This window comes from Budorcas taxicolor, chromosome 3, assembly GCF_023091745.1.
Source record: "Budorcas taxicolor isolate Tak-1 chromosome 3, Takin1.1, whole genome shotgun sequence".
Classification (NCBI taxonomy): Eukaryota; Metazoa; Chordata; class Mammalia; order Artiodactyla; family Bovidae; genus Budorcas; species Budorcas taxicolor.
In genome coordinates this window covers 80,370,857-80,947,572 of record NC_068912.1, presented here as the reverse complement: position 1 = coordinate 80,947,572, position 576,716 = coordinate 80,370,857, and the positions used below count along the sequence as shown (strand labels likewise).

Here is a 576,716-nt window from a genome sequence, read left to right as displayed (position 1 = left end):
ATCGAGCCCATCTTTGCATGAAATGTTCCCTTGGTATCTCTAATTTTCTTGAAGAGATCTCTAGTCTTTCCCATTCTATTGTTTTCCTCTATTTCTTTGCATTGATCACTGAAGAAGGCTTTCTTATCTCTTCTTGCTATTCTTTGGAACTCTGCATTCAGATGCTTATATCTTTCCTTATCTCCTTTGCTTTTCACCTCTCTTCCTTTCACAGCTATTTGTAAGGCCTCCCCAGACAGCCATTTTGCTTTTTTGCATTTCTTTTCCATGGGGATGGTCTTGATCCCTGTCTCCTGTACAATGTCACGAACCTCATTCCTTAGTTCATCGGGCACTCTATCTATCAGATCTAGGTCCTTAAATCTATTTCTCACTTCCACTGTATAATCATAAGGGATTTGATTTAGGTCATACCTGAATGGTCTAGCGGTTTTCCCTACTTTCTTCAATTTAAGTCTGAATTTGGTAATAAGGAGTTCATGAACTGAGCCACAGTCAGCTCCTGGTCTTGTTTTTGTTGACTGTATAGAGCTTCTCCATCTTTGGCTGCATAGAATATAATCAATCTGATTTCGGTGTTGACCATCTGGTGAAGTCCATGTATAGTCTTCTCTTGTGTTGTTGGAAGAGGGTGTTTGCTATGACCAGTGCATTTTCTTGGCAAAACTCTATTAGTCTTTGCCCTGCTTCATTCTGACCCCATGGACTAGGAATTCTCTAGGTCAGAATACTGGAGTGGGTAGCCTTTCCCTTCTCCAGGGGATCTTCCCAACCCAGGGATCTAACCCAGGTCTCCTCCATTCCAGGTAGATTCTTAACCAGCTGAGCCACAAGGGAAGCCCATTTTAATGTTATCCATTATGAAACGTGTGAGGTGCTATCTCATTGTGATCTTAATGAATATTCCCCTAATGAATAATGGTGCAAAGCCTTTTTTTCATGTGCCTATTTGCAACTAGGCTATCTTTTTTGGTGAAATGTGAAAACATTCACCCACTTTTAAATTGGGTTGTTTCCTTATTGTTCCTTATTTTTTAAAAATGACTGATTTTTAAAATATGTATATTTGTACATTGATCGTTGCCATCTAGTTTTATAACATTTTCATTACTCCCCAAAGTTCCTATGTGCCTGTTATTGAGTTTTGAGAAGTAGGTACTTGAAAAAAAATTCAGATGTACTTTTAATTTTCTTTATGAGTACCAAATTCTACCACTGTTGTTTTTTAAAGTGACATTGTTTTTTCATCTTCTTGCCTTTTCATACTGTTCATGGGGTTCTCAAGGCAAGAATACTGAAGCAGTTTGCCATTCCCTTCTCCACTGGACTACATTTTGTCAAAACTGTCCACCACGACCCATTTGTCCTGGGTGGCCCTACACGGCATGGCTCATAGTTTCATTGAGTTAGAAAAGGCTGTGGTCCATGTGATCAGATTGGTTAGTTTTCTGTGATTGTGGTTTTCAGTCTGTCTGCCCTCTGATGGAGAAGGATAAGAGGCTTATGGAAGCTTCCTGATGGGAGAGACTGACTGAGAGGGAAACAGGGTCTTGTGCATCTGGTCCCATCACTTCATGGCAAAAAGATGGGGAAACAGTGGAAACAGTAACAGACTATTTTCAGGGGCTCCAAAGTCACTGCAGATGGTGACTGCAGCCATGAAATTAAAAGATGCTTACTCCTTGGAAGAAAAGTTATGACCAACCTAGACAGCATATTAAAAACCAGAGACATTACTTTGCCAACAAAGGTCTGTCTAGTCAAAGCTATGGTTTTTCCAGTAGTCATGTATGGATGTGAGAGTTGGACTATAAAGAAAGCTGAGCATCAAATAATTGATGCTTTTGAACTGTGGTGTTGGAGAAGACTCTTAAAAGTCCCTTGTACTGCAAGGAGATCCAACCATCTTAAAGGATATTAATCCTGAATATACATTGGAAGGACTGATGCTGAAGCTGAAACTCCAATACTTTGGCCACATGATGTGAAGAGCTGACTCATTTGAAAAGACCTGATGGTGGGAAAGATTGAAGGCGGGAGGAGAAGGGGACAACAGAGGATGAGATGGTTGGATAGCATCACTGACTCAATGCACATGAGTTTGAGTAGGCTCCGGTAGTTGGTGATGGACAGGGAGCCCCCTGGCATGCTGCAGTCCATAGGGTCGCAAAGAGTCGGACACAACTGAGCAACTGAACTGAACTGTTTTTTCATAAATTTGCTTTCATAGATTAAAGAATAATGGTGCCCAGGATTAGAAAGAATCAAGTATGATCTAGGATAGATAAAAAATCTTTAAAAGAGAATTCTGGACTTTGCAGTTCTTGTTTTCGGCTAAAAATAAAGCATTATATAAGAGTTTTGGTTACTGTGGCCTTTGTAGAATCTTAGATTTAATCAGTTAATCTTAGTAACTATTGGTTGACCCCTGTACTCCTATACACCTCAGCACTGCTCTAGGCATGGAGTATAGTGATGAACCAACTGAATCTCCCTTGCTTTTGAGAGGCTTGCCTTCTGGGAGAGAGAGAGATTTAGCTATACAAAAAATAAATCAAGATAACACTGGACCCTGGTCAGTTCTGGGAAGGAGTTAAATTAGGCTACTCTGCCATTTGAAAGAAGTCTGCTGAGGCAGCTAAGACTTGAATGTGTTTGGGGAGGAGGACCTGGAAGGAACTTGGGAAAGAAGTAGAGAACACAGGGCCAGAGAGAATGGGCCAGGGTGTTTGAAAGAAAGGCCGAAGGGAGGCACTGAAGGAGGGTGGCAGTGGAGGAAGAGGAGAGAGGATAGTTACAGTGGGAACCAAAGAGTCTAGATTTTATTCTGGCTGAAATTGGAAGCCATTGGCTGATTTGAGGCAGGGAGGGAAGTGGTTGTGATTGATTTTTGCTTTAAAAATATCCCTCTGGCTATTGGGTGCCTTGGTTGCTTGGGGGATGGGGGTGGGGAAAGGCAGAAATGGAAGCAAGGAGAGAGAGTAATGAAGGTATTTATCCTTCATGGACAGGTAATGCCACTTTTACCTTTGTGATTTCATTTAAATATTATGAAATTGTGTTATTTAATACTTTACATTCCACAAAAGTAGGACAGCTACTGCAGAATGACAATTCAAGAAAATAAGAGTTTTCAATATAGAAAATGAGACAACAGTGGTACTCTCCTTCCTATGTACAGATACTGCATCGAGTGATAGATCATCAAAGGCAGTTGAGATCTTACCTTACCAGCCATGTAACTTCTGATGAATTCTTTCCCCTCTCCATAGCCTCAGCTGTTCACTTTATAAAGGAGGAAAATGATACCTGCCACATCTCCTGGCTGTTGTAAGGGTGGCCAGGTCTGTATGTCAGAGACACATCACCATCACCATCTGTGGTTCTGTTAGAATGTTTAGAATTGCAAGTAACAACCCATCCCAACAACTCAGGAAACGTCCTTAAAAGATAGTTTGTTGGCTTAACTAACAGAGATTTCCGTGTAATGTAAGCTTCAGGCATAGTTTGATTAAAGCCAAGGCTTCTTTTCTCCACCCCCAACCCCAACATCCCCCTGGCTCCATCACCCTCGAGGAGTTAGCTAACCCTCAGGCTGGCTTTGCCTGTAGTAAAATGAGTTTGGTGATCCCAGGTCTGACTGGGGCACAGCAGACTCTTCAGGAGAGTAAAGAGCCCCCTCCTCTTGTAGGATGCCTTGGCCTCATCCTGACCGGACCTTACTGTGGTGAGTGGAATGCAAGAGGATGGAATGACATTCATTTGTGCCCATTAGGACCTGTTCCGAGAATTAGGCGTGGAATTGATTCCACCCACATCTGATGACTGTTGCATAATTGAGTGATTTGGACAGAAGGGAGATAATAAAAAATGCACTATAGTTATCTCTGTTATTCCAGTGGCAGCAGAATATGGGAATCATTTTCTTCATTTTGACTGGTGTCTTCATTCTGCTGGACTCCATCCCCCCCCTCCTAAAAATTTAATTATTTACTGATCACTTATATGAAACATAGACATGGTATCATGTCAGTATAATGATCCAGGACTGCTTAACTATTTGATTAATACAAGAATTCAGTCAATTAGTTTCAGAGATGATTCTAAAAATATATTTATTAGAATATAATTTTAGCTTTATGTGAGGTTTAGAATTACTCATGCTGGTCGAATTTACATTTTATGAACACTACTGATACATCTTAATATACTTTACAGGCAGAATTACGTTTCTAAGCACTAGTGACAGATACTTCATAATTTGTGTTTTGAAAATTTCAGGTTTTTTACCAATCTCCATTTGCCCTTCCCTAATTTCTTGTTTGGCTGTGTCCATTCCATAATGATATTTAGAAAAGTCATAAAGAGAATTGCTACTTTAGGGTGTGGTAATTAAATAGCCTGCATGTAGTTTGTTTAGTTATTGAAATGAAATAATACTTAATATATTTCCAATCAACATAAATACAACATTTATTGGATTTTAATAAATGATTTTTGAGAGGTTTATAGTTAGAACAATTACCACCTATTTTGAACAAAGTTATTAAGAATCCATTGTTTAGGGAATCTCATTATGACATAGTAAAATGTTTTCAAGGAGGTGAAGTACGAAAAGGATGCTTTTTTTTTTTTTTAGCTTACCCTCCAAAATTTGTCTTCTGTTTGAGCTGATTCAAGAGTTATAGGACTATGTAACACAGTGAACTTCTTGTTGAAGTTTCATTTAGCGTGTTCATAAATTACTGAAGTAAAGATTTGTGGTGCCATTTCCAAAATATCTGACATTGAATCAAGAGATGGAAAGACTACTAACACAACCACCATTCTTTCTCCATCCATTCTTTCTATCCACTTAACATGTGCATACAGTCTACTGAGCAGGATGGCTTATTTAGTAATTTTAGGTACTTTCCTTTTCATGAGAATTTCATTATTATGCATTCGTTCTCTCAGGTATGAGATTAAGATCAAAATTGTATTGACATTACTATTTCTTCTTAGTTTTCTCATCACATCAGCATTTGGTAAATGCTTTTTTTCCTCAAAACATTCACATTACTATATAACACCTTTGAAATGATTCTTATAGCTAAACATTTCTCTTCAAGCAAATTAGAGATACCAAGGAACATTTCATGCAAAGATGGGCTCAATAAAGGACAGAAATGGTATAGACCTAACAGAGCAGAAGATATTTAGAAGAGGTGGCAAGAATACACAGAAGAACTATACAAAAAAGATCTTCACAACCCAGATAATCTCGATGGCATGATTACTCACCTAGAGCCAGACATCCTGGAATGTGAAGTCAAGTGGGCCTTAGGAAGCATCACTACCGACAAAGCTAGTGGAGGTGATGGAATTCCAGTTGAGCTGTTTCAAGTCTTAAAAGATGATGCTGTGAAAGTGCTGCACTCAATATGCCAGCAAATTTGGAAAACTCAGCAGTGACCACAGGACTGGAAAATGTCAGTTTTCATTCCAATCCCAAAGAAAGGCAATGCCAAAGAATGCTCACACTACCACACAATTGCACTCATCTCAAATGCTAGCAAAGTAATGTACAAAATTCTCCAAACCAGGCTTCAACAGTATGTGGACTGTGAACTTCCAGATGTTCAAGCTGATCTTAGAAAAGGCAGAGGAATCAGAGCTCAAATTGCCAGCATCTGTTGGATCATTGAAGAAACAAGAGAGTTCCAGAAGAAATATCTGTTTTGCTTTATTGACTATGCCAAAGCCTTTGACTGTGTGGATCACAATAAACTGTGGAAAATTCTTCAAGAGATGGGAATACCAGACTACTTGACCTGCCTCTTGAGAAATTTGTATGTTGATGAAGAAGCAACAGTTAGAACTGGACATGAAACAGACTGGTTCCAAATCAGGAAAGGAGTATGTCAAGGCTGTATATTGTCACCCTCCTTATTTAACTTATATGCAGAGTACATCATGAGAACCCTTGGGCTGGATGAAGCACAAACTGGAATCAAGATTGCTGGGAGAAATATCAATAGCCTCAGATATGCAGATTACACCACCCTTATGGCAGAAAGCAAAGAAGAACTAAAGAGCCTCTTGATGAAAGTGAAAGAGGAGAGTGAAAAAGTTCGCGTAAAGCTCAACGTTCAGAAAACGAAGATCATGGCATCTGGTCCCGTCACTTCATGGTAAATAGATGGGAAACAATGGAAACAGTGACAGACTTTATTTTGGGGGGGTCCAAAGTCATTGCAGGTGGTGATTGCAGCTGTGAAATTAAAAGATGCTTACTCCTCGGAAGAAAAGTTATGACCAACCTAGATGGCATATTAAAAAGCAGGACATTACTTTGCCAACAAAGGTCCATCTAGTCAAGGCTATGGTTTTTCCAGTGGTCATGTATGGATGTGAGAGTTGGACTGTGAAGAAAGCTGAGTGCCAAAGAATTGATGCTTTTGAACTGTGGTGTTGGAGAAGACTCTTGAGGGTCCCTTAAACAGCAAGAAGCTCCAACCACTACATCCTAAAGGAAATCAGTCCTTCCTTCATTGGAAGGACTGATGTTGAAGCTGAAACTCCAATACTTTGGCCACCTGACACGAAGAATGACTCATTTGAGTAAATGATAAGTAATCTTTCATTATGATTTTATTTGTCTTTTTTTGGCCATGCTGGGTCTTTGTTGCTGCGTGGGCTCTTGTCTAGTCGTGGTGAGCTGGGGTTACTCTTAGCTTGCAGTGTGCGGTCTTCTCAAAGTCACATGCCATGGAACAACTGAGCCCCTGGGCCACAACTGTTGAGCCTCTTCTCTGGAGCCTGGAAGCTGCAACTGCTGAGCCCTTGTGCCGCAATTACTGAAGCCCTTGGGCCCGTGTTGTTCATTTCATTATATTTAATGTCTGCTACTAGCTTAACATTCTCAAAGATGCTGAAGAAAGAGGGGTCAACAAAATACAGTCCTGCTTTCCTGAGGCAGACTTTCTCCTGGGGTGATAAGTAAGCAGGCTGGGAACAGCAGGGGGCTGAGGGTCAGTTGGGGAAAATTACGTGGTGCAGTGGTCAAGACTTTGGCCTGATGGATGTAGATTGTGTCACGTGCCCTGGAGGAATTGTCTGAGGGATTAACTCTTTTCAGACTAGACTCTCCCAAGCCCCATTTCTCCTGGCCTTTTTAGAAGACTCACTAGTGGCCTGTAAACAATTACTGTGCTTTGCTCTTCCTCTGTGTATTTCCTATAAATCCATCACTTGGATTTTTATTTGTTTAATTTTTTTTCAGCTGAGCTGCCTGGGGTTTGCCCCATTCTCCTAGCACTGTCTTGACAGGAAAGGGGATACTTACCTTCTTGTAGGCTTTGTGGATGTGCTTCAAACTAAAAGCCATTTTTAAGTAGCAGAGGTGCCCCCAAATGTGACAAGAGATGTGAATAGTTCCAGTGTTCCTCAGTTTACAAATAGTCTGGCTTCCAAAGCTCATTTTGAAGTCTGTTGTTTAGAATAGCATTCACCCAGAGGGATTATAAAAGCAGGCCTAGTTCCCGACTAGGCCAATTCACAAAAGCCTGTTTGGAGAATCTTGGATTTTCATCCAAGCTTTCTCACTGCCCTTCTGAGCCTCAAGTTCCTCACTGTAAAAATTGGGGGTACATTTAGTAATTGTTGTAGGATTATAAGTGAATATCTGGCACAATGCCTGATGCCAGAGATCCCACAAAGTCTTAGCTTTTCTTTATGAAAGAAAATGTTGCTGTGTCTTCAAAATTTCTTGTTTCACCTCTCACTTCTAGATTTTTTGAGCAGCAGTGATGGTTGTGGGTGTGCGTATGGGAATGAGAAATGAGTAGGGTGACTCTTCTGAGTTATTAAGGGCAGGGAAGAAGAAAGCATCATATGATTTGTTGTTGTTTAGTCACTAAGTTGTGTCCAATTCTTTTGCAACCCCTTGGACTGTAGCCTGCTAGGCTCCTCTGTCTATGGGATTTCCCAGCCACGAATACTGGGGTGTCTTTCATTTCCTTCTCCAGGGAATCTTCCTGACCCAGAGATCGAACCAGCGTCTCCTACATTGACCAGTGGATTCTTTTCCGCTAAGTCACCAGGGAAACCTTAGAGTATGCTTAGCCACTACTTATTGGATGTTTATTATGCATCATGTACTGAGTGAAGCATAGATTGTTTTGACTATTATTATTTAACTCGAACATAGCCCAGTGAACCAAGATTTGTTGCCAAAATTTCTGTTCCTAAAAGCTCTAGCCAAAGTGGGTGGTTCTTCAGGCACAAATGGCTAAACTCAGCCTCTGCCCACTTTTTTTTTCCCCCCTCCATTTAGCACCTGTCTATAGATCAAGAATAACTATTTGGGGACATTTTTGTCTGTCACTAAGCTGTTTCAGCAAAAAGAAAGTTGCATTTCAAATCCCCAAAGGGCAGAACAGCTTTCTCTCTCTCTGGTACTACAGGCCTGGCTGGGCTTGGTTTCCTCTTGAAATGTCTGCCTGTGATGTTATAACTTAAAAGATGGAGGGCCGTTTGATCCAAGCCCAGGATTTGTTGGCTACAGGGTTTTTGTTAATAGAAAACACTCATGCACCTCTAGGGGGGAGAAATTAAAGCACATACTTCTTCCTCTTTGACCTTCGAACCCTTGCCATTTACATCAAACACTCGCAGGGAGAGAAGGCTAAATTAATAATCTGTGATAGCTCCCTCTCTAACAAGCCACGCTTTAAACTTGGCATTTTCTCCCCAAGCTGATGAGTTTCCATCTTCTCAGAAGATATGTGTGCCCTTCAGACATCCGAGGGGCAGAACACACTTTATTGGGAAGTACGGTGCTTTGCTAACACCATGTTCTGCATTCAGTGAGTTTCAAAAAATATTCTGTTTTTCAAGAACAATTACAAAGTAGTTGTACAAAGACTGAGTGACTTGGCTTCTGAGCCTCGGTTATTTTTTCTGTAAAATGGAAGATCAAAGAAAGGCATGTACATAAGAGTGCTTTTGTCCTGTGCTTTTTAGACTTAATCTCTTATTCTCAGGGGGTGTCCAAAAATGGTAATGAGAAGATAGGTGCAGAGTCATATTGCCTCTTTTATTTATTCCCTGATGGCTCAGACAGTAAAGCATCTTCCTGCAAGGCAGGAAGGAGGTTCGATCTCTGGGTTGGGAAGATCCCCTAGAGAAGGAAATGGCAACCCATTCCAGTACTCTTGCCTGGAAAATCCCATGGATGGAGGAGCCTGGTCAGCTACAGTCCATTGGGTTGAAAAGAGTCAGACACGACTGAGTGACCTCACTTTCTTTCATACTTGATTTACAGTATTTCAGGTATATAGCAAAGTGATTCAGTTATACACACAAATATATATATATATTCTTTTTCAGATTCTCTGCCATTATACGTTCTATGTATCTATTTTATATATAGTGTTATGTATCTTCAGTTCAGTTCAGTTGCTCAGTCAGGTCCAACTCTTTGCGACCCCATGAACTGCAGCACACCAGGCCTCCCTGCCCATCACCAACTCCCGGAGTCCACCCAAACCCATGTCCATCAAGTCGGTGATGCCATCCAACCATCTCATCTTCTGTCGTCCCCTTCGCCTCCTGCCCTCAATCTTTCCCAGGGTCAGGGTCTTTTCAAATGAGTCAGCTCTTCGCATCAGGTGGCCAAAGTATTGGAGTTTCAGCTTCAACATAAGTCCTTCCAATGAACCCCCAGGACTGATCTCCTTTAGGATGGACTGGTTGGATCTCCTTGCATTCCAAGGGACTCTCAAGAGTCTTCTCCAACACCACAGTTCAAAAGCATCAATTCTTCGGTGCTCAGCTTTCTTTATATTCCAACTCTCACATCCATACATGACCGCTGGAAAAACCATAGCCTTGACTAGATGGACTTCTGATGGCAAAGTAATGTCTCTGCTTTTTAATATGCCATCTATGTTGGTCATAACTTTCCTTCCAAGGAGTAAAGTGAAAGTGAAAGTGAAGTCGCTCAGTCGTGTCTGACTCTTTGTGACCCCATGGACTGTAACCTATCAGGCTCCTCTGTCCATGGGATTTTCCAGGCAATAGCACTGGAGGGGGGATTGCCATTTCCTTCTCCAGCGGATCTTCCCAACCCAGGGATCAAACTCAGGTCTCCTGCATTGTAGACAGACGCTTTACCATCTGAGCCACCAGGGAAGTCCTAAGCATCTTTTAATTTCATGGCTGCAATCACCATCTGCAGTGATTTTGGAGCCCAGAAAAATAAAGTCAGCCACTGTTTCCCCATCTATTTGTCATGAAGTGATGGGACCGGATGCCATGATATTAGTTTTCTGAATGTTGAGCTTTAAGCCAACTTTTTCACTCTCCTCTTTCACTTTCAAGAGGCTCTTTAGTTCTTCACTTTCTGCCATAAGGGTGGTGTCATCTGCATATCTGAAGTTACTGATATTTCTCCGGGCAATCTTGATTCCAGTTTGTGCTTCTTCCAGCCCAGCGTTTCTCATGATGTACTCTGCATATAAGTTAAATAAGCAGGGTGACGATATACAGCCTTGACGTACTCCTTTTCCTATTTGGAACCAGTCTGTTGTTCCATGTCCAGTTCTAACTGTTGCCTCCTGACCTGCACACAGGTTTCTCAAGAGGCAGGTCAGGTGGTCTGGTATGCCCATCTGTTTCAGAATTTTCCACAGTTTATTGTGATACACACAGTCAAAGGTTATGCATCTGTTACATACACACAGTTATGTATCTGTTGACCCCTAATTCCCAATTTATCCCTCTACCCGATATTTTTTCTTTTTAAAATGTAAGATCAAAAGTTCCTGCCCATTTGTTTTCAGTAAACCTTCAACCTTTGAGGTCCTCATGTAAAATTAAAAGATGAAATCTAGAAAACTTTGTGTAAGGAACTTAAAAAAAAGGAAATGATCAAATCCAGCTTATAGTCCATAAAGACCAGTGTGATATGACTAGAATGTTAATACTACCTTAAATTTATTACTCTGTTTTAGGGCTGGGGCAGGGAGGGCTTTGAAATGACCCAGACTCTAAATGTGCAGGCCATGAATGTCAGAGTCCTCTATAAGAACCCAAAGCAGTGGGAAATGAGGTGCTTTTCTTCAAAGACTGCCCCTTCTTTTTAAAAAACATTATTAATAAAAGTGAACATTGAGACACTAGCTTTTTTGTGTTGAAATCATATACTGTCTTTGATTTCCTGAAAAGATGTTTCCTTAGTTTTCTTGCTTCACTAAAAGTGGTTTGAAATTCAAACTGACATTTTTCTCCATGAGTTTAAAAAGAATGGGACTGTTTGTGAAAAGTTCAGAATAAAAAATGAAATTTTTTTCATTTGGGTATCATTTTTCATTGGGAGAAAGAGGAGGATTGAAGATATTCTATAGCTGGAATATAAATAGCCTATATTGGGGGGATGTTTTATCTTTAGTGAAAGTTGCTGGAAATCTTTGTTGCTCAAGGGGTGAGGGCATTTTATAACTTGAGGAGGAGACCTCCAATGCAGGTTTGATTCCTGGGTTGAGAAGATCCACTGGAGAAGGTAATTGCAATCCACTCCAGTATTTTTTCTTGCCTGGGAAATCCCATGGCCAGAGGAGCCTGGTGGGCTACAGTCCATGGAGTCACAGAGAGTCAGACATCACTTGGTCTGACTAGTCAGACTAAACAACAACAGAACAGGGAAGGACAGCCTTTTTTTCTGACAGCATGGAGTTTGGTTCTCCTATTATTTTCTTAGAACAGACTTTATACCAGCAAATCTGGCCTCCATGTCCCCTTTCCCTGCCTTTATCCGTGGGTCCATACAAGGCATTTGGACAACACTAAGTGGATCCTAGGGCTCCTTAGGTGGCTCAGTGATAAAGAATATGCCTGCCAAGCAGGAGATGCAGGTTTGACCCCCGGATCAAATGACAACACACTCCAGTATTCTTGCCTGGAAAATCCCATGGACAGAGGAGCCTGGGTAGGCTGTAGTCCATGGGGTCACAAAAAGTCGGACATGACTGAGTGACTCAACAACAAGTGGATCGTGGTTCCAAGTCCCTCCAGGCCCATCTCACGAGAATAAGTTTTCCTGCTCATGCCAAGAGGTAACATCCTCTGTCTGAAATCCTGTCACATAGGCATAGTAGGTTTTTTGTTTTTTTAATTAATTTGTGTTTTTATTGAAGGATAATTGCTTTATAGAATTTTGTTGTTTTCTGTCAAACCTCAACATGAATCAGCCATAGGTACACATATATCCCCTCCTTTTTAGGCTTCTTTTTATGGAGAACTCACTTTTTCTCTAGAGTTAACAGGATTGTAGAAGATAGCCCTGGGTGGGGACTTCCTGGGTGTGCAGGGCAGTTGTCTTCTGGAACGAATACCATTTTGAGTACGCGTTTTGTTAGCCATGTGGAAGGCTGGTGAGTCAAGGAAGGCATTGGGTGGTGAGAACACTGGGTTTGTCTTTGAGGACTCAGCCTGGCATTGCCTTCTCTAGAAAGAGGTCTGTTTTTCTACAATTAAATTTGGGTGGAGTACTGCCCCATTGTGCCCTCTTTGAATTTTGTACTTGCCCTTGTGTCCTGCATATGGGTACACACTGTCTGCTCTCCCTGAATCCTTAATATCCTGCATAGTGTCCAGAACAAGAGCCGGCCTCCAATTAGGAATGAATGAAAGACCCAGGGCTCCACGTTAATCCCTCTGGTTCTGTTTCCTCATCTATAACATTGGAGTAAATAATACTTCACAGAGCTGTTATATCAAGTGAGCTGTCTCTAAAATCCCTTTGTGAATTATTAAACAATTTACATATCAAAAATACTGATGTATATGTAGCGAAAGACTGTTTTATCTTTTTATATATCTAGGTAAATAAAAGGACATTCCATTTATTACTATGGGTAAATTTGTTTTGTGTGTAACAATTTCATTCTCCAAGAAAGAAGTAATTCTGAAGAAATAGTGAGGTGAAAAATGTAATCATTCATTAAGCCAATGATGGCCCATGAATGGTTTGAAAGTGGTTAGTCACTCAGTCATGTCTGACTCTTTGTGATCCCATGGACTGTAGCCTGCCAGGCTCCTCTGTCCATGAAATTCTCCAGGCAAGAATGCTGGAGTGGGTAGCCATTTCCTTCTCCAGGGGATCTTCCCAATCCAGAGATCAAACTTGGGTTTACTGCATTGCAGGCAGATTTTTTTATACTTACTTATAATGTTATGTATTCTGAGAAAATGTATCATGTATATTTTGGTTTTTAGTTTTCCTGTTTTTGTTGTTAAATAAGATTCCAAAAGTATAGTACAAACACTCATTAGAAAAGTTGCAATTTAGAAATGTACATTCACATTTTCACATTTAACATTTCAGTCCATTCACTTAAAAAAAAATGGAAATAAAACAAATTGTTCAATTGCTTGTCTCAATTTAACAATCTTGGAAAAGACTGGCAGGTACTCTACAGTGTTCAGTGAATGTAAAAATAGACCTGTGTTGCTTATGCAGATCTATATGAGAAGTTCATGACTAGTCACATTTATACTTCCAAAGATTTGAGGGGCAATTTGAAAAGTATGCATTACTGTATAGGGAATTGTTATACCTTTCTTATAACTTACTCATAGGAAGGAATACTCTGAATGTGTTGTGGCCCATGGTGTGGCAACACAAGAAGGCAGGTGTAGGAAAGGAATTGTGTGGATACCAACTAGCTCAACCTTGGAGTTACAGCAGCCTTGTTAGGTGGTTTTGTCTACACCTTCTTTCCCCCTGGCAATTACCAAGGAGGGGAAGATCCCCTGACACTAATTTTAAGCCTTATCTTCTCCCTGCCACAAACACCTTTTCTCCTCCCTGCAGTGGGTTTTAAACCCATTTTCTGGGGGTGGGGTGGGGTGGGGAGGTGGGCTCATTTCATGAGCTCATGGTTCTCATAATCTGCTTACAGAAATGTATGCATATTAAGAGGATGTATTTAATAGACTCTGCTGCCTCTGTGAAAGAATGCTTTGTGGAAGAGAGAATCCTTTGTGTATTTCTCTATCTCTCAGCGGATCCTGGAGCATTTCCCAAGTCTCCCTGACTCCAAATGGTAGGGCTGGGAAGGAACTGTTCCAGAATAATGGAAGGGAGGGCCGGGGGGAGGAAGGAGGTTGAGCCCTGGAATGCAGAGACCTTTGGTTTTGGCACTTCAGAGCTGAGCATCTTAACATTCTCTCTTCTTACCCCCAGCTGGAGATTTTGCATTTTCAATGAGGGCCCCAGTCTACTGAGCTATAGTGAAAGTGGATCACTTTAAGCCTGCTACAATGGTAGCTTCTTATCCTCTTAGTTAATGCTTTAGATAACTTTTCTTTTAGACCAGGTAGGGGTTTGTGAATTGGTGCTTTAGTTGTGGCTTTGCCTGGGAAGACAAGTGAACTGCTCTCATCTTTTCCAACTATCTTTCTTCCATTAAAGGGCATTTTTATATTCATATTTGTGGACAAGTCAGGCTACACCAGTGACATATCATGAGCAGTTGTCTCAGAGAGGATTTATGTATAAAGGATAGCAACTCTCGAGTTCCCAACAACAACATCCTAAAGCTTTGTCAGACAAATGATTTACACTTTCTTTATTGTTCAAATTTCTTCTGTAAGCTTAACTCTAGAATTTAACCAAGTGGAGGCTTCTTTTAGTCACTCCGTGTTTTCTACCAGTAAAGCCACAAGGATTGTGCCTGATATTTTTTGCTTTCTTAGCAACTTATGGATCTATATCTTCCAAGGAGGACATTTTATTCTTAAGCATGACTTACAGTAGAGCATGTTTTAAGGGCACCTTTGTTGTGCCAGGTATTATGCTAAGGGTTAGAGTTCTATTTCAAATGCAATTACTTCAGAAAGAGTAAATTGACTTGTCCAAGTTTTGAAAGTCATACAGTGAAAAAGGTTAGATTCAAATCCATCTCAGCTGGTGCTTGAGACTTAGGTTTATTGCAGTTAATTGATTCAGCATTTAATGAATGCCTTAGTATTTGCTATCTGCATAAATCTTGTTTCTAGAGAATATGAGAAAATATGGGAGTGGGTTGCCAGAGAGACTGGCTTTACTGTATCTCAGTCAGTAGGAAATGTTGAACAGACCCAGTGGTTGAAGAGACATTTGTTTAGTTCATTCCTGTGTCCCAAGTATACACATATAGGAAATGCCTGCCCCCATTACTGGAGACAGTAGGATGATATAAAATTAATTGAAAACTGGAAATGAATGCAAATGTAAAGTGTTACTATCATCATGATTAGGAAAAAGAGAGAAGGAAAGAGAACCTGAGAATACAATGCTAAATTCTATCTTGTATACTATATCTAAGACTAGATAGAGTTTGTCTATCTTATATTCTGGATGTCCTTGCTAATGTGTTAGGAAAAGGTCTCCTATGTCATCTTAAACTTATTTCTTCTTGGTCTTGTTTGTTGTCATTATAGACAGACTGTTCTTATACTTGAAAGTCTATTAAGTTCTCTTTGATCTTCCAAACGGTTACTGTACTAAAGTGTGTGTCCCATGCATTTGATCTCTGGGCCTGGATTTAGATTGTTGACTGGAAGAGAGGTAGAAAGATACACTTGGACAGAAAGAGAGGCAAGAGTCTCCATTTTATTTGACTCAGAATTGAGAGAATTTGCTTTTATTGACCCATTTTTGAACCTAAGTTGCTGTAAGTTTTAGAGCTGCTAACACTTATGTCCTCAGATTTCTTCATCTCAGCCTACTTTTTCTAGAAGCTTATGTCTGGGTCTCCTTTTCTTTCTCCACCATCTCCTTTCCTTCCTAGGTTTGTCTTCCATAAGGAAATAGAACAAAAGTTGGAATACTTAAATAAATTTTAAAAAAAAACATGCATAGACTTCTCTCCCTCTTTGTTGGCTGAGACCTTGGTAGCTATATTTTAGTTTTACTATAATATATTTGAATAGCTTTGAGTATACTGCCAAAGGCAAGAGGGCACTTAATACCTTTGCATTTTATAATGACTTGTTTGCCAACCTGGCTGATGTCCCAGACAGTACATCCTAGAACTTGGGTGGTTGTGAAAGTGACTTAATGTTTGGTACTTGTTTGAACTGCTTTAGACCTATCCTTTGAAATATGTGAGCTATTTCATGCCTGCTAATAGGCTCAAGCTTCTATAAATGATGTCAGGAATTTGCAAAATTCCCTCACCTTATTCTTATTACAAATATTTTGATTGTTTTAGCTGAATATAATTATTATCATCATTATTAAATGTAGGCAACCTGGAATAGTAAAGAATAGGTATGGTAGGGAGTGAAGAGTAATCTAGCAATTTAGGGGTAGGAAACCATATTCTACATCTGGAAGGATCTTGTTGTTTAGTCACTAAGTTGTGTCAGACTCTTATGTCCATGGAATTTCCCAGGCGAAAGTTTGGAACGAGTTGCCATTTTTTTCTCCAGGGGATCTTCCCGACCCAGGGACTGAACCCATGTCTCCTGCATTGGTACATGGACTGTTTACCACCCAGCCACTGGGGAAGCCCTGTGGGACCTTGAGCTAATTGCTTTACCTCTCTGTGCTTTGATTTCCTCCTGTAATTTACTAGATACCTTCCCAGGCTAACTGTCTAAGATTATGTGGTAACTCAAATTTTCCCAACCTTTTGTAGCTAGAAGCATCACATTTTAGGTGCATGTTGTACTTGAAAATTATAACTTGCAGAATTCCCTGACTTTGGGTGAAAATAGTATAAATCCTTGTTCCTACCTTAATAAAAATCTTAATTATGGAGGTGGTATACGGGAATGGAGATTGAGTCTATTAGCTGAAGTTAGCCAGACTCTGCCAGCTTAGCCTGACTGGGAAAGCTTTATTAAGGGTCAATTTACAGGTCAATGAAATCATTTGACATGGACTGCCTTCCTATGGCATATTTGTGCATGGAAGCCCACTTTCCTCAATACTTAGATTTTCCTTAGAAGTTACCTCAAAAGGGGGAAAAAAAAAAGCTTTGCCTAAGTGATTTCCTGTCCTTAAGGTTTCCACAGAGAGAGTATTTTCAAGATTAAAGGACTCTAGCTGTCATTTTTAACCTGAGGGGTCTTAAGATTTATGTTTCAAAGCCAGGTGGACATTTAGTTTTAGTTATGCCCCCATGCCTAGATCACGTGTGTGTTTGGGAAAACTTACTTTCTTATTTTTTCTTCTAAAATGCTGTGTCTCAGAGAAATCAGCCTATTGGCTATTGATTAATTATTAGCTTTGCAATAAATCTAGAGAAAGAATAATCTGATTTTGCAGTTCTTCTACGCTGAGAATGAAGAGTGGGCATTGTTCTTTCTGTTGGCTGTCACGCTGCAGGGCTTTGGCCAGCAGTCATCTTTTGGTGAATCATTCATGTGGCCAACAATTTCTAGCCTCTACCATGTGCTCCATGATGCCCTGGGAAGCCTTTGGGTAGACATAGGACAGGACACAGGCCCTGCATCTGCTTACTGTACTAGTGGACTGGGAAAAAGTCTAAAAGTTCTTTCTAGTTGTAAATTTTCACTTCCATAATTCTAGCCAGAAGCGGTTGGCAAGGACAATAGGGAAGGGCAGGGAAGGAAACCCTTAGCCAGGAAAAACAAGGAGGCTTCAGAGTCTGGTGAAATTAACGTGATGGTTATGAGAACTGAGGCTATTTGGAATCATATAGTTCTGGAGAAAAAACACCTGGAAAAGAGCCTGGAGTCAGCGACATTAAACTTTGACTCATTCTCCTGATTACCTGAAGAGCCTTCTATTCTAGTAAATGGGTCAGCCCTTGGGGAGAAAATAATCAAAATAATGACAGATATACAGGGACATCAAAAAAGGGGCAGGAGGAATTTCAAGGGGCCGAAAGTGAGCATAGACTAGATTTCAAACCCTTCAAGAGACCTTCAGGCATTCTGATTTCTGTAGAAAACTTTCCCCAATTCTTCGATCCCTGGGGAAGTAGACCCTTAAACAAGACATGCTCAGGGAGCTAGCTAAAACACAATTACAACAGCAGTTATGTATAATATGGAGAAGGCTATCGGAGAAAGCAGACGTCTTCCACTAGCATCTAGACACTGACTAGTGCAAGCTTTCAACTGATGTAAGTACAGGACCACATACATTGCCTGGCACACCACAGTGGTTCATACACAGAAACTACTCATTTCTTCTCTTCATTTTCTCACCCTTTGAAATGGGAACACTTGGTTTTAATAGAGGGAACACTTGGGTTTAATAGACACTCAGTTTAAATATGTATCTGATTATAATAATAATACTGTATATTATTTTCAGTATTCCTGAGATTCCAAAAGTTACCAAATCTTTATTTTTGTGTGGGAAGGTGCCTTTGAAGTTAATTTATTCCATTTAAAGAAGGGGAATCTGAAGCTTGGAGAAATGTGGCTTCATGCTCTCATTTGCTCAGGTAATTAATTGGTCATGGGGTCTGGATTAAAAGTCCAATCTCCTGACTTTTGATCCAGTGGCACATTAGCCACACTATACCAGTTCTTAGTAGGTGAAATGTGAAAGAGGATGGATTCCCAAGCCTCATCTTCTTGGTTCTTCAGTTTTGCCTGCATAATTAATTACTTGATTTCAAATATTTTCTTGATTTTCTGATCCTTTATCTCAACTGTCAGGACTGGGAGCTCTACACCTCAGTTGACTACTGTGTTATATACTCTTGAATAAGGTGTCAAGTATCGTGTTCTTTCTTAAGAAAGAACAATAATGGTTTATGTGAATGTGCATTGACTATTCTGGCTTCTTTGCAACTTATAGATGTAAAAGCATGAATTATTTCAGTCTCATTTTACCCAGCCTTCATAGGTTTATTAAACAGAACTGACTCCCCAGTCCCTTTGAGGCACACATTCCTGGAAGTAGGGCTGACCAGCTCAGGACTGGACAGCATCCTAATTAGCTGACCCCAGCATCCTGTATTGTGCATCTTCAGGTGCCTTCATGTCTCTTGAAGTCATTACAAGCTACCAGACAGAGTGTTTTACCAGCTGCTTTTGTGTAACTGTTGGTCAGTTTTCCCTGGACTGGGTGATGTTGATGATATCAATAAACTTGCCCAGTCCTTTGTTATGGGCTGATTCTTGTCAATTTTCTTCACCATTGACTTAAAGGCACCTAAGCATCCATAAAATTGCATTCTAACAACCTGAATGACACTCTTAGTTAGCTGGAGTTGTGTGAAAACAGTTGGTGTGAACACAAATGACAGAAACTCAGTGGCAGAAGAGAAGCCACAGAGGGATATGCCCCACATGGTGCTGCACTTGAGAGGGCCTGGCAGCATGCCACTTGAGAGCCTGTGGTGTGGTTCTCTTAGTTAGGAGAGGGGAACACCTGTAGGTTTTATTTTGGGCTCCGCCCATGAACTTGATGAGAAAAAAATTATAACACAAACCTATAATGGAAATTTAGCATTTCTTTTTCATTGTGATGTAAACAAGTCCTAATAGTATAGCAGCACCTGGGACTTTGTTACCAAAACAAATCAAAGGTATTCTATAACCTGTTGTAAATATCACAGATAACTTGAAATAACATGATCCTCACTACTCCGAAATTATAGTAGTTGGTAAATTACAACTGCTACAGTTCATCTTGCTGATGACTGTGTTGTTACTTATAGAAGTATGCATTGCTGTAGCTCAGTTAAAGAGCACTTTATTTTCAGTACAATCCTATGGTTTTATTTTATGTATTTAAACACAGGATTCTGAGAAGAGGTTCACAGTTCACTGTCCCAGGGCTCTGTGACACACAAAAAAAGCTAAAATAGGCTTTGGAAATGAACAAATCCCTTCATCTAGGTGATACTTACTTTCTGTTCAGTTAATGGCTTCTGGGGTTCATGTGGTTCTCCTCTATCTTGAGACCTTAGCATCTCAACTTGTGATTTCCAGGTTTGCCTCAGTGGGGCAAGACAGGCATAGAAAACTCACCTTCATTGTTGTAGGCTTTGGCTGGGTGATGACACAGTTCCCTTTTTTTAAATTTTTCAAACACATACCAGTGATCTTTTGGAGGATATTAATTCTCACTTAGGATGTGGAAGGATTCTCTAATGATCTTGTTCCTCAAGGAGGGTGCCAGTGCAGTGAAGGTCATGGTCAGGAATCCCGAGTAGTTCTCTCCACTCCTTTTCTCTTTCGTGGTACTTGCATAACCATTCACATCTGAGTTCCTTGTGAGAAAGGCACCTGATAAAATATGTAAACTGCCAGCACCTTAGAACCCCCACCTCCTAAGATACTCCCTTTCTCCATATTGACATACTTGTAATATTGGTATTTGAAATGTTCCAACAGGGCCAGTTCCAATAGAGGTAGAATCCTGCATCAGTTTCCAGTTTAGCAGCTCCCCTGTTTTGACTTGAGTTTAAAAATCCATGAGTTTCTTCTCTTTCATTGGTATGAATGACATTATCTTTAAAGTCCTGGGTGTACATCTGCTGTCCCAAGTCACTTCTGATCACAACCTATTGGCCATAATTGGTCACATGACCCCACCTAACTGCTGAGCAGCTGTGTATGTGAGAGAGAACTTGGTCTGTTCAAGAGAGAACTTGGTATGATTTTCATTGGCCAAAAGGATTCAACATTATGTCATCACTATTGAAGGTACCATAGGCATCTACATTCTGAATAGTATCCTTGATGGGGCATGCAAGCGAACTAAACAAAACCCAGAACTGAAATTTCATAAAATCCAATATAGATGTTCATACACTAATTGCAAGAATTAACTTATTCCTATGTAGTGAGAGTTAATTAGATTTCTGTAATTGAGTTGTTTACAAATTAAGATTATCTATTTCTTCCCCCTCCATTATGATAAATAAGACAGTGTGCAGTGAGTCCACTACCACTGCATTTTCTAAAGGAAAGAAAAGAAAAATAGTAAGTTAAGACCAGAATATAAAAATGGTCTATCTCAACATACTGACTGTATTTCTTGTCTTTCTTATGGTTCACAACCTCTCCCACCAGCTCCATCTTTATTTTATGTATTGTTTCTCTTGGGATAAAACCAACTTCACTCATCATGACCAGAAGCCTTTAAGTCTGGTTGGTAGCAGTATTCTTGGATTTATTTTAGTCTAGGCTCACTACCTCTTTGAACTGACTTATGCCTTTTTGTGTTGATGCCTTCAGCAGTTTACTTTATTTTGACTAGTTTTTCTAGTCAAATAACATCTGAATGGCTTCTAGAAATTACTTATACTTCTGGCAAAAATTATCTTTGGTGAAATAATTTCTGTTTCTGGTGTTTTGGGCACACAGGGACCAAAGCATGCTAAATATAATATTATATAAAGACTTTAAAAGATTGCCTACAAGTACTGTTCTCTTAAATCATGGACTTTCTCCTTGCTAACTGTGGAAGGATGAATATTATGCTTCCCTCAAAGTCTGGAAAAGAAATAGCAGTGATTTCTAGTTAGAAATTATCAGCTTCATCTTATTTTTAATAAAATAGAGCCAGTCTCTTAGGGGCATAAGTGTAGATTTTGAAAGAGGAACTGGACAGCATGTGCTAGAAGAGAAACTGTGGACAAGCTTGACCTAGATGCCTCTATGCTGGTACAGTGACTTAACAACAAATCAAAGGTCTAGAACTCAGTTATCACTGTGAAGAGATGACCTTTTTTTTTTTTTCTTCACTATAGGAATTGTCCAAATAGCAAGTTGGATATAAGTAACATGAGGCATTGCTTACTTTAATAATATTTAAAGTTAATTTGTTTTTGGATGTTTCCCCACTTATTTTTCTTTTCTACATCTAAGAAAAAGAAGCAGCACAAATACTTCCTCCTCTGGAATAGGGAAGATGTATAACAACCCAGGACAGAGAGCATGGCAAGTGGGCTCCTTTCCCACAGCGGAGCTGCGAGCTTATCCTATAATGTACACCTCATAGCTGTCTTATTTGAGCAAATCCTCCTGAGTCCTAAAATTGATTTGTTGTATTGCTTCCATGTTTTTTGCCAATAATTAGACAGAGCTGAAACATACTAAACACGGGTTGAGTTCCCCATTGTCCTGTCTGGCACTCTATTTCCATCCATAGTGTTCACTCATGTACATTAGATCACTAAGGGGCTCATTATTACTGAATTCCAGCCAGGACTTCATTTCCTAAACACATGTGCTTGCCTGGTATTGCTTGTAGGCCTTAAGCTCCACTTTTCCCGTGTGTGTGTGTGTGTGTGTGTGTGTGTTTGTGTGTGTAATAGGTATAGCAAGAAATCTTTTTAGATTATGTTACAGTTTTTGTTTCTATTACACATTCCCTTATGTTGAGGGGATTTTAACCTAAAGAGAATCCCAGCTCTATTTAGTGAAAGATAGAATTGGGAGCAAAGCACAATAAGTGAGGAGAGGTGGAGAGGTGAAGATGTGTTAGACATGAAAAAAAGAACAAGTTTACTACAATTAAAACCACTTTACCTACAGTTACTGTTCCCAAACCCAAGTGAGAGCCTTAAAATTGGCCACTGAATTATGGAAACTGAACTGAAAAAGGCTGGTTCATTGCATCCATCAAAGTACTTTTCCCATTTTGGGCGCACTCATCTCCCCATATTCCTTGGTGTTGGTGGGAAAACTTGGTCAAAAACAATAATTTTTTATTTAGTTGCATGCTTTTCTAAAGCAACAGCAAGTATTCATTAATTTCCATCTGATAGAGCTGAACTTTTTTTGTGGCTAAACACTTGAAACAGGAAATGACCCGAGATACAGTTTCCATGACACCCTGTCACTTGGATCCAGTTTTCCAGAAGATGAAAGACCAAAGCCGGCTTTTGATAGTGAGTAACTAATTGGACTGGCTGATAGTGGGAGTTTTTTAATGTGAAAAATAAAGGAGAAAAAACTGGAACAGCTGTGTTTTGGTACAGTTGTCTAATCCCCAGATAAAACACGCCAAGGACATTGAAATTGAATAGTGCTTTTAGTTAAGGGGAAAAATATCTAAAATCTGTCAAAGCACTCATTTACTTTAGAGGAAATACAGAATATATTTGTGTGGAAAAGCATAATATAGCAATAAAAAAAGTTTTACAGAGACAAGATACTCAGTGGTGTCTTTCAGAAATCATCTTTATTAATGCAAAGTATGATTTCATATTTTTAAGATGTTTTCAGACTACCTGCTAGATTACTTTTTCACTCCACATTTTCTAAATATGTTTTCATGTAGAGTCATAGAACCAATGAGTACTGTTGGGAGGACCAAAAATATCTGTAACTTCAGTTTCAGTTTTAGTTCAGTCACTCAGTCATGTCTGACTCTTTACAACCCCATGGACTTCTGTATGCCAGGCTTCCTTGTCCATCACCAACTTCCACAGTTTACTCAAACTCAAGTCCATCGCATCAGTGATGCCATCCAACCATCTCATCCTCTGTCATGCCCTTCTCCTCCTACCTTCAATCTTTCCCAGCGTCAGTGTCTTTTCCAATGAGTCAGTTCTTCACATCAGGTGGCCAAAGTATCGGAATTTCAGCTTCAGCATTGGTTGTTCCAATGATTTCCTTTAGAATTGACTGACTGGATCTCCTTGCAGTCCAAGGGACTCTCAAGATTCTTCTCCAACACCACAGTTCAAAAGCATCAATTTTTGGAATTGATAACTTAGGTTAAACAAATTGAGACATTCAGTTTGAAATGTTTTTATTGGCCAGTCCTATCACACATAAAAGTAGGCTTCAATTGTACTTTGCAAATGAAGATCTTCTCTAGAAAATAAAATGTGAATAATCCAGGGGTTTGTTGTACTAATAGGCGAAATTTCCTATATGCTATTGGGAAGATCATTGGTTGGGAGATTTCGGCACTAACTTCTGGCCTTACCACTGATTCTCCCCAAGTGACCTGAACGTCTCTGGGACTCTTTCCCTTTCTCTTGTAAATGAAGGAATCCTTGTAGCTCTGTCATGCTGTCCAGGCCAAGCTCTGACTCCTCCCAAAATAGAGTATAACATATGAAAAAGCTTAAAACTAAAAGGTGGAGAAAACATCTATTTTACTTAAGAGAGACTGCATCTTATCACAGGAATGGTCTGTGCTGTGCTTAGCAGCTCAGTCGTGTCCAACTCTTTGCAACCCCATGGAATGTAACCTGCCAGGCTCCTCTATCCATGGGATTCTCCAGCAAGAATACTGGATTGGGTTGCCATGCCCTACTCCAGGGCATCTTCCCAACCGAAGGATTGAACCCAGGTCTCCCGCATTACAGGCGGATCCTTTATTGTCTGAGCGCACGAGCACCCGCGCGTGCGTGCACACACACACACACAGGAATGGTATACATTAAAATTCTTTTCTTATATTTGAATCTTGAGGAAGGTGATCTTTGAGTGAATGAAGCTTCTAGTAATCCTATCTCTGTCAGTTTACAGCCCTTGGATTTATCCGTTGGGCTTAATTCTATCTTTTTGTATATAGGTGACTCTCCTTGGTTTCATTTTGCTTTCCTTAAACAAAAGGGTAAAAACATGTCAATGCTGAAATCCTACTATATTTAAGGAGGCCGGATGTGGTAATAGGAACCTCTCACCACCACCCACCCCCTTTTATAATCCGTAGCCCAGTGCCCCTCCCACAGAAGACACCCATTAGACCTCTGGATGGATTGTGAAGACAGAGTGAGATGAGGTTTACCAGGAGCACACTCTGGCTGTTTAGTAAATGGTAGTTCAGTTCAGTCGCTCAGTCGTTTAGTAAATGGTAGCAGTTCTTATTTATGTTCTAATTTCTATGACTTGATTTTGAATGAGGCCGTTGGTCTCAGAGAGCAACTCTTGACATTAAGATTGCTAACTTTTCTTCCAGAAAAGAAGAAAAGTTTTTGTTCATCCGGAAGAGTGTTTCTCTTCTGCTTGTAGGTCAGATATTTTTCTGGACCTGTATCTTAACTTGCGGTGAAGCCAAAGCTCGCTTTTTGTTACCATTCAATTTTAAGCTCGCATGAGTCCCTGGGAGAATAGCTCTTTGTCTTCTCAGGGTCATCTTCCCTAGTGCGGGCGGAGGGGACAAATTACAGGGCAGCAGGAGCCACTGGTGGGCGAGGGTGGGGTAGGGGTGGACGGGGAGTGGTGCCCGCCACGAGCAGCACCGCCAGGAGGGAGGCATCCTTCTGACATTCTTCCCCAGACCGCCCAGAAAGCGTCTCCTGTCCTCTCTTCCCGAAGTCTGGAGGCTGCCTCCTTTTTCTCCTGGGCTGGTGGTAAAATCCAACTCGAGAAATAAAAGCTGTCGTACTGTTGCTCATCCCTCAATCGTGAATCGTTCGCGGGGTCTCGAGGAGAGGGCACAGAGGGGTCTGCTTCAGCAGCCGGGGTGGCGGCCCCAGAAATGCGGCCGTCCTGGGCCGCCGGGAGCAAGCCAAGCGGCTGCCCGGAAACCTTCCCAGGTGCGGAAGATCCGCGGCCTGCGAGACTGAGCCCCGCCTTCCCCCTCCTCTTCCCTCCTCCCTCCCCTCCTCCCTCTGTCTTGCCCCGCCCCCACCACCCCACTCCCCTTCCCAGTCCCGGGTTGCCGGTTCCGCAAGCTGCTTACTGTCTCGCCCATTCCTCCCACCTGATCGCGCCCTGCCCTCACTCTGGCGGCGCCCCGTCCCCCCACTTCACCCCGGCCGAGCCCCTCTCCCGGCTGCCGGCCGCAGTACCCCAGCCTTCCGCGTCCTCCCTGTCCTCCTCCTGCTTGGCTTCCCTGCGGGCCGCCCAGGAGCCCGGTGCGGTGTTCATCTCTTTGCTCCTTCCCTTGGGCATTGTGCAGCAGCTCAGCGCGCCTGCCCAGCTCCTTTCCTCCCGCTCAACACTCCGTGCTTTGAGGTCCACGCAGGACCCTCGCTGGCCCCCGCTCCTGGGGATCCCTGTGAACTTTGCTCAGCCCAACCTGGGGCTGCTGTTCCTCTTCTGCCCGCCCCAGCCGCTCCTACCCGCCTTAACTGCATTTATTTTTTTAAACCAAGGTTACTGAGACAGTACTGAAAAACAGGTGCTTTTTTACATGGGCGAGGATTTTCCACGCAAAACACGACAGTGAATTGCTTTGCTGGATAATTGCGGCCTTTGACTGGTGTGTCATTTCATTCGCGTCTATTGAAATTCCAGGTGGCAGTGATTCTCTGGCTGATAAACAGGCCAAGAAGGACCCAAAGACCAGTTTCACCTGTCTGAGCTAAACTGCCCCCTAAACTCATTCGTGAGCGTTTAATAAGTACTTAATGCTTGGTGCTGTGCTGGGCTCTAGGGGAAAAAAATATTTCAGAGGCCAAAATTTCTCACGGATACAGGCAGGTAATGTGAATATCATTTATTGAGCATTTACTAAATAATCTCACCTGCATGTTTCATGGAATCCTCACAATGTTGCTATTATGATGGACCCTCTAATGACAGTTACTGAGTGCAAGAGCCAACATTTAAGCTCAGGTACTCTTATTAACCACTAAACCAAACTAGTACAGTGGGGGAATACTGGGTGCTTTTGATGGGTCAGGCAGTGTTCTAAACCATTTATATTAATCTGTGTAATCTTCCCAATCACCAATGAGTTGTAAGTCCTGTTGTTATTATTTTAATATGGAAGAGGACAAGGTGGGGCAAAGATTAAACAACTTTACTCAGGGAGCTAATGACAGCAGAGTCAAAAGTCAAAGCCAGACAGGGTGTAAGTAGGTGTAGTGGGAGGAAGTGGGTTTTTTTCCTACTTAGAGGAAAGATTTGGAGGCGAGGTGACCGTTATGCTGTGACTGGTGAATCTTGGGTGTCATGATTGTTTCCTGCCAGTATACACTGTGCTTGTTTATAAAAGCTCAACGGGTACCCAGGAAATATTTTCAAATGGAGATAGAGCTAAATGAATGTTCAGTATTGGGCTTGAATTTTCCTGATTAAATATTTAAAATTGTGTGTTTTTTGTGGGAAAAGACTCCTTAATGGGCCTTCCCAGGTGGCCCAATGGTAAATAATCCACCTGCCAAGGCAGGAGATGGAAGAGCCACAGGTTCCATCCCTGTGTGAGGAAGATCTCTTGGGGAGGAGAATATGGCAAGCTGCTCCAGCTTCAGTATTCTTGCCTGGGTAGTCCCATGGACAGAGGAGCCTGGCAGGCTACAGTCCATGGGATCATTCAGTCAGACACAGCTGAGGACACACAGGGCCTCCCTTCTTCTTATTATTATTATTTTGACTGTGCTGCACCCAACCAGGGCATTGAATCTCTGAAATCCTAACCACTGGACTGCCAGGAGATTCCCTAGAGTGTGTTTTTCATTGGAAAAATTAGGAAAGTTACAGTTCTAAAGTGGTTGAAAGCCATCGAAAGATAGAAGCTAAATTTGCTCCTCAGTTCTTTTTATGATCGATTGTTAGGCAAGGACTTCAATTTACTCACTTATAAAATGGGGTTAATAATAATAATAGTTACCATCTCTTCTTATGAGATATATTACTTAAAGATCCTAGGCAGAAAGGTCTTGAGAGCTCATACTTGTAAATTAGTATATATTTCACGCATCCTGCTTAAGGAGAAGGCAATGGCATCCCACTCCAGTACTCTTGCCTGGAAAATCCCATGAACAGAGGAGCCTGGTAGGCTGCAGTCCATGGGGTCACACAGAGTCGGACACGACTGAAGCGACTTAGCAGCAGCAGCTTTAGAGGTTGTTCCTGATGTGCTAGGATTAGACAGGAACAGATTTTGGGGGTCAAGCCTTCTCTCCATTTCTCCAGCCAGAAACAGTTCCTTTTGGTCTGCTCTCTGTGCCTCCTTATAACCGTGTGCTTCTGCCCACCCCACTAGACTAGGTGCTCCTGGAGCCAGGCACTGCTCTCCTCATCTCTGCTTCTGAGTTTGAGACTGCAGGAAGCTCAAGACAGTTGCATCAAACTAATGGGCTGCCTGGTTAACGTTTAGATGATAAGTGATGTTTCAGGTGTTTTTGTTATTCTTTTACTCTCTGGGGTACAAAAGAAACTGCTCACATAGACGCAGGAAGAGCACTGGCTCAAAGGCCTCTGGGGAAGAGGTGGGGCAGGAGAATGGGGGAACTGGAGAAGGAACCTGCTGACAGCCAGGAGGTAGAGAATGTGGAAACTCAGGTTGAATTAGGAAGATGAGCCAGAAATAGACAAGAGTGAGCTTTCAAGGAGCTGGAACTGAGCATGGGAAATCGCAGAGGGAAAATAGCTTCGTTTTGATATGTCAAAAATGTGACATTAAAAGGAAAGAGCCTATCTTTAAGAGTCAGAAAACTTGAGTTCTTGCTCTAATACATGACTGGTCAAGTCATTTAAAGTTAGGCCCTCCGTTTTTTTACAGTGAGGAAATGAGATATTCTATCTTCTTCTGAACACATTTTTGTAGGAATTCTATAAGGAAGCATGTAGCAGCATTCTTGAAGTAGGTATAAAGCACGACACAAATACTGGTGTGGAGGTGGACAAGAGCGCTTCCTGCAGAAGAATGAGTGCTGGATTTAGACTCAGAGGACTTAAGAGTATGCGGTCTCTTTTTTGTGACCTCAGATTCTCTAAGCCTCAGTTTCCTCAGTGTAAAATGCAAATGTACGCAAAAGACCCAAAAGGCAAAGACTATACTAGAAAATTTGGCATGAAAGGTTTGACACTCTCTCACATGGCTGTGCTCCTCCCGAGTTCACTGTTGCTTCTCTCACTGATCAAATTGTGAGCTAGAGAAGACAGAGGTGTGACTCACAGGGAGGACTGTACTCAGTGTTCTGACCTGATGCTTCCAGGTCTGACTCTGGTTTACTTTCTCAGACCTAAAAAACAAACGAAAACTCTGATCCAAGACAAACTTCTCCAACCTGGATCAGTTACCTCCCTGGTTCTTTTTATCCTTGAAAAAGGCACTGAGCTCGCAGCCACTTGCCTTTCAGTTTAGTGTGTCCCACTATCTCCCCTCTCAGGATTCTTCTCCTTCCAATATTGGCTGCTATGTTTCCCATCTTTGCTGCCCAGAAGATAAGAACAAAGGGAAGAGATCTTTTCTTTTTCTTTTTCCTTTTATAGCTTTTGATGTTAATTACAAGAGAGAAAGCAATACAGCATGACAGAAAGACTTCTCTGAAACTTAGACAGGACTCAACATTTAATGAAGTTCATGCTCTTTCTCTGTTGCCTCATTCCTGCCTTACATGTGTGGATGGAAAATGCTCTCTGCTTTTATTCCTGAGGATTGAGGCATATCACCTCTTTGAACTGTCATTAGCAAAGGCCTTATAACTTCCTCCATTATGGGGCCTTTCATGCCTCTGGTACCCGCCTCTTGATGCAAGTGTGGAGTTTTCATTTTGTAGAGATCTTCAGCCTGGGTAATAACAAGTTTACATGGCCTCAGCTCTGTCCAGGAGAGTCTAATTGCAAAGCAAATTCCAGGCCATAATAAGGAAATGTTGAAAGAATACCGTTTTTAATCCTTTCTTTGGCATCACCCACTTACTATTAAAAAGCTAGATTTGAATTAACTAAAGATGAACAGCTTTAGTTCATTTATCTTTCTTGGTTTAAAAAAATGGGTAGGAAGGAAAAGGGTCTTAAAGTAAAACACTGAAGTTACTCAGTTATTTTATAAGGCTTTATTTTTCTTTGACCATGAAATTAGCCCAAGGGTGCTTTTTAAAGTAGAGAAGTTTTGTTAAATCTCTCAAGAGTAGAAGAAAGACCAATCCAATATTATATATAAACTAACAGGTAGATTTGTTTTTTTGATTGGAGGATAATTGCTTTACAATGTTGTGTTAGTTTGTGCTGTACAACAACATGAACCAGGTATTAATATAAGTACACATATTATCCCCTCAGGAAAACATCTTTATACACCTATTTTCATATTAGTTACTAGTACTTAATATTTGCATCCTTTTTCAGTTTAATTTGTACTAGGAAAGATTCAGACATACTAGAAACTAAGAATCTTAAAGACTCTTGGATATAATTTGTTTTGCACAACTGCCATCAAGATGTTTAACTTGAGGATTATCGAGAAATCACAGGCTTCAGAAAAATACATGTTTTAAAAAGATTGCCAAAAAACTGACGCTGTGGATAGTACATGCTCCACATACACGTACAAAGTCATGTTCATGACAGGATAGTGAAGAGGGATTAGAACATTCATTTAAAAAAAGCAGTACTTGGGGCAAGCTATGCTTGTGCTTGTTAAAGCTGTTTCTAAGCAGATCTACTCATTTTTGCCGTTGCTGGCTCTGCTTTGCTGCCTGTGGGCTCTCATTAGTTGCAGTGAGCAGGGTCTACTCTTAGCTGCAGTGCACAGGCCTCTCATCGCGGTGGCTTCTCTGTTGTGGAGCATGGGCTCCAGGTGCCCGGGCTTCAGTACTTGCAGCAGATAGACTCTGGAGTGTGGGCTCAGTAATTGTGGCGCAGGGCTTAGTTGCTCTGGGGCATGTAGGATCTTTCCAAACCAGGGATCAAACCCGTGTCCCCTGCATTGGCAGCTGGATTCTCATCCACTGTGCCATCAGGGAAGTCCTAAACACTTAGGATGGCACTTGACCAGCTGCTTGAACTTGAATAAATCAATACCTTTGCTTATCTAAAAAGGAATGAAGGAGGTATGGTAGAATTGCTCTCATGGGCTTGTAATGGAGAGTTAGTGAATCTTTGTATGTTGCCGTTGTATGCTGCCCTGCAGCTTAGACACCCTTTTGATGAAGGGCAGATTGCACTTTATCCCTGCCCCATATATGGCTTGGGTGATCAGACAGTCCACATTTTAAGAGGGTGGAAAAGAGATTCCAGGGACAGAACAGCCAGGTGTTAATGGTGGTCTTCTAGGGAAGCTATTTTAGTGATTTGATCTCTTTGGGGATGTTCTCAGCTATCTAACCTTGCTGAAGTTCCTGTCTCTGGTGTTTTTAATGTCTTTCTGACAAATTCCTTTTCCCTGGTTAAGATCATTTCTACCTTGGTTTTCTCTTTACTTGGTGGTGGTCATCATCCAATATTGTGCAGTTTTTAAATTGTAAAAACCAGAAATTGGCAGAGACCCACAGAGTTTAAGATTCAGATAAATTCAGCTAATGTCAACTTCCCTTCTTTCTGCAACATTGGTGTAGAATTTAAATGAGATACTGCATATTGGAGTGCTGTGGGCCCCTGGAAGTTCAGTGTATTCATAGCTTGTTTTATCTGGAAGTTCTGATGAGGGGAATAATCTGCAGGATAAACATGACTGTGGGTAGTCTTTGGGATTTAGAATGTCAAAGAATGGGCACAGGATTTGGAAGTGGTTCTGAATCTTGCATTTGAAGTCCATATTGAGCCAGAGAATGCAGGACATTTTTCTTCTGCCTATAACTACGTGGTAGGTGAAATACACAGGTATCTTATGACTGCTCTTCTTTTTAGTGTACCTGAGATCTCTACAGGCACTCAGAACACGCGAGCAGAGCGAGGGAGTGTGATAGTGTAGCAGGAAGCCTTGAGAGAACATTGCAACTAAAGATGACTAATAATATTTACTGAGCTCCTATATATCAGGCACTTTATGGTAATCTTTCTCTTTTCTCATTTGCTATTATTTTAGTTTATCGATGAAGAAATCCTCATTGAGAGGAAATCTTAGTAACTGGCCCAGTATCAATTAGCAATTTAAAGGAAGATTGACATTTATTTTTCAGGGCTTTTATATTTCAAAGTCCAGACTTTTTCTAGGCTATTCATGCTAGGATAAATGGAAAATAAGGAAGTGGAAGAGAGAGAAAGACTTAGAAGGAAATAGAGGTTACTTAAAATAAACAACTTTTAGGTTTCAGAGATAGATTATTGGAAAGTAATCATGGGTAAGAAATCATAAAATTGTGACATTGGAATGGTCTCTTTATTTAAAGGAATAAAGCTTGTCACCCTCTCGAGCTGATCACTCCTCCATGCAAGCAGTCACCCAGCCCCTTCTTGTGTAGTGGTGGGGAGCTGCTTACTTCATTAGCTGGTCTGTTCCATCTGTGGACAGCTCTGGCCATCAGAAAATTATTCTCTGTGAACTGCAGGGCTTCTTTTGTTTTCAAATTTGCCAGTAACAACACCCCCCACCTTTTTTTTTCTTTTTTTTCAGCAATTCCAGATAGTAGTAAGCACTTTGAATTAAAACTGTGCAGCAAGAACCAGATATCTAGAATTAAATTGCTGTGATTTGAATCCTAGCTTCTCTGCTTTCTAGCTGAGGCCCTGGAAAAGTCACATACTCTCTCTAAGCCCTCGTCTGCACATGAGGGCCAGGTCATACTGTGGTGAGGGTCAAATGAGCTAAAGCATGTGGCACGGTCACTGGCATATACTGAGGCTTTTCTGTAAGAGTTGATAAGGTTACTGATTGTCAGTACTTTCCATAACTCTATGAGGTAGAAATTATTATTCCCATTTCCGAGATCTCAGAAACAGATGGAACTCCCTAGAGAGACACAGAAAAATAAGGTGGAAGTAACTGAGGTTCAAGGGCACATGACTCAACTTTTGCTCTTCTTAGCACTCCTACTACTCCCCAGCTCTGAACAGAGAGAGAGTAGCAAGGCCAACTGGAATAACAGAAAGAAAAAAAAAGAAAAAGGAGGAAAAAACCACACCCTGCAGATGTGACAGTCCTGGGCTAAATTCAACACTTCCACACCTCAAATTGCTACACTTTTTTATTTTTTCTCCTAAAGAGGAATTTTCTTTTGAAACTTAGCCATTTGCATTTGTATTCATCAGTCCCCGTGTTAGGTGTCACTTCATGTATTTGTTTTGATTCGCTAATAATAGTCTCTTTGGGGGAGTAGAACTTTGTTTTTTAGTATATGTCTGTAGTAAACTTGATCTGAGATATGGTTAAGTTTTATTTTTCAACAAGTGTCTCCCAGACTCTATCAGCCACACTATATATTGATATTTTACAGAAGCTCGAATACACCGTATTACCTGTTCCAGAGAGCTGGCCTGTGAACATTCTTACACAGGTTCATGCCAAGCAGCACACACATTTCTGTCCTTACTGTGTTCTGTTTTTCTGTTATCAGTTGTTGCTACCAAATTCTGAGAGCTTGGCGCCAGAATTCAAACCTTGATTCTATAGCAGGTTGGTTTTCCCTGAGTAAACCACTTAAGACTATGTGTGCCAGTGTGTTGTTATGGGTCTTACCACAGTTTTTCTAAGGCAGGTTTTCTTAGCCTTGACACTAATGACATTAGGCGTTAGTGATGGTAGAGGGTCTGCCCTGTGCATTTAAAAATATTTAGCATCTCTGACCTCTACCCACTAGATATAAGCAGCTCCCTCTCCCTTCACCCACCATCCCAGTTATGATAACCAAAAATGTCAAATGTACCTTGGGAGGGGGAAAAATTGACCACTAGTTGAGAAACACTGTTCTAAGGTATGACACTATGTGTAAGAACCTGTTACATGCTGAAGAGCTAGGAGATCACTGCCAGACTTTTTGTTAAGTATCTATTCAAGGTGAAGCACTGTGCCATAGAGAAAAGAGACTTTTTATGATAATTAAGTTACTAGCCCTGCTTCTGAGCAACCATGGTAGAGGGGGTGATGCAAGGGAGCATCTGATGCATCTGCAAGGTTCAGTTACTGTATCAAAGGCAAGGGGGCACTTGCCACTTGAGTTATACTATAACTGCTTCCTTCCCAGTCTTTTGATGAGTTGCCAGTCAGAAAATGGAAATGAATATAGTAGGCCTTAAATGAGTGTGGCAAACCTGAGGTTGTATAACCCATATGTAAAAGACACTTGTCCATTGAAGCTAATTGTTGCTGGTGTTCATCGCTCAGTCATGTCCCACTCTTTATGACGTTATGCATGGACTGTAGACTGCCAGGCTCCCTTGTCCATGGGATTCTCCAGGCAAGAATACTGGAGTGGGCTGTCATTTCCTTCTACAGAGGATCTTCCTGACCCAGAGATCAAACCCAGGTCCTGCGTTGCAAGAAGATTCTTTACTATCTGAGCCACCAGGGAAGCCCTGGTATTGGTAACAGAAATGTTCATCTAGTTTTGATGGATCTTCCAGTTTTTTAAAAGAAGTTGAAAGTCCAGATTTTTGTTAAATATGAAATTTCTGGAATTTTAAACATTGACTCAAAACACCCATAGCCGTGTGCTGATCAAACAAAAGACTGATGCAGATCAAGTTAGATTTCCAGTTTGCAGCCTCATTTCAGGTAGGTTATCTTTTGGGGGCTGGGGAAGGGGGGCTTCTCCCATCCTTTCTCTTATTTAAAAAAAAAAAAACTTGGAGGAAAAGTTAAACTGTAAGTTCCTTCTTACTATATACTATTCATTTCCACCTAAGTTTTACTTTCTCCATTTGAAACTTAGCTATCCAGAAGGTTTAGATCTAAAGTTTTGACCTAGCTTAAGTAAAATAACATTTTTGGAAAATGTGAGCATCCTTCACTTAAAAATTCTCCAGGGTCTGCAGCTAAAAGTGAAATCTGGAATTGTTGCCAATAAATGCCTTTTGTAGCCTTGGAAATTCAAAGTGATTTATCACTTGGTGGTAATAACTGGAGACCTCTATATACAAGAAAGAAGTTAAGGGTAAAGAGGCCAAAAATAACAAGTATAACCATATGGCTTTTTTCAAGAGGTGTCCATATGGCTATCTAGCTAAGAATGAACTCTTGCCAACTTGACTGAGTTTTCTTTTCTTTCTTTTCTTTCTTTCTTTCATAACTTTACATAAAAGTGTTTCAACTTTAACATTGTAAGGAAGGAATTTCTCCTTTTACTCTAGGTTTTGAAAAACTGAATTATGGGTGGGGAAGGAATGTGTTCTTAGACAACAGAGCTAGATTCATGGTTGACCATAGGATTATTGATGTTTACCTCCACAGCAAAGCTATGTGATAACCCCTATTTATATTCTTTTAAGTCTCCAGAGGTGGCTTAGCTTTTATGATGGTGTCGGAGTCCCTTGTCTGACAGTCTGGCTCAGCGTGCCATCTTGATCTCAAGGACAAAGTGTCAAATACTTCATCGATGCCTTGAGAAAATCAAGGTATATACTAGTTCTTACAGTTTCTGCTTGTAGAGTAAGTGGCATAACTTGACCTGATTTACTCTTGCAGAGTCCTTATAATCTATTTTAAAATTATGCTGAGGAGAGCATGAAGTTGACTAATTCATGGGCTCTTGATCTCACATGTTCTTTGGTCATAATGGAGATATTTTCCTCATGTTTTAAGTTTTCCAGATCTCTTTTTTGGCACGTTCATATGCATGTGATTTTTTAGGGGTCACATTACAGCATTGTATTTAGGAGGAACACATGCACTCACACTGCATAGAAGGGTAAAAATTAGGGCTCTACATTAATCCTAATGGTATGAATTCTTAGACTTTTTTTTTCTTGTTTTTATAATGAATCCTTAACTTTCATTAATAAAAACTGTTTAACAATTTAATGTCTATTCACCTTAACTGAACAGTGTACCTCTGAAAAATAATTTCTTTAGGGTATACTTTGGAAAACAGAATGAGGGAGCTGTGGAAGTTTCACTTTCAGATTATAATGCAGAGAGGAAAAAATATAGACCCTACCGTTTTGTGAGAGAGGCTGAATTTAAATTACTCTGAGAGATCTCCTCAAACCAGATGCATTTCCACTCTGATTGGTTTGACATTTGTGTAGGACCTTTGGAATATAAGCTTAGGCAATTAAAAATGAGAATGAGTTTCTGTCTTTGCAAGTTCACAATATCTCAAAGCATTTTTTTCCCCTCCTTAAATCATTTTGACTATTAGTATTTGTGGCACTGTGGCTTCCTCATATGAAGAATGCTATTATGCAACAGCTGTAGTTGTGTTGCCTGAATGCATGCCAATTCTGTTCAGATTGAGCTGCAGGGACTGCTTGTTAGTTCCCTGGCTGCCTGGGCGAGAGGGTAATGTAAAATTAATGTATGAAGAAAGGCCTGTTATCTGACACTATGGGGGATGCAGGTGGTCTGGAGTAGTGTACGGAAATTAAATGAACATGCTAATCTGTCTATGTTTATAGAAAAGTGGCTGGAATTCATGGTTCCAACTCTGGGGTCCACTGATTTTAACTTAAAAATTTGGAGGACATTGGAATGTCACCCCTTCCCTTGCCTAGCTCTACTTCCTATATTAAGAGCATGTATAAACCCTGAGATTTTTGAGATCCTTAAGTGTTTGGAATTCAGGGTGTGCTTCATAGAGAGCATGGTATGAGTTTAATAGAATTCTCACATACAGACTACCAAAATCTGAGAAAATTGTTATTTATTCAAGATTTTTTTCTTCATAACTAGTATGTATGGCAACCCACTCCAGTACTCTTGCCTGGAAAATCCCATGGACAGAGAAGCCTGGTAGGACACGACTGAGCAACTTCACTTTCACTTTTCATGCACTGGAGAAGGAAATTGCAACCCACTCCAGTGTTCTTGCCTGGAGAATCCCAGGGGCAGGGGAGCCTGGTGGGCTGCCGTCTATGGGGTCGCACAGAGTTGGACACGACTGAAGCAACTTAGCAACAGCAACATGTAAATTATACTGATGCTGAACATTTTCAGATTAATTCTAGGCTAAGGGTGATATAACATGGTTCCTTTGTTCAACAGTATATTCCCAATTTTTGATTTATCTGTCTTTTTCATATTCTTTTTTTTTTCCTGGTAATTTGACAATTATCAGTTATTTCTCCATTCTAATTTTAGTCAAGGCAGTTTATTTGAACATTAAGTAGCCTATGATGTACATATAACTCTGTGGGATCATTTCTCACGTGGTTCTGGTTTGCTGATTGGCCTCATCTCTAGACTGGGCACCTAGCTCCATAACAGCCCATCTAATCGCATTTGTAACCTCAGCATCCAGCATGGTACCTGGCACATGCTGGGTGCTTAATAAATGTTTCTTCTTTCATGAACGAGCTAAGGTACTGTAAGTGGGATGGTCAACATTTGAAAGAAGGAAGGAGCAAATAATGAGCAGGATTTTGGGGGGAGTAACTTTTATGAACAGTATCTCATTTAATCCTTAAACCAATCTTGCAGGAGAGGCCTCATTATCCTGTGTCATCAATTATTATCCCAGTTCATCTCAGAGCTGGTTGGGAGAATGAGTCTGGATTTGAACCAGTCTGGATTTGACTGCAAAGGTGTTCATCCATTTGGCTATTATCTTTTAAATTTATTTTATTGAAGTATAGTTGATTTCCAATGTTGTGTTAAATCCTGCTGCACAGCAGAGTGATTCAGTTATACATACACATATACATTCTTTTGCATATTCTTTTCCATCATGGTTTATCACAGGGTATTGAATATAGTTCCCTGTACTATACAGTAGGACTTGGTTGCTTATCCATTCTATATGTAATGGTTTGCTTCTGCTAACCCCAAACTCCAAACCCCTCCCTGTCGCCCCCCCCCCCCCCCACCCCTTGGCAACCACAAGCCTCCTCTATGCCTGTGAGTCTGTTTCTCCTTCATAGATCAGTTCACTTGTATCATATCACTGAGATGACCCATCCTCTTGATGATTGTCCTGACCACTGTGTTACAGGAGGACATCCTCTGATATAGAAACGTTTCTAGGGAAACTTTTTTGAAGAGACTTTTCTCTCAGAATTTACTAGAGCGTTTTTTGTATCCCAGATCCTTCCCCTAATAAACGCTTGTGGAGTTCCACCAAAAACAAAAACACTGACACTTGTCTAGCAGAACTGAAATGGAAAATATAGCATTAGAGTTAACTCCAGTTAGTTAACAGGAGAAAGTCCTGGGTTTCCATTCTGGCGTCTCTACTTAGTAGTCGTGTGGCACTGGGCAAGTCATTCAGGCCTCAGGTTTGTCATATGTAAGTTGGGGATATTATTAGTACTTGTTTCATAGGCTTGTGGGGAACACAGGAGATTATGTGCCATAATGCTTGAGACATTTCTTAACAGATGCTACCTGCTATTGTGTATTAGCACATAGGGACATTTTATTCATTCAGCAAATATTTGAGTGCATACTATGCAATGGCACCCTTGTCTCCTACCAATCCATCAGTTATTAAAACAAAAACCTATTTTGGCATGGCATTTGCATCTCAGCTATCTCACAGGGAAGACCTAGACAACAGATGTAATAAATGTTGGGAAGTAAATTGTATATTGTGTTGGAACGCGGCTAATGCTATTAAATCAACAGGAAGTAAAGAGGTTAATGATGATCAAGAGAGTGTGTAGGGGCTTTGAGGTTGCCATGAAATAGGGTATTCGCCATGGGCTTCATGAGAAAATTACACTTGAACATATGGCTTGTATTCTTGTCTGAAAAATTCCATGGACAGGGGAGCCTGGCGGGCTACAGTTCACGGGGTCACAAAGAGTTGGACCTGACTGAACGTGCACACACACGCATATGACTTAAAGGATATGACAGAGTTTGCCATGTGGATCTTGGGGAAGAGCCTGGCAGAGGGCTGAAGGACTGGAAGAGGGGGTCCCTAGGGTTTTGGGGGTTCTCAAGCAGAGACATGACATACTCTATCATCATCGCCACGCAGCTTCTCTCTGGGAGGAGGGACCTGTGTACTCCTTGCCCCTCTTTCTCCTATTAGCTTAACCTTTTACACTTTAAATGGGTGGGGGAAAAGTGTATTCCATCACCCCAGGGTAGCTGCCCTGCCTACTCTGTCATTGATTGAACTTGGCAGTCCTGTGGCTGTAATGGTTGTATTCCTTGGGAAACAAAGGAAATGATTAGATCTTAAGAGGGAAGGAAAGCAGAATCCTGTGGTAGCACAGCTTGTGATCCTTTTTGAACATGACTTGATGTCTTCCAGGCTTCCCGTACTGATCCGAGAAACCTTCGTAGAGGATCCTGGGAGGTGTTGGTTGGTTTAATGTTTTTTTAAATGTTTGTATCTCCTTACAGGGAGGAGGATCCATTATGGACTAGGAGGAAAGCTTAAGTATAGTAATTGGTGAGCTCATGATCTATGCTTAACTTCGTTTGTCTGAGATAACAGCAGCAGTTGTACTTTCAACACACACAAGGATGGAAAATGTTTCTGTGCTGTGTCTTCAATGAGAATCAGTGACTTAAACCTGGCTCTCAGTGTCCCAAGATCATGTTCCACTGTTTCATTTGTGTCCTCTTATGCTCCACCAAGTTCATATGTGATCTACTTTTTGTTTAATGCATGCCCAGGAATAAGGTGATAGTAGGGAATGGTAGATGAGATGGAAGTGGGCTATGATGCAAAATTTAACACAGGATCTCATGGGATTGGAGTCAGAAGAGCCAGGTTTCATGCCTGGCTTGTCAAGTAGTTAAGTCGCTGTGACATCTCTGAGTCTGAAGTTCCTTGTCTCTGAAGTGGATTGACTCACATGTGTCTCTTCTAACTAAAGGAACAGGAACAAGATGACATATACAGATGTCACCAAGTTACCAGAATTGCGACTGCAAATGTTGGGAACCATGTCTCCAGTGAAGTTATTGTTTGGGTACAGAGAGGGTGGGGTGATTATTGTTTCACCCTTTGTAGAGTGTATCATGTCAAGTGTGGGTGTTTCTCCACTGCCTCACTGGAGTTGAAGTTTGGGGCTTTCTTACAACCCTAGTGCACTCCAGAACCCCAGAGGTAAGGGTCTTGACTAGACCAATAGCCTGTGTCTTCCAACACAGAGCCTGTCCTCAGTCCCAAGACTGTCCTCTGTCCAGTGGGCCTACTAATATTTCACCCCTTACAGCACCCCATCTTGTATCCACTGTGGTAATTAGTTGAGGATCTTGGAGGTAAGCGTCTTTAATTGAGTTAAAGCTGTAGAATTGAGGGGTTTCTCATTAGCAGGAACTTTTAAAAATCCCATTAACCGCTTGCTACCCATGGGATAATATAAGGAAAAAATTTGCTCAAAAGTCTCACAGACTCAAGTAGCTTCTTGACCTGATTGATAAACTTCTTCCCTTCAGCAATGGAAATGTGGGAAAATTCCAGATGCCAAATAATCTGAGGCCAACAGGTTGAGGCAACGGAACTTTTTGTTTGAGGCACAGCCAGAAATTGCTAAGAAAGTCACATCAAATACCCTAAGGAAGTCTGATTTCAGAAATGGAAACATGTGAAACACCTTAGAAAAATTATTCATCTGCTCCAGGCCTCACTTTCCTTATCTCTAACATGACAGGATTGACTAACTTGGTAATAGGGAACTAACTCACTATTATTTATAATACTTTTAAAATACCTACCAAGCTATTTAAGTCTGAGTTGACTTGTTTTTCCTTCCAACAAAAAGTTCTCAGTGACCACCCATTAACTGTCAGTCAGATCCTTTGAACAGCTTGTTACCCAGAGTTAGTATAACACTAAGTTGGTACAATTCCAGGGCAAAACAAAAAATTGATGTTTTAGCTCATCTCGTGACATGTAAATTTTGACTCCACAGCAAACCCCACCCCTGCCCCAAACAGCTCTCGATCATTGCCACCTGTTGTAAACTGACCTAAGCCTGTTTGGTTATGTACAACTTCTAAGGTTTTGCGGGGGTAGATTTTGATAGCAGCCAAATTATTTGAGGTGAGTGAGGTTTAGCTGCTTCCCAAGTGGCCTAGTGGTAAAGAATCCACCTACCAATGCAGAAGATGCAGGAGACACAGGTTTGATCCCTGAGTTAGGAATAGGAAATGGCAACGCACTCTGGTATTCTTTCCTGGAAAATTCCATGGACGAAGGAACCTGGTAGGCTACAATCCATGAAGCCACAAAGAGTTGGACACAACTGAGTGACTAAGCATGAACATATGAGGCTTATTTGCTTCCACACAATCTTGCCACCTGGTTGTAACTAGAGCAAGTTTAAGACATGATTCTGCTGCACATAGAGATGTTGATTAACAGTCAGACATCAGCCAGCAGGCACAAAATACTTCCTGTAAAATCACTCCATATGCTTGATAAAGGTCCAACTCTTTTTTTTTTTTAGTTGCTCTGATTGTCACCTTGCTTAAAAACTGTACTCCTAGACCTGACAACATTCCAGACTAGCATTCTCTTATCCTTAATAATCAATAGAAAGCAACTGGCAGACTTCCAACCATGGCTGGACTCTGGGCCACTTAGGAAACAAGCCTATCAAGGCTGCATTCTTGTTCACACAAGGGTAGGAGTTGATTTAAAATATTTTGGTCAGTCCTTACAACTTAAATACATCCTTCATTTCATCGGTGAGGATCCATTTCTAATGTTTATAGTGCCTGTTCATAAGCCACTCATTTCATCCTTACCACCCCAGTATACCCCTGACATTCTCTTTGCTACTTGGCAAAGGCTGGTGCTGATTAACATGGATAACAGCAGAATTTGCAGTGCTTTGTCTTGGAGTATCCGCTTTATGATTAGAACACGAGTTACCTACCCCTGGAGAGGGCCTTCCTGAACATAATGTCAACTGAATTTGAGTTGTAGTTGAACCTAATTAACTCACATGTGATATTGAATTATTGCTAAGTTAGTTAGGCATCTTAACACTGTCTTTAGAACCCCATGGTAGAAACCACTGTTGCTAATGGCACTCTATAGGAGTTAGACTTTAAAATGATTTGTCAAGATTCTTATGTTCAAAAAGCCTTCCTTAACTTCCACATACTCAGAACCATCTCTAATCAGGAGGTGGAAAATCATATTAGCTATCACTTACTGGAGAAGGAAATGGCAACCTACTCCAGTATTTTTGCTAGAGAATCCTGTGGACAGAGGAGCCTGGTGGGCTGCTGTCCATGGGGTCGTACAGAGTCAGACACGACTGAGGTGACTTAGCATGCATGCATGCACTGGAGAAGGAAATGGCAACCCACTCCCGTATTCTTGCCCAGAGAATCCCAGGGACAGGGGAGCCTGATGGGCTACTACTGTCTATGGGGTTGCTCAGAGTCAGACACAACTGAAGCGACTTAGCCGCAGCAGCATTGAGAACTTGCTATGTGACTTTATGTATTTTATGTGTATTGTCTCTACTTATCAAACTTAATAGTGGCCATAGGACTGGAAAAGGTCAGTTTTCATCCCAATCCCAAAGAAGGGCAATGCTAAAGAATGTTCAAGCTACTGCACAATTGCGCTTATTTCACATGCTAAGCAAGGTGATGCTCAAAAACCCAAGTCAAGCTTCAACAGTACATGAACAGAGAACTTCCAGATATACAAGCCGGATTTAGAAAAGGCAGATGACCCAGAGATCAAATTGCCAACATTCTTTGGATCATAGAAAAAGTAAGGGAATTCAAAAGAAAAAAAAAATCTACTTCTACATCATTGAGTACACTAAAGCCTTTAACTGTGTGGATTATGACAAACTGAAAAATTCTTAAAGAGATGGGAATACCAGACCATCTTAGTTGTCTCCTGAGAAACCTGTATGTAGGTCAAGAAGCCACAGTTAGAACTGGACATGGAACAACAGACTGGTTCAAAATTGGAAAAGGAGTATATCAAGGCTATATATTGTCATCCTGCTTATTTAACTTCTATGCAGAGTACATTACAGGAGATGCCAGGCTAGATGAATCACAAACTGAAATCAAGATTGCTGTGAGAAATATCAACAACCTCAGATACGCAGATGATACCAATCTAATGGCAGATAGTGAAGAGGAACTAAAGAGCCTCTTGATACGGGTGAAAGAAGAGAGTGGAAAAAGCTGGCTTAAAACTCAACATTCAAAAAACTAAGATCATGGCATTTGGTCCCATCACTTCATGGCAAGGGGCTTCCCTGGTGGCTCAGATAGTAAAGTGTCTGTCTGCAATGCTGGAGACCCGGGTTTGATCCCTGGGTTGGGAAGATCCCCTGAAGAAGGAAATGGCAGCCCACTCCAGTACTCTTGCCTGGAAAATCCCATGGATGGCGGAGCCATGGGGTTGCAAAGAGTCAGGCACGACTGAGCGACTTCACTTTCACTTTTTCACTTCATGGCAAATAGATGGGGGAAAGAGGAAACAGTGACAGATTTTATTTTCTTGGGCTCCAAAATCATTGCAGATGGTGATTGCAGCCATGAATTAAAAGAAAGGCTCTGACAAACCTAGACAGCATATCAAAAAAGCAGAGACATCACTTTGCTGACAAAGGTTCATACTGTCAAATTTATGAATTTTCGAGTAGTCATGTCTGGATATGAGAGTTGAACCATAAAGAAGGCTGAGCACCAAAGAATTGGTGCTTTCAAACTGTGGTTCTGGAGAAGCCTCTTGAGAGTCCCTTGCACAGCAAGAGATGAAACTAGTCATTCCTAAAGGAACTCAACCTCGAATATTCATTGAAAGGACTGATGCTGAAGCTGAAACGCCAATACTTTGGGAATCTGATGCAAAGAACTGACTCATTAGAAAAGACCCTGCTGCTGGGAAAGATTGAGGGCAAGAGGAGAAGGGGATGACATGAGATGGCTGGATGCCATCACCGACTCCATGGACATGAGTTTGTGCAAACTTTGGCAGATAGTGAAGGACAGAAAAGTCTAGTGTGCTGCAGTGCACAGAGTCTCAGAGTCAGACATGACTTATTGACCTAACAACAATCCTTTCATCTTCTCTATGAAGTAGAGACTCAGCTCCATTTCATAGACAGAAAACTGAAGTGAAGAAAGAGATGCAGTGGAACCGTGATCTAAACCTTGGGCTGTCCTATAACCTCTATATTAGTTACTTACTACTGCATAACAGATTACCCCAAACTTGTGGCTAAAAACACTGGTTTATTATATTTCAGCTTCTTTAGGGTAGAATTTGAAGTGTGGTATGGCTGGATTCTTTGCTGAGGGTCTCACTGAACTGAAATCAAATCAGCTGGCGAGGGAGAGTAATTATCAGCATGAGTACTTGGTGAACAAGGTACTGGCTAGATATGATTCCTGGTTTATGAGCTCTGAATGGCAGCTTTGCATCTCTAGTGGTCACATAGTGCCTGTAACACAATCTTTGCATGGCAAACATTATTGACTCAAGGATTGTTGAAGAATGTATGATTACTTCTTCCTCATTCAATGCACTCTACTACCGTTTTGAAAAAAAAATCTCTTAAAATGATAACGTCTTTCAGTTACCCAGCACCTGACAATATACGAAGTGCTTTCGTAGAAACCATTTTGTCTGATTTTATTTTTTAAATTTATTTTAAATTGGAGGATAATTGCTTACAACCCTGTGTTGGCTTCTGCTGTACAACACTGTGAATTAGTCAGAAGGGAGGGACACATTATTTTATTTTTGAGGCACAAGAACAGTCTACTGCACAAATCTTAAACATATAGCTTGATGAGATGTTACATATGTATATCCTTGTTTAACCCATCAACCAAAGTCAAAATAACAGATAGGACATTTCCAACACCCCTGGGAGCTCTTTTGTGTTCCTTCCCAATTAATTCCTCTTCCCAAAGTACCACTGTTTACAAAAAGAGAAGGAGGAGACAGGGAGGAAAGAGAGCTTGTGACTGACTGTGCAGCCAGGAGAACTCAGATTTCTAATTCCTACTTGTATTCTCTTGCTTCCAGAGGACCCTGTACCCTTGGACAGGAGGCCTTCCTAATAGACTATTTTTTAAATGCAGCACTAGGTTCAAGAATGCCTATCGCACAGGATTCTGAAGCATCCTTTGGTGCATTATATCACAAGTCATTTTTGTTCCCAAATCAGTCGAATCAAACACATAGAGTATATATTGAATACCATGACATACATCTCTTTCTCTCTCTTTTGGCCTTGCCATATAGCATATGGGATGTTATTTCCTCAAGCAGGGATTGAACCTGTAACCTCTGCATTGATAGCTCGGAGTATTAACCACTGAACTGCCAGGGAAGTCCTAATATACATCTCTCTCAGCAGAGATCTTGATGAAAGTGGCGAAAGCCTTGCCACTTCCCCCCTGCAGAGTAAACGTTTTAGTTATATCTGGTGGTACAGAATATAAAGAATACAGTGCTTTATGCTCCAGACACTTCTTTTTTTCCAGAGGTAGTAAATGAAAAGCCTTGATGTTGCCCTTTGGCTGTCTCTTGAGAACTCATACAAAGCAGTTGTATCTCCAAGAGCCATCTGTACTTCCCTTGCCCTCCTTCTGTAGGGAAGTGGTGTGTGCTTGACCATGGCCAGGAAAAGCTGGTTAGAAGAGTGGAATTAAGGCCGGAAACTCAGTAGTTCAGGCTCTTTTTGCTGTTTTTAAATACACCTGTATTTTAAACTATCATTTGCTGCATTTAACTTATTAAATTTTTTTTAATTGGAAGATAATTGCCATACAATATTGTGTTGGCTTCTGCCATACAACAACGTGACTCAGCCATAAGTATACACATGTCCCCTCCCCCTGGACTCTCCTTCCCACACCCCACCTGCCCTACTCCTCCCTGTTGTCACAGAGTACCATGTTGAGCTCCCTGTGTTAGACAGCAATTTTCCATTAGCTATCTATTGGTAATATGGTAATGCATAATGTCCCCTTGGACTGCAAGGAGATCAAACCAGTCAATCCTAAAGGAAATCAGTCCTGAATATTCACTGGAAGGACTGATGCTAAAGCTGAAACTCCAATACTTTGGCCACCCGATGAAAAGAACTGACTCACTGGAGAAAAGACCCTGATGCTTGGAAAAGTTGAAGACAGGAGAAGGGGATGACAGAGGATGAGATGGTTGGATGGCAAGCTCCAGAAGTTGGTAATGGACAGGGAAACCTGGGGTGCTGCAGTCCACGGAGTCACAGAGTCAGACGCAACTGAACGACTGAACTGAATGTGTAATGAAAGAGTGCTACTCTTTCAATTCTTCTCACCCTCTCCTTCCCTTGCTGTGTTCACAAGTCTGTTCTCTATTCCTGCTCTGCAAATAGATATATCAGTACCATTTTGGGAGAAAATAATTGCAAATGGAACAACTGACAAAGGATTAACCTCCAAAATGTATTAGCAGCTCATGAAACTCAATACCAGAAAAACAAACAATTCAATTAAAAAAATGGGTTGGAGGATCTGAATAGACATTTCTCTAAAGAAGACCTGCAGATGGCCAGCAAACATATGAAAAGGTACTCAACATCACTCATTATTAGAGAAATGTAAATCAAAGCTACCATGAGGTGTCACCTTACACCAATCATAATGTCCGTCTTCACAAAAACTGCAATTAATTTATTTTTAATAGCTTTATTGAAATTTCCATACAACACAATTCACCCATTTAATTCCATTTTTAGTATATTCACAAATGTTGGCAACCCTCATCACAATTTTAGAACTTTTCCATCACCACAAAAGGAAAGCCCATACCATTTAATTATCATCTTCCCACTGTCTCTCTCCTCCAGCCCTGGGCAAACAAAAATCTTTCTGTTTCTGTAGATCTTCCAATTCTGAATATTTCATATGAAGGGGATTATACGTCATCTTTGTAACTAAATTCTTTCACTTACCCTAATATTCTCAAGATTTACCCATGTTGTCATACGTATCAGTATCCTTGTATGATTGCATAACATGCCATTGTAACATGTTTTGACTGTGTGGATCACAACTGTGGAAAATTCTTAAAGAGATGGGGTTACCAGGCCACCTTACCTGTCTCCTGAGGAACCTGTGTGAGGGTCAGGAAGCAATAGTTAGAACCTTACATGGAACAACTGAATGATTCAAAATTGAGAAAGGAGTACATCAAGGCTGTGCATTCTCACCGTGCTCACTTATATACAGAGTACATTATGTGATATGCTGGACTGTTTATGAATCACAAGCTGGAATCAAGATTGCCGGGAGTAATATCAACAACCTCGGATATGCAAAAATAGCAGAAAGTGAAAAGGAACTAAAGAGCCTTCTGATAAAGGTGAAAGAGGAGAGTGAAAAAGCTGGCTTAAAATTCAACATTCAAAAAACAAAGATCATAGCATCCAGTCCCATCACTTCATGGCAAATAGAAGGAGTGAAAAGTGGAAACAGTGGCAGACTTTATTTCTGGGGGCTCTAAAATCACTGCAGATGATGACTGCAACCATGCTCCTTGGAAGGAAAGTTGTGAGAAACCTAGATAGCATATTAAAAAGCAAACACATCATTTTGCTGACAAAGGTCCACCTAGTCAAGGCTAGTCGTCATGCACAGATGTGAGAGTTGGACCATAAAGAAATCTGAGCGCCGAAGAATTGACACTTTCAAATTATGGTGCTGGAGAAGACTCTTGAAAGTCTCTTGGACTGCAAGGAGATCAAACCAGTCAATCCTAAGGGAGATCAACCCTGAACATTCATTGGAAGGACTGATGCTGAAGCTGAAGCTCCAATAATTTGACCACCTGAGGCGAAGAGCTGACTCTTTGAGAAAGACCCTGATGCTGGAAATGCTGGAAAAGATTAAAGGGGAAAGGAGAAGGGGACGGTGGGGATAGAGGATGAGATGGTTAGATAATATCACCAACTCAATAGACATGAATTTGAGCAAATTCCAGGAGCTAGTGGAAGACAAGGAAGCCTGGTGTGCTGCAGTCCATGAGGTTGCAAAAAGTCACACACGACTTTGTGACTAAACAACAAAAGCATGCCATTATAGAGATATACTACACTTTGTTTATCCATTCTTCAGTTGATGGGCATTTGAGTTGCTGCCTCTTTTATGGATACTCTGAATAACACTGCCATAAGGACTTGTGCACAAATTTTTCTGTGGATTTGTGTTTTATTTCTCTTTCCTATGAATTTTTATTGAAGTATGGTTGATTTACAATGTTGTGTTAATTTCTGCTGTACAGAAAAGTGATTCATATATATATATATATATATACATGCCTTCTTTTCTAATATTTTCTATTATGGCTTATCATAAGATATTGAATATAGTTCTCTGTGCTATACAGTTAGGACCTTGCTGTTTATCCATTCTATACGTAATAGTTTGCATCTGCTAACCCCAATCTCCCACTGCATCCCTCCTCCCAAACCCTCCCTCTTGGCAAGCACCAGTCTGTTCTCTATGCTGTGATTCTGTTCCATAGATAGGTTTTCTTGTGTCACATTTTAGATTCTACATGTAAGTGATATCCTATGATACTTGTCTTTCTGCCTTAGTATGGTGACTCTCTAGTCGCATCCATGTTGCTGCGAATGCCATTGTTTCCTTCTTTCTTTGGCTGATGTGTGTGTATACTGCATCTTGATCCATTCCTCTGCCGATGGACGTTTAGATTGTTTCTGTCTTGATTATCGTGAATAGTTCATTCACAGTATGTTTCATTTTTCTTGTAGTGGAGTTTCTGGGTCATTTGGTAATTCTGTTTAAATCATTTGACTCTTCCACAGTGGCTGTACCATTTTACTTTCTGGCCAGCAGTGTATATAGGTTCTGATTTCTCCACATCCTAATCAACACTTCTTGTTAATGACTTTTTGTCTAGCCATCCTAATAGACATGACGTGATATCTCACTGCGATTTTTAATTTGCATTTCCCTGATGATTAATGATGTTGAATATCTTTTCATGTGCTTATTAATTATTTGTATCTCTTCCTTGGAGTAATGTCTGTTCAGATCCTCTGCCTATTTGATAATTATTTTTCTTACGGAGTTGTAAGAATCCTTTACACATTCAAGATATAGTCCGTTATCATGTACATCATTTGCAAATTTTTTCTCCCATTCTGTCAGTTATCTTTTCAGTTTCTTGATGGTGTCCTTTGATTAATTTTGATGAAGTTCTATATATCTGTATTTTTCTTTTGTTCCTCATGTTTTTAGTGTCTTACCTAAGAATCTTTTGCTAAATCCAAGATTATGAAGATTTGCTTCTGTGTTTTCTTCTAGAAGTTTTATAGTGTTTGATCTTACACTTAGGTTTTTTTTAGTCCTTTTTAAAATTTGTATTGGGTATGAAACGGAGGTTCAATTTCATTCTTTTACATGTGGCTGTACAATTGTCCCAGCTCCATTTCTTGGAGAGACCTTTCTTTCACTATTGAATGGTCTTGGCACCCTTTTCTAAAATCAATTGGTCATAGATGTATGGATTGGTGCAGGTTCTTAAAAATGCTTATATTAGATGCTGTTGATGTGGGAAGATAGGTGAACAATATGTGGGAATCATACTATGTTTGTAACTTTTAAACCTGAAAGTTTTTCAAAAGAAAATTTTTTTTTTCAGTTGAAGTATAGTTCACTTGCAATACTATATTAGTTTCAGATATACAACAAAAGAAAACATTTATTAAAATGTTCTTGTGACATAGGTAAAATTCAGGAGATTTGGGCTCATTTAGTAGTTTACTTGTAATTATGAAAAAACCAGTGAGAAAAATGGCTTTCTGTATTTTATTCTGGCATGGACTGGTTTCCAAGTGAAAGAGCATTGCATCTTGATTTCAAGAGAAAGAGGACCCTTAGGAGAGTTTGGAATGTTCTGAGTCCAGAGTAGACCTTTAAATGCTGGCACAGTTTTAAAACAAAAGCATTAATTACCACATCGTCCTGCTCCTGGATGCTGCTCCCTTTCTTCCCAGTAGAGCTTTCCAGTCTGTAAAGTATAGCATTTGAATTTGAACCTGCTTGGATATTTGATGATATGCAAGAATTATTATTATTATACTAATAGTATTGTGTGTTTTGTTTTTTTTTGTTTGCAAAATTAGTCTACCTTTTATTGCAGAGGTATCTTTAATTTGCTTCAGAAATAGGTTGGGAATGTGGGCCTATGGCTGAACGAGACTGACTGTGACTTGGTTGAAGCTAGGTAATGGGTTTATGGAGGTTGGTTATACTATTTCATCTTCTTTTATAGGTTTTCCATAATAAAAATAGCTTTGGGGTAGGTTTGTTCCTTTTTAATACAACAGGGGAAGTGTTTGAGAGGTATTTCCATTCAGAGCTGCATTTGCTTTACGCAGAAGTAGGTCTTCTGATTTTGCGTGCCCTGGCCTACACCAGTATGGAGGAGCACTTAGAAGCAATTACTGGAACGCACACTTCTCAGAAGCAAACTGCAGAGGCTTTCTGGATCCTTCTGAGGTCTGTTAGAGCCCTAATAGAATTCATCTGTTGCTTACAGTGCCCTTTTTGCTCTCTATGTTATAGATGTTAATCTACAATGCTCTTTGTTTCATAGTTATATGTTTATTTTTTAATGCTTTTCTAAACCTATGATACTGTAAATCTTTACAGTTTAAAATGAAAGTTTATATATAAAATACACATCTATATGTGTGTATATAGATTTGATAGTTTAAAAAAAATCAGAAATACTCTATAGAAAATGTTGCTGTTTCAGGGGCTGAACTGTATTCTTTTCCATTCGTCGATTTCGCTGATTGTAGAAGAGATTTTCACATGGTTTATTCTTTGTTGGACTCTGTAATGGCTAGAAACCTCACATACTCAGTATGTGAATCTTTCTCCAAGAACAAGGTTTTGCATAGAATTGTTACAATTCTGTGTTCAGATGACTAAAGCTCTCAGAACAAAGTCAAATTGAAAAATCTGTGCAAAAAAGGGATACCATCTGGAAATTATCCTATGCTTTATTCTTGGTTTTGCTAGTATAATGAAACGCGAGCATTCCAACTTCTCGTAATTGTTGAACTTTGTCATGTAAATGGTGCCAGCCTCTGAAAAGGCTTGTAAAGGTTTTGCTGACTTTTTTGTTTTGTTTTCACATATTTTCATTGAAACTATCCGGGCTGTTTTAGCTGAAAGGAGGAGCAGCTTTGAATAACTCTAGATTGTTTTACTATTTGAATAAGGACAAGTATAAAAACGAATATCGACCTCTGTGTGAATAATGTGTAGGTAGGAAGATTTTTACCTTCTTCCAGAATTGAGCTCCCTATAGTATTTTGTCATATTTGCCTCCATGTTCAAGATCATATAGCACCATATGTTGTGTTTTTAACCCTTGACTATATGACATTGCCCATATTGTTGGCCTATTTCCTTGTTCACACGATGGGCCCAGGAATAATATACTGTTTAGCACCTGCCTATGTGTAAAAGTACTTTTTTTTACACTGTGTGTAAAAAGTACACTGTCTATATACCTATTCAGTTGAGAGAAGTGACAGCGAGTTTTTTACTGTGCTGTGTCCAACTCTTTGCAACCTCATGGACTGTAGCCCACCAGGCTCCTCTGTCCATGGGATTCTCCAGGCAAGAATACTGGAGTAGGTTGCCATTTCCTCCTCCAGGGGATTTTCCTGACCCAGGGATCGAACCAGCATCTCCTGCGTAGGCAGGCAGATTCTTTACCACTGAACCAGAGTTCTGGAAAAGTTCTAGAGATGGCTTTTTGTATTGTAAGAACAGTTGAATGACAGGATTAAGGGGGAAATTATCCTTGAAATATTTCTAATCATGTATTTAAATTACAACACATGTTCATTGCAGGAAAAATTCTGGAACCAAAGACACTGGTGGTAGTACTGGTAGTGGTGGTCATTATAGCTCTGTTTATTATGCTTATTATGTTCCTAATTGGGCTTCCCTGGTGGCTCAGAGGTTAAAGCATCTGCCTGGAATGCAGGAGACCTGGGTTCAGTCCCTGGGTTGGGAAGATGCCCTGGAGAAGGAAATGGCAACCCACTCCAGTACTCTTGCCTGGAGAATCCCATTGAGGGAGGAGCCTGGTAGACTACAGTCCATGGGGTGGCAAAGAGTCGGACACGACTGAGCGACTTCACTTTCACTTTCAGATTCCTAATTGCTTATTGCTTTGAATGTATTAGTTCTTGTTGTTGTTTTAATACAGCAACCCCAGGAATGAGAGACATTATTCTTACTTTTTAGATGAGGATATTGAGTCAGAATGGCCAAGTAACTAGCCCAGGTTGCATCGCTAGTGAGTAGAGAGGCAGGATTTGAACTTTATACCAAAGAAGAGCTTGCTTCACTGTATGTGTATGTCTGGTACATCCGTAACACCACCATCAGTGCACAGTCTCAGAGAATGCCTCGCTACACATTCATTTCTCTTTGTGAATAATGTGTTGCCATATTATAAAATTGTAATATTCTTTTGCATTCTGCTTCATAATTCTTCTAAAATTCCTGTGAATCTAGACAATAAAAGGTCTCTACTAGGTCTCCTATCAAGCACAGCATTGAGAAATTAGTATTCATGATCAGAGATATAGGGAATAAAAATATGATCCTCCAATGGTTTAAAATGTGAGAGATGGTGAAAAATCTCTCAATGATTAATACAGTCAAAGAATGTTAAGTAGATATTTACCCTAAATTGGAAAACTAATGACTTTTCTGAACATTCTTTTCCTCCCCTTTATGATAAGTGTGTCAGATTAGAAGCTCTGAAAAGCCCTGTCCAGTTTTGACATGCTGGTTCTCAGTGCGCCTTACTTACTATGCTCTCCTGGCTTCTTGTCTATCACACTGTATTACTGATGACCAAATACAGTAGGCCTAAATTGCTTAAATCTTTAGAATTATTGCTGTTCTTGAGTTTCAGATGTAGGTCAGACATTAAGGGGGCTGGCTGGCATTTCAGTATTTTCCTAAATATAAAGGTCATTTCCACCTAATTGATCCCATATGCGCAGTGTGCTTTAACTGATTGGATCTCTCTCTGGACACTCTGGGTTTTCCTTAGGTAATGGCAACACTGCATTCTTCAGACTGCCTGTGAGATTACTTGGAAAAACCTGCATGCAGAAGCAAAACAGATGATGAGGAGAGCCCTTCTAAGTTGGCAGATCGCTGACCACTAGTGCTTTTATTATCATCTAACAATATCTTTTTTAAATAATTTTTATTTCATCCTCATTGTGTACTATTTCAGTTTGGGCTTCTGAATTTCATTACAATTGGTTTATTTATTTTTCGTTTGCGTGGCTTTTGGAATCTTAGTTCCCCAACCAGGCCCTCTGTAGTGAGAGCATGGACCTCTAACCACTGGACCCCCAGGAAATTCCCCACTTAACATGTTTAAAATAATTACAAAACTTTTTTCTATAGCAACTTGATTTTCATGTAGTTATAAAAATCTTAGGAATGTAAGCAATAATGATTTTGTTCTTGTTTTGGGTATGTGTGTTTTAGGATTGTTATTGCTTTTGAACAAACAGATGATCCAAGAACTGGAAAGAATGGCATCTGCGTTCAGTGCTACTAATAGGGCCAAATAAAGACCTGCCTTAACATTGCTTTATTCAACGTATGGACTGTGAAGCTTCCTGGAATTTATGTTCAGAAGACAGGAGTTTGACTTCAACTCAGTTTAGGCAAGCCACAAACCTCAGAACCCATGCATATGGGCCTATACGCATAAGATGGGTGGATCCTCAATGGTCTACCCCTTGTAGAGATTCCTGCCGTCTTCTTATTTTTAAAGCTCTATGTGGTATGGATTTCTGAGTCATGTTTACAGCACATGTGGGATTTCAAGTTGTTGGGTGGTTTCTGCTCTCAGCAGCCCCTTTCTTATTCATCCATCTTTCAGTGGTTAAAAAGAAAAAAGACAAAAAATGATTCATGTCTACCCCTGTCTTTCGGGACCTTGAGGACCTCATGACTTTTTTTTTTTTTTTTCCCAAGTGGTTTGAGAATGAGAATTGAAAGCAGTTATTGGGTTGGTCAAAAAGTTCATTGGTTGGGGCTCGAGGGGGGAGCGCGGGATCCTATATGCAAAATAACTTTTTGGTCATCCCATAATAACATTAAAAATATTCACAGAAGAAAAAGTTTCAGTCTGCTATGACTTATTTTGGAATTTGCAAAGTCCTGAGAGGGCTGGCATTTTTGTAACAGGGCTTCTTTTTAGACTAAAGTTTCGAGAGATGGGGGATGGGAGGAGGGCACTAGGGAAAGAAGCAATTAAGGTAGTTTCAAAATTGATGAAGTGAAGCAATTTCCCATTCTTGTGAATGCAGAAAGCTCTCCAGATTTATTTTTTTTTTCCCTGTAAGTCAGAAACCTGTTCTTTTCCTTCCTGGTGTCTGGAGTCCAGCTATTTGAGAGCCCTAGCTCCTGCCGAGCCCATTTCTTCATGCCCCCTTCCTTCCTGACCACCTCTGGTTTGGGTTTACATCACTGATGGTAGAATACAAGCCTCAATTTATCACGATTCTTTCACAAAACCTCCAGGGAAAGGATGGCCATGTGCGTCATTTAGCCAGAGAATCGTGAGTGGATTTGTTAGTGGAACTTTTCTAGGCACTGGTAAACCTTTGGTGTGGAGATCCTGCCTGATTGTTCTTGTTGGGTGGGAGGAAAAAAAAAACACAGGGAGTGAGAGATGGTTTTGCTTTTTTAAGGATATCTTTGGCAAAATTGGTCAGAAAAATAACTTGATTCTTATTAAATGGTGTAAAATGGGTAAGTGGAGGACAGTGGAGTGGGATGACGGGGCAGGGGGAAGGTGTACATCTTCTTATATCCAGGGAATGGGATGCTGTCCCCCTGTCTACCTTCCCATTCCTACAAATCAAGGACGCCCCAAAGTTGGAATCCTTGAGTGCAGCCCGTGTGACATCTGGAAAGCAATCCTTGCTCGCATTTCTCTCTCTCTCTCTTTTTTTCTTTCCTTTTCCGGCAAGAGATCCTCCCCCTCTCCCCAAAAGTTTGATAACTTCTTATTAAAAGGATGTATTGGGTGAAGGTCCAAGGAAACTGAAAAGATTGGTAAATTAAATGAAATCACTATAGATTCTCACTTTTCTAGTTACAATGCAGAACACAAATAAAACCTGTTCTTCAGCTGGGCAGTAACTCTCACTCGCACGTCTAAAGTGTTCTGTTTACATTTTACTATCCGAACACTGTGAAGCCACTGGATTCCTCTTGGGCCATCATGGCATATCTGCAGTGCTCCCTCCTGCCTTTCTTGTGGAAGCCTCCTGATTGTGTGTTTTGTGTGGTAACAGTGTAAACACATTTTCATACAGTTGCTGTTGTGAAATCATTTGGTGCAGAGGCATTTGCCTGGTTTTTAAGATCTGGAGGAACTGAATTTTGTCCTGATGAAGTCCAGTTTGATAGATTCTCTGAGTCTTCGAGATTTTCTATTCTTCTCTTTCTATTCTTCCTTTATACTTTTATTCTTCTTGTCATCATTTAAAACCAATTTGCCTTCTTTCTGTTTGAAAGTATTATATTAGGATATATTTGAAAGTATAATACTAGGACACATATACCAATGCATAAAAAGACTTGATTTCCTGTAGTTGGGGGTCAGCAAGCACTGACTACCCCATGGTCTTTTGACCTTATAATTACTGACTCATTACAGAAATCAAAATGGGTTTGCTAAGACCCCTTCTTAATGAGGGTCTGACGATGAGCTCTGTTTCTCCATTGTCATCTTGTACTGCTAATTGGCCCAGGACTGTCGGAACCTCAGTGTCTCTGCGCCTGCTGGTGCTGACTTATCACATCCGTTCTGTATGTTAATGTATGTTGCAGAATGAATTCTGGAAAGGAGAGGGGGACGAGTTTCTGAAAGATTATCTCCATTTATAATGTGTGCTGCACTACTTCAGAAATGTACTTTACTTAATAAGCCAGGTATTTAAACTCCAATCTCTTACATGATTTAATTATGTAATAGGTGTTATTATCTGAATGTCCTAATGTGAGTTAAGTTTGAAGACTGTTTCCACCCCCCACCCCCATTTCTGAAGGGAAGTCCAGCTAATTTACTGCAAATGAAATAAGTATTTTGGAGGAATAGGTTGACATTTAGCATTCTGGTTTGAAATCCCTCTGACTGTTAAATATTTAATGTGCTGCAAAGCATCCTTAAAAATTAAATATGAATGAGTTTTAGAGAAACTTGCAGTGGTATAAAAAATTGAGAATTCCCCCCCACTCATTTCAAGTGTGAGTGTCTGCCTAGGGAATCTTAATTATTTTTAATGAAGATGACATGATATATTTGATCAGCTTGGGGATGTCCTAAATCATGAAGTTAATATAAATAGAATCCTTCTGAATAATATCACAGCAGAGACTTACTTTGAAATAAATTATTGGTTCTGTCTCTTAGAGGTTAATCACTCTACCCCCTTTTTATTTTTTTGTTTAAAGCTAATAAAGTCAGATGACCAGAGAATTTCTTGGCTGGGAGAAAAAGTTTTTTCCCTAGGTTTATTGCTTTGCTAAAACTAATGCTTTACTTTTGTAGACTCATGAGATTTAGACTACGTACTATAAACATTTTTGTGAAATCTCTGAAAAAATCCATGATTATTATTACTATTATTGGTATTTAAGAATAACTTTCTTGACATTGATATATGTAATCATTTTTTTTTCTTTTTAAAAATATTATACTAATTGATGGCCTTCCCCTAATTTAATGATAAGGGAATTAAATAGGAGACTCTTGGATTTATTTTACAGTGCTAACATCTGACATTAAAAAAAGATGACACCCATATTTTCTCACCATGTTTTCCTGCCTTTCATTGGCTAATATTCTATTCTAGTTGCATGCTGTCCTAAGTATCAGTTATGCATGTGGGAAAAGGGGATTTGAATTCATGAGTCTATAGTCTTGGTGCTTAATTATAAAAGACTGTAAGTTACATGTGTTTCCAAAAGGTGTTTTAATTACATTCCATGCATTTTTCTTGAGAAGCTCCCCCTTTCAAAAAAATTTGCCTAAGGTTTGTACCTTAACTGTTGCTTTTAATTTTTCCAAACTTTGCGGTGATTGTAGAGAATATTATTTCTCTCTTTCTTTCTTTCGTTTCTTTCATTTTGTCTAGGTAAAACTAACACACTAAAGATGAAGCCTAGCATTGCTCATCCTGTAATTAATCACACAGCTTTCAAATGTCTTTGGCATTTTTGATGCATCTCTCTATACTCCACAGCCAATCAGCAGATGAGAGCTCAAAAATGTCCTTTGTATCTCCTTTTTCCTTCTTTCAGTTCTAGAACCATCACCTTTCTCTAGCTCTCAATCTCTCTTTCCTCCCTCCCCATTTTGGTATATTACAATAACAACAACAAAAGTTATCATTTATTGACTACTTACCATATGCTGGCTATTGTGTTAGTGAGATAAATGATTTTTCTCATTAATATATATTAATACAAATAGTAAAATTTTATGGATAATAAAAGTCCTATGAAGTAGGAGACTGGGGGCAGGGGGTGGGGGAATGTGCAGAGGGGAGACTTTGGGGTTAAAGTGCCCTGGGCTACTCAGCTAGTAATTGGCAGAGCTGAGATTTGAATCCACACAGCTTATGACCCAAATGTGCATGTTCAACAGTATGTTATGATCTAATTTGCTAATAATAGGTCATACTATTACTGCCAAATTATTCTGCTTCAGGTCCAAATCTGATCCATTCATTCCCCTGCCCTGTAACATTACTTCAAAGTCTCCTCTCCTCATTACTTCCAAACTTTCACAGGCTTGCTTTTACATTCTCGATGATTTTGCCCACATCTGCTTCTCATCTTTGTCATTGTTTATGATTGATGAGGATTGACTGGCTAGAATAGAAACAAAAAGGAAGAAAGATGCATTTCCAACTAACATTGCTACGATTCTATGGTTAGGCTCTTTTGGTGTCTCCTGAAGTGACCAAGTGCCTGGCGGTAAGAGAGTCCGGTGCCCTTTGTGGTCAGGATCTGATAGTACAGAACTCTTTGCTGCAAACTTAAAATTGTCTTCAGCATTTTGCCCTGCAGTTTAATTGGAAGAACACTGGGTGCTTCAGTGCTGATTGCTGGTGTGGAAAAATTTAGCATTCCCTGGGGCCATTTGACTTTTCCCAATGTTACCTCCACAATGAAGCGCAACATTCCTCCCTAGAGATTTAAGACCAGCAACTTTTAAATGATAGCTGAAAACTTAGCTTTAAGAAATGACATTTGCCATGAAAATCAAAGTCATTAGCCAGATCTTAGAAATCTCTATACCTCTGGGGGAAAAATTAATTAGAGAAGATCAAGTTTAAAAATATGTAAGATCTAAAGTAAGACAGCCCTTTAGCCTTATTTACCTAGTCAATGTAAAGAGCAATACAGATTTTTTCCCACCATTATTAATGGGTCAACTCTTTTCTTAAACAATTAATTGAAATGAATAAAGCTCATTCCATCTTTTTTTTTTAGGAAAGAAGAATTAAATAAAACATACTTCTTCCCTTTTTCTCATTCTTAAAAAATTTTAGGAAACCTTATTGACAACTAATTGTGTATCACATTCAGCTAGTTTTATAATGCAGAGCAAGTCTGGTCATTGCATGGAATGTTTCTCCTTTGGCTTCATTCTTTAAACTTGAAATTAATGTTTTGTGGAAAAAATGAAAAGCACCCTTATTTGGTGCCTGCCCCAGACCCTTTTGAAAGGAAGCACAGCAGAGGTCTGAATATCAGACAGTTACAGGGATTCCAGTGCACTAGAATGAAGTTCCAGTCTAATGAAGTTCTGTCATAAGGGAAGTGTTCATCTGCCTGCATTTTGTGTGTGGGTCCTCTGTTATTTATTAGGATTGGAGACTGAGAAGGGAGGAATCCAGGCAAACATGTAGTGTGTCAGGAACTGAATCCTAGCAAATGCCTTGATGTCTAGCAAATACCTCTGCCTTCTCCGCCCCTTTGCTTTTCCTTAGTGACTTAGGGTGGAGGAGAATGTGTATACAGGCTATTACAATGCACTTAGGCAGGAGTGTGTGGGCATGAGAGAGACAGAGAGAACCAGAACAATCACAAAGAAGACTGCCTTGGAGAACTTATTTTGGGGAGGTAAACAAAGTCAACAAGAACATGAACTCGGACAGAACTCTACCCTGTAGAGATGTGTTTAGAATGATTCTCATATGGTTAATTTGCTTATTACCAGGTTTCTTTTTGTTTTTCAAACATAGAAAAGTGTTTGCTATACCAGTACAGGCTGAGCATGCTTATACACTGATGGGCTTGGGTTGGTAATGGTGATACTGCTGTGATGAGAGAATCTTCCCCATTACAGTTTTGCTTAATGCCAGACTCCTAATGCTGCCTAAATACTGACAGCTTCTGTGAGGCATAGTAGAAATAGCATTATACCATATAGTCAACAACAACATGCCTTCTATGTGCTGGGAATTCAAAGATGAATGAGAATCAGTTCTTGTCTTCTAGAAGCTCACAAGGTATCAGGGTAGAGAGAAGCTATGTTAACAAATAATTGCAGTGCATTCTGTTAAGTGTTAGAATAGTGGGATGCCCTACTGCATAGATATCAGGAAAGACTTTCCATGGAGATGGAAAATTAAAGGAGCCTTACTGCGGAATTTGGGGCTTCTCAGGTGGCTCAGTGGTGAAGAATCCTCATGCCAAACAGGAGACGTAGGTTTGATCCCTGGGTTGGGAGGTTCCCCTGGAGAAGAAAATGGCAACCCATTCCATTACTCTTGCTTGGGAAATTCCATGGACAGAGGAGCCTGGCGGGCTACAGTCTATGGAGTTACAAAGAGTCGGACATGACTTAGCAACTAAACAACAACAACTATATGGAATTTATTGAGAAAATTAGTGGCAAAGTACATTTTAGGTGGGAAAAGTGACCCCCTTTGAATAATTTCATGTGTTATGAATCCCAAGTGGGATATGTTTCTGTCATAGTATGTTTAAAATTTTTGTCCCTCTCATGAATTCATTAACTGAGTGGTTCTGGGTGCTGAGGACAGTGGGGAAAAAACAGTCCCTGTGCCTGTAACATATATACCAACAGGGGAGTAAAGCATAGGACATGTGAGATGTGACAAGAGCTACTGGGGTCACTGTTTTGTTTAAAATAGCATTTGAGCAGAACCCTAGTGGCAGGAGGGAGCAAGTCTATCCAAAGATAGTGTGTTTCAGAAAGAAGAAGCAGGAAATGCACAGGCCCCGTGGTTGGAAATGGCTCTGCAAGTCTAAGTAGCAACCTGCAGGCCAGTGTGTCTGGAGCAGTGGCGAGAGGGCGGGAGAGACGTCAAAAGGGTGCATGGGATGTAGTCAGGACTTTTGAACCAAGGTAAAGACTTGGGCTTTTCCTCTCGATTGGTTGGAAAACCACTGGAGAGTTTGGACCTGTAAGTGCCAAGAGCCTTGGCCTTAGAGTCAGACACATCTGAGTTCATACCTTGCTCTGCCACTTGAACTAGCTCTGTGCCCTTCCTCATCTATAAAATTGAGGCTTATTCTTCTTTCCATGAAAAGTCTCAATGAGGAGGAAGAGTAACATGGTGGGGATAGTATTAATAATAGAAGAGGTAGATAGCAGTAAGATAATTTGCTTCTATTTATCAGTATTTTAAGAGGCAGGGTATGAATCAGAGATGAATGTGGCAGGGTGCAGGCAGTAACCTGAGTATGAGAGGGGCATTCTGAACAAAGCTCCACAATCAGGCCTTGCAGACACTGGGCTGTGGTTTCTGTAGAGAAGGAATAATGCAAATACCCAGATGGCTTGGATCAGCCGTCAGTAATAACAGCAGCTGGGCCTTCCAGATCCTGAGAACTCTCCAACTCACCTCCAGTTTTGAAGCAGTGAATTAATAAATGAAGAAATGCCAAACAGTAACCAGCACTATTATATTTAAATATTTCTACTTAGCAAATTCACTCTTATGCAATGTAATTGTGCCATTTCTGAGCTAACTTCAGTTTTTATTTTTAAAGCATAAATTTAGAGAATACTGTGTATGCATGGTATGTTCTGTTAATGTGATACAAGTTCAAGGTTGTATGATCAATACCTTTTTCTTTTCATTCTGTCACTCAATTTCTGTGACTCTGTATAAACTCTCATTAGGAGAAAGGATTAAATGTATAATTTTGGGGCTTTTGATGAATATAAATCCCAGGCCAAAACACCAACCAGCCAACCAACCTTCCAGCTATCTCTCCCGCTCTGCACATTAGGCTTTAATAGTCCCTGTTGAATGCTGAGAACGAGGTTCCTGTTAACTTGCAGTTGTGTTCGAATTAGGTGTGCCTTCCTCACACTGGCTACTACCTACAGCTTCTACATATCTACACCTCCTTCTTCTCCTTTGCACTGTCAGCTCTCGAAGAATGGGCTGTCTTAGCATCGCATCATCTGAAGCCAGGTTATAGCCTGTGCTCAGTAACAGAAAACTGAGCTGGGCTACATTGGGAAGGTGAGCCCTTCCGGAACATTTAGCTGGAGATGGTTGGACAAAGGAAGCTCACCAGCAGCTCTAGCAGTTTGAGAGACCAAGAGATCTTGATCCCAGGTTAGAACCATGGCCTCCAGGGAAGCCTGGAGTTGTGGGAAAATTCATCCCTCACTGCATGGATCCAATGTGTGGCTTTGGAGGATGCTGCCTGGTCATTAGTTAGTTCCTCATTTTGTAAAGCAGGGAGTCTAACAATGCACTCCCCTCAAGGGTGGTGGTGAGGCAGTTGCTGTTGTTGTTCAGTCACGAAGTCATTTCCGACTCTTTGCAACCCCATGAACTGCAGCATGCCAGGCTTCCCTGTCCTACACTATCTCCTGGAGTTTTCTCAAACTCATGTCCATTGTATCAATGATGCTATCCAACCATCTCATCCTCCGTTACCCTCTTCCCCTCCTGTCCTCAATGTTTCCCAGCATCAGGGTCTTTTCCAATGAGTTAGCTCTTTGCATCAGGTGGCCGAAGTGCTGGAGCTTCAGCGTCAGCATCAGTCCTTCCAGTGAACATTCAGGGTTGATTTCCCTTAGGATTGAGTAGTTTGATCTCATTGGAGTCCAAGGGACTCTCAAGAGTCTTCTCCAACATAATTCAAAGCATCAGTTCTTTGACACTCAGTCGTCCTTATGGTCTGGTTGTCACATCCATACATGACTATTGGAAAAAGCCATAGCTTTGACTATACGGATCTTTGTTGGCAAAGTAATGTCTCTGCTTTTTAATACCTTATCATAAGGCAATAATATTGCAAACCAAAGTGTTTCTTCCTTCTTTTCTTCCTCTTGCCTTCCCAGGAAGCTCCACACAAAGCTTAGTCTATCTCTAGTTCTGAATTTGGTACCTGCAAGTGGAGAGCAGCTATCGGTGCCTGAAGATTTGGAATATGCCCCTTTCTTTTCCTCTAAGTGGTCAGTGGTAATGGGAATTTCTCTTTCCTTCTCCTTCCCTGTTTTTTCTTTTTTAAGGATTTTTTTTTTTAACCAGACTGTACTTTATAGTCTGTGGAAATGTGGATTTATTCAGAAATTCAATATAGGGAATTTTATACAGAAATTTATAGGGAATTTATACAGAAATTCAATATTATTGATATTTCCAGGAGACTCATAGAAGTGTTTTGATTTGAAAGTGTCATTAGTGTAGGATGTATCAAACAGTGATTAGTGGGCGTCATCAGGACTACCTGGAGGATTCTTGCACATACCGGCCTCCCCAGGGCTCATGGGCCCATTATTTATAGAGGTGGGGGCCCAGGAATCTGCATTTGTTTACAGGCAAATAGGATTTATCTTGTATCGCTAATGAATAATAACCATGACCTTAGTGACGAAAATCAAATTTTCATAGTTGAAAGCACCAACTATGTGCTTTCCTTCACATTCCTCACATAGATAATAACTTAAGTCCTCACAGCTATGACCTTAACTAGGCATTGAGGTGCAGTTTACATTACATGGCTTTCCCTGGTGGCTCAGATGGTTAAGAATCTGCCAGTAATGCAGGAGACCCCGGTTTGATCCCTGGGTCAGGAAGATCCCTTGGCTAAGGAAATGGAAACCTACTCTAGTATTCTTGCCTGGGAAATTCCATGGACAGAGGAGACTGGTGGGCTACAGTCCATGGGATCACAAAAGAGTCGGACATGACTAAGCGACTAACACTTTACATAAAGTCGCCCATGGAAAGCGTGTAAGTCAATGGCTTTTAGTATATTTCCAGAGTTGTACAGTTATCACCATAATCTATTTTTAAAACATTTCATCATCCCCCAAAGAAACCTTATTCTCGTTAGCAGTCACTGCCCAAGGGTAGATATTATTACACCCGTATTTAGAGGCAGGAAAGTGGAGGCTCTGGACATTTAAGCAACCTACCTCCAACCCCCTCAGTAAGTAATGGAGCTGAGGACCATGGTCCGACTTCCTTGCTTCCAGAACCCATGATGTTTCCCCTATACCATGACCCCCTTTCAGGCACTTAAGACAGATTAAACATTTGTTTGGGGACACGTGCACCCGTGGGTGAGTCATGTCAATGTATGGCAAAAGCCACCACAATATTGTAAAGAAATTATCCTCCAATTAAAATACATAGATTATTTTAAAAATATTTTTCGGTGGGGAGGATAATTTGAGGTTCTGGTTTTATCCTAGTTCAGTAGTTTCAGGTAATGTATTTTCCTTTCCCATGCTGGCTTTGTAGGGTAAATAAACAGGTTTTAGAGATAAACAAGGTCCTACTGTATAGCACAGGGAACTATATTTAGTATCCTATGATAAATCATAATGGAAAAGAATATGTGAATGAATGCAGGTATATGTATAACTGAGTCACGTCACTCTACAGCAGAAATTAACACTATAAATCACCTACACTTCAATACAATAAAATTTTTTAAATGTTTTAGTTCATTACACAGCATAGTCTGATTTTAAGAGTTACATTAGAAATCAGCATGACAGGGGACTTAGCTAGTGGTCCAGTGGTTAAGAATCCACCTTCCAGTGGAGGGGATGCAGGTTCCATCCCTGGTTGGGAAACTAAGCTCCCACATGCCAAAGGGCAACTAAGCCTGGACCGCAACACAGGTCACTAAAGATCCCACATGCTGCAACTAAGACACAATGCAGCCAAATAACTAAATATTTTTTTAAAAGTCAGCATTACTGAAAGCCAGAAGAAACCAGTGTTTGGTCCTGTCCCTGGTTGTGACTCAGACCTCTCTGTAAGACTTGCTTTCTTCTTCTGTCAACTAAGGGAGTTGTTCCAAATCTTTTATTGATTCATTAAGCATTATTAGGCATTTATGGTGATTATACTAGATGCTAGATATTCAGAGAAAATGATGACAATTTTAATACTGGCTATACTTAATTGGGCAAAAAATATGTCAGACACTGTCCCAGCTGTCATTCCATTCAGTTCTAACTTTCAAACCTGGTAAATAGTGAAGATCATTCTCGTCTCTATGAAGTTGGAGGTATGTCACTCAAATTCCCAGTAGGAAACTTAGTCTCCGAAGGTTTAAACAATTTGCGTCGGTCACCCAGCTGAGATGGCTGAGGTCTAGATGATTCCAAAGCCTGGACCTTAGTCCTCACACTGCTATCTAGGCAAGCAGAAGTTGCTCTTACATTCACTACGCATGTTTCTAAACAAATACTTGCAGCACAATGTGAAAGTAAATAATTCAGTGAAGGCCGTAAAGGAGGTTTAATTTTCTCACCTCTTTTTGGGTGGGTCCTGAGAAGACTCAACCCAGATGAGCCTCTGGGTTCTGTTGGAGGCATAGCTGATACTGCCTTTCTCCCTGTCCTGTAGAAACTATTTGCTTACTATCTGCAGGTGGGTGTTTTAGGACTACTTCACCCCTGTAGTACCAGCCAGAACCCTGTTTGTTAAGCAGTACTAGACTGGGAGGCAAATACTCCTCTGGGATGTATTTGCCAACTTCAGTTTACTCCTGTGGCCTCCTTGGCCGTGTGTTTACAAAGCTGGACTTGAATAAACTAGACATACAGAGCGTGCTTCTGCAGGTTGCAAGTACTGGGTTGGTCAAAAATTTCATTCGGGTTTTTCCATATGCTGGAATTCTGTTCCTTTCATTTTTCCAAACCCAAATGAACTTTTCTGGCCAATTCTATAACATCAGTAACCAAAAGAAAAGTCACTTTCTCAAGGACACAACTTGCACGTGGGTTTCTCAAGAAACTTGAAGAAGGCAGTTTGTTGAGCCTGGGAGCCAAGCTTGTCAAGGCACTGGGAGCTAATGGGAAAGCCATTTCCTGAAAATATGGAGTTTTTAATAAGTCTTGTCACTGTGGAAGGCTTCAGAGTGCTGATTTGGAAGAGTTCCTGAAGTTGGGAGGAGGACACAGGAAATCTAAAATGACTTTTTATTCCTGGGAATGGCTGTTCTTTTTGAAGGATTTTTAAAAGCTACTATTTACTGAGCTCTTATTGTATGTAAGGAATAAGTGCTATGTAAGCACTGAACCTCACAAAAACCCTATGAATTTGCTATTATTGTCACTTCTTTTTTACAAATTAGGAAATGGTGTACATCTAACCTCTCCATAGCCACTCAGCTGGTAACAGGATTTTGTGTGTATGTGGTTTTTTTTTAACTTTCATTTTACATTCCTATTTTTTTAAACCCTAAAATCTTGAAAAAAAAAATTTAGCCAGCATTTATTTATTCATTATAATTATACTGTGAATCTGAGTCCAGGGAACCGTATTCATTGAGATGTGAGTTAATGATTATTGCTGAGAATCATGGCTTGCTGGAGCCACTGCAGGCAGGCTTGTTGCCATGGTATTCAATATGCGTGACAGGCACCCTGGCTGTGAGAGCCTGAAAGATGATACAGTGAGGAGGACCTGGGAGACACTCGTGTAATCATGTTAGCATCACATTTATTCCAGAAAGGCTGACTGCTCGGCTTCATGTCTTAATGTCCACATTTAAACTCACCATTCTCAACATTGGCTTTTTCTACTTAAATTTTCTTGTTAAAATATCCATCCCTCTAATACTTTGTCTCTCCTCCTGCAACAAGTTTTAGAGATATGTTTAGAACATTTTTCCTAATAATTTAAGTCAGATTTCACCAACAAATATAGTTTTCTTGACACATCTATTTCATATAGCAGAAAGACCCAGGCTTAGAAGCTGCTCAAAAGTCCATAAGATTCTAGTACAACAATAGAGTAGAAATTTTAGGATCACCAAGTTTTATATATTCTAACTCAATTTTCCCCTTTATAGGTCAGGGAAAGTAGATATAGGGAGGCTTAAAGCCTTCATCAGGCATAGAGATGGTTTATACAGAACTGGTTTATATGGAGTTGCAATTCGACATTGTTAGTTATTAGCTTTAGTGACAAATTTAGATTTATAGTTTCTGTGCTTAATGATTATACTAAAAAAAGCACCTCTTTACATAAAAGGATGTACCAGAAAAATTCTCTCTATTTAGATATGCCATAAATGAACATTTCACTTGAAAACCATACAAACAGCCTCACAGTAGCATATTTGAAATGTTGAAAACTAGTCTTCAGCTCAGAACGCAACATTGCAACTGTGCTTTAAACTAGAACAGTTGCTTTTCATTAGGTTATTTTTAAATCATTTTTTTGAACAAATATTTCTCCATCTTATTCCATAATATCTGTGGAAGTGTTGTTAAGGGTTGTAAAATTGAAGAAAACAGTCCCTTGGAGGATTTTATAATTTTACAAAGGAGATAAGACTCATGGGAAACTTTTATTTAAGGTTCTTCAAGTGTCATTTGAAGGATCAAAGGCAATCCAGTTCATTTGGCTCCTAAAGTTGTCACAGACCCTTGGGATAGTAACTGGCTTCTAAATGGACTTGATATTTTTCTTTGTGAGAAGGCTTAGCAACAGTTGAGGGAAGTGGGTGCATGCTTCCAAGCATGTGGAATATAAACATTCTTAAAGCACCTATTTCATCATGTCACTCCCCAACTACAATCCTTTCTAATGGTTCTTTATTTATTGGCAAAGAGACATTTATTCATTTACTCATTCAAAAAATATTTACTCAGTGCCTAGCATATGTGTAAAATCCAACTCCTCTTCCTGGCTTGAAAGACCTCCAGAGTCTAGCCCCATCATTTCTCTTCCACTGAGTTCAGTTTTATTTCCAAAAGCTCCCCTTATGCAACTGACCTTGTGTCATAACTACTGACTTGCAGCATCTCTAGATTGTAAGCTCTTCTACAATAGAAGCAATCTTCTTATCTTTGAACCCCCATTTTCCAAACATACAGACCTGTGCTGAGTAAGTCCATTTAAAGGATTTTCTTGAAGCCAAAGGATGTAGAACATAGGGTCCATGTGGACAGGGAGTTTGTTGTGTTCATTTTTGTATCCTTAATATCCAGAACAGTGCCTGGCCCAAACTACTTAGTACTTTGTGTTTAGGATTGTGTGACAGACCCTCTCTGTGAATGCTCTGAAATGTTCTCGCCTACGCTCTTTTTTCTTTTTTCCTAGTTAAATCTTACCTCAAATTCAAGCCCAAGTCCCATCCCTTCAGAGTCCTGCCTCCCATCTCCCCCACCTCCCCTACCCTCCATGAACTCTGACAGCACCTTGGGTCTGTGCCAGGCATGCTGAGTTCATACGGAGACTGCATTGCACTGTTCACTATTCCTTCTTACTTTTTCATTTTTAAGTTCTTCTTCCAACTAGAGAGCTCAGTCTAGAGCTATATTTTACGTAGTTTCTGACTCTATCAGAAAGGACATGATTGATTCACTGAGGTATTAACTAAGCATAGTCATTTAAGTCTGGATAGTAAAGGATTTCAGGGTTTCCAGTTCCCTTTGTCCTTAATGGCTGGATTCCTAAGGACCTGAGCATTTGTGCAGGCTTGTGCACACATAGAACACTGAGTACCAAAGATATTTTAAAGTGCCCTCTTCCAAGAATAAATGCATAGCCATTTAAATCCCCCACCTTTCTTTTTTCCCCTTCAAGGTGAAATTGAAAAAGCCTTAATGGAGACCGAAGGTGTAGGGAGTGAGGAAGAGTTAGGAGAGTGGAAGTAGGGGAGTGGAAATCTGGCACCATCTGCAAAGCGAGTCAGCTTTCCATTTCTGAGAGGTTCCACGTGCATTGTCATGAATATTACTTATAGTCAAGTTACACTGGCTAAAGGCTGAATCTTTCCAACATGTGGAACTGATCTGCTTGCCTTTTCCCCTCTTACTCCCTTTGAAAGCCACAACAACAACAACAACAAAAATTCAATAACCCTTCAGAAGCTTTATTGCATGTAGGAAAGTGTTTCCGTCTTGTTTTGCCCGTCTTTGTTCTCTGGGTTCATATTTACCCACTGAGTCTCCTGGTTTCAACGCTACAACAGGAAATCAAGTGATCAAGGCTAGAAACTTTGCTTGCTGAGATTATTGCTTTAGATTTCCCCTGCTAAATCAGACTGCAGCCTATTCCTTTTCCTCTGTAATTTCTTTTGAGGGGTAGAGTGGACCAAAACTAGCAGCCCTTTGTAAAGGTGACGCTTGTCACTGATTTGTGACTTTCTGCCAAGCTTCCTTGCTGTTCAGAGCTTCTGTTGGTATGAAGGGTGTTAACTGCCTTCAGATTAAGGAATTCATAATTTGAGTTCTTTTGCAAGCTTAAAGTAGCCAAGGGGCTATGTGTGTATATACTTGGAGCCTGAAGAGGACAGGGAAGGAAAAACAGAGATAATGGGGGAGGACTCTATTAATAGAGTTGAGAGAAGGGGAAGTTTTTCATCTTAAAGAGAAAGGACACTTTCTTCCCTTTTTCTCTAGCTGATTGAGTGACAGGCCAAACTAACAGTCTGATGACTTAATACCTAAATTAATGGGTGCACACATGCTTATTTATGCTTACTATGTACAATTCACTGTGGTAAGGAATCATGGCATGGACCAGTTATCAAAGAATATACAACAAAGTCAGAACCTACAAGCCCAAAAGAGTGGAATGAAATAAACTGTAAACAGTAGTTTGTTTTTACTGGGTGGTCAGATAATAGATTATTTTCCCCCTCTTCTTCCTTTACATATTTTCAAATTTTCTGCAGTGTATGTATTAATTGTAGCATGCTGCTGCTGCTAAGTCACTTCAGTCGTGTCCGACTCTGTGCGACCCCATAGACGGCAGCCCACCAGGCTCCCCCGTCCCTGGGATTCTCCAGGCAAGAACACTGGAGTGGGTTGCCATTTCCTTAGACTGTCTTTATTGCAGAGATTCAAAGAAGGGAGAAATTATCTTTGGGAAGTTGTTAAGAATGAGGTGGGACTTGAGTTGGTAAATATTTATACAGGTATTTTTCCTCCATTATACCTGTAACCATCCTAGAATTAACTGTCAACAGAATATTGTTAAGAGGTTAACATAAATGGAATAGAAGAATAATAGAATAACTATCAAGATTGTTTGAATAACTATCATAATGGTATATGAAATACATTCATAATGTTTTTAGTGTAGTCTATATAAATTTATCTTCACATGAATCAGGTTAACATACGTGAAGTTCCTAATGCTGGACAGATAGTAGCATTAGCTGTTATCATTTTTTATATATAGCAACTGTAAAACAAAATAAGGAAGTCTGTTGGGCAGGACATGTGTGTACAGGGTACCATTTGCACAGGGTCATCTATTGTATACTGATTAGTTTTGTTTTAAATTCGCAATCCAGGCGTCTTCCTCTACTATGATTTTCAGTACCTAAGCATTTCCTTTTGTCATGATCTGCAATAGCCCTGTTTCTTGCAAATCACCATGGTATTCAAGATCAGTTTTTTATAGTAAGGAAAAAGTATGAGACCCTATACTTACTTTTTCCTCTGTAAGCTCTCAAGGCAGTGATCTTGTCCAAATGGTTCTTTGTAGAGTTTAGTTGCAACTCCGAATGTATGTCCTTTTTTTTTCTAGTGTGTCAACTCTTTGAAAAATGTTTGTCTTTATCCATCATAAAGGAAATTCATGCTCCATTTTGAGATTGGGGGGATGGGGAGGAGGGTATATATGTTCTGGATTCGTTATTTGCAGGCAAGCCCTGTTACTATTTGAGTCATTTTCTAGATTTTACCTAAGTTTTCTTTATTAAGATGATGATTATATAGAGGATGATACATAAACTTTGGAGTAAGGCAAATTTTGTACCCAGACTTGGCCACTTATTCACAGTGTTCTACATTTGGGCAAACTAAACTTCTCAGAACCTGTTTTCTCACCTGCAAAAATGATGACATAGTAACTACTATGAAGAGTTGTTGTATTAAGTGAAATGTGTTGCAAAGCACCTGAATCCATTCTGTGCCCTTGTTAATATATATGATAACACTTGTGTATAATGTAACCCCCCACACATACAATTAGAACAATATATGAATATTTAAATACTGATTTAAAATATGAACAATAAGAAAAATAATTATAAACATTTTTATTAGCTGCACAATATATTTTTGATTGGATGAAGAGTAATTAATTGGCTCCCGTGTTGTTAGTCACTTAGATTATTTTTTTTAGTGGTAACCTTTTTAACACTCTTAATAAACTATTTTCTGGAGTTACCTGTATCCAGAATGAACAAGTTTAGAGATTTTTTTCAGTGATGGAGATTTCTGGCACCAGATTTGTGATCTCAGAATGCAGAATGATGAGAGTGTCCTTATAAAAAGTTTTTCTGGACTGTCTATATGTTTTTCAGAGTGAGGTTAAATAGTATGGTAAAAATCAGACGATTCCTATTCTGGGCAGAAGCAATCCCTTATAACCTAGTAAAAGTTTATTCATGGAGCATGCTTAGGGGAGAATGAAGTTATACATACGTTTTCTTCCCTGAAACACTTAAAAATTAAGTTGTTGTTAATTCCCTGTCCAGTGGTTGTTGGAGTTTGTATTAATGACAGCACTTTCTCTTTTAAGGGTTAATGTTGGTCAACATCTCGAGATAACAGTGGTGACCTATATTTTCTTCCCCTTTGGCCTCAATTCCTAGAATGGTAGGAAGAGATCCAGAGAGGAATGAAGCTGTTAAGTGAATTTGTCAGCCAAACTGGCTTGCGACAGAGAGCTGTAAACATCAAGAGAATACGCTTTTGAATTAAAATTCAGTCCTGTATTTTCTTAGCAAAGATCAGGGAAGGAGACCAACAGAATCTCATTAGATTTGCAGAGGTATTTATTTCTCTGCTGTGGTTTTGTGCTGTACCATTCATTTAAACATCTAGTTAACATCTGGCAGAGCTGTTGGCGAAGTGAAGATGAGGCCAACTGTCTGGATTGACCATGTTATTGAACACTCTTGTAATTGTTGCTATTCCAGTTAAGTAGAATTCTCTTGCCTTCTTTCTGTTAAGCAGACTCAATTAAATAGAGAGATTTGGGAGGGAAAGATAATGGGTAGGGAGGATGGGTCAGTGGAGTGGGGACTTGGGGACAGGCAAGGGCTAAGGTGGGAAAGTAGTCACCACCACCCCAGCCCCTGCCCGTACACATGCACCTCCACCCCCCTCCTCCCCATGGCGCCCCCACCCCACCTCAGGATGTCTTTGTTTTTTTCTTCCCTTGCAAGAGAGGTCTGGGGAAATTGTATTCAAGTGCTCTGTAATTTCCTCTTGGGGGGAGGAGGAGGAAGGCAGTTCTTAGGAAGGCAAAACCAATACAGTATTGTAAAGTAAAATAAAGTAGAAATAAAAATTAAAAAAAAAAAAGAACAATATATACAGAGGCAGTGTGATTAAATGGCATTATATAAGTTTAGATGATTCAAGTTGGATGAGATTCTAATAAAGACACCTTTTTTTTTTCCTTGCTGAAGATTCAGGTTAGTACCGTACCATTGAATGGGAGCTGAACAACTAAGTCATGTTGTATACCTAGGGTGTGAGAGAGTAATTAATATGTAGCCTCATGGAAGGCTCAGGAGACATTATCTTTGCATTACTAACTCCTCAGTATTGGTACCGTCCAGTTTCATCTGGATTGCAGAGTGAGGTGTAGATTCTTTTTTGATTATCGCGCAGTTAATAGATTATTGTTCTTTTTAGAAATGTAGAAATAATTTTTTAAAACATACAAAAAAACGTTTGTCTAGGGTGCATTTTAAAGAGACTGTCTAGAGTGTGCATATAAAGCAGATTTATTTCAGTATAGCATATACACAACACAGTGTACAGTCATACGTATATAGCTGGATGAGCTCTCACAAAAGCACACACATCCTGGTAACCAGCACCTCGGTCAAAAGACAGAACATTTCAGCATCCCAGAAGCAGCCTGCACATCCTAATCAGGTGAAGGCAACTGCTATCCTGGCTTCTAGTCAGCTAGATTGGCTTTGCCTGGTTTTGAACTTGATAGAAATGGGATTTCATTCTTTGTGTCCTGGTGTCTAGCTTCTTTCACTCAGTGTTGCTTGTGAGAGTCATCATGTTGATGCATGTTGCAATTGTGTATTCATTTCATCTCACCCCAATACTCCACCATGTGAATTCACACAATTTGTCTATTCTGTGGCTGATAGGCATTTGCATAATTTCCAGGTTGGGGCTCTTATGAGTAGTGCTGTTATGAACATTCTGAAGTTTTCCTTTTGATAAACATGTACATATTTCTGCTAGGTATATACCAGGATAGCAACTGCTAGGACATAGGATATGTAAATAATTTAGAAGATATTGTCAGTTTTCCAGGCTATGTGTTTTAATGAGAGAAAGGTCAGTTTTATCTTTAGATCAGGGTATTCAGTTGCCCTGAGCTGCATCTTCTTATTGTTCTTTTAATTATGGAAATAATTATGACTGACAAAAAGGAGTTGGTGAACTATTATCTTTCAAATAACTTGTTTAAAAAAAGATTCCTCACCCATTTTAATGATCTGTTCATTATACAACAAAGTGTATTTTTATTTCTAGTATTTGGCAAGAATGAGAAAGAATAGTGGGCAAGAACAAGCCTTTACTTCCAGGGATTTGTGCATTGAGGAGATTGACTTCAAACCCCCTCCAGCTTGTGTTCAAATTGAGTTCAAATGTCTGGAATTCCCTTGGTCCTCCAGGGATCTGGAATAAGGGAAAGTGACAACTTGGAAATAGAATGTGGAATGCCCACTCCACCCATCTATACCTGAACTCTGTTACTGAGAGTAAATCCTCAGAGAGGATGAACAGTTTGACTTTTTGGGATTGCTTCTTCATGTCATGCTTTAAGAAAACTTTTTTCCACTTTCACTTTTCAAATTCTCTAACAACCAAGAAATTCTTGCAGTCACCAAATGTCAGCTAGGTATACTGTTTGGAATTCCTGGCTCTCAAATTAGAAATAAAATCCCCAGAAAACTCTATATTCTATTCCTTTCACAATTTTAGGTAGCAACAGAAAGTAATATTGGGACTCGTGTGTGTGTGCTCACTTGTGTCTGACTGAACTGTAGCCTGCCAGGATCTTCTGTCCACGGGATTTTCCAGGCAAGAGTACTGGAAGAGGTTGCCATTTCCTTCTCCAGGGGATCTTTCCAACCCAGGGATTGAACCCATATATAGTTACTCCTGACACTGGTTTTATATATAATGTTACACATATATAAAATGTTACAGCAGCACATTATATCTTGCTTAAAATGAAATGGATAGAAAAAAAAATCCTCTTTTTTTTTTCCTGTATGCAGATTATCCTTAAGAAAAAGATAGTGTGAATACATTTATTAGCTGTGCTAGAAAAAATGCCTGTTTTTAATTTAACCTAGGTTTAGACTTCAGTACTTGAAATTTTTTTTTTTAACCTGTGATACATTGACGTTTTGAGCTTTAGTTTTTAATCTGTAAAATTGGTTTCAGATCGCTGCCTACCACATAGGGTTATTGTGGAGATGAAATGAGATCATTTATGTGAAATTGTAAGCAATGCAAGTACTAAGCCTAATCAGCCTTTGAGAGCTGGGCTTTGCAGGCCTTACATTTTAGGAAAGATGATTACTGTCCATTAATCTAGAGCGTAATGGAAATTCACTCTATATCTTGAAATCCCACGCTTACTACTTTTACCCTCGCACCAGACATGGCTGGCTGATCTGTTTAGTTGTGTTACTCGCCTAGTTTCTTCTGACTTTTCACTAACACCCCACACCCCTGTGGGGAAAGGAGGGGGGCAAAAAAGTGTTTGCTTGGTGATATCTCCAAGCTGTTATTCTAGCAGGCCACCTTTCACTTCTTGGGGTGGTTGGAGGGTTGTGTAAAGTAAGTAGTTTGCAGGGTCACTACTCCTCATATCTATAACTTCTTTCTTTGAAAATTATCTTTTACCCACCATATTTATTAGGTGTCAAGAATATAGAAATGCTTACAAGCCATATAAAGCTTTACATAAACTATTGGCTGTCATTATTAATAATTATTAAGATAATGAATGTGTAAAACAGGGACTGAACACGGCCTGGCAAACACTTCCAGGCTTATATTCCTTATTACTACTGAGGAACTCACTTTTCTTTTGACAACAAAGAAGAGGGAAGGATCTGAGGTTCCTTACTAGGTGTGGCCATCGGTGGATGTTGGCTTGAGCAAAGTGGATCTGATTTGCTTCCCAGGACGTGGGTTGCTCCATCAGTTGTTCCTCTTGCAGGAACATCTTCCAGGACAGGACAGATAATGTATCCCCTAAAATTTAACTGCCAGAAACAAAATAAGAAATTGACCACACTCTTTCAGATCTAGAGACACTACATGAATTATGTTAATTCATGTTATGTTATTCACTTTAATAAAAGTGCACTCTTGGTACCAAGCAGGTTGTAAAAATCAAATTACGCAAAAACTATATATGGTCTGAGAGTTAGTCGACAGTGACATTGACCCAGTCTCTAAAAGCGTTGTTGTCTAGCTAACTAAGGTATTCTCCAGAAAACGGGGCTGGAGGTCTGCAGATTCATAATCCCTTCTCCAAAACAAGATCTGTTTTAGAATTCAGGATCCTGATGTACCATGATGTCAAACACCCTGAGTGAGATCTAAAGCAGAACCCTATAATCAGATGCATTAATACATCTGCATCATAAAGAATAAATCCCCATGCTAAGTGGTTTAATAAAAACTATAAATACAAGTTAGGATTTACTGCCAATAAGTTCAGATCATGTCATATTTTGTTAGCAAATGTGTTATGCACACCTTTTGATTTTCAGGGACTTTTGAATTTTGGAATTAGTCATAAGGAATGGTTGATCTGCATTATGTTTGGGTGTTAGCTCCTAATAGGGGTTTCTTTCATATGTGTTAAGATACCATGTAACAAGTAAGTTGCTCATGAGACACTAGGGTGAGTAGCACCATTATTTTTTGCGGGGTGTGGGGTGAGCCTGGGTTCAACTTCCAGCCATGAAGAGTGACTTTGGGAAGGTTATTTAATTTCCCAGAGTCTTAGTTTTTTTGTCTTTGGAGCTGCAGGAATTATTACATAAGATATGCACATAAGGTACAATGTACATTGCATTAGGCACTCTATAAAATATGTGTTCATTTCCTCATTTACTATAAGGAGATAGTAATGGTGCTTGTCACAGAGGTGTTTTATGAGTCCTAAATAGATGTAACCTGCTTTCCTATCAGCAGAGTCATTTTTAGGGAAAAAAAGACAATAAATATGAATGAATGAATGGCACATTGAAAATTATGATATTCATAACTAGAATTTTCCAGACTGTAATTCCATCCCATTCCATCTCAATCCTTCCAAACTGCTTCCCTTCCCCGAGCAACAACCCTTATTCCACCCCTCCCCAAGCCCCAGCACCTTGATCTTCCTTCATTTGCACAACGCTTGATGAACTTGGCACTTGTCTTCCTCACCACAACCATGCAGGTGTGTGAGGCTGTCTGGGAAGCTGTCCCAGACGCTGACAAACCCTTGGCAGTGGGATAGAAAGGCAAAAGGGAAATTTTGGCTGACATCTCCAAATTTGACTGCTTGCTCATCTGGAGAGTTCCAGAGGTATCTTTAAAGTTTTAGGATAAATGATGAGACTGCTGTACTTTTCTATTCCCCCCAGTCCCTAACGGATACATCTCTTGGGTTCTCTCTCTTTTTTTTTTTTTTCAGTTGGTTATAGTTCAGTCACGTGATTGGTCAGTAACCGTGGGGTTCGGTAAAGTCATAAGTCTGCAAGATGTAAATGCCAGTAGCGGCTGCAGGAGTGGGTATCAGCTAGGCAGAGACCAGGGGAAGAATGTGTGTGCTTTGGGTGCCACAGCTCAGACTGATGTCTTGGCATGGTTGTCGTATTTCCTGGTATGTAAGGACCGTATCCTCTCTTAAGGCCACATGTATTTGGCAAGCCCTATTATACTACTTTTTCAAAGGGGTGCTTAGGTAATGAAGGTGATAGATAATATTGGGTAGGTACCAGTTGGACAGGGACATGAGAGAATATGGAAAAAATCCTTTTTAAAGAGCTTTATTACATTAGATTGTAGTGTCTGTAAACAATTACTGCATTCAGGGAGTTGCAGGGCTTAAATGAGAAACACAGCTTTGTCAGATTATACCAGTCGGATAAAATGGCATGGGCTCCGGAAATCTATAATTAAATGTATTTTTGAAAATGAAAAATATAGTGTAACATCTGGTTTATTTCACTACAGAAGTGCCTGGGTATTGCTTCAATCAGTGTGATTGACTCTGGCTGATATTTGGATTTCTCTGTGTAAAGTAACTATTTTAATTAAATTTTTTCTGCTTGATTCTCTTTGTGCTGTAAACAGATTATTCACACACACACATTCATATAGAAAATGGCTGCCTTACTTAGAAAATCTAATGTTTGCTCATTTTCTTTTCCTTGCAGCGGATATTCAACTCCTTTGTTTACACTGAGAAAATCTCAAATGGAGAAAGTGAAGTGCAGCAGGTAAGAGGTGATGGCGCACTTGGCCTTCTCTGTCTTTGGATTGCTTTTGGCTTCATGACTCTTTCCAGTCTCCATGTGAGGTTGTCTGTTGCTCTTTATATATGATTTCATATACATCTTAGGCAAATGGTGACAACCTCCCACTTAGGTTCTTATAAGCAATTGGAATAATGGTTATAGGATGGTTTTCTGCTATTCATGCAATACATTGAAAATACTGTTTAGTTCCTTGTAATTTTTTTTTGGAAATTCCAAAACTCAGATTTTAAAATATTAGAAATGATTTCATCTGCTATAGGAAAAAGTGCTCAGGCTTTGGAATCAGACAAACCCCAGGTCAAATTCTGGTTTTTCTACTTATTTCATGACTCTCAGGAAGAAATTTAGCCTTTTGAGCTACAGTTTCTTAATCTTGAAATAGGTGGAGATATATCTGCTTGATGGGGTTATAAGAATTAAATGAAGTAATGTCCAGTGAACTGAGAATAAGTGAAATACGTTAGGTAGATGGCCTGGTGTAGAAGCAGCTCCGTGAATGCTGGCTTCTTTTGTTCTTTTATTTTTCTTCCTTCTTGTTTTCTTCCATTGCTGCTTTTCTCCCATCTTCTCAATGCTCTGTGGGGTCAAAAAGTTCTAAGGCCCTATTCTAGTCCCTTTATTTATAGCTGGCTTCAAATGGACTTCTTCCTAAACTAAAACATAGTGTTGGTGAACTTGGTCATAAATAATTGATCTGTGCTTGAAAAAAAAAGGGTGGTAAAGAGGATTCTGGGTTTTAATTTCAGCTAATCCACCGACCTCATTACACCATATGACTGCCAAGTAGTAATTTGAAGCTAGATTGGAAACTTAAGTAAAAAACAGGACCAAGCTGAAAACCAGAGTGTAACAGAGTGTTTCTACAGAATAAAAAAATAATTATAGGAAAATACAAAATAACTTAAACTCCTTGAGTTGCTGCTTGTATCTTATTCATGTTGACTCGATCGGAACTTCAAAAGTGCTATGCAAAAGGACAAAGTTTTCAAGTGTCATTAAAGTTAAGCTATTTATAGGATACTTATTTATTTATAATAAATTACTGTGGTTTCATCTTGAAGTTTAGCATCTCCTGTTTATAGACATTTAAGATGTTTATTGGTTTCTGCAGGTTAAATTTAGACAACATGAGACATTAAACATGGACCCCTTTTCTTAGATTTAGACAATTTTAAAAACTAATGACCTGAAATTGTAGGGAATGTGGTTTGTTGTATCAAATCTTACCTTCATAATTCTGTCTTATTTTTATTCTGGCAAACCGGAAAGTGCTTTTGAAAGGGTTTTTCATGAAAAGGCTTTTTATAGGGGAAGGTTTCTACATAAAGCATGTTCAAGGAGACTTATTGGGAGACTAAAAGCCATTTGATAACGTTTTAAAGAAACTAATCCAGGGATATCAGTTTTGTTGCCTTTCTTTACAAATACGAGTTCTTCTTTTAGATGTTTTTTCTTGGCCAAGGGGGATGCCACAGGGCACTTGGGATCTTAATTCCCGGACCAAGGATGGAACCTGTGCCCCTAGCACTGGAAGTGTGGAGTCTGAACCACTGTACCACCAATGAAGTCCCTGTTTAGCTGTTTTTAAACATAAAAGTTATTTCATTTCCTTGGAGTGATGTCCTTGCTTTTTAAAATCTAGCTGTGAGCAAGTTTGGAAATCTATAATAATTTTCAAAAATTATTAGCAGCTTATTTAGTGCACTTATGGAAGTATGGTGATTTTCATATATTATCACATTGGTTTTTCCATATAACGCTGAAGGAAAGATGCTATCATTATTTTAGATGAGGCAGACAAAACTCCAAAAGATAGACTAAGTTAGCCATAGTCTCATGAATACTAAGTAAGACAACTGGTTTTCAAAATAAGTTTGACACTAAGTTATACCATCTATATTTTTATTTTAATAGAGTTTATTTTAAAATCTGTATTTTCTTACAAAACAGAAAGTATCAGTGCTCAGTTGTGTCTGGCTCTTTGTGATCCTATAGACTGTAGCCATGGAATTCTCCAGGCAAGAATACTGGAGTGGGTTGCCATTCCCTTCTCCAGGGGATCTTTCGACCCAGGGACCGAACCCAGGTTTCCTGCATTACAGGCAGATTCTTTAGCTGCTGAGCCACCAGTGTGTGTTAGTCACTTAGTCACGTCCGGCTCTTTGTGACCCTACGGACTGTAGCCCACCAGGCTCCTCTGTCCATGGGATTCTCCAGGTAAGAATACTGGAGTGGGTTGCCATTCCCTTCTCCAGGGGACCTTCCCAACCCAGGGATCGAACCCAGGTCTCCTGCATTGCGGGCAGATTCTTTACTACCTGAGCCACTAGGGAAGCCTACAAAACAGAAGACTTTGCTAAACTGTCTGTAGTTGAAGAAGACAGATGAAGGCGAGTCATCACCTCGTCATTTCTGTCTCCTCCCTTTTATTGTCAAAATGTCTTTCTTAAATATTGACCAGGAATGTACTTTTAAACTTTTCTTTAATTTCTCCAGTCTCTCTAGAAGAACCTTGGACAAAAGAGATCTTATGACACTTTCACATCCAATATTTGGAGATAATTATCATGTCATTATCATTTAGCCTAAAACTGAAAATACCCAGGTCCTGAAAAATTTTTTCTTCCATAACAAGGTTTACAGACACTTTCAGTGAGTATCTGCTCTGCCTTCAATGTGTTTCTCTTGTGGCTTGAATTAGACTAGAGTTATCCTCATTCTAAATTGAGAGAACAGAGAACTCCTGACTTGATTAATAACTGCCTAGGAACTCAGGGCCCTGTGATCCTGAACAGTAGCCAGGATGAAACCTTTAGGGAAATGCTTACCTCTGTGTTTCCTATTCTGTCCCCCATCATGGTGGCTCACACTTTCATGCATATTATCTCCTTGAAACTATAGAACAACTCTGTAAGGTAGTTGGAGTTTAGCTATAACTAACCAAGTTCAGGAAGGTCAAGGAGCCTAGTTGTTAAGTAATTGAGCTGACTTCTAAAAAATTGTGAAATATGTCAAACATGTAGAGTATATAAACCATGTATGAGTAGAATACAGAAATACTGGATTAAAATGGACATCTCAACCTACAACCCATCTAAAGAAACAAAGCATTACTGGTACTTTAAAAAGCACCCATGTAACATCTCCCAGGTGTCATCTCCCTTTCTTGCCCAGGGATAATTCTGTCCTGATTTTCTGTTAGCCATACCTTTGCTTGTGTGTGTTTGAAATATATATATATATATATATATATATATATATATATATATATATGTCCCTAAATTCATTATTTGATTGTCTTTGTTCTTTATATACATCTCAAGTATATTATGTTCACTTATCTTGCTACTTTACTGAGCCTTATATTCCTTAAAATCACCTCTGTTGATATATGTAACTAAGGAGCATTTATTTTCAATTATAAGCATTCCATTAAATGCAGTTTATGTATCTGTTTTTCTTTTGATGATGTTTGGGTTGTGTCTAGTGTTGATTTTTATTGTTGTTAGTTGTATCTCCTGGTGCAAAATTTAAGTGGAATAATTCTTTGAGTTGCAGGAACATTATTATCCCTGACTTCTGCCAATTAAATGCTTTTCCAAGTAGCCTGGGTCAGGGGAGAGACCAGCTCAGGTGGAGAATTCCTTCTCTAAAGTAGAATTGCTGGGTACTAGAGTGTTCAATGTGATTGGATAATGCAAAACTGTTCCCACAGTGGTTACCATGGGTTACCTTTCTACAGACAGTGTACTAGAAATGTGCTGCTCTATATAATCTTCAATAGTTGGTATTATTGAGTTTTAATCTTTTGCCAGTTTGGAATGTTGAGATTTTATCTAATGAGTTTAATTTGTTTTACTCTGATTACTAATGAGGTTAAAATAACTGTTTACCACGTTTATGGTTCATTTTTTGTGTGTTTATTAATGTGTCAAATGTCTGCTACTGTCCTTTGCCCATTTTTAAAATTGAGTTGTCTGTTTATTTTAGAAGTTTAACTATTCCACACTTGTTCTAGATCAGGTCTATCCAAAAGAGACTTCTGTGGTGATGGAGATGTTTCATACTGGTGCTAGCTAGTCAAGCAGCGACTAGAGTATGCGGCTGCTGAGCACTTGAAACGTAGCAAAAGCTACTGAGTATAGTCACATATGGCCAGTGATTACCATATTAGATTTCCTTGAGGATTTATGTTTCATAAATATAAATGTTCTCCCAATGTGTGGCTTTTCTTTTCACTTTCTTTACAAATGATATCTTACGTGGGATTATGATATTCAATTCTTACAATTAAGAATTGAAGTTTTAATGTTAATAGTTTTTTAAGTCAATTTTTTTTTTCTTTTTGGTCTCCAGTTATTGGGGTATTGTTAAATTCTACCCCAACGACACAAAGACATTCTCCTATCTGGTCTTCTAAAATTTTTGTCTTTCTCCTTTAAGACTTTTAGCCACCTGGAATTGCTTTTGATGTTGGATGTGAAGCAGGTATTCAGTTTTTTTCCCACTGCCCCATGTGTATTGCCAAGTGGTCTTACACTATCTGTTGAGAAACTGTCCTTTTTTTTTCTATTTGTTTTCAGTCATTAGTCAAATTTCCATGTATGTGTGAGTTTGACTTGGTTTCCTTTGGTGTGTTTATCTATAATTGTGCCAGTACCACATATCGAGATGGCTAACATCATGTTTCTTAGAATTTTAGATTCTTTGCTTTTACATGTGAATTTTAGAAACAGTATTGGCATTACCATAAATCTATAGAGCAGTGTGGAGAGAATATCTTACTAAAGGAATTGGTAAGTACAGTGTCTCTTAGCATAGTTTTCTATTTTGTTCACAAAGGACAAATATCCATGCATGTGGGATTTATTTCTAGATTTTTTTGTTTGTTTAGGTTATCAGTGTACCTTTAAAAATTGTATTTTTTCTGTTTCTGTTCAGTTCCATGCATATGTTTTATGTCCAATTTTTTTAAGTTATCTTATGAGTTCTCATGATTTATCTATAGATTCCTTTGAATTTTTTATGTAAATAATTTCTTTTCTGTGTCCTCCTACAATGACCTCCAGAAAAGTATTGTATATTTGATAATTGTATATTGTGGCCACCTATAATATATATTATTTTTATTTAGGTGTATTCCTATTTTATCACTTCTTCTTTGATCTATTTAGTTATTTAAAAGTATGTTCTAAAATTTCCAGGTATCTGTAGAATCTTGCTATCAATAATTTTCTAGCCATCCCTGTGTATTCCCTCATTGTACTGAGAGCATAGAGCTCTTTGGGTTATAGTTTTATGCAGTGTCTCCTATCATAATGACCCACTTGGCCAAGCCCTGAGGTTTTGTCTCTTATGTGTCCAATGCCCCATGTGATCATCAAACTGGAAGTTCCAGGTCTCCAGATTATGTATAATTCTCAGGATAAAAGCAGGTTCTGACTCTGGCTTAGTTCCCTGATTTCTGCTCTCCTTACCATCTTAGGGCCACTGAGTCTTTGTTCGGAGACTTCGTGGTCCTAAGGTAGTTTCCACTTTTATTTAAGACACTAACCTGGTGGGTCAAATGGTAAAGAATCTGCCATCTCTAGCAGTGCAGGAGACCCAAGTTCAGTCCCTGAGTTGGAAAGATCCCCTGGAGAAAGGAATGGCTACCCACTCCAGTATTCTTGTCTGGAGAAGCCCATGAACAGAGGAGCCTTGTGGGCTACAGTCCATGGGGTCACAGACAGTCAGACACCACTGAGCAACTTAACGTTTTCAGTTTCAGCCTCTTAACAATTGTAACAGCTCTTAACAATTATAACAGTTCAGCTGTTTCTAGGATTGGCTTAGTGAGCCAAAAACAGATTAGTTATTTGAAGTAGATTATTGACCTATGTCCTCTTAATTATAGCTCACAATCTTTAGTTGGAAAGGAACCACTTTGCTATGCCTGCTTTCATATGTTTCATAGTATCTGGAATACTGACTTGCATTTTCTATCCATCGTTTCTCCTTTGGGTTAATGAAAACTGGAGCCCCATGGGTTCTTGCTCTCTCTCTTTACTATCAAATCTTATTGAGAGTTGGAGCTGACTTGTGCATACTATGTAATTTGGCAGTAAAGCCGACCTGTTAATATCTTTCTGGTTAGGGGAGTAAAATAATTAAAACTAATAAAAACCATTTTGTGATTTTTGACTCTTACCACAAAACTCTCTTTGGTGTATAGACTTTTCTTTGCTTTTTCTCATTATTTCTTTTAAATTAACCTTCTGAGTGTAGTTCTAAATTGCCTAACAATGTGTTTTAAATTTTTAATTAGTTCACTATGTAGTTCATTTTGCTGCCAAAAAGCTATAGCAACAGCCTCAGGAAAATAAAAATCCCAGGCACACATTCTCATGTGGGTCACCTCCCACTGACTTCATTTTTGAATACTTTAAGAAAAGAAGTTTTGTGAACACCTAAGGGCGTTATATCAAACTGAACCTGCATCAAGAAAAATAAATTTTCCATCAAGTGCTCTGTAAGATAGCAAAATGTGCTCCATAAGACACAAAGCAGTGAAGAAAAAAACAAAAGGAGGAAAAGCTTCTTGGGCCACTCGATTGAATCACTTAAAAACAACTACTTTGGATATGTTTGAAGAGTTTGCTCTAACTTTTTCTCAAGTGCTCGAGTAATTATTTATGTTAACAATTTGTTTTTAATGATATGGCAAACATTTTCATACTTATTACAGTATTTCATAAACTATTGATTTTTGGCAGCAGCTGATTTTAGAAGACCTCAGAATTCTTTTGAAATGAGCAAATTGTTAGGGGAACTGCATACTTAAAGAGGAGATGTACCTGACTTTGGACCAAGGGCATTCATCTAACAGTCTGCCTGTCTTGGTATTAGTTCTTCAGGATCACATACATGTGTGCTCAATCACTTCAGTCATGCCCGACTCTTAGTGACCGCATGGACCATAGCCCACCAGGCTCCTCTGTCCGCGGGATTTTCCTGGCAAGAACACTGGAGTGGGTTGCCATGGCCTGCTCCAGGGGATCTTCCTGACCCAGGGATGGAACCCATGTCTCTTGCATTGCAGGCAGATGATTTACCACTAAGCTACCAGGGAACCCCAGGATCATATGCATTAACATACAAGCCTGCTCTTCTATCTTAAACACACATGCAAAAACCCCTTCTTTTGATTCCACCTCCCTCTCCAACTACTGTCCCATTTCTTTCTTCCCCTTTGAGGCACAGCCCCATCACAAGAGATGTCTCTGCTCCGGAGATCCAGCTCTCCCTTTCTCTCTAAAACCTTCTCTGGTCCCACCAATCCCAAAAACCACTATCTTGGTGGTTGCTGGTTACCTCCACTTTGCTAAATCCAGGGCCTTCACTGTATTAGTAATGAACAGTTAGTCCCTTCCTTCTTCTTTCATAAGCTGTCCTTACTTGGGCCTGCAGGATACTCCACTTGCCTCCTTGCTGTTTCCTGGCACATTCCTGCCTCAGGGCCTTTGCACTGGTTCTGTTCCAACATGTAATCCCCGTGGGCCCTCGCTTCCTTCAAGTCCTTTCTAGTGTCTCCTTCCAAAAGAGCTGACCACCATATTTATACTGCAGCCCACACTGCTCCCCAAACTCCTGATTTTCTTTTAGTTTTTCTTTTATCACATCACTTTTTGATTTTTAGGGTCCTGGATTTATAAAACTAGTTTGGAAATTCCACCTCTGTTACTTTTCAAAGAGTGTAGGTTTGGTGTTATTCCTTCCTTTGATGTTAGGTAGAACTCACCAGAGCACCATCTGGACCTGAAGTTAGTTTTTGATCATCCAGATTCTTTAATAGCTCTAGGTTTGGGGGTTTTCTAGGGTTGGACTTTTTTTTTTCCCCCCACCTTCTTCAGATTTTCTCTCATTTTGTGTCAGTTTTGGTGAGTTGGGTTTTTGTGGTTTTTTTTTTTCTGTCAAGAAATTTCTCCCTTTCATCTAAGTTGTTATACTTATTGGCATAAAGGTATTTATAATATTTTTATTATCCTCTTAATTTCTGTTGGCTAGAACAATAGAAAATGACAAATAAAATACTGATTTTTTTGAAAAAATCAATAAAATGGTTAAACTAGATGGCAGAGAATGAGTTATTGAATGAGAGAGCAAATTAGTAATAATTTTTTAAAAGTTCAATTGAGCTTTTTTTGTTTTCTGTTTCATGGATTTATGCTCTTTGTTATTTCCTTCCTTATATTATTGATTAATTTTTCTTTTTTCCTTCTTAAACTGTAACTTTAGGGTTTTTTTAAATACTTTTCTTTTTGTCAGATAGAATTTAAAGCTATAAACTTTCCTCTAAGCACTACTTCAGTTACACCTCCACAAAATTGAACATGATATATTTTTACTGTCATTCCGTTTTAAAATATATCGTGATTTCCTTTGTGATTTCTTCTTTGACCCATGGATTACTCTGAGGTATGTTGTCCACTCTCAAAACATTTGGGGTCTCCTTAGTAGCAATCTTATTGTTACTGATTTCTAATTTAATTTCACTGTGGTCAAGGAACAGACTCTGTGATTTTCAGTCTTAATTTATTGTAACTTTGGTTTTGTGATCTAATATAAAGGATCTATCTTGGGTGAATATACCATGTAAATTTTAAAAGAATGTATATTCTCTAGTTGTTGGTTGTTGTATTCTTTATATATCCATTAGGTTAAGCTGGTTGTGGGGCTTCCTTAGTGGCCCAGTTTGTAAAGAATTTGCCTGCAATTCCAGAGGCATGGGTTCTATCTTTGGGTAGGGAAGATCCCCTGGAGAAGGAAATGGCAACCCACTCCAGTATTCTTGCCTGGAGAACCCCATGGACAGAGGAGCCAAGCAGGCTTCAGTCCATGGGATCACAAAGAATGGACATGACTGAGTGACTCACTTTCACTTTCAGGCTGGTTGATCATTTATTTTATGGCTGATTTTTTTATTTGTATAATATTATCATTACATGGGTTTGACCCCTGGGTCAGGAACACACAGGAGATGCAGGATTAATCCCTGGGTCTGGAAGATCCCCTGGAGAAGGAAATGGCAACCCACTCCAGTAGTCTTGCCTGGGAAATCCCATGGACAGAGGAGACTGGCAGGCGACAATCCATGGAGTTGCGAAATAGTCAGACACAACTTAGTGATTAAGCAGTTTTATCATTTGCCGAGAGGAATGGTAATATTTTCAACTACAGTGGTGGAATTGTGTATTTTTCCCTTTAATTCTGAAGCTTGGTTATTAGGCATATAGACATGTAAGATTGTTAGGTCTTGATGACTTTTTATATAAATTGTGACATTTTGAAACGTCATTTTTAATCTGATAATGCTCTTTCCTTAAAGTGTATTTTACCTGATATTAACATAGGTACTCCAGGTTTTATATGCTTCCTATTTTTTCATGATATGTCTTTTTACTGGTATTTACTTTGTATCTCTGTTGCTAAAAGTGTGTATATTGTAGACAGAATATAGTTGAGATTTTCTTTCTTTCTTTAGTTCTAGCTATTCTGACAATTTCTGTCTTTTAATGGTGAGTACTTAGTCAATTAATATTATTTTGATTGTTGGATTTAGGTCAACTATTTTATTATTTTCTGTTTTCCTTTTTTTTTTCAGTTCTCTACCTTATTTTGGACTTTTGAATATTTTTTGAATTTTACTTCATTTTTAGCTATATTCCTTTTCATATTTTAAATATATGGTCTAGAAATTTATTACAGCCTTTTTAGAGTTAATAATCTATCACCTCATGTATAACCTAAAACCCTCACAATCTTATAGGTTCATTTTTTTACTGTTCTTTATACTAGAGTCATCATATTCTTACATCCACAAGTATTGCAAACTACTCAAGGAAGTGTTATTGCTTTGGCTTTAAACTGTCATGTGAATTTAATAAATAAAGGAAAGAAAGATCACATATTTATCATTTCCAATACTATTCATTTTTTTCTAAACATACCAACTGATATTAAGCCTAAAGACTTATAGTGTAGTTTTCCTGGTTACAAATTCTATTAGTATTTATGTTTCATGATATTTTGTACTCAGAAAATGTCTCTATTTTGTCTTTCCTCTTAAAAGATGTTTTTGCTTGAGATTGAATTCCAGATTGACTTTTTTTTTAAATCTTTTTGCACTTTAGTAATGTCCCATGTGTACTGGACTCCATAGTTTCTGATGAGGACTCAGTGCAAGTTGCTATAACTCTGTATGCATTGTCATGCCCCCATTTCCCACCCCATGGCTACTTTTAAGACTTTTTTCTGTATCTTTAGGGTTTTGTATCTTTAGTAATTTGACTATGGCTGCCTAGACATAGCCATCTTTATATTTATCCTGCTTGGTGTTTGTTGAGCAGTCTGAATCTGTAAAATTTATATCTTTCATCAAACTTGGGGACTCTTTTGACCATTATATCCTCAAATAGTTTCTCCATTATATGTTCTCCTTCTGGGTCTCCAATTATACATACATCAAATCTTTTAATATTTCACCATAAGTTCCTGAGATGATACCTCTTTCTATTATTATTTTAATTTTTCCCTCTCTGACCTTCAAATTAGATAATTTTTTAATTGATTTAGGAATTCATTCATATTATCTCCATTCTACTATTGACCTCTCCAAATATATTTAAATTTTTTCAGATGTATTTAAATTTTTTTGTGTATTTTTTCTTTTTTAAATTATGAAAGCATGCTAACACATTTACAGGAGACTTGGAAAATACAAAGCAAAGTTACATTTAGTTCCACTATATATTACAATCTTTCTTATTAGACTAATTAAGATTTTTAGTTGGAATTTCAATATCAAATTCTCAAAAATTAATAAAATGAATAGAAAAGTAGAAGGATATAGTACACCTGAAAAGCACTATGAACCAACTCAACATAATTAAGATTTGTACAATAGTATGATATAAATTTTATTCAAGTTCTCAGAGACTGTAAGCCACGAGACACTGGAATATATCCAAGGACATAAAACAAGGTACAAAAATTTCATGGTCTAAAGATTTTGAGATTATACAGAATCTATTGTCTTATCACTGTGGAATTATGTTAGAGATCAATGTCAAAAGATATTTTAAAATAACCTACATATTTTCAAGTGCATTGTGACATTTACCAGGAGAGGTCTTTGACTTAGCTATTGAAAACTTCAAGGAAGTTAGAAGACTGAAAAAACACCGAGGGTGGTTACAGAGAAGAAAGCAATTAAATGAGAAATTAATATCAATGATACTTTAAAAACCTCACATTTTTTGAAATTAAGTGTCCATTTTTAAATTGTGGGTGTATCTAAGAAGCCATAATAAGGAAAATGGGAAAATATTTGTTAACAGAATAAAAATGAAGAGAATTTATCAAAATTTGTTGCATACAGCTGATGCTACTCAGTGCAGCTAAATACAATGTGAAATCCTGAGTAAGGTATGAAAACAAATAATGGATACTAACATAAATATTTGTGAAATTAGAGTAAAATTTGTACTTTAGTTAATAATACTGTATCACATTGTTACTTCCCTGGTTTGTTTGCTTCATTTGTTTTGTTTCTTCCAACACAGTATTTCTTTATATTCTCAGGATTGGATTAGAAGTTTCAAGCCTATTCAAAAAAAATTTGTTTAATCAGTAAGACAATAAGCTTTCTAGATTGTCAGCAGTAATACTATATGCCAGAATAAAACAAACTGTGTCAAAGTTTTAAGTGAATATACATTACAAATCTATTTTTCTATTCATACTTAGTCAAACAAATAGAATCAAAATGTCATAAATTTATTAGCTAGGCAAAATTTACATTATATATATATATAGACATAAAGATTTTTCTACTACACTTGACAAAGGCTTGAGAAAGATCAACAACAAAAAAGAGATGTGGAGATTGGAAAGCATAAAATAAATGAAATGGGAGCACTGAATATGAAATAGAAAAAGTAAAGCAACTAGATAAAAGTAAAAGATCATCATATAACCCTGTTCTTTTGAAACATGGCTGCTCATTAGAATCATATCCTGAGCTTTGGAGGAAACTCCAAGTTGTGCATGTGTGTGTGTGTGCATTTGGATTTTAAAAAATGATTACAGGTTTTTCTATTAAATGGTAGTTTTAGTGATATAGAATTCTGTTATTTTCTGACCAATGATAAAATGGTATTAAACAAATAATACATAGTCACAATAGTGAAAGATGTGTATCAGTTTTCACAGTCAGTAGCCAGAAAAAATAAAAAAATAAAAGATAATTACAGTTGCAAGTCATAATGGAAACTTGATTAACCCAACAATAGATAATTACATACAGTTTGGTGGGGAGGTTAAGTAGAGTGATGTAGTTAAGTGAGAACACACAAATGTGCATGTTCTCATCCCCCTCAACCAGTCTATGTCTTTTGGTTGGTGTATTTGATCCATTGACATTTAAGGTAATTATCAATATGTATGATCTTATTACCATTTTCTTAATTGTTTTGGGTTTATCTTTTGTAGATCTTTTCCTTGTCTTGTGTTTCCTGCCTAGAGAAGTTCCTTTTGCATTTGTTGTAAAGCTGATTTGGTGCTACTGAATTCTCTTAACTTTCGCTTATCTGTAAAGCTTTTGATTTCTCTGTCAAATCTGAATGAGAGTCTTTATGGGTAGAGGATTCTTAGTTGTAGCTTATTCCTTTTAATCACTTTAAATATGTTGTGCCATTCCCTTCTGGCTTGCAGAGTTTCTGTTGAGAAATCAGATGATAACCTTATGGGAATTCCCTTGTATTTTTGCATTTTTCCCTTGTTTTTTTCAATATTTCGCTTGAGTCCAATTTTTGTGAGTTTGATTACTATGTGTCTCAGTGTGTTTTCCTTGATTTTATTCTGCTGGGATTCTGTACTTCCTGGATTTGATTGACTATTTCCTTTACTATGGGAGGGAACTTTTCAACTATTATCTCTTCAAGTATTCTCTCAGGTCCTTTCTATCTCTCTTCTGCTTCTGGGACCCCTATAAAGTGAATGGTGGTGTGTTTGATGTTGTCCCAGAGGCCTCTTAGGTTGTCTTCTTCTTTTTTTTTTTTTATTCTCTTTTCTGTATTCTGTCTTGTAGCATTGATTTCCACTATTCTATCTTCCAGGTCACTTATCCGTTCTTCTGCTTTACTTATATTCTGCCACTGATTCCTTCTAGTGTATTGTTCATCTGTTTGTTTGTTCTTTGATTCTTCTAGTCTTTGGTAAACACTTCTCGCATCTTCTCCATTCTTTTTCTGAGATCTTGGATCATCTTCACTATCTTTATTCTGAATTCTTTTCCTGGAATGTTGCCTGTTTCCACTTCATTTAGTTGGTTTTCTAGGGTTTTATCTTGTCCCTTCATCTGGGTCATAACCCCCTTGCCTTTTCATTTTGATTAGCTTTCTGTGATATAGTTTTCATTCTAGCTTGGCAGCAGGATTTTGGCTCTTCTTGCTTCTTCTGTCTGCCCTCTGGTGGATGAGGCCTAAGAGGCTTGTATAAGCTTCCTGATGGGAGGGACTGGTGGTGGGAAAAACTGGGTCTTGCTCTGGTGGGCAGGGCCATACACTCAGTAAAACTGTTAGCTGTCTGCTGATTGGTTGCTCCCTCCCTGTTAATTACTTTGCCTGAGGCAACCCAATCTGGAGTCTACAGGCTCTCAGTTCCGTTCAGTCACTCAGTTGTGTCCAACTCTTTGCAACCCAATGGACTGCAACACGCCAGGCTTCCCTGTCCATTACAACTGCTGTGCCTTGCTCAAACTCCAGTCTATCAAGTTGGTGATGCTACCCAACCATCTCTGTGGTAGAGCCTATAGGCTCTATGGTAGGGCTAATAGCAACTTCCAAGAAGGCTTACACCAAGAGGCTCCTCCCAGGAAATACCCCAACCCATGCCTCGACAAAAGGCCCTCCAGCACTAGCAGGTAGGTCTGGTTCCGTCTCTGTGCGGTCACTGCTCCTTTCCCCTGGGTCTTGGTGTGAGCACGATTTTGTTTGTGCCCTCCAAGAGTGGAGTTTCTGTTTATCCCAGTCCTGTGGAAGTCCTGTAATCAAATTATGCTGGCCTTCAAAGTCAGAATCTCTGGGGATTCCCAGCCCCTGTGCTGGATCCCCAGGCTGGGTAGCTGGGGCTCAGAACCTTCACAACAGTGTGAGAACTTCTTTGGTATTATTGTTCTCCAGTTTGTTGGTTGCCCACTTGGCAGCTTCTGCTTTGTGCTTCCCTGATAATTCAGTTGGTAAAGAATCCACCTGCAATGCAGGAGACCCCAGTTTGATTCCTAGATCGGGAAGATCTGCTGGAAAGGGGATAGGCTACCCACTCCAGTGCTCTTGGGCTTCTCTTGTGGCTCAGCTGGAAAGAATCCACCTGCAATGTGGGAGGACCTGGGTTTGAGCCCTGGCTTGGGAAAATCTCCTGGAGAAGGGAAAGGCTACCCACTCCAGTATTCTGGCATGGAGAATTCCATGGACTGTATAGTCCATGATGTTGTAAAGTGTTGGACATGACTGAGCAACTTTCACTTTCACTTTCTTTCCTTTGTGTTTGGACATGAGGTATTGTTTTTTGGTGGATTCCAGTATCCTCCTGTGGAAGGTTGTTCAACAGCTAATTGTGATTTTGAATTTTTCCTGGAGGAGATGCAGGTCCTTCTACTCAGCCATATTTAAGCTCCAGAAAATTTTCAGGTGTATTTTTCAGCTCTAAGATTTCCATTTGCCTCTTTATAATAGACGTTGTTTTCCTCTACTGAGACTTTTCTCTTTTCACTCATTGCAAGAACAATTTTCCTTTGAATTCTTGAGCATAGGTATAATGCTGTGCTTAGTCACTGAGTCGTGTCAGACTCTTTGTGACTCCGTGTACTGTAGTCCACCAGGCTCCTCTGTCCATGGGGATTCTCCAGGCAAAAATGCTGGAGTGGGTTGCCATGCCCTCTCCAGGGGATCTTCCAGGTATTGAACCCAGGTCTCCCGCATTGCAGGCAGATTCTTTACCAGCTGAGACACAAGGAAAGCCAAAGAATACTGGAATGGGTAGCCTATCCTTTCTCCAGGGGATCTTCCCAACCCAGGAATCGAACCAGAGTCACATGTATTGCAGGCGGATTCTTTGCCAGCTGAGCCACCAGGAAAGCCATTTTAGAATCCTGCCTGATCATTCATCTTTAAATGTCTGAAGTTAATCTCTGTGGTTGTCTTCTTTTCTTGAGAATTGGTCACACTTTGCTTTTCCTTTATATACCAAAAAATTGGGTTCTGCTCTGGAGATTGTGAAAAAAAAAATCTGTATTCTATTATATTCCAATGAGAAGTGTTGAATTTGTTTGTTTTATCTGGTAATTAACTTGGATATAAACTGCTAATTTGTCTCTTTGATAACAGCTCAAATTTCAGCTCAAGTGTTTATCTTTATAGGTAGCTTACCTCATACATGTATAGTATAGAATCTAAGAATTTTTCTGCCCCCAAATATATTTCAAACACTTGAGCATTTAAAACACATTATGGTACAAACCTAGTTTTTCTTAATATTAATTATTTTTATGAATTGTAATTTGACACTGATTCTGCCTGAAAGCTTTGAAGTTTAGTGTTTCATTCCACCAAATACATCACTGAGACAAACTAAAGGAGAAGCATATTGGTTTTATAAGAAATCAATACTTAGCAGATGCTAATAATACTCTGTTATTCTTTCATGTGAGTATGAACTGAAGGCCTCAGCCATGAACAATTCAGATCAGTTCAAAGCAATAGATTAGATCCATCTTAAAAGCAAGAAATAGATTTTGCACAAAATTATATCCTTTTTTCATATGAAAAGAAATATACTTAGTAGCAGAATGATTTGCATGTGGCCTAAAAGCATAAAAGACCTCTTCAAAGAGATTGTGAATAGAGAATCAGTTATAATGAGTTGGTTTATGTGCTAAAGTGTAAATAATCAGTCCTAACTAACATGATGTTTAGAATTTTAAAGCTGGAAAGGACCTTGGACATTATGGGTACATGACCAGAAAGGACAGATAACTTTTCTTCTTTTTTTTGACAGTTCTCTTGTAGTTTGGAAGAGAGAATAAGAGTTTCATCTTTTGATTTGAAAGACCTGAGCTCCAGGCAGGACTCTGTAACTTACTATTTTGTTTGATTTTTGGCATTATATTTAACTTTTTCATTTATCTATAAAATAGGGATAATAGTCTTGTAAGATTGTTTGAAAGTTGTATGGTTCACTCAGAGTAGGCTTTCAGTATTTTTGAGTTCTGCTTTCAGAATATAAAAGGATGGTAGAGTATGAATTTAGGAGTACACCAGTGAGAAGACTGCTGTTCTTAGCCTACTTTTTAATCCTTTTAGGTAAGGTTCAGAAAAAAAGACCTGTAAACTTTAGAAGGAGAATTTTTAAGAGGGGATGATCACAGAAAGACTGGAAGGGACTAGTGGGAGCTGTAAGTAAAAGCCACACTAGATGAGAAATGTGAGACTGGATATGGGATTTACATTGGCTTTGCATTTGTATTCGTTCCGTATTCCTACTCCCAGAAACTGGCCACTCTAGAAAAGTTTGACTATGTTATTGAGCTGTACACTGGGCCCCAGGCAGAAAAGGGCCAGTGGGTAGACAAGAAGAGGGAGTGCGGAAGACCTGAGCACTTGGGAGTCTTGCCTTTTGAATCCTGGCTCTCTGTGCCTAGTACTAGGTAGGCATTTAGTAAATATTTGCTGGGGGACAAAATGACTGAAGTTACTCTTGTACCGCAGTTGTTTTGGGGTTGCCTTGCCAAGTGTAATGTGGTGTAGTGGTACCTTGAAGGCTCTCATTTTGTTTGTAATTACCTACTGAAGTATGTTCAAGGTTCAGACTTGTTCAGACTAGAGGAATTCTGGAAGTGGAATGGATTCCTTTCTTTCTTTGCCCCCTACCTTTCCCCTCATCTTTCCACAGGGGATTTGTTTAAGTTGACTCCTGGTTTAGTTCACCCCCTCACCCAAATCTATTCTTGGCTCTGTGTTTATTGTAAGTATAATATTTATTCAATGTTTGTTGAATGAGTGAACCAAAGGCATTAAATCTGAAAGAGGGCAAAAGAAAGGTTAAGGTGTATTGAAGCCACCCAGATGGGGAATTTATAGTGAGTCAACCAAGGACCAGAGCAAATAGATGGCTATTCTCTGAAACCAGAGCCCCAGCAAGTTTAAGCTGGTTAGTGGTTAGGTTTCCTTCATTGGAAATCAATCTCGATCTCCTTCAGTTCTTACTGTTCTTGGTCTAACTCTCCAAAAGAGAAGTTATCTTTTATATAAAAAATCCTCTTCCTGGACTACCTATGAAATCATTGATTGCCTTGTTAATAAGATGGAATGGTCGTCTGTCATTTTGGAGAGATACTTTGGGAGGGGATTCAGTGGTTGACAGTTTATGTGGTTCTTTATTTCCTTAATATTTCCTTGCATATTTTCTTATTTTTGTCCTCTTAATGACACTGTACAAAGTACAGTTATTGTTATCCCATTTTCCATGAGAAAACTATATCTCATAGTCAGTTCAGTTGCTCAGTCATGTCCAACTCTTTGCAACCCCATGGACTGCAGCACACCAGGCTTCCCTGTCCATCACCAACTCCTGATGCTTGCTCAAACTCACGTCGATCAAGTCAGTGATACCATCCAATCATCTCATCCTCTGTCATTCCCTTCTCCTCCTGCCTTCAATCTTTCCCAGCATCAGGGTCTTTTCCAATGAGTCAGTTCTTCGCATCAGGTGGCCAAAGTATTGGAGCTTCAGCTTCAGCATCAGTCTTTCCAATGAATATTCAGGACTGATTTCCTTTAGGATTGACTGGTTGGATCTCCTTGCAGTCCAAGGTTCTCTCAAGAGTCTTCTCCAACACCACAGTTCCAAAGCATCAATTCTTCAGTGCTCAGCTTTCGTCATGGTCTAACTGTCACATCCATACATGCTGCTGCTGATGCTGCTAAGTCGCATCCAACTCTTGTGCAACCCCATAGTCGGCAGCCCACCAGGCTCCTCTGTCCCTGGGATTCTCCAGGCAAGAATACTGAGTGGGTTGCCATTTCCTTCTCCAATGCATGCATGCATGCTAGGTCACTTCAGTCATGTCCAACTCTGTGCGACCCTATGGATAGCAGCCAACCAGGCTCCTCCATCCACAGGATTCTCTAGGCAAGAATACTGGAGTGGGTTGCCATTTCATTCTCCAACATCCATACATGACTACTTGAAAAGCCATAGCTTTGACTATATGGATCTTTGTCAGTAAACTAATGTCTCTACTTTTCAATATGCTGTCTAGCTTTGTCATATCTTTCCATCCAAGCAGTAAGCATCTTAGAGGTCATTGTAAATGGTTTAAGACCTCAGAGAACTAGTAAAGTAGCAGAGAGAAAATTTTTAATCCCAAGTTTTTTTTTCTTTGTTTATATTATCTCGGGTATGGTAATCATTATCATTTATTGAATATGTATTATGAGTCAAGGGGATGACAGAGGACGAGTTGGTTGGATGGTATCACTGACTCAATGGACACGAGTTTGAACAAGCCCCAGGAGATGGTGAAGTACAGGGAAGCCTGGCATGCTGCAATTCGTGGAGTTGCAAAGAGTCAGACAGCTGAGCAACTGAAGAACACTGTCCTTAAATCTTTTTTTCATCGAGTCACATGGCCTGTTCCCTAACATTGTTGCTGTTTTGGCTCAGTATTACCTCTCATTGGGATCCTCCTTGACCACCCATTAATAAATGTTATTAAGTATACATACCCACCTTTAATTCTTACCTTTTTCTTGCTTTATCTCCTTATAAATAGGATTTATCTATGACTTTTAAAATTGTGTATCTTTTTTAATAGAATGTAAGTTCTGTGAGGACAGTCTTTGATGTACCCTTGGTACCATGAAAAAGTATCTCAATATAGTAAGTGATATTTGCTACACAAATTCATAATCCTCATAAAAAGTTCCACAAGTTTCACTGACAAGGAAAATTATACCAAAAAAATATCTTGTGCAAGGGCATTCAACTGAAAGGCTAAGAGAACCCAATTTGGGTTGCAAGGGATTGAGATTCAGTGTTCTACTATATATTTTTAAAATTTTGTTTCCCAAGGTGTGGGAGAGGTACTGCAGAGGCTGTGACAGAATGTAAGGACCAGGTTCTGTCCTTTTCTTCTCCATTCATTCCTACAGCAATTTACCTTACTTGTTTGATATATTGAAATTTAATGTGAGGTTTTGTGTGTTTTTAATGGCCTATCACTTTATAAAAGATTTACAAACCATTATGCTACATCATGCTGCTTTCCAGGAAAAAATCCATTCAAAGTTGGATTTGTTTTCAAAGAAAGGCAAAAATATTGTGAGAGAATACTCATCAAACTTTGGAAGAAGTAAAAAAATATTAAATACTGTAAGTGTTTTTGCAGCAGAAAGAAAATTTGTGGTTATTTTACCTCTTCTAAAATATAAAAATTTAGTGAGCCCAAACCCCTGAGTGTTGGGACTTTGTCAGAATAACTCATGCTGTAATGCTTTCAAGATATTGGGAATGAATGGAAAAACTATAGATCATGAGCTCTTCAAGGGGAGATTCTGAGCATACCACTGCTAAGTGGTAGACGGTTGATGGATTCAGCAAACATTTGTTGAGGACTTACTATGCACTTGGCATTATAAGAAGAGAAACAAAGAGCTTATCCCAAAGACATAGTTAAATTACAAGAGACATGTGTTCATATACTTGGTATATCTTGCTAAGCTCTTGCAGGTGATGGCCCAAAGGAGGCATTTAAGAGAGACAGAAGGTAGTCTTAATGGACTGTGGATCCCATCTAGTGCGGCACTATTTTGGGTTATGTTCAAATTATGTATGCTTTTCTAGAATTGTAATAAGTATGGCATGGGTACAAGAACTAGGTGTACCTAGGTTGTGTTGCATTTTGGAAAAAGTGATTTATTTGGCATGATGTTTCATGTTCATTTAATAAATGCTGGTTGAGTTATCTTATTAAAATTTTACCATAACCCTATGATACAAACACAGTTCCTCTCCCTCTTTTAGAGTTGAAGGAAATGAGACTCAAAGCTATTAAGTTATGATGCCCCAAATAAATAGTCCCCAGCCTTTTTGGCACCAGGGATCAGTTCTGTTAAAGACAACTTTTCCAGGAACTGTGGGTGAGGGGGAATTGGTCTCAGGATAATTCAAATGCATTTGTTGTGCACTTTATTTCTTTTATTATTAAATCAGTCCCAAAGGTTGGGGACTTCTAACCCAAACCATTCTTGAATTAGATGGTAGGACCAAGATTTTAATTTTAAAATCCATGTTCTTAATCATCGTGCTATGTTGCTTTCCATACTTCTTTCATTGCCAATCCTTTTATATGTTTTCAGTTTTTAAGAGGAAGGTGGTTTATTCTCTGCTGAGAGTATTACACATTAACCAAAGTAAGATAAATAATATGTCTAAACATTGTAAGTACTCTGATGCAAACTCAACCACTAAATGAAGAAAAGATGGAGTTTAAATAATCAGTTGACCTGGGCCAAACAATGGTAGGGGTGCCTTCTGCCTTTTAGCTCTAATAATCACAAGGATATAACTTGTGTCTTATGAGGAAGTGCATTCTATCACTAATGGATTATCCTGTAGGAACATAAACAAGATATAAAAATAAATGAAGTCCTTGATTTATTTAAAGAGCAGACACCTTTGTCTTTTTCACACTTAATCATTATTCCTTTATTATCAGTTGGTTCTAATTTTTGTTATTTTGGAGCTTCTATGGGGCTATTGACTTTTTTGTTTTGCTTTGTTGGGGTTGGAGGGAGTGGTAAATAGTATCCCCTAAAGAAGAACTTTTTGGCTCAGCTGGTAAAGAATCTGCTTACAATGCTGAAGACCCAGGTTCGATCCCTGGGTCAGGGAAGATTCTTGGAGAGGGGAATGGCTACCCACTCCAGTATTCTTGCCTAGAGAATCCCACAGACAGAGGAGCCTGGTGGGCTAGAGTCCATGGGGTCACAAAGAGTCAGATACGACTGAGCAACTAACACACACACAAAGAATAACTTTCAGCAAATTGAGTGACTGAAAAAAGTACAATCTTTGGCTAGTCTGTAGGGTTTAAATATAGTGAGCTTCCTCTGTGTTGCACATGAGTAGAAGTCGATAACTGGAATTCTTAGTGTAGAATTGTGGTTGGTACGGTTTTTTGTTAGTGCAGTTTCCATGGAGAAAGTAACAAACCTTTAGCTGCCCCAGAACTCCCAGGTTCTCTCCCAGTGTGAAGCTTTAACAGTAATCAGGGATATTTGAGGACCTGCTCAGCCAGCTTCAGAAAGGGAGGAAGAAAACAAAACAAGGTAGGCCAGGAGAGAGAGAGCAGCCTGATAACTACTACCTCACTGTTTAAGAAATGGCAATTTGGAATTTGAAATATTTAACTATCTTGTTTATATTTTCATAAAAATATATATGCAACATATGCTCTGAATTCTTATATATATTTGGAAGTTAAAATATGTGTGTATGCATGCACGAAAGCTGTAATTCCTGTACTAAATATAGACCAGCTGACTTCAGGGGTACATATTGTACGTTAGCCAATGTATGCCTGGTGTTGAGATAAACTGAGATAATGCTACGCTTGCTCACTCTCCCCCGCCCCCCTGCCACACTCATCCTGTATACTCACATATTTTGTTATAATGTACTATGCATCCATTGTTTACATATAAATTGCACTCTATGCATATATTTATAGCACACTGTTCATTTTTACATTTGTGTATTCACACCAATTATCGAAAAATGAAATTTTCTATATCTCCCACCACCATCACATACTCATATTTCAGGCTTGAAAATTCTGGCTACAGTTTAAAACTTCATGTTGTTTTGGCAACAACCCAGAGTAATCTATTTCCACGTTCCTTTAATTCGCACACTGTGTGCTCCCCCTGTGGGTGTGTGTGTGTGTGTGTGCGTGCGTGTGTGTGATGGAACGCATGAAGGGGCTGGTACTGTTTCTCCCCCAGCAGATACAGGAGAGGAGGGGCACTTGCTGGCAGGCAGGCACAGCTGGAGAGAAGAGGCTGCAACCAGGAGAGGGGCTGGTAAGGCCTTTGGGGCAGGGCAGGAAAAGACATGCAAGCTCTGCCAAAATGTGCATCTCTCCCTACTCCAGCTGGAGCTTTCACTCTTCACATAACTCTGCCATCCATATGTGAGTAAACGCCTTGTTTCAGTGACGCAGAAAAAGTTTGAGCCTGGCCTTTTGACTCAAACAGTCAAAACTTCATTTAAATAAAAGGGAATAGGCTGAGTCTAAATTCTCATTCTAAAAGCCAGGAAGACCTCATCATGAGAAATGAACATTCCACTAAAAATGGAAACAAGCCCATTTTAACACACATTTTTAGTATCACGAGTTTGGATAGTATCAGGAAATGCTGGCGAGGAGGTAACAGCCAAGGTTTCTTCAAATCCTCCTATCTGCCCTCCCAACTCTATCTTTCCATCTAAAACTGTTGCTCCTATTAAAAAAAAAAAAAAGCTCAGATTATCTGCACTAGTAGAATGCATACACATATGCATATTCTAAAACCTAGCAAGCAACTTAAAAGCAGGGACCAATTTATCCCTAATATATCCCTTGGTGCAATAGGAAATACTTGTGGCAGTGATGCAAAGGAATTAATTGCTGCTAATATCAAGAACCTTCAATCGGCTCAACACTTTGAAAATCTGGTTCCATGAAATAACACGTGGTTTGATAAAATTGGAGTTCACCAAGATCTACAGCTTTATTTATAATATTAGAAGATTCTGGGCAGGTAGGGATCATGTTGAAATAGCTGCTCATGGGCATTCTCACTGGTTGTTACTTAAGCAGCCTTTAGTCCTTATATATGCTGCAAAGAGCATGCTGGTTTTCTACAGAGTCATCAAGAAGTCACTGTCTTATCCACGGACACCCATGTCAGGCATCACCCTTCAGGAGAGGTGTGAGCGTGAGTCCTATGGAAGCAAATAGCCAATACAAAGCACACATAACCCTGGTTCTTGTGATTGCAATCCTCCCTGTCATCAGAGAGGCAATGAGAGGACCTTTCTAAATCCAACTGTGAGTTAGAGAATGATATCAGATGCAACTTGGCAGAGGAACACACAGAACAGCTCAGAGAAGGATATAATAAAATTGTTGTGGTTGAGGCAAATATCCTCATTCCTCCAGTGTGGAACCCACACGGGAAACATTACTTTGTGTTGTTGTTTCTAGCAAGTCTTAATAGTAACGCATTTCCTACTAGCAGCCAACATTTGCACCTCATCCAAGTGGTCCATGTGAGTGTTGTTTTTCCTAATTATAAAAAAGCAGAAAGCAAAAACTTGTATCTCTGTATTAGTGCTTCGAGCTTTAGGCCTGCATCATAAAGGCGGGCTGATTGCCCACTACTCAAATATCTCGACAGTGAAGCCAAGAAATGGCTTTCTATCTACTGAGATAAGCATGTTATAAGTTGGCTTCATGTGTGAATGGAAGAGAGTGCCATTCAGTGGAGAGAGTGCCTCTACTTCCTATGATAGTCAGGCCACACTGAAGACTCAGATGGTTATGGATATTCAAGGCCAGATTTCAACAACTGAGGAAATCAAGTGTTTATAAGATGCTTTCTCTGGTACTATTATGTTTCCTTAGTTTTAAAGGGAATACATGTAAAATTTTGTTGCTCAAAAAAATGAGATATGCTGTGCATTAGGCTCTGTCTTGCATTGACTTATATATTTATAACTAGGGAGTAGGAGACCTTAGACTTACTGTCATTGAGCCCTGCTGCTCTTAGTACTATGGATCGGTGAAGTCCTAAAATGGCACATTATTATATTCCATTGGAATGGTAAGTCAGATTAATTTATCATTAAGAAAGGGGAAATGGAAACATCTAGTTTTTTGGTTTTTTGTTTTTCTTTCATTGTGTCTCAAGATTGCGGTCCCCAGAATTGGATTTAATGAGGCCTTGGCCAGGTTGAAGATGGCAAAAGTAAGTGTTTAGTGGCAGATTTTTGCTTACTTGCCAGTCTCATCTTTCCACTTTATTGCTGAGCTAATTGACACTTGCTGGCAAGAGTTGACCCATCTGCTCTCAGAGGACCCATGAAGAACCCTAAAACGCTCTAGCCAGTTGGCCTCCCAGTGGAGGATAGGTCAGATTTTGTCCTTCATTTATACCAAAAACAAGTCCCTGCCAGGTGCTGCCTCAGGTTGCAAGGTTGGTTGTAGATATGAGAAGTTAGTTGCATTTGTGGGGGGAAAAGTAGTCTGGGATAGAGAGAAACTGCAGCTTTCCAGAGCCCGCCCAACTGGCCCCAGTTCCCCTAATGCATTCCCCCACCCCAACTTGTTACTTAGAATACTTATAAGTATGTACATGCATGCCCAGTTGTGTCCACCTCTTTGTAGCCCCCTGGACTGTAGCCCACCAGGCTCCTCTGGCCATGGAATTTCCGAGGCAAAAATATTGGAGTGGGTTGCCATTTCTTACTCCAGGGGATCTTCCCAACCCAGGGATCAAACCTGCATCTCCTGCATTGGCAGGCAGTTTCTTCCCTGCATCACCTGGGAAGCCCGCATACTTGGTGTTTATAAGTTATGCACAGTTATTTATACTGTAAATGAGAGCTTTATGTGGTAAGAGTAATGGGACTGGGTTTTCTTTCCTTTTCTCTGTATCCCTCATGGGCCACCGGAGTATTCCTAAAATCATGAACCCCAGGGTATTTCAACACCTTTCCTCCCTGATTCATAAACTAAGAAAGCTCATCTCAAAAGTTGTAACGTAAAAGGTTGGATTATCCTGTATGCAGTGGCCAGAGTTCCTCCCTCATCCCCCAACTCTCAGCCTCTTGATTTTTTCCAAGGTTGAGACTAGGTTAAACTCCTTTTTCCTTGTGAAGGAACTGACTGTAAACTTCAAGGCCTGAGCACTTGCTTATTTTGGTTTAAAGGAACCTCAGCCCAAAGGCTCCTATTACAGAGTGAAGTGGGGAGAAGTGGGTTGAAGCCTGCCCTTCCTTTTGTTTCTTTTGTTATGATCTGGTTGTTAAGGGTAGAGAGGGGTGAAAAACAGGGCAAAAGCCCATTGAGCCCTTGAGTTGATAACCTTGGCTTTCAGGAGGCTGGGCTGTGTGTTTCTATGACTCTCCTGGAATACCCAGTACAAACTGCTGCCCAAACCAAACCCCATTATAACCTTTTAAGCAAACCTATGTTTTGCTTAAAGAGAGAAGCTGCCGCTCTCAACCGTTTCCCAGAGCTCAGCCTCTTTCGGCTCTCTGGCATGTCAGCACTTGCCTCCTGTTTTTTCCATTGCGTGCCTCCCCAGCTCAGCCACAGGGGCCCCACCTCTCCCAGAATTGGGGTATGTGACCCTGGAGCCCAGACAGCCTTGCACATAAATCTTCCTGGTCCACCTGCAGTTCATCTGTCAGCGGCCGCCCCACTTCTCCACTGGATGTGCTATTCCCACACATCCGTCAGGCAACCCTGAAGCCTCCGCGGGCCACTGGAAATTCAGACGGGCCCTGTCCCATCTCCGGGTCTTCATCTGTCTTCTCCTGTATCGTTGCCTGCCAGGCCCAGGCTCTTCCACACTTGAGACCTGAGCTCGGAGCAGATCAGCAGCCACACCACAAGTATGGCCAGTTGCCATCAGGGTACCTTATCTGAACTGGTGCTCTTTTCCCAGCAATAGGTACTCCAGAGCAGCTTATATCATCCTAGAGGCTGAGGAAGATAGGGAACTAAAGAGGCTCAAAGTTTCTGATTGGCTTAAACCAGACATGAGCAATTTTTCCAAGTTATCTGCCCTTTTTTGAACTAGAAGCAGGTTTTCCCAATATGACACGTAATGGTATGTTGTAGAGAAATGTATACAGTAATGAAGGCTTTTAAGTCTCTTCTCAATGCTAGGTTACATGAAAGAAAAATGCATAGCCCAGTGGTTCAAAAGCACAGGTTTGATCTAATTATTCTATTTATTAGCTGAGTGACCTTGGGCAGGTTAATCTATCAAAACTGTTTATAAAAATAGCATATAGTAAGTACCAAGGGTTGTGAGCATTAAAAAAAAAAAAAAAGGCATCTCCCAAAATTGCAGTTTCAAAGTGCCTGGCGCATAGCAAGCAATGGGTAGATGTTAATTATTATGTTATTGGCTTCTTAGAAGAAACGGGATCTTTAAATGAAGAAAGATCGACAATGAGTGGCACAGACACTGAGTCCTAGACAATTTGGGGAAAGAAGGACCTGAGAAGTCTTCAGAGAGGCAAACGCAGGGCTGGGACTGGAAGAATGAGTAGAACTTAGATCATTTGATCTGGGAGAGTTCACATTTTCCTGCAAATTGGAGGAGCTTATAGCAGAAAGAGAATGGAACTGGGGATTAGAAGCCCTGGTCTCTCTGTTTTCTGCACTTACTCAGCATGAGCTTGGGTGCACCACTGAGCCTTGATTTCCTGATGGTAGAGAAGGGGCCAGGAATATCTGCTTTGCCTGGCTCCCAGTACTGTTGGATGAGTCATGAAAAAATGCTTTGAAAATGGTATTGTGTGACATAAGAATAAAGTCATTATTAAATCCTTCAATTTAGAAAAAGAGGATCCCAGAAGAGTCCCTATCTATGACTAACTATATAACCTACATGATACTGTGCTATGGAAGAGGTGCCGATAGCCCTAGTAAGGTCATAGCCCAGTGTTAGCACACCCATCCTGACTCTTCTTCCTAGGCTCTTTGGGAGTCTCTGTTCATAGTGTCTGAGTTCCTACATCGATTCCCACAGATAATCACAACAATGATAATATTAGTAAACAATCACTACCATTTATTTGGCACATACAATCAGTTAGACACTCTGCTAAATATTTATGAACATCATCCCTCTTGGTTCTCAAACAGTGTCATGAAACAGCTATTGTTATTTCCAGTTTAGAGGTAATTAATCCCCTAGAGAAGGAAATGGCAACCCACGCCAGTATTCTTGCCTGGGAAATCCCATGGACAGAAGAACCTGGTGAGCTACAGTCCATGGAGTCGCCAAAGAGTCGGACACAACTTAGCGACTAAAACAACAACAAAGTTGAGGCTTAGAGAAATAATTTACTTTGGCTCCATTTACTTAGTAAGTAAGTGACAGCTTGATTTGACTCAGATTTCTTTGACTCCAAAGCTTAAGTTCTTTGTTCCATTTTACTGTTAATTTTTAAGGGGAAGAATGCTTCCCCACCCCCCAGATATGTGTCAGTTTTCCTGCGGAGAATTAAGCATGAGTTAAATGAATAAAATAGTTAATATTTAGGGAGTCCCTCTCCCGTTACTTATGGCTCCACAGTGTTTCCTTATAACACCACATGCTCTTCCTAGTCCCGAGACTGGGGTGTATAACAAAGAGAATAATCCCTTATAGTCATCCTGGGGTTTATATTAATATAGTCATTGTTACATTTGAATGTCAGAAAAAGTTCTTAAAACTATGTTATCCTGTTGTACTCATGAGGACACCAAGGCTAATGGACGTCAAGGAACTGACCCAGATTCCCAGCTAATAATTGAGAGAGCTGTCTAGAATATTACGACTGTTACTAATAAAATAATAGCAAGAGTGTGGTGTTATTAATAACCCTATAAACAATGTCCGACATGAAACAATAAGACGGTTTCCTCCTTGAACCTTGGAATGCAGTGGTGTGATGCTTGTGCTTGAGTATACTTAAAATTATGTCTGTGTTACTGACATTTAAATAACCAAATCCTGAAACTTGCTGGAAAATGAAAAGGTTTATTTTCTTGAGTAATAATGGCTGAAATAGAAGGAAAGGGAGATCAGCTAGTCGATTCTTATCACGGCACAAAGGTTTCTGAATGTCAAATGTTAAACTCTTCTACATTCAGTAGGAATTTTGCTCTGAATCTCCAGTTCCCTGGGGTACCTTTCCTGTCTGTGCCTGTCAGCTTCATTGTTATGTATTTTAGATAAAGCTTTCCCCAACATTTAAAACTCCTTCCGGCCCTTCCTTTTAGGACAGAGACATAAATAACGTGTGTACTATGCCTTTTCATTTTTGTTTTCTTTTACCTTGTTCTACCCGTATGCCCACCCCACCTCCAATCTTCAGAAGTATAAAGCTAAGGTAAAAAGAGCTTTTTAAAAAAGGTTGGGTGGGGGGAGAAAAGGGGGCTCTGGGGAAGTATGCAAATGACAGAAATGTCTATGGGAAAATTAAGGGAAGTGAAATTCAGCAAGAAAGAAATTCATTGATGTTGTGATGAAACGTTGTCACTGGAGATGATGACAAATAAGAATCCGTTCCCATGGGGACTGGCCAGCCACCTACTCATCATTTGACCCATAGCTGGATGCTGGCTAGCTGAAGAATTGACCCAAAAGATGACAAGATGGTTTTAGCCCTGTCGTCTCATCAGCATTCAGGAACCCCTTAGGGGATGAAGGGGAGAGGATAAAGAAGGATAAAAGATGAAAGCTGAGCCATGGAAAGAAAAATGTTTTTAATTACACTGAGAAGGATTGTGGGTCCACCTGTAGCTTTTTGTTGAAAATGTCCTTTGTTTTCCTCTGTCTGCAGGGATCATGGCAGGATACAGACCCAGAATCTGTCTGGCCTCTTGGAAGTTTCCGCCTTGGTAGCGGGTCCTCTCGAATTTAACGGATACATTCAGGATTTAATCTCTCTGTGGGCTATCTTTACTCTAATAGATTCTGTTATGCTTGCCGAGCAACCTGGATTTGGTTGGCATGCTAAAAGAGATTGCTTTTAGAGAGGGAAAATCTACCCCACGGTGGAGCGTGAGGTTTCTACTGTGAGTCACTCTCACAGTCCTTGTCCGAAGGGCACCCAGGGGTCGTCTCAGGCAGTGGAGTCAAAGGAGGCCAGATCACCCGCTGGGAGTCCAGAGACCCTCAAGCTCCACATGCCTCTTTTTTTTTTTCCACATACACAATAGAAATTACAATTTCATCTTACTACTCTGTGATGACAGATAAATTAACTCAGATCAAAAGCCAGAGGAAAATACTGAATTCTGAAGTTCACTTCCTTCAGGATAGGAATGTTACATTTATTCTGTTCTCCTTACAGTAATGATCAAGCTGGAATACCCGGAACTAATCAGGACAATTAAACTTAGTTCGGTAGAACTGATAGCACAGTAATCAGGTAATGACAGACAGGCATTGTTTTGGAGGGTACGTTACTTCAAATTCATATCCCTTTTTCTTATTGGTGATAGAATTCAGCTATTCTAAACTTCAAAGTTTTGACTTTCATAGGAATTATGAAAAATTCTAAATGAAATGTAAATTATTAAAATCTAATTCTCATGAGACTGTGTATGGCTTATGGTATTCTGCCAAGAGTTTCATAGCATTGATTCAAATGGGTTTGAAAAGAAATCATGGGAGGTTGTTAGGTCTAAGAATTCACAGAGTGAAGCAGTGTTGCACAGACTAAAGCTTGGGTTCTGAGGCAGAATGTTACTGGCTTTGGATCCCAGCTTTACTACTTAGTAGTTTTGTGACCTTGAGCAAGCATTTTTTAACGATGGAGATGTGTAGTTTATAGGGTTCCTGGAAGGATTAATTGTCATATGCTTGTGAGGTGCTCATAACATGTCCTACACATGCTTAATGTGGGCAGTTTTTTAAAAAATAAAGCCAGATAGGGTGTCATAACATGGACACTGAGGAGTTACTGACCAAGAGGAGTGAATCCCAGTGGACAGAGCTTTCTTCTGAGACCTTTCATTCATTGTCTTGTGTGTCTGGACTCTGTATGTAAGTAACTGCTTCCACTAATGAAGAATGCCGTGTTAGGCCCACCCTAACAAGAAGGCCAAAGGCAGATACCACCCTTCTGCTCCCCCATCCCCACCAGAGTCCATCTCCCATCACCCAGTAACCACCTCCCACCCCAACCCTAGGAACAATTCCGTCAGCCAACCCACTCTGTGCCTTGGCTGATTATGTTAATGGAAGTTCTATTCCTCAGATTCTGTGATTTTAAAATTTAAAATTTCAAGCCACTATTGCAGCTTTTCTTAACTTTGTCTGGGGCGGCAAAACTGAGCAGGTGGATACACAGGTTTTATAGACAAGACAGTTCTGAGTTTTAAATGAGGGAGTGAAGTCTTATATTTTGTGGTTCATTGATATAAAATGTCAGTACTTACACTGTGGTGTCCTGTGCCTAGTATATGGTAACTACCACTATATGGTGGTTATCATAATTTTCTGAAGATCGTTGGAATCTCTTTGCAACAGATTTATAATTTACAGGATACTGTCTTGATGATTTCAATGCAGTGTCTCTCTCTGAGCAGCTTTGTTTAGCATAGCTTCAACACATTTATCTTATGAACACCCACCTATCCTGGGTGTTCGTTCTGGTTACTTGTTGCCATGTAAGACCCGCCCCTTGCCACACCCCGACCACCCCCCGCCCCCCCAACCCAAAACATAGTGACATAGACAACTTTTTTCATGCCTACAGATTCAATGGTTCAGGCATTGCAAGGGTGGCATCTCTGTTCCATAATGCCTAGGACTCCATCAGCGAAGGCCAGGGGCTAGAATTATCCAGAGACTTCTTGACTCATATCCGGAGCCAGGCTGAGATGACTTGAAGACTTGCTTGGCTAGAGCTACCAAGCAAATACTTCACTGTGGCCTCTCCATGTGTCTTGGACTTCTTACAGCAGGGTGGTTGAGAGCATTCCAAGAGAGACAGGCAGAAGCTGTATGGCTCTTTATCATCTCAGCTCAGTTCAGTTCAGTTGCTCAGTCATGTCCGACTTTTTGCGAGCCATGAATTGTAGCACGCCAGGCCTCCCTGTCCATCACCAACTCCCAGAGTTCCCTCAAACTCACATCCATCAAATGAGTGATGCCGTCCGGCCATCTCATCCTCTGTCATCCCCTTTTCCTCTTGCCCCCAATCCCTCCCAGCATCAGAGTCTTTTCCAATGAGTCAGCTCTTCGCATGAGGTGGCCAAAGTACTGGAGTTTCAGCTTTAGTATCATTCCTTCCAAACAACACCCAGGACTGATCTTCAGAATGGACTGGTTGGATCTCCTTGTAGTCCAAGGGACTCTCAAGAGTCTTCTCCAACACCACAGTTCAAAAGCATCAATTCTTCAGCGCTCAGCCTTCTTCACAGTCCAACTCTCACATCCATACATGACCACTGGAAAAACCATAGCCTTGACTAGACAGACCTTTGTTGGCAAAGTAATGTCTCTGCTTTTGAATATGCTATCTAGGTTGGTCACAATTTTCCTTCCAAGGAGTAAGTGTCTTTTAATTTCATGGCTGCAGTCACCATCTGCAGTGATTTGGGAGCCCAAAAAAATAAAGTCTGTCACTGTTTCCACTGTTTCCCCATCTATTTCCCATGAAGTGATGGGACCAGATGCCATTATCTTCGTTTTCTGAATGTTCAGCTTTAAGCCAACTTTTTCACTCTCCTCTTTCACTTTCATCAAGAGGCTTTTGAGTTCCTCTTCACTTTCTGCTATAAGGGTGGTGTCATCTGCATATCTGAGGTTACTGAGGTTATTGATATTTCTCCTGGCAATCTTGATTCCAGCTTGTGTTTCTTCCAGCCCAGCATTTCTCATGATGTACTCTGCATATAAGCAGGGTGACAATATACAGCATTGACGTACTCCTTTTCCTATTTGGAACCAATCTGTTGTTTCATGTCCAGTTCTAACTGTTGCTTCTTGACCTGCATACAGATTTCTCAAGAGGCAGGTTAGGTGGTCTGGTGTTCCCATCTCTTTCAGAATTTTCCACAGTTTATTGTGATCCACACAGTCAAAGGCTTTGGCATAGTCAAGAAAGCAGAAATAGATGTTTTTCTGGAACTCTCTTGCTTTTTCCATGACCCAGCAAATGCTGGCAATTTTGATTTCTGGTTCCTCTGCCTTTTCTAACACCAGCTTGAACACCTGGAAGTTCACGGTTCACATATTGCTGAAGGCTGGCTTGGAGAATTTTGAGCATTACTTTACTAGCGTGTGAGATGAGTGCAATTGTGCAGTAGTTTGAGCATTCTTTGGCATTGTCTTTCTTTGGGATTGGAATGAAAACTGACCTTTTGCAGTCCTGCGGCCACTGCTGAGTTTTCCCAATTTGCTGGCATATTGAGTGCAGCACTATCACAGCATCATCTTTCAGGATTTGAAACAGCTCAGTGGGAATCCCATCACCTCCACTAGCTTTGTTTGTAGTGATGCTTTCTAAGGCCCACTTGACTTCACATTCCAGGATATCTGGCTCTAGGTGAGTGACAATACCATCATGATTATCTTGGTCATGAAGATCTTTTTTGTACAGTTCTTCTGCATATTCTTGCCACCTCTTCTTAATATCTTCTACTTCTGTTAGGTCCATACCATATCTGTCCTTTATTGGAGCCCATCTTTGCATGAAATATTCCCTTGGTATCTCTAATTTTCTTGAAGAGATCTCTGGTCTTTCCCATTCTGTTCTTTTCCTTTATTTCTTTGCATTGATCGCTGAGGAAGGCTTTCTTATCTCTTCTTGCTATTCTTGGAACTCTGCATTCAGATGCTTATATCTTTCCTTTTCTCCTTTGCTTTTCGCTTCTCTTCTTTTCACAGCTATTTGTAAGGCCTCCCCAGACAGCCATTTTGCTTGTTTGCATTTCTTTCCCATGAGGATGGTCTTGATCCCTGCCTCTGTACAATGTCATGAACCTCATTCCATAGTTCATCAGGCACTTTATATATCAGATCTAGGCCCTTAAATCTATTTCTCACTTCCACTGTATAATCATAAGGGATTTGATTTAGGTCATACCTGAATGGTCTAGCGATTTTCCCTACTTTCTTCAATTTAAGTCTGAATTTGGCAATAAGGAGTTCATGATCTGAGCCACCTTTAGCTCCTGGTCTTGTTTTTGCTGACTGTATACAGCTTCTCCATCTTTGGCTGCAAAGAGTATAATCAGTCTGATTTTGGTGTTGACCATCTGGTGATGTCCATGTGTAGAGTCTTCTCTTATGTTGTTGGAAGAGGGTGTTTGCTATGACCAGTGTGTTCTCTTGGCAAAACTCTGTTAGCCTTTGTTTCCCCTGCTTCATTCCATATTCCAAGGCCAAATTTACCTGTTACTCCAGGTGTTTCTTGACTTGCTACTTTTGCATTCCAGTCCCCTGTATTGAGGAGGACATCTTTTTGGGGTGTTAGTTCTAAAAGGTCTTGTAGGTCTTCATAGAATTGTTCACCTCCAGCTTCTTCAGCATACTGGTTGGGGCATAGACTTGGATTACTGAGATATAAAATGGTTTGCCTTGGAAACAAACAGAGATCATCCTGTCGTTTTTGAGACTGCATCCAAGTACTGCATTTTGGACTCTCTTGTTGACCATGATGGCTACTCCATTTCTTCTAAGGGATTCCTGCCCACAGTAGTAGATATAATGGTCATCTGAGTTAAATTCCCCCATTCCAGTCCATTTTAGTTCGCTGATTCCTAGAATGTCGATGTTCACTCTTGCCATCTCATTTGACCACTTCCAATTTGCCTTGATTAATGGACCTGACATTCCAGGTTCCTATGCAATATTGCTCTTTACAGCATCGGACCTTACAGCACCAGTCACATCCACAACTGGGTATTGTTTTTGCTTTGGCTCCATCCCTTCATTCTTTCTGGAGTTATTTCTCCACTGATCTCCAGTAGCATGTGCCAGTATCACTCTCCACCAAGTTATAACAACCAAAATTGTCTCCAAACTTTGCCCAGCACCACCCCAGAGACAAAATCACCAGTGGGACATTTAAACCTCAACAAGAATAATGTATGCTTTTTTTAAAAAAATAGTGAAAACTCTTAACTCAGGTAGTTGAGTTACAGGTGGGCATGTTAGTTTTTGAGACACACAGTTCCTCCTTTGAAAATGCTGAAATGAATTTGAGCAACCTATTATCACATTAAACATTACACTCATACTCTTTTTCTAGTGTCTGGACATTTTTCTAAACTTTCTAGTGTGTACAATATTTAACAAGGTTGAGAATCTCAGTTATTTAATTGAAACTCTGAAAGTGCCAGAGTGTCACTGGTACAAAATCAAAATGTTAAAGCAACTTGAAAGGAATAAATGAAGATATTCTGATTTGGCTCCATGTTCTCAGCTTGTAAGCTACTGGATTGTGTGCGATACGTGACCCAAAGGAGATGATTAGTTCTCCTCTAGTGTGCTGGTAATGAATAGCTCTACAAAACCAATTAGCTATAATTCTATCAGTCATTTCATTTGGGTAACATTTTGTTTAAGGGGAAGAAAAACAACACTGTTTTCCTTGGAGATCTGTAATTAAGCTGTGATATTTGGTGGGGACAATTGAGGGAAAAGCAGTCTGCTTAGCAATTTGCTTTGCTATTCCCATGTGAAAGTGTATGATGATGTGGTGTTCTGTTAAGAAAGACATTTACCCATGTTCAATGTATAACAGACCAAAAGAAGTCTATTTCTAACTGTATATATTTTATTTTATATGGATGTCTGCACTGTACAACTTCAGAGATTCTCCGTTCACATGAAAGGCTGTGAATGGTGCCCCCTGGAGCTGTGTAACAGAACATACTGAATATCATTTCACTTCGTGTATTTTCCTCCTCAAAAATCTGTGTGAATACAGAACTATGAATAGTGGCATTTTTTTCTTCCAGTCATTATTTTGCTCTGTAACCCCTAACGCTCACTGCCATGTCAACAATAACATCAATAGGCTGTTTTCTCCACCCAGGGCATTTTTATGGATCGGTATTGTTCTATCTGAATTTGAACACATGGGTAGTTCGTAATGTATCTTTATCTATTATAAGATAGAAGTTATTATTTTACCACAGATTAAGTATTCTTCTGTGACTTTTGGGTATTTTGCAATTTTTATTGAACTTTACATAATGAAATAAGACATGAATATGTTTTTGTTTTACCGAAGTTTAATATAGACAGCTTGTGACAAAAGTTAATGTATAGTTAAAAGTACAGTGGGTTACTGTCCTGGTCTTTTGATTTATTTTGCTTACTCTCATCCCACAGCTAGCCAAAAAAATCCGAGAGAAGTTCAACCGTTACTTGGATGTGGTCAACCGGAATAAGCAAGTTGTAGAAGCATCCTACACAGCTCACCTGACCTCTCCCCTAACTGCGATTCAAGACTGCTGTACTATCCCACCTTCCATGATGGAGTAAGGCTTGGAAATTTTTGTTGTTTAAGCCAGGAATTGAACTGCCTTCCATTCATATTTAAAATACCTATTTGTTTATTATAAAATGTATTCCTATCTTAAATAAGCCCTTTACTTTTATATAGACCAATAATTTTTAAAGAAGTGTGAGTATATGCAGGAAATTCCTGGATCTTCTCCGCTCACCTTTTTGTCAAGCTGGAGTCGAGGTTCAGAAATATCAAATGTTGTTTGAGTCCAGAGTTGACTAAGTCTAGAAAAGTGCAAGCATTTTTTCATGTGTTAACTCATGTGTCATGAATAAGACAGTCTCACTGATTGAGCTGATTTGCCTAATTTAAGGGACTGCTTTTTATCCTTGGCACATTAGTAGCAAAAATTCCCATATCAGTCCTGGGTGTTCATTGGAAGGGCTGATGTTGAAGCTGAAACTCCAATACTTTGGCCACCTGATGTGAAGAGCTGACTCATTTGAAAAGACCCTGATGCTGGGAAAGATTGAGGGCAAGAGGAGAAGGGGACGACAGAGGATAAGATGATTGGATGGCATCATCAACTCAATGGACATGGGTTTGGACATGGGTTTCCAGCAGTTGGTGATGGACAGGGAGGCCTGGCGTGCTGCAGTTCATGGGGTTGCAAAGAGTCGGACACGACAGAGTGAGTGAACTGAACTGAACATCCTTTATAGTGCCCTTAAAACTACCAAGGTCGATGTGGCTTCAGATAATATTGAAACAGAATGGTTGAGGATATTTTTATTGACATAGTGATATTTGTATCCGGTTGAGGATATTTTATTTATTGGCATATGTGTGTATTAGTTGCTCAGTTGTGTCTGACTCTTTACAACCCCATAGACTGTAGCCCACCAGGCTCCTCTCCCCATGCAATTCTCCAAGCATGAACACTGGAGTGGGTAGTCATTCCCTTCTCCAGGGGATCTTCCCAATCCAAGGATCAAACCAGGGTCTCCCACATTTCAGGCAGATTCTTTACCATCTGAGCCCCCAGAGAAGCCCTTCATTGGCATGAAAGTGTAAGTGAAGTTGCTCAGTCATGTCCAACTCTTTGCGACCCCATGGACTGTAGCCCACCAGGCTCCTCCGTCCATGGGATTCTCCAGGCAAGAATACTGGAGTGGGTTGCCATTTCCTTCTCCAGGGGATCTTCCTGGCCCAGGGATTGAACCCAGGTCTCCTGCATTGCAGGCAGAGGCTTTAACATCTGAGCCACCAGGGAAGCCCCTTCATTGGCATAGTGATATTTATATCTGGAGGGGTATAGGGTTATATGATGCTGGAAAATGTAGAGGAAAGAACACTTATTTCGAGGTACAAAGATTTTGACTTGGTCTCTAATTAGCTGAGTAGCCATAATCTAGTTACTTAATGTTCTATTTTTATATGCAGTTTTCTATCAGTGGATAATAATCTTCATTAAAGCAAGTTAGAACTGGCTATTTAGAATGACTAAAAGAAATTAACATACTCTAAAATTATGAGTGTAAAAGTTACCATATCTAGTGTGTATCATTCTTCTTTTTGTATAATAAGTGCTCTTAAAGCTATGCAAAGGATGGAAACAACACAATTCTTTGTTAGTTAAATGATGCTTTGCTTTCTACAAAGTTTTTACTGATTATATTTTCCTGGTGGGCTATGTAGGTAACCGGGCATCCTCAGATCATTTTATTGCTTCATCTGTATGATGTTAAGATGAGACTTTTTCTCTGGCTTACCTGTGTGCAATGTAGAGAAGCTCATACCAGCTGTTTATTAACCTAAACCAAAAGTATATACATTTTGGAATGAGACTGTCCAGATATGAATATTAACTCCAGGAGTTGGTATTCAGGGGGTCTCAGATAGGTGACAGCTTTAATTGAGCCTTTCTTTACCCCAGAATGGAAATAATAATGGATATTTCACAGGATGTTGTGAGCATTTTTTGAAATCATATAAGAAAGTTCTTTGCAAATTGTAATGTTCTGAGCAAATATGTGCTTTTCTATCATAGTGAACATTTCAGTTTCTGTTTATTAGGTTTAATCAAAGAAGAAATTCTTTTTTATAGTCGGGGCATTGGTAACTTAATGTTTTCAACAATTTGCCTCTAATCTAAAAATAAAATAAGAGTCCATTGGGCTTTAAACCAAAGGGAAAAAAAATCATTTCCTGACTGAGAAAAAAAGATCGGATAGTAAGGGAGAAGTCCTTACAGCTAGAATTATACTTAAAACACTGGTTCTCAACTAAGATGATTTCCACTCCCCTTCATCCCCAGGGAGATTTGGCAGTATCTGGAAACATGTTCAGTTGTCACAGTTGGAAGGTGGAAACAGTTGCTCCTAGTGAAGAGAGGCCAGGGGTGCGGTAAACATCCTGCAATGCACAGGACAGTCCTCCAAAGAATTATCTGACTCTAAATGTCAGTAGTGCAGAAGTTGCCTCAACAGACAGGAGATCTTCATGAAATTTCTAAGTGGAACATGGGTCTAGGTGAAACAAAAAGCTTGAATTGACTGATGTCTACTTGTAAATCTACCCAGTATGTCACCTTGCCATTTTTTTCCCACCTCATGAATTTCTATTAATGTTTCAACAAGCAATATAACCATTTGTCTCACTCCATAGCTTCCTATAACCTCTCTTTTTTCCCCCCTCTCCTCCTTCACCTTTGCCCCTGGAAGAATTCATTGTTCCCTCACGTTTGTCCCCATAGTGAGTTTCCATCGCCTCTATTACAGTGCAGAACTGAACGGACCACATGTTGCTATGGGTATGCCTCCCCGGCTCTTCTGGGCTGGGATTACAGTTCGTCCATTTTCATCCCAGTGCCTCACAATTGTGTTTGATTACTATGTGCTGGAATCTGAAATGACTTGAATATGGGGATGAGTCAGGGGTGAGAAATTTAACTATTATTGGATGGGACCAAATACTGAACATAATTAAACAGTGAGAGCAAACCGTGACACAGCAGAGAGGTGCTCTGGTTCCTCCAAGCAGAGAAGTATACCAGATGGATTGCTTCACAGAGGGTTCTGTGTGCATACTGGGGAGCTCCTTTTCAGTTCAGTGGTTAGGACCCCACACTTCCACTTCCAGGGCCGCAGGTTTGATCCCTGGTAAGTAAGGATAAGACCCCCGCAAGCTGCATGGCATGGGGAAAAGAGGTGTCCCTCTTGGACCTAGGGATTATCATACTAAGTGAAGTAAGTTAGAGAAAGACAAAGACTGCACAATAGCACTTACAAGTGGAATCTAAAAAAATGATGCAAATGAACTTATTTACAAAACAAATACACTCACAGTCATAGAAGACAAATTTATGGTGACCAAAGTGGAAAGGGAGAAAGGGATAAACTGGGAGTATGGGATTAACAGATACTACCATGTATAAAATAAACAGCAAGGATTTACTGTATAACATAATACCTTGTAATAGCCTATACAATGGAAAAGAATCACAAAAAAAGATACATACCTGAATCACTTTGTACACTTGAAACTAACAGAATATTGTGAATCAACTATACTTCAATTTTCTTATTTAAAAAATGTGCATATTGTTTGATCTGGTCATTTGGAGGAGAATAAAGACATGTTTGTAAAGATAAATTTGTTTAAAAAGTCACTGTAATGCCATTTAGAATAGAGAATATTGTAAATATTCTAAATTTCTAATAATAGATAAGTAAAGGAAATTATATCCCATGCATAAAAGTGATAACAGAAGATGTAACCATGCCATAGAATAGAATTTTCTGCCTTGCTTGTGAAAATGGCGCTACATGCTTACACACATGTATACTTTGAAGGTTTCGAAAGACTTACCTCAGAATGTTTTGGAGTAAAGACAGTGATTTACATTTTGAATATGCTGAGATAAGGGTTGAAGTCTGAAATGCAGGTCATCCAGACGTTCGGCAATAACCAGTGATCTGCCTTTAAGTGAATATAATAAAATATAAAGTTAGTTTCTGCCCTCCAGGAATCTCTCATTTAGTTTAGTTTGACATCTAAGAGACTCGAATTACACTCCTAATGTGCTGGGCAAGCAGGTTAGCACTCCTCTAAATGCTGGACTTGTGTTGAGTGCAGAAGCACTGTGGAGCGGCAACGCAGTCTTCTCTCCTCACTAGGAGTAGCTGACAGAGCCAGGAACTGCCATTTGGGGTGAATCTTGTACAACCAGAGCAGTTCTCATGATAAAGCTGAGCAATCAGAAGATATATGGATGACAAAACACATGTTCCCTCTAGCGACATCTTAAACAAAGATCTGATCACAACAGTCTGCAGCTGAAAATGGCAAGTGACAACTACCCTTCTCTTAGACAGAGTCTTCTTGGCTTAGCAAAAGGCTCTCTTACCAGGGAATGTATGTAGGAATTTTTGCAGTGAACACTGAGCTGATGCTTTTCTAGCCATTGACTAAACACAAACAGTTTTTAAAATTAAAAGGGCCTCTTACCTTTTTAATGAAGGTTCAAATATGGGAAGAGTTAAGAGTAAGTTATTGCTGTAAACCAGGGTTGGAATCCTTAGCTGCTCCTTTTCCAGTTTCTCATAAAATGCTTTAATCTACATTTTCTAACTGTTGTGTTATCCTACTGAGGACATTTGCAGTTCTCTCTTTCTTATATTTCAATCCTTCTGAAAAAGTCTACATTTTAAGTCTCAGGGAGTTCATGTTGGAATTAAATGCAGAAAGGGAGAACTGCCAGTCTTGGGAAGCAATTTAAGAACATGACTAAAAACAGTTTATATTATGCTCTATGTCAAGATAATGTTTTTTCTCTTATGGAAATAACATAAAATTTCTTTTTAAAATAAATACACCTAAATTTTAAAATGCATTAATTTAAATGAAAATATTAAGTGAATGTAACCAAAGCCTTAAAGATAACTGATGTAAATAACTACTGAAGTTAATGAAAACGGGACTGAAGATTGTTGAGAAAAATCCTTCTAAACTGTAAGATTTTGCCATTTTATAAAGCAAACTCTTTATACCCGTGAACTGGCCACATGCATTTATGATAATATTGCCATTACAATAAACATAAGCAACTGGACTTGAAATAAGGGATTGTTAGTTTTACATTTGGATCTCAGCATTCAAAAAACTAAGATCATGGCATCCAATCCCATCACTTCATGGCCAATAGATGGGGAAACAATGGAAGCAGGCAGATTTAATTTTCTTGGGCTCCAAATCACTGCAGACAGTGACTGCAGCCATGACATTAAAAGACACATACTCCTTGAAAGAAAGGCTATGAGAAAACTAGACACTGTATTAGAAAGCAGACAGATCACTTTGCTGACAAGGTCCATATAGTCAAAGCTATGGTTTTTCCAGTAGTCATGTATGGATGTGCGAGTTGGACCATAAAGAAAGCTGAGCGCCAAAGAACTGATGTTTTCAAATTGTGGTGCTGAAGAAGACTCCAACAGAGGACGAGATGGTTGGATGGGATCACTGACCCAATGGACATGAGTTTGAGCAAACTCCAGGAGACAGTGAAGGACAGGGAAGCCTGGCATGATACAGTTCATGGGGTTGCAAAAAGTCAGACATGAACAACATTCTTAAATATTTAGGCCCTGTAAACATTTTTAAAAATGTAACACTGACCCAAGAGCACTTAAGGTATTTATTACTAACATTGTGTCTGTAGCCCATTGATCTTGCTTCTCCAGTTTTATTAAAGACAAGTTAGTTACCTGGCCAATATTTTTATGATTGATTTTTTTATCCAATTACTAATTTTTATTTTCTAGGCCTAGAATTTTATTTTTACTGATATATAATCCATATTTGATTTTTGTCACTAAGACTTGATAATCGTTTTTCTTCTTTTTTTTCCTTTTGACCACACCACAGGGCACGTGGGCTCTTAGTTCCCTGATAGGGATCAAGGCCATGCCTCCTGCAGTGGGAATGCAGAGTCTTAACCACTGGACCACCAGGAAGTCTCACGATAATGCATATTTTTTTAAAAAATAAGATAACATACCCAGTTCTGAAGAGAGAGAATATTCTTTTATAGAATATTCTGCAGAATACACCCTGAAGGCTATACTGTGATGACTACAGAGAGAACCTGCAAAGCAGCAGAAAATTGATTTTTCAGATGATTTTGATACTTTCCTTCTCAGACCCGTCATCTTTCTTCCTCAGGAATCCTAGAAATTAATTATTTTGTACAGAGTCCTGTATAGTGATTAGATATTCCATCAACATTTACTGAAGGAATGATCTGAAGAATTGATATTGTCTAATGCGAGGGGGACAGGCTATGACTTAATCTACAGCAAACTCATTTTCAATGGTATCACTTTAACAGCATAATTTTGAGAATGAGTTTATTTACTCATATAATTTAATTAATAGCTCCCTTTGTGTTTTAGAGGGTTAGGTAAGGAGGGTCCATAAGATCCTGGGCTCCCTTGCAAGGATTGCACACATGTAAAAACTCATCACAATGCTCATGACTACATCTCACCTACAGATGTGCTTTGCTTGGCCCCACAGGATATTTTAAAGATTTTTAAATTTAAGTTTTTTAATTTGTCGGCAACATTGAAACTTCGGGGGAATTACCAAATTTCTGTTCTCTCTAAATTCAGAAGATATGACAGTGGTAAGTCTACATCCCCCTGGGCAAAGTCAGCTCCTATGAAGAGCAGCTCCCTTTGAAGACACAGCCTGTATGCTCCCCTTTACCACAGTCTCCACTACTCCCTATTGCTTCACACCCAACCCATTCCCCTAACTTTCATTACCTGCTTGGCCCACATTAGCATGTGATTTTGCAGCTTCCAATCTGAGAAGACTATATAATATTAATAAATTTAATAAATGTCTTATCCATGTGCCTTCCCTGATATGCCATCTTAAACATACATGTTTGTTCTGTCACATTTATATATAGTCACCTTTTGCATATACCAAAAATATCTATTTCTGAAACCTGCCACAGAAATGGGAATGTGCTCTGTACATCTGAAACCGTTGTTTAGTCACTAACCCTCGACTTTTTTTAATAAGCCAGTCAATAATCTTGTCTTCGACATCTCTTAATTCCATTTGTCTCCTCCTCCCTTCCTCAATTTCTTCTGTAGGTGTTCCTGTCTCTTGGTGTTCTTATTTTTTACTTTTAATGTCTTTATTTAAGAAGACTGGAAGAGTGCAATGGGTAAACCAGGGAGGAAATCCTGGGAAGATGAATTCACATTTTTATTCTTTTTTGCGTCTCCAAATAGAAGTCAGTTCTCTTATCCTCACTCAATTAATGTTGGCTAATTGAATAGTTATTGTGGGAATAGGCATTAAGGCATTTGTATGTTCACATTTTAAGTTCCTGAAGTATCATTGACATGGGAACTAGAAATAAGTTACTCAGAGAGTTATTTTTAATTTTGATGATTAATATGTTGACTCAGAGTGTTCAGATTCCTGTATTACTCTCCTTAGGATTCTCTAGGGACTTCAGAGCATGAGATCACAGTTTATGATTGCTTTTTTTTTTTTAGGATAATTGCTTTACATAATTTTGTTGTTTTCTGTCAAGTCTCAACATGAATCAGCTATAGGTATACGTACATATATCCCCTCCCTTTTGAACATCCCTCCCATCTCCCTCCCCATCCCACCCCTCTAGGTTGCTACAGAGCCCCTGTTTGAGTTTCCTTAGATATATAGCCAATTCCCATTGGCTATGTACTTTACATATGGTAATGTACGTTTCCATGTTACTCTTTCCATACATCTCGCCCTCTTCTCCCCTCTCCCCATGTCCATAAGCCTATTCTCTGTGTCTGTTTCTCCATTGCTGCCCTGTAAGTAAATTCTTCAGTACCATTTTTCTAGATTCTGTATATATGCGTTAGAATACGATATTTATCTTTCTCTTTCTGACTTACTTCACCCTGTATGATATGTTCTAGGTTCATCCACCTGATTAGAACTGACTCAAAGATGTTCCTTTTATGGCTGAGTAATATTCCTTTGTGTATATGTACCACAACTTCTTTATCCATTTATCTGTTCATGGATATCTTAAGTTGCTTCCATGTTCTAGCTATTGTAAATAGTGCTGCAGTGAACAATGGGATACATGTCTCTTTTTCAATTTTGGTTTCCTCAGGGTATATGCCTAGGAGTATGATTGCTGGATCATCTGGTGGTTTTATTTCTAGTTTTCTAAGGAATCTCTATACCATCTTCCATTTGCTTTTTTTAAAACTGAACTGAAACATGAGCTTTGTTTCATTTTTAAAAGGAGGTAAGCCACTTTTTTGGAGAAGGCAATGGCACCCCACTCCAGTACTCTTGCCTGAAAAATCCCATGGACGGAGGAGCCTGGTGGGCTGCAGTCCATGGGTCGCTAAGAGTCGGACACGACTGAGTGACTTCACTTTCACTTTTCACTTTCATGCATTGGAGAAGGAAATGGCAACCCACTCCAGTGTTCTTGCCTGGAGAATCCCAGGGATGGGGGAGCTTGGTGGGAGGCCATCTATGGGGTCGCACAGAGTCGGACACGACTGAAGCCACTTAGCAGCAGCAGCAGCAAGCCTCTTTATAAATATTTCATTTTTAAATCAATTCAGTCACTACCATGGTAGCAAAAAATATCTTAAGTGGTAAAGATATTTTTCCTTTCATTTTCAATTCAGCTGAGATATAGATTATATCATAGGAATATGGTCTTAAGACCAGATGGCCATCTGCTCTACCTGTTTGCTGTGTAATCTTAGAAAATTCACCTAACCTTTTTAGTCCTTAGTTTCCTCAACTGTAAGCTGAACAGTTTGCATATACTCCAGACATTATGGACAACTTTTCCTGCTGCTCAAATTTGCAAATTCTAGACTGATTAGGTAATTTTCTTCACACTTTTGAGAGCAATCTGGTGGGTGGGGTGGGGAGGGAGATGATATGATGCAACAAGGCCTACAAAGGTTACATTACTCATTCATTAATTTTAAAAAGTAAACATTTATGCAGGTCAGGAAACAACAGTTAGAACTGGACATGGTTCTAAATAGGAAAAGGAGTACGTCAAGGCTGTATATTGTCACCCTGCTTATTTAACTTATATGCAGAGTACATCATGAGAAACGCTGGGCTGGATGAGGCACAAGCTGGAATCAAGATTGCCAGGAGAAATCTCAGTAACCTCAGATATGCAGATGATACCACTCTTACGGCAGAAAGCAAAGAAGAACTAAAAAGCGTCTTGATGAAAGTGAAAGAGGAGAGTGAAAAAGTTGGATTAAAGCTCAACATTCAGAAAACTAAGATCATGGCATCCGGTCCCATCACTTTATGGCAAATAGATGGGGAAAAAGTGGAAACAGTGACAGACTTTATTTTTTTGGGCTCCCAAATCACTGCAGATGGTGACTGCAGCCAAGAAATTAAAAGACGCTTACTCCTTGGAAGGAAAATTATGACCAACTTAGACAGCATGTTTGAAAGCAGAGACATTGCTTTGCCACCAAAGGTCCATCCAGTCAAGGCTATGGTTTTTCCAGTAGTCATGTATGGCTGTGAGAGTTGGACTGTGAAGAAAGCTGAGTGCCAAAGAACTGATACTTTTGAACTGTGATGGAGAAGACTTTTGAAAGTCCTTTGGACTGCAAGGAGATCCAACCAGTCCATCCTAAAGGAGATCAGTCCTGAGTGTTCATTAGAAGGACTGATGTTGAAGCTGATATGCCAATACTTTGGCCACCTGATGCAAAGAACTAACTCATTTGAAAACACCCTGATGCTGGGAAAGATTGAAGGTGGGAGGAGAAGGGGATGACAGAGGATGAGATGGTTGGATGGCATCACCGACCAATGGATATGAGTTCAGGTGAACTCCGGGAATTGGTGATGGATAGGGAGGCCTGGTGTGCTGCAGTCCATGGGGTTATGAAGAGTCGGACACGACTGAGCAACTGAACTGAACTGAAACATTTATAAGATGGTTTATGGGAGAAGCATTTCAGCTGAATCATGGTGTAGGAAAAGGATGTTCACATATAGGAATATGGAGGGAGAACTTTCCAGGAGAGGAAGGTCAATTTAAAGAAAGCCCCACAGAAGGAAATCGCCAGGAGCACTGATGAGGATCTTATATTGGGAAAAGTGATGGAAAAGGCAGCTGAGAAGTTGAATTAATGTTAGATCATAGAGAACCTCAGATACTAGAATGAGTAACTGAACTTCATTCAGGAGAATTTAAGCTTTGTGAATGAAATGAAGCACAATTCCTTTCTTGCTGCCATGTGTCTTTAACACATAGCAGACACTCAGTAGGGTTTCCCAGGTGGCTCAGTGGTAAAGAACCCACCTGCCAATGTAGTAGACCCAAGAGACGTGTGTTCGATCCTGGATCAGGAAAATCCCCTGGAGGAGGAAATGGCAACCCAATCCAGTATTCTTTCTAGATGAATCCCATAGCCAGAGGAGCCTGGCAGGCTACAGGCCATAGGGTCGCAAAGAGTCAGACGTGACCGAACGTCTGAGTACTGTACTGTAAACACTAAGTAAATAGTAGTTGTTTGAGAGAATTTAACATTTTAGAAAAGAAACGATGGTCCTCTTTTAGGAGATTTTACTTGTTTGCCATATAACAACTAGAAGACCTAGTCTGATTTCCTTTACATAGGCCATGAACAAGAGGGGCCTGAACTTGTCTGTTGGTGTTGGCTAGGGCCTGCATACCACTACTGGGTGTTGGGAGAGGGAGGAATTGAAGGTAGCTAAGACTGATTCTGGGTAATTGTGAGAGTGGCTGATACCAGGTTCTAAGTCATATTTCTATTCTGTGTGCCCTTTATCTTTCTTCTGTCAACTTTGTATTCAGTACCTTGCTTGAACAGGTCCTCAATATACAATTGTGGAGAGAGTTCATGCATGGTAAGAAACCTGAGTTGGTCTTTAGTTTGAATATAGGTAGTGATGATGATGATGTCAGAATTACTGAGATACTTTAACTCTAGGCAGAAATTCAAGTACTTTTATGCCCGTTCATGGTAGTCATCAATTTCACCTGAGTATTATTCCATTGTGCTAAGCTCTGATGGGATACTTAAGTTGCTGTTGACTCAGTTATCTCAGTTATTAGTTAACTGAACTGATAATGATGATAATAATATTAGACATGAATAATTATAACAGTACTGATAATTGCATGTGGAGTGAGTTTAAGCACACAAAATTTCCAAATATCCGTGTATATATCACTTTTAACTCAACTTGTCTGTGTCATGTTCAAAGCAGTTAAGGTGCCAGACGTTGCCTTAGACACTAGGTAAAGATGAATAAAATAGTTTGTACCTTAGGAGCTTAGAGGATGCAGAGTAAACTAAGTAGGCTGTGTCAAGTGTCATGAAAAACCCAAAGACTCTTTTGAAGAAAGAGTGATTATGAATAGAGGTCTCTGTAGTTTGGTTGAAGAGTGGTCGCTGAGGTCTTCAAGAGTGGAATTCCTACAGACAGATCTAGAAGAAGGATGCTTCAGATCAGAAAATAGCAAAGCATCATAAAGCATTGAATAACTTGAGAGGGGAAGATACTGCTGAAACAGCCAAGAAGGGATGTATGTATGTGATGTCCTGGGTGGTTGTGCATTCCATAGAATATTGCATGTAGACAGGAAGTATAGGGGCTTCCCTGGTGGCTCAGCAGTAAAGAATTTGCCTGCCAATGCAGGAGACACAGGTTCTATCCCTGGATCAGGAAAATCCCCTGAAGAAAGAATAGCAACCCACTCCAGTATTCTTACCTGGAAAATTCCATGGAAGAGGAGCCTGGTGGGCTATAGTCCATGGGTCGCAGAAGAGTCTGACATGACTTTACCACTAGATTTTATTGGAGATTTGGGTTGGAAGGAAGACTTTTAAAGATTATTCTAAATTTTAAATTGAACATCTCAGAGGGGAAGAATCTGTTAACCAACAAATGAAAATAAGAGCAAAAGGTATTTAGAAGGAAGATTTATTTAGTATGAACATGCTGATTTTAAAAGTCACACGTAGATCATTCTTGGGAGAGATTTGGCAAGAAGTTGAATTGAGCATGTAGCATTACTTTATTTTCATCCCACAGATATTTTCACCCCCACAACTATGTTATATGCATGACATTTCAGAAGAGAGGGCCAATTGCAAATGTATAGTTTTAATGTTGTGCTGATGCACAGTTGGATTAGATGTTTCTAGGCGTAACAGCTGACCCATTTGTGGGCAAATCCTTTTTTTTCCAGCCATATTTTAAGGTGTTTCACATGAAACAATAGTAAAAAATGTCTATGTACATCTTATTTTTTATTATTACTATTCACAGCACTGTGAGTTAGCCAGGAGTTCTTACTGTAATGGTTTTATTCTTTTATCCTTTGGGTAACACAACATCCAATAAAGTGACAAGCATGGTTCTTGATACAAGTTTAATTTTATCAAAGGTTCTGGTCTTATCCCAGGAGAGTGTATTTGTATTTTTGCCCTCAAAGTACTGAATGATGAATCTGTCTTTCAAGTGTTCTCCTTGTCTTATCTCACATATTCATCTCCAATCCACTTAAAAATTATTATTACCTGCAGTCTGGTAAAATGTTACAGATACAGCCTGTATGGCTATTGTTACCAGAAGGACTTGAGTCTAGTTAGGAATTCAACAAGGATTTTGCAGAATGCTTTACATTTCAGAAGGGTGATTCAGTTACAATATTTAACTTATGTAAAAGAGTTACATATGTTTAAACTTCAGTTAAATACTTTCTTCTATAAACATTATTTTACTAAAATTACATTCTTCCTATGATCTTCAGGACAGCCTGGCGGAGTACAATCCCTCTCCTCCATTTTGCACATGAGGATGAAGGCTCAGAGAGGTTGTGTCAAGACTCAGGGCAGCTGAGTGTAGAACCTAGGTTTCCTGATTACAAACCATTTTTCTTTTAATGGTAGACTATTCTGACCAGTAGTAAAATTGAAATGGCTTATCTGCCAACTGAAATGCTGAACTATGTATCCCTTCTTAGAATTTCATTTGAGGTTATTGTATGACCCTCTAAAGTTTCTAAATTGGCTGAATATGAAGCTTCCACAGTCTGTTTAGTGTATTTCTCAGTCTTTTTTTCTTGTTTTAAAAATTTTTTTAATTGAAGGATAATTGCTTTACAGAATTTTGTTGTTTTCTTGCAAATATCAACATGAATCAGCCGCAGGTATACATATGTTCCCTCCCATCTCCCTCCCTACCCCACACTTCTAGGTTGTTACAGAGCCTCTGTTTGAGTTCCCTGATACAGCAAATTTCAATTGTATTTCTCAGTCTTCAAACTATGTTCCTGCATTAGTTTGTGTTATTTCCTTGTGTGTGTAGATAAGTATCTGTATCCTTAGGGCTATTGATGAGCACACTCATAGTAGAAAACACCTGTATTTGAGTCTGATAACAGTCCTGCTTTCTGAATTTTCCTGTTAACCTTCGCTGGAGGAAGGACAGGAGACCTGCCACACTGCTTAGAATACTGATTTTCATCAGTGGCCTTTTATGGATTTTAGGGAGAGTTGGTCTTGAAATTTTTCTCCTTCCTTTTTATCTGTCTATCTGATTTCCAAATGAAACTGCCTAGTGCATTTTGCCCAGCTCTAAGAAATATACCCTGTTATCACAGAGGCATTCCCTTGAAGTTTTCATCTGTTTTTGTTGTGCAAGAATACCAAAATGTATCAAAGAAGGTCACGATTTAAAAATCACTGTGTCTGTAATCTTTCTGGGCAACTTGACTGGTCTGGTATGATGTGGAGCCAGCTGTCTTCCAACTCACAGCTTTGTTAGCTTTTGAATACTGGGTCGGTCATGCCTTTTGAGGACGCATGAGCCATAAGTATTCCACATCTTATGTTTCATGTTCCTTCTGCAGAACGGAGATCTGGAGAAGCCTTGTCTCACTCCAGCACGAATGTGCCTGGCAGATTTGAACCAGTTCATCTCCACAGTCATCTGCTAACTGAAGTTCTTAGTGCTTCTCCTTGATGTCTGTGTCATACCACTCACAGTCGTCTGCTATTTACTAAGTACCCAGCGTATGTGTGGGAAGAAAACATACGCATTTACAAGCTCTTGACTCTAGTCCTGGCAAGTCTCAGCCTCTTCGGTTTTCTGCATTTTGTCATTCAGCATTTACTACAGCTGTACTCTTCACAGGCAAACTCTGGGCTAGGTTCTAGGGATAAACATGGGAAAGGATCTCTTTACAAAGGAGAAAGTATATAAACAACTGAAACATGTACGAAGTCCTCGTTAGAAGTCAAGTAGTAGGGTGGACGGGGGTGGCACAAAGGGAGCCTGTGGACTCCTCTGCCCAGCTGTCTGTTTTCTCTTTTATTTTTCCAGACACCTTTCTTTCTTCTTCTTCGTGCATTCCTGCCCAAACCTGGTAACAAGAAAGTTAAAGGACAAATGTTTAACGTGGTTGTGGATTCACTTCCAGTTCCCCTAGGTGTCACCTTTGCCATTTTCCAAGCTTGTGTGAGAAAGCAGTTTGAATGGAATTCTAGAAGCAAAACACAGATCACAGCAGGGCTTTCTGCCAGCGATCTGCTGTGGGGAGGTAGGGGTGTGGAATGGTAAAAAAGAAATGTGACTTAGATACTTAGATTCTTACACAGAGAGAGATGCTTGATTGCTCTAAGCCTTACCTTCCAAGGGCATTCGAAACCAGCCTTGTTTCCACTCTGTCTGGGTTGCTGAACCCTGAAGATTTAATCCTTATTACTGATAAGAACAGAAAGAATGTGACTTATCTCTTCAATCTCTGCAGAGATGGAAGGAAAAACCATTTCTCGGAACATGATTACACGTTATTTGACAGCTTTTCAGTTTGCCCATTAATTTAGGTGTTTGAATAAGTAAACTCCATTGGGGGGAGTTGAGTATCATTTACTTTATAAATGTGATAGTTCCTTTTTGAAGTGACCCCACTCTTACCCCTTCCTCCACCATTCAAACAGAGTTTAAATATTTGCCAGGGCAGATGTTTGATTTTTATCTTAGCTCTTTCTTTGTTTAACTTTATTCTCATGGGTGGTTAAGTGGAAGATAAGGGGGTTCTTGTTTAATTCTTTTCAACTGGTGTTGCTCAAATATTTGGAGAGCAGACACTTCCCAGAAAGAATGAGTGGGAACCTGGTTGAATGGAGGTGAAATGAAATGTCTCCCTGTCATATCTGAGTAAACCAGGCACTGTTGGGCTGTTACTCGGATGTTTTTTATGTCCAGACCTCCCTTTTTTGAGATTTTTTTTTTTTTATGGGAACCATTTTTTAAAGTCCTTATTGAATTTGTAACAATCCTATTTCTGTTTTATGTTTTGATTTTTTGGCCATGAGGCACGTGGCACTAGCTCCCCAAACCAGGTATCAATCCTGCACCCTCCCGTATTGAAAGGTGAAGTCTTAACCACCGATGTGCTTAGTCCCTCAGTAATCTCCAGCTCTTGGCAACTCCATAGACTGTAGCCCGCCAGGCTCCTCTGACAATGGGGATTCTTTGGGCAAGAATGCTGGAGTGGGTTACCATGTCCTCCTTTAGAGGATCTTCCCAACCCAGGGATCAAACCTGGGTTCCCCGCATTGCAGGTGGATTCTTTACCGACTGAGCCACCAGGGAAACCTCTTAACCACTGGACCTCGTTTCAAACTCTCCTGTAGCTGCTGGGTTTTGCCATCTTTGCTTCCCCTCTGCCCCGCCCCCCCCCCCCCCCCCCCCCCCGCAAATGTCCACTGCTCTTAAAATGGAACTTGGTAATTTGGTGACACCCAGCAGCAAGGGTCTGCCGTGGGCTGGGAGATCCATCACAAGCCTCAGCACATTTGTTCCACACCAGCTTCTGAGCCCATACCAGATTTTGCTTCCTCAAGAAAAGGTGTGTAACTGTGGTGGTCTTTAAAAAAAAGAAACACCCTCGTGCCTGTCTCTAGCAGTGATTAAAAACAAGAAAACAAGTAAAAAAAATTCCCTACCCCATTAGCTGTCATCATATTGGCTTTATTTATGGACTCAACTATCAGCGTAAGCCTTGCTCTTCTGAGATATCCACAGGGATTTGCTTTTTAAATTATTACCTTTAAAACATGCCCGTGAACAATACCACATTTCAGCAGCACCCTCGGAACTCACACTATGGGTGTGGTTTTTCTGTGCTACATGATAAATTGGTCAGACTTTGCCTGGAAATGTTGAGGAAAACCCAGGGTTTTAAGTGATTTGCCTGGCAAATCACCTTCCATAGGAAATTTAAACAAAGACCAAGAAACAGATTCCGGAAGTAAACCCCAACTGGTGTATGTCTCTCTCTCTTTTGTATCTTTTCCTTTCTAAACTGGGACTCCACTGAAAAGTTGATTTACACTGTGAACCGAGGCTGAATGAAATCCAATTGGAACTCACTTGAACACTGTTTTGATGTAAGATTCAAAGCTTCTGCAAATTTATTTTATCTTCTACATTTGCTGATCTCCTGCTTGTAAATCCTGTTGAAGGAGAATAAAAATGACTGCAGCCTGATGGGAATTAAATGTCTGAAGTTCAAAGCAGTTTGCACATCAGAGCAAACGTCAATCAAATGAACATCTTGCAAGCCAGGCAGGGAGTGAATTTCTCCATGGGGAAGAGATCAAAGTGGGAGTCACAGTTCTGTTTTCTCCCTCGGGATGCAGTTTCGATCAGTTGTTCATGAAAGTAAATCCAGAAGGAAGTTTTTTCTTTTTTTTTTTTATTAACTTGAGGGGGTAGGAAAGATGGAGTTATTTCTCTTGAAACTAAATTTCAGGCCCTAGTTTTATCTTATGAAAATAAATACAGAAAGCAGTCATAATCCAATATCTCCCCCTTTTAGAGAGAAAGTCTACAGGAGATTTATATAGGATTATTCTCTTATTGTTATGACTTTTTTAAAGGCCATATGCAAAGATAAGTTGAATTGCCTGTTTATTTTATATGAAAATCTATAATTTTATCAGCTCTTGACCTTATAAAAGCTAAAATTTTATTAATGTGACTGGCAGCTTATGTATTTCTCAATGAAAAATGTTTTAGGTAACCCTTAAGAGAACTGACATGTTTTCATAATGGTTTAAAAGCATGAACTTTGCATTTCTCACAGTCTCCCAATCAGGGTAAATAGTACATTTCTTCTTAGAAATCATTTTTTCTAAAAGGCACGTGTGCATTAAATGTAGTCTCATTTTAGGCAAGGCAACTGTTCCACTGAGGCCTGGAGATAACTCAGGTAACTGGGATGGTGCTAAGCAAGTTCTACTGGGTTGGCCAAAAAGTTTGTTCAGAGTTTTCCATAAGAAGTTATGGGTGTTTGGAGTTCAAAAGAGAAGCTAACATTAGTGTGTGTGGCTGAGTAGAAAGGGAGAGATAGTCACAGGGGTTTTGCTCATGAAATTACTTCTCCCGACTGACTCACCAGCTCGGAACACACCATGCTCCTGTATCTCCAAGCCCCCTGTTGACACCTGCTCCCATACCTGCTTGCACATCAGCAATGTCAGCAACCATAGAAACAGGATAAGGTTTGTTTCTGCATGCTTCATGTTAGTTCAGTTGGGGAGTGGATGCTCCTCATGTGTGAGGAGACTCAAGAAAATTGAGAGGTTGTACAACCATTGCCACTTAGAGAATTCCATGGAATATGCAGGAGAAAGGAGAGTGGTTGTCTTGTCCTTGAATCCTTTAAGTATCAGAATGTTAGCAGTTGATAGAAATAAATTAATTTAAAACCACCAGTATTCACTATGTTCGGATTACCCAGGGAGCAAGAATTGAATTTTGTTTCATCCTTTCCTAGCAAACTTAAGTCTGTGAGCTAACTAGAGGAGAGGTCATATTGCCCTCTGGCTGAGGTTCTCCTGCAAAGTGGTTATTTAATTCTCAAACAGCAGGGTGGATTTCTTCAGAAAAAGAATGTCTTCAGGTATTTGACGTGCTTTTGGGGATCAGGTTTGATCTCTGGAAGGCTGTGTGTTTATACGTTACCAGCTGGGGCTTCTCTGAGCCCTGTTTTATGGTTTTATGCATTGCTCACATCTGTGGCCATTGTCTATTATGTTATTTAGCACTCACCTGAAATTCACTGTCCCATGGAGAATTTTTCAGAATTTGGTGATATTTCCTCTTTTTGGTCTCCTATTTTTATCTTACCTTTGGTGTATATAAGCCATTTGTTTAAGCTGTCAGATGACCAGAATGCCAGGTTCTTTCTCCCAGAGGAGAATGTTAACACTAGGAAAAAGAGAGAAGTTGCTATGAGCTGTGTCTCTTCTCTGTGTGGAGAGTGGACATGCTCACTCTTCTGTCCATCTGGAACTTATAGCCGCCTCTGCTGCCTTGAAACCTCTCAGATTTCAGAAACCTTTCAAATTCAGATTTGAATGGAAAGGGACCTTGAGGCTTTTCTGGAGTGCAGTAATAAAAAGTAACCCCAAAATGGAACATTCCAAAGGTATGCCAGTGGTGAACATTTAAAAAATCTATGTTATCTATAATTGATTGAGAATAGCTGTCTTTAATATTATATCTTCTCCATCTTCCTCATCTTTGTCCGTAGAGTTCTTTCTCTGCAGCTATCCATTGTGTGCCTTATGCTTAGCAACTGTCATTTCCTATTAAGTAAAAAGCAAAGATTTCCCCTAAGCCCCACAAGCCTTTAGAGTAATCCTTTTCTTTGAGAGAGTTGAATTGTACTGCAGCTGTTTTAGATAATGCTAATGACAATTTATTGATTTTATTGAGATACAGTGTAATATATTCATTATAAAGGAGAGCTTGAATATATGTTCATATCTTGATCCTGTTACTTCCTAGCTGTGAAGCTTGGACTTCTTAATTAACATTTCTGTGCCTTGGTTTCTTGGTCTTTAAATGAAATAATAATAGCGTATCTCTCAGGTTTGTTATGATTAGATGAGTTAATCTGTGTAAAACACTTGGAATATTCTTGATACAATGAAACATGGGCGCTGTTAACTGTTACTGTTACTAATACACCTAATATTCATTGTTATTATTTATTAAATGTTTACTATGTACAAGACTCTTCAGAGCTATTTTCTGGTTACAAAATAGATAAACCATCTTATAGATGAGAAAAATGTAGGCTGCAAACATGTAAGTTCTATGGGAGAGTTAGAGAGCAATAAGCATTTTAAACCCAACTCCAGTTCAGGCCTGTGTACATCTGAGGACATGCTCCTGACCCCGACACAGCATGCTTTTGCCAGGTGGCAGTTCCTTTTCATCACAGATGTTCTCTGAATATGATTAAATGAAATAGGCAGAGCTTTTCAGTGACTTAGCTTTTTGTCCTTCCACAGCACTCAGCTACCAATAAGAAAACTTACAGAGAACTATACATTCCCAGCAATGTACTGGACCTAAGAGAGAACTACAAATCCTCAATAACCCACAATCCCATTGGCAGAATTAAGACTTCTCAGATATGCGAAAGGTTATAGAGAGAATTGGGCATTCGAGGGCTGGGTGGTAGAATTAAACAATAAGGCTTCCATAACAAAATATCTTGGCATTTTTTTCTTACTATACTTTTATTTAGTGTGTGGAGAAGGCAAAATAAGTGAGATAATTTGCTCATTATTTATAATAAACCTTATGTTAGAATTTTTATTGATTAGTATTTTGTTGATATAAGTAGAATCTAAAACCAACCAGTCTGTCTATCAGACATCAGCTCTATTGACATTATGCTAAGCTTGTTTATAGAACAATATTTAAAAATTAGGGAAAAGAGACATAAGAGGCAGAATGGCACTAGTCAGTTTAGAGGAGAAAAGGCTCCTCATAGACTGGGGCGGACAAGAGGACTTCCTGGGAAGAAAATCAGAAAATCGGCTTTGTAGCATGGGCACTATGAACACTGAAAAGCACCACAGCTGGGACCCAACAGGAAAAAACATGTATTGGTTAGAACTACGATCTGAGTAGAACTATAGGTTGGGACACAGTGGGGAAAGAAAGTTGGGCCGGCTATTGATGACAAGCGCTATATTGTGAACCCTTTTTATGACTGACAAATGTTTACTGAGCACATACTCTTGTTAATGTGTCACTTTGCTTGCAGTTTTATTGGTATGAAAATATTTTCTTTAATGCTCTTAGAGATGATCTTTGCAGTACAGAAAGGAAAACAGCCCATAAAAATAGTTCCCCAGTCTCCCTGGTTCAGGAGTGAACTATCATTTCACAGTGGTCAAAGAAATCTGCATGTGTGCTGCACTGGATTTTAACCCTCTCCAGAGCTGGGGCTGACGGCACAGGTCCTGGCCATAGAGACTCCATCCGGGGAAAGAGGGCTCTCTTCAGGCTTACCTTTCTTCTGGGAGAAGTTGTCAGTAGCTCTCTTGAGTCGCCCATCACCTTTAACAAGTTCTTGCTGTGTCACTTATATAAAGCAATACGTGTGCCTCATCCTTGGACAGGGAGGTAGATGAGGTCACGTCTTTCTTAGGTCCCTGATTTGCTGTGAGTTGCTTGGTGTCACTTTCCTCAACTGGGAGATCGGCAGGTGTGAAAAAGGTTTGTGATTAGTATAGCACAGTCCAGTTATGAGTTTTAGGCATACCTAAGAACTCCTCTGCTCTCTTCAGACTGAAAGATCCTCTGTCCTTGGTCTCTTTGAGGCACAGGGAGAAGCTCCTGGAAAGCCTTTGTACTGCCTTATTTCTAGAGGAATCTACATGACAGGATTGGAGGGCTTCTTACCCCTCAGGAGCCTCCTGTCAAAGTCAGATTTCAGGGAGGACTTTACCCTAGACTCATTAAATCTGAATCTTCCAGGGTAGAGCTCAGGAATCTGCATCCCAACATGTTGCCAGGTGATTCTGATATGGCTTAGACTTTTAGATAATTAGGAACCATTTATCTGAGGGATGGTCCTCAGTTATTAGACCTCTGGAGCCTTCTGCAGGAATCCAAACTAGGACTAAGAACATATGTTCATAGACGATCAGTTAATATGAGTGCCTGCTTTTGACAAGAACAATGCTTAGTGTTTTATATACATATATATATATATATAAACACACACACACATACATACACACATATACATATATGTATACACACATAGTGGTGAATAAAACCGACAAGACATGCGATCTGCTCTCAAGGAGCTTTTGTCTGTTCATATGGCCTGGACCATAAAAAGCCACCCATTAAAAGCATTTAGAAGTATTGTCCAATTAAAAAGACATATACAAATGGATCCATAAATTTAAAGTTATGCACTTGCCCTGAGAGAAGATGGAAACACTTGACATAGACTAGGGAAGCATTCACAATCCAGTTTTTCAGGGGAAGTGATAAGTGAACGAAGACTTGAAGGATGATTAGATAATCAGGAGAACCTTCTAGACTTGCATTGTCCAACATGGTAGCCACTATTTGGTGACTGTTTACATTTAAATTAAGGTTAAGCAAAATTGAACATTTAGTTTCTCAGTTACAGCAGCCACATTTCAAATGCTCAGTAGTCACGTGTGGCTACCATACTGAACAGTGCAAAAATGACACATTTTCATCATCTCAGAAAATTCTGTAGGACTGCCCCAGTCTAGATCAGAGGTGGTGAAACAAGTGTGGTACACCACCTGTTTTTGGAAATTGAGTCTTCCTGGAATACTGCCATATTTATTCCTCTAAAAATTCTCTTTGACTGCTTTCACACCACAATGGCAGAAGCTGGTCATTGTGACAGAGCCCTTGTAGGCCACAAAGCCTAAATATTATCTGTCTTTAATTTAAAAGTATGTGAGGGAATAGATTTAATATGACCATCTAGTGCATGGAGAGCAAGTGAGTTCCTTGTCTAATGCTACTCTTGCTTCACAGATGTTAAATGCTAAGACAAGAGAGGACAGTGAGATTATGTTGCTTTGCCAGCATACACTCTGGCAGCTGCTGATGTATTAATCTCTTCTTTTCTCTCCATCTGTGGCTTTTGAGGGAGCAATCTTCTCGTCTAGACAAACTGGAGCAGGTCCAAGGAAGAGTGACCACACTTGTAAAGCAACTGTGTCCTTGGAGGCACAGTTGACAGTGTTGATATAATTCTATACTGGATGAGAGACTGGACTAAAGAGTCTCTTAAAATCTCTTGAAAGGTCTCCTCTTTTGAGATGATATGTATCAAAACAAAATTGCTTTGGAACCCAGCACACCCTTTGAAAACTCAGCCCCATTGCTTATACAGCCAGTTCAATTTAATAGTTCTTATTAAAAAGATCCATAAAATCCACATTCACGTGAATGATAAAGTGGATCTTGATTTTTAGAAGTGTTTCTTCAGCGTTGTAAGAGCTTCTCTCCCTGTGTTAATGATATTTATAATCAGAGATACACATTTAACACTAGTTTTTAAAACCTAATTTCAGATTGAGTTTATTTACAGGTAACTCTTAGAACCTTCATGAATCGTCTCAGTATCTGAAATCCAAAATAGCTTATTTAGAAGTTCTAGAGTTTTCTCTTTTGTTACTTCTGGATAAAATTCACTGGAAAATAGTCTTAGTGACTATATGAATCAGTAGATTTCTTTCTTTCTTTTTTTTTTTTCCAGATAAGAAACCTGGGGCTCAGACAGATTGTACAATTTATGCAAGTTCACATGTGTAAAAGTGACAGAGCAAGGATTCAAATCTAGATCTTTCCTACTCCACAGCCATTCCTTCTCCTTCACTACTGTCTGTTTTTATGCTTGGTCATTGGTTTTCAGACAGAATAATTTAAAGAATTTTTTCACATGTCACATCAGAGCTTAAGTCTGAATGTTTGTCATTCTGGTCTAAATTTTGTCAAATCTATTTTCTGTATGATTTCATCACCAGTACCTGGTCATTCACTGCAGGGAAAGTTGTCTTGAAGGATTTTTTTTTTTTAATCTTCTTAGAATTTATTTTGATTTCTAAAACCTTTAGATGCAGATGTTGGGTTTTGCCCACACTACTCTGAAGTGATTTTAAAAAATATTTAAATTGTAATTTTACTATTCATGAGCTGACCTATTCTGTACACAGTATTTGAACTATTAACTTTTGTTTGCTTTCTGGATTGAATAATGGCCAGATAAATATTGCTGATTCTCTTCTGTTGTTTCAGATTTGATGGGAACTTTAACACCAATGTATCTAGAACAATTAGTTGTGATCGACTATCTACTACTGTTAATAGCCGGGCCTTCAATCCAGGACGAGACTTAAATTCAGGTTAGTAATCTCTTGACTTCATAAAGGTGAACTGTTTTCCACCACATTTTTGAATAAATGTATTGCTTTACATTTAGTTTGGAAGGAAAAAAAGATATGTTCTTAAAGTTAGGTATTTCTTTCTGGCAAGCTGACACTTGAAAGAGGGAAAGGAAGAAGAAAATAAGGCAGACATGTATTGAGCATTTGCTGTATTCCATCTGTTTGTGAACTATGCCATGTAATTTGCTAGATTCTTAATCTATTATCTCATTCGTTAGCAGATTCACATTTAAAGGTTACCTTCAAGACCCAATTGTCTCTGCATTTAGGAAGTGGTGAATTTCATTTGTATTCCCTGTTTATAATTTTTAATTTGAGGAGGCAGTTTGAAGAATGATGAGGTTACTTTCCTACTACTGAACAGTGCCATGAGGCTGTACAGTCATCCCTCAGTATCTGCAGATACTTGGTTCCAGGGACCCCCCCTTGATACCAAAATCTGCAGATGCACAAGTCCCTTACATGTATGGTGAGGTATAAAGAATACAGTTGGCATTTTAGATCTGTGTGTTTCACATCCGTGGATATGGGCAACTGACTGTATGTTGAACTTTCTTATAGGTCTGGTCAGAACTCGGTCATATGCAACAGTAATTACTACTAGGGTTAGGACACGTGTGCACATAGTTACATACAGCTTCAAATTGGCACCATGTCTCTGCTTTCTTGCCCTAGAGTTCCGATCTGCGTTTCTCACTCTGTCTTATTGTATACAGCTGTTGGGTGATGGGCCTCAGAACCTGAAGCCTTCACCTTTTAAAAGCTGGAAGTGTTAAACAGCTAGGAATAAAAAATTACCATGTGACCAAACAATCCCACTGCTGGGCATATATCCTGAAGAAATCATAATTGCAAAAGACATGTGTACCCCAATGTTCATTTTGGCACTGTTTATAATAGGCCATGGAAGCAACCTAGATGTCCATCAACAGATGAATGGCTGAAGAAGCTGTAGTACATATATCTATCAGAATATTACTCAGCCATAAAAAGGAATGCATTTGAGTCAGTTCTAATGAGGTGGATGAACCTACAGCCTTTTATATAGAGTGAAGTAATCAGAAAGGGAAAAACACATATCATATAGTAATGCATATATGTGGGATCTAGAAAGATGATACTGATGAACCTATTTCCAGGGCAGCAGTGGAGACCCAAACATTGAGAACAGACTTGTAGAAACAGCAGGGGAAGGAGAGGTTGGGCTGAATGGAGAGAGTAGCATGGAAACATATACATTACCATATGTAAAACAGTCAGTGGGAATTTGCTGTATGACTCAGGAAACTCAAATGGGGCTTTGTGACAACCTAGAGGAGTGGGATGGGTGGAGGGAGGTTCAAGAGGGAGGGACATATGTATACCTATGACTGCTTCATGTTGATGTATGGCAGAAACCAACATAATATTGTAAAGCAATTATCCTTCAGTTAAAAATAAATTAATTAAAAAATAAAAGCTAGAAATGCCTCTAGAAATTACCTACCAATCTCAGTCCTAGGATTTTACCAAGGAATAATCTGAGGCTCAGAATGGTCCTAAGACTTTCCTCATCACTGGAGAAATAAAAGATTTAATCCTTATACATGAAGAAGTATATTTCCCAGATTCCAGGTCTCCAGGAAACATGTATAAGCCAAGAGAAAAGCCAGAGACCCAGAATATTTACTTTTAGAGCCCTACCCAGTATTGGTTCAGAGGAAGAATTCTAGTCTTTGGGCATTGTATACACAAACCAGGTAATCTATTAGGTCTGGAAAGAAAGAACTGTAAGCTTTATGTTGCTTAGGGATTAAAAAACTACAGCTGTTAGCTAAATGATGCAACTTAAATTCCACCAGGCACTTCTTGTCTAGACCAATATATAATGAATTCAGTCATTTAAAAAAAATTGGTCGGAGGATCTGGAGACCTTCTGGAGCAGGTTGGATTTACTACTAGAAAGAAAATTCAGTGAAAATACTTTTCATAAAAAAAATAATTGAAGTGAGTATAGAAGGGCATGGAATGGGCAGAGAGACATTCTAATGGGAGATTCCAAGGCTGGCTCAGGGCAGAGAGCTGGAACTTGAGTCTTTCATTTCCCAGATTCAGTATTTGCTCTCTTTCCCTTTCCTAGTTGTGCCCAGTACAGAATGTTTAAGAATAAGAGAAGAGTTGGGAAGGACTTCCAAGATATTTAACTTTATCAACAAGAATGACAGAGTTGATGCGGAGGTGAGGAAGAACAGGTTTCTGTGGGAGGAAAGGAATCGACATCTCAGTTTTAGAAAAGTTAGTTATCCAAGGGAAAATGTCTCACAAACAGTGGTGTATACAAGTCTGGGGTCCAGAGAATGGGCCAGACTGGACATTTATCACTTAAATTCATTGTATATAGGTAATACTTAAATCATGAGACTCAGTAGGATCATACAGCAAGTGGCCATGGGGAAAAAATAATGACAAGAGGTCCAAAGACTGAGTCTTGGGACACTTTACAACTTAGAGTTCACTCTAAGAGGAAGCAGTAAAGGAATCTAAGATGGCAATCAGTCTGGTAGGAGAACCAAGAGAGCCTGAAGCCAAATGACAAAAGTGTTTCAAGACAGAGGGAGAGATCAACTGTGCTAAATAGGCCCTTAGTAAGATGAAGGGTCTTGAGAAAATGAAATTTAGCAACATAAACACCAATTAACTGGTGAATCTGACAAAGGTTATTTGATGGAATCGTACAGTAAAAGAAAGGCTGATATTCATCAGCTCAGGCTTTTAAGAATGGAGCAGGAGACGCTAAGCACATGAACTCCAAAGGTTTGCTGAATGGAAAGCTAGAGGGCCACATGGAGTCTAGATAATATTTTTAAATTATGGCAAGGTCATGTGCCAAAGGGAATGATTCGGTAGATAAAAGTGAGAAGTGAAAAGAGACAGTTGTTACAGCCTTATCCTTGATTAGGCAAGAGGTGGTGGGATTCCAAGTGGAAGATGGAAACGCACAGAGCATTCATTCTTAATGGGAAGGAGGAAGAAGGAGTAGGTATGTGGAATGCCCATAATGACCAATGTGATATCAGGAACTTGGGGGCATGACCTGCAATAGTGATTGTGTTTTCTCAGAGAATTAGGAAGCAAGACCCTCAGCTGAGAGTGAGGCCAGGAGACAGGGAGAGCAGGTTGGAGGAGCCACTGAAGACCTGTTAGTTACATTAAGATTTCCTTCTGTGATAGAGGTTTTAGAGTAGAACTCAGCTGCACATGACTGGGGATCCTGACAAAATGCTGTTTTACGACAGTCTTTATTTGTCAAGGGAAAGGTGGGGAGAAAGAGGATGGTCAGGGAAGAGGTAGGTTGTTAGAGATCAGATCTTATATTTGGCTGTTTCCAAGATCACGTCCCAAGCATTGATATAACATCCTAACTGACAAGAGTTGTTCTCAGCACAGTTGACGCAGCTAGATTTACAAGCCGTTTTTGGCAGTATTCAGGTATTTGAGAACGGACTTGCTTGTATTTGAAGTTTTGTGACATTCCACCGGGCAGAGGCTACAGCCAAAGTCCACATTCTTGAACAGTCATTTGTAATACGAGAGGAGTGGGAGATGGGGGAGGGTGACCTCACAGCTCCCCCTTCCCCTCCTCTCTGGCTCATGCCCCTTTTCAGAGCAGAATTAATGTGCTTTCTAGGCTATCACATGTCTGATATTTACATCTGTAAAATGTCCAGCCTTAGGCTCTTTCAGTCTGTATATAATCCATCAATGGGTTCCTAATTGATAACACAGTTTCAGATTGCCTCTCAGACTAGCTGGAAACAGACTCACATAAATTGTAAACCATTCTTAGCTTCATTTATCCAAAACTAGGTCATGTGTCCATCCATCCAACACACATGTGTATTCTTTGTCTTAAAACGACCCCACCACATCTCTACTTTCTAAATTGACTCCTTGTCCCTGATTCCATACAAATAGCTGACGTTCAATAGTGCATATGTTACATGATGGTAGGGGTCATGTTTTGCTCAGGGTCTTTCCTGCTTTTATCACTAGTTTCTCACTTTCTCTCTCTGTCTCTCTTTTAAATTCCTGCTGAGCTATTTTCTTGTGCATAGCCTGATCCCTAAAGAGAGTTTATTTGAAGAGTCCGAGGAAAGTTGTCTCTTGCTCTCTCGAGTTATGCAATTGAGATGAGAGTGCAAGTGAGAGTTACTCTTTCTCACTGAAAGAAAGTGTGTCTGGACTTTCTTTATTGTGTTTGATTTAAAGAGCATTTGAAGTTGCAAACTTCGATCTTGGTCACGTTGGCATCTTCATTGAGAAACAGGATTCATGGGGTGAAAGAGGCACTTATAAGTCATCTTACAGCCGTAAACGCTGCAGGAGGTACAGATGGGCACTGGAGGCTGTGGACCAAGCTGCTAATTTCAATGGCTTCATCACTTCATTCTTTGAATGACAAGCATTGGCTATGTGCTGTAGGTTTTTTGTTTTTCTTTAAAATGACTTGAAAATCATCTGTTAAAATGCTAATTCCAAAGCAATGTGAAGCTATGTTCTATCTAAAAAAAAAAAAAAGAAAGAATAAAATCAATCAAGCTAGGACTTTCGGATTTTGTATGCCTAATTAATCCAGCTTTGTGATTGAGATAGTATCATAACAGATGTGGTAATTATTTAAAAAACTATTCAGTCACTTAGAAACCTAGACTCTTGAGGTTATGATTCCATTTACATTCATGTTTGGTGGTGAGTGTACATATGTATATACGTAAAACTAAGTACACAAACAAAGGGAAACTTTCTTTACTTTGATTCCTCTTCAAGTTCTATTCTTCTACTGTGAGCTACTTTGGAGTCTCGTCTTCTAGGTTTCTTACAACAATCCTATTACACTGATTTCAGAAGATTTTACTAGCCACATAGATTCTCATGTGTATATATACTCTTTCCATTATACCTGTGATTGTAATGGATACAGCCTGGGTTTTCTTGTTGTTTTTTACTTAGCAAGTATATTCTGAATATTCTTATGTGTCTATGAAAACAAATATACTTCTCTAAAGTCTCTATTGTTACAGCAGTGTATAATTGTGTAACAATGTTAAATCAACCAATCCACTCCAGTTCAACATTGAGATTGTCCTAGTTTTTCACTATAGCATTGTTCCCTTGTGTGTATGTGCGTTAAGTCGCTTCAGTCGCTTTTGACTCTTTGCGACCCTATGTACTATAGCCCACCAGGCTCCTCTGTCCATGGGATTCTCCAGGCAAGAATACTGGATTGGGTCACCATGCCCTCCTCTAGGGGATCTTCCCGACCCAAGGATTGAAGCCAGGTGTCCCACGTTGCAGGCAGATTCTTTACCACTGAGCCAGATTGCTCAGGGAAGTCCTCATTTTTCCTTTGGATCTCAAGTTACCCCCTCCACTGTTTCACATGATTGCTATCCAGCAGTTGGCATGAATGCTTCCTTTTTGGAAACTTTACCCTTCTTAGTTTCTATAAAATTGTTCTGTGCCACTTATCCCCAAACTCCTCTGCCCAGTCCTTATCATCCTTTTTCTTGGGCTCTTTTTTCCTAAGGTAGATGTCCCCACATGTCCTCTCTTCACCACCTTCCTCCCCACACTGTTATCTCCCTGAATGGTCTCCATTTATACAGCACTCCTGCTCCCACCGCATGCTGCTGCTGCTGCTGCTAAGTCACTTCAGTCGTGTCTGACTCTGTGCGACCCCATAGACAGCAGCCCACCAGGCTTCCCCGTCCCTGGGATCCTCCAGGCAAGAGCACTGGAGTGGGTTGCCATTTCCTTCTCCAATGCAGGAAAGTGAAAAGTGAAAATGAAGTTGCTCAGTTGTGTCTGACTCTTAGCAACCCCATGGACTGCAGCCCACCAGGCTCCTCCATCCATGGGATTTTCCAGGCAAGAGTACTGGAGTGGGGCACCATTGCCATCTCCACCCACCACATGCTACTCAATTCTAAACCTCTCTCTAGCTGTGGCCTGTTTCAGAGTTATTTTATCGAGGAACCAACTTCAGGACACATATTTCTCTATGATAATCCAGTAGCTATCTCAAAAATTAAACCATCAAACACACAAGAACACTTTCGTCTAAACTTACTCCCCAGTCTGGAATATATTGTTGATACCCTCTCCTGGTTACACTGGGAATTCTTCCTCATCTTTTTCTCGCTGAGACTTCAGGCTTTAACAGTTTTGACCAAATGAGAGCATAAGTGAATGAGTATTTATAAGACAGCTGACTAGGGCATTTACCTGGGTGTCCCTCTTCCTGCTCATCACACCCACTTGTAATGTAGATCTCATTATTCTTTTCAATAAAAGGAAACTTGGCTTAAATTCCATAGTTCAAAGATGTGTCTTGAATCCCCTTTGTTTTCTCCACTTCAGTACCATAGATTTAAATCTTCATTGCCTTTCTAGAAGACAAATTAATGTAGAAATCTCCTCCAAAGTTTCCCTTCTCTTATTCTTCCTCATTTTCAATATATTCTGCACGTGGTAGATATTCTAAAGTACTCGCTTTATAATTCCATTTCTCAAAAATCTCTGATTGCTTCCCTCAACCTTTCAAACAACGATGGAGGCCTTTCAATTTCATCTTCTGCTCTTCTTTCACTTCCTTGTGCCCTCTGAGCTGTACCCTCAAGGAATCCCTTTCATTTCTCCAAATCCCTAGTTTCTATCACTTCTCTATACTTCACTCTAAGCATTCCTTGTCTTTTGCAGCAGATTGGGTTTACTAGGAGGCAGGCTCTGAGATGGAGGTTGCCAATCTGTGGGGAAAGGGAAGGAGACAGGATTGAGCAGTAGGAGAAGATGGGCTGGAGTACAGCCTCAGTGGAGTCCTCAGCCACCCCCAGGGAAACTTAGAGTTTGGGGTGGCCCTTCAGAGTTGTGTCAGCCCAGTCACAACTCTTTATTACTTTACTCTATGATCCATTCTTACTATAGAATTTTAATTTTTTATGTTGGACATCTGTTTGATGCTCTACTCCTTTTAATTTATTTTTTGTATGCCAAGTGTTCAATCCAGTCCCTTGCCCATTGAAGGTACATAGGAAAGTGAAAGTGAAAGCCATTCGGTCGTGTCAGACTCTGCGACGCAATGGACTATATAGTCCAGGGAATTCTCCAGGCCAGAATGCTGGAGTGGGTAACGTTTCTCTTGTGCAGGAGATCTTCCCAACCCAGGAATCAAACTCGGGTCTCCCACATTGCAGGCAAATTCTTTACCACCTAAGCTACAAGGACAGCCCAGAAGGTACATAGTAAATGCTTATTGAATGAATAGAACTAGGATTTTTTTTGTACTTTTGTTGTCTCATCTTTGTAATGGAATAACCAAGGCTTTTGAAAACAACCTTAGTGAAGAATAGTATGTAGATGTGATATGCTATAAGTCAGAACTGGTTTTCTTAGCTTAGGAAATCAGCACGTATAAATGTCTCAGGTATATGGAGACTATTGAAACAGACTACACAGATGAATAGTATTATTTTCATGAAACTAAGTGTAGTGATTTCAAACATCCAATGCGCACAGGAAAATCAATCTGTTACTCTTTGGTACCTCATAAACCGTTTTATACTTTTGCCTTATTCTTACCATGGATACCAAGGGAAGATATTCGTCAGTGTTATATAAATGAGAAACAGGCCTAGAGAAGTTAACTGATCTACATAAAGTCAAACAAAAAATTGTTGGTATTAACGTGACTAAACGTCCGTGTCCTGACTCCTAGTCTGATGGCCTCCTTAAGACAGATGGTTTAAAATGAAGAGATGTCTCCTTAACACTGTATTCTACCTACTGACACATCAAACTCTTGACCAAACCTACAATCTTCTCTTTTCCCACCCAAACCACCTCCATGGGCCATGTTCCATATATCAGTTAGCAGCAGCTTCATTTTGCTCATTACCAAAGATTGAGACCAGAACCAATCCTGACTCTCTTTCTCCCTCATAATAAGCTTCTCTCCTGTGACAACTTTACAGTAGTTACTGTGAAGAAAGAATTCCTCCCCTCACAGAGCTCACAACCTTGTCTTATGTATGTTGAAGGCACTTGGGATGAGGAGAAAAATCGACAGACAGATATAGTCTGATACCATGCTGAATGCCCTTGAGCTGAGTACCAAACACATTGCTCATTTCAAAATCTATAAAAAGTGCATCCAGCACAGGTCGCTGTGTAAGAGGGAATAAGTAACGGAAAAGGAAGGTAGCACTAAGTCAGATTTTAATGGACCTTGTATGTCAGTGTGAGGAGTTTGGTTTGGTTTTTGTTTCTTAGCTTAAAGTCAAGCAGTTGAAGACTTTAAGCAGAGCAGGCAAGAGAGCTTTGTGGAGAACAGATGGAAGGGTGTTTAGCCTGAGAGAAGAGAACCTGGGGGGCAGCTAAGATCATCCAAAATTGGGAGGGACCATCGAGAGAGGAAATTGGCTAGATGAGGGATGAATGGGGGAACAAGAAATGAAGAATCCTTGGGGACCACTCTTCCAAGTTGATTGGTATAGAAAAGGTAAAAGGTCATTGATAACTCAGGAGGGGATCAGATATAGGGAAGGTTCTGCTGATAATACCTTTTTAATAAAAACAGTGATAAACTTTATTTTCGTGGGCTCTAAAACTGCTGCAGACAGTGCATGTAACCATGAAATTAACAAACTCTTTCTTCTTGGAAGAAAATCTATGATAAACCAAGACAGCATATTAAATAGCAGAAACAGAAACATCACTTTGCCAACAAAGGTCCATCTAGTCAAAGCTATGGTTTTTCCAGTAGTCAGGTACAAATGTAAGAGTTGGACTATAAAGAGAACTGTGGTGCTGGAGAAGACTCTTGCAAGTCCCTTGGACAGAAAGGAGATCAAACCAGTCAATCCTAAAGGAAATCAACCCTGAATATTCATTGGAAGGACTGATGGTTGCTGAAGCTCCCAATACTTTTGCCACCTCATGCAAAGAGCTGGCTCACTGGAAAAGACCCTGATGTGGGAAAAGAGGAGAAGGGGGCAACAGAGAATGAGGTGTTTGACTGGCATCACCGACTCGATGGAGTTGAGTTTGAGCAAACTCTGGGAGATAGTGAAGGCCGGAGAAGCCTGGCATGCTGCAGTCCATGGGGCCACAAAGAGCTGGACACAACTGAGCAACTGAACAACAACAGATTTATTTGGCTCCACCCAGTCTTAGTTGTGGCATGTGGGATCTAGTCCCCTGACCAGGGATCAAATCTGGGGCCCCTGCATTGGAAGCATGGTGTCTTAGCCACTGAACCAGCAGGGAAATCCTGATAATACTTTTAGAGCGGCTTGAAAATATTTATATGTTGAAGACGGAGTCTAGGAAGCAACTGAAGTTAAGGAAACAGATAAGACAGTGGCGTTTACCATCCTGGTTGAGTATCCCAAACCTGGCTGATCATCAGGGGCACCTTAAGTGCTTTGTCAGAAATACCTATTCGTTGTCCCCTCAACCCGGACCTAGTGAATTAGAATGTTGGCTTGGTAAAGCTTGGGAATCTGAGGCTTCAGGAGCTGATTGTAATGATCAGCCTGACTTCAGAACTCCATCCCCGTTAATTTTCTCTTACTCCTTCCATGAGTGTTTGGAGATGACCTTGGCCTTTGAGTCCACTGGGAATGGTCTACTGGAAACGAAGAAGGTAGACAGAGCAGTGTATCCTGTGCTGATTTTGGATTGGCCCAGAAATTTGTTCTAGATTGTCTAAGCCCATGACCAGGCTGTCTCAACTGAATCAAGGACAGAATGGACTGGTTATTTTACATTATGTAATTAACTTTGAGTGGACATGATGAACTGTGAGCTTGAAGCAGAGTCAGAGACTTGTGGATGTCCTCTCCTTAGTATTAAACTGAAGTAAACACAGTGAGATAGCTGGGTCAGCTGCCATTAATCTAACTTTGGCAATGGGCTTTAGCTGACATGATCAGTGTGGTGGAGAATGAGAGGACTACATGGATCCTATTCCAGGCTCAAGGCTCAAGTCACTCCTCACTTTGAGTCAAAACATTCTTAGCTCTAAAATGGGAATAACAGTATCTCTTTGGTGAAACTCCATAAGTTTGGCTTTTGCTGGCTATTATATACTTGGAAAAATTAACCTCGTTATGCCTTGGTTTCCTGAATAATAAGTAAAATCTACCTCATAGAGTTGTTGTAAGAATTAACTAAGATAACATAGATAAAAGTGCCCGTGCATGCTCAATGTTGAATCATGTCCAACTCTGCGACCCCATGGACTGTAGCCTGCCAGGCTCCTCTGTCCATGGAATCTTCCAGACAAGAATACTGGAGTGGGTTGCCATTTCCTACTGCAGGGAATTTTCCCAACCCAGGGGTAGTACCAGCATCTCTCTGCATTGGCAGGTGAATTCTTTACCACTAGAACCACCTGGGAAGCCTCAAAAGTGGCTGGTATGTGGTCACTTGATATGGTTACCCCCTCTGGAATAGCATAAACAGTGTCTGGGGGGTCTGTGAAATATGGCCCCTCCTAAATATATGGTAAAATGATACTCAGAATGTAAGCAAGGAGTATGAATTGGAAAGGTGCAATAGAGTATAATGCCAGAAATTTTGTTTGCAGTCCTTGGGATGTTAATTTATTTGATTCCCCTCCCAAAGGATTGCTATTGCATGAAGTATTACTGAGAGGTATTATGTAATTTCTGGTCTGTTGGGAAAGTATGTGTGTTTTTGTGTGTCTGCAACTCTGTATATTTAGGACAGCTCCTGTGTTTTACATTTGGCAAGCTGTGGGAGGTAGACAGCTCTGTGTGCTTTGCTGAGCAGTATTGGGCTACACATCAGAAAGTCCAGAGTTCCTCCAAGTGGGAGCAAACGCTTTCTATTACAGAGCATTTTCCTTTTGTCCATACCTCTGCTGAATAATCCTGTTAAGAAAACAAAAGTCACCGCCCAGCTACACACAGTTTGTAATCCATTTCTTTCTCATTGACATGGTGCACTAAGCGTTAAAGAAAACACCCAGGTAAAGAGTCTGGGGGCGTGGTTGGTTTTGACTGGCGAGGCCAATGATGTCAGAACCTATCAGATGTAGATGATGAAATTGGAAGGAAAATATCTGGGGACTGTGGACGCTGGGGCCCATACGTTAGAATTATCCAGAGATAGTTCAGTACACTGTATGCAGGTGGATGTTGAGACCCAGTAGACGGGAAATAAAAGAGTACCTGCAAAGAGAAGAGGCAGTTTTTCAGGCATTTATCTGATGACAGTTTGTCAAAGGAAAAATAAGCCAACGAGTATGGCAACATTCTTTGTGTTGACTTATACTTGGCATAGGACATGTAAGAAAGAAATAGTCAGTTGCTGAAGCGGATGGAGCCTTTACTCGCTGTCCTCTTACCATTTTTCTCTGGGCTTCTAAAGGGTCTTTAGGAACACCGTTTTCAAATCTATTGCTTTGCTGATGCAGATTGTGAAATCTTATGGGGACAGAAGTGAAGAGCCTTTGGCAAGGTCTTCATTGCCCAACAGATGCTGGCCTCTAGTGCTTCGCCAAACCTGGGCTTGTGCCAGGCCCTGGGGATGGGAAGACTTGGCCCTTGCCCTTCTGGGACTGACAACTCCTCTGTGTAAGACATGTGGCACTCACAGTGACAAAAGCAAATACATTAAACTTACCAAGCTTTGCTGTGAAGGGAAATACTGCGTGCTCTGAGGGAGAATGATAATGCAGGGTAGTCAGCGAAGGTGTCTCTGAGAAGGTGGTTATTCCAGATGGGCATGTGTGCAACGAAAGATAGCTCTTGATATCCAGTGGGTTGAAAGGGGAAAAGGTGAGGCTGGGGAGCAGGAAAGGACTGATGGCGTTTGGATTTAATAGTAGGCATAGTTAAGTGGAAACCCTTTGAACAGTTTTAAGGAAGTCAATGGTGGGTTTTGATTTCCATTTTAGAAAGGTGCCTTTGGATGTTGGATAAAAAGTTGAGACTTAAACCCATGGCTTCTTATTCCCAGTCCTTCTGATTTATCAAGGTCTCCCTTTTAGTTTCTAAGAGCCGGGCTGAATTAAGTAGAAAGTGGAAAACAGCACTGAGCCTGTGTCCAAATGGCTTTCTCATGCCTGTGAGACATTTGACAGTGAAACAAAAAGACATTTCAAGCTCCCATCTCCAACCTGTTGAGCATCTACAAAATAATTAACAAGTCTCAGCTCTACAGTTTCTCTGTCAAATAAAAACTCCCTTTATTATCTAAAATATGCTATTTGTTGCTGGATGTCACGCACAGTCCTCAGCACTGCAGTTCCTGTTGACCCTCCCCTCTAAGATGGAGCTCATGTCTGTGCCGTTTTCCAGGTAAAGCAGCCTGTGGGGTTGATGGACCAGCCCATGACGTTAGACTCCCAGCGGGTATCTGCGAGTTTTAGCAGCTCAGCACTTTGTTTTTTGTCAGAAGTTTAAATGCTTGCTTTAGACTTATATCTTACTTCAATGTTGACATCATTCCTTTTCAGCAAGTGTCTCCTTAATTGTATTTACTTATACTGTATACTTATAAACTGATGCAGCTGATTATTCTGAGAACCGTCAACCTGTTTATACATTTATCCTGCCTCTCAAGAAGTAGTCAGTATGCTTTTTATCTGTTGATTGCTAATTCATTTAGCAGTTATCTATTGACATGTAGAAGAACTGTAGTGTCCTGGAAAGAGCAAAGACTTTGGAGGCAGACATCTAGGTTAAATCATGACTTAGAGACTTGAGCAAGTTCGTTCTTCATGTTTAAAATAATATAATAGCATAATAGTCATTATAAAACATCAAACTATATATAAAGCTAGTTTGTATGATGCTAAATAAATTTTCACTATTATTAAATGAGTTTTATTGAAGTATAATTGACATCTAATAAACTTCATCTGTTTAGCATACACAATTGATATGTTTTGATATATTTAGTCCCATAAAGTCATCCCGTATCATTCCATAAAAGATACTTGCTTTTTGGAAGAAAAACTATGACAAACCTAGACAGCATATTAAAAAGAAAAGACATTACTTTCCCAACAAATGTCCATATAGTCAAAGCTATGGTTTTTCCAGTAGTCACATATGAATGTGAGAGTTAGACCATAAAGAAGGCTGAGCGCTGAAGAACTGATGCTTTTAAATGTGTTGGAGAAGACTCCTGAAAGTCTTCTCTCAGACTGCAAGGAGATCCAACCAGCCCATCCTAATGGAAATCAGTCCTGAATATTCATTGGAAGGACTGATGCTGAAATTGAAACTCGAATATTTTGGCCACCTGATGCAAAGAACTGACTGATTTGAAAAGACGCTGATGCTGGGAAAGATTGAAAGCAGGAGGAGAAGGGAATGACAGGGTGAGATGGTTGGATAACATCATTTACTCAATGGACATGAGTTTGAGCAAGCTCCGGGAGATGGTGAAGGACAGGGGAGTCTGGCATGCTGCAGTCCATGGGGTCACAGAGAGTTGGATACAACTGAGTGACTGAACAACAAAAATGAAATCATTAGACAAGCAAGCCTCTTCTCTCTCCATTTACCTAATTTTGTACCAGTTGTGTTGACAGTGGTGTTGGGAGAAGGGAATGTTTATCATTTTTAAACATATTTAGAATTAACATTGGTCTCTGTTGATTTAGTCACAGTATTTATGTGTAATTGGATTTGGCATTAGAAGAAAATAAGATTGTAAAATTTATTAAACAAAAGTATCAAAATGTTTAAGAAACATTAATAGTGCTTCTACACAGATCTTCCTAGCCTGTATGCTGTAGACATCACGTAGAGTGAATGCCTTGATGGGCAAAGAACTGGGAATCTGTGCTTCAGGGGCACAGAGATGGCTCAGATATAGATCTCACCCTCAAGGATCTTTGAATCTAAGGATGGAGCATCAGAAAGTTAACTGTAAGGACAATAATTCTAAGTAGAAGGTGGTGTTGTTTAATTGCTAAATTGTGTCCGACGTTTTTTGGAACCCATTGGACTGTAGCCTGCCAGGCTCCTTTTTCCATGGGATTTCCCCAGCAAGAATACTGGGGTGGTTTGCCATTTTCTTTCCTCCAGGCAATCTTCCCAACCCAGAGATCAAACCCCGGTCTCCTGCAGGAGGCTTGGCAGGAGGCTGTTTTATCACTGAGCCATCAGGGAAGCCCCTTCACTGGAAGGTGGGACGAGGTAAAATGCAGAAGGATGTCAGAGAGTGCGATGACTTCTGTCTTGGATTCAAGCTGCAGTGAGGAAAAACCATTCATTGCCTTCTTCACGTGTGTGTGTCCGGGCAGCTCAGACAGATACAGACCCTGCCCATTGATAACTTCAAGCCTTGCACTGTGCATCGTGGGCTGACAGGTTGGATGCCTGCCCAGCTTTCCTTCCTGGACGGCTTCCAGAATTTCTGAGGATCAAGTGAGTGTGCAGGACCCCAACTCAAGTTATCTAGTGATCAGAATGCCTGACTGACTCCTGTGAATGGGGAAGCCCCCTCTGGAGTCCCAGCGTGGATAATAGGGCTGTCACCCACCTCTAGGTCAGGAGGGGCCTGCATGGGGTGCGCGCAATGATAGATTGATTGCTTCAGGGCTCCAGGTTCCTCATTACCATAATAACCATCATCTTGTGCTGCTAGTGCTAAGTAACAGATGAGATTTAATCAGATACCAAAGGAATTCTCAGCAGGCAGGTTTGAGGAATCTTGCCTGACACTTAGGCTCTGGTGCCGGAATGGAACCAGAATGATCTTCTGTGGTGAGACTAAATGTATCACTTACTGTGTGAATTCTCATTTATTTTTAAAACATTCTTGTGCTCATTGGCTCTCCTTTTAATAGTCTCACTGTAGCCTGTTTATTGTTACAGATGTTACTTTTACATGAGGTCCCCGAGCTCTCCTTTACTTCCAAAGACAGCATTTACCATTTCACTGCCAGCTGACAGGGCTATGTGGAGAAGAGAACTAATGTGAGGTCAAGGTTAAGGTTCAGACTCCCAGGAGATGAGACAGAGAAAAACCCTCATCCCTATTTATGCATACTCATATCAGCATTGGTCTCCAGAGAGATGGTGGCTGTCTGGGTCCAGTGATGACCTTAATAAGGTCTCTTGGCAGAGTGCAGAGAGGGGACAGGTGTCATGGTCAAATACTGGCTGACTTCCTTCTTGTCTATTCTGAGACCTTACGCAAGTCAGCAAACCTCTCTCAGCCCACCTCCTCATCTATAACTTGGGTTAATGGACTGTTTACTCCTAGGATATGTGTAAGGTTACAGTGCATTATAGCTCCTTGATGTGTGTTGGGCAGGGCAACTGCTAAGTATATTCAAAGGCTTCCACATAGTGCATTTTACATGAAGTAGTTGGAGGGCCATGGTCCAGATCCAGCTTGCCACTGATGTTTGCAAATACGCTTTTATAGAACACACCCGCCCATACAGTCTTTTACGGACGTCTGCGCTTGCTTTCACATCATAAGGTTGTGTTGGATGGTTGGAACAGGGACCATATGGTATGCAAAGCCTCAGCTACTGATCTCCTGGCCCTTTACATAAGATTGCTGGCCCCTGAGCCAGACTACAGGATGGCTGTGTGGCATTCAGAGCTTTATCTATACATGTTTTGCCAAATGGACCTCATGCTTTCTTTGTTTTGCTCCATTTGCCTCAATCTAATTCTTCTGATATATTGCTTGTTACAGAAGGGCTGGTTTCTGCTCATCCTGCGTATCTTGCAGCATGTAAAGCAGTACCCTACACACAGTAGTATGTGATACATGAATGAGGTGGTGTGGAGCGGAGTGAAAGAGTGTAAGAGAAGAGAGAAAGAGTTCATGGAGGTGTGGGGAAGGATTGCACACAGTAAGGTGGCTGCCATTCCAGCTGCAGAACAGGGGCGGGGGATGCTCTGCACTTTACGCAGGGAGTCATTACCACGTGATGGGAAGAACGTGGGAGCCAGGACACCCAGACGTGGATCCCAGGTCAGCCAGTTCCTGATGAGGCTTCAGACAAGTTGCTTAGGCTCCACAAGCCTATTTCTTCAACTCCAAAGCAGGGAATGATAAAACCCTCTTCATCCTGGAGTTGTTTTATGGATCAAATGAGATATTGTGAGGGCGTCTCTATTGTAGTGTTGGCACATTGGAATCATTCCATAAGCTATTCCTGAATGATTATGGTTCTGGCTTTTTAGGTACCATCCATGCCATTTCCCTCATTGTGAAGCAAACAAGGTCAGCACAGAGGTCTGGACTCTGGAGATTAGACTATTAGTATTACTGTCTTCCACAGTTAGAGAACATAACCCTAAGGCAGCAAATATGCACTGACCCAACAGGGACTATCCCAGTGAGGGTGAGATTAATGCAAATGAGTCACTCATGCTGGAAGAATAATCCAGGACATTAAGTGTCACTATACAATATTAAGAATAATTGCTTCACTTGACTGAAGCATTCATGACATTTTCCATTCATGGGGTGTTTTTTTAAGGGACAGAAAGCAAATGTTTAGTAGAAAATTTATAGCCTTAAATCTAGTGGGATTTATTCATACTACAAACCATTTATGCAAAACAGATGCCTGAGGCACAGTGCCTGCGTGCACCTGTGGATTGGGTGGTTATATTTCTTTTTCCCCACTCCTCCAGTTCTTGCAGACAACCTGAAATCCAACCCTGGAATTAAGTGGCAGTATTTCAGTTCGGAAGAAGGAATTTTCACTGTTTTCCCAGCACACAAGTTCCGGTGTAAGGGCAGCTATGAGCATCGCAGTAGGTACGTTGACTTGTTTGCCAAAGTTTTAATTACTGCTTTAGAGTAATCTGTATAAAATATAGACTCCCCATTCATCCACACAGCTCTGCCTCCAAACTGTGGTTTTAGAAACTTATCCTGAATTGATTTCACTATTTAACATAGGTGGGTGTGGAAATGCTCAGGAAGGCAAATGATGAAGCCCAGAGCTTTTACAGAAGTATCTGACAAGCCAAGTAAAACAAGGTATTTACTAAGGAATAAAAATATTGAAGCACTTAGACTGTTTTGCCCTGCAGACACTTTTGTTGAGAGACAAATGGTAATACTTTCTCTAAAGACCAGCGCTAGAAGACTTCACAGCGTATCTGAGTAGAGCTTGTGATTCACAATTTTCCTTTCTATGATAATGTGCTTGGCCATCCTTTTGACATTTACATGTCTGCTACTAGAAGTTTGAAGGTTGTCCAGAAAACACTGGATTGAGGATCGTTAACATGCTGTTTTTCTCAGGAAATAACTTGAGATGCTACCTCTTAGCCAGAAGGGCGGTAATGGTGAAATAATTTGTATGACAAGACTCATCAATTTACAGAATCCCTTAGGCAAAGATCCTCTCCTTCCGAATCCTCACAGTTTCTCTTTTGCTGCCAGAACTTCCCGAACTAGTGCAAGATGCCTGGTTTACTTTTTTTTTGAGTGTAAATTAACTGCCATCTTTATTTTTATTCTTTCCATCTTATTTTAAATTCGCTAAACTTACTGTAATAATCACTTCATGAGGCATGTAAGTCAAACCAGTGTGCTGCTGTATACCTTAAATGTACACAGTGCTGTGTGTTGGTTACATCTCAATATTAGAAGAAAAAGTAAAGCATTCCTAAAATTGTCCCCAGGGAAAATACACCCTCTGTGCTTCTCCTAGAAGGACATTTGTATGGTTTCCTCCATTCCTTCCCTAGACAGCATGATGAAGACTTGAGCATCTTGGAGACTGTACCAGAGTCCATGACCTTGGATTCTAGGCCAGCTCATCTCTCAGGAGAGGCCAAAGACACTTTGAACCATCCAATTCTTATTTACTTCTAAGAAGATAGGTTAGATGGCATTCTGCTTTAGCACCTTGTCACAAATTAACATTCACTTTCACTCAGAAGGTTTCACAAATCTCTCCCCCTAAATAGGCATGAATCAGTCCTGAAGCCTCTGTTCCTTTGGCTAAGTAATCTGAGTTTCTCTCCTCATAGATTGCTGTAGCCATCTCTTTACCTGTCCTCTGAGGCTTTTGCAGAGTGTGGAGTGGGTTTGCAGAGCATTCCAGAAAGAAACCAATCTCACTGTGAGGACCACCTCCCAGGTTGTACATATAATGCTGCTATTTATGTCTCCCATTAAAGCAGTTTTTAACAATTTACTGTGACAGCATGCAGACATATCCTGCTTTTTGTTTATGGGAGTTGAATTGCAAAAGAGGAGGTATGTCATTTTTTAAAAAAAAGAATCTGCTCCTCTAGCTTGGAGGACCTAGAAGTTCAGTATTTGACATGGTTGTCAATCGTGGGATAGACGGATTTCCTTATTCTCTGCTGTCTTCTTCATTTCTATAGCCACCAATTTTGGATTCTCTTTATTCTGTTTCTTTACTTGGCTGAATGGTATTCACTAGTGAAAATATAGTAGTACCTCAGTATTAATGTAGGACTTCTGGCTTGAGAACAATTAGTGTAAACTTGGCCCGATTTTGAGTTTTTTGGTCCTTTGCCTGTATTTCTTAATTTGTACCCAGGCTTTTGTGACTCAACTGGCATCTAACATTTCACGGAAAAATCTAGTGTTTTAAGGGTGTCCATAAAGGAGAGAATTCTCTCGAGGCTGATTTGCTCTCTTAAGCTCCCTCTAATTTGTTCCAGCTTTAAAACTGTGAATAGAGACCTCATTAAACCTCTTCTCACAAACCTGCCTGCACTGCACACTCACAGAAGGCTGCTTTGATGGGAGGTTTTTCTCCTTTGGAGTTCCCCTATCCACCCACACCCGCTCTTCTTAATGTTGGCAAACAAAAACCTGGCAAGAAGAGTGGCTATCACAGGCTTGGACAAATGTGATGGCATGGTTTTAGATCTCTGATAAGGGGCCTTTTGGTGGCTGACCTGTGTAAATGGCTATAGTACAGAAAGGAAAGGGCCCTCCTAGCAGTGGCTTTTGTCTGGAGAGAGAGAAACCAAACCTGCTATTCAGAGCTGCTCAGCATGCTCACAAATGATAGGCCTCCTCGGTTTTAGCCAAGCCCCACTCAAAGTCTGCAGAGAACCCAGTACTGAAAAACAGTGGACTTTTTTCTCCCTGCTAGTATGTCTCTGCTGCCTGTTGGGCCACCAGGTCCATTTCCTGGGAGGGTGGACTTGCACACAGGCTGAAAAAGCCAGTCTTCCAAAGGCGTTGCTTCTTAAAATCTTCTCCCAGTTGCTCTAATCTTTGGAAGACAGAAGTCGCCAGTCCCTGTCGTGCAGACACCCATGATAGTCTCGAGATGTTGTTTTCAATGTACCAGGATAGTTTTCTCATTCCATGCTGGTCTCTCCACCCTTGTGCCAGCCCCCCTGAAACACACAGAGGCCAGCACACCTGCCCGTCTATAGCGCTCGCAGCTGTGTTAGGTCCAAGCCTTTCTCCTAAACCAGGAGTGACCCCTGAGAGCTTCTTGCCCTTCTAGACCTATATACGTCTCTACTGTCCGGCCGCAGTCAAAGCACGTAGTAGTGATCCTGGACCACGGGGCCTCCGTCACAGACACGCAGCTTCAGATCGCCAAGGATGCTGCTCAAGTCATCCTCAGCGCCATTGATGAACACGACAAGGTATCGACGACCCCAGTGACTCTACCCTTTCCACTAGCATTGGGTCTTTCTTGAATACCCTTTTAAAAACACTTTATGTTTTATGGTATGTGCTTTTCAGTCCACCTCTAAAAATGACTTTGAGAAAACAGAGTGGTTTACTTTTTATTCTTGTATCTGAGGAAGTAGCTGCTGATACTAGTTCCAGACCTCTTTTTAAAACCACTCCCACCAAACTGGGCTTCCCTGATAGCTCAGTTGATAAAGAATCCACCTGCAATGCAGGAGACCCCGGTTCGATTCCTGGGTCAGGAAGATCCACTGGAGAAGGGATAGGCTACCCACTCCAGTATTCTTCAGCTTCCCTTGTGGCTCAGCTGCTAAAGAATCCACCTGCAATGCAAAAGCCCTGGGTCTGATCCCTGGGTTGGGAAGATCCCCTGGAGAAGTGAAAGGCTACCCACATCTGGCCTGGAGAATTCCATGGACTGTATAGTCCATGGGGTCCCAGAGTTGGATTCAACTGAGCAACTTTCACTTCCAATTTCAATTCAGTTCCGCCAAACTGAGTCTTGCCCTTCCTTAATGGCTTCTGTTAAGACTGCTAATTAGCTATAACTTTCAGACTGCTATTTATACTAAGAAGGAACAAGGTGAAGGCTTAGACACTGGTGGGTGGCCAGACTTTGTCTCAAGATTGACAGGAGGGGAGGGATAAAAGAAGGTTACTAGAGCTTTATTAATCTTTAGGACCCCTTAGAGATAGCTGTGTTTCCAGCTAATGATAATCTATCGCCTGTAGACATTTGACTTTTCCATCTCCTAAGGTTTTGCTCACTAATCTAATTGTTTAAAACACACACCCAGGACTTACCTGGCAGTCCAGTGGTTAAAACTTTGCCTTCCAATGCAGAGGGTGCAGCTTCAATATCTGGTTGGGGAGCCAAAATTCCACATGCCTCAGGTGCCCCCAAAAAAACATCAAACAGAAGCATTATTGTAAAAAATTATTGAATTACAATTTTAAAATAGTTCACATTAAAAAAAAAAATTTAAACACACACACATACCCTTTACCATTTCCCTCACTCCCACCTCCAGTTGGAAAATGACAATTGCTAATATTGTTCAAGATTTTTCTCTGTGTCAAATATTGTTTTTAATGTTCTAGATGAACACCATACTCCTGGCTTCATCTTGGAACAAAAACAAAACTCTAGGGTCTGAGTCTCTGTCCCTTACCACTCTTTAACTATTCTTCTTCAAATACGATAGACTGATGCCTCTGGGCTTTTATATTCAAACTCTTCAAAACCGTCCTGTAGGACTTCTCACCTTGTGGGCTCTTCTGAAATGTAAAACACTTTTTCGTTGGCAGAATAACAAGTTTTTGTTTGCCTGTGTGCGTGTGTGTTTTCCCCTCCAGATTTCCGTGTTGACGGTGGCAGACACCGTCAGGACCTGCTCCCTTGACCAGTGCTATAAGACGTTCCTGTCTCCAGCCACCAGTGAGACAAAAAGGAAAATGTCCACCTTCGTCAGCAGCGTCAAGTCCTTGGACAGCCCTACCCAGCACGCGGTGGGATTTCAAAAGGCATTTCAGCTGATTCGAAGCACCAACAATAGCACCAAATTCCAAGCAAGTAAGTGCCTTTGCTCTTACGGCATGGAACTCATAAACTAGGTAAATGATGGCAATAGAAAGAGATTATTACCTGATCGCACAACTACATCCAGAGGGGTTTTTTTCCTAAACTGACAGGATAAAAATTTCTTCTGTTGTCATATTATCATCTAATACTAGGAACTTACTAGATTTTCTCATCTTTTCCAATCAAAGGTACTCTGCATGATTTCTTTACTCCCTGAGCCTCTTCTTCCTGCCCTTTTATTAGGAACACATCCTTGTTTATTTCCCCGGAGAATATCCACAGCCTTTTTAATGCTAATTGTCCACCCCGCCTAGTCACTGACTTACAGTGACTGTCTGCTTGTGCGCATGTGTGCAGAAACAGGGCAGCCTGAATTCTTGCCTTGATCTTTCCTTCCTCTAACCAACTGTCATTTAGAGGAGCACAGCCCTTCAAATGCACAAAGGCACTCTAATTTAATTTTCATGTATTAAAGAAAATCTGGAATTAGGATGCAGGCTAAAGGAAAGGAAAGGATATTTGAAATAAGACCCATGCTTTGAAACTACCGAAAGGAATCTATGTCATTTTCTCTTTTATATTTGATAATCTGTTTGTTGTTTTTGTTTGTTTGTTTTTTAATGAATGTACCCTATTGAGATAAATGTAATGATGATATTTTCAAGCTCTTCAATGTGTCTGCTTTAAAACTAAGACAGCATTGATAAATGCCCAGCATAGTGCTGGCACATGATGGGCCCCTGAAAGAAGCTACAGTAATTATAACAGGTAATGATGGTAGATGATGTCTCATTTTTATGTTTCTCTATATTGTTATCTCACAGCTTCTATGGGACAGGAGTCCATCTGTTGCTTCTTTGTTTAGGATTATACAAGGCTGCAGTCTAGGTATCAGCCAGGTCTGTGGTTGCATTTTGAGTTTCAGAGTCCTCTTCGAAGCTCAACATCTGCAGAATCCCTCCATCTTTGCCATATATGTAGCACAATCACAGGAATAATATCCCATCACCTTTGCTATATTCTGTTGGTCAGAAGCAAATTTCTGGTCATACTTATACTTAAGAGGAGGGGATCATAAAAGAGTGTGGGTCTTCAGGGTCATCTTAGAATTTTGCCTACCAACCTTGGCAAGCACCAGCCATCCATAACCAATATTATAGGATGCCTGAGTGCAAAGTTGTCCCTTGTTCAGTGAAGCTGAAGGATAAGGTTGACCTCTTGAGCAGTCAAGACAGATTGGCTAGTTGGCCAGTGCCATTCATCTGCGGATGCCCTTTACCAGCTGTCATCTGCCTGTCAGCATTCCTCATCAGACGTGCTCTTTTTACTTGATTGTTCAGTTCTCAAACCATCTTTAGAGATGAAGTCCAATTTTGGTGATGACACTGTTTAAATAATAGAGAGTAATGTTAGACTGGCAGCAGCCAGGCAGTGAGGTGTCAAGGGAGCTCGAGGTAAGGTTTGGGGAGTGCAGACAGCTAGAGAGAGTATCCTTGATCAAGAAGGCAGCTGCTCCTCTGTTCAGCCTTGCAGGAGTGCCTGTCCAGTGTTGCCAGATCTTCTGTTTTAAGAGAAGCCAGAAATCTGGATTTTTATGTGAAACCCCTTGATTTTCAAATGTTGTCATTTGTTCCAGCTTTAAAACTGTGAATAGAGACTTCATTAAACCTCTTCTTATAAACCTTCCTGCACTGTATGTTAGCAGAAAGCTGCTTTGGCAGGAAACATTTCTCCTTTGGGTTTTGGGGGATTTTCCTAATGTTGGCGAGCAAAAACATGGCAAGAAGAGTCACTGATTTGGACACATTTTGACGGCACTATTTTTTAAATGTGAAAAGGTTCTTTTTTGAGGCCAAGTAAGATGTTTTTAAAGTTTATCTCACAGGCTTCCATTTTACAGTGTCTACTGGTAGTTCAAAGAAAGAAAAACCCAGATTAGGTTGCATAATGAAGCACGTCAGGAATTAGTATTACCTGGTTTATTAAGGAAAGGTTTGAGGTGCTTTCAAGCAATGTTACATAGTAGTTAAGCATACAGATTTTGAATTTCAACCATGTGTGCTCAAATTCCTCCTCTGAAATTTTTTGAAACTTTTGCAAATTACTTGATTTCTCCAGGTCTGGTTTCCTCCATCTGCAAACTGAGGGTGATAATAAGATCCGGGATCTCATCATAAATATTAAGTACATATTAGCTGTGATTATAATGATATTCAGTTTCCTTTAAGACTTATTGCTCTGGCTAAAGGAACACAGATACTCTAGACATTCCAATTTGACCCCTAGCCCAGAGACAGTCAAGGACCATTAGTCACCTTGGCTATAGCGTAGTGAGGGGTCTACATACTCCTCTTATGAATTTATACTGTATATCATAACTTGTATTCACTCCACAGACAAGTATTTATTATCTACTCTACTGTGTACCTGGCACTTTTTGAAGACCATTTGATAGGATTTTCTCAATGAGTAAGACCTATCTTAGAAGGTTATTGGAAGGATTAGTCTGTGCATGAAAACCAAGTGTCTGCCCCACGTTGATAGCCATATATGAACAAGAGCTGCATGGCCAAGTCATGGTAGCTTTGTGCTAATTTGCTTTGTACTAATAAGAAAAACTAAAACTTTTATTCAGTGCTGGCTCTTTCTCAGTCCTATGGTGGATCTGTAACAGATACCATCAACACATTTGGATTTTTTTCCTAGATTTGTTTTGGGGATAACCGGTTGAGGGGTCATTTTATAGCAGAAGGAATATGACGGTTAGGAGTTGGGATCTAATGGCATGGGCAAAGTCCAAATTTGGGTTGTTCTTCCCGCTTTGACATTTCAAGGAATGCTGGTGGCTTTCACAGGGACTTGTCACATGGAGAGGGTTACATTTTCTTCCAGTTACATGCTATATCTTTGCTCTGCCCCAATTGTCTATAATGACTCATCCCTAACATTATTAATCACAAAGCTTAATATTCCCATGAGTGATTAGAGCGGGGATATCCCAGTAAGTAGAAAAATAAATCAGAGCAAATTTGGCAGATCTGATATTTAAAAATAGAAAAATAACTCAGTTTTGCCTAAGAATGGGGCAGGAACAGAGTCAGGAGCTGGGCAGAGACAGAGAGAATGCTTGCAGAACATGTATCTTATCGTTGGGATGGAAAGAAAATAACACTTGGCAGCTAAAGGAGCTGCAGGCTGCAGGCCTTCTGGCTTTCCAGTCACGGGCCTATGCCTAGACCAGCTGTCAGTGACAGTATGTTTTATCCAGAATCATAAAGCCAAGTAAGAAAACCCAAGGGTTCACTTTAGGTCAGTCTTAAAAGTGTCCAGGAATTTCTCACATGTGTTGGTTTGTCTCATACTTTAGATCATACTTTATTTTATGATATATCTGTATCCCACCTACTAGGGTCAAATAGTATTTTTTTCCCAGTCTGAAACTTAAGTGAGCTGTTTTGCATCCTAAAAAAAAAAAAAAAAAAAAAGTATAGGACTGTGTTTACAACATTGAAAAAAGACTGACATCGGTTAAGACCAGGATATTCCCTAGTGATTTTACATCAGGTTTCATACCCTAATTTTAAATATGTAATTTAAATTTGCAGTTAATATTTATTAAAGAATTGTTCAAGCATCAAAATTAGCTTTAAAGCTTGCTTATATATTAAGTCTTCAGTTTATTTCAGTTGCTTAGTCGTGTTCAACTCTTTGCAACCCCATGGATTGCAGCATGTCAGGCTTCCCTGTCCATCACAGACTCCCAGAGCCTACTCAAACTCATGTCCATTGCATTGGTGATGATGCCATCCAACCATCTCTTCCTCTATCATCCCCTTCTCCTCCCGCCTTTAATCTTTCCCAGCATCAGGGTCTTTTCCAATGAGTCAGTTCTTTGCATCAGGTGGCCAAAGTATTGGAGCTTTGCTTCAGCTTCAGTCCTTCCGATGAATATTCAGGACTGATTTCCTTTAAGAAGTACTGGTTGGATCTCCTTATGGTCCAAGAGACTCTTAAGAATCTTCTTCAACACCACAGTTCAAAAGCATCAAGTTGTTGTTATTCAATTCTACATAATAAAGAGTCTAAAATGGAAATTTTCAAATGGAAGAAAATTCAGTCATTGTATTCTCATCATTGTTAGGATGATTTTTTAAATAATCTGTTCCTGGATAATAAATTACCCAACACCCAGTGGCTTAAGACAATAAACATTTATTATCTCAGTGTTTATAGGTAAGGAATCTGGGCACAGCATGGTTGGGTGCCTCTGCCCAAAGGTATCTTATGAGGTTGTGGTCAAATTGTTGGCCAGAGAGGCTGTCATCACAGAGTTCAACTTGGGAAAGATCTGCTTCTAAGTTCACTCACATGGTTGCCGGAGGATTCGATTCTGAGGGCCTCAGTTCCTTGCCTCTCATAGGCTAGCTCACAACATTCTCTCTGGCTTACCCAAGAGAGAGCACACAGGTGGAAGCCGTGGTCTTTCTGTAACCTAATCCATCTCTTGACACCCCATGACCTCTGCGGCATTCTGTCATTAAATCCAGTCTACCCTCAAAGAGAGACCACACGGCGATGTGAATATCAGGAAGTGGGATCATTGGGGGACCAACCTGGAGGCTGCCTCCCCCAGTAGCTAGAAAGCAATCTCAGATGAATGACAACTGTGTAAGAACCTAAAGAAACAAGCGTATAGCATATCAATCATTATTTCTCAATTAAAAGAATATCTGTGTAGGTTATCTTAAAAATAGATGCTGAATCAGAGAATCTCAGGTTAAAAAGACAGTATAAAATCCAGCTGGCTTACTGCCCTCCTTCCATTAAAGCTGTCATTCAGCCCTTGCATCTTTAGTGATAGGAAATGTACCACTCTAATTTTTGAGGAAATCCTCCTGAAAGAAGTTTTCACTGTGAGCTACAATGAGTTCTCAGTCATTAGCCCTAGCTGGAGAGTCAGTTTACTCCAGAGTCTAAGTGCTTCTTCATGCCAATACAAGGATTTCCTTTTTTTGTTTTGTGTTAAAGCTTTTATTTTCTATCCACCATCATACTTTTGCTTTCATTCTAAAATTAACCAGTTAGCCCTCACAGCAACCCTGTGAAGTAAATACGGTCATTATCCTCATTTTGTTTTAGATAAGGAGATTTTGGCATAGAAAGTTTAGGTAATCTACCCAGACACTACTTGAAATTAGCACAGCTGAGATGTGGACACAGGCAACTTGGCTCCTATGTCCACATTTTTTTTTTTATTGTTTTTATTTACTGCCTTTCTAAACTGATGAATTTTAAAACAGAAATGTTTGTTTGAAACTGCTTAGCATAGAGGCAGATAACCTTGCAAATCTCAGTAGTCTCTGGAAGAACCGTCATTTTAAAGCCTAGATCCCCCAAAATGTATATTCCTGGTAAAGATCCTGGGTCACTGAGGAAAGAGTAAATCAGGTTCTGAATGCTCAATTTCAGAAGGCAGGAGTGACATCCATTTGGGATGGCTATTACCACAACCGTGGATGCCTAGAGGAACTTGCCTTCTTTGATCTAGTAAACTCATTAGGAGCATCTCTTTACCTGACACTGGCTAAATGAGGCCTCATGGACCAGTACAGGCGGGATGGAAGAGCAGCAGAAGCAGGGAGATGAAAGCTCAGCATCAGATGGGCAGGAGTAAGAAGAGTGGGCCCGGCAGGTCCTTGAGGCAGGAAAGTCCAATGGAAGAGAAACTTGAGTTGCTGCCTTTAGCCAGCCTCTGATGTAACATTCAGTTTGTTTGTGTTTGTTTAGATACAGACATGGTCATCATTTACCTGTCCGCTGGCATTACATCAAAGGACTCTTCAGAAGAAGATAAAAAGGCAACTCTCCGTGTCATCAATGAAGAAAATAGCTTTCTAAACAACTCTGTAATGATTCTCACCTACGCCCTCATGAACGGTAGGTAGTGTTTCGAGATCCTTTTCTTTCAGATAAAATGTTCTCTCTAAGTGCATGCTGCTTTCAAAAAATATGAAAGAACCATCACAGGGTGCTTTGATGAGGGTATGAGGAGCAGATTCCTTCCCAAACCCAGCTTTCTCCCCCTTATACGGATACTCAGGGCATGTGTCTCTTCATCTCTTTGTCCAGCGAGCTCTTCATTTCTGAAACTTCTGCAGTTACACGGTCTTACGCAGGCATCTGTGCAGCTCCATTATTGGTGGGGGGAGAGGGGATTTTCTCCATATATACTTGGATTTTGATACTGTAAGAAGCTTATTAACTTATCTCATTGATTTAAGATCAGGAAGCCCAAGTACTAACCTAGATTATTCTCTAAAACCAGGACTGTGAATATCACATTTACCTGCAGAATCACCAGCTGTGCCACTTTCTCCCTATCCTCTTGTGTAGCTGTGTTGTGGCAATGAGAAGTGTCTACTTGACAGAGTTCTTGTGAAGGCTAATCCTGACATTGAGTGAACACCCAGGATGGTGCCAGGCACTTGCTAGGTGCTCATTAAGGCTGATTGTGTGGCTGTTAAATCAGTGTGTGAGAGAGTTTACTAAACTGGCAAATCTGATAGAGTACTCAGTAGTTTCCCTTCAGCAATTTAACCATCCTCCAGTCTGATGACAGCCCAATTTTCTAGCTCCCTGCTGTGTCATGCCCCCACCACCACCACCTATGAATACACAGCTCCTCCTTTTCTTCTTTGGGCCCCTTGCTCTCAGTGTTCAAAGTGGCCCCATTCTCTTGTTCTTGAGAGAACACATCTTGATTTACAGTCCTTCTCACCTGTTGTCTCTCATCTCCCCTCTCCACTTCCAGATTTCTGTGCAGAACCAGCTGGCTTGAGGGGCACTGGTTCTTACATTTTAATGGGATAAGGATTACTTGTGGATTCATCTTTAAATCCAGACTCCCAGGCAGTGTCTACAGATTTGTGATCAGACCGTCCTAGATAGTTCCAGGAAACTGTATTTAGGCCAGCATGATTGTTTTCCAGATATTTTGTGGACTGCTTGCACATGGAAAAACACAGGAGCTGATGTCTAGAGGTTTTCAGTTTCGATCTGCATTTGCTAGCCGTGTGGCTTACGGCTAGCTACTTAATCTCTTGGGGGCCTCACTTCAATCTGTCAAATAAAAAGAATAAAATCTCCATAGGGTTGCTCTGATAATAAATATGCAAGATATGTTGTGCTTATGAAGCACATACCGTATGCAACATAGTATGCTGAGGTCCTAGAGCTGTTTTATACAACATCTCTTGTCTTCAAGAAGCCCTTGACCCAGTGAGGAAGATAGACAAGGCAAATGAATTAAAGGCAATAGAAGAGGTGTAAGGAAACATACAAGGAAGCGATCATGCCTTTCCCATGTGTTTTGCAGGTCTGCTCAAGCCGATTCTGAGCAGTTTTCTTGCATCACCCATCTCTTCACTGGTCCTAGATCTTCCCATGGGAGTATCATGTGTACTTGCTGTGCCCCTGATAATTCCACTTTTTGAAACTTATGGTTACTTCCCCTGACCACTCTCATCTTTTCTTTTTCTTCCCATAAGCTAGCCTGACACACCTCTCTGAAAAGTATCTCTGAACATTACTCAAGAGGGTTGACACATACCCTTAATTCTGTCAGTTCAAATAGGGAAGCAGAATCACAGTGAAAATTGTGGTATATCAAATTATTATCAGAATAAGAGCAGGTACGATTGATGAGAATGTAAATTTGTACAGCCACTGTCGAGAACAGTATGGAAGTTTCTTTAAAAACTAAAAACAGAGCTACCATATGATCTAGTAATCCCACTCCTAAACTTCTATCTGAGAAAAACAAAAGCTCAAATCGAAAAAAAAAAAATACATGCACCCCAATGTTCATAGCAGTACTATTAATAATAGCAAAGACATGGAACCAACCCAATTGCCTATCAACAGATGACTGGCTTAAGATGTGGTAAACGTATGCAATGGAATATTACTCAGCCATAAAAAAGAATGAACCATTGTCATTTATAACAACATGGATGAACCTGGACAATTAAGTCTGAAGTAAGTCAGATAAAGAAAAACAAATATATCATTTATATGTGGAATCTTAAAAATAATAATAATAATACAAGTGAATCTGTATGAAACAGATTCACAGACATAGGAAACAAACTTACAGTTACCAAAGGGAAAAAGTGTCAGGGAGGGATAAATTAAGAGTATGGGATTAACAGAAAAGGCAATGGCAACCCACTCCAGTACTCTTGCCTGGAAAATCCAATGGACAGAGGAGCCTGGAAGGCTGCAGTCCATGGGGTCGCTAGGAGTCAGACACGACTGAGCGACTTCCCTTTTACTTTTCACTTTCATGCACTGGAGAAGGAAATGGCAACCCACTCCAATGTTCTTGCCTGGAGAATCCCAGGGACGGTGGAGCCTGGTGGGCTGCCGTCTCTGGGGTTTCACAGAGTCGGACATGACTGAAGCTACTTCGCAGCAGCAGTATATATAAAATAGATAAGCAACAAAGATTTACTGCATAATACAGGGAACCATATTCAATATCTTGTAATAACCTATATTGAAAAGTAATCTGAAAAAATATATCTGTATATAACTGAATCACTTTGCTGTATACCTGAAACCAACACAGTACCTCCATTTAAAATAAGAGAGTAAGAATGTTCACAATTACGGGGGGAACTGCAAGAGGAAAGATGCAACAAGAAATTGACAGCTCAAAGGTTACTAACCAGCTCTGATCTGGGTGAACAAGTTGAAGCTTGCAAGGATATCTGGAGACTAGGACCACTGCAGGCTGTGTAGGAAGTCTGGTGTAGAAGTCTGAGAAGTTGTTGTCCCTTTGTGGCTGCTCTCTCTGAGTTCTCAGTGTAGCCTCTGGAGTGAGCCTGCCCTTGGTTGGGTTTCCCTTGGTGAGTAAGCCAGCAGTGGGGAAAGGGAACTGAACACAAATCAGAAGAGTGGAATGAACTGGAACTTTCAGGTCCCTCTGTGTCTGCCTCTTAACATCTCTCACTTCACCTCTCAAGTTACAGCACTTCACTTTTGGCCACGTTTAACCTGGAAGCATAGAAGAAAGGGGATTCTGGGAAATGTAGTTTCCAGCACGACCACATTGTTGATAGAATAATCCAGTCTGCCACCCTACTTACTCTGCTGCCACCCCTGCATAATGCTTCATAATGGAGTGACATAAAATAACCCAACCCTTGGTATCTTGTGCTATGCTCTTTGTCTAGCAGATATTCCTGTTTGTTAATTTTCTTGTACATTTTGAAAGAGCCATGCAGTACATGGCAAAGAAAGGAAATGTTTTTATTGCCTCAAATTGTCTCCTTTTATCATTCACCCCTGTAAGCTTCTCAAGGGTATAAGATCAGGGATCAATCACATCTTATGTGTTGTCTTTTACTCTGAAGGATACCACTCACCTCCCATTTCAATTATGTGTCAAGCAAAGGCAACGATAATCTGATTCTGATTCTCCTTCAGCATTGTCTGAGTGGAGCAAAATCTAAATTATTTATATACAGTGTGCTAAGAAATAAATTATATCCATTAGATCCTGCCATGATTTTAGAAATGGACTTCCAAAGCTTGAAGTATATATATTTCCTATTTAAAAATGATAGTCACTGAAGGTAGGTGAACCATGAACTCAGATTTTTTAATGACTAAACAGTTCAAGAACATGAGTCTTTTTAAAACTCATTGGTAGAATTTCAGTAGTGACTGAAATAACTTGAATTTGTTTACAATGGTACCCATATGGGATCAGTTACTAATCCTTTTGACTGTGTTCCAACAATAGCAAACCAAAACTTTAAAAAAGGTTTATTAAATTTATTTTTGTGCTATGGATTACAGATGTTGTAGAACAATACATCCCAGTATGCCTGAATCTTTTACAAAGATTTTAAAACTCTCTAAACATAAAAAATATATATTAAATAAATCAAATCCAGTATTATCCCTACAATATAAAGCATGAAAACATTTGTAATTAAACTGAGTTTAAAGAAATGGGGTTTGGAGACATCACTAAATACAATCCATAATTCTTTCATTTAGTTGCATGAGACTTTGGCAAGTGGTTAATAGGCAAAGAGGTAAGAAATGAAATGGCAAACCTCAATCCTTTAAAACTCTTACAACTTCATCTACTAATTTAAATTAAATGCAGACTTGTTAATATTACTTTTGCTTTTAAATATTAAATGCAGAAAACTAATTTACATTTTATGATTAAACTTTCAAGGAAGAAATCCTTGCTGAATGGGGCTCCTCTGTTTAGTCATGTGTTTTTCATCATTGCCTTTTGAAGAATTCCTTTGGCCTCGTTACTATTTGAGGAAAGATCATGCCTTCAGCTTTGTTCCTCTGCAGGAACTGGTATCTGTGTCCTGAGTCCAGATTGTCTCTGCAAAGATCCCTTTGGGCACTACAAGACCTCATTGAGACCCTTTTTAGATCTTAATGACAAGGCTATCCTATGGATATACACCAGTTAGTTTTACATTGTCTTCCCTTGGCTTTCTATTTCAGATGGGGTGACTGGCTTGAAAGAACTGGCTTTTCTAAGAGATCTGGCTGAACAGAACTCAGGGAAGTATGGCGTGCTGGACCGGATAGCCTTGCCTGTGATTAAGGGCAGCATGATGGTGCTGAACCAGCTGAGTAACCTGGAGACCACAGTTGGCAGGTTCTATACCAACCTTCCCAACCGGATGATTGATGAAGCTGTCTTTAGCCTCCCCTTCTCTGATGAGATGGGAGATGGTGAGTTCGGAGAAAACTTCGTACTGAAGGAAAGCAAAAAGAAGTGGACATGAGTCAAACAGTAACTTTTAAATGTTGTTCAGTATTTTCCATGTGAGCATTAGGGGGAGTGGGCATCCCTTTCTCTGGTCAAAGGATTGTGTAACCTCCCCGCCACCTGCCCAGTGAGTACTGTTCTAGAGCAGAAATCCGCAGCCTTATTTCTTCCTCATTGCTCTATCCTCAGTCAACATAATGGGTCTTGGGATGGGAGGTGGGAGGGAGGTACAAGAGGAAGGGAACTTATGTATACTTACGGCTGATTCATGTTGATGTGTGGCAGAAACCAATACAACATTGTAAAGCAATTATCCTCCAATTAAAAATAAACAATTAAAAAAAAACCATAATGGGTACATCTAGAAGCTTTGTGAGGATTCCTCTCAATCTAAAAGTGAATTTGGTACTCAAGAGTAACTTTGCATAGCAAGTGGTAAATAAGGCAGAAGTGCTCGGGATTCAGCATCAAAGGCAAGGCAACACAGTGTAGTCAAAGAGATACAGGCTTGACGTGCAGAGGATTTCAAATCCTACTCTACCACTTGTTATTTTTGGTAATGTATTTAATCTTGTTAACTCACCTTTGGTTATCTGCAAAAACACGACATCTTTCATGCAGTAAATCTTTGGGTTATTAAGTTTATAAGATTTCAGTTCAGTTCAGTTCAGTCGCTCAGTCGCCCATGAACCGCAGCACGCCAAGCCTCCCTGTCCATCACCAACTCCCAGAGTCCACCCAAACCCATGTCCATCGAGTCAGTGATACCATCCAACCATCTCATCTTCTGTCGTCCCCTTCTCCTCCTGCCCCCAATCCCTCCCAGCCTCAGAGTCTTTTCCAATGAGTCAACTCTTCACATGAGGTGGCCAAAGTACTGGAGTTTCAGCTTTAGCATCATTCCTTCCAAACAATACCCAGGACTGATCTCCTTCAGAATGGACTGGTTGGATCTCCTTGCAGTCCAAGGGACTCTCAAGAGTCTTCTCCAACACCACAGTTCAAAAGCATCTATTCTTTGGCGCTCAGCCTTCTTAACATTCCAACTCTCACATCCATACATGACTACTGGAAAAACCATAGCCTTGACTAGATGGACCTTAGTCAGCAGAGTAATATCTCTGCTTTTGAATAAGCTGTCTAGGTTGGTCATAACTGTTTTTCCAAGGAGTAAGCATCTTTTAATTTCATGGCTGCAACCACCATCTGAAGTGATTTGGGAGCCCCCAAAAATAAAGTCTGACACTGTTTCTACTGTTTCCCCATCTATTTCCCATGAAGTAATGGGACCGGATGCCATGATCTTCGTTTTCTGAATGTTGAGCTTTAAGCCAACTTTTTCACTCTCCTCTTTCACTTTCATCAAGAGGCTTTTTAGTTCCTCTTCACTTTCTGCCATAAGGGTGGTGTCATCTGCATATCTGAGGTGATTGATATTTCTCCTGGCAATCTTGATTCCAGCTTGTGCTTCTTCCAGCCCAGCATTTCTCATGAGGTACTCTACATATAAGTTAAATAAGCAGGGTGACAATATACATCCTTGACGTATACTCCTTTTCCTATTTGGAACCAGTCTGTTGTTCCATGTCCAGTTCTAACTGTTGCTTCCTGACCTGCATACAGATTTCTCAAGAGGCAGATCAGGTGGTCTGGTATTCCCATCTCTCTCAGAATTTTCCACAGTTTATTGTGATCTACGCAGTCAAAGGCTTTGGCATAGTCAAGAAAGCAGAAATAGATATTTTTCTGGAACTCTCTTGCTTTTTCCATGATCCAGCAGATGTTGACAATTTGATCTCTGGTTCCTCTGCCTTTTCTAAAACCAGCTTGAACATCAGGAAGTTCATGGTTCACGTACTACTGAAGCCTGGCTTGGAGAATTTTGAGCATTGGAGAATTTACTAGCATGTGAGATGAGTGCCATTGTGTGGTAGTTTGAGCATTCTTTGGCATTGCCTTTCTTTGGCATTGGAATGAAAACTGACCTTTTCCAGTCCTGTGGCCACTGCTGAGCTTTCCAAATGTGCTGGCATATTGAGTGCAGCACTTTCACAGCATCATCTTTCAGGATTTGAAATAGCTCAATGGGAATCCCATCACCTCCACTAACTTTGTTCGTAGTGATGCTTTCTAAGGCCCACTTGACTTCACATTCCAGGATGTCTGGCTCTAGATGAGTGATCACACCATTGTGATTATCCAGGTCTTTTTTGTACAGTTCTTCTGTGTATTCTTGCCACCTCTTCTTAATATATTCTGCTTCTGTTAGGTCCATACCATGTCTGTCGTTTATCGAGCCCATCTTTGCATGAAATGTTCCCTTGGTATCTCTAATTTTCTTGAAGAGATCTCTGGTCTTTCCCATTCTGTTCTTTTCCTCTATTTCTTTGCATTGATCGCTGAAGAAGGCTTTCTTATCTCTTATCTATTAGTGTCCAAAATACCTTTCAGTAATAATTAACTGGTCTAGAGTTATTATTTTGTTTTTTTTATTACTATTATTATTGTCATTAATATCCTGATTTCACAAGTTACCCATAATACAATGTCAGGTAAAGTGTCAGGTAATCTTCATAAGATTAAATTTTTAGTCTTTAAAGCAGGAAAAATAACATTTCCATCAAAGTAATTGTGAAGATTAAATGCACTAGTATATTTAAAGCATCTAGAGGAAAGCCAGGCCAACACTATGTGCTCAGTAAAAATACAGTTTTTTCTTTTCCTCCTCAATTTCTTGCTTATCTTTTTCCCCTACATCCTTCCCTCTCATCTTCTCTTGATAAGGAAGTTTAAGAGGCAGCTAATTACTAGGCAAACAGCATCACCGTATGAGATCTTGTTTTTAAGTTCCATTTGCTAGGAATTTTCACAATATTCAGAGAAAACTCACATATAAAAAGTAATAAATGTTATAGGGTCTATGATTTATAGAACTTCAGTAGATATGTTCTTTCTATAGGGAAGAAGCATGGTAGCTACTGACACACCTCAATTTCTTTTTCCTTCCTAGTTCTGGCAGGGCCATCAGATGTGTATAGAATAGAAACTCATGCCTTTACATAAGTTTAGTTCCTTTTATAGGGAGATGTCAGGTCTGAAATGTGAATGGCAACTTCTGCATTTTACCAATGTGGCTGAGTGCCAGTCAAGCATTTTGTCAGGCAGGGATGGACAAGACACATACCTCACCCTCAAGAAGTATTTTAATCAGATAAGAGAAAAATAGATCAATGGAACATGACAATTCTGTGTGAAAGGAATTGAGACAGGTGTCGAGACTGAGTCTTGATCAAGCAGAGCGGATTGTGTAGTGAAGTTCAGTTACCGTTGGCGGTATCAGATAGAGTGGGACCCTTCCCAAAATTTTCCATCCAGAAGCTACCATGTATGCTTTAAATTAAATTATATGCAAAGCTGATGCTTTCTAAAGTTTAGTCCTTCGGCCTGTTTTACGACTCCCATGCAGTAGGTTTCAATCACTATCTACTGATCTGCTGTGTTCCCCTACTAGAGTATAACATATTCACCTTTGTACTTTCACTCCCTGGAATTACTGGGTGACACTTCCTCTAACTCCATGACAAGGGGACCCTCAGTCTAAAGAAACTCATGTTTAGATGGCTCTAATTCAAAATCTCCACAGATTCAAGTATCAGTTACTAGACATATTTCTTTTAAAATGCAAGTCTATGTACTTTAAAGTAGGGAGGGTGTATGGGTATTTCACTAAGTGTAGCAAGAGCTTAGCATACTTTATTTGCCACAATGGGATAAAGAATCTTCTGTCCAAATTGATAATTGAAAAGTAAGACTGCCTTTCTTTTATCAGGCTTACTCTCAGTATATCCAGAGGAGAACAGAAATTTGAAGCAAGCATGTGATCTCCGAATATTTCTGTTGCACTTTACTGCTCTGTGAAAAAGACTTTCTTCTTAGACTAAAGCCCAGGGGAATGTGGCATGCAGACTGTGACCTCAGTCTCCTGGCCCTCATAGTGATGCTCCCATCACTTATAACCCCTTTGCCCAGGGATACCTGAGCAAAAATCTCCAAAATGTATTTTTAAAAGCTTCTTAGATAACTATTATTTTTAAATGTTTTAAAACCAATAGATAGCATTCTGAAAATTGACTACTTAAAGAATGCTTTTGAATTTATAGTAAATACCCATTGCATAGCTTTTCTTTTTTCTTGTCTTACTGAGGTATAATTAACGTACAACAGAGCATTAGTTTTAGGTGTACAAAATGATGATTTGATATTTGTATATATTGCAAAATACTGCAATAAGTTTACTGTATACCAACCACTTCATGTAGTTATAATTTACTTCTTGTGTTAAGAACTTTTAAGATCTACCCAAAGCAACTTTCAAATGTGCAATACTAGTAACTATAACTATAGTCCCTATGCTCTGTACATTATATACCCAAAACTTACTTGTCTTACAGAAGTGTTGTATCCACTTCTTCCTTCCAAGTGGTACATTTAATTGGCCTTTGCAGTCACAACTCAATAATATTTTGAGTGCACATCAGACACTATTCTCTCTGTAGAAGTCTTCAAGGTGATTTAAACCCCTTTCCTAGGTGTTGATGAAAGAATGGCTTTCTGCCATGCTCGTAGGCATGAACATGTCATCAAGAAAGGCAGTCTTACTTTTCAGTTATCAATTTGGACAGAAGACTCTTTATCCCATTGTGGCAAATAAAGTATGCTAAGACATAAGAGCAAGATGGAGAGAAACTATCCATCTTTTTGTTCTAAATTTTATTTAGAACCATGTGTTGTTGTTCAGTCACTAAGTTGTGTCCAGTTCTTTGCAACCTCATTAGAACCATGGGATTGTAGAATTGTCAGGGTCCTAGAGATCACTTTGTCTCAGCTCCCCATATAACGCACAAGGAGACGCATTCAGAGAGGTGGCACGTCTTAGCCAACTCAGTAGCAGAAATGAGAAGAGAGCCCAGTTGTTCTGCTGCTCCGGGCAATGCATTGACCACTGTTCATGCCTTCTACTCCTGTAGGTTTTCCTCCGCTTGGGTTTTCTCTTTCCCTATTTATCCTATTATATGGCCTATGAGCTAAGAATGGTTTTTATGTCTTTAAAGATTTGTTAGAAAAAAAAGAAAAAATATGCACCAGAGGTTAAATAGCTCACAAAGCCTAAAATATCTACTATCTGACCATTTATGTAAATGTTTGCAAGCTTTTGGCCCAAGGGACTAGAAATACATTCCCTTAGAACTTTAATGTCTCCTTTAGCTGCTCAGAGTTCTAAGTGGCCAGATCATAAGATTCTGTACCTTTCTGTTTTATTTTTCTCATTATCTTTCTGTTTTTTTAAATAGGATTCATTAACAAAATAGAATACCTAATAAGCTTTCCTTTATCCATAATCTCTTTCATTTAACATCCCCTAGAAATGAGTAAGGTGAGCTTGCTTGGTGGCTCAGCAGTAAAGAATCCACCGCAATGCAGGAGACATGGGAGGTGGGTTCGATCCCTGGGTTGGGAAGGTCCCCTGGAGAAGGAAATGGCAATCCAATCCAGAATTCTTGCCCAGAAGCTTCCATGGACAGAGGAGCCTGGCAGGCTACAGTTCATGGGGTCACAAAAGAGTCAGACATGACTGAGTGACTGAGCCCAGCACAGCACAGAAATTGGTAAGATAATTAGTGCTGTGTCCTTTAAATGGACATGAAGATCAAGGCTCAAAGTTATGTCCAGTATAATATGTATGATACATAAAGGGCATAGTTGGGCTAGAGCCCAGAATGATAGATTCTTTGTCCAGTGGTCTTGCAAAGTCAGTTGAATCATCCCCACTTTGGAAGTAGAATGATATATATGTTGCTGATGTTTTGTATGGATCTGGAGTGTCATATCCTTTTAGGTGAAAAAATAGTGGAAAAGGTACAAATTACCTCCATTTAAGTTAATGAAGATGTCTGAATTCCTAACGAGTCTATTTCCCTCACTCATAACTCCTTTATGCTGTCAGCAAAGGCAGTGCTTGGCTACTGTGGCACACAGGAAACTTCTTCAGAGCAAACTAAGATGCTGTTTGCAGCCTTCACAGTGCACAGCACCAGCCTTTGTTCAGTGCCTTCTCTGACATATTTGGATTTTTTATTTTGTTTTTAACCCATAGGTTTGATAATGACTGTAAGTAAACCCTGTTATTTTGGAAACCTCCTTCTGGGAATTGTAGGTGTGGACGTGAACCTGGCTTACATCCTTGAAGACGTGACGTATTACCAAGACTCCTTGGCTTCCTATACTTTCCTCATAGATGACAAAGGTAATCTACTAAAACTTACATAGGAAAGAATGGTTTCTTTAACATCCAGAAGAAAAGTCATCTGCAGAGATTCTGATACTCACAAAGTAGGAAAATGATGGTATTTGTAGAAAAAGTGTCACTAGGACTACGTATTTGTCATAGAACACCATAACGATGGCAGAATGAATCTGAAGATTGTGCGTTTGTTTCTATCTTGTGTTGAGGGGTAGGTAATAGCTACTTATAACCGTCAGGAAATTAAACTTGAGGATTGAATGAAACATAGAAGTGATCCTTTGGATCTTTTTTCGGTCTATTTTGTTTTCTTAATATTTACTGACATCAAGGTTTATGTGATAGATTTTATAAAATGAAAACCAAATGGTCAGTACCTCCCAAATATTCTTGATTAGGGAGATATTCAATAATTTAAGACATCTTGCTACACTTCCAAAGTTTTATGCAAGAAAACATAAAACAAGTTCAGGTTTTATTGGACTCCTGAGTTACAGACTGAGAAGCTGAGTGTTGAACAGCCCTTTCAGAATATCCCACATTTCAAATCTATGATGAGCACTTTTATTAGAATCAGTTCTTCCTACAACATGTTTCCCATAGTGTGTGTGTTATTTTTTTTCCTATTTCAGGGTATACCCTTATGCATCCATCTCTTACCAGGCCATATTTACTCTCAGAACCCCCCCTTCACACTGACATCATTCATTATGAAAATATCCCCAAATTTGAGCTGGTTCGGCAAAATATCCTAAGGTAAGGAAAAGGTGAGGGTCATAATATCTTGTTTTTTCCTCTGAGAATAGGATCTATTGAGGTCAAATATGAGTGTTTATAATAAATAAAGCAAGTATGTCAATTATTTTAATGTTATCAAGAGTGTGGTTTTTGATATAAGCATAGTAGCCAAAATTTTGTTTTCTTTGTAAAGTAGGTAACATCTCTTAGAACTATTATTTGGGGTGAATGTCTAGTAAATCAAATTCTTATGTTCACATTGCCTTTAGTTGCAAAATCAGATATATCTCATCTCATTTTTAAAGATACTCCAGTTATACCAAGTTGGAAATTGTTGGCAAAATAAGAGGTTAAGTTGAGGACCGGCTCTAGAGCGTGCCAAAAAACAGCTTGGCAAAGCACTGTCCATTCCAAGTTGACAGCACAATCATATACAACATTTTCTCTTGAAATAAGGAACAGATTGGATTTTTTCCAACCATGATACATTATTTTGGCAGATGGTAACCTACAGAGAAACGGGTCTTTGTGCTCATTGGTTGTAAATTAATGACTGGCTGATTTGAGACAAGTTAGTCTCTGGAAAGAATTAGAATCAGGGGGCAGGGGTAGAGAGGAAGGAATGTTTTCAGCATGGAGCTGACATAATGCTTTTACAAAATTGAAAATCTCATATTATCTCTTTCAAAAGTGATGAGCTTCATTGCTTTTCAAAATCAGGAGGTGGTCAATGACTCACAGCATCTTCCCTGCCTTTAATTAAGTGCTTCATTTTATCTTTTGCCTGAAGTATTTCATTCTGTTTGCCAATGCAGCCTCCCTCTGGGCAGCCAGATTATCGCAGTCCCTGTGAACTCATCTCTGTCCTGGCACATAAACAAGCTGAGGGAAACTGGAAAGGAGGCCTACAATGTTAGCTATGCCTGGAAGATGGTGAGTGCGAGGAAGCCTCCTTTGCTTCAAGGAGGTGCAGAATGCAACATTCCTCCTCATGCAGAAATTCTAGGGAACTTCAGTCTGGTAATGTTACTAATCTGTTTTAAAGTGATTGGAAAAAGAAGAGATTCCGTAGAAATGTTATATTTTTTTCCTTTTTTGTTTACAAAACCATTAATTACTCATGATGAATAAATCAAACCATATTTTAAAAAAATAGATGGTGAACTCTGCCCTTTCCCTTCCTGAGTTTGACCTCCCATTTCCCAGAAGTAACCACTTTGATCAATTTCAGGAAACTACTATTCACACACAGGCATGTATCTCTATGTGTGAAAACACATTTAATGGCTCTGTACTACATTATACAGATTGACCAAATTTCCTCTGAGTCACATGAATACACAGTTAGGTTGTATCCAGTTGGAGCAAGGAGATCAAGCCAGTCCATCCTAAAGGAAATCAACCCTCAATACTCATTGGAAGGACTGATGCTGAAGCTCCAATACTTTGGACACCTGATGCAAAGAGTCAACTCATTGGAAAAGGCCCTGTTGCTGGGAAAGATTGAAGGCAAAAAGAGAAGACAGCAGCAGAGGATGAGATGGCTAGATAGCATCACTGACTCAATGGACATGAGTTTGAGCAAACTCTAGGAGATAGTGAAGGACAGGGAAGCCTGGTGGGCTACAGTCCATGGGGTCGCAAAGAGTCGGACACAACTGAGCAACTGAACAACAGCAACAGTTTGTTTTTTATCATTTTCAGCTTAGATTGTGGAAGCTGGGCATTGAAAAGGAGGTACAAAGCGTGAATGTCCTCCACCGATGCCAAGGAAGAGAAAGATTTAGATTAGAATGTGTACTGCCCCCATGTCCACAAGCAGATTGCTAGCCACGCCTGTGCTACCCACTGCAGGGTCCTTTCACTAGCCTCTTTCAGACTCTTCGGCTTCAGGGGACTTCCCTTGTGGTATAGTGGTTAGGAATCCACCTTGCAATGCAGGGAACACGGGTTCGATTCATGGTTGGGAAACTAAGTTCCCATATGCCTAGAGGCTGCTAAGCCCCATATGCCTTAACTGGAAAGAAGCCCACTCGCCACACGGAAGATCCTGCATGCTGCAGGGTTAATTTTTCACATCAGAAAGAGTGAGCCAGACACCAGAATTTTGAATTGAAAAATACTTTTATATTTAAAATTGGAGATTGCTTATCTTACACTATATCCTATTTGAAATAAATATTTTTTTAAAAAGAACACTGAGCCTCAAAGAATCATAGAGAGATAGAATCTGACATACACCACCCGTCTTACTTGATGTTTTTGTCCTTTACTCCCTCTCCCAAGCATAGCATAACAGTGCTATGATGGGGCCCTAAATACTCTAATTGACCAAAAGGAGAGTAGACTTCGATCTTTTTTTTCCTATCATTCAGTACTAATCACTAAACTTAAAATCCAGTCATACTCGAGCTTCTCTTAGAAGGCCATTTCTGACATTTTTATTTTATTTATTTATTTATTTATTTAAGTCGCTCAGTCGTGTCCGACTCTGTGACCCCGTGGACTGTAGCCCACCAGGCTCCTCCATCCATGGGGTTCTCCAGGCAAGAATGCTGGAGTGGGTTGCCATTTCCTTCTCCAGGGGATCTTCCCAATCCAGGGATCGAATCCAGGTCTCCCGCATTGCAGGCAGACGCTTTGACCTCTGAGCCACCAGGGAAGCCCTCTGATGTTTTTCATATGTGTTGTCGACCCTAAATGGATCTGTTTATTCATCCTTTTAAGTACTGCTATTGAAGATTGACTGTGAGCAGTCAAAGAAGGACAAAGAAGGACAAAGAAGAATGATACTTCCTGCCCTCACAGAGCTTCCAGCTTAGCAGTGGATTCACAGTTCGACACCTCCGTGCAGTGTCTGCATAGGAATGATAGGAGTCAGGAGAAGCCAACACGCCTCTAGACATGACTCTCCCATGATCTTCTTATTTGCTTTTTATAGAATCATAAGGCAACAGCAATTTCTAAAATGGAAATGAAACTAAACAAAATAATAAGACCATTTGAGAAGCTTATGTTTATCAGCCTAATTCTACTGATATTTTGCTGATAATACAGATCTGAAAACAGTCAATGTCTGTTTCGAAACTCTCTGAGACAGCTCATTTTCAGGAATTTTTTTCTTTTTAGAATGATTTGCCATCTGCCCTTTATAAACAGACAATTTTTAAATAAGGCCTAATTGCTTCATTTTTCACATCAGAAAGAGTGAGCCAGACACCAGAATTCTGAATTGAAAAATACTTTTATATTAGAGATTGCTTATCTTACACTATATCCTAATTGAAAGCAACTCAGGTACATCCTGGTAAAAAAAAATCTCTATTAATATTTGTAGACATTAAAAGAGAAGGAAATAGAGGCATTTTAAGACCTTGTTTGTATAGTAAATAAACCTAGTAGTAACATTTGGGGAAGTATAATCTTTATAAAGACTGTCTTTCTTCCATGGTATTGACACATTTTGGCCACTCTACTTAGCCAAATGAATATAATCATGTAATCACTTCAGGTAGAAGTATTAACTTTCTCAGAGTTCTGAAATTGTCAGTTCAGTTCAGTCGCTCAGTTGTGTCCAACTCCTTATGACCCCATGAACTGCAGCACGCCAGGCTTCCCAGTCCATCACCAACTCCCAGAGCTTGCTCAAACTCATGTCCATCGAGTCAGTGATGCCATCCAACCATCTCATCCTCTGTCATCCCCTTCTCCTCCTGTCTTCAATCTTTCCCAGCATCAGGATCTTTTCCAATGAGTCAGTTCTTCACATCAGGTAGCCAAAGTATCAGAGCTTCAGCTTCAGCATCAGTCCTTCCAGCGAATATTCAGTGTTGATTTCCTTTAGAATTGACTGGTTTGATCTCCTTACTGTCCAAGGGATTCTGAAGAGTCTTCTCCAACATCAGTTGTCAAGAACATCACTGTTAAGTGAACATTTAAAGTGGTAATAAGTAATAAGATTGAAGTTAAAAGGCTTGTCTGATTACCCAGGAAGAAGAACAAGAATTTTTAAGCTCTCTCTAGTTACATCAGCAGAAGGAGGGGAGTAAATACTCTTGTCCTCCGGAATGAAATGGATTCTTCTACTAAATATAATTTAAATATATTTAGTTGATGTTGATAATAATTGGTTAAACTTCTTGGCATCCATAGATACAGCAGATATTGATGGATTATTTCACCGAGTTAATTTAAATGTAACGAGAGATTACGTTAGCAGCATTAAGAGATTACTACTTTGTCACTATGCAACACAAGTCTGTCTGTGAGCATTGACGAGGCTGCATGCTGTGGCAGAAGGAAATACTGACCAATATCAGAAGGGATTGCAACATTCCAGTGTTGTACAGGCATGGTTCACTTCAAAACATGAATCCCATGGATAATCAGTGAAAAAAAAAAACCCTCCCCACTCATGGAGGCCTCTTCTAGATATGTTATACATAATTCCTTAATGCAAGCAACTACTTTTTCAGCTAAGAACACAATAGCAAGGAGACCTATTTTGAAATCTGTTTTTCTTTCCAGCTGGAAATTATGAAGTGTTTCTTTTAGATGCTCGGGGTAGTTCTTTTTCCTCTCTCTCTTATATAATTGACCCTTGAAGAGAAAGAATTTTTATCTTACAGAATTGACTTTTTTTCTCTTATAGAATTCCTATAAGAGAATAAGAATTCTCCTATAGAACTTCCTTCGGAGAAGGCAATGGCAACCCACTCCAGTACTCTTGCCTGGAAAAACCCATGGACAGAGGAGCCTGGTGGGCTGCAGTCCGTGGGGTCGTGAAGAGTTGGACACGACTGAGCGATTTCACTTTTCTCTTTCCACTTTCATGCATTGGAGAAGGAAATGGCAACCCATTCCAGTGTTCTTGCCTGGAGAATCCCAGGGTTGGAGGAGCCTGGTGGGCTGCCGTCTGTGGGGTCGCACAGAGTCAGACACGACTAAAGCGACTTAGCAGCAGCAGCAGCAGCAGCAGCAGCAGCATAGAACTTCCTGCAGCACAGGAAGCAAACTCAAAAGATGCTGAGACAGGAAGAGGGTAAATAGTGAACGCCGCTTCAGAACACTCTTTCTAACTTGCTGGGTTGAGGAAGAGGATTAAATTTGCTAATGTAATTGAATATCCTTGGCAGCAGTACTTGAAAGCAATTCCAGGAAGATGCAAATTCCCCTGTGTTTAAAAAGATTCTGCAGCTATCCTCAGAAACCATGTATTATACTTAACTCTAACCTGCCTAGTTAAAAAAATTTCTCCTTAATTGTTAAATTATCTTTTGAGTTGCTTTGATTCTGGCCATCTTTTAGTTCTGACTTTACTGGTTATCACTCTTTTCATTTATTTACAAACTGCCTTTAAAATATATTCTGTTCAGCTCTTAATATAATGAACTTAGAGAAGTTTGACTTTCTTGTATTTTTGAGTCAAGGAGCCAGAACTACATAGCTTGACTTGGCCTTTGATTCATGTAGACATTTTTCCCACCAAATTTTATTCGAGCATCCATTTCTAGGAGCAGAATGAATCTGAAAGAACTCCTGTCTCTACATAGGAGCTTAAATTAGGCCAAATTACAACACACTTGCCTTTCCTGGTCTGAAAGGACAAGTCAAGCCAGCTTTGCTAGGAAGCAATAGGGTTCACACTTTTCATGAGAAGTGTTCATTGGGAATAGAATGAGTACACCGGATTCTGTACAGGCTGTGTTATATGGATTCATAATTGGCATTTAAAATACTCAATTCTCAGAATACTCATTGCAAAACCAACTGTATATTTTACAACGCATTTCCAACCCAAACAGAAATAAGTGTTGTATTCTTATGCCATGTTCCAGCTTGTATCCATTAGTTTAAATAAGCAAAAGAGGACTAGGGTTACTGTTTTAGAGAGACTATTTTCTAATCCCTTCATCAACTCCATGATTTTCTGTTACATGCATTAAGTTCCCTCGATCAGAAAGAAAACAAAGATTGTGCAGCTATCCTCAGAAACCACGTATTATACTTAACTCTAACCTGCCTAGTTAAAAAAAATTTCTCCTTAATTGTGGGTTGCCATTTCCTTCTCTGATGCATGAAAGTGAAAAGTGAAAGTGAAGTTGCTCAGTCGTGTCCAACTCTTCACGACCCCACGGACTGCAGCCTACCAGGCTCCTCTGTCCCTGGGTTTTTCCAGGCAAATGTAATTTTTTGCCAGAACCACTTTCTATTACCCCATCTTCCTGTCTTCCCTTCACTCATCACGTATTTTTCTGTGTGGATTAGAAGCAGAGATAGCAGAAGGTAATGTTGACCAACTTACTATCTCCAGGAACCTTCATTTCTGTATTAACATTTTCTTTGTCAATTTCCCAGGTCCAAGATACTTCCTTCATTCTCTGTATTGTGGTGATACAACCAGAAATACCTGTCAAGCAACTGAAGAACCTCAATACTGTCCCCAGCAGCAAGCTGCTGTACCACCGGTTGGACCTCCTGGGCCAGCCTAGTGCTTGCCTCCACTTCAAACAGCTGGCCACTCTCGGTAAACCCTGCGCTTTTCAATTTCCCTTGTGGTCTTCCTGATAGCAGCTCACCATGAGCATCAGTTTGAATTAAGATGCCGAATGCCTTCCCAGGCGGCTCAGTGGTAAAGAATCCATCTGCCAATGCAGGAGAGGCAGTTTTGATCCCTGGGTCAGGAAGATCCCCTGGAGGAGGAAATGGCAACCCACTCCAGTATTTTTCCTGGAAAAATTCCATGGACAGAGGATCCTGGTGTACTACAGTCCATGGGATCTCAAAGAGTTAGACGTGACTGAGCACACTAATACCTGCAGTGCCAGTGTGGGGAGACAAATGTAAAAACAATTTGAGGCCTTGCCTTGTCTCTGGTTCTCCATCAGTCACTGAGATGAGGATCTGTGGGTTGGTGACTTCTTCAGGATGAACTCTCAGAAGAAACAAGGAAAGAAGTGAAAACAGGAGAAGGAAGAAAGGAGAGAAAGCAAGCCAGAATTTGATTTTAAGTGACGTTCCAGCCTCACCCTAGTCCTGAGGGGGGCTTTGGAGTGTAAATTACACTGAAAAGCTTACCCTGACTCAGGAAAGGGAGCTGGACTTTCATATTCCTTAGTCACTTTCAGGCTTCTGCTAATGCAGGACAAAGAGGTTTTAGCAGCCCAAAGAATGTCCATCAAACAGAGTGGTAGATATGGCCCACTAGAGGCAGGCACACAGATAATGACGATGCAGGGGTACAGCATAGGAGGTGGAAAAACGGAAAAGAGTCCAAGGGTGGCACACCTACATATCTACAGAGTGTATATCTGTACCTATCACAGACCCCTGTCTTTGAAAGCGCTTAGGAAATAGGCAAATAATTCAAAGAAATTTGCATTTGTTCTGTGCCAAGTATTTTAGAGCCATCATCTGAGTTGGCCTATTACAACTGAGGACTTTTGGGCTTATCAAAATATTGGGTTGGCCAAAAAGTTCGTCTGAGTATTTCCATATCATCCTGTGGGAAAAGTGGAATGAACTTTTTGGCCCACCCAATCATAACTTCCCCATGGTAACACAGAAAGAAGCGAGGCTCAGATGTGGTTCCTGCTTCTCCCATGCCTGATATGCCCCTTTCATTGCATGCTGCCATGTGCCAGATGCATACTAGGCATCTGTGGTATATGTTATATGTCACAGGATACTCACAGTACTATCAAACAGATATTTTCTTTTTCACCTTTGAAAATACTTAGAAGTCACCATCCATCCTCCAGTTTCAAAATGAGAGCCCTTGTGTTCAGGTTTCTCTTTTACATTCCATCCTACAGAGTTTTGTGCCTGGATATGAGATCAACAGAGCAGGCCAGCCTAAGTAGTTTTATCTATGACACACTCCATCAATGTGGACAACTTAGATGGCCAGAGATGTCTGCTTGGATTTACATTTCCTTGTTTGTTGTAATTTAGGTTTGAGGGAAAGGGGGTTGCCTTCTGTTTCTATAGAAAAGAGTAATTGAGTGAAAGTCACTCAGTCGTGTCCGACTCTTTGTGACTCCATGGACTGCATAGTCCATGGAATTCTCCAGGCCAGAATACTGGAGTGGGTAGCCTTTCCCTTCTCCAGGGGACCTTCCCAACCCAGGAAGTGAAGCGGGGTCTCTTGCATTGCCGGTGGATTTTTTAACAGCTGATCTACCAGGGAAGCCCCATACAAAAAAGTATGTCCTTTAATTCATATTTTTAAGAACTACTTAAAAAAAAGCTTCAGGTCAGTTCAGTCGCTCAGTCGTGTCCGATTCTTTGCAACCCCATGAATTGCAGCACGCCAGGCCTCCCTGTCCACCACCAACTCCCGGAGTTCACTCAGACTCATGTCCATTGAGTCAGTGATGCCATCCAGCCATCTCATCCTCTGTTGTCCCCTTCTCCTCCTGCCCCCAAATCCCTCCCAGCATCAGAGTCTTTTCCAATGAGTCAACTCTTCGCATGAGGTGGCCAAAGTACTGGAGCTTCAGCTTTAGCATCATTCCCTCCAAAGAAATCCCAGGGCTGATCTCCTTCAGAATGGACTGGTTAGATCTCCTTGCAGTCCAAGGAACTCTCAAGAGTCTTCTCCAACACCACAGTTCAAAAGCATCAATTCTTCGGCGCTCAGCCTTCTTCACAGTCCAACTCTCACATCCATACATGACCACAGGAAAAACCATAGCCTTGACTAGACGGACCTTAGTCGGCAAAGTAATGTCTCTGCTTTTGAATATACTATCTAGGTTGGTCATAACTTTTCTTCCAAGGAGTAAACGTCTTTTAATTTCATGGCTGCAGTCACCATCTGCAGTGATTTTAGATATGCATAATTCCCTTAGTCACTATGGGAAATACTACTATACTACTGCTGGTGAAAACAAGGTAATAAAAAAAAACCTTTTTATTTATTATTTATTTAATTAATCTTTAAAAAATTTTTTTATTGAAGTATTGAGAAGGCAATGGCTCCCCACTCCAGTACTCCTGCCTGGAAAATCCCGTGGACAGAGAAGCCTGGAAGGCTGCAGTCCATGGGGTCGCTGAGGGTTGGACACGACTGAGCGACTTCACTTTCACTTTTCACTTTCATGCATTGGAGAAGGAAATGGAAACCCACTCCAGTGTTCTTGCCTGGAGAATCCCAGGGACGGGGGAGCCTGGTGGGCTGCCGTCTATGGGGTCACACAGAGTCGGATATGACTGAAGTGACTTAGCAGTAGCAGCAGTTGATTTACAAGGCCAGTCTTTTTAAATTTGGTTCAGCAAAGTGCAGCAGTTTTTCTTAATGGAAAAAAAAAAAGCCCAAGCCTAGATTTTTTATTTCCTTCAGATAATCCCTCGTAGCTATACCATCCAATATGGTAGCTAGTAGCCACAGGTGACTATTGAGCACTTAAAATGTGGCTAAACCAAGTTGAGATTTATTTTAAGTATAAAATACATACTTAATTTTTTGTATTGATTACATGTTAAAGTGATAATGTTTGGATATACTAGAGTCTATAAAATATACTAGTAAAATTAACCTGTTTGGTTTTCCTTTCCTTCATGTGGCTACTAGAAATTTTTATATCACAATGGGGGATTACATTGTATTTCGGTTGGACGGTCCTACTCAGTTGGACATTTTCATTCCCAGAAAATGTAGAGCTTTATCAATGCCCATACATTACTTAGGACTAGTGAGCTGGTCTGGGGGCACACGGACAAACCTTATGCCAGTATCCAACTTCCACTGGGTACTCTTTCCAGTGTACCACCCAACTTCATTTAGGCCATAGAACTCCCCCAGGGCAATATGCGGAGAGATCACTGAGGATAGTTTAGTATCAGTTCGTAATGAAAGTGAAGCAGGATAATTCAAATATTTTTTGAAAGAAATGGAAAATAAGGGAAACAATGGCAAATAAGTGATTTTTACCTAATTCCATTGATGATGGGGATTTTGAGGCAAGGTATTAATTAAGGTCAGAGCTCCCTTCCAGAGGTCTGAAGGATGGGGCATTGTCTTTCTTGGTATACAAAGAAGGACAGAGGAATTTTGGAAGAGCACATCATCCTGTGTAGTTGTGTACACAGGTATGTAAGTACCATGTGTCTTATGTATGTAAGAGCTATGTGTCTAGCTCCTAGACATAAGACTGTGGGTCCTGTATCTCGGTTTTTTCCTCTCCTTTTATCCACATCACTACAAGGAAGGTCCCCTCCCCAAGTTGTGTCTCCTCCCCTTCTTCTGGTCCAACTCTTATCCCTGAGATGTTTTTTATATCATTGTGTTGTTCTAATATTGTTGTTTTTCTTTTTTTTCTTTATTCTTATCTCTGCACCTGGGTCCTAAGTGCTTTGCGTTTCAGGACAGTCGTCTCTCTCTGGCACACCTTGCCCAGAAGGCCCCGGAGCATATACACATGAACTCATTGCTAGGCAACCTACCCTCTTTTTAGCCACTGGCTTTCTTTTCCTTGATGTGGATACAATAATTACTCCCAAGCTATAACATATGATATGAGAGTTAAAGGAGGTGCAGCATTACTGGAAGCATTGTGTTGTGGTAAGGGAAGACTGCAGTTCTGACCCATCCTGCTCAGTTCAACCAAAAATCCTGGATGGAACCTTTTTTTAAATTCTTTGAAAATTGTCAGAGAACTAACCTAATTGGTAATGGACCAAAGCGCAGAAGCTTATAAGAACCCAGAGAAGAAAACTGCCATCTAAAACTGGTTTTAATGTACTCATATTTATCAACCCAGAAAAGGGACTTCCCCGGCGGTCCAGTGATTAAGGCTCTGTGCTTTCAATGCAAGGGGCTCCCGTTCAATCCCTGGTCAAGGAACTAAGATCTTAAATGCTGCGTGGTGTAGCCAAAATGCAATAATAATAATAATCAATCCAGAAGAAACAACTGTGAGATTTTGCTTTAACTAGCTTCTTTGGGCTAAGGAGAGCGACAAAAATCAAATCCAAGGTCCTCAAAATGTGGAGACTTACAAGTGAAACTGCCCTCTTCTGCCCTCCACCTTCCCCCACACACATACCTGCTTTTAGCAGAGGTCACAGAGGACGATATATTTAGGGTAAGAATGAACTGGAACTACGTCAGCCCTTGACATGAGATTCCTGGCTTCTGAGTTGTCTAAGGAATCTCGAGTGTTAGCTCATCATGGACTAGTTGAATACCGTAGTCCCCCCAGTGTGGCACTTGGGTCATTATCCTGTCTCATTGTTGGAAGAGTTTCCACCTCCCCATCCTGCCTCATCTTGGGATTGGCGCAGCAATCCTTTGTGGAGGAAGATATCCCCATCCTGTTGAGCCTCAGCATTTACTACAAAATTGTTTGTAAGCCCAGCATCCAGTGACAGAAAACCAGGCCACAAGGAAATAAGACACCGTGAGTGAGAACTAACAAAGGAATAGAAAAGGACTCACAGATTTAAATGAGATAAGACATGTGATAGTGCTTTCTAATACTTTTAAAAATATACAGTTGAAGAGTAAAATTTCAAAGACAGATGTAGTGTTTTTATTTCTAAATGTAATTCATTGCAAGGATTTCTGTCATAACAATACTGGGCTTTTCCTCTTAAGTAAGACCAACAATTAACTACTCCATTCTCATAGATTTTGTTTATGCTATGTTTAGTTGTGCCCATCTGTGAGTATCATTTTTTTTAGCTGAGTCTTGCATTGACTCCACTTTTACTCCATTTTTTCTTATGCCTCAATAATCATACTAATATGAACAGTAAGAGTCAAAACTTACAGAGACACGTGACTTGTGCAAGGACTGTTCTAAATGCTTTACATTTATTAAATCATTTTCTTTGTGTTATATTAGCTTATATAATTTTCACGAACTCTGTAGGATCAGCACTGCTATTTCCCCCACTTTGCAGATGATAAAAACGTCACATGTATTCTAACTTGTCCAACAGCCACACAGGCTTCCCAGGAAGTACAGTGGTAAAGAATCCACCTTCTGCTGCAGGAGATGCAAGAGACATGGGTTCAAGCCCTGCATCAGAAAGATCCCTTGGAGTAGGAAATGGCAACCCACTCCAGTATTCTTGCCTGGAAAATTTCATGGACAGAGGAGCCTGGCAGGCTATATAGTCGATGGGATTGCAAAGAGCTGGACTGAGCGACTGAGCATGCCACACATCACACAACCAGGAAATGGTGGAGCCCAGGTCCAACCCAGTCTGACTTTATGTCGTGTGCTACCTCCTTGGTCCCGATAAGTGTAAGATGTTATATGTGGATCTAAGGTATGTTGGGGCTTACCTTGTGGCTCACCTGCTAAAGAATTCACCTGCAATGCGGGAGACCTGGGTTCAACCCCTGGGTTGGTAAGATCCCCTGGAGAAGGGAAAGGCTACCCACTCCAGTATTCTGGCCTGGAGAATTCCATGGACTGTATAGTCCGTGGGGTTGCAGAGAGTCAGTATGTTGAATAGTTACATTCTCAACCCATGTGTCTCTTCAGGTTTCAGTTCAGTTCAGTCGCTCAGTCATGTCTGACTCTTTGCGACCGTATGAATCGCAGCACTCCAGGCCTCCCTGTCCATCACCAACTCCCGGAGTTCACCCAAACCCACGTCCATCGAGTCGGTGATGCCATCCAGCCATCTCATCCTCTGTCGTCCCCTTCTCCTGCCCCCAATCCCTCCCAGCATCAGAGTCTTTTCCAATGAGTCAACTCTTCATATGAGGTGGCCAAAGTACTGGAGTTTCAGCTTTAGCATTTTAGTTCTTCCAATGAACACCCAGGACTGGTCTCCTTTAGAATCCAGGACTGTAAGCTCCCTGCAGGGAGAGAATCTGACTTTTGTCCTTCACAGCTCCATCCAGTGTGGAGTTCTTTGCTTTCCTTAGGAGTGACTCTAAGCCCCTACAGCTGATAGATGGGCAGAGCCTTAGCCAGGCTTTTGTTTGAGCCTGAGGTGCAGGCCCTGTGTTCTGAGACCTGCTTTGTTGGCTTCTCTTTCAGAAAGTCCAACCGTCATGCTGTCTGCTGGCAGCTTCTCCTCCCCCTACGAGCACCTCAGCCAGCCAGAGACAAAACGCATGGTGGAGCACTACACAGCCTATCTCAGCGACAACACCCGCCTCATTGCCAACCCGGGGCTCAAAGTGAGTGCTGTCCTGGGGCCCGCGTTTCTGCTCTGTCCCTCTGCAAGCCTGGGAGGGGATGCTGCAGTGAACCTTTGAAGTGGGAAGCCGGCCTCTGGATCTGTGCCTCTCAGCTGGAGAGCCAGAAAGACAGAGTGTGAGGCCCAGGGGAGGCTGGCCAGCGAGGACCCTTCTGATGGATTAAGAAGCTCTGTGGGCCAGATGCAGAATATCTTTCAGGCTTTAGATGCAGTAGAGGCTTTCTAGGTAGGCGGGGTAGGAGTTAGAGACCAGAGAAACTTTCCCAGCCCCATTTTTCCCAGGGGGATAAAGTAAAGTGCCCCTACTGTCTGTTGAGATAAATATGATGAAGTTTAAGGATAGAGATTTAGGGGATGTATGTGTGTGTGTGTGTGGGTGTGCACATGCGCCTGTGTGTGTGTTTAATTATTTAATGCTGCGCTATAGGTTCTTTCCTCATAAATGCAAGAAAGCCTAAGTAGGATGAACAACTGAGTAAGTCACATATCCACTGGCTGTATTTCAGGAAGCTTTTGTTTTCACCAAGTTTGGCTGTATCCATCTGCTGTGGAAAGATTTTTAAGAAGTAATTGGGCTTGGCTTCTCTGCAAGAGAGCTTTGGGAAGCTCTGCCAGCAGGCCATTCTCTTTTCATGTGAGTCTTAAAGGATCCCCGCTATGTCTTCCTTTGTTTCCCAGTTCTCTGTCAGAAATGAAGTAATGGCTACCAGCCACGTCACAGATGAATGGATGACACAAATGGAAATGAGTAGCCTGAACACTTACATTGTCCGCCGTTACATAGCAACACCCAATGGCGTCCTCAGAATTTATCCTGGCTCCCTCATGGACAAAGCATTTGATCCCACTAGGAGACAATGGTGAGTTTTAGGGGCTTCCATTATCAAAGGTTCTTCCCCAACCCTGGAGAGACATGATAAGTACACACAATAAAGCAACTTCTGGCAGTCATATTTAAAGAAGATACGTTTCATGGCAGTGAAAATATGTTTTTGTATTGTTTTTTAAACGTAGTGTGAACAGCAGTTTGTGGGCTTCCTCTGTCTACAATGCTTTCATCTCTTTATTGAGCTGTTGAGACTGGAATGCTTTATACTTGGCCATTTCGGTTCCTAGTGGTTTGATTCCCACCTTACATGCAGTGTGTCCACAATGGATATACTTAATGTCATTGCATATGATCATGGTGTCAAATTACAGCTCATATATGACCTATGAAAAATGACATAAAAGCTGAAAAATATTTTTTTACTTCAAGGATTTATTTTTACTCTGATTTTCAAAAGCAAAAGCTGGTCAGGTAGTATAGCAAGGGGCAACCTAGGCATAAAAACAGGATTTCTCTTCTTGAGCCGCTTAGCAGCTGAGTTACTCGTGAGTTGGCTCATCTTTTTTACCGCCTGTTCTCCCGCCCTTCCCGACCCAGGGCACATTTTTATGTGCCCAGTTGTGTTTGTCCCTACCTGATTTATTAACCTTTGGTTTTGCCTCTAAAACATCAATGTTTTTTAAAGTTTATTAAAATCTCACATATATACTGAGTTCAGTATCTTTTCAAAAGAGAATTCCGTATTTTTACTGACCCCTTGTTGTTGGTGCTGTGGTCATATATAAATGGTGGAAATCCTTTTGAGCTTACATGTAACATAAGCACAGGTTACAATATTTTTTTAGGTTGCAAGCTCACTTTTTTTTGGAAATGTGCAAAGCTGTTGTTCATACGCTAAAGTAAGGACTTTCTTTGGTCTCCATCAGGTATCTCCATGCAGTAGCTAACCCAGGTTTGATTTCCTTAACTGGCCCTTACTTAGACGTTGGAGGAGCTGGCTATGTAGTGACTATCAGTCATACAATTCATTCATCCAGGTAATATTTCTTTATTTTCAATTTTCTCTTTAATTGGAGGATAATTCCTTTACCAACGTTGTATTGGTTCCTGCTGTACGACAACTTGAATTGACTATATATATACATTTTCCCCTCCCTCCTGGGCCTCCCTGCCATCTCACATCTCCGAGTCATCACAGGGCACTGACCTGAGCTCCCTGTGTTACACAGTAGCTTCCTGCTAGTTGTCTATTTTACATACAGTAGTAAAATTCATCCACCCTCTCCTTCCCCCGCCTGGTAATAGTTCAATTAATATTTACTCATTTCTTGAAAACATTAAGGATATTTTGAAAAGCTGAATAGAATAGTAGATAGCAAGGAGTAGTACCAAAGGTGTGACGTTTGATACGGGCAAGCTGGGATTTGAATATCTTCTCTGTTATCTTGGTTTTCCTAAACTTCCTGATGTCTGTAAAATGGGGATAATACTTACCTTACAAGGTTGTCATGTGATTGAGTCAATAAAAAGCACTTAACCCTGTTAGTGGCCATGAGGGTGCTTATGAAGAAGAAAAACAAAGATGTTAGATTCAGTAAAGCAGTTCCTGGAAATGCCAGTCTTAAACCAATCAAAGAAATAGACAGTTATTATCAGAGAGTGTTTTCCCATACAAAGAGTACTGCTAGTGAAAGAAATGTATCAAGACAAAAATGTATCAACACAAAATTCTTCCTTCTTGTGTTTGAGTTTCTTTAGAATTATATATAGCAACCCACTCCAGTACTCTTGCCTGGAAAATCCCATGGACGGAGGAGCCTGGTGGGCTACAGTCCATGGGGTCACAAAGAGTCAGACACGACTGATTGACTTCACTTTCATGCATTGGAGAAGGAAATGGCAACCCACTCCAGTGTTCTAGAGAATCCCAGGGACAGGAGCCTGGTGGGCTGCTGTCTATGGGGTCACACAGGGTCGGACACGCCTGAAGCGACTTAGCAGCAACAGCAGCAGCAGCGGCAGCAGAATTATATAAGAATTTGTTGTTGTTATGATGGTTTTGTTGCTGTTCTTACTTTGCCTTTGCACTCTCTTGAGAAATGAACGGCATTTTGAAAACTGATTTTTCCAAGAATGCTATAAAATGACAGTATCACTGTAAATACATTTAGGGTGCTTTATATTTCAGGTTTTTGAGGTTTCAGTATTTAAGCTACAAATGTCAGTGAAGTGTTGGATAAGGAGGAAAGTCAAACACATTGTTTTAATCCCTTTATTTGACAAATCACTATTTTTTCCTTAGCACCAGTAGAGACTATATCTTGACTGGTATCTGTAACGATGCCTTAAAATTTATGGGAGACAGATTTTCTTGCTAACTTTATGCTTTTCACTGGTGCTTATTGTATATCAAATGATTGACATCAGTAGAATTATTCTAATGCTAGTTCATTGGGAACAAGAACTAGGACGCGGTGCTGTGTGGAATTTCAATAGCATGACCTGTGTCTCCACAGTAAGCAGGGCCCTGTCGCCAGCCAGATATTGATTTCTTTTCAGGGCATGGTATCTATTTGGCTTCATCACATATGAACAAGCAAACATTCTCTTAGAACAAACCTTTTCAATGTTTCTAGTAACAGACCATCTGTAAGGCATATACCTACTGTTGTCTGAATAGCAAGACTTATCTTTTCTCTCATATATTCTAGTCAGTTGAGAAAAAGTAAACAAAGGTGTTTTCTTTGAGGGGACAAGCAGTCACCTTGATCTTTGATGACAAGGACATGGGCTGGAATCGGGCTCTTAAAGGTGATGCTTGGAGCAGGGAGAGGATGCCTACTTGTGTGTGTCTTACTTATTCCTTGACCTATTCCTTGATCCAGCTTCTCCCGCCTGCCACTCATTATCAAGAACCATTAACTTTTCCTCCTACACACTATGGTTTTGCTATAGGAGAGGCAGGGGGATCACAGAGAAGTACAGATTTTTATGTTCATATACTTGTTTTTGTCAGAATTTGAGTGGGTAGAAGAATTTCTCATTTATTTGTAAATATTTATCATGTCATCCCAAATGAAGCATGATGGAAATAGGATGGACTTTCAAGTTAGAAAATATCTTGGGTTCAGTTCCCTTATTTGGTTATTGTTTATGACTCAGACGGTAAAAGAATCTGCCTGCAATACAGGAAACCTGGGTTTGATCCCTGAGTCAGAAAAATCCACTGGAGAAAGGAATGGCTACCCACTCCAGTATTCTTGCCTGGAGAATTCCATGGACAGAGGAGCCTGGTTGGCTACAGTCTATGAGGTCCCAAAGAATCAGACACGACTAACACTGATAGTGTATTTAGACTACACAAGTTTAGCTATTTATGTTTAACAAGAGCCATAATGCCTGTCCATCACTCACTCAATGAGAATGTATTCCAGGAATAAGTATCTGCTCATGCCTTGATCCATATGCAGTCCCATGAATTTGATTGTTTGAGCATTTTCCTTAGGTAAGCACGTTTTTATTATTTAAAACCTATTTTGTTCACTGTATAATTTAGAATGCAAGTCAACTACTGCTTCTGGTTTTCAACCAAGGCAACCACCGCTTTAATGGGTGTGTTCATAGGTGGGCTCTGCAAAGGGACTTTTTCCAAATGAGTACCAGTGACTTTGATCTCACACGCCAACTTGAGAACCTGCCCTCCCCTTAAGACAGATTCTACTCTGAAAAAGCAGATTTGCCATTTACTGTCTATGACTATTAACAAGTTCCTTTTTTTGCCTTGGTTTCCTCATTCATAAAGAGGGAATTTAGGACCTACCTCAAATGATGATTTAAAGATTATTTTAAGTAATATACATGAGTCTCTAAGAACACTGCATGGCCCATGGTAAGGGCTCAGTTCAGTCGCTCAGTTGTGTCTGACTCTTTGTGACCCCATGAATCGCAGCACGCCAGGCCTCCCTGTCCATCACCAACTCACGGAGTTCACTCAGACTCGTGTCCATTGAGTCAGTGATGCCATCCAGCCATCTCATCCTCTGTTGTCCCCTTCTCCTCCTGCCCCCAATCCCTCCCAGCATCAGAGTCTTTTCCAATGAGTCAACTCTTCGCATGAGGTGGCCAAAGTATTGGAGTGTCAGCTTTAGCATCAGTCCTTCCAGTGAACACCGAGGACTGATCTCCTTTAGGATGGACTGGCTAGATCTCCTTGCAGTTCAAGGGACTCTAAAGAGTCTTCTCCAACATCACAGTTTAAAAGCATCAGTTCTTTGGCACTCACCTTTCTTCACAATCCAACTCTCACATCCATACATGACTACTGGAAAAACCATAGCCTTGACTAGACAGACCTTTGTTGGCAAAGTAATGTCTCTGCTTTTGAATATGCTGTCTAGGTTGGTCATAACTTTCTTCCAAGGAGTAAGCGTCTTTTAATTTCATGGCTGCAATCACCATCTGCAGTGATTTGGGAGCCCCAAAAAGTCAAGTCTGACACTGTTTCCACTGTTTCCCCATCTATTTCCCATGAAGTGATGGGACCAGATGCCATGATCTCCATTTTCTGAATGTTGAGCTTGAAGCCAACTTTTTCACTCTCCTCTTTCACTTTCATCAAGAGGCTTTTTAGTTCCTCTTCACTTTCTGCCATAAGGGTGGTGTCATCTGCATATCTGAGGTTATTGATATTTCTCCCGGCAGTCTTGATTCCAGCTTGTGGTTCTTCCAGCCCAGCGTTTCTCATGATGTACTCTGCATATAAGTTAAGGGCTCAGTAAATATTAAATGCTTTTATTAGTATTGTATTCCATGATTCTCTGAGCCTCGTGTGTAAAACAGAGGTAGCAATGCCCAGGTTGAACTGAAAAAATGAAAATTATAAATAATGTATGTAAAATGCTTGCCAATGTCAAATCCTCAATAAACAGTAGTTACTTTTATTATCACGCTATTCATGCTTTAAGTTTCTGGCATTTTAATGGGTCAGAAGAGAGAATTTATGCTAATGTTCAACTTGTCTGTGAAGCACTCCAATTCTCCCTTGGTTTTCAAAAGCCGTTGGGCTGTTCTCTTGAGAACAGGTTTTCCAGTACTCACTTATCAATTACACAGCTATAGCAACTGTGCTATGATTCTTTCGTCAGCATTGTTAGTGGCCTGAGAATCTAGGTGTTCATTCTTTGGAGGATGATAGTGTAGTAGAGATGACGAAGTACAGTCAATGATTGAGGAACTGGTCAGACAAGTCTTTGGCAGTGAAAATCTTACCAAAGCACTGCAAACAGCATGCAATGTTGTGCTGAGAAATGTAGGCTTGGTTTCATTTTCCTGTGGTATTCTTTATGAGTTGCTATGGTAACCATGGACATTTTTCAAATGCAGGTGAAAATATGAATGCTAGACTTCCATGGGCAATATATATGCTTTTACTTCAGCATGTTTATCATATATGGAAGCAGATGACAGTCATACAAGGGAATTTTAGAAACAAAATCAACTTGTCCCCAAAAACCTGAATTGTATTTTTTCCTAAGGCAGCTATAGTACTATAGAAAGAACCAGATTTCATACTGGTTTCTAAGCCATAAGTAAAAAGTGATTGATAACCATTCTAAACCTAATTTTTCATTTATAAAATAGAAATTATAATTCCTTTCTAATGTCTTCAAAGGAAATTAAATCAATGATTTAAAATTGCTTGGAAACTTTTGAATGCCATGCAGATCTAAGGAGGCAGAAAACCTATTGGTTAGGAATATATAGCCTTTCCGGGTGGCCCTAGTGGTAAAGAATGCACCTGCAGGAGGCATAATAGACGCCAGTTCAATCCCTGGGTCAGGAAGATCCTCTAGAGGAGGGCATGGCCACCCACTCCAATATGCTTGCCTGGAGAATCCCCATGGACAGAGAAGCCTGGTGGGCTACAGACCATAGGGTCTCAAGGAGTTGGTCGTGACTGAAGCGATTTAGCATACGGCACACATTCTTTGAAGTTCAAGGCACTGAGTTTGAATTCAGGCTTCCACTAGTTATTCACAATGTGACCTCAACCAAACACTGAATCTCCCCAAGCTTTGGTTTTCTGGAAGTACTGCCTCATAAGCTTTCTGTGAGCAATCACTGCAGTGACGTATTCAGATGCCTACCAGAATGCCTATCAATTGTGAGGATTCAGTAAATGGAAGCCATTATCGTCATCATAATGAAAACTCTTATGCAGACTCATCTCTCTTTCCTGAACAAGCCAGGGGGGTTTAGACTCCTTTTGACTAGTACTTCAGCCAAATATTATTTTCTACAGTGTACAAATCCTGTAAGGTAACTGAGTTTTGAACTGTTCCCATAGTAGAATTTAAGTTCCTTAAGTAATAATAGGGGCTCTTTCTGAGGCAGTAGCTTCTCAAAGACAATCCCACAACATGGTCTTCCCCCATCCTATGCCCAAAATAGCTCTGATAGGAATGTTCTGATAGAAATTTATTTATAGCTGTGATGGGTTTTCGTTGCTTTGCAGGGTTTTTTCTCTAGCTGTGGTGAGCAGAAACTACTATTTATTGCAGTGCACAGGCTTCTCATTGCTGTGGCTCCTCTTGTTCCAGACCATGGGCTCTAGGGTGCACAGGCTTCAGTAGTTCCAGCTCTCGGGCTCCAGAGCACAGGTTTCCATGGCGATCTTCCCAGACCAGGGATCCAACCTGTATCTCCTGCACTGTCAAGCAGATTCTTTACCACTGAGCCACCAGGAAAACCTCAGACATTTCTTTTTTTTTTTTTAATATTTATTTATTTGTCTGCACTAGGTCTTTGTTGCAGCATGTGAACTCTTAGCTGTGACATATGGGATCTAGTTCCCATGAGCAGGGATCAAACCCAGGCCCCCTTCATTGGGAGCACAGAGCCTCAGCCGTTGGACCATCAGGGAAGTTCCTGATGGAAATAGCATTGCAGGTCTTGGTCCCTTTTTCTAGTTTTGTTTGTTTCAACAGGAGTGAGGGGTCCGTGGTGAGGGTTGGGTTAATATGTTGGGATTAATGTTGACAGTAACCAGTTGTCTCTATGGCAAAGCTAATTTCACTTTAAAGTTTTGATTTTCCAGAAGAGGATTTTACTTTGGGAAGTTTCTTCTGAGCTTCAGCATCATTTTTCTTTTGGTATTTTTCTTAATGAAGAAATTAGGCAGGTAAATAATGGTAATGGTGGGTACTTGAAGCATTGCGTGTGGAATAAACTTCAAATTTTTAACCGGTATAGGAATATTGGAGTTCATTGGTTAAGTTAACCCAAGGTCCTTCAGCTACCCATGAACACAAACTAAGAAGAACCTCAGTTCCAATGAGATGCTTATGCTTCTGATATATTTAGCAATTTCTCTGAAAGAATTAAATGTTTACTCTCTGTGTAGGCCTGAGCTTAAAGCCATGTTTAGTTTTCTTTAAAGTAACTTCTCCTTATTAGGTATTTTCAGTATATTAAGCAGCTTGCTAAGCACTATAAACACACTCTCCCATTTAATCCCAGTAACTGCCCTTTGACGTAGATACCATCATTAACCCTGTTTTCAGATATGAAAGCTGAGCTTTAGAAAGGTTAAGTAGCATTCCAGGAGCCAAATAGATAGAAACCAACAAGGCCGGGATTTGAGAGCTAAAAGGCTAGCAAGCATATGTTGTCCTCCCCAACTTCTTCTGTGTCTGCTCCTATTTTTATGCGAAATACTTTTGAGTGGAGACAGTACTGGCCTATGAATCAAGAGAGTCTTGTTCTAGAATACAAGCTGGTTTTGAGTAGAACCAACTTTATAGTGTTACAGAAAGAAAGCGAAACATTGGTTTTACTAAACTTTGTATGACCTAAACTAGTCAACCTTTGAGATCTCTATTAAATGAGATGTATAGATTAAGTATAGATTTAGTTATTAAGTATAGATTTTTTCATTATCTATAAAATGAAGGAAATAATGATGTCACTCAAGCTTCTTGTCTAAAGGTTCCTTTTGAAGACTGTTGGTTGCCAAGTGGGAGGCATTTGGGGAGGGAAGGGAGTGGGAAGTTGGGGTTAGCAGATGCAAGCTTTTATATATAGAATGAATAAATAACAATGTCCTACTATAGTACAGAGAACTATTAAGCCATAATGGAACAGAATATTTTTAAATGTATAACAATCACTTTGCTAAACAGTTGAAATTAATACATTATAAATCAACTATATCTCAATTTTTTTTAAATTGAAGGGAAAAAAGGTTTCTTGTTGGAAGAAACCCTGAGAGCCACGTATTAAACCTCCCACCTGATATCTATCTCCCCCACCCCCTTATTCTTGACAAAGAATAATCCCACCATTGTCTGAACATCTATAGTTCAGTTCAGTCACTCAGTCGTGTCTGACTCTTTGCGACCCCATGGAATGTAGCACACCAGACTTCCCTCCCTGTCCCATCACCAACTCCCAGAGCTTGCTCAAACTCATATTCATTGAGTCGGTGATGCCATTCTAGCATCTCATCCTGTCATCCCCTTCTCCTCCTGCCTTCAATCTCCCAGCATCAGTGTCTTTTCCAGTAAATCAGTTCCTCACATCATGTGGCCAAAGTATTGGAGTTTCAGCTTCAACATCAGTCCTTCCAATGAATATTCGAGACTGATTTCCTTTAGGATTGACTGGTTGGATCTCCTTGCAGTCCAAGGGACTCTCAAAAGTCTTCTCTGACACCATAGCTCAATAGCATCAATTCTTCAGCACTCAGCTTTCTTTATAGTCCAACTCTCACATCCATACATGATTACTGGAAAAACCATAACTTTGACTAGATGGACCTTTGTCAGCAAAGTAATGTCTTTTCTTTTTAATATGCTGTCTAGGTTGGTCATAGCTTTTCTTCCAATAGTTATGACTAGCCATATTCTATAACTGACCTGTGTTTTGGGCTACTCTTATTCAGGAATTCTTACCTTTAATCTTAAATTTTTATCTCCATGTTATGCTAAGTTAGTCATTTAGTTGATTGTTTCTCTAAGGGTGGAAAGTGTGGAGAACAGTGGGCATGTGTTTCTGAAACCTTACAATGTCCTGTGATTGCATATAGTCTTTGCCTTTAAATAAGACACGCCTCTTATTCTTATTGATCTTTTTTACCTGAAGTACACAGCTGTCTTCCGGGCACACTGTGGCTGTGATGGGCATTGATTTCACGCTTAGATACTTCTACAAGGTTCTGATGGACTTGTTACCAGTTTGTAACCAAGATGGAGGCAATAAAATAAGGTAAGCCCTTCAGGGCCTGTATATCCTAACTAGCTGCATACTACCAAGACAGGGATGTCTAGTGAAATGCCAGCCACCTCGTCATAGCAATAGCAACTGAGTCCAATGCCTAGGTGTCCTATTAAGGAGGTTTTTTTCTTTTAATTTCTGAAATGCATGTTGCTTATGACTTAAACAGATTTGACTTCTAACAAGGGGAGTAACTGGCACAAAATTCTCCAAAACCCCTTCTTTCTCTAATAGTCAGTAATTACAGGTTTCCCATATCTTGGGTGCTAGAAAGACCAGAGGGTACTTTTGGGTAGTACTTTTGATGTGAGCTTAGTTATTAAACCAAAGCCTTTGTGAGATTTTCAGACACTTAGACTTTGTACATTTCGTTCCTTTGTACATTTCCCCAGAAAGAGGCTCATGGAACTGAAAGTCTTTGCTGCCTGAATTTCAAAAGAGCATGTCTGATCAAAGCAAGGGCATTCCCTTGATTTAATACAGGCCGCTTTTTAAAATAGCTTTCTTATTTCCAACTCATGGCCCGTGCTTCATGTCCCCGCTAAATTTCACATTGGCCCTTAATGGGGAAATGCAGGATTCACACCAAATTGTTATGATGAATGGAGAGTAAAACAAAGCACAATATAGTCTTGATGAAATCAGTTCTAGCTTCACTTATTTAGTGTTTCGATCAAATATATTTTTGTATGTCCTCTGCATGTTGTATTTTATATATGTTTATCATTGAAAGAAGGAATTGTATGGTTTACTTAAAATTTGTGCCTGTAAATACTCAAGTGCTTCTTTCACAGTCTCCCTCCACAGGAAAAACAGAAAGTCTCACTTTACATGATCTTGCAAAAGATCTTTGAGCCCATCTTACATAGTCTGGGTGGTCACATTCTTATGAAGTATATAGGTGAACTCAGAGTCAGGTATAACTCTCTGACCTTAAACCTTATGCCAAGTGATCCAGCACCTCGAGAATAATGTGTCTGTCACCTGACTTCCAGCCTTCCTTCATTTTGTCCATGCACGTTTATTGAGGACCTGAGACAAATGCCGTTTGTGTTAGGACTAGCAAGATAAATGCTTACCAAAAGCACAGAGCAACGGCTTGTATGAATGAGGGATGTCCTTGTCTTGGTATAGGTGCTTCATCATGGAGGACAGGGGCTATCTGGTCGCACATCCAACCCTCATCGACCCCAAAGGACACGCGCCCGTGGAGCAGCAGCACATCACCCACAAGGTACCTGCCGCGGAGCTGGAGCCCAGCTCTCAAGTGGCCTGCGACTCACTAATGGCATGGCACCTGTCTTCTGTTTGGCCTTGGTAGGAGCCCCTGGTAGCGAATGACATCCTGAACCACCCCAACTTTGTCAAGAAGAACCTATGCAACAGCTTCAGTGACCGAACGGTCCAGAGGTTTTACAAATTCAACACGAGCCTTGTGGTAAGGACTCCTCCACACTGTCCTCTCCCATCTGGCTATGGAGTTGCGATGGAGTCACAGCTTATGTCTGAATGTTTACTCCCAGCTGTTTTCATTGCCTGGGAACTAGAGTGATAGGCTGTGACAGTCCAGTTCCCCAGCTTGATGGTTGTGGGATATAAAGCCCAGAGTGGATAAGTGAATGTTTTAAGGTCTCACACTAGGTATTTTGCCTTGGTTTTGTTTGTTTAAAGACTCATCCAATATAAGCCCTTTGAAATGTCTGCCGAAGTCTCTTCCCACACTCTTGTATAAATACATGTGGGATGAAACAGGGCGGATGACTAGAAACTAACCTAATTTGGCTTTAGGAATTTAGGGAGACTGAGTAATCTCCCAAAGACAGGAAGAGAGGGCCACATGGCACCACACTCATGTAGAGCATCCAAAAATAATTGTTTTTAGCTTAGAATACTCCCTTATGATTTGAGATGCTACAGACTTACCTGGATATGGTTAGAGTCCTTAAGGATATATGTATTAATTTGTAAAGAATCCTAGCTGAGAGAATGGGTTATGACAGAATCAACATTCAAAAAGTTGTTCACAAGAAGTAACTGTATTCACAAATCATTACATGTATCATTAAAAAAAAGTAACTGTAAAGGGACTTCCCCGGTGGTGCAGTGGTTAAGACTCCACCTTCTAAGGCAAAGGTTGCAGGTTCTATCCCTGGTCAGGGAACTAAGCTCCTACATGCTACAGGGTACAGCCAAAACTTTAAAAAAATTAATAATAATCATAAAGATGTATTGGGTTAAATGAAAATCCTGAACACAAGCTTGGAAAAAGTGATTGCAAAAACAACTGTCTGGGGAAACAGAGTTTTTAAAATGAATATACTAGTAGGTTAGTGTTTTCAGAGCAAGGAAAATCATTATTACTCTGTTCCACCCCCAAACTTTGAGGAGCACTTTCTATAAAGGAGACGTCGACAAACGTGAGTGTAATCAGAGGGAGGCTGTCAGGTAAGGCAGCCTTACCTGAAAGTCTGCCTTAGTCAGCGTATCTGCTATCATTTGTACGATGACTTTCTGAGACTTCAGGAGACAAGCCAGGATATTCCAGTAGAAATTTTTTTAAATGCAAATTCTAGTGGAATATTAATTAGAATAAATTCTTAACAGCCCAAGTTATTCCAAAATGGAATTGGAGCATTCCTGGTTATTGGAGCTAACAGGCTGATAAGCCTATGTTATTGCTTATCTTGTAAAGGTGGGTATGTTCCAGTCAGTGGAGAATTCATCCAGACCTCTTGAAAACCCTTTCAGTGCCATGATTCTCAGAGTTAGGCTTATCCTCACTATGCACACCTAAGGGATGACTGGCCTGGAAACAACGACATTAAATAATTGGCCCACTACATATGACACATGCAGAAAAAATAACCATATTCAACTTTGCGATGCTGCTTTAGACTCTTTGGCTTTCAGATAATTGTAGATATTTCATGAAGCCAGCTATCACATTCTTTGTGTATGATAGAATGAAGAAAAGGATGCTTACTTTAGTTGGATTGTTTAAATATTCTGGAAGCAGAAAACTGGCCTCTTAAAGAGTCTTTGGTTTTTAAATAATTGTATTATTCTAGAATAAGAGGTTTGTTATCCAAGGGACGGTGAGGGGGGTAAAGGGGGTGCATGTTTTTGGCTGGTTAGGTTTGCCTTTGAATAAATTTTAGGCTATTCTGTACCTGAAAGTTGTCTTTATTGCTGCCTGCAGTTATTTTCATTTTATATCATTATGTTTTAAAAAAAGAAAAATTACAGAAAGAGCTATAAAAACCTACCATGTAACCATGTGCTGTGCTGTGCTTAGTCACTCAGTCATGTCCATCTCTTTGGGACCCCATGGACTGTAGCCCACCAGGCCTCTCTGTCCATGGGGATTCTCCAGGCAACAGTACTGGAGTGGGTTGCCATGCCCTCCTCCCGGGGATCTTCCCAACCCAGAAATCGAACCCTGGTCTCCCACATTGCAGACGTCTTTACCGTCTGAGCCACCATGGATAAAAGAGTAATGTACACACACTGTTAAATGAGGTCTCTCTCTGACTGATGGTAATTATGAAAATTTTCTGTTTTCCAAATTTCTAGCAAGGACTGTATAACTACTGTTTTAATCAGAAGTAAAGTTTTGTTGTAAGCTGTTTTCAGGATGGTAGAGCTGAGTCTTTGCGTTGTTGTCTGCCCCCTCTGACACGTCTGTTGCCTACAGGGGGATTTGACAAACCTTGTGCACGGCAGTCACTGTTCTAAATACAGACTGGCGAGGATCCCAGGAACCAATGCATTTGTGGGCATTGTCAACGAAACATGCGACTCTCTTGCCTTCTGTGCTTGTAGCATGGTAGACCGCCTCTGTCTCAACTGTCATCGGTAAAAATGGGGGGGGACATACTCTGTTTACCACTTACTGAATATCTTCACTGATGCCAGCTGTACAATATACATAAAGTGCTCAGGTATGTCCTAAAGGAAAGGAAAGTCCTGGTTGCAAAAGCATTTAGAACTGTTGTTTGTAACATCCTTGTCCAAAGAACAGTGGATTGAGGTCAGTTGAGTATTTAAACCTTTGGTGATAGCTTTTACTGTCCATTTTAGCTAGCCCGTGTTGTCTTTATTTCACCTCTCAGTGTGTGCAATATATAGTTGATCAACCCTCTGCATAGTAACTTTCCTTTTGCTTTTCAGAATGGAACAAAATGAATGTGAATGTCCTTGTGAGTGCCCTCTAGAGGTCAACGAGTGTACTGGCAACCTCACCAATGCAGAGAACAGGTAAATAAAAAATATATACACCCATATATATATATTTGTGGACTCCCCAAGTGGCACAGTGATAAAGAACATGCCCGCTAATGCAGGAGACATGGGTTCGATCCCTGGGTCAGGAAGATCCCCTGGAGTAGGAAATAGCAACCCACTCTAATATTCTTGCCTGGAAAATTTCATAGACAGAGAAGCCTGGCTGGCTAGAGTTCATGGGGTCTCAAAGAGTCAGACACAGCTGAGCAACTGAGTACACACATATATATGTGTTATATGTGCATATTTATACTGGGAGATATATATATATATATATATATATACACATAAAGACTATATATGTATGTGTGCATATTTATACTGTGTCTTATTTATAGATTTGTTTCAAGTTGGGACTATAAGAAGGTGACTCATTCTAGTGATGGAACTGTTCAATGAGCTAGTTTTCAAACTCCATAGTATTTTAAAATGAAGCCCACTTTCAGGTTTGAATAAAATTTCTAAAAATGTTTTATGAGTGTATGTACTACTTACAAAAGGTATGAGACTGTTACAAGCATTAACAAACTGCCTACCACGTCAGATGCTGTAGGCCTGGTAAGTCACTTAGTTTTCAAGTTTACCCTTTGATAAACATGTAGGAACCTTTCACACACATAATATAGCATTACTTTTCTCAGGGACAGATTTTAAGACCAGATTGGCCCCAGGTTTCATACAGGTAAATGACAAAGCCAGAGTTCAAACCCAGATCTTTCTGGCACTGTCAGGAGCCAAGGGCATGATGAGTTTGGAATGCAGATGGTATCGGCCCTAACCTTCAGACTTGCTCCTTCATAGAAACCCAAGCTGTGAGGTACACCAGGAGCCAGTGACGTACACAGCTATTGACCCTGGCCTGCAGGATGCTCTTCACCAGTGTGTCAACAGCAGATGCAGTCAGAGGACGGAGAGTGGGTAAGCAGTGCTCAGCGCTGATTCACGCCAGCATCGCAGCCGTGGGAACGGAGCCTAGGAAAGCCTAGAGAACAGCAGCCTCAGTGGGGTTTTCTGGATGATAGTCATCATCCCCGTGTTTGATGTTTTTAAAAGATGTGCCAGTTTTTCAGATCTAAAACTGCCTTTTATCTGCCTTTTATCCACCAATTTCAGCGTTACTTGCTTTCTACTTGTTACAGATATTTGGCACATGTACCTATGTTAGTGGTCTTCCCTGGTGGCTCAGGTGGTAAAGAATCTGCCGACAATGCAGGAAACCCGAGTTCAATCCCTGGTCAGGAAGATCCCCTAGAGAAGGGAATGGCTACCCACTCCAGTATTGTTGCTTGGAGAATTCCATGGGCAGAGGAACCCAGCAGGGTCCATGGGGTCGCAAAGAGTCAGACATAACTCAGCAACTAATGGGCCTGCACTTGCACGTGTGCACATACACACACACACACCCCTATGTTAGTAGCCTCATCTGTGGGTGGAAAAGTTTTCTAGAAATAAGAGGCGTAAGAGAGGAAATGGCATGACAAAGCAAGGCCAAGGGAGCAGAAACTCTAGGGGGTTTCGAGCAGAAACCTCTAGCAGGGTTCTAGAAACAGAACTCAGCTGTGTGTGTGATACCTTGAAACTCTTCAATTCTTCTTTCTTAGAAAACGGGTATACTTTATGGCAGTTTTGAGAACTAAAACCTGCATGATCCCTGCTCCCTCTGCCTCCTCCCTAGGGTGTTTGGGACTAGACAGCTGCAGGTTGCCATTTGATTCAACAAAATTAGTGGGTGAAAGGGACAGCCAAGTTCTACTTTTGGTATGTATTTTAATAGAGGAATGATAGGGTATCAGATTAACTCGGTGTGTTACACAGTTACCCAAAGCCTATTAAGTTTGAGAAATACTGCATATATTCTCTGAGAGTGTCATAATGCACTCAACATGTTAAAAGTTCTATGAAATTAGCAGTAAAGAAATGTTTAACTGATCACCCAAACTTGATTAATCAGGTTTTTTTTTTTCCCTTCCTTCCTTTTTTTTTTTTTTTTTTAATAACCATAAACCTGGAGGATGTTAGGCCAAAATCTAACAAACCTTGGGGGCCGTGTGGTCTTTTAAGATGATTTTAAGTGACTCCGCACTAATCCATGATGTGTGGACTTTATGGTTTGAGTAACAGAGGGCAATTCTATTTGTCAGCTCCAGGCTGTCAAGGGACGTTAGACAGCTTTCCCCTGGGCAACTCAGGCTCAGCGAGTTCTAGCTCTAGTGAGTTATGGAGCCCCCGAGAGCTGTCTGATGCCCAGGTCCATGTGCTCGTTCCTGCCTGACACTGCTTTCTGGAACACTCAGCACTGTCTTTCTGGCAGGGACTGCTTCGGTGTGCTGGATTGTGAATGGTGCATGGTGGACAGCGATGGGAAGACCCACCTGGACAAATCCTACTGTGCACCCCAGAAAGAATGCTTTGGGGGGATCGTTGGAGCCAAAAGTCCCTATGTTGATGACATGGGAGCAATAGGTAATGTTTTGGGGGAACCCAGAATAACTTGATTCTTGAAAACATATTTTCTGGCCTCTATACTAGAACACAGATCTTAAAATAATTCCCTACCCTACTTCCCTGGTTCCTTTGCCAGTAGTTTTGAGTTGCAAAACCAAGGCAAATAATTACTTTCAAAGCTGGCTAGCTCTCCTGTGCAGAGTGAGCAGCCATCTTTCCTGCCAAGTTTTGCAAGCTTGAAATGCATCCCCATAAAGCTTGTTCTGAGAAATATCAGGCCTGATTTCTGAGCGCCTGAGCTGTAGGGTTTGTATGAATGTGAATCCCAGCTGTCTGGAGCACAGGGCTGGTGATGGGCAGAGTGACCCATGGACATTGCTTTCCTGCTGCGTCCTTCCCTCACGACTTTTGAAGACAGACATCTTAGGGCTCCAAATCAGTATTTAGGGCCTTGAGGTCAACAAAGGCCCTCACTGTCCAGTGCAGCAGGCGACTTAGGTGGGGGACAGAGACATTGTCGGGAGGAATACCGCTGGGATCAGGCCCCCCAAAACCCCCAAATACTACCTGAGATTTTCTCCATGTCTTTCTGCAGTCAGCACAAGCATCTCAAATGTGGTCCGCAGGTGAATAGATATTTAAACCTTCAGTGAATGCCTCTTTTGACATCTCTCTGCATGAGCCTTTCTGAGGAAGAAAAACTTTTCCTTTGTGAGGAAGGGTTCTGAGCCCACGTATGACTATCGGACTAGGCTGGGACATGACAGAAGTGACCTTGCTCCTAGAAGTCACTTTATATCCCCACCTGTAGTTTCCTGCCTGAAAAGTGCAAATAGTATTTTAAAGGGGGCCCATAAACTTTGAAATGGGATCCTTTTTGGAGGTAACATAACAGATCCACTGAAATAAATGACACCAGGTCCAGTAAATATCTGCTGAGAGGCGCATGTCACCCTCCCTCACCTCTGTACTAAGAGGAGCCCACACCCCAGAGCTGGGCCCTTAGACTGCATGTCTAAGTGATTCTCTTACTTTACCAGTCCTTGCCAACTGTATTGCTCTGCCAAGCAACCAGCACTTAATTTGAGAACCAGAAATTCAAGCAAGCCCTATTCTTCCATCCTGGTGCGTCTTCTTCATTAAATTCAAGCCTTAAAGCATCTGGTCTTACATATCTTCACTCAGCCCCTTCCCACTAGATTCTTTCCATCTCACCCCCATCCCCATCTACGACTACACTTGGGAAATCTTTACAAGGGCTGTCTGTCTGTTTATTTTAATGAAGGTGATGAAGTGGTCACATTGAACATGATCAAAAGTGCCCCCGTGGGCCCGGTGGCTGGCGGCATTATGGGCTGCATCATGGTCCTAGTCCTGGCTGTGTACGCATACCGCCATCAGATTCACCGCCGGAGTCATCAGCATATGTCTCCTCTTGCTGCCCAAGGTGAGCTTGAAATGAACCCCAGAGCTCCTCCAGGAAGCAGCAGGCTCCCCGGGGTTGTCCCCACGCTAGGAGGACAGTGACTAGTTGTAAGCCTTTAAGCAACTCTTAGAATAGCACTATATTTTCTGCTTCTGTGGAATAGATTCACAAGTCCCCAAAAGCCTGCTTCTCTCCTTTAGCTCACAGCTCATTCTTTAGGGCCTGAATCCTGCAAGCCCCATTCGATTCTCCAGAAAATCCCCAGATTCCATCTCTCCTTACATGGCTCCTTAGCCCATCTCAGCCTGACTCTGGAAGAAGCCAGAAGAAGGGAGTTGGGAGGCTTAGTGGGCAATTTTGTTCTTCTCTAAGCTCAGATGTAGTGTCTTTGCTGTTCCAAAAAAGATGGACAGACCAAAGATAGCCCAGGCCACTACTGGCAAGAACATGAGTCTGTTCTATTGTAGCCATTATTATATGTGTGAATGAGCACACATTCAAAGTGATGATCACAGTTCTTAGAATAAGAACTGTCCAACCTGGATAAGAACTTGACAAGATGAGTAATTAGTAATTATGGCTTCCATATCAAGGGTTAAATGTGGTATCTGTGCTCATTTGCAAGGGGCAAAAATCTTGCAAATGACTATCTGTATCCTCGTAAAAGTCTTTCAGGGTGTGTTGCCCTGAGTTTTGGAGATAAGGCTCACTTGTCATTTTTCCTGGACTTGGTCAGGAGCCTGGTAGCAGTCGTGATTAGCTGATGTTGGGATAGTTCTCTGTGGTCACAATCCTGTCGGGGGACCATGGGATCATGTTGTCTGATTTAATAACTGAGCTGACCACAAAGCTCTTTCCTCTTGGTAAGATTTGATTTGACTGAGGATGACAGCCATCCAGTGTTACCTGTAGCTTGGCTTCTAGATTCTGTGGCGCCATTTTATCAGCACAGCCAGCCATGGTTTTAGGCCCCTTCCCTCAGTTTCAGGTACTTGTTCAGTCACTAAGACGTATATGACTCTTTGCGAGCCCATGGACTGCAGCACACGAGGCTTCCCTGTCCTTCACTCTCTCCCAGAGTTTGCTCAAACTCGCCTCCATTGAGCTGGTGCAGGAGAGGATGAAAGACTTGTTAGCCTCAATCAACTTCTTTTCTCCTCTGTCTCCAGAAATCAATCTCAGGTGCCCCTCTGGGATTATTCACCTCTTGTTCTCCCTCTTTGGATTCCCACTCCCTCCTCCTTTAAAAAAAAAAATGAGATAAGGCCTCAGTTCACTCTTGATGGAATGCTGTCACCCAGCCATCAGATGAGCCCTCTGCGGGTATTAATGTGGGTGATGTTGTTTGATTAAATAGTCCTGTGTCTCTCTTTCTAACGATGGGTAGAGATGTCGGTGCGCATGTCCAACCTGGAGAACGACAGAGATGAAAGGGACGACGACGGCCCCGAGGACAGAGGCATCAGTGAGTGGCCGCGCCGTCTCCATCCCAGACGCGCCAGCAGGAGGCTCTCTTGTGTTAAAATTTCAGATGCTTTGACACGACAGGATTCTTTTTATCCCCCATTTTTGTTAGGAGGAAGCAAAAGTCTTTGCTTTGTTTTAGGAAATCTCCAAAGAATTCAGAGTGTTCTCTGTGGCATTAAGGACATTTGACCTGAAACCCCTTACTCTTCCCTTTCTCTCTCCTCCTCATTACTTTCCAGTATAGCATTTTAGAAAGGGAGTCATCAGGTATGCATGTTTTAAATCCCTTAACTAATGTATACAACCCAGGAGAACAAAAAGAACACTTCTTTATCAAAAGAGAACTCCATTTGTGGCGAGATGCTTTGGCCTGCAACCATATGGAAAGTGTATCATCTTGATGCATGTTGAAGATATGTAATTAGGGACCTCCTCCTGCCCCAGTCCTAAAAGCAACTTCCCTAATCCTCAGAATTTTTAAAAAATTACTCATTCTAGTTCTGTAACAAATAACAACCCCTTTCATGTGAAAGAGCCTGCTTAGAGCAGATGTGCTTAATACAGCGAAGATACTGGCCTAAGTGTAACTATCCTTGCCTTCCACAGTCAGCAATACTCGATTTATAGCTGCAGTCATCGAGCGTCATGCACACAGTCCAGAAAGGAGGCGTCGCTACTGGGGTCGCTCAGGAACAGAAAGTGATCATGGTAAGATCTGGCATCCTGCCCTTGAGGCCCTGAGGACCCTGATGTACTCATGGGCTAGTGCTCACACCCACCCTTTCCTCTGTCCTACTCTGTGCTCAAGTAAATTATTCTGACATTAGTTTTCCAAAAAGACACATTCTAACATGTCACCTTTGCAAGAGCCCTCAAGAGATTTTGGCTTATGGCTCAGCATTCCCACATACATCATCATACGTCAGATAACCTCTGGGCACACAGATAACCCCCTGGGTTTTCTCCACGAATAAGGGTTCAGATTATTTCAGTGGTACCTGCTTACCACCTGACTTGGTTCTTAGTGAGTCAGCATCTTCTTAGATCCGACTGCCCCGTGAGGCTTGTTGGCACACAGCAGGATTGTTAAGGGCTCTCTCGGCCACATACTTTCGGGACCTGGCGAGAGTCCGCACTGTCATCTGGCTTCCCCCAGCCCTGGGAAGGCTTTACCAGAGACAACACTTACCCTGGGCCTTGAAGGATGATTAAAGAAAAGTGAGAGGTGAAGGCTATTGGAGGCAAAGGGGCTAGTGTGTACAAAGTCACGGAGGTGCCTATAGTGCCTGCTGGATGCTCAGGAAGGATAGGCGCTGGGTTGTGAAAGAGACCCTGAGTGCTAGGTCCATGGCGGTACTAATGGCATGCCCCCCCGTGTGCCATCTCACCTTCCCAGTGTCCCTGTGGCTTGTCACGGAGAACAACAGCTGTCCTCCTGTCTAGGCAGTTCTGTCACCATTCCACAAAAATGAATGTGTAGATCCTTTCCTGTAATTGTCAGGTCTTTTTGTTTTCTTCCATACCTGTTCAATTTTCCAGAAATCTTTCTTTTCTTCCCAGAATCAGGTCTTTTTATAAATGCATAAATAATGCATTTGTGCTTTTTTTATTCTGCCTTCTCCACATCTACCCTGAAAACAAAGTCTTCAAGCAGTGTGCTTCCACACCTGTGCTAAAAAATGCAGAAGGGGATATTCTGCATAAACCAATGCTGCCTTTTGCATGACAGCCAGGTCTTCTGAATCCCTTTGGAAAACTGGAGAAGCCAGAGCTCTGATTTGTAAACCAGGGACTCTTAATTTGGACTCTGAATGACATTGTTCCCACTAACTAAATAGAACCTTCAGGTTTCTATGGAGAGTCAAAGCAGAACTTAAATTTCTCGGCTTCTTTGACTTTCTGCCTTTTTCCAGAAAAACCTTTGAACCTGCATAAATTTCATTCTGCCAGGCAGTTCTGTGCTTCTCCTTTGAATAATAAAATAGGTTTGAGGCTACTAAAGTTCAACAGAAAGAATTTCTTATTCAGCAGAAATACTGAGTCCTTTCTGTCTCTCCTCTCCCCCTCTCATTCCCGCTCTGTGCCTCTATCGCCTTCCCTCCCTCCACCCTCCTTTCCTCTCCCCATCCCTCTCTTTCTCTCCACCCACCCCCTCACCGCCCTTGCTGGTAGAAACCACTTAAGTGCAAAACTGGAATTCTGAATGACATTTCCAATGCTGCATTAGCCCTCCCATTGTCTTAGTAAAATGGCACATGAAGCAACGGCTGAGATAAAAGGCACAGTGCAGTGTCAGTATCTAAAAGCCGAGGAACCTAGCTAAGGGCTTCCTTTCTTTCACTTTTCACAATAATTGGATCCCGTTATCCCCAAGGAATGAAAAATAGTTTCTCGTGCAGACAGAACACAACACCAAAAGGAGTGGAAGACACTGACATTCCGGGTAATTCCTAATACACCACAAAATCAGCAGCATTTAACCAAGTGCTGTCATATCCCTGAGCCTATATGGCGGGTCACTTTAAGTAGTGATGTCAAGCTGACGTCCCCGTGGTGCCCAGAGGATAAGCCGTAGGAGCACATTAACTCAGAAATCTGGTCCACTAATAGTGGTTCTGTGGCGTGTGACACTCGTGCAGGTGTTCCGTTTGGTGAATGTTATCAGGCATCTGCTGTTTGCTTGGCAGGGAGGAGCGAGGTAGGAAAGGGGTGGTCTTATTTCTGCCAGGCAGCCTGGTACAGAACAGCTTATATATGCTAGGTCAAGCAGAACTCATGTGGAATTCCACTTCTCCCTGTCTTTCCAAATGGTGAGACCTCAGGGAAACTACTTAGACCTCAGATTCCTAATAATTAAAGGGGATTAGAAACTACCCTCTGGTAAGGTTGTCATGAGGATGAAGTGAGATAACACACAGCCAGGCATGAGCTCAGAGCCCGACCTCCTCACCCCACACCTACTCTGCGCTCAAAGAATTGATAATCCAGCAAGAAACTACAAATACATGCATGTATTCACAAGATTGAGAAAAGGCTGAATGTAACAGTTCCCTTAAAGAAGTGGAACAGAACAAAGAAGAAGATGGGAACAGAGTTCACTTTTATCTGCAAGTAAATCCTGTGAGACCCAGGGCAGGGAGGTGAGGGGACACTGGTACTCACCCTTGAACTGGTCATGCCCTGGTTCTTTGGTGCCCAGTGAGCTTATTTACACACGAGTCTTCAGGTCTGAGGCACAAAATCAAACCTCAAAAGAATAAAATATACAAATATTGAACAGATAAGACTTTCCAGGTGTGGTTCAGAGTGGTGATATTCCTAGAATTAAAACTAAATGCTGTCAAGCTACACCTGGAGACTCCAGGCTGCATTTTTAACTAGAAATCTTTCATGTAGCAAACAAAGTTTTGTATTTTAAAGGAGTATTATTTTAATTTTTATCTTAAATGCTCAAAATAAGAATGGTTTTGAAAAGTTGAAGAATTTTAGTCAATATTCTAACACCACTTAGCATGATTTTCTCCAGCACTCAACTATTAACTCTTATACTCTGCTTTGCCCATTATTTCTCTTGAAAATATCACATTCTATCTAACCATCAACTGGTTTATTTTTTAAGTTAAAAACCAACAGTATGTATTTATTTCTTGTGAATCTGTACTTTAGTTACCATTAATTAGAAACATTACTCAAATGTATATTAAGCAATATTTTTTCTTTATAAAAGAGAAATTTTCTCCTTGTGGAGTAAATGCCAAAAGACTTGAAAGGCTAATGCTGAACCTTGAAATTTTGGTCGAAAAATACCTAGTACACAGCAAAGCTATTTTCTGCTGCTGCTGCTAAGTCGCTTCAGTCATGTCCAACTCTGTGCGACCCCATAGACAGGCAGCCCACCAGGCTCCCCCGTCCCTGGGATTCTCCAGGCAAGAACACTGGAGTGGGTTGCCATTTCCTTCTCCAATGCATGAAAGTGAAAAATGAAAGTCTAGGGGTGCAGTTATTCTCCTGCAGTTACTCTCTGTGACCACAAGGTGGTGAGTGAGTCCCCAGAGGGACCTAACATCCCTTGACATCAAGAGAGCTTTCTTTAAGAACCAGGGGATAAATATATTAGCAGAAAACCAAAGAGCAAAAGCCTAATTTGGCTCTTTTATTCCTGAGTGATGCCTGGCCTCCTTCCTAAAGTCTGTTTTCCCTCGAAGAAATCTTTGCAAGAATTTCTCTACATATACCTTTGGATAGTAAAGAAATCTTTCTTTGAAAGTTATTTGTATATATCCTCTGTGTTTCAAATAGTGCTGCCTCCTCCATGAGTCAGAGACCGCGTCTGTCTTATGCATCACTGTTCCCAGCACTGCACAGAATTGCCTGGTGCTGAGTAAACACTCAATTAATTTGCTAAGTGAGAGCATGTGTTTGGCTTCCTCCTGCTTCTCCACAACTCCCTCCCTCCAGATTTCCATTAATTATTGAGATAAGAGAAAGCCTAAGTTACAGAGGGGTTGAGCAATAGTGTCCCACTGAGCAAATAAAACAAGATTGCTCCAGAGTGAGTGGTTCCCTCTGGAAGGATCTCTGCTGGGGTTCTGATCAGAAAATGCTGATGCCCCCAAATTGCCTGTACCGTCACCGTCTGTGACCAGCCAGGTTCAGAGCTCCAGGCAGGGCCTAGTGAATGCTAGAATGCCTTTATTATTAGACGAGACTGGTAAATGTCACACCAGGCAAAACCAAAGATGACTGAAAATTTATGTGATTTTTATTTTTTTAATTAAACACCTGCTTTATGTGAGGCCTAAGCCCTTGCACTTTAAGAGTTTTCTAATAGACAAGACAGTCCTATAATTTTTGTAATATGGTAAATCTAAGCTAGGGATTGCAGAGACATCACAGAAGGGCCACCAGAACTCCTGTGGGTTGGTATGACTGGGTGGGGTGGGTGGTGGTTGGGAAGGTTTCCCAGAAAAGACCTTCAAATGGAACACAAAGCACAGTGATGAGGGAAGTAGGGGAGGGCAAGGCAGGCGCAGAGGGACCACTATGAATTTTACACCACGAACGTGGGAATCCACTATCATTACAATGGATGCCTCTAAATGAGTGAGACAGGAAGGCTTCCAGGAGGTATTTGGAGGCAAGATAAAGACAGCCTAGCACTAAAGGTTGGCCAAGAATAATCAACACAGACACTGAGATTTTGCTGAAATGTATTTTCTAGTACTTTGGTCTCTTACATGTAGAACATTCGTAACTGAGGCTTTAAAGCCTACACTGCATTCTAGACTTAGCACTACTGAAGCTGAGGAGTTCATTCTGGCTCCTGATCTTTTCATCTTGGGAGAAAGCATCTCCATTCCCCCAGCATCTGAACCTAATAACCTTGAGGATGTTAACCCTCTGGGGTGCCAGAAGGTCCATGTGGTCACCAGAGGCTGCCCTGCCCTGCGCTTGAACAGCAGATTGCTCCCCTGAAACACAGCTAATGTTTCTCTTCAGCGCCCTGCCGTCTCCTCGGGCCAGTGCTCAGCCTCCTGTACTCTGAGCCTCGGAGCCCTCCTTCCTTCCATCCAACCTCCTCATTGCCACAAGGGATCATCTTAAAACACACGTTATGTCACTGCCATCCACCTTCCCCCCAGCTCTTTGACCACCCTTCCTGATCTGGTCTCAGCCTGCCTGTCCAGATTCATCTCTCATCCTTCTCTCGCACACGAAGCTCTTCCCCATTCCTCAAATCCACAGAGCCTTTCTGTCTGTTCCATCTTTGCATATGCTCATCTCCCTGCCTGTAATACTTTCCACCCCTTTCTTTATCTCGGGAACCCCTCTCTCCCATGAGGGTCACTTTGAATGTCACTTCCTCCAGGATCCTAAGTCAAGTTCATCAGCATTGGTATTTCTTTGGGGTACCTCTGGTTTGGTACCTGTATTTCCCCTTCTTGACTGTGGCCTTCTCGGGAGTTGGAACCTCACCTTACCCCTTTTTCTGTGGAGCCCCTAGCCTGGCATCAGGCACCAAGAGAGCACTCAGTAATCATAGGCACATGGCAACAAACTCACCTTCTCCTGCCCTGACTTGTTTTTCTGGCTGGGTATCTCTACATATGTTATTCACAGATGCTGAAAACCAAGATGTGCAAAAAGAAAATTCGTTTCCTTCCCCAAGACTCGGGATCTTGAAGTCTCCCTCTCCCATCATCCTGACAATAGGCTGCTGTCCCGCCACCCCCAAGTCCCCCACATAAAATTTCTGATGAACTTCTATTATTTTTCCACCCCAGAGATGTCTGTCCAATCCCATACTTTCAATTCAACATACCCAGGCTATCCAGGCTGTGGCAATAACCTCTTAACTGCCTCCCTCTCTCTCCCCTTTCTAGTCAACCTCCAAACTTCCACCATAACTCTGCTTTTAAAATATAAAAATGACCGTGCTGTTTTTCCGGTCTGCTCAAAACCTTGTAAACTTAAGTCCCTCCTGTAGTACCTGCTAGCACTCATCATAGCTGCATGGTATAGGAATGGCCCTGGGTCCTCTTGGCCATGCCCTTCTGTTCCTGTGCTCCTATCCACTTCACCAAACTCCTACTCATCCATTACAGCCCGACTGAAATATGAGTTCTTCGCTGAAACTTTCCCAGCCCCCCAGCCAGAGTTAGCTATTCCTTGTTCAATGGGCTTCCCTGGTGGCTCAGTGGTTAAGAATCTGCCTGCAATGCAGGAGATGCAGATTCAATCCCTGGATCTGGAAGATCCCCTGGAGGAGAGAATGGCAACCCACTCCAGTATTCTTGCCTAGAGAATCCCACGGACAGAGGAGGTTGGTGGGCTACAGTCCGTGGGGTCGCAAAAGAGTCAGATGTAACTGAGCACATGCTGGGTTTCAATTAAACCTCCATTAGAACACTTACCATGATCTTCAGTCGAGTAAGCCTAACTTTGTACATACCCATCTCTTACTCGGTGGTGAAATCCTTAAAGAAAATAGACATCTCTTATTCAGTTTCATAGTCCTTCCTTTCAGCCTCCTGAGGGTCTTTGATACATGAATAATTGGACTGAGCTATGCTTGTACTTGTCTTATTTCTCAAGCACTAGCAAATGAACTCCTTGTTCAGGGATCAGTTTTCATCTCCAGGTCTCCTACAGTGCCCAGCACAGTGTCTTATACAACGTAGATGCCCAGTAAATATTTGTTGGTTGGACTGAAAGAATTCTGTCGTTTGAACATTTCATTGAGGACTGAGAACTGCCTTTCTCATTTTCACACAAAACATAACATTTTCAACCACAAACTATTCCTGCTTGGCTGTATGCAAGCACGTCAATTTTGCAGCCACGGATGTGACTAGCACTACCCACGGGTGAGTGTTGATTGATGCTAACTGCAGATGCAGCGGAAATATTAACGAGCTGTCACTTCTCAAAATTCTTGAAGGTTTTTTTTTTTTTTTTTTTGCAATATTTAAAAACATGCCAAGGTTCTTAGAATGGAATCCTTTGATCAGCAAGGGCAATTTCTTTTGAAACATGTATTACTTAGAATGCCAAGAGAAATTAATCTTTAAATACAGTGAACCAGCTTACACAAAGAATACCTGATTCTTTGCTAGTAGCTGTGGGTGTCTGTGGAATTAGTGTTTTGTTAGGGACTGAAACTCAGGCAAGTTCATTAACCTCTCTGACTGTCATTTCCCTCACCTTAAAGTGGATTTGAAAATACATGCCTTGTTGGTGTGTAGAAATTACATGACACCAGGGGTGTTATGGTGGCAGCTGTCTTTGTTCTTACTGTGGTATCACATTCAGGCATTTTGATGCTGCCTTTTTTTTCTCTCTCTCTCTCTCTCTCAAATAAAAAAATAATAGTCTTATCTCGGGGAAAAGTGTAGAAGTTTGTTTCCCCAAATGTCAATTGTGGGGATCTGTGGATCAGAAAAAACTGGGATGATTTTCAGTTTTGTTTTGTTGGTTTAGGGGATTTGGGGAAAGGGTTCTTGTTTATATTGTTTTAAATGATTATGTACTTATTGTGTAATTGCTTTAAGACAACAGCTAAGGAAAGATCTCTTTAAAAGTAAGTCACTTCAAGGTCTGCTGGCAGCCGGCAAACATTTGGCACTTACTAGTCCAAAAGTAGGCCCCTCCCAGTGCCCGCAGATATGTACCGTGACAGCTACCCCCTGCCTCTGGAAACTCTCAGCTGCCTGTGTGTTGTGTTCGTTTTCTAGGCTACAGCACCATGAGCCCACAGGAAGACAGTGAAAACCCTCCGTGCACCAGTGACCCCTTGTCGGCCGGGGTGGACGTGGGGAACCACGACGAGGACTTGGAGCTGGACACCCCGCCCCAGACCGCCGCCCTCCTGAGCCACAAGTTCCACCAGTACCGCCTGCACCACCCGACGCTGCATCACAGCCACCACCTGCAGGCGGCCGTGACGGTACACACTGTCGACGCGGAATGCTAGCCCCCTCGCCTCCATCCGGAGGCCGGATCTGGGAGCTGCAGAATGTTCTGGAGGGAAGGAGAGCCAGCGTCAAATCCATTTGTATCCGTGCTTTGTCCGGAGTCATTGAACTCATCTTCCTGCCTGTTAACAGGTTTCCTAACAAGTGAAACAGCCGCAACAAGAAGCGAGGCTGGTTGTGAAATGGAGGGAAAAGAAGTCTGATTAATGAACCTGCCATAACACCAACGGAATGAACAGACGCAAACCTCTACACAGAGCTGGAACCTATAAATGAAACATTGGGAACCTTGGTTAAGCTGAGCCAGAGGAATGTTCCGAGGAGCCAGAAACATTCTGCTCTCCTTAACTGGAAGAAAAGAGAGGTCTGCTCCTCTGGAGACTGAGAATGTGGCAGAGGCAGAGAGAAGTGTGTCTTTGAAGATTTCACCTGGTTTCTTAGCGGTACCTAGATGCCACACTTGCTGTACGGAACTCATCCTAAGCTCTAAATGATGCATCTCAAAATTTCTAAGTAAAGGATTATTTTTCTACTATTTATTGAACTTTTAAAACATTCTCAAACTTCGGGAGAAAGAAAAGGAAACACATAAGAAATTTTCAGCAATTATCCCTAGCTGTTTTGTGTGTATTAAAGTGGTTTTTTGATTAAGAAGGTCTAGTTCTTATTTAATGGATACCATCCCACTGCCTCACTCCACCAAAAAAAAAAAAAAAAGGGAAAATGAAGAAATCTTTCTCTCTGACTTGTTTACATCATTTTCTTTAGAACATCATGTCATGGAAATACATCTTGATTTGCAAAGCAGTGTTCTTTATCTGTTTGACAGAGGTGGGGAGGGGCACTCCAGGAACCATTCAGAAAAATTGTATGTTTCTTTATAACTCATTTCCACTTCCCATACAGTTGTTTCCTTAGGTTTCTACGAAACCTAATATTACAATGCCAGCCTTTCAGCTAAAGGAGGGTTGGATTTATTCTCCTTGTTTTAAAGACTATAAATTTTTAAATGTCCCATTTTGATTCTGAGAATATTGAACACATAAAAAAAGTTTTTCAAATTCAGAATTTTCATTCTTAAACAAAGATTTCTTTTGAAATCATAGTTAAAAGCTGCTGCCAGTTACCCAAGAAGATGTCCACCTATGTTTGTGGATATCCACAACTGCTTTGTGATGTACACAGGGGTTCATCAAATCTGGCTGATATAACATGGGGCATTGTCATTTTAAAGCAGTGTTCTAATTACAGTGATGTATTTTAGATTCACATTTTGTGATCCAGATATATTATAAAGACATTCTTGCACCGTGTGTGGTAAATCTCCGTTTATATGTAGTTGGAAAAAAATTTACTGAATAATGTTTTAATGATAGGGTGTTACGATATAATGTAAAAAAAAAAATTGGTTCTTCAGCAGTACAGAAAGTAAACTATATGTGTGCTATCAGGAAACCTCTTCATACTGTGTATAAAATTGCAGCCTAGTGAAATAAACTGTATGAATGGACAGTTTTAGTGACTACAGTGATTTCTTAATGGACCACTGCTCACGCCTAAGGGCAAATTACATTCACTTTAACCTAGCAGATCAGTTGCCGAACTGAAAGGAGGCCTCCTTTCAGTGCCGCAGTCAACTTCAGAGCCTTCCTAACCATCTTGAATATGCAAAGAAATTTAAGACGCTAATGGGTTAAAATCAAAAGCAAATAAAATGCGTGGAACTTAGCTCCCCCTTCCTGAGCATCTAAATTTGTGTCATTAATAATAAATAGATGGCTCCTCTCACATTTCTGGGGAATGAATGAATGACCTGTCTTCCCAGGATATTAAACCTCTCTGTGGAACACTGGGGTCTTTTCTCAAGCTGAGAACCTTTGTGTTATGACCCCTTGATGGAGGGGGAACTTGATTGTTTTCAAGAAAACAATCACAAAACTTAGAGCTTAAAAAATAAGATATGGACAGCCTACTCAAAGACGATGAGAAAATGTATTGTGTGAGTATTTTGTGATAAGGCTCTCTCCCCATCATGAACTTTTGGGTAAAGTAATTGCATGCTTATTCTTCAATAAGAACGCAGCTGAGATTTGCAGTTCCTGGGATATATGACATACAGATTTGTGAGGTTTGGGCTGAAGTCTTGATCTTCTAAGTTACCTTTTATCTTCTCAAGTACTGCATATAATGTTTAAATATTTCTTGTTTGCATTTTCGTTGTGATTTAAAAGGAAATATATGGTTTGGGAAACTTTTAATCACGGCAATCAATATTGGCCCCTGTGCCCAGATTATATTGCTTATTTTTTGTCTTTTGCTTTGTTTTTTTTTGTGTTTCTGTTATACAGCAAAGTGAATCAGATACACACACACACACTCACGTTCTTGATTCTGTTCCCATATAGGCCATTACAGGGTACTGAGTAGAGGTCCCTGTGCTATATAGGTTCTCATTAGTTTACATAGCGAGTGTGTATGTATCAATCGCAGTCTCCCAACTTATCCCTCCTCCTCACTTTCCCCTTTGGTAACCGTAAGTTTGTTTTCTACTTCTGTGATTCTATTCTGTAAATAGGTTCATGTGTACCATTTTTTTCTTAGGTTGCACATATAAGCAATATCATACATTCGTCTTTCTCTGTCTTACTTCACCCAGTATGGCACTCCCTGAGCCCACCCACGTTGCTGTAAATGGCATTATTACATTCTTTTTATGGCTGAGTAACATTCCATTGTGTATATGTACCCCATCTTTATCCATTCCCCCATCAATGGATGTTGTATTGCTCCCATGTCCTGGCTATTGTAAATAGTGCTGCAATGAACATTAAGGTATATTATCTTTTTGAATTATGGTTTTATCCATATATATGCCCAGGAGTGGGATTGCTGGATCATATGGTAGCTCTATTTTTAGTTTGTTAAGGAACCTCCATACTGTTCTCCACAGTGGCATACCACTTTACATTCCTACCAGCAGTGTAGGAAGGCTCCATTTTCTGCATACCCTCTCCAGCACTTACTGTTGGTAGATTTTTTGGTGGTAGCCACTGTGACCTATATGAGGCGATAACCTCATTGTCGCTGTGGTTTCGCTTTTGTGTTGTGGGCTGCGCTGGTCCTCATGGCTGCACACGGGCTTTCTCCAGTTGCGGTGCCCAGGCTTCTCGTGGTGGCTTGCTGCTGAGCACAGACTTCAGCCATGCAGCACTCAGGCTCAGTAGTCGTGGCTTATGGATTTCGCTGCTGCATGGCATGGAGATCTTCCCAGACCAGGAATCAAACTTGCACTGGCAGGTAGATTCTTATCCACTGCATCACCAGAGAAGTCCTCACTGGAGTTTTGATTTTAATTTCTCTACTAATGAGTGATGTCAAGCATTTTTTCATGTGCCTCTTGGCCATCTGTATGTCTTCTTTGGAGAAATGTGTGTTTAGATCTTCCACCCATTTTTTGATTGTGTTGTTTGTCTTTTTGATACTGAGCTTCATGAACTATTTGTATATTTTGGATATTAATCCCTTCTCAGCTGCTTCATTTGCATATATTCTCTCCCATTCTGTGGGTTGTTATGTTGCTTGTTAAACAAGTCTCTCCTGACATCCAGGAAATGGGGGGGATCCTATCAATGCCTCTCATTCACAAAGGCCTCTTACCATCTGTAGCCAACCTTGCCTGTCAGTGCAGACAAGTACCAAGAGCTAAGGGTGTTCCAGGTTACTTTACACAGCTAGACAAGGAATTTCGTATTTGTGGTCCCAACAAAACACTGTTCAGACTCATACTAGTTCTTGTGGCAGACATTCATCTGCTTTTTGGATATATTTACTTTGGGGAATGTGTGGCAGTTTTTCTCCCTCTACTTCTTGATAGAATTTGGATGTTCAACTAAACCTTATTAATATTTTCATTTGAAAGACTTTGTGCAGTTTACTCTGACAGGTTTACTTTGCTTGTTAGAGTGACTAGTATGTGGGAAGTCCTGGAAGATCACTTGAGCTCGTTTCTCTGTGGCGATGGCCTGCTGTAATGATTACACTTTTTAGAATACATTTATGCTTAGAAAAATCAAACAGAACAGCCTAGGGTCATCTTTGTCCTCTGTGAACAGAGAAGTGGTAATATTCCTGCCTGAAATCAATGCTGTATTCAGAATTTCTTTCTAATCTTTCAGTAAGATAGTTGAAAAACATATCTCTGTGGCTATTACTTATAACTATATAAGATGATCTGTTTAATAGCCAATGTGTGTGTATCAATATATGTGGATATATAGACACATGAGATTATTCTGGTTTTCCTCCAACCTCTCTGTTCAGTCCTAAATTACAAATTAAGGCTTCTTCTTCCCTTAATTCAGTGTTTCTTAACCTTTTTTTTTTTTTTTTTGAATGACTGTGTTGCTGGAAGCTCTTCAGCATTTGTGTATTTCTTTTTAAAAAATATTTATTTATTTGGCTGTGTCAGGTCTTAATCGTGGCATACAGAATCTTCACTGTAGCATGCAGAATTTTTTTTTTTTGGTTTCAGCCTGTGAAATTTTTAATTGTAACATGCAAACTCTTCTTTGTGGTATGTGGGATCTAGTTCCCCTGACCAGGGATCAAACCTAGGCCCCTGCATTGGGAGCATGGAGTCTTAGTCAGTGGACCACCAGGGAAGCAAAACATAACTTTTAAAAAATTCATTATTGCAACTCTCCTAAAAAGAAATTTTTATTTAATTAAAATTCACCCTAACAAGAGAAATGAAATACCACAGGGTAAGATCTGTCATAGCTTTGGAGGGCTGCAAGCCGTTGTAATTCTGATTCCTTTTACTCCACCAAGACTCCGTTTTCACCTCTTTGTGGGCAGTAGCTACCCTATTTGAGAATGTTCTGTCCTCAGCCCCCTTTTCATTACTTGCTTGAGAACTACAGCATTGAAGTGAGAGCAAGGAGGCCTGGGGCTCTGATCCCAGGTTCAGAACCTCTTGGATGTTCTCATCTCCCTCTCATTTCACATTTGGTCAGTCTCCAAATCCAGAGTCTTTGAGCAAAAAACTATCATTCACCTTCATTCTTTTCCTTTTTTTGTGACTGATTATATATATTATTATTTTATATATTATATATTATTATTATAGCTATCTGTATATTTCTGAATCATTGGCCTCTAACCTGGCTCCCTAGACTCTTCTCCAATTTTTCATTCATTCAACAAGTATTCACTGGACTCCTGCCACACGTCTGTACTGCCCTAGGCGTAGGAAGGGATTAAACAGAACAATCCCCTTTCCCAGTGAACTTAGAGCTGTCAGTGGGTAATGGGGCCAGCTCCCACTCTTCCTCTATTGCGAAGCACTGAGTGTGACTGCAGGAAATGACCTAAATCAGTGGGTTGGATTTCCTACTAATCCAATGCAATCATTACAAATTCATTCTACTTATTGAGTCATAAGCTTAGACCTAAGGCAATCCAACATAAGGCATTCCTCCAACATAAGGGAAGATGTGATCTAACCTGAATCCCACCCTCCTTCTGGGTCCTTTGTATAAGACCATTTGAGTTGACTTTATAATATCTACACCTGAGAGCATCAGTATCAGCATTAAGCAAGAAAATACAAAAGTATGAGTAGAATTTCAAGCATAGCTATTTGCTGTAAAGGCTAAGGAAGGGTGATGGACAAAGTAACCCATGAGGGAGAGTATGGGCAGGGAGAAAATCAGCTTTAGATTAGATGCTCATGGGGAGCCTTTAAGAGGGTGATGTCGAAGCTGCTACTTAAGAATGGGGAAGAGTGAGACAATAGGGGAAGGAGACCGTGGGCAGGCTGACATTTCCAGCAGAGGGGAGAGCATCATATCTAGGGCACTGGCCAGCAAAGGGGAAGTGGAATGCGATGAGAATGAAGAGATAGGAAGGAGGGTCCTGTTGGTCATGGAAGAGAAGACCTGAAGTAAGTGGGAAGTCAATAAGATCTTTTAGGGAGAAAAAGGCTATCTAGTCTATATTTGGAGAAGACCATCCTGAGTTTAAAATTATTGTGGGGTAGGGAACAGAAGTGGAAATCTGGATAGGAAACCATTACAGAAGTCTAGGTGAGAAATGCAGGTTGATATTAAAGATGAAGGAAAGCAAAGTGGTGGAAAATAATTTTGGAAGAAGAAACGGGGCAGAGGTGGTTGGTTCTGGAGAGGGATGAGACAGGGGTTCCTGGTTGAACAATTACTACACAATGGTATCATCACTTTCTGTGTTGAGACAGAAGCAGGAGTTTTGGAAGGAGAGTAAGGGGTGTTCTATATGCTGGGTGTGAGAAGGCTAGAGATGTCAAGCTCATCCTACACACTCCCAATGAGTAACTACTGATGACTTTGACTCACATGGAGCATTGGCCCCATGACAGTCACTGTGGTAAGGTGTTCTCATGCACTAACTCATATGCTTTAGTTCTGATCAGTCAGCACCATTTAAGAGCTTTCAACCTTAGCTCTTTCCTGGCTTCTATTGGCAATGTGCTCCATCGTTCATATCCTGCTTTTATTCAGAACCTCATCCTGCCTTTGTTATTGTTCAGTTGTTCAGTCCTGTCCAACTCTGCGGCCCCAGGGACTGCAGCACTCCAGGCTTCCCTGCCCTTCACCGTCTCCCAGAGCATGCTCAAACTCATGTCCATTGAGTCAGTGCTGCCATCCAACCATCTTGTCCTCCGTCATCCCCTTCTCCTGCCTTCACTCTTTCCCGTCATCAGGATCTTTCCTAATGAGTTGGCTTTTCACATCAGGTGGTCAAAGTATTGGAGCTTCAGGTTCAGCATCAATCCTTCCAATGAATATTCAGGGTTGATGTCCTTCAGGATTGACTGGTTTGATCTCGTTGCCGTTCAAGGGACTCTCAAGAGTCTTTGACACCACAGTTCAAAAGCATCAGTTCTTCAGTGCTCAGCTTTCTTTGTGGACCAACTCTCACATCCATACATGACTACTGGAAAAGCTGTAACTTTGACTATACAGACCTTTGTCAGCAAAGTGATGTCTCTGCTTTTTACTACATTGTCCAGGTTGGTCATAGCTTTTCTTCCAAGGAGCAAGAGTCTTTTAATTTCATGACTGCAGTCACCATCTGCAGTGATTTGGAGTCCAAGAAAATAAAGTCTCTCACTGTTTCCATTGTTTCCCCATCTATTTGCATGAAGTAATGGGACCAGATGCCATGATCTTAATTTTTTTATTGTTGAGTTTTAAGCCAGCTTTTTCACTCTCCTCTTTCACTCCATTAAGAGGCTCTTTAATTCCTCTTCACTTTCTGCCATAAGGGTGGTGTCATCTGCATATCTAAGGTTATTGATATTTCTCACAGCAAACTCGATTCCAGCTGTGCTTCATCCAGCCCAGCATCTCACATGATTTACTCTGCATATAAGTTAAATAAGCAGGATGACAATATACAGCCTTGACGTACTCCTTTCCCAATTTGAAACCAGTCCATTGTTCCATGGGCTGTTATAACTGTTGCTTCTTGACCTGCACACAAGTTTCATCCTGCCTACCCCTTGCGTATACCTCTGCTATGTTCCAGCCAACTGGTCTACTGGCCAGACACCTGACTTTCTTGATGTAATACATGTTTTTGTTCATGCTTTTCATGAGTGTATGTGTGTGTGGTTTTTATTTTTCCCTTTCAGCTTTATGGAGGTATGCCATGCTAAGTCATTTCAGTCATGTCCAACACTTTGCAACCCTATGTGCTGCAGCCCACTGGGCTTCTCTGTCCATGGGATTCTCCAGGCAAGAATACTGGAGTGGGTTGCCATGCCCTCCTCAAGAATCTTCCTGACCCAGGGATCATACCTGCATCTCTTAAGTCTCCTACATTGGCAGATTTCAGTTCAGTTCAGTCACTCAGTTGTGTCCAACTCTTTGCGACCCCATGAATTGCAGCACGCCAGGCCTCCTTGTCCATCAGACTCACATCCTTCGAGTCGGTGATGCCATCTAGCCATCTCATCCTCTGTTATCCCCTTCTCCTCCTGCCCCTTATCCCCCCAAGCATCAGGGTCTTTTCCAGTGAGTCAGCTCTTCGTATGAGGTGACCAAAGTACTGGAGTTTCAGCTTTAGCATCATTCCTTCCAAAGAACACCCAGGACTGATCTCCTTTATAATGAACTGGTTGGATCTCCTTGCAGTCGGGCTGGAAGAAGCACAAACTGGAATCAAGATTGCCGGGAGAAATATCAATAACCTCAGATATGCAGATGACACCACCCTTATGGCAAAAAGTGAAGAGGAACTAAAAAGCCTCTTGATGAAAGTGAAAGAGGAGAGTGAAAAAATTGGCTTAAAGCTCAACATTCAGAAAATGAAGATCATGGCATCTGGTCCCATCACTTCATGGGAAACAGATGGGGAAACAGTGGAAACAGTGTCAGACTTTATTTTTTTTTTTTTGGCTCCAAAATCACTGCAGATGGTGATTGCAGCCATGAAATTAAAAGACACTTACTCCTTGGAAGGAAAGTTATGACCAACCTAGATAGCATATTCAAAAGCAGAGACATTACTTTGCCAACAAAGGTCCGTCTAGTCAAGGCTATGGTTTTTCCAGTGGTCATGTATGGATGTGAGTTGGACTGTGAAGAAAGCTGAGCACGGAAGAGTTGATGCTTTTGCACTGTGGTATTGGCAGAGTTACTGAGGTATAATTGGCATATAAAATGGTAAGACATTTAAAGAGAGCATCTTGTGATTTTATATACATATTCATTGTGAAAGGATTTCCCCTTAGCTAACTTGCATCACCTCAGGTATTTGTCTTTTGTGAGGGCAGGTGAAGGTAACAACACTTAAATTCTACTCACTCAATAAATTTCAGTTGTGGTCAAAATAGTCCCATGGTACCCACTAGACCCTCAGACATTATTCACCATACAACTGAAGGTTTATATCCTTTTACCAACCTCTCTATTTCTTCTACCAACAGCCCGTTGCAACCATTTTTCTACTTTCTTTCTGTGAGTTTGACTTTTTAAAAAATATTTCAGTATTTGTTTTTCTCTGTCTGATTTACTTTATTTAGCTTCTTTAGTAGACAGGCCTTTAAAATGATACCTATATAATATCACAATAATTTTTTGACACCAGTACATATCTAAGAGCAAAAGTAATTCCTAATTGGCTAATTTATATGAATAGTAACTTATCTAATATGCAGTATAGTTTTAAATAGCATTTCTTTAAGAAAGAGCTTACATATGGAAGGTTTTCAAATCCTCATAAGACTTCTTGTATTTCTTTCACACTCTTCCCATTCTATTTCTGGGTGCTGCTTGATTAAAGTGTTTTATGTAACACTATACCCACCAGGATTACTGCCTGAGTTCTTACTTTGGCGCTTGTGCTTTTGGAAAAAAAAAAAAAAAATTATGTAACAAGAAGCCTGGCCCTGCGACAAAGGTATGTTCTTGACTTTCAGGGCTCCTTGGCAATCCTTTACCCAGGACCAGTTTACAGTCCAGTACACTCTCCTGAAAACCCATTCAAAGCGTTTCCACATTCTCCAGCCCTGCGTTCTGCATTCAGCCACCCTGCAGCTACCACACATTCTACCCTCTTGTTTCACTGGAAGTCCCACAGCTTTCACATCTTTACATCAAAATGGCTTTCAGACCTCATTCTCCCTTTTTATAAAATATTTTATTCATTTGGCTGCAGTGGGTCATAGCTGTAGCATGCAGAACCTTTTTAGTTGGAGCATGAGGGATCTGTTAGTTGTAGCATGTGGACTCTTTAGCTGTGACATGCAGGACCTAGTCCCTGACCAGGGATTAAACCCAGGCCTCCTGCACTGGGAGTCTTAACCTCTGGACCACCAGGGAAGTCCCCAGACCTCATTCACTTAGTGGGTTCTCAGAGGAAGAAAGGTGCCTGCTGCTTCCCGGAGCCAACCCTCTGCTCTTCAACCACTTGCATCCTATTGTCTCCTCAGTCCCCCTCCCCCAGTCCCTGGCAGTGAAGTCTATAATTATTAACCATCCTTAACCTTGCTTTCCCTTCAGATGACTCTTAGCTGATTCTCTATCTGGACCAATATTTCATAATTGTAGTATTTACTCTGGAGAAGGAAATGGCAACCCACTCCAGTGTTCTTGCCTGGAGAATTCCAGGGACAGGGGAGCCTGGTGGGCTGCCGTCAATGGGGTCGCACAGAGTCAGACACAACTGAAGCGACTTAGCAGCAGCAGTATTTACTCAAAACCTCACCCCAGCCTCCATGCTATCTCCTTGTTGCATCCCCTCCTCCTGTGGCCTCATCCTTTGCTATGACCTCAGCTAGAAGCTGTAGACACCTCTCCTTCCGAGGCTGGACCCTCATCCTCGGTGCTTTCTCTCTTATCCTGAAACCCTGATCCCCTGCCCATTTGCCCAAGATTCACCACAGAGATGTTTCTCAGGCTGTTCCAGCACCAAAGAGCCCACGGTTCCTAGTCCAAGTCATTTTCCTTTCTCACCTGGACTCCTGCAGCAGCTTCACTTCTGTTCTCCCATCTCCATTCTTGCCCACCTCACCCCCCATTTACTCTCTATATGGAGGTCTGAGTAATACTGTTTTTATGGAATTAAATTTCATGTACCATAAAAGTAACCATTTTGAAGTAGACAATTCAGAGGCATTTACTACAGTCAAAATTTTGCATAATCATCTTCTCCATCTAACCCCAAAACATTTTTCCACCCTCCAAAGGGAAGCTGTACGCATCAAGCTGTCACTCTCATTTCCCCCTTTCCTTATCCACTAGAAACCACCAATCTTTGTGTCTCTGGCTTTAGCTAGTCTGAACATTTTGTGTAAACACAATGTGACCTTTAATACCTGGCTTTTTTCACTTAGTATAATGTTTTTGAGGTTCACGCATACTGTAGCATGTATCAGTACTTGACTCCTTTTTTGTGGCTGAATAGCATCCATTCCATTGCATGGATATACCATATTTTGTTTATCCATTCACATTTGAGGGATCTTTGTGTTGTTTCCATCTTTTGGCAAATGTAGATAGTGCTGCTTAGAGCATTTGTGTACAAGTATTTGTTTGAATACCAGTTTTCACTTCCTTTGGGTATATGCTGCATAGGAATTAAATGGTTTAGTCATATGGTAATTATATGTTCGACGTTTTGAGGAACTGCCAGGCTGTTTTCTAGAGTGGCATCATTTTACACCCCAACCAGCAAAGTGTGAGAGTTCCAATCTATCAACTTCCTTGCCAACGTTTATTTTCCTTTTTTCTTTTTCATTATAGTCATCCTACTGAATGCAAAGTACTAGCTCATTGTGGGAGAGCAATCCTTCTGAAAATGTAAAATTAAAACCTGTGCTTACTTATTTAACGCATTTTATATTTTGCCATTGCCTCCACTTCCTTTCTGCCCTTGGGATAAAGTCACCCTAGTTCATTTGGCCCCTAGCCTCTTTATTCCTGGTGTCTTAATTTCTTGAATAAGCCTTGCTCTAGTCTGCCTCAGGGCCTTTGTGCATGCTGTTCACGCTGCCTGGGATACTTCCTTTCCCAGTCCATTCTTCCCAGCCCCATCCCTCACTGTTGACCCCCTGTCTGTCCTTCAGATCTTGGCTTCAAAATGCCACTTCCTCAGTGACTACGCATGCAGCATTAGCTTCGACTGTTATATCCCTCTGTGATGGGAAAAACTGACCGTAGCTGCTTCTGCCTGCTAAAAGAGTAGATAGCATAATACTTATCAATGGAAAATCCGTCTTTATACTGGCCCCTTCCACTTACCAAGGGGACAAAAGGCTATACTTCTGAATCTTCTGCCAGCTTTTCCTGTGCTGCAAAAGGATGAGTGAGATTCTATTGTGTGAAATTGATCTGCGTAGTAAACTGGGGTAAACGGAGCTTCCGAAGGGTTTGGAAAACAAGAAGGTGCGAGATGTCTGGGAAGTCTTAAAGCAGAAAGAGGACACCAAACAGGCCCTGGGATCCATGGAGAAAGGTGACTGCTGAAAGATACACTAGGCTCCAGGTGGTCAGAAGGCTAAAGGAGGGTCTATTTCAGTTTGTCTGTCACAGGTACACCCCCACCTCCCCACAGCTTCACCAGAGTTGCATAAACACAAGCTTTGAGTGAGAATGAACCAAGTTCTGACTGGTTAGGATGGAGCAGAGAGCAGAGGACAGTTGCTGGCACAAGAGATAAGTGAAACAATGGAGTGAGGGAAAAAGCTCAGATCCAGAGGCAACAAGAGCCCCAAGGAATTCACTGGACAATCACTGGACTTCCTACAGGACCTGGGCTAAAAGCCCCAAGCCAATTTCACTGAAGTCTCCAAGCTCAGTTTGACCTCACCTGACACCTGGGTATTGTGTTGTCTACTAGATGTCTCCTTTGCACTCACCACTCTTTTGTTTTATGCCTGTCTTCCCTGCCAGACAGTGCTACACAGTCCCGGGTACCTTTCCTTCTTCCAGCTGCATCTCGGGCCCATCGCAAGCAGGCACCTAATGATGTTTTCAGAGTGAATAAGCTTTTCCTGACCAGAATTTAAGGTGGTTTAAAAGAAAAAGAATGCTAAAATGGGATCACTTCCTATCGTTTATGTAGCCCCCAAACTGGAAACAGTGAGACAGTTGAAAATGGAAGCTACCTAATGTGATAGGACTCAGTTTCTTTGCTAAAAGATTGGAAGAGATTGGAAATGGCTCATCAGAAAGTTTCATGCACATCAGAATCAACCTATCAACTATGAAAATATCAGAAAGAACTAAAACCCTATGCTTCTGACCTTAGTGAAAGACTTTTTTTAAAACAGGGTCTAAAAAAAGCAGAAGTTATCACCCAAAGATTTCAAATCTCTATACTACAAAAGGGATTTAAAAAAAGAATTTTGATTGCAAAAAAAAAAAAAAAGAACAAAGACTTGGCCTTGAGAATAAGAATATGTATTAAAACTAACCAATTAGTAAGGAGAAATTACCTAATGGAAAAAGCAGGCCAGGAGTTCTTCAGTGAAAAGAAAACATAAATAGTGAGTAAACATACAGAAGTATTCAACCTTTCTAGAATTAATGAAATGCATGTTGAATTAAGGTAAGATTTTTTTCACTTATAGATTGGCAAAAATTTCAAAGTTGTATAACATTCCCAAGTATTAATGAGGTATGTGAATTGGTATAAGTACTTTGAATATTGAAATTTAAATACACTCTGACTCAGAAATTCTATTTCTCCACATCTGTCTGACCAAAACACAAACTTGAATGCACAAGGAAACTTGACAAATATGTATACTGAAGCTTTTGTTGGAATGGAAAGAACTGGAAACAAGCTCAGTCATGACTAAATAAAATGTGGAATATCTATATTAAATACTGTGCAGCAGTTTTTAAAATAAGGTGGATCTCTGCACAAACATGGTTATATCTACAAACATCTTGTTGGGTAAGGAAAGCAAATAGCAAAGAGTTACCTATAATGTGGTAACTACTGTTTTGAAAACCATGATAAACAATCTTACAAAACTTTTCTCCTGGGACATACACATGTATGTGAATGCATAGAGGGGGAAAGACTAAAAGGACCTACACCAACAGATCCCAGGAATCATCTCCAGGTAGGAGGAAAAAGGGGCCACAGTGGCCAAAGAATATTAGACTTTTTACCTATAATGCTTGAAGTTTTTGCAAGAAAAAAGTATGTTGTTTGTATTATTGAGACAATTTAAATGCATAACAGCAAGACACTACTCAGCAATGCATGTAATGAACGACTGATATGCCCACACCGTGGGTGGCTCTCACAAGCAGTAACTAAGCAAGAGAAGGCAGACACAGAGTGTTTCCTGAGCAAGTCCATTGTGATGAAGTTCCGGAACAGGCCGAACTACTCTATATGGAAAAAGTAATTCAAAGCTATAGTTTCTTCTGAGAGTGTGGGAGACTGCTGAGGGGCACTAGAAGGATAGAAAAACGTGGGTCATATGAATGAACTCATTTGTTAAAATTGGGTAGTTGTGATCTGTGCTGCTGCTGCTGCTGCTAAGTCGCTTCAGTCGTGTCCCACTCTGTGCGACCCCATAGACGGCAGCCCACCAGGCTCCCCCGTCCCTGGGATTCTCCAGGCAAGAACACTGGAGTGGGTTGCCATTTCCTTCTCCAATGCATGAAAGTGAAAACTGAAAGTGAAGTCACTCAGTCGTGTCCGACTCTTAGCGACCCCATGGACTGCAGCCCACCAGGCTCCTCCGTCCATGGGATTTTTCAGGCAAGAGTACTGTGTATTTTAGTGTGTATAAAAAAACATTTAAAAACACATTAAACTATGTATACAACTATACACAGTTTTATCTGTCGAGATACAATGTTAAATTTTTTCATTTTGCCCCAAAATAGATCAGCCCTTCCTCAGACATGCTCATCCTCTGTTTCCCATCTCTGCACTCTCTCATTGATTACTGGTCACCCAAGCTCAACCCGACCCCAGATGAGGATGGCCGGGGAACTGTGAACACGCATGGGAGATGTCTGGGGAGAAGAGGAATGTGTTCCGTATGTTGAATGGTGGTGGGCAAGTGTTTTATTTGTGGAGAATGTGCGACGTGTGCTGCTTGGCCAGCGCCATGAAGGAGACCCAGGCAGGACAGGAACTGTGAGTCATTTACTGTGCTAAGTAGTCAGCATATGTTTCGTGTTCAGGAATCAGTTTACAGAGACGGGAAGAAGAATAGATGAATAGGAAAAGGATACTAGTTCAGCCTTTTAATTATGAAAAAGCTGGAAAGGGCAGAGGAACAAAGCAAAGGGGCGTGTGCTCTGAAGAGAAAAAGATGCCACCTTGGAGCTGTCCTCTCAGTTCAGTTCAGTTCAGTTCAGTCACTCAGTCGTGTCCGACTCTCTGCAACCCCATGAATCGCAGCACGCCAGGCCTCCCTGTCCATCACCAACTCCCGGAGTTCACTCAGACTCTCATCCATCAAGTCCGTGATGCCATCAAGGGCCCAGGTCTTGGTCTTTTCAGATATCTTATAAGCAGGGACGGAGAAGGCAATGGCAACCCACTCCAGTACCCTTGCCTGGAAAATCCCATGGATGGAGGAGCCTGATAGGCTGCAGTCCATGGGGTCGCTAAGAGTCAGACACGACTGAGCAACTTCACTTGCACTTTTCACTTTGATGCATTGGAGAAGGAAATGGCAACCCACTCCAGTGTTCTTGCCTGGAGAATCCCAGGGGTGGCAGAGCCTGGTGGGCTGCCATCTGTGGGGTCGCACAGAGTCGGACACGACTGAAGCGACTTAGCAGCAGCAGCATAAGCAGGAATGCAAATATGGAATTTCAGTAAAGCAGGGACCTATGCTGGGGGTTGAGAAGATGGACCAAGCAAATATCCTCCTCGCAGGCTGATGACTAGAATTCCTAACAAGGGAAGTGAACTTTCAACCAAATTAATGATAAGATTTAAAATATAAAATACTTAGGAGTTGTTATGAGGGTCAGTGAATCTTTGCATTAGGAAAATATCCTGGTATTCAATGGCAGTAGTAAATGTTATCTAGAAGTTGTAGCAGCAGCCCAAGCAAACTGAGATTCAGACTATTTCGGCTTTTTTTCCAAACAATTCTTGTTTTAAAAACTCCGAGCTATCTGAGTTGGGAGGAAAGACAGAGAAACATTTTTATAACTTGGTCCAAATTGATAGGGGATGTGGTAATTTCCTCCTTTGGTTTAGAGATGGAGGGTGTAGGCAGCCTGGAGACCCTGACATGAGGGAGGGTGAGGCAGACAGTGAAATCTCATTGAGGCAGGAAGGCTAAGCGTAGCATGGAGGCCAGAGCACCCTTGCACTGGAGACATTTGAGCTGTAGGCTCTTCCGCTCTCCTCACTGTCTCATCCATTAATGGATTGGCTGGCTGACCCCTGGTATAAAAGGACTGGGTCCTGATCTATGTGTATAATTTCCTTTTTTTTTTCTTTTTGACAGAAGTATAATTAATCTATGTTGCATTAGTTTCTGATGTACAGCAAAGTGATTCAGTTACATATGTATGTTCTTTTTCATATTCTTCTCCATTATGATTTATCACAGGATATAGAATATAGTCTACTGTGCTATACAATAGGACCTTGTTATTTATCCATTCTATATAGAAGAGTTTGCATCTGTTAGTCCCAAGCTTCGGAGAAGGCAATGGCACCCCACTCCAGTACGCTTGCCTGGAAAATCCCATGGACGGAGGAGCCTGGTGGGCTGCAGTCCATGGGGTTGCTAAGAGTCGGACACGACCGAGCGACTTCACTTGCACTTTTCACTTTCGTGCATTGGAGAAGGAAATGGCAACCCACTCCAGTGTTCTTGCCTGGAGAATCCCAGGGGTGGCAGAGCCTGGTGGGCTGCCGTCTCTCGGGTCGCACAGAGTCGGACACAACTGAAGCGACTTAGCAGCAGCAGCAGCAGTCCCAAGCTTCCAATCTTTCCCTCCTCCCCTCCCCCTTGGCTACCACAAGTCTGTTCTCTGTCTGTGAGTCTGTTTCTGTTTTGTAGATAAATTCATTTGTGTCATATTTCAGATTCCACATATAAATGATATCATATGGTATTTGTCTCTTTCTTTCTGACTTGTATCACTTAGTATGATAATCTCTATGTCCATCCATGTAGTTGCAAATGGTATCATTTAATTCTTTTTTTATAGCTGAGTAATATTCCATATATATATAGGTTTGAAACATCTTCTTTATTCATCCATCAATGGACATTTAGGCTGTTTCCATGTCTTAGCTCTCATAAATAGTACTACTGTGAACATGGGGTATGAGGGATACTTTCCTTTTTTTACTAAAAAAAGTATATTATGATAAAATACATGTAATATACAATTTGCCATCTTGACTTTTCTTAAGTATGCAATTCAGTGGCATTAAATACATCAGCAATGTTATAAAGACATCATGACTAACTATTTCCAAAACTTTTCATTAGCCCAAAATGAGGGTACATTTTACCTCCCCTGGCTTGCAAAATAATTCTATAAATGAATACTAGAGCTGAAAGACCTTGGAGGATATCACCAATCACCTCCTTGACACAAATAAATTGATGCTGTTAAAGGTTCATTCAAGGCCACAAAGCTAGATGTTGGCAAAGCTGGAACTCAAATTCAAGATTCTTGATTCTTAATGGAGAACTCAGTCCCCAGGGAGCTGTTACTACCACACACTCTATTCTGCTTCAGCTTTTTCTAGTTTTCCAGATTAATGAATCTAATGCAGAGGTCATAATGCCAAATGCCGACCAAAGCCTATAGGCACTTGATAGACATTTATTAGATATTTCTTGAACAAGTGAATTAATATATCTGACAACCTGAAGATGTTAATAAACCCCCTACCTAAATGAGGATAACCAACTGTAATGTTATTACCATACAGACTGCCAGGTTTAAAAGAAAAGCCAAAAATTTAGATTTGTATGTAAAATGTCTTAATATTAAACAGTATTGGTGTTTGGAGGCCATAGTCATTATTCATTCAAGCCTCTGTACCTCCAGAAATCCAGTTGTGCTATATAAGAATCACCAGAGAAATGAGTCTCCAGTAGCATGTAATAGACACGAGATAGATGTTTACTGGATAAGTGAATTCACTTCATCACATTTCCTCCTCAGGCTAGGGCCACTGGAGGTATTCAAGATAAGCCTTTAAGAAAAGATTCTTGTGTTTAATGAGAAGCTAGGAAATTGACCAATGAAGTAACATATACTTATTCATTGATTTATTGCTTCCCAAGTTCACCGATCATGTATTGTATACAACATGATGCACTGTGCTAAATATTAGATATACACAGAACAGAAGTACACAGCCTCTCTGCCCACCAGGAACCCACAGGCTCTCACGAACAACTATAGCGCTTTGTTGTAACTGTTACTGGAAAGAGAGTGGCCAGTGCAAGCATGAGGGAAATGCACAGGTAGGGAGTGTTTGAGGGGTCCAAGGTAAGGGTGGAAGGGATCGAAAAAATGAGGACCAGTTTACCAGTGACAGGCTACAAACAGAGAGTAAAAAAGAATAGGTGGTTGGGTGGATGGTGATTATTACTCTAAAATTTAACATTCCTCTTGTCTATTTTACGAATGTTGCTCATGAGGGCTACTAAACCTAGTTGTTCAATTAAGATTTTACTCTACTTCCCTGAGAATATGGATATTAATGTCTCTAAAGCTTTGTGTTTTTCTTCCGTTTCTAATGACTAAATGTAATAATTAGAGAAGTACATCAAGATTATTTATGAAAATATTTACTATCATATTATCTCATGTTTTTCAATAGTGAAAAATCAGAAATGAGAAAATCAGAGAATTGATTAAAGAAATTATTATGCAATGAACTATTTTATAGTCATTTAAAATTGTTTTTAAAGAGTATATAATTACATGGGAAAATGCATAAGATATAATATTAAGTCTTGAAGACAAACATGTTTAATATTACAGTTAAAATGTATATATGGAGAGAGAAGTTTGCATAAACAAGAGTTAAAGTAAATATTCTAAAATGTTAGCAGTAGATTTTTTAATGTTGTAAATACAGATATGTTTTCCCCTCTATATTTTTCAGACTTTCAGCAATGATTATTATTTTATTGATTTAATGAAAAAAGTTAGTTTGCAACATTATTTTGGATGCATATTAAGTTATCTATCCAGCCAGATAACTTGTCTAGGAAGTGTTCCCAAACTTCCACCCTAAATCCACAAGGTTATGAAAGTGACTCCTGAGACCCAGGAATGTACAAAATAACTTTACCCCCTTGGCTACAGTTAGCTGGTCCACAGATGAGCATCTGACCCAAGCTAAACCAATTGGATTATATTTCCTGAAAATTTGGAGATAAAAATGATTCCCAAATCCAGTGTCCTTTTCAAGAGAAGGGATATAAACATGAGAGCCGGACAGTAACCATTTTTTTCTGCTTTGTGAGCTAAGGAGTTGAGAAAGGTGGTCTTAAAAGGAGAAAAGAATGTTACTGATGTGCAGAAAGGCAAGAGAGAGATAGCAACCACGTGTGGCCAGATTGCCATGACATAGGTGATCGCCTTGAGGCCCTCAGTGCCACCCTTAAATTCCAAGAGATAGCACTATGCTTTATAAGAAATTTCCCTTTTTTGCCTAATCTGGATTGACTTGGCTTTTATTTCTTGAAACCTAGAGTTCTATCTAATACAGATATCTCTGGGAGCCAAAGAAGAGAAACCAACCTCACTAAGAGAGTTTCAAAATGGCACTGCTGGGACTTCCCAGGTGGCCCAATGGCTAAGACTCCAGGTTCCCAATGCATGGGACCTTGGTTTGATCCTTGGTCAGGGAACTAGATTCCATGTACTGCCTCTGAAAGATATTTCATGCTGCAACTAAAAGATCAAAGATCCTGCATGCCACAACTATTACTCAGAGCAGCCAAATTTAAAAAAAAAAAAAAAAAAACTTTAAAAAATGACACTGCTACTCTATGAGGCCAAGGACAACATTCCTCAACTCAGGTTCCCATCACCTGACCCAACGTTGGACACAGGGCTAGTGCCTGACACAAGCTCCCTGAGTGACAGCCTGCAAGAATAAATGTTATATTACTCTGCCTTTATCCTACATTGCTATTTAATAATTAGTAAGAATGTACCAGGAGTAGTGAAAAGAACATTTCCAAGCCCTCTCTCCTTCTTTTTACAGGAAAAGTACTCATGATATATAGAGCCTGGGAAATACCATCCTTTGTTCAATTTCACAATAATTTCATCAACACTCAAATTCACTTGTAATTAAAGCTTAGGCATAGCTGAAAATCTCTCTTTCATTCCTAATGGACAAAAAAAAAAAAAAAAAAGCCTCATTTGGAAAATATAGAAAGTTTCTTATCAAAGGAAAAGAATACACATTGACATACAAATGTAATCAGAAGGCACTTTCTACAAGTTCTTATTTCTTTGTCAGACAGTCAAGAGCACCCACAGAATACAATTTGCTGCCAAGTCCTTCTCTATTTTAAACACCATAGTGAGTTAGAGAAAGTGCAGAATCATTTGAACGAGGTCTTTTCTCCAAGGCAATAGGATAAAATATGTATGGTATATAAATAGGGTAACTTATAAAAGTTTGGGGTTTTTTAAAACGGTGAAACCAGGTCAAATTTCTGAAGCTTCCTGTAACTCCCAAATCTCACTTTGGAAATAGGAGCATATGTTTCAAAGCTGCGAAACCAGTGGCATTAACAGCATTACCAAATGTTAACAGTGTGAAGTCTTTAAGAAGTTGTCTGACCTACTAAATTTAAATAGGAGGTTTAAAAGGTTCTGGTAATTGTGTAATGTACAAATTGCAATGTCAGGCTGTCAACTGATAGAGTCAACTGCTAATTGAAAACTCTTCTACCACACACATGGCTTACATAACCCTGAAGGGAGACGTTGGTAGGGACTGTAGCAAGAAAAAGGAAGCTGTGAATCACAACCATCCAAATATTTTAAATGTATCAGGTTTGACTCTTTGGAAAATAGACCTATAATTTTCACTCAAACAGAGCATTAAAAGCTGAGGATTAATACTTGTGTTAAATTCTTCTCTAGAATCACAAAGGTGTAGGCTGAACCCTGAGGATACATTGATGAATGAATAGGACAAGCTCTGCTCTCACATGGCCAAGCTGATAAATGACGTTCAAGATAGAATCTGAAGGATGAATAATAGTCACACAAACAAGGAACGGGAAGGCGTTCCAGGTGAGGAAAGAGCACACTAAAAGGCCTGAATGAAACAGAAAAGCATCTTGAGTTATAGTGTTAAGTACATGTGTAACTATATTAATCATATTTTTTGTTTTCTCTATTTTGTGGTGATGTGATATCTTGGGGACCAGGGGAAGGATTGCCGCTCTCAGTGTTCGCTGATTTCTAGAGAATGCAAACTTGCCTTTGATATAACAAACTAATCAATCCTCAGTCCATGACTCCACCTACCGCGTTTTATCAGGCTCCTGCAGTCCGCAATACTGTCTGCCTGCCCTAAATAATCCCAGAGCCGGGGACAACTAGGAACCAACCACCTCTACAGCCCTGAACCCACTGAAATTATTCAAACTAGCCAGCCAGTAAATCTGCTTACCCTGCCTTACCCTGGCTTTTCCCAGAGAAACCAAAATAAAGGCTCACAGACATATCTTCCCCACATTCCTTCTGCCACCTGACCAACCCTGGTGTTTCCCCAGTGGGCCCTGCATGACTTGCCACTTTTCTCAGGAACTGCAACAAACCATAGTTTTCTTGTTTTGTTGAGATGCAGTTGACATGTAACATCATGTTAGCTTTAGGAGTAAAACATGATGATTTGATGAAGGCAAAGATTACAAAACAATTACCGCATTAAGCTTAGTTAACAATCATTGAACTATCTCTGAATTGGTAGCCATCTCTTGCTCTTCTGGACTCACCATGTTGCTGCTCAGTCGCTCAGTCATGTTTGACTCTTTGTGACCCCAATGACTGCAGCACACCAGGCTTCCCTGTCCTTCACTATCTCCCAGAGTTTGCTCAAACTCATGTCCATTGAGTCAGTGACCCCATCTCATCCTCTGTCACCCGCTTCTCCTCCTGCCCTCAATCTTTCCCAGCATCAGGGTCTTTTTCAATGAGTCAGCTCTTCACATCAGGTGGCCAAAGTATTGGAGCTTCAGCATCAGTCCTTCCAATGAATATTCAGGGTTGATTTCCTTTAGGATGGACTGGTTTGATCTCCTTGCTGTCTGAGGGACTCTCAAGGTTCTTCTCCAGCACCACAGTTAGAAGGCATCAATTCTTCCATGTTCAGCCTTTTTTATTGTCCAGCTCTCACATCCATACATGACTATGGAAAAAACCATAGCTTTGACTCTATGGACCTTTGTCTGCTTTTTAATATTCTGTCTAGGTTGGTCATAGCTTTTCTTCCAAGGAGCAAGTGTCTTTTAATTTCATGAATGCAGTCACCATCTGCAGTGATTTTGAAGCCCAGGAAAATAAAGTCTGTTACTTTTTCCATTGTTTCCCATCTATTTTCCTTGAAGTGATGGGACCAGACCCTTGTTTTTTGAATGTTGAGTTTTAAGCCAGCTTTCTCACTTTCCTCTTTCACTTTCATCACGAGGCTCTTTAGTTCCTCTTTGTTTTCTGCCATAAGAATGGTATCATCTGCATATCTGAGGTTATTGATATTTCTCCCAGCAATCTTGATTCTAGCTTGTGCTTCCTCCAGCCCAGCATTTCTCATGATGTACTCTGCATAAAAGTTAAATAAGCAGGGTGACAACATACAGCCTTGATGTGTTCCTTTCTCAATTTGGAACCAGTCCATTGTTCCCCATCCAGTTCTAACTGTTGCTTCTTAACTGGCATACAGTTTTTGTAGGAGGGAGGTAAATGTCCCATGTCTTTAAGAATTTTCTGTTGTGATCCACACAAAGGTTTTAGCGTAGTCAATGAAGCAGAAGTATCAAATGGCTTCACCATATATAAATAAAAACAAAATCCCTGGTGCATTTTAAAGCAGTACCTAACTCGCATGTACTGTGCTGTGCTGTGCTAAGTCACTTCAGTCATCTCACATATTGTCATAGAATAACCAAAACCATTAAAAAAAAAAACCATTATCAGAATAAATCCTGGCCAAAGAAATATTAGTACATACAAGACTAAAAATATTTTGAATGAAAAATGAGAAAATTCCTCTGGTAAAAATGCCATACAAAATAGACGGGCATTCATTTATTCAGTGTGTATTTGTTGAGCACACTATGTGTCAGCACTGTCCCAGGTAACTGGATACAGTAAAGAACTAAACAAAGATCTCAGTTCTTTGGACCTAGTATTCTAGTGAGGAAGAGAGGGGGAAAAAAAAAGTAACCATAAAATAGGTAGCTATAAAAAAATGTTGAGTGCTAAGGGGAAAAAATTTCAGGAATGTGGTGGTCAGGGTGGGACTCATTGAGGAGGTGAAATTTGATCATGATCAGAGATTTGAAAGAGATGAGGGTCATGAGGGTATCTGAGGGTAGAACCATTGAAAGGCCCTAACATGGGATCAGATCAGCAAGGCTAGACTGGTGTGGCTGTAACAAAGTGAGTGAGTGGGAAGGCTGACCGGGTCAGAGGAGTGAAAAGGATAGAGGAGCAAGAAGCAGGAGGTGGAGGAAGGGCAGATTGTGTCAGGCTTTGTGCCCCATTTTAAGGACGTAGGTTTTCACTCTGAGTGAGACAGAAAGCCACCAGAGGGTTTGGAGTGATGTGAGCTTAGGCTTTTAAAGGTGAACTCTGGATCCCATGTTAAGAATATACAACAGAGTGTCAGAGAGAAAGAAGGGAGCCTCCTGAGACAACTAACGTAATAATCTAGGCGAGAGATGATGGGCATTCAGACGGTGCTGGAAACAGTGAAGACAGAGAGAAGGGATCTGGGACGGGATGTATTTTGAAGGTTGAGTCAAGAGAGTTTCCTGACAAAGTGGAAGTGAAGTTTGAAAGAGAAGAGTCAAGGGTGATGTCCAGGTTTTGGCTGAGCCACTGGAAGGATGGAGTTGCCATCAGTGAAGATGAAACAGATTGTGATAAGGAGACAGATGAAGCTCAGACCTGGAGAAGAGAGCAAGGCCCATGTGGGTGATATAAACTGGGGAGCTGTCCGCATATAGTATTTACGGTCATGAGACTGGTTGAGAATGACTGGAGATGGGGAAGACATGACCAGGGACTCAGACCTGGGGAGAAGAATTTTCATTCATGGTGAAAATTAAGCGATCAATAGAAGGAAACTACGCTTATTAATGTGAAGAGATAGTAAGAATTCATTAAAATATTTAGAGCCTACAGAAATAAAAATATTTATTGCCATGGGAACAAAGCAATGTATAAAATGTATCTAAATATTGTTGTGTATATATATAATATACAATATTATATTGTTGTATAATATAAACTGTATATAACAGTAAAACACAGTGTTGAAATATGTTTATAGATATGGCTATATGGTAAGTATGTATATGAATTTATGAGGAAGAGAGAGGAAAGACAAACAAGATTGTTAACATTATTTTTCCCTGGGTGGTAAAACTACAGGTTATTTGCCCCTATTTTCTAATTTACTATATTTCCCACTTTTTTTTTTTTGGTAAATGTATTTAAATGTGCATTGTAATCAGGGAGAACTTTTAAAAAATGCCTTTATTTTCATTTTCAGGAGTAACAAAAATGTCACTTTTCCATTAAAATCATATTTTTTCTTTAACAATTTTTAAAATAAACTCAAGTACCTATGGGTTAATTTAGAATGTTTATGGGTAGTTTGTCAATAATTCAATAATAGCTATTGAATTCATGTTATTAAAATGATTTTTAATGACATGAAACAAATGCCTTTCTCTTAAAGTGAAATTCTGTTGTCCGATCTTGCTTTGAACAATTATGCAGAGCATCTAATCATTCCCTACCTGAAAGCTAGGCCACATGAAGTCTTTCCCCGTGTCCGTTGATGAGTACCCCATTCTTCTAGTTCTTTAGGCCGAACTTCATTCCCCTGTTTCCCTCCCATTCCATCCAATCCATCAGAACGTTCTCTTGGGTGTATTTTCAGAATATATCCAGATCTGATTACTTCCCATCACTTCTGCTGCTCTTTGGTTCAAGTCACCATCATTTCCTCTCTGGATTACTTGAACGAACACTTCACTGGTCTCCCTGTTTCCTGTTTCTTCCTTGATCCCTGGTGTTTTCTCACAGCAGCCAGAGTATGTAAAACTAGGCTCAGACAATGGCACTCCACAGCCTCAAACCCTACTGTAGCTCCCATCACAGTCAGTGAAAAAGTCCCGCACTTGTCTGTGTCGTCCCATGCAATCTGCTTTCCTGCACACAAACTCTCACCCTGCTCCAAGTCAAGTTTTTTACGTCACTCATGTCCATTGCTCCCCATCTTCCTGGCTCTGCGTTAGCCACACTGGCCTTGTGGTTGTTTGAACACGCCGGGCATGCATCGTGCTCTGTCTTAGAGTCTTGGCACTACTTGTTCTTAACAATATTGACTGCTCTTATCCCTTTCATGTTTTTTCTCAAATGTCATTTTCTCAGTACAACCAGTCCCCTCCACCTGAACTCTAAATTCCCTATATCCTGCTTTCCAATATTTATTATCTTCTAACATATGCTACACTGTACTAATTTATTATGTTTATTTTCTGCCTGCCCCTACTGGAATGTAAGCACCACAGGGGCAGAGATTTTTATTTTTGCTCATCGATGTATCCTGTACACCTAGGACAGTGCCAACTTGTAGTGAATATTGATGGTTAAATTACCCCATTACTACCGGGTGCATTTTATACAGGCTGTGTAGCAGAGCATCAGTTACCTGTTGACCCCTATGATTCTGTCATGCCTGACTCTTTGCAACCCCATGGACTGTATCCTGCCAGGCTCCTCTGTCCAGGGGATTTTCCAGGCAAGAATATTGGAGTAGGTTGTCATGCTCTCCTTAAGGGGATCTTCCCAACCTAGGGATCGAACCCAGGTCTCCCGCATTGCAGGCAGATTCCCTGGGCTGAATCACCAGGGAAGCCCAGAAAAGAGATAACAGCCTTCAGGTAAGTTAGGATAATAATGACAGCTAGCAATGGCACCCCACTCCAGTATTCTTGCCTGGAAAATCCCATGGATGGAGGAGCCTGGTGGGCTACGGTCCATGGGGTCGCTAAGAGTTGGACACGACTGAGCAACTTCACTTTCACTTTTCACTTTCATGCATTGGAGAAGGAAATGGCAACCCACTCCAATGTTCCTGCCTGGAGAATCTCAGGGATGGGGAAGCCTGATGGGCTGCCATCTATGGGGTTGCACAGAGTTGGACATGACTGAAGTGACTTAGCAGCAGCAGCAGCATCACAACATTATAAAGCAACTATGCTCCAATAGAAATTAAATAAAAAATAATAATTACAATTAAGACTTTCTAGGTGCTCACTGTGGGCCAGACACTGGTCTAAGGGCACCACGGGTTCATTCTCTCAGTAACCCTATGCAAAGGGTGCAATCATTGTTCTCATCAGAGAGGAGGAAGCTGAAGCCCAGAGAGGTTCAGGATGATGTCCAGTGTTACACAGCTTCTGAGAGGCAGAATTAGCATTTAAACTCAAACAGTCTAGAACCAGAGTCTGTGGTCTTTGTGATTACTCTACACCTCTCAGAAGCCCATGTTTTCAGAGAATAAAGCCCCTACATGATTCTAGATGCTGGGTGTAGCATGACTAATATTTGTTCAAGAAAATGACATTCTCTTGGCATCATCCCCCAAGTATTAAAAAATTAATCAGAATTATTTTCATTCATGGAATTTTGAAAAATCAGATTACTAATGATTTTTTTCAATATTTTAACACATCTTGGGTTTTTTCTTAGTAAAAGAAAAAACTGTTTTCATATATTTCTATTATTCATTTATTTCATTCAGTAAATACTTTTCCCAAGTCAAATTCTTGATTTTGTTTAATAATTTTTGCATTAATGAGACTGATTTTTTAAGAAAAAATGGTATTTTTGTTAATAATACTAAATTGAATGTATATCCTGGAGTATAATTGAATACACATGCCTTAGAACCATTTTTTGACTATGAAGTAAAAAGTGGTAAAATGTGCCCAGCAAAACTTATTTCCACAAAATGGAAACTGTTTGGAAATTTTTATAGCTATTCTAGCAGGAGAATTTGTATAGTTTTTTCCTTCTGTGTTCATCTGCCATGATGATTAAAAATTTAAATAAGTTTGCCAGTAGCCCTGTTTGGCAGCTGTTCTACCTATTAAATAGAGTGCACCTTTAGAGCATTCCATTCACTGCTAAGTGGGAAGAATTTTAAAGAAAACTAATCCAGCAAGCTTTTTCTGTATGTCCTTTCCTTTCCCAGTAAGAAAACCAGTCATGATTTCATCCTGAAGTCCTTAGCTAATTATATCTGCAATTTTAATTTGGAGGTTCAGGATGGAAACAAACTTTGGAGGGACACTATTCGGCCTGGTACACTAAAGCGCCTATGCTATAGATTGCTTAATATCCCCCAAACCTGTTCTTCCTTTCTTAGCAATATAAACCTCAGTTTTTAGTTACAGAGCTGTCCAGAATAAAGCCTCCATTCCTAGCCTCACAGCTAAGAGTATGATCATGTGGCAACTAAGTTCTGGGCAATAAGATGCAATGAAAAGTGCAGTGTGAACACTTAGAATGAAGGAATGTGCTGTTCTTCCCTTTTTCTCTTTCTTGCTTCTTAGAATGTAAACATGATGAATTGAGCAACCACTTTGGACTATAATGTGATAATGCACGTTGAGTACAAGAGCCTGGGTCGCTGACAACATCCTAAAGCTGCACTACCCTGGACTGTCTCTTATTGAACTTCTGTGTAATAGAGAAAAATACCTATGTCTTGCATAAGTCAATGTTATTTGGGACTTTTCTTTTGCAGATAGCTGGACTTAATCCTAGCAAGTACACCATCTGTCTACTCTTGTATGATAGATTTGAGATTTAAAAACTCTGACAAAAACCTCAGAATTATATTGAGCATTTTAGTAAAAATTCTGATGTTTCCAAAGGGATTCAGCCCTTCCTTTTAGGGTCTTCTTGTCATTATAACTATATTAACTTAGTTAATAATTTAGTGAAACATGTTATAGTTACTGTTTTTATTTACTTCCTAACCTTTTACTTATGAGACAAATCAAATGAAACCAATTTCCATCTATGCCTCTAGCATTTGGCTTGGCCTGCGTACTGCCAAAACCAGGAGTATCATTCACAGTATAGTCGCCTCAGGGCACCACTGCAGTGTGAATAGTGCCCCTTCAGTTCAGTTCAGTTCAGTTCAATCACTCAGTTGTGTTCGACTCTTTGCAACCCCATGAACCAAGGCACACCAGGTCTCCCTGTCCATCACCAACTCCCAGAGTTCACTCAAACTCCTGTCCCTTGAGTCGGTGATGCCATCTAACCATCTCATCCTCTGTCGCCCCCTTCTCCTCCTGCCCTCAATCTTTCCCAGCATCAGGGTCTTTTCAAATGAGTCAGCTCTTTGCATCAGGTGGCCAAAGTATTGGAGTTTCAGCTTCAACATCAGTCCTACCAATGAACACCCAGGACTGATCTTTAGGATGGACAGGCAGGATCTCCTTGCAGTCCAAGGGACTCACAAGAGTCTTCTCCAATACCACAGTTCAAAAGCATCAATTCTTCGGTTCTCAGCTTTCTTTATAGTCCAATTCTCATATCCGTAAATGACCACTGAAGAAACCATAGCCTTGACTAGACGGACCTTTGTTGACAAAGTAATGTCTCTGCTTTTGAATATGCTGTCTAGGTTGGTCATAACTTTCCTTCCAAGGAGCAAGCATCTTTTAATTTCATGGCTGCAGTTACCATCTGCAGTGATTTTGGAGCCCAGAAAAATAAAGTCAGCCACTGTTTCCACTGTTTTCCCATCTATTTCCCATGAAGTGATGGGACCGGATGTCATGCTCTCTGTTTTCGGAATGAAGCCAACTTTTTCGCTCTTTTCTTTCACTTTCATCAAGAGGCTCTTTAGTTCTTCTTCACTTTCTGCCATAAGGCTGGTGTCATCTGCATATCTGAGGTTATTGATATTTCTCCCGGCAATCTTGATTCCAGCTTGTGCTTCTTCCAGCCCAGCATTTCTCATGAGGTACTCTGCATATAAGTTAAATAAGCAGGGTGTCAATATATAGCCTTGTCGTACTCCTTTTCCTATTTGGAACCAGTCTGTTGTTCCATGTCCAGTTCTAACTGTTGCTTCCTGACCTGCATATAGGTTTCTCAAGAGGCAAGTCAGGTGGTCTGGTATACCTGTCTCTTTCAGAATTTTCCAGTTTATTGTGATCCACACAAAGACTTTGGCATAGTCAATAAAACAGAAATAGATGTTTTTCTGGAGCTCTCTTGCTTTTTTGATGATCCAGTGGATGTTGACAATTTGATCTTTGGTTCCTCTGCCTTTTCTAAAACCAGCTTGAGCATCTGGAAGTTCACAGTTCATGTACTGCTGAAGCCTGGCTTCGAGAATTTTGAGCATTACTTTACTAGCATGTGAGATGAGTGCAATTGTGCGGTAGTTTGAGCGTTCTTTGGCATTGCCTTTCTTTGGGATTGGAATGAAAACTGACCTTTTCCAGTCTTGTGGCCACTGCTGAGTTTTCCAAATTTGCTGGCATATTGAATGCAGCACTTTCACAACATCATCTTTCAAGATTTGAAATAGCTCAACTGGAATTCCATCACCTCCAATAGCTTTGTTCGTAGTGATGCTTTCTAAGGCCCACTTGACTTCACATTCCAGGATGTCTGGCTCTAGGTGAGTGATCACACCTTCGTGATTATCTGGGTTGTGGAGATCTTTTTTGTACAGTTCTTCTGTGTCTTCTTGCCACCTCCTCTTAATATCTTCTGCTTCTGTTGGGTCCATAACATTTCTGTCCTTTATCGAGCCCATCTTTGCATGAGATGTTCCCTTGGTATCTCTAATTTTCTTGAAGAGATCTCTAGTTTTTCCCATTCTGTTGTTTTCCTCTATTTCTTTGCATTGATCACTGAGGAAGGCTTTCTTATCTCTCCTTGTTATTCTTTGGAACTCTGCATTCAGATGCTTATATCTTTCCTTTTCTCCTTTGCTTTTTGCTTCTCTTCTTTTCACAGTTATTTGTAAGGCCCCCTCAGACAGCCATTTTGCTTCTTTGCATTTCTTTTCCATGGGGATGGTCTTGATCCCTGTCTCCTGTGCAATGTCATGAACCTCTGTCCATAGTTCAACAGGCACTCTGTGTATCAGATCTAGTCCCTTATATCTATTTCTCACTTGCACTGTATAGTCATAAGGGATTTGATTTAGGTCATGCCTGAATGTTCTAATGGTTTTCTCCTGGGGGTATGCAATTTGGTGGCTCTGCTGCTAGGCTCTGTGAGCTATGGAGAAGTAAAAGAAGTAGAAGATGCTTCCCCTCATTTGAGGACCAGTAATGAGATGGCTGGATGGTGTTACCAAGGCAATGAACAAGAAGTTGGGCAGAGCCTGGGAGATGCTGAGGAACAGGGAGGTCTAGTGTGCTTCAGTCCATGGGGTCTCAAAGAGTCGGACATGACTGGGTGACTGAACAACAACAATGATCTCATAAGCTTAACAGTGTTTAGCTTTTAAGCTGTGTGTCAGTGTCATATTTCTGGAAATAATGGCTTGAGGCTCAATCACAGACGATAGGATTCACTCAACACATTTCAGGGAAAATGAGATGACTTACTGGATCAACAAGATGCCCTGGGAGGTACTGCAATAACAGATGTCATTTTTATAAAATAACGAAGGTTTATTTCTCACTCGTCGTATGTGATAATCACGGGTTGACTGGAGAATCCATGCTGTGCCTTCATCATTCCAAGCTATTGGAGCAATTGCTTTCATGTATGTTCAGTCACTAAGTCATGTCCAACTCTTTGTGACCCCATGGACTGTAGCTTGCCAGGCTCCTCTGGCAAAGATATTCCAGGCAAGAATACTGGAGTGGGTTTCCATTTCCTCCTCCAGGGGATCTTTCCAATGCAGGGATCAAACCTGTGTCTCCTGTTGCTCCTGCACTGGCGGACAGATTCTTTATTACTGAGCCATCTGGGCAGCCCAACCACTCAGAACATTACTCTTAGCCATTGGCGGAAGGAGAGAGGTGATGTTTATTCTCATTTCATTGGCTCAAGCAAGTCACATAGCCAAACCCAACTCCAAGGGGTCAGGGATGAGCAATCCTACCACCTTTCTGGAGCAGCACTAATTGCTTACCTGATCGTTGGAAGGACTGGCGGAGGATGCTCTAGTTTGAGTTTCCAGAAATGACTCTCCAAACCACACTGTAGAGCTGACAAATTAAGGACACTGCCACCTCTGACACAGTTGGGAGACTGCAGCCATGACGGCTGATTCCAGGACCACTCTGCCTTAGCTGCTCTGTTTTTGAAACACTCTGCTAGGCTTTCAATGCACACTATTAACCTCCAAATACCCTCAGAGTTAAGGACCAGATACCAGAACCTAAGCTATCACTATAGAAAAAAGTCAAAAGCCTCCAGAGAGAATTGGCAGGTGCATGTTTACCATCTCCCAAAGGTCAGTTCCATTTTCCAATTTTTACTTAGATGTATCTACTTGGTGGAAGTGAGATCATATATGGAAACTGAGCTGTAAGGGAGTCTCAAACCTCTAGCTTTGAGCTTTCCAGCCTCGACTGCTCAGTAAAGACCTGGACGAGGGGATTGGAATGGAGTTGAGTGAGACATTCTCTGTTTTCGGTTGCACGGACAGTACCAATTTATCCTTTCAGACATTCCTCCTATTGTTTCCAGGCACCATATTAAATGGTTGTGGGGGAGCAAAGTTGGGGAGCATGTCAGGAGCTGAGATGAAAATAATGGCCTAGTTTTTAATTATGATCTATGAACATCTTGAGATCAGACTTAGCAATCCACACAACTAAATTTGGAAATGAGTTTGAAATGGAGCTGAGGAAACACATCATTTTTATACATACCACAGGAAGTTCCTTTTTAAAAAATCATCCCAAATTAAATAATTTAAAATGTGTAGAAATCAAAAGGTTCACACATCTGGAAGGGAGAGATGGTTGTTGCTACAGCAAAGTATTAGTACTTGAGTGGGAGTTGGAGGACCAAAAAAGCACTTAGCAGATGAGTTCATTATAAACGACAAACAGTACCTTTAGGGGTTTTCCTACTGTAAGCAATGAAATCAACTTAAAAGGCTACTTTAATGAGTGGGGTAAACAGTACCAGGAGAGCAAGTTAAGACTCTTTTGTTTCCCACCAAGAGAATAAAACTATTCTCTATAGTTTATTCTCTATAGTTTATTCTCTCTAATAAAACTATAAAACTAAAGGGGTCTGTATATTTTTAGAGCCCTAGGAACTTATCTGTTCTGTGGAGTGAAAAACCACAGCTGCCCAAGAACCATTATTATTCATCAGAGACAGTGTTGCAATTCTTTTTTTCTTCCACCACCACCACCAATAGAGTGAAGAGTTTCCCACTTCCTACCAGCATCTCTTCAGGGAATTAAACATCCATTATATGGGTTTGTTTTCCTTCAGAAATGAAAAGTTGCTGTTTGAAAACCATTTCATCAGACACGTAATCTCCCATTCTCAATGAATTCCTTTTTATTAGCACTTAAACATGACCAAGTCTCTCATTAAAAAAAAAAAAAATCCTTCCTCTTAACTCCATGTTTCCTTCCAGCGCCACCTTCTTCCTCTCTGCCCTTCACAGCCACAGTTCTGTTGGGTGCTTGCTGTGATGACTGTCTCCACCTCCTCACCCCTCTCTCATTCTAGCACTGTTCCCTGACTCCTGCACCCTACTGCTCAGACCATCTTCAATGAGCTCATCACACTTTCCCCAACTCCAATGCACACTTTTATGCCCTTATTTTTCTTTATCTCTCAACAAATTCAAAAACCGCTAAACACTTATTTTTCTTTTTTATTTAATTTTTAGTTTATATTGGAGTATAGTTGATTTACAATGTTGTAGTTTCAGGTGTTCAAAAAAGTGATTCAGTTATACATATGTGTGTGTGTGTGTGTGTGTGTGTGCGCACGTGCACGCATAGTCGCTCAGTCATGTCTGACTCTTGTGACCCCATGGACTGTAGCCCACCAGGCTCCTCTGAACATGGGATTCTCCAGGCAAGAATATTGGAATGGGTTATCACTTTCTACTTCAGGGGATCTTCCCAACCCAGGGATCAAACCCCTGTCTCTTGCAACTCCTGCATTGGCAGGTGAATTCTTTACTACTGCACTTAGAAAGCCATAAGCCTGTCTTTAGCCCATGAAATGTGGGCAGAAGATACATGTCACTTCTGGGTAGGAGGTTGAAGAGTCAACACAGGTTGGCCAAAGTTTATTCCACCTGATGTGGTGATCACAGAAGCATGAGTCAAGAGGGAGTCTCTATCAGCCTGGGTTCCTGAGTGACTAAGATACATCGGCGGAGTCCCCTAACCCATGACACGTTGATGAGTGAGTAAATTTCTACTGATTTAGGAACCCTTGTAGCGTAACCTGGGCTTCCCAGGTGGCGCTAGTGGTAAAGAACCCGCCTGCCAATGGAGGAGGACCTAAGAGACTCGATTCAATCCCTGTGTTGGAGAGATCCCCTGGAGGAGGGCATGACAACCCACTCCAGTATTCTTGCCTGGAGAATCCCATGTTCAGAGGAGCCCTGAGGCTATAGTCCATGCGGTTGCAGAGTCAGACATGACTAAGCGACTTAACAGGCATGCATGAAACATAACCTACCCATCTTGACTTACACAGGAGAGCCACATAACTTTAAAAACCCAATTCAAGAAGTGGGCTGTGTGGAACTTGGTTACCCAGCAAGATGGAGGTTAAAAAGATGGAGGTTAAGGGGAATTCTGAGGGATCCGCTGGACAATGGATTTTCTGAGTCAAGGAAAAATACACTGTAGAGGTTTCCAGGTGTTTGGGGGAAGATGAGGGATAAGTGTCTTTAGAGAGTTCACGAAGTCCTCACAGGAGGAAAACCATTTTAAAGTCTGTCATGGGAGAGGGTATTTGACAGGCAACTACAAAGGAAATACTTTTGTTATTTCTTCTCTTATCCCACTTTCCTACATTAACCTGGCAGGAACTAAGAAATTAAGAGGGGATAGAGGAAATATGGTACAAAAAGAATGAGAGAACAGACCACACTTTGTCTCTACTCCATGTTTAGGAAACTGTGTCATCCTGGAGCTAGAGGAGGAAGAAATCTTGGACTAGAGGGAAGCTTTTGTTTGGGGGAAGGGGTGATTTGGAGGCTGAATTTTTATATTGAAGTATAGTTGATTTGCAATGTTGTGTTAGGTTCAGGTGTTCAGCAAAGTGATTCATATATATATATGAATATATATATATATACATTTTTTATATTCCTTTCCATTATAAATTATTACAAGATATTAGGTGGAGTTCCCTCTGCTATACAATAGGTTCTTGTTGGTTGTTTTATATACAGAAGTAGGTATATTCCCCTGGAGAAGGAAATGGTAACCCACTCCAGTATTCTTGCCTTGAGAATCCCCTGGACAGAGAAGCCTGGTAGGCTACATAGGTCCACGGGGTCGCAAAGAGTAGGACACAAATGAGCAACTTCACTTTCACTTTCACTTTCAGTAGGTATATTTTAATCCCAAACTCCTAATTGGATGGAATTTTTTAGATGGAAACTAGTTTCACTTATTTAAAAGCCAGACTGATTGACTGAGTTTTGGCTACGGTGGGTCTTTGTTGCTGCACGCAGACTTTCTCTAGTTGTGGCGAGGTGGGCTATTCTCGTCACAGTGTCCAGACTTCTTACCGAGGTGGCTTCTCTTGCTGTGGCGCACAGGCTCTAGGCACGTGGGCTTCAGCTGTTGTGGCACGCAGGCTCAGTCGTTGCAGCTCACAGGCTCTAGAGCACAAGCTTAGTAGCTGTGATGCATGGGCTCAGATGCTCCACAGCATGTGGGACCCTCCCAGACCAGGGATTGAACCGGTATACCCTGCATTGAAAGGCAGATTCCTAACCACTGGAACACCAGGGAAGCCCATATTTAAGTTTTTTGGCCATGCTACATAGCCTGCGGGATCTCAGTTCCCTGATCAGGGACTGAACTCAGGCCACGGCAGTGAAAGCCAGAATCCTATGCAGTAGGTCACCGGGAAACTCCCTGGAAGTTTTCATCTAACTTGGCCTGGACATTTTCGTAAATGAAAATAAGACTATTTGAGTACTAAGAAGTACAAAAAAAAAAAAAAGAATAGAACGTGCTTGACATATTGTCCAAGGTGAAATGGTTTGAAGGCATCAATAGAAGAAGAATAAAGCTATCTTCTGAGTATACCCTTTGCTGTTGTTCAGTCGCTCAATTATGTCTGACTCTTTGTGACCCCATGGACTGCAGCACACCAGGCTTCTCTGTTCTTCACCATCTCCTAGAGCTTGCTCAAACTCATGTCTATTGAGCTGGTGATGCCTTCCAATTGTCTCATCCTCTGTTATCCCTTCTCTTCTTGCCTTCATTCTTTCCCAGCATCAGGATCTTTTCTAATGAGTCAGCTCTTCTCATCAGGTAGCCAAAGTATTGGCGCTTCAGCTTCAGCATCAGTCTTTCCAATGAATATTCGGGACTGATTTCCTTTAGGATTGTCTGGTTTGGTCTCCTTGCTGTCCAAGGGACTCTTAAGAATCTTCTTCAACACCACAGTTCAAAAGCATCAATTCTTCTGTGCTCAGCCTTCTTTATCCCTACCAAGTCCAACTAATTCAATCAACAAGCTCTGATTCTTAAAATCTTCACTGCGGATAATCTTCAGAGTTTTCTCTTAGGCCCTCTTCTCACACACAGCATAGATTTATATAGCTGGAAATTTCCAAGGCTATGCTTTTTCCTAAACCTGTTTTTCAGGCATAGACCACTTTCCTGATTACAGAATTGATACACAATTGCATTGGCACTTGAATAGGTCATAGGAATCCACGCCAACTGGACTTATCACCCACCTTGGCTTCCTAAACCACTCTTCTGCATGGCTTCCTCCCTGATTTTGGTGCCCAAAGCAGAACTCTTGATTTTTGCCCCTGCAAATCTCCTAACAGTCAATCAATCACCAAATCCTTTCTGCTCTGTGTTCTAAATATATCTCAAATCTGTTCACTTCTCTCCATTGCCCCTGTGACTACATTGGTCTGAATCATCTTCATCTCTCATGCGAAGATCTTCCAAGGTCTCCGTCTAGATTCTCTGCTTCTAGTTTCACTGAATTCCAGTCTATTATTTTCATTGTAACTACAAGTCATCCTTGTAAAATGAATTATTTGCCCAACAAATCTGTATTTCATCCCTGTCATGTACCAAGACATTTTCTAAGTTCTGGGGATAGGAGCAAAGCACAAAATAGACTCCCTTGTCCCCATGGAGTTTACCTCATAATGGAGAGAAGGTAGTATTAAACACAATTATCTGAAACACTTTACCACATGATTTATTTAATATTTTTTACTTTATTTTGAAGGATAGCTGGTTTACAATGTTGTAATAGTTTCAGGTGGACAGCAAAGGGACTCAGCCATACATATACATGTATCCATTCTCCCCCAAACTCCCCTCCCATCCAGGCTGCCACATAACATTGAGTGAAGTTCCCTGTGCAGTACAGTAGGACCTTGTTGGTTATCTATTTTAAATATAGCATGTTGATCCCAAACTCTCTATCTCCTCCCTCCATTCTAACCCCCGGCAACTGTAAGCGGATTCTCTAAGTCCGTGAGTTTATTTCTGTTTCATAAATAAATTCCTTTTTATCATTTCTTTTTAGATTCTGCATATAAGGGATGCCATACAATATTTCTTCTTCTCTGTCTGACTTATTTCACTCTGCATGACACTATGTCCATCCATGTTGCCACAAATGGCATTCTTTCATTTTTTTATGTCTAATATTCCATTATATATATATATATATATACTACATTTATCCGTTCCTCTGTTGATGGAATTTCAACAAACAATTTTGAAAGCTATAATTAAGTACACTTGGAACTTTTCTGCATATTATGTGCATGTTATGTTAGGGGAAATGTAACATTAATTTAGTGGGTTTAGAAGAATATATTGAGCCAATAAGAAATGTATAAGATAGAGTGAATTGTTTATGTTTTTACAATCATGTAATTGAGATGAACTCAGAGCAGGAGGTTCAGTTCAGGCTCAGTTGCATAGGAACCACACCCAGTTGCCTCTGTTGCAGGCATTGTATCCTTTCACCACCCTACTTCATATTACTTAATGAGAGTATAGTGAAAAGAATCACGTGCAAGTGAAATAAACTATAGTTAGGGAGGAGCTCGGAGAAGGCAATGGCACCCCACTCCAGTACTCTTGCCTGGAAAATCCCATGGATGGAGGAGTCTGGTGGGCTGCAGTCCATGGGGTCGCTAAGAGTCAGACACGACTGAGCGACTTCCCTTTCACTTTTCACTTTCATGCATTGGAGAAGGAAATGGCAACCCACTCCAGTGTTCTTGCCTGGAGAATCCCAGGGACCGGGGAGACTGGTAGGCTGCCATTTATGGGGTCGCACAGAGTCGGACATGACTGAAGCGACTTAGCAGCAGCAGCAGCAGCAGGGAGGAGCTATCTCCAAAACTGTCTAGTGGTTGAAGACCTGTTGTATCTCCCACAGATTTGATCATAACTAGTATAAACAGACTTGTGCTAAGTCACTTCAGTCTTGTCCAACTCTATCTCCCCCAGGGACCATAGCCTACCAGGCTCCTCTGTCCATGGGATTCTCTAGACAAGAATACTGAAGTGGGTTGCTATGCCCTCCTCTAGGGGATCTTCCTGACCCAAGAATCGAACCAGCGTCTCTTACGTCTCCTGCACTGTCAGGCAGGTTCTTTACCAAGAGTGCCACCAGGGAAGCCGAAACAGACTAGGTCTTTTTTTTTCTAAATTGGGGTATATTTGCCTTACAATGTTGTGTTAGTTTCTGGTGTACAACAAAGTGAATCAGCCATATGTGTGTGTGTGTGTGTGTGTGTGTATTCCCTCCCTCTCCATCCTCCCTCCTACCCCCTCATCCCACCCATCTAAGTCAACAAAGAGTATTTTTAATCTACTGTTCTGCCTGGCAGCATCACTTCCTAGAAGGAACCTTGGATTAAAAGACAGAAAAGCTTACTTTCCTGATGGCTTTAATGAATCAGCTTGGGTTGGAAAGTGATACCTTATTGCCCTCCCGCTGGTACCAACCCAAGAAGTGTCAAGTTTCCCAAAGGGAGTAAAGAAGATACGACATTAACAGACTAGGTTTGCTACAGCAACCAACTGACCTCCAAATTTCAGTGACTCAACATATGCAAGATTATTTGTTATTCACGCTATGCCTATTGCAAAGCAGACAAAGACATCCTCTGTTTTACACAGTCAGTCAAGGCCCCAGGCGGTGGAGGTTTTACTATCTAGAATGTTATTGGCCCCCTTGCTCACACTTCATTTGTTTCCACTAGCTATATGCTCTACATTATTTAAAAGGGGCCCAAGAAGCAGAGCTGTTCTTATGCTTGGTTTAGGAAAGCAGTACTGGAAAGATTTTGGTAAGCATTAGGGAGGTTTCTCGGAGAAGGCGATGGCACCCCACTCCAGTACTCTTGCCTGGAAGATCCCATGGACGGAGGAGCCTGGTAGGCTGCAGTCCATGGGGTCTCTAGGAGCCAGACACGACTGAGTGACTTCACATTCACTTTTCACTTCCGTGCATTGGAGAGGGAAATGGCAACCCACTCCAGTGTTCTTGCCTGGAGAATCCCAGGGATGGGGGAGCCTGGTGGGCTGCCGTCTATGGGGTCGCACAGAGTCGGACACGACTGAAGCAACTTAGCAGCAGCAGCAGGGAGGTTTCTACCTAAGCCCATAGTCACTTGTGCAGACAGCCTTTTCTTATCAACATTTACCAGTTTCCAAGTAAGAAGTTGCTTTGCTTTGCTTCCATAGTACTTTCACATCCTCTGACATTATCAGCTGTAGTCCCCATTATCCGCAGTTTCCATTACCCACATTCTGAAAATATTAAATGGAAGATTTCAGAAATAAATAATCCATCTATTTACATTAAATTGTGTGCCATTCTGCATAGTATGGATGAGATTTCCAGCCGATCCACTCCACCCCACCCAGGGTGGGAATTATCCCTTTGTCTAGCTGATCCTGCCTATGAGTCCTCTAGAAGCCATCTCAGTTATCAGACCAACTTTTGTACAATCTCAGGGATTATGTTCAAGTAACATTTGTTTCACTTAATCCTGGTCCCAAAGCATGAGAGTGGTATGGCTGGCTGTTCAGATGTACTAAAGGGTAGCCATAAAGTTCTTCCTCTAAGTGAAAAGGTGAAAGTTCTCAACTTAATGAGAAAAGAAAAAATGTGTAAGCTGAGATTGCTGAGATCTATGGCAAGAGCAGATCTTTTATCTGTGAAATTATGAAGAAGGAAAAGAAGTCATGCTAGTTTTGTGGCCACAGTGCCTGATAAGTGCTTAGTTAAGATGGAAAAGGCAGTAGATTTGTATTAATACAATAAGATATTTTGAGAGAAAGATTATATTCATATAACTTTTACTACCGTATATTGTTAAAATTGTTCTATTTTATTATTGTCACTAATCTCTTACTGTGCCTAATTTAGAAATTTAACTTTATTATAGGTATGTGTTTGTAAGGAACAAAACAGTATATATAGTACTCTCTGCAGTTTCAGCACACTCTGGCAGGTGTTGGAACATACCACCCTTGGATAAGAGGGACCAAACATACATATTATTTTTATTTCTTAATTGTTGTCTTGCCTTTTTATATCTCATCCTCACCTACACCCTTCTAAAACACATTTTCATTCTACTTTGTCTAGCTAACTCCTATTTATCCTGAGGTCTTAGTGCAAACTACTTTCATTATTCAAGGAGAAAAAATATAATATAAATCATAATTTACCCTAACCATAGTTTTTCTCCTTACAAAATTTTTAGATAAGGGAATTAGGGTCCCTTGGAAGGTATCTGATAGCAGATTTCAGAGGAAGAAAGAGCAAAAAGAGCCAAATATATCTTGTTGTTGACAAAAACTGAAAGGGCTTTTTTTTTTTGTCAATGCCTAAATAAATGTTAACAATAGTACAGACAGGAGAGATTAATCACCTGGCAAAAGGTGATAGGTTTGACATAAAAAATGATCACAATAATTGGAAGGTGTTGAGTCTGTCAAAGGAGCCATGAGTCCATGATAGTTTTCTAAAGGTAGAAGTGATTTAAAATATCTGCTAAAAGGACAGTATGAGATTTTGCAAATATTTATTTATTGAATGAATGAATGAGTCATATTTTAATTAACATAGAAAATGCTCATTAACATGAAAATAACCAGGTGCAACTTGGAGAATATGTTTTTTATTATTGTTGTTCAGTCACTAAGTCGTGTCAGACTCTTTGCAACCCCAGGCTTTGCAACACACCAGATTTTCCTGTTTTTCCCCATTTCCCAGTTTGCTCAAACTCATGTCATTGAGTCCACAATGCCATCCAACCATCTCGTCCTCTGTCACCTCCTCCTCCTGCCCTCAATCTTTCCCAGCATCAAGGTCTTTTCCAATGAGTTGCTGTATTGAAAAACTCAAGCATTTTTAACCTCAGTATCAGACTTACAATTAAAAAAAAAAACAGAGATAAGCTATAACAGGACTTCCCTAGTGGCTCAGACGGTAGAGTGTCTGCCTACAATGCTGGAGACCCGGGTTCGATCCCTGGGTTGGGAAGATCCTCTGGAGAAGGAAATGGCAACCCACTCCAGTTCTCTTACCTGGAAAATCCCATGGACGGAGGAGCCTGGCAGGCTACACAGTCCATGGGGTCACGAAGAGTTGGACATGACTGAGCGACTTCACTTCACTTCACTTCAAGCTATAACAGAGGGACTTATATATTCAAAGAAGGAATTGAAATTCCTGGCTGTTATCATTGTTAAATTCTAGAGTACGGTTGTTGACTCCTGGGAAGATTTTTCCTGTCTGGGTGTTTATGTACAATTCTGCCCGAAGGCAGGAGAACACAGCACAGTTGACTTCCTAAAACTCCTTCAGGCACATGGTTCTCTAAAGTGGTCATTATGAAGCAGATATAGATATGCTTGTGCTGTGTTAGACTCAGTTTAGTGGAACCTTAGCTGAGGTTTGTGAATGGACATTCTGGAAGTGGAATATTTACAGCTGCATTAAGAATGTATTTGCATCCAAGATTTAGGTTTCTAAAATTTTGAGCACCTGGGAAACTCACCAACCGTATGTATGGAATTAGCACTAACCTACTTTACTGGGGTTTTCTTTGTCATGCCTTATCTTGGAATCTTTTTCTGTGTGAGAAATGAGTTCACCAGCTGAAAAGTATATTAGGAAAAAGATCTGTGCTCATGTGAAAACTATTCTAGAATCATACAACTTCAAAGGTTGAATTTCTCTTACTGGATGAAGAAAAGCAAACTGCTGCCTGTAAATGGACAATTGAATGCAAAAGCAGAAGGGGTAATGGAATATTACAACCAAAAAAGAAATGGAAGAGCTGGCAAGAGAACTGGAATACAGCAAAATGGAGGGATACAAAATTAGCTGAAAACAGAAACAGTTGTAGAAACACTTCTTTGAGTGGGTAGCTCAAATGCTAATGATTCTGTTAAAAATTCAGGCTTAGGAAACTAGATATTTAGATCCAGTAATGTGTTTGGGAAGGTATGGGGCATATTAATTTGAAAACCCCCACCTCAATTGGCTCAGAGGGAAGGTGGAAATGTAGAATCTGTGAAGGGAAGTTTAATATGTTTTTTTTAAAGCTGTCTGTTAAATGAGACCAGATAATTTATGCACTGACAATGTGAAGCACTTGTTAGCTTGGCTTCAAAAGCAATAATTGTCCAAGGACTGTAATCCATTACTAATCAGTGATAAGACAGTTGTCAGAACTGAGCTAATTAGATATGGTCTTAAATGTGTTTGAATGCCAGATTCCAGTATAGATTGACAAACAGAGCGTGGAAATGTGCCAAGGGCTGGAGACTGAAGGAATAAAGCCGAGGTGGATTAAACAAGACGGCAGAAGAATGAAACAGAAGGATGAATATATATCAAACTTTGTAGGGAGCTCTAAATATATCAAAACTGAAACAACGATTTGTCTCAGTTTGGGTCCTGCAAGAAGCAAGACCCCAAAATAGGATGAGATGGGAAGGAAATGTACAGAGAGACAGACATGCTTGTGAAGGAGGCAGGGAGAAGGAGTAGCTAGGGTGGGCTCCCTGTGAAAGGGGAGAGGAAAGGAAGGAAGCGCTTGTAGAAGAGCCCCAGACTGCAGTACAGCATGGCTGATGGCAAGTGCCCTCGCCAAGGCAGGCTGCCCCCTGGAACATCCTGTGCTGGGGAGAAATGGCCAGCTCTAGTAGTGCCACTGCACTCCAGCATTATCTGGGGGCAGCCTTGGGGGCAGCCTGGCTTCAGCATGAATGCTGTGCTGATTTGCAGAGTGTAGCAGCTGGAGATGGCCAGCCAACCTCCACCCTCCACAGCAGGTTGTTTGCCAGGGAGATCTGATGGCAGACATGTCTGCCTGTTCCAGTCTACCCCTTGTGCCTCACAGCTACCCTTCTCTCTTTCAACAAAGAAACTTTCAAGAAGGAAGTTAGGGGGATAAACTACACACCACGATGCTATAGCTGGTTTCAGCTGTAACTAGTATTCACTGTCTCCCTCCTCCACTGTGTCCTCTGAATCTGTCTCACCCTCAACTCACCTCTGTTGTTGCTGGTGGCTTTTTTGGTGTAGTGCCTCCCTCATAGCTCAGTTGGTAAAGAATCCACCTGCAATGCAAGAGACCTGGTTTCGATCCCTGGGTTGGGAAGATCCCCTGGAGAAGGGAAAGGCTACTCACTCCAGCATTCTGGCCTGGAGAATTCCATAAACTGTATAGTCCATGGGATCGCAAAGAGTTGGGCACAACTGAGCGACTTTCGCTTTCACTTTTTCTGATGGTATAACCCAAACCTTCATTCCTGAGGGACCTGATTCTGTAGGAATCATATTTTCTCAGGCCAACATGGCTACACATGCCCATTCATGGTTTTAATTGGTCATGGGATTTACCAAGAGGCTTCCAAATGGATTACCTTGTTGAAATGCAGCCTACTTCCTTCATGTGTTCTGAGTTTACTACCCTGGTGAGGATGATGACTTCTCTTCTTGCCTGCTGGTTACTGGATACAAGGAGTCCAAATGCTTGGGAAGCTGCCATAGCTTGTAATTAAAAGGAACCTTCACTGTCCCCCTGGCAAGAGTATGCTACTTGAGGGAAGAGAACCTTACTCCTCTGAGCTCAGAATTGTAGGGATAGGAAGCAGAAAGTCTTCCAGTGTCAGAGAGAGTAATGTAAGTGGACCACAACTGCTTCGACCCTTGGGTGCCTGCATATTCTTTCAGGTGGAGACCCAGTGACATAGAGGCCTCTGTAGTTATTGTATATACTGCATCCTGAATGATGTCACCTATTCTTGAAGAGTATTGCCTCTGATGGAATGTCAGTGTGCTTTAATTAGCTGTTCTGACATTCTATCAAGCTGGCTGCTTAATGATGGTGAGGAATCACTGGATTCTGTGGTCAAGGGCTCACTCTTGCAGCTCCTTCACTGTGAAGTGGGTTCCCTGGTCAGATGTTTTGCAATGTGGAAATTCATGCCCTTGAATCAAGCATTATATACACTCTTGGATAATGACGCTAACTGAGGCATCTAGAATAAGTATCTATTGCTGTGAAGATGAATTCTGGCACTTCCAGGACAAAAGAGCTCATCTCACTGGTACCAAGTGGCTCTTGGTCTCCCTGAGGACTAGTTCCATAGTAGGTCTCAGTGCTGGAGTGAGTGGCCTCCACAGTGCTGTTCTCTGCTGCTGGCAGATTGGATATTCTGAGGCAGCAGTAAGTAAGTTAGATTGACCTTAGTAAGTAGATCTTTATGCTGTGTGGGCCCCTACATAGACACAATTGCTTTGATGCCATAGCAATTGCATTCATGTGCCCATTGTGTCAATTCTGGAATGGCCAATAACGAAAGCTGGCTAACATTAACTAGTCAAGTACTTTTAAAAAATTTTTATTGGAGAATCGTTGCTTTACAATGTTATGTTAGTTTCTGCTGTACAGCAAAGTGAACCAGTTACATGTATACATATAGCTCCTCTTTTTCGCATTTCCCTCCCACTTAGGTCACCACAGAGTATTAAGTAGAGTTCCCTGTGCTATAAAGTAGGTTCTCATTAGTTATCTATTTTATATGTAATAGTATATATATGTCAATCCCCATCTCCCAACTCATCCCACCTCTCTCCCCTCCTTGGTATCGATAAGTTTGTTCTCTACGTCTGTGTCTCTATTTCTGCTTTGCAAATAAGTTCATATGTACGATTTTTCTAGATTCCACATATAAACAATAATTGTATGATATTTATTTTTCTCTTTCTAATAGTCAAGTAATTATAACTAGTTGGTTCTTCAGTGCCTTTTTCAAAGTAGATGCTCTCTGATGCATATTAACATGTAATAAAAAATCTTTATACTTCATGTCCATTGTCATATGTTCGTTCGCATGTCTCCACTGCAGACTTTCTCATCTCTCAAATTCCTGGGATAGGAATGTTTGAGCTACAGGCTACACTTGCTGCAAAGCTCTTTTACGCTCCAGTTTCTCCTCAAAACTGGCAGCCTTCCATGTCTCAACATCTACTGGCTAGAATATAGTTCATACAGTTCAAGTATTAGATCAGATTGCCTCTAGAATCCAAAAGAAATCTTTTTGGATTTGTGCTTCCAGGAGATAGAAGACAGAACATTTGTCTTTTACTTTAGAGGCGATGTCATGACTTGCCCTTAGTCAAGGAACTCAAAAACTTGCCTGAAGTGGCGTGCCCTTGACGCTACATGAGTTTTTATTTCCCACCTTCTGACGCTCACATGCCTTCCCAAGGCCTCCAGCATACAAGCCAACTTTTGCTCATCCTACCAGATCAGCATCAGACCAATAATGCTTTGGATCAATGTGATGATATGGATCCTTTGATCCATGTTCTGACAAAGTATGAAGAGTTAACACAGCCCTGGAGCAAAACTGTAAGTTAATCCTGATCCTCTTTTCTGATGAGTATAGAAAAGAATGCAATCATCAGATCAATGGCTGCTTATGACACAGTTAAGACCTTCACAATCTGCTTTACCATCAAGTCTAGCAAGGCCACTCCAGTGGAGCTACTACTTGGTTCAGTTCAGTTCAGTCGCTCAGTCGTGTCCGACTCTTTGCGACCCCATGAATCGCAGCACGCCAGGCCTCCCTGTCCATCACCATCTCCCGGAGTTCACTCAGACTCACGTCCATCGAGTCAGTGATGCCATCCAGCCATCTCATCCTCTGTCATCCCCTTCCCCTCCTGCCCCCAATCCCTCCCAGCATCAGAGTCTTTTAGCTTGTGGAAATCTGTAGTCATTGTCCAGAATCCATGCGGTTTCTGTATGTGTCAGACTGGTGAATGAAATGGAGATAGAATATGGACAAACACTATGCATCCTTATCCTCTCTCTTTTTTTTTTCTGTCAAGTTTTTTATTAGGTCAAAATCAGATCTTTTTTCAGATGTAATATCTGTGAGATAGTCATTTAAATTATTTTCTTGAGTTGCAGTAGAAGAATATCTAGGAAGCCAAAGTGAAAATGAAAGTCGCTCAGTCCCGTCTGACTCTTTGCAACCCTATGGACTGTAGCCCACCGGGCTCCTCTGTCCGTGGAATTCTCTAGGCAAGAATACTGCAGTGGGTTGCCATGCCCTCCTCCAGGGGATCTTCCCGACCCAGATATGGAACCCAGGTCTCCTGCATTGCAGGTGAACTCTTAACCATATGAGCCACCAGAGAAGACCTAGGAAGCCAAATTGGCAAGCAAATGAGAAGGTCCTGATAAATACCCCTTGGATGGCCAAAGATAATTTGGTAAAATGAAGGAGAAAGGGTAATAAGATAGTAAATTCTTAAACTATTCTTGGAGGTCCCTTAGTACTATTCCAATCAGTTAACTTTCTCTTCTGCAGTAAAATAAATATGACATTCCCTACCAATTTCATATTTTTTTCCTAAGGCTACCATAACACATTACTACAAACTTGGATGGCTTAAAACAAAAAAAATTATTCTCTCACAGTTTTGGAGGTTAGAACTCTAAAATCAAGGTGTGAACCCTGCAGGGAAGAATCCTTTCTTGCCTCTTCCAGCTTCTAATGTTTATCTGATGCCCCTTCTTTAAACCTTTAATGGTGGCTATATTAGTCAGCGTTCTCCAAAGTAATAGAACCAAGAGATTTATTGTTGTTCAGTCACTCTTTGTGACTCCATGAACTGTAGCATGCCAGGCTTCCCTGTCCTTCACTATCTCCTGGAGTTTGCTCAAACTCATACCCATTGAGTCGGTGATGCCATCCAACCATCTCATCCTCTGTCACCTGCTTCTCCTGCCCTCAACCTTCCCCAGCATCAGGGTCTTTTCCAACAAGTAGCCTCTTTGCATCAGGTGGCCAAAGTATTGGAGCTTTGGCTTTAGCAACAGTTCCAATGAATATTAATGGTTGATTTGCTTTAGGATTGACTGGTTTGATCTCCCAGCTGTCCAAGGGACTCTCAAGAGTCTTCTCCAGCACCACAATTTGAAAGCATTCATTCTTTGTACTTAGCCTTCTTTATGGTCAAACTCTTACATCCATACATGACTACTGGAAAAAACATAGCTTTGACTATACAGACATTTGTAGGCAAAGTGATGTCTCTACTTTTTAATATGCTATCTAGGTTTGTCATAGCTTTTCTTCCAAGGAGCAAGCATCTTTTCATTTCATGACTGCAGTCACTGCAGTGATTTTGGAGCCCAAGAAAGTAAAAATCAGTCACTGCTTCCACTTTTCCCCTTCTATTTGCCAGGAAATGATGGGACCAGATGCCATGATACTAGTTTTTTTAATGTGGAGTTTTAAGCCACCTTTTTCACTCCTCTCTTTCACCTTCATCAAGAGGTTCTTTAGTTCCTCTTTACTTTCTGCCACTAGAATGGTATCTTCCACATATCTGAGGTTGTTGATATTTCTCCTGACAATCTTGATTCCAGCTGTGATTCATTCAGCCCTGCATTTCACATGATGTACTCTACATATAAATTATTATAGATAAGAAGGGTGACAATATACAGCCTTGACGCACCCCTTTTCTAATTTGGAACCAGTCAGTTGTTCCATGTCTGGTTCTAACTGTTGCTTCTTGACCCACATACAGGTTCCTCAGGAGACAGGTAAGGTCGTCTGGTACTCTCTTCTCTTTAAGAATTTTCCAGTTTGTTGTGATCCACATAGTCAAAGGCTTTAGCATAGTCAATGAAGTAGAAGTAGATGTTTTTCTGGACTCCCTTGCTTTCTCCATGATTCAGCGAATGTTGGCAATTTGATCTCTGGTTCCTCAACCTCTTCTAAATCCAGCTTGTACATCTCAGAGTTCTCAGTTCATGTAGTGCTGAAACCTAGCTTGAAGGATTTTGAGCATTACTTTGATAGCATGTGAAATGAGCACAATTGTATAGTAGTTTGAACATTCTTAGGCATTGCCCTTCTTTGGGATTGGAATGAAAACTGACTTTTTCCAGTCCTGTGGCCACTGCTGAGTATTCCACATTTGCTGACATATTGGGTAAAGCACTTTATGAGCGCTATCTTTTAGGATTTTAAATAGCTTAGCTGGAATTCCATACTTCTACCAGCTTTGTTTGTAGTAATGCTTCCTAAAGCATGAAATCTTCCTTTGATATCTCAAATTTGAGATCTCTGATCTTTCACATTCTATTGTTTTCCTCTATTTCTTTGCATTGTTCATTTAAGAAGGCCTTCTAATCTCTCCTTGCTATTCTCTGGAACTCTGCATTCAGATGGATATATCTTTCCCTTTCTCCCCTGCCTTTCACTTCTCTCCTTTCATCAGCTATTTGTAAAGCCTCCTCAGACAACTACTTTGCCTTCTTGCATTTCTTTTTCTTTGGCATGGTTTCAGTCACTACCTCCTGTACAATGCATGTTACCAACATTTGTCCATACTTCCTCAGACACTCTGTTGACCAGATCGAATCCTCTGAATATATTCATCACCTCCACTGTATAATCATAAGGCATTGGATTTAGGTCATACCTAAAGGGTCTAGTGGTTTTTCCTACTTTCTTCAATTTAAGCCTTAATTTGGCAATAAGGAGCTCTTGATCTGAGCATAGTCAGTTCCAGGTCTTGTTTTGCTGACTGTATAGTTTCTCCATCTGCAGCTGCAAAGAATATAGTCAATCTAATTTCAGTATTGACCATCTGGTGATGTCCATGTGTGGAGTTGTCTCTTGTGTTGTTGGAAAAGGTGTTTGCTGTGACTAGCATGTTCTTTTGGCAAAACTCTGTTAGCCTTTGCTCTGCTTCATTTTGTACTCCAAGTCCAAACTTGCCTGTTATTCCAGGTATTTCTTGAATTCCTACTTTTGCATTCCAGTCTCCTATGATGTCGTAGTGAAAGGGCTTGCATAACTCAGTGAAGCTATGAGCTAAGCCTTGAAGAACCACCTAGGGTGGACAGGTCATAGAGAAGAGTTCTGATAAAACATGGTCCACTAGAAGAGGAAATGGCAACCTGCTCCAGTATTTCTGCCAAGAGAACCCTATGAACAGTATGAAAAGGCAAAAAGATATGACACTGGGAGATAAGCCTCCAGGTTGAAAGGTGTCCAGTTTGCTACTGGGAAAGAGCAGAGGGCAGTTACTAATAGCTCCAGAAAAAATGAAGTGGCTGGGCCAAAGTGGAAATGCTGCTCGGTTGTGGATGTGCCTGATGGTGAAAGTAAAACCTGATGCTATAGAGAACAATATTTCATTCCAGGCTAGGTTCATGAATCACAGTGAATTGCATGTGGTCAAGTGGGGAAGATGACAAGATTGAACACCGGCATCTTAGGAATCAGTGAACTAAAATGGACAGGCATGGGTGAATTTAATTCAGATGATAGTAAAGAATCCACCTGCAATGCGGGAGACCTGGGTTCAATTTGCGGATTGGGAAGATTCCCTGGAGGAGGGCGTGGCAACTCACTCCAGTATTCTTGCCTAGAGAATTTATGGACAGAGGAGCCTGGTGGGCTACAGACCATAGGGTTGCAAAGAGTTGGAGATGACTGCGCAACTAAGCCCAGCACAATATGTCTACTGCTGTGCCAAGAATCCCTTAGAAGAAATGGAGTAGCTGTCACAGTCAACAAAGGAGTTCAAAATGCAGTTTCTGGGTACAGCCTCAAAAACAACAGAATGATCTTGGTTTGTTTCCAAGGCAAACCATTCAACATGATAATAATCCAAGTTTATGCCCCAACCACTGATGCCAAAGAAGCTAAAGTCGACTGGTTCTGTGAAGACCTACAACATCTTCTAGAACTAATACCCAAACCAAAAGAATAGCCACAGATGAAGATATACATACAAACACAGACTTACTCTTAATAAATATATTTTATAAATACAGATTTAAATTAATTTTTAGAAAACATTTAAAGAAATTTCTTTGCCTCTTGTGATTATGGAGGCTTGGAAATCCAAACTCTGATGGAGGAGACCAACAGTCTGAAGGCTCAGGACTGAGTTGCATCTCTAGTCCAAACACATTCTGCTGATAAACCAGGAAGAGCGGGTGTTGCAGATGAAGTCCAAAGTCAATCTACGAGCATAATTCCCTCTCGCTGAGGGGAGATCAGCTTTTTGTTCTATCACTTTTCAACTGATTGGATGAAGCCTGTCTGCATTATGGAGGGCGATCTATTTTACTTAAACTTACTAATTTAAATCAAAGTCTCATCCAAAAATATCCTCATAGAAATATCCAGAATAATACTTGATGACGTATCCAGGCACTACAGCCCAGCCAAGCTGATACATAAAGCTCACCATCACAGTGGTACTAATCTCTGCCTTCATTTCTGGGATGCGATATTACTTTTGATTCAGTATCTTGAGTTGGGAAAGTAGTCGTTTCAGAGGCCTCCTTTTGGTCTTCCCTAATATGATGGTTCTTACTCTGCTTGTCAAGGATCTGAGTGAGTCAGATTGCCAGGAATGGTAATCCTAATTTTCCCTAGCATGGGTGAAATTATCGACTGGCTTAATGGACCCAGCAGACCCATCATAAACTGGACTTCAGCCAGCCTGCTTATGCTACTGGGTCCCAGCTCCAACAGGGGATCCTGAGGACACTTTCGGTTTTCAAGTATTAAGACCAGCTTTGAAAATATGTCCAAAGTCCTCAATGTGTGTGCTTTTCCTTTTCAAGTGTGTGATCATCTAAGTATATGGCTGTAGGTCCCTTTAGAGCAGGACTGGGGAGATCACTTTAGTTAACACTTGTCACGGTCATGCAGTCTTCTTCCTCCTTGAGACAATCATCTCTCAGTCACTGCATACTGGGTCTCAAAACTTTCTCAGGTCCAAGGACTGAGCAATGAATCATGAATTTTTACTGGGGCAACTACCCTTATCCTCCCATTTCTCTGTTCTTGCCTATTTCTGATTATAGATGTTAAATGATGTTCTCATTGAGTACCCTTCTATTTTACCCCTAGGGGCACCGAACTACTAGCCATTTCCAAACTTCCTGTGAGTCAGGCTCTCTTGTTTAGTCACTCAGCCATGTCTGGCTCTTTGCAGTCACATGGTCTGCAGCCTGCCAGGCTCCTCTGTCCATGGGATTTTCCAGGCAAGAATATTGGAGTTGGGTTGCCATTTCCTCCTCCAGGAGATCATCCTGACCTGGGAATCAAACCTGTGTCTCCTGCATTGGCAGGCAAATCCTTTACCCCTGAACCACCAGGGAAGCCCACCAGTTATTCCAATGTTGCTGGTAGTTATAGTAATGGTTGTTCCTGGTTTCTGTTTGCTTGCTTATTGGCTTATTTTGGAGTGCAATCATCTTCATTGCTATTAACAAGCTGATGTTTGTGATAGCCTCATCCCTGGCCTGCAAAGAAAGCCACCACTAGACTTTTAATGATGCCGGTGCATTCCTGATGGCCTTGGAGAATGATGTGTTCTCTGGGTCCTGCTGTGGAAATACAATTTTCTGATGTGACCTCTGGTCCCATGCTATAAACCCATTACAGCTCACCCCTTCCCACAGCCTCTTTGTTCCGTCCTCTATCATCTGCCATGGCAAGGCAGGCATTTCCACATCAGCATGGCTATCACTTTTTCTGAACTTCCAAGAGCCAGACTTCACTAAAGTGAGTGTGCTCCATCCCCTGGGTGGGGGCGAGTCCTTGTAATGGTGTTAAATCCCATTTTCCAAGAAAATGTTCCAAGCCAAGCAGGCTCTCTGTCTCTCACACTGTGCCTGTTCCTGCGTCATTGCTTCTCAGTTTCTCACGATCACTCCCTAGGGCATCAGCAGAAATCTGAAATAAGCAGTCACCACCACCACCCTTGTAGGCATTGTTAGCCTCATACCTTGAAATGCCTACATCTTCAAACTAGAAGCCTCTTCCCCTCTCCCAGGACACATTCCCAGGTCATCACCAGTGAAATCTTTAGCAACTGGGGTGTCCACCTTTTGCCAAGGACTATCTGTTCCCCACATTGCACTCAGATGTTGTCCTACTTGTTGGCCAAGTATGAGTAAACAGTCCTCAAACCTAATTTTACTCTCTGCTTTCTTGGGCCACTTTTTATTGACTGTGTTAATTAGGCTTCCTACATAGCAGACAGAAAGCCAAAATTAGATGTGCAAAAGATATATGGGGGAAACATCTGCAAAGTATAAGGGGAAGGGGAACAAGAGTAGGTAGGACTGGTAAGTGTCCAGAGTAAAGTCTGGACACTTTAAATCACAAAGCAGGTCAGATACACATGTAAGGAGAGAGAGAAGGAGAGAAGGTTGGGTAGGAAGAGCCCCAGGTTGCCACTGTATAGCCCTGAGAAAGTCTTGGCCAGGTGATTGAGGGGCCTAGGAAAAAGATTGCCCAGAAAGAGGCAGAAAGTGCCTGGCTACAATACCCTCACTGTTTAGTCATTGGCAGGGAGCTTCCTGGGGAGGAGAGTGGCCTCAGTGTGACTGCTGCAGAGCTGGAGGTACAGTGGCTAGCTGGAGGTGGTCAGCCAACTACAGGTCTTACACTAATTGAAGGGAGATCTGAGTGGCACACCTCTACACTCAAGTCTAACTGGCAGGAGCAGGAAGAAAAGAAGCCAAGGCCAGGAGGCCACATGGAAAATAGAATGAGAGCCTACAAAGGAACTTTGTGGATAATAAGCTTGGGCATGTGCAAATTTATCGTTGTTTACCTGTACATGGGTTTGGTGAGCTGGTTAACGTCACCATAGGCATGAATGAGTCCACACAAGTGTACAGGCCTCCAGGAGAAATGTGTGTTGACAAGGAAGGAGACAAAAAAAAAAATCTATGAAAAGCAGACATGAAAACTAAGAAGGCTAGCTTTATGGAACCATTTAATTTAGGAGGAAATCATCCTATAAGCCTCAATATGCCTAGAGGGCAATCATGCTATTATCGAAAGCATCACAAAAAGGATAATTCATGTTGAGTATCATCTGTTTTATGAAGTAAATATATACTCCTTAATATGTGCATTTTAATAAGATTTTCAACAAAATGATTTTTTAAATGTCACATAAATGGTAAGTTCCTCCATTCTACACAAAAACCTAATAATAATTTTAAGATTTATTTCCATGCCAGATAGTTGGCTTATTATTTATTATCTATCAAATATCATGCTCCCTGTTCCATGGCTTTTTCTATAATTTTATAGCAACCATTTTTAAAAATTACATATTTGATTAAAAGTATACTACTTCCACTTTTCACTTTCATGCATTGGAGAAGGAAATGGCATCCCACTCCAGTGTTCTTGCCTGGAGAATCCCAGGGACAGAGGAGCCTGGTGGGCTGCCATCTATGGGGTGGCACAGAGTCGGACATGACCGAAGCGACTTAGCAACAGCAGCAGCAAGGACGTAGCCTGGGATTCTAGGCTTCCATAATTCAGCAAGCAAGGGGACAAGAGAGTCAACTTCCATGGCAAAGAGTACAATTCTTTTTGTATTATTCAATACAATTCAAGGTTCAAGGGAAATGTTTATATTTACATACTAATAATTTTCAAAATATCTTTTGTAACTTTAGAAATAAAAATAAACCTAAATTATAGCAAGTTTGTAAATATTTTAAAGATATGTTTGGACAAAACAAATAAAATTCATAAATGCTATGTTGTGGCTATATTAGAACTAAGAAAAGTAACTTGTACTAACATCCTTTAACTGGTGTTAAATTGTGTTTAACATTTAGGGTGGCTCAATGGTAAAAGAATCCACCTGCCAAGCCGGAATGTGGATTTGATCCCTGGGTCAGAAAGATTCCCCTAGAGAAGGAAATGGCAACACACTCCAGTATTCTGGGAAATCCCATGGACAGAAGAGCCTGGCAGGCTACAGTCCATGGAGCCGCAGAGCTGGACACGACTTAGCAACTAAACGAAGGCACTGTGTTTTATGTCATAACGTTAGACATGAGGCTATTACTTGCAGTTAAATTTGGTGTAAAAACATTAATTTCTGTGGTATCATTTGCACTACCATCATCTGATTCATTTTACTCATTATTACCACTATTATGTACTTATATAGGAGTAATAGTATTTATAATACTACCACTGTTATTACTATCGCAACACTTTCACATTCCATTCAGAGGCTACTCTAAATCTAAATGCAGTAAGAAAAGCCACAGAATTAGGATACAGACCTGGGTTGAGTTCTAAATTGGTCTCCCATCAGCTGTATGACTTAAACTCACTATGTCAGTTGCCTAATGTATGACACAGGGATAACAATACCCACTCTAAATGGGGGTTGTAAGGATTAAATATATAAAAATCACCTATGTAGACCACAAATTTTAACTTTCCACTAAAGTCTCCTCACTGTCAGAAAGTGATCTCCTTCCTGCTTCATGGGGAAAAGTAGAGGGTATAAAGTTTATCTCACCAATTCTTTTTCATAGACTTGTCTCTTGTCTCTACCAGGTTCTTGAAGTTGCTCTCATTTAGAGACACCAGGAGCTTCCCAAATGCCGAATCCGGTTACCTCCTTTTCAGTCCTAATTCTCTGTCCTCTCTGCTGTATTGACATGTTGACCATTCTGCATTTTGAAATGTTTTGATTTCTTGGCTTCTCTGAAGTGTTTCTTTCTAGTTCATTTTCAATATTTTTTTTTCTTTCTTATATGGAGTTTCTTTTATGGCTGGTGTGTCATGGAATGTAAGGTCAATAGCAGAAGATAGTGAGTGGTGAGTGGGTTCAGCTTGTAAGCCAAGAAAGAAGTTAAAAAAAAAAAAGATCAATCCTGTGAAGACACAGGAGCCAAGAAGAGGACGTGCAGATGCTGTAAAGGAGAACTGGTGCTAGAGAATGGATCAGGAGCTAGAGAGTGGCCTAGAGTAACTAGAGATAGGAATCCAGGGAGCTCTACCTAATGCAATCCAACTATTTTTGCCTGATACCTTTTTCACTTTCACCTGGCTTTCTTTTCTTGGACTGGACACATAAGTAGTATAAGCAGAGACTAACAGGACTACCAAGTACAATACCTTCCACTTATTTTCCTTGTGGCCTTTAAATATTGTCTTCTTTCCTGGACTATTTCTTGGACTTCCCTTTCAATCTACACACGCAGCCTCAGTGATCTCAACCAACCTTATTTTTAAACTACCTAGGTCTGTTACAAGTTATAGTCGGTCGACTGGGTATTTTTATCTATATGTCCTGCAGTATTTGAAGCTCAGATATCTAAATTGAGTTTATCTTTACTTCCTAAACTGTTCCCTCTTTCAGCTGCAGCATCACCCCCTGCCCCCATCTAATCTCTCGTATTAGAAATCATGCCATTCTTAACTTCTTTCTCTTTGAGGACATTCAATGAGACCCCAAGATTTTAAAAAATAATTAATAGTTATTATTATGAATGCCTTTTTATACAGACTTTGAGCTAAGCACCCTATTAAGCCCTTTATATATATTACCTCATCTAATCCTCATAATGGCCCTTAATAATAGCCCTATCGGGGCCCTTATTATCTATTTCAGAGATGAAGAATCTGAGGCTTGGCATATTTGAAGTATTTACTCATGCTCTATGGGGGCCTCCCTGGTGGCTCAGATCATAAGGAATTCTCCTGCAATGCAGGAGACCTGGGTTCAATCCATGGGTCGGGAAGATCCCCTGGAGAAGGGAATGCAACCCACTCCAGTATTCTTGTCTGAAAAATCCCACGGACAGAGGAGCCTGGCGGATGACAGTCCCTGAGGTAGCAAAGAGTCAGACACAACTGAGTGACCAACACTTTCACTTTTTTTTTTTCACTTTCTCGTGCTTTAAATAACTCACTCCAGTTACACAGAATTGAAATCAGATATTTTAACTCCAGATCCTACTCTGTCCACTGCTGGATTCTGCTTCTACTTTATTCCACTGTGTTTCTCTCAGAAAAATCTTTTAAGTGCAGCCCCTCTTCCAGCTACAGTTACATGAGTGTACATACCTGGGCTCCAAGTAGATGGATCTGCATTGGAATCCTGGGGCCCCTGCCTACTGTGTGACTTTGGACAGGTTACCTTCTCTGCCTTCCATTTCTCATTGGTTAATAAGTGTGTGCTATGTCATGAGTTGATTATAGAGTTTACAAAGAAAAAAAAAAAAGAAAACTTAGGTAACCCATGTAAAGCTCTATACACTTAAGACCTACGTGAAAGCTTAATCCACTTATTTTTATTATTCTTCTCCATATAAGTCCTTCGAATGCTTTCACTGTCTCAGAAGGCTTCCAGTTGATCTCCCTGACATAATGCCTCTCCATTGTTGTCAGAATTGTTTTTGCAAAAGCTAAGTCTGATCTGATCATGTAATTTCTCTGCCTAGGAGCCTCTGATATTCCTTTTCTCTATGGGATTGCCTTTCATGCCATACTTAAGCGGTGACTTAAAATGAAATCAACTGCTTAAAATGGAATGACACCTGTTACCTTTCTCATATATTTCCTGCTACTCTCCCCAAAGTAGCACATCTTTTATTGGCACCAGACTTACTATTCTATGGGCATGCCAGTCCCTTTGATGCTTTTTGGTCTCCTTCTGTTCCCTGTTTCAGTACTTGCCCCTTATCATCTAGAAGACTGTTACCTGTTCTTCATAGCCCCTCAAGATACTTCCCCCTACATCAAAATCAGTCATCTGTCTGCGTTGTTAAGAGTATCATATTCATAGTATTTTTCATGCTGAATTTAAAAATTCTGAATTTCAATGACTTTCCCCAGGGAAAAGGCCTTTTTTTGAATAAAAGTCAATCAAATCTGCTGTGCTGTAGAGTATCTGGTACATTTTAGGCCCTCAATATATATCACTGAATAAATAAACGGTCACTAAAAGTGTATCATTCTTACAGTTTTCACGTATTTGTTTTCACGTACTTGTTTTCATCACATATTTTGTTTGGATACCAGGGGCTGTATTGTTATCATTATTAATGGAAACTTATTAAAACTTTCCAACATTTTGCTCAATTGCAGTGCTTTAAAAATAGCCACCAATAATTTTTAAAATAAAAGCAAAAGTGAGCACATGGCTCCTGTGTTAAGAACAAGGTAATTATATAGCTCATGATAATTACCTGTGGGCATTGGTAAATACCTGGGGGTATTGGTAAATATGTTGCAGCTTGATAATTGTACTTCACTGCAGGTTCAGATTAGAGTGTTCCCTAAGTTTATCACAGAAGCTGCTATTTAAAGAGTCAGGCTAAAACCTAGAATGAGAGGAACTCTTGGGACGTATAGCAGCATTTCCAAGTCTTTGTTTGCAATTTCCATCCATTTCTTTTATGTGGCAGTAACAATCAATTCAGTTAAATATTTTAAAATCAACAGATTATATTATTTCCCTGAATTCCTGGAAAACAGTTGAGCCAAAGTAATGAAGGAAGATAGTTGGTTTGAAACCTGGACCACTGTTTAACAATGAGTTAGGACTCATTAGTGGCACATGAAATCAATTTAGTATGTCACCCTCCTTCTCAGCAATTTTTAAAAAGTGGAATAGAATACACTAAAAAAACACTAGAGTATGCTGCTCCATGGAAGGGTATATTGTTCTGTGAAATCTGTTTCAGTTGTATGTATGTGTGTTTACTGGTTTGTAAAGTAAAATACGTTTCCCAATGAAAGTGAAAGTCAATCAGTCGTGTCCAACTCTTTGCAACCCCATGGACTTTATAGTCTGTGGAATTCTACAGGCCAAAATACTGGAGTGGGTATCCCTTCTCCAGGGGCTCTTCCCAACCCAGGGACTGAAGCCAGGTCTCCCGCTTTGCAGACGGATTCCTTACCAGCTGAGCCACAAAGGATGCCCAAGGATACTGGAGTGGCAAGCCTATCCCTTCTCCAGTGGATCTTCCCGATCCAGGAATCAAACCAGGGTCTCTTACGTTGCAGGCGGATTCTTTACTGAGTTATGAGGGAAGCCCTATATTTCCCAGTATGGAATATATTTCCCTCTGTGGTATACATGTTTCCCACTGGTTTGAGTCAAAAAGGTTTTAAAGTCACCACTCCATAGGACACAGTAATATTGTTCAAGGAGAGGGATCAAGTCCATGTAGCCACTTAATAAAATTGGTTTAATAACTTGATAACATTGAATTATGTATCACTTGGGACAAAAAACCCCAATTACATAATCAAAATCCCAAGAGCATAATCAACACCTGATTCACTCACCAGACTTGGCTTCAGAAAACATATTATTAGTTCAAAAAATCAAACCCATCTCAAAGGGAGGAACATTCACTACTACAGAAATTGTGCCCAAGAATTTGTCATATATTCTGAAGCCAATACCAAAAAAGCAATTAGAAAAATATTTTCAGCCAAGGCAAAAAACTCTAAAATTAGACCCAGATCACTCTTTTCCAGGGCAGCTCCTGATGTTTCTGCCTGCATATTTATCATATTTAATTCTTGTATAATTTTTTTCTCAAGAATGAGTCCTTATCATATAGAAACTTTTATTATTTCTGTATTCTTAATGCCTTTGTATATATTGTCTAGTACAGAAGAGACATTTTCAAATGTTTATCAAGAAAATGGTACTCATTTAGATAAATACATGTTCTCAAACTTAATGACTGACTCAAGGTCCGAGTGAATGACTGACTCAAGGTCCGAGTGAATGCTAAGCCTATTCATGTTTCTTGCTCACTTTAAAAAATATACATCTTAAAGTCTCTCAGCTCTTTGGAACAGCACTTAATTGGAGCTTACAACTCATAACTTTTAATCAAATAAATAAAATTTAGAAATTCCCTGGAGTCCAATGGTTAGGACTTCTCGCTCTCACTGCCAAGGGCCTGGGTTCAACAATTCCTGTTTGGGGAACTAAGATCCCACAAGCAATAAAATTTAAAACCAAAATGAGACATTATTTTGATATCAAATTATCATGGATGCAAGCAGGAAAATGAGCACTCTCATACAGTGTTTGTGATGTGGGGAAAACTGAGAAAGGTAGCTTGGAAATACATATCAAAAATCTTCATATATCCTAATTTTATTAATGAAGATATATTGTTTCTAGTTCTTTGCTCAATGGAAAAATCGCAAATCTGCAAACACGGACACGGGATATTAATCTCAGTGTGGTGTAACAGTAGATAAAGATGTCTAATACTAAACAATTAGTGATGTAACTATGGTAATTATCACAATAAAATAATATGCCACCATGAAAAATAATGATGTTCAATTATACTGGCATAGAATTTTAGGCTCTGAAAATATAAAAAGCAGATAACAGCTGTAACTCTAGAATATCATTTACATTTTTTATCAAATGAAACTCATTAACCATTTTACAGTGAACTATTCAGTGTTAACTTAGTACTTTCACAATATTGGACAACTGCTGCCTCTGCCCAAATCCAAAACATTTTCATCACCCCAAAAGGAAACCTGTATCCATTAAGCAGTTGCTTCCCATTCCCTGTTCCCGCAACCCCTGGTGACTACCAGCTTCAGTTCTGTCTCTATGGATTTACTTATCGGAATATTTCATGTAAATGTAATTGTGTAACGTGACCTTTCTTGTCTGGTTTCTTTCATTAAGCATAATGTTCTGGATGTCTACCCACCTTGTAGCAGTACTTGATTTTTTTTAATACAGCTGAGTAATATTCCATTGTGCACATATGCTGGAGAAGGAAATGACAACCCGCTCCAGTGTTCTTGCCTGGAGAATCCCAGAGACAGAGGAGCCTGGTGGGCTGCCATCTATGGGGTCGCACAGAGTCGGACACGACTGAAGCGACTTAGCAGCAGCAGCAGCAGTGCACATATGCTATAGTTTATTCATTAGAAGACCTTTCAGGTGGTTTCTACGCTTTGGCTATTGACAATAGTGGTACTAAGAACATGGGTGTAGTGCAGAATCATTTTAATGATACAAGTATTTGTTGGCAGAGAATAAATGCAGGAATGTTAGCAATCATTATTTTGTGATGGAGATATGACAGGTGAGCCTTTTTATGTTATTAAGAGCGTTGGGCTTTAGAATTAAGCAACCTGGCTGTTTCTTCACTTGTAAAGTGAGGGAAATAAAACTTACCTAATTGAATTATTGTGAAGAGGAAATGAAACATTTGTACTTAGACGTTTGTGGGGACACAAGTACTGAATACATAGAATGTTTTTTAAAAATCTTTTTTGTTTTCACTTTTTGGTGACATTTACTGAAAATATCTCACCCCAACGCAATAACATTAATGTTATTAAACAGGCTTTGGTGTTGTTTGAGAGTCTATTTGTATGCCATGAACTTAAGATGCATGTTTCCCTTTGCTCACAGTTATTTGGGCTGGTGCCAGTCAAAGGCTCCCCAATTGTTTGATGTTATAACATCGCTTTGACTTACTTCTAAAATGTTACTCTCCCTCCAAGTTTCAATTAAAATAATGTTCCAAGTAGCGTTTTCTCCAGCCCTCTGTCATAGATCGTCTCCATTTGTCTTTGTTTCGGCACCCCTTTATGCACTGCATATGCAACCATCCAGGTTTTACATTTTAGGAAATGTACAAAAGAAACGGAGGGACGGGTCAAGGGCACAGGCTTTCTCATAGATACAGCCAGGAAAATACTTTGCGATCAGGTTTTCCCAAATATACAAAATTGCCTCCGGAACATCTTTCTTTGTACTCCCTAGAAAAACTCACATTTTATTTTTCACTGCGAACTCTTAATTTCTTTGCCAAATGTGTACACGTTGAGCACGGCGGAAGGGTCACCGTCCGGGCTGGGGAGAGGCCGCCCCGGGGTTGCAGGGGCTGAAGGCGCGTCATGAGCCCGGAGCTATCGGAGCGCGGGAGTTTCGAGGGGAGCTCGGGGACAGTTACGGTGTCACGTGGGAAGGCCGCGCGGGAACAGGCGTTTGGGGCTCGAGTGCCCCCGGGGAAGCCGGTGCCAAAGGGCCGCATACCTAGTGTCCAAACCTGGGAGTTCCCTAGGGCTGTGCGGGGAGGGGAGCGCCCGCCCGCGCGAGCACAGGTGTCCGCGGGGCGGCGCCGAGGCCCTCGCGGGCGGGCGGGAGGGGGGGCGCTCCAGGGCTCCGGGGCCCGCGGCCCGAGGGGAGGTTCCCGCGAGGTGGTTCTGGGCTCCTCCTCGGCGCTCAGGTTTCCTCTTCCCGCCCGCCGGCTGCTGGCTGCGGCGCCGCCTCCATCCCCCTTCTCCCTCCCTCCGCGCGGCTGGGCCGGCTCTGCGGCCTCGGCCCGCCTCGCCCCCGCCCGGGCCTCCTCCCGCTCGCTCTCTCCCTTCCCCTCGAGCCTCCGAGGAGCCCGCAGCCGCGGGGCGCCCGGGAAGATGGCGGCGGCGGGAGACGGCGGCGGCGAAGGGGGCGCGGCGGCGCCGGGGCCGGGGCCGCGCGGGCCGAGCCCCTTCTCCGAAGCGCGCGACGACGCCCGGGGCCCCGTACCCGCGGCGCTGCACCCGGAGGAGGTCGCCTCGCGGCTGCAGCGGATGCGCCGGGAGCTTAGCAACCGCAGAAAAATCCTGGTGAAGAACCTGCCCCAGGACAGCAGCTGCCAGGTACGGGGACGGGCTGCGAGGCGACGCGTCCCCGGGGGCTCCGGCGCAGCAGATGCAGAGCAGAGCTGCCCCTTAGGTGTCCAGGCTAGTGCCCGGCGTCTGCGAGCGGTCCGGGGGAGGAGGGGTCGTGCCGAGTTACGAGCACTGTCCGTGGCTTTTGCAGAGCCCCCGGTTTCTGAGCCCGCGGTCGCCCCGCGAGGGAGGCACGTTAAGAAACTGAGGCTCAGAGAGGCGAAGGGGCTTCTCCAAGGTCACGGGAACCCGGAGCGCTGTCTGTAAGTCCGGCCGGTTCCAGGATCGTGTGTCGCGGGAAGGGTTTGGCGGAGTAGATGAAGGAGAGTGGCGGTGGGCTGCAGAGCACAGTTTGGGTTGGGAGGGGGCGGAAACCAAGGCTTTGGGAGCACGTTGAGACGGGCGAAGGGTCCCGCAGGGTCCTCGGGACCTGGGTGTGCCATGGGGGGCGGGGTCACGGGAGAGCTAGGAGTGAGTTTTGCTGCTGTTTGGAGCACTTGCCCGAGTTTGTATGAAACAACTCTGTCCCCTCAGTTGCTAAGACCCTGGTAACAGAGGTTATCGCAGCGCTCTGGGGAGACTTGCTGCCGTCTTACTGACTCCGAGAAGGTTTCAAGATAGGTTTCTCTGCGTCTTTGAACCAAATTAACTGTTGCTTTAAGCTCTACATCTAATTGACTTTACCACCACCCCGCCCCCCCGGCCTCCGCCTCCTGGATTGCCAAATTAACAGGCTCATTTGCTCCTTGTAAGAAAACTAGAAAACACGAAGAAGCGCAACGGAGGGTGGGAGTGGGATAGAAATCACCTGTATGTTTGATACGTAAAGATAACCACTGTTAACGTGAAATACTATCTATCTTTTCATGTGTGCATTTTTTTTTAAACCAAAAAAACCCCGAATTTCTTTAGACTGTTCAGGGTTTCTTAATTGTCTAGATGTTGACGTATATTTAACGTTTAGCTAGAATTTCTATGTTTTGTGGAGATGGGGAGGGTGGGCTGTCCTAGTGGTTGCAGATTTGAGGCAGTTAGTGTACCTCCCTCCTTTACTGGGATGCATGGTATTCCGGGGGCGGGGGCGGGGGGGGGAGGCTGCTGATTGATAATTGCAGCGGTTCTTCCATGAGATCCGTTAAATAATGAGACCAGTGCCTGGCTGCTTTGTAATTAGATCTTACGTAGCCATTCACAATAAATGTGAGCATGTAACCTTGTAACCCATATGCATGAAGGGACATTTTGTTTCAAAAAAGCAATGTAAAAAAGTCTCTGTCAGTATTTGTACATCTCATCCCTCTTTCAACTCTTTCCATTATTGTCCACTTCCCCTCAGGCGGGTAATGTTTTGTAATGCTGTAAGGACAACTGCAATGGACTGATTTCATTGAAGCAACTTTCCCGTGCCCACGCAAAGAGAGGATAGCAAGTGAGCTCAGAAAGAGGGAGGCTTGGAAAAGGCAGATGGCATTTAAAAAAAAACAAAATTGAAGGAATAGTTTTATGTGTAGGTAATCTAGAAGAGCGGGGAGTGTCTTGATTTCCTTTGTAGAATGTCAGCTACTTTTGCTATCACATTTCTTTGCATTAATTCTAAAAATATTTGGACCATAAATTTTAGGAATTTCTATTTTTCCTTTGCTGTTGGTATCTTTCTCATCTCCCATCTTAAGAGGCTTGGAAAAAATATATCAGAGTCCAATAAAAGGAATAGTTAATTACTTGTTAGTGATGGAGAGAGGTTTTATGAAAATTACTCGGATTTATATTTTTGAGATAGTCTCCCTCAGTTATGAATTTATGTGTAATCTCAATTTTAGGATTTCCTGTAAGATAGATGAAATTTGAGCTAACTCTGGGAGAAAGTGAGGGACAGGGAACCCTGGCGTGCTGCAATTCATGGAGTTGCAAAGAATTGGGCTTGACTTGTGACCCAACAACAACGATAAGGTAGTAAGCATAAATTATCAAATGAAACTGGTATAAGATCTGTATATGTAGATGGATCTTTTACTGACAAGTAAAGTATCTTAAATTTTTATGTTAAGTTAATTTTTATGCCAAATTTTTTGAGAACTGAGGAGTTTCATCTGTAAGCAACAAAACAAACCGTTATTAGCACCCAAATACTGGTTCCCAGACTTGTCCTAGTCTTTATTTTTTGTATGATCATTTCTATAATGAAATATTTTAAGTATTTCTGATAATCCAGTTTTAAAATTTAAACAGGTCAGTGTTAGATTACAGATAACATTTGTTTGAGTAGTGTTTTTTTATTGTCTTCAGTACTTGTACTGTTCCTAGGTTTTCTGATAACAATCATAACTATCAATGGTCTGTGTTACGTAAATAAGTAGAGTAGGCCAAATATGCTAATTTTTAAAAGCAATTAAAAGATACTTTTCTTCAAAATATTTAAAGGTAAGAATTGCTTTTCTTACTAGTGCAATAAAATTAACATTTACTTGATCTACTTCTCAAGCTGGAATATTTCCATGAATGTGTTCTGCAAATATTTTATGTTTTATTTCCTATTGCTAAGTTACTTCAGTCGTGTCCTACTCTGCGCGACCCCATAGACGGCAGCCCACCAGGCTCCCCCATCCCTGGGATTCTCCAGGCAAGAACACTGGAGTGGGTTGCCGTTTCCTTCTCCAATGCATGAAAGAGAAAAGTGAAAGTGAAGTCGCTCAGTCGTTTCCAACTCTTTAGCGACCCCATGGTCTGCAGCCCACCAGGCTCCTCCATCCATGGGATTTTCCAGGCAAGAGTACTGGAGTGGGGTGCCATTCTAATTCTGATTTTACCTAGTGGCTGCATTTTACTGTCAACTTACTAGTGAAGGATTAAGTTTAATTTTATTTTGTATTGTTTAGCCAGTATCACCTAGATAAACTCCTATTTATTCCTTATAAAATGACTAATATGGTTAAAAATAGTTAAAAGACCACTTTTTGTCCAGTTTCTAAGTAATGAGATATTTTAAATGCTCAAATTATTGTTCTGTTCTAGGAGAAACTATGTTGATTCATTCATTTATTTGGTAATATCACATTAAGGATCAAAGTCATTCCTAACTTGAGTTCTCAAACTGTATAGTCATGTTTCTAGAAATGCTGTATTGGTGATTGATCAGTAGGAGCCCAATGATTTCTTCTTAACATTTTGAAAACGTGGACATTTTCTTAATTAAACATAGTTTTCTTAAATCTTACTCATATTTTGTTTAATTTTGGGTATAAGAGATTTACAATACCATCCCACAGCTATACTGTTCCTATGATTAGAAGACATAAATGTTATTTTTAAGTTCAAGCTTTTAAAGGTACAAATATCAAATACCTTACAGTAGTAGAAATACTTGCTCTAAAAAAAGGAGCACATTGAGAACTAATAAGTTCTCAAAAGAATAGTTACCGCCATCAGTCAGGTGCTGCCTGGTGACCATTGTATGCTTTCTGGAGTCCTCACAGCCCTCTGTGTTCTCATAGCTTCAACTCTGGTTCATATCCTTTTCATTTCTTGCACAAGTTTGCAACTTTTCTGTTTATTGCCTACTCTCATTACTGTGCTATCGTCTATGTTTTAGCCCATCCTGTTCCATTTCCCTGAGAGAGCGTCCCAAAGCACAGATCTGACCATGTCACTCTCCTATTAAAACAACAACAAATCTTTGGCTCCCCCTTCCCGTTCCCAACACTGATTCTCAAACTTTCCTTCAATTCTCCATTATTTGTCTCTTTTCCTCAATTTGTAAGGAACAGTGAACCTGAATTAGCCTACTGCAAGAGCGAAATTCCTTTGAAGCTTCATGTTCTGTCTGAAAAATTCACATTGATTTTATGTTCTAGTAAAGTTGGATTTAATATAAAAACAATGAGTTAAACTCAGTTAACTTCCCTCGAGATCTTTTTTTCATAAACTTGACACTTAAGGAAGAGCCACTGTCTTTATCCTGTGATTTTCCATACTCTGGTATTACCGTGGAGTATTCAGACATCACTTGAGAAGCATGACATACTAGGATAGAAATGTAAGGCTCTAGCTTTATGTGACTTGGCCCCTGCCTACGTTTCTAGTCTCATTTTTTTATTGGTCCTGCCCTGGATTCAACTCTAATTTTTTAGAGCTACCTCAGTCCCTGAGTACTCCATGCCACTGTGATATGATATTTATAGTTATGTCTTTGAATGTATGTGTTTTGGAATGTAATTGTAGTGATTGATTTATTATGACTAATATTTACAATAATTACTATCATTATTTATAATGAATAATAATGATGCTGTGAACACTGGTTCTTATTCACTGTAGCCATTGTGTGTATGTGTATGTCTATACGTATGAATAGTCTTTTGCAACTCTGACTTTAGAATTTTGATTAGTTAAGGTAGTGCCCTAAAACATGGACTTTTAAACTGTATTTCTAAAAATTGTGTATATTTTATGATTAACCTGATTCTGGTTCAGTAGCATTGTTACTAGGGTTTCAAAATGGAGAAACAGTGGTATTTATTTCCTGTATTGTTTGAGTTCACTCAGGTTTCTTTCTTCCCTATCATCTGTGTGTATTTTGTCTTTGTTGTATTTATTTTAAAATCTGAAAGACATTGTGTAATTAGAAAATGTGAAGTACTTGAATAATAGCCCGGATTGGTAAATAGAAAAAACACTCTGTTGTCTCACTTTGGATATTAGTGACTTTCATTTCGTGGCAAATAGAAGGGGGAAAAATGGAAACAGTGAGAGACTTTATTTTCTTGGGCTCCAAAATCACTGCAGGTGGTGATTGCAGCGATGAAATTAAAAGACATTTGCTTCTTGAAAGAAAAGCTATGACCAACCTAGACAGCATATTAAAAAGCAGAGACATTACTTTGTCAACAAAAGTCCGTCTAGTCAAAGCTATAGTGTTTCCAGTAGTCATGTATAGATACGAGGGTTGGACCATAAAGAAAGCTGAGTGCCAAAGAATTGATGCTTTTGAACTGTGGTGTTGGAGAAGACTCTTGAGAGTCCCTTGGACTGCAAGGAGATCCAACCAGTCCATCCTAAAGGAAATCAGTTCTGAATATTCATTGGAAGGACTGATGCTGAAGCTGAAACTCCAATACTTTGGCCACCTGATGTGAAGAACTGACTCATCTGAAAAGACCCTTATGCTGGGAAAGATTGAGGGCAGGAGAAGCAGGGGATGACAGAGGATGAGATGGTTGGATGGCATCACCGACTAGAAAGACATGAGTTTGAGCAAGCTCCAGGAGTTGGTGATGGACAGGAAAGCCTGGTGTGCTGGTGTCCATGGGGTCACAAAGAGTCAGAAACAGCTGAGCAACTGAACTGAACTTTGATTTCAAAGTGCTCTATTATGGTAGTCAATTGAGAAGCTTGATGGTTAATTCATGGAGGCCCATTTGAAAACAGCACTTTTTTAGAATAACAAACCACCAAATGTAGGAAACTGGGTGATTTTCTCCTTAAATGCTATTTATTCCCACCTTGTTTTTTATGTTAGTCAGAAACCAATAGAGTTTTCTCACATACTTTGTGTTCTTTAACTGTGGGATTTAAAAATATACCTTATTTGTTTTCTCTAACAATATATTCAGTAATTATTGCCTCGTTTTAAGCTGGGGCTGTTAATTCATCACTTTTTCCTGACAATACCAGGATGTTTTTACATTATAAAATCATTCTTTTTCTTACTGAGGATGTCATTTTACTCACTTCAAAAGTTACTTTTCTTAGTATAGTGGTTTCTACTACTTAGAAGTTACCTATCGCATTTTCTTTTTTTAGTGTAATCACAATTGACTTAGGGGTTCTACATATTTCCTGTGTCCCAGTGTAACAGGGACACTGAAAGCTGCTAAAAGAATATATTTCTACATTTCTGGGACACCACTGGCTCAGTGAATTTCTTGGCAGAAATTCTTAAAAAGTGTTTCAGCAATGCTTATTCTTGCTCTAAAAACACATTTGAGAAGAGGAGTGCTTTGTGGTTAGCATCACAATGCTGAGTGTTAATGAGCAATCTAGAGAAGTTTCAGGTGATTTATAGACCATTCCCTAATTAATGAATGAGTTATGCTTATAAGTTAATTTTGGACTTGCAACGTGTTTTCCCATAGAAGGGATATAGTAGGTGGTATTTAGCTTTGCTGGTTAGCATTTTAACATTTACTTAAGCTATGATGCTTCTAAAGTGTAAGATTACTCTAAATAGTACAATAATATCTGGTTAGCTTTGTGCTGGAGCAGAGACTTCCAGTTTCCAGTCATTGATGGGCGCACCTGTGTCTTATGTGAGATGCTCAAGAAGGGCCTGCATTTAAGGGAACTGTTCTTTAAATAAATAAGATTCAGAAGATCAGGGGAGCCTTAAATGAGATCAACTCCAATCAAAGGCTGTTGCTGCTAACAGGGTTACTAACCCCCTGAGTTTTGTCTCTTGATTCTTCTATTTGCACTCACTGTCCCTGTGTTACAGCCAGTAACCCTTAAGGGTCTCCAGGGCTCATGTTTCATCTGTGGGCAATAAGCTTTGTGCTTAGCCCAGCTAGAACAGGCTAATGAAAGGATATTAAAATATAAATACAGAGAACCAAATCATCTATAAATTTAAAGATCTATAATTGCTTATTAGAAATCCTGGGTGTGTTTTTACTTTGTTTGCCTAAGAAGCAGTTGTCTTACTCACAGGGGATAGTGTTCAGTGAGGTTACTTATGAGAAGTGGGAAGATCAGACCACTTAGAACACGTGTGTGTATTATCAATTTTGGCTCATGATTATCTGCAGAAGACCGTCCTTGGTTGCTATACCGAATGTCTTCCACTTGTGTCTCCAGACCTTTCTCCACCCTTATCACCTGCTTTGTGTCCTTGGAGGCTGACTTTGCTGTGGGTTGCACTAACAGGGCTCTCTCATTCTCTGGTTTCCGATTGCATTTGGCCAAACCTCTAGTGGGAGATCAAAGGGTGGAGGAGAGAAAGAGTGAGGCATTTATTCAGCCAGTTCCCTATCTTCCAGGTTACCTGGGGCTTGGTTGTTTCCTCTTTCAGAGGTCACAGTTTCTTTCCAGTGGGTCTCTACATGCAACTAGAGGTGGCTCAGCTGGTAAAGAATCCGCCTGCAATGTGGGAGACCTGGGTTCAATCCCTGGGTTGGGAAGATCCCCTGGAGAAGCAAATGGCAACCCACTCCAGTATTCTGGCCTGGAGAATTCCATGGACTGTATAGTCCATGGGGTCGCAAGGAGTCAGACACGACTGAGCGACTCTCATTTTTATTCAACTAGGCTACCTGGGTGGTTGTAATCACTCCCCTTGCCTAATTAGGCCTGGGGGTTATAGCGGACTGACTGTTGCTAACCATGGGCTTTCTGTGAACTCTTAAAGATAGTCTCTTTCAAAAATTCTCTCCAGCTACTTAGGTTTTGAGTGTGCCATCTGTTTCTTGCTCAGACCCTGATGCTGTTGCCTACCTTCTCAGTCTCCGTTTTTCTTCTTGTTTTTCCTAATAGCGCCCAGATCTTTCTCTGAGGACGTACCCCTCCCTTGTTTAGTGATGTAATTTGACTTGGTTTGCTCTCTGTCCCCATCTGTGCAAGTGACATAACCAATGAACAGAATTCTTTGCTTTGCCATTGTAATTGTTTAAAGGATGGGCAATAACCTGGACCTACGCCAGTCAGCACAGGGGAGTCCCTTGGCCATGGTGATTATTTCAGCCTGGTATAATAAAGAAGCTTAGGACTTTGGTTGTTAAGGTAAGTGACTCTTTCTTTGCATGGAATATGAATGCAGAGACTCATTGCTCTGATTCAGCTGACATTATGAGGACAAAGGAGAATTGACCTGAAAAGAAAGAAAGAAGGAAAAAGAGTAGAGAAGCTGAGCTAGAACCCTGGTCAAACTGTGTCTAAAACTTGACCTACCTTTGAATTTCTTAGTTATGTAAGAGTCTAACTTCCCTTCTCCTGCCCTCAATCTTTCCCAGCATATCAGGGTCTTTTTCAATGAGTCAGCTATTCACATCAGGTGACCAAAGTATTGGGGCTTCAGTATTAGTCCTTCCAAAGAATATTCAGAGTTAATTTCCCTTAGGATTGACTGGTTTCATCTCCTTGCTGTCTAAGGACTCTTAAAAGGCTTCTCCAGCACCACAGTTGGAAAGCATCATTTCTTTGGTGTTCAGCCTTCTTTATGGTCCAACTCTCACATCCATATAGGACTACTGGAAAAAAGCATGGCTTTGACTATACGGACCTTTGTTGACAATTTGCTGACAAAGTGATGTCTCTGCTTTTTAATATGCTATCTAGGTTTGTCATAACATTTCTTTTCCCAAGTGGATCTTATGTTATTACAACCAATAGTATCCTAAATAATATAGAATTTTAATTTAAAAACCATGGAACCTTAGTGGAAAGGATGGCAGAAGACATTTTATCTCACCCTTTTGTTGAATAGTGTGTTAGTTGCTCGGTCTTGTCTGGCTCTTCACAACGCCATAAACTGTAGCCCACCAGACTCTTCTGTCCATGGAATTCTCCAGGCAAGAATACTGGAGTGGGTTGCCGTGCCCTTTTCCAGGGGATCTTCCCGACCGAAGGATTGAACTCGGGTCTCCTGCATTGCATGAATACGATTTGCAGGGTCCTAAACACATGGATTCCAGCACATTTTTAACACGTTTAGTCTCAAAGAAATCACTTCTTTGTAAGATATCCTGCTCCATTTTCAGACAGCTTTTGTTGTTATAAATGTCTTTTTTATATTAAATATATAAAATCTATTTCCCTGAAATTTTGATTTCTTGATCCAACTTTTCTCCTCTAGTAGCATGGAGAAATTATGGTATTCTCTTTTTTAACTTATAATCTTGCTTCCTTCAAACCACTCGATTTAGAACATGAGTCTGAGTTGCCTCACCGTCTGGTTTATTTTTCTCTAAACACACACACGACTATCATTTTGTTGTTGGATCTCTTAAAATGTGGCACTCAGAGTTGAGTATAGCTGAGATCTCCTTGATAATAACCTTTGTTTATTGGAGGCCTGTTGTGGCGCAGTGGTAAAGATGTGGATTCAATCCCTGGGTTGGTATCCCCTGCAGAAGTAATGGCAACCCACTCAAGTATTCTTGCCTGGAGAATCCCGTGGACAGAGGAGACTGGAGGGCTACAGTCCGTGGGGTGGCACAAGAGTTGGACAGGATTTAGCAACTAAACAACTGTTGCTAGGCACTGTGCTGCTTTTGCATTGTGTTTAATCCTTTTTTCAAGGCTGTAAGATCAGAATTTTTTAATGCTCATTTTATTGATAGGGAAACAGAGATGCAAAATTAATGTCAAGCAGTCTGTGCAGTCATTCAGCTTATTGGTAGAGTGGAGAAAAGCTAATGTCTTTTTGATTCCAAAATTATATTCTTAACCCACACTGTGTTATGATTGTAATTCCCATACATACAGTAGATCCTAAGTGTTTCAAAGGACAGGGGTTATGTAATATTTACCTCGGTGTCACCAGTGTTTAACCTAGAAGCTGACACATTGTTCCAAGGGAAGTTTAAAACAGAAGGAGACTACCCACCTCTTTGTTCTAAAATGCTATGCTTCTGTTAATGTGTCTGGCACATGGCAGGCTTTCAGGATTAGTTTGTAAGATGAACACATTTTGCATTGTAAGATTGTGTTAGCTCTTTTGGCAGTGAACTCCATTCACATATAATTATTCTATCAGTCAACTGTTTATGGCTTCTGAATAGGTTGAAAGCTGTAAACCCTCTCTCAGGAAAAGTTCTAACGTTCATGGGCAGATTGCTCACTCGTGTTGGACTCTTTGTGACCCCATGGACTTATACAGTCCATGGAATTCTCCAGGTCAGAATACTGGAGTGGGTAGCCTTTCCCTTCTCCAGGGGATTTTCCCAATGCAGGGATTGAACCGGGGTCTCCTGCATTGCAGGCGGATTCTTTACCATCTGAGCCACAAGGGAAGCCCAAGAATACTGGAGTGGGTAGCCTATCCCTTCTCCAGCAGGTCTTCCCAACCCAGTAATTGAACCGGGGTCTCCTGCATCTTTATCAACTGAGCTATTGGGGAATCCCCTCTAATGTTCACAGGCACATAGAAATCTGCATGTGATTTAAAGGTGCTGTGGATCTCTTGCGATTTGCCTCTGATCTCATTCTGGGAGATTTTATACCTAGATTGAGGAACACCTTCCCACACTGTTATAATTTTGATCATGTTTTTGGGACTTCACCTGAGTATGGACCACTAGAACAGGTCCAAAGTTGCTTCTTGAGAAAAGTTTTCAGCAGAAACTTCTGTGGGCCACATTTATGCATAGGTGGCACAATCCTCTTTCTGGGCAAGAAATATATCAGGCTTCTTAATTTTCTTTCTAAGAAAGTCACCTATCACTTAATGTTTGATGTCAGTGATCATTGTTCTCTGGTTATGCAGTGTTACTAACATTTTACATAGTATGCCTGGCACAGAGTAGATGTTCAGAATTTTGATACTCTAATGTATTATTTCCCACTTAACATGTGTGGATGCAAAGGTTTCTCTTTTAAAAACATATCAAGACTACTCACAGTAACTATTGCTATGATAAATTTTTTCTTTGTTAGATTTCTGAGTCCTAACTTATTGTGTGTCCCTAAATTTGTTTTCTAGGCATTTGATGCTTAATTTTGAGCTTATTTACCATCATTATCTTTAGATTTCCTTCATCCTTATGCTTGTACATATGCTTTGTGAGTCTGAAGCTTTCTGTTAAACCTTTGTTACCAAAATAGCATTAGAATTGCAGAAGAGAGTTCCAGAAGCACATCTATTTCTGCTTTATTGACTATGCCAAAGCCTTTGACTGTGTGGATAACAATAAACTGGGGAAAATTCTGAAAGAGATGGGAATACCAGACCACCTGACCTGCCTCTTGAGAAACCTATATGCAGGTCAGGAAGCAGCAGTTAGAACAGGACATGAAACAATAGACTGGTTCCAAATAGGAAAAGGCGTACGTCAAGGCTGTATATTGTCACCCTGCTTATTTAACTTATATGCAGAGTACATCATGAGAAACGCTGAACTGGAAGAAACAAGCTGGAATCAAGACTGCCGGGAGAAATATCAATAACCTCAGATATGCAGATGACACCACTCTTATGGCAGAAAGTGAAGAGGAACTCAAGACTCTTGATGAAAGTGAAAGAGGAGGGTGAAAAAGTTGGCTTAAAGCTCAACATTCAGAAAACGAAGATCATGGCATCTGGTTCCATTACTTCATGGGAAATAGATGGGGAAACAGTGGAAACAGTGTCAGACTTTATTTTTGGGGGCTCCAAAATCACAGCAGATGGTGATTGCAGCCATGAAATTAAAAGACACTTGCTCCTTGGAAGAAAAGTTATGACCAACCTAGATAGCATATTCAAAAGCAGAGACATTACTTTGCCAACAAAGGTCTGTCTAGTCAAGGCTATGGTTTTTCCAGTAGTTATGTATGGATGTGAGAGTTGGACTGTGAAGAAAGCTGAGCGCCAAAGAATTGATGCTTTTGAACTGTGATGTTGGAGAAGACTCTCAAGAGTCCCTTGGACTGCAAGGAGATCCGACCAGTCCATTCTGAAGAAGATCAGCCCTGGGATTTCTTTGGAAGGAATGATGCTAAAGCTGGAACTCCAGTACTTTGGCCACCTCATACGAAGAGTTGACTCATTGGAAAAGACTCTGATGCTGGGAGGGATTGGGGGCAGGAGGAAAAGGGGACGACAGAGGATGAGATGGCTGGATGGCTTTGCTGACTCGATGGATGTGAGTTTGGGTGAACTCTGGGAGTTGGTGATGGACAGGGAGGCCTGGCGTGCTGCAATTCACGGGGTCGCAAAGAGTCAGACATGACTGAGCAACTGAACTGAGCCTGTATTTGCACAAATATTCTTTGCCTCTTTCCTGCCATCGCCTTTCACCCAGCCCTACCTCACTTCCTTTACCCTAGCCGATCAGTTTTTATATTTTTCCTTAAGCCACTATAGTGATTATCTGCTTGTAGTTCCCAGCTTGCCTTTATTTCCTGAACTTTGAATCTTCTATTACCCTCAAGTTCAGCTGCTTGCTTTTGATTTCAGATTAGTCTCCATCTCTCTGACTTTATATCTTGTTAGTTTTTTGCATCCTGATCTAGAATAGAAGTAACAGCAATAAACAAGAACATGTGAATCTGGGAAGTTTTAAATTTTGAAATAATCACAAACTTACAGAAAAGTTATAAGTACAAAGGACTTATTTTTCCTGAACTGTTTGAGAGAGTACTGACCTACTTTCTATCAACCTGAGGACTTTTATTGTGTATTTCATACAAATATGGACTTTCCCCAGCATAAACACATCATTACCGTGAAACTTTGTGAAACTACCATGAAAAAGTTGACTTAAAACTCAACATTTAAAAAACTAAGATCATGGCATCCAGTCCCATCACTTCATGGTAAATAGATGGGGAAACAATGGAAACAGTGAGAGACTTTATTTTCTTCGGCTCCAAAATCACTGCAGATGGTGACTGCAATCATGAAATTAAAAGACTCTTGCTCTTTGGAAGAAAAGCTATGACCAACCTAGACAGTATATTAAAAAGCAGAGACACTACTTTGTCCACAAAGGTCCATCTTGTCAAAGCTATAGTCTTTCCAGTTGGACCATAAAGCTGAGTGCTGAAGAATTGATGCTTTTGAACTGTAGTATTGGAGAAGACTCGAGAGTTCCTTGAACTGCAAGAAGATCCAACCAGTCCATCCTAAAGGAAATCAGTCCTGAATATTCATTGGAAGGACTGATGTTGAAGCTGAAACTCCAATACTTTGGCCACCTGATGCGAAGAACTGACTCATTGGAAAAGACCCTGATGCTGGGAAAGACTGAAGGCAGAAGGAGAAGGGAACGACAGAGGATGAGACGGTTGGATGGCATCACTGACTCGATGGACATGAGTTTGAGTAGGCTCTGGGAGTACTGCAGTCGATGGGGTCGCAAAGTGTCGGACACGACTGGACAACTGAACTGAACCATGAAACTGAAAACACTACCATCTAGTCTTCAGATCACGTTTAAATTTTGCCTGTTTTCCCATTAATATCTTTTATAGTGAAAGGATCCAGTTCAGAATCACATATTGCACTTAGTTGTGTCCTTTTAGTCTTCAGTCTGAAATAACTTGTCTTTTTACAGTTTCAACCCTTTCAAAGATTACAGGTCAGTTACTTTATAGAGTGTCCTTCTGTTTGGACATTCTTTATAATTAGATTAGTTCTGCATAATTAGATTCATGTTATGTAGCCTTGGCAGAAACATCACAGGGTGGTACATGTTGTAGAATTTTCCCATTGTTGGTAAAGTTATCTTGATCCCTCTGACTTTTTAAAAAGTGGCATCTGCTGGGCTTCTACAAGCAGATTTGTAATTCTGTTTGTAATTAATAAGGATTTTGAGATGACATACTTCAGTTAAAACTCAATTAAAACTGGCATGCCTCATCTTAGTGTGCTTTGCTTTATTAGCACTTCACAGATACTGCATTTTCTTTACAAATTGAAAGTTTATAAAGCAAGTCTCTCAGCACCATTTTCCCAACAGTATTTGCTCACTTCATGTCTCTGTATCACATTTTGGCAATTTTTGTAGTGTTTCCAACTTTTTCATTGTTACATTTGTGATGATGAACTGTGATCACTGATCTTTGGCACTACTGTAAAGAGTATGATGTGCTAAAGCCTCAGATGATGGATAGCAATTTTTTTAGCAAGTTCAGTTTAGTTGCTCAGTCGTGTCCCACTCTTTGTGACCCCATGAACCAGAGCACACCAGGCCTCTGTGTCCATCACCAACTCTTGGAGCTTACCCAAACTCATGTCCATTGAGTCGGTGATGCCATCTAACCATCTCATCCTCTGTCGTACCCTTTTCCTCCTGCCTTCAGTCTTTCCCAGCATCAGGGTCTTTTCCAGTGAGTCAGTTCTTCACATCAGGTGGCCAAAATATTGGAGTTTTAGCTTCAACATCAGTCCTTCCAATGAACACCCAGGACTGATCTCCTTTAGGATGGACTGGTTGGATCTCCTTGCAGTCCAAGGGACTCTCAAGAGTCTTCTTCAACACCACAGGTCAAAAGCGTCAATTCTTCGGCACCCAGCTTTCTTCACAATCCAACTCTCACATCCATACATGACCACTGGAAAAATCATAGCCTTGACTAGATGGACCTTTGTTGACAAAGTAATGTCTCTTTTTTTTAATATGCTCTCTAGGTTGGTCATAACTTTCTTTCCAAGGAGTAAGCATCTTTTAATTTCATGGCTGCAGTCACCATCAGCAGTGACTTTGGAGCCCAGAAAAATAAAGTCTCTCACTGTTTCCCCATCTATTTTCCATGAAGTAATAGGACTGGATGCCATGATCTTCGTTTTCTGAATGTTGAGCTTTAAGCCAACTTTTCACTCTCCTCTTTCACTTTCATCAAGAGGCTCTTTAGTTCTTATTCACTTTCTGCCATAAGGGTGGTGTTATCTGCATATCTGAGGTGATTGATATTTCTCCCGGCAATCTTGATTCCAGCTTGTACTTCCTCCAGCCCAGCGTTTCTCATGATGTACTCTGCATATAAGTTAAATAAGCAGGGTGACAATATACAGCCTTGATGTACTCCTTTTCCTATTTGGAACCAGTCTGTTGTTCCATGTCCAGTTCTAACTGTTGCTTCCTGCTTGCATACAGGTTTCTCAAGAGGCAGGTCAGGTGGTCTGGTATTCCCATCTCTTTCAGAATTTTCTACGGTTAAGTATTTTTAAATTATGTGCTGTTTTAAGACAATGCTACTGCACACTTAATATATGGCAGTATAGTGTAAACATAACTTTCTTATGCACTGGGAAGGCACAAAAAAATGTGTCTCACGTTGGATATTCACTTTATTGAGTGATCTGGAACCAAACTTACAGTATCTCTGAGGTATGCCTTAATTCCCTTTCTGGTGTTCAATTTATTAATTTATTACTTTCTATCAAAAGTAAACTCTTGGTTTCCTATGTTGTTCAGTGAGTTATTTTCTATTACTCTCATTACTTACTTTTATGCCTTAATTGTTTTACATTTGGACAGTGGGAGCTTCTTTAAGCTGGCTCCTATTTCCTTTTTTAAATAAACTTTTCATATTGGAATATTTTTTGATTTACAGAAATAGTTATAAGGGTAGTACATGGAGTTCCCATATATTCTCTACCCAACTTTCCTTAATGTCAAATCTTGTAATCAAGGTAAACTAGTCAAGACTAAGGAAGTGACATTGGTCCATTATTATTAACTGAACTATAGACTTTGCTTGGATTTCATTTGTTTTTTCACTTATGTCCTTTTCCTGTTGCAGGTTACAATGCAGGGTACCACATTCAGTTATCACATCTCCTTAGTCTCCATTATGCACCTGCTTCTTAGTCTTTTCTTTGTTTCTCATGGCTTGATATTTGGTCAGAAATTTTTTAGAATGCCCTTCACCTTGGGTTTGTATAAATCATCTTATCAGGGTTATGGAATTTGGGGAAGAATTCCACAGAGGTGAAGTCCACTTCTGATCATGTGGTTTGATGGGGTACATGGGATCAACATGACTTCTACTGGTGATGTTAACCTTGATCAGTTCAGTTCAGTTCAGTTCAGTCGCTCAGTCGTGTCCGACTCTGCGACCCCGTGAATTGCATCACGCCAGGCCTCCCTGTGGATCACCATCTCCCGGAGTTCACTCAGACTCACATCCATCAAGTCCGTGATGCCATCCAGCCATCTCATCTTTGGCTGTCCCCTTCTCCTCCTGCCCCCAATCCCTCCCAGCATTGGTGTCTTTTCCAGTGAGTCAACTCTTCGCATGAGGTGGCCAAAGTACTGGAGCTTCAGCTTTAGCATCATTCCTTCCAAAGAAATCCCAGGGGTGTTCTTCAGAATGGACTGGTTGGATCTCTTTGCAGTCCAAGGGACTCTCCAACACCACAGTTCAAAAGCATCAGTTCTTCGGTGCTCAGCTTTCTTCACAGTCCAACTCTCACATCCATCCATGACAACAGGAAAAACCATAGCCTTGACTAGACGGACCTTAGTCGGCAAAGTAATGTCTCTGCTTTTGAATATACTATCTAGGTTGGTCATAACTTTTCTTCCAAGGAGTAAGAGTCTTTTAATTTCATGGCTGCAGTCACCATCTGCTGTGATTTTGGAGCCCCCAAAAATAAAGTCTGACACTGTTTCCCCATCTATTTCCCATGAAGTGATGGGACCGGATGCCATGATCTTTGTTTTCTGAATGTTGAGCTTTAAGCCAACTTTTTCGCTCTCCTCTTTCACTTTCATCAAGAGGCTTTTTAGCTCTTCTTTACTTTCTGCCATAAGGTTGGTGTCATCTGCATATCTGAGGTTATTGATATTTCTCCTGGCAATCTTGATTCCAGCTTGTGTTTCTTCCAGTTCAGCGTTTCTCATGATGTACTCTGCATATAAGTTAAATAAGCAGGGTGACAATATACAGCCTTGACGTACTCCTTTTCCTATTTGGAACCAGTCTGTTGTTCCACGTCCAGTTCTAACTGTTGCTTCCTGACCTGCATATAGGTTTCTCAAGAGGCAGGTCAGGTGGTCTGGTATTCCCATCTCTCTCAGAATTTTCCACAGTTTATTGTGATCCACACAAAGGCTTTGGCATAGTCAATAAAGCAGAAATAGATGTTTTTCTGGAACTCTCTTGCTTTTTCCATGATCCAGCGGATGTTGGCAATTTGATCTCTGGTTCCTCTGCCTTTTCTAAAACCAGCTTGAACATCAGGGAGTTCACGGTTCATGTACTGCTGAAGCCTGGCTTGGAGAATTTTGAGCATTCCTTTACTAGCATGTGAGATGAGTGCAATTGTGTGGTAGTTTGAGCATTCTTTGGCATTGCCTTTCTTTGGGATTGGAATGAAAACTGACCTTTTGCAGTCCTGTGGCCACTGCTGAGTTTTCCAAATGTGCTGGCATATTGAGTGCAGCACTTTCACAGCATCATCTTTCAGGATTTGAAACAGCTCAATCGGAATCCCGTCACCTCTACTAGCTTTGTTCGTAGCGATGCTTTCTAAGGCCCACTTGACTTCACATTCCAGGATGTCTGGCTCTAGATCAGTGATCACATCATCATGATTCTCTAGGTCGTGAAGATCTTTTTTGTACAGTTCTTCTGTGTATTCTTGCCACCTCTTCTTAATATCTTCTGCTTCTGTTAGGGCCATACCATTTCTGTCCTTTATCAAGCCCATCTTTGCATGAAATGTTCCCTTGGTATCTCTAATTTTCTTGAAGAGATCTCTAGTCTTTCCCGTTCTGTTCTTTTCCTCTATTTCTTTGCATTGATCTCTGAGGAAGGCCTTCTTATCTCTTCTTGCTATTCTTTGGAACTCTGCATTCAGATGCTTATGTCTTTCCTTTTCTCCTTTGCTTTTCACTTCTCTTCTTTTCACAGCTATTTGTAAGGCCTCCCCAGACAGCCATTTTGCTTTTTTGCATTTCTTTTCCATGGGGATGGTCTTGATCCGTGTCTCCTGTACAATGTCACGAACCTCATTCCATAGTTCATCAGGCACTCTATCTATCAGATCTAGGCCCTTAAATCTATTTCTCACTTCCACTGTATAATCATAAGGGATTTGATTTAGGTCATACCTGAATGGTCTAGTGGTTTTCCCTATTTTCTTTAATTTGAGTCTGAATCTGGTAATAAGGAGTTCATGATCTGAGCCACCGTCAGCTCCTGGTCTCGTTTTTGTTGCCTGTATAGAGCTTCTCCATCTTTGACTGCAAAGGATATAATCAATCTGATTTCGGTGTTGACCATCTGGTGATGTCCATGTGTAGAGTCTTCTCTTGTGTTGTTGGAAGAGGGTGTTTGCTATGACCAGTGCATTTTCTTGGCAAAACTCTGTTAGTCTTTGCCCTGCTTCATTCCGCATTCCAAGGCCAAATTTGCCTGTTACTCCAGGTGTTTCTTGACTTCCTACTTTTGCATTCCAGTCCCCTATAATGAAAAGGACATCTTTTGTGGGTGTTAGTTCTAAAAGGTCTTGTAGGTCTTCATAAAACTGTTCAACTTCAGTTTCTTCAGCGTTACTGGTTGGGGCATAGACTTGGATAACTGTGACATTGAATGATTTGCCTTGGAAACGAACAGAGATCATTCTGTCGTTTTTGAGATTGCATCCAAGTACTGCATTTCAGGCTCTTTTGTTGACCATGATGGCTACTCCATTTCTTCTAAGGAATTCCTGCTCGCAGTAGTAGATGTAATGGTCATCTGAGTTAAATTCACCCATTCCAGTCCATTTTAGTTCGCTGATTCCTAGAATGTCAACGTTCACCCTTGCCATCTCTTGTTTGACCACTTCCAATTTGCCTTGATTCATGGACCTGACATTCCAGGTTCCTATGCAATATTGCTCTTTACAGCATCGGATCTTGCTTCTATCACCAGTCATATCCACAACTGGGTATTGTTTTTGCTTTGGCTCCATCCCTTCATTCTTTCTGGAGTTATTTCTCCACTGATCTCCAGTAGCATATTGGGCACCTAATGACCTGGGGAGTTCCTCTTTCGGTATCCTCTAATTTTGCCTTTTCATACTGTTCATGGAGTTCTCAAGGCAAGAATACTGAAGTGGCTTGCCATTCCCTTCTCCAGTGGACCACATTCTGTCAGACATGACCCACCCCTCTTGGGTTGTCCCGCAGACATGACTTGGTTTCATTGAGTTAGACAAGGCTGTGGTCCTAGTGTGATTAAATTGACTAGTTTTCTGTGATTATGGTTTCAGTGTGTCTGCCCTCTGATGCCCTCTGCAGCACCTACCATCTTACTTGGGTTTCTCTTACCTTGGGTGTGGGGTATCTCTTCACGGCTGCTCCAGCAAAGCACAGCAGCTGCTCCTTACCTTGGACGAGGGGTATCTCCTTACCTCCGCCGTTCCTGACCTTCAACGTGGGATAGCTCCTCTAGGCCCTCCTGTACCTTCACAGCCACTGCTCCTCTGGTTGCTCCTTCCGGCCGCCGGCCCTGGCCTCGGGCTCAGGGTGGCTCCTCAGGGTCACTGCCCCTGGCCTCGGGTGTGAGGTGGCTTCTCCCAGCGCCCCTGACCTCAGACAAGGGATGTCTCCTCCCAGCCGCCACTGTAAACATTCTTTTTTTTTTTTCCTGTTCACTGTTCTTTGGAAACAAGTCACTAATTCGGTTCTCACACTTAAGGAACGGGTCCTTTTTTTAAAAAATTATATAGTTGATTTGCAATGTTATGTTAGTTTCAAGTGTACAACATAGTGATTCAGTATTTTTATAGATTATAGTGCAATTAAAGTAATGAAATATTAGCTATATTCTAGCTGTATTCCCTGTGTCATATATTACATCCTTATATCTTGCTTATTTAATACATGCTGCTTTGTACCTCTTCATCCCCTACCCCTGTCTCTTGCACCCTTGCACCCATATCTCTCCCCCTGGGTAACCACTAGTATGTTCTCTATATCAGTAAATCTGTTTCTGTTTTGTTATATTCATTTCTTATTTTATTTTATTTTTTGAATTCCACATGTAAGTGATAATACAGTATTTACCTTTCTCTGTCCAATTTTCACTAAGGATAATACCTTCCAGGTCCAAGTATGTTGTACAAATGGCAAAATTTCATTGTTTTTACCATTATTGTAAACTAATTATTAATCATTATTTTAAGCTAATATTCCATTGTGTGTACATATACAGTATCTTTTTTACCCATTCATCTTTTCATGGACACTTCGGTTGCTTCTATATCTTGTCTCTTGGTCTGATATGCTTTTAACATGTCTCTGTCATTCACTGAGCGGTTCCTCTGTTTTTGACATGGTAAGGTGTTGTAGCTTTACTTTCTGTGCTTTAGCCCAGGGTCTCAAACCCAGAGGCTGTGGGCTGGTACTGCTCTGTGGCCTGTTAGAAACTTGGCCACATGGCAGGAGGTGAACTTTATCTGTGTTTACAGCCGCTTCAGATCGCTCCCCAAACCACCAGAGCTCCGCCTCCTGTTAGATCAGTGGCGGCATTGGATGCTTATAGGAGCACAATAAATTTAATGTGCTGTAATCATCCCCAAACCATCCCCACCCCCTGCCTGCTCTGTGGAAAAATTGTCTTCCATAAAACCGGTCCCTGGTGCCAAAAAGATTTGGGACCACTGCTTTCGCCCTTGAATCATCCATTTCATTAAGATTGTGTCCCCCCAAACTCATGTGTTGAAGCCCTAAGTGCCAGTATGGCTGGGGTCTTTGTGGAAGTAATTAAATTTAAAGGAAGTCATAAAGATGGGGGCTTGATAATTGTCATTGAAGAAAAGACACCAGAGAGCTCTCTTTCTGCTGTGTGCCTCACCCCCAGCCCTACCCCAATGAGTGCAATCACCAAGGAAAGGCTATGGGAGGACACAGTGAGGAGGTGGCCATGTACACACCAGAGAGAAGAGCTCAGCAGAAGCCAAACCAACTAGAACCTTGATCTTGGAGTTCTAGCTTTCAGAATTGTGAGGAAGGTAAGTTTCTGTTGCCTATGATATTTTGTGGTGGCTGTCTCGATGGCCATTGCAAAGCCTAGTTTTTATTTAGGGGAAATGATGTTAGGAAGCCAGGATCTGGGAGCTAGATGTACTCATTGCCTTTGAGATGTCACTGCTGTCAATTGCTCTTAGTAGGCAAAGCTCAAGAATGTACGGGCATATTTATTATGTCAGAGAAGGCAATGGCAACCCACTCCAGTACTCTTGCCTGGAAAGTCCCATGGACGGAGGACCCTAGTAGGCTGCAGTCCATGGGGTCGCTAAGAGTCAGACACGACTGAGTGACTTCACTTTCTCTTTTCACTTTCATGCATTAGAGAGGGAAATGGCAACCCACTCCAGTGTTCTTGCCTGGAGAATCCCAGGGATGGGGGAGCCTGGTGGGCTGCCGTCTATGGGGTCGCATAGAGTCGGACACGACTGAAGCAACTTAGCAGCAGCAGCAGCATGTATTATGTACACACATACATTTCCACCTTTATCGAGAGTAATGAGATAACACTGATGTATCAGATTGTAGTCTAACATAATGGATTTCTCGCTAGCTCTCTCCCAATCCATATTCCTTCTTTTTCTGACAGTGAGAAACTTGCTGTTCATTGTCCTTAACATATTTACTTATTTGAACAATTCTCCTGTGAGTAAGTAATCTCCCATCACCGCTGTGAGGAAACTGTCTCCTCTTCCATGCAGATACCTGCCTCATCCAATTTAAGCTCCTTCTTCCTGCACTGGGCTGTTCCTCTGGCCAGAAGGCCTCCTCACCTTGCCTGAGTTCTTGACACTCTGTGCCGGGTTTCCCTTCTGGGCAGGTGTCCTTCTCACCCTGCTTGAGCTCTGAAACCTGAGGTATTAAATAAGATAGTTTTTGTAAAGTATGTTTAAAGGACAGTTGTTGTTTAGTTGTTAAGTCATGTCTGACTCTTTTGTGACCCCATGGACTGTAACCCACCAGTCTCCTCTGTCTGTGAGATTTCCCAGGCAAAATTACTGGAGTGGGTTGCCATTTCCATCTCCAGGGGATCTTCCTGACCCAGGGATTGAACATGCGTCTCCTGCATTGGCAGGCTGGTTCTTTACCACTGAGCCACCAGGGAAGCCCAAGGGTACAGTGTTATCTATTGTTAGTGATTGTTGTGCACAGAATTTAGAAATAGCCCCCCGAGATTTCTAGTCCATGAGACTGTGACTATGTGCGTAATACATACGCTCGTATATTCTTGAGTTTCGCCTACTAAGGTGTCACGTGTGATTGTTACATACATGACAAGAGAATTTTTGCAGATCTAATTAAGGTTATTACTCAGTTGATCTGGGATTATCAGAAGGGAGATTATCCAGGTGAGCCATATCTGATTATACTAGTCCTTTAAAAGCAGAATTTTCTGCAGCAGTTACCAGAGGGAAAAGTCAGATGATTTGAAGCACAGGAAGGATTTGATGCATTGTTGCTGGGTTTGAAGATGGAGGGATCTACATACAAGGATTTTAGAGCCGTCTTCTAGAGGTTGAGTGTGGTCCCCAACTGACAACCAGCAAGAAAATGGGGGCTTCAGTTCAACAACTGCAAGAAACTGAATTCTGCTAACTGCCTTCATGAGTGGAAGTGCATTCTTCCTTAGAGCTTCCAGATAAGAGCTCAGCCTGCCTAAGACCTTGATTTTGGCCTTGAGAGACTCGGAGAATTCATTTGAGCCTGCCAGAACTTTTGACCTACAGAACTGAGAGATAACAAATGGGGGTTATTTTTAAACAATTTAATTTGTGATAATTAGTCATACATCGAGGTGATGTTTGAAAGAAAAACACTTGTGTCAGAGAAGAGGAAATTGTGATTTCTGTATGGTTTTTCTTTGGGAAAATAAAGAAATTTTCTTTGGTTATCTAAATCTATCTCTTGGGGATGTCTGTAAGCAAGAACTGCTCATGGAGAACCTCTAATTGCTGCTGCTGCTGCTGCTGCTAAGTTGCTTCAGTCGTGTCCGACTCTGTGCGACCCCATAGATGGCAGCCCACCAGTCTCCTCCGTCCCTGGGATCCTCCAGGCAAGAATACTGGAGTGGGTTGCCATTTCCCTCACCAATGCATGAAAGTGAAAGTGAAGTCACTCAGTCGTGTCCGACTCCTAGCGACCCCATGGACTGCAGCCTACCAGGCTCCGCTGTCCATGGGATTTTCCAGGCAAGAGTACTGGAGTGGGTTGCCATTGCCTTCTCTGCCTCTTATTGCTAGATATATAATATTCATTAATTTGAGGTATATAAATATTATCTTTTAAAGAAGTAAGTTATGTATTAGGTTAGTGTAAAGAGAGTAATTTTTTTGAGCAGTTTATTTTTTCTTTTTGCTCAGAACTTTTCTTAAATGCAATATAATTGCTTTACAGTGTTGTGTTAGTTTCCGTTGTACGATCAAGTAACTCAGCCATATGCATACCTATATCCCCTCTTGGACTTCTTTCCAGGGCACATCACCCAACCCCTGCCTCAGGTGCACCTAACTGAGCTTCCTGAGCTTTATAGCAACTTCCAACTAAGTGGTGGTATATATATGTCAATCTCAATCTCCCAATTCGTCCCACCCCTACTGTTTCCCTTATGTCCATATGTCTGGGTCTCTATTCCTGGCTTGGAAATAGGTTCATCTGTACCATTTTTCTATATTCCACACACATGTGTTAACACAGTATTTGTTTTTCTCTTTCTGACTTCACTCTATATGACAGACTCTAGGCCCATCCATGTCTTTACAAATGACCCTCTTTTGTTCCTTTTAGTGACTGAGTAATGACTCAGACAGTAAAGAATCTGCAATACAGGAGACCTGGATTTGATCCCTGGGTTGGAAAGATCCCCTGGTGAAGGAAATGGCAACCTGCTCCAGTATTCTTGCCTGGAAAATTCCATGGACAGAGATCCCTGGTGGGCTGTAGTCCATGGGGTTGCAGAGTTGGACTCCATTGTATGTATGTACCACACCTTATTTAACTGTTCATCTGTCACTGGACATTTAGGTTGATTGCTTGTCCTGGCTGTTGTGACTAGTGCGGCAGTGAGCATTGGGGTGCACATGTCCCTTGGAATTATGATTCTCTCAAGGTATATGCCCAGTAGTGGGATTGCTGGGTCATATGGTAGTGCTATGTTTAGTTTTTCAAGGAACCTCCATACTATTCTCCACAGTAGCTATATCAACGTACATTCCCACCAGCGTGTAAGAGGGTTCCCTTTTCTCTACATCCTCTCCAGCACTTATTGTTCGTAGATTTTTTGATAATAGCCGTTCTGACTGGTGTGAATTGATAACCTCATTGTAGTTTTGATTTACATTTCCCGGGCAATGGCAACCCACTCCAGTGTTCTTGCCTGGAGAATCCCAGGGAGAGCCTGGTGGGCTGCTATCTATGGGGTTGCACAGAGTCGGACATGACTGAAGCGACTTAGCAGCAGCAGCAATAATTAGTGATATTGAGCATCTTTTCATCTATATGTCTTCTTTGGAGAGATGTCAGTTGAGGTCTTCTGCCTGTTTTTTGATTGGGTTGTTTTTCTGATATTGAGCTGCATGGGCTGTTTGTGTCTTTTGGAGACTAGTCCTTTGTTGCTTCGTTTGCAAATATTTTCTCTCATCCTGAGGGTTGGCTTTTTGTCTTGTTTATGATTTCCTTTGCTGTGCAAGAGCTTTTAAGTTTAATTAGGTCCCATTTGTTTATTTTTGTTTTCATTTTCATTGCTTTAGAAGGTGGATCAAATATTTTCTTTTAAAGAAGTGAGCTATGTATTAGGTTAATGTAAAGAGTAATTTTTGAGCACTTTAAATGTATTGGCTTATGTTTAGATTGTAAAATAATCTCAGAAAATAATACTGTATTGGAGTTGATAAAGATGATATGTAGAAACAAATATGCATTTAAATATTCAAAGTCTGCTTTTTGCTAGATGTTGGAGACCTTTTTACGAACAAGGTCAGATGCATGGTATTTGCTATTTACTAAGCCTGCAATCTAAGGGAGATTCAGGTATATAAGCACAAGCTGGAATCAAGATTGCCGGGAGAAATATCAATAACCTCAGATATGCAGATGACACCACCCTTATGGCAGAAAGTGAAGAGGAACTCAAAAGCCTCTTGATGAAAGTGAAAGAGGAGAGTGAAAAGTTGGCTTAAAGCTCAACATTCAGAAAACGAAGATCATGGCATCCGGTCCCATCGCTTCATGGGAAATAGATGGGGAACCAGTGGAAACAGTGTCAGACTTTATTTTTGGGGGGCTCCAAAATCACTGCAGGTGGTGACTGCAGCCATGAAATTAAAAGACGGTTACTCCTTGGAAGAAAAGTTATAACCAACCTAGATAGCATATTCGAAAGCAGAGACATTACTTTGCCGACTAAGGTCCATCTAGTCAAGGCTATGGTTTTTCCAGTGGTCATGTATGGATGTGAGAGTTGGACTGTGAAGAAGGCTGAGCGCCGAAGAATTGATGCTTTTGAACTGTGGTGTTGGAGAAGACTCTTGAGAGTCCCTTGGACTGCAAGGAGATCCAACCAGTCTATTCTGAAGGAGATCAGCCCTGGGATTTCTTTGGAAGGAATGATGCTAAAGCTGAAACTCCAGTACTTTGGCCACCTCATGCGAACAGTTGACTCATTGGAAAAGACTCTGATGCTGGGAGGGATTGGGGGCAGGAGAAGAAGGGGATGACAGAGGATGAGATGGCTGAATGGCATCACGGACTCGATGGATGTGAGTCTGAGTGAACTCCGGGAGTTGGTGATGGACAGGGAGGCCTGGCGTGCTGTGATTCATGGGGTCGCAAAGAGTCGGACACGATTGAGCAACTGAACTGAACTGAACTGAACTGAAAATACAGATGATGGGTGCTACGAGTGTTGTGATGGGAAAAGTAAAAAATGCTGTGAGAGCATAGAGGAAGGATATCTACTCCACACTTGACAGATTCAGAAAGGCTTCTTAGAGAAATTCATTAAAGTTGAAACCCAGGGAGAGAGAAATAAACTAGGGGAAGGGAGCCAAAGAGAGGTGTGAGGAATATTCATAGCAATACACAGAGTTTGAGAAGGGTAGTGATTCAATCTAAGGCTAGCACATGAAGCAGGACCAGATGATTGTAAGTGATTTAAGAGAATTTGAATTTTATTTTAAAGAAAACGAGAGTCCATTGAAATATTTAAACAAGAGAGTGATGCGTTCAGACGTCTATCTGTCAAAAAGTAAAATTGTTGCTTTTATCTCCCAGACTTTGTTCTTAACCCTGATCTCTGCTCTAAGGTTAGGAGGTTAGTGATGTAGTAAACGTTAGAAACGTGATGGAAATGAATAGTTCGTAGATTTTATTTTTGGATCACTGATACTTAAGATTTAGTATAGTAGTTCAGTGTGTTTGCTCTAAAGTCTGTCAAATTGTGTTTGAATCCCAGATTCATTACCTATTGTCTGTACAAGTTCCTTCTCTAGGCCTCGGTAACCTTGGCTATAAACGCCATAATATCCAACTTAAAAATCCATACCATGGGGTTGTTATGGTTAAATAAGATTATTTCAATAAAAAGCCTGGGATAAAGTAAATATTTAGTAAATTATTATTATACCACTAATAAAAAAGTTGAAAGTTTTCTAATCTTTTTTAGACCATGTCAAAATGTTTCTCTGGCAAAAACTTGGAATTCAAATGAACTTTCCAGCAAAACAGCTGCATTGAAAGCTGTTAAAAATTTAGCTGAGTTAAAATTGACACCACATTTACTCAGCCAAGGTGACTTTCCTGGTGGCTCAGACAGTAAAGCGTCTGCCTACAGTGCTGGAGACCTGGGTTCAGTCCCAGGGTCAGGAAGATCTCCTGGAGAAGGAAATGGCAATCCACTCCATTATTCTTGCCTGGAAAATCCCATGGACGGAAGAGCCTGGTAGGCTACAGTCCATGGGGTCGCAAAGAGTCAGACACAACTGAGCAACTTCACTTTCTTTCACACTTTACTCACCCAATATCATGAAATGTATACAGCCTTGTGTTGGGCCCCAAAAAAGTATTATCAGGTGTGTAACATTCAAAGGTAGTTCTAAGCAAGCAATGGCATACATAGGTGTGGTTCCTCAGAGAGACATCTGAGGTGGAAATAAAAATTTGGAGACCACTGGCATGAAGATAGGATTTAAGTCATCGCAATGGATGTAGAAAAAACTACTGATAACATTTAATACCCATCAGTACTCTTGCCTGGAGAATCCCATGGATAGAGGAGCCTGGTGGGCTGTAGTCCGTGCGGTCGCTAAGAGTTGGACACGACTGAGCGACTTCACTTTCACTTTTCACTTTCATGCATTGGAGAAGGAAATGGCAACCCACTCCAGTGTTCTTGCCTGGAGAATCCCAGGGATGGGGGAGCCTGGTGGGCTGCCGTCTATAGGGTCGCACAGAGTCGGACACAACTGAAGCAACTTAGCAGCAGCAGCATAATAAAAACTGATAGCAAATAGGAATAGAAAGTTCCCAAACTTAAAGATTATCCCAAGAAAGCAAAAACAATCATATTCAATGGTAAAATATTTAAAATTTTCCCTAAGAGGTTAAGGGCAATACCAGAATCACTTTATGGCTAGAATAATGTAGCTAACCCTAACTGACTAAAAACTAAGTTAATAAAGCATTTTACAACTTTTGGAAAAACAATAGATTATATATAATATTTATATTAATTTGTATTTATATACATACATGAGCAAATATGCCAGCAAAATGCAGTATGCCAGCAAATTTGGAAAACTCAGCAGTGGCCATAGGACTAGAAAAGGTCAGTTTTCATTCCAATCCCAAAGAAAGGCAATGCCAAAGAATGTTAAAACTACTGCACAATTGTACTCATCTCACATGCTAGCAAAGTAATGCTCAAAATTCTCCAAGCCAGGTTTCAGCAGTACATGAACTATGAACTTCCAGATGTTCAAGCTGGATTTAGAAAAGGCAGAGGAACCAGAGATCACACTGCCAACATCTGTTGGATCATTGAAAAACCAAGAGAATTCCACAAAAACATCTATTTCTGCTTTTTTGACTATGTCAAAGCTTTTGACTGTGTGAATCACAACAAACTGGAAAACTCTTCAAGAGATTGGAATACCAGACCACCTTACCTTCCTCCTGAGAAACCTGTATGCAGGTCAAGAAGCAACACTTAGAACTGGACATGGAACAACAGACTGCTTCCAAATTGGGAAAGGAATAAGTCAAAGCTGAATATTGTCACCTTGCTTATTTAACTTATATGCAGAGTACATCGTGTGAAATGCTTGGCTGGATGAAGCACACGCTGGAATTAAGATTGCCGGGAGAAATATCAGTAACCTCAGATATGCAGATGACACCACCCTTATGGCAGAAAGTGAAGAAGAACTAAAGAGCCTCTTGATGAAAGTGAAAGAGGAGGGTGAAAAAGTTGGCTTAAAATTCAGCATTCAAAAAACTATGATCATGGCATCTGATCCCATCACTTCATGGCAAATAGATGGGGAAATAATAGAAACAGTGGGAGACTTTATTTTCTTGGGCTCCAAAATCACTGCAGATAGTGATTGCAGCCATGAAATTAAAAGACGCTTGCTCCTTGGAAGAAAAGCTATGACCAACCTAGACAACATATTTAAAAGCAGAGACATTACTTTGTGGATGAAGTCTGTCTAGTCAAAGCTGTGTTTTTCCAGTAGTCATGTGTGGATGTGAAAGTTGAAGAAAGCTGAATACCTAAGAATTGATGCTTTTGAACTGTGGTGTTGGAGAAGACTCTTGAGAGTCCCTTGGACTGCAAAGAGATCAAACCAGTCAATCCTAAAGGAAATCAGTCCTGAATATTTATTGGAAGGACTGATGCTGAAGCTGAAACTCTAATACTTTGGCCACCTGATGTGAAGAACTGACTCATTGAAAAAGACCCTGATGCTGGGAAAGATTGAAGGCAGGAGGAGAAGGGGATGACAGAATAAAATGGTTGGATGGCATCACTGACTTAATGGACATGAGTTTGAGCAAGCTCTGGAAGCTGGTGATGGACAGGGAAGCGTGGCGTGCTACAATCCATGGTGTCACAAAGAGTTGGACATGACTGAGCAACAGTGTCAGACTTTATTTTTTTGGGCTCCAAAATCACAGCAGATGGTGATTTCAGCCATGAAATTAAAAGACGCTTACTCCTTGGAAGGAAAGTTATGACCAACCTATAGACCATATTCAAAAGCAGAGACGTTGCTTTGCCAACAAAGGTCCGTCTAGTCAAGGCTATGGTTTTTCCAGTGGTCATGTATGGTTGTGAGAGTTGGATTGTGAAGAAAGCTGAGCGCCGATCCAACCAGTCCATCCTAAAGGAGATCCAACCAGTCCAACCAGTCCATCCTAAAAGAGATCAGTCCTGGGTGTTCTTTGGAAGGACTGATGCTAAAGCTGAAACTCCAGTACTTTGGCCACCTCACGCGAAGAGCTGACTCATTGGAAAAGACTCTGATGCTGGGAGGGATTGGGGGCAGGAGGAGAAGGGGACGACAGAGGATGAGATGGCTGGATGGCATCAGTGACTGGATGGACATGAGTTTGAGTAAACTCTGGGAGTTGGTGATGGACAGGGAGGCCTGGTGTGCTGCAATTCATGGGGTTACAAAGAGTCGGACACAACTGAGTGACTGAACTGAACTGAGGAACAGAACTGATCTGACATACATAGAGAAGTCGATTGCTTGATTGAGGGGGCTACCTAATCTAAAATCTGGTGAGGCATACCAACAGGTTAGAAACTCAGGCAGGTGTCAATGCTACAGTCTTGTTTATTTGGCTGCGTCGGTTCTTCCTTGTGGCATATGGGCTTCTGTCTAATTGTGGCCCAGGATCTAGGGTGTGTGGGCTCAGTAGTTGCAGCACATGAGCTTAATTGCACCGTGGCCTGTGCAGTCTTAGTTCCCTGACCAAAGATAGAACCTATAGCCCCTGTGTTGGAAGATAGATTCTTAACCTCTAGTCCACCCTGGGACCCCTGATGCTACAATCTTAAGGCAGGATTTCTTCTTCAGAATACCCGTTTTTCTCTTCAGGTCTTCAGTTGATTAGATGGGGCCCACCCATATTATTAAAGGTGATCTCCTTCACTTTAGAGTAAGCCGATTGTAGATATTAACCATATCTATAAAATATCTTTACAGCAACACCTAGATTATCAAGTTTAATAACTAGATTCTGTAGCCAAGTTCACATATAAAACTAACCATCACAATGCCCTGCCTTATTAATCAAGGCAATGCAAATCAAGAGCACAAGGAAGTATGACTTTATATCCACTAAATTGACAAAATTTAAGTATTTGGTAAGACCAAGCATTGTAAGGATGCTCATATGTTGAGGGAAATGGAAACTATAATAGTCATTCTGATAGAGAAGTTGGCACTTTCTTATACAGGTGTATGTAGCCTAGGACGTTCATGCCTTCACAAATTTTTGCCCATGAACATCAGGAGATGTGTAAAATTTACAAGAAGGTGATAGTAGTTTAAAATATATATATGTTAAAAGTAGCAAAAGAACAACAGCCTGGAAATAAATCAAGTATTCATTGATAGAAAAGTGGATCAGTACATCATACTGAAGTCACAGAATGGAATAAATATTCCATAGTATGAATAGTCACAGAATATTCAGTAGTGAATAAATGCACAGTAGCCATGTGGATCATGAGTGAATTTTAAAAACATAATATTGAGTATAAAACACAAGGCACAGAAGATTAAAATAGCATAATACCATTTTTATTAAAGCTCAGAAACCAACAGAATATATTGTTAGGGAATACAAACCTATGAGAGGACTCTAGTTATGGGGGATGGGTCAGTGAAGGAAGACATAGCGGGATAGAACAGTTTTGGCAGTGTTCTACTCTTTTAAGTTTGGTGTTGAACTCCTGGGTCCTTATTTCATTATAATGCCTCATATTATATGTTACAGATAAACCTTTTGTATTATCAAATCATTTTACATTTTACAAGAACATAAATAAAAATATTGAGTTGACCAAAAAGTTCATTTGGGTCCCATCTTACAGGAAAACACAGATAAACTTTTTGGCCAACCCAATATTTTTTTCATTCAGATATAGTGAAATTTTGGAGAAGAGTGTTTTAATATATGAAAGTTGTTTTTATAATCTATATATCTACATATATATATATATATATATATATATATATATAGCTGATTTAAAGTCTATGAAGGGCTTAGAAGACAGTGTGATTCAGATTTGAAACTAAGGCTGGCTTTCAATCAAGAAGTCCAGATGAGCTGAAACAATGGTCGTTTAACTTTTGGGGATTTCTTGATTGACTGCTTTGAGCTGAAAGTTATTGAACCTCTTCCCAGAAAACATTTCATATGTGGAAAACTTTTCAGTTCCAGGGAGTGATGGTGAATCTGGTCTGGAAATAGATTACTAAAGCTATTTAACAGTTACCAGTTTTGATGAGCTCATCTTACTGTAAGAAATGCATAGCAGATATTGCTAGTCAGAGGACAAAGAGTCTTCATCAAAGGTGCAACTTCATTCCTTAAAGTTAGTTTGTAAATTCATAGAAGTATCATAAAGCTAGATTAAAATAGGGAGACATGATCTTAGTACTTTCAGTTCTGTGTGATGTGTATCATAAGCGGATTTTGGCAAATGGTTTTCAGGATTTTCTTTTAGGTTTTAAGTTTTTAATTTGGCCAACTTGCCAAGGCTCAAATTGAGGAGTGACCTACTTTTTCCTGGGTCAGAGCAACCAGGGCATGGGGAAAAATAATTCTTTTTTTGCTTTGCAGCAAGTTTTGTAAACGTTCTGAGTTGGTGAAGTCTGTATTCCACATCTGATACATGGGAAAGCTGTGCTTAGAAATATGGGTATTTTAAAAATAAAATTTTCAACTTTCAAAAATGCATCCTGAAAACTTAAGATCTCTCTCAGGTGGTTCTCTCAGCTAAATGAGTAATATAACATGTCATTGTTTATGGATACTTGATAAAGTGAAGAGCGGTATCGTGTTTTCTTTGTCTGGCATTTGACAGCTGTTAACTAGTGAAATGAGAGATTAGAGTTTGTGCGACTGAAAGCATACACTTGATGCCTTCAAACAAAACTGTGTCACCTTCTATATAAAGTATTCAATTAGCCTGTTGGCAAGATGTGTAGGGTATGCTATTGAGAGAGTTACGTTTTCTTAGTTTCATATGCTGTTTTCTAAGTCCAATAAGATGTTGATGCTTACAAGATAAAAAATTATCATAGTTATATCTACACTATATATTGATTGTATTACTATATAATTCATCAAACAGTATTTTACACAATTGGTAAGTATATATATTTTAAAATGTTGACTAATAAAGAATACTAAATTATCAGCTTTACCTTTCTTATCTCTCTTATATAAAAGATGATTGTCTTTTTTTCACCCAGCTTGTTTTATACTTTGCCTGTTATGTCAGTTTCCCCACCCCCTTGCATTGGGTTGAAAGAGAAAGTGTTTCTCAATTTGAAACTACCCTTTTATTTATTTTTCATTTCCATTTGATCCCTTATTAAGGCACTAGAGGTATTGGTCTTTTAACTCTCTGTGGCAGTGTACTATTTTTAGTTAATCCTAGAAGGAATAAGTCAGTATAGCACAGAGGTTAAGAGTGTAGTTCCCTGGAACCTAACCAGTTGGTGAATCTACACTCAGAAAATTACTAAGTGTAAGACTTTGGCAAGTTGCTTGAATTTTCTCTACTCTGTGGTTTCCTGTGTTTTTAATAAAAGAGTGACTTCAATGCTCTGGTACCTAGTAAAAACTGAGTGAATGTTAACTATAAAAATAGCAGTAATAAGAATTACTATTCTTGAATTAATTATTGATAGGTTGCAGACTTAGCATCCTAGCACTTATGTCTGTTTAGTGTATTTGTTTGTAATACAGAACAGGTTGGCTGTACCACTCTCTATCTGGGTCCAAACGTCCAGTAATGTGATAGTTCAATTCCTTTAAAAAATGATGATATCTATTGTATACTATGAGTAAAATTTTCAAGGCCTAATGTCAAATGAATGACAAATTATATTCACTTTAATGTTTATGTGAGTGACTAGTATATTCAAAGCAATATGGGTAACATACAGATAAAATATAGCTCTTGTACTCAAATAGTATCAGTTTAATAGAAGGGATTTGAGAAATAGAGACAAAATATAGTGTATTTTCCCAGGTGGATGGAAGTTATGATATCAGAATTTAAGAATTCAGAATGGACGAGTAATACAAGCTGAACAAACCAGAAAACCAGTTTAAACATCTTGGGGAACTGAGGGAACTGAAATTGGGGTGCATACTGTAACTTGAGGGTTATTGCTTCATACCCAGGAATCTCTAAGTTAGGTTTTAATTTATGTTTATTTCTTCTTCATATTGGTATTACCATCTACGGATGTGTGTGTGCTTAGTTGTGTCTGATTCTTTGTGACCCCATGGACTGTAGCCCACTAGAGGGATTCTCCAGGCAAGCATACTGAAGTGGTTTGTCATGCCCTCCGCCAGGGGATCTTCCCAACCCAGTGATCGAACCCAGGTCTCCCACATTGTAGGTGGATAATTTACCATCTGAGCTACTCGGGAAGCCCAAGAATGCTGGAGTGTGGAGCCTATCCCTTCTCCAGCGGACCTTCCTGATGATTTGAATCAGGGTCTCCTGCATTGCAGGCAGATTCCTGAGCTACCAGGGAAGCCCTCTACAAGTGTAATATTTAAAACTTAATACTTAAAAACTGAGTTTGTAGTTCCCAAGTAGAAATGTTTAACATTTTTGTAAGAGAGGCATAAAGTATGACCAATGTTAGCATAGAGGTGATGTACTGTGGGAAAGAATTAGAAAAAAAATCTTCATAGAAGAATATTTGAGCTGGGATTTCAAAGGATGCATGTGATTCCAGGTGAATTTGGGATCTGTAGTAGTTGTTTGCCCCATGGAAGTTCAAGGTGTCAGCATAAATTCAGAATGAAGATTGTACATGGTACAATCTGCACCTTGAGAGAGGAGGTGTTCATCTGAGCAGGAATGTGGGCATATGTTGGGAGACATATTTGAAGAGGTAAGTTGGTGCCAGATCTGGTGGGCCTTGAATGCCTTTAATTTAAATGAGTGATAGAGAACCACAGAAGACTTTTTTACATGGGGAGTGGTGATGGTTGTGGTGGTAGGCTAATACAGATGGATTATCCATCAATTGCACTCGTGTGTTCATTGAGTTCATGTTTTGTCTCTTTCAGGAAGTTCATGATTTATTACAAGACTATGAATTAAAATACTGTTATGTGGACAGAAATAAGCGAACAGGTAAGATTTATGTTCTAAGCACCTGATTTTATTTTAATTCTGCATGTTGTCATTATAGAGCAACAAAGCTAAGTGTCTTTTTATTCTTAAACTAATCTCTGAATTTCTTAAACATTAAATCATATACACATTACATAATTTATTTTCTGAAGGTAATATAATTATTCTAAATTTTAGTCACATTAATTAATGCAGCTTTAGGGAGTTCATTCTACCACATGGACACTGGTGCTGGCAAGAACCACTTTAGAATCTTCCATCTAGGTTATTAGTGTCTGACCTGGCCCTGCCCACCAACTTTTCTGGACCACTGCTGGGATGTATCAGGCCAAGCAACTAACAGGGTAGGAACACAACCCCCCTAATCAATAGGCAGGTTGCCTTAAGCCCCCTTGAGCCCACAGCCACCCTGACACCAGGCCCTGTCCACCAGAGCAGCCTGGACCCAGTTCTACATACCACCAGCCCTGGGACCCCTGGGGCCCTGCACCCAGCCACCAGTGGGCAGGACCCCCTTGGGCTCTGGCCCTGGCCACTGGTGGGCTGCCTGTAGCCTCTCAACCAGCCTTATTCACCAGTGGGCAGACACCAGCCCCAAGCCCACCACAGCCCCATAGCCTGCCATGGCAGGACCTAGCCCATCACCAGCAGTCTAGCATCAGCTCTGAGACATCTTGGACCTCTCAACCAGGTTCCCCAGAATCCAGCCCCACCTACCAGGAAGTCAACACAAGCTTTAGGACACCTAGAACTCCAGAGCCAATTGTATTTGGAACCAGCCCCATACGCTGATGGACTAAAACCAGCTCAAGGATACTCAGGGCCCCCTTCAATTGAAGATCCTGGGACATGACTCCATCCATCAGTGAGCCATCACTAGCTCTGGGACCCCTCGGACCCTGTAGCCAGAGACCCCAGGACACAACTCTGTCTACCAGTTGGCCAGCACAAACCCCAGAACCCAGCTTTACCTACTGGTGGGCCAGCACCAGTCCTGGGAATCTCTGGATCCCAGTCCTGCCCACCAGCAGGCAGGCCTGCATCAGCCTCAGGGCCACCACATCACTGCAGCCTGCCCTGTCATAATTTAACCAACACACAGCAGGATGGTATCAGCCCGAGGACCCCTCATACCCTGGCTCTGCCCACCACCAGGCCAATATCAGTTCTGGGACACCTTGTACCCCTCAGCATCCAGGATCCAGCACCATCCACCAGTGGGTTGACACCAGATTTGGAACTCCCAGGGCACTGCAGCTGAAAAACCTGGTAGGGGGAGGGGGCGGTGCCTAGCTTTGTCTGCCAATTAGCTGGCACCAGCCCTGGGACACCCTGGGTCCCAGCTCCACCCATCAGCAGGCCAACACCAGCTCTTGGACTACTTAGCTAGTTGCCCCAGAATCCAGGCAGTGGAACAGCACCAGCTTTGGGACACCCCAGAACTTACAGCCAACCATGTCAGGAAGCAGCCCCTCCACCAGCAGTCCAAAACTAAATCAGAAACCCTGGTCCTGCAACCACCCCTTTCCCAGAACTCATCTTTGCCCATGAGAGAGCCAGCACTGGCTCCTCAGCTTGTGACATGGTCCCACCAACCAACATCAGCAGCTTCTTCACAGTGCGAGGCCTGGCAACCTGCTGGACCAGGTAGCCACACCTACCAGACTTCCTGCAGCGGTCAGCCTGCCACAACAGAAGGACGCATGCAGCTAACATAGGGGGCACCCCTAGGGCGTATAGCTCTGGCGGCCAGACAGGGGTCCACTGTTGGTACACATAGGACATCTCCTACAAAAGGCCACTCCTTCCAAGTCAGAGTGTAACCAACCTACCAGATATGTAGAGAAAGAAACAGTGAATTAGACAAAACAAGGTGCCAAAAGAGCATGTTCCAAAAGAACAAGCAAGAATAAATCTCCAGAAGAGCTATGTGAAGTGGAGATAGGCAGTCTACTTGAGAAATAGTCAAGGTAGTGATTATAAAGAGGATCAGAGAACTTGGGAGAAGATAGGTTATACAGAGTAAGAAGTTAGATGTTTTTAACAAAGGATCAGAAAATTTAAAAAAGAACCAAACAGAGATAAAGAATGCAGTAACTGAAATAAAGAATAGCAGGATGGTGGATTCCTTCTACTACACCAGAAGGGATCAAAAGTAGATTAAATGTTAAGAGGAATGAATCAGTGAGCTGGAAGACAGGAATAGAAATTACTGATGCTTAAGCAGAGACATTACTTTGCCAACAAAGGTCCATCTAGTCAAGGCTATGGTTTTTCCAGTGGTCATGTATGGATGTGAGAGTTGGACTGTGAAGAAAGCTGAGCACCGAAGAATTGACGCTTTTGACCTGTGGTGTTGGAGAAGACTCTTGAGAGTCCCTTGGATTGCAGGGAGATCCAACCAGTCCATTCTGAGGGAGATCAGCCCTGGGATTTCTTTGGAGGGAATGATGCTGAAGCTGAAACTCCAGTACTTTGGCCACCTGATGCAAAGAGTTGACTCGTTGGAAAAGACTCTGATGCTGGGAGGGACTGTGGGCAGGGGAGAAGGAGATGACAGAGGATGAGATGGCTGGATGGCATCACCGACTCGATGGACGTGAGTCTGAGTGAACTCCAGGAGTTGGTGATGGACAGGGAGGCCTGGCGTGCTGCGATTCATGGGGTTGCAAAGAGTCGGACACAACTGAGCAACTGAACTGAACAGAAAAAAGAATAAAAAGAAATGAGATGGTTTAAAAGACCTCAGAGACAACATCAGGCACACTAACATTATAGAGATCCCAGAAGGAGAAGAGAGAGAGGCAGAGAACATATTTGAAGACAAGTAAGTGAAAAGCTTCCCTAACCTGAGAAAGAAAACAAGCATTCAGATATAGGAAGCACAGAGAGTCTCAAACAGGATCAGCCCAAAGAGGACCACAGCAAGACACTGTGTAATTAAAATGGCAAAAAATAAAGACAGTATAAAAAGCAGCAAGGGAAAAATAGTAAGTTATATACAAAGAAACTCCTATAAGGCAATCAGCTGACTTTTCTGCAGAAACTATGCAGGCAAGAAGGGAGTGGCACAATATATTTCAAGTGATGAAAGGGAAGAACCTACAACCAAGAATACTGTACCAAGAAAGGCTTTCATTCAGATTTGATGGAGAGATTGAAAGTTTTACGGGCTTCCCTTGTGGCTCAGCTGGTAAAGAATCTACCTACAATGCGGGAAACCTGGTTTGATCCCTGGGCTTGGAAAGGTTATCCACTCCAGTATTCTGGCCTGGAGAATTCCATGGACTATGCAGTATACTCTATAGTCCATGGGGCCACAGAGAGTTGGACATGACTGAGAAACTTTCACTTTGAAAGTTTTACACACAAGTAGAATCCAAAGCACCAGTTTGGATGGGTTCACAGATATTTTCTATTAAATGTTTGGAGAAGAGTTAACATGTATCCTTCTCAAACTACTCAAAAAAATGACAGAGGAATGAATGCTTCAGAACTCATTCTACAAGGCCAGCATCACTCTGATAACAAAAACAAAGATACCACAAAAATTGAAAAGTACAAGACAGTATGACTGATGAACATGAATGTAAAAATCCTCAACAAAATATCAGCAAATCGAAATCAGCAATGCATTGAAAAGATCATATAACATGAGCAAGCAGGGCTTATTTTGGGGATGCAAGCATAGTTCAAAATCTGCAAATTAATATGGTAAATCGTATTAACAAATTGAAGAATAAAAATCATGACCATCTAAATATGCAGAAAAAGCTTTTGACAAAATTCAGCATCCATTTATGGTTAAAACTCTCAACAAAGTGGGTATAGAGGGAACAAGCCTCAAAATAATAAAGGCCATCTGATAAGCCATGGCTAACATCATGTTTAGTGGTGAAAAGCTGAAAGCATTTCCTCTGAGATCAAGACCAAGGCAAGGATGCCCACTGTTGCCACTTTTATCCAACATGGTATTGGAAGTCCTAGCCACAGCAGTCAGACAATAAAAAGAAAAGCCCAAATTAGAAAGGGAGAAGTAAAACAGATGACACATGTTATCCATAGAGATTTCTAAAGATGCCACCAAAAACTCATCAATGAATTTGATACAGTCTCTTCAAGAAATGCTCAGAAAACTGAACAGCTCTTGTAAAAAAATGAAATTAGAACATTTTCTCATACCATATAAAGAATTAAAATGGATTAAAAATCTAAATGTAAGACTGGAAACCATAAGATCCTAGAAGACAACATAGGCAGAACATTCTTTGATATAAATCCTATAGCAGTATTTTTTTTTTTTTTGGCTATCCCTCCTAAAGCAAAGGAAGCAAAAGCAAAAATAAACTTAATTAAACTTAATTAAACTTAAAAGCTTTTGCACAGAGGAGGGAACCATTGATAAAATGAAAAGACAACCTACTGAATGGGAGAAATATTTGCAAATGGTATGACTGATAGGTGGTTAATATTCGAAATATATGAACAGCTCATATAACTCAACATTAAAAAAACTAAACAATCCAATTAAAATGGGCAGAAGACCTGAATAGACATTTTCCAAGGGAGACATACAGATGGCCAAGAGGCAAGTGAAAAGATGCTTAGCTTTGCTAATCTTCAGAGAACTACAAATCAAAACCACAATGAAATATCACCTTGTACTTGTCAATATGACTATTATTTTTAAAAAACCGAAAAAACAAACATCAAAAATATGATGAAAAGGCACTCTCATACAATGTTGGGGATTTGGATTTACACCAATGTAAATTGGTGCAACCTCTGGAAAATAGTGTAGAGGTTCCTCATAAAACTAAAAATTGAGCTACCATATAGTTAGCAACTCCACTCCTGGCTAAATAAAGTGAAAACACTAATTCAAAAAGATACATGCACCCCAATGTTCATATCAGTGCTATTTACAGTAGCCAAGTATGAGGCAACCTAAGCATCCATCAACAGATGAATAGATAAAGAAGAGGTGGTACACACACACACACACACACACACACACACACCAGTTCAGTTCAGTCACACACACACACACACACACACCAGTTCAGTTCAGTCACACACACACACACACACACACCAGTTCAGTTCAGTCACACACACACACACACACACACACACACACACCAGTTCAGTTCAGTTGCTCACTCGTGTCCGACTTTTTGCGACCCCAGGAATCGCAGCACGCCAGGCCTCCCTGTCCATCACCAACTCCCGGAGTTCACTCAGACTCACGTCCATCAAGTCAGTGATGCCATCCAGCCATCTCATCCTCTGTTGTCCCCTTCTCCTGCCCACAATCTCTCCCAGCATCAGAGTCTTTTCCAATGAGGCAACTCTTTGCATGAGGTGGCCAAAGTACTGGAGTTTCAGCCTCAGCATCATTCCTTCCGAAGAACACCCAGGACCGATCTCCTTCAGAATGGACTGGTTGGATCTCCCTGCAGTCCAAGGGACTCTCAAGAGTCTTCTCCAACACCACAGTTCAAAAGCATCAATTCTTCGGCGCTCAGCTTTCTTCACAGTCCAACTCACATCCATACATGACCACTGGAAAAACCATAGCCTTGACTAGACGGACCTTAATCGGCAAAGTAATGTCTCTGCTTTTGAATATGCTATCTAGGGTGGTCATAACTTTTTTTCCAAGGAGTAAGCGTCTTTTAATTTCATGGCTGAAATCACCATCTGCTGTGATTTTGGAGCCCCCCTCCCCCCGCCCCTGCCAAATATATATATATATATACACACACAATGCAATACTATTCAGCCATAAAAAAAGAATGAAATTTTGCCTTTTGCAGCCACATGGCTAGACCTGCAGGGTCTTGTGCTTAGTGAAATAAGTCAGACAGAGAAAGATAAATACTGTATGTTATTGCTTATATGTGGAATCTAAAAATAAATGAATATGACAGAGCAGAAACAGACTCACAGATATTGAGAACTAACTAGTGGTTACCAGTGTGGAGAGGAAACAGGGAAGGGCGAGATAAGGGTAGAGGATTAAGAGGTACAAACTATTACACATAAAATAAGCTATAAAGATAAATTATACAGCACAGGGAAGTAGCCAATATTTTATAATAATTTAAATGGAATATAATCTGTGAACATTTGAATCACTGACATACACCTAAAATGATATAATATTGTAAATCAACTATACCTCAATAAAATGTTAGGCAAAAAATGGAATTTTCATAGGTTTTTAAAATATATATATAATATTGCCAGAGCTTTATGAAGCTTTATAATGAATGTCCTAATGTTATAACATTTTAATGAGTGTTTTGAATTTGCTTAGTATTGTTCATTTTTAATAATATATTATTGGACTTAGTGAATAGATTATGTAATTTGACCTTTAGTTATACAAATTGGGAAAATTGTTTAATTTTTCTGCATGTTTTATATCTGACATTAAAAGCCTAAACTAGATTATTTTCTCTGTGTACATGTGCTATGTAAATATTTAAAAACATCCCTTTGAGATGACAAAAAAGTAAAGAAATGTCTGAAGGATGATATAACCATCGTGTGTGTGTGTGTGTGTGTGTGTGTGTGTGTGTGTGTGTGGTGTTTAGTCGCTAAGCCGTGATACTAATGTCTGAAGGATGATATAACTATCGTGTGTGTGTGTGTGTGTGTGTGTGTGTGTGTGTGTGTGTGTGTTGGGGGGGTGTTTAGTCCCTAAGTCGTGATACTGACTCCCAAATTAGCAGGGTTTTTTTTTTTTTTTTTCTGGCTGCACTGGGTCTTCACTGCAGTATAGGCTTTCTCTAGTTACAGCACATGGGGTCTTCTCTAGTTACAGTGCATGGGTTGCCCCAGTGCTTAGTTGCCCCAAAGCATGTGGGATCTTAATTCCTCAAGCAGGGGTTGAACCTGTGTCCCCTGCATTGGGACTACCCCGATGCGATGCAGGAGTCCCTGCTTTCAATGCAGGAGATGCAGGAGACTCTTTGCAACCCCATGGACTGTAGTCCACCAGGCTCCTCTGTCCATGGGATTCTCCAGGCAAGAATACTGGAGTGGGTTGCTGTGCTCTGCCCCAGGGGATCTTCCTGACCCAGGGTTTGACCCTGTAGCTCCTGCATTGCAGATGGATTCTTTACCTTTGAGCCATGGGGGAACCCTATTGTGTTAGATACTTGAAACTGATTTTATGTGTTGATTATACTTCAATTTAAAAAGACTTTGAAGTATTTTTGTCATTAAAATATTATATAGATGCTAGAGCCCTAATGTAGTACTATTAGGTGAATACCTCTGATAGTATGATAAGAAATTCTGCATTTGTTTTTTGTGACTTAGAAACATAGAAAAGAACACTACAGTTAAAAATGAAATCAAGTTTTTACCTCTCTCTGATTCCATTCCCTCCATCCCTCTTTGCCAAAGGGCAAGCACTAAAGAATTTGGTGCACACTTTCCATCTGTGCCATTCCATTGTGGTAGTTATTAGAGCTGTTCACAGATTCTTTTTGTTCCTGCCATAGGGTAAATAGTGCTTCCCTGTCTCTCTTTGAAGTTAGCAGTGGACATGTGATTTGGCTTTCGATGAATGAAGTGCAGTGAAAGTGACACGTATCCCCTCCAGGTAGATTTCAGAGCTAGCATGTGATTGACTGCTCACCCCACAACTTGCTAAAGTGATTGAGGAAGGTTGTATGTCCTCTTTAAACATAGCCCCAGAGTGGCTATGAGCAAAGCCTCTTTCCTTCCTTTCAGCATGGGATATGCATGATGAACAAGGAGGAGAAACCCTTTTGTTTTGTTAAGTCTTTGAAATTGTGAAGTGGTTTCTTATCAAAGCATCCCAACTAATGCCTGAAATTCTACTATATGTAAAGTTAACAGTGTTGTACTTGGTGTTTTTTCAACAATATAAATGGTATTCTCCTATATTTTTCATTTAGCAACTAAATGACCAGATATGGCATTGTACATATAGCTTTAGTTCATTGATTTAAACTACTACATATTATTCTGTCCTGTGAACTTATCACCACTGATAAATCTGTTCATTACTGATAGGCATTTAGGAAGCTTTAACTTTTCCAGCATTTCAAAAAATACTGCAATGAGTATGCTTTTACTTTCTTCTGATAGACATTGCAGTGGTTTCTCCACAAGTGAGTTACTGGGTTTGTAAGTTATGTTCAACTTCAATGTTAAAAATATTGACAAAGGCTTTACAGCTCACTTTCAGCCAGGAATGGTGCTATTCCTACCAGCTAAGATGATAGACATCAGGATTCATGGTTGATTAGAAGGAATATTCAAAAATGTTTTGTTTCAAGTGGAGAAAATTAACTCTAGACTAACAATGCTAAAAATTTTAAAGTGAGACCTGTAAGGATCAATCTCATTCCTGATAACTTAACCACGACCCAGAAAAAGACCTCAAGAATATTTGTTTGAATATAAAAACATCCAGTACCCAACAAGGCAGAAATTTAGTGTCTGATATCCAATTAAAAATGACCAGGTACGGCAAAGAAGCAGAAAAGTACAGCCCATAATGAGAAATCAATCAAAACTGACCTGGAATTAAACAGTTTATAACTGTGTTTCATATGTACAAGAATTTATAGTAAAAATTGAACATATTAAATAGAGGATGGAAGATGTTAAACATACTTAATCCACACTTTTAGAAATGAAACTACAGTTTCTGGGAGGAAAAACAGGATGGGCAGATGGGGTTAGAGTAGGCAATGCAGAGGAACAGATCGGTGAATGTGAATACATGGAGACGGCCGGAATGAAACAGGAGAAAAGACTGTGAAACATGGGCAGAGTTATCCATGAACTATGGGCCAGCTTCAAAGCCTAATATGGGAGTAATGGAGTCTCTGTATGAGAGAGAAAGTAACACAGAAAAGACATTTAAAGAATTACTAGCTGAAAATTTTCCATATTTGGCCTGAACCCAGAGATCCTCAAAGCTTAACCAACCTTAAGCATAAAACATGAAAAACCTACAATAAGGTACATTTGTAATCAACTTACGTGTAATTAGTGATAAAGAGAAAATCTTAAAAACAGCTCTCCCCACCAAGGACATGTTATGTTTAGATGGAAAAAGATAAATATGACTGCATATTTATTGGAAACAATACAAATGAGAAGACCATGGGGCAACATCTTTTCTTTCTTTGCTGAAAGAAAAAAGATCAAAAAAAAAGATCACTTAATAAAATTATTAAGACACTTATGAAAGATACTGGAGAAGTCACAAATAAACAAAGTATTCCATGGTCATGAACTGGAAGAATTAACATTGTCCACACTACTGAATCTTAAAGGAAATCAACCCTGAATATTTATTGGAAGGATTGATGGATAAAGCTGAAGCTCGTTACTTTGGCCACCTGATGTGAAAAACCAGCTCATTGGAAAAGACCCTGATGCTGGGAAAGATTGAGGGCCAGGGTAAAAGGGGGTGACAGGATGAGATGGTTGGATAGCATCACTGACTCAATGGACATGAGTTTGAGTAAACTCTGAGAGATGATGAAAGCCAGGGAATCTGGCATGCTGCAGTCCATGGGGTTGCAAAGAGTCAGACATGACTGAATGACTAGCATAGCACCACCACCACCCTACTTAATGGGAGAAAATATTTGCAAATTATATCTGATAAGGAGCTAATATCCATAATACATAAAGAACTCATACAATGCAATAGCAAAAGAATAATCTAATTAAAAACCTGGCAGAGGATATCTAAAGAGACATTTTTCCAAATTAGGCATACAGGTGGGCAACAGATTCATGGAGAGGTGTTCAATATCACTAATCATCAGGGAAATGCAGGTCAAAACCACAGTGATATATCACCTCACACCTGTTAGAATATACCTGTTATCAAAAAAGCAAGAAAAAGTGTGGGAGAGAAGGAATAAAGGGAACCCTTGTACATTGTTGGTGGGAATGGAAATTGATGCAGTCACTATGGGAAACAGAATGGAGGTCTTTCAAAAAATTAAAAATGAAACTACCATATTGTCCAGCAATTCCACTCTGGGATATTAATTTGAAGGAATTAAAAACATTATTTCAAAAAGATATAGGAACCCCCATGCTCATTGCAGTGTGATTTACTATAGGCAAGACATGAAAACTCCCTAAGTGGTTACTGATAAATGGATAAGGAAGATGTCATATATGCATAGACAATGGAATATCATTCAGCCTTAAAAAAGAATGGAATCTTACCATTTGTGATAACATGGATGGGCCTTGAGAGCATTATGCTAAGTGCAGTAAGTCAGAGAAATACAAATACTGTGTGACCTCACTTATAGGTGAAATCTAGAACAAACCCAAAAACCCTGAGCTCATAGACACAGCCAGAGGCTAGGGATGGGGTGAAATGGGTGAGGAGAGTCATAAGGTACAAATTTCCATATAAAATTAAGTCATGGGGATGTAATGTATAGCATGATTACTACAAATAACAGTACTGTAGTGTATATTTGAAAATTGTTAAGGAAGTAGATCTTAAAAATTCTCATCCCTTGCCCCTGAATTTTTGTAATTATGTGTGGTGACAGATGTTAACTAGACTTATTTCCCAATATGTACAAATACTGAATTATTAAACACCTGAAACTAATAAAATGTTATTTGTCATTTATACATCAAAAACATCCCACAGAATTATTTACCCACCAAAAATATATTTTAAAAGTAAGGATGAATGAAGATATTTTTTAATCATATAAAAGCTGAAAGAATTAATTACCATCAGACATGCTTTATAAGAAGTATTTAAAGAAGTCCTTTAAGCAGGGAGAAAATGGTGCTAGATGGAAATCTGGATCTACACACAAAAATGAAGAATATCAGATGCTTTCTGTGTGTGTATAAAAACTTTTGTTAATATTCAGTTCTCTTTAAAAGATAATGGTTAAAGCAAAAATAATAACACTATTGTGGAGGTTATAACACCTGTAGAAATAAAATGCATGACAACAATACAAAGATTGAGAGGGGAGGAATGGAAGTATGCTTTGTAAAGTTTTTGGACTATATGCGGAAAGATCAATATCATTTGATGGTAACTGTTAAGTTACAGGTGTATACTACAAAGCCTGAATCACCCACTAGAATAAGGGAAGAAGCTCAGTAATTATATTAAATGACATTGCCTTGAATTTCATTACCTATGGTGGTGTTTGAGGAAACAGATAATAATAGTTTAATAAAAGTGGCTGCAGTTATAAACCTTAAAATCTGAGCTTTCTGTTATAGATAAGAAGAAATAATTGTTTTAGAATAGGATACATCAGATGTTAAAGCTGGTTCTAGAAAAGGCAGAGGAACCAAAGATCAAATTGCCAACATCCGCTGGATCACTGAAAAAGCAAGAGAATTCCAGAAAAAAATATCTATTTCTGCTTTATTGACTATGCCAAAGCCTTTGACTGTATGGATCACAATAAACTGTGGAAAATTCTGAAAGAGATGGGAATACCAGACTACCTGATCTGCCTCTTGAGAAACCTGTATGCAGGTCAGGAAGCAACAGTTCTAACTGGACATGGAACAACAGACTGCTTCCAAATAGGAAAAGGAGTACGCCAAGGCTGTATATTGTCACCCTGTTTATTTAACTTATATGCAGAGTACATCATGAGAAATCCTGGGCTGGATGAAGCACAAGCTGGAATCAAGATTGCTGGGAGAAATATCAATAACCTCAGGTATGCAGATGATACCACCCTTATGGCAGAAAGTAAAAAACTAAAGAACCTCTTGATGAAACTGGAGAGAGAAAAAGTTGGCTTAAAGCTCGACATTCAGAAAACTAAGATCATGGAGATCTGGTTCCATCACTTCATGGCAAATAGATGGGGAAACAGTGGCTGACTTTATTTTGGGGGCTCCCAAATCACTGCAGATGGTGATTGCAGCCATGAAATTAAAAGATGCTTACTCCTTGGAAGGAAAGTTATGACCAACCTAGACAGCATATTAAAAAGCAGAGACATTACTTTGTTAACAAAGGTCCATCTAGTCGAGGCTATGGTTTTTCCAGTAGTCATGTATGGATGTGAGAGTTGGATTGTGAAGAAAGCTGAGCGCTGAAGAATTGATGCTTTTGAACTGTGGTGTTGGAGAAGACTCTTGAGAGTCCCTTGGACTGCAGGGAGATCCAACCAGTCCATCCTAAAGGAGATCAGTCCTGGGTGTTCATTGGAAGGACTGATGTTGAAGCTGAAACTCCAGTACTTTGGCCACCTCATGCGAAGAGCTGACTCATTGGAAAAGACCCTGATGCTGGGAAAGATTACGGGCGGGAGGAGAAGGGGACGACAGAGGATGAGATGGTTGGATGGCATCACCGACTCAATGGACATGAGTTTGGGTAAACTCTGGGAGCTGGTGATGGACAGGGAGGCCTGGAGTGCTGCAGTTCATGGGATCGCAAAGAGTTGGACACGACTGAGCAACTGAACTGAATGAGAGAAAGAAGTTTTTGCCACTTGCCATCAAATTTGTGCAAATAATAAATTTAACTAGTAGAGCAGCCATGGCAAAGGATAAATAAAATTGTGACTTGTGAAAGGATTGGGACCAATGTTGAATCTTAAAATTTTGGTAGGAAAATGGAAACAGAACTAATTTCCAAATGCCTTATAATGTTTTCTCTGTAGGGTGACATCTTCCACTTCCACAGGGTTGATGTGAAAAAAGTTGACTTTTTATTTTAGAGACTTTGTGGCCTTGAAAAGAAATGTAAGAAACTATAGAAGAGAATCAGTGACCTCTTTTCCCTACTGCCTGGAGTTTTAAATTTGCTTTATTATGTTATATAAATTCTACCACAAAATATCTTATTTGGGTTGAGCAAATGCAGATACCTAAGAAAAGGAAAATGAGAAGTTGTCAGTTTTAAAATGTACTAGTTAATCTATGCATGTATACGTTCATCCATTCAGCTGACACACAGGCTCCACTGTGTGTCTGACAGTATGATAGCTGATGGAGATATATTCCATAGTTTAGGGATCTCACAGTTGATAGGATAGCAGACATCTAAACAAAGATTATAATACATTGTGATGTGTGCAATAATCCAGTCAATGTCAAAATACAGAGGGGTAGTAAAACAAGGATTAACTAACTGGAAGAGAGTATCAGAGAATGCTTCCTGGAGATCATGATACATTAACCCCGGGCTGACTTTGAAAAGCAACTAAAAGATTTGAGTGGCTGAAGACAGGGGGGAGATCTTGCAGGCAAGGGAATGACATGTATAGATGCTTGAACAAGGTGATACCTAGGGAACTACAAACAACTCAGTGTCACTGGAGAATAAAGAAGTGTGGTAGGGAAGGGAAGTTTGACAGTTAATGAGGCTGGCGTCAGATCAAAAGGGCCTGGTAGGGCATGATAACTATCCTGTGTCTTGGCTTCCTTTTTGATACTAAACCATTGCATTTTAGGCAGTAGACAGACAGAATTAAACTTTCATTTTTGAGAGTTCGCTTTATTGTGATGGAAGAAAAAAAAAAGCTAGAAGAATGAAGGAAAGAGGATGGATCTAAGACCTATTTGGAGGGTAAAATTTGAGGATTTCTTTAAGTGAGAGGTAAAGCAGATAGGGTCTCAGGTAATTCCCAGGTTTCCCATTTGTGAGTGTGATGCTAAGACAGAGAATGAGGGAAGCTGAGCCATGTTGAGATTTTAGAGGAATGGAGAGGATGAAGATCATGAGTTATGTTTGATCATGTGTGAATCAGCATGTGAATATATATGGAACTAAGGACTAGAAATGTAGTTTTGAGAGTTGACAAGAGAATAAGAGGTTTTCTCTGAGCCCCCAGACTAGCCATTTTGCTCTATTTAATTGCTTTCATAGCCCCACATACTTCTTGGTAATATCACACTTATAACTCTCTGTCTATTCTGTCATCCTCTATTGGATTCTGGGGTCCTTGTTGAAAAGGATCTTACTTGTTTTGTTGACCCCCTCCTTTCCAGTGCCTAACACAGAGCCTGGCACATGAGAAATGAACACATGGGCATGGATGTGAGTGCCCAGGGAAGGGGGCATAGACAGGGATTTATGGCTCAGGGTTGCTGGGTACAGTCACCGGCTGTCACTGTGTGTGCTTCTGCCAGGAAGGAACCTTAAGGATTACTACCTTACAGGTGTGAGTGGAGAAAAATATATCAAAGGAAATGGAAGGAGGAGTGCTTAGGCAAGTATGAAGAAAATCAAGAAGGACTTTATTAAGGAAGTTAAAGAAGGGCATGGTTAACAGTTTCAGATACCCGAAGAATTCAAATCAAATATGAACAGATGAACTTATGAGCTAGATATGAACATAATCAGTGTGTACAAATGATTGTTGACTTGTTTGCTGGTTTTAGCGAAATACCGTTAAATGCTGTTCTATGTCAGCATAAGGAAAGAAAGGCATGGCATCAAAATAACTCAAGTCCTTTATAAGGGCTTATTGGAAACCAAGAGATAATCTCTCAGTAAGTGCAGCAAAGCCATTTTCCCCCTAGTGCTGGAAGAGTTAGCTATTCCTCTGTAAGTAGTTTCCTTGTTTGTGGATATCATGTTAAATACAAAATGTAATTCTTTCAATATCAGCATCACACTCACTGTGGAGAGATGCTCACAGCCTGAGAGGAACATGGGCACTAAGGCCAGCTAAGGGAAGGCAGGCTGAGTGAGACGGCGGGCAGGGCTGACCAGCTAAGGGAAGGCAGGCTGAGTGAGACGGCGGGCAGAGCTGTCCATGCTGTTTAAATTCTTTCTCTCTGGCTCTGTGCATCTTTGCCATGTTGTTAGCTTTGCATTTGGGTAAGTTAGATACTCCTATGGGGCACCTTCACTGTGTGTTCCAAAGAGGGAGAGAAGAGGGAGAGGGAGGAAGGTTGAGAGCACGGTGTGTTTCTATTTGTGGTTTGTCCTGGGTTGTTTCTTTTATCTGGGGTTTTAAATTTTTCTTATAATATTGCTCAAAATCTGATCAGATACACATGTGTGTATGATATTTCATTGATTTAGGATTTTATATTTGTATCATGTTTTAGATTTTACAAATTATCATGTCTATTTGTTGCTTAATGCTGCAACGACTCCATTAGGTAGACAGGACATTTTCCCCCCTTTGGTTTGTTCTAGATTCAAACAAAAGATTTGAAGGTAAGCTACTTGTCTAGTATCATAATCCTGTGATCTTTTCATACCATATTGTTCATCCCAACAGTATACAAATTGTGTGTGTATGTATTGTTTCGGTGTAATTAATTTTATTTTGAGGAAACATGTACGTGAATTGGAGAAAGATTTGGCTTCCTCTGGGCATTTTGGTGTCTTTTGGCTATGCCTTTGTTCTTTTAGGTATGCTTTTTAAAATAATTTTAAAATTACCTATTTTTTAGGTATATTTTAGGTATTCTTGTTATCAAATAGGGCCTTTGAGAACTGTCTGAGAAGAAAGAATAGTTCATAAAATTTTGCATCACATATTATTGATGGAAAATATCAAATCTGTGTGTAGTTTAAAAAGACTACCATCACCTCTCCCCCCAGAAGTGGAGCTCCTAATATACGTTGTCTGTTTTTTGAGTTACTGGTCATGAAATTGTTTAAGTGGGAGTATCAGCACTTAAAAACAATGGAATAGAGTAGAAAATATCAGAATATATTACACATGATAGGTGTTTTGCTTCCTGATACTTTTGTTTCAGAAATATATACATATGCTCATATGTGTGGGCTTCCCTGGTGGCTCAGAGAGTAAAGAATCTGCCTGCAATGCAGGAGACCTGGGTTTGACCCCTGGGTTGGAAAGATCCCCTGGAGAAAAGAGAATGGCAGCCCATTCTCTAGTATTCTTGCCTGGAGAAATCCATGGACAGAGGAGCCTGGTGAGCTATAATCCATGGGGTTGCAAAGAGTCAGACATGATTTAACTACTAATGCACTTACATATGTGTACTGAGGCATAGGTATAAAATCTATTTCTTACTGTGGGTCATGATCAAAAAAGCTTGAAAACACTGGCTCAGAAAACTCTTTCATTTTATCTTCTTCCAGCTTTTGTTACCTTATTGAATGGGGAACAAGCCCAGAATGCAATTCAGATGTTTCATCAATATTCTTTTCGAGGAAAAGACTTAGTAGTCCAGCTCCAGCCAACTGATGCTTTGCTGTGTATCACCAACTTGCCCACTTCTTTTACATTAGAAGAGTTTGAAGAACTTGTTCGTGCTTATGGGAATGTCGAGAGATGTTTTCTTGTCTACAGTGAAGTTACTGGCCATTCCAAAGGCTACGGATTTGTAGAATACATGAAAAAGGACTTTGCTGCAAAGGCTCGATTGGAGCTATTGGGTAAACAGTTGGGAGCATCAGCTGTCTTTGCACAGTGGATGGATGTTAATCTATTGGCCCCAGAGCTCATTCATTCTAAGTGCCTTTGTATAGATAAACTCCCTAGTGACTATAGGGATTCAGAGGAGCTGTTGCAGTTTTTTTCCCGTATCCATAAACCTGTGTTTTGCCAGGTATGTATTTTTAAGGTATTATTTGAAATATTTGAAAATATCTACATATTGCATCTGCATGCATTCACATATTTATTATACCTATGTAAATATCACCATGGATAATCTCATTCTACTTTAGTTTGTAATGAACACTTTAATATGGTAAATTTTAAATTAATTTTTTTTCTTGATGGGCCAGACTATATTGTTTCTATGTAATTATGTCTTAGCAAACCTGTCACTTAATGCATCCACCTTCTCCTGCCATCTGTTCTTGAACCATTCATGCGTTGATCACTTCATCCACCCACATTTGATTTGTCACATTCTCAGTGCCAGATAACATACTGCTAAATGTCAGAAGTATAACAAATAGAAAGATATTCTCTCTATACCTCACAGTTGTATAGAGTACACTGACAGATAAGCAAATAACTGTACATCCCATATGAAGAGTGAGATAATGCAAAACAGAAAAGTGTTACATGGTGTAGAAAGAATGCTTTATTCTGTCTTAATATGGCACCCCACTCCAGCACTCTTGCCTGGCAAATCCCATGGACAGAGGAGCCAGGTAGGCTGCAGTCCATGGGGTCTCGAAGAGTCGGACACGACTGAGCTACTTCACTTTCACTTTTCACTTTCATGCATTGGAGAAGGAAATGACAACCCACTCCAGTGTTCTTGCCTGGAGAATCCCAGGGATAGGGGTGCCTGGTGGGCTGCTGTCTATGGGGTTGCACAGAGTTGGACACGACTGAAGTGACTTAGCAGCAGCAATGGGGTCATGCTAAGTGAGGCATTTAGAGAAGATCCCTGAAGACTGACAACGTTGATAAGAATTTTCAAGTACTTTATCAGAATAAAATTGAATAAATTCTACCAGATAGACAAAAATATATACTGTATATGGCTCCTTCCCATACAGATTTTTACAGTACCTGATGAAATCTTTCTCTTTCACTTCCCTTCATTTCTTCCTTCTCTTTATTCTCTCCTCCTATGCTCCTTCTTATCTCCCATCTTTCCTCTGCTCACCCTTATTTTTCTGTTATCATACACGTATTGAATCTCTACTCTTGCAGTAGAAAGTTTGAAATTTATTATAGTTTATTTAATTAAAATTAATGCTACATCTTACTTTTTCTTACATTTCTGCCTCTCCAATCCCAATATAATCATCAAAGAAACTGTCCATGGAGCTTCAAAAAATTAGAATACTTTGTGGCAAATCTTTGCCAAGTTATCGAAAGTTGTCTTATTGATATGCTATTCTTGAATATTAGGAATTATACAGTGATATCTTGTGGCCAAGCATAATTCTTTGCAGTGTTAGTTGACGCCTTTGAAGCAAATATGAGGGGAAAGCTGTTTTTCACATTTTGTATTTGAATTATGAACCTTGGAGTTAGAAGGGACTTAGGTTATCTGGTCTTGTTCTCCATCTGGTTAGAAAAGAAAAAGATTTGTTACAATCATTGTAAGTGATCATTTAGCTTTTGTTAAAATATTTTGAAGTAATGGAAAATTAACTATTAATAGATCACAAGTCATGCCATTACATATTTGAATGGCTCTCATATTGAATGGAAATATTCCTCTTTAAAATTACCAGTGCTATGAAACTATAATGATATTTTCTTTTGAAAGACTTAAAATGATAGTATAGTTTATTTGGCATGAAGATTATATAATAAACTAAGAATAATAAAAACATTTTAGAAATTTTCAAAAGCTTCATAAAGCCACTTTAACTGTCTTTACCAGTAAATCTGTTAAACTCAGGCTCTCTCGTTTGGTAGGCTGACATAGACTATATGGATGACACAGTCTTCTTACCTTGTGATCAAAGGGACCAAAGAGACTAATGGCTTTTACAAACCTAAATTTAAGATTTGGTTTGGATAAAAGGAATGAGGTTGTAGGAGAAATATTTGGAAGAGGTAGATATTTTCCCTTTCTCCCACATGAATGGAAGAATGTTTTATGGAGGAAAAGACATTTGAGGACAGTTTTAAAAGGAGGAAAGCATGAGAAGGGAAAAAACCAGAAATTTGGTCTAATATCCAAAAAGCTTCAAAAGTAAGAGAAAAGAAGCTAAAAAATGACTAAGAAATGATTGAATTGTATGCCAATTTATGAGATGCCAAGTCCAAACAGAAGTTTTGTAGCTATTTCTATTGGACTATTTCTATACTTCAGAGACATACAAAGCTAAATTTTATCACATTTATCACTAGATACAAATGTGTTTAAGATGATTCAGATATGTTCAACACTTAGAAACTTTTTAGTGTTGCATTGTTTTTCTTATTTTTGCTCTTTGTACCAGTCTTTATGGATCCGGGGCTTTAGTATCTTCCTTAACACTCTTACACATGGGTGACTGGAAATAAATTGAGTTCTGCATTGCAAAAGTTTATTTGGGGCACATTCAGGAAAAGATTGTGTCCTGCATATTGTATTTTAAACAAACCTGGGGCACAATTTCCTAAATAAGGTTTACTTTGGTATACTTGACCAAATTCCTGGGATCTACCTAAAATATTGAAATAAAAGTTGACTTTCCTTCTACTTTTGTTCTCTTGATAATGCGTATAGATACATGATCAAATGTATCTATTTGATCAAATAGATACATGATCAAATTCAACAGGTTTCATGGTCTGTGTATCTGGTAAATTATTTTAAAGAAAGTTCAATTGTTGTGTCCCAAATTTTTCTATAGAATTATTAATTATATATATATTAATACATAGGAACTATGATCATTTGAACATTGACTTTTAAAATAAATCAGAAATTCAAAGAAGCAGAAAGAAGCTTGACAGAATCTTACTTATCTTCCCATCTTCTAGAAAGACTGTACCTACCCAACTAGTAAACTTTTATTTTCAGAAAAAAAAGGAATACAATATTTTCACTGGTATCATGCTTTGAGACATTTGTCCTTGAATTTACAGATGATATACTTGTAAATAAATTCTAACTAAATGTTAGAATTCCCTTTTTAATAATTGTATCACATCAGCTCGCACAGGATGAAGGTAATTATGTTGGTGGCTTTGCAGTGGTTGAATATAGCACTGCAGAGCATGCTGAAGAGGTTCAACAAGCAGCTGATGGTATGACCATCAGGGGAAGCAAAGTTCAAGTTTCCTTCTGTGCCCCGGGAGCACCAGGGCGAAGTACCTTAGCAGCATTGATAGCAGCTCAACGTGTGGTAAGTTGTTCTTTTTTAAAAACAGAGAGAAATTCAAGTATCCAAACTAGTTAATCATTGATTGGACTTCCATTATATTTTTATTACATGAAGACACTCTTCTTTTTTTTTTTAATTGACTAAATAACACTTCTGCCATATCAACCCAGGGGTCAGTAAAATAGAGGAAACTGTGTTTTGTAAAGTGTGTTCATCTCAAGAATTGAGGAAATTTTTATTTATTCAGTAAATGTTTGAGTTCCTGTTCTGCAGGCTTTGATTACAGCATGCCCCCCTTTTTAAAAACTGTTCATAAGTGTGCATGTGGGACTGACTTCTTTATTGGAACTGTCTCTTATTACTCCCCTCTCTACTTCTCTGGTTAAAAATTCCTTGTAGGGAGCAACTATTCCTGCTTCACAGTTTCTTACTCCTTGCACCTAGAATAGTAAATACCCATTGATCAAATGAAGGAAGAAACACACTTTTGAAGGGTCCAGGGAAGACTTCAGAATTGCAAAGGTGACATTTGAATGTAACGTTAAGGTACAATTTTGAAATGTTGATGGGGGTGGAGAATAGGATTGCCAGATGACTACAGATTTTGCATGAGACATACTTACATTAAACATTGTTTATCTGGCACCCTGTGTTTTTACTTGCTGAATCTAGCACCCCCAAGGAGGGAGAATGAGTGATTGAACATACTCTGGTTGTGACAAAACCTTTCCAGCCGTAGGAGGAGACAAATTTCCATGCTTGAAAAGTGGAAGAGGTTTAGGTAGGCTGAGTGTGTAGAGATGTGTGGTGAAATGGTAGCTCGATGCAAGCAGAGGGAGGGCTGGAGCACTCACAGCTTAGATGGAACTTGATAAGCGAGGTCAAGTTTACAAATTCAAAGGGAATTTATAAAGTATATATACAAGGTATTGACAAGATCATAGTTAAGACAACAAGAAATCACCTAGTCTGGAAATGGTTTGTAAATAAAGTGGAGAGAGAAGGACAATCAGGGGAAGGAAGGAGGGCAGAAGAGACGACAGGTTTCACTGGTACCCTACCATCATTTCACTTGCCCTCCTCCTCTTATTCTTTGATCTCACCTCTGGTCCTGGATGTCTTCTCCCTTTTTGTTTTTCCTTCCCTTCTTAGGTTCTTCTGATCCTCATATCCTTGACTGGCATAATTCATGACTTCAGCCATTCTTTCACTGTCAATTTCATTGCCTTTAGTCAAGTTGTCTCGGTTGGATTGGATTTGCTGAGTTTCTGAGTCTGAATCCATCCAGTCACCCACTTTTGCAGTCAGCATACTCTGTCTTCTTAGAGAAAAACAGACAACTAGGTGACTTAGTGCTCCTGCAAATGTCTGACATTCTTTATAGCTGACTCCCCAGCAAAACTAGCTCAAATCTTCACTCTTTTCTAGTCTTTGTCCTTCTTTCTATCTGATGGTCGTGGCTGCTACTTTATAGAAATATACAGGCCATGTGCTGGACTCATTCATTTACTTTCTCTCACACTCCCTGAGCAAGAGTGCCCCGCTTTTTACTTCTTTTTTCTCTTTAATAGCATTCATTCCATAAACACTTGGTACCTGCTACATACGAGATGTATTAGAGGTATTTAGGATTCACCAGTGAACAAAGGTCCATCTAATCAAAGCTATGGTTTTTCCGGTAGTCATGTATGGATGTGAGAGTTGGATTATAAAGAAAGCTGAGTGCAGAAGAATTGATGCTTTTGAACTGTGGTATTGGAGAAGACTCAAGAGTCCTTTGGACTGCAAGGAGATCCAACCAGTCCATCCTAAAGGAAATCAGTCTTGAATATTCATTGGAACGACTGATGCTGAGGCTGAAAGTCCAGTTCCTTGGCCACCTGATGTGAAGAACTGACTCATTGGAAAAGACCCTGATGCGGGGAAAGCCTGAGGGCAGGAGGAGAAGGGGATGACAGAGGATGAGATGGTTGGATGGCACCACTGACTCAATGACCATGAGCTTGAGTAAACTCTGGGAGCTGGTGATGGACAGGGAAGCCGGCGTGCTGCAGTCCATGGGGTCGCAAAGAGTTGGACACAACTGAGCGACTGAACTGAGTGAACAAAACAAAGATCCTTGCTGTCATGGAGGGAGTGCCCTGTTGCCCTCCCACCAAAGCAGAGGCTCACGCCCCTGCCCATCCTCAAGGATCTGCCTCCTCTACTTTCTACTTGACCTCTTGTTCACTACCTCCATCCCATTTGCTTATAAACACACTTGAATCTTTTCCTTTCTAGATCCAGGCCTTTGTAATACTTTTTCCTTACAACTGGAGCTTCTTGAACAGTTAGATCCCACTAGTCACCTTTTTTTTTTTCCATTTCTCATTTCCTTCTCAGCCCAATGCAGTGTAGTTTCTGCCTCCACTATTAAGTGAATCTGTTCTCTTTAAGATTGACAGGAATTTTGTAATCAAGTCACATAGGTACTTTTCAGTCTTTCTTTGCCTGGTTTCTTTGCAGCATTTATTTTATTATTATTTTTTAATATAAATTTATTTATTTTAATTGAAGGCTAATTACTTTACACTATTGTATCTTTGCAGCATTTAAAACCAACTGCCTACTGCCTTGAATTCCACCTATCATCCTTTTCCTGTCTGTCTAATTGTTCCATCGTTTTTTTCTTTTTCCCAGAGGGATGCTATCAGTAGACCTCTGTATTAGGCTTCCTCACTTTGTTCCTTCATCACTCCAGTGGCTTCAGTTATTGCCTATCAGTGATGATTCCTACTCTTATATTTTTGAACCAAATTGTTCTAAAGCACTAAATCTGTATTTTAAAATGATTAGTAGATATCCCCTTTTTATGTTATATGAATAGTTCAATTTTAGCATTTCCAAAAGGATACTGTTTTTCCCTGGGACTTGCATTTCTCTGTGCTCTAATATCTTTGGCATCAGTTCATTCAAACTAAAGCTGTCTGAACTAAAAACCCAGTCATGATTGATCTTCATCTACTCTCCAGTTCAGAATGCCAAGAATCTTAGCAAGTCTTTCAGTTCCACATCCTGATATCTATTAAATCCTTGGGACTTGTCAGCATCTTTGTTACTTTACTCAGGATCTAATTTTTCTCACCTTGATGATTTGAATAATCTGCTATATGATTGCCATGTCATTAGTCTTCCCTATTCTAATCCATTTTCTACAGTGCCACAAAAGTGATCTTTCTCATCCTCAAACCAAATTATGTCATTCTCTTGCTTAATATTCTTTAATGTGTGCATAAGTTCAATTCCTCACCATAGTAAACAGCCCTTCATGGGACCTTTAATAGATATCATGATTAGATATTAGTAACAGTGAGAAATCTTAAATTTTTCTCAGCCTTAAAAGTAATGTACTGCATTGATTTTTTTCTTATTAGTTCAAATTGGCATTGAACTTTATCAGAATATTTCTACAACTGTTGGGATAATTATGTGATTTCTCCCTAAGTTCATTAAAGTGCTGAATTACATTGATAGTCTTTTCTAATGTTATACTATCTTTGTGTTGTGAATCCTCACTGATAGATTATTTTTCCTACGTATTGTTTGATTTTATTGGATAATATTTGTTATATGTGCAGAGGTACTCATGAGTGGAAATGCTTAAATTTGGGGGTAGCATTTTTGCTAAGTTTTGAAATTGAGAGAACATTGACCTCATTAAATGTTTTTTTCTCTGAACCTCTCCTTCTTTTCTTTCTATTCATGGATCAGTTTGTATGTAGTAGGGATTTTCTGTTCTTCGAAAGTTTGAGAGAGCTCATCTATGAAACCATGTAGACCTAGTCCTTATGTCTCTCCCAGAAGAAAATCATTGATTACCACTTAAGTTTCTTCTGTGAATATTAGATATATTAGTTTATTTTTCTCTGTGTAGTATATGTGGCATTTGATTATAGTCTACAAATTTATTCACTTAGTCTGAGTTTTAAAATTTATTGACACATAGCTATTTATAAAATTTTATTTTTTAAATGTGTCATGTCTAATCTTTTTTCATTGTATGTCTTATTTGCATTTTCTTTCCCCCAGTTAGTCTTGCAGACTGTTTTGCCTTTCAAAGAAATAGTTTTTGTTTATTATTTGTTTTTTCTATCTGTTGCTTATTCTTGCCCTGTCTTTATAATCTTCTTGCTTCTTTCTTTGGACTTACTCTTTCTCTCCCATCTTTATTAATATCAGTAGTTAGCTCATCTGTTTTCAACCTATGTTGTTTCCTGATGAATGTAGTTAAAGTAAGTTTACTTCTGTAACTAATGCTATAACTATGTGTCATAAATTTTATATTATGAATGTTTCAATTTTTTAGTGATTTCCTTTTAGCTTAATTAATAGTTTTTCCCCAGGTTATAGCTACCTAAGAATTTTTAAAAGCTCTTCTCCTGATATAGGTTTCTTTTGATATATAATTGACAACACAGCGTTATATTAGATTTTAGGTGAGCATCTAATGATTCAGTATTTACATATACTGTGAAACGATCACCTCAGTAAGACTAGTTAGCATCCATCACCACACATAATTACGGATTTTTTTTTCTTGTGTTGGGAACTTTTAGGATCTGTCTCTTGGCAGCCTTCAAATATGCAGTAGAGTATTATGAATGGTAGTCAGCCTTCAAATATGCAGTAGAGTATCATGAATGGTAGTCACAGTCACTGTGCTGAACATTAAATTCTCAGGACTTGTCTCAACGTTAGACTTTGTGCTTTTCACCCCCTTTGCCATTTCACTCACTCTTCACCCAGTCCCTCTGGCAGCCGTCAATCTGTTCTCTATATCTGTGGTCTTGGTTTGTTTTTGTTTTAAGATTGCACATATAAGTGAGATCATACAGTATTAGTCTTTCTCTGTCTGACTTATTTCACTTAGCATAATGCCCTCCAAGTTCATCCGTTTTGTTACAAATGACAAGATTTCATTATTTTTGTGGCTGAATAATACTCCATTGTCTATATACATATACATACCACATTTTCACCAGGGCTTCCCTCGTGGCTCAGATGGTAAAGAATCTGCCTGCAGTGTGGGAGACCTGGGTTCGATCCCTGGGTCAGGAAGATCCCCTGGAGAAGGAAATGGCAACCCACCCCAGTATCCTTGGCTGGAAAGTCCCATGGATGGAGGAGCCTGGCAGACTGTAGTCCATGAGGTTTCAAAGAGTTGGTCATGACTAATGGACGGAGGAGCCTGGTAGGCTGCAGTCCATGGGGTCGCTAAGAGTTGGACACGACTGAGCGACTTCACTTTCACTTTTCACTTTCATGCATTGGAGAAGGAAATAGCAACCCACTCCAGTGTTCTTGCCTGGAGAATCCCAGGAACGGGGGAGCCTGGTGGGCTGCCATCTATGGGGTCGCACACAGTCAGACACTACTGAAGCGACTTAGCAGCAGCAGCAGCAGCAAGCGACTTCACTTTCACCACGTTTTCTTTACCCATTCATCAATTTTTAGGACACTTACGCTGTTTTCATGTCTTGGTTATTGTAAATAATGCAACAATGAATACGGGGGTCCATATATCTTTTTGAGTTAGGTTTTTGTTTCTTTGGATAAATACCTAAAGCTGACTTGCTGGGTCATATGGTAGTTAGGGTAGTATGAGTTAGGTTTTTGCTTCTTTGGATAAATACCTAAAAGCTGACTTGCTGGGTCATATGGTAGTTAGGGTAGTATGAGTTAGGTTTTTGCTTCTTTGGATAAATACCTAAAGCTGACTTGCTGGGTCATATGGTAGTTCTGGTTTCAATTTTTTGAGGAACCTCTGATCTATTTGCTAACACTTGTCATGTTGTCTTTAAACTTTTTTTCCTTTATTTTTGTTTCCCATTTACTATTGAATAAATTAGAATTTTCTTCTGCTTTAAGAGTGATATGTTTTGTTTTATCCTATGGGTGATTATTCCTAGCTTATTAACACCCAAGGCTGATCAGTAGCTCTTTCTTCCTTCCCACATAGTTCATTCTAAATTCCATCCTGCTGCTTCCTTCTATTCCACCTACCACCATATTGAGAATACATAAAATACATCTTTAAGATTCCCTTAATTTGTGTTTTTTTTTCCTTTTTTTGGGGGGGGGGGGTGCATCATACCATGCAGCTTGCAGGATCTCAGTTCCCTGACCAGGGACTGAACCCAGGTCATGGCAGTGAAAGCACTGAGTCCTAACCACTGGACTGCCGTTCAATTCCCATCCTTAATGTTTTTGCTTGTTTATATGGTCTTGGTTTTTGTATACATGATTCAAATTAGCTACAGTATTACATATCTTTATTTATACATATCATGTAATGTCATGCATTTATTCTTATTTTCAGAAAGGATATGCATGTAGTAAAAACTTTTGAGACTGTGTATGGCTGGAAATATTTTTTATTTCTTTTCCACATTTAATAGCTTAGCTGAATAAAAAAATCTAGATTCAAAGATTTTTTTTCCTGCAACACTTTGAAAATATTAATTTGTTGCTTTCTTAAATCCAGTGATGATACTTTGAGAATGAATATGATATTAATCTACTTCTTGTTTTGTTTTGGGATTTTTCTTTTTTTTGAGATATGTTCTTCCTTACTGGAAGTTTTTACTATTGGGGACGGGCAGGGCTTTGATGTTCCTCATTTCATGCCAAAAAATATGAGCCGGTGTGTTTTTTTCTGTATCGTAATTGGAACCCTTTCATTTTGTGGTCTTGAGTTGTTTTTTGAATTCTGGGAAATTCTCAGACATTATTTCTTCAAAGATTTCCGTCATTTCTAATCCTTCAGATACTCCTTTTATGTAGATATTCAGACTTGCAGTCTCTCCATTGCCTTGGTTTTTTCTTTTGTTTTGTTTGCATTTTTCATTACCATTTTATTTTGTTGTCAGTTCCTGATTTATCCTTTGCTCATATATTCTTTGATCTTTATCTGACCTGACCTTTCAGATCACTATTTTGTTTTTCAGTCACATATATCCTACTATTTAATATATCTATTAAAGCACAGAGTAGAGGTTAAGAATAATTCTTTATGCATTTCTTCAGTTCCCTTACCTATAGAATGGGGGTATAATACCAACCCTGATGAGTTACTTTGGGGCATTAAGTGATTTAGTCCATGTAACAGGCTTAGAACAATGCCAAGTGTGTACAGTAAGTGATGGCTGCTATTATTTTTTCCCAAACAGTTGTGCTTTTTGTACATCATATTTCTAATTGGTTGTTCTTTATAACTGCTTCTCCATGATTCATGTTACCAATAAAAATCGGTTATCTTTTTTTAGGATATCTGCTTTGTTTAGTTAACATTCTTACTATTTCCTATCATCTCTTATAGGTGCTTCGGTTTGTTGCCTTTAGTTTTTGTGGCTGCATTTTCCAGGTGTCTAGTTACTTTGTTCTGTGATTACATATTTCTTTTGGTAGTGGGGTGGTGATTAACTTCCTTGTATGTGAGTGTGTAGACGTTGAGAGGCTAGAGGATGGGCAAGGAGAGCTGGTTTTTAAAAACTGAGAACAATGTCATATATTTACAATGTCATAGCTACCCAGTTATATGTATATAAAGCCCATCCATCTTTGTTTCATATTAGAAGATTAATGAATCAAGACCTAATTCTAAGAAAATATTGCTTTGTAAAGCATCCCACATTATTAAACTTTAGATCAACATTATAGTAAGGTTCTTCTGTAGTATCAAAGTATTCATATTGTGTCAGGTTACCTCCCTGTTAGTAAATTCAGATTCCCTTGGAGAAGGAAATGGCAACCCACTCCAGTACTCTTGCCTGGAGAATCCCATGGCAGGAGGAGCCTGGTAGGCTACAATCCATGGGGTTGCAAAGAGTTGGACACGACTGAGCAACTTCACTTTTACTTTGATATCTTGCCCCTTGCATGAAGAGATTTATCTGACTAAATTGTTAGTTCTCTTAAAGCCAATTTCTATTTCACTGAAACAGTCTATGAGGATTTTGGTGTATATTGCATGAATATCTTAGAATGTTGTGCTGTGCTTAGTTGCTCAGTCATGTTTGACTCTTTGTGACGCCATGGACCACTGCCCACCAGGCTCTTCTGTCCATAAGGATTCTCCAGGCAAGAACACTGGAGTGGCTTCCCATGCCCTTCTCCACGGGACCTTCCCTACCCAAGGATCAAACCCAGGTCTCCCGCCTTGCAGGCAGATTTTTTTACCAGCTGAGCTACCAGAGAAGCTCATATCTTAGAGTATCTTCTTATAATTAGGAATTGTGGTAGAATGTATACAAGTGTATGACTAGAAATAAAACAAGTTGTATTTATTATAAAATAGATCTAATCAGACAAATGAGAATTTCTGGGGGGAAAAAAAAAGCCTTTACAGTTTCATCTTTGTGCTTACCTGTGTTCTAATTTTTGTATTTCTGTATTCATCGAAGAGGCACAGTAATCAAAAGGGCTTACTTCCAGAGCCAAATCCAGTGCAAATCATGAAAAGTTTAAACAACCCTGCCATGTTGCAAATTCTTCTACAACCCCAGCTCTGTGGGCGGACTGTTAAACCAGGTAAGTGTCACGTGTACTAATGACATGTAGAATACTGGCAGGAGGTTAATTATACTGTTTTACATGAAAAACACATTTCAATTAGTCCACAGTATTTTTTCTAGAATTTATCAATGAATTTTAATTAATGATCTGAGGTGAAAATATGTTTTGACTCTTTTTGGTAGACACAAATTGCTTATGGATTTCCTGATTTTTTTAAAACTAAGTATTAAATATTAAACCTCCAAGTGTAGTTATTGGTTGCCGTGAATTTCTAAACCAGGTTTCACATGGATTAATGAGGTAATATTTAACATACTACATTTACAGCTCATTTTAGCAAAAGATATAATACTTTTCTATGTAATATTTTTGGCAGAATTACTTTGTTGGAAAGTGCTAAAGATCAGTTTCCTCTCTGCTGTTATCTTTTTTTTTTCATTGTGAAATTGTTTTACTTTGGTGAAAATGATGAAATAATATCATTTTCTTGTATTGTAGAAATTGTTATAATATTGGCATGCATTAAATATCTATTTAGTATTCATTGGAGGAGTTTGTCTTTTGAAATGCATAGCTGTACATACACAAAATGTATACTTTATCATTAGGAAGTGAATGCCTATATTCAACATTAAGCTTTAAGATTACAAATGTTTAGATTAAATGTATTTATTCTGTTTCAGCTCCAACTGGTCTAACGCCAGCTAGCATACTACAGTTCTTTTGTAGCACTAGCTGCCTAGAGTTAGCACAGATGCTATGAGTGAGGGCTTAAGTCCTCAACAGGTCTGCCCCTACTTCAGACACTAGCCACACTACAGAGGTTTCCAGGCCTGTTCTGGCTAGCTTGCTTCAAATTTGGGAGTTCCTGTGACACCACAGGTTCAATAATGTGTTCAGTTCATTCAGTTGCTCAGTCATGTCCAACTCTTTGCAATCCCATGAATTGCAGCATGCCAGGTTTCCCTGTCCATCACCAACTCCCAGAGCTTGGCCAGATTTATGTCCATCAAGTTGGTGATGCTATCCAACCATCTCACCCTCTGTCGTTGTCTTCTCCTGCCTTCAATCTTTCCCAGCATCAGGATCTTCTCCAATGAGTCTATAGACTCCCATAGTTTAGGAGAGCACTGTGCTTGACGATTACAGTTTTGTTACAAAGGATGTAACTCAGAAACAGCATAATCAAGAGACTTAGGGCTGTGGCTCATAGGACCTAACTACAGAGCTTTTATGTTCTTTCCCTGTAGGATCAGAGCACATTTGCCTCCCAGCACACCAGTGCATTAATTAACCAGAGATCTCTACTGAACCAGCTTCAGTGTCTAGAGGTTTTATGGGGGTTTTATATGTAGGCATGACTGGCCATGTTACTGAACTCTTATCTGTGGTACTCTTCCTCTTCCTGGAGGTCAGGAGGCTAGGCTAATACTTATCTTGGAGAGACAGCAGTGAGCAGTCCTGAAGAGAGATCTTAGTTCCCTGCTCAGGAATTGAACCTAGAAAATCTAAATGAAAACCAGGAATCCTAGCCACCAGGCCACCAGGAGCTATGGGCTAGAGGCAAAATGGCCCTGTCTCTTTTCCCCATTTGAAAGCAAGAATGTTTCAAGGAGGCAGAAACTATTAAAAACAGGTATAAAGTTTACTATTAGAGTCACAGCACAATGTATGGGAGAGCACATGGAGAAATAGTGTGTATGTAAGACAGAAACAAGGCAGAAATACACCCCCAGTGAGGAGTGCAGTGAAGATGTGATTTAAATCACATAGAACATTGTTTCCCAGTCTTTGTTTACATCTGGCCAATTATTATTATATTTTAAATTAATTTATTTATTTTAATTGGAGGCTAATTAATTTGCAATATTGTAGTGGCTTTTGCCATACATTGACATGAATCAGCCATGGGTATACATGTGTTCCCCATCCTGAGCACCGCCCCCCCCCCCCCCCCATGCCATCCCTCAGGGTCATCCCAGTGCACCAGCCCTGAGCACCCTGTCTCATGGATTGAACCTGGACGGGCGATCTTTTTCACATATGATAATATACATGTTTCAATGCTATTCTCTCAAATCATCCAACCCTCGCCCTCTCCTGCAGAGTCCAAAAGTCTGTTCTTTACATCTGTGTCTTTTGCTGTCTCACAAATAGGGTCATAGTTACCATCTTTCTAAATTCCATATATATGCATTAATATACCGTATTGGTGTTTTTATTTTTGACTTACTTCACTCTATATAATGGGCTCCAGTTTCATCCACCTCATTAGAACTGATTCAAATGCATTCTTTTTAATGGCTGAGTAATATTCCATTGTGTATATGTACCACAGCTTTCTTATCCATTTGTCTGCTGATGGACATCTAGGTTGCTTCCATGTCCTGGCTGTTGTAAACAGTGCTGCGATGAACATTGATGTACACGTGTCTCTTTCAATTCTGGTTTCCTCAGTGTGTATGCCCAGCAGTGGGATTGCTGGGTCATATGGTAGTTCTAGTTCCAGGTTTTTAAGGAATCTCCACACTGTTCTCCACAGTGGCTGTACTAGTTTGCATTCCCACCAACAGTATAAGCGGGTTCCCTTTTATCTGCACCTTCTCCAGCATTTATTGCTTGTAGACTTTTGGATCGCAGCCATTCTGACTGGCGTGAGATGGTACTTCATTGTGGTTTTGATGTGCATTTCTCTGATAATGAGTGATGTTGAGCATCTTTTCATGTGTTTGTTAGCCATCTGTATGTCTTCTTTGGAGAAATGTCTGTTTAGTTCTTTGGCCCATTTTGTGATTGGGTCATTTATTTTTCTGAAATTGAGCTACAGGAGCTGCTTTATACTTTTGAGATTAATTCTTTGTCAGTTGCTTCATTTGCTATTATTTTCTCCCATTCTGAAGGCTGTCTTTTCACCTTGCTTATAGTTTCCTTTGTTGTGCAAAAGCTTTTAATTTTAATTAGGTCCCATTTGTTTATTTTTGCTTTTATTTCCATTACTCTTGGAGGTGGGTCATAGAGGATCCTGCTGTGTCAGAGAGTATTTTGCCTATGTTTTCCTCGAGGAGTTTTATAGTCCTAGAGGACTGGTCTTACATTTAGATCTTTAACCCATTTTGAGTTTATTTTTGTGTCTGGTGTTAGAAAGTGTTCCAGTTTCTTTCTTTTACAAGTGGTTGACCAGTTTTCCCAGGACCATTTGTTAAAGGGATTGTCTTTTCTCCATTGTATATTCTTGCCTCCTTTGTCAAAGATAAGGTGTCCATAGGTGCGTGGATTTATCTCTGGGCTTTCTATTTTGTTCCATTGATCTTATTTCTGTCTTTGTGCCAGTACCATACTGTCTTAATGACGATAGCTTTGTAGTATAGTCTGAAGTCAGGCAGGTTGATTCCTCCAGTTCCATTCTTATTACGATTGCTTTGGCTATTCGAGGTTTACATTTGGCCAATTATCTTGTTTCTTTCTTCACACCTGACTGATCCTTGGACCCTCCTCCCAGATGTGTGAGCAACTTTCTGATAAGATGGATCCTACCACAGAGGCCTATGGGTACATGTCCACAGGTATTATGGGATGAGGCCCTCTCCCTTTTTGACCCCCTAAGAAGCCTTCCTGCACACATGCAGACGGGAAAGTCTTCCTTGACCTCAGGCACCTTATCTCTTTGCTTTAGCAGAACTCAGCTTGTGCCACTAGCTTTGTCCTTGGAGTGTCTGGGTAAGAACAAAGCTTAAATTTTACTCTACTTGACAAACACCAGCTGTCCACCTACGGGCCCATCTATCTTCTACCTCAATATCACATGGCTCAAAGCCCCCATTCAGTAATCACAAGTTAGGTCTTTCAGGTATGACCAGTCCCCATTCTGAAGCCATGTAGGGGCCTACCCTGAGTCGCCTCATTCATTAGCATAACAAAAAAACTCCTATCAACTGGGGAAGTTCCAAGGGTTTGAGTTTCCTCTCCAGGAACCAAAGACAAAGACCAGTTAAATTCCTTATTATACCAACAATGTTCGTATTAAGTACTTAATATAATCATCAATTATTTATGTGTAAGAAGTATCTTCAGAGGTGTCCAACTCAGCCTATTATGCAGTCAGATATCCCTCCTACAATTTTTTTTTCAGAATTAGATGAAACTTTCAGTTCAGTCGCACAATCTTGTCTGACTCTGCAACCCCATGGACTGCAGCATGCCAGGCTTCCCTGTCCATCACCAACTCCTGGAGTCTACCCAAACCCATATCCATTGAATCAGTGATGCCATCCAAGCATCTCATCCTCTGTCATCCCCTGCTCCTCCTGCCCTCAATCTTTCCCAGCATCAGGGTCTTTTCCAATGAGTCAGCTCTTCGCATGAGGTGGCCAAAATACTGGAGTTTCAGCTTCAACATCAGTCCTTCCAATGAACACCCAGGACTGGTCTCCTTTAGGATGGACTGTTTGGCTCTCCTTGCAGTCCAAGGGACTCTCAAGAGTCTTCAACAACACCACAGTTCAAAAGCATCAATTCTTCAGCGCTCAGCTTTCTTTATAGTCCAACTCTCACATCTGTACATGACTACTGGAAAAACCATAGCTTTGACTAGATGGACCTTTGTTGGCAGAGTAATGTATCTGCTTTTTAATATGGTGTCTTGGACTGCAAGGAGATCCAACCAGTCCATCCTAATGGAAGTCAGTCTTGAATATTCATTGGAAGGACTGATGCTGAGGCTGAAACTCCAGTTCCTTGGCCACCTGATGTGAACAACTGATTCATTGGAAAAGACCCTGATGCTGGGAAAGATTGAAGGCGGGAGGAGAAGGGGACAACAGAGGACGATATGGTTGGATGGCATCACCAACTCAATGGACATGAGTTTGAGTGAACTCCGGGAGTTGGTGATGGACAGGGAAGCCTAGCGTGCTGCATTCCATGGGGTCACAGAGTTGGACAGGACTGAGCGACTGAACTGACATACTCCTTTCCTGATTTGGAACCAGTTGTTGTTCCATGTCCAGTTCTAATTGTTGCTTCCTGACCTGCATACAGATTTCTCAGGAGGCAGGTCAGGTGGTCTGATATTCCCATCTGTTGAAGAATTTTCCACAGTTTGTGGTGATCCACAGTCAAAGGCTTAGGCAGAAGTAGATGTTTTTCTGGAACTCTTGCTTTTTTGATGATCCAACAGATGTTGGCAGTGTGATCTCTGGTTCCTCAGCCATTTCTAAATCCAGATTGAACATCTGGAAGTTCGTGGTTCATGGTTGAAGCCTGGCTTGGAGAATTTTGAGCATTACTTTACTAGCATGTAAGATGAGTGCAATTGTGTGGTAGTTTGAGCATTCTTTGGCATTGCCTTTCTTTGGGATTGGAATGAAGACTGACCTTTTCCAGTCCTGTGGCCACTGCTGAGTTTTCCACATTTGCTGGCATATTGAGTGCAGCACTGCCAGAGCATCATCTTTCAGGATTTGAAACAGCTCAACTGGAATTCCATCACCTCCACTAGCTTTGTTCGTAGTGATGCTTCCTAAAGCCCACTTGACTTTACATTCCAGGATGTCTGGCTCTAGGTGAGTGATCACACCATCATAATTATCTGGGTCATGAAGATCTTTTTCGTATAGTTCTGTGTATTCTTGCCCCCTCTTCTTAACATCTTCTGCTTCTGTTAGGGCCATACCATTTCTGTCCGTTATTGTGCCCATGTTTGCAGGAAACGTTCCCTTGGTGTCTCAAATTTTCTTGAGATCTCTAGTCTTTCCCATTCTGTTGTTTTCCTCTATTTCTTTGCATTGATCACTGAGGAAGGCTTTCTTATCTCTCTTTGCTATCAGATGGGTATATCTTTCCTTTTCTCCTTTGACTTTCACTTCTCTTCTTTCCTCAGCTGTTCATAAGGCCTCCTTGGACAACCATTTTGCCTTTTTTCATTTCTTTTTCTTGGGTATAGTCTTGATCCCTGTCTCCTGTACAATGTCAGGAACTTCCGTCCATAGTTCATCAGGCACTTTGTCTATCAGATCTAATCCCTTGAATCTGTTTCTAACTTCCACTGTATAATCATAAGGGATTTGATTTAGATCATACCTGAATGGTCTAGTGGTTTTCCCTGCTTTCTTCAATTGAAGTCTGAATTTGGCAATAAGGGGTTCATGGTCTGAGCCATAGTCAGCTCCCAGTCTTGTTTTTGCTGACTGTATAGAGCTTCTCCATCTGTGACTGCAAATAATATAGTCAATCTGACTTCGGTATTGACCATCTGGTGATGTCCATGTGTAGAGTCCTTGTGTTGTTGGAAGATGGTGTTTGCTATGACCAGTGCGTTCTCAGCAAAACTCTGTTAGCCTTTGCCCCACTTCATTCCGTACTCCACGGCCAAATTTGCCTGTTACTCCAGGTGTTTCTTGTCTTCCTACTTTTGCATTGCAGTCCCCTGTAATGAAAATGACATCTTTTTTGGGTATTAGTTCTCTTTTGGGTATTAGGTCTTGTAGGTTTATAAAACCATTCAACTTCAGCTTCTTCAGGATTACTTGTTGGGGCATAAACTTGGATTACTGTGATATTGAATGGTTTACCTTGGAAATGAACAGAGATCATTCTGTCATTTTTGAGACGGCATCCAAGTACTGCCTTTTGGACTCTTCTGTTGACTGTGATGGCTACTCCATTTCTTCTAAGGGATTCTTGCCCACTGTGGTAGATAAAATGGTCATCTGAGTTAAATGAGACTTTAAAGATGAAGCTTTAACCTCCTGCAATTTTAATGGCATAGAGGTATCCTTTCTATGTCTTGACTACTCAAAGCATAAGCAGCTCATTCCCAGGCAACTGTTCCCTGGTTTGACAAATTTAATTACTAGGTTTTTCCTTAGAGGGTAATTTTTATCACTTTTAGCTGCTTATTCTAGTTCTTCCTATGAAGAAACATAGAATAAATCTATCCTTCTTCCATAAGAATAGCCTTCTGATGTTTGGAGATAACTATCATGAAACTGTAGTCATCTTTGATTTTTTTTGTCTTCTTTTCCGCAGACCAGTGGTCTCCTTTTGTTTATTTTTTGTCTATACATTCTATCAGTAAAGTATATTTTTAATGGAACCCCAATATATACAGTTTACATATCACTTATGTGTCAATTACATAAATGTACCTTTGTCAACCCATATATTAAGAATTGATAAAACTAAATATTTTTATATTTTAAGATGAAAATATAAATAGCAGTCTCTTTTTAGAACCATTTTATTTATTTTAATTTTACTTTTTTATTCAAGTATATTTGATTTACTGTGTTGTGATAGTTTCAGGTATCCAGCACAGTGAATCAGTTATGCATGTGTATCTATTTCTTTCAGATTCTTTTCCCTTAGGTTATTACAAAATATTGAGTATAGTTTGATTTATACACCTCTTCTACCTCTTCATAAACTATAGTTCTGTACTTGACTTTCCACAACAGGTCATAGCATATGCTCTCCAGAGCCCCCAGCAAGGTTTCCTCTCCTAGATAGGTTATCTGGGTTGCCCTGCAGAATGGCGTACACAGACAAATTTATCCTGTTGATGGGTTCTAATCACTGCGGAATGCAGTGGGATTTCCTTCCTATCATCATTATAGTTCTATTAATGCAGTCCAAGATTGTATCAGTGTTTAAAGAAGTATATTACACTTGTGGGTCTATTAGAAAGTAATAGTTCACACCTGGGCTATCTTTAGTAACTTCTCCCCCAAATTAATTTTTCTCTTCTTTTTATCTAAGGATATGTATTCTCCCCCTCTGCTTTTCTCCTCAGGTTGGTATATGACCATATGAGATTTATACTTTTTCACTTTAGTGGTACTTATACAGTTTTAAGAATATTTCAGTATTATACTGATAACTTTTGCTTTATTTAGAATGGGAAGCGAAGAGGGTTAAATACCTTATTTGAACACGTGCAAAGCTTCTGGAGAATGTGTGGAAAGTTTGTTGGTGTTCAGGAAAGACAAACTATCTTGTTAATCAATAAGTTTCATTTGTTTTTTCCTTACTGTGTTTATTACTGTATTTTAACTATATTCCTTATTATATCCTAAACTCTTCACAGAGGTCTCTGAGCAAACTAAAATAGTTACAAAGGGTCATAATTCTCTGAGATTATCTTTTTATTGTAGGATACATATATAAACAAGTATGCCTTATTTTATTGTGCCTCACAAATACTGTGTTTTTTAAAAAATTGTAGGTTTGTGGCAACACTGCTTTGTCAGATGATGGTTAGCATTTTAAAACTGAGGTGTATATATATTGTTTTCGATATGTAGCGTAAACATAACTTTTTTATATGTACCAGGAAACAAACAAAAAAAATTATGTGACTTACTTTACTGCAGTAATTACTTTATTGGAGTGACCTGGAACCAAATCTTTGATGTCTCTAAAGTATGCCTATATGATATATTTGTATTTAAACCCTTGCATTACTTCTTGCTCATTGTATCTTTTTTTTTTTTTTTCAAGTAACTGACTCATAGTTACTTGTTTATTGCCTTTTCTTCCACTAGAACAGAGAAGGCTCCATAAAGGCAAAGGTGTCTTGTTCCTCTCAGGCACCTGGAACAGACCTGCTATTTAGAGTAAAAAGTACTTAAATACTGTTTACTGATTAAACTCCTTCCTTTACCTCCCTGTTGCATGACTTGTACATACCTAGTTATGTATGATCTAGTCTGTAAATTTTTAACTACCTTTCTTGTCTGCCTTCTTTCCTGTCTAATCTGTGCACAACCATCAGATTGATTTTCCTCCCACACCCACTTTATGTTACTTGAACCATACTGATATTTTCTTTTCAATCCAGACCTTTGAACTACCTTAAAAAAAATGCAGTATAATGTAAATATTGTAACTTGTAGTCTAAATTGTAGTTTTAGTGTCTTTCAGTTCAGTTGCTCCGTCGTGTCCGACCCTGCGATCCCATGGACTGCAACATGCCAGCCTTCCCTGTCCATCACCTACTCCCGGAGCTTACTCAAACTAACGTCCATCGAGTCAGTGATGCCATCCAACCATCTCGTCCTCTGTCATTCCCCTCTCCTCCCGCCTTCAAACTTTCCCAGCATCAGGGTCTTTTCTAATTAGTCAATTCTTTGCATCAGGTGGCCAAAGTCTTGGAGCTTCAGCTTTAGCATCAGTCCTTCCAGTGAATATTCAGGACTGATTTCCTTTAGGATGGACTGGTTGGATCTCCTTGCAGTCCAAGGAACTCTCAAGAGTCTTCTCCAACATCACAGTTCAAAAGCATCAATTCTTTAGCACTCAGCCTTGTTATAGTCCCACTCTCACATCCATACGTGACTACTGGAAAAACCATAGCTTAAACTAGACGGACCTTTGTTGACAAAGTAATGTCTCTGCTTTTTATACACTGTCTAGGTTTGTCATAGCTTTTCTTCCAGGGGGCAAGTGTCTTTTAATTTCTTGGCTGCAGTCACCATCTGCAGTGATTTTGGAGCCCAAGAAAATAAAGTCTGTCACTGTTCCCACGTTTCCCTATCTGTTTGCCATGAAGTGATAGGACTAGATGCCATGATCTTAGTTTTTTGAATGTTCAGTTTTAAACCACCTTTTTCACTCTCCTCTCACTTTCACCATGCTTTATTGAGGTTTAATTGAGGCACAGTCATTTGCACATATTTAAATTGTACAAATTGGTAAACTTTGCCATTTATATGACCCATGATCATCATAATCAAAACAATGAAGATATTCATTACTCTCAAAACTTTCCTTTTGCCTCTTTGTAACCCACCCTTCTCCTCATCCCCAGGAAACTACTGATTTGCTTTCTGTCACTAAAGTTTGTATTTTCTGGAAATTTATATAAATGGAGTCAAACAGTATGTACTGTATGACTTCTTTCCCTCAGCTTATTATTTTGAGATTCATCCATGTTGCTTCATGTTATCAGTAGTTTGTTTCCCTGGTAACGCTGAGCAGTATTCTGTTCCACAATGTGCACTTTCATTGATTTGTTGAACATTAGGTTATTTCCTGTTTGGGTCATTACAGATAAAATTGCTCTGGACATTTGCTTTCCTTTCTTTATTTGGCTGCACTGGGTTTTAGCGTGGCACATGGGATCTCCAGTCTTTGTTGCAGCATGCAGGGTCTTTAGCTGTGGCACTTGGGACCTGGTTCCCTGATCAGGATAGAACCTGGGCCCTCTGCACTGTGAGTAGAGTCTTAACCACGGGACCACCAGGCAAGTCCCCCACCTGTTTTCTAATATGTTTTCTGCCCAATTTACATTCTCACCATCAGTGTCCAAGGCTGTAGTTCACTCAGTGTCCTCACCAACATTTGACATACTGATCCTTTAATTTTAGCCTTTCTGTTTGGTTTATATCTTATTGTGGTTTTAATTTAAATATCCCTTTTGAGAAATGGTTTTGAACATCTCTTAATGTACTAATTTATCATCTTTATATCTCCTTAGTTAATATATCTTTTGAAATATTTTGTACATTTTAAAATTAAGCTGTTTGTCTTCTTAAGTTGTTAGAATTCTTTATTCTAGGCACAAGTCCTTTATTGGATATATTTGGGTTTGCAGCCACTCTGTAGGCTGTCCTTTTAGTTTCTTAATATCTTTTGAAGAACAAAATTGCTTATTTTGACAATGTCCTATTTATTATTTTTTTATTTTCTAATTGATATTTCTTATGTCATGTTTAAAAAATCTTTGCCAAATTCGAGATAATAAAAATGTCCTCCTGTGTTTTCTTCAAGAAGTTTTATAATTTTACCTCTTAAGTTTAGGTTTATAAATGATTTCAAGTTAATTGTTATTTACAATATGAGGTAAAGGTCCAGGTTAATATTTTTTTACAGTTGTTCTAGCATAATTTGTTTAAAAAGATTGTCCTTTTTCATTGAATTTCTTGACACTTTTTTCAAAAATCAATTGACTGTATATATAGGGCTCTGTCTCTGGACCCCTATTCTATTCCATTGATCTAAATGTTTGTATTTATACGAATACTGCATTGTCTTGATAGTTTTATAGTAAGTCCTGAAAACAGTCAGTGTAAGTGCTCCAACTCTATTCTTTTTCTATTTGTTTTGTCTCTCCTAGGTCCTTTGTATGTGCATATCAATTTTAGAATTAGCTATCAATTTCTGTGAAAAATGTCTGGTGGGAATTTGGAATTGTGTTGAATCTGTATGCTGATTTGTGCAGAATTGACAACAATTTGCCGTAAATATATCTCTCCATTTATTTACATCTTCTTTTGTTTTATCAACAATGTTTTGTAGTTTTCAGGGTATAAATCTGACACATTTTTTTCAGATTTATCCTTAGTGTTTCATATTCCTTGATACTATTTTGTATTGTAATTTTGAGGCACATGTCACATAACATGAAATTAATCATTTTAAAGTCAATAGTTCAATGACATTTGGTACATTCACAGTGTTGTGTAATCACAAACTCTGCTTAACTTTAAAAACATTTTCATGACCTCAAAATAAAATCCGTACCCATTAAACAGTTACCGCCCTATTTTCCCTCTGCCTAGGTCCTGGCAACAACCCGTCTGCTTTCTGTCTTTACACTTTTGTTTATTCTGGATGTTTCATGCAAACAGAAGTCACTGTGTGTCTGGCTTCTTTCATGTAGCATGATGTTTTTGAGTGCTGTAATATATATATGAGTTCTTCATTCCTTTTTGTGGCTGAATGATACTCCACTGTATGCATATGCCACAGTTTGTTTATTCATCCATCACTGATGGACAGTTTGAGTTGCTTTCACCTTTTGGCTATTATGGAGAGTGTTGTCTATGAATGTTCATGAACAAGTATTTGAACATCTGTTTTCAGTTCTTTTGAGGTGTATACCTAGAGCTAGAACTGCTGGATGATATGCTTATTCTCTGTTGAACTTGAGTACCTGGCAAGCTGTCTCCACGGTGGCTGCACCATTTTACATTTCCAAAGCAGTGTACGAGGGTTCCAATTTCTCCATGTCTTCATAGACTTTTGTTACTTTCTGCTTTTATTATTTTAGCCATCCAAATAGGAATAAACTGGCAACTCATCATAGTTTTGATCTGAGTTTTCCTGATGACTATGTTGAGCATCTTTTCTTGTGCTTATTGTCTGTTTTTATGTTGTCTTTGGAGAAATGCTTAATCAAGTTCTTTGCCTGTTTTTAAACAGAATTGTGTTTCTTTTTGTTGCTACATTCTCTATATATTCTTGATACTATTTTAAATAGTTTTACTTTTTAAGTTTTGATTTCCTGTTGCTTGTTGCTAGCATATACAAGTACAACTGATTTTGTATATTTATCTTGTATCATGCAGACTTGCTTTTTATTTCTAGCAGATTTTGCCCTTAGGATTTTCTGTATAGACTATCATGTCATCTACAAGAAGTTTTACTTCTTCCTCTATAGTATGTATACCTTTTATTTTTCTTGCTTTACTACGGTTGATAGAAATCTCAGGAAAATGTGTGCACTGAACTTTTGAGAGTGGACATCCTTGCCTTCTTCATTCTTCCTTTCCTTACAGAGAAAGCATTCATTCTTTTATTATTAAGCATTATCTTAGCTATATTTTTTAATTTACAGATTTCTTTTTCCAAGCTGGGAACTTATTCCTATATTGCTGAGAAATTTTATCATCATAATTTCTGGAATTTATCTACTGCTTTTCTCCATTTGTTGATATCATCAGTGTGGCCTTTTTAGTTTTGGTCTGTTATCATGATGAATTATGCACACTCAGTTGCTCAGTTTTGTCTGATTCTTTGCGACCCCGTGGACAGATCAAACCCTACCCAGGCTTGATTCCTGGATCGGGAAGATCGCCTGGAGAAGGAAATGGCAACCCACTCCGATACTTTGCCTGGGAAATCCCATGGATAGAGGAGCCTGGTGGGCTACAGTTCATGGGGTTGCAGAGTTTGACATGATTGGACAACTAAAGAGCGACAGCATGCTATCAATTATTGAGGGGAGGAAAAGGCTGAATGGGAGACCTCGCCGAGATCTAAGGGCAAAGGCAGCTAGATGTGTGACTGTGAACATTTTCAGAGCATTTTAATTCTGGTTGTTACTGCTTTGAACTGGGAAATACTATATTCACTAAAAGCTGTGAAAAAATTTTTAATGTTTTTTAACAAAATGCAATGACTGAAAAATGAGGGGAGGAGGTTTTGAAACTTCTTATCATAACTGTGGATTTGTCTCCTGTTCCTTTCAGTTCTAGAAATTTTTGTTTTATGTATTTTGAAGCTTTGTTAGGTACACAGACATGATTGCTGCATCCCCTTGATCCTTTTCTATTTATGAAATGACCATCATTATCCCTCTTTTCTAATAAACAGTATTTTCCTTAACTAGCAACTTATTCTGATGATCTTAATTTTCCCATCACCTATCAGGAAACTGGTTTATTCTAAAGAAAGTACTTTCTAATGGTCAGTTTTCCAAAGATGTAATGATCTGTCTCAATAAGTAACAAAGATTTGAAACAAAGTTTTTAAATCATAAAATGAATTTGTAGTGATGTTATGTATAAATTTCAAATATGTTTCATCATTGGATTATATGCTTTTTGAAGTACTTTCTAAGCTTGACCTTCTGTAATTCTAATTAATTGTATATTATGACTACCTACATCTAATAATTAGATGAAATTGCTTCATATATTTTTTATCTCATGAGTCTTTTTGTGTGTATATTGTCTATTCTTAAAATGTCTCTTCTGATACGTACTCTGGTATTTGTACTCTTAGACAAACTTGATAAAAAGCATGCTTATCATTTATTTATCAACTATGTACAGTATTCTTTTTTGTTATGAAGTGTTGTTTACCTGTACCTATTAATATAATGTGTTCTCTCCTCAATTGGATTATAAGCTTTAATAATAGGATTGTATATTTTCCTTCCCCTCCCATCCTGACCCTCTGCCAAAATACCAAAAAAAAAAAACTGACAGAAACACTGAGCAGATAACATGGGTTTAATTAGTATTCTATTTATTAAAAGATATAATTAGTTTCCTTGCACTAAGTGCTAAAGAGAAGGGCCTAGGTTTGGTGTTTTGCCATTGAGACAGAAGGTACTGGAATTTTAAATTCTAGAGTTGAATGACAAGGAAAGAAACCTGTCACTTTTTGTACAATGACAAGATTAGTATATCATTGAACTTCCAGTGAATATGTTAAGTGTGTTAAGTAATATTCATCTACCCTTTTTGGAGTTTATTTTTAATTCCATATATGTATATCATAAAGATAAATTTTTGCTTTTATTTTCTTAAAGCAGTTCTTGGAACACCTCACAGCTTGCCACACCTGATGAATCCATCCATCTCCCCTGCATTTGTACATTTGAATAAAGCACATCAGGTATATAAATAGCATTGTGTATTGAAACATAAAAAATTTGGCATGAATATTTTGTTTGTTCTTAACACTTAAAGTTCTCAAGGAATTAAATGAGTATTTTGTTTTTAAATAAAGTTCTTAGTAATAAATGTACCTACATAAAAACAGAACTTAATATGGTACTCAAAGCATCATAGCTTATATATTTATTGATTCCTATTTGTAGGACATTAAGAAGTGAAGAGGTATATTTTGTGATATATTTTTCTAGAAATAAATCAGTAGCTCAAAGCAAGTCTTACATGGTTTTAACCCAAAAACTTACAGAAAGAAAAATAAATGAACAATAGCTCTATTCTTAAAGCTTAATCTGTGTTATACATGAGACAGGGTGCTCAAGGCTGGTACACTAGGGTGACCCTGAAGGATGGGAAGGGGTGGGAAGGGGGAGGGGGTTTAAGGATGGGGAACACATGTACACCCATGGCTGATTCATGTCAATGTATGGCAAAAACCACTACACTATTGTAATGCAATTAGCCTCCAATTAAAATAATTAATTAATTTAAAAAATCAGTGTTCTAAAGATAATTTTTATATGAGTGAAAAATATTTTTCTTTTTCAGATAAGTATTTTAAATATGTTTGTGTACGTAAATATCCCTAATATTGTAGATAAATACAACCTACTAATTTCAGGTGCTATTTAAGGCTATATCTATATAGAAGCATAATTAAAAATCAAACCTAATATTAATATGAAATAGATGGTTGTTGTAGGTTGAGTATATGAATGTCTGTTCCTAAACCCAACTTTTTTTAAATTTATTTTTTTAATTGAAGGATAATTGCTTCACAGAATTTTGTGGTTTTCTGTCATATGTTAACAAGAATGAGCAGTAGGGACACCCGTGTCCCCTCCCCCCTGAACCTCCATCCCTTCTGCCTGCCTATCCTAGCCTCTAGGTTGTCATAAAGCCCTATGATTTCCCTGCATCATACAGCAAATTCCCATTGGCTATCTACTTTGCATATGGTATTGTAAGTTTCCATGTTACTCTCTCCATACATCTTACCCTCTCCCTCCTCCTCTCCCCTCTAGGTCCATAGGTCTGTTCTCTATGTCTGTTTCTCTACTGCTGCCCTCCAAATAAATTCATCAGTACCATGTTTTTAGATTCCATATTTAGGCATCAGTATGTAATATTTATATTTCTGTTTCTGACTTACTTCCCTCTGTATAATAGGCTCTAGGTTCATCCACCTCATCAGAACTGACTCAAAGGTGTTCCTTTTTATGGCTGAGTAGTATCTCATTATATATATATACATGTATATGTATGTATGTATGTATAAATAAATATATCTATATAGTATCCCATTTCATATATATATATATATATATGTAGCACAGTTGCTTTATGTATTCATCTGTCAATGGACATCTAGGTTGCATCCATCTTCTAGCTATTGTAAATAGTGCTGCAGTCAACACTGGGATACATGTGTTTTTTTCAATTTTGGTTTCCTCAGGGTATATGTCTAGGAGTGGGATTGTTGAATCGTATGGTGGCTAAATCCAGCTTTTTAAGGGAAAGGCCTATTATTTATTTTTCATTCCTAGAATCTAACATAGGACCTTATGCATTAATCATTCATTTACTGAACATGTACTAGAAATTCTGCTAGCTATTTATGCTATAGCATTGTACAAAATATTCACAGTCCTTGTTCTTATAGAATTTCAGCAAATAGAGAAAACAAACAGTTAATTACAGTAAGATTAAAAGTGATATAGGACTTCCCTGGTGGATCAGATGGTTAAGCATCTGTCTACAATGAGAGAGACCCGGGTCGGGAAGATCCCCTGGAGAAGGAAATGGCAATCCACTCCAGTACTATTGCCTGGAAAATCCCATGGACAGAGGAGCCTGGTAGGCTACAGTCCACGCGGTCGCAAAGAGTCAGACACGACTGAGCGACTTCACTTTCACTTTCACTTAAAGTGATATGGGAGAAGAGTCCAGAGTTTGACAATACTCATTTTACTTTAAAGACCAAATATTTAAAATAAAGACTGAAGGAAGTCTTTCTTGGTGGCTCAGATGGTAAAGAATCCATCTATAATTCAGAAGACCTGGGTTCAGTCCCTGGGTCTGGAAGATCCCCTGTAGAAGGGCATGGCAGACTACTCCAGTATTCTTGGCTGGAGAATCCCATGGACAGAGGAGCCTGGTGGACTACAGTCCGTGGGGTCACAACGGGCCCCAACGTGGGGTCAGACACAACTGAGCGACTAACACAAAGACCAAACTGTTTAATATGGCCTTGAGAGCCTGTCCAAACTGGCTTCCCCTGCCTCTCATATGCCTTAGGTGTCCCTGTCCCAGCTATAGTGAACTGCTCTTGGTCCTTGAAGGCCTTTCTTCTCTTCTCCTTAGGTCTTAGCTCTTGCTGTTCCTCCTGCTTGAAATCTTTCCTATCCCAACACCACCTCATTTCCCCGGACTTCACCTAGTTATTTCTCTGCAGCCTTCAGATCTCTGTGCATGAGTTAGTTGCTCCGGGAAACCTTCCTTGAATTTATCAGTCTAAATCAAGTTCCACCACGCTTTGTTTTCATCACTCCTTGTATTTTTCCTTCATACACTCATCACCATTATTAATTGTGTATTTTTATAATTAATGTCTCCCTTCCTCAGGGGACTATAAGATCCATGAGGGCAGATCATATTGTTTTCCTCTCTATGTAGCACAGTGCCTGGCATATAGAAGTGCTCAAAAAATTTTTGCTGAATGAATAAGATGAGCAAATAAATGATTGAAAGATACTGATATCAAAGCCAGAAGGGAGCAAGGAAAAGGGAGAAAGGATGAAAGAAAAGAAGGAAGAAATGTGGAATTAGTTTCATGACTACATGGTCACATCTTGTATGTTACTGACATAATTAATTAGTGTTGCCTGTAATTGGAAAGTAGGATAAGAAGCTGTTGCTAGTGCTCAGATCAACAGGGGAATTAACTTTAAAATGAATTGGGTTACACAACAATTACCTCTTCAAAATTAAGCTAATTTAATGTTTTGTCATTTTCACAGAGCTCACTTATGGGTAATACTTCTAATTTATTTCTTCAGAATCTTTCTCATGTACCACTGGCTCAGCAACAGCTAATGAAGTTTGAGAATATACATACTAATAATGTAAGTATGGAATTTTTTATTTTGAAATGAGTTCACCCCTTTTCTGTAATCATGCTGTTGGTCAGGTGGTTTATGAATTTTCACATGTATAGTTTTTTTTATTAGATTATATCTTGCTGCCATGAGCAAAATTCTTTTTTCTTTTGCAGAAACCAGGCTTACTTGGAGAACCCCCAGCTATGGTACTTCAGACTGCCGTAGGGATAGGGTCACCACTTCCACTGAAAACAGAGCTGGGCCATCTTGGAGAAGCACATAAAAGTAAATGATGTGTTTTTGCTGAGACGTCAGTAAACAGTCAGATTTGAGATTTAAAGATAGTGTACCTGTATTCCACTTGTATTTACAGGAAGGTCAGATTTGAGTTTTTTTAATCATTTAAAGTTTCAAGAGCCCTCTGGGCTTCTCTATTTTTTACATTAGAATACTATTGATAAGTTATGTATTGATGGACTTGCTTCTATGCCAAGATAAGACTTTCTTTGTTGGATATGCTTTAATATTTGATGATGATTCATAGAAGCATGAGGCAAAGACATAGATGCATCGAGACTGACATGCTGCCCACTGGGCTGACAGCACATTGCAGAGTGATCCATGTAACTTTTGCCTAGATGAAGAAACTGTTAGCTTTTATTAAGAAATATCTGGTAATTATAAATTTAAAGTTTGATTATTAAGAAATATCTGGTAATTGTAAAGTTAAAGTTTGATTATTTGTATAATTTTTAAAATGGGAACTCCAACATAGTAGCAGAAAAAAATAATGTGTACTATGTACTTCTAAAATATGACAAATTTAAACAGAACAATTATTTTTCTTTTTAGAATAACACCATGGTAGTATACCAAGATTTCTTACTTGAGTGTGATTTTGAAAGGCATTTTCAGTTTGAAGTTTCACTGAAATTTGTTCAAAGTGAGCACGCTGAGGGGGAAAAAAAGAGAAAAGCCATCACGAGTGATTTTTTTTTTTAAGTTGTTGAAACTCTTGTACATGAAGCCAAGTAAAATAGTTAAATGATCAGTTCAGACTATTGAAATTGACTGGGCAAAAGTTAAACCAGTATACAGTCAGGTATAGAAATTTTTATGGTGTGATGAGTCCTAAAAATTAAATTTTGTATGCTTAAAAGCTTATGCAGATATTTATTATTTATGTTGGGTTAAATAATTAGCCAATTGCTTCAGCATTGCTGCTTTAAGAACACTGAAAATTACAAGCGTCCAAGTAAATATATTGCTCAAAAATAGAACTAAGAATCTATCTCCAAATATTAAGTACTAAAAGTAAGAAATTTGTTTAGAAAATTTTTAAAGTATAACTTTGATTTAATTATAATAGTTATCAAAACTAGTTCTTTTCATTTAGCTTTGACCTATAGATTTTTAAAAAATGAAATGATTCAAAGTTTTCCTATTAAAACTTCAGTTCCTTTCAGAATTTCTTGTTAATCCCTGTAAATAAAAATGTAAAACTTTCATGTATTAAACTTTCATTTGGTGCTTATCCATTCACATATATTGATGTTTTTTAAACCAGTGGTGTGCTGATGTTTAAAAACCAACTCTCTGAGTTAAAAACCAACTCTCTGAGCTTGATTTGTAGTATTTGTGGACTTTTGTTCGTAAACAGTCCAACCAAGGCTGATTTCAGGTTACCCGTGCAAAGATGTTGAACTCAGGAGCTGCGAGGAGACAGTGTATTTGACTCATGAGTTGGTACAAGTCAGCTGACTAAATATAATTATTGGGTTAATGTAACTTTAATAATTTTTGACTCTCAGAGAATTTTTAATTAATTTATTTGATTTATAAACAACAGAAATTTATTTCTTACAGTTTTAATGACTGGGAAGTCTGAGATCAAAGTACTGGCAGATTTTGTGTCTAGTGAGGACTCACTTTCTTGTTCACTGATGGCACTTTCTCATTGTATCCTCACATCCTGAAGGGACTAGCTAGCTCTATGGAGCTAGCTCTCTCTTTTAAAAGGGCACTAATTCCAATGTCTTATGACCTAATAATTTCCCAAAGGCTCCATATACTTCTGCCATCATATCAAGGGTTAGGATTTCAACCTATGAATTTTGGGGTGAAGGGGGACACAAACTTGCAGCTCGTAGCAGAAGGTGGGAGATTATTACTCAAAGTTCAAAGAAGTCATAGTCCCTCAAATGGTAGACACAGGACTCACTAAATTGGGTATTTCTTTTGTATATATTATGCCTTTTCATCACTCAGAACTAAGGAGAGCCTTCGGAGGCCCCTATGACAATGCTCTATAATCAAAACTATTACATGCTTTTTGAATGTTGCCACTTTACTGAAGGCTTATTTAATTATTCCCTTCAAACATAGAAGCTGGAAAATTACAATGACTGGGCTTTTTTTTTTTTTTTTTTTTTAAAGGCACTGATATAACTTAAATGCAAACAAGTACATAAATTTTGCTGTCAGCTTTAAAGTGTACAATTAAAACTTGGAATGAAAGAGTATAGTATCCTTGAGATTATACTGAAAGTTGCTGAAATAGGAAAAGCGTGATTACTATTAGAGGTTTTTGTTTTTCCATACAGGATGCTGCTAATTTACAACCTTTAACCTCACCTTTTAATTTTAACTGTTCTCTAATAGATTAAAAAATAGGTTTCTGCACATTTTGCTTACAACTTGACAAAATCAAAAGGACTATTGTGAATAAGCCTCATCTAACCAAAATTTTTTGCATTTATGATTCACAGCAGCATCTAATTTGATTCCGACTCAAACAAGTGTAACAGCTGGCATGGGCATGTTACCATTCCTTCCAAATCAGCACATTGCTGGACACGCTGGGCCAGGGCATGGTAGCACTCAGGAGAAACAGCCAGCACTGGTGGGAACGGCAGAAGGAAATTTCTCAGGGTCACAGACTTATCTTCAGAGCTTTCCAAACCTTACTGCTGGCGGCTTGCTCACAGGACATCATAAGCAACAACAAAGTCAGCCAAAAGGCCTGGAGATAAGTTCAGGGGTAAGAAAACTCTGTGTGTGTATGTGTGTGTGTGTATGTGAGTGAGTGTGTGCATGCATGCATACACACACACATAAATGCACACATGTATATACATGAAGTATATATATGTATACTACATGTGTGTGTATACTACCAAGGAATATGTATATATTCCTTTTTCATTGTATCTTAAATGATTCTAATTCTAGAGTATTTAATTGCATCAAGTAATCTGAACTATTTTGTATTTCAAAAGAAGTTGATAATATACTTAAAGTATATAAATATGGATTACAAACTACATAATTCCTATGTCAATGACATGCTAACTGTTTTCATAGTGTACATTTGCTTCTCAAAAGAAGAAAATATTGGACCCTTAAAAAAAGCTATTATTATAAACAAAAATCTATCTTTTGATAAGTTATACCAAATGATGTTTGGGATTCTGCTTAATTACTTGCCAGTTTGTAAATAAAATATGTGTATAAAATGTTTTTTAAATCTATCATTATAAAATATTTAAATATGAATTCTTTATTCCTGTAAATGTTTGCTTTTCTAAAAGCCTTGAGATGTGCATAATTTTCAAACACAAAGTAATATAAGTTCAAAATTTTGTAGTTTAGGAAAGCACAGGAGTACCATTAATACTTATCCAATTATATAGTATTCTTTATAAGAATTTCTTAGTAAATGATAATGCCATTCTTTAAAATACAACACTATTTCTAAAATATATATTTTTTAGCTAAGTAAGTATTATTTTAATATTTAAAAGTAGAATAAATTCTAGTTTATCTGAAAGATTTCAAAACTAGTTATTAATCTCTGGTGTGTTCAAAAGAATCTAATCTTGGTTTTAATTCTGGAAGACTTTACCCAAAATTTATTGGTTCATAAATCACTGACATTTGTAAATATTATAATTGGTAGGTAGAATAAAGTACATTTAATTTAATTTTTTATTTGTATCTTAAAATACCATTTTGAGCAAACTTCAGGAGATGGTGAAACACAGGGAAGCCTGGCATTCTGCAGTCCATGGGGTTGCAAAGAGTCTGACACGATAGAGCGACTAAACAACAACAAAAAGTACTGTTTGATTTAGAAGTGACACGTGAGGGAAAAAATTCTTGTAGTTGGCTGTATTCAAATCTCAAAATGACACCTAGTCATGACAGGAGGTATGGATAGAACACCTGTAATTGTCCGTTGAGAAAGCTAAGGTGGTTCTTCATAGAATGAAGAATTTTAAATATTTATTTGCAGGATTAATTGCTTAAGTTATTGAGGGAAGTTAAATAAAACTCATATATAAATATTCTGTTTCTTTTTGCACAGACTTTTTAATGCATGGAAAGCACTAGGACAGCGGTCCCTAACCTTCCTGGTACCAGGGACTGGTTTCATGAAACAGTTTTTTCCATGGATTGGGGGGAGTGGGGGTGGTTTTGAGATGATTCGAGTGCATTACATTTGTTGTGCACTGCATTTCTGTTATTACATCAGCTCCACCACAGTGCATTAGGCATTAGATCCCAAAGGCTGGGGACCTGTGCACTAGGGTCTTTAGAAAATCTGGACTTGAGATGATTCACATAATGGGTAAGTGAAAGTGTATCTGGTAGAAGACAGCTGAAGTAGGGCAGAGCCTAGAAAACAAGTCCCGTGATGAAGAATTGAGGGAAACAGATATATGGAACTTGGCAAGGGTTGACCAGCTGTCATTTTATTTGATGTTTTAAAAAAAAAGAAATTCACAAATTAGTCACATAGTATTTTATGTTTCTTTAGTGGGCAGAATTAGTCTAATAAGTATGACAAACAATAAAGTCAGTTTAGGCTTAATATAACACAGAACAATTGAAGTTTTAAAACAAAGAAAAAGTTCACACTTTCACAAAGATATGAATGTCGTATCACTGAAGGCAATTATGCAGACCCTGGTGGACACCTGTACATATTGTTGTAGAAGTGATTCTTCTCTCCTGACAATAGGGGATTGCTTGGACCAGGTAATTTCAGAATATGTTTTCTAATTATGTAGCAAGATTTTGGACTTTGTTAACTGGTTAAACTTGGATGCAGAGTTTTAGACCTGCACCTTTTGCATTACGTTGATTAGTGATTCTTGATTCTGTCTTTCCATCACAATCACCACTATAGGTGTCGAGGGTTGGACTCTATCTTCCTCAGCCCTGAGAATTTGATTCAGAGAGATAGGGGTGAGATCTGAATTTTAAGTGTACAAATCAGTGGCCTTAAGTACATTCACATTGTTTTACAACTATTGCTACTATCCATTTCCAGAACTTTCTCATCATGCCATGCTGCAGCTCTGTACCCATTCACCAACTCTCCCATTTTCCCTTCTCTCCAGCCCCCAATAAGCACTGTTTACTTTCTGTTCAGAATTTGACTATTCTAGGTACCCAGTGTAAGTGGAATGATACACGACTTAATGATGACTTTACTCTTCAGCGGTCATCCATGTTGTAGCATGAATTGTATTGGAATTTCCTTATTTTAAAGGTTGACTAGTATTCCGTTGTATTTATATACTACATTTTGTTTATCCATTCATTTATTAATGGACATTTGGATTGTTTCCATCTTTCAGATCAGTTCAGTCGCTCAGTCGTGTCTGACTCTCTGCAACCCCATGGACTGCAGCACACCAGGCCTGTCTGTCCATCACCAACTCCCGGAGTCTACTCAAACTCATCTCCATTGAGTTGGTGATGCCATCCAACCATCGCATCCTCTGTTACCCCTTCTCTTCTCACCTTCAATCTTTCCCAGCATCAGGGTCTTTTCAAATGAGTCAGATCTTCACATCAGGTGGCCACAGTATTGGAGTTTCAGCTTCAACATCAGTAGGCTCTTGTGAATAATGCTGCTATGAACATTAGTATATAAGTATCTGTTTGAGTCTGTTTTCAGTTCTTTGGGGTATTTACCCAGACGTGGAATTAGGGGAATCATATGGAACATCAGTTTAGTTCATTCGTTCAGTTGTGTCCGATCCTTGGTGACCCCATGGACTGCAGCACGCCAAGCTTCCCTGTCCATCACCAACTCCCGGGGCTTGCTCAAACTCATGTCCGAGTCAGTGATGCCATCCAGCCATCTCATCCTCTGTCATCCCCTTCTCCTCCTGCCTTCAATCTTTCCCAGCATCAAGATATTTTCTAATTTTTTGAGGAACTGCCATTCTATTTTCCATAGCAGCTGTACCATTTTATATTTCTACCCTCAGAGCATGAGGGTTTCAGTTTCTCCACATCCTCACCAACATCGTCTCTCACTGTGGTTTTGAATTTGCATTTCTCCAGTGATCAGTGATGTTAAAAGCCTCTTCATATGCATATTGGTCATCTGTATATCTTCTTTGCAAAAATGTCTATTCAGATTCTTTGCTGTGTTTTAATTAGGCTATTTTTTCTTTGCTATTGAGTTCCTGTGTATGGTTTGCGAATATGTTCTTCCGTTGCCTTTTAATCTTGTTGTTTCCTTTGCTGTAGAGAAACTCTAGTTTTTTGTCATTCAGTCACTAAGTCATGTCTGACTCTGCAACCCCATGGATTGTAGTATGCCAGTTTAGCTTTTTAGCTCTTGCTTAATTCTGCTTTTGTTGTCTATACTTTGATACCACAAAATGATATCAAAAAATGATTACTAAGACCAATGTCAAGTAGCTTTTCCTCTATATTTTCTTGTAGTTTTATGAATTCAGCTCTTATTTTTAAGTCTTTAATCCAGTTTGAGTACATTTTTGTGTATTGTGTAAGATCGGGATCTAGAGTCATTTTTTTCCATATTGACATGCAGATTTCCCAACACCATTTATTAAAGAGAGTGTCCTTTACCCATGTGTGTTCTTGGCACCCATTTCAAATGTTAGTTGACCACATATATCTGGCTTTATTTCTGGGATCTATTTTTTTCATAGATCAGCAGGTCTGTTTTTATGCATGTACCATACTGTTTTGTTGACTGTAGTTTTGTAATATAGTTTGGGACCAGGAAGCGTGATGCCACCAGCTTTGAATTTTTCCTCAAGATTGTGTTGGCTATTCAGGATCTTTTGAAGTTCCACATAAATTTTAGGATTGTTTGTTCTATTTCTGTGAAAAGTGCCATTGAAATCTTGACAGGGATTGCTTTGAATTTGTAGATCACTTTGGGCAGTGTGGGCATTTTAACAATATTAATTTTTCAAATCTGTAAATCCAAGATATCTTTCCAGTTATTTGTGTAACTTTCAATTTCTTTTCATCAGTCATATAGTTTGCAGTATATAGATCTTTCACCTCCTTGGCTAAATTTACTCCAAAGTATTTTACTCTTTTTGGTGCTATTATAACTAGCATTGTTTTCATAATTTCTTTTTGAATAGTTCATTGTTAGTATATAGAAATGTGATGGATGCCAACAGAGATGGTTTAATTTCTTCCTTTTTTATTTAGATACCTTTTATTTCCTTTTTCTTGCAAAATTATTCTGGCTAAGACTTCTAATACTGTGGTGACTAAAAGTAGTAAAAGTGGGCATTGTTGTCATGTTCCTGATCTTAGAGGAAAAGCTACCATGTCAACTGTGAGGTTATCCTTTATATATAGCTTTTATTATGTTGAGGTATATAGATTTCTCTGTGCTGGAAAAGGTCAGTTTTCATTCCAATCCCAAAGAAAGGGAATGCCAAAGAATGCTCAAACTATCACACAATTGCACTCATCTCACATGCTAGTAAAGGAATGCTCAAAATTCTCCAAGCCAGGCTTCAGCAATACGTGAACTGTGAACTTCCAGATGTTCAAGCTGGTTTTAGAAAAGGTAGAGGAACCAGAGGTCAAATTGCCAACATCTGCTGGACCATCGAAAAAGCAAGAGAGTTCCAGAAAAACATCTATTTCTGCTTTATTGACTATGCCAAAGCTTTTGGCTGTGTGGATCACAATAAACTGTGGAAAATTCTGAAAGAGATGGGAATACCAGACCACCTGACCTGCCTCTTGAGCAACCTGTATGCAGGTCAGGAAGCAACACTTAGAACTGGACATGGAACAACAGACTGGTTCCAAATAGGAAAAAGAATACGACAAGGCTGTATATTGTCACCCTGCTTCTTTAACTTATATGCAGAGTACATCATGAGAAACGCTGGGCTGGAAGAAGCACAAGCTGGAATCAAGATTGCGGGGAGAAATATCAATAACCTCAGATATGCAGATGACACCACCCTTATGGCAGAAAGTGAAGAGGAACTAAAAAGCCTCTTGTTGAAAGTGAAAGAGGAGAGTGAAAAAGTTGGCTTGAAGCTCAACATTCAGAAAACGAAGATCATGGCATCTGGTCCCATCACTTCATGGGAAATAGATGGGGAAACAGTGGAAACAGCGTCAGACTTTATTTTTTTTTGGCTCCAAAATCACTGCAGCCATGAAATTAAAAGATGCTTACTCCTTGGAAGGAAAGTTATGACCAACCTAGATAGCATATTCAAAAGCAGAGACATTACTTTGTCAACGAAGGTCCCTCTAGTCAAGGCTATGGTTTTTCCAGTGGTCATGTATGGATGTGAGAGTTGGACTGTGAAGAAAGCTGAGTGCTGAAGAATTGATGCTTTTGAACTGTGTTGGAGAAGACTCTTGAGAGTCCCTTGGACTGCAAGGAGATCCAGCCAGTCCATCCTAAAGGAGATCAGTCCTGGGTGTTCATTGAAAGGACTGATGCTGAAGCTGAAACGCAAATACTTTGGTCACCTGATGCGAAGAGCTGACTCACTGGAAAAGACTCTGATGCTGGGAGGGATTGGGGGCAGGAGAGAAGGGGATGACAGAGGATGAGATGGCTGGATGGCATCACCGACTTGACGGACATGGGTTTGGGTAAACTCCGGGAGTTGATGATGGACAGGGAGGCCTGGCATGCTGCGATTCATGGGGTCACAAAGAGTCAGACACGACTCCTTGACACGACTGAGCGACTGAACTGATACTAAAATTTGTTCAGAGTTTTGATCATGAAATGATGTGAATTTTGTCCAGTGTATTTTTTGTATCTATTAAGACAGTCATATGGTTTTATCCTTTATTATGTTTATGTGGTGTATCACATTTATTGATTAGCCTGTGTTGAACCATTCTTGCTTCCCAGGGATAAATCCCACTTGATCATGGTGTACAATCCTTTTAATGTGTTGTTAATTCAGGTTGTTAGGAGAAGGCAATGGCACCCCACTCCAGTACTCTTGCCTGGAAAATCCCATGGACGGAGGAGCCTGGTAGGCTGCAGTCCATGGGGTCGCTAGGAGTCGGATACGACTGAGCAACTTCACTTTTACTTTTCACTTTCATGCATTGGAGAATGAAATGGCAACCCATTCCAGTGTGCTTGCCTGGAGAATCCCAGGGACAGGGGAGCTTGGTGGGCTGCCGACTCTGGGGTCGCACAGAGTCAGACACGACTGAGGCGACTTAGCAGCAGCAGCAGCGGTATTTCATTTAGGTCTGCTAGTACTGTGTTGAGGATTTTTGTATCTGTGTTCATCAGGGATATTGGCCTGTTTCTTTTTTTTTTTTCTTGTAATATTTTTGTCTAGCTTTGGTTTGAGAGCAATGCTGGCCTCATAAAATAGGTTAGGAGGTATTCCTTTTCTTCAGTTTTTGGGAAGAGTTTCAGAAGGATTGATGTTAATTCTTCTTTAGATCTTTGGTACAATTCACCAGTGAAACCACTTGGTCCTGGGCTTTTGATTGTTGTCAGGTATTTGATTACTTCTTCCTCATTATTGCTCTGTTTATATTTTGTTTCTTCTTGATTCAGTCTTGATAGCTTGTATGTTTCTAGAAATTTATCCATTTTTCCCCTTAGGTTGCCCAGTTGGTTGGCATGTATTTGTTGATAATAATTGCTTATGATCCTTTGTATTTCTGTGGTATCTGTAATTTTAATGTCTCCTCCTCCATTTGTATCTGCAGTTGACTGTTAAACAACAAAGCGGTGAGGAGTACTGACAAGCAAGCACTCAAAAATCCATGTAACTGAAAGTCTGGATAGAATCAGGATTTTTTTTTTTTAATTAAAAAACATGTTTAATTTATTTTACAAAAATGTTTGGTTGTGTTGGGTCTTTGTTGTGAGGCACGGGCTTTCTCGTTGTGGTGAGCAGGGGTTGCGGTATGCAGGCTGCTCATTGTGGTAGCTACTCTTGTGGCTAAGCACGGGCTCTAGGGCATGTAAGCTGAGTAGTTGCAGCGTGCAGGCTCAGTAGTTGTGGCGCCTGAGCTTAGTTGTCCCGCAGCCTGTGGAATCTTAGTTCCTGGACCTGGGATTGAACCTGTGTCCCCTGCATTGGCAGACAGATTGTTGACCACTGGACCGCCAGGGAAGTCCCTCAGGGACCCTTTTTGATTACACATGTTGTGATCTCTAATTGAACACAAACTTCCCCACACTTAGCTAAGTCAAAGATCTGTAAAATGAAAATATAGGTATTATGTTTGCTTTTGAGATATCCACGTGTGGACCTGCACAGTTCAAACTCTTGTTGTTCAGGGGTCAGTGATATTTACTTGAGTCCTCTTTTTCTCTTGGTTAGTAAAGCCAAATTGTCTATTTTGTTTATCTTTTCAAAACACCTACACTTAATTTCATTGATCTGTCTTTATAGTGCTATTTCATTTACTTCTGATCTTTATTATTTCCTTTTTCTGCTAATTTTGGGCTTAGTTTGGTCTTCTTTTACTAGTAACTTGAGGTGTAAATTTAGATTGTTTCTGTGAGATCTTTCTTTTTTCTTCATGTAGACATTTATTGCCATAAACTTCTCTTTAAAGCTGCTTTTCCTGCATTCCATAAGTTTTGATTTGTGGTGTTTCCATTTTCATTTGTCTCAAGATACTTTTTGATGTCTCCTTTGATTTCTTCTTTGGCTTATTGGTTGTTCAAGAGTATGTTATTTAATTTGTACATATCTCTGAATTTTCCAGTTTTCCTCTTAGACTACCATTGTAGTCAGAACAACCCTTGATATGATTTTAGTACTCTTAAATTTGTTAAGATTTGTTTTGTGGCCCAGTATATGATATTTTTTTTTCTAGTTTCTGTTTTTTCATCTCTAAGAAATGGTTGACAAATCTAGTATTATGAAGCTTTTTACCTAAGTTTTTCTTTTAAGATTTTTAGTTTTAGCTCTTACTGTTAGGTCTTTGATCCATTTTGAGTTAATTTTTATATATGGTGTTTGGTGAAGATCCACTTCATTCTTTTATGTGGATATCTAGTTTTCCCATTTTTGTTGAAAAGGCTGCCTCATTGTATAGTTCTGACACTCATGGAAAATCATCTTATCATGTATACAGTAATTTGTTTCTGGGCTCTGTATCCTATTCCTTTGGTTTATTTGTCTGTCTTTATGCTAGTATTGTACTATTGCAATTACTACAGCTGTGTAATAAGTTCAAAATTTAAAAAATGTGAGCCTTCCATTCTTGTTCATCTTTTTCAATATTATTTTTATTGTTTTGAGTCCCTTGATATTTCATATCAATTTTAGGATTGAATTTTCTATTTCTGCCCTTTACAAAAGTTAGAATTTTGATAGGGGTTATATTGAATTTATAGATCTCTTTGGTTTGTATTGAAATTTTAACATTAAATCTAATACATGAAAATGGGATGTTCTTTTATTTATGTCTTTAGTTTCTTTCAGCAATATTTTGTAATTAAAAAAATATTTATTAATATTTATTTATTTGGCTGCACTGGGTCTTAGTTGCAACTTGTGGGATCTAGAAGGTATGGGATTTGTTTCTTCTTGTGAGCATGAATTCTCTCCTGATTCAAATGAGAAGGTTGTACAAGATGACCTTTAGTTCTCTTTCAGTTCTAAAGTTCTATGGTTCTAGAATGGTTTTTTAAAAAACTAATTGGAAAAATAGTAGCAGGTGAAATGTGATCATTTTAATCAGTATCCATAAATATTTTATAAATTTATAGCTTTAAACATTGTTTCACAAATTTTTGTTACACTAAACTACATTTATTGCAGAATAAGTATTTCCCTACACTTTCTGCATTTTAATTTTCTTTTACCTATCATTAAGCACTCACTCTCTTTTTTTGATAAATAGGCTGCCTCTAAGAATCAGACTTCACTCTTGGGAGAGCCACCAAAAGAAATTCGGCTCAGTAAAAATCCATACTTGAACTTGGCTAGTGTGTTGCCCAGTGTGTGCTTATCATGTAAGTGAAAAGCTCCCTATTAGTATTTTGGAGTTCTACTGAATACTTTTCATAACGAGTTTCACTTTAATTTTTAACTTAATGAAAGCAAATAATGCCTGTTGACCAGCTGAAGTCTAATTATGACCTTAGTCCTTAAATTGAAAGAATAATTAAATTAAAGCTTTTAATGTATGTTCTATTTTATTTAAGAAAAACATCTTTCATAATATTTTCTTAAGCATATGTTTATTGAATTCCTTGATTCATAATTGAATTGCATAATTGATTCCATTATGAATTATCTATTATGAGTTATAATGGAATTATGATTGAAAATAATTGGATAAAGGAATTATTTGGCAGTGCTATAATTCTTTATAGTATATATAGAATCATATTTCTTAAATATGAAGTTCAATCTTCTATATTATCTAATATATTGGGAGTATTTGCCAAATCCTCCCAATATATTAGTTACTAATAATCGGCAGAAGTGGAATTCTCATTTACATTTTTAGAGGACCTCCTCATGCCTTCAATTAGTAAATTAAAACTATTAATTCAAGTATAGTTTTAAGAAAAAAATCACAAATGTGTTGTTTTCCAGGCACTAAGATATTCACTGCAGCCTTGGTTTTCAATAGTGAAAAATTGGAAAGTGCCTTAATGGTCATCAATAGGGGAATGATTAAATAGTTTGTCATAAAGTGAAATATATAGTTGAGGAAGCACTACATACACTAATATTAAATGATCTCTAAAGCAAATTGTTGAATACAAGAAACACATGTGTTCATAGATTGATTCCATTTATGTTTATTTAAAGCTATGTATTCTTTTATGCATGTACTTGAATGTATAAATGCATTAAGTTAAATCTGAGAAAATACTAAGCTGTTACCTCTGGGAAAAAGAATAAAACTGAATGAAAAGAGATGAAAGATGAATTTTGTTTTTAATATACATTCTTTGTTTTTTATGAAGTATCCTCTTGAACCTAACCATTAATTTATAATTTTTTAAAGCCAGAAAAAATTTACTGTGCTTCTGGTATGAAAGAAAGAAAGTGTTAGTCACTCAGTCATGGCTGAGTCTTTGTGACCCCATAGACTATAGCCTGCCAGACTCCTCTGTCCATGGGATTTCCCAGGCAAGAATACTGGAGTAAGTTGACATTCCCTTCCCCAGGTATCTTCTCAACCTAGGGATTGATCCCTGGTCTCCCCTGGTCTCTCCTGGCGGGCAGATTCTTTATCATCTGAGCCAGGAAGGAAGTAGGCTTCTCGTATGCCCTCTCTGTTTTTATCTGGTCTACAATTTGATGGTTACAACTGTTGGATTAATAAGAATGGTTAATTTACATTTTGAATGCCTCACTTTAGAGATTAGACATATACTTTTTAAATGTTTCCATCAAGATTATTACCCATAGAGCAGGTTTCCATTTTTGGTTGTTTAAAACAAACTAGACGATACTATATATATATTTTTCCCCTAGGAATAATAAAGGGCTTCCCAGGTGGCACTAGTGGTAAAGAACCTGCCTGCCAATGCAAGTTAGATGTCAGAGATGCGAGTTCAGCCCTGGGTCGGAAAGATTCTCTGGAGAAGGAAACAGCAACCCACTCCAGTATTCTTGCCTGGAGAATCCCATAGACAGAGGAGCCTGGTGGAATGCAGTCCTTAGGGTCACAGAGTCAGACACAACTGAAGCGACTTAGCACATGCACACAAGAATAATAAATGTAGATCTTTACTGGCAAACTAAAATTTGTGTTCTACTTGAGAATATGCTGAATTAATGGGTTTTATACTCTGTAATTTATAATAAAACAAGCTAACTAAAGTTTATATATTGATTTTGCCTTAAGCCCCTGCAAGTAAAACCACTGTACAGAAGACTGGAATTGCAAGCAACATTCTGGATACCATCTCTCAGGGAAATGAATCACAACACACATTGGAGAAGTGCATTGCTTATTCTCAACCTTTTGGTGATTATGCACAGGTACCTCATTCTCAGGTTTTGATGATAGATAGAAAAATTGTTTCAACTATATACTGAATTCACTGTATATGAATCTGTTATTCTTGTAATGTCATAAGGCAGTAAAATTGCACTGATTTATATAATATTTCTTGCCCACTGTATGTAGCTTTAGGACATGTTCAGAAGATTGCTAAGTATGATTTTGCCCTAGATATTTGTTCACATTGTTTACACTAGTGGATCACAAACTGCAGGGCAAATCTGGCCCACAATCACAACCTGGTTTTTTAAAATAAAGTTTTATTGGGATACATCCACATCCATTTGTTTGCATGTTGTCTATGATGCTGTAGTGCTACAATGTCAGAGTTGAATAGTTACAGCAGAGACTACGTGGCCCACAAGATCAGATATTTACTATCTGGCTCTTTACAGAAAAATTCTGCTGACCTCTGGTTTACACCAGTGTAGACCTGACTAAGAAAGCTAAGGAAATACCTCTGTTCTTATTCACTGCTTATGGATATGGATACATGACCATAACTGGCACTATTATGACTATTAAATGACTATCACTAGCACTGTTTTCGGAGAAGGCGATGGCACCCCACTCCAGTGCTGTTGCCTGGAGAATCCCATGGACGAAGGAGCCTGGTGGGCTGCAGGCCATGGGGTCGCTAAGGGTCGGGCACGACTGAGCGACTTCACTTTCACTTTTCACTTTCATGCACTGGAGAAGGCAATGGTACCCCACTCCAGTGCTCTTGCCTGGAAAATCCCGTGGACGAAGGAGCCTGGTGGGCTGCAGGCCATGGGGTCGCTAAGAGTCGGACACGACTGAGCGACTTCACTTTCACTTTTCACTTTCATGCACTGGAGAAGGCAATGGTACCCCACTCCAGTGCTCTTGCCTGGAAAATCCCGTGGACGAAGGAGCCTGGTGGGCTGCAGGCCATGGGGTCGCTAAGAGTCGGACACGACTGAGCGACTTCACTTTCACTTTTCACTTTCATGCATTGGAGAAGGAAATGGCACCCCACTCCAGTGTTCTTGCCTGGAAAATCCCAGGGACGGTGGAGCCTGGTGGGCTGCCATCTATGGGGTCAAACAGAGTCAGACACAACTGAAGCGACTTAGCAGCAGCACTATTTTGACTATTAAAACAGTCAAAAACATTAAAATATTACATTCAAAAGACACACTGTGTCATTACTTAAATATGTTCATTTTTCTTTTCAGGCTTTTCTCCTTCAGCTTATTTTTAGTGATTTAACGCTCAGAATGTATATCATGTTAGTAGTATATAACCTTATGTAATAACCAGAGTCTTAAAAACTAACAATTCTAATTCTTTCTTATTTCTCACACCAGTTACCTCCTCAGCTCTCTCCTGTCTATGGGAGCAATACTTAACACTTTGCTTTCTTTAGAACAACTGTGTTGGTCTCTAATAAACTTAGAAAAGAAAACCTATACAAATTCACTTAGAACAATTGATGCCTGATTATGCTTTTGTGATAGGATACTAGAAACACAGGTCAAATGAATTCTGTAGAAATAGTGAAGCTGGATATAATAAAGTCTCCTATATGCTTGTGGAAAAGATGGAGAAATATGAATCGGAAGATGATGCAATTAGATGGCAACATACCTATATTTAAGGAACAATAATGAATTGATGCAGTCTGGAACATATCCTCTTCTGTGTTTCATAAGGCTTCATCTTTGTTTCCTTATTTGTTAACGTTTTAAGTAATGCTTAGGTAAGGATATTAATTGTATGCTGATTATATTTACAAGTGACAAAGGCAAGAAATCATCAGAGGTGTGTAAAATCATCTATGAATAATTTATAGTTTTGAAAATTATAAATAACCTAAAATCCCAATAGTCTGTAGACTGAAGAAAAAAACTGTCATATTTATATCAGGAACTATAATGCATTTTAAAAAATCATGTAAAACTATATATAAATGCATGATAAATTTTCATAATCTATTAATCTTAAAAAATTATAAAACACAGTCCTATACAATTTTAACTTTTTGGTTTTTTTATAAGGAACAAAATTTACTTTCATAGATAAGAAGAAGCACAATAAGTTTTTTAAAATTTAAAATGTGTGATTTAAGCTTTGAAAGTTATTTTTCATATTTACCTTTTCATTTATTTCAGTTTTGAAACCTGTGTTGCTCTTCTAAATAGCACGTTTGCTTGTTAGATTATTGTGTTTTATTGTACACTTATATCCATAGAAAGAAAGTCCTTTCCCATTTACTCATGGAGAAATTCTGTGATAAAGATGCCCCTGTGTTGCCAGCCTTCCTCCTCCCTGTGCGCTTGCTTAACCAGAGAAACTGTGGAGATGTGGGTCCTGCCTGGATTCAGTGTCTCCTTGGACAGTCCCTGCTGTCTCATGCTTGTTCATAAAGTGAGATTTGTTCTCTCTCCTTGTGTTCTTTCATCCTTATAACTTAAACTTGATTAAATGTTACTAATTGACTAGTAAAAGATGGTCATTTTTTAAAATTTCGTTTTCAATTGGAGGAAAATTGCTTTACAATACTGTGTTGGTTTCTGCCATATAACAACACGAATCGGCCACGATTATACATATATCCCCTCCTTCTAGAGCCTCCCTCCACTCCCCATCTCACCCCTCTTGGTCATTACAGAGCATCAGGCTGGGCTCCCTGTGTTACATAGCAGCTTCTCACCAGCCATCTGCTTTACACAGGATAGTGTATATATGTCGATGCTACTTTCTCCATAAATCCTGCTGTCTCCTTCCACAACTGTATCCACACGTCCATTCTTTACAGCTGTGTCTCCATTCCTTCCATGCAGATAGGTTCATCAGTACCATTTTTCTAGACTTCATATGTATGCATTAGTATATGGTATTTGTTTTTCTCTTTATGACTTCACTCTGCATAACAGGCTCTAGGTTAATCCATCTCAATAGAACTGACTCAAATGCATTCTTTTTTATGGCTGAGTAATAGTCCATCGTGTATATGTACCACGTCTTCTTTAACCGTTCATCTGTCAAGGGACATCTAGGTTGCTTCCATGTCCTGCCTGTCGTAAATAGAGCTGCAGTGAACATTGGAGTACTTGTTGTGTCTTTTAGAATTGTGGCTTTTTCAGGGTATATGCCCGGTAGTGGGATTACGGGGTCATATGGTAGATTTATTCCTACTCTTTTAGGTATTCTCCATACTGTTCTTCATAATGGTTGTGTCCGTTTGCATTCCTACCAACAGTGTAGGAGGATTCCCTTTTCTCCACATCCTCTCCAGCATTTATTGTTTGTAGATTTTTGGATGATGGCCATTTTGACTGGTGTCAGGTGATACCTCATTGTAGTTTTGATTTGCATTTCTTAATAATAAAAGATGGTCGTGTTTTAGGAATTCCCTCTGTTTTCACTGTTTGGAGAAAAGGTCCAAGAGAAAGAAACCAAGATTTGTTTTTAACATTTACTATGTGCTTTGTAATATAAACGTTTGATCTTTTTAATGACCTTGTGATTTTTAAATGACCACTGTCATAAATAAGTGGGAAAGCATAAAAAGGTATATCATCTTTTAAGTTTATGCAGCTAGTAAAGGATTTCTCTGGTTCCAAAATCCTCATTATTTTCATTATACTATGGAAAATCTTATTCAGGCATGGAAGTAGTGTCATGTAGAAACTTTGATTGTTTGCTTTGTACTGGCAGCTGTGCATAAGAAGTAGGAGAGATGACTATGTCAAGATATAAGTGGCTACAATAACCTTTATTTCCAATAAAATTATTCACATTTAAAAATTATAATTGGAATTCCAGTATTGGTGAAATTACTGGTATTGGATTATCCTTCTTGCAGATATTAAAGTTGTATCAAGTATGAAACAAAAATATTTGAAGGCTCTGAAGAATAACCAAAAGCAGGCAGAAACTGAAGAAGAGCTGTTCCTTGAAAGAGGAAAACTGTATTGGATGAAATTTATGTTTCTGTGACTTTTTGCCTAGTACCACCCCACCTTACTGCCAGTTTGTACAGAAAGAAACAGCCTTACCAGCTTATGGAGTCAGAGAACAGAGTTCAGAACTGTTAGCAAGGCTGGAAAGTAAGGGGGAAATCACAGAAAAAATCTCTATGTAAATTCAGTCCAAATACACTTGAGTGACTCCTGAACTTTGTGTGAGGGAGACTCCCGGGGACCTTGCAGCAAATGGAACAGATGGGAGGCTAAGGGGCTGAGAAGAGATGTAGCTCCTTTCCAGAACAGAGGAGGTGATTTGAAGTTTGAGTTCATAAAAGTTGACTCTTTATCAACGCAGATGTAAAGAACAGACTTTTGGACTCTGTGGGAGAAGGCAAGGGTGGGATGATCTGAGAGAATAGCATTGAAAGATGTATATCACCATATGTGAAACAGATCGCCAGTCCAGGCTCGATGCACGAGACAGGGTGCTCAGGGCTGGTGCACTGGGACGACCCTGAGGGAGGAGATGGGGAGGGAGGTGGCCGGGGCGGGGGTTCAGAATGGGGAACACATGTACACCCATGGCTGATTCATGTCAGCGTGTGGCAAAAACCACTACAATATTGTAAAGTAATTAGCCTCCCATTAAAATAAATAAATATAATAAAAAAGCTGACTCTCAATAAAAATTAGCAACCTTCAGAGGAAAATGATATAATCCATAATATCTGCAAGTATATCAGCCACAATATTTAATAACCAAAAATAATTAGAAAGTTGAAAAAACAAGAAAACATGACTCATGATTAGGGGGATAAGCAATTAATAGAAACTGACCCCAAGATGACCCAGAAGTTAGTAGGAAAGACTAACTTAAAATAACTATACTAAACAGGACTTGGAGAAGGAAATGGCAACCCATTCCAGTATTCTTGCTTGGGAAATCCCATGGATGGAGGAGCCTGGCAGGCTGCAGTGCATGGGTCGTCAAAGAGTCAAACACGACTTAGTGACTAAATAACAAAAAGCCACAATCTTATGAGCAAATGCACACCCACATGGAACCTTAGGTTTTGCAAGATTTATCTCCTGAACAGTGTACAAGTTAATCCTTTTTGAGCTATTTTTTCATTGATTCTAAATCCTGGTGTTTAATAAAATTTTGTTTTACAAAATTAAAAACAGGACTTAAGGGGAATAGGTAAAAATGAACAGAGGGAGAATTTCAGGAAGAAATATAAACTTAAACAATAGACACTTTAAAGTACCGTATCCACCAAAAAATATACACTGTATAGGCTTAGCAGAAGTTTGGAGGAAGAAAAAAAAAAAGGTTCAATTAAGATAAAGACAAATCAAAAGAAATAATTCAGTCTGAAGAGCAGAGAGAAAGAGGATGAAAACCAAATCGTCAGGGACCTAAGGGACAATATAAATAAGTGTAAGAGACAACCTAAAATAAGTGTAATTGAGTCCCAGAAGAACAGAAGAAAGATAATTGGGCATAAAATATTTGAAAAAATAATGCTAAAAAATTTCTCACGTTCAGGTTTTAAAAAAAGTACAGATTTAACAGAGGCAGAGACCTCCCTGCAAAGCAGAATACATGAAAACAAAAAAATCAATATTATGTTGGTATATCAGTTAATACACTGAAAACCAAAGCTGTAAAGAAATTATCTTGAAAGCAACCAGATAAAAATAACACATTTTAAGACAGTTTCTCAGCTTTCGCCCTATTGACATTCTGAGCTGGATGATCCTTTGTTTCAGTGGGGCTATACCATATACTGTAGGATGTTTAGCAGCATCTTTGTCTTATAACCACTAGATTGCCCCTCATTAATTATAATTCTGATTAAACAGCTGATAAATATATGGGTAGGACTTCTCTTGTAGCTCAGTCAGTAAAGAATCTGCCTGCAATGCAAGAGACCTGGGTTTGATTCCTGGGTCGGGAAGATCCCCTGGAGAAGGAAATGGTAACCCACTCCAGTATTCTCAGCTAGACAATACCACGGACAGAGGGGCCTGGCAGTCCGGGGGGTCGCAGGAGTCGGACTCAACTTAGTGACTAAGTGAGTGAAGTGATGTCACTCAGTCGTGTCCGACTCTTTGTGATCCCGTGGACTGTAGCCTACCAGGCTCCTCCCTCCATGGGATTCTCCAGGCAAGAATACTGGAGTGGGTTGCCATTTCCTTCTCCAGGGGATCTCCCTGACCCAGGGATCGAACTCTGGTCTCCCGCACTGCAAGCAGACACTTTACCCTCTGAGCCACTAACCAAATATATGGGTAAAGAAAAAAGACTATATATTTTATCTTTATTAAAGTTAATTAAAAACAAAATTGTAACATTGCATGATGGGGCCTGTAATGTATGTAGATATAACATATTTGACAACAGTACTACAAAGGACAGTATGAGGTGAAGGAAATTGTTTACAGGGTAATTATATTTTACCTGAAGTAGAAAAATATTAACTCTTCAGTAGAGTGTGGTAAGTTAATGAATGTATATTGCAATCCATAGAGCAAACATTTAAACATTCAAAAAGTGTAGCTAGAATGTCAACAGTTGAATTATAATGGAATTCTAAGAACATTTGATTAAGCCCAAAAAAATGTTAGGAAAGAAGAAAAAAAAAACAGGATGAATAGAAAACAAATAGCTAAGTGGCAAACCTTGAATGAATGATAATAAAAGTTAAGTAAAAATTAACTACATGCTCCAATTAAAGTAAAGAGATTGTCAGAACAGGCAAGACTATACTTTTTAGTAGTTTTATTTGTCTTTAGTTTTGGCTGTGTGGGCTTGTCTCTAGTTGCGGCGAGCGGGGGCCACTCTCTCCAGTTGCAGCGCACAGGCTTCTCACTGAGGGGGCCTCTCCTGTTGTGGAGCACAGGAGGCTCCAGGGCACATGGGCTGGAGGGCACAGGCTTACTAGTTGTGGCACGTGGCTTAGTTGCCCCACAGCACGTGGGATCTTCTCAGATCAGGGACTGAACCCATGTCTCCTGCACTGGCAGATGGATTCTTTACCTTTGAGCCACCAGAGAAACCCCAGACTGTACACTTTTACCCCTTCTCTTCAACAGTATAAACTTGGAGGCTTTAGTCAATGAAACAATTAAAAATATATATGAAATAGGAAAGGAAAAGTAAAAATGTCTTTCTTTGTATATGACACGACTGTTTACATGAAAAATCCATAAGAAGCTAAAAAGCAACCACTAAATATAATAAGTAAACTTTCCAAAGTCACAAGGTAAAAGAGCAGTATGCAGAAATGAACTGTATTTCTGTGTACTAGCAGCTACAATTGGAAAACAAAGTTTCTTTAAAATTTCCATTTATAATAGCACCAAACATGAAGTACATAATAATAAATCAAGAGAAGATTTGTAACATCTCTGCAACGATAACTAGAGAACAGTGTTGACAGGAAGTAAAAAAGATGCCTATGAATGGAGTGCTATACCACATTCATGAATTGAAAGACTTAATATTGGTATGATATCAGTTCTTCCTCCCAAACTAATTTGTAGATTCTGTATAATCCCAACCAATTTCCCAGCAGCCTTTTTCTAAAATAGAAATTGAAAACCTGATTTTCAAAATTTCTATCAAATGCAAAGGAATTATTCTACTAAAAACAATCTTCAAAAAGATAAAATTTGAGGACTTCTACATGATTCCAAGATTTATTATAAAGTCATAGTAATCAAGACAATATAGTGTTGGCATAATGATAGGGACAAATGGGTCAATAGAATAAAATAGACCCATACTTAAATGGTAGATTGATTTTGGACAAAAATTTTTAAATCCAATAGGTAAAATATAGAAATATTGTTAGTACTGCTGACTATCAGTATTGGAAAACATGACTCTTGATTCTTGCCTCATACCCTAAAATTAATTTGCAACGTATAGGCCTACATGGAAAATCTAAGCCATAGATAATATCAACCAAAGCTCCTTAATAAGAACCTCCAAACAGTGTCTCATCCATAAAAACATCAATAATACTGGCAGAAATAATCAGAATAAACTTTTATAGAACTCTGGATGTTAACCAAAGGCATGAAGCAACTGAGGGAGTATTTATTCAAGAAATATATTTAAATATTGGCAAGAACAGTTTTACCATATTTTTATGGTCTCTCAGCCAATCCAATTCCTGTTTTCCTATCTCTTTCCAACAGCCCATAATCATAATAAAAACCAGGAAGCTGGTAGCCACCAGAGTGGGCATGGAAGGGTTGAAACTCCGCAAAGCTTCATTTCCAGAGAACTACTGTTTGACCCATCTGCGGGCTTCCTGGAGGGGCTGACCACACTTGCAAAGTTGTCTTTGTTAATTTGACTCAAGTTTGCCCATGTAAAAAGCTTTTCCTCAGGGGAGTTTGTGGAAAACATTCAGGGGAAATTTTTTAACTTTGTGGTTGCCTGAGGTGCTAGATAATATTTGAGGCAAGAAATAGGCTAACCAAAAAGCATTAAAGGAACAAAATTGGGGTATTGGATATCCACAGGGCCTTTGGAAAGCTCTGACATACTCCTGGGAATCTTAAAAGGCCATGCACACATGCAGGATTGTTCATGTACTTGGAAAGAACTCAAGAAGGCCCTAAGCTCTCACTTGTAGAAAGTGAAGGCTAAGGCAGAGTTGTCAGCTACTGTATTGAAAGCATGGCCCAACACAACACACAGCAGAGTCCAGGAGACTCACTGGTTGTAGGGGTTAAGTAAATCACTGTTAATGGAGTAGAATTCTTTTGCTACTCAACAAAGGATACACAGTTTAAGTAATTATTTCAGAAAAGTCAGTAAAGTAACAACAATAACAAATTTTGAAGACCAGTGTAAACTGATTTCCAGAGTTGCTACATTATATCCTTTTTCAATAGAAAAATGAAACAAGCTAAGGAATAAGGTGTGGCTCATAAACAGGAGAAAAAGCAACTAATGGAAACTGTCTAAGGAATCCCAAAGGTTAGACTTACTAGAAAAAAGATTTAAATCACTTAATGTAAATATGTGCAAAAAATGGAAGAAAACCATATCTAAAGAACTAAAAAGAAGTATGAGAACAGTGTCTCATCAGATTAAAAAAAAGAGATAAATATAGCAACAGAACTTATTATAAAGAACCAAACAGGAATTCTGAATTCGAAGAGTATAATAATTGAAATGAAAATTTCACTAGGGCAGAAGAGCAGATTTGAGTAGTTAGAAGAAATAACCAACAAGTTTGGAAGACAGGTCAATTGAGATTATCCAGGTTGAAGCATGGGAAGAATAAAGAATGAAGAAAAGTGAACTATAACAAATGTTGAAGTGAAAGTCACTTAGTCGTGTCTGACTATACAGTTCATGGAATTCTCCAGGCCAGAATACTGGTGTGGTTAGCCTTTCCCTTTCCCAGAGGATCTTCCCAAACAAGGGATCGAACCCAGGTCTCATTCATTGCAGGCAGATTCTTCAGCTGAGCCAATAAGGAAGCCCAAGAATATGGGAGTAGGTAGTCTATCCATTCTCCAGTGGATCTTCCTGACCTAGGAATTGAACCAGCATCTCCTGCATTGCAGGCAGATTCTTCACGAACTGAGCTATCAGGCAAGCCCAACAAGTATTGAAGATGGAGAGAAATTAGTTCCCCCATACATTGCTGGGGTGATAGGACTGTAAAATGGTGCAGCTGCATTGAAAAACAGTTTGGCAGTTCCTCAAAATGTTAAACACAGAGTTACCATATGATCTAGGGTATATATAATTGAAATCTGTGCCTATATATGAAATTGTATGTACATGAATTTTTATAACAGCATTATTTATAATACCTAAAATGAGAAATAACCCAATGCCCATCAACTGGTGAATGAATAAGCAAAGCGTAGTATATCTGTACAATGGAGTAGTCCACTTGTACTTTGAAACTAATAGGATTATATAGCTGGTATGTCCTTACAATGGATTATTCACCCATGAATGGAATGAGGCACTGATCCTTGTCACAACATGGATAAGCCTTGAAAGCATTATGCTACATGAAATAAGCCAGATACAGAAGGTCACATATGTTGCCATCTATACAAAATGTCCAGAATAGGGAAATCATTAGAGCAAGTAAACAGATACTGATTATTAGGGGCCAGGAGAAGTGGAAGTTTTGGGGTGTATTTGTAGAGTGACAAAAATACTCTGGAATTGGATTGTGGTGATGGTTGCACCAAAATCTGGTGACTGCATGAAAATCACTGCAGATGGTGAGTGCAGCCATGAAATTAAAAGACGCTTGCTCCTTGGAAGAAGATATGACCGACCTAGACAGCATATTAAAAAGCACAGGCATTACTTTGCCAATAAAGGTACATCTAGTCAAAGCCATGGTTTTTCCACTAGTCATGTATGGATGTGAGAGTTGGACTATAAAGAAAGCTGAGCATTGAAGAATTGATGCTTTTGAACTGTGATGTTGGAGAAGACTCTTGAGAGTCTCTTGGACTACATGGAGATCCAACTAGTCAATCCTAAAGGAAATCAGTCCTGAATATTCACTGGAAGGACTGATGCTAAAGCTGAAATTCCAATACTTTGGCCACCTGATATGAAGAACTGATTCATTGGAAAAGACCCTGATGCTGGGAAAGATTGAAGGCAGGAAGAGAAGGGGATGACAGAGGATGAGACGGTTGAATGGCATCACTGACTCAGTGGACATGAGTTTGAGTCAGCTTTGGGAGTTGGGATGGACAGGGAAGCCTGGCGTGCTGCAGTCCATGGGGTCGCAAAGAGTCGGACATGACTGAGCAACTAAACTGAACTGATGGTTACACAACCTTGTGACTGTCAACAAATTGTTGTTGTTCAGTCACTAAGTCGTGTCCTACTCTTTGTGACCCCTTAGACTGCAGCATGCCAGGCTTCCATGTCCTTGACTGTCTCCCAGAGTTTGCTCAAACTCATGTCCATTGAGTCAGTAATGCCTTCCAGTCATCTCATCCTCTGTCACTCCTTCTCCTCCAGCCTTCAGTCTTTCCCAGCATCAAGGTCTTCTCCCATCAGTTGGTTCTTACATCAGGTGGCCAAAGTATTAGAGCTTCAGCTTCAGCATCGGTCCTTCCAATGAACATTCAGGGATGATTTCCTTTAGTATTGACTGGTTGGATCTCCTTGCCGTCCTAGGGACTCTCAAGAGTTCTCCAACACCACAGTTCACAAGCTTCAGTTCTTTGGCGCTCAGCCTTCTATATGATCTAACTCTCACATCCACGTATGACTACACTGGGGAAACCATAGCTCTGACTATGCAGACCTTTGTTGTCAAAGTGATGTCTCTGCTTTTTAATATGCCATCTAGGTTTGTCGTAGCTCTCCTTCCAAGGAGCAAGCGTCTTTTGATTTAATGGCTGCAATCACTGTCCACAGTGATTTTGGAGCCCAAGAATATAAACTCTGTCAGTGCTTCCATTTTTTCCCCATCTATTTGCCATGAAGTGATGGGACCAGATGTTATGATCTTAGGCTTTGGAATGTTGAGTTTTAAGCCAGCTTTTTCACTCTCCTTTTTCACCCTCATCAAGAGGCTCTTTAGTTTCTCTGCTTTCTGCCCATTAGAGTGCATCTGCATATGTGAAGTTGTTGACATTACTCCTGGCAATCTTGATTCCAGCTTGTGATTCATCTAGGCCTGTGTTTCACAAGATATACTCTGCATAGAAGTTAAATAAGCAGGGTGACAGCATACAGCCTTGTTGTACTTCTTATTCAATTTGGAACCTGTTCATTGTTCCATGTCCAGTTCTTACTGTTGCTTCTTGACCCACATACAGGTTTCTCAGGAGACAGGTAAGGTGGTCTGGTATTCTCATCTCTTGAAGAATTTTCCGGTTTGTTGTGATCACACAGTCAAAGGCTTTAGTGTAGTCAATGAAGCAGAAGTAGATGTTTTTCTGGAATTCCCTTGCTTTTTCAGTGATCCAGTTGATGTTGGCAATTTGATCTCTGGTTCCACTGCCTTATCTAAATCCAGCGTGAACATCTGGTAGTTCTTGGTTTACATACTGCCACAGCCTAGGTTGAAGGATTTTGAGCATTACCTTGCTAGCATGTGAAATGAGCACAATTGTACCATGGTTTGAACATTTTTTGGCATTACCTTTCTTTGGGATTGGAATAAAAACTGACCTTTTCCAGTCTCATGACCACTGCTGAGTTTTCCGTATTTACTAGCATATTGAATGCAGCACTTTAACAACATCATCTTTTAGGATTTGAAATAGCTCAGCTGGAATTCCATCACCTTCACTAACTTTGTTCGTAATAATGCTTCCTAAGGTCCTCTTTTTTTTTTGCTTTTGCTTTTTTATTTATTTATTTATTTATTTATTTTACATTATTCTCTCTTTTTTTTTTTTAATTTTAAAATCTTTAATTCTTACATGTGTTCCCAAACATGAACCCCCCTCCCACCTCCTTCCCCATAACATCTCTGTGGGTCATCCCCATGCACCAGCCCCAAGCATGCTGTATCCTGCGTCAGACATAGACTGGCGATTCAATTCTTACATGATAGTATACATGATAGAATGCCATTCTCCCAAATCATCCCACCCTCTCCCTTTCCCTCTGAGTCCAAAAGTCCGTTATACACAGCTGTGTCTTTTTTCCTGTCTTGCATACAGGGTCGTCATTGCTATCTTTCTAAATTCCATATATATGTGTTAGTATACTGTATTGGTGTTTTTCTTTCTGGCTTACTTCACTCTGTATAATCGGCTCCAGTTTCATCCATCTCATCAGAACTGATTCAAATGAATTCTTTTTAACGGCTGAGTAATACTCCATTGTGTATATGAACCACAGCTTTCTTATCCATTCATCTGCTGATGGACATCTAGGTTGTTTCCATGTGCTGGCTATTATAAACAGTGCTGCGATGAACATTGGGGTACATGTGTCTCTTTCAATTCTGGTTTCCTCGGTGTGTATGCCCAGCAGTGGGATTGCTGGGTCATAAGGGAGTTCTATTTGCAATTTTTTAAGGAATCTCCACACTGTTCTCCATAGTGGCTGTACTAGTTTGCATTCCCACCAACAGTGTAGGAGGGTTCCCTTTTCTCCACACCCTCTCCAGCATTTATTGCTTGCAGATTTTTGGATCACAGCCATTCTGACTGGTGTGAAGTGGTACCTCATTGTGGTTTTGATTTGCATTTCTCTGATAATGAGTGATGTTGAGCATCTTTTCATGTGTTTGTTAGCCATCCGTATGTCTTCTTTGGAGAAATGTCTATTTAGTTCTTTGGCCCATTTTCTGATTGGGTCGTTTATTTTTCTGGAATTGAGCTGCATAAGTTGCTTGTATATTTTTGAGATTAGTTGTTTGTCAGTTGCTTCATTTGCTATTATTTTCTCCCATTCAGAAGGCTGTCTTTTCACCTTGCTTATATTTTCCTTTGTTGTGCAGAAGCTTTTAATTTTAATTAGATCCCATTTGTTTATTTTTGCTTTTATTTCCAGAATTCTGGGAGGTGGATCATAGAGGATCCTGCTGTGATTTATGTCGGAGAGTGTTTTGCCTATGTTCTCCTCTAGGAGTTTTATAGTTTCTGGTCTTACATTTAGATCTTTAATCCATTTTGAGTTTATTTTTGTGTGCGGTGTTAGAAAGTGATCTAGTTTCATTCTTTTACAAGTGGTTGACCAGTTTTCCCAGCACCACTTGTTAAAGAGATTGTCTTTACTCCATTGTATATTCTTGCCTCCTTTGTCAAAGATAAGGTGTCCATATGTGTGTGGATTTATCTCTGGGCTTTCTATTTTGTTCCATTGATCTATATTTCTGTCTTTGTGCCAGTACCATACTGTTTTGATGACTGTAGCTTTGTAGTAGAGCCTGAAGTCAGGCAAGTTGATTCCTCCAGTTCCATTCTTCTTTCTCAAGATTGCTTTGGCTATTCGAGGTTTTTTGTATTTCCATACAAATCTTGAAATTATTTGTTCTAGTTCTGTGAAAAATATGGCTGGTAGCTTGATAGGGATTGCATTGAATTTGTAAATTGCTTTGGGTAGTATACTCATTTTCACTATATTGATTCTTCCGATCCATGAACATGGTATATTTCTCCATCTATTAGTGTCCTCTTTGATTTCTTTCATCAGTGTTTTATAGTTTTCTATATATAGGTCTTTAGTTTCTTTGGGTAGATATATTCCTAAGTATTTTATTCTTTTCGTTGCAATGGTGAATGGAATTGTTTCCTTAATTGCTTTTTCTACTTTCTCATTATTGGTGTATAGGAATGCAAGGGATTTCTGTGTGTTGATTTTATATCCTGCAACTTTACTATATTCATTGATGAGCTCTAGTAATTTTCTGGTGGAGTCTTTAGGGTTTTCCATGTAGAGGATCATGTCATCTGCAAACAGTGAGAGTTTTACTTCTTCTTTTCCAATTTGGATTCCTTTTATTTCTTTTTCTGCTCTGATTGCTGTGGCCAAAATTTCCAGAACTATGTTGAATAGTAGCGGTGAAAGTGGACACCCTTGTCTTGTTCCTGACTTTAGGGGAAATGCTTTCAATTTTTCACCATTGAGGATAATGTTTGCTGTGGGTTTGTCATATATAGCTTTTATTATGTTGAGGTATGTTCCTTCTATTCCTGCTTTCTGGAGAGTTTTTATCATAAATGGATGTTGAATTTTGTCAAAGGCCTTCTCTGCATCTATTGAGATAATCATATGGTTTTTATTTTTCAATTTGTTAATGTGGTGAATTACATTGATTGATTTGCAGATATTGAAGAATCCTTGCATCCCTGGGATAAAGCCCACTTGGTCATGGTGTATGATCTTTTTAATGTGTTGTTGAATTCAGATTGCTAGAATTTTGTTGAGGATTTTTGCATCTATGTTCATCAGTGATATTGGCCTGTAGTTTTCTTTTTTTGTGACATCTTTGTCAGGTTTTGGTATTAGGGTGATGGTGGCCTCATAGAATGAGTTTGGAAGTTTACCTTCCTCTGCAATTTTCTGGAAGAGTTTGAGTAGGATAGGTGTTAGCTCTTCTCGAAATTTTTGGTAGAATTCAGCTGTGAAGCCGTCTGGACCTGGCCTTTTGTTTGCTGGAAGATTTCTGATTACAGTTTCAATTTCCGTGCTTGTGATGGGTCTGTTAAGATTTTCTATTTCTTCCTGGTTCAGTTTTGGAAAATTGTACTTTTCTAAGAATTTGTCCATTTCTTCCACGTTGTCCATTTTATTGGCATACAACTGCTGATAGTAGTCTCTTATGATCCTTTGTATTTCTATGTTGTCTGTTGTGATCTCTCCATTTTCATTTCTAATTTTATTGATTTGATTTTTCTCTCTTTGCTTCTTGATGAGTTTGGCTAGTGGTTTGTCAATTTTATTTATCCTTTCAAAGAACTAGCTTTTTGCTTTGTTGATTTTTGCTATGGTCTCTTTTGTTTCTTTTGCATTTATTTCTGCCCTAATTTTTAAGATTTCTTTCCTTCTACTAACTCTGGGGTTCTCCAATTCTTCCTTTTCTAGTTGCTTTAGTTGTAGAGTTAGGTTATTTATTTGACTTTTTTCTTGTTTCTTGAGGTATGCCTGTATTGCTATGAACTTTCCTCTTAGCACTGCTTTTATAGTGTCCCACAGGTTTTGGGTTGTTGTGTTTTCATTTTCATTAGTTTCTATGCATATTTTGATTTCTTTTTTGATTTCTTCTGTGATTTGTTGGTTATTCAGAAGTGTGTTGTTCAACCTCCATATGTTGGAATTTTTAGTAGTTTTCCTCCTGTAATTGAGATCTAATCTTAATGCATTATGGTCAGAAAAGATGCTTGGAATGATTTTGATTTTTTTGAATTTATCAAGTTTAGATTTATGGCCCAGGATGTGATCTATCCTGGAGAAGTTTCCATGAGCACTTGAAAAAAAGGTGAAATTCATTGTTTTGGGGTGAAATGTCCTATAGATATCAATTAGGTCTAATTGATCTAATGTATCATTTAAAGTTTGCGTTTCTTTGTTAATTTTCTGTTCAGTTGATCTGTCCATAGGTGTGAGTGGGGTATTAAAGTCTCCCACTATTATTGTGTTATTGTTGATTTCCCCTTTCATACTTGTTAGCATTTGTCTTACATATTGCGGTACTCCTATATTGGGTGCATATATATTTATAATTGTTATATCTTCTTCTTGGATTGATCCTTTGATCATTATGTAGTGGCCTTCTTTGTCTCTTTTCACAGTCTTTGTTTTAAAGTCTATTTTATCAGATATGAGTATTGCCACTCCTGCTTTCTTTTGGTCTCTATTTGCGTGGTATATCTTTTTCCAGCCCTTCACTTTCAGTCTGTATGTGTCCCTTGTTTTGAGGTGGGTCTCTTGTAAGCAGCATATAGAGGGGTCTTGTTTTTGTATCCATTCGGCCAGTCTTTGCCTTTTGGTTGGGGCGTTCAACCCATTTACGTTTAAGGTAATTATTGTTAAGTATGATCCCGTTACCATTTACTTTATTGTTTTGGGTTCGGGTTTATACACCCTTTTCGTGTTTCCTTTCTAGAGAATATCCTTTAGAATTTGTTGGAGAGCTGGTTTGGTGGTGCCGAATTCTCTCAGCTTTTGCTTGTCTGTAAAGCTTTTGATTTCTCCTTCGTATTTGAATGAGATCCTTGCTGGGTTCAGTAATCTGGGCTGTAGGTTATTGTCTTTCATCACTTTAAGTATGTCTTGCCATTCCCTCCTGGCCTGAAGAGTTTCTATTGAAAGATCAGCTGTTATCCTTATGGGAATCCCCTTGTGTGTTATTTGTTGTTTTTCCCTTGCTGCTTTTAATATTTGTTCTTTGTGTTTGATCTTTGTTAATTTGATTAATATGTGTCTTGGGGTGTTTCACATTGGGTTTATCCTATTTGGAACTCTCTGTGTTTCTTGGACTTGGGTGATTATTTCCTTCCCCATTTTAGGGAAGTTTTCAACTATTATCTCCTCAAGGATTTTCTCATGATCTTTCTTTCTGTCTTCTTCTTCTGGGGCTCCTATAATTCGAATGTTGGAGCGTTTCATATTGTCCTGGAGGTCTCTGAGATTGTCCTCATCTCTTTTAATTCGTTTTTCTTGTTTCCTCTCTGATTCATTTATTTCTACCATTCTATCTTCTATTTCACTAATCCTATCTTCTGCCTCCGTTATTCTACTATTTGTTGCCTCCAGAGTGTTTCTGATCTCATTTATTGCGTTATTCATTATATTTTGACTCTTTTTTATTTCTTCTAGGTCCTTGTTAAACCTTTCTTGCATCTTCTCAATCCTTGTCTCTAGGCTATTTATCTGTGATTCCATTTTGATTTCAAGATTTTGGATCATTTTTACTATCAATATTCGGAATTCCTTCTCAGGTAGATTCCCTACTTCTTCCTCTTTTGTTTGGTTTGGTGGGCAACTCTCCTGTTCCTTTACCTGCTGAGTATTCCTCTGTCTCTTCATCTTGGTTATATTGCTGCGTTTGGGGTGGCCTGTTTATATTCTGGTAATTTGTGGAGTTCTCTTTATTATGGAGCTTCCTCACTGTGGGTGGGGTTGTATCAGTGGCTTGTCAAGGTTTCCTGGTTAGGGAGGCTTGTGTTGGAGTTCTGGTGGGTGGAGCTGGGTTTCTTCTCTCTGGAGTGCAGTGGAGTGACCAGTAATGGGTTATGAGACATCAAAGGTTTTGGAATAATTTTGAGCTGCCTGTATATTGAAGCTCAGGGGAGTGTTCCTGTGTTGCTGGAGAATTTGAGTGGTATGTCTTGTTTTGGAACTTGTTGGCCCTTGGGTGGAGCTTGGTTTCAGTGTAGGTATGAAGGCATTTGATGAGCTCCTATTGCTTAATGTTCCCTGAATTCAAGAGTTCTCTAATGTTTTCAGGCTTTGGATTTAAGCCTCCTGCTTCTGGTTTTCAGTTTTATTTTTACAGTAGCCTCTAGACTTCTCCATCTATACAGCACCGATGATAAAACATCTAGGTTAAAGATGAAAAGTTTCTCCACATTGAGGGACACTCAGAGAGGTTCACTGAGTTACAAGGAGAAGAGAAGATGGAGGCGGTAGTTAGAGGTAACTGGAATGAGATGCGGTGAGATCAAAAGAGGAGAGAGCAAGCTAGCCAGTAGTCACTTCCTTATGTGCGCTCTATAGTCTGGACCGCTCAGAGGTATTTACGGAGTTATATGGGGAAGAGGAGAGGGAGGAAGCAGACAGAGGTGACCAGGAGGATAAGAGAGAGGAATGAGAAGGAGAGAGACAAATCCTGCCAGTAACCAGTTCCTTCGGTGTTCTCCACTGTCTGGAACACACAGAGATTCACAGAGTTGGATAGAGAAGAGATGGGGGAGAAAAGAGACAGAGGCCACCTGGTGGAGAAAAAGGAGAGTCCAAAGGAGGAGAGAGTGGTCAAGCCAGTAATCTCGCTCTCATGTAAACTTGGGTAGTGAAGTTTGGGTTTTTAAATGTACAAAATTGACAACAAAAACCTAAGAGCAAAGATTAAAAATCTAGAGTAGAGGTTGGATTTTCAAAAATACAACATTAAAGAAAAGAAGCAGAAGGAATAAGGAAGAAAAAAAAAAAAAACAAGAATTATTAAAAAAAACAAACAAACAAAAACACAAACAAACCAAAAAAAACCCACCAACAACCATCCAAAGGCTATGTATGGTGTTTGCCTTAAAAAAAAAAAAAAAGTCTTCTTCTTTTTTTTTTTTTTTTAATAGTAATAGTAGGTTATAGGAATAAAATTTAGAGGAGAAATAGAAGACTTAACAATTAAAAAAAAAGTTAGAAAAAAAAAAAGGAATGATTTTAAAAATAGTAAAAATATATCTGGCCCTTCTCTGATGTTTTGGGCCGTGTGGGATCGCTTCCAAGGTGGTTCCCTCTGTTTAACTTCTTCTGTTTGCTGGTTTTTTAGGCTCACTAGTTCAGTCGCGCTGTGGGGAGGGGGGATGCTGCAAACAAATAGCACTGTCGTGTGCACAGTGTCTCAGCCCCGCTTGACCTGTCCCTTCTCGCGGCGCACAAACCGCTCCGGCTCTACGATGCTCAGCCGGGAACCGTCTGGGGCCAGCCCTAGGCTGCGTGCACTTCCCCGGTCCAAGCCGCTCAGGTTCGGCGCTCAGGCTGCCCTCAGAAGCACAGATTTGGCTGGGATTGCGCTTTGTGCCCTTCCCAGGTCCGAGTAGCTCAGGAGTTTGGCGAGCGCGATCGCCGCGGCTTGTCACCTTTTCTGCCGCTGCTGCTCAGCTTTCTGGGTGGCCCGCTGGCGTCCCCCGTGAGGCAGATTGTGACTGTCCAGCACCCCCAGAAGTCTTAGCAAAGAAGCCTGCTTGCAGTTAGGTAAGTAAAGTCTCTCCGGGTCTGCAATTGCCCCTTTCCAGTCCTTACGGCTCTGGCTGCCTGTCCCCGGCGGGGGATGGTCTGCAGCCGGCTTTTTCTGTTCCGTCCTTTGTTCTGTGCTCGGTCCTGGCGGTGTCTTATGATCGAGCTTTTCGTGCGGTAGCTATCCCACAGTCTGGTTTGCTAGCCCAAGTTAGATCGTTCTGGTTGCGCGTGGGGCGTTCCTGCCCGATTCTTACAAAGCACTGCAGCCTGCGCCTCCCGCGCGTCCCTGCCCTGCCCCCACTTCCCAATGGCGGATGCAGGCGTCTGTGCCGCTTTTCCGCTGGGGGAGTTACTGTTGGGCTTGTAATCTCTTGGTTTTAATTATTTCTTTATTTTTTCTTCCGGTTATGTTGCCGTCTCTGTTTCCAAGACTCGCCGCAGACTCGGCAGGGAGAGTGTTTCCTGGTGTTTGGAAACCTCTCTTCTTAAAATTCCCTTCCCGGGACGGGCTTCCCTTCCCGGGACGGAGCTCCCTCCCCACCTCCTTTGTCTCCTTTTCGTCTTTTATATTTTTTCCTACCTGTTTTTGAAGACAATGGTCTGCTTTTCTGGTTGCCTGATGACCTCTGCCAGCCTACAGAAGTTGTTTTGTGGAGTTTGCTCGGTGTTGAAATGTTCTTTTGAGGAATTTGTGAGGGAGAAAGTGGTCTTCCCGTCCTATTCCTCCGCCATCTTTATCTTGACTTCCCTAAGGTCCTCTTAACTTTACCCTCCAGGTTGTCTGCCTCTAGGTGAGTAACCATACCATTGTGGTTATCTGGGTTATTTAAGACCTTTTTTTGCATAGCTGTTATGTGTGTTCTGGCCACTTCCTCTTAATATCTTCTGCTTCTGTTAGGTCCTTACCATTTCTTTTATCTTGCCTATCCTTGCATGAAATGTCCCTTTGATATCTCCAGTTTTCTTGAAGAGATCTCTAGTCTTTCCCATTCTGTTGCTTTCCTCTATTTCTTTGCATTGTTCACTTAAGACTTTCTTATCTATCCTTGCTATTTTCTGGAACTCTGCATTCAGTTGAGTATATCTTTCCTTTTCTCCCTTGCCTTTTGCTTCATTTCTTTTCTTGGCTATTTCGAATGCTTCCTCAGACAACCATTTTGCCTTCTTGCATTTCTTTTTCTTTGGGATGGTTTTGGTCACCGCCTCTTTTACAATGTCACAAACCTCCATCCATAGTTCTTCAGTCACTCTGTCTACCAGATCTAATCTCTTGAATCAACAAATATTGGACCCTAATTTTAAAACTCAAGCCTTAACTGTACTAAATAGAGGAAAGAATTTCCATTTATTATTTTAGAGATCTTAAAAGTATCTGCTCATAAATGAATTAAATAAATTATTCAAGATCTAGTTAATTAGAAACCAGTTTAAAATGGGCCACTCCTCCCAGTTCTGTGGTTGATCATAGTAATTAATGAGAATTACCACTGAGCTACAGTTACCCATTTTCTCAACAGTTATATTTCTTAACTGTTTGAACTGTTGTTGAGAAAATCAGAAATAGAGGTAGTTTAAAAATTTGTTTTGCACACTCTCACAGTGATAATAGCATTATAGTCAGCTATATATTCCTGTTAGTTTGAAAGTACCAGTGGAGTTTGGAAAGTCAGGTTCTGAGGTAGAGCTAAATAGGTACATCTGTGTCAGACAGTTGAGAGGAGCCACTGTAAAGAAGCCTTTGAGCTGATTAAATATTTTTTAAATACCTAAATCTAACATCTAATTATAATCTGTAAAAAATAAAGACATTAGTCACATAGGTAACATTTCTCTTAAGCAGCTTTTGTTTGACATAGTCATTAGTTCTAATAACATAAATAATAACAACTATTTCATGTCTTTCTAAGTTGTGGTTTTGGGTTCTCATTTAACACTTGCCATGTTGATGTGCCCTGAATAAGGATGGCACCATTTACTTGCATGTTGTACTCTCCTGTTGCCCTTGGTTACAGGGATATTTCCTGCCAGGAATCTGACCGCCTGTTGTAGGGAATTCACTACAGAACGTATGATGTGATGGTGTGATGAGGGAAGAGGAAACAAAAACAAAAAACTGAGCAAAAAGGCCTGGCGAAGTTTTGTCCTTTCGTGTGGAGCCTAATGCTGCCCTCTAACGGGCAGATGATGCAGAGACTTGACAAAACCTGTTTTGTGCAATGTGATAGGTCAGAATTGTGTGACAAACACTAACAATATGAAGTATTTTTAAAAAACTCAACCTACTTTAAACAGAAATTCCTGAACCACAGATTATATTAGCCCTAGATAGAAACTTGGAAAGTACATTAAAAAATGATTTTAGCTAAAAATTAGAATTAAGGAAAGCAAGTTGTTGAAATGTAAAGTTACTATCATCACTTTAAAATCTTTTTTTGATAAAACAAACCAGTCTTGTAAGTGTTTGAAAAAGTCAACAAAAGAAGAGTATACAGTAAGAATAAATCTAAAGAGAGGTTTGAATTGCTATTCTATATATTAGTCTAAATTTTCAAGGGATTTTAATGTCCTTTGATTTTTAAAATATATCTAAAATATATAACTTGTACAACTTGATATACTGAAACTGATTAGGTGGTGATCAAATTTTGCTTCATTAAATGTAGGTGAATTTAATTCAGACGACCATTATATCTACTACTGTGGGCAAGAATCGCTTAGAAGAAATGGAGAAGTCCTCATAGTCAATAAGAGTCCTAAATGCAGTACTTGGATGCAGTCTCAAAAACAACAGGATGATATCTGTTCATTCCCAAGGCAAACCATTCAGTATCATAGTAAACGTAGTATCATATGCCCTAGCCACTAATGGCGAAGAAACAAGTTGAACAGTTCTATAAAGACCTACAAGACCTTCTAGAACTAACACCAAAAAAGATATCCTTTCATCATAGGGGACTGTAATGTAAAAGTAGTAGGTCAAGAGATACCTGCAGTAACAGGCAAATTTGGCCTTGGAGTACAAAATGAAGCAGGGCCAAGGCTAACGAGCTTTGCCAAGAGATCACACTGGTCATAGCAAAACTCTCTTCCAACAACACAAGAGAATGACTTTACACATGGACATCGCCAGATGGTCAACACTGAAATCAGATTGATTATATTCTTTGCAGTCAAAGATGGAGAAGCTCTGTACAGTCAGCAAAAACGAGATCAGGAGCTGACTGTGGCTCAGATCATGAACTCCTTATTGCAACTTAAATTGAAGAAAGTAGGGAAAACAACTAGCCCATTCAGATATGACCTGAATCAAACCCCTTATGATTATAAAGTGAAAATGACAAACAGATTCAAGAGATTAGAGCTGATAGATAGATTGCCTGAGGAACTATGGATGGAGGTTTGTAACATTGTACAGGAGGCAGTGTTCAAAACCATCCCCAAGAAGAAGAAATGCAAAAAGTCAAAATGGTTGTCTGAGGAGGCCTTACAAATAGCTGGGAAAAGAAGAGAAGCAAATAGCAAAGGTGAAAAGGAAAGATACATCCATCTGAATGCAGAGTTCGAAAGAATAGCAGACAGAGATAAGAAAGCCTTCCTAAGCTAGCAATGCAAAAAAATAGAGAAAAACAATAGAATGGGAAAGACTAGCGATTTCTTCAAGGAAATTAGAGATACCAAGGGAACATTTCATGCAAAGATGGATACAGTCAAGGACAGAAATGGTATGGAACTAACAGAAGCAGAAGATATTAAGATGTGGTAGCAAGAATACACAGAGGAAATATACAAAAAAGATCTTAATGACCTAGATAACCACGATGATGTGATCACTCACCTAGAGTCAGATATCCTGGAGTGCAAAGTCAAGTGGGCCTTAGGAAGTATCACTATGAACAAAGCTAGTGGAGGTGATGGAATTCCAGCTGAGCTATTTCAAATCCTAAAAGATGATGCTATTAAAGTGCTGCACACAATATGTCAGCAAATGTGGAAAACTCAGCAGTAGCCACAGGACTGGAAAAGGTCAGTTTTCATTCCAGTCCCAAAGAAAGGCAATGTCAAAAAATGCTCAAACTACTGCACAATTGCACTCATCTTACACGCTAGCAAGGTAATGCTCAAAATTCTCCAAGCCAGGCTTCAACAGTATGTGAACTGTGAACTTCCAGATGTTCAAGCTGGATTTAGAAAAGGCAAAGGAACTAGAGATCAAATTGCCAACATCTGTTGGATCATCAAAAAAGCAAGGGAATTTCAGAAAAACATCTGCTTCATTGACTACACTAAAGCCTTTGACTGTGTGGTTCACAACAAACTTGTGGAAAGTTTTAAGAGAATGTAATACCAGACCACCTGACCTGTCTCCTGAGAAATCTGTATGCAGGTCAAGAAGCAACAGTTAGAACTAGACACGGATCAAGGACTGGTTCTAAATTGGGAAAGGAGTACGACAAGGCTGTATATCATCACCTTGCTTATTTAATTTATATGCAGAGTACATCATGCGAAATGCTGGGGTGAATGAAGCACAAGCAGGAATCAAGATTGCCGGGAGAAATATCAATAACTTCAGATACACAGATGATACCACCCTTATGGCAGAAAGTGACGAGGAACTAAAGAGCCTCTTGATGAAAGTGAAAGATAAGAGTGAAAAAGTTGGCTTAAAACTCAAAAAACTAAGATCATGGCATCTGGTACCATCACTTCATGAAAAATAGATGGGGAAACAGTGACAGACTTTATTTTCTTGGGCTCCAAAATCACTGCAGATGATGACCGCAGCCATGAAATTAAAAGATGCTTGCTCCTTGGAAGAAAAGCTATGACCAACCTAGACAGCATATTAAAAAGCTGAGAAATTTATTGACAGAGGTCTGTGCAGTCAAAGCTATGATTTTTCCAGTGGTCATGTATGGATGTGAGAGTTGGAGTGTGAAGAAAGCTGAGCGCCAAAGAATTGATACTTTTGAACTGTGGTGTTGGAGAAGACTTGAGAGTCCCTTGGACAGCAAGGAGATCAAACCAGACAATACTAAAGGAAATCAGTTCTGACTACTCTTTGGAAAGACTGAAGCTGGAGCTGAAGCTCCAATACTTTGACCACCTAATGGGAAGAACTGACTGACTGGAAAGGACTGAAGGCAAGAGGAGTAGGGGACGACAGGATGAGATGGTTGGATGGCTTCACCAGTTCAATGGACATGAGTTTGAGCATGCTCCTGGAGTTGGTGATGGACAGGGAAGCCAGCGTGCTGCTGTCCATGGGTGGCAAAGAGTAGGACACGACTGAACAACTGAACTGAAATGTAGTACAGTATTTTTTGCTGTGTGTGGACTTCTCATTGTGGAGCATCATGGGCTTTAGGTGGATGGGATTCAGTAGTTGTGACTCCCGAGCTCTAGAACATAGGCTCTGGTGTGGTGCATGGGCTTAGCTGCTCTGCAGCATGTGGAATCTTCCTGGACCGGGGATTGAACCTGTGTCTCCTGCAAGGGCAGGTGGATTCTCCACTGAGCCACCATGGAAGCCCTGGAGGGTCAGTCTTTACATTCACAGTTAAGACTTAAAGTACTCATAAAGAAAGGCAAGTAGCTGAGAGGCAAAAGGTGACATGAAAGTTGGACACATCTGCATATATATACAAAAAAGAAACATTTTATCGTTACTCTTGAGAGTCCCTTTGACAGCAAGGAGATCAAACCAGTCAATCCTAAAGGAAACCTGAATATTCATTGGGAGGACTGATGCTGAAGCTCCAATACATTGGCCACCTCATGAGAAGAGCCAACTCACTGGAAAAAAACCTGACTCATTGGAAAAGACTCTGATGCTGGGCAAGATTGGAGGAGGAGAAGGGGAAGGCAGAGGATGAGATGGTTGGATGGCATCACCGAGTCAATGGGCATGAGTTTAAGCAAGCTCTGGAAGTTGATGATGGAGAGGGACGCCTGGCGTGCTGCAGTCCATGAGGTTGCAAAGAGTTGGACACAACTGAGTGAGTCAACAACTACAGTGTCACAGAATGAAGCATGTTGGTTTTAAAACATGTTTTAACCACTAGGAAAAGAATTACATTGTTTAAATAAAACTTTAGAAGTGAACTACATTAAATGCAGAGAAGATAATCAAATTAATTCTTATTTCTTTAGTTATGATGTCTAAAAGCTAGACTGGAAACTATAAGAAAGGTTATTATGGGTTTGACTCAGACCTTAGGTGAACTAGTGGAATTGGTCTTTTCAGGTTTTCCATCCCATCTAATTCCATTCAAGAGTCAAGACCTAGAAAAGATAAAGTGAGGTAAAGAAGAAAATGACACTGGGGAGTTCTACATAGAGGCAGAATTTTCTGAAAACCAGTTTGATTTTTGTATTTAGGAAACTATGTGCAAAGTAGTTACATTTATTTTAGGAGAGCATCAATGGAAAAGGAGTATCTTTCATTTGGACTGTAGTAGATGACCCTAATCAAAATCACATTCAGCATTAACATATCCCAAAGGAATCTCCCTCAGGAATATTCAAGATTCCACTTTCTCAAATCCTTTCAAGTACTTTTAAAATAAGCCTTTAGTTCAGTGAGTGAAATGAGCTTAAAAATTGAGCTTAATAGACATTGTAAGTATCGAACTTTAGCTGTCACATGGAAATAAAACAAGTTAGTCTATATTTACATGAAGATAAAAAGATTAATAAGAGGAAGAAAATGAGATTTCTTTTTTAATCCAAAAAAAAATAACTGCATAGTTACAGAATGGGTTTCATAGTAAATGTGTGCAAACTTTGGATTTTTAAAAATAAGGCAGATTAGAATAATGGTGGGAATAGTAAAGTGAGAAAAATTGAGCTGGATGCATAGCCCTCATATTGCATAGTATGAGTAGTGAGTATTGTCGCAGTTATGTTCAAGTTTTTGTGACCCCATGGATTCTCTGTCTGTGGAATTCTCCAGGCAAGGATACTGGAGTGGGTAGCAGTTCCCTTCTCCATGGGATCTTCCTGACCCAGGGATCGAACCTGGGTCTCCTGCCTTGCAGGTAAATTCTTTACCATCTGAGGCACTTGGGAAGTCTTGTGATTTTAGTCAAGTCACATAAGTTTTCTGAGCTTTTGTTTTCTGTTCTCTTCAATGGAGATAATAATTGCTTCCTGTTTACCGCACAGATCAGTGAGTGATACAGTGTAGGACGTCATCAAATTACATGTTATCGATCCATACCTTTCCAAATGTACTATGGTTTGGCTGTTTTGTTGATCTGATTTCTTCCTGAATACTAGACATGCAGAACTAGAGTTATAGAGCTTCTCTCAATGTCTTTATTCTCTTCAAAGCATTAATGCCTGTTGAAATTGTTTTCTTCAGATTTTCAAAGTATGCCACTTTGTTCTTTCTCATCTGTAAATTCCTTTGTAAATACTAACCAAAAATTTGAATCACATGTGGTCTGTGTTTGCCCACATGCATATATCTAAAAGCATGGACAAGTTCAGTGGCCTCCTGGAGAGACCTTTTTATGCCTGTCTCCTTCATTGCCACATTTTTTTTTTTTTTTTTAATGAAGCTGCTTGAAGTGAAGTGAAGTGAAGTTGCTCAGTCGTCTCTGACTCTTAGCGACCCCATGGACTGTAGCCTACCAGGCTCCTCCCTCCATGGGATTCTCCAGGCGAGAGTACTGGAGTGGGTTGCCATTGCCTTCTCTGAAGCTGCTTACTAACCTACAAATTCTAAGATCAAGCATGTCATTCTGTGATTGTAATTAATCAGGTATTAGCCTAGTGTTTCAGCCTGTCCACAACTGAGGCCAGATTGCCTTTCCAGCCTCCTTTGCCACTGCTCTCTTCCATGGACCAGCCACTGGTGTCCTGTCACTGGTGTGTGAATTCATGCCGTCTGCTTTGTCAGATACTTCCTTTCTCCTAAAGTGCCCATCCTGTGTCTCTTCCTCATATCTGACCTCACCTCCAGATCTTCACTCGGATGCCATCTCATCCTGAAACCTTTCCCCATGTTGCTTAACACGCCCACTCCCATTTTCCTGTCTCTGAAAAAGCTTTAGCACTTCACCTCTGTTTCTCTTTTGTATGGTGGCATTGTCCTTTCAGAATTCTGCTTTGTGCTTTTCCTTTTATGTGTATATATATATGTGTACACATACACATATTATCATATTATTTTTATTTATTTATTTGGCTGTGCTGGGTCTTAGTTGCAGGATATGGGTGGGATCTTTGATCTTTGTTGTTGCATGTGGGATTTTTAGTTGTGGCTTTCAAACTCTGTAGTTGCTACATGTCAGATTAGTTCCCTGACCGGGGCCTAAATCCAGGCCCGCTGCATTGGAAGCGTGGAGTCTTGGCCACTGGACCACCGGGGAAGTTCTTGTTTTGTGCTTTTCTTACTTCCCCTCCTAGGAAATGAGCTCTTGGAGGTTTCATTCATCCCAGTAACCCCATGAGAGAGCCCAATGCTCTCAACATTTAGTCTTTGAAGGAATAGATGTTTATATCCTGCAAATATGAACTAGAAAGAAAAGCAGATGCTTGCTTGGTTTTATTTTCTCCTTTTTGAAGTTTCTTTGATACCAATATATTTCTCCCAGAACACTGAACTTCGTTTCAAAAATCTTAATCAACAACAACAAAAATCTTAACTATCATCATTTCCTATTTAATTCATCAGTTCTTACATTAGAAGATAGATATCTTTGATAGAGTGTATTAGAAGGATTCTCTTTCTTCCCTTATTATATGGGCTACCAGAACATTCATTTTCATTTCCTTTTCTTACTTACAGTTTCCCATGTGTCCTGGTGAAGTTTTTTGCTGAACTCATGCAACCCAGCAGGTTCTTTCTGTGAATGGTATAGCACGATTAGGAAATCCTTTGAATGAAAGTATCTAATAAATTTCCTAGCTGGTCTTTGAGAATGAAGATGGTATAGAAAGAGAGGAACACTCAGGTTGCTGTTATGCTTTATACTCAGGCATGACGCATGGATTACTGCACTGCAGGAAGAATCAGGGAAGAGAGCTGAGAGTGTGAGATTTCCAGACTTCAGAACGAGGTATCTGTTGTTTCTCTCCCTCTTATCTTTGAAAAATGAGTTAGTTGAGTTATACAACAGCTAGCTTTTCAAAATTAAACTAGAGGGACTGATCATTTATTAGTGGAAGAAGACTAAGGAGAAAAAAAAAGTTCCTTACACTGAAGCTAAGGGTGTGACAATGTTAGTGGCTTTGGTCCAAAATGCAGAAAGATCACTAGACCAACAAAGGGATGAAAGTAGAGAAGACAGCTGAAGAGAATGATGAAGAGGCATGATAGTGGAGAGAGAGGACTCGGAGGGAGGGACCCCAGCTAAGTAGGTAAGCATGCAGTTTTGTTGCTGGCAGCCCTTATTGAGGTGGAATAGCATTTTTTTGTTGAGGTGCAGTTGATGTGTAACAGTAGTTTCATATGATAACATACTGATTTGACTTTTGTATATTTTGTGAGATAATTACCACAGTAAGTCTAGTTAACATCTATCACTGCACAGTTATTTTTTTCTCTTGTGATGAGAATTTTTAAGAGTAATTAACTCTTCAGTCACTCAGTCGTGTCCGACTCTTTGCGACCCCATGAATTGCAGCACGCCAGGCCTTCCTGTCCATCACCAACTCCCGGAGTTCACTCAGACTCACGTCCATCAAGTCAGTGATGCCATCCAGCCATTTCATCCTCTGTCGTCCCCTTCTTCTCCTTCCCCCAATCCCTCCCAGCATCAGGGTCTTTTCCAATGAGTCAACTCTTCGCATGAGATGGCCAAAGTACTGGAGTTTCAGCTTTAGCATCATTCCTTCCAAAGAAATCCCAGGGTTGATCTCCTTCAGAATGGACTGGTTGGATCTCCTTGCAGTCCAAGGGACTCTCAAGAGTCTTCTCCAACACCACAGTTCAAAAGCAATTAACTCTTAGCAACTTTCAAATATACAATAAAGTATTATTAATTATAGTCACCTTGCTATACATTCGGAGAAGGCAATGGCACCCCACTCCAATACTCTTGCCTGGAAAATCCCATGGATGGAGGAGCCTGGTGGGCTGCAGTCCATGGGGTCGCTAAGAGTCGGACACGACTGACCGACTTCACTTTCACTTTTCACTGTCATGCACTGGAGAAGGAAATGGCAACCCACTCTAGTGTTCTTGCCTGGAGAATCCCAGGGACGGGGGACCTGGTGGGCTGCCGTCTCTGGGGTCACAGAGTCGGATATGACTGAAGTGACTTAGCAGCAGCTATACATTATATTCCCAGGTCTGGCTTATTTTGTAACTGGAGGCTTGTATCCTGTGACCACTCTCCCTCGTTTTGTCAATCCTTTTACCCCACCTCTGGCAACGACCAGTCTGTCCTCTGTGTCCATGAGTTAGGGTCAGTCTCTTTTGTTGTTTGTTGTTCAGATTTCACATGTAAGTGGGGGCATACAGTATTTGTCTTTCTCTGACTTATTTCACTTAACATAATGCCCTCGAGGCCCATACATTGTCATGAATGGCAGGATTTTCTTTTCTGTGACTGAATAATACTCCTGTGTGTGTATATCCCACATTTTCTTTACCATTCATCCATCAGTGAACATTTAGGTTACTTCTGTGTCTTGGTTATTGCAAATGATGCTGCATTGAACACAGACTTTTCAAGTCAGGTTCCCCCCACCACCACCTTTGGATAAATACTCAGAAGTGGTATCTCTGGATCAAAGGGCAGTTCTATTTTTTTAATTTTTTTGAGGAATCTTCATAGTGTTATCCATAGTCACTTCTTGTTGTTTAGTTGCTGAGTTATGTCCAACTCTTTTGTGACCCATAGACCCTGCTAGGTTCCTCTGTTCATGGAATTTCCCAGACAAGAATACTGGAATGGGTTGCCATTTCCTTCTCCAGGGGATCTTCCCAACCCAGAGATCGAACTTGCCCATCCTGCATTGGCAGGCAGATGGATGCTTTACCGCTGAGCCACCAGGGACGTCCTCATAGTGGCCACACCAATTTGTATTCCCACCAGCAGTGTATGTTGTTGTTGTTCAGTCCCTAAGTCATGTCTGACTCTTTGTGGCCCCATGGACTGCAGACACGCGAGGCTTCCCCGTCCTTTATTATCTCTCAGAGTTTGCTCAAACTCATGTCCGTTGAGTCAGTGATGCCATCCAGCAGTCTCATCCTCTGTTGCCCACTTCTCCTGTCCTCAATCTTTCCCAGCATTGGGTCTTTTCCAACAGTGTATGAGGGATCCATATCTTTGCCATCACTTGTTATTTCTTGCCTTTTTTACAATAACCATTCTAACAAGAATGAGATGATCTCTCATTGTGGTTTTGATGAGAACCACCCTAGTAATTAGTGATGTTGGACATCTTTTAATGTGCCTAATGGCCATTTGTGTATCTTCTTTGGAAAGTGTCTATTTGGCTTCTCCTTCCATTTTTTAATCTGCTTGTTTGTTTTTTAGTATTGAGTTGTATGAGTTCTTATATATTTTGGATAGTAACCTCTTGTCAGATATATCATTTGCAAGTATCTTCTCTTCTCCCATTCAGTAGGCTATCTTTTCATTTTGCTAATGGTTTCCATTGCTGAACAGAGATTTTTAGTCTGATTTAACCCCATTTATCTATTTTGGCTTTTATTTCCCTTTCCTGAAGAGACACATCCAGAAAGATATTGCTAAGAGCATACTAATATGTCAAAGAAAACACTACCTATGTTGCCTTCTAGGAGTTTTATGGTGTCAGGTCTTATATTCAAGTCTTTAATCTGAGTTGATTTTTGTGTATGGTGTGAGATAGAAGCCTAGTTTCATTTTTGTTTGCATGTGGCTGTCATTTTGTAACCATTTATTGAAGAGGCTGTCTTCTCCCCATTGTATATTCTTTTTCCTTTGCTATAAATTAATTGTCCATGTTTGTGTAGGTTTATTTCTGTGGTTCCTATTTTGTTGCATTGATCTATGTAAGTGTTGTTGTTGTTTTTTAATTCCTGTAGCTTTGTAATGCAGCTTGAAATGAGGGTGTATGATACCTCCTGCTTTGTTCTTACTTCTCAGGATTGCTTTGGCTGTACAGAATCTTCTTACAGAATCTGTAAAGATTCTGAACAGATCTTTACAGAATCTGTTCCATGTATGTTTTAAAATTTTTTCTTCTATTTCTCTGAAAAGTATCCTTGGAATTTTGATAGGTATTGCATTGAATCTGTAGATTGCTTCAGGTAACCTGGACATTTTAACAACATTAACTCTTCCAATCCATGAGCGTGGAATATCTTTCCATTTTTGGTGTCTTCTCCAGTTTCAACAGCATCTTACAGTTTTCACCATAGAGATCTTTCACCTCAGTTGTACTTTCTTCATTTTGTTATGATTATAAATGAGACTGTTTCTTTAATTTTCCTTTCTGTGAGCTCAGTGCTAGCACATAGAAGCGCAGCAGATTTTTGACTGCTGACTTTGTACTCTGCAACTGTACTGCACTCATTTATTATTTCTAATAGTTTTGTGTGTGCACGTGGTCTTTCAGGCTTTCTACGTATAAAATCATATCATCTGCAGATAGTTTTTTTTGCATTTTTACTTCTTTCTTTCTGATTTGGATGCCTTTATTTTTCCTTGCCTAAATGCTTTGACTTAGGTGTTCCAATAGTATTTTGAAATAAAAGTGGTTAGGGTGGCCATCCTTGTCTTATTCTTGTAGATTAGCTGTATTTTCATATATGGCCAGTATTATTCTGAGGTATATATTTATGTACACATTTTATTGAGAGTTTTTTTTTTAATCATAAATAGGTGTTAAATCTTGTCAGATGCTTTTTCTCATCTATTGAGATGATTTTTGAAGCTGTGTTCTTCACAGATAATGGCCTTTAATTTTCTTCCTTTGTGTTGTTGCCTGGTTTTGATAACAGGGTAATATTAACCTTGTAAAATAAGTTAGGAAGCACTTCTTCCTCTTTAGTGTTTTGGAAGAATTTGAGAAGGATGGGTATTAAATCTTCTTTGCATGTTTGGCAGAATATATCCTGGACTTTTTTTCCCTCGGGCTTGCCTGGTGGCTCAGACAGTAAAAATCTACCTGCCAATGCAGGAGACCTGGGTTTGATCCCTGGGTTGGGAAGATCCCCAGGAGAAGGGAATGGCTACCCACTCCAGGATTCTGGCCTGGAGAATTCCATGAACAGATGAGCCTGGCACACTACAGTCCATGGGGTCGCAAAGAGTCAGACATGACCGAGCGACTGACACACACACACACTTCTGATTACTGTTTCCATCTCTTTACTCATGATTAGTCTATTCAGAGTTTTCTAGAGTCAGCATATAGTTGAGTCTAGCCACTCTGTCTTTTGATTGATGAATTCATTTATATTTAGATTGATTATTGATAAATGAGTACTTAGTATTACTTTAAAAAAATTATGTGTGTGTGTGTTTTATATATATATATGGCTGTATATCTCCGTTCTTTCTTTTTCCCTCTGTTTCTGTCCGCTATTTTGGTTTAGCGGTTTTCTGTGTTTTTCTCACTTTCATCCTTTGTTGTGTTGCTTGTCTTGGCTCTAGATTTGTATTGTGGTTACTCCAGTGCTTGTATACATCGTCTCATAGGAGAAACAGTCTGATTTTCTGCTGATGGCATCTTATCTTCGCTTGCCTAAATAGGTTTCATCCTTGTTTGCCCCCCCTTTTATGTTCTTGTTGTCTGAAATTATCCTTCTTTATGTTTTGAGTTTAACAGATTGAAGTGGTTATTTTTTACTGCTTTCCCCCCTTTAACCTTTATGCTATAATAAAATATTTTAAAAGTTATTCTGATATAGAGTGGCAATTTTCTGATACTGTTTATCACCTTACTCAAGGTTTTATGTACCTTTGCCTTTTTTTTTCTGGTAGAAGAGTTCCTTTCAGCACTTCTAGAAGGCAGGTCCATTGTTGAAGAATTCCCTCAGCTTTAGTGTGTCTGGGAAAGCCTTTCCTTCTCCTTCATACCCGAATGACAACTTTGCTGGATAGTGCATTCTCAGCTGACAGTTTTTCTTTCAATATTTTGAGAATGTCCACTCTTCTCCTGGCCTCTAGCATTTCTGCCAGGAAATCTGCTGATAATCTAATAGGGATTCCTTTGTGGGTGACCATCCTTGTTTCCCTGGCTGCCTTTAAAATTATTTGTCATTGACTTTTGACAGTTTTAAGATACTGTGTCTTAGGGAAAGTCTTTTTTGCATTGAGGTAATTAGATATTCTCTTAGCTACATGGATTTGTATACCCAGTTCCTTCTCCAGGTTTGGGAAGTTCTCGACTATTATTTCTTTAAACTCTCTGCTGCCTTTTGCTTCTCTCCCGGGATACCCATTATCCTAATATGACCCTTCCTGAAAAAGTTGGATAGTTCTCATAGATCTCCCCAGTTTTCTCTAGATCTTACTTCTCTTCTTTCTTCTATCTGTATCATTTTTAGATTTCTATCTTCAAGCTTGCTGATTCTCTCTTCCATAAAGTCTGCTCTATTTCCACTGCTTTCCAAATTCCATTTCTCATCTCATTTATTGAATTCTTCAGCTCCAGAATTTGTTTGGTTCTCTTGTAGAGCATCAGTCTATTTAGTAAAATATTCCTTCTGTTTCTTAATTTTATTCCTGAGCTCACTGGATTTTCTTGAATTTCTTTGTGATAGCTATTTTGAATTCTTTTTTATCAGTTAGATCACAGTATTCTATGACTTTGATTTATAGAGAATTGTCATTTTCTTTTTTGAATACAGCATTATTATGGGTTTTCATGATACTTGATGAGCTGTTCCTTTGCTGGAGCAGCTGAAGTAATGGACATCGTTCTTCCTTAGGTAAAACCTTTCTCTTTTTTTTTTTTTTTTGGCTTGATTCTAATGATTCAACAATTTAGAAAATAAAGTGCTCTCTTTTGTTTTCCAGTAGGTGTCACTATAGCACAAGATTTTTGTTTTCCTCCCTGAGGTGCTTCTGGTTATATGTGAGTCAGCTCTTTACCTGTCTGAGGTGTCACCTGCCCAGTGCCTTCCTTGGCACTGCTTGTGCCTCTGGGCGTTGGTGCCCTGCTGCTGCTGGTGTCACCTCCTGAGGACTGGGATGGTAGATACCCCTGCCATGTCCCAGATCTGAACTGTAGGTGCTGCTGCTGCAGGGGAGGTAAGTAGAGAGGTGGCGTCACAGGTACCTCTACCATGTTGGGGGTATTGGGTTTCTCGGGTGCAGCACCGTGGATGGGAGTGAGGTAGGGGGACTAGGGGCTGGAGTCATGGGTGCCTCTGTGCTTGCAGGGACAGAACATAGCCCTCACTGCCACCGCTGCCGGGTTAGCTGTGGCCGTGAACGCCACTGAGGCCAGGAAACGGGAGTCAGGCACGCTGCCTCCCCTGCTGCCGCCAGGTTTTCCGGGCCTGCAGGCTCACCTGCTGCGGCTGGGAGGCAGGGTGGCAGGTACTGCCTCTGCTGTTCCCCCGGTTCCACCTCCTGTTTGTGTTCCAGCCCACCCACCTTTGGGCTTCCCAGGTGGCTCAGGGGTAAAGAATCCACCTGCCAATGCAGGGGACACAAGCGACACACATTGGATCCCTGGGTCGGAAAGATCCCCTGGAGTAGGAAATGGCAACCCACTCCAGTATTCTTGCCTAGAGAATCCCATAGACAGGGGAGCCTGGCCAACTACAGTCCATGGGGTCACAAAGATTTGGGCACAACTGAGCATGCACACACACCACCCACCTTTAAATGTACAGGTGTGTGGAATTCTCCAGCATCCTGGTGTATTGGGCAGATGTGGCTTTGTTGAGCTGTGGATGTTTTACTGATTATAGATTGAAGAGGAAAGACAAAGGGAATGTCTCACTCCAGCAGGATGCTGATGTCACTCATGTTTTGTTTTTGATGTCACAATTTACATCTTATGTGTCCATTACAAATTATTGTAGGTGATTTTACAAAGTTCCTTTTTTAATGTTCATGCTAGCTTTGTAAGTGATTACTTCAGTGTCTTTACCACATTAGATTATTCTGAATTTTACCATTTTCTTACCATTACCCATGGGATTTGTACTTTCATATGCTTTCCTATTAACTAAGAGAAAGTGAAGTCACTCAGTCGTGTCTGACTCTTTGCGACCCCGAGGACTGTAGCCCACCAGGCTCCTGCATCCATGGGATTTTCCAGGCAAGAATACTGGAGTGGGTTGCCATTTCCTTCTCCAGGGGATCTTCCTGACCCAGGGATCGAACCCAGGTCTCCCTCATTGCAGGCAGACGCTTTAACCTCTGAGCCACCAGGGAAGCCCAATTAACTAAATGGTACCATTTCATTTCAACTTAAAGAAGTACCTTTAACATTTTTTGTAAGGCTGGTTTCATGGTAATAAAATCCCATAGTTTTTGCTGTCTTGAAAATTCTTCATCTCTCCTTCAATTCTGAAGGACAGCTCTGCCAGGTAGAGTATTCTTGGTTGGCAGGTTGTGTTTTTTTGTTCAGCACTTTGAATATATCATGACACTCTTTTCTGGTCTGAAAAGTTTCTGCTGAAAAATCTGCTTATAGTCTTATGGGGTTCCCCTTGTATTGAACAAGTTTTTTATTCTTGCTGTTTTAAAGATCCTCTTCTTGTCTTTTAACATTTGATGTTTTAATTATCATATCTTGTTGTCAGTCTCTTTGGGTTTATCTTATTTGTAACTCTTTGGAATTCCTGGATCTGGATGTCTGTTTCTTTCCTCAGGTTAAGGAAATTTTCAACCACATTTTTTCAGGTAAATTTTCTGCCTCTTTCTCTCTCTTCTCCTTTTGATAACCTTGTTGTTATCCTATAAGTCCCTTTAAGCTATCTTCACTTTTTAAAATTCTTTTTTCTTTTTGTTGCTCTGATTGGATAAGTTCTATTGTTGTATTTGAGTTCACTAATCTTTTCTTCGGCTTCATATAATCAGATGTTGAGCCCCTCTATTGTATTTTTCAGTTTCATTACTATATTTTTCAGGTCTGTAGTTTCTGTTTGGTACTTTCTTACATTTTCTACCTCTGTTGAAATTCTCACTTTGTTGATCCATTGCTCTGAGTTTAGTGAGCATCTTTACAATCATTATTTTGAACTCTTTATAGAGTAAATCACTTATGTCAGTTTCATTAAGATCTTTTTCTGAGGCTTCATCTTGTTCTTTCATTTGGAACATATCCCTATTTCTTCATTTTCCTTGATTCTCTGTGTTGGTTTCTATGCGTTAGGTAAAATATACGCCTTTCCAAGACTTGAAGGAGCAGTCCTGCCCTAGCTCTTGGTTGTGTCCTGAACATATGATTGTCCAAGCAGCCTACTTTATTCTTAGTGCCTCCAAGGAGTTGAGCATGCGCCAGAACCTGTCACTGTCCCCAGGGGGCCAGATCGGAGCACTCGATTCAGGCTGATTAGAAGCCGGAACTTCAGGCTGTTGTTGCTCAGTCACTAAGTCGCGTCCGAATCTTGGCGGCCCCATGGGCTGCAGCACACCAGGCTCCCCTGTCCTGCACTGTCTCCCAGAGTGTGCTCAAATTCATGTTCATTGAGTCAGTTGGATGATATCTAACCATCTCATCCTCTGAATTTTCACACTAGGTATTTTGGGGGCTCATCTCTCAGACACAGAACTTATAAGTTGAAGTGCCAACCAGTGTTTAAAGCAGCATTATTTACAATAGTCAGCCATGGAAGCAACCTAAATGTCCATCAACAGATGAATAAATAAAGAAGAAGTGTATATATACACAGTGGGATACTACTCAGCCATAAAATAGAGAATGAAATAGTGCCATTTCACCAGCATGAGTGAACCAAGAGACTATCATACTAAATGAAGTAAGTTAGACAAATATCATATGATATCACTTACATGTGGAATTTAAAATATAACGCAAATGAGTCGATCTATGAAACAGAAACAGACTCATAGACATAGAGAAAAGACTTGTGGTTGCCAGGTGGGAGAAGGGGGTGGGGGGGGAGGGATGATTGGGAGTTTGGGATTAGCAAATATAAACTATTATATTAATATATAAAATGGATAAACAACAAGGTCATACTGCATAGTACAGGGAACTATATTCAATATCTTATAATGAACCATATGGAAAAGAATATGAAATACAGTACACACACACACACACACATACATACACATGATAATAACTGAATCACTTTGCTGTACACCAGAAATTAACACAACACTGTAAGTCAACTATACTTCAATAAAAAAATTTTAAAAGTTGAAGTACCAGCTTGGGGTTCAAACCTTTCACTTCTTAGGGAGATGCTCAGGGTTGTGAATTCCCTCCCAGTTATGCGTTGCTGCTCTGAGGGTGGGGTTTTTGGTGAGATAGTCTCTCAGCCTCTCCTACCCATTGTGGTGTGGTCTTTCTTTTTTCTCATTTTCTCAATGTGTAGGAGTAACTTATCTCATTTTTTGGTTTCTTACAGAGGAAATGGTTCCATGTGCAGCTGTAGATGTACTGTGTCTGTGGGAGGAGATAGTTCAGGACGCACCTGTGCCGCCGTTTTGAACTGGAACTGGTAGAGTTTCTTGTACCCACTGACACAGTTTTAGTGATTTATCAACAGCCAGGCTTCTCTCATCTTTACTCCCACCTAGTCCCTTTCTCATTATTTCAGAGCATATATCAAATATATTACATACTTTATCACCTGGAAAAATTGTGACACAGGAGTTAAAACCAAATTCTTTGCTAGTCTGTTTCACTTTGTGAAACATTCCTTTAAATGTTTATGTGAAGAAGGATTTTACTGAACCATCACAATAGCAGACTACATCAAAATAAAGTACCAAGGTAGGTGGATTTCTGATTTCCAGTCTTCTGTCATCTTCTAAAATTTTTTTAATTTTCATTATTTATCGGTTGCACTGGGTCTTCGTTGCCGCACCAGACTCTTCACTGATGCCTGCGGTTTTGGTGAGGGGAGGTTGCTCATCCATTGTGGTGTGTGGGCTTCTCGCTGTAGTGATGGCTTCTCTTGTTGGAGAGCATGGGCTCTGGAGCTCAGGCTTCAGTAATCGTGGCCCATGGGCTTAGCTGTACTTAGTATGTGAACTGTGAACTTCCAGATGTTCAAGCTGGATTTAGAAAAGGCAGAGGAACCAGAGATCAAATTGCCAGCATCCGCTGGATCATCAAAAAAGCAAGAGAGTTCCAGAAAAACATCTATTTCTGCTTTATTGACGACGACACCAAAGCCTTTGACTGTGTGGATCACAACAAACTGTGGAAAATTCTGAAAGAGATGGGAATACCAGACGACCTGATCTGCCTCCTGAGAAATCTGTATGCAGGTCAGGAAGCAACAGTTAGAACTGGACATGGAACAAGAGACTGGTTCCAAATCGGGAAAGGAGTACGTCAAGGCTGTATATTGTCACCCTGCTTATTTAACTTATATGCAGAGTACATCATCCGAAATGCTGGGTTGGATGAAGCACAAGCTGGAATCAAGATTGCCGGGAGAAATATCAATAAGCTTAGATACACAGGTGACACTACCCTTATGGCAGAAAGCAAAGAACTAAAGAGCCTCTTGATGAAAGTGAAAAAGGAGAGTGAAAAAGTTGGCTTAAAGCTCAACATTCAGAAAACAAAGATCATGGCATCCAGTCCCATCACTTCATGGCAAATAGATGGGGAAACAATGGAAACAGTGATAAACTTTATTTTCTTGGGCTCCAGAATCACTGCAGATGGTGACTGCAGCCATGAAATTAAAAGATGCTTGCTCCTTGGAAGAAAAGCTATAACCAACCTAGACAGCATGTTAAAAAGCAGAGACATCACTTTGCCAACAAAAGTCTGTCTAGTCAAAGCTATGTTTCTTCCAGTAGTCATGTATGGATGTGAGAGCTGGACTATAAAGAAGCTGAGTGCTGAAGAATTGATACTTTTGAACTGTGGTGTTGGAGAAGACTCTTGAGAGTCGCTTGGACTGCAAGGAGATCCAGCCAGTCAATCCTAAAGGAAATCAGTCCTCATTGTTCATTGGAAGGACTGATACTGAAGCTGAAACTCCAATACTTTGGCCACCTGATGAGAAGAACTGACTCATTTGAAAAGACCCTGATGCTGGGAAAGATTGAAGGTGGGAGGAGAAGGGGATGACAGAGGATGGAACGGTTGGATGGTATCACCAACTCAATGGACGTGAGTTTGAGCAAGCTCCTAGAATTGGTGATGGACAGGGAAGCCTGGCTTGCTGCAGTCCATGGGGTCACAAAGAGTTGGACACGACTGAGCGACTGAACTGAATTGAACTGAAAGTATGTGGAATGTTATTGGACAGAAGTGAACGTGTGTCCCCTGCATTGGCAGGAGGATTCTTAACCACTGGACCACTAGGGAGCTACCTTGCCTCTTTTAAAAAAAAATTCATTATTTTATCCAACTTTATTGAGGTATAATTGACAAAATTGTAAGTCATTGAAAGTATACAGCAAAATGTTAATCTGATATACATGTACATTGTGAAAGAGGTCTCTTCCTCACTGACTAAATTAATGCATTCATCACCTCACTTTACTTATGAAAACATACAAGTTTTCCATCTTAGCAAGTTTCAGTTGTACAATACAGTGTTATCAACTATAGTCACCATATTACAAATTAGATTTTCAGACTTTATTCATCTTATAACTGAAAGTTTATGCTGTTTTTCTAACCTTGTCCTATTTACCCCACTCTCTAGCCACTGACAACCACTTTTTCACTGTTTCCATGAGATTTACTTCATTTTCTTATCTCTTTAAAAATATTTCATTTAGCATAACGCCTTCTGGGTTCATCTGTGTTGTTACAAAAGACAAGCTTTCTTTCTTTAAGGCTAAATAATGTTCCACTCTGTGCACGTATATGTGCTCAGTCACTAGGTCATGTCCAGCTCTGCGACCCCCTGGACTAATAGCCCACCAGGTTCCTCTGACCGTGGGTTATTCCAGGCAAGAATACTGGCGTTGGTTGCCATTTCCTACTTCAATGTATGTGTATATACATAGGGAAATGCAGATCACTACACACATGCCACGTTTTCTTTATTTTTTTCATGCACTTAGGTTTTCTCCATACCATGTCTATTTGAATAATGATTTTATGACTGTGAGAGGACAGATATCACTTCAAGTTAATTATTTGGCTACCAAAGGAAATCAGAATATGTTCAGAAGTTGGATTGCTGGATCAAATGGTAGTTCAATTTTTAATTTCCGTGCTGTTTTCTATAGTGCCTGTACAAGTTTACATTCCAACAAACAGTGTACAAGAATTACCTTTTCTCCACATATTTGCCTGCATTTGTTATCTCATCTTTTTTTTTTTTTTTAATAATAGACTTCTAACCTGTGTAAGGTGGTTTCAATTTGCATCTCCCCAATAGTAGGAGGGCAAGGAGGAGAAGTGAGTGACAGAGAATGAGATGGTTAGATGGCATCACAGACTCAATGGACATGAGTTTGAGCAAGCTCCAGGAGAGGGTGGAAGACAGGGAAGCCTGGTATGCTGCAGTCTATGGAGCTGCAAAGAGTTGGACACGTCTTAGTGAACGAATAACAATTAGTGAGAATGAGTACTTTTTATGTATCTGTTGGCCATCTGTATTTATTTATTGAATAATGTCTATTTAGATGTTTTACCCACTTTTAGTTGGGGATTTTTTGGCTATTAGTTGTGTATATTCCAAGAATATTTTGAATATTAATCCCTTAACAGATATGTGGTTTGCAAATATATTCTTCTGTTTCATAGGTCGAATTTTCATTTTGTTGATGGTTGTTTTTGCTGTGTAGAATCAAAAGGACTAGGAATACTTAGGAGTAAATCACATTAGGAATACTTTAGGATGTAATCACGTTTATTTTTGCTTTCGTTACCTTTTCTTTTGCTGTTAAATACAAAATATCACTGCAAAGACCAATGGCAAGTAGCTTCTTACCCATTATGTTTTCTTATGGGAGTTTTATGGTTTCAGGTTATACATTCAAGTCTTTAATCCATTTTGAGTTGACTTTTCAGTGTTTTGTAAGTAGTGATCCTGTTTCATTCTTTTTCATATGGTTATCCAATTTTCCAAACACCTTTTATTGAAGAGGTATCCTTTCTGAACTGTATATTCTTGACTCCTTTGTCATAAATTAATTGACAATATAACATGAGTTCATTTTCAGGGTCTCTATTCTGTTCCAGTGATCTATGGGTCAATTTTTATGACTGTATCATACTGTTTTTTGGTGTTTTTTTGATATCATATTGCTTTGATTATTACAGCTTTGCAGGATAGTTTGAAATCAGGAAGAGTAATGCCTTTAGCTTTGTTCTATCTCAAGATTACTTCGGCTATTTAGTTTTTTTTCAGGTTTCAAAAAAAATTTTTTTGTTTGACAATTTATTAAATATACTACATTTGTACCTTATTCTTCAGTTTTTTAAATCATTCACATATGAACTTTGTAAAACTGTACTTTATAGAAAACCATCTGCAAAATAAAAATGCACATTTTTGCTCACATTTTAGATAAACTGCTGAAAATGTTAGGAATTATTTTATTGAAGGTGATCATGAGACTTGGGGTGGCTTGATTTTATTAAATCTGACACCAGACAATGACTTTAGTAAGGTTAATGTTGAAATGTGGATACAAAAATGTCTATTTACTGTTCAATCTAATGGTGTTTGAGAAAACACTACAAACAGGACAAAATGAAGTACTATTTTTTTCTTTACAGACATTTCTCTAAATCCATTTTCTGTACACTTTCTCTCCCATTCATAATTAGTTATGCAGACTGATGAGGCCAAAAAAAAAAAAAATTCCTTAAAAAAACCTCGATCCTATTTACATCACGTGCAAAGTGAGAATTTTAAGTAGGTGTCATGGCAGAACTGGTTAAAAGTAAATACAGTCAAGTGACAGATACCTTTGCCTCTCCAAATATAAGTCCTTCCCCCCTCCTCTCTGGGAGAAATAACATTTTCAGGTCATAGACTGTGAAACAGCATGCAATGCAAAGACAGAAACAAATTAAAAATTCTTTTTATTTGCAGCTGTTGAGACAATATTTCTGAGAGTTGAGGTTACCTCTAGTGGCAGAACCAGAGCGAGCTGTTATACAGTTGGAATGCTACAGTACTTGAGTACATGGCCATTTCTCTTTTAGCACGTTCTTTGGTCTCCTCTTCTAGAAGTTGTAGGTGTCTGTTTAGCTTGATTGCCTGTCATCTTAATGAAGCTACATCTACAACTGTCAGTCCTCTGAAGTTCCTTTAATAGTTGCATCCATATTTGAAATGCCTACATGGAGTCACTTCTGACCAGCTGGCCATTTTGGCTAACAGCATTTTCCACTCACAGAGTGATCTTCTTAGGCTGCCAGCTACATGACTTTCTTCATTTTGAGGGGTTGGACGAGGTCTTTCTAAATCCAGAAAATTTAGTGATCTCTCACTTACCATAAGCACACGATGTGGTATTTTTAGTGCCATAGCCTTAAAGGGAGTTGATTGTATAAGGTCAAGATCTGCTTGTCTTGAAAATGGAATTCCGGCTACAACAATTCTCTCTGGAACTGCAGAATCACACTAGCATTTGAAACTCCTCCTTGGAATTCTTGTTCCAGGTCAGCATTTGGTGGTGCTACCTTTAATTTTTCCAGGGCCCTCATTCACTAATACCTTCAGTATATTCCATTTCATACCGAATTTGACTAATGTCTGCCATCTGAGCAGCAGTGGGAGAAGGAAATGCTGCCCTACTCTAAATGTGTACCAACTACTGCTTGCTTTTAGGCATTATCTGTCTCTGTGCCTCATATTAAATCTTTCAACTTGCCTCAATATGCATATGCTGGATTTTGTCCCCCTGGGCCCGCTGGAGGGTCCCTGGTGAGGGCCACCACCTGCTGGCTCCCTGGGCACTCCTTAGACGGTCTCAGAGGCAGCTGGCCCAGTGCATGGAGATGCCCAGGTAAATCACTGGCCAGAGAGCCAGGTTCCAAATTTTAAGATTTTTCTATTTATATGAAAAAAGCCTTTGGCATTTTCATAGGAATTGCATTGAATCTGTAGATTGCTTTGGGTTAGTTCAGTTCAGTCGCTCAGTTGTGTCTGACTCTTTGTGACCCTATGAAGTGCAGCACACCAGGCCTCTCTGTCCATCACCAACTCCCGGAGTCTACCCAAACCCATGTCCATTGAGTCGGTGATGCCATCTGACTATCTCATCTTCTGTTGTCCCCTTCTCCTCCTGTCCTCAATCTTTCCCAACATCAGGGTCTTTTCCAATGAGTCAGCTCTTCGCATCAGGTGGCCAAAGTATTGGAGTTTCAGCTTCAACATCAGTCCTTCCAATGAACACCCAGGACTGATCTCCTTTAGGATGGACTGACTGGATCTCCTTGCAGTCCAAGGGACTCCCAAGAGTCTTCTCCAACACCACAGTTCAAAAGCATCAATTCTTCGGCGCTCAGCTTTCTTTATAGTCCAACTCTCACATCCATATATGACTACTGGAAAAACCATATCCTTGACTAGAGGGACCTTTGTTGACAAAGTAATGTCTCTGCTTTTTAATATGCTGTCTAGGTCGGTCAGTATGGACATTTTAATAATAATAATACCTCCAGTCCATGAACACAGAATATCTTTCCATTTATTTGTGTCATCTTTCCTACATTTTCAGTGTACAATTTCTCACCTTGGTAAAAGTTATTCCTAGGTTGTCTTAATTTGTTTTTTGGGTAATTCACTGTTAATGTATAGAGAAGAAATTGATTTTTTATATTGATTTTGTACTCTACCACTTTATTGAAATTGTTTATTATTCAGCTCAGTCGTTTAGTCATGTCTGACTCTTGTGACCCCGTGGTCTGTAGCACGCCAGGCTTCCCTGTTCATCATGAACTCCTGAAGCTTGCTTAAACTCATGTGCATCAAGTCAGTGACGCCATCCAACCATCTCATCCTCGGTTGTCCCCTTTTCTTCCCAGCTTCAATCTTTCTCAGCATGAGGGTCTTGTCCAATGAGTCAGTTCTTTGCATCACATAGCCAAAGTATTGGAGTTTCAACTTCACCGTCAGTCCTTCCAAAGAATATTCAGAACTGATCTCCTTTAGGATGGACTGGTTAGACCTCCATGCAGTCCAAGGGACTCTCAAGAGTCTTCTCCAATACCACTGTTCAAAAGCACCAATTCTTTGGCACTCAGCTTTCTTTATAGTCCAACTCTCACATCCACACATGACTACTGGAAAAACCATAGCTTTGACTAGACAGACCTTTGTTGGCAAAGTAATGTCTCTGCTTTTGAATATGCTGTCTAGGTTGGTCATAACTTTTCTTCCAAGGAGCAAGCGTCTTTTAATTTCATGGCTGCAGTCACCATCTGCAGTGATTTTGGAGCCCCCAAAAATAGTCTGTCACTGTTTCCATTGTTTCCCCATCTATTTGCCATGAAGTGATGAGACCAGATGCCATGATCTTAGTTTTCTGAATGAACTTTTTCACTCTCCTCTTTCATCAAGGGGCTCTTTAGTTGTTCTTCACTTTCTGCCATAAGGGTGGTGTCATCTGCGTATCTGAGGTTATTGATATTTCTCCCGGCAATCTTGATTCCAGCTTGTGCTTCTTCCAGCCCAACGTTTCTCATGATGTACTCTAATAAAGTTAAATAAGCAGGGTGACAATATACAGCCTTGACATACTCCTTTTCCTATTTGGAACCATTCTGTTGTTCCATGTCCAGTTCTAACTGTTGCTTCTTGACCTGCATACAGATTTCTCAGGAGGCAGGTAAGGTGGTCTAGTATTCCCATCTCTTGAAGAATTTTCCAGTTTCTTATTATCCACACAGTCAAAGGCTTTGGCAAAGTCAATAAAGCAGAAGTAAATGTTTTTCAGGAACTCTCTTGCTTTTTCGATGATCCAGTGGATGTTGGCAATTTGATCTCTAGTTCCTCTGCCTTTTCTAAAACCAGCTTGAATATCTGGAAGTTCACATTTCATGTACTGCTGAAGCCTGTCTTGGAGAATTTTGAGCATTACTTTGCTAGCGTGTGAGATGAGTGCAGTTGTGCAGTAGTTTGTACATTCTTTGGCATTGCCTTTCTTTGGGATTGGAATGAAAACTGACCTTTTCCAGTCCTGTGGCCACTGCTGAGTTTTCCAAATTTGCTGGCATATTGAGTGCAGCACTTTCACAGCATCATCTTTCAGCATTTGAAATAGCTCAGCTGGAATTCCATCACCTCCACTAGCTTTGCTTGTAGTGATGCTTTGTAAGGCCCACTTGACTTCGCACTCCAGGATGTCTGGCTCTATGTGAGTGATCACACCATCATGCTTATCTGGGTAATGACGATCTTTTTTGTACAGTTCTTCTGTGTATTCTTGCCACCTCCTCTTAGTATCTTCTGCTTCTCTTAGGTCCATACCATTTCTGTCCTTTATTGAGCCCATCTTTGCATGAAATGCTCCCTTTGTATCACAAATTTTCTTGAAGAGATCTCTAGTCTTTCCCATTCTAATTTTTTCTCTATTTCTTTCAACTGATCACTGAGGAAGGCTTTTTTCTCTCTCTGTGCTATTCTTTGGAACTCTGTTTATTGTTGGGCTGATCAAAAAAGTTCACTAGGGTTTTCCATAAGATGTTAAACAACAAACTTTTTGGCCAACCCAATATTTCTAACAGTTTTTTAGTAGATTCTTTAGGGTTTTCTAAATACAATATATCATCTGCTAACCATGATAGTTTTACTTCTTCATTTGTAATTTGAATGCCTTTTATTTCTATTTCTTGTCTAATTGCTCTGACTAGGGCTTCCAGTACTATGTTGAATAAAATTGGTGACAGTGGTATCCTTGTCTTGTTCTTAAACTTAGAGGAAAGCTTTCAGCATTTCACCATTGCATAGGTTGTTATCTGTGGGTTTGACATATATGGCCTTTATTATGTTGACATGCAGTCCCTCAATACCCAGTTTGTTGACTTTTTAAATCACGAATGGATGTTGAATTTTGTCAAATGCTCTTTCTGCATCTATTGAGATGACCATATGATCTTTATCCTTTATTTTGTGAATGTGGTGTATGTCACGTTTTATTTTATTGACATGAACCATCCATGTACTACTGGAATAAATCCAATTTGATCCTTTTAATCTATTGTTGAATTCAATTTGCTAATACTTTATGAGGATTTTTGTAACTGTTCATCAGGAATATAGGCCTGTAGTTTTTTTCTTTGTACACTCTTTGTCTGCCTTTGATAAAGTAAAGCTAACCTTGTAAAAATAATGTGAAAGTGTAATTTCCTTTTCTGTTTTTGGAAGAGATTGAGACGGATTGGTATTAATTAGTCTTTAAATGTTTTGTGGAATTCACCAGTGAAACTGTCTGTCCCTGAACTTTTTGCTGGGAGATTTCCTATTACTGGTTCAGTTTCGTTACTAGTAATTTATTCAGTTTTCCTGTTTCCTCATGATCCAGTCTTGGTAAGTTGTTTCTAGGAATTAGTCCATTTCTTCTAAGTTATCCAACTTGCTGGCATATAAGAAATGCGTAGTGGTCTTTATGATCTTTTGTATTTTTGTGGTATCAGTTGTAATATCTCCTTTTTCATTTATGTCTTGATGTAAGTTCTCTTTTTCTTAGTAAGTCTGATTAAAAGTTTGTCTGCTGCTGCTGCTAAGTCGCTTCAGTCATGTCCGACTCTGTGCGATCCCATAGATGGCAGCGCACCAGGCTCCGCCGTCCCTGGGATTCTCCAGGCAAGAACACTAGAGTGGGTTGCCATGCCCTTCTCTAATGCATGAAAGTGAAAAGTGAAAGTGAAGTCACTCAGTCCTGTCCGACTCTTAGCAACCCCATGGACTGCAGCCGACCAGGCTCCTTCATCCATGGGATTTTCCAGGCAAGAGTACTGGAGTGGGTTGCCATTGCCTTCTCCAATCTTTTTTGAAAAGAAGCTGTTAGTTTCATTAATCTTTTCTGTTGTCTTTTAAATCTCTATTTCATTTATTTCCACTCCTGTTACTTCCTTCCTCTTGCCTAGCCTGGAGTTACTTTGGTGGGACTGTGCTCAGTCCACTCTCTGTGACCCTATGGACTATAGCCTGCCAGGCTCTTCTGTCCTGTTATTTTTCAGGCAAGAATACTGGAGTGGGTTGCCATTTCCTCCTCCAGTGGAACTTAGTTTGTTCCTAAGTCCTCAAGATATAACGACAGTTGTTCAAGATGTTCTTTCTTCATGTAAGTGTTTATCACTATAAACTTCCCTTTTAGAACTGCTTTTGCTGTATCTTGTAAGTTTTGCTATGTTTTGTTTCCATTTTCATTTGCTCAAAGTATTTTTTTATTTCTTCTTTGATTCAGTGGTTGTTCAGGAGTATGTTGTTTAATGTCAACATGTTTGTGAACTCTCCAGTTTTCTTATAATTGATTTCTAGTTTCATACAATCACATTTGAAAAAGATGCCAGATAGGATTTCAATCACTTTAAATTTATTAAGACATGTGGCCTAACATATGGTCTATCCTGAAGAATATTCTATGTGAGCTTGAGAAAAATGTGCATTTGATCCTTGTTCAGATGGAAAGTTACGTCATGGCTTTCAGGTTCATCTTGTCTAACGTGTAGTGTAAGCCCAATATCTTCTTGCTGATTTTTCTGGCTAAACCATCTGTTTTTGAGTGGAGTATTTAAGTTCCCTGATATTACACTGCTCTTTTTCTCCCTACACAATCATTATTTGCTTTCAGTTCAGTTCAGTTCAGTCGCTCAGTCGTGTCTGACTCTTTGCGACCCCATGAATCCCAGCACGCCAGGCCTCCCTGTCCATCACCAACTCCTGGAGTTCACTCAGACTCAACGTCCATCAAGTCCGTGATGCCATCCAGCCATCTCATCCTCTGTCGTCCCCTTCTCCTCCTGTCCCCAATCCCTCCCAGCATCAGAGTCTTTTCCAATGAGTCAACTCTTTGCATGAGGTGGCCAAAGTACTGGAGTTTCAGCTTTAGCATCATTCCTTCCAAAGAAATCCCAGGGATGATCTTCAGAATGGACTGTTTGGATCTCCTTGCAGTCCAAGGGACTCTCAGGAGTCTTCTCCAACACCACAGTTCAAAAGCATCAATTCTTCAGCACTCAGCCTTCTTCACAGTCCAACTCTCACATCCATACATGACCACAGGAAAAACCATAGCCTTGACTAGAAAGACCTTAGTCGGCAAAGTAATGTCTCTGCTTTTGAATATGCTATCTAGATTGGTCATAACTTTTCTTCCAAGGAGTAAGCGTCTTTTCATTTCATGGCTGCAGTCACCATCTGCAGTGATTTTGGAGCCCCCAAAAATAAAGTCTGACACTGTTTCCCCATCTATTTCCCATGAAGTGATGGGGCTGGATGCCATGATCTTTGTTTTCTGAATGTTGAGCTTTAAGCCAACTTTTTCACTCTCCACTTTCACTTTCATCAAGAGGCTTTTTAGCTCCTCTTCACTTTCTGCCATAAGGGTGGTGTCATCTGCATATCTGAGGTGATTGATATTTCTCCCGGCAATCTTGATTCCAGCTTGTGTTTCTTCCAGTCCAGCGTTTCTCATGATGTACTCTGTATGTAAGTTAAATAAGCAGGGTGACAATATACAGCCTTGAAGTACTCCTTTTCCTATTTGGAACCATTCTGTTGTTCCATGTCCAGTTCTAACTGTTGCTTTCTGACCTGCATACAGGTTGCTCAAGAGGCAGGTCAGGTGGTCTGGTCTGGTATTCCCATCTCTTTCAGAATTTTCCACAGGTTATTGTGATCCACACAGTCAAAGGCTTTGGCATAGTCAATAAAGCAGAAATAGATGTTTTTCTGGAACTCTGTTGCTGTTTTGATGATCCAGCGATGTTGGCAATTTGATCTCTGGTTCCTCTGCCTTTCTAAAACCAGCTTGAACATCTGGAAGTTCACGGTTCATGTATTGCTGAAGCCTGGCTTGGAGAATTTTGAGCATTACTTTACTAGCATGTGAGATGAGTGCAATTGTGTGGTAGTTTGAGCATTCTTTGGCATTGGCTTTCTTTGGGATTGGAATGAAAACTGACCTTTTCCAGTCCTGTGGCCACTGCTGAGTTTTCCAAATGTGCTGGCATATTGAGTGCAGCACTTTCACAGCATCATCTTTCAGGTTTTGAAATAGCTCCACTGGAATTCTATCACCTCCACTAACTTTCTTTGTAGTGATGCTTTCTAAGGCCCACTTGACTTCACATTCCAGGATGTCTGGCTCTAGATGAGTGATCACACCATCGCGATTATCTTGGTCGTGATCTTTTTTGTACAGTTCTTCTATGTATTCTTGCCAGCTCTTTTAATGTCTTCTGCTTCTGTTGGGTCCATACCATGTCTGTCCTTTATTGAGCCCATCTTTGCATGAAATGTTCCCTTGGTATCTCTTAATTTTCATGAAGAGATCTCTAGTCTTTCCCATTCTGTTGTTTTCCTCTATTTCTTTGCATTGATCGCTGAAGAAGGCTTTCTTATCTCTTCTTGCTATTCTTTGGAAATCTGCATTCAGATGCTTTTATCTTTCCTTTTCTCCTTTGCTTTTCGCTTCTCTTCTTTTCACAGCTATTTGTAAGGCCTCCCCAGACAGCCATTTTTCTTTTTTGCATTTCTTTTCCAGGGGGATGGTCTTGATCCCTGTCTCCTGAACAGTGTCACGAACCTCATTCTACAGTTCATCAGGCACTCTATCAGGTCTAGGCCCTTAAATCTATTTCTCACTTCCACTGTATAATCATAAGGGATTCGATTTAGGTCATACCTGAGTGGTCTAGTGGTCTTCCCTGCTTTCTTCAATGTAAGGCTGAATTTGGCTGTTCTTGTTTTGGGCTCATATTTACAACTGTTACTTCCTTTTGATTGATTGGCTTATCTTTTATAATGACCTTTTTGTCTCGTTAAATTTTTCAGGTTGAAGTTTATTTTGTTTAATGTAATTACAGCTACCTTTGTTTTCTTTTGGTTTTAATTTGCCAAGAATATGTTTTTGCATCCCTTCCCTTTTCAGTCTGTGTGTGTCCTTTAAGCTAGGTGAGACTCTTAGTCAACATATAGTTTGGCTTTGATTTTTATCCATTCAGGCACTTTGTCTTTTGATCAGACAGTTTAATCCATTTACATTTAAAGTTTAAAAGTGTTTATTGAAGAATAGTTGATTTACAATATTTAGCTTCATATGTATCACATTGTGATTCAGTATTTTTGCAGATTATACTCTTACAGATTATTATAAGATAATCACTATAATTCCCTGTGCTATACATTATATCCTTGTTGCTTATCTGTTTTGTGTATATTAGTTTGTTAATCTCATACCCCTAATTTGTCCCTCTTCCTGTCCATCTCCCCTTTGGTAACCATAGTTTATTTGCTGTGTCTGTGAGTCTATTTCTATTTTGCATATACATTCGTGTTATTTTTTTAGATTCTACTTATAAGTGATATTATATAGTGTAGTATTTGTCTTTCTCTGACTTATTTCACTATCCATAATATTTCCTAGGTCCATTCACGTCGCTGCAAATGGCAGTATTTTTTTCTCTTGCTTTTTCGATGATCCAACGGATGTTGTCAATTTGATCTCTGGTTCTTCTGCCTTTCCTAAAACCAGCTTGAACATCTGGAAGTTCATGGTTCACGTATTGCTGAAGCCTGGCTTGGAGAATTTTGAGCATGACTTTGCTACCATGTGACATGAGTGCAGTTGTGTGGTAGTTTGAGCATTCTTTGGCACTCTTGTTTAGTAATGCTAATATGAACATTGGGGTGTATATAACTTTTTAAATTTGTGTTTTTGTTTATTCCCAACACAGGGAGTGGAATTGATGGGTCACCTGGTAGTTCTTTTTTAGTTTTGAGGAACTGCCATACTGTTCTCCCTGGGGGCTACACCAGCTTACATTCCCCCCAACAGTGTACAAGGATTCCCTTTTTTCTGCATACTCTCTGACACATTATTTATAGACTTTTTGATAACTGTTCTAACAGGTGTGAGGTGATGTCTCATTTTCATTTTGCATTTGTTATATTCATAAATTTTGTGATTTCTATTTGGCAATTTTTAATGTTTCCTATCTTTGTTGCGATTCTTTGTTCATGCATTGATCTTTTGACCTCAGTGAGCATTTTTACAGCCATTATTTTGAACTCTCAGGTAAGTCACTTAGTTCATTAGATCTGTTCTGGATATTTATCATGGCACATCTGGAACATTACCTTTGTTTCTTTTTTATTGTCACTATGCATTATACAAAGCAGCCACCTCTTCCAGTCTTGACTGAATGGTCTCTTGTAGGAGATGAATCCTGTTGCTCAGCCCAGCCTGAGCTCTTAATTGGCTTTCAAACTTTTGTGACTATTTTCTTTGAGGCTACTTCTTTGCTTTTAGTGGCTTATTTAGAGGATATGCTAAGACTTGTATATCCAAAGGTGGGGACTACAGTTAGCACCTAGATGCAGGCTGATTAGACCCTGGACCCTGAAGCTGCAGGTGAGAGTATGTAGTTAAGCCCTGTGCAGGGAGAAAAGGAAATGGGCATTTGTTTTTGTTTTTTTTTCACCTTTTCCTTTGTGCTGAGCACAGATGTACAGTCACTGGGGGGTAGGGATGGTGGTACCTGCATCCATTAAGAATTGTATTTTTGTTTGCTGTAATCCTGTAGCATTCATGAATGCAAGCCCCACTGGCTGTCAGAGCCAGATGACCCAGGGACTACTCCTTGGGTATCAGACATAAAAGTTGGGGCACAGTATATAAAAACTCCTTCCAGGGAGATACTAGTGATTGGAGTGGGCTGGAAGATGGGAGAGGTGTCCTTCAGCTTCCCCAGTCTCTGGGGAAGACTGCAGCTGCCCCTAGCACCTGCTAGATTAGGAGCTGGGTCTCAGGCAGCAGCTTTTAAAGCATGTGGATAAGCCTTTTTCAGGGGAAGACAGGGAGATGGACTATTCTACCTGCTCCCTCTGCACCTGGCCCTGAGGGGCTACTCAAAGTGAGCTGTGACCATCAAGAATGTTTATTTTCTATAGCTTTGTGGATCTCATAAACACATGCCCTGTTGGCTTTCAGGGCTAAGGATTTGGGAACCCATACCTCAAGTGGAAGTATTCAAAGTTAAGAGTACTACAGGTGGAGTCTGAATGCTTCAGTGCTCAGGGAGAACCTAAGAACTGGGAGTTCTCTGCTGATGCAGTGCTGTGCCTGGGTTGAGATGTATGGTGAGAGTGTATCTCAGCCTTTCCTACTATTTTGGTATTTTCTTGTTTGTTTAATATGTAAGAGCTGCTCAGCTAGCTTCTGGATCTTTTTTAGAGGGAACTGCTCTACATGTGTGAACATCTGGCATATCCATGGGAGGAGGAGAGGCGCTGTAGAGCCTCCTTGGTCATCTTTACCTTGGGTGAATTACCATGGGTGATTGAGAATGGCTTTATCTACAAGGGTAGACAGACTCCTTGTCTGTCCCCTTTGAAGTTGAATCTGGTTTTAAAGATTGTGGCCATTATTGTTAACTTTAATTGTAATGTGAGAAGGCTCTTCTGCACTCATTTCTACATTCTTTTTTAAATTTGTTTTTAATTGGAGAATAATTGCTTTACAATATTGTGTTGGCTTCTACCATACAGCATGAATCAGCCATAGGTATACGTATGTCCCCCCTCTCTTGAACCTCCCCCACATCCCCCCCGCATCCCACCCTTCTAGGCTGTCACAGAGCACTGGGTTGAGCTCCTTCTGAAAGTGAACTGGAAGTGAAGTCGCTCAGTCGTGTCCGACTCTTTGCGACCCGTGGACTGTAACCCACCAAGCTCCTCCATCCATGGGATTCTCCAAGCAAGAACACTGGAGTGGGTAGCCATTTCCTTCTCCAGGGGATCTTCCCAACCCAGGGATCGAACCCAGGTCTCCCACATTGCAGGCAGACGCTTTTAACCTCTGCACCACCAGGGAGCCCCTTGTGTCACACAGCAAATCTCCACTGGCTCTATTTTACATTCAGTAATGCTACTCTCTCAACTCGTCCGTCTCCTTCCCCCGCTGTGTCCACAAGTCTGTTCTGTCTGTGTCTCCATTACTGCCCTGCAGATAGGTTCATCAGTACCATCTATCTAGATTCCATATGTATGCGTTAGTATACAATATTTTCTCTTTCTGCCTGACTTCACTCTGTGTAATAGGCTCTAGGTTCATCCGGTCTCATTAGAACGGACTCAGATGTGTTCCTTTTCGTGGCTAATATTCCATTGTATGTATGTACCACGACTTCTTCATCCATTCATCTGTCGATGGACATCAAGGTTGCTTCTGTGTCCTGGCTATTGTAAATAGTGGTGCAGTGAACATCGGGGTGCTTGTGTCTTTTTCAATTATGGTTTCCTCAGGATATATGCCTAGTAGTGGGACTGTTGGGTCATATGGTAATTTTATTCTTAGTTTTCTAAGGAATCTCTGTACTGTTCTCCATGGTGGCTGTTCCAATTTACATTTCCACCAACACTGTAGGAGGGTTCCCTTTTCTCCACACCCTCTCCAGCATTTATTGTTTGTAGCTTTTTTGATGATGGCCGTTCTGAGCAGTTTGAGGTGATCCCTCATGTGGCTTTGACTTGCATTTCTCTAATAAAGAGCAGTGTTGAGCATCTTTTCCTGTTGGTTGGCCATCCCCATGTCTTCTTTGGAGAAATGCCTATTTAGGCCTTCTGCCTACTTTTTAATTGGGTTGTTTGTTTTCTGGTATTGAGCTGCATGAGCTGCTTGTGATCAATCCTTTGTCAGTTTCATTTGCAATTCTTTTATCCCATTCTGAGGGTTGTCTTTTCACCTTGTTTATTGTTTCCTTTGCTGTGCAAAAGCTTTAAAGTTTAATTGGGTCCCATTTATTTATTTCCATTACTCTAGAGGATCTCGCTGTGATTTATATCAGAGTGTTCTGCGTATGTTTTCCTTTAGGAGCTGTATAGTTTCTGGACTGACATTTAGGTCTTTGATCCATTTTGAGTTTATCTTTGTGTATGGTGTTAGGAAGTGTTCTAATTTTATTCTTTTTACACCCAGTTGTCCAGTTTTCCTACCATCAGTTACTGTAGAGACTGTCTTTTCTCCACTGTTTATTCAAGCTTCCTTTATCAACGATAAGGTACCCATAGGTGTGTAGGTTTACCTCTGGACTTCTTGTTCCATTGGTCTGTATTTGTTTTTGTGCCAGCACCATACTGATTTCCACATTCTTGAATATTAAATACTATGTGTGACAAACTTACTAAAGAATATCAAAGCTACAACTGGGAGGAATTAGGTGGTCATGAGTTGTGAGACATAATCGGATTTATCATATTGATTACTGTGACTGCTTGTGAGGAACATTTTGGCCCTTCTTATCATGACACTTCTGGATTAGAATATCTGAGATAGAACTCAGAAATTTGCATTTTAACAAGCTTTCCAGGCGCTTATTTTGTAGACTAAAGTTGTTCTCTGGAATGTTTCACTATGCTATTTTGTGGACATCATTTGCTAGTTTTTGCCCCTACTAGTTTATTCTCTTGCCACGCCTTTTACTACTAGATGAACTTCACATCTAATTTGACATGCAGTTCAATTCCTTAGCCATGCTCCTTCCTCAGAGGGATACTGGCATTCTGATTCTACATACGAACAGCAGAAGCAACTACACTGTCACTTTTTCTTTCCCGAAACTGTGGGGAGTTGGGGAAGGAGGGCATTAAGAAGCTGGTTTGTATTCTTTAAAAGTTCCTCACGTGACTCTGATGTAGAAACTTTTGTATAGTTTTTTTACAACTTTGTTATTTATCCTGCTATTCTGTTTTTATACCAAATCACAAGTAGAATTGCTTTTCTTATAAATATCTTTAACAAATCAATCAATTTTAATTTAGATTTTAGCATTAGTTATGGTTTCTTTTTCTAATAGGTGTCATCTTTAAGAAATGAAAAGCGAGGCTCATCATATCTCGTCTCTGCCCCAGAAGGTGGTTCAGTGGAATTTGTTGACCAGCATTCTCAGGGCACAGGAGCATATTACATGGAAACCTACTTAAAAAAGAAGAGAGTGTACTGAGTTAAGTTCTCTCCTTATAAACTGATAAGGTTCTTTGCAGTATCTCTGCTGTTCATCGCTGCCTTAACTACATTCAGACTAGCCATATCCTTTAAATTACGGGTTTATAACTTCCCAGAACGAACTGTGTTGTGCAGCAGGCAGAATTGCCAAGTAAAAAAAGTAAGTAGCAATAAGAGACATCAATTGAGGACATATTCCACTAGAATTAGACACATCTTAATCAATGTGCTATTAACTTAGTCCATTGGAGAAATTAACATATATTCCAATATTCCTTGTTTAGGACTGGGAATAATTTTGACACCATATATAGAAGTGTGAAGCAATAAAATGGGAAACATTCTTGGTTTCCCAAGCCTTAGAATAAATTTCTGATAAGCCAATGTGCATTTCAATTTACTTTATCTAGAAGTAATCTCATTCACAAATTTTTAGACCTTTTCCTAGAATCAGAGTGCAAGTACAAAATGCAGTGACTGGTAATGTTATACTCTACATGCAAACTTCATTTTCACCCCCCCTGATACCAGTCATGCATTGTAAAACTCAAACACAGAGGTGACATCCAAGGTATATACCACTACAGATGCTTTACGCTTAATATATTATTTACCACTAATACCTCTTGTGGGGGAAAAAGGTATTTTTTTAAGTAGCTTTGGTGATCTAGTAATAATTTCAGGGGTTGGCCAACTACTCCCTGTGGTCAAATTCAGTCCTCCACCTGTTTTTGTACTGCCTGCAAGCTAAGAATGATGTTTACATTTTTAAATGTTTGGAGGAAAAAAAAGTATGACTTGAAATTCATATTTCAGTGTCCATACATAAAATTTTATTCAAACACAACCATGCTTATTCACTTACATATCATCTATGGCTAATTTTGTGCTACAGTGGCAGAGCTGAGTAGCTGCAAAGCCTAAAATATTTACTATCTGGCCCTTTATAAAGTTCACAGACTCCTGATCTAATACCTTTAATTCCCTAATCCTTTTATATTTTACACCTACAAAAAGACTTAAATTTTGCAATGGATTTGTAAGTAAGTGGCAAGAAACATAGGTTTCTAAGTCTTGTTTCGTAGAACAGTGATGATTAATTTACACGTTTTGGTCATCAAATGCCCTATTTCCACAGTAAAGCAGTCAATTCTGCCATTTCTAAAGGGAGCTTATGAGGTAACAGTATTTATAACCATTCTTAGATAATAAGCTATACCTCACTCTCTGCTTTGTTTCTTACTCAGTTGCAGTGTGTTAGGCTGAAAAATTATCCAGGTGTTTAACCCAGTTTTATCCAGCTTCCTTTCGAAAGAACTGTGTTTATTGCACATAACTTTTGACATCACCATTTCCTGAAGACCTTGGTATTCAAAATGCATGAGAAACCCTTTTGCTATCCAGAATGTCTAAGTTTTTCTTTGTTATGAGACACTAATTGATGATGTGGAATTGAGGGGTCTCAGTGATCCTAGTCTCTTTGAAATCAGATCTTTAAGTATCTTGTATTTGGGGGACTTTATAATAGAGGGTTATCACTCCTATTTTAGAAGTTTAAAACTGGTATATATGATTTGTAATGTATTGCTTCTATTAACTTCTACTGGCCAATGACAGCTAGAAAGTTAAACTAAGATAATTTCCAGTAAGTATACTACCTATAAATAATCAAATCAGGATGGGCATCATTCAGTTCTGACTCAGCAGATGAAAAATGGGTTCTCCATGCTCTGCACTTCTTGTTTTCCTGTTGCATTAAGTCTCTTCAGTGCTTTGTCATAACTCTATGACAGTAGAAGAAAGCAAAGATGGAAATTTTAGAACTATAAGCAGAAAGAGGCTGAAAGAACTAAAAGGTACTTTGAGTTAATAGATGTGGGTCTGCCATCCATACTGGCCTGTGCCCCATTGGGACATAAGAGATATGACATGACTCAAGTGGTGTTAGTATAAGGACCATTACCCATGCTCTCCCCACCAGTCCATACTGTTATTTTTCTATGTAAACAAATTGTTTGTAATGCTTTGAAAATGAACTCTTAATATTAAAAGGCATATGCATGTGAAGGCTCCATATATTTATTTGTATAAAGAGTAAACAAAGTGCATAGAGAGTGGCCACAGGTTTGACACAGACAGAGACATTTGTGATGCCAGGTTATTGAACAGATTTAAACGGCAAGTTTATTGTTGCCACTGACTCAATACACAACTCTCTTTTCAGGCTTAAGGGGGAAAAATAATGATATCAAACAAATAATAGCATCAACAAAAAGTTTTGCAGACTTTTGGTCAAAAAAGATCTACAGTTCACATTGAATCAGATTTGACATTTTGATGACTCAGCAGTCTCCAGGAAAACTGAGAACCGCCTAGTGGGTCCTGAACTCCGCAGTCGTATGGGTGGGTCTTTCAAGTTTTGCATGATAGGGTGATGGTCAAAATAGTGATCGACTCTTGTAGGTGGATGGTAAGTAAGTCCTGAAACACTCTAAGAACAGTGCAATGTACATGGTATATATGCAGTCAGCATCCAGAACCAATGCTGGAACAGCTTGCCCCAAAGTGGTAGAGTTACAAAAGGATATACATTGACATTTCTGAAAAGCATGAATCCAGGTTCTTGGCCTCAGTTCTGATTAAAGGTATACTGTTTAGGGAAGCACTGGCACAGGTTTAGTTCTCAAGAATTAACATCATGCAGCAAAGTATCTATTCCACAGCTGCCCCTCTGGGTATGTATGACCAGTCTTCTCAAAAATGGGTACCACTGGTCACCCAAGGGGACAGGAGCTAAGCCACTGCAAAACAACTCAAAGTTTATGTCCTACTATTGACAGGAATCCACTCACCTTTGTATAGAGACAATAGTATACTAACAGTATCTATATTTCAAGAATGTTTCATCTATCATGGTATAGATATTGAAATTTGAGGGCATATTAAGAGTATTGGCTAAATTCATTAATCCTTATCTTTATGTGCCAGAAAAATATTTCATATCAACTGGCAGCTAAGAAAAAGCAATCATCTTGAGACTCTACTTTGGTCAGCTCCTCTTGTTTTGAGAAATCCCATTCTGGTACTCAACTGTGATGGTAAACTAACCAAACAGTGATATATTCTTTCCAAAAGGAGGAGTGCTTAAGTGCTTTCTAATATTTTGGTTTTCACTATGTCACTGGTATCAAATTTAAAAAGGAAGTACTTAACACATCTTAAGCACCATAGTGTGCTTTATACATGGATACGTACCCTGGTATCTTTTTAGACAGAATACAAACTTTTTCCAGTAACACATTTTTTTAAATGGCTTGGGTACTGGTTGGGGGTAGGAGGACTTGATACACAATAGAATTTAACTGTTATTACTCATGCTTCTTAGAAGTGCTTCAAATCCTTCGATAAGGTTCTGAAAGGTTGTCCGATTAGATGGTTGAAATTCCCAACACTTTCGCATATGTTGATAAACCTATTTAAAAAAAAAAAACAGTAAAAATGTTTAGGAGCTTTTTTTTTTTAAGTATATAAACATCAAGAGGAAGAACATAATTTTGAAAATGTGAATGAGTTTCCTTAAGTCCTACCATAAAACAAGAGTATCTGAATAACTTAAAATATAGAAAATATGGCACATCTGTAAGTATTAAATATTAATATTTAATATTATAAGTATTTTAATATTTGAGAAGTTCATGGCTTAACTGACCTTGCAAAAAATCCAGGTTACAAATTACTCTAAGCCAATTTAAGGATGACGTTATAGCTCAGTTTAAACTACAAGTCTACACGCTGGCTGCTCCATTCTTTGGCTCAGACATACCATTCAGTGTACTTAGAGATTCTAAAGAGTTAGTCTTGAAGCAGTTCAGTTAGAAATACAGAAAACTGATTGTCACAATAAGGCAACATCAAAATATACTCCTTTCGGGTGCTCACTGAGGTAAGCCTACTATTGAAGGGAATTCCTTCCTTTGAACACAATATGTGGTTGTCATTTGCCCCAAAGATGGTTTTCTCAGATAGCCGAAATTCAGCATCAGAAATCTATTTTAAAATGCAAGCAGTGAAAACAGTTTTATTACTGTGAAATGGCCCATAAATACCTCATCTGGACAGTTAGGTGGACATGGCAAGCGTTTTCCTTCTTTTAATGTATTCACGAGTCTTGTTACCGTCATCTGACCATGAGTTGGGCCTATCATTTTCAGGAACAACTATGAAAAATAAAATCAAATGAAATATTTTACTTTTTGCACATATTTATATAAACTCCAGAGAGGTTAAGGTAGAATTTCTAGAACTGGAAATGAAAACAAACAGGCTTTTCTCCTTAGTAACTCAAAGTGAAAGTCCAAGACGCTTTTCCTTTCCATTACAACACACTGACTGATTCTTTATGAACTAAACTTACAAAGCAAAGGGATGGACACATTTTCATTGGGGGCCAGATTCAAACAAAGGACAAGTGTGACTTACGGCCATGGGACTGGAATCTGAATCACAGTAAGTAAGCAGCTCATGCAGAGTTACTCCGAAAGACCAGACATCAGAGGCGATATAAAACTTACACTGAATTAAACATTCTGGAGCATACCTGAAAGAGCAGAACATGAAACTTCATTTCCTGGGAAGGACATACCAAAAAACATCAGAGTAACTCAGCCCAGAGAGCTGACTTCTTAGAATATAACATTCAAAGACACACATGCTGCCCCGGTGCACACCTGATGTGAACAGTATCCCTGTGGGCCCTCAGTTCACACAGCACAGGCTCTCCCTGGGGAGGGGTGTGGGAGGAGGCGATGACCACAGGCCCAGATTTTATCTGCCTGCAAGCTCACAGTGAGTGAGTAGTGACCTAACTGCCCAGTCCTCTTACAGTATCTGTTGTTTTGGTGAATGTTATCCATTGCCTGAGCTAGAAATTGAGGCATAACCGGTCTCAGAAATACTTCTCAAACCTACTCACTGCTCCTAAACCCCACCATCACTGTCCAAATCACAGCCCTAGTTCATGCCATCAATGCCCCTCTCCAAATCAGACTCCCTGGCTCCAATCTTGCTCTTCTCCTCCCCACAGTGATCTTTTTAAACAGAAGCCCCCATGCTTAATCCTTCCAACAGCACCCCAAAACCCCAGCTCAAGTGTCTAGGGCATTGCCGTCGCAACTGCAGAGACCTTTCACCATCCAGACACATCGAGCTGATTCCAGTTCCTGGGACAGCCACTGCTCTGTCTCGCTCTTGCCATCACACACATGCCTTCTTCTACCCATCTTTACAACCCTCCAGGAATCTTTTAAGGACTTAGCCTAACAGAACTTCCAGAAAACCAAGCCCGAACGCTTCTATGGTTATGGCACCATGAAACTAGCTGCCTCACCCATTAAATTCTAAACTCGCTCATCTTATTTACCCTCGAATCTCTAGTACCTGGCATAAAGCAGGGGCGTCATAGGTATTCCTTCGAATAAATGAATTCATTTATCCATTGACTATGCAATGAGTAAATGGAGGTTTGGGCTCCTTGGGTGGGAAAGACCCACCTCTGCCCATGTAGGATGCACCGCAGTGCTGCTGAGTTCTACAGGACAGGGCAGAGTGCAGACTCAGCAGCTTCCCCCTTGGACAGTGTGCCAGACCAAGAGGGGCTGAAGTCGGGGTGCGGCCTTCCAACCAGGACACCGGCGATTCATGACAAGACAGCCAAACCGCCCATGGATTTTCCTCTGCTCTTGCATTCTCCCTGAATCTGCCAAAGCCACCTCGTCACCTCACACTTGCACTCCAAGCTTCCTCTGCATAGCTGTGACTACTCTGGCCGCTAACAGTTTTAAGAACTGTGTCAGAGGAATGCCTTCCCAAGGGAAGACAGAGATGCTGACTGCTGTTAGATTTCTTCATTGGAAGATGTTGCCTATGAAGCTCAGACATTGCCATGTATGTGGCTTTCAGTGAAACAGCTTAAGAGCTGTTTCTTGAAGGCAAAAATTAGTCAATTCCAAATGATCTAAGTCTTTTCTAGTCTGGACCAATAAGAGAATTTAACATATCTAAACAGGACCTAGCAGAACAGTGGAAGCCCTCTGAAGCACTGAGGAAATCTGTTTGATTCAGTTACCAAAACACAGGGCTGTCCCGGTCATCCTTGACTGTGTAGTACTCCTTATCAGTTTCGATGGCTTTGGTTAGACCAAAGTCCCCAATTTTCACTTGGTGTTCACTCTCAACAAGGACGTTTCTTGCTGCTAAGTCCCGGTGAACGTATTGCCGAGAACCCAAATAGTCCATCCCCTGAGGGAGAGAAGCAAAGGCAGAGTGTGCTGCTGACGTGAAATCAGACCGGATTTTGTCTTTGCCACTTTGTAACACACACAAAGATACAAATGTCATTTCATTCACATATCACTTTTTTTGTTTTTACTTTTATGCAAAAATAGTAAGACCAACCTGATTCAAAGAAATACATATTTAAAGAAACCATCACTTAGTTTAGTAGAGGCTAATTTCAATCCACATCAAGCAGAACAAAATAAACTCAGTATAATTATCAGGAAGTTTCCCACTTGTAGCCTAATTACAAACCAATTACTCAGGACAGAATGCCTGATTTTTAAATTTTTACCAGGTTTTTTTTTTCCCTTTTTACCTTACAAATCTGAACAGCATATTTTAATTGCTGTTTGAGGTTAATTTTGTTCTTATTCTTTGGAAGATATTCCTTAAGGCTCCCTGAAGGCAGAAACTCCATGATGAGCTTAATACCATTTCCACCTGTTTAGGGGGGAAAAAAAATCCATCAGTTGTTGTTCGGTCGCCAAGTCGTGTCCAACTCTTCACAACCCCATGGACTGCAGCGCGTCAGGCTTCCCTGCCCCTCACTATCTCCCAGAGTTTGTCCAAGTTCATGTCCATTGAATCAGTGCTGCCATCCAACCATCTCACCCTCTGTCGTCCTCTTCTCCTGCCCTCAATCTAACCCATCAGTACAAGGCAGTCCAATGAAAGAAGAGTAAAGGGCACAGGATTTGGAGACAGAGGGCCTGAACTGACTTCAGCATCGACCCTGAAACCATAGGCAAGCTGCTTAACCCCAGAGGTTCCAGAGACTCGGGATCCTCAGGAGTGACCAGGGTACCTACCCCAGGGTCGTCACCACTCACTCAGACAACACAGTGTTCTGCAAAGCACTCGGCAAATGATTTTTAAAAATCATGAGCCACATCGTTTTCACTACAAATTTTAAAGTACACTAACATGAGTGCTGTAGTGGCTTGTACAAAAGATACATTTAATAGTAAACACTACTATTTTGCCACTTTGATTTAGACAACCAGAAAACTAAATGCCCTGCCTAAGGTTGGGTCAGAAAAGCAGGTAAAAGAGAGCAGTGGGTGTCAGTTTCATCTGGCCTAATGTGCTAAGTATTGGAACAGGAAATCTAATCCCCAGTGTGGGTGTAGTAGCCACCTAAAGAAACAATGCTGGAAACATCCCTGCCTAGGAGGGAGGCTGGGTAGTCTCGGAAGCTCTGCAGGTGCTGAGGGATCTGACTGTGTATGGCTTGGAAGTCCTAGAGCTCTGGCGGTTATCAGCTAGCATTCAGGCAGCCCAGATGAGGCTGAGGGTGTGGCCTGCTCAGCTCTAGCCTTTATGTGACCCCAGACAGCCACTTAGTCTTTAAACAAACCACACTTTGCATAACATACCGTCTTCTGTGCAGATGCCTTTATACTTCACGATGTTCTCATGATAAAGATTTCTTAAGATTTCAATCTCCTTCTTCAGATCAGCAATGTGGTTCCCTCCACTCTCGGGCTTCAGGGATTTGACAGCCACCTGCTCCCCTGTATTGTCCCCCTCAGGGTCATACCTGCAGAGCTCGACCTTCCCAAAGTGGCCCTGGAGGGAAAGATGCACATGCTTGATCACAGAGGCGCCAGCCTGGGTCAGCAGGACACACTCAAAGATGAGGCTTGCTCCTCTGAAGGCCGGGGAGGAGCCTGACCCTGAACTCCCACCTTGTCTCTTCCTACTCCCTGCGCCCTTCCCCACTTGGCTGACATGCCATCCCTTCTTCTATTATTGCACTAAGACAAGCAAAGGCTCCGGTGACTGGTGAACCAACACATCAATCCTAGTTTCCATGAAAGTCTAACTCACAAGGAAATGGAAGTGTCAGGTGGCACAACCATGGCATGCTTTGACAGCCCTGGGTCCACGCTACAGGAGGCATCCCAATGTGGCCACAAAAGGCAAGGCATGAGTCTTCAGAAGATGGGGATTAGATCCCAGCTAAGCCACCTACTAGTGAGGTGGTCACCCAGTCTTCCCAGCTGGCTCCAGAGGTGCTCAGTGTGCACACTGGCAATAAACCCAGGGATGCTGTGAGGAAGCGGGACCACTGTGCCTGCAGAGGGCCAGCACCCGGCCTTGGCACAGGGCGGGTACCCGAGATGGGACAGTCTTTATAAACGACAGGAAATCTGTATGAAGATGCAAATCCAGTAGCTTCTCTAGTCACATTTACTGTTAGGGAACTGCCATTCAAGGTCCAGAAGAAAAGCTAGCATTCTATTTCAGTGTTCTGTGAAGTAAATCCACCATTCGTTTAAGCAGTCTCACGGGATACATATTCCCAAAAAAGTCAGAGGCAGCGATTGTTCTATTTCCACCATATCTATGCCCATGCCCCAGGCCTCTCCCTTTATATTCTCTGTCCCTTATTTTTAAAAAAAGGGACAGAGGCAGCTCCTGCAGCAGCTGACCAGCGTCCTGGGTGCACGAACAGGCAGGCGTGTGCATGCTGCCACTCTTTGTCAAATGCAGAAACACACTGTCCCCGAGAAAACACTGGAAGATGCTTTCTCTTATAAACTTTGACCTGAAATGAGAGATAATGGAGAATGGCTCTAGATGTCCAGAGAGGGGAACGGTCAGGAGTGTAACTTGCCTCTCCCAAGTCACGGATCCTCTTTAAGAACCGCTTTTCAAAATGTGTGGGATCCACTTCAGTTGTTGGCTTTTTTTCTGATACAATGTCTGGATCTAACAGAAGAGAGAAAGCGTGTTAAAAAGGAGTGACTGCCCCTCGCGGCTCCAAGCTGCCACCCCCTCCCCGGGCCCTGGCTGGTCTCGTTTAAACAACGTGAGGCAGCCTTACTCTGCTCCTCCAGCTTGTTGATGTCTCTCATGATGGCTCGGAAGAAGGGTCTCTGGTTGGGGTCGTAGTTCATGCAGCGGGTCATCAAGTCAGCTAGCTCCTTACAAGACGGAGTCACTGGCCTGCACCGGCTTTCGTAGAATCTCTCTTTCTGCAAAGAAGAGGACCACGTTGAAGAAACCAAAGGAGTGACCACCCACAAACCTTTTAACCCCAGGTCAGAAAGAGTTACCTAATAATCCCTAATTTAATTCCCAACAGCTCTGCTTTTTAAAGGTAGACTTCATAAATGTGAGTGCTACTGTTGCCTTTTTTTACAGCTGTGGAAAATCTTAGTCCTGATACAAAAATAGTCTGAATTCAAGGAAAATAGGCAGTATATACCACCCAGTCCCAAATAAGCTGTATTCCTGCAACAAAGTCATGCAACCTTCTGGAATATGACTTGGCAACATGTGTAGAAATCTTCAGATTTTTCAAACTCTTTGACTCATTAATTGCAAGTACTGAATGACTCACAAATAAGTCAGATATAAACAAAGATTTATGTTTAAAGATATTCCCTGCAGAATTAAATAGGACATTACAAATACGAAAACAATCTCAATACCAAGTATCTAATTTTAGTTAAATAAATTAGAATTTAATGAAACAATGAACTCTTACATCAATTTAATCATATAGGAAATTACAACATTAAATGAAAAAATAACGATTTAGCATGGTCCCAATTTTGTTTAAAAAATTGATACAAACAGACTGGAAGACAATTTGCCAAAGTGTTAAATATTAGTCAAGGGTGACTGGAATATAATGATTAATATTTTCTTTTTTAAAAACAGTTTTCTCTGTTTTCCAAATTCTCATCAAGTGGTTACTACTTTAAAATTTTGAAACAAATGATTGATTTATTTAAATCATTTTAAAAATTCAGTGAATTTACTACACTCCAGATTCTGGTCTGTAGCTGAATCTCAAGGGTACTGGTTTCTCTTGTGGTCCCTGTGGGTCCTGGTATGGGGTGGGGAGTTAGGCCCCAGAGGAGAGGAGGAAAAGGAAGAGAATTAAGGAGAGAATTAAGGAGCTGAGGGCTGCCCCTGCCTTGGAGTCTCTCTCTCTTCTAGGCTCCAGTGCAGACCTTTGCTTATCCTATCTCCATATTCTACTCAGCCCTGGGTAAACACAAGGTGCTCAAAAAATACTGACAGCAAATGGTATGCTGTTTTGTTTCCAAGGAAGTTAAAATTACTCCCAAAACTTCTGGCTGAAAATTCCAAATAGCAGATCTAAAGAGGTGCTGATTTCTCCATGGGTTTTAGCTTAACTCCTCTTGCCCAAGTCCTGCACCACGTTCATCTGTCAGAAGATTAACTGGGTAGAGGGTCTTCAGCCTCTTTGGTATCTCCCCCAAGCGCACCCTCCATGCAGAATCCCCACTGCCACTTCCTGGCTCTCACCACTGAGCACTGCAGGGGACTCCGTGCCCTGCCCTCTCCTCAGCCTGTCCATCCGACTACCATCCAAGTGCACCATGCCAGGGCCGGCCTCCAAACCCTTCACTGTCCCACATCACCCCTGGCATTCAGGGCCTCTACAAAACCTGACCTCACACAACCCTTCCCACCTGTTCACCTGTCATTCCTCTCCACACTCCAGGCAAATGGAACCACTTACTGCTTCCTGCAGACGACTGAAATGCCACCTTCCCCTGGACTTCGATCATTCCCTCCCAGCTACAAGTGATGCCTGCCCCGCTAAACACACAAGGCACATTCCAGAAAGCCAATCAGCGAGTCGGGATCAGTGGTCCTTCACTGTAACTGCTACTGCAGTATCCCTTTAGAGTCAGAAAGCTCTACTAGCTTTCTGCAAGTGAACAAGCAAGAGTTAGCCTTAAAGTTGTGCATCCTAGCTGAAATAACCCAGGCCATGAGCCACCTGCATCTCGGTTACCTGACCTGTAAAACAAGGGTAATGACACTACCCTACCCAACACGCATGGCTCTTTGGGTGACGGTTTCAGATCCTTACCGCTATTTTAGCCCAGCTCTCCTTCTAGACCCTAAGGTCACTAAGGACAGGTAAGGCCTGTGTCTCTTTCATTGTGAACCCCTAGCTTCAACTTAGGATAATGCCTGGTACCCAGGAGGGACTCAATAAATACCTGTGTGTTAATCTTGAGATGCTAGAATCAGTTCCTGAGCTCATGTTGTATACCTGGCACCCTACGTGCATTTGCTTAATTGTCATAACAACCCTGCAAAGTAGGTATTCTTTATCTCCATTTCATAGATGATGAATCCAGGCCCAAGGAAACTAACATGTGTGAGGTTACACAGCCAGTAAGCCTGCGGAGGAGAGTCAAACCTGTGACCGTCTCCTCCCACAGTGTGAGGTTTCTTGATAATTCCTGAGATGCCCCTGAGTGTTCAAGGGGCCCTCACTCAGCTCCCAACTGGAAAGCAGCTGCTTACCTCAATCAGCGTCTTGTCTTTCAAGGGGATCTCGCCATTGTAGCAGATTTCCCAGAGTGTGGTTCCAAAGCTCCACTTGTCAGCAGCCACACTCAGGTTCTTGGAGTCTTCAACACACTCGGGAGCGATCCAAGGGATTCGTTCTATGCACTCTGGAAAAGCCAAGAGGCGTTCACAGATCAGTGTCTGCAATACCTGGAGAGTGTATCACCGCCACTGCAGCAAGAACTGGAAGTTAACAAAGAAACGCCTTCAAGCAGTGTTCTCCAAACGTGGGCCGTGGCTGCACTGAGCCTGTGGAAAGCTTGTTAAAGTGGCAGTTCTCCAGGCCCCTCAGCCCTGGCCCTTCTGATGCACCTATCTGAGACAGGACCTGCAGATGTGCCTGTTTAACACAGACTCCCCAAGAGGGTGTGGGAGCCCATCTTCTGAAGCTTTGGCTTCAAAAACAGCACGGCACCCCCGAGTGGAGGAGGTCACATGGACAAAGGGTTGAGAAAGGGAAGGCCAGGGAGAAGAGGCTGACACACGCAGAGTGGGCACAGGCTAACCTCCCCGTCCCCCCACACTCTGCACCATCCAGTGTCACACTTCTTTAACGTGGGTTTTCTTTCATTTGAGAAAGAACAAAAGAAGTCACACATCTCTTGCACCCAGCTGCTGACCAAGACCAGTGAGCTGTTTGGACCGCCTGCCACGTTGACAGAAATGGCCCTCAACAAGCTCAGTGGCCTCCTGGAGCAGCCTCTCAGCCCCTGATACAAACAGGCAAGAAGCCACTCCTGAGCTGGGCAGTGATGCTCAGGCCTGCTGGCCCTTCTTCCCACCTTTTCACGTCCTTCCTCCTGACAGACAAGTGCAGGCCGGCCCTAGGACCATGTACCTACCATCACCTTGCTGCTGGCTCACCTCACTGGCCTATAAGGCCCAGATGAAACCCACCTCCTTGCTGAATCACTCTCTGGGGCCCCTGGATGTCGTCTCTCTCCTCTGAATGTTCACGCATTTTATTGGCCCCTCTCGCGGCATCCCCAGGCTTCTCTACTTGTTCTAGAGTCACCAGTGTCTGTGTCTCAGACCCTTGCTGAGAATAGGACCCCCGACAGGTTCAGGGCTGGGTCCATCTCAGGACTGCTGGACGATGGCCAGACAGCAAGTGTCAAAAGGTACCGAAGGATGCTCCCTGCTCGCCTTCCAAAGAATGGATGATTTGGGTCTTATTTGTGAGGCCTGTTCTTCATCCTGGTTTCCTTCCAAACTCAGTCTATTCCTTGACAGAATGACTGGGCAAAACTCTGAGTGCTGAAGATCACAGGCCATGGCAAGTTGGGGGCACCAGGCCCAGGGGTGCTCTGGGACCCCACGTGTGGCCTAGAGACACAGCACGGCGCTGCGTAGCGCTTCAGCTGCCGGGTCTGCCCACTCCTCTGGAGTCGTCGGCTCAGGATGACTCAAAGACAAGATGCCTCAGCAATGCTAAGGCACCTCCCCAAACTGCTCACTCACTACAGGGGATTTCAAAAGGAACACAGGGAGGACCCAGGGCCCGTTTCTCCTGACACCCATCTGACCACCCAGGACCCACAGCCTCCCTCTGAGCAAGGTGCCACCCCAGCACCTGAAACAAGCTCCTTCATCACAAGGACCAGATATGTCTTGGCCAAGTGGTTTCTTCTACTGCACTGACAGCTCCTTGAGATCACAGACCAACCCTCCCTCGCACAGCATCTCCTCCGCCACCAAGGGCTGGGCAGGATCAACAGACACCTTTTGCAGAAGTATGCTTTCTAAAAGGAGAGAGAACCCCAGCCGAGCCCCCTCCCCCAGTGGCCTGGACCTGCCTGCAGGGGGGCGGAGGCGGGGACAGAGGGGGAACGCACCTTGCCTGGAGAGCACAGTGATGGGGATGCCAGGGTCACTGAGCTTGATGAAGGGGCCGCACTCACTGTCGATGCCCTCACGGGCCAGAAGGAGGTTTTTGGTGCACACATTTCCATGGACCAGGTCTTTATCCTCCTGCGGAGCACAAACGCTGACTCGGCAGAAATGGCAGTGCTGCTGCCCTCCTTCCCAAGCCCCTCCTGTTTCCAGCCCTCAGGCCATAACCCACATTCCCCCAGCCCCAGCCAGACTGGGCAGCCAAGAGCTCCGACGGATGATCCGCGTGACTTGGGCACGTTCTATAACATCCCTCTGCTCTATTTCCCTCACCAAGGAAACAGGGATGACTGGGGGGGCGAGGAGTGGGGGGCAGGTGGGCAGGCTTCATAGGCTTTTGTGAGAATTAAAGTGTTGAGAGCCTAAAAACACATGCACGGCTGAAGCATCATAAGCATTCAATAAATGTGAGCTACTGTTGATCCCAACAGATTCATTCACTCATTCAGCAAGTATTGTAATATTTCTATTCTCACCATACAATGCAGTACCCAAGTCAGTCTTCTGAAGGGATAAAATTTCCCTCTAAGCAGGATCCATACGTAAGCACACAGAACAGCCCAAGATAGTGGTTTTCACTTTATACAGGCACACCTGTATAAAGGCACAGAGCCCGGGCCCTCCAGTCTGCTTGGTTAGTACCTCCTTCCTGCCGCCCCTACTAGGACATTCTGGTTCTTGGTTGAGACCACAGACATCAGAACATACTTACCAAGTAACTCAGGGCGCTGGCCAGCTGTTTGGCAACTTTAAACTTCCAGGGTGTGGTGAGGACGTCACTTTTCCGATGCATGAAGAGATCCAGGGGTCCCCCCTCCACAAACTCTTCCACCATGATATCTACAAACACAAAAACAGCCACATCTGCAACCTGACGTCCATCTGGGACAGCACCCTCCCTGATTCCCTCAAGAGAGCCCAGTTGAGTGACTGGTACTCAGCTTGACAGTGCAAGTGGCACAGCGCCTCAGAGTCGGACAGGCTTGGGCTCAGACCTATTCTGGGCTCCTTCTATTCTGACTCTCTGAGCAATGAGCTCAGCCCACCCACTCCCCACTTCCAGTGTGGGACCCAGAGCTGGCCAGAAGGAAACATTCAAGAAATCAGTGAAAAACGGATGAGACTTAGTTCCAGCTCCACTACTGGCTTAAGCAAGTGACCTGCTCAGCGCTTTGCATTCCTTGATTACAGAAAGAAAAGCAAGAAGCCTGGGCAACATGAAGCGGATGTCAGCTCCCAGTCATCTTCTCAGCAGCCACGCTCCCCTTCCAAAGAGACACACTTACTCTCCACGTCTCGGACACAGACCCCATAGAGGTACACGATGTGTTTATGGGAGACCTGCCTCATCATGCTGGCTGCCTCAAAGAAGGCCTGTGGGGAAACAGGACAAAGACATGTCAAGGGCAGGCCTCCACTGGCCTGACCCTAAAGTGGCTCAGCTGAGACGGAAGGCAGTGGATCCCAGGGAAGCTCACCACTGTCCTCATCCCAAGGCCTGGCCTCAACTGCCTGGAGGCACTGCCAAGCCTCTACTGTGAGGGTCACCTGGCTGGGACATAGGACTCAGGTAGAAAACCCCACAGGACACAGTGCTGGGCTGGTGGGCTAGGCTGGCGGCAACCTCCTCACTGGACATTCAAAGGTTGGGAAGCAACAGCGTTTGACACTATATTAGAATAAAAGGAAAACCAAGGCAGCAGACGTCTGCAAGACTCGGCTTTGTCTCTAACAGGATGTGGGATCGTGGGTCAGTCATTTCACTCCTCTGGGCTTTACTTTTCCAAACTCTGAGTGACAGCCTGGGCTGCATCAGGGCTTTTGAGACCACTCAGCTAGTGTCCAAGGCCCCACAGCCGCCATGTGGACCTCTAGGAAGGACACGGGAGAGAATGGGACAGACAGGGAGGGACAGGCCAAGGTCGGGGGACTGCTCGCTCCACCGTATCTGTACTCCCTCGCTTGTTAACCTAAGATTCTATTTGAAGAAAGGAATCTTGACTGGAAAACAGGCCAGAATGGGCAAAGGTTCCTCTCGGCCCACTATGCTCTACTGGCTGCAGAGATGGGGGAGGGTGATGAGGGTGACACTTGCCAGAGAAATGTCCCTGTGGCTGGGGTCTAAGACCTTCAGGATGACTTTTATTCTCTTCTCTTCAGAAGTCCCTTCGTCATCCTTGTAATCCGTGAGGGTCCCAGAGTAGATGTGTGTCCGCGTGCCTCTCCCAAGGTGCTCGCCCTGAAGGAGGGAGCGGGTGGTTAGTGTGACCCTCCCCGGGGCTGCAGTGATGCGGGTCTGAGTCCTCTGGGGTTGGGGGGTGGACACACACACTGCTCGGGTGGGACAACAGCAAAGGGGCCCCCGCAGCTCACACCTCTCGGGGCCTGGGCCTGTCAGGCCTCCAGAGGAAACAAAGAGCTACTTGTCCCAACACAGCGGAGGCACTTCCTGGGCCCCAGGAGACAATCCTCTCATTCTCTGAACAGCAACCTGCTGTGTCTCCCTCCAGGAACAGCCTGGGGCCAAAACCGCGACCTTTCGCACAACTTCCAACCATTAATAGCCACCAACGTTGTCCCCACCCTGGGCCTCCAGAGCAGGACTTGGCAGGAGGTTCCTCCACCCACAGGCTGGGGAATAGGAGAACAGGCCTGTGAGTCCTGGCCCCACTGCTTACTGGCCTTTGGGAGACTTTCTTTCATCACACTCAGTCTGCACCCATTTTCTGTAAATGGGTTAACAGTATACCTGTCTCCTAGGGTTGGTGTTAATTATCAAACGAAGAATTAGGTAGAAAAGTTCCTGGCACACAGTGAGTAGAAGTCAATCTGTTGGCCAATGTGTTTTGTCTAATCGCCCCCTCACACCTATTCATTTTCTACCCATCTGATACACAGGTACAGGTGTGCCGCTTTCAAATTAGCGATACAATTTGCACACACACATGCCCTAGCTCTCCCTAGAGGAAGGTTACTGATATGCAGAGGCAGACCCAGGAGGGACAGGCCTCAGTTTCCCCACATATGAAAAGGTACTAAAACCAAATGAGCAGCATGAGAACTAAATGAGATCATCTGCCCAAGGCCCTGAACATACAACGAACAATGATCTGTCTTTAAGGCCCTTTTAGCTTAAGCTTAGACTCTACCTGCAATGTGGGAGACCCAGGTTCGATCACTGGGTCAGGAAGATCCCCTGGAGAAGGAAATGGCAAACCACTCCAGTATTCTCGCCTAGAGAATTCCATGGACAGAGGAGCCTGGCGGGCTGCAGTCCATGAGGTCGCAGAGTCAGATATGGCTGAGCGACTAACACACACACACAGAGCTTAAGTTTTAATAATTCTGAATTAAATACTCTTACTATTTGGAATGAATCGAAACGTGAGTCACAAAACTCAGGCATTGTCAAGCTAATGATATTTACCCCACAAAACGTGTGTAACTGGGAGTTCTATCATTCTACTGATATATATTATCCTAGGATCTCCTCTAAATGCAGAAAAGGCTTTGTGGCTGACTCCCTAGGCTGATTTCTGTCTCTCTTAAGAATGTACACAATCGTTAATTTGGTATATTAATTTGCACAAATGCCACCATTTGTCATCTGTCACAGCAGAATGGTGGTACATCTGCCCTGTCTACTGTATCCTGGCAAGGCCCTGTGACTATTCATTAAAGCTGCATCTGTCATGAAGCGATTCATTAAGGTTATGGCAAGTTGTGTTCCCAGAACATCCTGTAAAAGCCATATGCTTTCAGAATAATTACTGTTCCCCCAGAAGCATTGCTTATTCTGGGGGCCAAGTCACAGCACTATGTGGTAAGGATTCCACAGCGCCTCCCCCCACGCTGCACCCTCTATCTTTGCTGACTGCTTGTCCATCCTCTGGGGCTCTGCTTTGATGCCACTTCCTCCAGGATGCCACTGCTATCCCAAGACCAGGCAGCATGGTTGTCTGACGGTCCCACATCCTGCCGTACCTCTCTACTTGGGACTTGTCTCCTGGTAGTTTAATTATCTACTCAAGATAGATAAGAATCTGCCTCCCCCACCGGACTGTGTGCCTGCTGAGGGTGGCGGTCATGCCTGGCAGAGGGAAGTGCTCAGTCACTCTTGGCTAAATAAACACTGGAGACACAGAGAATGGCCCAGAGGCCCAAGGGGAAGGAGAGAAGGAAGACCCTGGGTACACGTCAAGTTCCAGGAAGAAAAGAGGTTGGGGTGCTGCCCATCTCTGGACACAGCTCTGATACCCCGAGGGACAGAACAGTGAGATCTGCCCTCAGGAAAGCATTTACATAGTGAAGCAGGGCATTTGCCACTGTGGACTTCCACTCCCTCAAGACCTTCTCAATAATTTCACGAACTGATTTCAAAAAGCAGATGAACAACCCAGCCTCAGGCCTGCCACCCTTTGCCTGGTCCTCAACGAGTGAGCCCATGACTTGCCCTCCAGCACCTCCAAGGTGGGGTAGCCTCTCTGGGGCAGTAAGCGGCCTGCATAGATTTCCTTCCCTCCCAGGCTGCTGGCACGCTGGCTTAGTCTCCCCCTGTGTCAGTGGGATTAGGAGGGGGGTGCAGAACAGAAAGTGGGAGTTCCCCGGACCTCATACCCTACAAGGCCCAAGGGCAGCTATGAGGGAAACTGGGCCTGCCCAAGGCTGCAGACGCTGGGCCACAGCCCTCTGGAGGCTGGAACACTGGTCTGAGGGATCAGTTTCTTGGCACAGCTCTCTCCTTCAGCTCTGAACTGTGTGTCTCCTGCTCCCTCATTGTGCTCTAAGTGCCCTCAGCTTTGTTCCATCTGGAAATGTCATCAGAAAGCCCAGGACTGAAATTCAGAAGCACCTTGTCACAAAGCATGTTTTGGGGCCATGAGAGTCATCATGGCCCCTGTGGAGATAATCCCCTATGGAGATCTGTCAACATTCCCACCAAATTCTCCAACTACTTCTAGGGTTAGTCCCTACAACTATAGGAACCGGGAATGGAAGGTCTTTGTAGCCCTAGATAACCATTCAAAAACTGACTAAGCCATCTCTTTCAAGGAGAAAGTCTAGGGTGTATCAGCAAGGCCGGGTGGACAGCAGGGCGCCTGCTCGTTGACCAGCTTCACCTATGAAAGGGAAGTCCCCGTGTTCATCAGGGTCTCTGCAAACATGACTTTCTTCTCCCCAGGCTTCTCCACTGTGAGGAGGCAGGGCCAGGAATGGACCCAGGTATGGCAGCAATGACTCACTTGTGTAATATCTTTCTTGAGGATTCGATCGAAACTCAGCTGGCTCATGGGGTAGACAGGCTGCCACTCCTGGGCTTTCTTGGTGGCCACCAGCAGATTGGAGATTTCTATGGAAGAAAGAGAGAGAAGTCTGAGGGGAGCAGGGAAGGTCTAAGGTCCCAGTTGCCAACATCTTCTCGGCCATGGGCTTGCTCAACACATACATGTGCATTTGTTGGTTCTGTCACTCAACAAATATTTACTAAGTACTCGATTCCTGCCCTCCAGGAGCTCATCAGCAAGGCTAATAATAGAGCCAATGTGAATCAAATAATCAATCAAAACCTGTGCCGCTACTCTTAAAGGGCAGGCACTCCGGGGTTGATACAGCAGGATCTGTACTGGTAAGATAAGTCAGGGGAGGAAATGAAATGTTAGAAGCTGAGAACAGAAACTCTATAAGGTAGGGCCTGTGTCTATATTATTTCCTGCTCTGCCTTCACAGCCTGGTACACAGTAGGCACTCAGTAAACAGTTGTTAAACGTATGAATGAAGAACAGGGAGTAGGCTGAAGGATGAGAACTGAGGATTGAGGAAGCACATCAGGAGTGACAGGAACCAAAATAGAAGGGTTAAAAACCTAAGTTCCGTGAAGAACAGGGTGGGTGACCCAAAAAAGAAGGCTGTGCCAGAGGCTTTCTAGTTCCCAGCAGTGCCCAACAACAAGGAGTCATTTAGTGAACTGCTGGCTGAATGTTCAGATTTCAAGCAGACCATTCCCCAGATTCTACTGATTCCAATAACAAACTAGACCCCTTATAAAATCTGCTAACTCAGGGTCAGCACAGGTGGCTAACTGGGAATTTATAATCCATGCAAGTCACCATCCCACCGTGGAGCCACTCTAAATTCCAAGGTTATCGTGAGGGAAGAAAGCACCTTCCAGATCGGACCAGTCGTGAGAGTATTCATCCACTGTCCGTGAGCAATGGGCCAAGTGATTCAAATCCTCTATCCTGCCAGGCAGGATTTGTGTTTTTTTTCAGCTCACACTTTCTGACTACCTTCTCTGTGCCAGCCACTGTCCTAAAGAGTTTTATACACATTAGCTCCTGTCCTTATGACAATCCTATGAGATACATAGTATTCTTATCCCTTTATAGATCAGAAAACAGATTCAGAGCTATTAAATCATTTGCCCAAGGTCAGGCTCTGGATTCATGCTGCTTTCAGGACTGGCTCCAGACTCTTGCTTCCACAGCATGCCTGGCCCTAGTGGAAGGGGGTACAAATCTGGGAGCCAAAAGCTGGTTCAGATACAGGCTCCTCCGTTATCATACCTTGAGTTCCCCCGTTTTCAGAGTCTCCTCTCCTCCATTCTGTTATCCTGACTCTAATCCCCACTACCTGGGAAAAATCAGGTTCAAGCAGACAACTCTGGAGAAAAGACATGAATAAAGGGCCACCTGAATGGTGCCCAAGGGAAAGGTTTAGGCAGTGGAGCCGTTGAGGAAATCAGAGAAGAGAATGGGAACAGGGGCCGTTTGTGGGCTGATTATTAGCATGGCCACTTCAGAGAACATGGAACTAGGATCAAGAGTGGGGAAAGCTGTTAAACATCCAAGAACCTGTTTCCTCACTACAAAATGGGGCACACAGCTATGCTCCTCACTGGGGTGCTGTGAGGGATAAACGAGATGATGCTCGTGGAGGTCAATGCCTGGTGGGAGGTGACTGCCCCATAACTGGCAGCCCCTGTGACGATGAACGGCGTCACACCTGTCAGCACCTTCATCTGTGCTGTACCACCTGGTTCCTGCAGCTTTGGCAATGATCTGCTAAGTCCTCAGTGTCAGAGCTGAACCAGGCAGAAATCAAGCTCCAAGATTTGACTGCACGGATGAGAACATGGGAGAATCGGTGGTGACTGGTCAACAGTTCCCCGTCTCTTAACACGGTCACCCTCAGACTTGGAGAGGGGCAGCAGCACTGGGCAAGGCACGAGAGGTAGACTTTCTTGACTATCACACTCATTCTGAGGGGCCGCCTGATTTTATTTATTCCATGAAGTTTCTTGGGTGCCTTTCAGTGTGAAACCTAGGCTGGGGTCTGGCCATCGGAAGCCAGGGCTCAGAAGGGCTGAGGCGCTGAGAAACACCAAATGACACTCTCTTCAGTTTTCACAATTGCGCCACTTCCCTAATTTGCAGGTGGCAGAGGAAAGACAGAGGCTTCTGAGGGCCTACGTGGAAAAGCCACCCACATACCGCAGAGTCTCACTCTACCCCCCACAGCACCCATCCCCAAGGTCAGGAGAACTGACTCTCACCCCAGAGTCTTGGGCTGGTAACTGCACTTGTAACTCTGCAGAGGGTGTGATACAGGGGAAAGATCACTGCGGTTGGAGTCAGAAAACATGAGTTCAAATTCCCATGCCTCCTCTAACTACCTAAGCAATCTTGGGTTAAGTATAATGGATAACAATATACTATGGATTATTATGAAGATTAAACAACTTAAACCATGAAAGAACCTCAAACGGTGCCTGGCAAACTTCAGAATTACTCACGTGATAATAGATGGCAGCAGCCATTATCATCACCATTATTATTCCCTGCTACTCTCAGAGACCAGTTGTGTGATTTTGAACAAGCCAGTGAACATCTCTGATTCTCAATTTCCTCATATTTATAATAGCTACAAAGAGCTAACTTAAAGATGCAGATAAACTGCTTGGGATTAGTAGGTACACACCAACGTGGTAGCTACCACTGTAACGATTCACTCGACAGACATGAGGGAGCGCCCATTCTGTGCTGGGGGCTGCCTCTCCCATGCATCATCATGCTGGGACCCAGATCCTGCCTTAAGCGTTTATAATCAAGTGGAGAGACAAACACTGAACATCACATTCAGCGCAGTGCTCCAGAAGCCCCAGCAGAAGCCGAGAGGAGGGTTCAGGCCTGTTCCTGTGCCTCTCCTGCCGCAGCCGCCAGTCTCCAGCAAGGGTGGCAGTTGCACCAGCGGCCTCCCAGCAAATTCCAGCAGAGAAACCACATCCCCGTCTCCAGCCCGTGCCGCCACCCTGCCTCCCGGGCCTGCGGCTCTCCATTTCCTCAGCCTCGGCCTGCACCCACTAATCCCGAGGAAAGCGAAAACGGCCTCTCATATCTAGAAGGAGAGATTATGCGAGTGAATAGGGTTGCTGGGCTCTAAGGTTAGAGTTCACCCTGAGGTCTCACAGTCAAGTGGCAGATGTGTTTTTACCTTTGCAGGGTATCTTCAAGCACAAAAACAAAGGCTGCAAGTTACACCCTCAGGCTGGCAGGAAACCCTATCTGATCAACAAGCACCCAAGTCCTTCCTCTTTCACCAAGTTCAATGACACTGCCTTGCTAGGAGACCAAAAAGCGATTCAAACATCAAGCACCCAGGCCCCTTTTTGTGTTGGTATTGCTTCCTCTGCCCATCACGAACGTAAAGACTCACAGACACACTCCATTAAAACACAGACTAGAGAGCTCTTCAAGAAAATCAGAGATACCAAAGGAACATTTCATGCAAAGATGAGCACCATAAAGGACAGAAATGGTATGGAATAAGCAGACGCAGAAGATATTAAGAAGAGGTGGCAAGAATACACAGGAGAACTATACAAAAAAAGATCTTCATGACCCAGATAACCAAGACAAAAACCGCATGATCATCTTAATAGATGCAGAAAAAGCATTTGATAAAATTCAACATCCATTCAAAACGGACAGAGAGGGAACATATCTCAGTAAAGCATGGAAACAACCTAAACGTCCACTGACAGATGAATGGATAAAGAAGATGTGCAATACAGAGAAACATATATAAATATACACACACATACAATGTATGTCTGATACACACATACACAATGAAACATTATTCAGTCATAAAAAGTACGAAGTAACGCCATTTGCAGCAACATGGATGGACATAGCGATGATCAGACCAAGTGAAGTAAGTCAGACAGAGAAGAAAAAAACCATACGATCACTTACATATGGAACGAACTTATTCCTAAAACAGAAACAGACTCACAAACACAGAAAACAAACTTATCGTTACCAAAAATGAAATGGAGTGCACGTCAGGATACATTAGGAATTGAAATTAGCAGATACAAACTGCTATATATAAAAATAGGTAAACAAAGTCCTACTGTATACCACATGGCACTATATTAAGCATCTTGTACTAAACTATAATGGAAAAGAATCTGAAAAAATATACAGATATGTGAATCACTTTGCTGTACATCAGAAATATAACACTGTAATTCAATTTCAAAAAAAGAGCAAGGGGATATATGTATATGTATGACTGGTCCATTTTGCAATGCAGAGGCTAATACAGCATTGTAAAGCAAATTTACAACAAAAATTAATAATAAAAGTGGCCAAGTTCCTCGCCTCTTCTATCCATTTCACTCCGTGATCTACCCATGACTCCTCACTGCCTGCACAATAAAGTCCCAGTTCCACGGAGTGGCAAACAAAGACTCCGATGACCCTGAGTCTGCACTAGTCGCCTCCTCCTTCCTTCTTTCAAAGTGCACTGAACACATTTAGTTCAGTTCAGTTCAGTTGCTCATTCGAGTCTGACTCTTTGCAACCCCACAAACCACAGCACACCAAGCCTCCCTGTCCATCACCAACTCCCGAAGCCTACCCAAACTGGTGTCCACTGAGTCGGTGATGCCATCCAACCATCTCATCCTCTGTCGTCCCCTTCTCCTCCTGCCCTCAATCTTTCCCAGCATCAAGGTCTTTTCAAATGAGTCAACTCTTCGCATCAGGTGGCCAAATTATTGGAGTTTCAGCTTCAACATTAGTTCTTCCAATGAACACCCAGGACTGATCTTTAAGATGGACTGGCTGGATCTCCTTGCAGTCCAAGGGACTCTCAAGAGTCTTCTCCAACACCACAGTTCAAAAGCATCAATTTTTTGGTGCTCAGCTTTCTTACAGTCCAACTCTCACATCCATACACGACCACAGGAAAAACTATAGCCTTGACTAGACGGACCTTTGCTGACAAAGTAATGTCTCTGCTTTTGAATATGCTATCTAGGTTGGTCATAACTTTCCTTCCAAGGAGTAAGCATCTTTTAATTTCATGGCTGCAGTCACCATCTGCAGTGATTCTGGAGCCCCCAAAATAACGTCAACCACTGTTTCCCCATCTATTTGCCATGAAGTGATGGGACCAGATGCCATGATCTTCGTTTTCTGAATGTTGAGCTTTAAGTCAACTTTTTCACTCTCCTCTTTCACTTTCATCAAGAGGCTCTTTAGTTGTTCTTCACTTTCTGCCTTAAGGATGTGTCATCTGCATATCTGAGGTTATTGATATTTCTCCCAGCAATCTTGATTCCAGCTTGTGCTTCTTCTAGCCTTGCGTTTCTCATGATGTACTCTGCATAGAAGTTAAATAAGCAGGGTGACAATATACAGCCTTGACGTACTCCTTTTCTTATTTGGAACCAGTCTGTTTTTCCATGTCCAGTTCTAAGTGTTGCTTCCTGACCTGCATACAGGTTTCTCAAGAGGCAGGTCAGATGGTCTGGTATTCCCATCTCTTTCAGAATTTTCCAGTTTATTGTGATCCACACAGTCAAAGGTTTTGGCATAGTCAATAAAGCAGAAATAGATGTTTTTCTGGAACTCTCTTGCTTTTTCCATGATCCAGCAGATGTTGGCAATTTGATCTCTGGTTCCTCAACCTTTTCTAAATCCAGCTTGAATATGTGGAAGTTCATGGTTCATGTATTGCTGAAGCCTGGCTTGGAGAATTTTGAGCATTACTTTACTAGCACATGAAATGCGTACAATTGTGCGATAGTTTGAACATTCTTTGGCATTGCCTTTCTTTGGGATTGGAATGAAAACTGACCTTTTCCAATCCTGTGGCCACTGAAAAAGTGGCCACTCCAAATTTGGAGTTTTCCAAATTTGCTGGCAAACTGAGTGCAGCACTTTCACAGCATCATCTTTTAGGATTTGAAATAGCTCACCTGGGATTCTATCACCTCCACTAGCTTTGTTCGTAGTGATGCTTTCTAAGGCCCACTTGACTTCACATTCCAGGATGTCTGGCTCTAGATGAGTGATCACACCATAGTGATTATCTGGGTCATGAAGATCTTTTTTGTACAGTTCATCTGTGTATTCTTGCCACCTCTTCTTAATATCTTCTGCTTCTGTTAGGTCCATACCATTTCTGTCCTTTATTGAGCCCATCTTTGCATGAAATGTTCCCTTGGTATCTCTAATTTTCTTGAACAGATCTCTAGTCTTTCCCATTCTATTGTTTTCCTCTATTTCTTTCAACTGATCACTGAGAAAGGCTTTCTTATCTCTCCTTGCTATTCTCTGGAACTCTGAATTCAAATGGGTATATCTTTCCTTTTCTCGTTTGCTTTTTGCTTCTCTTCTTTTCACAGCTATTTGTAAGTCCTCCTCAGACAGCCATTTTGCTTTTTTGCATTTCTTTTTCTTTGAGATGGTCTTGATCCCTGTCTCCTGTACAATGTCACGAACACATTAGCCCTCTACTGCTTTTCTGAAGTGTCTACATCTGCTTTCTGCTTTGCCCTGCACATGTGTGCTGGGAATTCCTTTAGCTAACCAGCAACACTGTTCACTATCCAACACTTGGCTCAAGATCCACCTCCTCTGTGTAGCCATCCACACCATGTGACTCAGGGATCTTGACGGTCCTCTCCTCTGAAACCCCAGGGCCTAATATGTGTGTGTGTATTACGCTGATGATCATATGCTACAGCGGCCTCATTTACCTGTAACATTTGTTTGTATTACACTGGAGTCCCTTGGGGCACAGGGATTGAGTTGTGTGCATTTCTCTGTGCCTCTAACATAATCCTTGGCCCACAGAAGATGTGCCAGGACAGTTTCTCAGACTGACAGATAAACCACTGACAGGGGAACTCTCAGGATATTTTATTGAAAGGAAGAAAAAAAATTCTTGCTTACTAATCCTAAACATGCCTCTTTCTGCAGCTTAACTGAGACACTGAGAAAAGGTGTATGTCTTTTCTACAGAAAATGCTGACACCCGAGGAATAGGATCTGAACCAGGGACAGACATGTAACAAAACTCAATGAAAAACACCTAGAAGTGGCGGAAGGACCATTTTCTTCAAAGCGCCCAGCACCTTTCGGTTGGCCTAGGTCTCGGAGCATGGCGAGGGGATGCAGCCTGCCTCTGGCTCGGAGAGACTGACCTCGGGGCTTGGGCTGGCAGCAGCGCTTCAGCACAAAGCTGATGTTGTCCGTGCGCAGGATCTGCTTCTTTAGGTGGCTCATGAGGTCCCCAAGGCTTGGGAAGCTGCGGTCCGAGCCATGCAGGCTGTAGCGGCCCTTCTGCACCTCAATCTGAAAGTTCTTGAACTGTTTCTGGATACCCAGCACCTGCCATTTAGGAAAATGATCAGAAAGAATTTGTTTTAAAAGGGGTCAGGCAAACCTCTCCTGGGTATGTATGATGTTAACAATAGGAGAAGCCAGGTGGAGGGCAAACAGAAGCTCCATATTATCTCCATAACATTTCTGTAAATCTATTTATTTAGAAATGAAAAGCTTATTATATATAAATGAAATAACATCTAATAAAGGTAAATATTATCTAATAATATATAATATTATCTAATAATAATAATATTAGAAATATCAGAAATAATATCTAATAAGGGAGATCCAGGAGAAGGTGCTGACAAATGGGAGTTACTAATAACACCAGGGAAACAGTCTCACACAGCAGTGACTTCCACAAGAGCATCACTTCATTTTGGCACTCAGAATGAACTCCATGAAAACACTGACCTCAGCACCATGGCTATAGTTATGAGGCAAGGTGCATGTGAAAAAGCAAGCACTTTATAGGGGCTTTCTTGGTGGCTCAGAGGTGAAGAATCCACCTGCAATGTGGGAGACCTGGGTTGGGAAGATCCTCTGGAGGAAGGCATGGCAATTGACTCAAGTATTCTTGCCTGGAGAATCCCCATGGACAAGAGGAGCATGGCTGGCTACAGTCTATGGGATCACAAAGAGTCCGACACGACTAAGCATAGCACAGCAAGCACTTCAAAGAGGTTGGCAAATATTATTACATATGAAGTAAGTATTACAGCAAAATGTATCCAGGAACTCCCTCAAACTGAGCTCTTCTAAGAACCTGTGGGGACGTGGGAGACAGCTGTCTGGTCTCGTTTCTGGGTTGCATGGTGCCCCAGAGAGGAAGTACAGCAGAAGCTTTCCTTCATGAGAACTTTTGTACAAAGAATACTATTTTAGTGGTTTGAATGAGGGCCAGAAAGATCTGCTTATGGTGTAAACTAAGACAAGATATTTAACATCTTGATGCCTCAGTTTCTTCATCTGTACAATGGGGATAATGCAACTTATCTTAAAGGGCTATAGTAAGGCTTAAATGGGAATAAACAGGTAAAGTGCTCAGCACAATGTCAGCTGAGCTGAAGCGAACACTAGGAGTGACCGCATCTCTGATTCCTGTTTTCCTCAGGTAACCTGAGACCAGGTAGACGATGGGACTGAATCACTGACATTCTCGGTACAGCCCAGGTCAATTCCACCTCCAGGGATTGAATGCAGAAGAAAGGAATCCTGCCAAGCAACCGGCCAGCCAGGTGCTGAGCCACTGCACCTGTATCAGCCCCAAGGCCACGGTGTCCAGGAGCACCCCAGGCGAGCAGTGGCCCCTCGAGACTTCGCCCAGGAGTCTGGCAGCACTGGGTTCCTTCCACCACTTCCCCTTCCACTCCTGACTGAGTCCAGCCCCAGGGACTGTCCTTTCCTTTTCCTCCCATGCCCGAGGCCTGCAGTACACTCATATGCTGACTCTCACCTTGCCGGCCCCTCACCCATCTCAGTTCTCCCAGCTCATGGTAAACCCAGTCAACACTAGTGTATTTATCTGGACTAATTCTATAAAACTCTCTCTTTTAAAGTAGTCCATTCCTTGTATTTTTTTAAAAATTACATGAATCACAAAGCACTGTGGTTTAGTGAGGCCAAGTCAGGAATTCGGCTTCTACCTGAGCCAAAACATTAGGATTTCTCTCACATCATTCCCAGCTTCCAACCACACCTGAGTCATTAACAGAAATCCTGTTAAAATGCCAAGACTGCAATTTGTCTGGTAAAATGCCTGCAACTACCATCTGGGGAAAACTGTTAGGTCAGGTTTCCAATAGGTCTTACTGGCGCTGGTTTGTACCAGTGAATGCCACAGACAGACAGAGCTCGGGTCTGTGATGGAGCTGAGTATAAAATAAACCGCTTTAAGCCCCCGGGTGTTTTGTGTGAGCTCATTTTCTGGCCAGATTCCACCTTCCAGAGCACAGAGAACCCTGCCGCGGGTCCCCTGAAGGAAGAAACAAAGGGTCTTGAGGACCGAAGGGTCGGCTGCCTGCAAGTGGGCTCCGCCGGGAGTGCAGGCGGCCCGCGTCAGAACTGCGGGGCCTCCTCAGGGGCCCAGGCCTCTCGACTCCCGCCCCTCACCTCAGACTTTTCAAAGCAGGTGACGGTCATGAGGATGTTGTCGAAGTCGGTGCAGCTCCACCGCAGCACGTACATCCCCTCCTCGCTCCCCTCCTGCCGCAGCTTATTGATGGCATACTCCGTGCTAGAAGGAGAGAGAGGCAGAGAGGGAGCTCACACCAAACAGAAGCATGCCAAGCCCCAGGGACGCCCACGCCCCTCAGCGGCCTCAAGCCTGCCGTCCCCTCGTATTACCTGGCCTGGGTCCTAACGTCCTCTCCCATGTAAGACATGAGGCAGGCTGAGGTGCTGAGAAGCCTCAAAATAGACCAGGTCTCCAAGGTCGAGAAGGGGGCTCAGCCCACTGCACCAGGCCCTGAGCCCACCCATCCCTGACTTCCCCACACACACCGTCTCCACTCTAGCCAGAAGAGCTCCCCCAAGGCTGGGACGTGGAGCTGCCTTGATGCTGTGGTAGAGGTCCCTCCACCACCATCCCAGGCTGCACAACTGGAACATGAGCCTCAGGATAGCAGGAATTTGGGTCTGTTCTGTTCATTGCTGTATCCACAATGACCAGAGCATGCCTGGCTCACAGCAGCTTATCATATCACTTATCAATAGATAAGTGAATAACTGAGAAATAAACACTGAATAAAGGAATCAACGAGAACTGAAAAGCTGTGAGTAGAAAACATGCCTGTCCGACACTCTTGTGTCCCCAGGACGGAAGAGTCTCGCACACAGGAGGCAGTGAACAAACAGCTGCTAAATAAATCCACATGTGAGGTTACTACATCCAGTGAGCTCTGCTCACTGAGGGCCAATAAGGGGGCTGTGTGGTCAACATGTGGTAGAAAGGCACCAAGGGCTCCAGTCACTGGGTGATAAGCACAGGCAGACAGAATCAAAGTACATAAACTGAACGTGGCAGGAGGCAATAAACACCACTGGAAACAGATAAAGCAGAGTGAAGGAGTCAGGGAGCATGGGGTACAGAGGGGGAAGGGGGTCATTACTTTATATAAGGTGGTCAGGGGAGACTTCACCAATAAGGTGACATGTGAGTGACCCTGAAGGAAGTGGTGGCTGTATGGACTCGGGAGGGAGGGCTTTCCAGTCTAAGGGGAGAAGCAGGTGCCACAGCTCTGACGCTTAACTATAGCTGGGATATCTGAGGGGCCATGCTTTATCATAAAGCTCAGCCCTTGCTCTGCAATTCTGTGTGTGTGTGTGTGAGCCTCTCCACGCCGGGACCACACCACTGACAAACTTTCAGTCCACAAGGCACCCGGGATCAGGAAGAAGGTGGGGACCACTTCATGCAAAAGGTGGCTGAAGAGGTGCTTCCGCAGATACACTGTGGTCTGGAAGAGACTCAGAGGAAACCCAGCAGCTCTGTTCCTTTGCCCGAAGGACGGTCACGGATAAGAGGAAGTTGAATTCCTACCGCTCAAAATGGCAGAACTCAGATGAGTAGACAGAACTTACAGGGAGGCAGACTTCAACTCCCTATCAGAAAGGTGAGCAAGTCTGCAGAGCTCCAAGCTTCTCGCTGCCTTGTGAAGTACTAGGGACACCGTCGCCACAGGTGTCTGAGATGCAGGTGGGATGAGATACCCAGCAAAGCCCCTTCCAGCACTAAGGCTTGGTCACCCTCACAGTGCATCTGGCACTGGAGGACAAGCCCACTCAGGATTCTGTTTCTCACTACACCATCTGCTGTTGAGATCTGTGTGCTCTCTTTCTCGAATCACCCAGAGCGTTTGGCACAGCAAGGAGTTAGGATGTGTAGGGACCCTGGTGGATCCAGGGATGTAGTGCTTCTGGGTCAGCTATGGAGAGGTGAGGAGTTCAACTATGAGGACACCCACATAAGGGAGAAGAGGTGACGGGAAGGCCTGGCCAGGATGGCAGGGACAGTCAAGGGCACCAAAGAAGTGCTCAGCCTAATGCTCAGCGACACTCATGCCTGAGAAGGCCACACTCCCTCCCATCCCTTTGCTCTTTTCACACCGAAGATAACTGGAAAAGCTATCGAACCAACCAGATTGGGCCATGACAGCCATTCTGTATGTTGTGGACGATCAATGGGGGAGCCACGTCAGTGCAGAGGTAGTGATGGGCATCTGCCGTGAGCCGGAAGTAGCCGTCCACCAGGGACACAAAGGACAAGGCCTCCTCGTGGGAAGAGAGCTTCAGCTCCTGCAAGAGAGCAGAAATGCCCGAGGTTACATCACACGCCTGCCATCTCAAGCAGCAGCTGACTCTCTGGGCAGGTACACAGTGAGAAGATATTCCTGTTCAACACAATGGAAGATGCATGACCCCACAGGAAGCTCCTTCTGTTGACAGTAACTGCACCCTTGCATTTATAAACGATTCTGACTGTTCACCACACTCTTTCATCTATTAACTCAAACCTTTTTCGCATGAGGAACTGTGTATGTTGGGGGAGCAGCTGTGTGGGAGACATGAGACCATGGAGAAGCTGCCCCTGGGACCAGATGGAAGAGGAAGGCTGATTCAAGGCGGCAACAACATAAAAGAGTGGAGGCAGGAAGAGCAGAGAATGTGCAGGTGGTACCCTGGTCCTGGCACTACACATTATTCCTGCTTACAGAAAAAGAAAGAGGCACAGGTGCTTCATCCCATCCAGAGCTGGCTCAGAAGGTGAAACTCTGGATTTTAATTCAGGAATGGTCCCAGACACAACGATGAGGTTGTGAGATTAAATCCAGGGAACTCTGAGGGTCTGGAGGAGGTGCAGTATTACTCACAGCAGGAAGGGCAAAGGCAAAAGAGAAGAGGAGGAGGGAGGGAGTTTTCATGGAAGGAAGAAAAATGCTCCGAGGTAAAGACAGGTGAGGTTTTTGTCTTAATCATATAACCCCATTTATTTGAGTGGAACTGTGGGGTCAACCAGGAACATCTGATGAAGGTATGTAAAGCCATGATTTACAGCTTTGGTTCACAAAAATACTAACATTAACACACACTGGAGCCTTAAGAGAAGGGCAAAATGACACTGGAGTATAACACTCTTTCCATAACAATGGAGAAAGAAAAGGCTGGTGGCAGAGAAAAGCAGAGACAAGACCAATGAAGGGGTGGGGGGAGAGGGATATAAGCAACCAGCAGAATGGAGGTAAATGGCTTACAATGAGAATTAGCTATGATGCCAAAGGAAAGGTGTTATGGTGTTGTGAGCCAAGGAGGCCAAGAGAGGGCAGGAACTACTATCGGGACGGTGATCCAGGAAAGAGGTTCTGTGCTAAGTGTGCTTCCTTTCAGGTGTGACCCAACATCTCCCTGCAGAGCCCCAAAGAGCAAAGGCAAGGCAGTCTGGCTTGGGTAGCCCTTCACCCCATTATATACAAATGAAACCATGTAAGTGCTTAAGTTTTCTGAAAGCAGAAGTCTGAATAGAAAGGGGAGATGTCAAGAAGATGCAGACAGAAGAGATAAATCAAGATATGCCCTGATAACATGGTCGCATCATGCTTTCCTGAAAACGGCAACCAAAATACAGCTTGGAAATCCCACGGCTGGGAAGGGAGGGGGGACGAGATAAATGAGAAAGAGCACTACACAGGGTCAACCCACCAGCTTCAGGAGCCAGTTTATCTGGGCTCAAATCTCAGTGAAGTGAAGTGAAGTGAAGTCGCTCAGTCGTGTCCGACTCTTTGCGACCCCATGGACTGTAGCCTACCAGGCTCCTCTGTCCATGGGATTTTCCAGGCAAGAGTACCGGAGTAGATTGCCATTTCCTTCTCCAGGGGATCTTCCCGACCCAGGGATCAAACCCAGGTCTCAGTGTCTCTATGTATATTTAACCATATGTAATTATCATTTTTTGTCAAAAATTATCAAATATTGGCAATTTCAAATGATTTAATGTCACAGTTGTATGACTTTGGCTGAGTTATTTAGCTTTTTTGTGCCTCAGATTCCTCCTTCATAAAATGGGAATAATGAAATACCCACCTCATACGGTCAGTAAGAAAATGAAAAGAGTTGGTATTTGCAACACCTTTACAACAGGAAGTACCTGGCGCACAGCAGGCCTCGTATTTGTAAAAGAAAAAGTAACAAGGAGTATGGGTTTTTTCTCGCCTCCCCCAGCCCCACAAGCACTGTAGCTTGGCACAAAGCCGCCAGCCCAGGTGGCCAGGGTGAGCCCTGGCCTAGACGACAGGTGCACCATCTGGGTGCTGCCCTTGACTCTGTCAGCTAGGACAGGACAGGGAAGGCTCTCAAAGCCTGCATCCACTGGCTGCTGTTCCTTCTTCTCAGCCATGTCTCCAGGGTTTGCCCATGTTGAACAGCCAGACCACAGATGTGCCAAGCTCTCCCTCACTACAGAGTCCCAGAGGGAGAGGACACCTTGGAACCCAAATCAGTACAGGCTGGAGCTAACCCTGTGCAAGTTTCTACAGCTCTCCTGAAGTCTCAGATTCCCCACTGGAAGTGGAGCCAAAATCCTGACAATATGATTTTACATCTATAACATGCTGAATGCTGCTGATGCTACTGCTAAGTCACTTCAGTCATGTCTGACTCTCTGCGACCCTATGGACAGCAGCCCACCAGGCCCCTCTGTCCTCAGGATTCTCCAGGCAATAATACTGGAGTGGGTTGCCATTTCCTTCTCCAAATATACTGAATAAATAGCATTTATTTCTGTTTTCTCCCTCTTGCCATTTTCCATGTCTCCACTAACATCTATCTGGGCTCTTCTATGTCTTCCATCACATTTTTACTACAGTTTTCTTAGGCAATCAATGTATATTTATTTTTAAAAAGGGAGGATAGGGAGAATTAGAAGTTAAAATCACTCATAATACCATCATAAACAAATAGTTGTTAATATTTGATTATTTTCCTAAGAGCATGTGCATGCTTTAAACTTTTTAAAACATAATCGGTTCCATTAAGTTTCATATTCTGTTGTTTTCCATTTATGTGGCATTCTTCCAGATTTTTAAAAATTCAGCAATTTGTTTACATAATATTCTACTTCTCAGATGAGTTGTATTTTATTTCCTCGTTTTCCTATAATCATATCCAGGTTAGTTTCAGCACTTTTGACACTGTAAATACTGCTGGGATAAACATTCTCATTCATCGACCACTGCCTGCATCTCAGTTTCTAAAAGACAGATCCTCATTTCCTGAATGGAGGAATATGTAGATGTTTTCAAGCCTTTTAACACATGTTATCTTGGACAGTGAGGAGATCAAACTAGTCAATGCTAAAGGAAATCAACCCTGAATATTCACTGGAAGGACTGAGGCTGAAGCTCCAATACTTTGGCCACCTGATGAGAAGAGCTTACTCACTGGAAAAGACTCTGATGCTGGGAAAAGACTGAGGGCAGGAGGAGAAGGTTGATGAGATGGTTGGATGGCATCGACTCAATGGACATGAGTCTGAGCAAACCCTGGGAGATAGTGAACAACAGAGAAGCATGATGTGCTGCAGTCCACGGGGCTGCGAAGAGCTGGAGGTGACTAAGCGACTAACAGTAACAAATCAAACTGCTTTCCCAAAAGGTATACCCAAAAGACTAATTACTCTAGATATAAAAGGATGGCCACTTATCCTAAACTGCATCACCAGATTCTTTCCCAGCACTGAGTGTTAGGATTTTGACCCAGGAAAATCTGCCAATTTTAGGCATAACATGGTACTTCCCTAGGTGACTACCTCCACTGCGTGGAGCACTGTGTCTCCCCATCCTGTCCTTTCCACGAGCAGTCGGCCATGACTTCCCTGACACAAACATGTTTGTTTTGGCTGGGCTCCCACTTCCCCTGCCAAACTGGCCTGCCTGTCTAGATCACGTCCTCAAGTGATACCAGAAAAGAGGAAGTGAAGTTGAATACTCCTTCCTCTGTCCGAGAGTCACTTGGGTGTGCCTGACACCATGACGAGGACTGTCACTGTGGCCACAGCCACCGGCCCAACAGTCTGCTCAAGTGCAAAGCGGGGCTTCCCACCGACCTCATCCCAGGTGACCCACCCAACTCAGCAGAGGGGCCGTGCAGGAGCCCTTGGGAGAAAATGCTAACCCTCACTCACCAAATTTTTTTTCAAACCCACTAATTTTTGTGAACTGAATATTGATGCTGAAATATCTTTGGGAGAGAACAAATTCTGTTTTCATTTGAAGAACAAAGAAAGGCACTAGAATGTACCCAGGTAACTTAAACACAGACACTGATAATGTCAACGTCAGCAACAGGGACTTTTTGGCTTAAATAAGATGATCACAAGATTTTCTCTCGGGGACAGGAACCTTGCAGAGCACGTGCTGCATAACTGTCCTCAGCAAAGTCCCCTCCCAGCACCAAACCCAGGCCGAATCACTTCTGGAGGAAACTTACCATTTTTTTGTTGTCCTGCTTATTAATGCTGACCACAGACTCCTTGATTACAATGTGAGTGATCTCAGGGAAGTAAGAAAAATTGTTCCACTCTTCTCGGATTTTGTTTTTTTCCTCATCCTTCTTGTGTTTATTTTCCAGTTTTTTCCGTTTCAGTTTGTTTTTTTCCTTTTCAACAGGAACAATCTGATAAAATGCATAAGCGACAGAGTGAAGCCAGCTTTCTCATTTTCTATTGGCATTTCTCATTTACTCCTGGCAAAACAACATAGGGCCTTGCAGCCAAGCAATAGAAAGCCAGAGTGCCTGGACTGATGGAGGAGCTGGGAGAGTCAGCACCCAGGGGCTTATTCAGGTCCCACCAAGGATTCTTAGGACCCTACCCCTGGAAAAGACCTTAAAGGACACACTGACTAAACTCTTTACATAATCTATAATGTACAAGCAAATTCAGGAGCGGAAATAACTGCCCACTAGGCGTACATCTACAATCAGGTCCCCCCAGGAGCATGGGCTTTCTCCTTTTAGAATCTACCACTGACTGTCTTGACTAGACAGCCATAATCAAGTTGGAATTTTCAAGGGCAGGTATGAATCCCATGCGTGGATAACTTGGGGAGTCCATACGTGTCTGCACAAGCTTACATATTTTGTGTAGCAGAGTCTTGGAGACTAGAGATCTGGATAAGATCCTGACTCTGCCAGTTACTTAACTAGTTAGGTCATCTTTTTGAGCCTCCATTTACCCATCCATAAAACAGAGATCTTATGTCTTCACAGGCTTCTTAGAGCAGAGGGTAGGTTCTTAATAACACAGTACCCACACTACACAGAAAGCCCTTGGTAAGTGTTTGGCATTATTTTAGCATGAGAATAAAACAGGAGTAGAAAGTAAATTTCACCTTTATGTCAGTAGTAGTAGAAGAAGAAGTGAAGCCGCTCAGTCATGTCCGACTCTTTGCGACCCCATGGACTGTAGCCTATAAGGCTCCTCTGTCCATGGAATTTTCCAGGCAAGAGTACTGGAGTGGGTTGCCATTTCCTTCTCCAGGGGATCTTTCCGACCCAGGGATCAAACCTGGGTCTCCCACATTGTAGGCAGATGCTTTACCATCTGAGCCACCAGGGAAGCCCAAATAATGATGATAGCAGCTATAATTATTTATTGAACATTTATTATACACCATTTATTATTATATAAGCTCTATGCTAAATGACAGTTTTCTCAACAACACTATGAGGTAGTACAGTAAGTGTTACCTTTTTATAGATGAATAATGAATATGTGGCTGATATATATGAAGTAACCCTCCCAAGGCCATGTAAATATAAACAGTGGAGCTAGGATGCGAACCAGGTCTATTTAGCTTTAAAACCCATGCTTTTAAACCAATCTGGTCTATTGCCTAATTCAATAAACACTTCAAAAAGAAGTGCCAAACTGCAAGAAAAATTACCCTGACATAGGAGCCAATTACCTAAAATCAATTCTTGGCACAATCACTTATTAGTTAAAAGTTAGTTAGTTAGTTATGACCTTGGGCAAATTTCTGTACCTCTTTCTGCTCAACTATAAAGTAGGGAAAACGGTAGTATCGTTCATAGATTTAAGGAATAAATGAGTTAATCCATGTAAATTGCTTAGAAAAGTACTTGGTACATGGTAAACACTTGGTAAATGTCTGCTGTGTGAAGTGTGTGTGAAGTCACTCAGTCGTGTCCGACTCTGCGACCCTGTGGACTGCAGCCCACCAGGCTCCTCAATCCATGGGATTCTCCAAATGTCTGCTATTACTATATACTATTACATACTGTATATGCTACATTTCTCTATTTCCCTACAGAACTCAATAAATATTTATTTAGGTCTACTGCTACATGGACACAATAAAAGGTGAATGACACACTGTCTCTAGCCCATGAAACAAACTCAGCCGACAGGGATGATGAACATGCACAGAGATAATACCAACAGAGTGCAGACAGCACACCATGTGACACAGGATGCTCCAACCAGCCCCTATCGGCACTTACATGTGGTTTCTGTCTCCACTGGATTCCCAGGTTTCCAGTCACCATCACTTCATAGCAGAGAACATTTCCACTATCATTTGGATGGAACCAATTCATCTCATTTTCTGATGAAATCAGTAGCATGGAAGTCTCAAATATTTCAGCACCATAATGTTTTGTCAAAGTTTCCAAGGTAGCCAGGTATTTCACCTTCAGGTCGTGCGTGGACACGCTGCTGTCGCAAATGGTCTTGTTGTTAAACTCCTTTAGGAAATCCTTGAAAACATTATTTATCCGCATCCTGGTGAGAAGGTTCCTCTGTCTGATGGACTTATTCAATGTTTCTGGAATATATCGCTTGTAGCTAAAAGAAAGTTTAAAAGAAAAAAGTCTCTTTTTTATGTATAGGTTAGCAGAATAGCTCGGAAACAAATGTAAGCCTGTAACTCTTCCTTCTCTCTGTTGCCAAATGAGAAAGGTTCTACTCCCAGAGGTCTTGAAGTAAAACTCAGGATGATAATCATAGGGAGATGGAGGTGAACAGGGACTGAAAGAAAAGAGACAAGTACCTGTTCCATAGATTTTACTGAAATGGAAATTCCTACAAGGAATCATCAGATTTTCCGGGTCACAAAGGCAGGCAGCAAAATGGCAGCTTTCTGTTTTTGTTTGCTAATGTCACTGTCCCTTCCCACGTACACTGGTGTTCACGTGAACACACTGTTGCTAAGGTTCAGCCAGAACCTCAGCAGTTAGAAAGTCACCTGGAAGGCGTCAAGCGTGACGACAGATGCTCCACACATTCTACTCGCACATTTGTTTGACAGTTTTTCTATAAAGATCACAGGCTGCCTTTATAAGAAATAGGAAACACACATAAAAGCTAATCAAATACAAAAGACCTAGTGTTTGCTGTGGGCAGATGTCCCAGATACATTAAATGGATCAACAGATAGAGTGAAAGATTAGGTAACCATCCAGGTGCTAATGAGAGCATATCTATGACTAAGAATCAAGCAAGTGGATGCACTGTGAGAACAAGACCCAGCTTCAAGAAGGGTATGAACATCCGAGAAAAAAGAGAGCAAGTCCGCTGGCGGTCAAACGAGTGGGGAGACTCAGCCTGAGAAAGCACCCAGCACAGGGGAATCCCTGCCGCACTGATAGTTTCACAACAGCGGAAAACTGTGGAGCTTGAAATTCGTCCCCAACAAATACTGTAACTTCTTTTTTAGGTTAATGTAACAGAGGGGAAGGTCAGAGGAGAGCTATTTTTAACTTTAGCCTCATGCAAAAATAAAGAGGAGGTGCCCAGAGCAAAGGCCACAGAAACAGGAGAAAGCAGTGTAGCGTGTGTCTCACCAGTCCCTGCATTTCTGAGGAGCACCTCCTGATCTGCTCCAGACTCTGGTCAAGGGCAGGAAGATACGAGATATAACCTTACGAGAAGGTGCATGCCACCTATCACAGATAACACGGCTAGAAATAATCCCCTCTTAAAATGACTGTCTTGGGACAAACACAATAGCGCATTGATTTAAAAATTATATTTCCAGACTTCCCTGGTGGTCCAATGGTTACGACTGTGTTTACATTGCAGACAGCATCAGTTTGATCCCTGGCTGGGGAACTAAGATGTCCCCCATGATGGGTGGGTGGCCAAAAGAATAAAATAAAAATTATATTAGTATTTCATAGATAGGTGGAAGTTATACAGATTGAATATTCCTTCAGAAGGACCTGCTTGCAAATGATAATTTTAAGTAAATACAATTTTCTTAAGGTAACAGTTGATCATGCTTCACATTGGAATTAACAGCTCTCCAGTGAACCAGTACAGGCTGGAAATGATAGCAGCTGCATTAGAGCTACATCAAAGATTTTAGGACAGATCCAGCACAAAAGGAAAAAGTGCAGGGACAGATGCCAATGCCCAGCATGGGCAGAGAGCAAGGGGACGGGCATGTGGGCCACTCATTTGACTGGCGACCCAGCCCAGAACTTTCACCCTAATACAAATTTCTGAGGTCATCAGCCAACATTCAAATTCAGGACACAATTATGATTGTACTACATTTTATCATAAATATTCTTTAAAAAAGTTGGGTTCTGCAGAAAGCAGTAGTCAGCCAACAACTGAGGTGTATGAGAATGTATAAAAATAACACCATCCCCACAATCAGTTTTTCAGCCAGCAGGAAGGTTTACCTGATGTCCTTGGGGAGTTCTGGCAATTGCACCTTCTTCATCATGGCATAGTGGGAGATGGCCAGCACGGCCATCCCCAGACACTCGTTCTCAATGTCATGCCCATCCTGCTCCGTCTTGGGGTCTCGAATGGGAGCCAGGCATTTGACCAAATCATACTGTCCCTTTGGAGCAAAGATGAGAAGAAATGAATCACCACTTAAGTTTTAAGCATCCACCCACATTTCTGATCTTAGGAGGAAGGCTCCCCACACAGGAAGCGCTCCCAAAATACAGTACAGCAATGAGACTAATGAGATTTAGAGTTTCCCTGGCACCTCTTTTCTCAATAGTTGGGCATGAAAGGGCCTGGGAAATGTTCTCCCCAGGCTAATTCATTCCTTTAAAAGTCAATAAGCCCCTCCACAGGGCTTCCCACGGAAGTGATGGTAAAAAGTAGCATGTACTAGGCTTGGACTGCACCAGGGCATGGGAGGTGACAGCTGGCTGGGGTTTGATCATTTGTTAGCTCCACAATGAACTGAGCACCCACCTCCCTCCTGATGTAGATTGACAGAAAGGAGAAGGAATCCAGATTCTACACTGGGTTATGACCACACGTGAGTTTTTTCAACCTCTGCTGTTAAAGTTCCTAATAGTGAAATGTATCCTCAAAATACAACCCTTCACTCATGGAGGTATGCCACACATTCCAAGAGTCCATGAGGGCTTCAGAAAACAAAAATGAAAACTAAAAAGCAGTGGCCAATACCTACCTGTCTTGTACAGAGTAATGATGCCACCGTTGCTGCTCAGTCCCCTTTATTAAGCCCTGCCCTGAGTGCTAGGCACTGCGTGCGGTTCCTCGTTCACTATTTCATTTACTCTTTACAACAGCCCTATGAGGGGGATGCTAACATCACCAACTCTGCCTAACAGATGAGGAATCTAAGGCACCCAAAGGGTAAATAACATCACTCACTCTGTTGGTAATTATTGACTAACAAGAACTAATTATGGGCCAGATATTATTCAAGGTGCTAGCAGCAGACCAAACCACATCCCTGATCTCATGGAGACTCCAGAAGAGAAAGAAGAACAAATGGAAATACATAACCTCAAGTAGTTACCAAAACCAAAGACAAGTATAACAGCCCTGTGGGCGCCAGGGACCTCCTGAGTGTGCGCATGTGGTGAGAGGTGGAGGGCAGTGGGTATCAGACCAGATGTGACTACAGGGCTGCGGCTCTGCACCACGGAGCCACCGTCACACGCGGTTCTCTGCTCACCGACTGCAAGCGGACCAAGCTCTCAGGAAGGGACTGTTAGCCTTTCTCCAGCTTGGAAAGAGGCAGACACGAAGTCTGGGGTGGTGGTCCTACATCAGGAAGACACTCGCTTTCCCTGAAGCAACTTTAATGGGTTTTGGATGAAGGGTTCTCACCACGGCCGCTCTCCTTTTTTCAAGCCAGGACTTCTGGTTTCTGTCAGCGAGAACAGGACACTGACCACTTCTATAAATTACTGAGGACCAACAACAATCATCTCTGCCAGCAGTGTATGTGAACGAGAACAAAATTCGAAACTGTTTTGTCTGGCTGTGATTTTCTGTAAACATCACTGTACAACTACCTCAAGTAATTCATTCCTGAAGCTCTGAAATGTCAGATTCTAATCTCATACTCACTCCTGAAGTATGGGGCACTCTTTCTTTACACTTTCTCTTCCAAAAAGGTAAAAGAATTAATCTCAGACACGAATATGTGTAAAACTGGGAGGCTGGATTCAAAAAGGCCAGTGTGAAAATGGCCAGTTCACTTTACTTTTTCCACACAGTGTCTGCCCAGGGCTGTGCTGTTTCACTTCTCTGCAGTCTCTGAGGCCACTCCTCAGATATGGTATGCAAAGTGCAATCAATAACTAAAGCTGTAGAGCAGATGACGACTGTGACACAAAACCCAAATGTGAAAAACTATATCCTAAGGAAATAATACAGAGAACACATATTCAGAAATATGTTTGAGGCTGTTTTGTAACAGTGATAGTGTAACAGGGAAAAACGAAAAGAAAAAGGTTTAGAACCAATGACTAGTTAAATGAAGGCTGGCTTTTCCTCTGGATTCCAGTATCATACTCAACTTCCTACCAGGAATCTCCACTTACATATCTCATAGGTATCTCTGAAAGAGAGCTCCTGGTTTCCATCCCCCCTTCTCCAATCTGCTGTGTCTACTCTTTCCTATGCAGGGAATCACTCCAATATCTGTCAGACACTGCCCAAAACAGAAATCTCAAAATCATCTTCGATGCTTCCAATACCCTCAACCTTCCACATCCAACTTCACAGCAAATCATATCAAGTCTATCTCCAAAATTAATCGCAGATCCGTCCATTTCCGTCCACCTCAACTGCCACAACACTGATGCTACTTGGCACCCAAGGAGCGGGGAGGCCAGGGTGTGCATAAATATTCCACAGTGCCCAGTGCCTTACAGCAAAGAATTATCCAGCCCAAAGTGTCAGCAGTGCTGCTTTTGAAAAACTGCTCCTCTCCAAAGAAATGCTTTCCCCACCCCTCCCTGAGAAATGCAGACACTTTTTTATTCTTCAAGGTTCAGTACAAATGCCACCTCTTTGGAGAGACCTCTGATTATACTATTTAAATGAGCTCTCCCCATTCAAACCTCCCTCCCCATATTCCTTACGACAAAAGCTTTTTCGTTCATAGAACTTTTCACAATTCCTTGTGTATTATCTATGTATCATTTTATCTGCTTGTTTCGCTTGTCCAACTCAATTAAATATCTGGGGCTTGCAGAGACTATGTCTGTTTTGCTCACCACAAGACAGTAGCTTAGCCAAAAGTACACAGACACTCAGAATAAGATATTTTCAGATACCTCAAGTGCATGGTACATATCTGTATGATAAAATCAGGAAGCACACAAACAAAAATGCTAGTTATCTCAGGTTAATATAATTCGGGTGACTTGAACTTCACTTCCTGGCTTTTCTCTAGTGTCTAACCATTCCACTCACCACCGCTATGACTCAGAGCAGCTACCTCCTTGCCCTCTGTGACTGCTGAGAAGCACCTTCATGACCAACCCTGCTCAATGACACCTTCCCTCACTTAGAGCTCCCCTCTGCTCTTGGCGCAGGAGGCACCACAGAGAGGAAGTGAATGGGGTTGGGGGGAAAAGGGATGGGGAAAGGCCCACAAGTGGGATAACCAGCCCCCACTGGATGCTGAACTGCCTTCCCTTCCTCTCACTGGGAGTAAGTCCAGGGCTGACGAGAACAACCCACAGAACAGGTCATAAAGCATCTAAGCGGCCACCATGGTCAGCTGTGCCAGGGAATCTGACCCCTGCCATGTCTCACCCACTCCACAAACTCCAGGCTCCCCTGGGCCCAAACGTCTTACCTGAGCAAACAGATACTCCAGTGAGCTGGCGTCAAGGAGAGGTGTTGCATCTGGAACTTTTTTTTTCTCATAGCCATTTTTCTGCTTCTTTGGAGAATGTCGCCATACTGACTGTTCGTTGTCATTGGTCCCATGCCAGTTGGTGAAATAGAACCTGAAAGGCAGGAAGATGAAGGTTAATCATGGGAAAGAGGACCTTGGTGTGCATGCGAGCGGTGTCCTGGTTCTACCCAGGGTGATCAGTGCCGCAGGCTAAACTTCCCTGAGAAGTAAGCAAACAGATAGACCTTTCATCTGGGTAAGCACTTCATTGTTTATAAGGTCCTTTTCTTTCATTCTTACTAGCACTCTGTGAAGAGCGTCCTGCCAGAACCTCGCCTATGACTCAAGGAGATAAGGTGACTTCCTTAAGATCATGGAGATAGCACCTTTGACCTTCCACTATGTCTTCCTAAACACTGCTGACTAGAACTAGATGTTAGCCCAGCCACTTGCTCCACCTTTAGTGATGCCAGCCTACCTTGAATCTAAGACCTACTTCATTCAGTTTAATATTTCTGAAATCTAGCTTTATCACACAGTTAAGTCATACAGTTAATATAGCAGTGTTTCCTATTTCTCAGATTGCTGTTACTGATACTTTATCTTACAGTGAACGAAGTTTTAAAACAGAAGAAATACATGCACACTATTTCAAGCATCAGCTGCAGTGCCCTGGCCTAATGAACACTTCATATAGGCTACTTCATGTTCACAGTAACTGTATAAGTTATGTTTCGCCGCTTCCATTCTATAGAGGAGGAAACTGAGGTTCCAAGAGAGGAGGTGACCTAAGACCAAGAGCCTGTTTTCTCCACTACTTCTTTTCTCTGCCACTGTAACAGAAACACCAGGAATTCTGGAAGGTATGAAGGTGAATAAGCCAAACTGATCCAGGACAGCTTTCGGTTACAGACTCAGCAGGTCCCTGGGTCTCTCTCCCTTGACAGGCCCACGTGCTGAGGAAAAACCATGACAGCATAAGGAAGGAACAAATAAAATCTCCTCCTCAAAAGGAGCTGCCATTAAACCCAGGCACCCGTCAGAGAGCTGTCCTGGCAGAACCTGGGGCATGCAGGACCCGGCCAGGCTCTGGAAGGCAAGGGGTTCTCAGGCACAGCCCCTGCCTGCTGTGAATCCCCTTCCTAGAGGCAATCAGTCAAATGCAACAGTAATGTCGAAGTAGCAGTACCTTATTAAAGGTAAATATAAATGTAACAACTGTGGTGGTATAAAGATGAATATAATCCAGGCTGGGTTACTTTTTTTCGTAACTAAAACAAAATTAAAACACTTCTGTGGGGATCTAACAACACTGTGAACCCTAGGCCCTGTGCCTCATAGCTAAGTTTTTCTTAAACATGAGAGTCTCAGGTAAGGTACAATGGAGGTCCAAGGACGGAGAAGCTGCCCCCACTGCCGGGGCAGTGGCAGGGAAGGGTAAAGGGTTGGGAAGGGAGTTGGGACTAGAATAAATAAACACCAGGCAGGCTATGGAGTCTGGACCAGGCACAGAAGGCAGAGGAAAACCACGAGAGCCAAACTGACGTGAGGTAGGATCCCCCTGGAAGATGGACTGAAATGAGAGAGGCCAAGAGACAACAGGTTCCTGCGGCAACCACCTGGGCAACGCCGTGAGCTTCGTGGGGCAGAGGCCTCAGCTGTCCTGCTCATCACTAAATCCACAGTGCCTGGCACAGAACAGGTGCTTAATACACGTTTCTTGGATGTATGAACAGCAAGTGAATGACCGAATTCAAGAAGTAGTCATTAAAATGGGAGGGATGGGTAAGAAGTTACTTTAAAGGTAAAATCAACATTTTACAACTTTCCAGTGATTCTATATAACCCATCTTTTGACTAATAACTTGACTGTGGCCTTTGGCATCTCTCTCTCAGGCAGAAAAAAGCCATATATCTACAGAGTCCACATGTAGCATAAACTGCAGCTACAGGACTGTCCCCGTCTATACCCTCCTACGTGAAAGTAGAAGCCTGTAGCTCTCAGCTGCCCGAGAGGCTGGCATTCATGCTGCCCCCAGGCTGAGAAGCCTGCTCTTCAAGGGCAGAACAGAGCACAGGCCAGGAGGACTCCTCTAGGATTGGCTGCCCTGGGCAGACAGAAAGTAATAGGTGAACCAGCTCCAGCAGCTAAGCAGGGAATCTGAAGCTGGGGCAGAAAAAGAGGGACAAGGCCATGGCAGACTCCTCGGACCACTGAGGGAAAACCAAAATGGAGCATTCCCATCATTCATACAATAAACTAGTGATCTATTATAAGTTCTGGGGGGTCCTGCCTGGGAGGAGACAGGTGAGAGGTCTAAATGGGATGATGAAGAGAGTAACTTAAGAGCTTCCAAGTGCTAATTATGTGCCAAGCACTCCATACACAAAGGCTCAAAGCAGGCCTCTCACAAAGAGATACGATTCCCAGGTAGTGCAGTGGGCAAGAATCCACCTGCCAGTGCAGGAGATGCGGGTGTAAGCCCTGGGTCAGGAAGATCCCCTGGAAAAGGAAATGGCAACCCACTCTAGTATTCTCGCCTGCAAACTCCCATGGAAGGAGGATCCTGGCAGGCTATAGTCCACAGGGTCGGAAAGAGTTGGACACAACTGAACAACTAACATTTTCACTTCTGGGCTTCCCAGTTGGCGCTAGTGGTAACGAACCTGCCTGCCAATGCAGGAGACATTAAGAGATGAGGGTTCAATTCCTGTGTCAGGAAGATCCCCTGGAGGAGGACATAGCAACCAACTCCAGCATTCTCACGTGGAGCCTGGCGGGCCCCAGTCCATGGGGTAGCAAAGAGTCGGACATGACTCTTTGAAGAGACTTAGCATGCAGCACGCATGGACGATTACCTGGGATAATGAGGTAAAGGGATGTCAAGGGTGGAGGAAGCTGTCTGAAAGAGCAAAATTGATGACAGCTGGGCTTCCCTGGTGGCTCAGAGGTTAAAGCGTTTGCCTGCAAGGCAGGAGACCCAGGTTCAATCCCTGGGTCCGGAAGATCCCCTGGAGAAGGAAATGGCAACCCACTCCAGTATTCTTGCCTGGAAAATCCCATGGACGGAGGAGCCCGGTAGGTTACAGTCCATAGGGTCGCAAAGAGTTGGACACGACTAAGCGACTTCACTTTTCCCTGAACCAGCAAGAACCATGGATTTCCCACATCCCCGCTGAGTCTCTATGATAAAGAGCCACGCACCCAGCATACCGCCTTGGGACTGGACAAGGACATTTCCCAAGGCTGCCGTCTTTGAGTGCTGTGAAACCAGCCTTGCCTTGGAAGCCTTTTGGTAAGATGTTCAACAAGATAAGGCAATGTACAACGTCTTCACTACAGAAAGGCTGAAGGGAGCCTAAAACAAGGCTGGATCTCTGGAAATTGCCTATAGTTAGAGACTGATAGCTCTCTATATAATAAGACACTAAAATGAAAAAAACCTTTAGATAAGTGACTGCCGAAATCAACATCTTCCATAAGCAACAAGGATATATTGTATGGCACAGGGCAATACAGCCATTATTTTGTAATAACTTTAAATAAAAAATACTGAATCTCAGGGCTTCCCCAGTAGTCCAATGGTTAAGACTCCACCTTGCAATGCAAGGGACACCAGTTTGATCCCTGGTCTGGGAAGATCCTACATGCCATGGAGCAACTAAGCCTGTGGGCCACAAGTACTGGGCCTTTACTCTAAGAGCCCAGGAGCCTCAACCACTGAGTGCTCAGGCCGCAACTGCTGAAGCCCGAGCGACTAGAGCCAACACTGCACAAGAGAAGCTGCTGCAGTGTGAAGCTCGCACACCACCACAAAGAGCAGCCCCCGCTCACTGCTACAGAAAGCCTGCATGCAGCGAGACGCAGACCCCCCAGTGAAGCCCGCACACCACCACAAAGAGCAGCCCCCGCTCACCGCTAGAGAAAGCCTGCATGCAGCGATGCAGACCCCCCACAACCAAAAAGTAAAGTAGTAAATCTGTTAAAAAACATACTGAATCATTATGCTATACATATGAAACAAATTACAAACTATACTTCAAGAAAAATATATAAATTAGTGTAACAATGGAAATGTTTCAAGAAAAAAAAAAATCAACACCTACCTAATCGCTAATAAGACTAAACCAGTAAGCACCCTCAAGACAGAAATTGTACACTCCTTTCAAAATTAATTATCAAACCTGGGCCACCAATTCCTGATATTACAACATGCTAATGGAAAAAAATTAAGGATGACCTAAATAAATGTAATATGATAATGGAATATATTCCTTTGCAGAATGATGTGGAAGAATACTGCAGGAAGGAAGGAGGGAGGAAGGGATCATCAGACAGACAGACCCACCAATGAGAGATATGCCTTCCTTGTAAGTTTCTGAGAAAATTATACTACAGATGATTACATAGTCTAAGCTAATGTACAGATATTATATACAACAAATTCTCTTTAGGTTTCTATAGAACCTGACTAATGGATAGTGGAATTCATTTAGAGTTTCTTATAAGGAATAAAGAATATATTTGCCTTATATTAAGATAAATCATAAAACAATAGCTAAAAAATTATCTAAAAGCAGAAAACTATAATTAAAGTACAAAACTACTGCCCCAAATAGAGCTAGGATTCCCCTGAAATAGTCAGCAATATCTATTTTCATATTACACCTTCTTTAGTGGTGAGATGATGAGGTTTCAAAATTATATAGTTTGTTGTAATGCAAATGTTTTAGCTTAGGGTGGGATCTGTCCAAGTTCAAAGAGTTTGTGGTAACAAGGCAATATCCTGTTGAAGCGCAATGTCAGGTACAAAGTCAAGGTGCCGAAAATGAGGCAGCCATGAACTTCCTGGCAGCTAACGGGAACGTGTGTGTGTGTATCCAACTCTGTGAGACCCCATGATCTGTTGCCCACCAGGTTCCTCTGTCCATGGGATTCTCCAGGCACGAATACTGGAGCGGGTTGCCATTTCATTCTCCAGGGGATCTTCTCAAGCCAGGGATCAAACTTGGGTCTCTCACATTGCCTGCACTGGTGATGGGGGGTTGGGGTGGGTGTCTTTACCACCAGCACCACCTGGGAATTCCCAACAGAAATGGGGAGCTGTCAAAGACAGCTTTTCATCAAGGCATTCACATGACCAACCAAGAGGATTCTAGTGCTAACAAGACGAGTCACTATGTATGTAACTTTGAGTAACTCACTTGTCTTTTTTGGACATCAGTTTCCCCCTAAAAAATAGGAAGAGCCAAATCAGGCAAACTCAGGTCCCTTCCAAGTCCCATATTCTACCATTCTAGAATCTGAGTCTAAAAACCTAGAGGGAAAGAACTAGAACTGAGTGACAAGCCTCCTTCCCAGACAAATACATGTTTCAATGTTGGGTTGCAGAGCCAACCCCCAGGCCACAGAAACAGGATTACACTCTGAAAAATAAATCCAAAGTTAGCCAGAAGGCTCATCTGGGTGGGATGAACGTTTCCCTAAACCTGAGGTATGAAATCTCTCATGACACACACCTCTCAAGGTGAGACCAAAGGTGAGTAAGGAGGGAGGAGAAAATCAGCCCAGGATGATTATCAAAGAATGTACATCTGGTTCAGCTTCCACTGAGAAAAACACCCAGCCACTGCAGAATGGTAATAACTCTACTGACCCTTCAATGGAAATAGCAGTTAAGGTACTGTGGAGAGCCTCTGAGATCCCCAGGCTGTTCTACACGACCCTGCATTCCAGTAGCACCTGAGCCAACTCACTGACTTAACCCCCTCTAGGTACGTTAAGATTCTTTTCAAAAAGAATTCACCCTATTTATCAGCTTCTCTGCTAAATACACGTGTGAACCTGTGGTTAACTGGTGGTAGGTGGTTTAGTTGCTAAGTCGTGTCTGATTCTTGTGACCCCATGGACTATAGCCCTCCAGGTTCCTTTGTCCATGGGATTCTCCAAGCAAGAATACTGGAGTGGGTTGCCATTTCCTTCTCCAGACAATCTTCCCAACCCAGGAATCAAATCCAGGTCTCCTGTATTGCAGGCAGATTCTTTACCAACTGAGCTAAAGGGAAGCTTGTGGCTAACTAGTATCTCATAAACACACTTCTAATTCAACATACAGATCAAACATGTTTATAAACTCAAGAGATTATAGTGATGAAGTACTGACTATGCCACTTTAGGAGACTATGTGACACTTAACAAAGTCTACAATATGGGAGGAAAGATAAAATATTCACTAGAAGAAAAACTACAGCCCCACTAGACCAAAGTCCTCAGGCAGCAGACTGAAACACCCACCGCTTTAGAACAAGACCAAGCTAGGATTTCTAGGTTTCCACTTCAGGCAGTGTTTTTCAAGCTATCTAAGAAGAAATATCTTACTATACAATGAGCTAAAACATACAGACCATGCATTAAGAGACATTTTATTATACCAAGACCTAGAACATACAGATTAATCTCAAACTACAGATCTAAAAATAATATTCTTAGGGTATGTACATATGCTGTTATTATCTATTCTCATCCATCTCTCTTTCTAAAAAAATTTCTGGTCATAACTCTCTAAATTAAACTCATAACCATAATCCGCTGAATGAAAAACTCTGCTGTAAGGTACTAATTCTATTCAAAATACCCTCTGCTTTTAATGATTTCTTTTCTAAAACGCAACAGAGGAAGGCGATCCAACTCATCTTTAATTATTTTCCAAATACTGAAGAAGTCTTTTCTCATAGCAAACAAATACAAAACTTACAGATTACAAAAATGACTACACTGCCTCTTGCTAAGTGACTTGGGCCTCCAGGCTAACCGTCGGGCGTCACTGCACGAGACAGACTGGAAGGCACCCATACCTCATCCGGTAGTGGAGCCGGAGTGATGTTTTGTCATCGACGCTGATGGTGCGATTCGGAGCATACCAGAGCCTGGTGTTCTCATCATACAGGGCAAAGAGGTTGTGACACAGAGGAGAGATACCTAGGGAAAAGTAAAGAATGGATCAGAATATTAAAGACAGTAGATCTGGCCATCTTTTTTCAAAGCACCACATACGTAAAGACCAGCAATTCTCTCATTCAAAAAGAATCCAGGTCATATTTGCATCCTCTTGGAGCTAAATACAACTTGAACCATGCACAATCAGGCAGTTTTAAACATAATAATAAAAAATTATGGCTCCCCAGGAATATGGACTATAGCACCTGGCAAACCAGGTAAAAAACCATTTAAAAATAAAAGTCTAATAATATTTCTCACTACAGTGTATGTGGTAGACTTACCAAATTCTGCTTCAAAGAAAAAAAGGCCATCTGAGAGAGTCCCAGACTCCACCTGTTTTTCACCTTGCTAATCACAGTGAGAAGCACTCTTAGAATTTGAGAAATCCTTGATCTGTCTCTTACAGAGTGTTTAAACAGTTCTAACATACTCTGATTACACATTAAACATGCAAATATGCTCCTGGCAGTAGCATGTGAAATGTGTGTTGGAATAAGTAACCGAAGTGATTAAAATCTATTACCATTAATGGTAAATACACTTTGAAAGTACTCTGTACAGTTATTGAAGTATTTTTTACTAGTAGCCAACTAGCAAGAGCATAACTGTTGACAACAGGTGGCCTTGCCTCCCTACAAATGCTCCCTTGCCTCCCTATTCAACTAACTACCTCCTTTGACGCAAGGATGTTGGAAGCGATTAGGGAGATGATGAAGCCAGGATAGCACCTTTTCACTCAACTTCTGAGCCCATGATTAAAATTACACACACCTGTAATCTAAAAGTGTGGGAGAAGGTAGGAGAATGATTACAAATAATCAATTATTGTTGATATTTTCATGTGTGGTCAGGCCTCCAACAAAGATACAATGAACTTGTATGGCAAACCAAAAACAGGAGGGCGGGGGGGACATGAGGTAGCTGGCACTTGATTCTCAGCTCAGATACATGGAGAGAGACTGACTGGGGCCCCCACTGACCCTGGCCACCTAGGCAGGGACTCTCTCCTATGCCTACACTAAGAAGTTACAGGTTTCTTGGCTTCTTCATGCTTCTGCTGAATACCTCAACTTCTGTTTCTCAAATTATTTGGGAGTTACTTCTTCAGAGTTACACTACTCCACGTAGCAGAGAAGATGGAGCTAAACTTCAAAGAGCATTTTCCCCTGGAAACTATGGTGAATGGCTTTTGGATCCAGTATTACTAGGACTATATTTCAGGTAAACAACGGATTTTCATTCATAAACTGGCTTCTGTGGACTGGTCTGGAAACCTAGCTTTTCTTTATAGATATCCATATTTGAATATGAAACATGTATTTGAAGCATAATTTATCTGTAATCAAACAGATAAGTCTACAATTCTATCCCAGGTCTGATTCAGACAATATCACTACTTAAAAAAAGAAGATCAAAGATACCTACGCAGTACCAACATTTACTGAGGACTTAGTATCAGGCATCAGGCTAACACACTCTACATCTATTACCTTTTAATTCTCCTAATACCTCTTGTGGTTAAGTATTATTTCTGCCATTTTACAAAGAAACTGAGATTTAGTCTGATTCAAGGTTGTCCAACTAGTAAAATGCAAGACTGGCATTCAAACCCAGATAGAGCTACCAAGGGAGGTAAAATAATGAGAGAGAAAAGAACAAAAATCTATCCTATCTATATTGGTAAAATGGAGAAGGCAGTGGCACCCCACTCCAGTACTCTTGCCTGGAAAATCCCATGGACAGAGGAGCCTGGTGGGCTGCAGTCCACGGGGTCGCTAAGAGTCAGGCACGACTGAGCAACTTCCCTTTCACTTCTCACTTTCATGCACTGGAGAAGGAAATGGCAACCCACTCCAGCGTTCCTGCCTGGAGAATCCCAGGGACGGCGGAGCCTGGTGGGCTGCTGTCTATGGGGTTGCATAGAGTTGGACACAACTAAAGTGACTTAGCAGCAGCAGCATATTGGTAAAAAATGAGAATACTGCCCCCAAAACATCATGCACCATAATAATAATAGCTACAAGAATCTGTGGTATTTCATATTCATATATTAATTTCTGCAACAATCCCCTGAGTTGGTTACAAAAGCTAATAATCATCATCTACTGACTGGGCTTAAAAACTGATGCCCCACACTGACCCTGAGCTCAAAGTAACAGGATACAGGGGCTGAATCTGTCTTCAGATTCACAGGCTCTCCCTCTCACTTCTTGTAACAGCAGTTCCTCAACCTCTCACTAACTGCAGCCTGACAATTCTGCACAAATGATCCTTGCTAACAAACTAAGGTTTATACCTGCTATGCTAATGGCAAAACACTTGACTAAGAGAATAAACACCATAAACCAAATCTTAAGAGAAAGGGGAAAAAATGTTTTTTAAAAATGTCTTAGAACCACCAATTTACATCTAGTTGTTTGGCTATTAATAATTACAAATACTTTTAAAGCTGCTGTCATACCAACCTCTCCCCTTTTATTTGAACTCTGGTATTTAAAGAATTTTAAGCAGAAAGACAGATCAGAAAGAAAATGGGTTTTCTAGACGAACCTAACTCGGGGCTGGCTCTGAGACAAGGTAGCTTATTCTGGCAACAGCCACACAATCCCCCCGCCACCCCCATTGTAATAATCCTCAGGGTTGCTCTGAGGAATAAAGATGATGTAAGTAAAGCACAGATCAGGCTACCTGCCATCATAGCTAGTGAATCCACCATGATGAAATGAGTTGATTTTTTAAAAACAGCTTCACTGAAATTTGCATACCAAAAAGTTCACCCATTTTAAGTGTATAATTCAATGAATTTTCATATACTTACAAAGCTGTACAATCATCACCAAGCTCCAAGTGGATTAGACCTTTCAGTTTCTATCATTTAACTTTACCTGTCATTTAAAAGCAGGTAGGCAAAAACTGCCAATGACCCCCAGTTTAAAGGATAATGAAAGGGGCTTTATTTTGTTAGATTGGTTTCCCACCTTCTGAGAGCAAAAGGATTGTGTTGTTCACAGCTTCACTGTCCTTCCTTTTCACAGCTTGGCAAGCTGACCAAGCCACAAAGTGACACTTAACTTCTCACTTCAATTAGCATCATGATATTGCTGGGGCAGGGAGGAGGGTGTCAGGCACAAAAGAGGAAGGCCATGGCAGCATAAGGACAGATCACATTTTTCAGAAGTTTTAAACTATTAACATACTGAGAGATGGTACTTACTGAGCTTGTAACTTTGTGTTTTATTCATTTAGTGCTGACATTATTCCAATTTCATAGATACAGGGGAAATTAGAAAACTAAGCATCATTTTCTCAGACCCCATTAGTGACAGAGAAGGAATAAGTCACCTTGCAATGAAGACAGTAAAAAGTGAAATTCTCAGAATTAAAATCACCGGCCTAAGGTTGAATGCCAGAGCCCACCCCTCTTTCCCCCCGGTGGAGCTGCCAGGGGCAGAGGCCAGGCGCTGCTAGGGCCCTGGGCAGCTGCTGGTACTCACAGCACTCCTGCGCCGCCCGGATGCACAGCTCCTCCGCTGTGTACTCTCCGCCGCCCAGCCGGAGAGGCTCCCTATCCGACAGGTAGAAGAGCACCTCCACCCCCGGCTCAGGGGCCTCCAGATTCATCTCCGCCTTCTTGGAGCTCCTCATTTTAGCACAGAAAGCCATGGCACTGCAGTCCTCTTTTATGTTTAGATACTGGAGTGGAAGGAAAATGAGATTACACAGTCACTCTAGGTGCTAAAAGTTGGTCAAAGAGTGTTTTGAAGGGAAGCAAGTAGAAAGATATGGTATTAGATAAGGACCTCCCTCCTGCTCCTTCCCTCCCTGAAAATCAAATGCATGGGAGCTTACAGCAGGAGCAACCATGGAAGGTTATCAATTATGCACTCTAATGAATAAATTATTGTAATACCATATTCTCAAAAATCAGAGTGATTTAGACATGACCTGAATTTATATTCTCTATTTCCACATAAGTTGTAGCTGAAAAATGTGTCTCATTCTGGAACCACTGATGTTAATGTTATAATATTCCTGCTACCACTAGATCTACTGGCACAAATTATACTGCCTTTTAATTTTATATCTATCTCCCAGTAAATGACAAGCTCAGTGAGGGCATTAACTATCCTTACTTATCTTCACACCCCTAGAATCTAACTCGGGGCTGACTCTGAGACAGTACACACAAAAGGACTACGGACTCGTGTTCATAAACTACATGGACAGTTCACGAGAATTAATGAGTGCAGCCAGGCCCCTTGACCCCACAGATGGGGAGGTCAACGGGCAGCACTCTGTGGCACCAGAATGTGAGTGAGAAGCCTTGCTTTCGAAGGTCAGAACCCAAGAGTGAGAAGTTTGCAACTAAGTTACTCACCTGAGCCCCCTTAGTGGGGACAGCAACTAGAATCAAAGAGCCAACCTCAGCAAACTTAATCTTGGGTGCAGAGAGAAAAGAGGGGAAAACTAGAGAAAGCCTTATGTGTTCTTTCTTCCCTCACCCCAACACCAAAGGCCTCAAACTAACTTCTCTGACCCCAGGTTCCTACTTTCCTCCTGCCTACCAAGCCAACCTTCACTTAGCCCCCAAAGCACACATCACACCCTCTAAAGACTCCCCATTAATCTAGAGACCAACTCTAAGCTCCTAATAGAGGCCTTCCCTCACCTGGCCAGCTAGCTTCACGGGACTCATCTCACATCACCCTCAGTCTCTTACTTCAGGCTTGAAATCCACAAAGCTGCCATCTTCCTATTACCTACCCCCTAGTCCACCCACCACCAATGTAATTTTTCTCATTTTCCTGCCTTTGCTCAGGCTGATCCTCCACCAGGAGTACCTTCGCACCTTATCCCTTTCATGGCAAACTTCAATTTTCTTTAGAACTCAACTTGGATATTACCTCCTGCAGGAAGCCTCCACTGAACCTCCATCCCACCTCCCCATCTCCTGAGTTAGATGCCCTCTCTCAAACTCACCACACTGCACTGAGCACACTGAATTACGATCCTCTTATTCACATGTCTGTCCCTCTCTCATTCCCACATGCTATGAGGTCCTGAAGGACAAGGACTATGTTGCCCATCTCTGTATCACCAGTGCCTAGTACAGAGCTTGCAGAATGACCCTAAACAAGTTACCAAAGGAGGGCCACTGTCAATTCTCTTCATCAAATCCCTGTGCTTAGTCTATTAGCTGCCCTGGTGAAGAGATACTTACAGGAAGGACACAAACCAGGTACTCCTCAATGCCACAAACTAAGAGGCGTTTGGTTTTGCTTGTTTAATCACCAAAGTAAATCTGAAGATCAAATGTTTTCAAAGACTAGGCAGAAAGATTAGCTCGTAACTCATCTTAAGGTTCAGATCAACTATCAAACAAGAAAGCTTTAAAACCCAGCACTGGGCTTCCAACTCTACCCTCCAATGAAAAATAAGAGATGAAAAAACAGTAGCTCAAGTCTGCTTCATAACATAAGAAAAAATTTCTCTTTAAGACTCTGAACAAACAAAGCAGGGGAAGAATTCAAAGATGGTGTTATATCCTTTTACTGTAAAAATATAATCAGGCAAGTATTCATAATTATATATGTAGAAGATGTGGGACCATCTGAAATAGAAAAAGAATATACAATGTCCAACAGGAGAGGGCTCGGTAAACAAAATTAAGAATATCAACACAAAGGAATACTATGAGGCTGTTCAGTTCAGGTCAGTTCAGTCATTCAGTCATGTCTGACTCTTTTGACCCCATGGACTGCAGCACGGCAGGCCTCCCTGTTCATCACCAACTCCTGGAATTTACTCAAATTTCGTCCATTGAGTCGGTGATGCCATCCAACCATCTCATCATCTGTCATCCCCTCTCCTCCTGCCTTCAATCTTTCCCAGCATCAAGGTCGTTTCAAATGAGTCAGCTCTTCGCATCAGGTGGCCAAAGTATTGCAGATTCAGCTTCAACATCAGTCCTTCCAATGCATATTCAGGACTGATCTCCCTTAGGATGGACTGGTTGGATCTCCTTGCAGTCCAAGGGACTTGCAAGAGTCTCCTCCAACACCACTGTTCAAAAGCATCAATTCTTCGGCGCTCAGCTTTCTTTATAGTCCAACTCTCACATCCATACACGACTACTGGAAAAACCACAGCCTTAACTAGCTGGACCTTTGTTGGCAAAGTAATGTCTCTGCTTTTAATATGCTGTCTAGGTTGATCATAACTCCTCCCAAGGAGTTAAGCGTCTTTTAATTTCATGGCTGCAGTCACCATCTGCAAAGATTTTGGAGCCCCCCTAAAAATAAAGTCAGCCACTGTTTCCACTGTTTCTCCATTTATTTGCCATGAAGTGATAGGACCGGATGCCATGATCTTAGTTTTCTGAATGTTGAGCTTTAGGCCAACTTTTCACTCTCCTCTTTCATCAAGAGGCTCTTTAGCTCTTCTTCACTTTCTGCCTTAAGGGTGGTGTCATTTGCATATCTGAGGTTATTGATATTTCTCCCTGCAATCTTGATTCTACCTTGTGCTTCCTCCATCCCAGCGTTTCTCATGATGTACTCTGCGTTTATGTTAAATAAACAGGGTGACAATATACAGCCTTGACGTACTCCTTTTCCTATTTGGAACCAGTCTGTTTTTCCATGTCCAGTTCTAACTGTTGCTTCCTGACCTGCATATAGATTTCTCAAGAGCAGGTCAGGTGGTCTGGTATTCCCATCTCTTTTGGAATTTTCCACAGTTTGTTGTGATCCACACAGTCAAAGGGTTTGGCATGGTCAATTAAGCAGAAATAGATGTTTTTCTGGAACTCTCTTGCTTTTTCCATGATCCAGCCAATATTGGCAATTTGATCTCTGGTTCCTCTGCCTTTTCTAAAACCAGCTTGAACATCTGGAAGTTCATGGTTCACGTATTGCTGAAGCCTGGCTTGGAGAATTTTGAAAATTACTTTACTAGCATGTGAGATGAACGCAATTGTGCAGTAGTTTGAGCATTCTTTGGCATTGCCTTTCTTTGGGATTGGAATGAAAACTGACCTTTTCCAGTCCTGTGGCCACTGATGAGTTTTTCAAATTTGCTGACATATCGAGTGCATCATCTTTTAGGATTTGAAAAAGCTCAGCTGGCATTCCATCACCTCCACTAGCTTTGTTCGTAGTAGATGCATCCTTAAGCCCACTTGATTTCACATTTCAGGATGTCTGGCTCTAGGGGAGTGATCACACCATTGTGATTAACTGGGTCATGAAGATCTTTTTTTGTACAGTTCTTCTGTGTATTCTTGCCACCTCTTAATATTTCTGCTTCTGTTAGGTCCATACTATTTCTGTCTTTTATTGAGCCCATCTTTGCATGAAATGTTCCCTTGGCATCTCTAATTTTCTTGAACAGATCTCTAGTCTTTCCCATTCTATTGTTTTCCTCTATTTCTTTCAACCGGTCACTGAGAAAGGCTTCCTTATTTATCCTTACTATTCTTTGGAACTCTGCATTCAGATGGGTATATCTTTCCTTTTCTCCTTTGCTTTTTGCTTCTCTTCTTTTCATTGCTATTTGCAAGGCCTCCTCAGACAGCTGTTTTGCTTTTTTGAATTTATTTTTCTTGGGGATGGTCTTGCTCCCTGTCTCCTGTACAATGTCATGAACCTCATTCCATAGTTCATCAGGCACTCTATCAGATCTAGTCCCTTAAGTCTATTTCTCACTTCCACTGTATAATCATAAGGGATTTGATTTAGGTCATACCTGAATGGTCTATGGTTTTCCCTACTTTCCTCAATTTAAGTCTGAATTTGGCAATAAGGAGTTCATGATCTGAGCCACAGTCAGCTCCTGGTCTTGTTTTTGCTGACTGTATAGAGCTTCTCCATCTTTGGCTGCAAAGAATATAATCAATCTGATTTTGGTGTTGACCATCTGGTGATGTCCATGTGTACAGTCATCTCTTGTGTTGTTGGAAGAGGGTGTTTGCTATGACCAGTGCGTTCTCTTGGCAAAACTGTTAGCCTTTGCCCTGATTCATTCCATACTCCAAGGCCAAATCTGCCTGTTACTCTAGGTGTTTCTTGACTTCCTACTTTTGCATTCCAGTCCCCTATAATGAAAAGGACATGTTTTTTGAGTGTTAATTCTAGAAGGTCTTGTAGATCTTCATAGAACCATTCAACTTCAGCTTCTTCAGCATTACTGGTCAGGGCATAGACTTGGATTATTGTGATATTGAATGGTTTGCCTTGGAAATTAATAGAGATCATTCTGTTGTTTTTGAGATTGCATCCAAGTACTGCATTTCAGACTCTTTTGCTGACTATGATGGCTACTCCATTTCTTCTAAGGGATTCTTGCCCACAGTAGTAGATGGTATTGAGATAAATAGTCATCTGAGTTAAATTCACCCATTCCAGTCCATTTTAGCTTGCTGATTCCTAAAATGTCAACATTCATTCTTGCCGTCTCCTGTTTGACCACTTCCAATTTGCCTTGATTCATGGACCTAACATTCCAGGTTCCTATGCAATATTGCTCTTTACAGCACTGGACCTTGCTTCCATCACCAGTCATATCCAGAACTGGGTGTTGTTTTTGCTTTGGCTCTGTCTCTTCATTCTTTCTGGAGTTGTTTCTCCACTGATCTCCAGTAGCATATTGGGCACCTACTGACCTGGGAAGTTCACCTTTCAGTGTCCTCTCTTTTTGTCTTTTCATACTGTTCATGGGGTTCTCAAGGCAAGAACACTGAAGTGGTCTGCTGTTCCCTTCTCCAGTGAACCACATTTTGTCACAACTCTCCACCACGACCTGTCCGTCTTGGGTGGCCCTACACGGCATGGCTCATAGTTTCATTAAGTTAGACAAGGCTGTGGTCAATGTGATTAGGTGGGTTAGTTTTCTGTGATTGTGGTTTTCATTCTGTCTGCCCTCTGATGGAGAAGGATAAGAGGCTTATGTAAGCTTCCTGATGGGAGAGACTGAGGGGGAAACTGGGTCTTGTTCTGATGGGCAGGACCATGTTCAATAAACTTTAATCTAATTTTCTGTTGATGGGTGGAACTGTATTCCCTCCCTGCTATTTCCCTGGGGTCAAACTATGGTGGAGGTAGTGAAGATAATGGTGACCTCCCTCAAAAGAGGCTGTTCAGGTGACATAAACCTATCTGAACCAATGGCTGAAAGATGTCTGTGACACACTGCAAAATGAAAAAGGATAGCATGTACATTATGACCCTTCTGGTATTGCATATCTACAATCTGGAAAAACAGACAATAAATTGCTAACAGTGGTGAACATCTAGGAGGAATTATGAGGGAAGTTTGACTTTACACTTCCCATTCTTCTGTAGTTAAAAAAAAAATCTCCAAAGTAGCACATGCAACATTTGGAATGAAGAAAAATTAACAATATAGAAAAATAAATGGCTACAGTAAGGTAGTACTACAAGTTTAAGATCAGTTTCATTATTCTTTACAGAGACTATTTTCTGTTTTGTCTTTCTTTTAAATATGCAAATGTACATACCTGCATTTATCCGGCTGTCCAATATCCCCTAAAACGTAGACTGTATTTTCTTCTCTACTTTCCAAAACCCATTCAGAGCTGAGCTAAAAACAAAGATAAATAAATAAATCAGCTGCAGAGGTAACTGCATCAGAAAATAAGAGGACACTTTCATGAAGGAAGCAGCCTAAACCAAAAGCAGGCAGGAAAAAGCATTTCAGAGGAAGAAGCGGGGGGAGGGAAAACACTGATGAGGACACAGAGAATAGAGAGGCATCTTAGAGCATAAAAATCAAACAAGACATTATTTTCACTGCTTCAAGAAAGAAGCCAGGGACTTTTGCTTTGTGGCACAGAGTGCCCTGTCCATGTGAATGAGGACCATGTATCTTTTCTGTCAACAACCTCTCTCTCCCCTGAGGCTGTGAACAACAGTTTAGGATACCCAAAGATGTGAACTTTTTTTCCCATTTCCACTTCCTTTAGAATTACCCTCCTCCCAATCCAGTTTACCCATGGCTTCATTTTAATGGTGAACAGCAGATGGTATGGTGATAGGAGGAGGGCCTGAGAACACATCTGACCAATGATGCTTTCAATTCAAGAAAAAAAATTTTGAGTCATTTTTATTTGAAAACTTAGGCAGCAAATAAAGGCCCTCCCAACTTCCTAACCTCACCTCAAAGCCTTAATCACACTGAACAAGAATACTATCTTGGTTCTGTAGAATTAAAGTGCCTGGTCCCATTCTTACCACTAACCACCAAAACCACCACCACACACAGCTCTGTATTGTTTTAACAAATATCCTTGGTGCTTCTCACAAACTCTTTTTTAAGAGTAAGACTAAACTGTGCTTGCAAGTAAGGAGCAACCACTCTTAATGATTTGAAAATGGCTGCCAAATTAATAGGGATTATTGTCTCAGTTTTCTGTTGGTCATTCCACACATTTTACCAGAATCTAGCTTTAGGAAGAGTGCAGTCCCATACATTACATGGCAGAAGTGGAGGGGTGCCTGGGGACAGGAAGATGAGTTACCTCTGAGGCTGCAAGGCCAGCATTCGCACAGGACCTTACAGTCGAGGTGGGAGACAACACAAATGAACACGCAAAAGCAACCTAAAATCAGAACAGTGGGTGTGGCATGATGTCACCTTTATGACCATTGCTAATTCGGTGACTGATACTGGACAGGGCTTCTCTGGGAAGGCTTGGTGCAGTGTGTGTGCAGGCTCCATCGCTCAGTTGTGTCTTTGCAACCCCATGGACTCTTTGTGATCCCATGGACTGCAGCTTGCCAGGCTCCTCTGTCCATGAAAATTTTCAGACAAGAACCCTGGAGTGGGTTGCCATTTCCTACTCCAGGGGATTTTCCCAACCCAGAGATCACACTCGAGTCTCTTGTGTCTCCTGCATTGGCAGGTAGACTCGCTACCACTGTAGCACCTAGGAAGCCCTCTTTCTGCAGTGTATGAGGCAAAACTAATGACAGGAGGCCAGGCAAAGGATACGATACAAATTTTGATGTGATGACTTTGACTTGGCTATTTTGTCATGAACAATTTTTTTAAAATTCAAACAACAAAACACTATACTTTCAGCTTCAAATTTTTATATAACCAATTGACTTAACTAGATAAATAGATACGCTGCCCTGCAGCAAAACAGAAACCTGAAATGAGCTACATGCTAATACCCTGCTTTGGCTCAGAAGCAGGGATTCAAATCCCATATTTAGGAGACTCATTCAACAATTATTTTTGAGCAGTTCTTCATGCCAGAAGCTGAGCTGCATCAAAGAGGGTGCAATGAAGAAGAGCAATATGGTCACTGCTCATGTGGCACTTACAGTCCACAGGACTAACAGAATCAAAGAAAGATGCACAGAAAGACGTAATTATACAGAACTTAAAAATGCTATGAAGGAAAAAGAGCATATAATGATGAATGTGATCCAGTATGGAACTCAAGAGGGAAGTAACATTGAGCTGAGATGGAACAGCTGTCATGCGAGGTCGGGAGAAACCGGTTTGGGTAAAGGTAGAGCATGTGCAAAGACCCAACAGAGGGAGGGAGCCAGTCTGCCTCCCCAGCTGCATAAATAGAGAAAACCCTCCAAAATGCCTTTTGTGTGTGAGTAAAGAACAGCACTAACCCATTCATACCTGCTCAGAGCAGAGCATGTCTGAGGCCTTGCTACCCGTTTCTTGTAGCATGCTCCCAAAGATGAACAGAAATCAACAAGATGGGCTCCATGCTTTAAAGCAATAAGAAGCTGGCCCCAAACCAGAAAATGGACACATACTCAGAACCTTTTAGACCAGGAAGGGACCTGAAGTTCCACCAGGCACAGGCTCTTTCAGAAGGGCTAACATGAAAATCTTTTTAAAACTCACAAAGCATTTTAATATGCACATCTGGTGACATGTTATTTGAACACAGGAGTCATGAGGTTGCCCTGGGCCTCATAGAAGATTGAGGATCAGACTAAATCACCAAGATTCTATCAAAACCTATAATCAGAAAGGGTTTTGTTTTTCCCTTATTCTTTCTCTACTACAAGCAACACTATATTGAAATCAACTGGACAGGATAATAAAATGGTATCGATTTGTGATGCTTAGCCTAGAGTTTAAACTCTTGAGAAATCAAGATCAGTGACAGAATTTCTTGACAATATGTATTTACTATGATGATTTTATAGGCTGATTCAGTAAGAACAAAAGATAAAAACTTAAAACACACCCATATAGCTCCTTAAAGGCATGCTAAGCACTTAAACCTAAGACTGGTGACCCATATGAAATGATGACTCATTTAGAATAACAAGTGTCTTTTGGTGCTATAGCATTTGACCAATGGCTTCATTCAACTAACATTCCCTTCCAAATAAACTAACCAATATGCTCTAGCTACTTAACTCTTAGAACAAGCAAGAAAAGAGCAAGATCAATTATAAATACTTTGGATAATTCCAAGAAATCAATTCAAGTTTCTTGCTACAAGATACAAGAAGTAAATCTTTAATGCTAGAAAAACTGACCAGTAGGAATCACTCAATACCCTTTAAAAATAACATGATCCACTGGATTCCATTCTTAACTCAAATGAATACAAAGAAGCTCAGAAAATAGGAAGGATAAAAGTGAGTAAACAAAAGCTCTTTGATGATATCAGTGAATTCTTCCACCCTAATCTACTTACAAATTTTCAAATATTTGAAAGAAAACGCCTTTCTTCCAATGATAAAGGATTACTTTAGTGGTTCAATCTTGCAGATGCTACTGGTACATAAAAAAAAAAAAAAACAGGCAACTTTTGTAAATTCTCAATTTCCTTTTTTTTTACAACAGTCTTTTGCAAGAGACATAAATATCTAATACTTTGTGAATGAGGGGAAAGTAACAGAAACAAAATTCGATTCTGTGAGTCTGAACAGGACTACCTACAGTAAGTGGGATAGTACAACTATTTTTTAAGACGCAAAATTCCAGAAATCAGTGTCTGAAGATACAGAAAGTCTGTTAAATTTTCAAGGACATCTTTTGAACTATAAGTATCTATTAGAGAAGAACATAAAACTAAATTTTGAACAGTGGAGATGACAGACATAAATACAGATCATATTAATATTCACAAATACGATGGTAAGAATATGACTGCCTTGGGCCAAAGGCCATGGCCAGGTTCATATGATAAATAGACTGGATGGTGGTTAAAATCGATGACAAATGTATATGTATAAGTGAATCACTCTGCTGTACAACTGAATCACACTGTTAATCAAATATACTCCAATATGAAATTTTTTTAAACAATTAAAACAAGGAATAAATGAAAGTAAAATATAAATTTTTTGAAAAAATCAATGATACAACTCAAAATATTTTGATTTTTACTAGAGAAACCAACACATCTACAGTGAGTTACTTTATGGATGCCTTAAAGTAAACAAAGCTTTTGATTTCTGAAGTAGAAAATAAAATGTTGATAAATTAAGATATAAACCCAGGAAAATTGAAAAGGAAAATTTACAATTTAGAAAATGACCTGAAATTAGCTGCTTAATATATTAAGAAATGTTAAAACTGAAGATCTTAAACGTTAACTATCTCAGCAGGTACCAGTATTAAGGCTGGTGGGGAAGTCTGATGCGACAGTACAAGCTCCAAGAGGGCCGCGGCTTTTGTCCCTTTTGTTCTGTGCTTTACAGTTTTAGGTAATCAAGAAGAAGCTAAATGGTTAAACGAAAGATGCAAGTAACAAAGCAAGCAACACTACCCAATGGAAATATCACTGTAATTCAGGGTGTGGTTTTATTGCCTCTATGTGCATCTAGCAAGTGGACCTTGAGAAGTCATTTTAATCTGAGCCATCCATGAACCTGAGAAGAAGCATCTTGTCTGACAGATCAGAAAGGTCTTTCAAAAAAATCTTTCTGAAGCTCCTGCTGCTGCTGCTGCTGCTAAGTCACTTCAGTCGTGTCCGACTCTGTGCGACCCCAGAGACGGCAGCCCACCAGGCTCCCCCGTCCCTGGGATTCTCTAGGCAAGAATACTGGAGTGGGTTGCCATTTCCTTCTCCAATGCATGAAAGAGAAAAGTGAAAGTGAAGTCGCTCAGTCGTGCCTGACTCTTAGCGACCCCATGGACTGCAGCCCACCAGGCTCCTCCGTCCGTGGGATTTTCCAGGCAAGAGTACTGGAGTGGGGTGCCACTGCCTTCTCTGAAGCTCCTACAATGCCTTTGTCAAATGAGGCTACAGAAAGATGTTAGTGCTAAAGTGATACAATGCAGGCTTTAAGGCAGAGGACTGAAGTGGCCTGTCAAGTTGCTTAGAAGAACAAAGAATAAATAAATATGGATTCTGAGCAAAAGCCTGGTCACAAACCAAAGCCCCATTTCATAAGTCTCAGATGACACAGAAGAGCAGTTAAAAGTCTGAGTTGGAGTCCTAAGGACCCCGGTTTGAATCCTGCCTTCCCCACTGACTAGCTATTATGATCTTAGGCAAGTTACTTAACATCTCAAACCTCAGTGTTTTCAGCTGTAACTGGAAGGATAAACAACAAAAGAGCATTTATCTCCTAAAGCTGTTAAGAGTTAACTTAGTTAATGCATATAAAGCACCTAACACAGAGTGCAGCAGGCAGTAAGCATTCCCACTTCGCTTGCAATTTCAGCTCGGTGAACGCGGTTCCAGTCAAGGAGAGGAACTCCAGTATATACCAAGCATCTGCAACATCTCATGCAGGAAGCAGGCGCGTGTACTTCGTGCTCATAAAAAGCACAAGTTTTAGGCCAGTCAGTGGAGGTGCCAGATGTCAAACATGTGACGGATGCCGAAGACCCAGTTCTTTCCACAGGGCACAGAAACTGCTTTTAAGTGCCCTCCCATCACCAACACCACTGTCTTCTCTGGCTTCTTAGCACTTTACATAGTCTAACATTCACCTGAGAGACTGATCTCACCCCAGGCCACTTCCTCCAGACACTGAAAACACTGTCATTCTAACTTATGGGTGCCGGGGTAAGGGATAGTTGGGGAATTTGGAATGGACACGTACACACTGCTGTGTTTAAAATGGATAACCGACAGGGTATGGCACAGGGAACTCCGCTCCATGTTATGCAGTGGCCTGGATGGGAGGGGAGTTTGTGGGGAGACCATGGTTACACATGTATGTATGTGGGGTGCCTTTGCTGTTCACCTGAAACTGTCCCAATACTGTTTGTTAATCGTCTATACCCCAATACAAAATTCAAAGAAAAAAATAAAAAGATCTTTTGTTCAAAAAAAAAAAAAATCACTACCACTGAAGGGCCCCAGGCCCTGCCTGCATTCCAGCCCATAACTAACTGCACTGCTCTGGCACGAGGGTAGGGGTGGAAGGTGTGGGGAGGAAGTTCTGATGGGCCTGAAACAGGCCCACCCAGTGAGCACGAAACCTCCTAGAGACCCAACACACATACAAACAATGGGAAAGCGTCTTTCTTCCCTCTCAATCTCATCACTGAGGGCTTTGCACCCACCAGAGCCTTGGCAATGACTGTGTCTGTTGCACCCAGTGCCCCCTGCTTTGCCGAGTCCCAGAAAACTGTTCTGATGAAGGCATCACAAGATGCTATGCAAAGCTGGTGGATTCCAGCCAAAAACATGACATAAATACAAAATCTGCTTTTTTTTTTTCCTGTCAGCAAGTCAGAATTATGGCTTTTCTATATGCCACTCCTGCCACACAGAATAACTCACTTCTAACTATAGCAGCAATTCCAGGAATACTCCAGAACCGTAAGTGCTGCTTCATTTACAAGAAACTTCTAGAGATGATCAAACAATCAATGCCAGCTCGATGGGCCGGGGCTCTCTGCACTGCTCCCCGTGAGCCTGGTTTCCCTGAGAGACTGCTTCTGATCAAAGTAAATATATTATATACGTGTTTACCTAAAAGCCACACTGTATCAAAATGCTTTGCTATCCCCCTTTTTTCTCCTTTCACCACTAATGCATCTATAGTTTTACTAAATAGCGCAGAATATAGAGGTCTAAATACGGTGACAGAAGTGGGTTCCCCAAAGATGAAAGTGGGGGGTGGGGGGGGGCTTGTCTTCACCTTCTGTGCTTTCCACCATTCATTGCTGAAATACTTATAAAACACCTGTACCTTCACAATAAAACCTTGCAGTTGCCTGGTACTTTATAGCTTAAAAAGGGCTTTCACATCTATAACCACATTCAAGTCTCACAACTCCTTATAGATGAGAAGACTCAGCTTCAGACATTCCCACGGTCAAGCGACCAGTGAGTGTCAAGACCGGGCTTAGACATTTCTCAGCCTCCAGCTTCACTGCCCTTTCAGTTTGCCACACTCCTTGAGCAATGTGCAGGCTTTGGGGGAATCTGGCAGACAGATGGGGAAACAGTGGCTGACTTTATTTTAGGGGGCTCCAAAATCACTGCAGATGGTGGCTGCAGCCATGAAATTAAAAGACGCTTGCTCCTTGGAAGGAAAGTTATGACCAACCTAGACAGCATATTAAAAAGCAGAGACACTACTTGGCCAACAAAGGTCCATCTAGTCAAGGCTATGGTTTTTCCAGTGGTCATGTATGGATGTGAGAGTTGGACTATAAAGAAAGCTGAGCACAGAAGAATTGATGTTTTTGAAGTATGTTGTTGGAGAAGACTCTTGAGAGTCCCGTGGACTGCAAGGAGATCCAACCAGTCCATCCTAAAAGAAATCAGTCCTGGGTGTTCATTGGAAGGACTGATGTTGAAGCTGAAACTCCAATACTTTGGCCACCTGATGCGAAGAGCTGACTCATTGGAAAAGATCCTGATGATGGGAAAGAACGAGGGCAGGAGACAGGGACAACAGAGGATGAGATGGTTGGATGGCATCACCGACTCCATGGACATGAGTTTGGGTAAACTCAGGGAGCTGGTGATGGACAGGGAGGCCTGGCGTGCTGCGGTTCATGGGGTCGCAAAGAGTTGGACATGACTGAGCGACTGAACTGAACTGAAAGAAGTAGATGCTAAAAATCTAAATCCACCTAAGCCTGCCAGTCCATTGAGAGCTGGCAAGATGAACATGTACATGGGGAACCTCAAGAAATCAGATGCAGAGGGGATGCTGAGAAACAAGAGTTAAGAACTACAGGAGTCAAGGAGAGAGAGGGCTGTGAAGTGACCAGGGAGAGCGGACTCTGTTTCCAGCCTTCAATAGTCTAAAAAGAAATGAAGGTGCGGCTGTCCTGGAAAAGGGCTAGAGGGAGGAAAATTGAGAGGATGGAGGCACAGAAGGGCTAGGCAGACCAGGAGGGTTCCAGCAGGAAAGAGGGAGACACAGTGAAAAGGTGAAGCAGAGTCAGACTGAGGAATGTGTGTGTGTTGTTGCAGACAATGTGTGTGTGTGTGTGTGTTGTAGACAGTAAGAAGAGTACATGTGTTGTAGACAACAAGAAGAGTGTGTGTGTGTATGTTGTAGACAATAAGAGAAACTGCCTGGTATTGAAAAAGCCTCTAAAGCTCTCTGAGTTCAAATCCTGTGTAATAAGTGTTATACAACCTCTACAGTTCTTCACAGAACAGAAACAGTTAGAAGCCTAGGCCTGGAGTCACCCCAACCTGGGTTCAGACCCCAGCTCGACTGTCTGTCTGACCTTAGCCAAGTTTTCCAACCTCCTTAAGTTTCTGCTTCCTCTGGGATTAATAAAGTATCTACTTTACAGGGCTGTTGTGAAGATTCTAGATTTCTCCAAACCTTTTCTTCTACAGTAAGTTTTTCCTGGCTCACACTCAAAAAGCTCACAGTTCATTAATCCATTTTCTGTGAATATAGTCAAGGCTTTTGAAAATGTTTAGATTAAAAAAAAAAAAAACAAAAACAGACATCACAAAGCAAATAAACCCTTATCGTACAAATGTTTGAAATCATATCGTGCTGCACCCTAACACAACTAGGTCTTCATCAACTTGTATTTCCAAAGTGTCACAATGCAAAGACACAGAACCTCTTGCAGATATGCCATCTGGTGAAACGTTTAGGTAACTATAACTCATAGGAATATACAGGAAATAACCCTGAATCCCCTCCACCCTTGGCCAACTTTTACTAATTTATTTGTGTGTCTGCTGCATATTCACCTCCTCCCTCTATTATGTACTAAGCTCTTTGGAGATAGAAATCCATCTAACATGTTCCCTGTAATTTTTTAACCACTTAGGGTTCCTGGATACAAACAACAGACACCAGCTCTGTTTACCTTAGGATAAAAATAAATCAAGGGAGAGATTTAGGAGCACAGAGACAGTCTGATAGCAACATCATCCTAGCATGGCTACCACTGGTTACCAGCCGTCACCACAGCTGACTCCCGACTCTGCTGTTTCCACAGTGACCCAAAGCCACGCCTGTATATTTGCACCCTTCCCTCCAGATGCAGGTGGCACTAGTGGTAAAGAATCTGCTGCCAGCGCAGGAGACTTAAGAGACATGGATTCAATCCCTGCGTCGAGAAGATCTCCGGGAGAAGGACACGGCAACCCGATCCAGTATTGTTGAATCCAGTACAGAGAATCCCATGGACAGAGGAACCTGGTGGGCTACAGTCCATAGAGTCACACAGAGTTGGACACAGCTGAAGCGACTTGGCACACATACACTCCAGATGCAAGGTCTTGAGACAGAGAAATCCAAGAGGCTGGGCTTGGTTCACCTCCCATTATGTTTCCATACCTCCTTCAACTTTCATAGCAAAATGGACGATCACTTCAGAAATGAAGGGTGTTCAGATGCTGGAACGTCACTACATGTTAACTGCTATCAATGGCAACGTCCACCCCAGTCTATACCCTAAAGGAGCTCAGCTAGTGACTCAAAAGATAAGTGACACCGGGGAGAAAAATAAAGGGAAATCTCAAGAAAAGTGTTTCCCTATATGGGCCCCTGCACCTCTCCTCAACCAAGAAACTGTCATCAGGTTTTATGTTTAGACTTGAAATAGCCTGCCAACAGTCTCCAGCGCTGCACTCAGGCAAAGCTCCTCTGTGAACCGTGTTTGCGCAGTGACTAATCCACTTGGTCTTCTCCAAAGGAGCAGACTTGATCGTGGGGTCAATAGGCTCCTCCCTCCAGAGCGTGGCTCCTCGCTTTCCTCCCCATCTGTCTAAGTTGTCTGGCACCAGCTGAGAGGCCAGTAACAGTTATGCACCATTATCTGACATCCTAGGAACCGTTGCTAACAGCCATGCTTTACTTTTTTTAAACCATGGTCTACAGTAAGAAATGAAACGTACAGTACATGTGCATATATGATAAAAAAATGAGTTTCATAGAAAAATATTCTTATTACATGCAATTCACTATTTTCTATTCTATACTATTTTGTTCTTTAATAATAATAGAGTTTAAACGCTAAACAAGATCCACAAAATCAGAGTCCACTAATGAGTAATAAACCACCATTTGAGAAACTCTGATCTAAAGGATTGAACGAGATTACCAAAATAGAATTTACTTTATAATCACTGTTTATAGTCAGCTGAATATAAAGCAATGAAATGTATTTCATCTGGAATCCCTTCGACTATCAGCAGGTCATTCCTCTTCCCACACAGTGCAGTCTACGATGTTTGAAGACAAGCAGCTGCTCTGAGATCCACTGTACACTGCCACACTCATTGTCTTCATTTCACAATACAGTTCCTTCTCAAAGAAAGCTCTTCGGCTGGTTGGTTACCTCCTAAATCCACATAATGTTGCCAGAGACCAAGAAATGTAGAAACAATACCTGCAGAGCATGGAAGATTCAGCTTTTAAATTCTGCCATTACCCATGATTTATTCCCACAGTCCCCAGTTTCTAATTTTAGAATCACATCTCCTAGTGATATTTTACAGTGAACTAAGAAATTCAAAGTCCATTCTGTTTGCTTTGCATCTGTGCAAAATTTTCAATGTATTTTTATGGAAACAAACATTGTGAATGGAGAGAAGAATTCAGTATATCGCCACCAATGGGTATTGCTAGGCAGAGGGATAGCTTCCCAAGCCCTGAAGATTTAAACAGTACATGGATATATGATGAATTGGTGAGGGATCTTCTGTAGCAACTTTATGTTTTTCTACCAGTAACCTGAAAAAAGGTAAGGAAATACAGCTATTCTCTCTCAAGATATTCACTTTATCCTCTGTTCATAAGAAGGCAGAACCTCAATGAGACACTTTTGTGTACCCTTAAAGCAAGGTACTAAGTAGGTCCAGAGCATGACTACATCCATAATTCTTTTATCAAAGAGCCTCTGTCTATTTGAATTATACTTGAATTTAGCCAAAACTTGACAACACTTGAATTTAGCTAAACAGGCATCCATTTTATTGTGCCAAAATATTCAGTGGCAATGTCTGGTCTTCATTCATTCCATTGAATTTTCCTTTCAGTATTTTTGGGGGAAGGATGGGAATGGCACAGATTCCAGCTGCGGAGCTTCTTTGGTCTCTCCTTTAAAGGGAATAAAAATGTAGAAAGAGAGAAGGGGAGGATAATTTGCTAAAAGCGCTTCAAAGATAAATATTATGGTAGGATGTTAAAGACAAATTAGACTAAAAAGAAAAACATAAACGTAAGTATAACTAGAAGGAGTAACTCCCTTGCTCCTGGACATCATTCATCAGGTCAAATAACCAATCAAACAAATGCTCATCCTGAAAAACCTGTGAAGCAGAGTTTAGTGGGAATAAAAGAAAGCAAGAAAAGATATATCAAAGGAGAGTTAGTCATCCAAGAATGTGACAAAATAATAATACATGATTGGTTGCCAAACACAAGACACACCCAATCAAAGCAAAATAACTGTTCAAAAGAGAAGGTGTGAGTGGGGAGCTGAGGTAGTTAATCCAATCCAGAGAATTCAGAAAAAAAAAAAAAAAAAACAGCACAATGGAGTTAAACATTCTAGTCAAAAAGATGTGAGGGAGAACACTGGCCTTGTCACTCAGCTGCCTGGGATCAAGTTATTTTTTAACTTTCTCTGACTGTTTACTCTTTGGCAAATAAGGATAACAGCAATTCTTTGACAGGATTGGTTTCAACTCTTGAGAGAAAAAAATATATATCCATCTAGCAGAATACCTGGCTCACAGTAGGCATATAATAGTATGACCATTATGGAGCAGGTGGGATTTGAACAGTGCCTTTAGGAATGGGGAAGATACAAATAGGAAGAGAACAGTAGCTGACTGAGGGGAACATTCCAAATAATAGAAACCTGAAAAAACAGCAAAAGAAGGAAAGGGGGAAGGGTAAAACCCTTTGGGGACAGAAGGTCCGTGCAGAACAGAAAGAAATGGGGAAAGGGAGAAAGCTGACACCAGTTTACAGCAGATCATAATTGCCCAACTCAGGAGTATGGACTTTCTTTTGAAGAGAGAACCCCAGAGAAAAACTCAAATCCCCAGGCTCACATGAATTCCTCAGAAACGAGCAAGTCTCCCAGCATGTGAAAACGTGCCACGTGGGGGTGGCGGGCACTTCAGACCCAGGAGATGCTGGGGAAAGGCATGGGGACACTTTAACTTCATCTGTGGACAGTAATATCCTTCTTTTAAAATATTTTAAGTGAGTCAACTAGTCCTTCATAAATATAAGATTGTACACTAAGATCCCCCACCTCCCCCTTCCCCTGGTGTGAACATCCCAAGACAAGAAGTTAACTGAGTGAACAGCCCCCAATAGTGCCACTGGTAAGAACTAATTTGAATATCCACGAGGGATCCATACTTTAACCCCGCCTTACTATGTACACATAACTCCCACAAAGAACTTTAAAATAAATAAATAAAATGAGATGCTAGAGGTTTTCTTCTGTGAATTACACTGTGAATGAGTCAAAAATTTTCCCAAAGCTTTTGTCCTCACAGCTGAAGAGGCAGCCTGTCTGGGACATTTACTAAGAGCTCTGGGGGAGTGAACATGTTGATTCATCATCCTCTGTAGAGCAGCCTCATCACAGAGGAGTTCATGGGGCTACCCTTGGGAGTCACTCTGAATTATTTTTGTAACATCTTGTCCTTGGATAAAAGGGAACACAGAGTCAGAAATAGGAGGTCAGAAAATCATCTATGACTCAGTAGAGTTGTTTACACAGCCTTGTTTCCCTCATATCCAGAGTCAATGTTCTAGATAATCAATAGGCATGTTTCCAGGGATCTAAATATGGCAGAATTCACAAAAATCGTGTTCAATGCAAATTTCTCTACCTTTGATGATTCAGAAGACCGTATCAGACCTTCTTAGACCTTAAAATCATGATTTTGACCAATTTGCGTTTCATAGAGCCATTAAGAGGTGGAAGTGGAAGGGAAGGGGAATCCAATTAATAGAATTTGCATGAACAAGTTTCCTCACATGATCATTCATCTAAACAGCCTCCATGAGTTTACATAAACATTTTATCAGCCCATGGAGCTCTCTCTTGTCCAGCCAGGTGTTCCCTGAACATTTCTGTCTTGGCCTAAAGAACTGGCTGTCCAGCGCATCACACCTGTACTCACCGCCACAGAGCACAGAGATGCAGCACAAACGAGGTCCTTGGACGCCACGTCTCAAGTATTCCATGCTGCACTACAATGAATATTAATGAAGGACACTCTGCCTTTTTAGCCTTTCTCCAAATGAATACAAAAAAGCAAAGCTGGCATAACTACACAAAACCATTAACTAATCAAGATCAATAAACGCAAAGTCAATGAACACAATTATATACTTTTTACAGCTTACAAAGCACTTTCAATACATGATCTCCATTAATCCTCACAATAATTTTAAGTATCATTCCTCTTATTTTAATAATAAGCAAACTAGGCCTAGAGATACTAAGTGCCTTGTAAAAGGTCATATGTATTTATTAACCAAGTCATCAGGAGGCAAAGGAATTGGAAACAACTAAAGAAAAAAATGACAAATGATCATGGTGAAAATGTCAAGTTTCACAAACAAATTAAAATAACAGGATGCTATTTTTTTATCTAATCAGTCACTGCAGTGAAGTTGTTTTTAAATGTAGATACCATCCTGGATTAGTTATAAACTATTGTTATCTTCAAGTTATAAAAGTTATTTAGACTCATGGTAATAAAAATATACATTCAACAATGTAGAAACATATCACTGAAAAGCAAAAGTTCCTCTCCTTATTTGCCGGGGATAATTACTATTCAGTTTTTTTGTGCATCCTTTTTAAAAAATATCTTATTTTATTTGGCTGGGCCAAGTCGATCTTCACTGTGGCCTGCAGGATCTTTAGTTGTAACATATGAACTCCTAGTTGCAGAATGTAGGATCTAGTTTCCTGACCAGGGATTGAACCTGGGGCCCCCTCCGCTAGTTGTGTAGAGTCTTGGTCACTGGACCAGCAGGGAAGTCCCTACGCAAACTTTCTTGAGGACAGTCTGGCTTCATATCACTTTGGACTAAAAATCCTCACATCTTGATTCAGCAATGCCATGACATGTTAATGAGAAAAGCAAGTTATAAAGCAGCCTGCAGAGGATAACCTATGCTGTACACGTACACGTACACACACACACACACACACACACACACACACACACACACACACACACACACACACACACACTACCCTAGAGAGAGAAAAAAGATGGAAGGTGGGGAGGACACTGCTGGAAAGAGTACCAGTTTAACAGGTGCCTCTGGGATTCATGATTACTTCATTTTGCACACTTTTAAAGATTTTTTAAAGTATTCTACCACAACTACGTGTTATTCTAATCAACAGGAAAAGTAATTTGCCCAAGTTATACAAGGAGTTAGGGCTGGGATCAGAGGTTCAGGAGACATGATTCCTAGTCAACTGTTTAAGCCACTCTACCTGCTGTAATTTGAAGAGTTCAACAGTTACTAACACTCCAAAGCAATTAAGATGTGACAAGGCAAAAGATAATTATTTGTTAACGAGTGATAGAGACATTAAGTGCTATGACTTCAGAGGAGAAAGAGGTCACTGGTCCACAGAATGATTCCAAAGGTGTCAGAAGTCAGAAATTCAGACAGGTAAAGAGCAGGGTCGAGCTCTATCTCCAATGAAGATGAAGGTGTGATCAAAGGCATCAGGAAGAAAACCGGTACGTCTATCTGGTGGACAGTAAGCAGACAAGCAAATTAATGAAGAAAAGCAGGAAACAGGACCAAGGAGGCAAACTGGGGTCCCACTGAGATTGAAGAGGTGATGGTGGACTGGAGAGAGAGCTTGGGAGTCACAGAGTGCTCACCCCTCCAAAGGGTAAATAAGTCCCAATCATCCTAACTCCTCTGTCCCCATCATGCCATGATTTCTCCCTCAAATTAAGGCAACGGTTTCCTAAAAAGTTCCCGCTTTCCTTTTCATCTGCCTCTATTCCAGTCTCCACAATGCAGCCTATTTCTAAACTGCAAATCTGAAAATCTTACGCCTTCTCTTAAACTCCTTTATTTTCTGCTCTCTTAAGAAAGATGGCCTTCAAAGCCTCCCACAGCTTACTGCCATTTGTACCCTAAACTCTGGTGTACTATTTGCAGTTCCTGGAATCCACTACACCCTTGTCTTCAAAGCCTTTGCTACTCCACTCATTCTTCAGTTCACAGCTCAGAAATCGTATCTGTCATCCAGGCTTCCCTGACTTGACCCACCTGCTACATAGAGGCACTGAGAGTATCCTATGCGTACTTTCACAGCAGCGCTTATAAGCCTGCTCAGGACTGTCTACAGAATTATGTCTTCACTGTCTCTGAGCCTCATGAGGGCAGGGACTCTAGCTATTACCTGGCTATGCGCAGCACCCAACAGGGCTTAAGGTACAGCAGATATTCAATAAATGCTTGTGGAAGGAACAGAAGTTGAACCATTTCCTTTCCCAGCATGCCTTCACGACCACTCCCACTTTCCTCTAGCAGTACTCATCCAATCCAGGTCAATGGCATTTACCAGCTTGCATTTAAGAAGCTGTTTTATAAATACATTAAATGTATAGTTATAGGCCTAACTGAATTGCACAAAATCATGTAACTTAGTATTTTTTTTTTTTTTGGTATCTTCCCCCACCTAAGATTTCACAATTTGTTGGGAGTTGCCTAGGTGAAAGGAAGAAGAAAGTTTCAACACAGCATATCAAATCAATTCAATTGGACCACGAAGTAAAATAAAACTCAAGTTTATAATAAATATCACCCAAATGATTTGTTATAGAAAAATCAATGATAAATTGTGAACCAGTTCTACAGGCACAGTTTTATAATATTCCGTTACAATATTGCCCTGTGAAAGCACTGAATTTTTTTTTTCTTTTAAGAAAAATTTTAATTGGAGGATACTTGCTTTACAGTAATACTTGTTGGTTTCATACATCAAAGTGTACAATTCAGTGACTTTTGGTATATTTGTAAAGTTGTACAACCCTTACCACTATCTAATTCTGGAACATTTTCATGTTCATGCCCATTAGCAGTCATTCTCCATTCTCCCCTACTACATCCCCTGACAGTCATTAATCTATTTGCCTACTGTGGACATTTAATATAAACAGAATCACACATTATGTGGCCTTTTGTTTCCAACTTATTGCACCTAATATGTCAAGGTTCATTCATTTTCCTAGATCTATGAGTTTCAATTCCTTTATAAAATGGGTTTCAACAAATGGTGCTGGGAAAACTGGACAGCCACATGCAAAAGAATGAAACTTACATCATATTCAAAAATCAACTCAAAACGATTACAGTCTTAAACATAAGACCTGAAACCATCAGACTCCCAGAAGAAAAGGAAGTTCCTTGATGTCTTGACGACTGGTGACGATTTTTTAAATTTGACACTAAAAGCAAAGACTATATCTGTAAGGGTTTAATATCAAAAAATATGAGGAACTTGTAACTCAATAGCAAAAACAAAACAAAATTCCATAAACAATCCAACTGAAAACTGGTCAGAGAATCTAAATGGACATTTTGCCAAAGAAGACAGATGGCTAACATATACATTAAAAAGCATTCAACATAACTAATCAGAGAAATGCAAATCAAAACCACAATGAAATATCACTCGACATCTGTTAGAATGGCTATTATCAAAAAAAAAAAAAAACAAGTGTTGGTGAGGACATGGAGAAAAGAAAACTCTTGTGCATTGCTGATGGGAATGTAAGTTGGTGCAGCCACTATGGAAAACAGTGGAGGTTCCTCAAAAAAAAAGAACTACTAACATATAATTCAGGTATTTATCTGAAGGAAAATGAAAACACTAACTGGAAAAGATATTTTCATCCCCTATGTTTAACTGCAGCATTATTTACAATAGCCAAGACATGGAAGCAACCAAAGTGTCTATCAAGGAATGAATGATGAAGAAAACATATATGTACACACACAATGAGATGCCACAAAAAAGAAGGAAATTCTGCCATTTATGACAACAAGGATGGACCTTGCAGGCAGTACACTAAGTGAAATAAGTCAGATAGAGCAAGACCTAACTGTATGATCTCACTTACATGTAGAATCTTAAAAAAAAAAAAAGAAACAAAGAAAAACTCAGACACCAAGAATAAATTGGTGGCTGGCAGAAGTGGAGGGTAGAGGAGTGGGTGAAACAAGTGAAGGGGGTCAAAAGGCACAAACTCCCTGTTTTAAGATACGTGAGTCCTGAGAATGTAATGCACAGCATAGTGGCTACAGTGAACGATGCCGTGTTGTGTATCTGTAAGTTACTAAGGAGAACATCTTAAAAGTTCTCACTGTAAGAAAAAAACTTTACCTGCCTAGTGATGGACATTAAATTTACTGTGGAAATCATTTCAAAGTATAAACATACATTATACTGCGTTGTACACCTACTATAATGTGTGCCTATTTGCTCAGTCTTGTCTGACCCCATAGACTGCACCTCGCCAGGCTCCTCTGTCCATGGAGATTCTCCAGGCAAGAATACTGGAGTGGGTTGCCATGCCCTCGTCCAGGGGATCTTCCCAACCCAGGGATCAAACTCCGATCATCATTAATGAATGATCTATTGACCGGACTGAAACTAGAAGGTCTAAAGTAAACAACATACCAGAAATGTATTTTTTAAATGTGAAAAAAAGAATAAAAGTTAGCATGAATTTAAAAAAAAAAAAAATGGAACTAATACAGCTGCTGGTAATATAAAGTCCTTGCCAGGGATAAGAGAACAAAGTGGTTGCTATCTTGACCATACCTCTAAATGGCACCTTTTCTCATGAAAGTTATGGTGGAAAATTTCCTAGTGGTACAGAGGTTAAGACTCCACACATCCACTGCAGGGGGCATCAGTTTGATCCCTCGTCAGGGAACAAAGATCCCCCATTCTGTGCAGTGCAGCCAAAAAATTAAAAATAAAGAAAGAATGAACGTTATGATGACATGACCCACTCGTGTTCTAGTCCAGACATCTGACTCAGGGTCAGAGATCATGCCCAATACATCACTTTCCTACAGATTATTACAATCAAAATCTAACTTGGGTTTTCTCCCTAGCATATATCCCTGGGAAAGTCACCAACTTGATTACAAACTTTTACAGGGCAAGAACAAGATCTTCTCTTCTTACAGCTTCAAGGCATAGTTGGCACAGTGCTCTGAAATTAATAGGTACATATCTGTGCAGTAACACTGAGATGCTACTATGTGCCAGGCACTGTACTAGGCACTGTGGTTTTAATGAGAAACAAAAAAGACAAGATTCCTTAATACAGAAACAGACACAACTTTTCAAATATTGGTTACGTCAATACATCTGAACCAGAAAATGTCACAGCCAGGAATGACATTAGTGTTTAAATCATTCAATCTACTCATTATAAATGTGGACAAAGACCAAGAGCAGTGGCAAAATCAAAATAAATATTTTTGATTACATTAAATCAGTATTTCCAAACCATGTTTTCTGGAACTTTGCATTGCTGTGCAATAACTGTTCTATACACATATATCTCAGAAAACAGAGATAAGGACAAAGGAGGTATGTAGTTAAATAAAAAACTGGGGAAACATTAAACAGCATTTTAAACAAGAATACTCAGCCTTAAAAAATGTTTTATTGAAGTACAGTTGCTGTACACTATTACTTAAGCTATGTGCATGCTAAGTCAGTTCAGTTCAGTTCAGTTCAGTTCAGTCACTCAGTCGTGTCTGACTCTTTGTGACCCCATGAATTACAGCACGCCAGGCCTCCCTGTCCATCACCAACTCCCGGAGTTCACTCAGATTCACGTCCATTGAGTCGGTGATGCCATCCAGCCATCTCATTCTCTGTCGTCCCCTTCTCCTCCTGCCCCCAATCCCTCCCAGCATCAGGGTCTTTTCCAGTGAGTCAACTCTTCACATGAGGTGGCCAAAGTACTGGAGTTTCAGATTTAGCATCAGTCCTTCCAAAGAACACCCAGGACTGATCTCCTTTAGAATGGACTGGTTGGATCTCCTTGCAGTCCAAGGGACTCTCAAGAGTCTTCTCCAACACCACAGTTCAAAAGCATCAATTCTTCGGTGCTCAGCTTTCTTCACAGTTCAACTCTCACAACCATACGTGACCATTGGAAAAACCATACCTTTGACTAGATGGACCTTTGTTGGCGAAGTAATGTCTCTGCTTTTCAACATGCTATCTAGGTTGGTCATAACTTTCCTTCCAAGAAGTAAGCGTCTTTTAATATCATGGCTGCAGTCACCATCTGCAGTGATTTTGGAGCCCAAAAAAATAAAGTCTGACACTGTTTCCCCATTTCCCATGAAGTGACGGGACTAGATGCCATGATCTTCGTTTTCTGAATGTTGCACTTTAAGTCAACTTTTTCATTCTCCTCTTTCACTTTCATCAAGAGGCTTTTTAATTCCTCTTCACTTTCTGCCATAAGGGTGGTGTCATCTGCATATCTGAGGTGATTGAGATTTCTCCCAGCAATCTTGATTCCAGCTTGTGCTTCTTCCAGCCCAGCGTTTCTCATGATGTACATTTAAGTTAAATAAGCAGGGTGACAATATACAGCCTTGACGTACGCCTTTTCTATTTGGAACCAGTCTGTTGTTCCATGTCCAGTTCTAACTGTTGCTTCCTGACCTGCATATTGGTTTCTCAAGAGGCAGGTCAGGTGGTCTGGTATTCGCATCTCTTTCAGAATTTTCCACAGTTTCTTGTGATCCACACAGTGAAAGGCTTTGGCATAGTCAATAAAGCAGAAATAGATGTTTTTCTGGAACTCTCTTGCTTTTTTGATGATCCAGCGGATGTCGGCAATTTGATCTCTGGTTCCTCTGCCTTTTCTAAAACCAGCTTGAACATCAGGGAGTTCACGGTTCACGTAAGTCGCTTCAGTTGTGCCCAACTCCGCAGTCCCATGGATTATAAGCCACCAGGCTCCTCTGTCCACCAGATTCTCCAGGCAAGAATACTGGAGCGGGTTGCCATGTCCTACCTCCAGGGGATCTTTCCCACCCAGGGACTGAACTCGCGTCTCTTATGTCTCCTGCATTAGCAGGTGGGTTCTTTATCTCTAGTGTCACCTGGGAAGTCCATTTAAGCTATAAGTGTGTACAGTATAGTGACTGACAATTCTGAAAGGTTATGCTCCATAAACGGAGAAGGCAATGGCACTCCACTCCAGTACTTTTGCCTGGAAAATCCCATGGACAGAGGAGCCTGGTAGGCTGCAGTCCGTGGGGTCGCTAAGAGTCGGACACGACTGAGCGACTTCACTTTCCCTTTTCACTTTGATGCACTGGAGAAGGAAATGGCAACCCACTCCAGTGTTCTTGCCTGGAGAATCCCAGGGATGGGGGAGCCTGGTGGGCTGCCGTCTATGGGGTCGCACAGAGTCGGACACAACTGAAGCGACTTAGCAGCAGCAGCAGCAGCAGCAGCAGCATGCTCCATAAAATACTGCTTATATTCTCCATTTTGTTCAATATATCCTTGCAGCTCTTTGCTCTGTTGTTCAGCCACTAAGTTGTGTCCACCTCTTGCGACCCCATGGACTGCAGCATGCCAGGTTTCCCTGTCCTTCACTGTCTCCCAGAGTTTGCTCAAATTCATGTCCATTTTGTCAGTAATGCTATCTAATCATCTCATCCCCTGTCACCCCCTCCTCCTTTTGGCTTCAATCTTTCTCAGCATCAGGGTCTTTTCCAATGAGTCAGCTCTTCGCATCAGGTGGTCAAAGTATTGGAGCTTCAGTACTTCCAATGAATATTCACAGTTGATTTCCTTTAGGACTGACTGGTTTGATCTCCTTGCAGCTTATTTAATGCCTAATAGTTTATATACTTCTTCATCCCCTACCCTTATATTGCCTTTTCCCTCTTCCCTCTGGTAACCACTAATTTGAATGATGCTCAGCCTTTAATTTGGTAGTAAGTGCAGTGCGTCTCCGACTTTTGCAAAATTATTTGACTTAGGGACTTCTTTTTAATGGAACGTATATTTGGAAAAGTCCAAAGTCAGATGATCTCTATGTTCTCTTTCACATCTCAACTTCTATGAATTTACTTAAGAGTATCAATCTCAGAAAGCTCATTCTTGGACAGATATTTTAATATATCAAATTCTTCAGAAAAGATATTCATTATTCATTCACCCACTCATTCAATCACATTCACATTGTCTCTCTCTCTCCTCCTCACAGGTACACATGCCCTTGAATTAGACAGACATCAACACTGGAATAAAATCCAAAATGTCAATTAAATCAGCTCAAACTTAAAAGATACGCATAAAAGAAATGGTGAGAACAGAGTATTTTTATAATGTCACCTAAAGCAGGTGCTCTGGAAGGTAATGCCTGGAAAAGTTACATTTATTTCCTATGACCCAATAACCCAAACCCCTGGGGAAAGTCTTTGAAATTCTGAGAATAGCAGCTGGGCACAAAGAAGACCCAAAGAGAGAAAGGGAAGCAGTCACCTGGGACAGAATGGAGACACCCTGCCCCAACTCCATCCCAGAGGATCCTCTGCCTTTATCGGCCTCTGACTTCTTCCTTCTCTCCCCTTCAGCCCACTTGATTTTCCTGCTTTCATCCCCGATCTTTTTGCCAGTCTTCTCTTTTAGTTATATGACATGCTGGCAGCTAGCCAGGGAGTCTTCCCAGAAGAGAGCCCACTTTTCAGGAAACCCTGCCTCATTCCCAGCGAAGGGAAGACAGAGAGGAGAGGTGGCAGAGATTGAGCGATACAGCAAGTTCAAACCGGACTGGGGAACTCAAACAGATATCTGTCCACAAAAACAGATGCCAACTGTATCCAATTCATACTTAGTACAGTTACTTTTCATAAATGTATACCTCTCTAGGTATGTCAAACATCAGTGTTAAATTTTAATATGAGAGCTCTGTTAATACTAACAGCTCATGATCCCTCTCCTGTATATTTTCTTGGATTGATTTTTAAAACAACAGAAATAAAAGTATATTTAAAGCATACATCATGTGATAGACCTCTTGGAAAATTTCCCACATCCTCCCCACCCCTAGCCTCTCCCCCCAGTTATAGAACCTACACACTGGGAACCTTTGCTACATACCAAATCCACACACCTCATTCAACTCCCTACGAACAATTCCCTACAAACAGATTTTCAGAAGAAAAATCAAGTGGGAAAATGATTTCCTTAAATAACTTCCCCTACTTCTATATTTATTCATGCAGTTATGCACTTAATAATTTTCAGTGTGTGTTGATGTGTAATAAATAGCTTACATGACTCCTGTAACAACTGGAGGCGGTGGGGTGGGGTGGGGGGGCAGGTTCTATCTAGCATACTCCTTTTCAGAGGCTAGGGCTCCTCCACTTCCCAATCTCCAAATGTTGGTGAGCCCTGGACTCCAGCCTGGATCTTCACCTTTCCTCTATCCATACTCACTCTCAAAGCAACCAAATTCAGTTGCATGACTGACAGGGCACTATATTAAAAAAAAAAAAAAATGTCATTTTAGTCGTTCAACTGGATCTGATTGCTTTGGGAATGAGTGTGGGTGGAGGAACTCCACTTGGGGGATAACAAGTGTCTAAAGTCAATATAAAAAACAACACTAGATTCTTGCAACACCACCACACACCACCTCCCCCTCCTCTGAGTTCAACATCTCAGTAAATGTCACCACTATCAACTATGTTGTTTCAGCAAAAAATTCCAAGGTCAGTCTTGACATCTCTTTTTTTTTCTCACATCTCACATCCAAACCATCACCAATTCTACCAGTATAGCTTCAAAAAGTCACACAGTCAACAATTTCTCACCACCTCATTCTCAGTCACCATTTTCTCCTTAATGTAAGCACCAAGAAGGTAGGGCTGTGTCAGTTTTACTCTCTATAGTATCTGCAATATCTGACACACAATAAATGCTCAGTAAATAGGGAACAAATAAATGAATACCTGGTTCAAAGAGGTGACAGGACCAAGAGTAAGGTAATGACAAAAGCCACATCTTGAACTCCAATCTCCACATATATAGGGAAGGACTGTTCCCACTCTTCCGTATGAGCTTTTGAAGCTTTAAAGGAAAAGGGAGAGGGGGGCTAAATACTACTTCTTTCAGCTTTGAATTTAAGGTTTTATTTTTTCCTTTTACTCTTCTCTCTCAAATGCACATGCTCAAAACTTCTCTTCCAATAAACCTCTACTCTAAGCGGGAAGGAAATGCATACAAAGGACAGAAATGTTTATGGATCCAAAATACAGTCAAACTTTCAGTAATACCTTTGGTCTGTTTCCGTAAAATAGTATAAAATGTTTTAAAGGATAATAAGGATGATGGGGGAGGGAACCAGTTCAGATACTTCCACAGCCTAATGCCAATTCTGAACTGAAGATATACACAGGGCTGGGTGTGGGGGTGCTTCATGAACTAATGCAATACATGTTCACATTTTATCTAAGAGCACTTACACATTCCTACCAGTGTCCTTAAAGAATAACTAGTAGAAAATGAAAAGGCTGGATTCTAAAGGAAAGAAGAACACTTTTCTAGCATAATAAACCTCTCTGGGCCTTTCCCAGACCTGCAGCAAGGTAGAATTTACTCAGTATGCCAGGCCCAGAGTCTGCCACGATACATCTCTACCTTTCCCAGCCTCAAGTTCTTAGGTACAATGGAAACATACAAATAAGATGTGTTACCAGTGTGTGCTCAGCCCTGATATACCATGATTCCCCTAATTTTAAGGAATAGGGCCCCTGAGAAGTACAGGAGCTACCTCCGAGGGCAAGTGTGAAATGCACACATGTTCCTTTACTCCCAGGGAGTGAAAACAAAAAAGACGAGGAGGACTCCACTCTCACCAAAACTACTCACTGATTGTAATCAAACGAAAACCTTTACTCTACTAGTCTCATTAAGCCAAAATCTTTACAAATCAGATCTCTCCAGTTTGGAGCTTGAGACATATTCAAAAATGTTCAGCATTTTCCCATCTGTCCAAAACAAAACTATTAAGAAACAAAATGACAAAGTAAAGGATACTACTGAACATTTCAGACACTTTAAAAATGTCCATTTATCTCTAAGCAGAACTGTTGATGGAAAGTGAAGTCAAGTCAGCACTGCTCAGGTTAAATATTATGCACTGTAATCACAAATAATTTTTAATCAAATCCTTAAACATAAAACCTAAAATCATATTAAGCCATATAAGGCTAGCTTTTTGGTCCTTATTCTCATAGTGGTGATCCTCTCAAAATGACATACATATTGAGCTGTATCCCTATTAATTGTAACCTGATAGAGGTCCTTCTACTGAGCTACCATTTCCAGGTATTCCTTATTTCTTTTTATGTGTTTCACTGTTCAAGCTCTCAAGCAAGTCTTTGTTTTACTAAATGGTTCCAATTAGTAAAAAATTTCAGCATGCAGATTTTTAAAATTATGTTTTGCTTGAATTAATGCATCTGGGAGAAGGTCCCAAAGACCCCAGAGCAGAAGCAGATGGCTAAGGCTCCTATCTTTTCCAGTCTTCATGTTTTTCTCCTTTTACTAGCAAAATGCCATCTGAATAATCCTAATAAGATATTCAAATTGCTGTATTTCATTTCAAGCTTGCTAAAATGGAAACATGCCCACAGTTTTTAAAAAATATATATTGTATGTTCACGGCACACACAGACACACCTTCAGTGTTCACCGTGTTTGTAAATATAACCTTGCTAGGTCTGAATTTTGTATCTCCCTAAATTCACATATTGGAATCTTAATATCCACTGCGATGGTGTCATGAGGTGAAACCCTTGGGAGGTAATTAAACCGAGAGAGTGGAGCCCTCGTGAGTAGTATTAATGCTCTTATAAGAGACCCCCAGAGCTCTCCAGCCCCTTCTACAATGTGAGGTTACAACAAGAAGTCTGTACCCAGAAGAAGGCCCTTTCCATGCCGGCACTCTGATCTTGGACTTCCTGCCTCCAGAACTGTGAAAAGTAAATTTCTGTTGTTTATAAAGCTACCCAGTCTCTGATACTTTCTTACAGCAGTCCCAGTGGAGTAAGACAAACCCCTATGCATAGGTGAAGTTGTGTCATTAGAGGTAGCCTTTCTCCAACTCTAAAATCACGCATTAAATTCTGAGGCAAGGCCACAGGCTTCATCAAGCTCCAGTCATCAAAAGCCCAGACCACAGAAACATTAGTGGCAACATAAACACCCAATAAGTGACTGCTGAGTCAGTGAATAAATGAATGAATGAATGAACAAAGAATACAAGAACTTAGCTGCTACCATTACTGCTGGCTAACATGCTAGCTGCTGCCATGTCTTCATCTTTCATTCCTACCATTGTGCTGTGCTTAGTTGCTCAGTAGTGTCCGTCTCTGTGATCCCATGGACTGCAGCCCACTTAGGCTCCTCTGTCCATGGGGATTTTCTACGCAAGAACTGGAGTAGGTTGCCACACCTTTCTCCAGGGGATCTTCCCAACCTAGGGACCGAACCCAGGTCTCCTGCACTGCAGGCAGATTCTTTACCCACTGGGCCACCCGGGAAGCCCACCATTAACCAATTATTAGAATGTAGTCTAAGGCATTCTCATCAAATCTGATGTGTTTTTCCCAAAATTATAGTTTTTTATTTAATGATGTATTTCTTTTCCTAGTTCGAGGACAGCTGGTTAGCATGGGTTGCTTCACACAGGAGCTGCTGACAAGCAAGCTGGCACATGGTCTGAGGTGACTAGGAAGAGAGGGTTAAGGGAAGAAGAGGTTGAAATCAGGTAGGGGTGAAGCGGTGTTTAATATTAATACAGGTTAGAAGATGATATGGAAAGGAAATTGGCTGGTCATCAAATACACAGCTTTTAGGCTGGAAGGGAAGGAAAGGATAAGATTAGGAAGAAAAGGTAGACAGGAACAGTGAAGCTGAGAAAACAGAGAGAAAAAGTCATGATGAAGAGACAAGGAGAGGCAGTACCATGAGAAGCACTCGGAGAAAAGAAAGTGGATGTTCTAATCCAGGCTGAATTTTTGAACTTTCAATCCTTATCTTCATGTTACTGTTTCAACACAACCAATTTTATTGACTCTTTGTCCAAGAGCTTTAACAGCCAACACGGTGAGCTAATTTGTTTTAGTTAGCCCTTATTCTTATGGGAAGGTGACTTCTTCAATGGGTTGGTACATCAACGTATACTCATTAGTATTTTCAGGTAATATAGAGATATCTTTGCCACAAAAGCTTTTGCCTTTTAAACTCCAAACAGTTCCATGAAAATAATGTCAAAACTATAACACTACCTTTACATTTGTTACTTATTTACTCTGATTTAATCCGTAAGATTTTAAGGCAGTTTATAAGAATATGTTTAATAAAACAGAAAAATACTAAGAATAAAAATATTTGTTACTTATTTACTCTGAGTTAACACACAAGATTTTAAGGCAGTTTATAAGGATATATTTAATAAAACAGAAATATATGAAGACTAAAAACAAGATTCAGAACCAAGAAAATTATACCAGAGGACAAGAAGTCAAGACAAAGGGAAAATTATTTGCAAGCTACAGCTTTCCAAATAGATGAGGAACTCTGCTTCCTAGGTGTCCAAAAGAAAAGAGAAATAATACATTATTTTCATTGTCAAAGGGCACAAAGAAAATGCGCCAGTTATTTAAGAAATAGAATATTTTTTCTGTGTTATTTCTAAAACAAATTTCTCCTGAGGTGGGAAGTAGCATTTGAAATTTGATCTCCTGAAGCTTCTGTAGCTATCCTAATTACTTAAGAGATTTCTATTGCACTTGAGAATATCAACATAGGGATGTATAGTCCAAGAAAACAAGTCAAGCCACAGCCTAAAAACTTAATTTCTCTCTTTTTTTAAAAGTATTTTCCCACAAAGCCACTTCCCCCCTCTATGAATCGTGTCTTCTCCTTGACACTTAGAATGTATTAATACTTCCTTAGGACACATCAGTCAAAACGAGCAATTAAAGTGTATAAAATGCTAAAACCATGACAAATCTAGAAAATTATTCAGGAGTGGAGAGTTAAGCAAACAAAACAATTCTTAACCACTGATCAATCGAGAGGGATAAGACTGACGTAAGATTGAAGAAAATTACTAGAAACCATGTAAAAAAAAAAACAAAACAGTAAATTATTTGGGGTTTGAGACTGCAAGAATTCCTACTGCAACAGTAAACAATGGATGGGTGTTACCCATACAGTATGACCAAATAATTTATCACCCAAACTGGGACACCTGAAAGTTTAAGAGTGAGTGAAAGTCGCTCAGTCGTGTCCGACTCTTTGCGACCCTGTGCAGTCCATGGAATTCTCCAGGCCAGAATACTGGAGTGGGTAGCCTTTCCCTTCTCCAGGGGATCTGCCCAACCTAGGGATCAAACTCACGTCTCCCGCATTGCAGGCAGATTCTTTACCAGATGAGCCACCAGGGAAGCCCAAGTTTAAGAGGTTGCTACTAATAATGATACCCAACAACAGGTGTTGCTGTTGGGTAGACCAGGGCCTTCCCAGTCAAACAGGCACACTCTGAGCTCATCATGACTTTACATTCCTATCAAATATACTACTTCATTATATCCCCAACAACTTCATGTAGGATAGAGAAGGCCAATAATATTACTCCATTTTATAGACAACAAAACACATGCCAAAGAGATTAAATAACTAAAGTTTGCAAAGAGAAATATCAGAGCAGAGGCTCTACCCAGGTCTATCAACTCCTAACCCAATACCTTTCCACTAAATAATCTAAGTCATGACCCTAATCAGCTAGATGTTATAGATGTGGACCTACATAAGTTCTTCTCTTGCTCAATAAAAGCAATAAAACCTGAAGACATTTTCACATATAGGGAGAAAACTTCCCTCGTAGCTCAGTCGGTAAAGAATCTGCCTACAGTGCAGGAGTCATGGGTTCAGTCCCTGGGCTGGAAAGGTCCCCTGGAGAAGGAAATGGCAACCCACTCCAGTATTCTTGCCTGGAAAATCCCATGGACAGAGGAGCCTGGTGGGCTACAGTCCATGGGGTTGCAAGAGTTGGACACGACTTAGCGACTAAGCCACCACGTTTTAAATGCAAACCTCGGTTTATTATGTATCGAGTATTTTACATTTATAACAGGATTTTTTTTACTGTTGCTGATTTCACAGTTTTGTTACTTCATTTCTGACGACTAAAAAAATTCGTCACAGTCTGAAACTGGAGAGTTATTTTATTTGATGGGCATGTTTATGTTTAGGACCCTGAGCCTGGGAGACAGCATCTCAGTAGCTCTGAGAAAATTGCTCTGAAGAGGTAGGTGAGGGAGTCAGGCTATATACAAGTTTGCAACAAAGTGGGCAGACAATCTGAACATCAAAGATTACTGTTAATTAAGGAAGCCAGATATCAAGCTATGGAATTTAGTGTTCTTCTGTGAATGGGAAGATGCAAGCCTCTGGGCTCACTGAATTCATTCCTTCCGTATGGACCTCAGCTATCTAGGGCCAAATCCTGTTTCTTGACTGTTTCTATCCTTAATTCCTTGTTCATGAGCTGTGGCAATGTGGCAGACGGCTGCTTCTTGCATGTGCCCTCCTGCTTCCCGCTCCCTTCCAAGGATCCTGGATAAAAATAACATGATGCATGACAGGCTTAAATTCAAAACTTTCATAAAATTTAATTCAGCTTACCTCAGTTAATTTTGAGCTCTCCATTTTAGTACATTAACAATAACCTGTCTCTGTTTTCTGACCCTAAAATGAGTATTACTATGCCATCACCTGTCCTACATTAAGCAGCAAATTATTAGAAAACATTTTGTAGAATTACTGCATAACAGTCACTTAATCTAGTAATTCTCACACCTAGTTGTACATCAGGATCACCTGGGAACTCTGAAAAAATATACTATTTTTTTAGTACATTATTCCATACTATACCTTGGACCTACTGAATCAGGAACTCAGAGAAGAGTATTTTTTAAATTCTTCAGGTGGTTCTAAGGTCCAGCCCTCTAATTCCAATCCAAATTTGGCCAACTCAAGACTTTCAAGGTAGATGCAGGTAACACTAGACACCCCCCATCGACCACCGTTACATCATCCTACTCTCTCCTCTACAACGCATATGATTTTTTTCTACTTTCTTTTTTTCCCACTCTGCAATGCAGTGATGAAGGGCAGCTGAGGACTTGCACATTGCAGTCAGAAAGCTGTGCAGTAGACCCTATTCACTCTTCCCCCAACACCCTCATAAACACCTTCTGAATGAGCCTACATCAAAATATGATGTGTCATGGTAATAATAACAGCAATAGACGCTGTTATTTGCCAAGCACTTACTCCTGTGCCTCTGGCTGTGCTAACCGCTTTGCATGCCTGACCTCAATCCCCCACTAACCCTGAGGAGGGAACTATTCTCATCTCCATTTCACATTATGGAAGAGGTAAGCTCTTCTTCCTTTTGCCTTCAAGCTGCAGGACACAGTACAGGACCCCATGGAGTTTCCATGGAGAAAGAATCCAAGAAGGTTTTGCGTTTTCTATTATACTGAAACGGATTTATGTTAGCATCAGAAAAGGAAAACAAAGATGTATTTCTGAAATATAAACTGCTCCTTACAAAAGTACTTCTGGAAAAAATCATCAGTCCTTCTGGAAAATGAAACTTTCAGACTTTGAAGGTGCATCAAAGATGACTAAGTACAGTTTGGGACTTTCCTCTCTCACTGGTTGGAGACAAACAGGATTCGATATTTCAAATGCAATTTCATACCCCAAGTATTTCTTCCTCTTTAGTTGCTCCACTGGATAAAGAAAACTTGGCCTTCACCTGGATGTGTTTGATTGGTAGCTGGCCAAATAGTTTATTGTCCAAACTGGGAGACTTTAAAAGGTGGCAATGGGGTACCTTTCATAATTATGCTGGGAAAATAGAAATAAGTGGAATATATGGTTATACTATATTCAACAGAATTCAAAGACAACAAAGGAAAAATTGCCATGGACTCACTGAGTTGAAAAAGCCAACTGCAGAATAACATGTATGGCAGAATCTGATTTAGATGGATGGGTGGGGGTGGATGAAGAATACTGAAATGCAATGCTGTGGGAACAGAAAGCGGAATCCTCTAACCCTCTATCAGGGTGGATCAGGCAAGGTTTCACAGGGAAGAATATCCTGGGGCTGAGATTTATGAAAAATTGTAGATACTGAATTGGGAAAAACAAGTGAGAATGAAGACAGCACATTTTACACGGAAATAGAAGCATGTGTAAAGGGCACAGATTCAAGAGCACGTAGAGACCTTTCTACATGTAAGGTTGTGCGCTACATGTGCCAGTGGGTGGCCAAAGATGGGACTCAAGTGGAGAGGAAAGGCAGCCATGGTCAGCCTTCTAGGCCCGGCTAAGGAGCCAGTTTAGAGTAAAGGTTAGAGGAGGCCAATGAACGCTGCATTTGAGAAGGACCAGTCTGTACTGGTCATCTTGGGCAAGCAAGAGATAGAAGGGAGAGAAACTAGCAGCTAGGAAGCAAGGCAATGAACCAAAGAAAAAAAAATTATATCCAACCAAAGTATGACAAACACAAATCCTGACCCCAGACAAGGGCCTGGGTACTAGGGGATCAAAGATAAACAGGACTACTCACTGCCTTATAGAAAGTGGGATCCAAGTGAAGAGTAAGGTACAGGGACAATTTTCATATAAGAGAATGACCACAGCAGTTTGAATAAAAGGCTGAAACAACAGACAGTTTTTAACCCTCAACCCTTCAAGAACTGCTGAAGGGAATGCTAACACAAACTTCAGAAGCCATGAAGTCCTTCAACAAAGTAGAAATGAACAGCTGGGAAGAAAAAAACCTTTCTGAGACAATTGTTCAAGGTTGACCTCTTAAGTGTGTTTAACTGAGAAGTATCTGGGCTGATAAATTTAAAAATATAACTAGAATTAAAGCATTGCAACTTTTTTCCTGAGTACAAGGTGATGCACAATACTATTCATCTATAAATAGATGTCAGATTTTTAAGCCTGACTCAAGTTCAAATCCCACTTACCTTAAGCCAAGTATTTTATCTGCCTCTCTTCACTCTAAAAGGAAAATAACCACACTTATAAATTACACCTCAGAATTGTGAAGAGTAAATGAATCTGGATTCTTGGTTGAAACAGCAGACTGAACACAGGTGTTCAATTTCTTTCCCTCTTGAAACTTCACTAAAATATGTGTATGTGTATATAAAGTAATAAATATAGTAAGGTATTTTTGTTTTAAGGTTGAAACTACAAAATGAGAGAAGAAAACTGCAACTTTTAGAAACTGACAATTAAGATGTATAGAAAAACGACTTTCATGACCCATGAAAACTGAATCCCAAGCTGACAGTGGCAAGAGCTGAGGACCAAATAAATGTATATCCCAGTACCATGCAAATGGGGTAAAAGAGGAAGACTGGGGAGAGGTGTCTGGGGAACAGAATTCTTTTCCCACTCCTTCACCATAGCACAAGTCTAAACTACTACTATCTGCAATAACAAAAATATTGTCTATCTGCTCTGCCACTAGTCACATGCGGCTACTGACAGCTTGAAATGTGACTAGCGCAAATGGGGAAGTCATGTCTTAATTTTATTCAATGTTTGTTAATTTAGTTTAAACGGCTACATGCAGCTAGTGGCTATTGCATTTTAGAACAGTACAGGCCTAGAGGCGTATTTTCTGGAAAGGATAAGACATGGGATTACAGATGCCAGGCAATGGAGACACCATGGTGCACGGGGGGACTGTACCTGCACACACGCACACACGGAAGGCTGAGAAAGAAAAACACCAATACAGTATACTAACGCATATATATGGAATTTAGAAAGATGGTTAACGATGACCTTATATGCGAGACAGCAAGAGACAGAGATGTATAAAACAGTCTTTTGGACTCAGAATAAACCAAGCTACTTTACACATAGAGAAAAAAACGTCACGTCTTCTAAGAGATAAAGGACCATATTTTACCTATGAAGCCAGAATAACATATCTTTTGAGTAAAATTTCAGAGAAGAAGGCACTCTTGAATATTATAAAGATGACAGCAGAAAAGAAACACAGGACTGGAAAAGAGTCCTATGAAATTTTCTAGGTTGATAGAAATGTCCTATATTTTGCTTGGGTGGTGGTTGCATGAGTGTATACAATTGTCAAAACTAAGTGAAACAGGACTTTCCTGGTGGTCCAGTGGTTAAGAATCTGCCTTGCAATGCAGGGGACACCAGTTTGACCCCTGCTCTGGGAAGATCCCACATGCCATGGGGCAACCAAGCCTCTGCACAACTACTGAGCCAGCGCTCTGGAGTCTGAGAGCCACGGCTGCTTAGACCACATGCCTAGAGCCCCTGCTCCACAGCAAGAGAAGTCACTGCGATGAGAAGCCTGAGCACCACAACTGAAGGCGGCCTGCTGGCCTCTGCAACTAGAGAAAGCCTGCGTGTAGCAACAGAGACAGCGCAGCCAAAAACAAACATTAAAAAAAACTAACTGAAAAAAAGAGGATTTGTTCACTTTACTGTATGAAAATTATACCTTTATTTTAAAATTTTCAATAGAAGGAAGGGTCTGGGGATAAAATTTGGGAAATTGTTCAGCCAAGAGTAGTTTAAAAATAAGAGAGAAAACATAAAAAAATTAAGGTCAGAAAGTCACACATTTAAGTAACAGGAGTTACTACAGAAAAGAAAGAGAGGATGGAGAGGAAAAAAAAAAATCATCAGCTAAATCATTTTAAAAAGATTTTCCAGAACCTAGAGCCACAACATGCCAGACTGGAAAGGCCCCAAAATAGAAAGGATGAAAAGATCTGCTCTGGATATTACAGGGACCACTGGAAACAAGAGAGAAAAATCTAAAAAGCTTTGAAATGAGAATAAAAGACGCCACCTTCAAAAGATCACAAACAGAGTGTTTTGTGCTGGCTGGCTGGCTTTCTTCCAAAACTGAGAGTCTTTCTAACAGTTGCATGAAGCAAGGAAACAATCAATGCCTTCAAAATTCTGAAGGGAAACAATTTCTAACCTAGAAGCCTTTAACCAGCCAAATTATGAATAAAGTGTGAAGAAGGAATAAAGGCATATTTAGACATTCAAGATCTTAAAAAATATATATATATATATATATATATATATATATATATATATATATATATATATACCTGCTATGTATAGCATATCACTTTGCCAACAAAGGTCCATATAGTCAAAGCTATGGATTTTCCAGGAGTCATGTATGGATGTGAGAGTTGGACCATAAAGAAGGCTGAGTGCCAAAAAATTGATGCTTTTGAATTGTGGTGCTAGAGGAATTCTTGAGAGCCCCTTGGACAGCAAGGAGATCAAACCAATCAATCCTAAAGGAAAGCAGTCCTGAATATTCACTGGAGGAATGATGCTGAAGCTCCAATACTTTGGCCACCTGATCAAAAAACCCACTCATTGGAAAAGAGCCTGAGGCTGGGAAAGACTGAAGGCAAGTGGAAAAGAAGACGACAGAGAATGAGATGGCTGGATGGTATCTGACTGAATGGACATGAGTTTGAGCAAGTTCCAGAAAACAGTGAAGGACAGGGAAGCCTGGTGTGCTGCAGTCCATGGGGTTGCAAAGAATCAGACATGACTGAGCAACTGAACAACAACGTACCTTCAAGAAGCTAGTAGAGGAGAGCTCCAACTCAAGAAATAAAGATTAAACAGAGACAAGACAAAGGGAATTTCTAGGGGACAGAACAGAGATCACAGGATGAGAGTTGCAGCCACTTAGGAAATGAACAGTCCACAGTGGGGCCTAAGACTCAAAAAGAGAGGTGGTATCATCAACAAGACCCCCACAAACCTCATCAAGGGGCAGAATGCCAGATTCTTAACTGAATCTGGCTTCTCTTAATCATACGCTGATGAAGTTCCTTCTTTTCAGCCCGTATCCTGATGCCTGAATCAGTAAAAGACCATTTCACCCCACAAAGTTCATATTCTGCTGCAGCCTACACCTGAGGGATTAACATAAGCAAGGCTGAGAAAATCAAATACAGAGCAGCCACTCCCCTTGATCATACTTCAGGCTCCCAGCAGCTGGACCCACTAGTCTTCCAGATACTCCAACTGCGAAGAGCCCCATTTCCCAGAACTTTCTCATGACCTTTTCCACTGACTTCCCCAAAAGGGTCCCACAGCCTCTCAACTTCAAATCCAGACTTGATCCAGAGCTTCTATTCCAATCCAGGAGTACTGAATTCAAACCAGGACCATAGAGCCCTTTCTCCTGAGAAGAAGGAGGGGAACACTTCCCTTTCCTTATATAACCAGGCTTGCGCTTGCTTTAGGGGCGTCTATTAAGACACTGGAAGGAAGGGAATAATTAAAGCAAGAGTCAGAATGGTTATTACCTCTGAGGAAGCTCAGTGGGGAGGGGAACCAGGTGACTTCTAAAACCGCGGTCATGTTCTATTTCTTAACTTGAATGGTGACCACCTGGGTATTTTTCTCAAACTACACACACGGTTTATGTACTCTTCCATGTGTTTGATACATTTTTCAATTTAAAAAGTTCCCTCCCAAAAAGGTTAAGTGACCTAATATATTAAAGCCTCTGATACATGAGAAGTTCTTTTTAGATATTCATTAATTGTCAATTACCTTATTCTCTCCAGTTATTTGATTCCTGTGCTTCTCTAAAGATCATCTCACATGGTAGCAACATTCTAAAACCTTGACTATACAATAATCTCCTTGACTTTAATTTGCCGGTTTGTGTTATTATTTACTGGTAATTTTGTCTCCTTAGCTAGACTAAGAACAGATATTTAGAAAAAAAAAAATCATTACTTTTCCTAATGATTGTTCCCTTCTTTTGGCCATCCATTATCTACTATAAACACAAACAGGGGTGCAGTGGGGCCTGAGTGGTACTTAAGATTCTCTCAACAGAAAGCCAAGTTTTCATACAAGGCCCTTCCATCACTGAATGCCTCCCTATCCCAGTACCTGCCTAGCACAGGGCCTGGCACAGATTAAGAACCCAAATGTTTGCTAAGAAACAGTAAATTAAATCAAAAGAAATAAGTTCCAAGAAGAGTGACAAATATGGCTAAACTGATTAATAAAAAAGTAGCCCCATACAAAAAAGGAGAACTCCTTATGATCATACCTAGTTAAATGAAATCAAGCACAATTTTTAAGCATAAAGAGGTGGTGTGGTTTTAAGGCTAATCCTTGAAAATTCTTTCCAAGTCTGAAAAGGACTAAACCAGAGGCAGTGGCTTAAACTAAACGAGCTGTGATTTTAAATGGAATGAATTGGTGGTAGTGGAGGGGGCCCTCTTAGCCTCTTAGTCAAGGCAGTGACTAAATCCCAGTGGAGTCTATCTCCCTGTCAGCACTGTGACAGACTGGGTGAGTTCTGATCCTGCCTCTGCCCTAATCTAGCTCCTGACCTCAGTTTTCCCCCACTGTAAAACAAGTGGGCAGAATAAATGACTGGGAGGCTCACTGAAGGTCAACAAGGTTGTAGGGATCCATGCCTCCTTTCTGATTCACTGAGTAAGAGTCACAGCAGTACACGGGGACACAGCCAGTGCAAAACTGCCTCTCATCTGCTGGTAGGAAAATTAAAAGACAGTTTCAAATTCAGGTGTTTCACACAGGGCTTAAGTTTTAAAAGCCTTTTATAAATGCTATGCTTTAAGACAAATACAATGACTTTTAACCTGAAAACTGCTAAAGCAGAGAAAAATAAGTTGAATCCATGCCCATTTCTATTATGATTCCATTTTTTAAAGTAACTCATAAATGTGCATGATTCACACATCTGAGTATAATGAGATGTTCCTTTATCATTTCATCTTCTGGTGCCAGCAGCCCCACATTACGGAGTGCCAAAGCCCTTTATCAAGTATAGCATGTGTTTCCGGCCACACTCCAAAACTCAGAGCAGGAGCACTAGGAGAAAACCCAGTGAGGATTTCTGGGCTTTGGAATACAGAACATCCAGTCAGTAGCCCCAAAATACGATTCTCTCACCTGTCCACGTACAGCCACCTAGACTTTTGATACCTGGAACCATAACAACAATTATCCTTCTGACTTATACAGCCCTTTGAAGCTTACAAAGCATTTTCACATCTGTTAATTTAGCTGATTCCCAGTGAGCCACTAAAATATTTAGGGCAGACATCACTGTACCCATTTCATAGATGAAGAAATAAGGTTTCAGATAATTTAACTGACTTGCCCAAGAATATCCAGCTAGTAGGTAGCAAACCTGGGCTCTTCTCACCAAACTGCTGTGTGATCTGGGGATAAGAAAATAAGCAAATCAAATAAAATCTTTTGGACACTCTTGCGGTTTTACTCATAAGACTATTTCAATCTCTTGTAAACACTGTGGATGAGAAAAATGATTCTTAAACTTCCTTCTCCCTATCTTATTTATCCCCATTGCACTGTGGATTGCCAGGGTTATCACTTTTGCCTATGAAAGTGACAGCTAAAGAAAAACAGTATATGAAAATAAAAGCTTTATTACCGGTCACTTATCTCTATCCTCAACATCACCAACGAGCGGATACTTCTATTTCCAAAAAGAACAAGTCATCATGGAACCAAAATTAGAACCAGGCCCAGAGACAGTTCTTTGGCTACATCCAATCCAATCTGGTCTCCTCACCTTTCTCTCCTCTCCCTCACAAAGGGGGTCAGGAAGCCTGGACAGACAGGGCAAGACAAGGACCGAGCAGGAATTCCAGGGGTGGGGGGAAGGACCAGAGGGACGGGAACTGAGACTGCCTACCCATTTGGGCTTGACCCCAAATGTGCTCCCTCTGCCATTCCCGACTAAAAGACACAACTGCTGAAATGCGCCCTCAGAACAGAAATTGCTAGTTCTCACATGGCTGGAGTCAATAGAGACAAAGAGATGAAGAAACTGGCCTCAAATCACAGAGCTGCACACATAACATGGTGCAGCCTGGGACCTACGATCCTCTCTACACATTAACATTTAGACGTTTGGTAAGCCTTTCTGAGAAACAGAGATTTCAATAGTCCCTTCAGTACAAAAATTCCCTCAGCATTCAAAGGTGCTGTTGGGTTCCTTATTTGATTATTTTTAAGAAGGAAAAAAGAAAAAATACTATTAAATGTCCTCTTCAGGTAGCTACTTGACAACAGCTAGTCAGACCACCCGTTTTAAAAATAAGATTTTTTTCATTGACCAGTTTCATTGGCAGCTGCAACTAACTTCACAATAGCCATATGGGGGTGTACAAATTCACTCTATATCCTCACCTTTAATTACACAATAAGGGCTGGAATCCCCTGTCAGTTTATTCAGCCAAGCTTACAAGAAGTCACAATGAGGGAATTTCCAAAGCCAGACTAACATCAGTAGTAAAAATACATTCACCTAGGTTTCTCAGTTTACAAACACATTTTAAAAACAGACTAGTAACAATATAAAAATCTCCCAGACCCTTCACCACTTCAAACATTTAGTATGATTTAGGTTTTTGGTTAACCATGCTTGTCAAACACTTTAAGTTGCTAAATTACTACTGGGCTGGAACCTTCTAACCATACCTCATTTAAATACAATCACAGACTATATGTCAAAAACTTATAACAAATCTCTAAGTCCTGCGCCAATGGAGATCTGCTTTATAATCTGGGTAAAAAGATGGTGAGTAAACAATTTAATCATGATCACCATCTCCAGAATGAAGATATGGAAAGGCATTAAGGAGTGGTTTTGGCATCTCTCAAATCCTGGCCCTACCACTTACGAGCTGTGTGGCCCTGGGGACTTGAATTTCTGAGCTCAAGTTTCTGCATCTGTAATACCAATTCCCTTTCATGTGTCACCAAGCACAGAGGAAACCATACATAAGGTAGAAAAGAAAAGGAATTTATTAATTACTATGAAAGTAAATTCAAACTACAAGTCAAGGTGACTGCTTGGGTAATAACAGCAAGGAATATCAGGGTAAGAAATAGTTACAGCTTTTTTATATTCTATTCTCCTCCCCTCAAGGTTCACACCAATCTAACCTCCTCCTCCACCACCTGTCTCCATCAACTTCAGTCTATAAGGATTGATGCATAATATAGTTAGCACTTTATTATATGTTTTCAGGATCAGTACTCAGCTGGCCCTAACATTTATCTGTTTAAGCCCTTCAGGGAAGAGTTCTGCTTCTCTAACTTCCAGTCTCATTACCCTTTCATTACTCTGGCGCTGATTATAAACTACACTGAGACCACAAGCGATTATGCAACAGTGTTTAATTAAATTGCAGAAGTTTGAAAATGCAAAACTCACTCTTGAGCAGTAACAGATAACTTTAATATTTTAAAAGAACATTGCGATACTCTTTGCTCTGAAACCACTTTGGTTCAGATCACATGGGGACACTCCCACTGGCTGGCTGTGGTGACTATTGACAAGAATTACAGTCCCTTGGGCTAAGATTCTCAGGCTCAGGGTGCTGCGGACTAAACCACTGTAACCACTTCACATCCATTTCAGATACACCCATTTTCTAGAACTTCAAACCAACAGCTAAAAACAACTCTTTATTCAAACGAGTTTAGAATCATGGCTACACAGGAGTTCCCTGGTGGCCTAGCGGTTAGGATTCTAGGCTTCAACGGCCAGTCGAAGTTCAATCCCTGATGGGGGAGCAGAGATCCTGCAAGTCATGCAAGAATCAAGGCTACACATACCACAACTTAGAGTGTACACCTCTCTCTACACCAAATTCAATTAACGTGAAACCAGTGCACTAGACCGAAGATGCTCAACATTCTCCTCCCCCTTTTTTAAAACATATATTTTATATTGCTCCCCTTACCACCTTAAAATGAACATATATAAACTATTTACATGCAAAATTTCATAGTAATCAATATAATATCCAAATTATACACAAAGGCACATTTAAAGAAATTTATAAGAATCTGTTTTTCAATAAGTAATTGCTCTGTCTTAAGTACACTAGCAGATAAAATGAAGTAGTCTAATACTTGAAGCAGCAGAGAACCACAAATGTCAAAACTACAAATGCAGAAACTGAGTGTTCTTGTTGACACAAATATAAGCACACTGGTAACATAATTTTAAAAAATGGTGAATAGCTGCTGATAAAGTTCCAAACAAAATTAAATAGTATACTATTTATATAGTGTAGTATATCAATTTATATGGTAGCTGCACTCCTGGAAAACTCAGAATATACCAAAATGATGCATAAGATACTCTATGTAAAATGAAATTGGGTTCTAAGCTCATAAAGTTATAAACAGGTTTTCCACCTTTTGAGAATATCTGGATAGAAAAGTTTAAAACTCATGTAAGCTAAAAACATATTTAAAAGTCACTCAGGCTACAGAAAAATTCCTTTTTGCACAGTCCCTGTGCACAGGGTAGGATTCTTAGAACTCCGGGCCACGCCCGTAAGTACCAAAGGTGCCCACCCCACCACCAACCAGCAAAGCCCCACAGAAATCACTAGCCATCTGTGCCCTGCTGTGAGGCCAAGTAGAGTCTTAGTGTCTCTGTGTTTCATATACTAACCTGAGAACTATGCTTAGCTCCTGAGGAGGTGCTTAAGAAGTCTGAGGAACTGAGTGGTAGTTCTTCTAAGACATCTCTATTCCTTCTTAGACAGCAGAAAAGCAGTTACTGTTTTAAGTCAATAGGAAGATGGCATCTACTGAACTGGAATGGAAACGTTTCGCTCACAATTAGAAGCACTTTAAAGGATGCCATTGCTCCTGCCCATGACGACAGTTGAAGACTCAGACAGCAAAGACACATCACGGCACGATGTCCCATGGAGCCTGGGAGTGGCTTTAAAATCCATCCCAACACGGCTCCAGTGAGTCCTGCCAACTGCTTAGGCTTCCTAACCTCAGAAATATGGGAGAAGGCAATTAGTAGGCTCAAACAGCCTTCCTGTGGGTATCGAGAGCCTTCCACCTCGCATCTAGTAACTCCCACTACTATCATCTGGACATCTACTATGTACCACAGGCACACAGTGCTAAATGCTTATCTGACCCCTGCACAACAAAATGAGCTTCCCCGGTGGCTCAGACAGTAAAGCGTCTGTTCATAAAGCTTCACCTCACAGGAAGCTAAATGAGGCCCAAACACAAGGCCTGAGCTTTTGACCAAGGTCAAAAGTGGGTAACAGAGCCTGAATTCCAGTTCAGCAGGATCAGGATTAGAGGGTACGGGTGGGCAGGTTGTGCATCTCCAAGAGTATCCAACTGAGTGAGGGAGTGACAGCTGAAACCCAGCCTGCCTTCTGCTCGCCAGTCCACGCTCCCCAGTGCAGGACTGCCCCACCCAGACAAGCCACTGATTTCTCATTCTCACAAAGGCAACATGCAGATCAGTAGCAGCCCAGAGGAAACGCAATCTTATTTCTCAAGGCTGGGTCTCTATACCACGGGGTTTTTAAGGGCACAAAAGATACTATCAAGAACACCCACCCATATTCCTGTGTCCCTGAAACAGTGACCTGCGGTGAAAGCATTCTATTCCATGAGATGCTTATGATCTCATAAAAAACAGGGAGCTAGTCAGCGCACTCTCACCTTTCATTCAGACTACTTTATCAGATTAGCTACTATTACTTGTCAGAGCAGAGCAGCCTCAAAGTTGAGTTCTGAGAAGATTGTGTTTTCACGCAGCAAACGGTAGTGAGAGTCAGAACAAGGAGTACAGCCAGGAACTGCAAGCCTGGTCTGTGGACCCCAAACTGCATACACTTCACCTCTCCCCTGAAGCTACCACCACTCAGGGTGTCTGGTGTGAGTCCGTGCACAGTAGTGCACTCACGTGCCTACACACACGCATACACAAAACCAGAGGCGGCGGCCACTTACATTTCTCTGCTTCTGACCCCTTGGGGAGTCCTTTGTTCAGCAAAACACAAAACAGGATAGAGAAAGAAACAGAGACCCAAGTACTCCTCTCTCAGCTTTCCCAGGGACTTGTGGAGTGACCTCTGAAGAGTCACCACCTCGCTCCAGGAAGGACTCAATTTCATCACTTACAAAATGAGTGAGGCTGTAATACATAACAGACAAGGATTTTCAAGTTATGTTCTAAGAAACTGAAAGGTTTTGAGTGCTATATATTACTGAGGAAAAAATGAATTCAGATTTCATTTTAAAGATATATTTGAACAATTTTTTACATCATAATAAACCCCCACAAATTCAAATTTTATAGCAAATTTTAACCCACTGAAGACTACCAATAAATTCACATTTTCTTTCTGCAGACCTCAGAATAAAGCTTTTCTCATCAATTTTCAGCTTATATTTGGACATTTTATAAATATGTCACTGATTCTGAAGGAAGCTGGAATTCTATCTTTCAAATTCAGGCCTATTCTTGTCTGCCATTTTAAAACTGCTCAAGCAAGTATACTACTAGGCACACCTACAGCACGCTTAATTAACATGCCAGGCAAACCTCAAGTATATCTGCTGGGACCATACTTTTATTATAAGGGAATAGTCAGTTATACAGCAACAAATGAATCTCTTAACTAGCTGCACTGGAATAAAAAGGGTGCACACCTCATCTTCTGTCCTGCTCCATGTCATAAAGAATGAAACCAGTGGTAAAATACTGTGAGTCTACCTTGTGATAAAAGTTCCCTCTATTCTTCTTTCAGGCTTCTGGGTCAATTTAGCTGAAGAGTATCCTGAAACTACAAGGTAAGTTACTGATTAACTACCTGCAATTATTTACACAAGCAAATCAGATTTTTACATACTTCAACCAAAACTAAATCCAGAAATTGGCAAGGTAGTGAAACTGGCAGATGATGGAGACTGCCACTCTGAACCCAACTCGAAATTGGGTGCTCACGAAGTCAGCTTCCATGTTTTCTAGCCTTTATCATAAGTCAATGTTAACGATGTTTGTAAGTCTGAATTTAAATCTTTTTAGTACACTGAGGTTCCATGTGGGATTGGATTTGAAATAGGGTACCCTGATTTCCAAGGAGTCAAAATCCACTGTACCAGATACTCTCAAAGTCTTTGTCAAGCTCTAACAATCATGTATGTTGTGCTCAGTCATGTCCAACTCGCTGCAGCCCGGCTGACTATAGCCCGCCAGGCTCCTCTGTCCGTGTAATTTTCCAGGCAAGAATACTGGAGCAAGTTGCCATTTCCTACTCCCAAGAGAGGAAGGCAATTTCTAATTAGGTCTGTGTTATCTACCCACCCTGTTCTTCCCCACTCCAGCAGAATGCAGCTCCCAGGGGAAGGAGGCCCTAAGCGAAAGTACCGCCTTTCTGTTCCCCTAATCTGTCAACAGTAAGGTTCAGCACCCTGAGGGCGGCTATCAGCAGTCCACCTTGGCTGTCAGTCACCTCAGTCCCCATCCCCAAACCAGGGGATAAAAGCAACAGCCCCCCCGAACCACAGCAGTGGGGCACTAGCTATATGGCCCAAGGCTGACTTCTTGTGTCCTGGGGAATCACATTCTGGGAACTCAGAGGGGGCTCAAACTTTAGTGTGAAAATGGCACCTCTTTTGTAGAGGGATTACTCCCGACACCCCAATCTCCCATTTCTGCCTGTCAAAAATCTGTTCTCTGCACTGCTGTGGGGAATGGCAATCTGGTAATGGAATGAAAAGACCTAAAATAATAGGAATCATGTGACTCCCAGCTGCTGCTGCTGCTGCTAAGTTGCTTCAGTCGTGTCCGACTCTGTGTGACCCCATAGATGGCAGCCCACCAGGCTCCCCCGTCCCTGGGATTCTCCAGGCAAGAACACTGGAGTGGGTTGCCATTTCCTTCTCCAATGCATGAAAGTGAAAAGTGAAAGTGAAGTCGCTCAGTCATGTCCAACTCTTAGTGACCCCATGGACTGCAGCCCACCAGGCTCCTCCACCCATGGATTCTCCAGGCAAGGGTACTGGAGTGGGGTGCCATCGCCTTCTCCGAAATACATCCTAAGAAAACATAATGTATGCACACAGAAGTTTAGCTGTGAGGCTAAATCAAGGTGTTGTTTATAAAAGCAAAACATTGAAAGCAACTTTAAGATTAAAAAAAAAACCTGTATAATGGTTTTAAAAAAAACCACACACACAAAAACAGGGACATCCAAACAACAGACTATTAGGACTACCAACAAACATGTATCAAGCATCTACTGCGTGCCAGGCATGGTGCTATGTGCCAGTTTGGTTGCTGGTACTCTTTCTTCAACTTTTTTTTTGCCTTTTCTTTTTCTTAAATTCAAAAAAAGCTTTATTTATTTATTGGACTGCTCTGGGTCTTAGCTGCAGCATGTGGGATCTGGTTCCCTGATCAGAATTGAATCCAGGCCCCTTGCATTGGGAGTTAGGAGTCTTAACCACTGGACCACAGGGAAGTCCCTTCATTTTCTTTTTAAAAACACATAAAATTTACCCTCTTAGTTATTAAAGTGTACATTACAGAACTGTTAAGTACATGTTTATTACTGTTTTCACCTTGCATGACTGAAACTCTGTAACCATTGAACTCTCTATTTCCCCCTATTTTTAAAAACTTTTATACTGAAATAATTTGAGATTTACAGAAGACCTGCAAGGACAGTACAGAGTTCTCATGTATCTTTGTTCAACTTTTGCTAATGCTAACACTGTGGCATTGTTTAAATTGACCCAAGGGAATAATCATTGATTCTGTCATCAAATAATCCCAAGGACCCAACCATGTGCCAGGCAGTGAGTAACTCCGCTGGTGCCTGTGCCTACACATCTCTGTTACCCCTCTGACTTTCGACTCTGTACTGCACTCTCCCTGGCACTCCACTCACCAAAGGCAAGGGAATGGAATTCAGAAAAAAACCCATCCAAACAAAAGTTTCTTCCCCCTAGTAAGAATTCTTAAGTCACTACAGATGAGCCTAAAGCCATAAAAAGGGTTGTTTTTAAATGAGTACAGAATCTCTGGGAAATCTCAAATAACAAAGAATATTAATGAGGAAAATAAATATAAGCAAACACTGTATCAGGAACCATGTCAAGCCTTTTACCTATATTATTTCTCATTTATTTATACTCATTTAATCCTGAACCGCATGTGAAGAGTTGACTCACTGGAAAAGACTCTGATGCTGGGAGGGACTGGGGGCAGGAGGAGAAGGGGACGACAGAGGATGAGATGGCTGGATGGCATCACCAACTCCATGGACATGAGTTTGAGTGAACTCCAGGAGATGGTGATGGACAGTGCGGCCTGGCATGCTGCGATTCACGGGGTCACAGAGAGTCAGACACGACTGAGCAACTGAACTGAACTGAATCCTGAACCATCCCATAAAGTTCAGTTCAGTTGCTCAGTCGTGTCCAACTCTTTGCCACCCCATGGACTGCAGCATGCCAGGGTTCCCTGTCCATCACCAACTCCTGGAGCTCGCTCAGACTCATGTCCATTGAGTCGGTGATGCCATCCAGCCATCTCATCCTCTGTTGTCCCCTTCTCCTCCCGCCTTCAATCTTGCCCAGCATCAGGGTCTTTTCCAATGAGTCAGTTCTTCGTATCAGGTAGCCCAAGTATTGGAGTTTCAGCTTCAACATCAGTCCTTCCAATGAATATTCAGGACTGATTTCCTTTAGGATGGACTGGTTGGATCTCCTTGCTGTCTAAGGGACTCTCAAGAGTCTTTTCCAACACCGCATTTCAAAAGCATCAATTCTTCGGCACTCAGCTTTCTTTATAGTCCAACTCTCACACCCATACATGACTACTGGAAAAAAACATAGCTTTCACTAGAAGAACCTTTGTTGGCAAACTAATGTCTCTGTTTTTTAATATGCTCTCTAGGTTTGTCATAGGGGGTAACATTATTATTCCCACTTTATAACCAAGGTGCAAAGAAGTTTAATTTTACAGAGAGTTCAACAGGCATTGATAATACTTCCCTTGCCTGGGAAGATAAGAATGTAGGGCTCCCTCCCACCCTCTGCTTTGAATGTCTGAATTCAATGGCCATCCTCCAGACATCAAATCTGACCAATCTCTAGCTCAGCAAAACTACTGGCAAGTACATTTGTCAGTCCCTGAGTAATCTTTGTAAAGAATGATGTATCCCTCTCTTACACATGTTTCAAGGCAAAGTAAAGAAACTTTTGAAGGACTTGCACAACACAGCCTAACAGCAGGATTCTGGAGGGCCTTTCGCATGTGTTTTCATGATGACCTGGGTCATCACCCACCTCCCACCTGCACCCTCCACTCGGGCTCACTCTTCAACAGAAATTCAATCGTGTCAGACTCTTTACGGAATTTCACTTTCTTCAACAGAAATTCAAAGGACACACTGGGCACTCTTGCTTCTCACGCTGCTCTACCACAGTGACTCGCCACAAGACTATGGCAACGGAATTCACTTCAAAGCATCACGTTTCTCACAAGCCGGTAGGTGGAGAGCACCAGAAGAGAATAGTGTAGTTCTGGCACCACACCACCCAACTATTTGCTTCACAAACATGCTGCTCTAAGTTAAAGCTTTTGCTTTCGAAGAATCCTTGGTTTCCCTTCAGACTCGCATTGTTTCAAACTGAAGTGACTAACTTTGAATCATTCAAATCTGGTCTTTAGGATTTTCAGGCAATACAGACCACACAATTACTATATAAATTCTTTGCCATCTGAACCACCAGGGAAGCCCAAGAATACTGGAGTGGGTATCCTATCCCTTCTCCAGGGGATCTCCCCGACCCAGGAATAGAACTGGGGTCTCCTGCATTGTGGGTGACTTCCTTACCAGCTGAGGTACCAGGGAAGCCCATACTCTCCATGGATACAAACACACCAACAAGACACAGCCAAGGGCCTAACACAGGTCTACCTCTGAAACTAGGCAGCTGGCAGAAAACAACCGAGACGCTATTAGGACGCCTAAACAGGAGGAAAGGGAAACACTGACCGCAACCCAGGAAGGACAGAGCATCTTAGGAAGCCAGAAAACACATGGAGAACCAGGAAAGGACCAAAAGCAGCCTCTGTGCCCGGTCACGAACTGAGATCAGTGCGGAAGGGCTTCAGTGGGAGCTGAAGCGGCATCACTCAAATGCCTGAAGACGGGTCCCTGCTCAATAAATGACACAAAGGCACAACATATGCTGCTGTTTAGAGAAAGGGAGGGCAAAGGGTGGGGGCAGCCACAAGCAAGGGAATGAGGCAGTAAAGAGCTGGTTTTCTCACTGGCAGTACCTGGTGTCACTGCAAAAAGAAGCTGCAGGAACTCATCAAGGTGAACTCATAGACAACAAAGAAAAACCAGTAAAGGAAGAGCCTGGCATTTCAGTCACAAAACAAGAGGTGCAGGGGTCTCGGGCCACGGATCCCCACGAGTGCCTCCTCAACCCTGAAGTTTCTAAGGCTCTGTCCTCTGGAGATTTTTCTGATAGCTTTCCCATCAACTGGACCTGAAGAATTCTGGCTAATTCTCAAAGTCCAGCTCAAATGCCCCCCTCTTCTTTGTGAAGTCCTCAGCAGTCACCCTCTTCTCTATGCTCCCACAGTATTTTGTTAAACATGTTAATTACAACCGTAACTTGCTTTTTGCATGTATCACCCACCACACTATACTAGGGGCTGAAACTGTGTTTTATTCATTCTTATTTCTCACAGTTAGTATTGAGAACATACTAGGCCCTCCATAAACAAATGAATGTCACAAGCATGACCATCCAAAAGTCCCCAGGGCCATAACAGTTGGCAAGAAGAGTCAGGATCAACTTAAGAGAAGCAACTTGAAAACCAATCAGATCCCAACCATGGGGATGTGCAACCTCTCCCTTCCTAACTCCTCTAAAACAGGACCAAGGGAGCTTCTCTCTTGACTGCCCTCTAGAAATGGGAGTGAGAATGCACGTGCAGCTGACATCTTGGGAGAGGACACCAAGAGGACACCAAATTAAACTAATTTTCAATCTCATAACCACTGTGACCAAACTAAAATATAGTTTTAAAATACTTACAAAACAGATTTCTAATCTTTTTCTTCCTCTGCTTATTAGAGAATGAAACACTTAAGACTGATCTTAGTCCATTTTAAACCAAGTCTCCAACAGCTGGTCTCCCCCTCCTACTCAGCCTGAACGGGAAGTCATCTGGATCTCCGGCTCTTTGCCCAGCCTTTCCTGCTGTGACAAAACACCTGAGACGCTGATGACAGAATCACCTACAACCATGATGGCTCATCTCTGAAGCTAAGGGAGAAAAAGAGGGAAAGTCCCTGGAAAACCACTGCATGGGCCTTTATCATTTTGTTCAACAGATGTCAGAGCCATACCAGGTGGACAAATCAATCAGAGAAGGCTGCAGTGTGACTTGACAGGATCCAGCAGGACCACCCTAGAACAGATATGATAGAATAATAGGTGTGTGTCTGAACACCTAGGTCAGCTGCCCCAGAAAAAGAAGGTCCAAGGACACTCCCCTCCCCTCCTCACACAGCTCCCCTGGGGCCTAATCGCCTCACCCCCAGCCTTACCCCACCAATATCAATACAGACATAGCAAGCAAGAGACCAATGCCTAAATTAATGCCAAACAAAGAGGCAATTCCTAAGTTAAACTCCCTTTTGGGCTGAGTCACTTCTTTTACTTCCAAGTCTAAGATCAAAGACATTAAGCAACACAGAGGAGAGGTAGGGATTTATTAGAGAACCACAGGACTTCAAGCCTGGAATGGAGGCTACTAAGCAAACATTCACCCTCCTCTCTCAAGATAATAACTTTCCTTATTAGAGCCAGCAAGCCTCTACCCTCACTCCCTCAACTCCAGAGGCCGAAAGGCTGTAAGAGTATCCTTGTTAAGTTTCAAAAACTCTTGTATTGTAGAAGAACAGGAAAATTAAGTTCCTGTTCCCATGAAATAAGAAAGAGGCACCTAGGTACTTGCCCGTCAGCTGTCCAGACACCCAGGACTTTCAAAGCATGTCTGGGGAGGCGGGGCCAAACAAAAGTGCTAAGAAGCAGTATAGCTTCATGACTAGACTGCCTGGGTATGAATCCAGCTCCATCACTCACCAGCAGTGATCTTAAAAAGAGGGACAATACTAGGACCAACCTCATGATTGTTAAGAGGATTAAGTCAGTTTATCTCCTTACAAACAGTTAAGTGCTATATCTCCTCCATAAATAAGGAGGCAGAGCCAGCGTTTCCCTAAACACATGTTATTCCACGAGAAGAATTTTCAGTGTGACAGCATAAAAGGCTGACATGATCTCCAACCTTAAACTGCTTTTTTAACCTACAAGAATGGCCATGGTTAAATCAAATAGGTATGAATAAGAACACAAACCCGTGCATTTTTAACTTACCCTGAGTGCCTGGAAAAGTTCAGGCCTTTTACAGAAAATCCTTCAAATAACTGTGTTAAAAGAAAAGAAAAAAAAAAAAGTGCGGGGTGAGGAGTGGGAGTGATAAAATACCTGGGTGAGGTGATCCTCCTCACCCAGTTTGGTCTGCAGGACCTTATGAAGGTTGAGCTATTGGGGAGCTGACTGCCAAGCTGGCTCCCAGCCATTGCCTGCTACTTTGACAACTGCATTCCAAGACCACTAGTACTATCTGCAAAACCCCAAGCACCCACAGGAAGCTCAAAGGCTCAAGAGGCTCAAGTGAAGTCCAGAGAACTCCACGGCATATTTCTCCTTCTAAGGGTGCTTCTGGCTTCCAGGGAACCACTTCATGTTTCTGACAAAGACACAGTCCTGACCAGCGCCATCTGGATTTCAGCCATCATTCTAGTTGTACCTGAGGCTATTCACAAAACTAGTTCCAAGGTTTCAGAGATCCAACACTGAGCATCTTTCATCTTAGAAAGTTTTTCCATAAGTCTAAAACCTTAAAAAAAAATTAAAGAGAAAAGCACATCACTTATGCTAATATTCAACTAAACAACACAAGCTCTCCTGGTACTAAATTTGCAACTTCCTGTCACTCCATAGTTATTTCAAAATTTTTTTAAAAAATTAAGTTCAATTATGACACCAAAATGGCCCTTTAGTAAAGAACTTTATGCTTTCTAACTCTGGTACTGGAGAAGACTCTTAAGAGTTCCTTGGATAGCAAGGAGATCAAACCAGACAATCCTAAAGGAAATCAACCTTGAATATTCATTGGAAGGACTGAAGCTCCAATACTTTGGCCACCTGATACGAACACTCTGCAGAAGTTTGGAGTCACTATAGTAGTTCAGAGCTAACATACAACACGGTTTAAGGGTAAAAGCATGAGTTCCTGCAGTCAAAGAGTTACTCATATATAAGCTGAAAAACATACTTAATTACTCCAAATCTTGGTTTCCTCATCTTTAACTGGGAATAATTCCATCTAACACACAAGGATTGGGCACATAGTAGATGTGTAATCTGTAAGATCAAGGTCGTCAGGGATATAATCCCCACACCAAGTTTAAAACAAAAATCAACAACAACAACAACAAAAAAACCTCACAGAAAACCACATGGTTTCAGTCTGTACTTTGAAACTCCGATGTATTATACCACAAGTGTATGTGTGTCATACAAGTCAATAAAAGGGGGACAGGAAATAAAAGAAAAACAACGCAGACTATGTGTCTCACTACTGGGTGGCTCAATAGTATTCCTTTCTAAATGAACACCAGCGTGCAAGGATACTCTTTATGTTTTAATGGTGCTAAGCTGCATTGTTTTGGAACACACATAAAATATGAGTTCAACAAAAAGGAATGTTGCAGAAATTTCACACAAATAATCATTAACATTACCGGTTTCCATGTCTTTTCACTTAACACTAAGTATAAAATGACTCGATGCCAAGAAGTCTGCAAACCCTATAAGAAAACAGGGAAGGTGACAAAAACTATAGAAAGGACAAGAATTCTAGTCCAAATCTAGTTAGAATGAAACAAACACACTGTGTTGTGTACATATACAACTCAATAGACCCTGGAAGATATTCCTATGACAACAATCATAAGAGCCATAATTTAGGGAAGATCTATTTTTTATCAAGTTTTTCAATCTCAGTTTCTTAAAAAATTACAAAAAGTGAAGAGAGATTTTCTGTTCCAAGGCAACAGAGTCAATAACTGATAAAAATTAAATTTAAACCCAGGTCTTTCTATTTCAAATCCATGCTATGAGCACAGGGCTTACCATAACTTATGTTCATAACTGAACCTGACTAATAAAGAAAAATAAATTGTATTCAGTTACCTCAATGCAAAGGCATACAGCAAATATTTTCAAACTTTTTCAAAGTTATGTTTTTAACATATGGTCATTATAACTAAATTCTCACTCATCTAGAAAACTTGTTTGTCCCAAAATGATTCACCCCTAAGGGTTCAAAAGAGCTAAGAATTTACTGTAACTTGTATCCATATTCGAAAAAAAAAAATTATACCTTAACTCTATGGAAACATTTTTAAATACAGAACACAAAGACATTACCGGAAATTCTTTCACTGGGACTTTTATTGAGGTTTAACTGCTTTTTACTGTCTTAATAATAAGACATGAAAGGTAAAATCAGACATAAAAGGTAAAGTTATTTCAAAATGCCCTTGGTTGGAATGAAAAAAAAACTGGCCTCCTTTCAGAGTCCTCTGCTCCTCCTGACCAAGAAATCGGGGCTGAAATGAGATATTACATCCAAATTCTTACAAAGGAGCTTCATTTTATAGATGAAGAAACCAAAGCCCAGAAGTATGAAATGACTTAGGTACGAAATGACTATGGTCTCAAAGTCAGTAACTATCAGATCTCCAACATGAAATCAGGTACCTGACTCAGTAAGGTTACTGGCAATGTCTGGATCTAAAGACCAAATGAAGAGTCAGCCATGTCCCATCAGTGCCCCAACACACACACGTGCACACACACGCTCACACACACGCACACACACACACAGATTTCCAGGCACTTCTTCTGCCAAGGCAGGGAAGATAGAGGAGGTGTGGAGTAGAGATCTGCAGAAGCTGGATAAGCTGAAGTCCAGTCAGCCTACCTAGACCCTCTGTATCAGCTTGGTGTCTTTTACTGGAGACAGGTTGCTAACAAGTAAGCAAATGATCCAGAATTAGACAAAAATCCAAAAAAGAGAAAAATTACCCTCCAAAGAATACCTATATGCAAATAAACTACCAAATTAGAAGAAAAGACTAAGGTATTTTATGAAGAACATCTGAACAATAAAATTTGATATGCCTTAAATGGAAGCAGATTTTCTGGCTATAAGAGATAAAGAGGACAGCAGACCCAGATTTTCATGGGGAAAGAAAACATGCTAACACGTTCTGCAGGAATTTACTGCTGCTTCACAGTGGATGAGAGGAACTATGCTGCCTTCTTCCAGCTATCTGCTGGAGAACCAGAGTAGGCCATTTTGATGTTCAAGGAGAATACATGAAATTTTTGGCACAGGCAGAACAGTGGTGTCCTCTAGAGACTAATACACTACTTGTAGAAGTCCTGAAGAAGGCTGAGCATCCAAGAATTGATGCTTTCAAATTGCTGTGCTGGAGAAGACTCTTGAGAGTCCCTTGGACCGCATGCAAGGAGATCAAAGCAGTCAATCCTAAAGAAAATCAATCCAGAATATTCATTGGAAGGACAGAGGAGTCTAGCATACTGCAGTCCATGAGGTGGCAAAGAGTCAGACAGAACTTAGCAACTGAACAACAACAAAAAGTTCTAAACATAACTGAGCAGAAAACTACTATTGTTTACTTTCTGCACTTTCATTGTAGACTCAAAGCTAGGCGATCTTTCCTTTGCAAGATTATTTCTTCAGAATATTCTTCAGGTAAAGGGACAACAAAACTTGTGTTGACATGGAAGGAATTGTGAAAATGTGGATAAATCACATTCATCTTCTTTAACTGAACAAGAATAGGGGGTTCAGTAACTCTTTATTAGCATACACACTCAACTGTAACCCAAAAGAAAGTTTCATTTCCCAAATCCAACTATTTAGCATGCTCGACATGAATATGATTCTTAGACTTAAAGCCAGATTATCAGTCAATGCCATGACTGCCTTAGAACTAATAACAGTAGATAACATAATTAGCTAAATATAATACATGTTTTATCCTAAAATTTCACATTGGGGTTGGAGCAGAATGGGAGAAGAACATGTTATGGAGCCCAAACAGTTGCTTATGCCACTATCTTGTTCAAAGTAAAGTCATTATCCTAATTTTTGAAAAAAGAAAAAGACCAAATGAAGAATATCATAATGTGGAAAACGTAGCATTACATGTGCTTTCTATGTTTAATCATTAAAGAAATGCCTGTATTTAATCCCTTAAATAGATTTTTTTTTAATTTTTTTATTTCAGTGATTCAGTTCTATTTGGCTAATGGGAAATTACTCAAAAGTCAGAGAAGCTCTTTGGTTGGTTTTTCTAATTCTCCCAAAACCAAAATGTAACCTTTTATTATGTTGTGTTACTAGTTTAAGCGTTGCTATACAGCCTCAGAATTCCTGGCCCCATCCTAATTAGTATTACAAACACTTACTCTCTAAATGGAACTTCCTGATTGATATCTACTTTCTTATCAGATCCTCCTTAGCAACTCTGGTTGAAGATCAAACATGACTTCACGGAAGAAACTGAGTCAAAGAGAGGGTTAAGCTACCTCCTTAATATCACCCTGGCACCAATGGCCTGAAAACAGTCCAGGGCTGTGAAGTCCTTTCTATAGAACTTTGGTATAGATTTTAGTATATATGTTTAAGAAAACAGAACAATTTTTGAAGACATGGATTTCAAGTCAGTACAAAGAATGATAATTTTTTTGTAGTGAGATAACTGGATAGTAAGTTAGAAAAAAATATTAAGAAAAATAACATTCATCTTACACCTTATACTAAAATATGTGTTCGATTATTTAAAAATTTCAAATATACCAAACACTAAGTCTAAATAGAGATAAACACCTACAATTAGGCAAGTCAAAAGGTCTCTCCAACATGACATCAAAAGTAAAAATCTTATAAAGAAATATTTGATAGATTTGAGTACAAAAAATTGAAAATTTCTGTACCAACAGGCCATAGGTATATAAGCAAATAACCAGAAGAAAAATATTTGTACCATGTATCACAAAAAATTAATATTCTTGATATATAGCTTATTTTAAAAATAAAGAAAAACACAACCACACCAGTAATAAAATGGACAAAGGGCTTAACAAGGTAATCCATAAAGAAAACATGAGTTCTCAACACGAAAAAAAAATTTTTAATATAACAATAACCAAATATCTATAGATTTTATCATTTTTTTTTACTAATAGACTGGAAATTTGCTTTAAATTATAATATCCACAAAATGATGAAACAAGTATTCTCATTTAGAAATACAAACATCATGTGACTGTGTTAAAGATGACAGAGTAGAAGGACAACGTGCACCCATCTGTTCCTGTGAGAACACCAGAATCACAACTAGCTGCTGAGCAACCATCAGCAGGAGAACGCTGGATCCCTGGATACCAAAAAAAGATACCCCACATCCAAGGGCAAAGGAGAAGCCACAACAAGATGGCAAAACATCTCTATATTTGTGATTTTCATAAAAACTTAATTCAGAGCATCCGAAACAGAAAAGGGAATGATGATGATGGAGGAGATTCACCTGTTCAAGATGTTGATACTCCGGAGGTTGGCTTACACCAACTACAGGTGAATACACTTAGGAGATGAAAAAGACACTTCACACCCCCAGCCAGTCCAGGACTTAACAAAGCACAGCTTGTCAAGATAGCTGGTTGCAGTGAATGAAAAAGACATCTTAACATATTTCATCTTCTCAGTGAAGAAACACAAGAACAAGTAAGCTCTCAAGGTTGACAGCAGTGTTCACTAGGAGAGATGGGTTTGAGACTAAGACTTGGATGTTCAGCTGTTAAGACTGCTTACTTCTTTTTCACATGTAAAAATGTTCCTGGTGTATTTTTTCTACAGAAGATTTTCTCTGGTTTTATTTGCTTTTTTGACTCTAATAATTAGTTGGAAACTCATGTAAAGTGAGCTCTCCTAGATTAAAAACTATTTTAGATAAAGGTTATAACTATTTTTAAAATAGAAATATAAACATGTGAGTTCTGAACAGCAATTTGTAAATGCTCTTTGACTTAAAAGTTCTAGCAATTTATTCTAAACAAGTAACAATGATATACAAAATTTAGCTAGAAGAATCATCAAGCTATAATAATCATAAGTGTACATATGCAACCCCAAGGACTGTAACCCGCCACGGTCCTCTGTTCATGGGGATTCTCCAGGCAAGAATACTGGAGTGGATTGTCATGCCCTCCTCCAGGGGATCTTCCTAAACCAGGAAGTGAATCCAGGTCTCCCACATTGCAGGTGGATTTTTTTATCATCTGAGTCACCAGGGAAACCCATATACATGTGTAACTATTGGAAGATGGGACAATATTCACAATTTGCTAATAAAAGGGGGCAAGGTTATAAAACATCATGCAGTGTATAAACACAATTTATTTGGGGCATGGGCACATAAGATTGAGAGGATACTCACCAAAATACTGATTATGGTTAAGGGATTCCAAGTGGTTTTTATTCTTTTGTCTGTATTCTAAATCCTCAATAAATAGGAATAATTTTTGCAAAAAAAAAAAAAAAGAATTATCACTTCTCAAACCTAAGTAACTTCCAAGAAAGGGAGCCAGCAGCCAATAATATTCTATGTAGAGAGCAACTGACTGTCCCCGCAGATCTACTTAGTGAATCAGACACACAATACAACCAGCCATTCCATCCTCAGTCCCAAGACTTAAAAGAGTAGATCAGAACGGCCAGAATGCCTAGGCTCATACCACAGTGTAACTGTGTCCTACTGCTCACGTTGAAAAACACTAGACTTGAACAGCCCACCACCAATTAGGAAATAGGAGATGAGATCTCCTTCACTTGTACAACTCCCTCCACACTGACAAGCTGTTGTTCAGTCTTGAAGTCATGTGAGACTCTGCGACCCCAAAGACTGCAGCACACCAGCTCCTCTGTCCTCTACTATGACAAGACAGCAGCTCAAAAAACGGTGTGAAGGGTGGAGAAAGAGCTGTCTGTAATGCAAAAAAAAATTAATAAATTAAAGCCAATGTATGCAAAATGGTATGAATCCAATGGTGAGCAATTTACTATCGATAAAAATTATTTCTAAAGAAATTATAAATGCACTTATCTTTTAACCCAACAACCCTAAGAATTTATTCAACCTCGTACATATGAGATTATACAAAGAAGCACTGTTTGCAGTAGTAAAAGCATAGAAACAAATAATGTATCCATGAATAGGAAGACTGGTTAAGTAAACCATGGTACAGAACACACTGGAGCTCTAATACATACATGCGTACACGTATACACACGTCCACATGAATAAACAGTCTAGTCTATGTCCTAATACAGAAAAGAGAAGCATATACTGTAAAATGAAAAAAGCAAAGTACAGAAAGTATATAGAGTATGCTTTCCTTTTGTATAACATGTAGAGAAGAATATACACTTGTGTATAATCATATCTGGACACAAGAAATGAATCAAAGCAGTTACTTAAATGGGCAGGAAAGGAAACTGCCAGTTTCAAAAGTAGAAGCAAGCCTTTCCGATCTATACCCTTATACTGGTTTACTTTCTGAAGCATGTGAATTCAGCACCCATGTCAAACAGAGTATCAACACTACCACCACCACTAACGATAATTATAATGAAAAGTTGGAAATGCTTGCCAATAAAGCCTTGAGAAGAGGGAAACGTGCCACCACAGAGGGAGGAGCATCAGAGCTGAGCAACAGGTGTCACAAGGAGCCTCTTCTGCCTCTGCTGCACGAAGAAATGGTGAAACCATGTACAGATCACCCACCACAGGAAAGTTTTCTGCACATGTTGTCTCATTAATACTCAAATTAACCCAAGCAGGTAAAACTAGCCACATTTCTGCAAATAAGCAAGAGGGCGTACACAGTAAATGGCAAGGCATTAGCTCACATGTCCAAAGTCACAGGGTTATCTATGACTGGAACTCCTGCTCTTACCTGTTGAAACTCTCAAAAGAAAAATATGTAAGTCTCAGTAAAAATAAAAATGCTCTAAGTCAGTCAGTCACTCATAACCACGCTTCCTTCCTCAGTGTTTCCACTAGTATTCTGTTTTCTAAGTCTTGTGAATAAATGTTTGCTAAATAAAACAAACACTACAGTAATAAAAGGATGGTCTATATTTGCCAATTACTGAGCTCCAAGAAAAGTTAATTATGAGGAACATTATCAGATGATTTTTTTCCCTTTCACTGAGGATTAACTATTGAAATGCATGCACAATCTCTGAATGATGAACTTCACAGGAACTATAAATCATCTTTTCCAATAAGATGATAAAAAATGATGTTACTACATCAGGAAGGGAGTGAGGAAACAAATAGCAACTAACATTTATTGGACACTGACATATACCAGTCACTGTTCTAAGTGCTTTGAACATAAGGACTCACCTAATTCTCATAAAACCCTATGAAGTACTACTAGTATATTCATTTAACAGATGAATAAACTGACAGAGAAAGTCAAAAACCTGTCCACACAGACTGTCCAAATGTCACTGCACACACTTCTCCCCACCATTCAGTATTTCCGGGCTGCAGCAACTGAAAATGAACCAGAGACCAGCTCTTCACAAACAAATTTAATCATGTAAGTTTTTATTCCAAGAAAAGGAGGCTTCAATTGCCTGCCAGATGAATCGATAAGACAAAAAAAAAGTTAAACCCCCTGATTTCAGATATTTGGGCTACAGTCCAAGCCAGAGACAAAACCAACAAATAGGCAGTAAGGAATGAGGGTGAAAGGCAAGGAGCAATGAGAAATGTGTTTCTTTCTCAACTTCTTGTAAATATTAAGTGAAAAGGTATCTCCATGGTCACATATCTGAAAAACAGTTGACTGAGTAACATTCAACAGTTTCTTATTTTTGTTCTTCCAGAAAAGTAAAAATTAAGCAACATTAAGCAATTCTCAAACTTATCTGACCATAAATTTCTTTATTCACAGAGCCCCTTGAGAACAAACCATACTTACGGGAAGCTATTGGACTAAAAGGATATTCAATTGTTAAAAATCTATCAAACTTGGTGACTAATAATCCAGGAGAGATGAGTCAAAATAAGCCCCGGCTTATGGCTTAAGTGACCAGTGAAGGTGATATGACAAGGAGGTTAACATACAGGGCAGATATTCTATGGAAAAACATAAACTTAGTTCTAGACCTGTTGAAGAGTTGTGTTAAAAACAAAAAAAACTGCCAGTTCCCAGAACAACTGAAATCAGCGTCTCAAAGAGATATTTGTATATCTATGTTCACAGCAGCATTGTTCATAATTGTCAAAAGGTGAAAGCGACCTAAGTGTCCACCAGTGGATGAATGGATGAACAGAATGCGATACACACATTGAATAGAATAGTATTCAGGTTTTAAAAGCAAGGAAATTCTTGAAGCATGGATGAACCTTGAGAAAATTATACATTCATTACAAAAGGATAAATATTGTATGATTCCACTTAAATGAGGTACCTGGCTTAGTCAAATTCATAGAGACAGGAAGTAGAATGGGGGTTGCCAGGGGCTGGTGGGAGGGAAGGCTGGAGTGGAGAGTTTGTTGGTGGGTACAAAGTTTCAGTTTTACAAGATGAAAAGCATTCTGGAGACAGGCACATAACACTACCAAACTGTAACTTATAAATGGTCAATTTTATGTCGTCTACTTTACCACAATCAACAAAAATTTTAACTGCCAATTCAAGACGTTAGACACTTGTTGTCTTTATCGGTGTAGAAACTTCTCATCCCATGTGGTTCTAACGGCTCTACAGATCACAGTGTCCTGCCCTGACTCCCACTGATGCCCCGGGTCTGACCAATCACTGTCCTCCTATGAGACCAAAGGGTGACCAAGCAAGAGTACTTCGGAGAGATTTACAAATGGAAGCCAGAAGAACACCACGTTGGGGCAGCCAATTGTTCTCTTGAGCCGCTGGGAGAAAAACCCCACTGTGGCAAGAAATGAGACCAGTGAAAGAAAAGCAGAAACAAGGAGGGCTCCTAATGAAGAGGATCATCCTTGACATCAATGGAGCTCATAGATGAAGCTCCAGTTACATGAGCCAAGAAATTCCAATACCTTTCCTGTGCAAACCTCCTCCCCCCATCCTCAGACACCAAAAGAGAACAGGGACATCCAAAAGAAAAGCAAGTTCACTGAGCAATACAACCCTGAACAAGAATTTTCTCTCCAAAGCTCCTTTGGAAATTTTATCTGCAGTATCACATACTAGAACAGTAGTACACAGTTCCATCATTTAGTAAGCATAATTCCAAATATAACACAATTTTTGCCGTTGGTAAATACATCAACATGTTAGGTCAAAATACCATTATTGAAAAAACAATCTAAATCTACCTAGATTATATAGAGAATGAGAGATATACAATGCATAAAACAGAAATAGATTTATAAATATAAGTGTTTCTAAATTACCTCAAGTATAAAATAAAAGAGAACATCTAAGCATTACTCTGAAAACTGAGGCTTTGGAGGAACATTCTAATACTGATGACAAAGAACAATACACAAATAAGATCTTTTATCTGTGCCTTATTTGAAGAACTTTGCCCTTTCCCTGTTGTTCAACTCTATGCTCCGTACCTACAGGTTCCCTTGGTTTGGTTTTCACTAAAAACTGACAATCTCTAATTTTATTAAACATAAAGCTAATCAATAATGTTTATGACTGCCTAGGTATAATGACTCTCTTGTGCAAACCAGGAGACATGGAAAAAGCAAATAAAAGGAGAAGAAATGGTGCTAGCTCTGCAGACTTTGACTTACACAAAGGGGATATCTAAAAAGCTGTCGTGCTTGGAACTAATGTCAAACCAGTTTCATATCTGGAATGTGAAAGGCTCACAACATAGACTGCAAGAGAGATGCCTGAAGCAAAATTTTACAAATAAACTGTGCTCCCTGAGGAGTGTAGTTGTGAACTTGTTATCACAAGACTTTGCAAAGATAAGCTAGTCTTGTTGATTTCACTGAAGCAGATCTGACCAATAAAATAACTTCACAACACTTTGGGAATACTATCCATGTGAAATCTTTATAACCACTAATCAGGAAATGATCCAACTTCTGAAACTGCCTTGAGCCTCTCTCTTATCATGAAAGATTAGTAGCCAGCATTTTAATCATAAGAGGAAAAGATGACCCTACTTCACTTGGAAGGGTTAAAGGTGCACTGCAGCACACATAGTAAACATAAAAATGACAAAGCTTGTCTCTTCCACAGGATTATTTTCCAGCTATTTTAGGTGGCTTCATCTCACAGCTCCAGACCAAATCTTGGAACCTGGCAGCCCAAAATGTTTACGGCGCTCTGGGGAAGATCTAACTGTTAGAAACACTGCTCAGGCATCCCACAGCCCACAGAACAATTTATTTGTCAAGAAACCAGCAGAACTTACTGTCTTAGAGAACCAACTGGGCAGACGTGGGATATTTCTGTTAAAGTACTGTCTGTGCTTTCTAAATCATGGCATAAATAATACCCCAAATTTTAAAATTTGGGCAACTTTCATGCAACAATACCATATAGTCTCCCAATAATCAGAAAATTCCCCAAAAATGTAGGCACAAGATATATATAACAGGATTACTTATGGTAGGAAAAACAAACAATACATATGCAACATATTTTAGAGCTAGGTAAACAAACTTTCATTCATTCACCATTATCATATACCATAAAAAGTTGTTGCCCTAACCAAAATGTATTACCTCATAGGGGTAAAATTGTGAGAAGTCACTTGGTGAAAAAACCAGACTGTAACACTACAATCTATTATCGCCTAGAAATTTTTTTTAACTTATAGATTCATACATACACAAAACAAAGGCTGAAACCATAAACACTGAGATAGTAACAAAAATGTTTATCTGAGTGACATCTTAGAATTATCATTTACTTCTAATTTTCATAAAATGCAAATATGTTATTTAATTTCTTCAAAATGCTAAATAAATTTCTAAAGAATTCAGCATTAGCTATAGTAAATTTCTAATGACTGCCTACAAAGAGCCAATGTTAGGCCCTGACTTCTCTAAAAGTAAATGCAAGAATGGTTAACAGTATTCTATTTGAAACTGTAACTACTTTTCAAACAAAAATAGGATAAATAAATTAGGATAAATAAATTATCTAAAATTAATCCAAACATAACTCTTTAGAGAAGCAACTAAAATGCAAAGGCCTACTGTCTCTAGAAAGAAAACCAAATATAGATTGGTGGAGATCCCATAAAATACGTAGCTTTCTTATATAAAATTTAAAAGTTACAGTTTTCAATTCGCAGCCTGAATGAAGCTTTTTGATGTCTAAAGAAAAAGGTAAAAGGAAAAAAAAAAATGAAAACTATTCTCTCCTCAGAGGCTCCAGTCGGGTTATGCAGACTGCGCTGAAGCACCGTTTCAGCCATACACACCTTGGCTGAATTTCTTCCCAGTCTTCGATCCCACAGTGAGAATATGCCGAGAGCAGGCCCTCCTACAAGAACAAGACAAGGACAGGCAGTTCTGACTCAGGTGTGTGGACAGAGCCTTGACAGTGAGCAGAGGCGGCAGGCCTGAGACCAGGCCTCCAGGAAGTTCTGTGGAACCAGGCAGCAGAAGCGCCTGTGAGCAGCTAGACTCAAGCCGCCTCGTCGGAGGGGAGGCATTACTGTGCTGTCTCCTCGAACCGGTAAGAGCAGCGCAGCCACCTGGTGCGGGGGTAGGGGAAGGGCATGGGGCTAACTCAAAATCGCTTTGCCTCTCTGAATTTCAGTTGTTTAATGTTTCAGATGAAAGTTGTACAAGACAGCACTTTTTTTATCAGTAATGACTTCTCTTTGTTTTTGCTGTTCTTAATACAACTGTTACATCCATTAAGGTCTAATTAGATTTGGTGTACTTTGTAAAGTGGCTTTTCTCTTGACAAAAGAAATAACATAAAAAAGAAATGCCAGTCAAACAACGAAACAGGCTTTCCACAAGTCTATCACCAGCATTCATGTGATCAATAAAACTCTATTACTGACCAGCTTGCTCACTGGCAGGCACGAGGCTGACTAGGACTAGAAGTGTAAGTAAGATCAACCTGGCCCCTGACCTCTGCAAGGGCGCAGTGTGGCAAGGGCCCAAAACAAGAGTTTAGTGTATCTTCTCCAACAAGACACTGCCCTTCATAATGGCCAGGGTAACGGGCTGAACCCTACATAATCCTAATTTCTCTCAGATAATCTCCAGATCTGCTATCCACAAACACATCTAGACTTCTCAGAACTATTTGAACAGACGGGCACGTATTTAGTTCCCCAAGCTCTCCATGTGACTACCTTCTGTGTCATTTACGACTCAATCACAAACTGCGCACAATACTAAAGAGGTGGCCCACAGACGTCTTGGGTGAGTCACTAAGTGCTCTGATTCTCTGCTGTAAAACTGGGGAAGGAAGTGCCCCTGGGTGGCTTTGCTTTCTTTGAACTCTTAAAATTATTGTAAGATATTATGGTCATAGTGTAGCTACAAACCATTCAACAACAATTGCTAGAAAATGTCTATAAACTTAGAACTAAATATGCTGGCCTTTCATAGCAGACCTGTCTCCATGGTCTCTTAAAACCATTAGAGCTATCAGTTCTAACCTGAGAAAAGTAAACAAGACTCCAAGCCAAGAAGGAACTCGTTTGACAGCTTTCCTTGCCTCCCAATAATCAAAGCAATATTCTCCGAAGTGTCTGGCTCCCAAATACCTTTAAATGTCTCAGTTCAGCCTAGCATAAGCAGTATTTTCTTCTGATTGTTAACTGCACGGCAATATTCCTCTTTCAATGTTATCTGACATTTTTTAATTGAAATATACCTAGCTACAGAGAAGTATAAAAAATCATTGATATTTTTTTTAAAGAGGACTAACTAGGTCTCCTCACAGGGTCCCTACTATGAGGCAAACACAATGATAGTGGTTGGGGATACAAAGGTCAGCCACGGATGAGGACAGACAACTAAGCAAATTAGTGCAATGATGTGTGTACTATTAAGCAAGGCACATGAGCCTTTAAAGTCTAGAAATGCAGGTAATATATTCCAACAAGTACACTGGTAGTCTCAAGTTTATAAACAGTTGGGTCTTTATAAAAATTCATTCCCAGTTGGTTATTTGAAATTTGGAGCTCATTTCCCCCCCAGTACACACTACTATAAACGTGGTTAGGTTTCCAAGCCAACACACAAAAGACTAATTGAACACAAAATACCTCAAACACTATATAGCTGCCCTACCAAATGAGCAGAAACTATTACTGCAGCCAAAGAGAACCATGTCATCCAACCATTCTAAGCCTCAGTGTACGAATCTGAATGACAGGCACAGAATAAGCATTTCATAAATAATATCTGGTATACTTTTTTCATTTGCTTGAGATTACACACCTTTCATTCTCCTTAGAATAAAAGTACCCATAGTTGGGATTATCAGTCGTTATTAGAAAATGTTTGGGTTTTCACATAAAACAAAGAGATTTTAGTGTCTAGGCAAGAAATGCACAAAGAAGGGGATTGATGAAAGTGCACTGCACATGAGAAAAGGGTAGCATGAACTGAAATGAAGTACACAAGAAGAGCCTGAAGACAGAGGAGAAAGACAGGTTTACGACGTATGGAGGATTCTGATCAGAGAAGATATGAGACGGAATCTCAGGAACTTTCCAGTTAACTTATTGGCTGTCTATACAATGAGAAGACAGAGGTTAACAAATAATAACAGTAGTAAAACCTTATAGGATGTTGGTATACAATTACATGTGCTCATTTAATCCTTACAATGCTATGAAGTAGGTATGCTATCCTTATTCTGAAGCAGGGAAAACTGAGGTTGAATAACTAGTAAAATAAACTCAATTTGTAAAATAAAGTAGGATTCAAACCCACAGACACTGGTTCCAGATTTGGGAAGTCCAAACCATTATCTTATACCGATGCTTCTGTATATTAGTGGGAACCCAGCTATTTACATAATGGGGTTTCCTGCATTAGAAGTTTATAGCATCACTGACTCGATGGACGTGAATCTGGGTGAACTCCGGGAGTTGGTGATGGACAGGGAAGCCTGGCGTGCTGCATTTCATGGGGTCGCAAAGAGTCGGACACGACTGAGCGACTGAAGTGAACTGAGCTTGAATAATAAAGTTCCCACTTATAAATATGTAAACATTACATAATCATTTACAGACTTTCTGACAATGTTCAGTATCTGGGGTGGGAGTGGGTAACTAGCATTTATTAAATGGTACTGAATCCCAGGTACTGTCTGAAACGGTCAACTAAGTTATCTAACCTTCACAAAACAGCCATGGTGACAGGTTCTATTAAATCCACTTTACAGCTTCCATGATAGCTCAGTGGCAAAGAATCCACTTGCAATGCAGGAGACCCCAGTTCGATTCCTGAGTTGGGAAGATCCCCTGGAGAAGGGATAGGCTACCCACTTCAGTATTCTTGGGCTTCCCTTGTGGCTCAGCTGGTAAAGAATCTGCCTGCAATGCGGGAGACCTGGTTTTGATCCCTGAGTTGGAAAGATCCTCTGGAAAAGGGAAAGGCTACCCATACCAATATTATGGCCTGGAGAATTCATGGACTGTATAGGCCACGGGGTCGCAAAGAGTCAGACAACTGAGCGAATTTCACTTTCACAGTTGAGAGAAAGTGAAGATCAATTGAGAGCCCAAAATCACAGGGTCAGAGGAAAGCCTAAGACAAGCTGCTCCTGGTTCCAAGTCCAGAATGCTTTTCATAACACATCTAGAATACTTAGATCTAAACAGGTAATCATGGGACATGTCATACAATAACCAAGTAATATAAAGTAACAGAAAATCGAGTTTGGTTTTAAAATGTCAAAAATATTTCACAGGAAAATAATAAATTATCTTTAGGACTGCTAAATTAACCCAACTGCCCATCTCACCTCACCCCTCATCCCCCACAAAAAACAATCCTTTCAGATCTTCTTTATTACTTAGCATCTAACAATACCAAACACAACACAGGTGGCTAGAAGCACTTCTCCTAAAGCCTAAAACTGCTTCAGAAGCATTAGGCTGGAAAGGAGGGTAGCACCACACTCCTTGGGTCCTCATGTAAATAAATGCCAGAAATACAAGGGAGGGAGTGACAAGACAATAGAAAGAAGGCCTTTTTAAGAGTTAAAGCGTTTGGGAGGGAGGAAAAGTAGAAAGCTTTTTTTTTTTAAATGAGAGTGCTGCAAATTTGAATTCCAGCTACACCATTAGCTTTGTTTGCTCATCTGGAAAATGATGCCATTAAGATTCAACTCTCTGGCTATTAAAAGATTAAATTAAATATCAAATGCAAAGCACGTAAACAGCTGACACGTAGTAAAAACTTACTAATCTTGAGTCTCATCCTCTTGCTCCCTCTCCTTAGCAATTGACAAGATATGCTACAAGCCCCACAAACCTGGGGGACGTGAGCTACCTGGAGGACAAGTTCACCAAAAGAGCACAAGACACTCCGAAAGTGGCCTGCTCATTTTCCACCAAACTCACATCAGGATGCCCGTATTGCCCCAGGGCCTGTTCCCCTGCTTCTTCTAAGATATTCACCATCTTTAAGTCACATCAGGTTGCGGAAAACAGGGGCCTAGTATTTTTTATTTAAATTCCTATTTCTCACCAAAAGTTGGGGCTTCTCATACACATAAACACACACACACACACCAGCACCGTTCATTAAATGTACTTAATACATGTGACAAGTGATCTGATGGAAGACTGAGGCAGGGAAACTATTATGAGAAAAATGAACAGCAGCCTAAAATAAGCAAATAACTTGGCCTTGAGTTTTCAGGAAAGGAAACATGATTTACTGGGCAGTCTTTCTCTTCTTCTTTTTTACAGAAGGAAACATATCAATTCCTGAAGAGGAACATTAAAACGTATGACAGGACCAAGAATATCACAGTAGTCTTCCAAAATATTTGATCTTTCACAAAACTGTACTACTTCATATAAGAGTCAGGATTTAATGTAGTCACATTCCTAGTAAAAATGTTCCCCCTTTGAGCCTCTACAAATCGTTTACACAGGATTTAGCATTTACTGAATAAACAAGCATGTACCTTTTGTGAAAGGGAATATTACAGTGAATACATCCCTGTCCTCGAGAACCCTGGAACTGCACAGTGGAGGCAAGTCTACAGAGGAAGCGCAGCACAGGGCAGAACACAATGGCCTGGAAAAGAGGACTGCACACAGCCAGAGAGCTAAGTATATACAACACACGCCTTCTGCGGGAGCTTGAGGCGGAGGCATAAGGGATACTTAAAGGGACCCCGACAGTTTCAGAATTGTGACAGATGGAGAGCACGAGGCATGGGCAAAGTCCACAGAGGGTGAGAAAAAAACATGAGCAATGTTTGAGGCACAAATGTAAAATAGTGAACGATCTATTTGGGCACAGTGTGGATGAAAGAAATGGGACAATAAGCTGGAAAATTGAGATCTTACAACAGGGACCCTTGAATACTACACAAAGGCGGAATTCGGACTGTTTTCTGCAGACAATAGAGCTTATAAAGGCAACAGTCCGGGAAGTTCTATGATATGAGTCAACTGCAAGAAGATTCTCCAATGTCTGCGGGGAAGACAGACAGAAGGGGAAGGTTGGAGGGAGGGGGACTGGGCTGGAGACTACTGTGATCACCCAGGTAATGAAAGGAAAGCTAGGTCAGAGGCAAGGAACAGCAGAGAAGACAAAGGAGCCCCACACTGGGAGGGACACTGAGAGTGCCAGGCAGACTGCTGAACTGGGGGCTGGAGGGAGAGAAACCAAGATGAAATAAGGCCGGGGTCAGCACACTTGGGTCCACATGCCGAGTCTGGCCTCCCGCCTGTTTTCCACAACAAAGAAGTGCACAAAGTTTACTTTTTTTTTTTTTTGGCCATACCACGCAGCATGTGGAACTTTCCCAACCAGGAACTGAACTCTCACCCTGCACCCGGAGTGCAGAGTCTTAACCACTGGACCACCACGGAAGTCCCCGATTTTCACATTTTTAAATGGCTGGGGAAAAAGTATTTTGTGACAGTGGAAACTCAAATGTCAGCGTCCACACATAAAGTCGCCTGGAACACAGGCACACCCGTTGCTTTACATGTTGTCTGTGTCTGTGTCTGCTTTAGTTAGTCACACAGCTGCTGAACTGTGGAGTTGTCACAGAGTGGCATGATCCTCAGAGGTGAGAACTTCACTGTCTTCCTCTCAATAGGAAAAGTTTTCTGACCACTGGTTTTGAGGGCTATGCATAGACATAGTACTAAGAGGAACAGAGAAATCACCCACTGGTTGGCTGGGTCAGAAAAAGATGCTGTCAACTCTGGAGCAGTTAAACGGGAGGTATCAACAAGACATTCAGGTAAGCAAGCCCACCATGGAATGGAAAGCTCATCCCACCATGGGGCCTAGGCACCTGCTGTTCTCTGCGTGGTATTCTTCCTCCAGGTCCTGGCATGGCCTGGCTCCTACAGTCTGAGCCCAAATGTCATTTCCTCAGAGGTAGCCCCTCTCCCACCTACCTAAGCATTCTCTACCCATACCATACTGTTTCTTTAGCCTCACCTGAAATTTTCTTCTTAATTACCATGTTTAACATCTTAGAATGCTGGCTCGTTAAGAACAAGACCCCACCTCTTCTTCCTCCCCAGTGCCCTGCACAGTTGCCTAAAGCTGCTCAGTCAGTATCTGGGCAAGTAGGGAGTGGGGTGGAAGGCATATGAATAAAAGAGACAATTGGAACACAGGTGAGAGCAGGTCACCTGCACAGTTCTAGGCACACAGAAGATCTGCTGTTCGCAGAACCTTTAGGAAAGTGTTTGGTGGGGTCAGGAGAGAGAGGAGAGGAAGAGAAGACACCTTGAGAAGACAACAAAGACAAGGAGAGAAAGGAAAGAAGTATTGTGTCTCGGAAGCCAGACAGCAGTGGGGCGGGGCATCTTTCAGGAAGGAGTGCTTAGCAGCATCAAAATGTCTCAGATAACAAGTGCATTAAAAAGGCCTCAGTGTGACAGCAAAAAGGTCACTGGCGACCTCAAACAAGTCTTAAGAGTGTGGAGATCGTAGTCAGATAGCAAAGGGTTAAAGAACGAGCATATCGGGGGAGGTAAGACTTTCAAGGCATTTGGCAGCAGAGTGGGCAGAGGTGCTCCCAGGGGTGGGGTGGGGAATCCTTCTATATTGCATACAGTGGCTCCAGTCCCACCCTATAACCCATGTCTTAAAGCCTTCAGTGTCTCCTGCCGTGCTACGGTGAGGCCCCAGTTCGCCAGTTTGCCCCTCTGTCCCCTCGGCTCCAGCTGCAGTGTCGGTTCCACCTCAGATCCCTGCGCAGTTTCCTCTGGCTGGAAAACCTCCGGAGCCTCTTGGCCTGGCTAGCTCTTTCACTCTTCATATTCCAATTAAAAAGAGAAAAAATCACAAAGGCCCCGTCTTCTTACTGTCCCCCACCTCTGCTTTATACCGAACTAAAACATCTCTCCAGGTACTCAGCCTTCTTGTTAACAGTTGTGTTAACTGTTTAAGTATTGTGTCTTCTACTAGCCAGGCAGCTTCTGAGGGCAGGAATCAGGTCCACCATGTTCTCACATAATATACAATCAACAGATAATGGATAAGTAATGGAATGAACATAAAAACCGAGAGCAACTTTATCTCAAGCAGTTTATGCATCACAAGTGGCTTATTACTTCCCAAATCCCACATCAGGTAGGCTTACAATTTATGTTCAGGCCAGTCTGGCCTCCTCTGATCTCCCCTTCCTACTTCTGACCAACTAGGTGAAGGTCATTCTAAATATGTTAAAAAACAAAAGGTGGGGGGAGTTGAGATATCATCATATATCAGATGATCTTCCCAATGAGGTAACTGATATACAGTGATTAACAGACTTGCCCATAATTTTACAGATGACTTTAACTGAACAAAATCATTCAGAATATTAAATATAGGCATTAAAGCATCTTCCTTTTTAAATCTGTATTTTGTGAATTAGCCGTGAAGTGGATTTGCAGGTGCACTTGGCCAAACACCCAGAGTGCCTCTCTATGATATAATCTCATCTCTCTGCCTCCCTGTTGTGTGGTCCATTCAGCTAGTTTTATAATAAGATTTTCACTGGGAAAATATACATTTGGCAGATTGTTTTCTCCTTGATTTTTTTTTTCTTCTCTCTTTTCTCCCACTGTAACATAGAAGATTATTTTAAATTCTACTAATTGAAAAAATTGCTATAAATTACAGCCTTGCTACAGTCTGAGCAAATTAACTGTGCAAATAAGCCTGCAGATAAAATTGTGCTTAACTGAATAAATTGCTGTCAGTTCTAATACCCTTAAGCCCTTTAAGACACCATTTAAAACAAGAGTTGCATTAACTACAACGTGTTCTTATCTATTTCTGCTTTATACATTCAACTTGTCTGAGTTACCCAACGTACCTAGGATTAACAGACCTAAATTTATTTTTTTTTAATATCTATAGGTCAGTCAGCCTGTTCACCATTTGAGCTGGACTTCCCTACTTTACGCACCACCTCCCCACTACAAACTAGGGAGTTTTACTATCACTTTCCTTGTCAAATGAGAAGACAAGGAGAAGAGACAGCTAACTTCTTTGTTAATCAGAGCACATGGAATGAGCCTATCATCAAGAGTGCCTTTCCAACCATATGACAGCTACTGTTCTTGAGAATATGAATAAATGCAACATACACACTACTGAGAAAGAAATATAGATATATTCAAAATGTGATTAGGAAGAAGGGCCAACTTTTGTACAATTTTATAGTTTAGGTAAGTCCTGCTTTAGGAAAATGCAACACATACATGGAAAAAGAAACTTGATGAAAACAGCATTCAGGGGAAACAACATTATTTAAGAGTTCTCATAAACATTTATAATTCCTTAAACAGCAAATTCCCTAGGACATTACCTGATCTATAAGATTTTAAGCTTCTACACAACTCTAAAGACACCACTATACAAACAGGTATGCTGGCGCCCCTCTGCCAACAGCTCACCACTCGCTAAGTAAACTGAATCAGGGACAGCAGCACAGTATTTTTATATTGACTTTCCCAGAAAGCCTAATACATTCCTACTAAATTATATACCTTGGATGGCATTTAAAGTTAAATTAAAAGCACCTTTGTTTCTCATTTTTTCTTAAAAATGGGGCAAAACTTAATTTATTTACCACCTTGGGGCTGTCTACATACTGAACTCTTCTAGATTTGAGAAAATGTCTTCTTTAGGTGCCTAAACATTTTTTATTTATCCATTTCTAACTGAAGCCTTGCTAATATCGAATCAGCTACTCTTTGTTTTCTATTTAGTGGGTCCACTTCCCTACCATCTTACAGCATTCTGGATATAATTTGAACTCTTCATTTTTAACACAAAGCATATTCACCAATTAGAAGGGAAAAAAAAAAAGAGAGCGAGAGAGCCAACAAATGTTTAACACCATAACATGTGCCTGGCACCACTTCAAAACCTTTAGGTGTAGTCAGTCACTCAATATTCAAATAATCCTAGAGGAAGGTACTACCTCAACTTCCTTTTATGGATAAGGAAACAGGTATAACCTGCCCACATTCTTACAGCTAGGATCAAACTAAAGAGTCCAGCTCCAGAGCCTCCAAAAACACAGATTACATAAAAAAACAAGACAGTAAGTCTGTCTGTGTACTATCTAGAGGTGTAATGAAGTTGACCTGATTTAGTCTCTCCCCCCTCCTCACTGGTGGGTTCCAGCAATTATCATCACCTTCTCCACAGAAAGCCACAGCTCCCCTCCTTAGGTTTCCAGAGGTAGATCACTCAAGTCACTTTCCCTGAAGAGTGAAAGCTCCTCCTGCTGAGCAAAGATTCCTCACCGTGTTTTCACACTGAAGAAACCTCTTTCTTCAAGCCTGCCCCATTGCCATCGTGACAGCAGCTTCTTACTCCACCCCTACCTCTGCCTACCACTTGCATCTCTCTCAACCCCTATAGCTGCCCTTTTCTCCTAGAGACCAGAAGTACCTGGCCTCATTTCCATTATGCTCCACAACTTGACCTCTTCCCTTCTTAATGGTTTGCTCGTTTTCCATACCAATTACTGTACTGTGTTGTGAGAATGACGCCTTCAATATGTTACGGTATTTATGATGGCATCTACCTCTCCACTAAATGGCCCCACACAGGGTGCTTCACTTTTTGAGTTAAGGTTCTGCTTTTCATAAACGTCTCCTCATTCACTTCCAATATAAAAATTAACACTGCCTGCCTCAGACAATGTGCCTTCCTGTATTCACTCTCTTAACAATTCCCATCTCTTGCATTTGTGGTATTTAATCTCCTACTGCCTTGAGAATCAGTTAGGTTAATTGTCTACAAATCCTTTATAAATTAAAACCAAAGCAAAATAAAATTTTACTCTACTATAAGGAAAGCATACGTGGACTTCATGACATCTATTCCAAGTTATTTTCTATTTCCTAGCAGTCTTCTGAACAATTGATAAATAGTGTATAGTAAGGACCATTTTCTGTGATGCACAGGATGAACAGTTGCACAATGGTCAAATGAAGCTGATCCTTTACAGAACTGTCAGTACTTCCATTTTCTAATGATGCTATTCTGAAGCTCAAAAACTATGAATGGCTTCCCATCTTCCCAGTTCATTCATTCAACATAGGCCACAGTCTCTGAGCTCACAATGCTCAGAGACTTGAGCAGTCTTCAGAGCCTGGCCCCATCCTGCATGTCCAAGCCCAGCCTCTTTCTGGTGCTTCTCAGTACCCTGCTCTGGTCACTGTGGCCACCTCCAAATTGGTCACCCACATGTACATGCCCACCTCTGTGCCTTTGCTCATGCTCTATCTCTGCCTCAATTTCCATCCACCCCTAAGGAAAAGAACTCCTACTCACTCCTCAAGCCCAACTCAGATGATTTTCTACAAAAAAAAAAAAAAAAAAGCATTGGAGGGACTTCCCTGGTGGTCCAGTGGTTAAGGCTTCTCGCTTCCTCTGCAGGAGGCTTGGGGATAGCCCCTGGTCACTAAAGACCTCACATGCCCATGCTGCTCAGAGTAGCCAGGAAAAGAAAAAAAAAAAAAAAAAAGCATTAGACAAGGGCTCCAAGCAGGATTCAGCTCTCTTCAGGGGCTAAAGTGCTCTTAACTCTGACCTCTACTATAACATCAACCACACTGTGTTATATTTATAGCAGGCTTGTTTCCATAAGAACTGTCTTATCCATCTGCCAGGAACTTTGTACCAAAGAGATGTTTGTATATACAAAGAATGAGTTAATGAATCTATAATATAAAAAGGGGGGAGCTACTTGGTGCTCTGACTTTAAAGGAGTGCCATGATGGTTTCTAGGAAACATTCTATAATGTAGGATTTACTTATTTGTATGTGCATAACCTGCAACGAAGACACTCTGAACATACACAGGATCATCCACCAAACTCTATAAAAGTAGAATTTTTGCCTGTTTTTTTCTGTTTACTCCCTCCCTGAGGCTCATAACAGGAGCTCAAAAAGTATTTACTAGATGAATAAATGAATGCAACAGAGTGCTGTGTGACTTTTAATGGTAAGTAAATTCAGTTACCACAGATTTAAAAACTCCCAACAAAGACCAGCTCAGTCTTCTGTCTAGAGCAGACTTAAAGAAATTTTCATTGTTCTAAAGCAGGTCTTGACTCGGCATTCGGCAGTTTACTCAGAGCACCAAGAAAAAACTGTGTGCCCACTGACAGCTGTTAAGAATCACAGATCATAAAACCGCAGAAGTAAATATACCACGGAAATGAACTTTAAAAACTTTTATGCTTTCTTGTTGCCTCAAACTGCCAAAAGAAAGCTGGTGCACTTCAGAGGAAAGAATACTCACAGGAAGTAGTTTGCTGCCCTGAAACACGGTCATTTCAACATGGCAGCTGCTAAAACCCCATGTAACCATAGGGTTTTCAAGACAGGAAGCTACAGTGGCACACCTAGCTGAGAGGAGAGCAAGAAGCAGAGAGGAAACAGCATGCCAAACAAGAACGCGGGTGAAGGGTAGTTGACAAAGTACAAAAACAAAGAACCAATTCCTCTAATGTCTTCTATAACATAACTGGCTGCACATAATTATTAGGGGAAAAAATGAAGGGCACAAAAGCAAACAGCACCTTCCCTGGTCACCAGCTGCTGCTTTTTCCATAGTTAACTCTTCTCCTGCGTTAATGACTCTAATAGAAAAAAAACTGATAAGAACTTGTCCTTAAGTGGGTAAGGGAGTGGGCCATGGTTGACTTTTCTCCTATACTTTCTACTTTCGGGTCTAATGTTATTTTTTTAACAATGAGTTAAATGAGAAAATCTTTACATTTAAAGAAATAATAGAGATAAAAATTTTATGTTCTAATAATAATAAAACTACATTAAGTAAATCCTCTACCCTATAAAATGAAGAATTTAAAAACATCAAATCTTCGCACTCAACATACTGCACGCCCTTTCCTCCTCGACAACCAGTATATCTAACAATTCACTTATTTTAAAAAATCACATCTTACAAAGAAATATACCAAGGGGGTTCTCTATAAGTGATTGCCAAGAGGGAGAGGGATGGGGAAGTTTGGGATTAGCAGATGCAAACAATTATATGTAGGATAGATAAACAGCAAGGTCCTACTGTATAGCACAGGGAACTATATTTTAATAAATCATAATGGAAAAGAATATTTAAAAGTCTATGTGTGTATTACTGAGTCACTGCAGTATAGCAGAGATCAGTACAACATTATAAATCAACTATATTTCAATTTTTAAAAAATCACATCTTCACAATAGTCATAATGTGCACAGCACTTCATGGTTTCCATCCATTATTTTTGTAATTTTTTCCAACAGCTTTGTGTGATGGCCAAAGTGGATATTTTACAGATGAAGAAAATCGGTGCCTGAGTGAAGCAGCCTGCCATGACAGAAGCCAGGATCTTGTTACCCACTTGGCTAAAGCACAATTTCTCAAGCCCAACACTACTGACATTTTGAGCCAAAGAATTCTTTGCTGTAAGGGGCTGCACCATGCATTGTAGGATGTTGAACAGAATCCTTGACCTCTGCCCACTGGACACCAGTAACACTGCCTCCTCCCACTCCCACCGTACCCCCACAGTTCTAACAACTAACAATGCCTCCAGAAACTGCAGATACCTCCTTACGCGCACAATTATACCCAGCTGAGGGACACTGGTGCAAAAGAATCTACAAGGTTTTTCCTGGTGTCTCTATTCTGTGATATGGCTCCACAGAACACGGGGTCATGATAAATCACAGACCGTCAGAGGCTGCTTGCTCAGCAAGATTCAGTTAATTAACCAATTCTCTATCCACTTAAAATAGTGTTTCTAATGTGAAAACAAACAAGAAAAATTTCCTTGTACAAACACATCTCAGATGATATATCTTCTAAGAGCATATTACCACATTAAAACATAAATATATACACAATAAAGATATATAAAATAATGTGCGTTTAAAACGGTAAAAACTTAAAAAACAGACCTCCGTCTTTGTTAATAAACTTTATGAATGCAGCTATACCTTAGTATCCCCTCTATTAAAATGGGTATAAACCTACACATTCTCAACACTTGCTTCAGCTGGGTTTCTGTCCAAACATATACTTCAAGCTATTCAGAAGAAACTGAGTGATAACTTCAAAACATTATTAGAATTTCTGGTCTGCAGTTGAAACCATTAGTGTTTGTGAACCCAGAATCTAAACTTGCAGATTTCATTATCCCATTTAGAAGCATTTCTTCATGTCATTTAAAGAGTCCCTTTTCCTGCAAAAAGCAACTCTGCCCTCAAAATTCCTTACTTTCACCAGCTTTTTAGCAAATGTCTGAATTGAAAACATTTTGCAAGCTAATTCCCCTGAACACTTTAAACCTGCAAAGGGTAGATACCAATTGATCAGAGATAATTATAAACACATACAGAGCATTAGCCAAATTGATATTAAGACTGACTAAATTACAACAAGTTGAAACATAGTTATATTTTGGGAAATGTCTGAATTATTTTATCTATGTATGTATAATTTATTCACCCTCTATCATCATTTCCCAATAATAATAAGCAATTAGTATATTGTGGAATGGGGAAACTAAACTAGTTTTATTCAATACGGAGTGTCTGCAATCCTAGTACTAAATACTAAATACACTGCAATCCTAGTACTAAAAAAATACATTTTGGTATTTAGAGACACTAAGATACAGTATAAGTGCTTAGCTAATACAACACGGAGAGTTAAGAGGTTGTGATTATTCCTATTCACACTGTTCATAATCTTGTAGGTATGATGCACTTTCGTCTTTAAATGTGATCTGGATCTATACATAGGAGACATTTTCTCCATATTACAATGCCTATTGTACCCAAAGTGTCTGGTACCCTTGTAGCCTCCATTAACCTTCACCACAAAGTACAGAAGAACACATTGATCCTTCAATAAAAACGACTGCCTGGTCTTGAAAAACAGTTACCCAAAGCAAAAGCCAGAAACAACACAAAATGGGGTTTTGGAAAGGAAGGAACAAAGATTTAATCAATATAAAATGTTCATCTTAAATATTTTTTTTCCAGTCTGTAAATGCCCATAACGCAAATCTCCTTCTTAAAAAAAAAAAAAAAAGCCAACAACCAAACACTCCACGATCATATTTGTTTCTGCATCATACTCATCACTTAACTATGTTAGGTTTTTAACGCTTTCATCCACCGAAAAAAAGTAATAACAATTTTATACAGATGTAAACTGCCACAGAGAGAAAACTCCTGGACTCTTAAAACAAAAAAGTTAATAGCATGTATCCAACCAGGGACAGAAAACAGCTCACAGCCACGTATTAAGCGAAGTGGCACGGGGGACGGGGTCCTCTTGCCATGGACACAAAGGAATTCACAAAGAACATGCCATACAAAAAAAAAAAAAGGTGCAGAACACCTGGTAATAATCATATCCTTTTTTCTCCTAGAGAAGTTCCTCGGTAAACACATATCCAAGGCGTCCACATCCCCTGGAACCTTGGGGAGTGACTTACCAGGGGGTGTTTACTAGTCCTGCTAAAGCGACGTCTCTTTTTTGATGTTTGACGACCGCGCGCACGGAGTCTGAGGAGTTAGACAAGGAGCCAGAGACCAGCCCCACTTTCGGTTAAGTAGACCCTTTACAGAAGGATTCATAATTCGCCGAACGGCTGGCTTTCCACTGTTCCTCTTCCCTGGCCCTCCGGCACAGGGTGCGTCATTCACACTTTTCGCCGGTTGCCTGGGGCCCGAGTCCCAAAAGAACCTAAAAGGGGAGGGGGCGTCTCCTGAGTCCCCAGACGCCCCTCTGCCCCAAACAGGGCCCCAAATCCTAGAAACTTTCCTTCGCTGAGATGGCAAAGAAGTCAAAGGCTAAGACCCTCAGTATCCGTCCTGAGGCCTGAAAAATCCTCCTCCCGCTCCCCAGCAATTCTGCCAAAGGGCTGGCGGTCAAGTTCTCGGTGCAAGAGCGAGGGACGTCAAACCTCAACCCCGCGCCTGTATCTCCGGGTGGTATAAACAGGATGTCAGCGCGTCCCAGGCTTGTTTATGAAAACTTGGTGTGCACTCTGGGGGAGGGGGCAGAGAGCCTTAACCTTTCCCCTTCGGGGCTGGGGGGCCCCGGCCCCCGATCTCCCCGCCGCCAGCCGGCTCTGCTCTATTGGAAATCCCCCGCCTTCCCAGCCCGCCCCTACCTCGGCCCGGCCCGGCCCCCAGGTCCAGCGCGAGGAGCGACCCAGGGTGCGCGGCGCGCGAGGCCCGAGAGGGGCAGCCGCGTCTCCCACCAGTGCCCGGCTGAGCGCCCCTCGTCTCGCTGCCCACGGCCGCCGCAGCCTTCCCTACCTCCACTCGGTGACACTCACCACTTCCGTGTGCGCCTGGGCCGTGGGGCTCCGGGTCACTGCGAGGGTCAGGGTCGGGCGGCCAGCTCCCTAAGCGGCTAACCCCCCAGGGCCCCGGCGTTGACGCGCCGGGGGCTGAGGAGTGGGCGTAGGGCTGGCAACCACCTTTCGGCTGCGGCCCGGGGCAAGTCTGCGGCGGCTAGCTACTCCGCGGCCGCCGCGGCCTGCGCTGGGCGATGCACCCGCCTCCCACCCCGCCCCGCAACTGGCCCCGCCTACCACCCCGCGGCAGGTTCCGCCTCCTCGCGGCGTCACGCTCAGCTGCCCCGGAAAGGGGGGCGGGGACCGCGGTGCAGGCGGAGGCGGTGGCACCGCCACCGCGCAGGACCCAGCGCCTCCAGCCTTCCCGCCCCGCCCCCATCCTGCTTTGCTCACGCCCCCGCCCCTCACTCGCTTCTTTTTACCACGTAGTCTAAAACACCAATGCAGGATGAGAGGTCTGCGGCCAGAAAGTGAAATTGTCAGGATTTGGCCGTAGATAGACCCCTCTCAGATTTGCAGTGCACTGCACCACATCTTTGTGCACTACGGTGCATTTCTCACAGTCCTTTGCCTCTTGTTCCCACTGAGCAAGAGGCGAGCTAGTGAAGCACGAGGCTAACAGGAACTTAAGAAATAAATCTTCCTACATAGACAGGTTACTTCACATCCTACCCATTCTGTATTTAAAGGTCTTAGAAGTTTTTTTTAAAAACGTATAAATAGTAATAAATACATTTGTTGATATCTAATGTGTGCCAGCGATTTTAATTTTTTACTGATAATCCCTCGAAGTAGGTTTTATCTTCCTTTCATCCATGAGGAAACAAATCAAGACTTAATTATCTTAGCCAAGATCATCCTATAGCCAAGGTTCCTACCCCCCAGGCAGTCTATGACCAAATCCTGGTGATTTTGCTTCCTAAGCATGTCTCCAGTCCATTTGTTTCTCCAAGTGTTCCAACAACATGATCTTGGCTACCAGCATCTCTCGTCTCATCTGAAGGACCACACAAATATATCTTAAGTTGTCACTCTGTATTCAATGCAGTCTCCAGTTCTACACAGTGAGCTTTTTAAAATGCACATGTGAGTGTTCCACTCATTCCCATACTTAAAATATACCAGTATCTTCTCATCCAAAGAGGAAATCTTTGGATGAGAACCTGCCTAGGCTGTGCATAATTAGACTTCTGCAACTCAGCTCTCTGCTCCCTGAGGCTTCCCCATGTGTCCTGACTCTACTAACCCTCCAGGATTCCTGGAGACTTGAGGAGTTACTGTGGCTTACTTCATACAGAGCAAGTTTTGGGTATGGTATGTGGTGCATGAAAATTGCATTTGAATCTGGAGTTCTGGGTTCTAAGTGTGACTCCCACCATTAACCACCTGTGTTACCCTAAACAATTTACAATCTACTCATAAGAGTTGAAGGGCAGACTGAACAATCTCCAGGGTGCCTTCTGGAAGGAGATAGCAGAGCTAACAGAAAAGACGAGAATCAGGTGAGGAAGGTCCAGCCAAGCTGCGTACCTTGTGTTTGAATGTCTTGCCTTACCTGCTTCCCAACACTGTTTGCATCATTTTTTTAACCTATCAAATACAGATAATACCTTCTTCATAAAGATTATGCTGAAAGTGACCTAAGATAACACCAGGCCCCATACATGTGGTAGGCCTTAAAGAACAGGTGGCAGTGATATTAGTGGAGACAGAAACATTAAAGAATCGAATTTCAGTTAAGCCAAAGGGTACAGAGAAGGGAAAGTCAGGAAAGCTGCAATGAACTCACTGTGCTTGAGAACAAATCTGGTTGCTCTGCAGGACTCATGAAATGAAATAAGAAGAGGAACTTGGTTGAATTCAGACCCGTCCCCTACATACCAAGCATTGCACTAGGTGCTGAGGATTCAAAAAAAGACCTAGTTCCTGATGTTACTGAACCAGGTTCATTCGTTAAAAGCTCAGCAAGCCAAATGTTGAGGCACCAAGATGTGCAGCAGAGAAAGGAGTTATCCACAAGGCAGCCAAGCAAGAAAATGGGAGAATAAATCTCAAATCTGCCTCTCCAAGGGGAGGAGTTTGAGATATTTCAGAGATAAAGAAACAGTGTAGTCTCAGGTGTGGGGAAAGATGACTGAGGGCAGGGAAAAGATGAAGTGATCAGGTTCTGAACAGGAGTATCTGAATTACATGCTTCTTCATGGTATGTAGGGCTTCCCTGGGGCTCAGCTGGTAAAGAGTCCCTCTGCAATGTGGGAGACCCGAGTTTGATCCCTGGGTTGGGAAGATTCCCTGGTGAAGGGAACAGCTACACATTCCAGTATTCTGGCCTGGAGAATTCCATGGACTGTATAGTTCATGGGGTTGCAAAGAGTCAGACACACCTGAGCGACTTTCATGATATGCATATTCAAAAACGGAGGCACTTACCATAATCTGGGGATACAGTTTTTGGCCCTCTGATGCCCAAAGGTTATTTATGGAACACTTGTGCATGCCCAGTTTTAGGGTCAGTGGTCTCAACTAGTCTTAGCAGGCTGGAATTCAGACTAGACCCAGCTGACTCCGAGTTCCCGGAAAACAAGTCACGCAAGCATCTTGTGGTTTAAGCTATGAAGCTTGGTGGATATGCAATTTGCAACAAAATAATTAAGCCTTGCTCAGTGAAGGCAGGCTACAAGCAAGAGGTTTTTTAGCAAGCTGTAAGATAAGCTCAAGAATTTGGATTAGTTACCAGCTTCTGTTGACCCTTTGGGGCATAGTTTCACTAACCTCTGGATGCTCACAGTGGAGTGCAGGAGATAGATAAGCAACAATTCAGTATGATTCATGCTCTTCTAAAAGTGATCAATGGAAGAACCATGAAACCCAGCCTGAAGGAATCAAAAAGAAAAGAAGAAGCTGCGAATAGCAAATTAAGTCATAGGAACCAGGGAGAAAGTGGTACATATAGGCAGTGGTAAGTATATTCTGTGTGACTGGGGAAATAAGATGAGCCTTATGCAAAAACGTTTGCCCGAAATAGTTGTTTTTGAGGTATGTCAGCAGATTTTATTTGACAAGAATCACTTCAGGGCTGGGTTTCTCAACCTCAGCACTACTGATATTTTGGACCAGAACATTCTTTGTCATTGGGCAGCGGGGTGGAGGGGGTGGTGTGCTGTCATCTGCACTGCAGGAGTTTAGCAACATCTCTGTTCTCTAACTACCAGATGCCAGTAGCAACCCCCTTTGCGCCTCCTCCATTCTCTCCCCACCGCCAGCTCCCTAGTCCCCACCTGATCGTTATGACAACTAAAAATGTCTTTCAGTTCAGTTCAGTTGCTCAGTTGTGTCTGACTCTTTGCGACCCCATGAATTGCAGCACGCCAGGCCTCCCTGTCCATCACCAACTCCCGGAGTTCACTCAGACTCACATCCATGGAGTCGGTGATGCCATCCAGCCATCTCATCCTCTGGTGTCCCCTTCTCCTCCTGCCCCCAATGCCTCCCAGCATCAGAGTCTTTTACAATGAGTCAACTCTTCGCATGAGGTGGCCAAAGTACTGGAGTTTCAGCTTTAGCATCATTCCTTCCAAAGAACACCCAGGGCTGATCGCCTTTAGAATGGACTGGTTGGATCTCCTTGCAGTCCAAGGGACTCTCAAGAGTCTTCTCCAACACCACAGTTCAAAAGCATCAATTCTTCGGCGCTCAGCTTTCTTCACAGTCCAACTTTCACATCCATACATGACCACTGGAAAAACCATGCCCTTGACTAGATAGACCTTTGTTGGCAAAGTAATGTCTCTGCTTTTCAATATGCTATCTAGGTTGGTCATAACTTTCCTTCCAAGGAGTAAGCGTCTTTTAATTTCATGGCTGCAATCACCATCTGCAGTGATTTTGGAGCCCCCCAAAAATAAAGTCTGACACTGTTTCCACTGTTTCCCCATCTATTTCCCATGAAGTGATGGGACCAGATGCCGTGATCTTTGTTTTCTGAATATTGAGCTTTAAGTCAACTTTTTCACTCTCCTCTTTCACTTTCATCAAGAGGCTTTTTAGTTCCTCTTCATTTTCTGCCATAAGGATGGTGTCATCTGCATATCTGAGGTTATTGATATTTCTCCCAGCAATCTTGATTCCAGCTTGTACTTCTTCCAGCCCAGCGTTTCTCATGATGTATTCTGCATAGAAGTTAAATAAAAAGGGTGACAATATACAGCCTTGACGTACTCCTTTTTCTATTTGGAACCAGTCTGTTGTTCCATGTCCAGTTCTAACTGTTGCTTCCTGACCTGCATATCGGTTTCTCAAGAAGCAGGTTAGGTGGTCTGGTATTCCCATCTCTTTCAGAATTTTCCACTGTTTCTTGTGATCCCCACAGTTAAAGGCTTTAACATAGTCAATAAAGCAGAAATAGATGTTTTTCTGGAACTCTCTTGCATTTTCCATGATCTTTAGACATTGTCAAATATTCCTTGGGGGACAAAAATCATTCCCTTTGAGAACTGCTAATCTAGGGATAATGTGGAAGATGGACTAGAAGGCAAGGAGGTTAATTATATAGCATTGCAAAGCTCCAAACTGCAAGTGATGAGACCAACATCTACAACAATGCAACAGGAAGAGATATGGGAAGTTGTCAAACACCTGAGGAGATAGAATAGACAGTGGGTAATGACTAATGCTAAAGCTGAAGCTCCAGTACTTTGGCCACCTCATGTGAAGAGTTGACTCATTGGAAAAGACTCTGATGCTGGGAGGGATTGGGGGCAGGAGAAGGGGACGACAGAGGATGAGATGACTGGATGGCATCACTGACTTGATGGACGTGAGTTTGAGTGAACTCTGGGAGTTGGTGATGGACAGGGAGGCCTGGCATGCTGCAATTCATGGGGTCACTCAGTCGACATGACTGAGCGACTGAACTGAACTGAACTGAATGACTAATTAGATCTGGATGTTGAGGCAGAGGAAGGAATTTCATGTGATTCCCAAATTCTCTGAATTAGTTGACAAGTTGACCAAGGATGCCACCAACTAAATTGGGTGAAGAATTTAACTTTATGTTTGAAAGTAGAAAAGCTTTTAAAAGTTACTCTATATGGAATATATAGGAAGAGAGAGAAAGAGAACAGTGTAAAAGGAAAAATAAACATATTTCCTTCTTAGGTGATACGTAACAAGAAACCTACAATCTGCTCCAAATATTAATCTAAATTGAACCAAATCAAATGTAATGAAGTAGAAGTATCTTATTAGGAAATTCTCTTTTTTAAAAAAGCATCCAACCAACAATCATACATACATAGTTTTCACACATGAATTTTCATCAAAAGAGCATTTGCTCACCAATCTCTCTGCAAAAGCTGTTATCTAGATTACAATGGGAAAATAGATTCGAACAGTGAAGTTTGCCTTTAAAAGGTTATATTGAACAAAACTAAATTAAAATACCATTGTACAAGTCCTAACGTTCAGTTACAGGAAGTTGGAAAATAGAAAAGAGAAGCAAAATCACCTCTAATTTTCTTGTAATTATTTTTTCACTAGCGATATTTTTAATACAAGTATAATTATAGTGTACATGTAATTTTATAAATGTTCCCTTAAACTTATTTTAATTTATAAGCATTTTACCTAAATGCTTACTACAGAAGTTTCATAATCAATGATTTTCTTCACGTACATAACCTAAATAATAATTAAATATGTAATATTTGTAACAGATAATACCTTAGAAAACATTCACAGAAATGGGATTATTGAATCAAATGGACTGCATAGTTTTAGATTCTTGATTCATAGATTCATATTGGCCTGTCACTTTCCAAGAAGTTTCCACAAAGCTATGGCCATACCACCCTGAACATGCCCAATCTCCTCTGATCCCGGAAGCTAACCAGGTTGGGCCGGGTAAGTACCTGGATGGGAGACATTTCCACAGATTTACACTGTCCTAAATAGATACAATGTTCAGTTTTGTAACAATGGGCATAACTTTTTAAATGGTTTATAACCTTAATATTTCAAAAATAGTGAAAAAAAATAGTCAAGGTGAAAGTCGCTCAGTCGTGTCTGACTCTTTGCGACCCCATAGACTATACAGTTCCTGGAATTCTCCAGGTCAGAATCCTTGGATCTGGGAATCCTGGGATTGAACCCAGGTCTCCCACATTGCAGGCAATTCTTTACCAGCTGAGCCACAAATGAAGCCCAAGAATTCTGGAGTGGGTAGCCTATCCCTTCTCCAGGGGATCTTCCTGACCCAGGAATCAAATTGGGGTCTCCTGCATTGCAGGCAGATTCTTTACCAACTGAGCTATCAGGGAAGCCCTTAAACGGTTTATAACCTTAATGTTTCAAAAATAGACCCTGTTGCTTTAATTTTGAATTTCCATGGTTGTTAAAGAGATAAATAATTTTCCCTGGGCTTTCTCACTAGTATTTGTTTGTCATGTTTCTCTTAATGTATCAATGTGTTTGCCAAGGGTGAGTAGGAGAAATACTGCCTTTTTGTTTTTTGTCCACTATTTTCTGGGGTCATACTATCTTCTATCAATTTGTAGTAGTAATAAAAAATAGCAAAGTTATTTAAAGCTTTAATAAAAATAGCAAAGTTTTTCTGACATACTTTCTTCCAACATACTATTTGCTCTTTAAAACACTACGCTTGTTAAAGTTTTCCGTTTTCTCGCAGTCAAGTATGTTGAACAGCTGTGGGTTTTTGATTTGTTGTCTGTTTGCTTACATTGTGATTTTATGTGTGATTCTTTAGGAAGTCATCTCCTTTTTGGCTTAAATAAATGAATTACAACAAATATTTGGTGAGTACCACTACGTGCCAGGCACTATTCTGTTTTGCAAATACAGCAGTGAAATAAGACAGAAGAGGTTCCTAGTTGGGGAGGATAGTTGAAAACAAATGAATGAATAAATAATTTAAGACAATGCCAGATAGTGATACATGCTGATTTTTTTTTAAAGAGATGAAAGAGATAGAAAATGAGAGGAAATGGAAAAAGTGTTCATTCTACATTACTCTAAGTTTTATCTATATAGAGCTAAATGTTTTAAATGTGTAATATTCAAACCACTTAAAATTTCAATGCTTTGAGATGCCTAAAGTGCTATTTTTTTTACGGTCAAGACTACATTTGTGTTGAAAATATAGTATTCATAAATGTTTGCCTTTCACTTAACAATCCCTCTCCCTCATCCCACCCTCCAAAAAAAAAAAAAATAGGGAAAAGTAAAATTAAATGTTAAATCTTTTACCTCAAAACTAAAACAGTAACTGGATTGATCTTCTTCCGTGTGATATCTGGTGCACTGAGTTAGCCTCCATCTATGATGGGGAAATGATTACACTTACAAGAACAAGATCCTTTTCCACTGCTTAGCACTGTGAAGACAGAAGACTACTGAAAACATGAATTCATAAGGACAGATTGAAAGGAAGAAAAAGAGTCTGATTAAATGTAACAAGAAGGAAAAGTAAAATATAATATTTTGGTTAGAAGGAATCATACATGACATATAGCACAAGATCAATAGATATTTGCTAAAAGTATAATTCAACAAAGAAAAAAGATGAAAGCAAATGAATCATATATGTATACTTATGAGTATACACTTAAAAATCTTTCCAGACTAAAATTTCCGAGAGAATACTGTCCAGAATAGAACTTTGATACTGCGAGGCATCACACCCTTGAGACAGTATTGGTTCTGCCCTCAAATTATTGCTTGAGATAAACCTTGATCTGGTTTGAAACCTGATTTGAGTGCCTCAGCTCACTCCTATAAGATATAAGGTCCTTCTTCCTCAGATACTTCGGCTCTCGTAAGATGTTAACTCTCCCCTCAGCCCATGTCCCATGGCCTAGTAGTAAATTTGACTTTGGACTACACGTGGGGCCTAAGTTTGCACTTCAGCTCAACTTTGCCACTTCTAGCTTAGTACCCCAGACAAGTCCTAAATTAATACTTAGTTTCCTCACAAGGGCTTCCCTTGTGGCTCAGATGGTAAAGAACCTGCCTGCAATGTAAAAGACCCGGGTTTGATCCCTGTGTCAGGAAGATCGCCTGGAGAAAAAACTACTACCCACTCCAGTATTCTTGTCTGGAGAATTCCATGGCAGAACAGCCTGGCGGGCTACAGTCCATGAGGTTGCAAAGAGTCAGACACGACTGAGAAACTAAGACACTTCCTCACATATAAAATTGGAATAATACTATCTACTCATTACCTCAATAAATGATCATGACAATTAGGTAAAAAGGTCTACACAAACTTACTGTTCCAGCTCTATTACAATGCATGGATCACACTAGATTAGCTAGTCACTAGCTAAAGAGCATACATTAATATAGGTCCATCAAGAAACAAGACAGTGTCCATCAACAGCTGAATGGATAAAGAAGATGCAGTGTGTGTGTATATCAATGGAATATTACTCAGCCATAAAAAGAATGGAATAATGACATCTGCAGCAACATGGATGGACATAGAGATGATCATACTAAGTGAAATGTCAGAGACTAACACATATTACGTGATATTACTTATACGCAGAATTGAAAAATAGTACGAAGGAACTTACTTACGTAACAGTGTTGAAACAGACTCACAGACACAGAAAATAAACATGCTTATTACCAAACAGGAAGAAGGGGAGGGATACATTGGGAGTATAGGATTAACAGATGCACACTACCATATATAAAAGAGATAAATAACAAGGATTTACTGTATAGCACACAGAACTATATTCAATATTTTACAATAACCTATAATGGAAAAGAATCAAAAAAAGAATATAGATCTATACATATACGAGCTGGTATTCATGCATGCTCAGTCGTATCCGACTCTTTGTGACCCCATAAACTGTAGCCCACCAGGCTCCTCTGTCCATGAGATTTCCCAGGCAAGAATACTGGAGTAGGTTGCCGTTTTTTCCTTGAAGAGATCTTCCTGACCCAGGGATTGAACCTGTGCCTGCTGTGTCTTCTAAATTGGCAGGCAGATTCTTTCACTACTGAGCCACCTGGGAAGCCTCATATACATACTGAATCATTTTGCTGTACACCAACACTAGCACAACACTGTAAATCAACTAAACTTCAACTCAGAAAAAAAAAGACACGATTAGAGGTATAAGAGTTTTATTAGGAAGTGCCTATAACAGATAAAGAGGGGAGGGAGTAGAAGGTGAGGAAAGCCTCCAGACCCTAATGCAGCTCGACATCTGTGGGAGAGAAGAGGAGAAAAGATTGAGGACAAGGTAGAAAGAAAACAGTTCCCAGGAAGCCTCAGGTAGACCAAGCTGGAGTCCAAAGCCAAAGTGGCCACTGCTCGCTGGAGCTGGCCTGCCTTGGCATGTGTGCCATTCTGTCTTTGGCACAGGTAGCCCAGTCTCCATGCGAACATGGTGGTGGATGCACAGAGGAAATGGCTGGAGCCCTCTGTTAGCCTCCCCAGAGGAGGAGATCTGAACAGAACGCTCTCAAGGCAACCGTATTCTACCCAACATGCTGCTCAGGTATACATGCAGCTGCAGGGAGCACGACCTCCATGGGTCTGCCAACCTCTCCGCCTACAGGAAAATTTAGAAAAGATGGTTACTGAGACAAACTAGAGCCAGGTCACTGCTGCTAGGTCTCCAGGACACAGCTGGTTCTCATCCTCTCTCCCTCTTCTGTCTATTCTAAATTCCTCTGACCTGTGGCTATCATTTCGGCAGGAGTGATATCATCACTTCCTTGGGAAGTGACCCAACTCTTCATTCCTGAGGCAACTGAGCCCTTTGCAATCACATGCTTCTGAGGCCAGGTTGCTGCGACTGCTAAGTTGCCGTCAGTCATGTCCCACTCTGTGAGACCCCATAGACGGCAGCTCACCAGGCGGCTCCATCCATGGGATTCTCCAGGCAAGGGTACTGGAGTGGGTTGCCATTGCCTTCTCTGTCTGAGGCCAGTAGTGCTATGCATATCCAGATATAGTTTCAGTGGGGCAACAGAGTCCCAGGAGAGGTCCAGGAGAATCTCCTGGGTCCTACACACATTCCTCTCTACCCCACTGTGTAAAAGAAATGCCACATCCTCCAGATGATGAAGATGGAATCCCCCTGCCAGGAGGTGACTCTTTTTCCCTGCTGGTCCCTGGAGGCAGGAATCCAGCTACAAATCATAGTTCAACAGGACTTTTGTTATAGCTCTGGGCAAGAGCATACCTCATTTGGGGCCCAAGAAGTCTAACAACTGAAGAATCCAGAATGCGGGGACAAAAAAGACAAAGCCCCGCAGTGGGTCACTGGGAGTGATGGTAAGCAGTACCACTTCTACTCTGACCCCTTTGTTCCTTGATCTATTCATTCTTCTAATTGTGGACCCAGTGCCATACAGAGGTTTCTGATTGAACACATACCCTGCAGGACTGACAACCTAGCCTTTCAGATGGTTGCCACTCATCTGTCTTCAGGGGTGCTTTTAAAGGCCTTCCAGCACTCTGTGAGGTCAACTGCCCCTGATGACTTCTTGTGTGATGTATACAATCACAGGACCTCATGGGCATGGCCTACCCTTTCTAGATTTTTTTGCAGTATCTTTGCTGGCTACATATTTGCCCTAAGGATGCCAGGAGATAATAATCCTCTCTCAGTTCCTACAGAATTCCCCTTGGGCGGCTCCTCTGACCTTACTGGTAATCAAGGTAATTGTGGTTTCTTGGCTCCTAGTAGTTAAACACTCTCAGTTCAGTTCAGTCGTTCAGTCGGTCCGACTCTTTGCGACCCCATGAATCGCAGCACGCCAGGCCTCTGTATCCATCACCATCTCCCGGAGTTCACTCAGACTCACGTCCATCGAGTCAGTGATGCCATCCAGCCATCTCATCCTCTGTCATCCCCTTCTCCCCCTGCCCCCAATCCCTCCCAGCATCAGAGTCTTCTCCAATGAGTCAACTCTTCACATGAGGTGGCCAAAGTACTGGAGTTTCAGCATTAGCATCATTCCTTCCAAAGAACACCTAAAGGCTGATCGCCTTTAGAATAGACTGGTTGGAACTCCTTGCAGTCCAAGGGACTCTCAAGAGTCTTCTCCAACACCACAGTTCAAAAGCATCAATTCTTCGGCACTCAGCTTTCTTCACAGTCCAACTCTCACATCCATACATGACCACAGGAGAAATCATAGCCTTGACTAAACAGACCTTAGTCGGCAAAGTAATGTCTCTACTTTTGAATATGCTATCTAGGTTGGTCATAACTTTTCTTCCAAAGAGTAAGCATCTTTTAATTTCATGGCTGCAGTCACCATCTGCAGTGATTTTGGAGCCCCCCAAAATAAAATCTGACACTGTTTCCACTGTTTCCCCATCTATTTCCCATGAAGTGATGGGACCAGATGCCGTGATGTTTGTTTTCTGAGCTTTAAGCCAACTTTTTCACTCTCTTTCACTTTCATCAGGAGGGTTTTTAGTTCTTCTTCACTTTCTGCCATAAGGGTGGTGTCATCTGCATATCTGAGGTGATTGATATTTCTCCCAGCAATCTTGATTCCAGCTTGTGTTTCTTCCAGCCCAGCGTTTCTCATGATGTATTCTGCATAGAAGTTAAATAAGCAGGGTGACAATATACAGCCTTGACGTACCCCTTTTCCTATTTGGAACCAGTCTGTTGTTCCATGTCCAGTTCTAACTGTTGCTTCCTGACCTGCATATCGGTTTCTCAAGAGGCAGGTCAGGTGGTCTGGTATTCCCATCTCTTTCAGAATTTTCCAGTTTATTGTGATCCATACAGTCAAAGGATTTGGCATAGTCAATAAAGCAAAAATAGATGTTTTTATGGAACTCTCTTGCTTTTTCCATGATCCAGTGGATGTTGGCAATTTGATTTCTGGTTCCTCTGCCTTTTCTAAAACCAGCTTGAACATCTGGAAGTTCACGGTTCACGTATTGCTGAAGCCTGGCTTGGAGAATTTTGAGCATTATTTTACTAGTGTGTGAGATGAGTGCAATTGTGCATTAGTTTGAGCATTCTTTGGCATTGCCTTTCTTTGGGATTGGAATGAAAACTGACCTTTTCCAGTCCTGTGGCCACTGATGAGTTTTCCACATTTGCTAGCATATTGAGGGCAGCACTTTCACAGCATCATCTTTCAGGATTTGAAATAGCTCCACTGGAATTCCATCACCTCCACTAGCTTTGTTCATAGTGATGCTTTCTAAGGCCCACTTGACTTCACATTCCAGAATGTCTGGCTCTAGGTGAGTGATCACACCATCATGATCATCTTGGTCGTGAAGCTCTTTTTTGTACAGTTCTTCTGTGTATTCTTGCCACCTCTTCTTAATATTTTCTGCTTCTGTTGGGTCCATACCACATCTGTCCTTTATTGAGCCCATCTTTGCATGAAATGTTCCCTTGGTATCTCTCATTTTCTTGAAGAGATCTCTAGTCTTTCCCATTCTGTTGTTTTCCTCTATTTCTTTGCATTGATCACTGAGGAAGGCTTTCTTATCTCTTCTTGCTATTCTTTGGAACTCTGCATTCAGATGCTTATATCTTTCCTTTTCTCGTTTGCTTTTCACTTCTCTTCTTTTCACAGCTATTTGTAAGGCCTCCTCAGACAGCCATTTTGCTTCTTTGCATTTCTTTTCCAGGGGGATGGTCTTGATCCCTGTCTCCTGGACAATGTCACGAACCTCATTCCATAGTTCATCAGGCACTCTATCAGATCTAGTCCCTTAAGTCTATTTCTCACTTCCACTGTATAATCATAAGGGATTTGATTTAGGTCATACCTGAATGGTCTAGTGGTTTTCCCTACTTTCTTCAATTTCAGTCTGAATTTGGCAATAAGGAGTTCATGATCTGAGCCACAGTCAGCTCCCGGTCTTGTTTTTGCTGACTGTATAGAGCTTCTCCTTCTTTGGCTGCAAAGAATATAATCAGTCTGATTTCGGTGCTGACCATCTGGTGATGTCCATGTGTAGAGTGTTCTCTTGTGTTGTTTGAAGAGGGTGTTTGCTATGACCAGTGCGTTCTCTTGGCAAATTCTATTAGCCTTTGCCATGCTTCATTCCATATTCCAAGGCTATATTTGCCTGTTACTCCTGGTGTTTCTTGATTGGAAACTGGTGTTTCTCTGACAGAATGTGGTCCACTGGAGAAGGGAATGGCAAACCACTTCAGTATTCTTGCCTTGAGAACCCCATGAACAGTATGAAAAGGCAAAATGATAGGATACTGAAAGAGGAACTCCCCAGGTCAGTAGGTGCCCAATATGCTACTGGAGATCAGTGGAGAAATAACTCCAGAAAGAATGAAGGGATGGAGCCAAAGCAAAAACAATACCCAGTTGTGGATGTGACTGATGATAGAAGCAAGGTCCGATGATGTAAAGAGCAATATTGCATAGGAACCTGGAATGTTAGGTCCATGAATCAAGGCAAATTGGAAGTGGTCAAACAGGAGATGGCAAGAGTGAAAGTCAACATTCTAGGAATCACCGAAAAAATGGACTGGAATGGGTGAATTTAACTCAGATGACCATTTTGTCTACTACTGCAGGCAGGAATCCCTTAGAAGAGATGGAGTAGCCATGATGGTCAACAAAAGAGTCCAAAATGCAGTACTTGGATGCAATCTCAAAAACAACAGAATGATCTCTGTTCGTTTCCAAGGCAAACCATTCAATATCACAGTAATCCAAGTCTATGCCCCGACCAGTAAACACTCTCAGTTGGTCTCTATTACTTGGGAGAAGCCCCATCATGCCTGTGGCTATTTAGGGACCGCTCACATGTTTTGAGCCGTGGCCTGCACTTGTTGGTGATAGTGGTACCCCTCTTTGTAGTACATTCTTAATGATTTAGGGGAACGTTGTGTCCTTCAGGCCTCCCATGGGACATAATCCTCTGCTTCATCTTCCATAATATCTCCCTTCTAGCACACCTCTCCAACTTCTTAATCCTTGTTCTGCCTCCTTCCAGGGCAACTCAGGCTTTTCCCAGAGAAGGCAATGGCACCCTACTCCAGTACTCTTGCCTGGAAAATCCCATGGATGGAGGAGCCTGGTAGGCTGCAGTCCATGGGATCGCAAAGAGTCAGACATGACTGAGCGACTTCACTTTCATTTTTCACTTTCATGCACTGGAGAAAGAAATGGCAACCCACTCCAGTGTTCTTGCCTGGAGAATCCCAGGGACAGGTGAGCCTGCTGGGCTGCCATCTATGGGGTCGCACAGGGTCGGACACGACTGAAGCGACTTAGCAGCAGCAGTAGCAGCAGCAGGCTTCTCCACTCCACTCAGGTTTGGCCATCACTCCTCCAAGGCTTCTAACAGCATCCAGTAATGACTTCGTCTCATCCTCTAAGGTCCAGGCTAAATTAAATCTTTCATCTTGAAAAAGGGCCCTCAGCTCTACAGATATTATACTTCTCTTAAGCCAGGTTATTTATTACTTATATAACTGATTATATTTCTCCCTTTGACTGTTAGGAAGCCCAGAATCAAATTTCAGTCATATGTGTATTATATACTGAAACTTATAACACATATTTTATATACTAACCTCACAGTAGCTTCCTCTTCTCTTTCACTTATTTTTACTTCACACTGTCTTTTTCACTTGCATTTATTCAATACACTATCTGTTCAGCATGTGCTAGGTACATTAATATTACCTCACTTAATCACAGCTTTCCCTCTTGTGGGATCTTAGCATGACACTGAATTTCTTTAAGCTTTGATTTCTTACCTGTAAATCAAGATGATCCTAATGTACACTTCATAGGGTTGTCGTGAGGATTAATAATGATTGGTTGTTGTTCAGTTGCTAAGTCATGTCCGATTCTTTGTGACCTCATAGACTGTAGCACACCAGGCTTCCCTGTCCTTCACTCTCTCCTGGAGTTTGCTCAGGTTCATGTCCATT

The 576,716-nt window shown here is 40.7% G+C and overlaps 3 protein-coding genes across 6 annotated transcripts in view; 2 read left to right on the top strand and 1 right to left on the bottom strand.

Moving 5' to 3' along the window:
* The window catches only part of CACHD1 (cache domain containing 1), a 233,449-nt gene extending 17,005 nt beyond the window's left edge, over window positions 1-216,444 (top strand). The window contains exons 2-27 of the mRNA XM_052637320.1: window positions 76,604-76,666; window positions 111,928-112,076; window positions 135,278-135,384; window positions 152,109-152,235; window positions 154,928-155,072; window positions 156,478-156,694; window positions 162,491-162,640; window positions 167,246-167,479; window positions 173,671-173,820; window positions 174,450-174,573; window positions 175,371-175,488; window positions 180,913-181,081; window positions 187,557-187,699; window positions 188,398-188,579; window positions 189,475-189,585; window positions 197,690-197,812; window positions 198,956-199,055; window positions 199,143-199,259; window positions 201,516-201,676; window positions 201,992-202,078; window positions 202,907-203,023; window positions 204,417-204,568; window positions 205,836-205,997; window positions 207,364-207,441; window positions 208,050-208,151; window positions 215,678-216,444. Coding sequence (XP_052493280.1) covers window positions 76,604-76,666; window positions 111,928-112,076; window positions 135,278-135,384; window positions 152,109-152,235; window positions 154,928-155,072; window positions 156,478-156,694; window positions 162,491-162,640; window positions 167,246-167,479; window positions 173,671-173,820; window positions 174,450-174,573; window positions 175,371-175,488; window positions 180,913-181,081; window positions 187,557-187,699; window positions 188,398-188,579; window positions 189,475-189,585; window positions 197,690-197,812; window positions 198,956-199,055; window positions 199,143-199,259; window positions 201,516-201,676; window positions 201,992-202,078; window positions 202,907-203,023; window positions 204,417-204,568; window positions 205,836-205,997; window positions 207,364-207,441; window positions 208,050-208,151; window positions 215,678-215,916 — 3,627 coding nt within the window. The 3' untranslated portion in view covers window positions 215,917-216,444. The remainder of the gene's footprint in view (window positions 1-76,603; window positions 76,667-111,927; window positions 112,077-135,277; window positions 135,385-152,108; window positions 152,236-154,927; window positions 155,073-156,477; window positions 156,695-162,490; window positions 162,641-167,245; window positions 167,480-173,670; window positions 173,821-174,449; window positions 174,574-175,370; window positions 175,489-180,912; window positions 181,082-187,556; window positions 187,700-188,397; window positions 188,580-189,474; window positions 189,586-197,689; window positions 197,813-198,955; window positions 199,056-199,142; window positions 199,260-201,515; window positions 201,677-201,991; window positions 202,079-202,906; window positions 203,024-204,416; window positions 204,569-205,835; window positions 205,998-207,363; window positions 207,442-208,049; window positions 208,152-215,677) is intronic.
* A 60,248-nt stretch (window positions 216,445-276,692) lies between these two features.
* Window positions 276,693-426,841, top strand: RAVER2 (ribonucleoprotein, PTB binding 2). Its single transcript, XM_052637256.1, has 12 exons — window positions 276,693-276,917; window positions 310,916-310,982; window positions 327,076-327,545; window positions 330,559-330,750; window positions 339,171-339,297; window positions 353,600-353,685; window positions 356,762-356,866; window positions 357,016-357,127; window positions 359,611-359,882; window positions 369,005-369,116; window positions 370,970-371,106; window positions 426,503-426,841. Exons 1-12 carry the CDS (start codon window positions 276,693-276,695, stop codon window positions 426,647-426,649), a joined length of 2,052 nt encoding a protein of 683 aa, XP_052493216.1. The 3' UTR covers window positions 426,650-426,841.
* A 1,873-nt stretch (window positions 426,842-428,714) lies between these two features.
* JAK1 (Janus kinase 1) lies at window positions 428,715-561,971 on the bottom strand. Of its 4 annotated transcripts, none has more exons than XM_052637252.1 (25): window positions 561,766-561,971; window positions 485,581-485,663; window positions 479,558-479,756; window positions 475,919-476,042; window positions 469,022-469,175; window positions 465,615-465,778; window positions 463,428-463,770; window positions 461,394-461,579; window positions 457,051-457,208; window positions 455,025-455,148; window positions 452,729-452,915; window positions 445,473-445,579; window positions 442,325-442,468; window positions 441,516-441,603; window positions 440,942-441,069; window positions 440,172-440,307; window positions 438,292-438,443; window positions 435,818-435,968; window positions 435,608-435,702; window positions 434,364-434,556; window positions 433,304-433,428; window positions 432,776-432,948; window positions 431,131-431,248; window positions 430,758-430,868; window positions 428,715-430,123 (listed from the first exon to the last, which is right to left on the bottom strand). In XM_052637252.1, the coding sequence occupies exons 2-25, from the start codon at window positions 485,584-485,586 to the stop codon at window positions 430,010-430,012; spliced, it is 3,480 nt and encodes a 1,159-aa protein (XP_052493212.1). In that variant the 5' UTR covers window positions 485,587-485,663; window positions 561,766-561,971; the 3' UTR covers window positions 428,715-430,009. The 4 variants fall into 4 exon arrangements, with proteins under 4 accessions (XP_052493212.1, XP_052493214.1, XP_052493213.1 ...); XM_052637254.1 differs by lacking the exon at window positions 561,766-561,971 and adding an exon at window positions 560,917-560,952; XM_052637253.1 differs by lacking the exon at window positions 561,766-561,971 and adding an exon at window positions 546,193-546,214.
* Between the last annotated feature and the right edge of the window lie 14,745 nt (window positions 561,972-576,716).

What these genes read in the sequence shown, in the direction of transcription:
- RAVER2 (XM_052637256.1), top strand. Translation starts at nt 276,693, where the DNA reads ATGGCGGCGGCGGGAGACGGCGGCGGCGAAGGGGGCGCGGCGGCGCCG. An exon ending in TCTTGGAGAAGCACATAAAA is followed by an intron (nt 357,128 to 359,610) that starts GTAAATGATGTG and finishes TATGATTCACAG; the next exon opens with CAGCATCTAATTTGATTCCG. An exon ending in GCCCAGTGTGTGCTTATCAT is followed by an intron (nt 369,117 to 370,969) that starts GTAAGTGAAAAG and finishes TTTTGCCTTAAG; the next exon opens with CCCCTGCAAGTAAAACCACT.
- JAK1 (XM_052637252.1), bottom strand. An exon ending in CCGGGCGGCGCAGGAGTGCT is followed by an intron (nt 476,043 to 479,557) that starts GTGAGTACCAGC and finishes ACTTTTCCCTAG; the next exon opens with GTATCTCTCCTCTGTGTCAC. An exon ending in GCCACAGGGACATTTCTCTG is followed by an intron (nt 441,604 to 442,324) that starts GCAAGTGTCACC and finishes GTTTCCCCACAG; the next exon opens with GCCTTCTTTGAGGCAGCCAG.